We start from the raw sequence: 576,716 nt of genomic DNA on the forward strand, positions 1-576,716 counted from the left end.
GTTAGGATGAGGTGTTTAAGTTTAATTGAGCATGTTAATTAGGTGAGCCAAAGGGGACTTGTGATATCTGGACTTCAATACTTTGATAGCTAGACCTTGATAGTTGGCCCCAGCAGGAGACGGCCAAATAAGGGAATAGACCTCGGTGGTTAGCTTTAGGAATGTAATCTAAGGGTTTGTAGCAAGGCAGAAGGAATGGGAGAAAAGGGCAAGGCCTGCCAGAGCCATGTTTGCCAGGGACTGACTGGCCAGAGGCCTTTCAATCAGACCAACTATGTTTGAAAACTAGCCTACAGAATGCCTTACCAGTATTCCTTAAATGTTTGATGTTACGGACATCAAAGATAAGGAAAACTGTCTAAGAAACTGTCAAAGCTTAGAGGAGCCTAAAGTGAAACACAGCAACTAAATGCTATGTTGGAGGAATACGGGAATAGAAAAAAGAGAATCAGATGAAGAGTAAATCTGGCTAAAACGATAGACTTTAGTTAATAATAGTAATGTAGTAAAAGTTAATTAATTTCCTGGGTGTTCTGGATAGTTTTATGTCAACTTGACACAGCTAAAGTCTGTAAGTCCCCGTCTCTGGACTCCATCATTCGAGGCCCTGTCCCTGAACCCGCCAAAACTTCACCCCCTCCCCTGAGGAGGGTCAAAGCAGCCCACCAAAAACTTGACCCCTCCCCTGAGGAGGGTCAAGGCAGCCGCCAAAATCTAGACCACTCCCGCAGTGGTCGCGTTTGCGGCTTCCAGGTTCCCCTTGAGGCCATCGAAGAGCGCAGGAATCCCATTAAACCTGGATGTTCTTTAATTTGGTTTCTTGTGATTTGGCTTGATTGGGAGTTTTGCACTGGCAGAGAGCGCGCGTTAGGAATATTCCTAACAAAGTCATCTGAGAGGGGAAAGCCTCAGCTGATAAAGTACCTCCGTCAGAACAGGCTGTAGGCAGGCCTGTAGGGCACTTTCTTAACTAGTGATTGATGCGGGAGGGCCCAGCCCATTGTGGGTGGTATCATCCCTGGGCTGGTGGTCTTGGGTTCTGTAAGAAAGCAGGCTGAGTGAGCCATTAGGAGCAAGGTAGTAAGTAGCACCCTCCACAGCCTCTGCATCAGCTCCTGACTCCTGGACTCGACTCCTGTTGAGTTCCTGTCCTGACTTCCTTCAGTGCTGTAAAAGAGTAAGTCAAATAAATCCTTTCCTCCCCACGCTGCTTTTGGTCATGGTGTTCCATCACAACAATGGAACCCCCTAACTAGAACTCTGGGGATGGTGGAAGATGCCTATGATCCAAGCATTTGAAAGGTCAAGGAAGAATTGCCAGTTTGGAGCCAATCTGAACTACATAGCAAGTTCCAACCAGCAGAGCAACACACCTGTGTAAATATATATATACATATATATAATGATAAAGGTACTATCTAAGATATAAACAAAGGAAAACTGGGTGTGTATGGTTTATATAAAAATTGTAGACTCTCCATAATTTTTCCATAAACCTAAAATTATCCTGAAATTTTTTTTTGTTTTTTTGTTTTTCGAGACAGGGTTTCTCTGTAGCTTTGGTGCGCGTCCCGGAACTAGCTCTTGTAGACCAGGCTGGCCTCGAACTCCCAGAGATCCGCCCGCCTCTGCCTCCCGAGTGCTGGGATTAAAGGCGTGCGCCACCACCACCCGGCTATCCTGAAATTAAAAGGTTTTTAAAATATATTTATAAATTTTGGCTACAAAATTATTCTAAGGAAAAATTAAAACGGACTTTTAAAAATGCTAAATATGTCTATTCATATCTGTAGCATTTGCTGCATAAGAAGGACAATGCTGCTGGCTAGAAATAGAAGTATATTATAGGGGTTAGCTAATGGAATCCTGGAGCATCTATGAAACAGAATTCCTTGCAGCCTCTCAGAACTGAAGTCATGGCACTGGGTTGTCCTCAATGGTAAAGCATGTGCTTAGCATGCACAATGCCCTGAGTTCCATCCCAGCAATATAAATAAAAATTGATGTTTTAGGAGATTATTTGATGACATGAAAAGTTACTGATTTAAGCCAGGCATGGTGACACATGACTTTAATTCCAGCACTGGAAAAGCAGAGAAAGCAGATTTCTGTAAGTTCAAGGCCAGCATGATCTACATAGAGAGTTCCGGGATTGCCAGGACTACATAAAAAGACCCAGTCTCAAGAAAAAAAAAGTTACTGATTTATAATTGTCTACATTTCTATATATTACATTTCAATAAAAATGACCCTTTAAAGGGTAGAATTTGACTCTTCATACATAAAAGAAGTCAGGACTATGCTTACATAGGAATAGGACCAGATTGTTACACTATGTAACTTTCCAAACGCTGGATATCATAGCACATGCTTTTAATCTCAATAATCAATAGGCAGAGGCAAGCAGATCTCTGAAAGTTTGAGGCAAGTCTGGTCTACATAGAGAGTTCCTATGTAGACTAGCCAGGGCTACATGGTGAGACCCTGTCTCAAAAAAATAAATAAATAAAAATAGTTTTGTATAAATACCTGTATCTCTGATCTGTTGGGGTTGTTTTGTCTTTGTTTGTTTGGTTGGTTGGTTGGCTGGTTAGTTTTTCGAGACATGGTTTCTCTGTGTAAGTCCTTACCATCCTGGAATTTGCTTTATAAACCAGGCTGGCCTCGAACTCACTGAGAGCCACTTGCTCCTGCCTCCCAAGTGCTAGGATTACAGGCACACACCACCACCGCTCAGCTCCACTTTGTTGTTTTATGGATTTTCAGAATTGCCTGTTGATAAACTGCTTGTGTAAAGAATTAGAAGGATGGGAGCTAGAGAAATGGCTGAGTGGTTGAAGTGCTTGCTGCAGAAGTATGTGTTCAGATCCTCAATCCTCACATTAAAAAAAAAAAGACAAGTGTAGTGGGCTGCTCCTGCACTCTCAGTGCAACTCACAAATACCTCGGAGCTTGCTTCTGCGTGCACGTGGCACATGTACACACACACACACACACACACACACACACACACGAGTTGGGGGAGGTGACAAAGGTAACGAATTTGGAGCCAGAGTGACACAGAGACTGAGTAACAAGAGAAGTCAAAAAGAGAACTGGGCCGATGGGGAAATGATTCGTTCCGTTTTGAACTTGATGAATGTGTGACTCCCGCAGGGTAGGAGATGTGGAAATCCTCACCAGGTATGCACAGCCATCAGACGGTTGTTCTGCTCCAGTGGCAAATCCTCTCCCACGGGTCTCATCCGTTCCTGTAGTGTCAGTTCCCGCCATCTACACGGAAAGCTCCCAAATGCCTTCAATTCAGCTTCAGTGTCTGCTTTCGGCTAGATGTCCTGTGTGCACACTCCACCCGCATCTATAATTTAAGATGTCAAAATGTAGCTTAGTTTCTTCCTCAGTTCCTTTCAAATCTGTCCCTGTTTGGGGAAATGACATTGCCGCCAAGGCCCAAGGCCCAAAGCTTCAAAGTATTTCCAGTTCTTGCTTCCTCCTCCTCTTCCTCTTCTTCCTTCTGTCAAGCCTGATATTCAGTTAATGCTAAGCCTCACGGTGCCTGCCACTCTCCCAGCGTTCTCACCCCAGCCATCCTTCTTTGTTTGCTCTCTGCCATGGACAGGGAGTCACTCTGCTGAATGCACAACCACCCACCGCCCTACGGTCCCAGCACTTGTTACCCTCCAGAAAAGCAGTCTTTGGCTGGCACCATAATGAACTTCCTAAGACATAATTTGGATCGTGTCACTTCATCCATGGTCTACTGCCTCTTGCATCACTCTTGAGCACAGCAAACCACTTGCTGCTTCCAGAACACCCTGGGGACTTGGGGGTAATTTAAAGGCTCAGAGCCAAAGTCACCTCCATGAAGACTTCTCCTGGTTTCCCCACTCCTCTGCCCAACTCTCAGCATTTACCAGAATCTTTATTAATTGCACTTTCTTCATTCAACCTTGAATTAGAGGCAACTAGGAGCAAGTTTGCCTCCCCCAACAAAATCACTAGGCCAGCAAATATTTACTGAGCCCCTTCGTCATCCCTGGATCCTGGCTAAGTCCTGGAGATGTGACTATGTAAGCAAAACAAAGCCCACTCCACCTCCCTGAAGCCCAGCCTTTTACATCATACGGGTGTGACCCAGAGCTGTGTACAGGGCAGGTGCTTGATAGATTCAAAAATCAAGTAAGTATTTGTTTACTAAACGCTGAACCAAGAAATTAGAAGCACTTGCCACAATCCTCAGATAAATTGTTATGACTAATGAAAACTCTATCTTTGTGGAAAGATGGACGCCATGAGCAGAGAGATTCAAGATAAAAGAGCTAAGGAGGCAGCTGATTTGATACAGTTGTTGCCTAGCACGCTTGAAGTCCCAGGTTCTGTCTCTAGAACTGCATAAAACTGGTCTAGTAGCACCGGACTGAAGTCCCCACACTCAGGAAGTAGAGGAAGGAGGATTAGAAGTTCACAGTCACCCTTGGCTACACAGAGGCAAGCCTGGAACATATGAGACCCCATCTCTAAGGAACAAAAGATAAAGGGGAGATAGGGGAGACCAAGGGGGAGAGAGAGTGGAGAACAGAAGCAGGGAGGGGGAAGAGAGGAGCAAGGGGGGAAGAGAGAAGAGAATGTCTCCCTGCTTCACAAGCGGGTCACAATCTCAGCTCTCAGCTGTGTCAGCACACATCTGGCTCCATAAACAGTGGATGACTGAATTCTCCATCCTCTCATCTCCACCACTCTTTCCTGTCCCCCACTTCCAGCTCAGATCTTCTCTAAACTAATCCTAGATACCCTGGAAATTTTCCAGAAGTCTGTGGTTGTTATTCTTGTTTCCAGCAATCAAAGAGGCTAAGAGTATTAGTGTTTACTTAGAAAACAAGTGATTCCCAGCAATGCACCCTCCTCCCCTGGCCCTAGAACATTGTCTCTCTAAATGAGAAGCTTCCCTGGAGGCAGGGACTTAGAAACTGGGGGGGGGGGGGGGAATGCACTGATCAGTTCTTGGAAGCAGTGGTGATAGACACAGAACTGTCTTAAAAGATTGTGAAGAGAGGTCTGTGTTGTGGTCCATGATGACAGAGGCTCTCCATATCCTCCTATGCCACGTGACTCATTTTATCTCCCTCTCTTCAACTCTGTTGCCGATGTAGGCTTTTTTTTTTTTTTTTTTTTTTTTTTTTTTTTTTTTTTTTTGGACAAAGCAGCAGCCTTTGGATCATCCACCTTCCTGTAAGTAGCCTTTTACCTGGACTCCTGTACGTAGCCATAGTACCCACTGGTTCACTAAGCTAGACTTGGGTGGGATCATTTCTTTGGTCTGTCAACTGTGCTCTATCTGAAGTTAACAGGCATAGACCTTTGCTCTCATCTCCCCAAGTAGAGAGCACTCCCACCATGTCTCTCAACAACCACCTCCTATCAGTGGCTTTCCATTTCCTATGACTGCTGTAATGAGTCGCCACGCATGGAGTGGCTTAAGACAGCAGTTCACATCCTTACAGTTCCATATGAAATTGGATGCAGGCCCTTCTGGGCTGAACTCAAGGCATCTGATAAACTATATTCCTTTTTCGAGGCTCTAAAGAAGAGTCCATATCCTAGACTTTATCACTGTTACACCAGGCTCAGTATGAGCCATGAGGAAGGAGAGATTTCAGTAATCAACCACATAAGTGGGTCACTGATCGATCAGGGCTGCAGGACAAGAACTCGGGAGACTTGTTTTTCCTGACAGCTCCGAGGAGGGGCAGAAACAGGGTTTATAAGTATGCAATTCACCAACATTTGTTGCCAAGTTACAGCTACAATCTTCATCGATCAGAAATCAAAGATTAGGAACTCACCTTGTGTGTTCCACCATTGTTAACCAACATACAATGCAAGCCTGTTCATCCAACCAATCAGATTCATTTGCTCCTGCTGTGGTTAGGAACAGCCAGAACATTTCTAGAGAACTAGAGAAGCACAATGACTGTGTCTGTGGTTTAGGGAGGAGGGTGGTCAGCTACTGGGAAGTCCTCAGCTCCCCTAGGGCTTGGGAACCTAAACTTTATTTCACCCTGCAGATAAAATGGAGTCTGAAGCCAAAATGGCAGTATTCAGGCCAAGGTGCTTTTGCTTGCTCCCTTCAATCATCATCTAAACGCCACCTACCATCTTTGACTTGTGGATCCTTCCGCCACCTTCAAAGCAAAGACATAGGAACTCTGGACTGTGTTCTGTTCTTGTGCTTCTTTCTAAGTGTAACTACCAGGGGTTCTCTGGTTTTAGGAGCTCATGAGCCTAGACTGGGTCCACTCAGATAAACTACGCTGTTGTCCTCCCAAGTCCTTGACTGAGTGGACTGGGGGTAGAGGATGGATGGCTTGTTTGTTTGTTTGTGACAGGCTCTCGTTACATAGCTCAGGCTGGCCTGAAACTCTCTCTGTAGACAGGTCTGGCCTTGATCTCACAGAGATCTGCTGCTTCTGTCTCACAAGTCCTGGAGATTACAAACATATGCGACCACACCCAGCTCAGGGTCCTTAACTTTGATGACGTTAATAAAAAATCCCTTCTGCCATGGATTCTCCCTAATACATTATTTAATATCAATGTTACAGATGGAAAACCTACAACTATGGAAAAGCTAAAGTTCCCTGAATCCACACAGCTGGCAAATCATAGAGCCAGGATTGACATCTAGATCCGTCTGACTCCCTGACGTAATATAAACTACATTCACATATTCCTACTCACCCTCCCTGTCACAGATGCTCTGGACAACACCCGTGGTTCCCTTCCTTCTTCCCAACGGCATTCCCTTTGCATTACTTTGTGAATGCTGTCGTGATAAATGCTGGGCAGCTTACCTAATGCAAATTCGTGTCCTTCATTTCCAGAGACCAGAAATCACAGGCTTCCTTTCCACAGAGGCCTTTTTTCCCCTGTTTGTTGTCGTTTTACTGCCTGTGGTCCCGAGCATCCCACATGTCAGCAAGCACACTGCCTCTGCGCCACGCCTGAGCTCAGACCTCACGCCCTAGCTTGCAGATGGCTATCTTCTGCTGCCTCTTCAGAAGGGCACCCTTCTGGGTGTGTACTCCCCTGGTGTCTGTGTGTGCAAGTTTCTTTTTTACCAAGTCACCCGTGGCAGTTGGATTAGCGTCCATCCTCACAGCTTCATCAGAAGTTTGTCACCTCTGTAAAGGCCCTGTTCTCCCCCAAGCACAACTGCATCCTGAGGTATTAGAGGGAAGTCCCAGCATCTGTGAGATTGCTTCAATATTCACAGAAACTGCAGCAGCAATCATGGAGCCTGCATGGGTCTGCACTAGGTCCTCTGCCTACAAGTTGTGGTTGTTTTATGTGGAGTTTTTGTGGGACTCCCAACAGTGGGATTGTGGGTGACTCTGACTCTTTTGTCTGCACTTGGGACCCTTTCCCTCCTACTAGCTTGCCTTGTTCAGCCTTGACGTGAGGGTTTGTGCCTAGTCTTATTGCATCTTGTTATGCTGTGTTTGGTTGGTTTCCCTGGGAGGCCTGCTCTTTTCTGAAGGGAAGCAAGGAGCAGTGGTGTGGGGGAGAGGAGAACTGGGAGGAGTGGAGGAAGGGGAGGCTGCAGTCTGGGTGCAATGTATGAGAGAAGAATAAATAAAAAGAAAAACGAATCACAGCAGGAAACCATTTCTCATCCTTTTTTCCAGAAATTGGACTAAGTATGACATTTGAGAACCCTGCATCATCTTGCCAACCGCAAAGTAAGCAGAATGGAGGGACAACCTAGATCTCTCATGATATCCCTGAACACTGTATCAACCAATCCTGACAGATCCCTCCCGGAATCTTCCGTTCTGTTACACACTAACATTCGTATTTAAACAGCTCTGAGTTGTCGGTTTCTGTTACATGCAGCCCAAAGGTCATAGCTTTCCCACCTGCCCATTGCTCAAGCTATTCTCTCATACCTACCTTACCTTTCCTCAGGACTGAAAAGCAATGCGGCCACTTACTTGGACAAAATCCCACAACTCCTCTCCCCAGATCCCTCTCTTGATATCTTTTTAGAAATGACAGTAAAATGTATACCTGACTTTCTACCCATGGAGACATACAAGTTGTTCTGCTGTTGAAACCTGGCATGGAAATATATCTCTGAAACTCTGCTCGGAAGTACTCTCTGGTGGTGCTGGAAGCATCTGGACAGGTGGGGAGGAGCTAAAGTACCAAACACAGATGACTCACCTTCTCTGTTGGGTGGAGCTTGTTCTCACACAGTCCCACACCAGACATAAAGGCAGATAGCAGGAACCCTCAGAGGTATGGGCCAAAGCCATCTAAGATGGAACTCTATGGGTGCATGGAAGAAGTAAAGGAAGATTAGCTGGACCTGACTTTTTAGATGAGCCAGAAGGAGACGAGGGAAGGGAAACCAGCATTCAGGAGCCCCAGTATGTCAGGAACTGCCCCAGAAATACATATACTAAGTTAGACAACTGAAAGCACAGTCACACATCACTTAGCAACAAGGATATGTCCTGAGAAACGTGTCCTGCAGCAGTTCCATCGTTTGCAAATATTGCAGAGCATGCTTACACAAACCTGGCCGGCGCAGTGTGCTCGCTTGTGGTGGCCTCCTGACAGTCAAGAGATGCAGCAGACATGAGCGGTAGGAAGCCGCTGCTGGTGTAACGCTGAACATTGCTTTTCATCGACCTGTTCTTCTAAGAGGAAAGAATTGCTTAAGAAACCTGAAGATACTTCATCCAACAAACACCCAGAAGCAGTTTGGAGAAAACTATGACCAAATTCCAAAAATGATTGTTTAGAAATGTCTGTTCTCATTTAAAGGGGGATATGATATAGAAATGAATACTTAACATTGGTATGGGCTGGGTTTATTGATACAAATTTAAAATCAATTTAGTTTTATGTATATTTCTACTTTTGTTTAAGGTATTATGCCTATATAGCTCATTTAAAAAGGTAACATATTGCTAAGCAGTGGTGGAACACACCTTTAATCCCAGCACTCGGGAGGCAGAGGCAGGCGATCTCAGTGAGTTCAAGGCCAGCCTGGTCTACAAGAGCTAGTTCTAGGACAGGTTACAAACATACAGTGAAAGACTGTCTTGAGAAAGAAAACAAAAAAAATGTAATGTACTATTAAACTTTTTGGATTAATAGATAGTTACCTATAATAGTCAAACTTGTAGTTGTGTTAGTTAGGTTTTCTAGATGTATAGAGATATATTTCAGATGGATAGGTATTCAAATCTTTCAAAGACCTACAGAATATGGCATTTAAATTGTTTTAAGAACTTAGACTTTCCTCAACAGTAAGACATGTCTGTTTCTGGCAGTACCAATTACTTGAGAGAGGTTAGTGGGCATTAAAGAAACTAATTATGGAATTTACCTTCAAAGTGACAAGCCTAGCTATCTGGGCAAGAAACTGCTCTTGCCTGGACTGTTTTGTGGTATACTGTATCAATTGAACATGCAGGACCCACAGAAAAGTCACTGCTAAACGTTTGAAAGACAGGAGGGTCCTTTAGGATTCCTGATTCACAGAAGAAACTGCCAGACATTCTGTAGGACACAAAAGAAAGCAACTGAAGAAAGAAAAGCTTTGCCATTACAAGGAAAAACTGATCTTCAAATTTCCTGCTTCACGGAAAAATCTGCCAGATACTATGGGCCTGTAGGCTGAAGATGGATGCCCCAATATTACAGAAGAAATTTGAATGACTTGAATAACAGAGCAAGATGTCTCTGTTAATTCTAGAACTTTGGGAGTTACTTACAATGAACTTCCTGTTTACTTAGGTAATATTATATCCTTCTGGGGTCTTTGAAGATTTGAAAACAGATAGTTATAGTTTTCCTTAGTTATGATAAAAGATAAATTAGGTATAAAACTTTAGACTCACAAAGATAGGATAGATGATAGACTATTTCCCTTAATTTGCCAAATGTAAATGGATTAAATATTGTAACTATAATTCTTGCTTGATAACTTTTGTATATTCAATTTTATTATTTTAAAGTTAAAACCTTCCCTTTTAATTTAAATGAAAAGGGGAAATGATGTGGGATATCCTTCTGTATATGTGTTGCTTTTATTGGTTAATGAATAAAGCTTCTTTGGCCTACGGCAGGGCAAAACATGGCTAGGTTGAAAGAGATACAGACAGAGAGTAGGCGGAGTCAAGAAGACTTCATGTAGCTGCTAAAGAAGGATGTTGTGGTGATACATAGATTAACAGAATGGCTAGTAATTCGCCTATGTCATTGTCCAAGCAGTGTTGTAATTAATATAGATTCTGTGTGATTATTTGGGTCTGGGCAGCCAGGAAATGAACAAGCAGTCTCCATTTACATTTTGGGTGGAGAGAGATGTGACTGTAAAGATCATTATCATCTTTTGGGCACTCAGTACCTATTTATTATATGGGTTAACTCAATCCTCTAAGGTCTAATCCTCAAGGAAATCATATATGTGGGTAGTACTATTCTCTAATTTATCACATTTATATACTTACTCAGTGTGTCTAGGTCAGAGGACAACTTGAGAGATTTGGTTCTCTCCTTCCACCTTAGAGGTTCCAGACATCAAACTCAGGTCCACAACCTCAGCAGCTAACATCTTCCCAGAGACACAGCACAACATATATAAATATATTAACTATTAGACATATGCTGTGAAACCGTATCTCTTTTATTAGTTAATGAGATCGCTCCATTAGTCCTCAAAATAGCCCTATAATCTAAGTCAGTGGTTGACAACCTTCCTAATGCTGTGACCCTTTAATACAATTCTTCATGTTGTGGTGACCCCCCCAACCCTAAAATTATTTTTGTTGCTACTTCATAACTGTAATTTTGCTACTATTATAAATAGTAATGTAAATATCAGATCTACAGAACATCTGATATACGATCCTGTGAGAGAATCGTTTGTTCCTCCCTAGAGGTCTCTCCCCTCATGTTGAGAACCGCTGATCTAAGTGATCCTTACACAGCCTTGGAAATGAGAGTTAGGGCTTCAACAGACTAATTTGAGGGACAGAAAATACACTCCAACCCATAACAGTTGAACTTAGATGTAACCCTTGTTAGCTTACTATGTATACCTCCATTTTATATGTTCAGTGGTTGCTTTAAGATTTAAAATACACATGTTAACAGCCTGCCTTCAAGTAATATTCCTCTTAGTGCTTAGCATAAGAAGCTTATTACAGTATCCCACTACTTCCTGCTGTGATGGAGATGTTATGATTTGAGAGTGAAATGCCCCAACAGCTCGTATATTCAAAGCCTATTTGATCCCCAGCTGGCAATGTGATCTTGAGAACATTCTGGAAACTGTAAGAGATAGGACCTAGCTGGAGGAAGCAGGTGACCAAAGAGGACTCTTGGGACATTGTCCCGGTTTCCTGTTCATCTTCTGTCACATGCATACACCATCATGATGTTTTATGTCACCATAGGCCCAGAAATAATCATGGGGGGGGGGGGAAACTACTAAAACCATGAGCCAAAAACAAATGATCTCTCCCTTAAGTTATTCTGCCAGCAGAATAACTGACTTTTCTTCATAAAAGTAACCAGCTCAGGGAATAGCCAGAGCAAAACATGGGAAGTTATTTAAAATCAGTTTGACATGACCCAGATCCTACATAAATGAAGACTTAAAGGATCAGAGTAGGGGACTGAGAGATGGCTCTGTGGTTAAGAGCACTGGCTGCTCTTAGAGAGGACCCTGGTTTCATTCCCAGCATCCACACAGTGGCAGGTCACAACCATCTGTAACTCTAGTCCCAAAGGGGTTCAGAGGCCTCTTCTGACCTCCTCAGGCACCACTTACATGTGGTGCACAGACAAACACCCACATATAAAAAATTAAATTTTAGTAAAACAAACAGGGAAGTTTGTGTTTATGGTCAGACATATGAACGCGTGAACAGAGGTTGAAGAATATAATCAATTGGTGACAAACATCAGTAACCTAGCAACAGTTATTCATCCAGATTCTTCTTGTTAACCTTGTACCCTTGGTGTGGGGTAGGAGCAGATTCCTCTGCAATGAGAGGGAATCTTTGGATCTACTTTCAGCAGAATCTCGCCTATGTTATACAGCCCACCAGGGAAGAAGAGGTGGAGGACTTTGTAGTGTCTACGCTGCAGTGGCTGCTCTTTCCTCTATGGGCAGGGTCATATTTTCAAGCAGCATGTTCTAGACCCATCGGTTGTCATACGTTTCATTTCTTCACATGACAGAATCCCCACAATATACTGGCATTTTTTTTTACCTTTAGTCACTTTATGTTATGGCCTAAATATTTTAAATAAAATGTTTTTATAACCACACAATTATCATTTTTGGTGATTTTTATTCCCTTATATAGACGTAAATCTAGATCTATAATGTTGTTCTGTTTGTAATATTTTCTTGAATGTTTTCTGTTATTCTGGAATGTTGGTGATCATTTATTAAGATCTGATTTCTCTGAAAAAGTTTTTATATTTTTATTTCTGAAAGATGTCTTTGATTGGTGGACAATCCTAGGAATTTTTTTATTATTGTTGTTGTTGTTGTTGCTGCTGTTTTTCAAAACAGGGCCTCTCTGTGTAGCCCTGGTTGTTCTGGAATTCACTCTGTAGATTAATCAGGCTGACCCTGAACTCAGAGATCCGCCTGCCTCTGCCTCCTGAGTGCGGGGATTAAAGACATGCGCCACCACTGCCCAGCTTGTTTATTCTTTTAAAAGTGTTGCTTCACTGTCTCTTGTCTTACATCCTTCAAGCACTCAATCTGCCCATCCTTCTGGCCTTTCTTTGTTTGTGTATAGTGTGTCTTTGGACTCACGTTGCTATTAAGATGACTTCTTTATCACTGGCTTTTTAAAAAGTGTTTTTAGATTTATGTTATGTGTATGAGTGTTTATGTGTATCACACGAGTACCTGGTGCTCATGAGGTCAGAAGTGGGCATTGGTTCCCTGGAACTGGAGTTATAGACAGTTGTAAACCATCATGTAGGTGCTGGGAACTGAACGGGGTCCTTTTTCCACAAGAGTAACAAGTGCTCTACCTGCTGAGCCATCGCTCCAGCCTTTATCACTGGCTCCAAAAATTCCGATTATGATATGCCTTAGTGTCGTTTTATCTTGTTTCTTGTCTTTGAAGTGACAGGGCCCATTAAATCTATGGATTTTCAATTTTTATTGGCTTTAGGAAATTTTAGTGGTGATTTCTTAAAGTCTTTTTCTCCACCCTCTCATCTCCTTCTGAAACTCAAATGACAGACAGTTCCCGACTTACAATGGTTCAGTCTTCAATTTCTTTTGTTTTACAATGGCATTTAAAAGTATCCATATAACCATATGGTTTTCAGTCTAAGTACAGTGGTCAGTAAATAACATGAGATAGTCAACACTTTATTTCACAGTGGGCTTTGTGTTGGATGCTTTCCCTTGATTGTAGGGTCAGGTAAGCATTCTGAGTATGTTTAAGATAGATTAAGCTATGGCATTCAGCAGGTTGGGGGTGTTAATTGTATTTTAGACTCATATTCAAATTATTATGGGTTTATTGGGATGTAAGAATGTCTCAAGTCAAATTGACACACATATTTTAGGTTAAGTTCTTTTTCAGTCTTTCTTTTCATTTTTTGATTTTTTTTTTGTTGGTGTGGGAGGGGATTGAAACAAGGTCTTTCTATGTAGACTTGTTATCTTGTAACTCACTATGTAGACTGTAGACCAGGCTGGCCTTGAACTCACAGAGATCCGCCTGCCTTTATCTTCTAAAGGCTGGAATTACATATGTGCCCTGCTTACCCAGTTTTCTTCTTCTTTTTTCTTTCTTTCTTTTTCTTTTCTTTTTTTGAGACAGGGTTTCTCTGTGTAGCTTTGGAGCTTTGGAGCCTGTCCTTACCTCAGACTCACAGAGATCTGTCTTTCTCTGTCTCCGGAGTACTGGGATTAAAGGTGTGTGCCACCACAGCCCATCTTCTTTTAGTATTTTAAGAAATATCTATTTTGTTATTTTTATGTGCAGGTGTGTGGGCCTGAAAAGCATGTATATGTTTGGCATATGTGCAGGAGCCCACAGAAGAGAACGGCCTGGAGCTGGAGTTACTCATGGACCGACTGACGTGGTTCTGGGACCCAAACCCAGGTCTTCTCCAGGAGGAACAAGTGCTCTTAACCACTGCACCACCTCTCAAGTCTTTTCCTTTCTGCCTTTCTTTTTCCCCCTTCTTTCTTCCCTGTGTTCTTTATTTCTTTTCCTTTCTTCCTTCCTCTTTTATTTTTGGCCTTTTATTTTAGGTAATTCATATTGCTGTATTCAAAGTCAGTCATCTTTTTCATCTGCAAGATCAAATAGGCTGTTTATCCTAGCCCATGTGTTTCTTCATCTCAGCCTCAGCTGTTGTGTTTACGCTGAAACTGGATTTAAAATCTTTTTTTTCCCCCTTTTTATGTTACTGTTGTGGTACCTGGCACCATTTTTTAAAATTAACTCCTCAACTGCAGTTCTTCCTCAACATATTCAATGTCTCTCGTCAATGTGCTCATGTGTTACTTGCCTGTTAAACATATGAAATATAGTAACAGGTTTTTTTTTGTTTCCTTCATTTTTACAATGTTTTATTTTATTCAGGCCAACTTCCTACTATTCAACTAATAAACCATCATTCTTGTTCACTAATTCTGTTCTATAGCAATGTTGGGTCCTGTTTTTATTGATTAATTTCCTTTATACTATAATCATAATTTTTATTTTCCCCAACACAGCTGGATGCTGAAAACCTTTGTACTCCTCTGTTTGAGATGAGGGAACAGCATTTCTTGCTGGTCCATCAGCAGCCCTGTTGACGAACTTTCACGACTAAAGGAAAGGTTGGAGATCTGGAGAGATGGCTTGGCTGTAAAGAGCACCGGCTGCTCTTCTAGAGGACCTAGGTTTGATTCCCAACACCCACATGGAGGCTCACAACTGTCTGTTATTCCAGTTCTAGAAGATCTGACACCGTCTTCTGATTTCTTTGGTGCATACATGGTGCATAGACATGCATACAGGCAAAACACTCATACACATAAAACATACAATTAAACTCTTTTTTAAAGAAGGAAAGTTTGGGATGCACACAATCCTGACAGCCTGGATTTGAATCCCCAGAACCCACGTAAAAGCTGGATGCAATAGCAGGAAGGTCTAGGATTGCAGCGGGCAAAGAATCCCCAGAAGCTCTCAGCGCAGCCAGCCTGGCTTACACAGCACCAAAGAGGCAGGAAGGTAGGACCAGTACGTGAAGTTGGTCCTTTGACCTTCACACATGTGTCGAGGTGCACACACCCTGATTCACACATGCATACATTCACACAGCTAACGGACAGACATAGTATTTTTTCTTTGTATGTTGTTGCTGCTGTTTTGTTTGTTTTTTGCCTTTTTTGCATTTTGGGTTTTTTATTTTTGGTTTTGTTTTGTTTTTGGTTTTGTTTTGTTTTGAGACAGGGTTTCCCTGTGTAGCCCTGATCCACCTAGAACTTACTCTGTAGATCAGGTTGGCCTCCAACCCAGAGATTTGCCTGCCTCTGCCTCCTGAGTCCTGGGATTAAAGGCTTACACACCACTGCCTGGCTAATATTTTTTTTTAACAAAAAAGAAGTTTTATCTTGGCTCCCAGCTTCTTTGATGCTGCTTGGCTCTGCTGTTCGCAGGCTTGAGTGTGGCTGAGCATCATCTGAAGACACTGTGATGGCCCCAGGCTCCTCACCTCAGTGCAGCCAGGAAGCAGGGAGGAAAAAAGGAAGGGGATGGGGATAAGACAGGCTTCAAGGCACACCACCGTGGGCCTAGTCCCTTAATGGAGGCCCTGTCTCCTAGGTTTCCATCACTTCCCAGTGGCCCATCAGTGAGTCAATCCATTCATCAATCCGCAAAGTCAACGTCCTCATGATCCAGTCATTTCCCCAAAGCTCCCTCCTTGGAACGTTCCTGCATTGGGAACCAAACCTTCCACACGCGAATGAATGTTTGGGGGTATAGGACTGTCTGAAGCGGAGGCAAGCATCTCACGCCCCGTGTTGATTAGTACTTTTTACAGCTCAGACAGCTGTGGATGAGGAATAGTCTTTTTTTTTCTTTTTTAGTCCAGTTGGTTCTAGATCCTTAATGGTCCCTCTAAATCCTGCTATCTGGTCATTCCCTTCGCTGGCTAATCTCTTTCTCACAATATTTGATCAAATTCATAGTCAAAGACCATGTGACCCGTTTGGAATTTCACCTGAGATCCTCACTACTCACGCCTGTAAGTTCATTAAGAACCTCCATCTCCAAATCCCCGCAGTTCATTAAGAACCTCCATCTCCAAATCCCCACAGGCAACGGTTTTACCAGTTATTTCCCCGGATATAGTACAGGTCGCCCTCCTTTCCAACCTGCCCTGGCAGTTCCTTCCCATCCTTTCTAGCTCTGGCTTTCTAAAGCCCACGCTCTGGGTCTGGTTTATAGCCACGCTGGATCTCTCAGCATCTGTCCGTACATTAAGTATCTGTCGTCACACTGCGGCTGCTTATAGTCACCTCAAAACGCCATTTCTGGGCAGGAGTGATGATTCAGTGGGTGAACACATTTGCCACCAGGCCTGACGATCTGAATCTCATCCCAGGGAGTCACGTGGTGGAAGAAGAAAACTGACTTTTGCAAGTTGTCCTCTGACCTCCAAACAGCCCATGACACCCCCATGCATATACACACACAAATAAAAATGTAAAGAAAAAAATTCACAATGTATAATGATACAAGTTGCATCAAGAGGCCATGATGAAACTTACCACGTTGTGTGCTAATGTTTAAAAAGAAAAAAAAGTTTTTAAATTTAATGACTGGGAGCCAGGCGGTGGTGGTGCACGCCTTTAGTCCCAGCACTTGAGAGGCAGAGGCAGGTGTCTGTGAGTTCAAGGCCAGCCTGGGCTATAAGACCTAGTTCCAGGACAGGATCCAAAGTTTCAGAGAAACCCTGTCTCGAAAAACAATAAATAAATAAATTTAGTGACTATGTTGGTGAGTTAGCCAAGATAGTTCTGCAGCTAGAAGTACTTGCTTCCAATCCTGGCAAGTGAGTTCGAGTTCTGAGACCCACAACGTAGGAGAGAGCTGACTCCCTCAGGAGTCCCTCCGACTTCCCCGTGTGCACTCTGGCACATATGCCCTCACACAGGCACACACACACTCACACACAAAGACGTATAGTCTATCTCTATCTCTCTCACACACACATTGACACACACATGTGTGTTGAACAAACAAATGTAAAAAAAAAATTAGTTCTTAGTTACTTAAAACAACACTCACTCAGCAGCTCTCCCAGGTCCCCAGTGCTGGCTGGGACGGTCTCCCTACCTGAACTGGCACGGCGGAGCATACTCAATATGTCTACAGGTAGGTGAGGGCTGTATATTATCCCAGGTCATCACTGTGTGGGACGACTTGACTCTCCCTCCTGCTATGTCTACCACATGCCTCCAGCAAGCCGAAATAGCCAAGTTCTCCTGACCAGAGGCCAGCCCTCACAAGTCTTGCCAACCATAAAGACACTACGAGAGAAGGCAGAAATGCTCCGTACTTAAGGCCTTCTCAAGCCCTGCTTGAATTCAGGCTGCGAGCGACACTTTGACCAAAACAAAACAGGTAGGTCGTGGAACCAAGTCCGAACTCACAGGGAAAGGCTACATCCAGGGAGACATTAGAGAAAAACAGTAACAACATCCAAAACTCTTGTGGGTAGAATCAGTACTGAGACCCATTTCCCCACCCACAAAGTAGCCGTGGGAATATTATAACATCATGCCTATTTTACAGATAGAAAAGTAAAGTACGCACAAACTAAGGGCCCCTCCCAAGGTTATGTTCGGAGGCCGTGGGGCTTGAGCCCAAGTTATTTGGCCTTGGAGTCCTGTAGTTCATCTTAGTGCCCTGTTACCTACCAAGGATAGGCCCAAGGAAGATCCAGCCATGGGCGCTGTTCTTTCAACCTTCTCCTCGAAGCCTTCCATAAGTGTAAGCTCAACCACTGCCTTAGGGAAATGAAGCCAAAGATCGTCAGGGGTCTGGCTGCCTGTGGCCAATGGAGACCGCCCCTCTGTTTCCGCACCCCAAGTACCCCACGGCCAAACGGAGAAGCCATTCAGGGGTTAAAAGCAAGGAAGAGAGAAACAAAGGAGGGAATAAAGTCAAGAAATGTGCCATGAAGCTTCTTGCAGCGCAAAGCAGAGAAAGTCATTTCCAACTTCTTTCATCTCCAAGATGAAGCCACTAAATAAAGGGGCAAAGCGGCGAACACAAGGGCTTTTAATCTGTCTCATCTCCTTCATAATAACTGCAAATTTTCCCTGGGCCCCTGGGAGGGAGCTCTTCCCTGCGCTCGGCCTTATCTCCCCCTCCACATTGCTCGCAAGCTGCCCGGGCCGTCCCGGCGAGGCCTGGGGGAGCCGGCTCTCCCCGCCTCATTGTTCGGCGGCCCGGGGCTGGAGGAGGGCTGCGGGCCCGTCAAAGGGAAGCGGGCTCCGCGCCTTCATTAACGCGGCCTTTCAGCCGCCCGCATATCAGAGCCAGGCCTTTTCAGAGGCGCTAATTAGCAATTTGGAGCCTTGCCCCCTCTGGAGAGGCGCCTTCAATGTAACAAGTGGGAACCGCAGCGCTCCCTTTCTTCTTGCACTTAATATTTATTGTTTTCCATTTTCTCCCTCTCCCCTGCTCTGTCCCCGCCCTCACTCGCCCCATTGTCCAGCTCACCACCACCAGATAAGACCTGGGGGGAGGAGTGAATCATTAATCACTCTTTTAATTCTTGGCTAATGATAACTTTCTTCTCGAACTGAGAGAAGTTAATCTTTCTTGGATGTGGAGAGAAAGGAGGGAGTGAGGCAGAGTTGGTGGGTGGGGGGATTGGACACAGACGGAGACCACGGAAGGGACTCGCTACTCTGCCCACCCAGCCCTCCAACTTTCCCTGTGAGCTGTTGGCTATTTACAACTAGACTCCTCGGTTTCCTGCTCCCTTTACCCAGCAGCAGCCTGCACCAGCCTTTCTTACAAAAACTCAACACGTTCTTCGGGGTTCCACTGATGAAACTGGGCAGGTGGTTCAGCCAATAAGAGCACTTCCAGGTTGGATTCCCAGCGACCACATGGTGGCTCACAACCATCTTAATTCCAGTCCCGGGGACCTGGCGCCCTCTTCTGCCCCCCACAGGCATCACACATGTACACAGTGCATTTCCATACGTGCAAGCAAAACACTCATCCACATAAGATTAAAATAAACAAATCTTTGTAAAAGAAACAAGTGCCGCTGAGAGGCCACCTCCTCTGTGAAGCCAGTCTTGATTGTCCTGGTTGAATTTCTCCACTTCCTCCCATGGCAATCCCAAAGCACTTTTCATAAGGTGTGAATTCCATGCATCCTAAAGGTGGCTTACAGCTCCAAGCATACAGACACCAGATCACCAAAGTGCCTACATCCTTCACAGGGCCAGAGCCTGGCAACTGATAAGTGAACTTGTCCACAGATTCCTGACTGCAGAGATTTTTTTTTCTGCAGCAAAATTTAAGTAGCACTTGTCATGTTCCACAAGCCATTCTAAATTCTCACCAGTTGTTGTGGTTTGGATATGGACTTTAGAAGGTGAGACCTAATAGTACATACTTAAATTGTTAGGGATGGAATTTTGAAAGATGAAACCCTGGTGTTCTCTCTCTCTCTCTCTCTCTCTCTCTCTCTCTCTCTCTCTCTCTCTCTCTGCCTCCCCTTCCTGCTGCTCCTCTTTCCTGGCTTGTAGTCTGTGTATTCACCATAATGTTCCGGCCATAACCAGGGTCTAAACCAGTGTGGCTAAGGAACCTTGGCCTTGCACCACCAGAACCACGAACCAAAATAAAACTTGGATCTCAGATATTTCAAGACAGGCAGCAATGCAAAGCTGACGGACACACATCATTCCTCCTTCAATCTTTATCACAACCCAAGAAGGCAGTTGCGTCCCTATGCCACAGGGGAGGTAACAAGTCACAGAGAAAGTAAGCAACTTCCTGTGTCCTCAGGGCTGCTATGCAGCTTTTCAGCTGTCTTAATTCTTAAAGACAGGCTGTAGACTTCTGCCTCTTTACCTGGTCAGACACCTGGCTGGAAGAAAGTACATCAAGCATACAGGCAGATTCAGGAGGGGTGGTACAGGTGACAGATACACAGGGTCTCACCTAGGGACCCACTCAACAGTTAGCACTACCCATGGAGGCCTATCCTGGGCCTTTGGTCCACCGTCAGGACCCTGAATAACTTGACCTCTCTTCTCATCCTGGGCCACTCCCTTCTCCGAGGCAGCAGGAACCACTTCCTAGCAAACCCTGGGTTCCACCCTGCAGAAGTGAGTGGAGAAGCGTGCCCTGGAGAGGGAGGGAGGACAAGAGAGCCCCTGAAAATCCCCTCCGAATTATAAACATATCCTCTTTAAGTACATTTCTAAGGATAACATTTGTATTACTCTGTCCTGTGCCTGCAGATAGGGCCTGCTTATCGCCTGCATCTCCCTTCCTTTCTCTGCACTCTGCTGGGAGCGGCCCCTATCTGAAGCCACGCCGGCAATCCGCTTCTTAGCAATTGTTTCGATCGAGGGGAAAAATTAATTTCTGCCTATCGTTAATTGAGAGAATTGTGTGGAGGGTGAGGGAAAGGGAGGGGGAAGAGAGGAAGGAAGGAGGTGGAGGGGAGCAATCGTGTTATTAACCGTGTCCCTTTCATAAGCAAATATCCTGATTGCCATCAGTGAGATGAGAGGCTCATTAATGCAGGAAGCAGAGGTGATTAGAGAAGTCCTGAGAGCGATTGAGCTGAGCAGGAGGGAGGGTTGCCTGATGGGCAGGCCCAGCAAATCTGGGGGGACTGGGCTGGGGGAAAGCCACTGGTCTCCTAGATGAGCTTTTGGCTCTTCACTCCTTCTCCACCCCTCTCCCTGGGTTTATAGTCCAATGGCCCCCAAAACATCAACTAGTGTGAAGAAAGGAAAAAAAGTGAACGAACCATCACAGAAGTCGCATCCCTTCTAGAAACCCCACCCTGACACTGAACTGGAAGACTACAGGACAAATCGTCTCCTCCCACATAAGCTCAGCTAGCAGTATGTGTTTTTAAAGGATGCGGTTGTCTTGGTCTATGGTTTGACAGTTCCCAGCAGTTCCTGCTTACTACTTCCATCCTGCCTCAATTGCTCAAGGCCTCTCTGCACCTGAGACTTCTGCTCTTGGTCAGGTTGGGGCTGCAAAGCTGAGACCTGCCAGAGGCAATGGGTGCTGGAGACTGGACGGAGAGGATGCTGGGAGTGGAAGGCAGACAGGGGTGATTCAAGGACTGATGCTCTCCTTCTGGACCAACTCTGATTTCACCCACTGCATAACTGTGCTGGCCAGTGCCATGTGAATTCATCATGCCATGTAACTCATCATGCTTTGATCAGGGGGTCTTATCTTTGCAGTTTGACCCTGAGACCTTCTCCAAGGGAATCATGCTTGGCAGCAACACCCCCTGCACACATACACAGCTCATGGAAGAAATACATGAGAGTGTACTACCCCCTAGCTAGTGGGAGGTGGGCAGGAGTTTATGCATAAATACCTCAACTGCCCAGAAGGAAAAGTAGAAGTACACTTCTTGCCCAATTCAAAGAGCCTATTGGAGTCAAAGTCCACCATCTACAAAGGCTCACACATCCCCATTTCTCTTCCTTCTTAGCTTTATTCTCTCCACCTTCCACCAGGGCTTCTCAGACTATCCACACACAAAGCGACATGAATGAAGACAACGGCCTTATGCATCTCCCAGTTCAAACAGCAGAGGAGGCCAGGAGGGAGCATGACTTCTGTGACTTCACTCAGCAGTTGGCACCACATACACGGCTCCTGCAAGGGCAGAAGACCAGGAATCAGGGGAAGCAGTGCAAGCTTCAAGTTGAGCTCAGGTGCTGAGACATGTCATATGGGGAGCCAACAATAGGGACAAGAGACTGGTGCTTCAGTTTGGTGCCCAGGTTGGGAGAGCTAGGTACATAGCCTGTGGCGGCTCGGCCAATGCTCCAGGGCAATGGCAACCTGGGTCCAGGGTATTCAAGCCCAGTATGGCCATCTCTAGGTGCCTCTGCATATGTCCGATCCTTGCATGATAGGTTCCCTGTGGGAGCTGGGAAACTCACGCAGCCTTTCTTCATGACAAGCCCCTTTAGTCCTCAGGATCCATCCCAAGCTTGACTTCAAAGTAGCGCTGTGTCAAAGGCACAAAAAGGGACCAGGTAGAGGCACCTGAAGGAGAGATGCTGATATATGGCTCAAGGGGTGTGGCTATGGCTTCTGTATCCCCCAGACCCCAGACAACTCCAATCCCTTCTGGAAACCCCAAGTCCCTTCCCCCCACATTCTGACTCTAAAAACAAGACAAGAATTCAGATGGAGAAAGAGATCAAGGAAAGAACAAGAAAGAGGAAAAAAAGAAAAGGGGGAGAGGAAAGAGAGGGAGGGGTGCTTGGAGATTTTCAGAACAATCTCCATTCTCTACGGTGCTTCTGTTTAAAAAAAAAATGAAAGGAATGATGGAGAAGGGGAGAGAGTCAGACAAGTTTAATGATGTGTGTTCAAAGCTCAGATTGGAAAAATGACAGAGAAAAGCAGCCTGTTTCGGCGCTAATAAATTGTTCTCTGCCGTAAGAGGCGCCTGTCGCGGCATTAATACAGGCCCCTAATACACGGGTCAGGGTTAAGTAATTCTCTCCGGCAACTTAAGCGAATAATGAAGCTGGCAGCGGCTGGTGGTGCGGAGGGGAGATGGTCTCTGCCGCCGGCACTTTGTCTTCATTTATTATGCCAGCGGCGGCACGGACTGGAAGCCTCCGCGAGGAGATATCGCTTCATTTCGGCAAGGTAATGAAAGCCGGGTTGGGGGGAGGATAAACCAATTTGCCCGCTGACACGAGAAGGAGTGATTTGCGGACCCCAGAAGGGGAGAGGGGGGCCCGAGCACAAGGAGGCACAGGCCTGGTCTGGCATGGAGTGGGCACTGGTAAACATGAAGATGGGTGTGAGGGGAAGGGCAGAGAGTAGGGCAAGAGAAGGGGAGGTCACAGAGACTAAGATCAGAGAAAGGAGTGCGGTGGGGAAGAAAATAAACCAAGGCAGAAACCAAACATGCAATGAAAGGCCGAAGTTAGCAGAGCGGAGGGAGCTGGATGGGAAGTACAGAGCCAAGTGATTGTTGGTCGGCTAATAGCAAGAGTGGAATATATGAAGTTGATCTACTTTGAAATAGAGAGTTTCCAACCCCCTACCCCCCCTCCCCGAACACACTGGTCATATGATTACTTCCACTCTGGGTGGCTGGCCCTACACAGGGGTCAGGACTGTCTTTGATTCAGCCCTGCAATAATGTCTTCAGGTGTCAACCTGGATTTGGGGGTAGGGGACATAAGTTGCTGTTTTCCTGGAGAGCTCTCCTTTCTGGGCTTGTCTGGATCACTTACTACAGGGACCCCTCCAGTTCCTCCTTAAAATTGGGGCCTTGCACTTAGGTGACTCTCTCCTGGAATTAAGTGCCCCCATCCAGCGGTCAGACCCAAGTCTGGGTTACCACTTCTCTGTGAGATGGTAACACAAGGCAGGGTAGGAGGATTGACAGGACCATTAGTGTCAGCCTTTTTATAATCCTGGCCACCGTGTGCTTCTAAGTCATCTCTGAATCAGGTGGCACATTCTCTAGGGCAGCTTTAGCCCCACAGGTACCACCAGGAAGCTGTAACTGCACACTTTCCCTGAGCACAATCAACCGGAGACCGTGTTGTCTTCAGCACCAGGACCAGTGGACAGCTCCAGCCAGCGGTCCTGACAAGTAATCAGGCTTTCCTCCCTTTGAAGCTTTCAAGTTCCTTAAGACTCATTATTAAAGTCTCAGAAGTCAATAAACAGAAAAGAGTCTTCACTTCCCCCACTTCCCCCTAGCTAACATACATTTCTCTCCCTCTTACACTATGTACACTATGCTAAATCCTGTACACATGCACACGCACGCACTCACGCACGCACACACTCACGCACACATGCACGCACTTGCTCCCAAGTAACACAGCCACTTTTCTCCCTTGATGTGGGTTAAGGATTTTCAATAAGGACCAAATATTTGAAGCTTAACACTGCAGTCTCCAGAGAAGCCAGGCCAATTTCACACTAATCTAACCCATGAAGGGAGAGAGCATCGGAAGCAAAAATTACATCAAAGAGAAGTTAATGCGGAGAAGCAGGCAACATAAAAAGAGCTACTTTCAGTTCCAAATGACTACACCAATCTGGATTAAGAGATCAGCCTGCCCAGTGCCGGTATCACCATGTCTGTGCTGGGCACCAGGCAGAATGAAGCCTGGTCCTCGGGGACCCGTGGGAGTGGGGGTTAGAGGAGAAAATGAAGCTTCCACCCTAGCGTCACATGTGCCGGCATAGCACACACTCTCAGCTAAGGGGTTCTGGGTTTTGGGAAATCATATGTAAAAGATATAGCAAAAAGAGATAGGCACAGAGGTGCACATCTGTAATTCCAGTACCTGGAAGACTAAGGCAGGAGGATCATGAATTCAGAGCCAGCCTATATTACATAGTGAGAACCTGTCTCAAAATGAAACAAAACAACAACAAAGATTTTTTTTTTTTGAGAGAGAGAGAGAGAAGAGAGAGAAGACCACAGGGGAACCAATCAAAATGCTAATGTTGTATGTAGGTGACTTTCTCCCTCTGTGTTGCTCCAGACTTCCTGTGATGAAGTTTTACTGCTTTCATGATGACAAAAGAAAAAAAGAAAAAGAAAGAAAGTAAAGAAAAGAAAAGAAATAAAGGAAGACTCTTGATAGCTTTCTCTCTACCTGGTATTTCCATGTCTAGATACTTTCCTTGGCATGACAGTTATCAGTTATGTTTATAGGTAGGTGAGAAGTCCTTTCTTATATAAATATGAGGGATTATAGCTGGTGTGGTCAGTCATGGTGTGGGGGCGGGCTATGATTTCACTCAGTAACTCAAAGGCTGTAGTAGACTCTAACCTGAGCTGTTTTGACGCTGTTTATGGGTGGAGTCCCACTTTGTAGTCCTGGGTGACCTTGAACTTCAAAAGTGCTGGGAGCTGAACCCAGGGCTGCCTGCCAAACAAGTTCCTTTAACACATTAGTCCTCCTCCTTTTCAGAATGTGGAAGCTCTGTGCTGCTGTTCACCATAGAGCTCACCATAGAGTGCAAATGGGTAGCATTTGCTTCACAAGCAAAAGAATAAATGGAAGGCAGTGAGTCTGCTCTAAAGAGGTCCATAAAAATTCATCCATCTTTGCCCACCAAGCCTCACTGCTCCCTCCCAACAGCATGACCTGTTGCCCTAGAAAGAATATTTTGTTGCCAAACATGCAGAAGGCTGCTGGAAGCGGCTGGCTGTCTGGGCAGCCCATAGGGCTTATTCAGAGGCTGCCAATCCTTCCCCATCCAGAGTAAGGGGACCCAGCCTGTGAGGGCCCTGGGGGAAAGCCGCCAGTCATCTCATTTTAAGTGGAGCTGAAGTGAGACCAGCCTCCTGCCCACCCCTCCCTCTGCCCACCCTCAGGCGGCTGCTTGACAAGTGTAAATCCCAGAATGAATGAAGGCGCCCAGCCTGGTGGAGCCTGTCTCCAAGCGCGCATCTCCATGCTGATTGACTTGTCGCCTCTGCGAGGCTGACTCTATCAGCTCCTAGGTGGCTCCAATTCCAGGTGTGATTTAGTTTGGAGATGAGAGGTGACAGTTAACATTGGTACTCGTCACTGTAGATCAGACACAGTCACGCTGTCTTCCCCTCCTCCCCAGCTCTCGGCTCTGCCTCCTCCCAGTGTCTGGACAGCACAGGCTGCAGCCGCGCCCACCCACTGAGCTCCAGCTGGGCTCCCCTGCACCCATCCATAGACAGCATTTCTCTCTATGCCCAACGCCTTCCTCTGGCCCAAGCGTCCTTGTCCTCTTCTGGAAGCCTTGGATCATCTCTTCCACTTGTTCTCTCTTGCTTTATAAGCCCCAGAGCACCCTCAGTTCCCATCAGCCCCTGACTCTGGTGCCCACAACCAGCCAAAAGCAGACACATTGGCAGATGGTTCCACTTTTGCTTCTTTTACTGTTCCTTCGCAACGCACAGCTTAGAGGTGCAGATCGTGGCGTTTTACATATGCACCTAAGGTATCCAAGGATGGAGACTAGGACACACATAAGCACCATCCTGACACTCTCTGGCAAGGACCTGTTTGTGCACACTCTGGCTGAAAGAAAACCTGGATTTGCCATAAGCAAAATCCCTCCAGTCTGCAGGACTCAGAAGAATCTAGAAAATCAGGTATGAGAAACAAGTTCCTCTGTGGAGATTATAGGCAAAGAGCTGTCAGACTCCCTGACTTGGGCCCAGGATTTGGGATTGTCTCCTCTTCTTTAGACTAGTGGGATGCAGAATTGAGAACTGAGCAGGCTATCTGGTAAACCCTCTATTTTGCACATCTTGGGTCTCTGTGACGTTACCCAGGAATCGGCAGTGTGGGACTATCAGTGGAGTCAGTTTACTCTTCCTCTATACCCTCTCACATGATGACGGAAAGCAGTCTCATTCATTCACACAGAGATGGACGGGCCATGGTCCTTCCTAAGCAGCCCCTGGTCTTCTTGGCCAAGGCAACATGGCCTTCAGTGTGCATTCAGCAAAGCTAGGAGCTCTGCAGAGGGACAGTCAGACAGGAAACAGTAGTTGAGTCTATCTCAGGGAGGGAGGCGTATAAGAGAATTTTACACCGTTTCCCAAGTACCAGCAGGGATGAGCAGCTATGCTACCTTTACAGTTCTAGGATGCAGAGGCACCAAGGGTGGGTACCGCCATGAGCATCCCAAACCCTCAGAGCAGTCATGGAACGGTACACACTTAGGTTAGTGCCAAAGAAACTCTTTTATTTGATGGAAGTACTAATTCCTGGGTGGTAAACAAGACAGAAGACAAATGAGGGTCTTACTTTACAAAACATAGTGGGGAAAGGCAGATAGGTCTCTCTCTCTCTCTCTCTCTCTCTCTCTCTCTCTCTCTCTCTCTCTCAAGTGTATGCTAGTCAGGGTTGAACTGACTCTTCACAGGGCATGCATGAAGCCCCAAGTATAACATTTGCCCATTTCTATGGTATGAATTCTCCTGCCGTGACTCTTTCCTGGTACCAACATGACAATAGAGTTGGGAAAAGATGAGAGTCGCCCCTCTTATAAACTGATAGAAGCCAGTGTGAGCTATTTCCAGTAACTGTCCTTTTGTGCTCTGTAGAGTGTCAAGTGGAGGCTTTTGAGAGAGATCTTATTTGGAGATCTGCTCAAGATATGAGCAAAGCCCAGAGAACCATGGAAGATCAGAACTAGGCTGGTAGGGAAGGGAGTGAGTGTCTTACATGGAAAACTGCCTTTTCCTAGACTTCTAGAAAGTGAAACATTGAGTGGGAATTGGGGTTCAGGCCATGAAACCTGCAGTGACCTAAAGATTTAGGGAGAAGTAGACAGCCATCTCATCTTCAACAGCTCCACTCACGTTACTGTTAAGTGTCTGGCTCCGAAACCGGCTCCCATTGAGGGAAAGTTCTACAGTGAAATGGCCCCTTGTTCAAGATGGCCTCCATGGCATTAGCACGCATGGATCCCATGGTCATCACCTCTCCACTGGCCTGGGACTCACAGACTCCCTGGTGCTTTCCTGAGGACTGTGAATAATTTCATAAGAATCAGACTAAGTCATTTTGTGACCATGATGAATCAAGTATCATCAAGATCACAAAAATTTTGTCCTTAGTACAAATGGCTAGTAGGATACTGGCTGCTTCTTCAATTGTAGCTTTAATTAAAGTCAATCTATTCTTAAATTGATTACATGCATCATGCGAGAATTAGCCACTTCCTAATAACATAGAGCTTAGAGCAAAGCTTCCTCAAACCTTTTCCCAAACCACCTAAGGCAAACTCAAATCCTAAGTAAGTCCAACTGAAGGTGTATTTGAGGGCCTTTGGAAGATATGGACATCCCTACTATTGCTTGCCCCATCCCCGTAATCTGAGGCTGTAGTCCAGATATGATAGAGGAAGGTCATTGGTTAAATAATAAAGAAACTGCTTGGCCCTGATAGGTTAAAACATAGGTGGGTGGAGTAAACAGAACAGAATGCTGGGAGGAAGAGGAAGTGAGCTCATACGCCATGCTCCCCTCTCCCGGGTAAACACGATGAAGCTCTGACCCAGGATGGACATAGGCTAGAATCTTCCCGGTAAGCGCACTTTGGGGTGCTACACACATTATTAGAAATGGGCTAGTCCAGGTGCCAGAGTTAGCCGAGAAGAGGCTAGATATAATGGGCCAAGCAGTGTTTAAAAGAATACAGTTTGTGTGTTGTTATTTTGGGGCATAAGCTAGCCAGGTGACCAGGAGCTGGGGTGGCAGGAATGCAGCCCGCAGTTCCTACACCACAGATATTCACATAGAAGATGGGGTCCATGAGGGAACTGGGTTCAAACACAGAGCAGGATTTGAGCTACCAGGAAATTGGGACTCATTTGTAGGCTTGTAAAAGCTCACCGCAGTCCTCTGAAGTGAGGAGTGTGGGCCCCATTTTTATAACTGAGTGAACAGGGTTGGAGAGAAAATAATAAGCCAAAGTCAGGCAGCAGTGGCTGGGATTCTAACTCAGATATTATGGGCTGAATTTCGTGTTCCTTTGTTGAACTCCTAATGCCCAAGTTGATAGGACTTGATGGTGGGTCCGTGAGGAATGTAGGGTTAAATGAGGTCCAGTGGGTAGGGCCCTTGTGGTAATTAGTGCCCTTATAAAAAGGAGGATTCCCTTAATGGAGAACACAGAGAAAACAGCTGTCTGCGGACCTGGGACTATGCCTATTGGAGCCTTGACCTTGGACCACTCAGCCTTTAAAACCTGGTGACGTGTGGTTTGTCTAAGCCATCTGGCACATAGCAATTTGCTCTGATGGCCAGTAAGGACAGTCAGGTTTATCTAATCTCAAGGTTTGTATCACAAAAAGGATATTCTCTGATTGACTGTTCTATCTTCACACTAAAATTTATCTACAGCACTGGGGATATTGTTATTCTTTTTAAAGATATAGGGGTGGGGGAAAGACTGGTCCCATGAGGGGCAGTGATCCCACGAGGGGCAGCCAGTCCCATGAGGGTCTGCAGTGGGTCACCCAAGGGCTCAGTGGGGTCATGGTGGGAGACTGTGGCAGGGGAGAGATGGACAGATATGCCATGCAAAGAGAGTTTGGGTATAGAGTTTATTTAGTGGGTTATGGAGGGAAAAGGGAAAGGGAGAAGGGGAAGGGGAGAAGGGGGAAGAAGAGAGAGAGGCAGAGAGAGGGGTGAAGGAGCGGGGGTTGGAGGAAGAGAGGCAGTAGCCACCTTTTCAGAGCAGGGACAAAAAGAGAAAGAGAGAGCAAGCAGGCTGCTAGGAGATCAGCTTGCCTAGGTGGAAGGGGGTGTGAGGTTGGAGTGGGCAGGGCTTGTCTCTTAAAGGGACAGGGTACCCAGGTAACAGACTAGCAGATCAGGACAGATATGGATCAACAAATACGAGCATTTGCTGTGAGGGCATAAGAACCTGAGTTCACACCCCCAGTGCCTACATAAAAAGCTGAGCTTGATCCTGAGTTGTATCCCTAGGAGCCATAAGGTAGACAAAAAGAGGTAACTCTTGCAAGTTGTTCTCTGATCTGCACATGTGAATGTACATGCGTGCGTACACACACACACACACACACACACACACACACAATAAATAGATAAATACTGAAAAACTGAACTGAGCATCTCATACCTATAACCCCAGTGTTGCAAGGGTGGGAGCAGAGACTAGAGGATCCCTAGGACTTGCTGGTCAACCTGCCAGCCTCACTAAAAAGCAGTAAATTACAGGTTCAGTGAGAACCCCTGTCTCCAGGGAATAAAGTAGAGAGCTATGAAGGATGTAAATCCAGATTGTGCAGCCCATCTTCCCATAGTCCTCTACACTGATTCTGTGGACAGGAGAGAAAGAATAGCCATTCACCTCTAGGAGTCGCTGTAATGGAGAAAACTCTCAGAAATGCTTCTGAAGGCATTTAGAGAGAGACACTAGCCTGGCCTCCATCAGCAACAACTACAGCTTTATTCAGGAGATTCAGCTTTGGAGGCCAGGGATCACCATTTTCTCAACTTCGCTGATCTTCAGGTTCAAAATCCAAATGCCTTGTGCCCACATCCTGGTCACATCACTACCTAGTTCCTTGATCTCATGGGCTTCCTGCCCTGGATACCCTTCTTCTCAGGAAGTACTTCCAGAACCCACACTTAGAACCCCAGCACTGGGGAGGCAGAGACAGGCAGATCCCTGGGACTTGCTGGCCATTCAGCCTAGCCTAATCTGGGAGCTGTGGGCTAGAAGGATATCCTGTTTCAAAAAAACAAGATGGGGGGCAGGTGATGGTGGTGCATGTCTTTAATTCCAGCACTCAGGAGGCAGAAGAAGGCAGATTTCTCTCTCTCCCTCTCCCTCTCTATCACACACACACACACACACACACACACACACACACACACACACATACACTGAGAAAATAGGATCCTGAGGATAAAGACAACAGCATTTGTAAAAACCATGACTTCCTCAGAGGCCCTCTCCTCCTGATCTTCCTGCCCTGGGTGCAAATTTGATTGTTTCTCAGCTCTTTCTTACCAAAGTTCATACTTGCCCTGAGGATAAACAAGGGCATGACATTCCAAAGGCACCTGTGGACAGGTGATAAAATAAAATTAAATTAAAAATGGAGGCATTTGTTCCTGCATATCATTCCTGCTTGTACCACCCATTTCCGTGAACTCTTGCAGATGCTGCATATGTAGGCTTCCCAGCTATGACTGTTCCAAAGCATGATGCAACAGTGTGGTGTTAGTTTATGTCAACCTGACACAGCCAGAGAGATTTTGTAAGAGGGAACCACAACTGAGAAAATGCCCCAATCAAATTGGCCCTCACACAAGTCTGTAAGGAGTGTTATTGATTGATGGTTGATATGGGTGGGTCCAGCTCGCTATGGGCAGTGCCACTCCTGTGCAGGTAGTCCTGGGGGTATTAAGAAATCAGGCTGAGCAAGTGGTGTGTCAACAGAGGTTTTTGTCCAGGCCGGTCCTGCAGCCATTCAGTCCCAAAGGAAACACACAGAGGCCTACAATAATGATAAACTGTTTGACCTATTAGCTCAGGCTTCTTATTAACTCTTATAACTTTCATTAACCTGTAATTCTTGTCTGTGTTAGTTACGTGGCTTGGTACCTTTTATCAGCAAGACATTCCCATCTTGCTTCCTCTGTGTCTGGGTGTGACTGCAGACTGAGACTCTCCTCTTCCCAGAATTCTCCTATTCTGGTCACCCTGCCTATACTTCCTGCCTGGCTACTGGCCAATCAGGGTTTTATTAAACCAATATAAGTGACAAATCTTTACAGGGTAGAAGACCATTGTCCCACCACAGTGGTGGGAGCAAGGCAGTGTGTAGTGTTCCTCCATTGCCTCTGCTACAGTTCCTGCCTGCTTAAGTTCCTGCTCTGACTTCCCTCCATGATAAGTCTGTTACCTTGAAGTGTAAGACTAAAAAAGCTCCTTGTCCCCATGTTTCTTTTGGTCATGGTATTTATCACAATAGAAGCCCAATGTAGACATATAGTGAAGGCCTCATACTATACAAGCTTCTCTCCAGAGCAGCCCAGAGACTGTCCTGTGTGTTTCCCTCATGCTAGGATGCAGAAGGCCCAACACAGCTTTCATTCAGATGCTGTCCCTGCCTCTTTGTGATTTCTATCTCAGAGTGTGCAAAAAAACCCAAGGAGGAGATAGGTTGATTAGTAACAGAACTGTTGTGACTTTTTTATGATTCTACAGTCAGTGGATAGATCTCAGCTGGGATGGCTCATCTCTGCTCTGTAATTTGGGCTGAAGAATCCAAAACAAGAGGCTAGAGCCCTGAGACATCTGAGTCTCTCTCTCTCTCTCTCTCTCTCTCTCTCTCTCTCTCTCTCTCTCATCATCCCCCAGGGCCTTCCCTCTTCACTTGATGTCTTTGGTAGCATAACACAGACTTCCTCACACAGTGGTTCCAAACCCTAAGACAAGAGTGGACCTTATAGGGCTAGTCACAGCCAGGCTTAGCATTCACATAAGCCCATTCTGACCGCCAGTCACGGCCAGTCCAGGTACACTGCGGGAATGGGAACTGAGAAAGATGTGTGTGGCTACATAAGCCATCAAGTTCATCTACCCCATTAGCTTGTCCCATCAATATCTTCCCTGATAGATTCCTTTGAGATAATGACAGTAATGGCAGCAATTAGAGTTTCCCCTGTCCCAAGGCTCTGGAGAGAATTCCCGGGTATGGAGGGTGCTCTTCCTCACGAGCTAAAGGTCTCCTTTGGTGCCTGGTTCTCCACACTCACCTGGGAGGCCCATTATACAGAGCCCCTTTCCACAGGTCCTTCAGGCCACCTCCTTGCATCGCCAACCTCCTCCCCTCTGAGAGCGGTACCCAAGTGTGTATATCTATTATGAGAAGGGGGGAACCACCAAGCAGTATGTCACAGGAGTGATAATTACATTCCAAACTCCCATCATGCCGTCTGCTGCTGACCTCTCACCCTTCCTCTCTTTTAATCACCCCCTGGCATCACTCACTCTGACAGAGCAGCAGCACAGGCCCTGTGACCTGTCAGCCCGGGGACATGACTTATAGGCCCTTGCAGGTGGACAAAGGGAAGGGAGATAGGCTACATAAATCTCCCGGGTGAGTAAAGGAGAGTAATGGAGTATGCTCTCCAGGCCTGCTCGGGCACATTTCGGTGGTCTTGTTATTTGGCACAGAGTTACGGTGATGAGGAAGTGGCCCCAGCTGACATGTGGGTCCCAATCAACCTGGCCAAAGCTGGCAGTCTCCACACAAGGCCCAATGTCACACCCACCCTGTGTCCCCAGGGAGGGCAGAAGAGGGACGGCAACAGGATATAGATGCTGGCTTATGTATTAAGAGGAAGAGGGAAGCCCATCTCAAGCAAAGAGACCCGGGCTGAGTCTCTCCTGGCTGGGGCTTGGGCTTCAAGCAGGCGCATCACCGGAGTTTACAGGCTCTCCAGAGAAAACTCGGTGTAGCGCTTCCTACATGGTAGCAGGCCACCTGGACGGAGGGCACTGCTGGGGATGATGTCATCGGTGTGTGCAGCACATATCCAATTCTTTTCTAAGTCTCTCCTATTAGATAATGCTCTGGATCCTCCAGAGCATTTGAGAAGGGATGGACACTGTGACCTGGGCAGCCATGTTCCCTGAGTTGTTGATTCAGAAATGCATTCACTTCTAAGACACCAGCTGGCTTCCAAGCCCTTCTTATCTATTCCCTAAGTGCTGCTCAGTGGTGACTAACGGCGACTCATAACTCATGACATCACATTTGCTGTTCTGCATCTTTTATTTGATTACATTAAGTTCATCAGATTCAGACTTTCAAGTCTTCAGACAGGGTAGGTTTTCTGTAATCCACATCCCATGGCTCTACTCCATCTTAGCCCCTCCTGGATCTGTCATTTATATCCCCTCCCTTCTCCACAGGAAGCACGACTCCTGAAGAAGGCCCTGAAAGCCAGGCCTGGCTTTGGGGAGGTTCCCACTAGCCCTTCACATTTTTGCAGTCACATCTCTACCTTATTTCCAGCCTACTCGGTCCTGTCTGGATAGAGCACTTTGTCCTTGATAACTTCAGCAGACAGTGGGAGACAGGAGCCTGAGAATTAACTGGCTTGCTCCGGTCCACACAGCTGCTGCTGCTGCTGAGCACATGCACACACGCGCGCACACACATACACAGCAAAAATGAGAACAAGAACAGCTGTTCTGTTGAATCTTTGCCTCGACCACATGCAATTATTAATTTCAGGTGGGAAGATTATGTAACAGAGTGTCTGGAAACTTGGGTGCCTGGCTTCAAAAGCAATTCTATTCAGTTTGAGCTCTGTCGCTTCAGAGGCCTCATCCCAGCTCATTGCAATGATGTAACACATGAGAGCATTCTACATGTGGTCAAAATGACAGGTGTGGACAGGGACTATAGCTCAGTTGGTAAGGTGGTTGCCTTGGAAACCTGAGGGCCTGGGTTCAATCCCCAGCACCGAAAAAAAACCAAGGTTTTTTCATAAACTGGGTATAATGACACAAATGGGGAATGCTAACACTCAAGAAGTAGAGATGGGAAGATTAAGAATTCAAAGTCACGTGTTTCCTATGAGAGCAGTGTCTTATGGTCAGCCACAAGACACTTCATGCAGGATTACGGTGATCCAATGATGAGCCCTCTTTAGTGAGAAGAATAGCCACTGTCTTGTAAGATTGTCAGGATGATTAAAGTTCACATTGATAAAGTCCTTAGAACAGGGCCTGGCATGGAACTGATGATAAGAAAGGATTTGCTCAAAAAGCTAGGACTCATAGATCGAGAGATGTGGACTTAAAACCTGGTATTATTCACCAACATTCCTCTATCCGACTCCCAACTCACCTCAGGAGGCTTGATTAAGGAGCAGGGATATAAGAACTCCAGGTCCCAGGCCTCCTCCTCATGGGTCAGGTAAGGCAGGGTTGACTAGTGGGAACAGTGCAGGACCCCAGTCCTACCTGTCTTTCTGTGGGCTGCAAAGACACACACTGGATAAGCTAGCGCCAGATCATGAATGTGTGGCATTGTCTACTGAAAAAGCAAGCATTTGTCCCTCTGTTTAGAGCCAAAGTGGCAACTTAATGAGAACGGTATATTCAGTTTCCTTGAGGCCCAAATCAATAGTCCTCAAAGTCAAGGTCTATCCTTGGGTTACTTGTCCAGCCAAGTCTTGGCTTCTAGTTGATGGGAACATCTGTGGGATGGGATGGAACTGTGCTGGTAGAGTAACTGTTTAGCATACGTGAAACACTGGGTTGGAAACCCAGCACCAAATAAGTCAGGGTTACTCTCAACCTGAGTCAGAGAGGCTTCCACCTGCCATAAATAGTGGTCAATGCAAACTCCCGGCTGTCCAAGAAATTTAGCATAAATGACAATGAGGGCTCAACTCTAACCAAGTCTCTACTCTCTCTAAGGCTCAGGGAGCATTGCAGAGAAGGGGACAGAAAGAATGTAGGAGCTAAAAGGTAGGGAGAAGGCCAGAGAAGTCTCATCCTCCAGACACAACCTAGTCAGTGTGACCACCAGCTCACGGCAGGCGCAATCACTTTCCAGAAAGAACAAGAGCAAGCAGGCAAAGAAAGCAAGCGTCCTTTTCCCACGTCCTATATATAGGCCGCCAGCAGAAGCTGTGGCCTAGATTAAAGGGATTTTCCCATCTCAAATGATTCAGATTAAAGGTATATTTTCCCATGTCAAGTGATCTGGATTAAAAGTGGGTCTTTCTACTTCAAATTATTTAGTTAAGAAAAACATCCCTTGCAGATGTAACCAACTGCTTGGGTTTTAGTTAATTTCGGATGTAGTCAAGTTAATAATCAAGAGCACACCATCATATCTCCTTATATCATCCTAATTTCCAAATAAAAACAATAACAAGGTCATAATTATATCTAACATGCTATAACTATTCATCCCTCGCACAACCGTAAAGACACTATAAATTTTAGAATAGGTGGCAATGTTCCTTGAGGAACATTCTTTTAGTAGCTCACACTTAAATAGAAATACCACTGACATTCTCTTAACTGATGTTCACTACATAATAAATCAAGGAAAGTTAACAAAGAATATCTGTACAAACATATTCTTAACAAAATATGTCAGAAACACTCATGTCCGTTATAATCCTGCCCCTGGTCACATGGTCACCTGGTCACATGGCCTTAGCTTGTATTGATAACCACCTTCCTCTGCTACCCAGTCTGTACTTCCTTCACCCTCAACATGAACCTCAGCGGTGTTGGCTCTTTTCCTGGAGAAGTGACTCATATCTTCATCCCCGAAAGCTCTGTGCTCTTTGTCATCGCACCTGGATCAAGTCATTGTAGTTTTCCATTGGCTTTAATCACAGGGCATGGTAGCACCAAGAGATGCCCTAAAGGATCTTCAGCATTCCAGACATAATCTGCTTTACTTCCATTGTGAAAGCAATCTAATTTCCTCTTGGCAATCTGGATCATCACCCCTTCTAACACTGTTATTCCTTTCATAGCCTGTTGGCTTAAGGGCATCAGAAGACCAAAATGGCCAAAAGGAAGTCTGAGCTTCCAGTTCAATGGAATGTTTTCGTGTCTCCGTGTTGGAGCACTCCTGCCTCTGGAGCCAAAATTTCCAGGTTAAGGTAACGGAACAGGAAGTAAAACTTTTCCTACTAGGTCAGGGGTGATAGTGTGTGGAACTATTCCCCTTTCTACCCCCAGATTCCTTGGCCCGTGGGTCCTGGCTATGGGAGAAACTGTACCATATATTGCATGCTAATAGCCAGCCTCCTGGAGAACCCTGCCCCAGCTAGCTAAATGGTGCTGTAACGGTGTCTTCGAGGGGCCATTATGTCTTTCTGTCAGGACAGCTGCTTCAGACTGGTGGGGAAACATGGTAAGATCAGTGGATTGCATGATCGCGGGCCCACTGCCATACTTCTTCTCTGGCTGTGAAGTGAGTTCCCTGGTCAGAAGTAAATTTACCATGACAGCAAATAAGGCAGTCTGTAAGTTCATGGTCTTTTGTGAAGCCCTTTGTAGTCTCTGGGAATCAAACCCGAGTCCTGTGTGAGAGCAACCAGTGCTCTTCACTGCTCAGAATTATCTCAGACCCCTACACCAAGTCTATTTATTTATTTTAAAAAGAAAACAACAGGGGCTGGAGAGATGGCTCAGTGGTTAAGAGCATTGCCTGCTCTTCCAAAGGTCCTGAGTTCAATTCCCAGCAACCACATGGTGGCTCACAACCATCTGTAATGAGGTCTGGTGCCCTCTTCTGGCCTGCAGACATACACACAGACAGAATATTGTATACATCATAAATAAATAAATAAATAAATAAATACATAAATAAATAAATAAATACATAAATAAATAAAACCAAAAACAAAACTTTAAAAAAATAATAAAAAAAAGAAAACAACAATCTTTTTTCATTTTACATACCAATCCCAGTTCCCACTTCCTCCTCCCCTTCCCTCAACCTAACACCCCCACCCCACCCCCATCCACTCCACAGAAAGGATAAGGCATATTGCTTTGGGAAAGGTTCAAGGCCCTCCCTACAATATCTAGGCTGAGCAAGGCATCTATCCAAAGAGAATAAGTTCCAAAACAGTCAATACAAGCAGTAGGGATAAATTCTGGTGCCACTGCCAGTGGCCCGCAGTCTGCCCCAGCCATACAACTGTCACCAAGTTTTTTTTTAAACACATGTATATCAGTTTGTGTGTGTGTGTGTATGTGTATATGTGTATATTGTGTGTGTGTGTGTTTATGTGTATGTTGGTGACTGTGTGTGTGTTTTCATGTGTATGTTGGTGATTGTGTGCGGGTGTGTGTGCATGTGTGTGTGTGCATGTGTGTGTGTGTGTGTGCGTGTGCATGTGTGTGTGTGCGTGTGCATGTGTGCGTGTGTGCGTGTGTGCGTGTGTGTGTGTGTGTGTGTATGTGTAGGCCAGAGAACAATTTTGGGTGTTGTATTGTTCTTCAGTTGCTTTTATTATTTATTTATTTATTTATTTATTTATTTATTTATTTATTTACTTATTTATTTATTTTCTGAGACAGGGTCTCTCGCTGGCCTGCCACCCACCAAGGAGACTAGGCTAGCTGGTCAGACAATGATCTACCGTCTCTGCTCTCTGCATCCTCAACTCTAGAATTACAAATGCTTGTGCCACACCTGGCTTTTTTATGTGAGTTCTAGAGACTGGACACAGGTCTTCACGCTTGGACAGTGGGCACTTCACAGACTGCGTTATCTCCCTCAGAATGGCCAATTAGGTGTTCAGAAGAGCACACTTACGTCGTGTAAGAACATCTCCATAAAAAACAACAGCAGATGCTTCTTTAGACTTGGGACGTCATGAAAACATTGTAAGACTCTGCGAAGTCAGAAGCCTGGGCACCTCTGTCCTTTAGTCTAGGGAGCTTCTTGTTATTTATGGAGTCCTTGTCCCTACCAATGTCTAGACAGACAGAAGAAATGACAAGGAGTGAGGTGTCCGCTTCATCTGCTCCACGACTGACTTCGTTCTGTGGATGCCTTCTAGGGCAGGCTCTGTTCTTGGTGACGCATGTGGAGTAGTGAACTAGACTGGAGAGGCATTCCCCTTGGAGACTCCATCATTGGACAGAGAGGGCTGTGGACCTTCACCTAAGGATGCCTGGGAGTGCGTGGGGCAGGCTAGGGTGGGTGTGAGGCCACTTAAGAAGCTATTGGATTCTGCAGAACAATCAGGCAGCTCCTGGGGTGGGGTATTTCCGGGGGGCTGAGTGTGGCCTCCCCTGATGAGCCCAGGAAGCATCAGACAGGTGGGCCATAGGGTTACCCCTACCTAACCCCAGAGAAGCAAGCTCTAACCCAGAGGCCTCTTTCACACCCTGGACCATCGGGTGGATTCTAATCACCCTCCAGCATCTGTTGTCTCCTGGCTCCCAACCTTGCAAGCAGGTCCCGGCTCCAAAAATTCTGCTCCTGCTTAGAAAGAGGTTGTCACATAGTCCCAGGGTAAGAGAAGGTAGAGGGGGACACTTCCTCTTGAGCCTCACCAGCTGGGCCTGTGCTCCTGAAAAGCTGCAGTACGCAGCCCCCCTGCCCTCCCCCCATCTGCCGGTTAACGATGATGGAAGTTGCTGTCAGTGCGTGGCGACAGTAATAAACACTCTTCTTAATAACACAGGGTGTACCTCTTATTAAAATGAATGGACTCCCATGGCGCAGCCTGGGGCCCCACGGCTGGCAGCCAGCCGGGGACAGCAGCCTCAACTGGAGCAGTTTATCTGCTGTAATTACTGGCGGGACAACGCAGGGGGCTTCCAGGGCAGGCTGAGACTGGGGCCAGGCTCCACCAAGCTCAGCCACAGCCACACACTTAGAGATACAGCTTCCCCTAGAGAGATGCCCAATCATCCAGACCTTAAACCCAAGAGTACACCACCCCACATCCCAGGATTTCATGCTCGCCTGACCAGGGGCACACATCTCAGATGGACTCATGCATGCTTCATGTGTAAAAGCAGCAAAAAGAAATGTGGCCTGCAGAGACGGGAGATGCCACAGTGACATGGATAAAATAGGTTACATGCAGAAACAGGGGAGGTGTGGCTGGGGGCAAAGGCTGAGAGCCCAAAGAGCACGCTCAGTCGCCTGCCGAGCACAGGAACAGGTGTTGATGTCCTTGAGACCAGGAAGGCATGGTCCCTAGAGATCTCCTGGGCTTGCGACCTCATAAAATGATGGGCAGTGAAGTGACCCTGTGCTATGCTCTGGTGGCACCACGGCATTTAACAAAATTATAATTTATCATAACAGTTACTTTGTCTGCTGAAGGACTGTATGAAGCATTGAGTGGGTGAGCTAGTGGATTAATAAAAGGAACATACCAAAACCATCTGTCTCTCTGAGGAGTCACAATCATACATGCACACAGATGTGTGTGCAAACACATGCACATGTGTGAACACACACACATGTTCCAGCATGCACAGTATAGTCATGCAGATATTTGAAGACAGGCATGCACAGCACATACATACACGCACACACACACACACGTTCCAGCACGCACAGTGTAGTCATGCAGATATTTGAAGGCAGGTATGCGCGCACACACACACACACACACACACACACACACACACACACACACACACACGTTCCAGCATGCACAGTGTAGTCATGTAGATATTTGAAGGCAGGTATGACTGCCTTCATCACATGTGACAAATACTTTTCCTGCCTGTCTTGGTAACAGTACTGAGACAAACATGCCATCTTCATCTCATGCAGGGGACCCAAGACTGATCATCACAGACACAGCATCTTAAGTAATGTTTCCCCTTAAAAAGCAAGGGAGTCCAACATGATGATGCAGGCTAGTCATCCCAACACCGGACAAGCAGCGGCTTTTAACCTTCCTAACACTGTGACCCTTTAGCACAATTTCTCATGTTGTGGGGACTGTAACCATAAAATTATTTCATTGATACTTCACAACTATACTTTTGCTATTGTTATGAATTGTAATGTAAATAGCTGATATTTGACCCACAGGTTGAGAACCACTATTCTGAAGCCTGAGGCAGGAGGATCATGAGTTTGAGGACAACCCAGGCTAGTGAGACTCTGTCTCAATAAAAAATTAATGAGGTAATTAATAAAAGTGAGGGAAGGTTGTTTTGTGAGGTCCTAAGAGAAACTGAGACAAAGAAACATAGAGGTCCCCAGTAGTCCTTCCTTCCTGCTTCATTCCGGCAGCTCAGCCGACCCTTGGTGACACTGGGGCCTCCATTCCCTGCCTTCCACTGAGCCCAGGACAGGATTTTCACACACTGTGGTGTCTCTGTTTATAGCATCCCACACCCCTCCTAGCCCCTCCAAGGATGCTCTTTCATGAGACAGTGGCTTCCAGCTCTATCCATGGAGTCCCTAAGAACAAGGGCAACCATTAAAGGTGACTAGCAGACAAGCTGGCCGTGGGACCAGTCCTAGGGGTGAAATTTAGAGGGAGCCCTACCTTAGATTAATCGACTATTGATTAGCTTCACATGGGGGCAGTTTGGAAGGCCAGTGTGGGCTGTAGTCAGGAGTCTCGTCTATGCAGTACTGAGGAGGGAGGTGATAACAACCAAGCTACTGTCCAAGAGCCCACTGTGAGCCAGGTACCTGTTATCGTGATCTGGATCTTTGCTACCAAACTTGTCATCTACTGTGGAACAACCTTTTCGTACATTGTGAATATGTTATTTCTCTCGTTGGTTAATAAAGAGCTAGCTGGACAATAGGTAGGCAGGAAAAGGTTAGGAGGGACTTGTGGACAAAAGGGGAATGCAGGGTAGAAGAGGGTAGATCACCAGGAGACGTGGAGAGAAGAAAGACAAATACCCCGCGCTGAAAAAAGGTACCACCATGTGATAGAGAGATAAGAAATATGGATTAATTTAAGTTGTAAGAGCTAGTTAGTAACAAGCCTAAGCTATCAGCCAAGTATTTCTAGGTAATATTAAGACTCTGTGTGGTTACTTGGGAGCCAACAGTAAACTCTGCTTACAGTTGCCCCTTGATCCATGGCATCAGAATCACAGTGAGCTTGTTAGAAATGTAGGACCTCAGACTCACCTGAATCCAAGTCTGCACATTACTCCACTTCTGGGAGACTGACACATGCTGGAAGGGCCACTCACTAGCCAACTTCTCTATCTGCCTCTAGCATAACATCCCAGGAAGCAGAGGATATTTTCGTTTTTCCTTCAGTTCTTACAGGTTAGGGGACACAGAGTCAGTTACAGTCACACAGGTAAGAGATGGGTAGTGTTTCAGCTCCTGAGCAGCTTCATTTCAAAACCCAAAAGGAGGTGATGGGGTGGAGTATGAGCAGCTTCTCTTTAAGATTTAATTCTGGTTCTTCAGCCTCCTCCTCCCTCAGGCTGCCCCAGAAGGACAGCTAAAGCTCCCTTGAGAGAGGACGAGTATAGGGGGTTAGGAGTCCTTTCCACTTAGCTCCTTGGGGGCAGTGGAGGGTATGTGTCAGTACAGGATAGCCCCTGTGGGCCATTGAGAGGAGGGCTGCCCAGTGTCCATGAGGAGCCTGTCTTGCTGCACTCGGAGGTTCCCACCTGGCCCCCTGACATGGCCCTAGGGAGCTGAGGGGCAGCCGAGAGCCTGCAGGGCCAGGCTGGCTCTCCATCTGCCCTGGGACAGGGAAGTCATCCGAACTGGGCTGCTCTCTACCCATGGTGCTGGCCCACCACGCGTCTCATTCTGAATCCCTCGGTCTTCCCCATTAACTGAGATTGCAGGTTCAGAGCACAAACATTGCCGCCTGTCACGGCCGCGGCATGTCAGCCATCAGCGGGGAATGGTCTCGTCTCCTTCAATCCATCATGCAGGGTTTCTAAGATTCTCGCTCCATGGTGGGCCCTTCCCCCACCCAGGCTCGTGGGATCTGCAGCTTCTCTGGGTAGCAGCAGTAGATGGGGATGTGGGGGGCGGAAGGAATGAAGGAAGGTAGCTGAAGGGAAAGGTAGCGAAGGTAGCGGGCTGTGGCTCTACACTTGGCCTCTGACTGCTCAGAGTTAACCTCTGAGCCCAGCAGCATCCTCAGAGCCCAGGCTGGACCATGGAGTATGTCTGCTGTGATATTCCAGAGGACTATGGGCTGAGGCCTCTCCCACTACCTTCATGGTTGAGATTTATGCTAGAGTTACTCATTCAGCTCTTGAGTCCACCCCTGACCACTCTGACCCAGTACTTCTGGGGTAGGGCCTGGAAATCTGTATGTTCAACAAGCATGCACCATGGGATTTTTAAGGTCATTGGTCCTGGAACCCCAAAACTGAGAAACTCTGTAAATACTGCTGTATTAGTTAGGTGAGGCTAGGCTGTGCTACTGTAAGAAGTGGCCCCCAAATCTCATGGTTTGAAACAATGACAGCCTATTGGGAGCCTTTAGATTATTGGGCACATGCCCTTTAGGGGAACTAGGAGAACCACCCTCCTTCATTCTTTGGTTGTTAGTGAGGATATTCCTCTGTCACAGGTGCCTGCCAGGACATGTTGTATACTACCACAGGCCTCAAAGTCACAGGGCCCACAGACTGTGGACTAGAACCTATAAAACCATGACCAAGCAACCCTATGCTCTTGGTAAGTTGACTGCCTCAGGTATTGGTGACAGCTGACATAATAGCAAAGAGAGGAAGGAGTTGGATAGCCTCAAAGCCTGCCAGGGTACCAAGCCAAAGGTAGGATGGGGGAAGCCAGAGCCCCCTGCAGGCCATCCAGAAAACAGCATGCTCCCTGGGAAGCTGGGGCCTCCACCACCACAGCTTACTGGCAGTCTCCGGGATTAATTCATATGCACTCTTATTATTGATTCTTGCTTTGGCAAAATTATTTATAAGTGTTCATTAACATTTATATTATATTGACTTAGTTTTCAGAAAAGCTAAGAGAGTAGCCTAAAGTCACACAGTTGCTTACAGGGAAGGACTGAGTTTAGCACCTAGGTGCTCAGGTGCTTCGTCCCAGGCCAAGGCAGGTTAGGGGAGCCCAGTGAATGAGACTTCAGGCAAGGCTGGAGTCAAGAACCACATGAACTATAGGGTGATTATAATTGTGTAAGTCCTGAGGGGGTAATCAGGGTGAAGAGGTCAAGGGGGGCAGGTTGGTGCTGGCAGGTGACTAGTTAGACTGGGAGGTCAGAGACAGACTCCCCACCCCCCAAGAGGTGACTTAGAGCTTTAAATTACAGTATATGTGAACATCTGGAACAGCCCACTCGGTTCAACAGCTAAGGTCCTGTGGCAAGAAAGCCGGGAAGCCTCAGGAGGTGGTCAGTGGGGTGGGGGTGGAGAGTTTGGGATGAAGCCATCCCTAAGAGGGAAGTGAGCAGTCTCTGCTCTAACATGGGTCACCCCGAGTCAGGCTGAGGATCAAGGGAGCAGAAACTGGGGTCTCTTCTTGTCTTAAAACCCAACTCCCTTCCTAGGGTGATGTTGGACGTGTGTCGCACAACTCCACGGCTGACCAATGCCACCTGCACGTAGGCAAGCTCAGATCTTCCACTGGGCTGAGTGTCTTAGAGACACTGAGACAGGGCGGGCTGTCACCCGGCACCATGGAAGGAGGTAGCTGGACTTATTTCTTTCTCCTGAGGAAGAGTGGCCTCTACTGATGAACATAGTGTTGGAATGTAGCTGAGAGTCCTACGTCTTGCTGGCAACAGGAAGTGAACTGAGACACTGGGTGCTATCCTGAGCATAAGAAACCTCAAAGCCCACCCCCACAGTATCACACTTCCTCCAAGGCCATACCCACACTCCAACAAAGCCAGACCTTCTAATTGTGCCACTCTCTCTGAGATTATGGGGGCCAGTTACATTCAAACTACCACACTTGGTTTGAAATGGGTGGATTTACTTCTAGTCCAGACCTTTAAAGTAGGAAGACACATGCCTTTAATTAAAATCTTGAGGGGGAAGACACACCCTTAATCTGGGTCATGCCCTCTGCTGGAAGTGAAATATAAGGACGTGGAAAATGGAAGCTTCACCCTCTGCCTGCTTGCTCTCTCTTGTTAGCACACCATTGCCTTATTGGCAATAGAGCCCAATTCTTTGGGATTCCAGCGTCTACTGAAGACCAGCTTAGACATCCAGCCTCATGAACTGAGCAACACCTGGACCCTTGGACTTTTCATTCATAGACAGCCATTGTCGGATTAATTGGACCATGCTGTGTAAGTCATTTTAGTAGATCCCCTTCTATATATACAGAGGGATGCATCCTAAAGCTCTGCTACTCTAGAGAACCCTGATGAGTACAGAAACGAAGCACAAATATGTATCTCTCTGCTTGACTTCCAACACGATGATGTGGCCCTGCTACCCCTACTTCCTCATCATGATGGACCATGAACCCAAATTAATGTCAGAGCATTTAATCGCAGCAGCATGGAAAGTAATTGATATGCAGGCCCTGCCCACTTTAGCTCACAAAGCAGGCTCAAGCTCTCAGGAGCAGGGGATGCCACCAGCACTGTTCAGGCAAAGGTGCCTCTGCTGTCCTTGACCTAGAGATAATGGCCAGACCGGGGGGGGGGATACCTGAGGAGGGAATGGGGAAGAAACTTTGGGGGAAGTGGTTCATGGGAGACCTTCCTTCCTCCTATTCCTAGGGACTGGAATTTCTGGTGTCTTAGTTAGGGTTTCTACTATTGTGAAGAGACACCATGACCACAGCAACTCTTATAAAGGAAAACATTTAATTGGGGCTGACTTACAGTTCAGAGGTTTAGTCCATCCTTGTCATGACAACACAGGCAGACATGGTGCTGGAGAAGGAGCTGAGAGTTCTATATCCTGATCAGCAGGCAGCTGGTTGAGGGCGGGAGTCTGGCTTGAGCGCTTAAAACCTCAAAGACCACCCCCAGTGACACATTTCCTCCAACAAAGCTACACCTACTGTAATAGTGCCACTCGCTATGAGCCTATGCAGGCCGTTATCATTTAAACCATCACATTCTGGGAATCTCACTGGGATTCCTAGAGGAAGAGCAAGACGACTGGGAGACTTTCTGACTTGAGGGTGGCTGGGCACTTTCCCCTGCACTCCTGTCCCTCAGCTAGGGTGTGTACAGCCTTGAGCCCCTCCGTGAGGCTGGAAGGGACCACTGCCTACACTTCACTCTGGTCCTAATTCCCACAGTCTTCCAGAATGGTGATTACGGCTCACAGCCTTTCCCAAAGCTTTCCCTCCTGGAATGACAGGAACCACTCCGAGGAAGAGTGGTAGCTTCCGCTGAGCTTGGGGAGGAAGCTGGGGAGAGTTGATGAGACTCTCAGCATGTCTGGGGCTTGAAGACACAGAGGGGGGTCCTCGTAATTTCCAGCTGGGAAGCCTCTTCCTCCACAACTACTGACCATGAGGATGGCAGTGATGGAGGTAGCTCAGCCACAGGATAGAAAGATAGAAGGCGTGGGAGGGAGGGAGAAGCGCTAACCACAGAGTGTGCCGGAAGCCTCTGGGTAGCTGAGAGGCAAGGTTCCAGCTCAATGACGACATTTGCTGTGAAGACTGCCAACAATATCCCTTTCCTATGTGACAAGACAATGAACCAGGCTGACGGCAGATGACCTTGCGTAGGACCTCATGGCTCACCTAGGCATTTCTGTGAATCCCACAAACAAGACTACTAACTTTATTAGCAATGAAGCTATCCCATCCTTCTGCATTCTTGTGATCTCCAGTTTTACCTGATCCATAGTAATTCTGTCAGGGTCTCCTCAGGGACCACCTGTGAGCTCATTCAATTTCTAAGTAAGGCTTTGAAGAGAGTAGCTCCAATAATCAGCAAAATCATATATGCACGTTCATACGAGCGTGTGTGTATGCATGTGTGTGTATGTTTGTGTGCATACGGAAAGGGGACTTTCTTTGAGAAATCCACACCCATAACCTAGGATATACCTTTCTTCCTCAACCTTTCTCTCTTAAGCCCTGTACTTAAGCTCTGCACCAAAGGCTCCTAAATAAACCCCAGCTGTGCTTCACTGATGCCATCCTGAAACTCTTCCGCATCCAAGCCAGGAATCCTGGATTTACCTGATTGGAGGTTTCTGAAAAGAACTCTTCAAGCTGCTGTAGGTGAAAGCCACCTGTATCTCCACTGTGTCACCACTGACAGCCCATGCGCAGGCTGGAGATGGCAGCCAGCGTTCACGTCATTCCTGGTACCAACTGGTGACCACCTAGGCATGGGGCAAGAAAGTAAGCGAAACAGAGACTTTCTGAGGAAACAGAGTTCAGCCCAGACTCCATGGATCCACTCCAAGCCAGGGCTTCTCACAGCTCACTGAGCCCCACCTTGATTGATAAAGCAATGCTGGGGAGCCCCGGATATCCTCATTCCCACAGACTCTTTAGGGACACAAAGCACAAGTAATTTAGAGGATGAAATGTTGGCCTGGGATGTCCAGAGCTCAGCTTTCTTTCCCTTTGGTTTGGTTTTCAGAGACAGTCTTGCTCTACGTTGCCCAGCCTGACCTTCAACTCACTATTTAGTCAAGCCTGGCCTCGAAGCCAGGGCGACCCTCCTAGCTCAGACTGGAGCTACGGTGTTGGAATTACAAGTGTGTACCCCCATGCCATGCACCGGGTGCCTTTGAAGGACCACAAACCCACAGGCAGGAAGTGTGGTACATCTCACTGTCAACCACACTGATGGGCAGCCTCTTGCCCCGCCCCACAGCTGGTGTGAGTGACAGGTACAATGCCCGAAAGAGAAAACCACTACAACTGTCTCCAAGGGGCTCTTGCTGTGCATGTAGTCACGGTTCGTCCCCTTGGAGTACAGTGGAGGTGAGCTGGGATGCAGAGTACGGAGGGCGAGGCCACCCAACAAGGAAGGTTTTCCACAAAGTCGCCTTCTAGCCAGTAGTAGCTCAGGTGCCCCAGCTGGCCCAGCGTGGAGCGAACTTTCCTTTCACAGAGCTTCCCTTTGCCCCTCCTCACCTCCTCGACTGCGTCTGCCAGGCTCCGTTCTTTCCTCCGCAGAAGCCGGGCAGGGTGGCTGGCAGGTTGGGAGCTGGCTTTGTGTATCCCTCCCGGTACGATTATTAAACGCAAATTACAAAAGACGTGACCCAAACGATCTTTATTTCTTCTTTCAACAAGGGTTGCCTGCAGGGCCCTGATTCCAAATTCCGTTTCAATTATCTCGGCCATTTCCCACACAAAGCGGCTGGTGTTTGTGATTGCCGGCGAGGAAAGAGGCAGGGAGAGGAAGTCAAGGGGCTCTGACTCGGGGTGTCTGCCTCTTCAGTCTGAGCTAGCACTTACAGCCATCAAAGTGCCACCCTCGCTGGATCCCCGAGGGACGGTGCTGGCAAAGAGTCAGTAACGAGAATCCCAAGCGCCACGCCCGCTTAAAGATCTAGGGATCCTCCTCACCCTCTCTGCTTCTCTAAACGTAGGTACCCTGACGGCTGCTCCAGAGAGTTCAGGAGCACAGGCTGTGAGCAGACAGAGCCACAAGAGGTCTGCCTTGTCCTTGGGCTGTGGGGCCTGATGGGAGTCGGTTCAGGGATCTAGGAAGGAACCCGGTGTGATGTACCTGCCGGCTTTTCCCAATGGCCTGGTCCCCAGAGCACTGAATTAGTAACATTGAGTGGTGATATGACATCTTACTTCTTGCTGTGTCTAGGCTGGTGTCACCCGCATGGGATGTGCAATGAAATCCCAGGCTTTCTAGCCCCAGGGTAGGGGGTAATGTCCATCTGTCCTACTCGACTCTTTGAACAAGCATATGACCTTGTTGAGCCTTCATCAGGGCCATCCGGGACATTGAGGCACTTACATTGTGACCTCAGAGGGATGCTGAGACTACTCAAACTCAGTGCGAAGCCTCAAGCACAGTGCCTGGCACACATTAGGTGTGCCATAAATGCCAGCTGCTGGAGTTACAGCCCACCAAATTAATATACACAAGCAGGCTAGAGCCATTAGGTGTATACAGCCCTGTAATCCACCTCCACCACCCTGCTCCTTTCAGGCATCCAGGGTCCCCAAGGAGGGTCTTGAGGCTGCCCAGATTCAGAGCCAGTGGCCCTACCAAGAGACTACAGGCAACAGGCCCAGGCCCAGATGGGCTAGCATGGAAGGCGATTTACAGCCCCGCTTAGCCAGGGCCGGGTGAGTCATTTGTCACGCCAAGCCCGGGCACCTTGTTCTACCTGTGTTGAGTGTGTTTTATTGGTGTTGAGCAGAGTGAGGCCAGAGCAGAGTCGGGGATAGGAAACCCACTCAAGTGAAAAATGAGGAAAACCGAATGGGATTGAGTGGAGCTAGGTGGGGAGAGGCAGCAGGAAGGCTGCGAAGAGCGATTAGAAAGCACAGACAAATGTGTACTTCAGCCCTGAGATTCCCAGAAAGAGGGGCACACACCCCGAAAGAGACATCCAGGCTGGAGCAGTGGGTTCCAGTCCAGATGGGTCCTGGAGCCCACAGGCCATGGACTCCAAAGAAGGTTTTAAACAGAAAAGCAAACCCAGTCCCCCAATCCTGGTCCCCAGCCTACCCAGGAAAAAAAGAGGCCCCAGCCGATCTGTTTAGGATTCCTTCGGCTTCCTTCAGCATCCCTCAGCACAGAAGTTTCAAGTCCAAAATTATGAGATGAGACTCTGGGGTAAGGTAGATTCTGAAATCTCCCTGTTAGGAACAAGAAAATAAAGAACAGGAGAGGGAGGCCAGGGGAGAGGCAGAGAGAAAGGGAGAGAGGCAGATAGAGAGATAGACACTGGGCTTTGTGCCCGCAACAAGCCACTAAAGGTGCATTTTTAATTAAATTTATACAAAATGTGTCAGTTTTATCTCTAGGTTTCAAACCTGACTCTGTGCTATCAAAGGGAAGTATTGATCTCCACTGCCCCGGAGCTACCTGACTGAATTAAACAGAATAAATAGAAGGAGGAGGACGGAAGGGTTCAGAAACAACTGCAGAGAGGCGAAAGCTAATGGCCCCGCCATCATTTGCTGCAATTAAAACACAAAACCATTTAGAGGGCCTGTCAACACCTTGAAGTCAGAAAACTCCACACACACAGAAGCTCTAAACAGCTCCCAGGCAAAACATGTTAATTGCTATGAATGCATCCATCCTTGGCTGGAGCTTGGGTATCTGTGCATTTTGCTGCAACACCCAGGTGCACATGCACCCCACTCCACCTGCTATGCCCTCCTGCATCAGCTCCTTCCCCAGGGTTCCTGGTCCTTTGTATCCAGAGCCCCATGGAAGCAGTGTTTCCTAGCCCAACACATGCTACTAGGCCTCCCATTGCTTTGGTGCCCTCATCTGCAGAAGGGAGGTGATAATGCACACCTTGTAGAGTTGTTGCAAGGAGGAATCAAGCTATTAGTGAGTTTAGGACAGGGTTTGGGGAGAAATGAATTCACAACAAATGGAGGAAGCAGGAAGTGAGTGTCCACCCAGCTTCTGTTGCTATCCTGAAGGTGGGGGACTTCCCGTGAGGCCCAAATGGAGCCTGTCCTCAGGCTGTGCCAACAACTGCTTTTTGGGTCTAATCAATCATGCCCTCCTATTTGTGGCACTTCTCCCATAAGCCTCTGAATTATGAATCTGGGCCTCTGACCTCCCATTTTATCTCATATGGCACTAGAAATGGATGTGCCAATCACCCTGGGGTCTGCAGAGGAGGGACAAGCTGCCAAGGTGATAGTCTAGGCTGGGTGGCTCTCTTGCTATTCCCCAAATCTCAACTTGAAGTCCACTTGTTGGCATCTGACTTAGGTGCTAGAGCCACACATAAAGAGACCACCCTTGATGTCATGCTCTGTGGTCCCAGTCTTAAGAATCTTAGTCTTTTTTTTTTTTTTTTGACTAGCATCTCACTATGCAACCCAACCTGGAACTCGTTGCCTTGCGCTGATACCTGTTTGAGAGGTGGATGCCCAGACTGTAGGACCATCACTCCAGGGCCTGGCAGGAGAGATGTTAGTTCCCTCTCCACCTGGGAGCAGTGGGCTGACCAAAGCTGCTTAATTAAATGGGGGGAAAAGATCAGGTCAATGCTGGATAAGCAGGCAGGGTTAGGACGGACAGAAAGAACGCACAAGAGAGAGCTGTCAGCACCCTGGCCTGTGGAGCGTGATCATTAATAATGATAAGCAGGAGAATGGGAATAATAAAGGACTAATGAACTGGCCCTGAAAGTGACAGGAGATGGAATCTGACAGAAGGCAACCCTCCTCCCCAGGTGCCCACAGTCCCAGGGGGATGGGAGAGGGGTGCAGAGAGTGAGGGCTCCCTGGGCACCTGCTTTCAGAAAGCCGACTTGTCCAGAGGCTCAATTAGTGCCCCCGACCCTACTCTTTCTGAAGTGCTCATTCCCAGACCCTGCCCCAGAGATTCCCTAAGTCTCCAGTGGAGGCCAGGTGCCTGCATTTTGTAAATTCTCCCCCGGAACATAAAAGGCAGGTGGTCTGTGAACTATGCCAGGCAGGGTAGTCAACCTGGAGCTGGGTTCCATTTTATGTTTCCATCGTTCTAACAGTGTGTGTGGCAGCTGCCAAATGACAGACAGCGGCCGAGTGGGGAGAGACAATGCCTCTCACAAGCTCAGCAATGCCAGGCAATGCCACCTGGGTGCAGCAAGCAAGCAAGCATCGGAACTATCTACCCTGTCCTGTTCCGGGCACTGGCATTGGCACAGACAGACACAAACATTGTCATCTCCTCTAATCAGAGGTCATCAACTCAAAATGTCCCTGAAACCTGCGTGAGAAGGCTAGGAGGACACTGGAGGAGCCTCATGAGCCCAGCAAGGCCCGTGCCGCCTCCTATAGTTAGTGTTTCCAGAAGTAACTGTGGGGCTGGGTCTTCCCACAGGAGGCCACATTTTACCTTGACCGTGAGTCAGGAGTTTGCAATCTCTGCCTCCAACAGAGTTTCCTGATCCTGGCTTTGAGAAACAGCTCATCCAGGGCCTGCCTGCCATCTTCCTTGTACCCAGTCTCTAGGAGTCTGCGTATTTAAGGGAGTTCTGTAGGGGCTTCTGACATGAGAGGCCTGTGCCTGCAGCAATCCTGCCTCCGAGTGTTGGTGTTTTCTTCTATTGCTAAGAAGACATGTTAAACAGCTACTTAACTCAGATCGTAAGAAAACCTGATGTCCTTGGCTCAAAGGCAAGACTCCTCTGTCTGCATACAGTGCTCCCATGAAGTGGCATCAATAGGCAGGGGCTGCAGGGAGCAGAGCCATCCCACATAGGCCATGTATGACCTACACATATTGCTACGTATTACTCACCGGAGGAGAGCCTCGAGGACGGCAGACCCTCATTGCGACCTGTCAGGAGGAAGAAGGAACAGGACACTAACAGGCATGTGGTATGGGAGGCGTGGCCGCTACCCTCCCCATCCAGAACTCCTTGGGGACAAACTGGGGAAGGCCTGGGCTCAAGCCTCAGCTACTTGTCTCTCAGAAGTGACTATGCCTGGCAGTCCATCTTGCCGTTGAGAGAGCTGAGAGAGATGATGGACACGGAGCATGTTGCGTGGTAACTGGCAAACACTTAGGAAACTCTGATTCTCAGTGTGGTTGGAGGTGAGTTATATGAACTCAGGTGCCCAGCTATCGAGGGCACTGCAGGGTCCTTGATCTTAGCCTTAACCATGAAGGGAGTTGTCTAATAGAGCACCTGGTCACAGAGCACTCTCCAGGTGTATGCTAAAAACCACTGGGCCACGGGGTCTGAGAGGGAGCTCGTTGGTAGGGTGATTACCTCACATCCACGAAGCTTTGGGTGTAGCCCCAACACCACAAAAAAGGAGGCTTGGTGTGCAGACCTAGAACCCCAGCACTTAGGAGGGAAAGGCAGGAGGACCAAGAGTTCAAGGTCATCCTTGGGTACACAGTGAGTTGAGACACCCATGAGACAGAGAGAAAGAGACAGAAAGATAAACAAAGAAAGAGAGACAGAGGGAGGGCACACGGGGGAAAAAACTCAAACAACAACAAAAACACAAAGCAAAAGTGCCAAAGGCTCACAGGGACATCCATCCTCAATTTTCTTTCTAAGGTCAAATATAGCATCCTTCCTACTCCTAGAGGCCACCTGGTCCAGCTCTGCAAGCCAGAGCCCTCTGTCTCTTACATGAACCTCCATGTACTTGCTGATATAAGACCTTACCTCCTACCCCTCCTCAGCCCCCCACTGCTGAGGAAAACAGCCCAGAGAGCTTGCGTTCTCTCTGTGACCTCTGTACCCAGGAGGTGGCTTAGAATAAGTGGAAATACCCCTTGTCATTTCAGGGCCTTGTGGAGGCCTCGCTGAGGTAAGACAGTGTGCAGTGGCGCCTGCCCTCTTCAGGTGCTAGCCTTACAAAACTGTTTCGGTCCTTCCAGTTTCCCTGTGCTGGATAAGCCTGCGCTGGCTGGAGAATGTCAAAGCTGGTTCCCTGAGGCCTGAGGTTCTACTGCAGGTTGGGCCATCTGCTTCCTCCAGTGGTCAAAATTGCTGCTTTTCCCTTCCCAAACTGCAGAGCAGAGCGGCAGGTTACACTGAAAGTAACTGTGAAGACTAACTTGAGTACGGCAGCACCTTGGTCTCGGGGGCAGCAGATGAGACGGCACAACAGGGCCCCTTTGCCTCCTGACCCAGAGCTCAGGTCCAGGAAAGCCAGGGGAAGACCCTGGGGAATCTTCGGTCACCTTTCCAAGAGAGCTTGCGGGAGAGAACCAAGTCTGAGTCACTGAGGAGTAATTTAGATGCCATAAAACTTACCCTCTTTACGAATGACAGACGGGCATCAGTAGTGATATTTTGCTTGTAATCTAACAAATAAAGCTTGCCTGAAGATCAGAGTGCAGAGCTAAGCCACTGATAAAGGCCGGGCAGTGGTGACACACACCTTTGATCCCAGCACTAGGGAGGTGGGGACAGAAGTGATATGGCTGAGTGGAGAGAAGAATACAAGGTGGGAGGAGACAGGAGCTGAGAGATGCAGTCTGAGGATTCATGGAGACAGGATAACCCATTTGGTCTGAGCATTGGTAGAGGTAAGAACTCTCTAGTGGCTGGCCACTCTGCTTCTCTGATCTTTCAGCTTTCACCCCCTGATGGCTGATTCTAAGTTTCATTATTAAGAACAATTAGAATTCATGCTTCAGACACCACAACCAAGACAGGGAATACTCCCTCCATCCCAAATTTCTTGCTGTCCCTCTGGTCAACCTGCTTGCATCCCTTAAGGTTTGTGGCTCTTCTCTGCTCTCTACCTAAGGAGCTGCATGGTCTGTAGTTTTGGCTTTGCTTCCTGCTAAGCACCTTTTCCTTTGCCTACCTCGCCTGCACTCAGTGAGGACAATTTTCCTTCCACCTTTGCTCCTCAGCCTTCATCCCTAATGCTGTGAGAGTTGTCCCCCAAAATCCTATTAGAAGGAGGCTGGCCCATCAGCTGCCCTCAGAAGCTTTCATTGGGCCGGGGGGCGGTGGCACACGCCTTCAATCCCAGCACTTGGGCGGCAGAGGCAGGCAGATCTCTTTGAGTTTGAGGCCAGCCTGGTCTACAGAGCAAGTTCCATGACAGCCAGGGCTGTTACACAGAGAAAACCTGTCTCGGGTTGTGGGGGGTGGGGTGGGGAAGCTTTCATTGGCTGGCAGAGTAGGAGCCGCTCTGTTCTGCCTACTGAGCCATGGTAAGGCCTGAGGGGTACAATTGTCTAGTCTTTATCCCTCCCCCCACTCCTAGAGGGGACATCCTGATCCAGGGCCACTTCCATCACTGGAGGTGAATCCTTGCCTCCTGGCAGGCCTAGCGTATCTCCACATCCCTTTTACTTGCCCAGATAGTCGCCAACAGGCACTTACTATATCCTACCTCAGCAGAGAGTTGAGGGTTTCCTTCTTCTGCTAGACCAGGCTCTTTTGCTAAATGCCTGTGGCGGGAATTCAGTTCCTCCTTTTGAGCCTCTTCAGTGATGCTGGATTCCATTTTGGTACCCACCATCCTCAGTGAGGATCTAGTGTCTCTGCCCTGCCACCTGCAATCCCACCCACAAGCAGCCAAGCCCCTGGACCCATACATGGCTTTGGAGCAGAGGCCACTGCTCACACCTCCTGTGCCTGCCTATTCTGGGGTCTTGGTCCTGCCCTAGCAGGACCACCTGAGGCCTGCTTCTTCCTCCTTCAAGCTGAGTTGGAAATAGCAAAGATTTATTGCATCTCACACTCGTGAGCAATAAATGGGAGAGGAGGCAGGAGTGACAGGAGACTTCGGGGGACCACCATAATTCGAGAGCTTGGAGGAAGTGAAAGAGGGAGGGGAAACAAGCCTTCAGAGGTAGTCTAGCTTTGAGAAGGGGCTGGGCAGCTCAATGGGGAGCTCTGCTGCTGAGATGGTGAGAGTCCCTTGCTGGAGGGAAGCCGCGAGCCTTGTGCTGTTGCCATGTCCAGTAAGCAGCCTCAGGGATGCTGAGGCAGACCTTAAAGGCAAGGCTGGTGGAGGCCACACTAACCCGCTCCTTGCGCATGGTTCTCCTTGGAGAAAGGCTATATATACCCTGTCTTGAGCTCATGTATGGGCAGGCATGTTCTCCAGCCCTAAGGAGGCTCAGTAAAAGGACTGGGTGCAGAAAAAAAAAAAAAACACCTCTACTTTCTCATGTAGGCCAGAGACTTCCTGAGCAGAGGCTCTTGGTTTGGGGGCAAGGTTTAGTAAATAGCACCGGGAGGGCCAATAGCTGGGGCACCAGTTATTTGGTCTAGAAATGTACTTTCCCCTGGGCTCCACTAAACCCTTCATGTGTCCTCAATGGACACAGGAGTCAGTTCCCGGCCAGAGCAGGACACCAGCAGACCCTCCAGAGCTTCCGCAGTCCCTTTCTGCATCAGGCCAGGGCCTAGCTGTGACAAGGGGGAGGAGGGGGAGAAATGGGGTGCAAGTTCCAGGCTAGGAGCATAAGTGTGGAGTGGTGAACTCTGGGAACACTCGCATAGACAAAGGAGTTTGGGCAGTGCCCAGGCAGACATAAACACAGGGTGGACGGAGGGCCTTCTGGGGTGTCACTGCTCCAAGAAGCTGCAATTTACTGTTCAAGTCATTATCACCACAGGGACGGCAGCCCTGGAGCACACGCATCTTCCCGCGCCTGGCTCCCAATCGGAGATAAGCTGGAGATGCGGCTAGGGTCCAGCAGGAGCCCGTTCAGCTCTCAATGCTCATAGGTAACTGAGCACTTTTTAAAAAAAGCTTGTTCATCATATGGACATGTCCTGTATATCCGAGTCAGCCTGCGGACCTTCAGTTTGTGACCTTGGGGTAAATGCCCACACTGGCCCCATTTGTACCTACTGCCCCATGACTTATAAAGTGTTTTTAACCTCCCAATGGAAGTGGGGGTATGGGAACATGCCTAGGTCATCCCACTCTGATCCAGCAGAGCAGAGATCTGACACAGTCTGCGTGGTTAGCTCGCCCTCCTGCCTGTGTCCTCCAAGTTGGCTATCATCTCCCCAGGGATAGATAGCACCAAGCAGCCCAAACGGCATGCAGGGGTCCTGGGACTTCACTTGAAAGGAAGTTCCAATATTACTGTGCCACTCTACCTAGGGTGGGGCTTCCCTACCCCTCCCACTGTTCCTGGTGCACCACCTCCAGTCAGACCTGGGGTTGCTGGGGAGGGTGGACTTCAGTAGAAAATTTTACAGGGCTCTCTCAAGTCTCCAAGCCTTGCCTCGGCCAGGTGTTTCCTTGCAGAAAGCCTGTAATGGAGCCTGTCTCTTCTCCCCAAGGCAGGCTTGCGGGTTGCAGCTGTGGCAGATGTTCTTGGGCGGGCTGGCTGGCCCTCATTCTGTGGAAGCCAATAGCCCCAGCAGCCTGGGAATTCTGGGCTAATGCTCAACCCTGGCATGGTCCTCTCTTGCTAACCCCTCCAGTCCAGGTCCCTGTGACAGATGCTGGGAACATATGCTGTGAATTAATTCGCTCCAGCACAGCCGCAGAGGACCAGCCTCTTCCTCTGTCTGCCCCAGCCACCTTTGCTTTCTGCCTCTCCCAATGCCGAAATAAAATTCGATTTCCCCTCCTTCTTGGTACTCACACTGTGCCCACTTGACTCCCCCCTTACCCCACCTACCCCGCCCTCCTCTCCTGGGCCCCACTGCTGATGGCATTTGCCTCCTAGAGGCTAATAGCATCCCAGGGCTTAAAAGGAGCCCAGCATCCCCCAATCCCAGTTTCTTGTCCCCAGATAGATTCTGTCCCAATTTTCCTGAAATGGATGCATTAATTCTTTTTCATAGGGAATTTCTCTCTCCCTCTCTCTCTGAGGGGCTAGACTCTTTCTATTCTGTTAGTCTTTCCTTATGTCTAACTCAAATCACGCCTGCTGCAATGATTCTCTGAACTGAAACAAACAGCTAAATTTTGAGAGTAAATTGTAAGCTCAGGAAGGGTTGGCAGCTTCTTCCTGGAAAGGACTAAATAGTATACATTTCAAGCATTATAGCCTAGATGATCTGCTTTGCAACTGAGTTCTGCTCTCTTGGCCCCAAAGCAGTCATAGAGCCCATGTCAACATACGAAAGCGCTGTGTTCAGGCAAAACTACAGAATAAGAAACGGGTTGGCTCAATGGGCAGGGGCCTACTGACCCCTACTCAAGCAAACCAGTGTGCCTCTTATTTCCCAGAGTTCCTCGGTCTCTCCACACTTTGAAGCCAGAGCTCAGGGGTTCTGCTTTGGGGAGAAGTGCTCCTGTTTCTTTCTCTGCTACCTCACTATCATCTCAAGGTCAGGCCAGGCCTCCTTTGGCTCTGTGCTCCTGAAAGAAACAGGATCTTGACAGAAACACACACATCTCCCAGTCCCATTCCTAAAGCACTTCCAGGCTGGTGGAAACATGTCCCCACAGACAGAGGAGTCCAGAGAGAGGAAAAAGAGAGGTGGAGAATGCTTCCTGAAGATGCCACAGCCTTCGAAAGACTTAAGGAGACACGAAAAAGACTAAGAATCGAAGACCAATGCTCTAAAGCACTGGAAAACCAACAGCAAACCAATGCTCTGGGGACGTTTGACTGTCTGTGTGTCACATAGCCATGTATGATCAGCAACCTCACTCCCCGGGATCCACCTAAGAAAACTGACGACCTTTGTCCACATAAAGCCTCGGATGCAGAGTTCAGTCCCCAACTGGAAGCCACTCAAATATCCACCAATGGTCAATGAAAAACAAAACAAAACAAAGATAGTGGAGAAAAACACCATGCAGCAATAGAGAGTAAGCAAATGTTTCTCCATGGAAGCCACGAGATTCAAAAATCTAAGTATTCTGATCTCACATATGGGAAATGTCCAGAAACTGCAAACCTACGGAGTCACAGTGGATGAGCAGTTGCGTGGGGCTGGGGACACGCGCAAAACTAACCGCAAGGACACAGGGACCAGGGCAGCCGGGGAACAGCAACACTGCAGTGATATGCCCAGCCCTCTAAGTTTACTAAAATCACCACTTGAACACTTTTAATAATACATTTGCACAAAGGTCCCACTAACAGAGGTCCTCACCTGTGAGGCCCTCACTGCTATCAGTAGCTTATTTCAGTTTGTCTCTCGAGCGTGGAGGGGTTCCTGGGGATCAGTCGAGACAAGCCAGAGACACAGAGGCCCTTAATTCCAGCTGCAGGTCCACCCATACATTTCTCACTGGGGTTCTGCATCCAGAGCTTCAAATTCCAGGGAGTGCTGTGCCACACAAACCTCTTAATACAGTCTGTCTGCCCAGCACACCAGGCACATCTGGTCGGCTTAGGATCAGAGAGCCACCTCTTGACCTCTGGCCCACGACAGAGTCCATTGTTCCTGTTCCACACAGCAAGAATATCTCCACTTCTCTAGGTGGAGACATGAATAGAAATTTAAAAAAAAATACTGAAGAAAGTTTTCCTATGATGCTAGAAGGCCAGAAGAGGTGGAGGATGCCTGTGGTACCCAGAGACCCTGGGCACACTGAGGCAGAACATCCCGTATCCCCTAATCTGCTTGACTTCTACCCCTTAGCCAGGCCTGGCCCATCCCCGCCTCCTGGCTCTGGGAGGGTCCTTTCTACTGGACCAGCTGTCTTCCTCTGTCCATCAGTTCCTTCAGATCTTTGGGCAAATGCTACATCAGGTATGAAGCCTCTTCTGATCACACATTTCCTTCTGTTTTATTTTAGAGACAAAGTCTCAGGGATGCTAAACTTGCTATGAAGTTGAGGGTGACCTTGAACCTCTGATTATCCAGTCTCCACCTCCCTAACAGGCAGGTGCCACTGTGCCTGGTTTATGTGGCACGGGGACTGAACCCACGGCTCTGTATATGCTAGGCAAACACTACCAACTGAGCTCCATCCGCAGAAGGGCCAGCCCATTTTAAATGCTGGTGTGTATTGTCTGGACCTCATGGGCTCAGGCACACTGAAGGACTCATTCTGCAAGCCTGCAGGCTCTTCAGAACAAGAAGGGATGCCCGCTCTGAGTTTAGAAAAAGTGGCAGAAAGTTCTAGAGAATGTTAGATTCTGCCCATTCATTACATAAGACTACTTTTGCAAGCTGAAGGCGACATAGGAAGGAGAAAAACGCAGGTGCCACGCATGCGGTGGAACGAGCTTCTGCACGGCAGCACTGTCACTAGCTCAATCCTGGATGACCCTGGACAATCTCTTCACATCTCTGAGCCGCCAGCATCCGTCACTTGGGAGAAGCATGTTTCACTGTGTCCCAGCGGCTGTGGGACGGAACGCGGTGGAACTGTAGGCTGAGAGCTCCAGCTAGCACACTTGAGCGCTCGGTGTGGGTTGGAATTTGCTACTGTTGTTGGGAGAAGAAAGGAGCCAAGCCCTAGCCATTAGCTTGGGCCAGCTGAAGACCTCCAAGGTTGTTAAGAGCCTGGAGGCCGCGATGGAGTTCGCTAGTAATTAAGGGACTAGAATGCAGCCTTTGTCCTCTGGGTTTCAGAAAGATGTAGGCTCAAGAAAAGCCAGCCCGGATGAAAACTTCTCCGTGGCCATGGGAATTATTCCAAAGAAGGCCCGTCTAGTGTGACTCTGAAACAGGAGGCAACAGGACCCCAAAGCCACTAAGTCCCTGAGTTTATAATTAACCGACAAGCATCCACTCCGCAGAAATGGAGCCCAGTAGCTCACCAGGGAAGGGCACTGTAGTCACACAAAAACAGCCCCCCAGTGGGTTTTTGATGTGTTGAGCCTCTTTGTTTTTCTGAATTTTAATGAAGAGCATTGCAAGCAGGAAGGCACAGCACTCAGCCAGAGAATAGGCCTGGGCTACCTAGGCAGCCTTCCTGGGTCTGCATGGCCAGTACAGGCAGCAGAGAAAGACCCCCAGTCCCCCACAAAATGTCTCTGGGGGGGCAATAAAAAACAGGAGGCTGTGAAGGAGGTGAGTGGAGCTCTGTGCCCATCTCCACATTCTGGATCAGCTGGTGAAGCTGAGGAACAGGGCAGACCAGCAGCAGTGTGCCAAGACAGCCAGAGGCTCCTGAGGGCTCCCAAGGAGAGTGCTTCTGGGGCTCCTTAGGGATGCTAGGATGGAACCTCCCAGTGTGAACCAGCTAGGAGGCTTTGGGGATCCTCAGACAGGAGGAAGACAGGAGAGTGTGGTCTCAATAGTCACCCATCCCGCCATCATATCCTGACCTTCACACCCACCGCTTGCTGCTCTGGGTGTGTGTGTGTGTGTGTGTGTGTGTGTGTGTGTGTACAGCGCAGCTGATGGCAGCTGCGGAGGTGCCCTGAGAATGGAAACTGCTTCTAGGAACAGCCATCCTCCCTCCCTCTTAAACTTTCCCTCTTGCGCTTCAACTCTGTGGAGCATTTAGAGCCATTATCTGATTATTTAAAAGTCACCTTCCTGCCTCCTGTAATTCCAGCACTTGGGGAGACTGAGGTATTGGAGGATCAGAAGTTCAAGGGAAACCTGGGTAAACAGCAGCAACAACAATGAGAGAGAGAGAGAAAGAGGAGAGAAATGTTGCCTTTCATCAACCATGAGTCTAAGAGTCTAGGAAGGTATTGGACAGAGTGGAGGAAATGCTGAAATGCTCACAGAATAAAACCATTTATTGAACTGGAGTGATTGGAGTTCACTGTGGCCTACTGAAAATAAATATGTTATTACAAAACATTCAGTATAAAAATTCTAAGCTGCTCTCAAGCTCCCCTGGTTTCAGACTTCCTGCATTTGTCCGAATGCACAGGGATGTTCCCAGGTCAGGTGTACCTAGACGATCCCACAGGGTCCTCCTTCTCTGCCCGCTGCAGGTCCCACTCCATGAGGAGCTCTGATGACACCTCAGTGTACAGATGGTCCCAGTCCCAGCCTACATCATCCTGCCAAGATGAAGATGGCTAGGTAAGAGAAAGAAAAGCCTTCCCTCCAATTTGGGGCCAACTTCCCACCCTATCCAGGCCCAGGGAGGCACAGGCTAAGCTGGGGGGCTCCCTGGCTGGAGCGGCATCAAGGTGCAGGGCTGGGGTGAGTACTGTACCTCTCTTACTTCATGCTCAGGTGCCAGCACTTTGGTGAGCAGCTTCAGGTCAATTTCTCCATCCTACAAATGTACGGAAAGTCAGGCTGGACCCTCTAGGGCTTCAGCATTACGTTTACAAATAAGGAGAGGAACTTGCGTATGACAGAACTCCCCAAACAGAGACCCCAAGAAAAACTTTGATCAAAACACAAAACCCCAATTGAATGGTATGGTCGCTGGAAAAGGAAGGGAGGCTGTGGCATCCTCCACGCTGGACTCTGGGAAAAAGCAACACTAAGAGGTCAGAGCATTCCACAAGGGCAGATGGCGACAGGGCGGCCATCAGGTGGTCACTGTGTGCCAAGAGTGTGACTAGAGACAGCCGGGAGCCTGGGAGGGACCTATGGCCCATGGAGGGTCCAGCTATGTTTTGAGATGGCCAAGGAGTTACCTCCAGTATTTCTAGGCAGCCTTGGGATGTGGAAGAAGCATGTACAGCTCTGGAGGAACCTCCATGGACGTCCCCTGGAGCTGGCCCCTCTGGGCAGAAGTGGGTCCACTCACCAAAGTCTGAAAGGCTGAGTACTTCATGAGGTCATTGTCCAGGTCACGGTAGGTCATCACTCGATTTACCTGGATGCTGAAGGAAAGGGAGTGAAAGAGTTACAAGCAGTGTTGGCTGCAGGGGAGCTTCCGGGTTTCCATCTCTAGAACCGTGCGTGCAGACAGAATGTTCTAGCACAGTACGAAGAATAGAATGGAACCTCTTGCCAAAAAGACCAGAAAGGCCCACTGCAGATGACATTTGGAGTGTGTCAATGTGTATGTTGGAGGTTTCCTTGCCAACCCCACACCTAGATTTACCCACCTCGGAGGGGACGCCACCTGCAGCACAAAGTCTTCCTCCTGCACATCTTCCAGATCGGGGATCACGGGAATATCTGCAAGAAGAGGTGGCCTCGTCACTGTCCACAGCACGAACAGGGCTCCTGTCCACTTGCCCACTGACTGCTTAGTCAGCTTCGAGATGCCAGCCCTGGCACTGTAGGCTGTGGTTTCATAGGCACTCAGACAGTCAAACATGGAGCGTGATCCGTGTCTGAGCCACAGGCCTTATCGCCGATGGATTCTGGTACCAGGGAAGGGGCCTTGAGGTGGATCTCCACAGAGAAGTGTAAAGAATGAGAAGAAACCCTTAGCCCTCGGAGAAGCCCTTTATGAGGGCAGATGAGAGTGGAACCAAAGGGCGTGGCACAGTCTGAGACAGAAAGGACAGTGTCACCAGCACAGGGGACACCCGTTCATGAAGTAGATCTGCACATGCACTGTCCCAGTCAGGATCCCCGCTGCTTGCCTCTGGAGGACCCTTCAGTCCAGTCATAGAAGCTGGCTCCGGACGCTGTCAGAGATCAGGGTTGCCATTTTTCTGGCCTACTGTGACACTAGCTTTCTGGTCTCACTTTCTCTTGCCAGCTTTGGGAGTTCCCTCTCTGAACTCTCCAGACATACTACACACATGCGCAGAGATAAGAGACTAACCACAAACACAAACAGGAGAACCAAGAGATGGGCCTGCCACTTCATTAGGGGAGCCTGCTTAAGTTGCCATAAAAGCATCCATTGGGAGAAAGACACATTTTCTCCAAAAGACTCTCACTGACTTGTTTAGGAGTTTTGTTTTAATCAACCAGAGCAAAGAAAAAAAAAATGGTGGGGCAAGAAGAAAGGCCACGTGGGGTGAGGCAGTCCTGGGAGCTTAAACCAACTGCAGATATACAGAAAAGAAAACATCCCAAAGGGGCGGCTTGGGCTTCCGTGGGGAGATGCAGTTTTGTTTCCAAAAGAGGCATCAAGTCATTCCACAAACAGCTGGGCAGACTCCCGCCACTTCCAGCCTATTCATTATTTCCACGCTGACTGCTCTAGTCAGGCTACGCCAGAGTACGTAAATGTCTTCATTACTGCTTCCAGCTGTAGACTTACAGAGGCTCCGTACCCAGAAAAGGAGAGTGAGAAACCGGGGAGACACAGAAAAGAGAAAGACAGGCAGAGAAGGGAAACTGTGAAGAGGACCAAGAAATAAGGAGACATTGCCAATGAACAAGACACACAGGCACTGGGCCCCAAATAACGAGACACATTCAGGAAGCTCTGGCCCTGAAGGGGGCCCTTCTGAGCTTAGAGTCGCTCTCCTGGTCCTGAGATTGCATTTCTAATGCTACTGAAAATCTAGCTTTCTTTTCTCGTTCTCCCATAATCAGTAGAGCATGGGGGTGGGGCTCCCTGGCTATGAGGCTGCACAGTCCGGCCGAGGGACAGAGAAGCTGGCTGTGGCCTGTGCCATCCGTAGAATGACAGTTTTTATGGGAGCCAGTCAGCAGCTCACTGTTGGCTCTCCTGGCTGTGGAGTCCAGCCTGAGATGAATATTCAGGAGTTGCTGAAAATGGCCCATGCTGTGTAGGGGCTCGGGACGGGGTCTTCCCCAAGTCCGCGTCCCCTCCGCAACTTCAGCATTTGGACCCTGTCAACTCAGCCCAGCATCCTCAAGCCCCGAGGAACTGCACTTCTGCTCAGAGTTTACTGCCACTCCCCGTGGGCTTTCCTGGTGGGCCCCACTTCCCTCCTCCAAATGTGCACAAGGGGGTGTGGGGCCTGCCCATCTGTGACAGATCAGAGGTCAGCACAGGCCTTGGCAAAAGGCGGCTCAGAGTGGCACTGTTGGGGCTGGCCACACAGTGGGACTTCTCTCTAATTGGAAGCCTGGTGCCCAGTAGAACCCGGTGAACCGCCTGAGTGAGACAGAGCCAGCGATGACAGCCAGGCCAAGACAAGCTGGAACATTCCGGTGCAGTGACAGCTTGAGCTACCGCAGCAGAGGCAGGCCATCCAACTCCCCGCTCCCAGCGGAACAGGTGGCTGTGGAGACGGTTTTGGGCAAACTTCAAAGAACTTCAAAATTTAGAGTTTTGGATTTACAGTCACAGACAAGGGCTTGCTTATGTTCACAGGATGTTCTGGGGAGTCAGTTTCTGCTTCCTTTTCTTCCCTTCCCCCAACTTGACCCCTCTGCCACACATACCATGGATAAAGCTAGAGAAGAAGAGAGGGAGAGAGAAAGAGAGGAGAGAGGGAGAGAAAAAGAGAGAGGAAGGGAGAGAGAAAGAGAGAGAGAGGAAGAAAGAATATAAACTCTAGAAACTTGCTCCCTCAGGGTTAGAGAGATGGCTCGGTGGATAAAGTACTGAGGACCCGAGTTCAGATCCCCAGCACCTAGGAGAGAGCTGGGTGCGGCAATGCGACCTGTAGCCCCCGAGTGCTGGAGGTGGAGACAGGCAGATCCTTGGAGCTCTCTGGCCACCTAACTTAGTCAATCAGTGAGCTCCAGGTTCAGTGAGAGACCTTACGTCAAGTTTTATGTCAAAAGGATGGAGAGTAAAAATGAGGATGCCTATGATCCTCACGTACACACACACACCCTTATGCACACACACACACCCTCACATACACACACACCATTCTAACAGAGATGAGGGGAGCCCATTTGGTTCTACTGAGAAGTTACCACTATTTCATCCTTTTCTGCAGTACTGAGGTCATCACCCAGGGCCCGTGTGTCAGCCAAGTTCTTTCCCACTGACCTACACCCTAGCCAATCTACCACTGCTTCTAAAACCAGTAATTCAATCGACTCTTTCCTCTTCTCTCGCGCTGTTTCTGGATAAGCAATGATAATGGCCGTGAGGTGAGTGGAGCAGGCATGCAGAACTCCTCTCCAAAGTCAGGAGGGCAATCCTGGCGTCAGGGTCAGGAGTCTGGATCCAGGCTCCACTGCACACTAACTGTGTGGCTTATGCCCCCAGGCCTCAGTTTCTTCATCTAGAAAATGAAGGTCACAACTGCTTCTGACTCTTTGGCCATTGTGAATATCAAATGCAGTCATGGAAAATGCTAAGCACTGTGCTAGCACACAGCTATTATTTCACTGGCAACTGTCCTAGCACAGAACATGGGGAGAGGCTGCGGCCCTGCGTTCACTTCCTCAGTCAATCCTGCCGGTGATAATCCGGTTTCAGGAGAGCTTGGAGGCGAAGTAGGAGGAAGCAGCTTCTGTGAGATGAGATCCTCAGCAAGCAACAGAACCAGGCTTCTGATGGCTGAGGCTCTCTCAGACCAGGGTGTTTCCTAATGCAAGCATCTTACCTCCAAAGACATCTCTCTTATAGGGGAAGGCCAAGGGGCTTCTAACGGTAGGATGGCTTCCCTTGGTTCCCAGATCTAAATAAGCTTAGTCCCCACTGAGGTGGCTGACTTACTACAGGCCACAGAAGGGCAAAACTGTTCCCCTACCAGAGAACCTGGAGACACCACCCCACCGTGACTCATCAGACTGGGGGAGGGGGCTGGGTACCTCCAACAGCCTGGAGAAGGGGAAGGACAGGTCAGAGCTTTGTCTGAGGCAGTGCCCTGGGTCTCATCATTCATCTCCTTGTGGAGTCTCCCTGCCCCCCAGCATCTAGCTAGAGTCCTACGTTGTCTCTCCTTACCCTGCATATTACCTCCCCACCCACGCTAGCTACCTCAGCAATGTGGTGTGCAAGCTACTTCTCTGCCCACGTGTGCCTGTTCAGTCAACCTGTGGGAAATATTGTCCCCTTGTTTGTCCAGCCTGGTCACCCACCCATTTATCAATTCATTGATCTGAGCACCTATTATGTGAAGGCACCTGCTAGGCAAAGCCAGAAGCAGCAGGGCTCTCATCTTCATGAAGACCAGCCAGACAAGCATAATAAACAGAAACAAATTCCCTGCTTACAAGTAAGAACTCATACTAGGAAGGAAACTAACTTCGTTCTAAGAGAAAACAATAGGGAAACCTAACTGTTATTGTTCCTAAAGTGAAATTCACATTAAAGGTGCCACGAATTCAAAGGCCATAGTGAAGTTTAGCATGCAAGCCCCAGTCCTTTCCTCAGAGGTAATCATTTAACTTTTGTAAGGATTTATGGAGACGTGGCACACACCACAGCACATCTGTCCCTTTAAAGTGCTGTAATTTCTGTCCTCCTGGACATACAGGTGTGTCACAGTCTTTCAAACAGCCGTCTAATATCCTACTACGTGAATGCGCCACGATGCATACAACCTCGTCCAGGGAGGACCTGGGTTAGAATGTGGGCCATGAGTGAGGACTGAAGGGAAGCCGGCTGGAGTTAGGGATAGAGCAGCTGAGAACCGGAAGAGAAGCTAGATCAAGCCTGGCAGGGACAATGTGAAGGGCACTTGGAGGGGAGATGCCCCTTGCCGCCCCAAAGGTCGGTTTGCGTGGCTGGAGCGTGTGGCCTGGAAGAGACTGGCATGGGCTTGGCAGCAGCGTGCACACGGTACCAGGAGAGGAAGGACGTGCTCAGCCGGTCAGAAAGCAGCTACTGTGCTCGCTGTGTGCACATCATGGAAAGCAGGACAGAACAGATATGGCAAAGCTGCAAAGGGAGGCGCTGCACACAGCGATACGCCGAGGGCAGAAGGGAGATGTAAACTTAAACTAGCTGATGTCAAAGACGCATCCCCAAATAAATAACAGAGAAATGAAGGCGAGCTGAGCAGAGTTGAGTTGACAGGCGCCCCGCAAACGCAAAGTCAAGCACGTGGAAGTGCAGAGTCCATCTCCGCTACACTCTTCCAGCTACGCTGTGAGTTCCACTGCGGCTCCAACCGCCACAGGAGGATTGGTTCTTCAGGTCAACCTAGAGCGACCCTTGGGTACTTCCTGGGTTTCAAAATATCATAGCAAAGGCTTTGCCTTGCTTGTAAGCTGCATGGCCTGCTGGGAAACAAAGGGGCCTCCTGGCTCCATCCTGAGGCTGGGTCACACTGTTCTTCACCCATCTCCACTTTCGGGAAGCTCCTCACAGAGGCTTGTGAGTACATGACAGCCATTCTGAGAATTGATACCAAAGCAAACTGATGCTACCTCCCAGATCCAGCTCTCCAGTTAAGACCACTGAAAACAGTCAGTGTGGGGCTACAGATATGGCCTGGCTGGAAGAGTCCCTGCCGACCATGTACAATACCCTCAGTCTGAGCCTAACAACATAGACGCATAGATAAATAGTACCTATATAAATATAAGAGATAATTAATACATGTACATCACACAAGCACATCAGTTATAACTGGTCTAAAGAGGGGAGAAGCTGCCTTTTCCCCTCCGACATGTTTCACCACGGAGAGCACCGAGATACCCAGACACTGGCTGCCTGTTCCCAGAGAGGTCCTGTTCTACTCCTTGGGCTGACCATAAAGAGCTAGCCTGCTATTCCAGGTGAGGGGGATCCAAGTGTCTACAACACACCATGTGGCAGCTTCTGTCCTCTCCAGCTGTTTGTACCACGACAGACTATGATCACCTTCCCTCAACTTTGGCCTTTTGAGACAGGGTCTCCTCTAGCCCAAGCTGGCCTCAAATTCACCGCAGTCTTCCTGCTTCAGCCCCTAGGAGAATACAGGTCCTGGCTACGGATGCCGGCGGAAAACAATGTTTTAGGTGGGCTCTGCTTGCCCTGTGTACAGCTTCAATAGCCACAGGCGTTTTACCTAGAGGAAACAAGCAGGCCCCCGTATGACCTCTGGGTCCTGCCCAGGAGAAGACGTCTCAGGCTGAGAGCCCTTCACTCAGAAGTTGTTCTTCTTTTTTACTGACTTGGTTTTTCTTTTAGCAGCGCTGGGGATCAAACCTGAGCCTTGCACACTTATAGCAAATGTTCCGACAGTGAGTTTCATCCCCGCCCTCTGCTGGTTTTCTTGGTTGGGGATTCCTACATATGTCCAGATAGGTTTCTGTAGAACATAATATCTCTTCTACACGTCAGTACTTTCTCACCTTCCCAGGCCCCGTAGGGCATTTACGACAGCATCTGTCCTTATCACTTCATCTGCTGACCGCTTGGGACACACATCTCCTCACCTACTTCTTCGCCACTCTGTAACCTGGCCACCGCAGGGCATCCGTGAGCTGTTAGGACTCATGTCCACCATTCAGATCCAAGTTCAACAATCAATCTACATGAAAGAAATCGGGGCACACTGCTTTAGGGTGCAGTCCAGACACACCGAGTTTGTGCCACAAGTCAGCACTTGCAGGTGAGGGAGAGCAACGGCCATGTTCTTTGGAGATGGTGACCCGAAGGCAGGGATCACTGTGTCGTTTCTCTGTAGCTGAAAACTTTGTTTTACTGAATGCTGTCACCTTCTGCATCACGCATGGGGAATTTTAAGCAGGCAAACGGAAGAAGGTCTGATTGAAGATGAAGTTAAGTGAAAGAAATTGGTCTCATTTAGCACATGACAGGATTCATCTGTGTTCCCAAGTCCACTGAGGTGGCATCATGGCCGTTTCATATTCATGAGCTGCTGCGACACTGTGTCCCCTCATTTACAAAGAGCCGTGTTCAGCAAATTCTGTCCCTGTGGACACCCCGTGCATTTCATGGTCTTGTCAGAGAGACATCAAACGCTCCAGTAACCAAATACCAGAAAATGGCTTTAATTAGTGGATCTCAATCGTATAAATAATTTTTTTCTAAGTGAAAAAATGAGGATTTTTTTTTAAGAGGAGAAAGCAGTAGGCAACAGGCTTCAAACACCCGAAGGAACAAGGGAGAGAGGTCTCGGAGGAGCCCTGAGTGGTCTCCTGCATGCCCCAAATCAGGGGATGAGGTCTCCAGGTCTCTGGCAGGCCTGCTGTCTGAAGGCTCGTCCCTTGTGGTTTCTACTGCTTAACACAGGGTCCAGGCTGTCCTCGTTACGGGCAGATGAAGAGAAGAGAGCAGAAATGGTGACAGTGGCCAGAAAGCCACACTACAAAAGACTAAGGCCAGGGCTGATTGCAGACACAATGGTGACCGGAGACAGAGCCACGCCTGGGCAGCTCCCCGAGGAAGTCGGCGGTAGAAGACAGACGGCAGATGCTTCCACACAGAAAAGCGCCATGTGCTCCTGCTAAACCCAACGCTGCTCTGCTGCCAGGGAGGCAGACCAGACCCTGGAAGGAGGAAGGTCACTCTGGACAAGAATGTGGCTTCTGAGATGGACCATGTGCTCCCCAGGCCGAGTCGATCGGCAGCAGAGAAGGGGCTTGGTAAGAGCACCCCGTGAGTCGTGGCACTGTGGTGCGTAGAAGCCTGACCCCACTGCTGCCCACAGCAGGGTGTCATCACGCTTCGGAAGGAGGTCCCAGACACCCAGACAAAATGTCTTCATCTCCCCCTCCGCAACCCCTTCCCCCAAGTCTACCTAGAGCTCTATAGGAACCTGTGATGACCACACACAGGACTGTCAACCAGGGCGGGGCTCATGAGAGACGAGCAAACTCAAGGGGACTCCCAGGGGACTCAATTCCGAGAAGACCTAAGTGTTACATGTTGGGGTGGACTCTAGGGACCATCGTCGTGCTGGTGACTGGCAGCTGAAGGAGATGAAGAGTGGGCTCCTCGGAGCTTCCCGGAGCTTTTCTCCACCTTTTATCTGCAGGCCTGCGCTAAGGATGAGGAGGAAGAAAGAACTTTAAACGTAACGAAGGAACGAGGAACTCTTCGCTGAGGCCCAGCGCGAGTGACATGGTGTCACTGAGGCAGTGAAAGCGCCATCGCAGACGCACCACGCAAAGTGTGCTGGAGACCAGGCATCTCGGATTCTATTTCATCCTCTTCATGTTCCCCAGAAAAAAACAAGACAAACTACACCGCTTTCATTCCAAATCCTAAGGTTTTGTGTTTTTCCTTATATATATTTATTAAAAAAATGCTCCTTTGATCGATGCCACCAGCGACACCCCACAGACGGAACGCCTCTGAGCCGCTCTCTCCACGCAAGGCCACTGCTGGTGACAGCCAGCTGGTTTTGATCACAGCCATTCCGAATCGGATTTTCATAAGATAGATGAGGGGTCTTACTGCCGCTCTCTCTTATCAGATGAGAAACGGAGGGGGAGGGGAGGACGGGTCCTGAGGGAACAGCGCAACAATCAAGGGCTGTGTGGTTCTTTCTCTGTCCCTCAGCTGCAGCAATTTTCAAAAGAGTTCGCCTCAGGCACTTTTAAATGATGGTGTCTCAATTCTGTAATCATCTTTCAAGAGCTTTCTCTTAAAGGGTCTTTTAGGTAAACCTAGTCCGTCAACCACACTTATGGACTCAGGAATCAAACTGTCCTGTGGATGTGTATAGATGAGTCCCCACGGTCGGTGACTGGCGGTGAAGTTTTCGAAAGCTGGGGAAACTGACGCGAGGAAGGAAGAGCCCCGGCTTGGCTAAGTTCGCCTCTTGTGAGAGTTAGGGGGTCCCCTGCTGCCTCCTCCCCAGATTTTGGCCACCAGGAGGTTCAGCTGGCTCAGGTCCTAGAGGAACATATTTCCATCTGTGTCAGAAGGCAAAGACTTCTTTCTCCAAGCAAGGGTAAAGTGACATTCCATGCCTAACTGCAGACACATAAACATACCCGTCCCTTTCCATTTCATCGAGGCAACACCCGGCAGTCGGGCTTCAACGTGAGCAATGGACCGCCTAGTGAGGGGCGCCTGGGCAGTTACCGGCCATTCCAAACAATTGGCTGAGCGTTGGAGGCAATTCAGTAGCTACACCTGTCTTCATGGCAGAGTCCATTAGGCTGTTTCTTTACGGAATCCCCGGCATTTGAAAAAGATCCTAGGACACCAAGCCTTTACCTCCCTGGTCACGTACACTCAAGCGTGTATGGAGAGTTTCTGTGTAGAGGCTGCCATTCCTGATGTGGAGCGCGTTGCACTGAGGAGCTCACCTGCTCTCACGGGGCAGCTGCCTCCTCCCTTCACAACTGTATGGACGAGGGACTGCATCCGGCCTGGAAGGCTGACTATCCTTCGGCCGCATCTGGACAGCCCCAGAGAACTAAATAGGAGTGATTTAATCCTATCCAGAGTCTACCTTCCGTCCCCATGAGGAGGAAGCCAAGAGCTGAGAACATAGACCCTCACTTCTATCATGATTTCAGAGAGATGGGATTCTTCATATTGGTCAGATGAATGTGGGGTAATCTACAATACAACACCTCCCTCCAGCTAGACTATAAATGACAATACTGACGGCGCTTCCCGAGTTCCCGGAAGAAGATCATGCAACCTGCTGCATCGAATGCTCGCACACAAGGAGCAGTGCTTCAGATGGGGTCATGGAAGTAAGCTGGACATGATCGAAGAAGATGGAATCCCAGAGAAGCTAGCTGTTGACAGAGGTGTCCTGACAGCAACTGTGGCAAGTCTGTTAGGGTCTGAATGTGACCTGTTCCCATGTGACACGTCCCCATGGGCTTATGGTTATACACATTTGTTCTCTAGGTGGCGCTGTTACTATGGGAAGCTATGGAACCTTTAGGAGGTAGCACCCAGCTGGCAGAAGTAGGTCACTGGGGACAAGGGCTTTGAAGGTTATATTATCGCGGGGCACCATGATGTGAACAGCCACCCACACAGGCTTCTACCATGTGATGTGAACAGCCCCACCGTGTCTCCCCTCTGTGATGGACTGAGACCTGCCAAAACTGTGAGCCAAAATAAATGTTTCCAGCAAATACTGCGGTCACAGTGACTCAGAAGTAAGGAATACATCTGGTGAGACTTGAAACATCAGCATACCGCTCAGATACAGAGCGCCCCTCCAAGCTCTGCCAGATGCAGCAACAGAAGTCAGCCACGCGCTTCTTGCCATAAACATGCAGAGCTCCCACCTTAGACCAGAACGTCCAAAACCACGAACCCAAACAAACCTTTCTCTTCATAAGTTCCCATCTCGGGTATTTTATTATAGTAAGCAAAAGCTGCTTTCTTTGCTGCTGCGACAAAATCCCTGACAATAACCAACTCAGGAAAGGGGTCATGTCGGCTCACAGTGTGAGGGTACAGTCCACTGTGGCAGCAGGAGCTTGAGGTGGCTGTCAGGAGAGCAGTGCTCACTAGCCCTCTCCTGTCCACACAGTGCAGTCCAGCGATTGGCGGGGGGGAGGGGGTAGGGGGTCCTCCCAGCTCCACTAACCTAGAGAGACCCTCACAGTCACGCGGTGATTTGTCTCTGGGGTGATTCTGGACCCCATCAAGCAGAAAACCAAGTGCTGTCAAACATACACCCTTCTAAGTAACACTGAAAACAAGGGTACTTTGGACTCAGAATTCAGCACCTCCTCCATGCTAGGTTAGCTATGCTTTCACCATTATTACGGCTAAGATGCCTACAGTGGGCGTATGATATAATGGTGCGCCCACTGTCCTACCTGCAGCCAGTGATGTCATATTGTTAGCTTGAAACTAGCCGACGTGGCACCGCAGAACCTGGCAAACCCTGCTCTTCGTGACTGGCTTTCTTCCTATGGAAAGCTGGTTGCACTGGTCATGTGACCTGTGAGTTATTCAACCCGCCATGGTGAGCGGGCGAGAGGGTGGTTATCACCAAGGTGAGCGCGCAGCATCGCCACAGGTGAAGCAGTTAGCACTGTGGACGTGGACACAAGCTTAATTATCAATACGCTTTCCCACAAGATTGGTTTCTGTTTCAAATTTCTTTTCTTTTAAAAAAGATTTATTTATTTATTTATTTAACGTACACTGGTGTTTCACCTTTATATACTCTGTGTGAGGGTGTTAGATCCCCTAGAACTAGAATTATAGACAGCTGTGAGCTGTCATGTGGGTGCTGGGAATTGAACCCAAGTTCTCTGGAAGAACAGCCAATGCTCTTAAACCACTGAGCTATCTCTCCAGCCCCGTTTCAAATTTCTTACCCAGGATCTTGTAAACAAAGTAAGGCACAGACCAAAGGGAGGGCAGCCTGCCCTAGCTCACAGCCTCTGAGCACTGGCTGCAGTTTCCACGTGTGGATGCTGAGGCAGGATAGGCAGGGATGGGGTTAGATTGACTTCTGTATAGAGTACTGTTAACTTTGGACTTATACTGGTTTATTTAATAAAAAACATCAGCAGTAATGATTATTGCTTAACCAGAATTACGAACACAAAGGGGCCAGATTTAGGAGGCACCTAGGAAATGCCACCAGCTGCAGGAAGCTGCAGGAAGGCGGGTCACACAACAAAAACGTCACTAAGCATTAAACAGGTGAGGCACCAGGATTCCACTCAATCTGCTCTTAAAGGGCATTTCCCACTTTCGCTTGCTCTCCACTGAAGCCATTGGGCTCAAGTGACTGTTGTTCGCAGAAGGCATGGAGGATGTGGTAGAAGGGTTAAGGGAGAACGAGACAGTGCCCGAAAGAGAGGCGGAAAGCCCAGAGATGGAGATGGCTGGGGAGCAGGAGTCGGGGGTCGGCTGAGATAGCCCTCTAGAGATAGCGTATTTCCAATTCCGTTGACAGCCTGCACCTCACGTCTCTTCCAGCCTCATTGCGTGGCTGTGCTGAGCCACTTTTACCTATTTTCCCTGTTGACATGGATAGAAAATTGAGCAATTACCCTTAAACTCAAAGCTCTCAGATCATCCAGATTGCTACACTTGAAGAATTAAGTCCCCAATCGCCCCTGGCTAAAAGTGGCTCGACTCAGCTTGTCCTTTAGGAATTAAACACTTTTGGGTTGGTCAGGAGGATTTATTATTCCTAGGTTTCAAGGCATTTCACTTCTGTCAAAACTGGACCTCGGAATGTGAAAGAGACAGCTCTCCCCAGCGGGGCTACGGTGCACCCACAGCTCGAGGCTGCCGTGAGAGCGGGTCACAATGCTAGACACAGTCCTGCATGACGCAGAAGGTGATGCCTGAACACAATGACTTTGATTAAGCTCCTGTTTCCAGAGACTGGGGAGAGGCTCACAGATATTTTTCTAACTTACAGTTTGGTTTAACATAAACGAGTTGAAAGTTGAGTCCATGTTCAATTGTACATTCAGCGGTTGTTTTAACCTGACTATCCTTTGTGCATGTGTGTGTCCTTTCACGTGTGTGCACCCCAGAGCACCTTCCTGCGCCCATTTCCCCAGTGCTGGGACTATAGGCACACACTCCTGTACCCAGGATTTTCAGGTGGGCGCTAATAAAACTCCAGTCTATGCTTGCATGACAAGCACTTCGCCAACTGCGGCTTCTCCCCAGTGTCCCCGAATATTGTCTTCTGGAGATAAAGAATTTCTTTTCCCCATCTGTGTCCCCTCGTGCTCTTTGAGGCCTTACTACCAGGAACTGTCTTCTACGACTGAGTGCCTTTTAGGGCAGATGGAGACTAAGCAGGCCCGAAAGAGGTGGGGGTGGGCATGGGGGTGACACACCTTTGTGCCTGTGGTCCCTTCTCTATCTCCCAACCCCCACTGCCCTTCCCTGGATGCTTGCCTGTCCGCCTCATCGCCCAGCTCAAGTGAGGGCTCTGTTTTTCTCTCTAACAGCACCTGTGCTCTTCCTTCAGGAGACCAAGTCATCATCTATTCCTCTTTGTTGTGTTTTGTTTGTTTGTTTGATTTTTCGAGGCAAGGTTTCTCTGTGTAGCAGCCCTGGCTGTCTTAGAACTCATCTTTCAGACCAGGCTGTCTTTGAACTCACACCTTTTAGATCCGCCTGCCTCTGCCTCCCCAGTGCTGGGATTAAAGGCGTGAGTCACCACATCTGCTGGTCCTGCTTATTTAGTTGTGTGATAATATGTTCTATTCCTGTCCCCTGCTACACTGTAAGAGGTCTTGAAGGCAAAGACAATGACAACCTTGTTCACCATCATATCCTAGAGCCAAGCCTCGCGCATCCCTCAGAGGGATGTACAGATGGTTGCTGAGTCAAGGAATGAGGGAGCAGCTTGTTCAAAAAGTCACTTTCAGAGACTGAGTTCAGTCCTATTCCAGATACGACGCTCCTTTTCAAACACTGTGTAACCGTCCATGACAGATATCTAATGGCTTTAGAGCAATAAAAAACTTGATTTTTTTTTTGAGACAGGGTTTCAAAAACTTGATTTTAAGAATGGATCAGCTACAAATTGAAAAGTGGGATTATGTGAAATTAAAATGTTTTGTATAGCTAAAGAAATAAGCACTGAGAGATTACAGAATGGGAAAATATCACTGTCAACTATGTATCAGACGAGGAATTGGAATGTGATACTTTCTATATATAAAGAACTTCAAACATTAAACACCAGATATCCAACTGATAAATGGACCACTGAACTGAATAGAAAGTTCTCAGAAGAAGACATACAAATAAATATTCGGAAAAAGTGTTCAACATCCTTAGCCACTAGAACTGCTTTGATGTTCCCTCTCACCCCAGTCAGAATCGGCAGCATCAAGACAACCAAGAAAAGCAAATGCTGAGGCGATGGGGAAAAGGACACCTGCTTACACTGCCGGTGGGGTGGAAACTGGGGGAGCCACAGTGGAAGTCAGTGCAGAAGCCCCTCAAAAAACTAAACACCGAACTGCCATGACTCAGCTGAGCCATTCCCAGGAATATACTGGAAGGACAGTTAAGTCAACGTACCATGGAGATATTTGCACACCCATGCCTACCGCTGTACTGTTCACCTAGATGTCCACAAGCAGGCGAAAGAAGAAATACGGTATACACACAATGGAATTTTAGTTAGGCAGAAAGAAAAACTAAATGATGACTTTTGGAGGAAGATGGGTACTGAAGATCACATGCTATGAGACAGACCAGACCCAGAAATGTAGTTAAATACTGCGTATACTCTCTTACACAGACTCTAGACTGAAATGTACATCTATGTATGTGTGTGTGTATCTGATGAAAGGGGAGAGAGGGGAGAAAAGAGTAATGGAAAATGTGTGGCAAGAAAGCAGAAAGGAGGGGGACATGTGATCGGATGAAGGTAACCAATAAGTCACAGGGAGAGGCCATAAGAGAGATTGGGACCCATACCATCAAACACAGTGTGACACGTGTGTCTAAAATGCCAAAATGAATGCCATTACCCTGTATACTAACTTTTAAAATGTCTTTAAAAAGGATGGGTGGCTCTTGTCTAAATAGAGAAGACTTGCTCTGCCTGCTCCAAGGTCAAGTGGGGCTCTGGCTGCCCACTACTCTCCAGCCAGTCTCTATAACCTCCCACTGGTTAGGAATAACAGGGAGAGCCTCAAGCTAGAGCCAGCAGGTTAGGAAGAAGACTGAACACCGCCATAACATCACTAAAGGCAGTCTAGAGTCGGAATGGACACGAATCCGGACTTTGATCTGCAAACCTGCACCCCTTCCAACTTCGTTAACCATTCTCCACCCAGAGTCTCTCCTCACGCTAGGTTCTTCCTTCTTCCTGAGGTGTTTCAGTACCTACACAACTAAACATATGGTCACTACTATGCAACCATGTCCTGTCACACCTCCCAGCTTTGTCATTCATAGCTGCTGAATTCCTATAGAGTTTTTTGTTGTTGTTGTTTTGTTTTTTATCTTCTGTTTTGCTTCCCAACAAGGATCCATGTTCCTTTAGGGCAAAGCCATCCTGGGTTTTGTGAAGAATTTACAAATTGCCTCCAAAGACCTAATCCAACTTGCACCTGTGTTCTACTTACAGAAGATTTAAAAAAAAAAAAAAGAATTGGTTCTTGAGGGCTGGCAGCCTAGCTCATTGACAGACTGCTTAGCGGACCTGTGGCCCTGGGTACAAGTTCCAGCACCACGTGCCTAAAAGTGTCATTTTTAATTTTGTATTTAATTTTCTCGAGCTGGGGATTCAGCCTTACAGGAGCTATGGGCATTTTACAATTAGAAATCCATCCTTAGTCCGCCTGTCATCCTCTCAAACCTAACCTGACATCTTTCACGCTGCTCTGTGTTCATCACAGGCTCCGACACTCTCCGTCCGCCACCTACCCTTTTGTTGTTTCGCGTGTTTGTAATCTCTGACTGGCCTCTACATCCATCTGAGTTTTCAGCCTAGCCATGGTCTCGCAAACAGTCCCACGTCATGTCCTTTGGTTCACCAGCAGACGCCCAAGCCACTTGCAAATGCCACTCATTCTGTTTCCATCCTGAAATCTCCGAAAGTCCTTTCTCCTGTATTTTTATGCCCTATTCCCTAGAAGAACGAGGCACTGGTGGAGGGAAGTCATGCTTCTCCTTCCTCCCCAGGCATCAGGGCAGCGTGAATGGTACCCACCAAGGGTGAAGATGCTGAGAATGCAGCCATGGAGATAAGGTTTCTGAAACGGCTCCACAATCGACAGGCAGGCAAGGAGCAAGATGTCTTCTCACTAGACCAGAAGCTCTTGGAGGCCTGGGACTGCCTTAGTGACCACCATCTCTAGCACCTGGGGCAGGAACTGAGTGAGGATCCATTGGCTCTCCTCCATAAACCTAACCTCCAAGGCTGGTGGGAGATGGGAGAAGGTGACAGACAGAACAAGGGAGACTTGTTATTGGCTCGCCTCTTCCCTAGCGCTGCTCGCCCATGACCCATCCCTACCAGGTGAAATTGGCCCCTTCCTGGGTGAAAACGCTTCCTGCTCCCCTAAGAACCTGAACAGGGTTTTATTAGGAGAGCCACTAGGTCTCCTGACAGTTGTCCAAGGAGCTGTATAACGTCATCATTGGACGCATAGCATAGATGATTCACGGGGATCATTCCTGGACTCTCCCCATCCACCGGATATTCTGAGTTCAAAGGAGCAGCCCTCACTAGCCAACCATGGAAGTCTCTGAGCAAAGATAATTCTAGAAACTAGTTATATGTAACATATGATTCTTAGAGCATAATGGATTCTAAACATTCACGTTCGGTGAAATGGACCAAGTCACATGTGAAGTGTGACATGAACTAGTTTTCCACTAAGGACGTGAGCAGAGCTCAATGGAGGGACAGACTGACGCTAGGAAGGAGGTGTCGCTCCTGGGGGGTTTGTGAGGAAGGGGTTTGTGTATCAGGCCTCCATGTCAAAATCAAGTTTCCCATGCCGGGTTTAAGAAAGGGAAAATATTAGCGGGGTTCTCAGAAAATCAGTCTTTCTTCTTTCCTTCCTTGGTGGGACTCGACTAGGCACCCAGCAGTCACTCTACGGCCCGTGGTGAAGATCCCAGCAGCTCTAAGGAATTCATCCCAAAGGCTGAAAATAAGAGCTCAGAGGTCAAAGGTCTGCCTCAAAATCCTGCTGCTATCAGGTACTGGTTGCGTGACCTTGGGCAAGGTTACCCTCCCGTTTGTCTGCAGAATGGGGATAATGAGCAATTCAAGTGTTTATCAACAGGCTAATGTATGGTGTGTGGTATGCCCATATAATGGAACATCACTCATCAATAAAAGCAAAGATACTAACAGTAGTACATGCGACGATCTGAATCGGTGTTGGAATCATGATGAGGCAAAAAGCCAGGCATGTCTAGGCTTCTATTTATGTAAACTGAGATAAAATATATGTACTTATGCCTCCATTTATTCTGAGAAATGAAATTATTTTATCATGACAAAAAAAAAAAGCACCAACTGTTGAGGCCAGAGGCCAAGGAGGGGTGCGCTGAGGGGGTAATAGAGACTCTGTCTGTTCATTGTGACAGCGGCTTCACAGGACAGGAATGTCAACCAAAGAACTGCCTTCTTGGAATGGTTGAGTACTTTCATTGTACTCAAACAGCCTCAATAAAGTCGATTTAAAAACCTTTGCCACGGAGAGATGGTGTGTCAGGAAAGTGCCTCTGGCATAAGCATCAGAACCTGAGTTAAGATCCTAGGAACCCAGACAAAAAGCTAGGCCTGGTGGTGTGTGTCCAACGCTCCAGCAATGCAGGGCAAGGGTGATGGGCAGATCCCTGCAGCTCACCGGCCAGCCCAGTCAAACTGATGAACTTGGGGTTCAGCGAGAGACCCTACTTAAAAAGTAAAGGTGAAAAGTGATCTAGAAATGACATCCCCATCAGCCTCTCACCTTCACACGAATGCATACACATATATACACAAACACACACACACACACATACACATATGCACACACACAAACCACACCGAGCTTGCTATAGACTGTTGATTGTTCTTGAGAGCCATAGGACGCAATATGTAAAACGTAAGCCAAATTGGTATCATATCCCTAGCTTGGCAGCTGGTAATGGTGATGGCGACATTGGTGGACAGCTGAGGAGTAAGAGCTGATTCTCCTGGGAGTTGGAAAGGCAGCCTCCGAGTCCCGCTACCCCATATAAACCCGCTAAGCCTCCATTTCTTAATGTATTAAAGGGCAGGTTTGCTGAGCACGAGCCAATCATAACATGATTCCTGTTTCAGAAAGGGTCTACACCCAATCACTTCAAAGTACACCTAACCTCAGCTAGAATTTCCCTAAGCAGGCTTAAAAGGGGCTGCCTTATTCTCCCCCAGGGTCGAAGCCATTTTGGGGGGACCCGAGCATGCTGATTTTTCTCTGTTTGTCTGCAATTGCATATTGGTGTCTTCTGGTCATTTGGAGCAATCTAAGGACTCTAGAGTAGCATTTTCCACAAGGAAAAACGTGAAGGAAGCAGGGTCTTTAGACGCGTTGGAAGGCGGCTCCAGGCAGAAAGAGCTCTAGAAATCATGTTTCCCGAATTTAATGTTCCTAACACAAAGCCCAAGTTTGTTGGTGTTACAAACAAATACACAAGCAACCGGACACCAAGTTACTCAAAAACTGACCTGCGGACACTACTAGCTAATACTCACTCCTTCTTGCCGTTCCAGACTGGCCAGATTCGTACACTGCAGACAACCTCCATTGCCATCTCCTAGTTCAGGCCGAGGCCCCCAAGCTTCCCAGGCCTCAGAGGTCTTCGGCCACAGGTGTGAGGTGAGCTGGCCCCAGACAGGGGATCAAGACCAGAGATGTGTTAGGTTGCACAGGGGCACCAAAATGACAGTTCTGTGATGGAGTCCTAAGACGGTGGCCTGGATCCAACACAGGCTAGATTCTTACTGGGTAAACAGAAACCTGAACTCAGCAACCCTCAGGAATCTTACGATTTGGATTTCTGTTTGTCAGGAAGGTTACTGCTTCCCTTCAACTGACAGGGGCAAGATACACTTGGTTCTGGATAACCAGTTTGTGGACACTGACTCTGTAGACTAACATCTCAAACCACACCTTCCCACCGAGTCGCAGGTCTCTGATTTTGTGAGACAGCCGGGCAGTGTGTCCCTGATGAGTAATTTTCTACCCACAGAGTGGTCTTTGGTGATCGCTGCACTCGCTCACAAGATGCCTTAGACTAATCCATGGCCACGGGCCACCCTCAGCCGAGGAAAGCTAGAAATACAGCCTGACATGGAACTATAAACTTACTTAAAACGTACTTTCTAAATGCAATTTTATTTTTTCTCTCTCCTTCTCTCCCTCTGCCTCCCTCCCTCCCTCCCTTTCCCCCCTCTCTCTTTGTAACTTGATTATGCGGTTCTCAAGCATGAACTTTGTAGTTGACAATATTTTGTCTTAATGGCAAAAAGTTGGACACATCTTAGTGCTAGCTCCAAACAGCTGTCAAAATAAACACCTTGACCATCAAAGACTTGCCAAAAAATGGATCAGACTTTGAAGGGGGACAGATAGGTTCAGGAATAATATGTCACATCCAGTGTGTCCCATATCCAATCAAACTATTCATCAGTGAGGGAGCAGTGTGTGTGTGTATGTGTGTGTGTGTGTGTGTGTGTGTGTGTGCATGCATGTGCATGTGTGTGGAGAGAGAGAGAAAGTTAGAGAGAAGTGGAAATACCTCTTCCAGAAGGAAAAGGAGTCAACAGAAACAGACTCAGAAGAGACAGCAATGATTAGCTGCCCAAGTACTTAAAATGGTCACTACAGATTACTATAGCAATAGAGGGAACGTGTATGAATGTACACACACACAAATCCATACACACACATAAAAAGAAAGACATGGACAAGACAAGAGGTAAGCGGAAGATCTATTTTAAGGAAGAATTGGGGCTGGGGAAAAGCTTCTAAATCTCCACCAGCCATGCAGGGAGTGGGTCTGGCTGTTTAAGTCTGCAACCCCAGGAAAGCTGAGTGCAGCGGAGTCCTGAAGTGGATAAGGTGCAGAGAGGAAGTGGATAAAGCAGGGGACCAGGCAAAAGCACTAGGCAAGGCAGAGATGTGAGCAGCAGTCTTGGCTTCAAGCCCGCAGCCAAGAACTCCCCAGGGGCCCCCAGGTCTCCTGACTAGGCCCCAACTTCCTCAAGAAGCTCACCTTCTTCATCTGATCCAGTCAGGCTGTGTTGTCTGAGGCGGCGGCTGTTAGTGGAAAACAGAACAGGAGAGTTTTAAACACAGCTGGCAACAACCTAGAGTTAACAGCTGTCCTGACTAGTTCTAGGTCAGCTTGGCACACAAACTGGAGTCCTATGAAAAAAGGGAACCTCAGCTGAGAAAATGCCTCCATAAGACCCAGCTGTAAGGCATTTTCTTCCTTAGTAACTAAGTGGGGAGGCCCCAGCCCACCAGGGCTTGTGATACTGGGTTCTGTAAGAAAGCAGGCTGAGCAAGCCATAAAGAACAAGACAGTAAGCAATGCCCCTCTATGGTCTCTGCATCAACTCCTGCCTCCTGGTTCCTGTCCTGTTTGAGTTCCTGTCATGACTTCCCTCAGTGATGAACAGTGATGTGGAAGCATAAGCTAAATAAACCCTTTCCTCCCCAACTTGTGTTTGCTCATGGTGTTTCACTACAGCAATAGTAACCCTAACTAAGACAATAGGTAATAAATTAAAATCCCCCTTCTTTCATAATCTTGGTCAAACATTTTCAGGCAAATGAGTCTGCTGTGCATGGCTGCACAGGCCATGTGACCCCCCCATTCCCACGGGCAGCACCCACAGACGCACACAAATGCTCTCCTCAAGCCTGCAGGGGCGAGAGCACCTGCCATTTTGCCTTTGCCTAGAACCTTTTCCTTTCATTTTAATTAATTTCATTTTCATTTTTTAAAAGTCTTAGGAGAGGGCCAGGGTCAGCAGATTATCTTACTTTCTGCCCATCTGTGCTGTTCTAGTGGAAAGTTTGGGCTGGCACCCTTGTACCTGGACACGTGATCCTGAAGAGCTGGTGGTGAGCCTGACATGGCACGAGGGCCAGGTTCTGACCTTTAGGTGAGGAGGGGCCATGAAGCAAAGCTCTGACCTCACCTTGCAGATCCCAGCCCCAGGCCACAGCCAGATTCCAGAACACCTGATTTTCTTTTTGAAGCCTTCCTTATCATTTTTATGCAGATGACTGTTTGTTCTGCATATTTGTCTGCATACTGAGTGTGGGCCTGCGGTGAGATGAGGGGGCTGAGCCCCTAGAACAACTGGAGCTAAGGACGGTTGTGAGCTGCCATGTGGGTGCTGCAAGCCCACCCCTGGTGCCCTGCACAGGCTCTGAGCTGCTGAGCCATCTCTCCAGCCCTCCATCTGTTGTTTTCAATGCTGTATTCAACATAGGCTGGAGGGATGATGGCAGCCAAGGCCACACTGCTGGCACAACCCCCTACAGGACACACAAGAACATGGGAACTCACTCTTCCATCTCCTCGGAAAATTTCTTTCCCAATCTGAAAAAAAAAAGAGAGAGAGAGACAAAGTTTAAGATGACTTATGAGTTTCACACACTAGAGCATCCCTGGGGAGAGGTTCAGGTAGGGCCAAGTCCGCATCTCTCTGTTTGGCTGGGATCTCTGGCTTGACCCCGCTCAGTCCCTCTCCAAACCCTACCGTCTCACTGGCTTGACCCCACTCAGTCCCTCTCCAAACCCTGCCGTCTCAGAAAGATCACCAGAAGTTGAGCTCTGCATTCCTGGCAGTTGTGGGGGTGCCTCCTCTAAGGCTGCCAGCTCCCCTAGGCTGTGTGAGGCGTGTATGTGTGTGTGTTTGGGGGGGGTGATGTACACCCCCAGGATAGAGTAGAGGCAGAGATTGGATCAGATGTGTTCCTGGATCACCTTTCTCTCTCTTTGGAGACAAAATTGGCCTGGAAGTCTCTATGTAGACCAGGCTAGCCTGGAACTCACAGAAGTCCACTTGCCTTGCCTCCTGAATGCCGAGATTAAAGGCATGCCCCGCCATCATATCTTTTGAACTCACTGATTGGTTAGACGGGCAGGCCAGCAACCTCTGAATCCCTGCCCAATGCCAGGGTGACAGACATCCATGACCATATCATATTTTCTCTGTGGATGCCAGGGATCAGAACTCAGTTCCTAATGACGGCACAGCAGGTTACTTTACTACCTGGTCATATTCCCAATCCCCTATAAGGCCTTCTTAAAGCCTTGGCTCAGTACAACTCCAGATTAGATTGGTGAGTTTGAGTGTCAGTAGAGCAAGAAGCTGAAACCGGAAATGGAGGCAGACAAGGCCTCTTTCAACAACTGGATAATGACTCTCTGCCAGTCTGCTTTCTTCAACGACAAAGGCTCTGGCTGTATTTGGTGCTGTTCCTTACCAGCCTAGGAATGTCACAGGAGCAAAGGGGGCGTGCTGGCTCTGCTGTTCAGTAAGCAGGCTTCTATCTCATCACGAGACTGGTCCTGGGTGGAATCTGAACCTGCGTGACACCCATGCCTTTACCTAAGGCAGTGACTCTTACATGTCAGTGACATGAGATCTACTGGGAAGCCCGTTAGACATGCAGACCGGCGGACCCGGCATGGAGAGATTTCTGAATTGGCCGATAAGTATATGGGAAGCCAGGACTACATACTGTTGTTGACATTTGTGGTTTTATTATTATTGCTTTTATTATGTGGTATTATTCTTAATAAAGAGCTTATACCCTTGGGAACAGAAATGAGGTTTTACACATGCTAGATAAGCACGCTCCTCCTAAACTACACCTTCAATGTTGGACAATGGATTTTCAACAAAATTCCAAGGAATTCCGACCTAAGAAAGTTCCCACAGATGCTCTGTGACTGGGAACTGCTGATGGCGTTTAAAGCAGGCTTTGGGGTATATAGTGATTCCATTTTTCCATGTCTGAAAATCCCTACAATGAGATTTGCATTTTCTTTTAAACAAATTATGTTCAGCCTGAAATCGAGCACATGAGAAGACAGCCAGGCCATGGTGGCAGCGTCACAACGGCCGGAGGCAGAAGGCACGAGATTTTCACCCCTGTCAGTGCAGAGCCAAAACCTCACCAGCAAGAGGCCAACTACCATTCCTGTAAGATGTGAGTAACTCCCCTAGCTACTATCATAAATTGATTTTTTTATCAATTAAGAAATTAAAAATAGGCCAGGTGGTGGTGGCGTATGCTTTTAATTCCAGCTTTTTAGAGGCAGAGACAGGTGGGTCTCTGTGAGTTCGAGGCCAGCCTGGTCTACAGAGTGAGTTCCAGTACAGGCTTCAAAGCTACAGAGAAACCCTGTTCCCCTCCCCCCCAAAAAACCAACAACAATAACAAAAAAGAAAAGGTCTAAGTTTAAATAAATTACTCTCAACTACATTGTTTCTTTTTTACTTTTTAATATGTATTAGTTTTTTATGTGTTTGTATGAGTGTTTGCCTACATTTGTGTTTATTCAACACGTGCATTCCTGGTATCCACAGAAGCCAGAAAAGGATGCTGGATCCCCTGGAACTGGAGTTATAGACAAACGTGAGCTGCCACGTGGGTGCTGGGAACTGGTTCTTCTGGAAGAGCAGCCAGTGCTCTTAATCACGGAGCTATGTCATCTCTCCAGTCCCCTACACTGTCTGGTTATTGTTGTTTTAAACTTAGTTTAATTTCACAAGTCTGAGTGTTGCTGATGAATGAATGGATGTGCACCATGTGTGTGCCTCAAAAGGACATCTGAGCCCTGGGAACTGGAGCTGGACAGTGGTCAGCTGCCGTGTGGTGCTGGGAACTGAACCCAGGTCCCCGGTGAGAGCAGTGAGTGCTCTGAACCATCTCTCCAGCCTCACCCACTCCAGGCACTGGTTCTAAAAGTCAGAAAAACAATGGGTGAGATCAGGATAGAGAAGGGAAGAGGGAGAGCTACTCCAGGATCTGGATGCCTAACGGCCCCTAAAGGTTCGCATGCCTTGGCCTGGTCCCCAGCCTGCAGGGCTATGATGATGCGGATCCTCTGGGAGGTGGGGCCTGGTGGAAGAAGGTGAGGTTCTGGGCCGTGCTCCTGAGGGAGATATGGAGGCCCTGTTTCATTCCTCACTCTTTCTCCTACCACAGTGAACTGCGCCGCTGCAGGCCCACAAGAACAGTTATGCACGTAAACCATGTGCCAAGAACATTTTCTTATGTTTAAGCTGATCACCTCAGCTGTTTGGCTCTGGCAATGGAGAGCTGGCTGAACCCACCCTGAGTGCGCTGTTGACTCAGTGGGTACAGCTAGACGGCTGAGCAGCTAGGGCACCAAAGTGAAAAACAGAAAGAGCAGTGGAGGAGAGCGTCCGAGGTCAGCTGCGCACCTCTACGGGGCTGGTCAACCAATGGAGTTCCACAGACTATTCCAAGCCAAAGAACTAGTTAGAGAACACTGCCCGCTGCCAAGGCCACTTTCTGTCGGGGAAGGATGGAAGGCTCTTGTCCTTGCTCCCATGGTTCCCTTAGGCGACAGCTTCTAGCTCTTCTGTAAAGCTGAACTTTGTCAACTCACTGTCCAGAAGACTCAGCCAGCATGTCACCAACAGTAGGAGGATGAGAGCAGGTCATGGGGAAATGGGATCAGAGATAAGGAAGACGAGGCCAGTGTCTTCACTTTGTGCACAGGACAAATATACTCACCCGTGATCGCCCTCAGGAGCTGCAGTACCCTGAGGTTAAGAGTCTCCCCACCAAGTGCTCCTACCAAGATGTATGTTCTGCATGCACTACCACACAACCAAGAGAAGCCCAAAGAGCTGGGCGACCTGTGCTAGGCTCTGCATCTTGAATGTCCCCCGAGGGCGCTCATGCTAAAGGCCTGGCTGCCCTTGTGGTGCTATTGTGATTTCTAATGGGCCGTGGCAAAAGCAGGGGGAATTCTGCGCTGAGAAGATGATGGCCGTGATACTCTCTGGGGGAGGCTGATTAACGGCCACTTATCCATTCAGTGTTCAAAAAGTGGCTGAGTTTAAGATCCAACTCAACTGCCCTGGAGCCCACATTCTGCTTTCTCTCCCTCTAGGGGGAGCCAGAGGACATTCTCCACCATCTCTCTTGGAGAAAGGAGACAGATGAGAAGATGTCCTTGGAAGGGGGTGCCCTCAGGTCACTCTGTCCCCTCTCCTCCAGAAGGTAAGTAACAGGCTCTGAATCTCCACTGCCTGAGAAATGAGAGCTTTGAGAGCTACAGCCCCGCCTTTGCTCTGGCCCACACAGGGGGAAAACTGGCCTTCTCTGGGCTTTATCTAGGGTGGCAGTTTTCAACCTGTGGGGGTCGAATGACCCTTTTAAGGGGTTCCCTAAGACCATCTGAAAACACAGATATTTACATTCTGACTCCTAACAGTAGCAAAATTACAGTCATGAGGTGGCAATGAAAATAAATTTTATGTTTGGGGTCCCCACAACATGAGGATCTGTATTAAAGGGTTGCCGCTCTGGGAAGGTTGAGGACCACCGATCTAGAGCATAGGTGAATTTGGTTTGGATCACACTGCTGTTTATTCTTTTAACGAATGCTCACCTTTCTGGATTACTGCAATAAAAAGCCTGGACACAACACAGTCCTTGGGGCAGAAGCCTGACCGCCAGCCACCCTGAGCTCCTTCCTACAAGGCTAAGAGTAATTCTGAGTCACCGAGTCTATGGTTTTCTTGGAGAAGCCAGAGGATAGACAGTAGGATGTCCTACAGCCATGTGGATATCCATGTGTGAGCCCAAGGCAGCCTAGGTGGGAAGAACCTTCTAGACCCGGTGTATGTTCCTCTATAGAGAGATAAATGTGTACTTATGTGTGCCCTGAGGAGCCGATATAAAGTACAGCTCTGCCTCACAGATCTGCCACACCCATCTCATCCCCAAAGGTATCTTAGGTGGCACCACACCACACACACACACACACAATGGTTTTCAGTGCTTTCCAAAGACATCAGTGTCTACATAACAGCAGCTACTGCAGGTGTCTGCAGTAGCCACTGACACTCGGGGACACCAGGCGCCATGACCATGGGCCTCGCCCTTGTCACAGAGCTAGCTAGAGATGAGCCTAACACGAGACTTTGCTTCCCTGACTTTCACTCTAGATCGCAGACACATGCCGGCGGCATGACAGCATCTCCAGGGCACCCATGCAGCTGTCTGGATTCCTGAACACACAGTCCTTCCAACTCCCCTACCTGCACAAAGAATGAAAAGCTACAGATAATCCTCCAAACAGGCAGCTATTAACCATAGGCTGCAACAGAATCACACGCAAAACTTTTTCAATGGAGACCTGCTAGCTCCTGACCCACCGCTGGCACCTCCTACCCAAGTATTAATTATGAGAGTCACATCCCTAACTGTGCTCCAGATATAAGGCTGGACGCCATACTCGCTGAGCAGCAAAACAGACACCCGTGCCCCTTCCTCCTCTCTTTTTCAGTTGCCCACCTACTGTCTTCCACCCCAAGGGAGTGTTGATGGATATGGACTTGAAGAAGAGAGGGCCAGGAGCCCAAACGGCCCATAAAGGAAAGCGTCTTATCCCTGGGACTCACACGAGCCTGTGGCGTTTGTGCAACCCAAGCAGGAGTTCACCACCACGGCAGGCCGGACAATCCAGGCCCACTAGAGACACCCACTCGCTCAATATGCAAACTGTAAAAAACATGGCGCTTGCTGAGTCAGCACCCTGGAAAGCTAATAAAACGCCAGGCTTCTTCTGAGGGGCTCCTCCATCGCTTGCTGCCTGCTTTGGCCATTCTTCAGAAGACAGCTTTACCTATGGACCAGAGGAAAGAACCCCTCCCCTCTGACACGGAAGACTTGATAACGGGGCACGCCAGTGGTGAAGAAGCGTGTCTGGTCAGCCGGCAACCTGAAAGGGAGAAACCCCAGTCATCTCGCGGTGGCCCTTTGTAAGCCACCAGAACAGCTGGCCACGGGCTGCTGTGCTCCAAGTACTGGCTTCTCAGGTGAAGTGTTCAAAGGCTGCCTTGCTGCCTCCACCTTCCTGCACAGCCCAGAGCTTGGCTCGGCACCCGAGCAGTCCCTGCCTGGTTTTCATCCCTGTTTCTCTCAGACATGGTCAGTTTGATGCAGCCACACGTTTCTCTGAAGAGCTGGGAGTTAGCAGTGGCCTGCCAGACACCAGGCACTAACACGGTATAACGTATGAACTGCAATGACATATAGCATACATGATGTACTAGAACAATCCCATCATCACTGCTATTCACGCCACTGCACAGCTGAAGAAGCCGAGGCTCAGGGACGTAAAGTCGCTTGCTTTCTGCTGTCTACCTAGAGAACAGCAGGCGTGAACACAAGCCAGGATGGCTAACACCAAAGCTTAGCTTTTAATCCCTGCCTCACGGGGACACACATGTAAGCAGCTCTATGTGGCAGATAACCCTTCCATACACTCCACTAGGACCCAACTGATACTTTCTATGGTGCCAATATGCTTCAAACTTATAGGAGGGCGCCAGCTTTGCCAAGTCTCCCAACCTGGTGGTTTAAAGGTGGCCCTGATGCAGACCTCATGGAAACAGTCTCTCACGCCTAATGGAACACCACAGAGGTCTAAATGGAGATAAAGAACCACGGCTCAGAGGACAGACTGGATGCTGTCTTTATGCAGCATGACAATGTTCTGTGGTTAATTAGACACCGTTAACCTAGTTTAGCAGTGGACATAACTGGGATAAGTGGGGGGAAGTGTCCTTGAAGCCTCTTCATAGCAATGGCACGCACTAGACCCCAGACCTGCCTCCCTGCTGAGGCAGAACCAGTGCCAAATGGACCCCGGAGTCAGTGGACATTCCCGATGGCCATTGTCTCTGATCTCAGAAGTGCAGTTAAGAGTCTGGGTACACAAGGACAACTGTGACTCCGGTAGCTGAGGACGCTAAAGGCACACGACTCCACTGCAAAAAGAGGAAACTCTGCAGCAGGGCCATGTTCAGAGAAGAGAGTTAGTAGAGAGACATCAGAAAATACACAACAGCCAAAGCTCCTTGCACTTTGCAAACACATACGCCCGTGGAAGGAAGCAATCAAAACAGTTTCCTATGAAGTGTTCTAGACTCGCGGCGAAATGCATGATAGAAACCTCAGAACTGCTGGGCAGTGGTGGCACTCACCTTTATCCCAGCATGCAAGAGGCAGAGACAAGTGGATCTTTAAGTCTGAGGCCCTGGTCTACATAGTGAATTCTAGGCGCTCCAGGCCAGCCAAGGCTCAAAAAAAAAAAAAAAAACCAACAACTACAACAAAGAAACAAAACCACCCTAACAAAAGCTCACCTCCCCACTCACCACCGCCTCTGAAAGCTCGCTGAGGTAAGTTTCACCCAGTCCTGAGTGAGAGATAAAGAGCCATTTCTTCCCGATCCCCAAACCAAGGCCTCACTTTATAACACACATGGCCATCAAATGGGACGTCATGGTGGGAACTGAGGGGAAAGTGGGCTTGGCTGCTGTAAACACAGCCACACTGTCCACTTGGGATGGGGTAATGAACGGAACACTTAGGTCTCTGATCTAATCCATCCCCACACTCCTGAGTTCCTTCTGAAAGTGGAAGTGCCTACTTCCCTCTCCCCTAGTCCCTAGTTCTCGTTATTCCTGTTTAGTGTCTGATAAAGATTAGGGCTATCTTTTCTCACTTCTTTCAAAGATAGTTAAGAACTCGATAACGTCCATGTGGTTCTAGGTCACACTGCATCCTATTTAGTTTGTGCAAGAATAGTTTATCATCAAGTGTCATGTTGAGAGATGAAAGCCACATCCCTCTCCTGTCTGTGCACAGACCGTGTCCTAGATGGGCTAGGGAATTAATGGCCATTCCTGGGTGAAGTCTGCCCCCTGCTGGGAAGATTAAGAATAGCATCTTTGTTAGGATTCTAATACAGCCTGAAGAAAAAGGTTGGGACACAGTCACAGTTTTAGTACAGGTATCTGCTGCAGAGGAAAGCGGCGGAGAGTTTGGAGTCTGCACCGGCGCCACTTCAAACGCATACTATGTTTTTCAGGAAACCTTTATGGGACTTTAGTTATCTACCAGAACAATTAGGAGGTAGGACTTGGAGAAGTTCTATTTGGTGTTTTCAAATCTGGTGGGAGAAGAACATTATAGAAATAATATTAAATTCTCCACAAACTCATACTGCAAAGTCTTAGTGACCCAGGTCACTGTCATCTACCCTGAGTCACTGCTAAGTGTGACATGGAGACTACAGGGACCCAAGGACGGCCCCAAAGCTGTGTGCTCTCCTACGCTCCACACTTCACAGGGCAGGGAGGTGGAGAGAAGCAAACGCCAAGGAGGGACTCAGAAGGAAACTAGCCACCGCAGCCTCCCGGAAGGCCTGCCTGCTGAGAGCCAGCGAAGCCACAGGACGCTTTCCAGTTGGAAAGGGCAGAGCAGCCAAAGATCAGAGCCATGACAGGGCCACAAGAGGCAGACAGGTGGCAGTTGCTGGCAGCCAGGTAGTGGCTAAAAACGAGGAGGGTAACAGAGCTAGAGTCTGCAGGCAGGTTTGCTCAGGAAGGGACTGCTATCCACACCAGCTAGGCTGAGATGGCACAGTGGCCATCTCATTGAGTCCTTGGTTCCCCTTCAAGTCACCAAGACAACAGAGAAGCTGGACTTCTGCAGATAACACGCAGCTGGCCTGGTCCTTTGCTCCTGCAGGAGGGAGAATGGGGAGAGGCAGCAGCTGAATATGGTTTCCCAAATGCTCCCCATGCCAAATGCCACGGCCGGGATTTCTGCTACAGCAGTGGACTCTGTATACCCACTCCACATTTCCTTAAAAAGACTCCGCACTTTCCATCTAATCAATGTATTTGAAAGGAAACTACAACCTCAGTGGAAAGATGGCATCATCAATCAGGGGGACCATATGGTGAAAACAGTTTTAAAGACTATGTTTTATTTTAGTGTAGATAGACACAGAAGTTTGCCAAAAGTCTGAGCCTCCCGCGTATTCTTTGCTGGATATGGGCATCAGCAGGGCTGGAGGAGTGTCAGGGAAAAATCCTGGGGGCATGGTGAGATTCGTTCTTTGGACGGTCAAAGACAAAAGCTAACAGAAAAGATGAACCACTAGGTTGGGGTCCAGTCTTGGTGAAACGCAGCTGTGTGGACCATGAAAGGGGCAGGATGTGGCAACAAGCAGAAATCGGGGGCCCCCAAGTCAGAGGCCGATTTCTCAGTGTTTCCAGAAAGCTTGATTTCAATTCTCTTTTGTTTGATTTTTGTTTTTGTTTTGTTCTGTTCTGAGATGAATCTCCCCATATAGCTCCAGCTGGCCTTGAACTTGGATTCCTCCTGACTTCATCTCCCAAGTGCTGAAACTGAGGTCTGCCCCACCAGGGAGGCCTGTAAAGATTTCCTTCCGGCACAAACCTGTTGGGGTTTTCCTACTCCCTTTACATCCCATCCTCACAGAAGCCCATAGAGACTCTGACCTGATGCGCACAGGGAAGGTCTTAAGACCCCCACAACCCCCTTGTGGCTGCCATATTTGAGGTGAGAGGGGCTAGAAGGGCTGTGTGTGGTGCTTCTTGGAAATCTCGGAGCACCCCAAGCAAGATACATCAAGGGTAAACATGAGCCAAGGACACTTCAAAACATGGCTTCTTACCTAACAGCCACCAGGAAACCAGGAAATCCTGGACGCAGGCTGGTGAGAGGACCCCAGAGAAAGACAAGCCCACCCTGCCAAGCTGTCTCCTGTGCGCATGTGCCCAAACTGCTGCAGGCATAATAAAACTGCTCTTGCTTATTCCTAACAGGGGACTGGGAAGCAAAAGGAGGGGGTAGGTGTGATGCTCACAGACGGATTTTACTTCTGAGAGCAAGAACCCATCAAAGGGAGAACAAGGGGACCATTTCTGTCAGGAGAATTTCACCCAATGGCAGCGTCCCTCATCACTCCCTCCTGGCTCCCACCTGCTCAGACTGCAAGACAGCCAGTTTCCCTTTAGCTCAGCCTGGCTGGCTCAGGGGACACAACTTTTTCCTTGAAAGTTTTTTTTGTTGTTGTTCATAAGATTGCTTCATATGATCAACATCTCATTTCTGTGAGGGTCCCAGAGGACGGCAGTAAAGACGATTTTATTCCAAGCACCTAGCTCTTGCACAAACAGTACAGTGAGCGGCCTTTTCATGAACTCGAGATGAATGTGAGCGGCTCTCAAGGTTTGAGCATGGGCACGGCTGTAGAATTCGAGGCACATTCCATTATACTAATTAGCTGCATGACCTTGGGCAGTAGGGCAAGGTGAACGCAAGGGCCTTTCTAACTGTAAGCTCCTGTAATTCCAAGCCACTTAACCTCCCCAGGCTCGGAATGGAGGAAGGCGGGTTTCACCAGTGCTCGGGGCTCTCACGAGTTAGAGAAGGGCGGCAGCCCTGCTTCTCCTGATCCACATCCGATCCTGGATCTGTTTGCTGGGAAACACCTCTGTTCTGACAGTTCCCCTGCAGCCCCGTCTCCACAACTGGCTTACCTCTGCCTGAGAATTTCAACCAAGAAAACGCAATATGCTTGTCTGGAAACCCAAATCAACACAGTGGGCAGGAAGTGGGATGAAGGGGAGACAGTTTCAGTGGGGCGGGGGTGGAGACGGGGAGGGTAGGAAGAAAACCATCTGTCCTCTTCCAGGCATTTTTTAGGGACAACACCATCACCTGCATGTAGAAGTCTGGCTTTCTTTTGATGAGTCTCCTAACCCAGCCACTTGCTCTCTTCCCACCGAATGCCACTCCTGGTTCCCTTCCTGCCAGGTGGCTGGCTGGAAGAAGGGTATTTGCACAGATTTGCTGAACCCTCTAATCCTCGGAACCCAGGCAGCTCCAACCTGGGTGCAGTCTCGGGCCGTGGGCCTTGATTTAGACAGATCGCTAGAGACCAGAGATTCTGAGTGTGGGCAAGTCAGAGGGTTTGAATGTGAGTCTCCAAAACTCATGCTGCAGCTTAACCCCTGGTGCAGCAACTTAACCCCTGGGGCAGCAACTTAACCCCTAGTGCAACAACTTAACCCCTGACACAGCTTTCAGGGGTGCTTATAACATTGGAGCAGAGGGATGAGCGCATCAGGAGAAGGCTGGAGGGAACTCACTAGGTCCCTCTGCCCCTTCTGTCCGAGGACAAAGACTTGGGGTGCAAACTTGGAGGCAGACAACACCTCTCAGCAGAATCTACTGGTGCCTCTTACTCTCTGGGTCTAGTACACGGGAGAAACATTCCTATTACCTAGTTTACTGCATCTTGTTATAGGAGCTGAAATAGACTAAGACAGAGGCTCAAATCAGTTTCGCCATTCCCTAGCTGTGTGCTCTTGGGGGAGCTTCTTAAACAGTGAAAATACCACCTTCTACTCCACAGGACTGGTTCAGGAATCAAGGACCATAATTCAGGCAGCGTACTGGGCGTAGTACACTCACACATCACCTAATGAGGAGGAGATGTGCTGAGCAATGCACCATTAGACAACATCATCGTTGTGTGAGCATCACTGTGTGCATTTAAAATAAGCTGGCTATGATGCCACTAGACAACATCATCTTGGGGACCCACTGAGGTACCTGAGATCTGCTGTTGACTAATGTACCTTACGCAGGGCATGACTATACTTGGCGCACATGAAGTGCGCAGTGGATAGAAGCAGTCATAGCCACGGCAGTTATCATCACAGGAGACAGTAATGTGACGGGATGCTTTTTCTTGCAGGGATGCTCTTTCTCCGTGATACCAAACCAAACCTGGGCCTGCAGATTGCTAGCTAGTTGTGTCTACCCCAGTTGCTCCGTACCTTTTGTCTCTAGGGGTCTGAGATTCCCCACTCCTCCCTGAATTTGCCTGGGCACTCAGCTGGGCATCCAGCAGCCTGCCCTTGCTGCCTACAGACTCATGACTCTGTGGGCATTCCACCCAGCTTGCTGGCCTCGCTCAGCTGCCCATTGCCTTTTAAACAGAATGAACTTGACCGCCCCACCCCAGGTTTTATAATGTGTACCCTGCTCACTTTCCTACCTCCTTGCCTTATGTTCTCTGACTCTTGGTCCCTTCCCCTCATTTCAGCCTCTACAGTTTATTCCTATGTAAAAAGCAACTTTTCCTGGCTTTTACATTTTAAATCCTTTCTTATGGATTCTCCACTTCTTCCAGCTTTTAGAATTAGGTGAAATTGTTTCTGAGCTATGTGGTACACACCTCCATCACACGACACATTTAAAAATATAGTCTTTCCATGTAATCCAGATTAGTTTAGTGCTCACTACGTAGTCCAAGGTAGCCTCAAACACAATTCTCCTGTCTTGGCCTCCTCGGTGCTGTGATTACAAGAGCCACCACATCCAGCCTCACTGTGTGAGCGGCTAGGCTCTTCTGGAGCAGCTTGCTAGTTTGAGAACAGAGACAACAGCCTAGTCCTCACCTCAAAGCCATCCTCCCTTCCTCTTGACTCCAATTTCAGTTCTGTCTGGGTAACAAAGAGCCTGCCTGAGTTTCCACTCTGCAGCCTCTCACTCTGTGGGGAAGGGGGTTACCTATTTCTGAGGGACAGAAACCATGAAGCAGATCTGAGGGAATTCTTCCTCCCACGTCATCTCCTGCAGATCTGAGGGAACCTCTCCTCACACAGCATCTCCTGCAGATCTGAGGGAACCCCTCCTCCCATGTCATCTCCTGCAGATCTGAGGGAACCCCTCCTCCCACGTCATCTCCTGCAGATCTGAGGGAACCTCTCCTCACACAGCATCTCCTGCAGATCTGAGGGAACCTCTCCTCACGTCATCTCCTGCAGATCTGAGGGAACCCCTCCTCCCACGTCATCTCCTGCAGATCTGAGGGAACCTCTCCTCACACAGCATCTCCTGCAGATCTGAGGGAACCCCTCCTCCCACGTCATCTCCTGCAGATCTGAGGGAACCCCTCCTCACACAGCATCTCCTGCAGATCTGAGGGAACCCCCTCTACACATGTCTTCTCCAGGAAACAGAATCCTGCTGGGAAGTTCTTCACCTTCCTGCCGTTCCTGCTCTTCCTGTCTGAGGAGGACAGGTGAGGTCGGAGACACCTGTGACTCAATGCTGGGGTCTGCATCTGATGTAACTACACATTACAGGCAGTGGGGCAGAGAGCTGGACGGGCTCTGTTCATGCCAGCGCCACGGGGCTGTAGGCCCTCGTCCTCTTATTTTGAGATAAGCACTTTTCTGTGTCTGCCCTGAGGATGGGGTTTTACTGCTTGGAGTGAAAACAACCCCACTGCACAGGTTGTTCAGCGGCAGATGTGACTCATGTGCAGCAGGCGGGGAAACTAGCCCTGTGCAGCCATGCAGCTGAAGGGGAAACTAGGCCCTGTGCAGCCATGCAGCTGGCGGAGAAACTAGGCCCTGTGCAGCCATGCAGCTGAAGGGGAAACTAGGCCCTGTGCAGCCATGCAGCTGGCGGAGAAACTAGGCCCTGTGCAGCCATGCAGCTGGCGGGGAAACTAACCCTGTGCAGCCATGCAGCTGGCGGGGAAACTAACCCTGTGCAGCCATGCAGCTGGCGGGGAAACTAGGCCCTGTGCAGCCATGCAGCTGGCGGGGAAACTAACCCTGTGCAGCCATGCAGCTGGCGGGGAAACTAGGCCCTGTGCAGCCATGCAGCTGGCGGGGAAACTAACCCTGTGCAGCCATGCAGCAGGCGGGGAAACTAGGCCCTGCGCAGCCGTGATCACTTAATCCTGGAACAGTATCTCTAAGGAGAAACTCATGGCTAGGAATGGATATGAGGCAACTGAAAGTCTCAAGACACAAATGAGAGACATTGTCACAGTTGCTAGAGAAAGTCTCAAACTCAGGAAAAACAGATGACCAGATTCAATCTATGACTCTGCTCTCACCTAAAGAGAAGACACCTGCCATGAGAAGGGTGGGGACAGCTTTTCAGAGCACAAAATATGGGCCACCATGAGAAATGCATACATCGGCTTTCCTGCCACACAGCTCCTGGGAGACATTTTTTTTGCATATTAATGGGATGACAGAAGATTAAGACCCCAGGAAGGGGGACTGGTGGCTGAAGGAGCTGGAACTTTTGATGCCGGTCTCCAAACTTCCCTATGCCTGACTTCAGACTCTGTGAGAGGGGAGAGAAGCTAGAGGCTGAACTCATCATCAATGGCCAGTGATTTGATTAGCCATGCCTACGGAATAAAACATCCATAAACACCCAGCGGAAGCAAGTCCTGAGAGCGCCAGGTTGGTAAATAGGAACGTGTCCAGGTGAAGGGCAGGTAGCACATCCCGACTTCACCAAGACGGAAGTCCTGCCTTTCCTCTCTCTATCCCTTCAGTTAGCTGCTCCCTTGAATCCTTTCCAATGTGCTGTGTGGGCCAGTGAGACAGCTCCGCGGGGAAAGACACCCACCACCAGGTCTGAAAACTGGAGTTCTCCCCACGGGATGCAAATGATGGAAGGAGAGAGCTAAGTCTTGCAAGTTAATCTTTAACCTCTACAGCTATGGCACATGCACACGTGCGCGTGCACACACACACACATACAATAAATAGGTAAAAGGTGATAAAAATTTTTTTGAGAGAGGGTTTCACTGTGTAGCTTTAGCTAGTCTGGAACTCACTATGTAGAACAGGGCTCGAACTTCTAGAGATCCACCTGTCTCTGCCTCCTGAGTGAGTGCTGGGATTGAAGGCACATGCCACCATGCCTGGCATATATATATATATTTTAAATATGCTTTACAATAAATTGGCAATAGCAAGTGAAGTGTTTGGCTGAGTTCTGTGAGTACTCTGACATAATATTTGTACCCTGAGAGGAGGTAGTGGAAACCCAAGATTTATAGCTGCTTGGTCAAGAGGGAACCCGAGGCCTGCAGAGCAACCAGAGGCCTGTGTTTGGCATGGCCTGGTTGGGGTGGAAGAGTCCTGTGGGGCTGAGCCCTTATCTTGCAGGATCTGCTAATAACTCCAAGTATATAGTGTCAGAACTGAGCTAAACTGCAGAACACTAGAGAATTGCATGGTGTATTAAGAACCCCCATATACAGCACACGCACACGCACACATATAGGCATGCACAGACAAAGGCTGGCATTGTTCATCTTCCTCAATTGTTTCTCTGTCTCTCACTGAACCCGGAGTTCACCAATTAGGCCATACTGACTGGCCAGCAAGCCCCTGGGAAGGTCCGGTCTCCACCTCCTCAGCACTGGAATTACAGGCATGTGCCATGATATTCTGCTTTTTCCATGGGTGTTGGAAATCCAAACTTAAGCGCTGTCTCTCTGGCTCTGTGACCATTTAGTTCTGGGCCAACCTCCTCAGGGAACATTGGGCCAACAGATGCAAATGATGTGACCAAGATCACATGCCGAGGACAGGAAGAGGGGACAAGCACACATGGATGCCTGGCCCCCGCTAGACACAGGAAAAGGCGACACTAGCAAAGGAGGTTGCTCATTCAGCACGCTCAGGAGGCAGACGCCTGGCCATGTTAGTACACGTTCACAGCACCTTACTCTAAATAATTACCATGCCCCAGGCTGACCATGGGAGTCACAGCCTCCAGAAGCAGGGACGGGACTGCTAGGCCCCAGGGTCTAGCTGCCTAGCTCCCACACCGTCTGCCTGGGAACAGATCCAGCTCTTGGAGGGCACTGTGGGGCTGGAAGGGACAGTCGCTTCCAGTGCCTAATTGAACTTAATGACTGGCCTAATTAAGCTTGCTAATGGCAGGTCTAGTAGGGCCTTGGCTCATGCCTCACTGCAATGGCATCCGCCCCCCTCACCTTCCTCCACAGGGCCAGGAGCTGGCCGAGGCACAGTTCTTAAGATGACAGGTCCATGGTGGCCGGAGGGCTCTGGCCACGCCTGCTGGCCTTGCTGTTCCAATCGTGCGCGCGGAGGACCCATATCAACAGAGTCCTGGGGTACCTGCTGAGCCCTACCACAGGCAAAGACACTACACCAGGTGCCAAGGGGCCAAAACTAGATGGGGAAGCCCGGACATTATGAGTGTGACTCTTACAATCAGCCTTGCGTGGGCCCAAGCTCTGGCTGGCTGCTGAGCACTGTGTGGCTCCGAGCACGCTATTTAACCTTTCTGGTACTGGCTTCCTCGCCTGCCAGAAGAGCTAACGACAGAAGCGCCTCACGGGGCTGTTCTGAGGGCATAGGATGATGGTGGCCACAGGGCCCACGCAAACGTCACCAAAGATGAATGTACATGCCTGTGCCGCTGGTCCACATGTGTGTTCTCATTCCATACAATAGAGGGCAAGACACGGAGGATATTTCCCCAGAAGAGAGTCTATGGAAAGGAAGCTGCACGTTTCCTATTGAATGGAGCTAGTCTTTAAAAACAGTTAACAGTGATAATAATATAATACAATCTTCACCATCATTATCAGAGGATTGATAATGGGGAAAAAAGAAAGAAAAGAAATATCCAAAGTCTCCACCAACAGGGGAACCCAGTCCACGGAATTAATACATGACAGTTAAGAAAACAAAACAAAGTAAGGATGGTGGCGCGGCTCAGTTGGTGGAACGCTTGCCTAGCATGCATGAAGCTGGGTTTCTTCACCAGTACCACGTAAACCGGGCATGGTGGCACATTCTGATTTCTCAGAATTCAATCAAGAGGGGGGAGTGACAGATGAATTGGAAGTTCCAGGTCCTCCTCTCTGTGGGGAATGCAAAGCCAAACAAACAAACAAACAAACACAAAAAGGAGGTAAAGCTAGAGGCCCTAAATGCAAACACACACACACACACACACACACACACACACACACACACACACACACACATCTTCAAGATGCAAGTATCATTAAGAGAAATACAACAGAGGCTGGAGAGGTGGCTCAGAGGTTAAGAGCATTGGCTGCTCTTCTAGGGATCCTGAGTTCAATTCCCAGCAACCACATGGTAGCTCACAAATGTAATGGGATCTGGTGACCTCTTCTGGCAGGTAGGCATATATGCAGGCAGAACACTGTATACATAATAAATAAATAAACCTTTAAAAAGAGACAGAAATATAATAAAAAGGCAATGTGCAGAATACAGTATGCTTGAAATATTTCTATGTGGTGTGTGTGTGTGTGTGTGTGTGTGTGTGTGTGTGTGTGTGTGTATCTATGCAAGCAAGTATACACACATTTTGTAAGACAGTCCTCAATTTCTCACTACCTGTGTTAAAATGCCAAGAATGCCCCAAGCTTACAGAAGCACACAGTTTAATACAGCTCACTGTAGAAACTCAGACACTCCCATTCCAGACTGGTAGCCAACTCCCTCCCGGCTGGTGCCCAGCATCTCCAGAGAGCACTACATTCTGTCATAGCCTGGAAGAAGATCCAAACCCAAGAACCAAAGTGAAGTTCCACCTCACACATACTGCTTCAGACCACCGGAAAATCATAAGTCACCTGCCAAACAGTCACAAGTCAGCTCACCTCCGGAAGTATGTGGGGACAGCGGTCCAGGGAAGTCACTGCTGAAGAGATAGTTAAGACTGGGGGAGATGACAGCTGTGGGTAAATTTAGTTTGTTTCTGTCTGGTTTGCATTTGAACACTAGGGAAGGAACTTTATTTTAAAACACGGAGCCTGAAGCTGATGTCAGGGAGTTCTCCAGCGGTGGAGGGACTCACATGGACCCCAAACAGCCCTCCAGCAACAGCAGAACTGGACAGATCAAAAGATACAGGTTTGAACTTCCTAAGAGACATGACCTCTGCACTATGGACAATCCAGGGAAACAAGGAGTGTTCCACAGGAGACTCGGCATTTTGCCTATGGTTATTCAAGGGCTATTACCAAGGGCTGCTCATTCCGCTCCTGATCCATGGAGACGCACCTCCAGCCCTACAGTCCCAGACCAGCTCCAAGAAATGGCCCGCCACGGTGACTAGAGAGCTTCATGTCTGCAACACTAGACACTGCAAAGGGCTGCAGGCCAGTCTTCAAAAGCACGTAAGAATTCATTCTAGATGTGCAGTTGGTCCTTTATTACAGAGAAGCCAAGACTAACCTGGCTGAGAGAAGCTTACGGTGTATGTGGGGGGTGGGGGCTGGTAGCAGGCTGGGGAGGTGAGGGCCCTCACCTATCCCCGGGCCCACCAGGGTCCACCAGGCTAGGACAGCTACTGGGACAAGGACCCGTGGACTGAGGGCACATGGGCAGGCCACATATTCAGCCCAGGCAGTCACTCTTCCTGACACTGGGGCATCAGCTGTGTCCCTCTGTTCCGGAGAGGTGCTGAGGACTCCATAGTGGCACACCACTCAGCTCTGCAGAGCTAATGGATGCTGGGCCAGGAAGCACTGACCAGCAGTGCCGTCACTGCACACCCAGGCATTGATTGCATCAGCAAACTGGCTTTGTGACCCTAGGCAGGGCCCTAGTTTGCACCCGACTATACACCCAACACCCCTGTATCTGCTCCAAGTGGAGGCCTATGACCCCCCCCCCCCCAGATCACAAGAAAGATTGATGTGCAGGTCATACCTCTCTAGCCTACAGGATACCTGTGAGCATCCTAAAGCCTTCAGGAAACTTATCAGAAGTCACATGGCAGGTGCTTTCTTGGCCTGGGAAAATACTGTACCGCCTGCCTCTCTACCTCCCACTGAGATTAGGAAAGTCCAGGAAAAGCCAGCACTTTGAGATCCCGAACAGGAGAGCACAGACCAGTACCACTGCCTTTGAGTCACAGCAGCTAGGGGAAATATATTAACCAGTGTTTGTCTGTGTGAACAAGCAGCGTGATGTGTGCACGCATGCGTTCGCGCATACACACAGGCAGACATTAAGTTTGTTGTGCCGGTGCATGCCTGCAATCCCACCACACAGGAGGCATAGGCCAGCCTTGTTATATAGTGAATTCTTGGGCTAAAGAGTGAAATCCTGTCTCAAAATAAAATGGAATAAAATAAAAGACATGAAGCTAACTTGCAAAGCCTCCACATATCCTCTTTTGCTTTCTCTCCTTTAGGAATTCTCAGCCTCCTTCAGCCTGGTTATACTTCAGTTTTAAGCCCACGTTTTTCTGCACAAATATGCAATAGGCCACCCCAGAAAACCAGACTGAGGCCCTATCTCCATGGCTTGCCTTCCCCAACACCAGTTAGAGACCTGGGAAGTATCCCCCTGCTGCAAGGCTGCGGGGCTGAGTGGGGAGGGGCAGCTTAGCCTCTGCCTTCACCTGCACCCTGTTCTGCCATTATCCACCGACCACTGTCACTCCTTCCAGCTCTATGGATGGATAGGGTGCTGGGGGCAGGGTGGAACGACCTGATGCGTCAGCGCCCTTTCCCCACTTCCGTGAGGATCCTTGTCTTCCACCTGTTATTTCAATGCATACAGTCTGGGTGTTGTTTAGTTTATCTTTGGGTCCTACTGAATATAACAGATACCTAGCAATAAAGGATGTAAGTAGATTAAAATTAATTAGTAGTAATTATGGGCTTGCTTATTCATGTCCTTGCTTTTGCAGAACCAGGCACCGACCCTGGGGTCCCGCTATGTGCCCAGCTTCTTTTGGCCTCTTTTGCAACTTGGAGGCAAGGCCTCACTAAGCTGTCCAGGCTGGCCTTGCAATCTTCCTGGCTCAGCTTCCCAAGTATTTGAAGTTATAGACCCGAGTCGCCTAGCCTGGGTTGGCCGAAGCTTTTCTAAATTCATTCAACAAAAACCTCTTCCTCAACCATCTGTCAGTCTAGGAGGCTTTGAACACAAACTTAGAGGAAAAGAGAACTCACTCTTTGTGGGTGTTGGTCAAGAAAACTGTAGCAATTTCCACAAGAGACAAAACTTTCTAGACTGATGAGATATTCCTTATGTCCTAGGTGCTCTAAGGGAGGTGAAAGATTCCACCATTTGGGAAGCTCCTTAAATTCAAGGGGGAAACAACTCAACACCTTCAGGAAGTCCCTGAAACTGATCAGATTCATTCATCCATCCCGAAGCATATACAAGCTGCAAAGATGGAGACACTCAGACAAGCAGAGCTATCTGGACAACTACCTGAGCCACCTAGAAGAGGCTCAGTCCAGCCAAGTTGGCTGGACTCCACTCTCCAACCTGTGGACCTGCCTGAAGGCTATGCAGTGTGCTCCAGACTCCCAGCTTTCCCGAGTCACCCATGCTGGTGCAAGCATTGTTGACGTAGCTGTCTTTGAGTAATTCTTGTTCCGGTAAGTCCCCTCACCTTGTCACCTGTAAGAAATCCCAATCCAACACACTGGTTCACCAAGTTGTATTTGGGTGGTATCCTTACTCTGGTCGGTCGGTCACCAGTCCCCTAGCTTGGCTGAGTAGACGCTTCTTTGTGTCTCCCAGGAATAGTGACACACAATAGAGTCTTACATAGAACAAAGAAATGTAAGGTGTATGCTAAAAAGTTGTGACAGTGTTTGGCTCTAAAGCCATCTTTTCTAAGCTTAGAGTATCTTAAAAGTTTACTGCAGAAGCCCTCCCCCTACCACACACACACACACACACACACACACACACACACACACACTAGGTCTTCCCTTCTCAGTCATCTGCCCCCCTGGCCTCACTCATCCTTGGACCCCTGTCATCTTACAGGTGACTAACCTACTGAACATTCCTACAACCTTACCACAGATTTGAAATTTTTATATAATAAAGATTAATGGCCGGGAGGCAGGAAAGTAAGGACGGGTTATATTTTTGGCAATCAAATCATCAATGACAAGTTCTTAACAGAAGAATTTTCCATAAGGAGTGAAAAAATTTTTTAAAAATCACCACGTGATAACACTTAATGAAACAATTTCCTTAAGCAACTCTGGCCAATGGATGCTGCACCTATTAAGAGTCTGATGGGATGGCAGGGTGGAGGGGAGGGCATATATGACTACTCCATTGACCATGGATTACTTAAAGTGGAGTACGTGGGTACCGGTACCCACCCTCTGGCCCTACCTTCCCATATCTGCACTGCCCACACCCAGGCCCCCCCACACCTGGGCCCTCCCAGACCCCTCCACATTGGAACCCCCAAGACCTCCCTGCCCGAGTCCCCCAACACATATCCAGGTCCCCCCTCACACACAGTACCCTCCCAGGCCCCCCTACACCTGGGTCCCCTCACTCCTGGGCCCCCCCAGGACTCCCCACACCCGGGCCCCCTCACTCCTGGGCCCCCCACACGCAGGACTTCCCACACCCGGGCCCCCTCACTCCTGGGCCCCCCACACCCGGGCCCCCTCACACCCGGGCCCCCTCACTCCTGGGCCCCCCACACCCAGGACTCCCCACACCCGGGCCTCCTCACTCCTGGGCCCCCCATACCCAGGACTCCCCACACCGGGCCCCTTCACTCCTGGCCCCCCACACCCAGGACTCCCCACACCCGGGCCCCCTCACTCCTGGGCCCCCCACACCCAGGACTCCCCACACCCGGGCCCCCTCACTCCTGGGCCCCCCACACCCAGGACTCCCCACACCCGGGCCCCCTCACTCCTGGCCCCCCACACCCAGGACTCCCCACACCCGGGCCCCCTCACTCCCAGCCCTCAACCACAACAGTGCACATAGCTTGAAGTACCAGCTAGACCTAGCTATAACTCTACCTTGGAACACGACCATGGGGAAATAAAGAAACAATTTAAACACCACAACTCTGAGAGAAATGGTCCAAATCCAGAATACAGGATACTCTCAGGCTAAGTGTCTTACAGTCTGCTCTCCACCCAGCAAAAAAAGCAAAGACTTGGGGAAAGTGAGGGGTGTGGCAAACCTGAGAAGCTAAGGGCAACAACTAAGCAAAGTGCGGACCTTGATTTGTCCTTTTTATAGCCCAACTCCACCAAGACATCTTTGCTGCAATGAAAATAACTGAATATGATCTGGGTATCAGATAACATTAAGGAATTGTTATTAATTTTGATAGGCATAGAATAGCATGGTGGTTAATAAAGGAAAACAGTCTTTATCAATTAACAAAAATGATCTCCAGCAGGAGGGAGGAAGTCAACAATCCTGTCAGGCTGCTCTCCTTGCTAGGGACTCGTATCCCCACGTATGTCTTCGTCAGATGAACTGTTTACCCGTACCTATGTCTAACCCAGCAATTTCCCATCTTTCAAGTCGCGGAGCAACTAAATGAAGCATCTGAGTGGCAAGCTGGGAGGGATGGAGAAGACTTCTCACAGGTGCAGTCAGCCTCATGGCTTGGCCGCATCTAGGTCTGGTGTAGGCAAGGGCAGAAGATCGTAGCAGGTTGCATCCCCAGAGCCACGCACGGCACCCAGAAGGGAGCTCTAGCAAGCCTGCACCTGCGACACCTTCCTAACGAGCGGGCTGTGGTGGGGCTGGGCAGGCTGTGACACGGCTGGGATGCGAGGACACAGCCCATGTCTCTGGCTGTGCTCGGAGACCGCCGAGCCCTCCAGGTCTGGTGAGTCGTTGCCTTTCACACTTCTGTAACCTAATAAGAATTAACTACTCGCCCCTAACAAGAAGGTAGAGACTCCAATGTGCAATGACATAGAGGGAGAGGACAGAAGCCCTTTAGCATTCTTGGAACATCTATGCCATTAAAAGAGAGAGAGAGAGAAAGGAAGAGGAGGAGGAGGGAAGGGGGTAACCTCGGGACCAGCGTGCGGCAGTTCCCCCGCCATCTTGATGTCCTTGACACGTGCAGATGGTGTGGAAGTGGCTGGCACCAGAACAGCCCGCGAGGAGGAATGAGCGGCCAATGGAGATTTATGTGAGCAGAGCGAGATGGACAAGGTAAAATTGTCAGGAGGAGTTGTTGGAAAGTAAAATATATTGTGACAATTCCACTCCTGCCGTTCATCAATAAACTGACAGATCATTTAGTGTCAATTAGGAGTGATAGATGGACAAGTCCCCATGATCCTGGGCCAAAATTAATGGCTGGGAGGGAGAGGGTGATTGAAAATGACGGCTGACATTGAGAGCAAAGTCCTGAAAGTCCCCGAGGGGCCATTACTTGCCTCATTCCCTTGCAGATCAATGCAGGGACAAACCCAAAAACAGACACTTTGAGACAAAACTTAGTCAGAAGGCCTTCTCCTCCCCAGGTCTGCTTCCCTGCGCTCAACTCTTATCACCATGGCCATGCCGGTGACCCATCAACACTTTCAGTGTCCCCATTCAGACAACTTCAGGCACTGACTCCAAGATGGTGCCTTTGGCACAGCTACTACTTTCAGGCCAGAAGGGACAGATATTAATGTCAGGTCCTGAGCTATTCCTCAAGTCAATCCTGCTCTGTACCTTGGAGTGAGCCCGAGTTCTGGGACACGGTACCTCCCAGGGCCAAGGCCCACAGATGCTCTACTCTGTCTTGGGAGTGTTTCACACGCCGAACAAAGGTACCACAGGCTCTCATGTATGCTGGCCCCGAGCTCACTAGTCAGAGGCAAACAGCCTTCTTCTGTCCACAGAAGACAGGTAGCTGTCTGACACTGTCATTTGTCCCCCTTCACTGATGGAACCTACCTGAGTTTGTCATGGCCAGGAGCTGTCTGCACCCCATCCCCATATTATTATGATGAACCCTGAATCTCTAAGGTGATGATGGTGTCTGCAGGTGGCAATTGGGCAGGGCTAGGGTCACAAGGATGGAGCACTCACAATGGGAGAGAGGAACAGAAGCAGACCTACCCAGAAAGAGCCCCTCATCAAGAACTATGTCATGCTGCCGTCTGACCTTAGACATCACTGTCCCCAGAAAGACCAGTGGAACTGTGCCCTGTCTGAGCTCCAGGCACCTGGCAATTCCTAAAAGCAGCCAGACTGTGTCAGAAGTGTGGTGCCACGCAGCCATTACTATCCCAGGAGCTTCGAAAGCAAGCGGACTGTTTCCCAGCACGAATTCTTTGACCAACTGCCTAAGGAGGAGGCTGTCTTCCTCCCAACACCAAATCTTAAACCAAAACATTCTCACAGTCTCTGTCAGAATCCAACTGGCTTGACCCACATCTACTCTGCAAGGTGGTCCCTGGCCTTGTCACTGTTTTCTGACATCACATGGTGAGCACCACCCACGCCATTTGCCTCCCACTTACCTGTGCTCCTTGGACGATTCCTGACTTATTGACTAGAGATGCCTGATATCCTCGATTAGAATCTAGCTCTCCTGGGCCAGGAAACACACCCTGCACTGTGGTACTCACTAGATCAGTCTGGTTCGTGCAAAAAACACTAGTAGACACTAAAGCTGTTAGGGAAAAAGTTGTGGAGAGCAGACTCTGTTCAGTGCCCTAAGGCAACCAAGACGATCACTATTCACTCTTGGAGAAAATCAGAACTTTCCAAGGGGAAGCTCTCTAGGTCCTCAACAAGGCTGAGCGGTCACACTCGGTACTGCCAGCACAGTCCTGTGTCTTCGTATGAAACATGAAAGGAAGTGTACAGTAACACCTGTCCTTGCCCCAAACCTTCAACGTGAATCTAATCATGACAAATTAGAGAAACTAAAGACAGTTTTCTGTGAGACGACTGGCCTGGATGCCTTAGACAGTCCACAGATTCCACAGTAATGGGAGCTGTTATGGGTTAAGAAAGGAGAAGAAGCTGGGCCTGGTGGCGTCTACCTGGAATTGCAGCACTTGAGAGGCTGAGGCAAGAGGACGAATATGGGTTTGAGGCTAGGTTATAAAGACCCTGTCTCTCCCCCCACCCCCCAGAAAAGGGAGAGAGATAGAGAGAGGAGGGGAGGGAAGAGGGATAGAACTAGTTAGTATAATGTGTGGATTCTGATTGGATTCCAGGGCTAAGAAGACATCAAAGGACAAATAGGGCCATTTAAATGTAAATGATGTATCTGATACTATTAAGTAACTGCAGTGACCCAGTGATCAAGATTCTGTGACTACACTGGAAGATGTGAGCTTTAGTATAAAGGGAGAAATGTCACAACGTTTACAACTTACTTTGGAATGGTTCAGGAATAAAACAGAGGACGAGGGACATAGAAGGAGAAGCAATGGGAAGAAGGGACACAAAGGATTGCAAAGAAACATGTCCTTCTGTTGTTTTTACTCTGTTCTAGTGCTGGGGGCAAAACCTTTACATGCTGGGCAAATTCTCTTTCACTGAGCTACATCCCTGGGCCAAGAAAATCTCTAAATGTGTCATTTTGAAGACAACTACTCAAAGAAATTCTAATTACAGGTAATGTCTACTCTAAGACTGTACATCTTCAAGACGCTGTAATTTTTGTGTGTGTCTTTGGGGGGTTTTTTGTTTGTTTGTTTTTGTTTCTCGAGACAGGGTTTGACTCGGAGCCTGTCCCAGAACTTGTTCTGTAGACCAGGTTGGTCTCGAACTCACAGAGATCCACCTGCCTCTGCCTCCCAAGTGCTGGGATTAAAGGCATGGGCCTCTATCACTTGCTCCATCACCAGGCTTTATATGTGTCTTAAATAACCTTGGCAAGTGGCTACTCCACTGGTGCAGTGAATAAAGTTCTGGTCTACCTTACATCTAAGACTTAATGCAAGGAATTAAAAACAACTTGATTTGTAATCGCACCTTTACCAGGGAGCTCTGAGCAGAGAGAGCACTTCCCCTGACAACTCCACTGAATCCATCTGTAAAATGGGACTAAAGACGAGGGCTAGGAAAATGTCCAACAGTTTTCTTCGTGTCAGACCAGCCTAGATTAACTGGCTTACACAATGAATCAAACTCGAGAATCCAGAAAACCCAGCTGCAGCCAAACTTGTTCAGCCTGGAAGAACTAAAGAAAGCCAGAGGTTCACAGCAGGAGCTGCATGCAGGTGGCAGCTAGCACTGCCCAAGAGACACCCTCCTATTTTGTTGGTCTGTTTGGTGTTTTGTTTTTGTTTTGTTTTTTTCCTTTTGGTTTTTCGAGACAAGGTTTCTCTGTAGGTTTTGAAGCCTGTCTTGGAACTAGCTCTTGTAGACCAAGCTGGCCTTGAACTCACAGAGATCTGCCTCTCTTTGCCTCCTGAGTGCTAGGATTAAAGGCGTGAGCCACCACCACAAGGCTTTATTTTATAATCTGGGAACTAAGAGAGGGCCGTGCTATTACCAATCACCATAGTTTTAAGCATCAGTGTTAGAATTTTGCTGTTGTTTCCTGTGACATTGGGATCAAATTGGGGCATTGCACACACTACCATAAACTTAGCACCCGGCTGGGCAGGCCCCGAGAGCTTTTCCTGTGCTGTGTCTTCCAGCCTCTGCCCTATTACTGCTCTCTTATAAGGCTAAATGACATCCCTAAGTGGACACGGCCACAGAAGTTAGTGCTACAATCCACACCCAGGTGTTTCTGAATCAGATGCCTATGGCTGTGAGTGGATTCCTATGGGCAAAATTAGGGAGGACCAGCTGCCACGTGACAGTCAGGCAGAAGTGGGGAACTGTTCTTTTTGACTCAAGAGATGTCATTTGGAAACCTTCCCAGAGACATGGATACTATCATGGATGGCCCAAGAGGTCCATCTCCGTCTAGACTGAAAAACGCTCGTAACGCTGGGGACATAGCTCAGTTGGTGTTCTTTCATCTAGCAGTACACAAAGCATCTCTGTGGTGTAACACGGAGCAGAGTCAGGATTTGAAACTAGGCATTCTGGTTCTGTGCCTCCCAATCACCATGCTCTGCCATCACTAAACATGGAACCACAAGGCCTCTGGCATAAGGATGAATGGTTGGGGTGAGAAAGGGGTTGGCTATCACAACAGCACTGGTCTTGTTGCTTCAACCCCCGCACCACCCTGTCAGCACTGACATCCAGAGGCTCAAGGATCCTGAACGCTTCGCTCAACCTTATCCAGCTGGGTAAGAACGGACCCAGCATCCACAGTCCCACACAACCAAAAGGGGATGTGACAGGCCTGTGGCACTGGTTGCTCCTTCTAGGAGCTCCAAAGGAGAGGAGAGAATAAGACAATATTGAATTATCATGGGCCAGTGTTCCCACCAGCTCCCAGCACCGGCTTATGATAAACATGAGATGCCAACGAGGCGGTGAGGGGACACCTGTCCCGTTCTTCACGAATGAATGATCTACGCCCGATGCAGACTACGTTCTGCTACAGAGTTCATTCAAGAAACTAATGGGCAATTCCAGCAGGCTGGAGAGATGAAGAACGGAGCAGGGCCGGACTTTAAAAATGGCCAGTCAAGCAAGAGAGAAGTCATAAAGTATGGGATAAATCAGGGCCCACTGACACAGACCTCAGAAGAAGCAAGTCAGAGACAGCAACTACTGCCCATGGGTGGGAAGTTGGGGTTTCGTGGAAAAGGGACGTTAAGAGGTACAGGGATTGTTTCATGGGATGGGAGAAAAAATGTCCTAAAATTGACCGGGTAACAGGTGCAGAACCAGAACAATTACGTTGTATACCTAAAAGGCATGTGACTTGCCTCAGTAAGGTTACAAAAATGACAACACAGGCATGCCGCCCCCGTCCCCAACCCCATAGCGCCCTACCCACCCCAACTTATCCCTGGGAGCGGTGTACTCACTTTGACACCTTTATGGAGTCGTCTGCCCAGCCTCCCTGCCGTCGAGGTGGTTTTGGTGGGGGAGTCTGTGTGAGAGAAGCAGACGGCAGTCACTCGGCTTGTGCCTCCCAATACCACAGAGCACCAGGTTCAGGTCACCTGAACCAAGTTAGCCCACTGAAGCACTTCCCCAATAAAAATATGAAAATAAATTCTAATTTCCTATGGAAATCATCCCATCATTCCTCCTGGTGGGTGTGGAGATCGGCACACTGTTCCTAACGGACAGCTGGCAGCGTCTACTGAAGACTTAAAATACTCAAGGTTTTGTTTTTTGTTTTTTTCAGGTCTGGAAAATAAACCCAGGGCCTCATTCATGCTAAGTACAAACTCTACCAGTGAGCTGCATTTCCAGCGTGTGCATGTGCGTGTGTACATGCATATGTGTGTGTGTGTACATGTGGTGTGTGCATGTATGTGGGGATAGAGGATATATTCACATGTATGGAGACCCAAAGCTCCACATTGACAGCTTTAGACAAGGTCTCTCACTGAACTGGGATTTCACTGATCAGGCTAGGCTGGCTGAGCAACGAGGTGCAAGGCTCTACCTGTCTTTCCCTCCCTATGGTTATAGGACGGCACTACCATGTCCAGCTTCTTATGTGGGTTCTGAGGACCTGATGTTTTACCTCCTGAGCCATCTCTCCAGCCTGCTTATGCCTGTTAAGGCAGTAATCCTTTTTTCTTTTTCCTCTTTAAAGATTTCTTAAGTTTTACTTTCTCTGTGTGGGGATGTTCTGCCTGAATGTATATCTGTATACCACATGTGTGCAAGGCCTATCATGGCCAGAAGAGGGCATCAGATCCCCTGGAACTGGAGTTAACAGATGGTTATGAGCCACCACGTGGGTGCTGGGGGGATGGAACCAGGTCTTCTGGAAGAGAAACCTGCTGAGCCATCTCTCTAGCCCTAAGACAGCAATTCTAAAGCCAGAAATTATCACAAGGACATAAACACAGACGAATATACGTCATTTCTGTGTAACCAACACTTGTCAACAACCAAAACAGACAGCAATAAGAAACTAAATAAAAGGATATATACAAAATAATATGCAAATAATGTAAAACTATGTTATAAAAATATCAAAGTTCATATACATTAATTAAAAACATTTCAAAACAGCAGGAATAAGGATCTGACTTTGCAAATGGCCACAAATATTTTTACTTAGTTCATTAGCTCTATACACATAATAGGGACTCCCAACAAGGGCAATTTAAATTGCTCATCCCTGTGCTGTTACCAATTTTCTGACTTCTAATGGCCTATTTATATTACTTTTATAAGAATAAAAGTAATAAAATGAAGATTTAAGAGTAAGGTTTGCTTAGCGGACATAAACACGATGCTGGCCATTTGGCTAGCAAGCACTCCCCTAGAATGGGCACGGCCAGAAAGCCTACTGGACAAATTCTTAACCAGCACAGTGGAAATAAAAATACCACCCAATAGCAAGCTTCTAAAATACCTGAGCCAGTGAAACAACCCAGAACGCGTCCTATTTTGAATTACACAGCATTCTTTCAGGAATGTTTTTTTTGAAATCTCAGTTTTCTTTTTCCAGGAACTTCATAAAATTCTAGCTGTGGCTCTCAGTCTGGAGAGGCATTCTGACAAATGGGCTGTGACAGGGGTCAGCAAACTTCTACGAAGGACTAGGAGGCAAGTATCTCTTTCACGGGACACACAGTGTCTGGTGTGACCACTGAACTCCGACATTGTAGAGAAAAACAGTTCTGATACTAAGGCAAACGGTATAGCTGACTTTCAAAAACAAAACAGAAAGTCTAAATCCAGGCCACGGGCCAACTGTGAGGGGGAAGGATGTGGTTTGCTGACCCCTGGACCGAAATGTCATGTCACTGTGCCCTCCTTTCTGAAGTCTAATAGGACCATTTGATGCAAATACCTCTCAATATGCCTGCATGCCTAATGCTTTTGATGTTTTGTTGTTGTTTTGGTTTTTTTCAAGACAGGTTTTTTTTTGTTTTTCATTTTTCTGTGTAGCCCTGGCTATCCTGGAATTTGCTCTGTAGGCCAGGCTTGTTGGCGGAGCTTTCTGTTCCTCCTGGTCCCGCAGCCATTCAGTCCCAAAGAAACACACAGAGGCCTACATTAGGTGGAGGCTGCTCGTTTGTTCCCCAGATGCTCTGACCCAAAATAATCACACAGAAATTTGTATTAATTACAATATTGTTTGGCCAATAGCTTAAGCATACTTCTGGCTAACTCTTACATCTTAAATTAACCCATTTTTATTAATCTGTGTATCACCACATGAGTGTGGCTTACCAGCAAGGTTTCAGCACATCTGTCTCTGGTGGTGGCTATGTGGCGTCTCTCTGACTCTGTCTACTCTCTATATGTATCTTTTCCAGCCTGGCTATATTCTATTAAGCCATTGGCTGAAAGCAGTTTCTTTATTCATTAACCAATAAAAGCAACACATATACAGAAGGACTTCCCACACCACAGGCTAGCCTCAAACTCACAGAGATTCACCTGTGATTAAAGGTGTGCACCATTATCACCCAGCCCGTTTCTGTTATTTGTTCGTTTGTTTTTAACATGGTGATCAGTTTTCTTTTCTACCAGCTTAGCAGTGTTCCTGCCTGGCAAACAAGTGTCCCATTTACATACAAGGTCTTTCTGTGGTAGGAGCCAGGATCTGCTGGAAATGACTGAGAAGGATCCAAGCCATGGAATAAAACACCCACACCTCACTGAGCACTTGGGAAAAAAAAAATCAGCTTTCCACATTAGAGGCCGGCAACAGAGCCAGAGGAGGCCCCTGCAGGCCAACCCCACCTAAAGGCAGAGGCTGAAAGTATCTACCTTCTGTCCCTGGAGGTGGCACAGGGAGACCCAACCATGTACTAAGGGGCTACGCCCTTGCTGCTCAGTCCACCTAACGCACTGAAAGAAGCAGCCGTGTATCCCATGCCCTGCTTTCCCTTAGACACAGCTGGTTGAATCCCAGTGTACTGGACCCAGGCAGAAGTAAGTAGAGCCAGGTCCGATGACACATGCCCCTAATCCTAGCACTCAAGAGGCTGAAGCAGGAGGATTCCAAGTTTGAGGCTAGCCCGAATGACACAGTGAGACAAACAACCACAAAGAATCAACTTGATTTCTTGCCCCAGGAATCCAGGCTTGAGCTGCAGAGGTAAGGGGGCTTCTTCAGACAGCACAGAGTGGGCAGGGCCTCTCTAAATAGGCAGAGGGACCCAAGTGATATGCAGAATCAAAGGACCTTGTCTTGTCTCCTGCCATGCATAAGACAGTGTGTTGAAGGCACAAACGTTTGAACTGAACTGACCCACACTGAGGCCCCTTGAGATGTTTTAAACCGATTTATGGCCAGGCAAGGCAGAGCCTGTTTATAATGTCAGCACTTGGGAGGCTGAGTCATGAATTCAAGGCCAGCCTGGGCTACACAGAGAGACACTATCTCAAAAAGGGGGTGGGGTAGGCTAGAAAAAAATGGTCCAGTGACTAAGAATGCTTACTATTCTAATCATAAGGACCAGAATTCAAATCCCAGCACCCAAATAACAATCAGGGCATCTCATGCACACATTTAACCCCATCTCTGCAGACAGTAGAGATGCAGAGATCACTGAGGCCGGCCGGCTTTCAGCCCAGCCAGGAAAACTCCAGCTTCAGGCTCGGGAGAAGTCCCTGCCTCAAAAGAAACAGGTAGGGAGTGATGGAGAGGGACACCTGGTGCCCTATTCGGGCCTTCACGCATGTGCACAGGTTCACACCCACACATGCTCATGCATGCATGCACATAAATCTCTTAAATCGAGAAAAGCCTACCTACTGGAGGATGGCCCTGTTTTCCCTGAGACGATGCAGTGTGGACATTAATTGGTTGCAGTGTTTTGTTTGGCCTCACAATTTCTTTTGTTTGTTTTCAATTTATGATACCATCTAAGAATTGGAAGATTTCCACACTACAAGTCAGTTTCCAGCTGTCTTGACAAACTGGAATATCCAGTAATACTCAGGCTGAGCAGGAGCATCCCCGGGGGCAGGGGACACAAGTGGCCAGTCCCTCACCTGTCCTCACCTCTGGCTCCTTCCTGCTAATGTTCCTTCTGTTGCTACTGTACTGTGGCACTGTTTTTATCCCTGGTACAGAATTCTCTGTTCTGCTGCTGCTTACCAGAAATGGGGAGAGGGAGGCTATGCAGTTTCTGAGAAAAAAACAGGCAGTGTGATCTTTTCTGGCGTGCCCAATGGGCAGAATGAACACACTTTGACGTAACCATTAATTAGTTCAGTGGTTCTCAACCTGTGGGTTGCAACCACTTTGGGGGTCTAATGATCCTTTCATGGGGGTCCCACATCAGGCAACCTGCACATCAGATATTTACATTAGGATTCATAACAGTAGAAAAATGACAGTTATTTTACGGTTGGGGGGGGTCACTGCAACATAAAGAACTGTACTAAAGGGTCGTGGCATCAGGAAGGTTGAGAACCAAGGCCTGAGGCTGGCGCAGCCGACACCTGGGTGTGTGGTCTCTAACCATTTCTCTGCTTCAGGTATCGGGAAAGACAGGATGAACTCAAGCAAAGCCTGTGATGGTAAATTACGGGGAGCACCCAGCCTGTTGGGGAGCTTTTCTGTAAGATGCCAGGAGTCCAGGACAGGTCAGGAGGAGACTGACTCTTGCGTACTGGCTCTTCTCTTCTCTGCATGTGGTCACAGTGTCGGGAGGGGAAGTCCGACCTGGGAAAGGAGGGTGTGTAGAAAAGGAGCAGAGGTGCTAACAGACTTCCGAAATGTGTCTTCTGAGTAATCCCTTCAAATGGAGAGGGAGTGGCCTGCTGACAGGACGGCTGAGTGCCTAGAACAGTGCCAGGCCTGTCTTCTACCGTCACTGTCACCACCATGACTACTGTCACACAGGAAAGACCAGACCATAATCAAACACACAATCGTTTGAGGGAAAATTAAAGCCAGACTCCTTTCAGGCAGGCCAGATCTCCTCAGGCATTGCAGCTAAGGTGAGAGGCTTCACCTCTAACCAGGCCCCAGGAAGCCATGGCCACTGGGGAAGAGCGAAGAGCTCCCCTCCTACAGGTCACAGCCACCATTCTTTCCCAGTCACAAAATGGTGCCCTTGACTGAGAAACAATCCTGCCACATAGCAGCTAGTCCTCCAAGCCCAGCTGCTTGACATCTAGCTCTAAAATCAAAGTTTTTCTTCACAAATGGCAGACACCTCCCAGAGCTGACATAATATACACCATGCTGGAGGCTGCTCCTCCTCTTCCTCAAACACTGGAGCATCTAGGAGAGGGGGTATGCAAGGAGACCTCTGGAAAGACAGGTAGGCAACAGGACTCCCGCCAGCTACTAGGGTCTTGGTTAAGCTCAGGGGGCACTGGGGCAGTCAGGAGGCACACGTGTGCCTTCCCACTGATCGTAAGAATCAGCCAACAAGAGACATACTGGGTGCTTCTTTTCGATGGCTCAGTTGGCAGCGTGGAGGATGGCAGAAACTTAACAGGAAAGGGGTATGCTTTAGCTGGAGTTTGAGGGTGCGGGCCATTGTGTCAGGGAAGACGCAGTGGACAGAGAGTGGGACAGCTCACACTGCATCTCGTCATCATGAGGAGAGATGAGTACATCTGCACAGCTTGCTGTCTCCTTCCCCACCCACGACTGGTACTTGCACCCTCTGTCAATTAACCTTTCCGAAATACCCTCCTAGACACACTGGGAGCTGGATTTCCATGGCTGTTCTAAACCAAGCTGGGTTGACAGACAGGCTAGTACCGGAGGAGGTGAGAAGGGACAGGCAGGACTCAGCAGTCTGCAGAACTGGAACCTGCGCATTCAGAGGGAGAGGTCCATCTCCTGGTGGGGAATGTTTACACTCTGGGTTGATTACTGAGACCAAGAACTGGAAATGGTCTCCAGGCCTGAGAGTCCTGTCAAGGTCACATAAACATCCTGGCTGGAGGAGACAGACTTCATTACCCGCTATTCCAAATTACACGGAGTCTTCTGCAGGGTTCAACTTCATTCCTGGTGCAGAGACAGAAAACTATGCCCTCCTTGTCTTCAGATGTTCCTAGTTCAATGAGGCCAACAGGAGGCAAACTTCAGGGCTGGGTGAAATCTGTGTGAACACACATCAGGTTGAAGGTAAACCCAGGAGGCCACAACGGTGGCAGTGGCAGACATGAGTTCAGGGAGCCGCAGTGCTCCAGGGAGGCAGAGCTGAGGCTGAGGTGAGACCTCCCCTTAGGCAGAGGAGAGCTCCAGGAAGCTTTGCCCTTTCTTGTCACCCTGGTGGCTGGCTCATGAAGCCACTTTGTCCTGGGGCATCTTAAAGACTGCTCTGACAAGCATGTTCCCAGGACTCGGCACACAGCTGAAGGGCAAAGAGAATGGTGCCAACCCAGGACACACAAAGGAAGACCAAGTCAGGGAAGTGATGAGAAGAAAGTGAGTCTTGTCCTGGATTGAGAAATGCATGAGAAGGGCTTCAGTGCAGCTCACGAGAAGAGCACTTGCCTAACTGAATCTGATTCCCAGCACTGGAAAAGGCAAGCAGGCAGACAGATAGACACACAACCCAAGGGTGTGTGTATGTGACAGCAGGGATGGTGACGTGATAGTGATACCAGAAACAGCACACAACCAAGAGCAAATTCTGTAGCTCCATCAATGTCATGGTCAGGGAACCTGGGAATATCCTGGGGATGCATCCTGAGCATTGACAATGCAAGCCAAGTGATGTCAGGTGCACCCTGCTGGCACTGCCGCTTCTTAAACTAAGTGCAGACGGTCTACTTGACATGGAAGTTGATGGCTGGCTTCGGACAGTGCAGTTTCAGAAAATCAACTGGTTTCTTCTACATGGACTGTCCATCCCCTGGTTGCCTTGATGCCCTTCCTGGAAGCTCTGGTGACATCTAGGCACCCAAGAATCTCCATCTCTAAGAGTCCCAAGACCTTCCAGGAACAAGCTGAAACACAGGACAACCTGAGGCTAGACCACTCATAATGTTCCTTTTGAGACCCACGTGCCTTTCCTTCCTAAAGGTCACAGCTCAGAGGCAGGAGTCCTGCAGTCCCGAAGGTCCTACCCAGCTCGGTGCTTTAAGCCCCAGCTGCAGTCATTCTTCTCCCACGGGGGCCACAGATCCCTCTCCATCCTGCCCTTCAGGTCTGGATAGGACCAGAAGAGACATGAATGTGTGATTCATTCTTTTGTCTTAGCTCGTACATGCCTGAGTTCTCTCCATAATGACCCATTCGTTTAAAGGGGAAAGAGTTTGCTGGGGTCCCTCCTTGGAAGGAGACCCCCAGGCTTCAGGCAGGCTAAGAAGACAGTTGCCACCCTGCTTCCCGGGAGTCCATCAAGTGCAGAACTTGCCTGGGAGCACCTTGGAGGCTAGCACGCTCTGTTCCTAAAGGTGCTCTGAACGAGACAGTGATGTTATTCCTGTGTTGGGGAGGAAAGAATATACAGTCCCAATGATCTTCAGAGCCAGAAGAGAGGACTGACCCTCAAATTCCAAAGTCCCAGCTTATCCTTCAAACGACTCTGCTTCTGAGATCCAGAGGTAAGACCCCAAAATATCAGTCAGAAAAGCCATTTCCAACTTTGGCTGACTTTCTGCCAGATGACATCACACACACACACACACACACACACAGTTTTTTGTAAAGAGGATTCTTGGATTATATAACCCCATGAAGGGCAGAAATGAGGCCTGGTGACAGCAGCATCCCTCTGTTCTCTCTGGAAAACCAAGCCACATCTCGAGTGTGGGAACTAATCATAGCCTGCTGGGGCTGCCGCTGCCGGGTGGAGGGGGCAGGACCCCGCATAGCTCCGCATAGAGAAGCAAAAATGTACTGTCTCCAAAAATAAACCCAGGGCAGGAACGACTGCGAGTAGAGGGTTGTGAGCACGTGACCACGGCTGCAGTCTTGAAATACCAGCATGCTACAAAAAGAAGCCCGGGAGAGGCAGAGCGCGGGAAACTCAGGAAGCAGCCTCTTTATATGGTCTCATCCGAGTGGGCCAGGATTCAACGAACTGGAATTACCATGTCAGAGGGAGCCTCTCGGGCCAGCCTCATTTCTGATCTTTATATGGTTCCCCCAGATTCCTAAGATGCCGACACACAAAGATGCCGCAGTGCCAAAAAAGGAGCCTTTCGGGTTTGGAGCCTGAGCACGTGCTCCCGGGAGCTCTGGAGAAAGCCCACTCCCAACATCCCCCCCAAATGAGTCAGGATCATCAGGGTTCTCAATTCCGAGGGTGATCTGTTTCAAAATGCCAGAGCAAGCATACAGAAATGCCCAGTGTGCAAATGCACAGAAATGCCCTGTGCACGCACACAGGAATGCCCTGTGCATGCACACAGAAATGCCACGTATTCAAGCACACAGGAATGCCCTGTGCACGCACACAGGAACGCACAGACACGTAATTAAGTGAGGGTCTAGCGCAAAGTTCACACCAGCCTTCTTCAGTTTGAACTTTGGTCACTGACTGAAAAGGAACTTCCTTCCTTGCTCCAGCTATACAGGTGCTTATACTCGGCAGGGGTCGGTATCCATTCTGCCACTCAGTACTCCTACGCTAGTACATCACCAAGGACTTCCTGTCTCCTGCCTAAACCCTGAGTCTCACGCTAAGACATCATAGAGCGGAGTTTTCCCACAGTGGATTTAAGGTCAAGGAGGGCCATGGATCATCTGAGCTTACAACTGAACCCTTGTGAGAGTAAACACAACTCTCTCTGTGAAAGAACAAACTGAAATGGACCCAGAACACAATTATTTTACAAATAAGAAAGAAAGAAATCTGGGCGTTAATGGCCACCAAAGCCATGGGTGGAAGACTGACTGGGAAGAATTGGTTTTCATGGTTCCAAAAAGAAAATTTGCCTTATAGATTAAGTACTAGCTGCGAGGAAGCAAGTGCTTCTTAAGGAAGGCCGTGTCTGTCGCCACCCCAGCTCAGCCAGCACACTTCACAGCGGTAACAATGGACGTGGCGTGCCATCTCTTGAAGGGCACAGCACCACCCCGGAAAGATCCCTGCCAAGAATGTTCCTCTGGAATCTAATCAAGCCTTCCGATCTCATTTCCAGTAAGCTGGAAATCAGGTAAGACCAGCCTGGTCTACAAAGGAAGTTCTGAAACAGCAAAGCTTCTGTTACACAGAGAAACCCTGTCTTGAAAAACAAAACAAAAACAGAGGAACAAGCAATAATTTTAGAGATAGGAAATGAGGGTGCCCTGAGTGACAGATGACGCTGAGGTGGGGACATCGAGAGTGACACCTAGTTTCTTAGGAATAAGTCACTTGAGATAAATGGTGAGACGCTGTAGCCCAACAGAGACTATACTCAAAGCATAACTGTTATATCTAAAATATTTTCCAAACTATAAGCAAACAGGGTAAGTGTTAGCTACAGTTGGGTCTCATGAGGAGTACAGGCTGTACCTTGTAGCATTGTCCCCCTACTTTTCCAGATGTTTCTGTTTGTAATGAAGAGATGACCCAGCCAGGGAGGAAGCCACAGTATAAAGTTCAGGCTAACAAAGAGCAGAAGAGCGGGGCTGGTGTGGAGGCGGGCACACTGTGCACACTGTCCACGGATGTGCCGGCTCAATAAAAAAATAAAAAATAAAAAGACGAGTGTAACAGCAGCGCAGACATTCTCTACTTAATGGCCAGGAATTCCTAATGCCACAGCCAGAAAATAACTTTCCACCAGACACATCAGGTCTTGTGATCCCTGACATGAGCGGAAGCGACGGGGAAAGGCGCCTTCGTTGCTTATTTGGTCTTGTTGGCTGGAGACTGACCCGGAGCTTCAAGCACACTAGACAAAAGCTCTACCACTGACCTACAATGCCCGCGCCCCCACTGTGCCTTTAGATAAAAGCACCTCTCTGTCCCTAGAGAGAGTCATCACACTGTATGTTGGAATATGCTCTCTTGTGAACATATGCACTATGAAATTAGGGTAAAAGAACACCATGTAACACAGCTACTAACCAACTGCACGATCCTGGGTGTTGCCTCAAGTTAGAAGAATCTCTTCTGTGTACAATCCCATGCCTCTGTGGGGCTATGAGCTACAGTATTTCAAATTCTTGGAGCAGGTACTTTGGCCAAAAAAAAATATGTGAAATGGAACATTTATCGCCCATATGAGTGGATATGAAGGAGATGGGTCAGGAGCAGAGAAGACCAGGCTACCGGCAACAAATAAGAGACATAAGCAACAAGACTTGATCAGAGTCGGGCAGTGGTGGCACACGACTTTAATCACAGCACTCGGGAGGCAGAAGCAGGTAGATCTCTGTGAGTTCAAGGCCAACCTGGTCTACAGACTGAGTTCCAGGACAGCCAAGGCTACACAGAGAAACCCTGCCTTGAAAAAACAAAATACAAACAAAAGGCCTTCAGAAGAGTTGTGACATAGCGTGTCCCTTGTACCACTCACTGGTCACACAGCAGTCAACAGTCCATTTGGTTCCTATTCCTTGAAAGACAAATTCAGCTCCAGGCTTTTTTGTTCCCCTGGAATATCCCTGGGTTCCAGGCCCCGCGGCAGCTCATTCGAAACACACAAGGCATAACCAGGCCTCCACATACCTGGCATGTGCCTGGAAGGCCCTGTCCTGCCACCCTCTCATCTGTTTCACTTCTAAGCAGTGATTGATTGTTGGACCAAAATGACCTGTTCTGAGCAGGCTCAAGCTACAGAGAAACCCTGTCTCAACAAACCAAAAAAAAAAGGCTTGATTGAAAGAGCCACTCTGGGCATGACAAAAGAACATTCTGATTAAGGGTCAGTAAGAATGACAACCAGGATGCGAGGGAAGCCTGCTTTTGCTGCGTCTCAACTCACCGAAGGCCCTCCGATAATACCAAGTTCGCAGATGAGAAAGTAAAGCTGAAGCTAACTTACCTAAAACCATATCATTTGTAAGAGGCAGAACAAGGACTGAAAGCCAGGTCAATAGGCAGCAGAACTTGCCCTGAACCAGTTGAGACTCCCTTACGGCTATGTGCTATGTGCACAGCTAGGATGTAGTGTTGAATGTAATGGTCACAGACAAGGTCACTTAAGGATAGACTCAAGAAGCCTCCAAACAACTTGATCAATGCATCTGTCCTGACATTAAGGAGAAGACCTGAGAAGCCAAATTGAAACCTCATTTTCTACACCAAGAGTGAGAGGTACGCAACAATGATGTGAACAACCTATAATACAGGAGAACAAGCGAGCAGTTAGGGCTAACTTCTACTCTGCTTACACTTGGCTTACACTGAGGGGAGGATTAAAAAGCGAGAACCCAAAATAACCCACGATAACTTGGACACCAGGGCAAACAGTGTCAGCTCGTATGATGTAAAGGCATGCATTTCAAAGGCAGCTGTGAACTGCCGTGAGCCCAGGACAGCCTCCTTACACCGAGCAGACCAGCTCTGAGGAATGAGGGAACGAACAGAGGGGAGAGAAGTGAGCTCACCAGAAAGAAGTAACAGGGAAGCTGTAGTTTGAAAAGATGCAGAAGCAGGAGGAAGGGAAGGGTCTGGGTTCAAAGGTTAGAACTGCCTTTTGATAGCTCTCTGACTTAGGCTGGTCACACCTTCACTGAGCCTGCTTTCTTGTGTAAGATGAGGAAGGTCACAAGTCTCTGGCAGGTCTACCGTAAAAACCTTGGTAAGTCACTGCCACCTCATGTTGTGAGCGTGTACCATCAAGAACAATGACCATGATCAAATGCAGGCTTTGGAGGAAATATTCTTCATGACGAGGGCAAAGACAGTGCAAAGGCAATCACTGCAGGGCCTGCCCTGGGCATGCTTAGTTCCAGAATCTAATAATTATCCTACCTCACTTCATAAGAGAGAAACCAAGATGAGAAACCCAAGCTCTTCTCTCACTGGACCGTCACTGTGATGCTCAGGAAGCCATGTTGTCTGGCAAGTGGTCTGGTGACATTACACCTGAGAGGCATCAGACTGTCCACTCTGAGTCGCTCCTGGGACATGGCTGCCAAGAGTTGCAGAAGACACTAAAAGGAACACTTTTCAGCCCTGAAAATCATGCTTAAAATTCACCCTGGATCTGCCCATCTTGGACAGTATCTCTGAATTATATCCCCTTGGGTCATACTAAAACCAGCGCTCTCCACTCCTCTTCTTGGGTCCACATACCTTCCAGGCGCTAACGAAGACATGCCCGGTTCCCCACACACTTGGTTACTTGGCCAACATAAACATTCTCCTCAGCTTTCATAATAAATCAAAGCCTATACATTTTTGCCATTCTCTTTACTCTTTCTCACTTGTTCAAATGAATCCAGCATGTGTGTGTAGTAAGACGCGCGCGGCATGGAGGGGTGTGAATTCCTGGCCTTGAAAAAGCTACCCCTCCTGGCACCTGTGACTCTGTGGCTCTGTATAATCAGTCAAAACTTGCCATCCCAACCAAATCCAGAGAAGAACTTGGAGCAAGCTGAGGGCTGAAGCATGCCGGGAGAAATCTGAGCTCTTGTGTGGTTCCCTAGGGGCGACCACGGAAAAGAAGTGGGGGTGATTGGAAGAAGCCAGCGATCCCTGGGCTACCTGCCCACTGTGTGAGACCCCAAGCGGACTGCCAAGCTCCATCCCTCCCCCATCCCCTACTCTGTGCCCCAGCGGTGACTCAGGGACATCAGGTTCTACACTGCAGTCCTTTATCTTGTTTCAGCCCTAAGAATTCAGTAGGAACTGCCAGTGCACAGCAAGAGCACGGCTAACGCTTCAGTCTGGCCACTCCCCATCATTTCAGAAGTGGCCCCTGTAATCCTCCCAAGACTTTAGATTCCTTCAGGAGTGTTCCCCGACTCCTGAATCCCCAAATTTCATGGTCCCTCAATATTTCAAACAGCAAGATTTTGTATGGGTTCTTAGGGCATGGTTAAAAGTACTAGATTATTTTGGCTGTAGTTGTTTTACTTTTTGAGACAGGGTTTCTCTGTGTTGCCCTGGCTGTCTTTTGTAGACCAGGCTGGCCTCAAACTCACAGAGATTCTCCTGCCTCTACATCCTGAGTGCTGGAATTAAGGGTGTGGCCACCACTCCAAGATAGAATTGATTTTTTAACCTTAAAAAACCCACCATTTGATATCAACATGTAGAAGAATGAAAATAGACCCATATCTATCACCATGCACAGAACTCAAGTTCAAATGGATCAAAGACCTCAACATAAAGCCAGCCACATTGAACCTCACAGAAGACAAAGTGGGAAGTACACCTGCATGCATTGGCACAGGAACCACTTCCTAATTATAACTCCAGTAGACACTGAGAGAAACAATTAAAAAATGGGACCTCCTGAAACTGGGAAGCTTCTGTAAAGCAAAGGACACGGTCAACAAGACAAAATGACAGCCTACAGAATGGGAGAAGATCTTCACCAACCCTACATCAGACAGAGGTCTGATCTCCAAAATATACAAAGAACTCAAGAAATTGATCACCAAAAGAACAAATAATCCAATTAAAAAAAATGGAGTACAGACCTAAACAGAGAACTCTCAACAGAGGAATCTAAAATGACTGAAAGACACTTAAGGAAATGTTCAACATCCTTAGTCATCAGAGAAATAAAATCAAAATAACTCTGAGATCCCATCTTACACCTGTAAGAATGGCCAAGATCAAAAATACCGATGACAACTTATGCTGGAGAGGTTGTGGGATAAAGGGAACACTCCTCCATTGCTGGTGGGAGTGAAAGCTGGTACAGCCCCTTTGGATGTCAGTGTGGCAATTTCTCAAAAATTAGGAAACAACCTTCCTCAAGACCCAGGAATACCACTTTTGGGTATATATCCAAAGGATGCTCAATCGTACCACAAGGACATGTGCTCAACTATGTTCATAGCAGCATTGTTTGTCATAGCCAGAACCTGGAAACAACCTAAATGCCCCTAGACTGTAGGAAAATGTGGTACATTTACACAATGGAATACTACACAGCAGAAAAAATAACATCTTGAAACTTGCAGGCAAATGGATGGAGCTAGAAAACATTTTGAGTGAGGTAACCCAGGCACAGAAAGACAATTATCACATGTACTCACTCATAGGTGGCTTTTAAACATAAAGCAAAGAAAGCCAGCCTACAAATCACAATCCTAGAGAACCTAGACAACAATAAGGACCCTAAGAGAGACATATATGGATCTAATCTACATGGGAAGTAGGAAAAGACAAGATTTCCTGAGTAAATTGGGAGCATGGGTACCTTGGGAGAGGGTTGAAGGGGAGGGAAGAGGTAGGGAGGGAAGCAGAGAAAAATGTAGAGCTCAATAAAAATCAATAAGAATATATATATGTATTAAAAACCCACCATTTTCTCCGACCTTCATTGTATTAAAGAATGAAACTATATAATCTACCAAAATTATAAAGACACAAACCAAGATGATAAACTGTTCTTTTACACTGAATTAATTTACTTATGAAAACTTAAAACTTTGGTTTTTGGTTTTTTATCATTTGTTAAAAATGTCCTCAAATTCTAGTGCTGGAAGATGCTGCTGTCACTAATGCCTCAGGTAAATCTTTCCTCTCTGATTCACTTTTACTTATGTGATGTGCATGTGTGCATACGTGTGTCTGTGTGTGTCTGTGTGTGTGCGTATGAGTGTGCGTGTGTCTCGGATCCCTGCACTAAAGTTGCAGGTGGTTATGCACTGCCTAACGTGGGTGCTGGGAATTGAACTCTAGTCCTCTAGATGAGCTGCAGTCACCTAAACCACCATCTCTCCAGCCCCTTCCCATTCTTCTCAAACAACACAGGCTGAAGGCACTGCTCCTGGGTGACGAAGGACTGTCACAAAGGCATGGCTGATTAACTTTGTCATTTTGCAGGAGGCTCTGTAGGAAGGCCTTCTCCCATGCCTTTGAACAGCACACCCCGATCTCTCCAACTCTTGGAGAGATTAACTTTTCAAGCACTATGCAAGTTTAGTGACCTATTTGCTAAAACAAAATCCAGATAGAACAATATAATCCAAGTTTCTATAATGTAACGGTACAGTGTTTCATATAGAAATAAAAACTACTGGACATGTGTAGCCAAGAAATCCATGACCCAAGGTCAAAATTAAAAAGCCTAGGAAAAACACTGACTTCACATGACCCAGATGTTGGAATAGGCAAAGGCTTTAAAGAAACAGTTAGAAATGTATTCAAGGGGGCTGGGAAAATGGCTCAGTGGTTAAGAGTATATACTGCTCTAGGAAAGCGCCCAAGTTCAATTCCCCAGCACCCACGTAGCAGCTCGAGGCTGTAACTCCAGTTCCAGGGGATCTGACATCCTCACAGCAATGCACATTAAATAAAATAATTAAAAACAAAAAAAAGACTCGATGTGAAGGAACAAAAACAGAAAAGGGGGGACACAAAGCTAGCAACGCTCCACAGGGAAGAGCAGCATAGCTCATCTGACAGAAGCGCGAGCCGTCTAACATAGAGTGTCCAGGAACAGGGAGCGAGGCCTGGGGATGAGATGCTATTTAGGTCTACTGCCACACCTCCCAGAATGCACCTGATCCCGGAAGCTAAGCAGGGTCGGCCAGATTAGTACTCGGATGGGAGCAGCTATCTGAGAAAAACCTGGCCTAAATATCTCTAACTCTGGAAAAAAAAAATCCAACATACAGGTATGAAAAATCCAGCAAATCCCAACAAAATAAATATACAGAAAATCACATCTGGGAGCATCTCTGGCAAACTGTTAAAAATTAGATGTCAGTCAGTCAGTGAAGCTGAACAACATGACCCAGGCTAGCCCTGGGACACTGATCCCCTGCCTCTGCAGCCGCCTGCTGGGAACAAGATTTACATATAAAACCATCTTCACCAGTTACAATGAACGCCTGCGGTCAAAGGAATAGCAATCTTGTTCTGTTTTGAGATGGGGTCTCCCACATAGCCCTGGCTACCCTGGAACTCACTGTATAGATCAGGCTAGCCTCACATTTGCACTGATCTTCCTGTCTTTGCCTCCCACGTTGCTGGGGTTAGGAGAATTGTGCCCCTAAACCTAGCTGATTCTGGCAATTCTGAGGAAAAAGAAAAAAAAAGTTAGTTTAGGATTCTACATACAAAGAGAATATCCTTGAAAAGTAAAGACGAAATGAGAACACTTTCAGACAAACCAAACAGAACAGTCCCCGGTAAACAATGCCAGGTGAGGGCCGGAGAGATACCTCAGAGGTTAAGAGCACCGGCTGGTCTTCCAGAAGTCCTGAGCTCAATTCCCAGCACCCACATGGTGGCTCACAACACCTATAATGGTATTTGATGCTTCTTCTGGCCTGCAGGCATACATTAAGATAGAGTGTTCATATACATAAAATATAAAAACAAATAAATCTTTAAAAAAAGAAAAAACAAATCTAAAAATGAAAGAAAGGAAGAAAGGAAGGGAAAAAATGCCAGGTAATGAATGTTGTCTAAGCTACAGAGAGGAAATGCTAAAAATTCTAAGCTGAGATTACAACGTGTTCTGTGTAAGTTATAATGCACATGCTTTTAAAATATGTGTTGTGGATAGCACAGAAGACGGAAGGAAACAATGGGACTCACCCTGCAGTGCAAGGTCCCCACATCATATACACGTAGGTTAGGAATTTGTAGTCTAGCTCCTAGAGTAGCCACTGCAAGAATGATATAAAAAGCTACACACAAAAAGCCAAGGATAGAATGAAGACGGGACATAACTCTCTATTACACTGGACAAAAGTATGTGGCCAGCAATGTTTCCGTCTGGCACTGATTACAGCCTCAGGAGCCTTCTCATGTGAGGTATCACTGCTAAATGAGTGTTTTACTATCAGCCGGCTCCACGGGAATTACTGGCATGCAGACAATGAGAAGAGGTCCGGTCTGCATTCACCACGCGTTCTCTCCATCTCTGGCCTCTCCTAAACCCTGGCTTTCTTCCACAGATTTATTTTGTTTTTCTTGCAGCTCTTTCAAGTAGAGCCTGCTCCATCAAGTCTCACAAAAGAATGCCTCTACCTCACTCCCCCAAGCTCCTCCTGACCTTGACTTCTAAACAATTACAAAATAAGTTTTTTTGTTTTTTTTCTGAGTTCTGGCTATTCAGTTCCCAAGTCTCTTCTATTCTCCATCGTGGTCACTAAAAATTGCCTAAGTAAACAATGATTGTTCTGGTCAGTTTTTATTGTCAGTTTGACACAACCTAGAGTCACAGGGGAAGGGGGAACCTCAGCTGAGGAATTACTCAAGGTTAGACTGGCTTGCGGCCAGGCCTGTGAGTACCTTGATTGAGGACTGATGTGGGAGGGCCTAGCCCTCTGTGGGCGGCACCATTCCTAGGCAGGTGGGCCCAGGTAATATATAATAAAGTTGGCAGAGCCTGAACAGGTAAATGAACCAGAGAGAGAGAGAGAGACAGACAGACAGAGACAGACAGAGAGACAGAGAGAGAGAGAGAGAGAGAGAGAGAGAGAGAGAGAGAGAGAGAGAGAGAGAGAGGAGGAGAGTATGTGTTGTATGGGAGATTGAATTCTCCATAACCACTGGTTAAGACAAAAACCAGAATGGGGTACTGGGGAAATGGAAGGAAAACAAGGGAAGGCCAAAAAGAGAGGGAGAGATGCCAAGGGAGCTAAGGGGCCCTTATCATTTGGTGGGGAATACAGACATGTCAAAGTCTACTTGCTGGATTCTTCCAGCACATTCTTACTGAACCCAGTCTGTATGTGGTTCTGTGCAGGCACACATAGCCAGACAGCTGCCCCAGAATCTGTAGAGATGCCCCCATTACTAAGTCCAGTAAACTGCCTTCCTGGACTCTCTAAGGGGTGTCCAGCACTGCTGACCCCTCCTCCTTTGTGACATTCTTAGGTACCTTGGCTTATGCACACCTCAGATGTCTCCTCTCCTCTCTGGTCACTCAACATCTTTTTATAGACTGGCTTACCTATGTGTTCTTTAACTGTGGGTATGTCTCAGTTTCTACCTGTTCCTCAGCTTCTCGCGGGGCCTCTTCTCTTCTGAGCCTACAGACTCTCTCATTGGGAGCACAGCTTCTGCTCACCACCTGAATGTTAGTGAGGTCAGCCCTGAACTTGGCATATTCAAGCACCTCACAGAAAAACCTCCTGGGCATCACCCACTGGCAGTCCTGCAGGTTTCTCAAACTGGTGCACCGCTATCGAACACAGAGCCCTCCTATGCTTCTTCTCTGTTCCTTTAACCAGAACTGAGAACTTTCCAGGGGCCAGGACCAGGGCCAGAGGAAGCAAAGTAGGAACGCCTAAAGTTTACAATTGATGGCTTAAATAATTACACAAACTACAGCTATCCACCGGAAGAGGGAAAAAGTCAAAGAACATTATGAAAAGGCAGCGAGGGTACCAGCTTAAACAGACAAATTTATTTTTAAAAGAGCAACACGCAACTTGAACCCGAGAATATGAGCAGAGGTGTAGGGCTGAGAAGATGGCTCAGTGCCTGCTGTGCAAGCAGGAGGGCCTGAGTTTGAATCCCCAGCACCTACGTATTAATAAAAGCCAAGCATGGCTATATATGACTGCAACCCCAGTGCTGGGATTGGAGACAGGCAGATCCTGGGAGCTCACTGGCAAGTCAGCCTAAGCAAAATGGTAAGTTTCAGGTTCAACGAGAGACCTTATCTCAAGGGAACAAGGCACAGAGCAATAAGGGAGACATCTGACCCCCTCGCATGGCCTCGGCATGGGTACGTGTGCCTGTGCACGTGAGCACACACACACAAGAGTAGTGGTTATTATTCTGATCTATGGGACGACACAGTTGGGGGATGGGATAGAGTCCACAGAGAATCCAGAAGCAAATAACAGAGTTCAGCTCCACTGTGACAGGTGAGTGCTCCGAAGTGAGGCTGGAGATGTGCAAAGAAAGAATTTCCCAGGGTCTAGTGGGAGTAACAAGCATTTACACACATACACACACACAGGGAGGGTTTGGCTATGACTAGCCTGGAACTCACTATGTAGAACAGGCTGACTTCAAACTTACAGTATTTCTTCTGCCTCAGCCTCCTGAGTACTGGGGTTTCAGGCATGAGCTACAGCAGTCAGAATTTTTTTTAAACTTCTGAGAATAATGGGTGCCTATCGTGGGCGGAACCTGGAGTGGTGCACACTTGGAACTGCTCCGTGAGCCCCGTTATGGACTTCAGAATGAGAGCTGCTGCACGCTTGTTCAGGACGACTCCAGCTGAGCCTCAGGACACTGGGCATACAAGGGAAGGACCAGTCACCAGGCCACCCCCACGGGACCTCGATGACACCGCAGTGGCACAAGCCATTTCTCCAATTCCATCTTGTTTTCCTTCACAGAATGTAATTCAAAGCCAGGGCTTCTGAGGAGTACGCTCTGGAAGCCTCGCCTAAACATTCTCATTAGTTCTCATTACAACACAAGCATCGTTACCATTAAAAGATTCTCCTACCAAGAAAGACTGCTGAGCATGGGCCAGCAGTCCACTTACTCCACGGGTGTCAGACCAACTTGAATGCTACAGCACTGAGATTCTCGGGCCCAGCTCAGAGGTTTTCCTGACCCGAGAAAAGAATGTGACAGGAAGGGTTTGGTTTCAAACCCATGGGGCACTGGCGACTCTCAGCACAAACCCGACTTGCCACATGCTCTCCCTGCCTCCAGAATGCACTCAGTTTACAGGAGAAACCTGCCTTCTCTTCTGCTCTTAACTGAGTCTCAACTCAAACATGGCTTCTTCCTGGAGAGTCGATCTGGGTGCCCTGGGCTGAAGAGCCTCGCAGCTGGTGACTTCTCACGCTGATGGGCTCCCAATTTTCACAGCTTCTTTGCAGGCTCCCAGACCAAGGTTCTAGAAGCCCTTGTATCCGTGAATATGCAGGACCTGGTACACAGTGGCTTTCAGACAAGCTTTATAAGTGAATAAATGTTACCTCTTATTCAAGGCCACTGAAATCACCAAGGTCACTCCTGTCCTCATCTCCTCCTCAGGCCCTCAGAACGACTGAGGAGTGTGTCAACTGCTAAGGATTATTCTTTGGAAGGCAGACAAGTACCGGATAATAACTGGCCAATAGTATAAGCAGGCATGCTCACAGGGGAGACAAAATGGGTCTCCGTAAATTCTCTCCGAAGATCCCCATCCAAATTTTGTTTTTTGGGATGTTTTGTTTGTTTGTTTTGGGGGGATGCCCTAAGGATCAGTTAGTTCTGTGAATTATGAACACTGCTGACTCTTGACCAGACCTGCACATTTAGGAAAAATTGGTAACAGGTTCTAATTTTCACGGCACAGATAAATGTCAATAGTGGCTGCATGTCTTGGACGCTGCTCTGGAACCATACACATTCTCTCAGCTAACCCAGGAGCCCTGTGAGGTAAGTGTCGCCACCACGTCCACTCAGCAGATGAGACAGGCTGAGTAGGGTAAGTGACCTATGAAGAGGGACACCTAGCCAATGGCAGAGCTGGGGTTAGAGGTACAAAGACAACCCTCACCTTTTGGGACAGATAATGACAAGAGATGACTTACTGACACACTGGGCTAGCCCCTGGTATATATTTCAGATGAGAATCTTAAAGACTTGGTGAGCACCACCCTTCCTCATGGGACATGGATGAAGCTAAGAAGACACTGTTGCTCTCCTGAGACAGCCAGAAAGCTTTACAGGCTGGAGCTGGGGCTGGACAAGACTCTGAGATGCTGAATTTGAACTGTGAGTCCCCGCTGACACGACATTCCCGCCCACACAGCAGCCGAGCCTGGGGATGGGTCAGTGATGGACATCTGCCCACCCAGAGGGAGAGCCCCAAACTGAGGCATTCGAAGCATGACATAAATATGAAGTGTGGAAAACGCGTTCCTTGTGAACAGCTCCACATCAGATTCCCCGCATCCCTCTCTGGCAACGTTATCAGAGGCATCATTCAACTCAGGCGATTGGAGAAGGGGCTACGAAAAAGGCTGAAAAATGTGACCAATCATGAGAGTTATTTTTGTGAGAAAGGAGAAAAATGTCACCAAAAAGGGTCAGTAGATAACCCTATTGGGCTGAAAATAACCGCCCTGCTGGCAGAGCAGCCAGGGGACAGGCCGAGGGCGAGGGACATAACGCAAAGGGCCGCGGGAGCGCGGGCCGAGCGAGGTGGCTGGGGGATGAGGAAATTGGCCTAATTTGGGAACATGAGCCCAGCAACATTTCTCAGATTCCTGGGCAAGATTCTGGCTAACTTTGAGCTCTGTGTCCTCAGGAGGAACACTGAGGGTATGGGGGGGTGGGGGGGAGGGAGGGAACAGCTGTGTCTCCAACGCTGCTCTCCACAAGGATAAGGGTGACCAAATGAGGACTCACTCCCTCTGCAGAGGACTCTAGGATAACCCTCCACACCCGTGGTCTCTCTGCTCTCTGCCAAAGTCCCTTCTTCATGGGATGGAGAGGTGGTCTGTACACCCACCTGCAGGGCAGCAGGTAGAAGAGGGCAGAGTAGCTGGCTTACAGGCAGAGATGAGCTGAGGGCTCTGGACGGTTACCCAGCCTCTCCTGAGTGAGGTAACGGCACTTACTTCAACAGGCATCTTGAGGCTTTTCTGGGTTGCCACGTGGGCTTAGCACACAGGCAGCAATGGTCTCAATGGTGGCTCTGATTAAAAGCTCAGGCCAGAAGCCACTTTATATAAGCAAGGCAGAAACGCACATCCGTAGCGAAACCAGCCTTGGAGCATTTTGCCAAAGACGACTCTTGCCCAAACTCAGCGTAACATAACTGGGTGGCCCAGGGCTTCTCTCAGAGGAGTTATGTAAGATTCCTTTGAGTCAGCAGAACGGCTTGTCAGGTAGGAACAACCACTGTCAACTGCCACGGCTGCTCTTCCTCAGACAGGCCGTAGAGCTAGCTCCCAGCAAAGCCCTCTCCTAATTGAAATTACTGCCCAGCTGATTTACTAACACACCTGATCCAAGCCCAATTTGTGACCAGTGAGATAGACAGACAGACAGACAGACAGACACACACACACACACACACACACACACACAATGGTTGTGAGTCTTTTTCATTGCTCCTCATTTCTTGGAGGCTCCATGACTAGATACTATATTACCTACTTCGCTTACACTGCCCAGTGTGATCTCCATGACAATCCTAAAGAACCAGGGGACTGGGGCAATGGCTAGGTTGGTGAAGTGCTTGCCACGTAAGCAGGAGGACCTGTGTGCAATCCCCAGCACAGCACCCGGGTAGAAACCAGGTACAGTGGCTCACATCTGTAAACCATAGAATGTCAGGGATGTCAGAGGGGGACAGACAGATCCCTGGAGCTCTCTGGCTGGCCATTCTAGCGGACTGGATGAATTCCAGGTTTAGCGAGAGACCATGCCCCCCAAAATAAGATGGAGAGTGATCAAGAAAGACACCCTACATCAACCTCTGATATACATACGCTCACATGGAAAAGTCCATACACCACACACACACACACACACACACACACACACACACACGCATGCACATACTCATATACCCAGACAGAAAGAATATGGCACAACTCCAAGAGACTCCAAGCCAGAAAAATGACAAAGGAGCTCATCTCCTTCTTAATTCAGGAAAACCAGGCGGTTCCGTTCTCTGAAATCTCAACCTAAGTCTAAATCTCTCCATATGGGCCAAGGTCCCATCACTTGGGTTGAACCGCATGTGTTCCACAGGCAGAAAGCCCCTAAATGGTGACCAGTGAGGCTGGAAGAAGACCACCAAGGGGAGACTTTCCCGGGCAACTCACTTAGGCACACTGGGACACAAGACAGCGTTTTCATGGAGCCACACACAACTTGAAGGAATTGGAGAGGAATGTGGGGAAGGGAGTTAGCCAAAAATAGAATTCTTTCCTTCCTTATCCAAGTCTATTTAAAAAATTTGTATAAGTTCTAATTTCTAACGTCAAGTTAGTTTGTATCAACCCCTGTGTATGTGTGTGTGTCTGTCTGTGTATCTGTGTCTATGTCTCTATAGGCTCATGGAGACCAAATGTTGACATCAGGTGTAGGGTTTCTCACTGAACCTGGAGCTCACTGATTGCCAGTGCTCAAGCCCCAGGGACTCTCCTGTCTCCACTTTCCAGTGCTGGGGTTACAGGTGAGCACCGCTGAGCCTGGTTTTTAGGTAGGTGCCGGGGCTCTAACACAGGCCTCCTTGTGTTGGCCAGTGTGCTGGTCTGAACAAGAGTGGTCGCCACAGACTCAACTCCTGCGTCTGTCCTCAGCTGCAGGGACTGTTGGGGAAGGATTAGGAGGTGTGTCGCACTGGGTGGGCTTTGGGGCTTCAAAAGACTCAAGTAATTTCCATTGTGATTTTAGCCCCCTCAGGATGTGAGCTCTTGGTGGGGAGGGTGCAGGGCACACATGGGAGAATTTGAAGGAAGGAAAGGAAGGGGGGTGATGTAATTATCATCTCAAAATAATTTTTTTAAATGTGAGCTCTCAGCTGCTGCTCCAGCTGTCTGTCCTGCCTACTGCCAGGCTCCCCACTATGATGGCGATAAATTTCCTGTCCCTCTGGAACCGTAGGCCCCAAATAAACCCTTCCCCCATAAGTTGCCTTGGTCATGGAGTTTACCACAGCAACAGCAAAGTAGCTAACACACATGGCGAGCCCTTTACTGGCTGAGTCAGCTCCCAGCCCCGTCAGGTCAACTCGGGAAAGCCTACTCCACAGCCTACTCCTCAGTCACCAAGGAACACCAATGCCCCAGATAAAAACTCACCAAAACTCAGAGTAGTTGTTACAAGACCCAATTCTGACCAGATTAAAAGCTCTCATTTTAAAAGCAAGGGCAGTTATAAAACTGTGTGCTAACCAATAAAATGCAGCTACCCATATACCCTCTGAGCCACTGAGGTCTCCGGCTACTGTTTCCTGAGCAAAGGGGAGCATTTAACTGGATGCGCCCTGAACTTTTCCTGCCTAGAATGCAGATCCAACCCCTGGACAATCATCAGTCATCTTGCAACGGACTCTGAGAACTAAAGCCACAAGCTTCCAAAGGCACAGCAGGAAGTGGGATGAGTTAGGGTGAGACAGGATATGGCCCAGTGACCACATCCCCTCTGTCCTCCACTGAACCCCTCGAAAGTCAGTCCTATTTCAGCCAGACCAGAGCAAAGTGTCCGCTGGATGTAGCCAATTTCAGCGCTAACAGATGCAGAAGAATGCCTGGAAACCATCCCCAAACAGCGCAGGTTTGAAACTCAGGAGGTATGGGCGCATGCAAACCAAGTGAGTCAAGTCTGGCGGTGTGTTAAAGTGAGAAGTGGCCAGACATGGAGGCGCATGCTTGCAATCCCAGCACTCAAGAGGCTGAAGCGGAAAGACCTTGTCTGGTGTGTGAGGCCAACCTGAGCTACAAAGCAAACTGTCTCAGAACAAACAAGCAAGGAAACGAAAAGTTAAGAAATGACCAGGTGGTGGTGGCACCTGGGCCCTTCAGTCCCAGCACTTGGGAGGAGAGAAGGGAGAAGGGAGGAGAGAAGAGAGGAGAAGGAGGAAGAGGCAGAAGAGGCGAAAGGAAGAAGAAGAAACTAGCAGCAGTAGTAGTAGCAGTGATACAAGCTGGAAACAGTAGCACATGCCTGTAATTCCAGTTATTCAGAGGCTAAAGCAAGAGGAAGGCAAATTCAAGGACGTCCAGGGCAACTTAGTGAGATCATTTCATCCAAAATAAATAAATAAATAAATAAAAAGAAAGGAAGGAGGGAAGAAAAGGAAGGAAGGAGAAAAGGAAGGAAGGGAGGAAGGGTGGGAGGGAGGGAGGGAGGGAGAGAAAGAGCTGGGCATGGCTCAATGGTAAGGCACTTGTCTAACACATGCAAGGCCTTGGGTTCCATCCCTAGCATTACAAATAAAGACAGGCAGATGAAAAGCAGCAAACTGGAGAGGCCTAGTCACCCATAAGGAAGTGGTGCCAGTGCCCTGGCCAATTGCTGCCATGCAGAAATGCCAGTCCACGGGTCTCATTGGGAAGAACTTCTGATTTCCAAGGGAAACCCCAGATCTGGGTTTTTACATCAGGTTTCTCAATTTTATAACTACTAACCTTTTACGTTTTTTTCTTTTTAAAGTCTAACTGTGTAAGTCGAACACAAGGTGACTGCAGCGCTGTCAAGAAGCCTCGGTAGATAAAGAGCTTGCGGTGCAAGCCTGGGTGACCTGAGTTCAATCCCCGAACCCGTGGCGGAAGGAGAGAACCAGCTCAGAATGCCTGGGGCCTGGATTCCAGCGTGGGAACTGCACCCGGCCCTAACCATCCTCCCTCAACAGAACAGCAGAGTGTAGTTCATTCACTCACCCGCGTGCGGAATGCTGAATGAGCGGGGGCTTGCACAACGCTTCCAGCTTGCCAAAGTGCTTAAATGCCTAGCTCACTTGATCCCCACATTCAGCTACTGGCACTGTGATCACCATTTGGCAAATGACAAGATGGAGGATTCCAGAGATTAACGGATTTAAGAGCCAAGCAATTAGAAGAGCCAGTGGCAAGCCCGGCATCTCTGCTTCCTTCTTCCACAGCCCAACTCATCCAGCTCACTTTAAAATAACTATTTATTTCAGACTAATTCCTACTTGACGCTAAAGTACCACCAGTCTGTCTGACAGTTCCCAGGTACCACGCTTAGGGTTTTTTAGGGATATCTCTACTAAATAAAGTCAGTGAAGGGATAAAAATAAACATACCAAGTAGTGTGCTCAGAACTGGGTGTGAATGGGCACAAATCCTGGATCTAATTTTAGAAAGAAACGGCCAAGGAGTCTCACATAGACCAGGGAGTATATGGTCCAATGGAAGACTGTTCACACCGCTTCAAACCCCAAGGCCTCAGGAGAGGGGAGGGAGGCATCCTGGAATCCTGCTGAGCACCAGAGAGATAAGGAGCAGAATGACTTTTCATAATGACTTGGAAGGAAGATGCAGAGTCAGCAACAGATGTGCAATATGCACGCGCGCGCGCGCACACACACACACACACACACAGACTGCCAGCATTTCATAGCAGATGAGGCAGTGCTGATCTATATCCTGCCAGCCTCTGCCAGCTTTGACGAGGTGCCAGTTATCCGTTTAGATTGGTCATATGACCTACAGGCCCTGATACCCTCCCTAGGGTCTTCTGCTGACGGAGAAGAGTCAGCTGCCAGATTTTACATGTTGGTGTCATGGTTACCATAATCATTCCTCATACTCATGCTTCTACAGTGAGCAGGAAAATGAAAGCTCTGCAGACAGGATCACATAAAAAGTTTAAGAAACTGCTGACGTCATTTCTGATGCAGGGGAAACATCTCCGCTTATGTGATCTGTAAGTACAGTGTGTCTGGGTCGTGCACACCTATGGTCTGCCGGGCTTCTCAGCTCAGGTCCCCTCGGCCACCTGCCATAAACTGTTAATGGCCAAGAAGCCAGGTTTCCTACTATCTGGTGACTCATTCTCTAGTGGAGCAGAGATGGAGCAGAAAGATGTGGGCCTGTCCCAAGGCAGGGACTGTAAAAGCAGGAGGAGGCGGTCCTAAGAAGATAGCCTACAGAGGTCAGGGAGATGGGAAGCAAAGGCTGTCCAAATGAAGGGAGCTGACTGAACCCTCGATTTCCCACCCTTCACAAGGAAGCTGGATCACTCTATAAGGGTCAAGGCCAACTGGAAAAGCTGCCAGAAGGCAGAGGTGGCCCTATCTCCTTCCCAATCTCCTTCCCACCTGAGATGCTAGGAGACAGTGGTAGCTACTAGCAGCAAACCCCCAGTTGTGTGAGCCAATGTTATGGCACCAGTGTGCCTTCCTGGTGTTTATTCGGTGGAGATAAAAACCTGGACAGCTTCTGCATTTTGAAGCTTCCCAGTGCCTCACTTCAGGCGGCATGAGAAACTTGCCAGGGCTAGGGATGTGCTTGGTTGGTAGAATGCTAGCCCCATTAGCAGGAAGCCCTGAGTCTGATCCTAGCATCTGAAACAACAGGGTGTGGCAGTTCATGCCTGTAATCCCAGCTTTCAGGAGGTGGATCTCTGTGAGTTCGAGCCATCCTGGTTTACAAACTGAGTTCTAGAACAGCCAGGGCTGTAACACAGAAAAACCCTGTCTCAAAAAACCAAAAACCAAAACAAACAAACAAAATAAAGTAAAAATTGTACACTATGAATTTGGAAAAACAAAAACAAAAAATGGTCCAGAATCTAGTAGGTCTCTAAGAAAAGATGTTCCCAGTAGGACAAATGTCCTAGAAAGGAACTTCCAAATCAAGACACGCAGAAAAGCTGGTATTCTAAACAAATACCGAGTACCACAGCCCTGCCCATTAAGAGTTCACTTATTCTTAAAGAACATTTCTCCACATCTTCTTGTTTCCTTTCTGTCTTTGTAGCACTCACCTCTCCAGTCTGAGTCAGGGAAGAATTCTTGCTACCGAAGAAATTCTCAGCCTGAGTTGACTCCTGTTGAGCTCGGCGGCCCATCTTGGCTCCCTGCAAGGAGATACAGAGCACAGATGATCGCATGTCATTTGAGGCCCTGTGGGTATGGTACAATGGGAAGCCAGGACTCGGGTTTGATGGCACGGTAGAGAACGGGATTTGAGGAACTTGGTTATACTCACAGAGGTTTCCCTAAATCCTTAAGAGAAAGTACCCAATTCTGTTTGGCATAACAGGAAACGGACAGGTTCCTGATCATGAAATTTTCAAAAGCCAGTTACAGCGAAAGCAAAGTCACTATTCCACCCATGACACACAGAAACGCAGCTAGTGCCAGGCGGTGGTAGCACATGTCCCTAATCCCAGCACTTGGGAGGCAGAGACAGGCAGCTTTCCAGCCTGGTCTACAAGAACTAGTTCCAGGACAGCTAGGACTGTTACACAGAGAAACCCTGTCTCCAGAGAGAGAGAGAGAGAGAGAGAGAGAGAGAGGGAGGGAGGGAGGGAGGGAGGGAGGAAGGAAGCAAGGAAGGAAGGAAGGAAGGAAGGAAGGAAGAAAGAAAGAAAGAAAGAAAGAAAGAAAGAAAGAAAGAAAGAAAGAAAGAAAGAAAGAAAGAAAGAAATGCAGCTAGCCTGGGCAGAAGCCTTAAGTCACAGCTAAGAGCTGATAGTAAATGCTCCCATCTCCTAGGCAGGGCTTCAGTGGCAGCTACCAGACAGGCTTTCAGGGAGAATTCCTCAATTTCATAGTAGTTGACACCAAAGGAATTCAGAGGGACGTCTTGCCCTGCTAGTTGGATCAGCATCACCGGCCCCCACCCCCGTCACAACCAGCACAGGAATGCCGAGACATCATCTTTGGAAAGCAGAACACTTCAAGACTCTGAGTCACCAGATGAAACATTTGCAGGTGTGGGCAGGGGCTCTGTCTCAGCATCCCCCAGGACAGAAACAAAACTCCGAGGCGCACTAATGGATGCTGAAGAGTGTCTGTGTGTGATCACTTACTTAAAACAAAATAGAAAACCATCATAGCGTAGCATTTTCGGGTCTCCTTTACCCTGACTCTGAGTCTCACAAGAAGTATGGACAAAGACTGAGGCTGACCCCATTTTATAAAAGAGGAAACTGAGGCCCAAGGAAGTGATTAAGCAGCGATGTCTCCGTGTGACTTTGAATCCTGGGTTCGTCACATAACACCCCACTGAAAACTCAGCGCTAAGTCCTTTAAGAAGGAAGAAAAGGAGTGTTGCACCAAAAATGCTAAAGTTGATCTGGGCACCAGACTGCAGTTATCAATCCTTCAAGTTGTGATGCCAGTCTTTCAAGGATGAGGGGAATGGTGTTCCTGATAGTAGAGCTCATTTCCCTCTCCAGGAAGGTGCACTGTTTTGTTGTCCAAGTGTGTCTGTAAACGCGGTTGACAAGGGATTTCTCTAACAACTGTTGGGGGCTATTTGAAGACCCTATAAATTGACAAGACAGGAAAACACTTTATAGCTTGAAATCCTGCATTTTAAGGATGTTCTGTTTACTGTCCTCCTCTCTCCACCCCCCAGGGCAAAGGTCAGTGGTGTTCTGTTCTCTGCGAGAACAAAGTCCGATGCACGCTAGAGCTCACTCCATATTTGTGTTAGAAGGACTAAATCACAACATTCACATCCCAGGTACTAGAAAGATTCATGTATCACAAAGACCCTGGTGGCCTCTGGTCCTTAGCTTTTTAAAAACCCTGCTCCAACATCAACTAATTGGCTCCGGCCCCTCATCTCCTTCCAACAGGTGCCTATCTAGCACCTTGGAGGGTGTCTTGGAGGGTGTCGGATGCTACCAGGGCCCTTCAAAACCCCTGCGATTTTACAGCAGACACTAAGGACTTTCCAGGTAACCCAATCCTTCAAAGTGATCTCAGCTAACGAGACCTGGTGGAGGCTTTGGCAGTCAGAAAACACTGAATGTAGGTCTTCAATCAAGTCCTATTATCTACTGGCTATGTGCCGGTCGTGGCCTGCGAGGGAAGAGCAGGGAAGGTCAGGCGGGGCGGTAAATGCTTTCCACGAATTCCCCATTTCACCTACACAGCAAAGCCTCCTCCGTTCTACTTAGCGAGGAAGCCGGGGCTAGGTGCATTCTGGTTCATCATCAGGTTTTGTTTTTACCCAGTTGTTACCCCCCCCCCCCCCCCACACACACACACACACGTTAAACTGGAGTATTGATTTCCAGTCCTGCCTCTAGCCACTTCTCTTCCTAGCAGCTTTTGGTAGAACTTCCGGGGACTAGACTCCAGGGCGAGGGCTGCCGTGACTCGGGGCGCAGACCCTCCGTTATGACGGGATTTGCACTCGGGCGACTGGGACGGGGTCTGGCCCGACTCCAGGCTTCTCGGGGAGTCCGGCCATTTGTCCCACCCGTGAACTAGCCCCCAACCCCCATCATCACTCCTCACGGAGGTGGTCGAGCTGCGTCGTCTCTCCTCGCCCGGGTCCAGTAAATCGTCCATCTCCGCGGCCGGTGATGTCACTTCCTGGAAACAGGCGTCTCCACCGCGTCCCTAACAACGACCCCGCCCTTCCACCCCAGTATTTAAAGAGTCCGCCACACAGTTCCTGGGTGCTGCGTGTCACCTTCCAGTTTAAACCAGATCTTTCCTCAGCCAACTTTGTTTGACTTCGGACAAAACACAAATCTCCAGATAGCAAAATCCGCTAAGGTTAGCCTTGGGTTCTGCCTACGTGTGTAGATTTGATTAAATACGTTTGTGAGTGAGTGCAAGCACCGCTGTTGGTGATTATTCTGACCCTCCCATTCGCAAGGTACAAAGGCCTTCAAATTACTGCTCAAGCAAAAGATGAAACAATCTCTGTGGAGGGCAGGATGCATGGTATTATTTCCATTTGACAGATATACACTAATGTAATAAATACCTTACAAAGTTTACAATGACTTGCAAAAATGTGGAGTATGTGACTTCTGCCTTCAAGAAGTGTATTGAAAGCAGTGACACATTTATGCAGGCCTGTAATTCCAGCACTCCCGAGTTAGGGGCAGGAAAATCGGGAGTTCAAGGTCATCCTCAGCTACTTAGTGAGTTTGGGAGGTAGGACTGGGTTACAGTGAAACTCTGTGTTTGAAAACAAAGTTTATTTAGAGGCCAGATTAAAATGTTCAATGCTCAAGTGCCAATCACTTTGAAAAGTATAACTATAGGCAAGCACGGGGACAGAGGCCTTGCTTGTCACTGCTACTCAGGTGGATTGTATGCCCAGGAGTTTGAGTCTAGGCTTAGCAGCAGAGTGAGGCCCTTCAAAAGAATAGAAAAGAAGATGCAACATTAGGGGTCTTACTTACTCTGAGCAATCCCACAAAGCGAGCAGTGCTAGATCCTCTATGCAGCAGGCAGATAGCTTGAAGAAAATAACTCCAAGCCAGGCAGTGGTGGCGCACGCCTTTAATCCCAGCACTTGGGAGGTAGAAGCAGAAGCAGGCTGATCTCTGTGAGTATGAGGCCAGCCTGGTCTGCAAGAGCTAGTTCCAGGACAGGCTCCAAAGCTACAGAGAAACCCTGTCTCGAAAAACCAAAAAAGAAAAGAAAAGAAAAGAACTCTAGGACTAAGTGTTGGGCCAGCCCTTGTGTCTTTCTGCGATGTTTTTTCCAGCACATAATGGCTGCCAGCCGTCCTAGTAGACCTGCAAAAGGAGATATCCCACGGATTCCCGGCTTAGGGGGTAGTCCAGCTTGAGTCTTCATTGACTCGTATAACAGTCAACATCTCTGGCCAATTCCTGGCATTGGTCCCCAGGACCCATAGGAAATGGAATGTGGATGGCTACAAGTCCAAAACGAGGAAATTGGGAGGACTGTCCCTAAAGCTGAATGACAAACATTACTGAAGTACCCAGCAAGTGACATCCAGCACAAGGATTCATTCCCGTGCTCACTGAGTAAGACCAAACATTTTCATGCCCCATGACACCATGGCCTGGGAGTCTGAGGAGGTGATTTCTCATCATTGCTTTGTTTGACCTCAGTTTCCTCCCTTGGGATGACCTTTAGAGATTTCTCTGAGATCCTTACTTGTTTCTCAGCAAGAATATTTTGTTAGATTTCAATCTGATGCAACAATCATTGCCAAGAATCTCAGACAGCTTCCATATAGGCACCAACTATTCCCTTGTTCCTTCTTCCGTGGTGCTGGTTATGCAAGAAGGATTAACACTTGGCTTTTTCAGTTTCTTGTAAGCTCCCGCCCACTTCTTCCCCAACTTTGAGAAGACAAAGGGTGAATGGTACTCACCCTGGGCAAAGAGAATCCCCAGCAAGCAGGGGCTGGCAAATCTTACCTAGCACTTGAATCATTTGAGAAGTGAGTTTAAAAATATAGCTGCTCTCCAGACACGGGCGCGAGCGAGGCAGAGAACGTATAGCCTGGAAGAGAAGTCCCTTGATGACTACCTCCTGTGTTGTATAGAGTTAGCCCAAGAACCTCAGCCTCTGGGGTCACCCCATTTTAAATTTCAATATTCCCCAATCGGGGTACTCTCCTCCTTCTCTGTCCCATCCCTCATATAATTTTATGTATTTAATGTTTAACACCCTCTCCCATTGGGAAATGCAAATTCCATAAAAGCGAGATCTGTTTTGTTTATTAACTTATCCTCTGTGCCTAGAACAGTGCAGGGCATGCAGTAAACAAAGGCTATCCTTCAGGGTTGAGGAGGTGGGTCATCAATTAAGAGCACACACTGCTCTTGCAGACGTCCAGGGCTGGATCCCTAGCATCTATGCTAGGCAGCTCACAACCTCCTGTAAATGGCTGCCCTTATCTGGCTTCCAAAGATACCCACATGCAAGTTCACAAGGACACACACACAATTAAAAAAAAAACTCTTTAAAAAATCTATTTCTCAGACTGGCGGTGGTGGTGAACACCTTTAATCCCAGCACTCAGGAGGAAGAGGCAGATAGATCTTTGTGAGTTGGAGCTCAGCCTGGTCTACAGAGCGAGCTTCAGGACAACCAGGGTTATACAGAGAAACCCCATCTTGAAACAAAACAAAATAAAAAATTCTATTTCTCAGATTGCAGAAGCAAACATAGCAAAATCTGGCAATAAAAAGGCAGAGCTGAAATGGTGGATCGATACCTAAAATCTGTGTGACCTTAAGGGAGTCATTTTTAAGGTCTCTGTACACCTAAATTTCCTAATTGAAATAATTGTCTTTCCAGATTGGACAGCCTGGAATAGACATCTCCGTTACCCAGACGCAGTGTGACCTTGAAAAAAGTGAACTGTGCCTCGGTTTCCTCCATCGTAAGGTAAGACATTAACACCCCTTCAATTGAGACTTCAAAGCAGGGCTCTCAGAAAGGGTCCAAGAAGGCCATGATGAGACTGGGAAGAAAGTGGGCAGCTCGATCTGGGTCTGGCCTAACTTAAGCTGCTCGTGGGGACGAAAAAAAAGACTTAGGACCCGGTCGGGAAATGGGCTGGGGCCAGGTGCTGAGTCGGCGGGAAGGGAGCTGCGCTCACTCGCACGTGGGACTGGGGACTTGACCGCGAGATCTGGTTGTACTCGTGGTCCTGCGGGGCCGAGCTACCGAGCCTCGTCACTGGCGGCCCGGCCTCGCCAGAGGGCACCCTCGGCCTTCCGGAAAACGCCACCATCTACCCAAGCTGCAGCCGCCCGGCTCCCGGATGGTCAATGAAGAACCGCAGCCAGGATCGCGGCTGAGCCCGGTCCCACCCTCCGGCCTGAAGAGGGTGACCCTGCTACCCGGTCCCGTTCCCCAAGCAGACTTCGCGTGTGTCCCCGACCCGGCCAGGGGGCGAACGGGGACGCGGGGGAGGCGAGAGAGCGGGGCGGGGAGCGTGGACTGACAGCTGGCCCCGGCACAGAGGGGCCGGGGTAGCAGGAAGGAGGGGGCTCGGGAGTAACTTTCCAGAAAAACAGCCAGCGTGTAGCAGGAATGACTCCAAGAGGTGGGGGGAAAAAAGTTCAGTTACCACGTCGAAGCAGAGGACTCGCAAAGTATTTTTCAAATGGGCTCGGCTTTTCCTGTGCCTGTTTAAAACATTAAAACCGTGCAGCAAGAGAGGCTGCGTGCGCTGGTCCCTCCCTCCCCCCTCCCTCCCTCCCCCACCCCAGGCCGAGACGTCATGGGAGGGAGGTATAAAATTTCAGCAGAGAGAAATAGAGAAAGCAGTGTGTGTGCATGTGTGTGTGAGAGAGAGAGGGAGGAGAGAGAGAGAGAGAGAGAGAGAGAGAGAAGGGGAACGAGAAAGGGAGGGAAGGAGAGGGCCGAGGGTAGGGGACTGAGCCACAGCGAGGCGAGACACAAATGAGAAGAGGCTTGCGGACCAAGGAATACCGCTTTCCGGAGTCAGCTGCGGTGAATCGGCTTCTATTTTCTTTTCCTTCTGATTTTTTTTCCCCTAAAGAGGAGCAAGGGACAGAAGCCATGACCGAGGGAGAAGACAAGCTAAGATGCTGGTGACTGTGGGTCCAAGTGGATTATCCGAGCTGTCTCCAAGAGGCCTGCCCTCTCTGCTTGCCAGTTGCACATAATCGCTCTCATCCCAGCCAATGAAGAGGAGAGGCAGCGTGAACAGAGTCATTTAGAGAGCCCCCGAGGAAGTGTAAACAAAGGGGAAGCATGAATGGAGTGCTCAAGAGACAAGTGTGTCCTGCACTGCCCCCACCTTTAGCTGGGCCTGCCGCTGCCCAGCCCTGCCTCTCCCCACATACCCACTGGTGATTTTTTTTAAAAAAAAAAAAAACAAATATTTTTTTTCTTTTCTTTTCCATTCTCTTTTCTTATTCTTCTTCGGGGCAAGGCAGAGATTCTGTTTTTTGGGGCCCAGCCATGGCCCTTCTGCACTTTCTTTAAAATACCCACTTTCTCCTCATCACCAAGCAGCGGTTGGCAATATCAGATATCCGCTCTATTTATTTTTACCTAAGGAAAAACTTCAGCTCTCTTCCCACTCCCAGCTGCCTTGCCACCCCTCCCAACCCTCGGCTTGCCCTCCACCTGGCCTGCTGGGAGCCAGAGCCCAGCAGAACCTGTTTAGACATATGGACAAGAATCCCAGCGCTACATCGCACACACAGTCCGCTATCTTCCCGGGGCTGCCAGCGCTTCCTGGGAGTCCTGAAGCCATCACAGTGCAGTGAGTTCATGCACCCTCTTGCCAAGCCTCAGTCTTTGGGATCTGGGGAGGACGCCTGGTTTTCCTCCCTCTTTCTACTGGGGTCTCCTCCTTGCCAGGCCTCCCCTGCCCCCTGGCCTCGCTCCTGGGCTCACACCTGAAGATGTACTTGCAAAGGGCTCTGGCGATCCTGGCCCTACTGAACTTGGCCACGGTCAGCTTCTCTCTGTCCACTTGCACCACCTTGGACTTCGGCCACATCAAGAAGAAGCGGGTGGAAGCCATTAGGGGACAGATCTTGAGCAAGCTCAGGCTCACCAGTCCCCCCGAGCCATCGGTGATGACCCACGTTCCCTATCAGGTCCTGGCTCTTTACAACAGTACCCGGGAGTTGTTGGAAGAGATGCACGGGGAAAGGGAGGAAGGCTGCACTCAGGAGAACACTGAGTCGGAGTACTATGCCAAAGAGATCCATAAATTCGACATGATCCAGGGGCTGGCCGAGCACAGTAAGTCCAAACGCTTGCCGGGTGTCTACTCTGGAGGGGATGAGCTGGAAATGGGTGTTCCGCAGAGGGGGTCTGCTGGTGGTTACACAGCAGAGTGCCCAGGGTTCACTGCAGAGGTCAGGCATTGCAGCTGCAGCTGGGTGGGTGGGTGGGAAAAGGAGACAGACATTCTGGTAAGAGACAAGCACTTCAAGAGGCCAGGAGTCCCGGAGCCAAGTGGCGTTCCGAACTCCTATCACATGCCTGATGGAAATTAACTTGGGATTGTATTGTGCCACCTCAGGAAACATGTTCTCACACGTGTCCATAGAGCTTAACTGTGAGCACACGGGTCCATCAAAGGGGGGGCTGGTTGGCCACCATATCCTCAGGGTCCTCTGAGTCCAGCCATCTCCCCTTAGTCTCCCAGCTTTTCCCAGCTCCGTATGCCACATCTCTGGGTCAGTTTTCCAGCTCTCAGGAAGCACAGTCCCTGCCCCAAATTTGTTTGCCAAGTTTTTGGAAGCCCGAACAAGATATTAACTTCTTGCAGCTTGGGCCCTTCAGTCTAACACACACACACACACACACACACACACACAGAGAGAGAGAGAGAGAGAGAGAGAGTGAGAGAGAGAGAGAGAGAGAGGCACACACGACCCATGTGAGCTAAGAGTGGGAGGGTAATGCATGTATATTCCCACATACGTGGACTTTTGGAAGATGTGGGCTCTTACATTACGCAGTAGACAGATTCCTATGTGTAACGTGGGGCCTCCTGGGCTAATGGACACAGGAGTGCAGGATGGAGGCGCTGGCTAACCCAAAGCATCTGTCTGCCATGGGGGTGTGGGTGGGAGGGATGGCTGTGGGGGCCATGGGGATGTGTGTCTGGGAGTGTTTCTTCCCAGGAGGCTGCTATCTGCGGAGGAGCCGTGAAGCTTCTGGGGGAGACGTCTGTGTGTGTTTGTACACGTGTGGAAGTCATGTGTGTTTACTGAACGGGGATTTAAAAAGCCTCAATACAAGAGAGAGAAACTGGCAGATGTTGAGAAACTGACAGCCCAGGAAAGAGGAATGTGAGCTGTTCCGGGCCTGAATCCGGGAGCAGCTCTGTTTGCTTTCCCTGCCAGCAGGTGTCCTCCGTGCCCTGGTGACTTCAGCCCAGGCCCACCTGGGAGGTGGGCAGTGCCCGAGTGGGGTAGGAAGATGGGCTGGAGCCAGGAGGGTGGTACAGTCAGAGTGGCCACGGGGCAAACAGCAGGAGGCTAGAGAAACCTGGCTGCAGAGAAGGGACGGGAATGAGCGCCAATGGGTGGAGTGGCTCTCAAGGAAGATGCAGAGGCCAGCAGGGAGCTGGCCTGCACCAAGCAGAAACCTGTGGTTTATGGAGGTGGGGTGGAGTTTCTCGGTGCAGTTTCCTGGGTCTACCTGGAATGTTCTTTCTTAGGATCAGGCTCCTTGGGGGAGTTGAGGATGGAAAGAAGGCAGACCCAGAACTCCCTGCCGAGGGTTCCCCTTTGGTGTTGGTACGGGGACTTCCAGGTGACCATGGTTTCCAGTCTTCCCGGCCTAGATGGGCTGAGCCCTCAACTCCTTGGTCACCTACTAAAAAGCAAGTCATAGTAGCCACAAATATCAGAGAAGGTTACAAGCCTGAGGAAAGCGGAGAACAAGAGAGTAGGCCTGGAGCCTTCCTAGCCTGGGTCAGGAGGAGAGTCTGAAGGAGGGACTGAGTGATGAGGGCCCACCCCACCTGGAGCCCTGGGCTGAAAATGAGCACTTTACAAGGAAACGAGGCAATATCTGTGGTTATTGCGCAGAAGCCCAGGGCTCAAAGTGGACAGCCTCAGACAAAGCCAAGACAGCCCCCCACAGATGTGCGTTCCCAAGCTGTAGCATCAACATCAAGGGAGTTCAAGACACGGGGCAGAACATGGGGGCTATAGAGTCATGGTCTAGCCTGTGCCAGCTTGGCACAGTGAACAAGATTGTCTTCTAGATGCTGAGGCAGAGCCAGTGTTCACTGGGACACAGGCAATGCCACGGAGGCTCACAGTACCAGGCTCTCTGCACTTGGCATAGGCAATACGGTGGTTGAACAGACACCAACCTGGGCCTGTCCTGTGGCTAGTCAGGTGTGGCTCACCCCGGCTGCATGAGGCACACTCAGTACAAAGGAGGCTATGGCAGCTGCTGAGCAGAGGAGAAGACTGTCCTGAACTTCTCTTGTTGCTGCTGTTGTTCTCAAGACAGGGATTTTCTGTGTAGACATGGCTGTCCTGGAACTTGCTCGGTATCCCAGACTGGTCTCCAACTCAGAGATCCACCTGCCTCTGCCTCTGCCTCCAAGTGCTAGGATTAAAGGTGTGCGCCACCACTGTCAGACTGAGGGTACAGGGGACCAGCTCTGGGTCTATGTTGTTGCATTGCCAGGAGCTCCATGGCAGAGCTTTGTGGGACAGGGGGCCGGCTCATGAGATGATGTTCACGTCCATATTTTGTCACTACCAGAGGATAGACATTTGGAGGGAAGTGACAATAGGTCCTGGAGCAAGGTGACAGGGACCCATAGAGAGGAAAAGCAAAAGTAGGACTCATTTCCAGTGGGAGGCAGGGCACCAGAGTGAGAGCAGAAAGAACTGTCTTGTAGCCCTGCCCTGTCATGGTTAATCTGTTAAGTGATCTAAACTAGAAAGGATGTGTGCGAAACGCATGCTAAGCGGCAGTGTGCATGTAAAATGCACAATTCGAGGCCACCTTTAATCTTTAACCCGGGGGTGGCAGGGACAGCAGTTACAGCCTTTGTAATCCAGGTACCCGGGTCCTTGGGAATAGCTGGATTTGTTTCCAGCTCTGACTGTTGGAGGTGGGGCTAGAGATTCTTACGCCACGCATGCTCCCCCAGCTTCAATGAATGGGTTTCCTTTCTCTTTTAGACAATCTCAAGCAGGTTAAGCAAGCTCAGCCATGTGGTGTTTCTTCCCAGAGCCTCAGTTTCCTCGTGTGAGGTCATCTCTCGGCTCAGTTTGACTCTGAATGAATTTTGTCACGTCTGGAGATGATTTGCCTGGGTACCTTCTGGGAGGTAGAGGCAAGACTCTATAATCTTATGATTTTCTAAGATGTTGCCATGGGAGATGAATAGATGCTTTCTCTGACTCATGCCGTGGAGAAGGATGCTGTCTTTTCAATTCTATATCATTCATGCAACTATCAGCCTAAGCATTATCTTTGTCTTTTGTCTTAGATGCATTTATATCTTTTCTTTTTTTCCAAGATAGGGTTTCTCTGTGTAGCTTTGGAGCCTGTCCTGGAACTCGCTCTGTAGAACAGGCTGGCCTCAAACTCACAGAGATCTACCTGTCTCTGCCTCCCGAGTGCTGGGATTAAAGGTGTGCACCACCACCGCTCGGCCTGTGGCTTGTTTTTATCAGCAAAGGGAAGTGCTAAGACAAACGCACACTTCCCCAGCAGCAAGAATACCCAGTGATTTGGGCTTTCTTTTCTGGTTGCCACCTGTATATTTTGTTCATTATGAAATTTCATAGGTGTTCTGCATTGAAAGAACTCACATGCCACAGGTATCAGTGTCAGACACACAGTAGGGCTCTGGCTATCCAAGGGGGCCCAGAGAGAATAGCTGGGTCCCATCTCTCCCTTACAGAACAGGGCTAACATAGAGACATCCTGTGTTTTCAACAAGCTTAAAGACAAATGCCTTCAGAGACCAGGATGGGAGTGCAGATGGTTCTAGAAGAACAGCCATGGCCCAGGCACCATGGCAAAGTAGTTCAGGTCATGGAGAAAGTAGGTGTCTGTGGTGTGGCTGGGGCAGGAGGCTCTGAAGCCCCCGTGACCTGCTAAAAGAGGAAGCCACTGTGTGGCTCTTACTGATTTTTGCATTCAGGAATGTAAGTCCGGCTTGATTATAGCTTATCATTTCTCAGGATAGTAGAGAATCTGGAAATCTCTGTGAAATTTCCCAACTTGTAATACAGACTTAAAATGTTTATGGGCTTCCTCCACAACACGTTTAAACATTGGCTGAACAACACATCGAATTCATTTCAAGGTTAATCCATGTAATGTTTGAGACCATCCTGGCAGGGCTTTCTCAAGCTCCCAGAGCCCTTGAAGCCACGGTACCTTTCTCAGAAAAAGGATGAACTTTGCTTCTCTATCCAAGCTCCATACTGGAAACATCTAGAAAACTTGGGGAAACTGCTATGGACTCACTCAGTGCGGTCAGTCTCTGGGTAGTGGGGTTCACTGGTTTAAACACTCTCTAAGTGACCCCGTTGCTCATATCTGTCCTCCGCTGGCTCCCAGAAACGAGGTGCCAGAGCCAATACCCACCTATCGGAAGGCATTTTAAGAGGTCGTTAACTACACATACATTTCCTGGTTGTCCATGGACACTGTGCATGCATTTCCTGGGTTGTGTGCTATTCTTCCTTCCCAATGCGAAGCAGACACAAAAGAGCGTCTGTCACTATGCGGTGTTCCAAGAAAAGGAAACAGTTGGAAACAATGTCCTTTATGGAGGTGACTCGTGCCCTCTTGACCGTCAAAGGCAGAGGTGGGGACTAAAGGGTCCTGGTCATCGAATCTAAGGCAATGCTAGGGTGCCAGGGCCATTTTGAGGAATCCCATCATAGCTGTTGCTGAAACTACTACTATCTTTCCATTGGGAAATCGCCCAGGCTCACTCTTTCAGGGTCTCAGATTCAATAAATGGAGTGCCGTCAAATCCTACCTGGGTTCAAATCTCACCTCTGCCACCTACTGCTTGAGTGACCATGGAAAACCACTTAGCTTTTCCAATGTTCCGTTTTCCCATGGGTAGAATGATACATTTTATATGTTCTCTTTATTTTCAAGTACTGTCAGAGGAGCTACATAAAATGCAAGGTGGTATATTACATCTTTTGTGTATTTACTTATATGATTCATTCCATTAATTATTTTAAGCTGTTTTTTGTTTGTTTTGAGATAGGGTCTTACTAAGTAGCTCTTACTATATATTAGCCCTGGACTCTTAAAACTTCCTTATTAGATTTATTAATGTGTGTATGAGGGTACCTATGTATGTTTGCACTTGAGTTGGGGCCAGATGAAAACTTTTTGTAGTCTGTTATCCTCCAGTGTGGGTCCTGGGCATCAAACTCAGGTCATTGCACTTGGCAGCAAGCACCCTTACTCACGAAACCATTTTGCCAGCCCATGGTCCCAGGCATTTTTTAAAAAAAATGTTTTTTTTTATTTTATGTACATGGGTGTTTTCCCTGATTGTATGTCTATAGCATATGTGTACCTGGTAACCTTAGAGGCCAGAAAGGGGCGTCATATCCCCTAGAACTGGAGTTACAGATGGTTGTGAGCCTCCATGTGAGTACTGGGAATTGAACCCAGGTCCTCTGGAGGGCAGCCAGTGCTATTACCACTGAACCATCTTTCCAGTTCTAACCTCAGGATCTTGATTCCCCAGCCTCCACCCCCCCAAGTGCTTCCCATTTCTTCTTGATTTGCTTTACAATTTTCACTAAGAGGGGCTTGTGACGGGGTATAGGAGCCTGAGTGACGGAGTGGACGCTAGCAAGGACAGTCATCCTGAGGACTCTGTTAGGGCATCGCCTTCCCTGTTCCCTGACTGCCCACTGCCTCCGCCCCACTCTGACCCCTTTCTCCTTAGCCACCACATCCTGCTTTCTTCCCTCCTTTTATACCTGGGTGCACACTGCTCTGACTTCTGCTCTCCTACCAGTCACTGCAGAGGCCAGATGGGTGCCATCCTCTCCCAGACCAAGTCTGAGTCATTGAACAGGTCACCCGCCCAAGTGCTTGTCCACATCCAGAGTTACAAACCTGCCAACTTACGTTTGAAATTGCTGGGGAGACAGCTCCATTATGACATGTTTAAGCAATTAGGAATGTGTGCTGCTCTTGCAGAGGGCCTTAGTTCAGGTCTCAGCACCCACCTCAGATGGCTTGCAACCACCTCTAACTCTAATTCCAGGGGACCCAGTGCCCTCTTCTGGCCTCTTTGGGCACTGCACTCATGTGTACAAACCCTCCACACAGATACACATAAGTACACATGATTGAAACTTGAAATAAAATGTTTTTTAAATGTGTGCTTTTCTTGTGAGAGGCTCCGGGTTCTACTTCTGGCTGTCCTCTATACATACCCATACGAGAATTGCCATCACCAACTCCTCTCTCTCTGGTCCTATTTAGACTGGCTTAGAGAATAATTGGCAGTCTTTGTTTCTTCAAGGCTAATTATTAAGCAGGGCTTCGTTAGCTGGTATTCATACATTTCTTTCCTACATCTGTTCCATTAATTTTCCTCTAACCACGAATGTCAGGCCCACCAGATGGCAATTTTCAGAAACACCCACTCATCCTTTCCTAAAGCCCAGGAGTGTGCTTGCTGGTTTCAGGCCTTAGATCTGCCCCGCCTTGCCCGTGACTCCTAACCCACCCCTGGGGGTGCTTACCCACTCATTCCAGCCATGTCCATTATGTGTGGAATCTGCGTCTGGGAGCTCGAATTTCGAGTCCTTTGTCACCCTTTGTGTAGACAGATTTCTCTGGTGTCAACCTCAGACCTGGATGTTATAAAGGACGCAGGGGCGGGAAGAAGATGGAGGCTTCCACTCTCCTTTGTCTGGCGTGGGACTGTGGAGAACATCTGCTGCCTTCTGGCTGATGGACAGGGATGAAGAGAACGGCGGGGTGACACGGGCTGGCATAGCACGTGCTAGCAGGGGTGACCCTTTGTGCTGGCTAATTCTATGTCAGCTTGACACAAACTAGAGTCATCAGAGAGGCGGGAACATTAACCGAGAAAATACCTTCATAAAATTCAGCTGTCGGCACGCCCCTAGGGAATTTTCATAATTAGTGAGCAGTGGAGAAGGGCCCAGTCCACTGTGGGTGGTGCCAACCCTCTTGGTTCTGGGTTCCATAAGAAAGCAGGCAGAACAAGCCATGGGAGCAAGCCAGTGAGCAGCACCCCTCCATGGCCTTTGCATCAGCTCCTTCCTGCAGGTTCCTGCCCTGTTTGAATTCCTGTCCTTCAGTGATGGACTATGGATGTGGAAGCATAAGCCAAACAAAATTCTTTCTCCCCAAATTGCTTTTGGTCACGGTGTCTCATCACAGAAATATTAAACCATAAAGAGAAAATAGTTGAGACAGATAGCTCTTTTGATTTGAAATATATCCCCCCCCCCCACCGCCCAGACTTGAGATATGGCCTTTTTACCATAGAAACTGACCTTTATTTAGGTCTAAGCCACAGCATCGATTCAAACACTTTCTGTAACTCCCTATTACCAGTAGGATGAAGTTTGGGCTCTCCGTTTCACACGCGGTGTCCCTCCAGCCTGATGTCTCAACCTTCTTTCTCTTTGCTTCAGCTTGCAGTTGCGGGTCTCCCAGCCACTCTGGCCTGACTCTGCCTCGAGTCGTCCCTCTGTGTAAAACCCCTTTGTCCTCCTGCACTGTCCTCCCGCAGGGTACAGATTGCTGTACTAATTACATGACCCTATTTGATCCTTCTTCATTTCTTCCTGCCATTCCTCTGCATCACCAAAGGTTCTGTGATGTGGGTCCGTGCCACTCGAAGGCAGGGACTGTGGCTTCTGTCATCAGCATCACACCTGGCTCATAGTATTTATTTTGCATATTTTATTTTTAAAAGATTTATTTGTGTGTGTGTGTGTGTGTGTGTGTGTGTGTGTGTGGTGTCTTGGTCTGGGTCTGGCTGTCTGTATGCCTGAGGAGGCCAGAAGAGGGTATCGGATCCATTGCAGCCAGAGTTACAACTAACTGGTTGCAAGTTGCCTAACATGGGTGCTGGGAATTGAACTTGGGTCCTGTGGAAGAGCAGCAGGTGCTCTTACCCACTGAACCCTCTCTCCAGCTTAAGAAATGAATGACTACCTAGTGAAAAAGAACATGAATGAATCAGCTAGCTCTAAGATAACTAACTAAATGACTAACTTCTATCTTCCCAGAATCTGTTTTGAAGTGATTTATTGATTATTTTGTTTCTGAAACTTAGCCAGGGCTGGGAACTTGCTCCATAGCCCAGGCTGGTCTTAAACTGAAGATCCTCCTGCCTCAGGCCCCCAAGTGCTGATATTATGGGCTGGGTTGCCAGGCCTGGCTAAGAATCTGTATTTTTGAAAGATTAAGAAAATTAGTTTGGAGAGCTTAGCAGTTTGGAGATAGCAAGACAGAGAGAGCAGAGCTGGAGAGATGGCTCAGCAGCTAAGGTCACTGATACTGAAGACCAGGGTTCAGTTCCTACCATCTGTGTCGGGTAGCTCATAATTGTCTGTAGCTCCAGTTCCAGAGGATCCAACACCCTCTTCTGGCCTCTGTGGGCACTGCACACATGTGGTGCATATACATACACTTTGGTCCACACTCATAAACATAAAATAAATAGATCTTTTTTTTAAAGACTGTGTGCAAAGGGGACAGTTGCACTTGACTGCCCAGTCTCAGGTACGTGTTCTGTAGCTCCAAGGTCTCCTTACTCAGGACTCTGTATGACTCTAGGGTCACCAGAAATCTTCCTTAAGACCTCAAGCCTCTAGGGAGCTCATTAACAGGACTGTGGCCACTTGGTGTGTGTCTGCTGGCAACACACCGGGCCCTCACTCACTGTGCCTCTCCCCCTTGCTTTCCCCTCTAGATGAGCTGGGTGTCTGCCCCAAAGGGATTACCTCTAAGGTTTTTCGCTTCAACGTGTCCTCAGTGGAGAAAAATGGAACCAATCTGTTCCGGGCCGAGTTCCGGGTCTTGCGGGTGCCCAACCTCAGCTCCAAGCGCCCCGAGCAGAGAATCGAGCTCTTCCAGGTACCTGTTCCAGCTGGAATCCACACACTAGAAGTCAGCCTCTTCCATGTCTGGCCTCCGCTGAGCATGGGTTTGACTGACCTGGTCTGGAGCTGACAGAACCTCTGTCGTTAAGAGGGCTGAGTTACCTGAGGTGCACAAAGGGCGCAGTGTTCAGAAGTCTTTAGTCACCCCGGGCTTGGCTCGCCAGTCCTGGGCACTGTAACCTATCCCTGCTACTCGGTCCTGGCCTCAGATACTCACTCTTTCCTCTGCCTCCTTAGATCCTGCGACCCGATGAGCACATCGCAAAGCAGCGCTATATCGGTGGCAAGAATCTGCCCACCAGGGGCACTGCTGAGTGGCTGTCGTTTGACGTCACTGACACCGTGCGTGAGTGGCTGTTGCGGAGAGGTGGGTAAACTCTTAGCAGGAACCTTTCAGAATCAACCTCAGGTCACTTCTGCCTCCTGAGAGGGGAGAGGAGAGAACTATGGGAGCCATATATCTGGTTCAAAGTCCAGCTTTCTTCAGACTCCGTTCTCTCCTCCATTGTTAAATGCTAGCACTGAGTCTGGCCCTAGGGACTCAGCAGTGAGTGCTCAGATTTCATGGGGCTTTCGTTCTGGTGGCAGAGACACATGGTAAGCCAGTGAGCATATTGATAAGATGGAGTATCAGTCCATGACAATGCGCTGGAAACTAAAGAATCAAGATGATAATGGTTGGGTGCTCCGACACTGATGGCTTCGAGGAGGTCTCATGAGGAGGGGAGTCTGACATTGCAATCCGAGTTGTGGAGCAGCAGGCTGCTTGCTTGTTTCCTGGCTTCTCAGACTCCCGAAATAATCACACAGAAACTGTATTATATAAAACACTGCTTGGCCCATTAGCTATAACTTCTTATTGGTTAATTCTTCCGTCTTAATTTAACCCATATCCATTAATCTGTGTATTGCCACGTGGCTGTGGCTTACTGGGTAAATTTCCCAGTGTCTGTCTCTGATGGACTACATGGCTTCTCTCTGACTCCACCCTTCTTTCTCCCAGCATTCAGTTTAGTTTCCCCCTCCTAGCTAAGCTCTGCCCTGCTATAGGTCCAAAGCAGTTTCTTTATTCATTTATGGTAATCACAGCACACAGAGGGAAATCCCACATCAAGCTAGCCCTTTAAGGTCAGGAGGCCAGGCTAAAGGGAGATCTAAGCAAAAGAAACAGTTAAGGCCTAGGCCCCTGGATGGAACCTGGCTTGATTTGTTGTAGCAGCAGAGAACAGACTGGAACATTGTGAGCCGAGGACGTGTGGCTTCCTTTCAGACCACTGGAAGGTTTGGGGCTTCCTCCAAGTGTGTTGAATGCTATAAGCAAGGTGTGCATGTGGTGCAGTGATGTGACTTACCCCTTTAAACAAAAGCCCTCTGGTTACTGGGAAGTGAAGGGAAAAGGCAAGGAAAACACTTAGGGAGCCTTGTAGCAGCCTGGACGAGGGTGGCAGGGGCTTGGACAGAGGTAGTACACAGATTCATCTGTAACTTGGAGCTTGAGACAATAGGCTAGTATTAGGTATGCTGTCTGAAGGCACAAGAACAATGTCCGATGACGTCTAAGATTTTAGACAGAATGTCCAGATGGTATCATCAGCTGTTGGAGGAAGGAAGACCAGAAGAAGAGACTTGGGGCAGGTTCTGTATAGGCCAATTGAGTTTCAAAGGCCCAGTGTCACTGAACTCTATAACACATATGTCAAATGTCACATGTCCCAATACCAACCCAGCTCACTGTGTCTCCTCATCTGGAAAATGGAGTACGCTTCCACACTGCAGGCTTCCCAGAGCTGCTGTCAGGGTCACATGTATTAGAGAGAGCTTTGTGGGCTTCGATGCACTTTGTAAGAATGAGCTTTCACTGTGCTGAACAAAGAAGCCGAGGTTCAGAGTGAGTAAACTCCTCCACTGAGCTAATCCAGCCTGGAGTAGAATTTTTGTTCCCCCTCGAGTAATAATAGTCTGGTGTCTCCCGATGCCATGTTGGTACCTCCTGCTCTGACAGCTTAGTGGTGGTAGAGGTGATGGAGGTGGTAGTGGAGGTGGTGGAGGTGATGGAGGTGGAAGTGGTGGTGGAGGTGGTGGAGGTGGTGGTGGAGGTGGTGGTGGAGGTGGTGGAGGTGGTGGTGGGGGATGTGGAGGTGGTGGAGGTGGTGGTGGAGGTGGTGGTGGAGGTGGTAGTGGTGGAGGTGGTGGTGGAGATGGGAGAGGTGGTGATGGAGGTGGTGGTGGAGGTGATGGAAGGTTACATATAGGGTCCCATCTGTTCCTCCTGACCTCCACCATCAACAGCTGTGATACTGTCAGCCCATTTACATACTGGAGGCCAGAGTCCCCAAGCAGGAGAATCCTTCAGTGTCCTTGATGTTTGAGGAAAGTGGGGTTGAAGGCAGAGTCACAAGCTGCCTGCTTTTACATTTAGCTCTTAGTCAGCAGGGCTTTTTGTTGTTTCAACAGTTGGGAGACTTCACATAAAGCTCAGGAAGGTGTGGAGGTGCACACATTTAATCCCAGCACTCTGGAGGCAGAAGCAGGAGGGTCTCTGAGTTCGAGGCTAGCCTGGTCTACATAGTGAGTTTCAAGACAGCTAGCGTTGTGTAGGTAAGAAAAAAGGAAAAATAAACAAGCAAAAATAAAAACAACAACAACAAAACCAAGGTTCCTGACTTTTCAAGACTAATTGGAAGCCTGGCCCCTGCCCGTGTATTGGAGCTGAGCCGTAGCCACCCTTCGAAATGTGCTGTGCACATCATTTCTTCCCCAGCCGCCGTGCTCCCTGCGGGTGAGCCTCCAAGGGGACTCTCTTGCCTCCACGATCTACTGGACTCTGTAGGCATCCAAGTCTTCAAACTCCCAGCTACAGGGCCTTGGGAGATAACGGAGTTGATACGTGGTAGGCTGGAGACCCTGCCCTGGCCCTTGAGGAAGATAAGGCCTGTGACAAACAACAGGACTCAATCAACCGTGGCAACACTGCACCCCTGATTCAGGCAGCTCTCCGCTCAGAGCTTACCACAGGCCAGGAAAAGGGGGCTGAGGCAATTCATCTTGGTTTCCCTGTCTGATTTTGATCAGCTCCACCTGGATTTCTCTGAAGCCCTGGGCACTTGGAATGCTCCCGTCCCCAGCTGCGGAGCTCAATGAGAAGTTTGCGTAGGATATGCTTTCCATCCTCCTTGAGACAAAAGAAGAGATCATTTCATAATAAAACCCGTGGGTCCTCCACCCACCACCCCGCCACTGCCAACCCTGAGGTTGGTTTTCCATTGGAACCCTCAGTTCACAGGCAGGCAAATTCTGCCCACCCCTCCCTTCCCTCAGGGGAAGTAGCTGAGGCCTTTGTTCACCAATCTCCTCAAAAGTTCATGGCCCCAAACCAGGTTGCAAACAGGCTCCAAGTTGGAGCAGCTGATGGTGCAGATTGATGGGGACTGAGTCACACCTGTGGCCTGGGAGTCATTCAGAAGCATCTGCAAGCCTGTGTGCTTCAGGTACCCAGGCTGCACGCTGAGGCCCAGAGCTGCATGGAGCTGTATCCAGAATGGAGACCCCAGGCCCTTCCGCCGTTAATGTTGTTACTCATGCAGCCCAGTTTCTCAGTATACAGAGCCAGGCTGGGAGGATGTGCCCAGGGTCATGGTGACATGATAAGAAAGAACAGGCATTTTGCACCTTGGTGAAAGGAAGATCAGTGACTCCATGGTGCCTCGTGTAGCCTGTTCCTTGTCCATGACGATTAGGAAGGGTGGCACACACCAGTGATTCCAGCACTGAGCTGAGGCAGGAGACTGCCAGTTCCAGGCTAGTCTGGAACCGTATAGTGAGTCCTTGTTTAAAACAAATACAGAGTATAGTGTGGGGTCTCTCATCAGAACCCACAACTCTCTGTCTTGATCTTAAAAGGAAGACTCATGGATCAGGTATCTTGGGCAAACTACCTAATATCCCTAACCTCAGTGACCTCTTCTGTACAATGGGCCAATGGTGGTTTTAGTTTATATGATTTTGTTTTGGTTTTTGACACAGGGTTTCTTTGTGTAGCCCTGGCTGTCCTGGAACTCCTTCTGTAGACCAGGCTGGGCTCGGACTTACAGAGATCTGCCTGCCTCTGCCTCTTGAGTGCTGGGATTAAGAGGCATGCCCCACCACTCGGAAGTTTATAGAGACTAAATGAACTATTGCTGGTAAAATCTTGGAGCAGTTTGATAGAGAGTAATGTCAGCAAATGTGGGTAATTGTCACCACCTATAAGCCCTCTCCTAGGGAGAATCATAGGCCGAGTTAGGTCACATGCACACATGCTGGTCACACTATGCTGGTCACATGCACACAGACCTCTCCTTTCCCAGTACGTCCATGTACACACTTTCCCAGTACGTCCATGTACACACGTTCCCAACACACCATGTACACACTTTCCCAGTACGTCCGAGTACACACTTTCCCAGTACACCATGTACACACTTTCCCAGTACATCCGAGTACACACTTTCCCAGTACACCATGTACACACTTTCCCAGTACATCCATGTACACACTTTCCCAGTACATCCGAGTACACACTTTCCCAGTACACCATGTACACACTTTCCCAGTACATCCGTGTACACACTTTCCCAGTACATCCGTGTACACACTTTCCCAGTACATCCGTGTACACACTTTCCCAGTACATCCGAGTACACACTTTCCCAGTACACCATGTACACACTTTCCCAGTACATCCGTGTACACACTTTCCCAGTACATCCGTGTACACACTTTCCCAGTACATCCGTGTACACACTTTCCCAGTACATCCGTGTACACACTTTCCCAGTACATCCGTGTACACACTTTCCCAGTACACCATGTACACACTTTCCCAGTACACCATGTACACACTTTCCCAGTACATCCGTGTACACACTTTCCCAGTACATCCGTGTACACACTTTCCCAGTACGTCCGTATAATAACTTGTTTCTAGAACAGAGACCTTCAAGTTTAAAAGGTGCCCTTGACGTTTCTCTTGGGACGGGACAGATATGGGTGGACTTTGGGGTTATTGAGGAAGTGACTGAGTTCTTAACCATTCTGTCGGAATCCATGTGGTCTGGACCCTTGGGATGCAAGGCTCACACCACGGTGACTGAATCACCATGACCGTACCCGTTTGCCTTGGAGGAGGTGCTGAGCCAGGTGGATTTGGAGGTGTTCTCTGATGACAGGAGATCTTAGGAAGATATCAGGTTGGTTCTGAGGCCACATGACTATTAAGGTGACTTCAGGGAACAGTATGCCCTTCATCTCACTGAGATGTTCACCTGGAAAGTGCCTTCTTTTGTGACCTCACCAGCCAGGACTGGCACTATACCAGAGCCAGCCTGGTTTTCTCTGTGCCTATTTGAATCAGTCAAACATTTTAGTTACTGTATGTGCATGTGTGTGCCTGTGTGTGCGCATGTGCACATACATGTAGAGGTCAGAGGTCAACCCCACTGGTGTTCTCAGAATAGTCAGCTGCTTTGCTTTGTTTGTTTATTTGTTTCAATATAGCCTCTCATTGGGATCTGGGGCTCACTGAGTAGGCTAAAAATTAGGCCAGAGAGCCTCAGGGGTGCTCCTATCTGTGGCTCCCCAATTCTGGGATTCCAAGCATGTGTTACCCACGCCTGGCTTGTTACATGGGCTCTGGGAATTGAAGTCACGCTTGTGTAGCAGGCCCTTTAAAGACTGAACTATTATTTCCCAAGCCTTCATTTCCATGTTTTTCCTTTTCTCTTTGCTTCACTGGGGCTCCTTTTACCAGTGTCTGTACTTCTTTAATTCTGTTTACCAAAACATCAGCCCACAGCTAAGAGGAGAAAAGGCCCTAGCTGGCCCTTTTGCACTCAATGTCTGTCAACAAAGCACCTCTGGGTTTCCTCAAGCTCATTCCCTCCAACCCATGCTATCTGGACCTTCGGGTGTAGCTCCCTAGAGGCGCTGCTGATAAGCGGACCATTCTGTGTTCCCACGCTGCTCATCTGGTGAGCTATCCACAGTCCCAACCTCCCACTACGGTGACAGGCTTTTCAAAGAAACTTCTAAGACATTTTTTTTTTTTACCTCATTACATCTTGTTCCTTAGAGAAAATATAACCACAGTTTGCCTCTTAGAACCTCTGGAATAATCTCCATGGTGATGGTAGAAACGTTGACATGATGATTTACAATGGCCCTGAGTCACCGTAGTGTGACTTCTAGCATGGATTTCTGACTCCTTTACTTCCTCCCTGGTCACCCCCACCCCGCCCTGCCCATCACCATCACCATCACCCTACCTCCAGTCAATCTCCCCACCCCCCACCCCACCCCCCATTCAGCTTTCATAAGTTCCTCAGTTACTCCCCTTCCCTGCCTCATCTATGCTTTTGAGTAACTGACTCAAGTACCTGTTCTCCCAGAAGACACTGACAGACATGAGCTTTTTCTTCCCTTCTCGTGTCCTTGCACTTTGGGTTTTTTTTGTTTGTTTGTGGTTTTTGGTTTTTTTTTGTTTTTGTTTTTGTTTTTTTTTTTCGAGACAGGGTTTCTCTGTGTAGTCCTGGCTGTCCTGAAACTCACTCTGTAAACCAGCCTGGCCTCAAACGCAGAGATCCGCCTTCCTCTACCTCCCGCATGCTGGGATTAATGGCGCGCGCCACCACCGCGCTATGTACCCTTGCACTTTTGCCCCATGTATGCAGGCAACAATCTCTTTATAGCATCCTCTGAAAACGATGACTCTTTCCATCTGCCTCCAAAACGCCCACTGTTTACACGCCCGACTAGTTGTTTGGAATCCATGGACTGCGGCACCCAGTGTGGGTGGCTTACTCTGAGCTTTGGAAGCACTTTTTGTCACCTGTGCCCGGATGGTGGGTGTGCTGCCCTGTCCCTCAGTGATTCTCCCCCTGACTCTGGGTCTTATTTTGCAGAGTCCAACTTGGGCCTGGAAATCAGCATTCACTGCCCATGCCACACCTTTCAGCCCAACGGAGACATCCTGGAAAATGTTCACGAGGTGATGGAGATCAAATTCAAAGGTACCGATACTGAGGTGTGGAGGGATGAGGGGGAGAATAACCCAACAGGAGGCCCCTTGGGAAAGCCAGGAAAGCACCAGCCTCCTTCATAAAGATGGCTGGATTTTTTTAAAAAATTTATTTATTTTTATTTTATGTGCATTGGTGTTTTCCCTGAATGTATGTCTGTGTGAAGGTGTCAGATCTTGGAGTTACAGACAGTTGTGAGCTGCCATGTGGATGCTAGGAATTGAACCTTGGTCAATCTAGAAGAGCAGCCAGTGCTCCTAACCACTGAGCCACCTCTCCAGCCCCCTCCATAAAGATGGCTGTTTTGCTCTTGGGTGACTATGTTTGGCCCCCAAAGCCCTGAGCACAGCGTTCCACTTGGACAGAATACATTAGCATCGACAAGGCAGCAGGCGTCTCGGGAGTGACGAAATCACCAGGCCAGCTGTCCAGGGAACTGGGACAAGAGTGCCTCTTTCATAGCTCGGCGAGCCAACCAAGGCAATAAATGCACACCACTGAGCTGATACACACTCAGCGAGCGAGCTGTCCTCCCCTCTCCCCAGGGAAATGAACTCCAGTGGGGCCTGAACACGAGTGCCCTGACTTCTCAGTTCAGATGTTGCTGGACCTTCTCGAGCCTTGCCCAGGGATTGTCTGAGTTAATGTGGTTGCTTCCCGGTTCCAGCGTTTGACCATGGGCGTTCGTATAGAGTTGGTGCAAGTGCTGAGAGGCTTTGTAGTCTCAGTGTCTAAAATAAGCGCAGTTTTCTGGGGTTCAGGGAAAGTCTCTTTTCCTTTTCTATCTCCATGTTGGGCCACTGAGAAGTGCAGGGGGCAGAAGGCCATCTTGTAGAAGGCGAAGGTTGCTCTTGGTCTAGCAATCCCTTACCCTGCATGGGCTCAACCTCAAACCTTTTATTTATTTATTTTTAAGCTAAGAGTTTGACATCCTAACTACAGTGCCTTTTGCGTCCTTACCTACAGGCCAGGCTAAGGTGTCTCCTTCCCACCATCACAATATTGTTCCTTGTGCAGAAAGACTTAAAAAAAAAAAAGGGAACCACACACCTAGGGCTCCTATTTATCTTATATACCCCAAAGCCCCTTCCTAAGATCAGACTTCCAGAGTTCCTGCCCTGGTAAAGACATTCAGCAGTCAGCCGCTGTCCTTCCCAAACGAGATTCCCCAAGAGAACAAATGCTTCTAAGTTAGGCTTCTCCTTTTCAGCTGAATTTGAGCTCTCTTTCTAAGCTTGCCTTAAAGCTCTGTTTCCTCCTCTGAATTTCACAGTGAAAACACCTCTGAACTCCTGAGTCCAATGGGAATGGCAATGGTTCCTAAGTCTTGTTTCTTTGGCCCCCCACATAGACTATTTCAAACCGTGACATTTTAAATTACCAGTGGGTCTTCTGCAGTATCTTGACTAATTCAAACTCTAGCAGGAAACCCAAAGTCACAGAATAAGTCTCAGAATCTAAAGTGGCAGCCCCAGAGTGCGTGATAGGTACCCACCTATCATGGGGATACTTCATGGCTTCATGAGGGAACCCAGGATGCATCCATCTCGGGAAGGGCAAGGCGCTCTTACGCAGGGAGTTGTGAGGGCATCTGATTAGTGTCTGGAAGGGTAGCCATGGGCACTGAGTACTTCTGATACTGGTGGCCCCCCTCAGTCTGTGCCTTCTCGCAGAGTGAGGGGAGGGACTTGCCCTGTACCTTCCTCCCTCACAGACTGTGCTATCCCTCACCCTGACTGGGCAGCCTGTAAAGACACTGCTTATCTTAGACACGAGGCTGTGGCCTTGCTTCCCTTTGCAGGAGTGGACAATGAAGACGACCATGGCCGGGGAGACCTGGGACGCCTCAAGAAGCAGAAGGATCACCATAACCCTCACCTGATCCTCATGATGATTCCCCCACACCGACTCGACAGCCCGGGCCAGGGTGGGCAGAGGAAGAAGCGGGCGCTGGACACCAATTACTGCTTCCGGTGAGCCTCGGCCCCATAGGGAGTGAGGTCAACCTTCCCTCCTGTGGCACTGACTTGAGAGCTGAGCCTCACACAGTCAAGGGTCCCTGATGCTTTTCACATCAGATAAGAGCATTTATCCTGGTTGACAAGAAGACTGGAGATCTCTTCTAAACCTCTTGTTTTTCTGAGATCCCAGTATCTTCTGTAGCCTGGCTCCATTCAGTCTGGATAAAGTGAGGATGAGGAGGACCAACTGGGATGTTGGTACTGGGGATGCTTGGGGAAAGCCTCCTTACTGTCTTCCTGCCTGTGTACTAGCAAGGCGTGTTTGTGTAGGGGAGATTAGTGCAGGAGCCCATTGGGGAAGTGGGGTTCCCTACTGTCTTACTTTCTTTCCCACTGCGTCAATCAAACAGTCTGACAAAACAGCGCGAGGGAGAAAGGGCTCATCTTACCTCACTGCTCCAGATTCCACCCACCGCGGAGGGGGTGTCAGGTAGGAGCTTGAAGTAGCTGCTCACATTATATTCATAGTCAGAAGAGAAAAATGAATGCACGCTAGTGTTCGGCTCACTTCCTCCCACTCTCCAGCCTAGGGAATGGTACTACCCACATGGGTGGGGTTTCCCCACCTCCATTCTTGAAATCAGGATACCCCCCCAAGCACACCCCCAGAGGCCCTTCTCACAGGCGATTCTGGGCTCTTTCAAGCTGACAAAGAGCAGGATCCATCTCATCTGTGCGGGGTTGGAGGAGGGAATGGATGGGGAATATAGGATGATCGCCATTCGTGTCCCTTGAGCTAGAGAAAATAGCAATGACTTCAGAAGGGATCTACCTTCAGAGGCTGTTTCCCTCCCCGTCCCTAGGCGGGGTTTCTCTGTGTAGCCCTGGCTGTCCTGGAACGGAATGCCCTCTGTAGACCAGGCTAGCCTTGAGCTCACAGAGATCCACCTGCCTCTGCCTCCCGAGTGCTGTAATTAAAGGCATGTGCCACCACTGCCTGGCTTGCAGTTTCTCTTCTTTGTGAACAGCTGGACTGCTCACAGATGTGGGAGGGGTGAGGAAGCCTACACACCCAGGGCTAACAGGAAGAAAATGACATTGGGAGGGGTCTGAAGGATGACGTTCTTGCATACTGTGAGCTGGAGGTGCATCTGTGGACACAGGAAAGCTGGGGTTTGAACAGAGCCTTCCTTCAGGGATGGGTGAGGTTTGGATATGTAGGGATCCAAGAGCAGGGGTGCAGGGGTGCTTCCAGGGAAAGGAGGAGCAGAAAGGGTTAAGTGGCCAGAGAAAATGCCCGGATGGAGTTAGGGTGGGACAACTAAACACACTGTTAAGAGATGGCCAGCTCAGGAAACAGAGGGGAGGCAGTGTGGTTGCCACCACCCACACCAAGACTGGCACAGACATCTGTTCTGTGTATCTATTTGTCAACCAGGATGAATGCTCTTATCTGTGGACAACAGTGACTTCAGCCCTAGGGGACGTCTTGTGGCTGATTGGTCTGGCTGCTTGATTTTGCCCTTGGAGAGAGAGAGACATTCTGATCTCACCTGGGTTGCTTATTGTGCCGGCTCTTCAGCTTCTTGCCTGTGGTCCGGGGGGGGGGGGGTTCTGGAGCACCAGGTGACTTGTCCGTGCTTAAGAAACAAGAAGGGAGGAGCCAACAGCCTTCCGCTCCCAGCTGTTACTTCTCTAAATAATCAAGAGTCTCTGCCAGAGCTTGTCCTACTCCCTGCCAACTTCTCTAGTTCTGCCTGGCCATTAGTCAGGTCCCATGACCACCCGCCTTCAAGGGTGGCCAGGAAAATGAGTATCCCTGGAATGGGAGGAGTCAAAGAAGGATGGGGTTAGGAAGAAACAATGGATTCTATCATGGGTCGGCCTTTTCTTTTTCCTTTTTTGTCTTCCTTCCTTCCTTAATTTCTCCTTCCTTCCTTCCTTCCTTCCTTCCTTCCTTCCTTCCTTCCTTCCTTCCTTCCTTCCTTTTGTTATTTGAGACAGAGTTTCTCTGTGTAACAGTCCTGGCTATCCTGAAACTGACTTTGTAGACCAGGCTGGCCTCAAACTCACAGAGATCACCTGCCTTTGCCTTCTGAGTGCTGGGACTAAAGGCGTGTCTGCCCATGGTTCCATCTTAAAACTTACAACAAATCAGATTTTGGTCAATTGGAAGTGGTAACTTCTTGGTGTCTTCAGAGACCTATTGAAGCCAAGGGCATATGCCCACAGAGTAAGGAAGGGTTGCTGAATGGATTTCTGCAGACAACAGGATTGGAGGGGCCTGATGGACCCACTCAGGTTCCCTGGGAGTCCCAGCTGTAATCAACTGCACTTGAACCTGGGATTCGAAGGACTAGGCTTACCTCCTATGATGGCAGAAGTACTCCAAGGGGAAGCAGGAAGATACACGTGAAGCTTCTTTTGTAGTCAGTCTCCCTTTTTGCTGATTTCCTGTACATGTTTTTACCACAGCAACCTGGAGGAGAACTGCTGTGTCCGCCCCCTCTACATCGACTTCCGGCAGGATCTGGGCTGGAAATGGGTCCATGAGCCTAAGGGTTACTATGCCAACTTCTGCTCGGGCCCTTGCCCGTACCTCCGCAGTGCAGACACGACCCATAGCACGGTATGGGGCAGGGTGCATGCTCTCTGGGACCTGGGGCTCCACTGACGAGCCTACTTGTCAGAAAAAGTGAATGAAAGATTGAATCTAGAATGAGCAAAATCCCTGATCTTGGCAGTTGGCCCAATTCTACTGATTCACACCCTGAAATTTAAATTCCCACCACAGGGGCTAGCACATGGGTAAACAGGATGCTTAGCATGCACGATGCTCTGGGTTCAGTCTCTAGCACACATGCTTAAATGAACACGCACATGGGCACATATGCACACACGTGCAGGGTTCCTACTAGAGTTTCGAGCATCCTTTTTATTTTCTTCATACCATGGAAGTTATTCAACTGTCACATGTCACCCTGTGTCACAGATGTGTGCACCTGGTTGGCAGGATGTGGGGTCCAGAGGTGTTTCTATCTCTGTTAAGACCGCATAAAGCATGTTATATTGTTTTAGCAATAGAAAGAGTAGAGGGGTCCATGTCCCCTGCCACCCACCTTTCTCAAGGGGGACAGAGAGCAGGGCAGTCATCTGTGAAGCACATCTCCACACAGCACAACACTGCCGCATCCTGCCTGGGGCATGCTCTCTGGCAGTTACTAAATGTGCCAAGGTAGTGGTGAGCGAGAACGTTTTCCACTAACGTGGAAGACTATTTGGAGGAGTTTCTTATCAATTGTAAATCCCTAGCAGTGGTCACATGCTTCAGTCAGTAACCCAAGTCCACGGAGTCTGCCTTCTGTCACGCGGACTGGCTGCAGCTAGTCTCTCATCCAAACTCTTCCCACAATCCCTCTTAAACAGCCTCTGTGGCCACGCTGCTACATGCTCACTCAGAATGGGCTCTAGAAATTACATAGCGTCTGGAACACAGATTCAAGGCTTGGCTCTGTCCTGCTAAATATGTGACCCCACCCACAGGTGCTGGGACTGTACAACACCCTGAACCCGGAGGCTTCAGCCTCACCATGCTGTGTGCCGCAGGACCTGGAGCCCCTGACCATCCTGTACTATGTCGGCAGGACCCCCAAGGTGGAGCAGCTGTCCAACATGGTGGTGAAGTCGTGCAAGTGCAGCTGAGGCCAGCCTGCAACAGAGGAGGAAAAACTGCCACCACTGACTGCTGCTCCTTGGGAAACCAAAGCGACAGACCTCACTCTAGAGGCCTGGAGCCCGCAAGCCCTGGCTCCCGGCGAATGGCCGAGAGGGAGGCTTTCCTTCTGGAACATTTCTTTCTGCTAGCTCTGAGAATCACTGTGGTAAAGAAAGTGTGGGTTGGTTAGGGGAAGGCAAACTCTTGAGAACATGGCATTTCTGTGGTACAGACAGAGGTGGTGGGGTGGAGGAGAAAGGATGTCGCGGCACCATGGTGTGTGGCAGTAGGACGGGGCTACCCTAGGGAGGAGGTTGGGTAGAGTGAGGGTCAGTGAGGGTCAGACTGGAAGGCTCTTCAGATCTGAGGTCAGCTCTGCTCATTGAAGTATCACATCTGCTCTAAGGGATCGGGATGACATTAGAGGCGGCCGGCATTTTTCTTCAGACAGGTTACCAAGACAAAGTCCCCCCCAGAGTCAGATCTCGCACTGCCTGGGACTAAGGACAATCCGTTCTTTTTCGCAAACTGCCCTCTCACACCAGTATCGTGAATCATGACAGATAATGCAATTAGTTTCTGGGCTAGCAACTAGCTATCTCGGGTCCTCTGGAGATGCCGAACTCAAAAGCCAAGGTCAGAATTTGTTCTCTCGAGTCTTCCCTCAGGGCCCCTCCTTTTGCCTTCTTCCTTGGTCGTATTTCCCCATGAACATTTGGCTAGACACCTTCCAGGTAGGTCAGGGTTGGCTCTCTGGGTCGTGGGTCCACACAGTCTGGGGCATCAGGGATCATTTCCCTCTTACCCTCTTAGACTCCATGCTCCCCTGGGGTTCCTGGAAGCAGGTGCTACATGCAAAAGTGTCTGGGGAGGCTGCGCGTGTCTGACGTGACGACTTGGCCCCAGACGCACAGACTGAGGTATAAAGACAAACACAAATATTACTCTCAAAATCTTTGTATAAATAAATATTTTTGGGGAATCATGGATGATTTCATCTTCTGGAAGGTTGCTTCTAGAAACAGTAAAAACCTTGTTCTAAGGTATATGTATGTCAGACTCCATAAATGTCCTTTGCTTAATTTCACATTGGCATCTACCTACCAGAGACAACAGTCCGGGCAGAAGCATCCCTCATTGTTTGGCATGAACACACTGGGCCCACTGTTCTGCCTCTAGCACATGAGAAGACTGCACCATGTCTAGGCACACTTCCCTCTTGCAGGGTACATTATTCTCAAACATAGAGACAGTGGCTTAGATGTGTAAAAATTTATAGCAATCTTGTGGCCGGGGAGAGATGGCCCAGTGGGGTAAGTGTCTGTTGTGCAAATGGTACCCTAGTCTAGCTCTCTAGAACCCATGCAAAAGTCAGGCATAGCCATGGCCATCTGTAATCTCAGTCCTGGGGACGGGGAAAGTGGCCGAGTCAGGTAATTCCTGGAGGCTCTCTGGCTAGCCAGTCTAGCTGAAATTACAAACTCCAGGTCAATGAGAGAGCCTGTCTCAAGAAATAAGGTGGAGAGGAACACACACACATACACACACCCCTCTGGATAACTGTAAGGTGTGTACCCTTGTGTGTAGGAATGTGCCATTAGATTCAATCTAGATGATACACGCCACCAGTTTTGGAAACCACGTCAAGCCTTAGAGAAGCCCCATGTGGTAGATGGTTCCAAATGAGACAGATGCTGTTAGCAAAGGCAACCAGGAACTCCTTTTCAGACGGCGGGCCTCTTTAGAGGCAAGAGATCCCAGGGCAATGCAGAATTCCACTGTGGCTTAGCATCTACGGTAGTCTCTGGACTGAGCCAGCAGAGCAAGGAACCCTCTGGTCTTAGCAGCTATGGAAAGCTACCAACATGGGGCACAACCACCAAGGCACAACCACTGATCTGACTAAAGCTGAAGCCTGCAGGTGGAAGGACGTATGAGTGTGTGCAAACCTTGTTCTGAGTTCAAGACCCAACTCCCGAGGTTGGCCACTGCCTTAGTTAGGGCTTCTGTTGCTGTGAAGAAACACCATGACCACGGCAAGTCTTATAAGGAAAACGTTTAATTGGGGTGGCTGGCTTACAGTTTTAGAAGTTTAATCCATTGTCATGATGGCGGGGAGCGTGGCAACATGCAGGCAGATGTTGTGCTGGCGGAGTAGCTGAGAGTCCTACAGCTTGCAGGCAACAGGAAGTAGACTGAGACACTGGGCAGTATTCTGAGCACAGGAAACCTCAAAGCCCACCCCCACCGTGACCATACCCACTCCAACCAAGCCACACCTCCTAATAGTGCCACCCCTATATTATGGGGGCCAATTACAATCAAACTACCACAGCCACTAAGACTATCTCTGTGCTTTGTTCAGGCCTAACTCATTTATACAGTGGCCCCTGTCCCCAGCTTGAATCCTGGTTGTGGAAGTGTTCTGTCTTGTGTGCGTGCGTGCGTGCGTGCATGCGTGTGTGTGTGTGTGTGTGTGTGTGTGTGTGTGTGCGTGTGTATGTGGTAGGAGAAATATGCCAACATGTCAGCCAGTTTAGTTTTGAGACAGGTTTTTACACTGTAGCTATGGCTGCCCTGGAACACCTAGGAAGATCAGGCTTGTTTCAAATGACTCCTGAATGTTGGGATTAAAGGTATGCACCGCCATGCCTGGTCCAAATACTACAATCTATTAATTGTGACAGTTATCCTCAAACTTCAGTAGGCATGAAAGTCTCTCATGTTCAGAAGAGATGTACAATATGAGGCTTAAGAAATGTTAAGAGAACTGGCTGCTTTTCTGGAGGACCAGGGTTCAATTCCCAGAACCACCCAACTGTAACTCGTGTTCCATATGGTCTGACATCCTCTTCTGGCTTCTACAGGTACATGGTTCACAGACATACATGCAGACAAAAGACTTACAAACAAGGTTTAACAAAACCGAATACAAACAGAAGTAACATACAGTTTTAGGCTGCAGACCTAGAGGTCTGCTCCCACTGGGGCAGGGTCCAGGCTGCCTCCATAAATTGCCTTCGGGGAAGAAGTGCACTGCATCAGATACAGGTCCTTTCCAGCATCAATAAGGATGCAGGAAATAATCTTTCTGTCCCTTTCACCCTGTCTCCCAGGGTCCTGCTATAAGTTTGAACCAAGGCAACTGGATATGCTTCCTGATGCTATCTTAAAGAACACACCGTGATTACAGGTGTTCTCACGCTAGACACTACTCTTGTCAAATAACATGTACAAGCACACGGGAAGGTCTGCAGTCTAGTCTTCCCTTTCCTGGGCCGCTCACAAGCCCTGGGGCCATTTGAACCACTGTCTTCAACGGCACACACTTGTTTTGAGGAGAGCGGCAGGACTGGAGAGGACACCTTGACTGGGGGAGGAAGGCTAGAACAATCCACCTGGCTTATAGCCAAGGCCAGCACCCGAAAGAATGACCTGGAAGCACCAAGGCAAGACAAGACTGGAGTCTGGCTTTAGCCCCTGGTGGGCAGAGAGGATTTTGCTCTGATCGGGTGCCGAGAGCAACTCTGAGTGTGACAGCTGCTTTGAAAGTTCTTACCCTAAACTCATGTCCTCGCGCTCCTTTGGGCCAGATTGCCAGGCGGAGAACTCCAGACCTTTTTCTCCAGCTCTAACAGCAGAAAGCGATGATGGAGGAATCAGAATGTGTTGTCTAGCCAGCTCAGATCAAGTGAGCAGTTAAGATGGTCCTAGACTACATGGAAACCTTTCTCTATCCTGCTCTTGAGAGTCCTAATCCTCCACTGTGCCTGAACCCAATTCATGCACTAAAAAGAAAGCAAAGTCCCCCTTTTCTGTCTTCACCCCCCTCCTCTTCTTCAGTTTGTTGAGACAAGGTCTTGGGACTCTGACTTCCATGCTGGTACTGAACTCACTACAAAGTCCAGCCCAGCCTGGTGTCTAAGTCGTGGTAATCCCCCTGCCTTCCTCATGATGGGATGAGAGGCATGAGTCACCACACAGGACCCATCTGTCTTCTTAGGTGTCATTTTTTCTGTCTGGATTTCAACAAGGTTGATGGGGGGGTTTCTTGAAAGTCCGACTCGCAGCAGACGTTGGAGGGAAGATCTAATGTGTGCTGCAGTCACCGGGAGCAACTGCGTGGAGAGGCTGGGTGCAAGTGGGCACATCCACACCCCACTCAGGACCACAGTGAATAAGGCTGCTGGAGGACATGCCAGGAGTGGTGGCACACACCAGTTCCATGGCTCTGGGAACTAGCCTGGTGCTCCCATCTGCTAAGTTTCTTGATAGCTCCCATTCTAAAACGAAAACTGAAAAACGGTGCAACAGTGAGATATGAAACAAAATGAAATGTTGGTTCCATGTTAGCCCTGACTGTGAATATTGATTGATGGGAAATTAGTGAATGGAAAAAAAAGGAAAGAAAAATTGAATTACTTTATTAATCTTAGAAGTCAGTAATTCCAAAAGGCGCCTATCCCAATGGCAGTCGCCTGCTTGCTTCCCCACTCTGGGGAACCGGTGCTGTTGGCTCCTCTACCCCAAGGGAAGATCGAGTTTAGTGGATGGTTTTGGGATCTGAAGCTCGTACAAAATAAAATAAACTTAATCCTTCAATCTGGAAAAGAAGCAAAAGCCAGATGCAAATAGCCAAAGAGCTTCTTTTATATCATCTGGGAGAGCAGCAAGAGGGACAGAGAGGGCCTAGCAGGGTGGGGAGGGGAGGGCAGGGGAGGCACACTCGTGCTCTGAAGGGGACGTGACGCATCAGGCCAGAGTCCCCACTGCCAAGTTCCACCAAACCCAGGGGATTTGCTTCCCTGTTGCCCTGGTTGGGCTGATGGCAACCATCTACTGCCACTTCTGCTTGAAGGCCTTGGGGACTCTGAGGCAGCAAAAAAATACTATAGACCCCTGGCAGCACCTTGGAGGCATAGCCCCCCGTCCCGCTCCCAGGAGTGCGCAACAGGTTCTTCTTCCCCAGTCTCCAGGTCATCGGTCAGTATGAGTGGGATCTGGAAAAGAGAATGTCAAGCGCTCAGTGATGGAGGACAGTTCCTAATGCAAAGCAGGGTCTCTGGCAAAGGACGCTCACCCTGGAGCACACAATCCTCTAATCCTCTCCTCAAAGCATCCTAAACGGTCTATGTTCTGGTGCTGCTGCATCCTGGGCATCTCTGCTTTTTTTTCTTGGGCAAAACCATTTATTCTCATTTACCTATTACTCTTGCTGTGCAGCCCAGGCTGACTCTGCACTCCTAGCTTCAAGCCATTCCGCTCCTGCGGTTTCCGCAGAGCTGGAACCACAATGAAGCTGCCATGCCCACAAGTATGAAAACATCTTCATTCTTCCTCACTATGCCTAGACACCTTCTGGTAGTTTCTGTTACACAGGAATCTGAGGCAGGAGGATCACCTCAGCCCAGGAGTTCAAAGACAGCCTAGGCAACAGTAGAGTAAAACTCCTCTGTTCAAAACAAACACCCTCATGTTTCTAAACAGAGGATGCTAAAAGCGTTCTCCCTGCCAGAGCTCAGGGTCAGCCACAGCATTTTTGAATGTGCTCTTGAGATCTCAATCCTGAGTGTCAGGTTGTCAGCTAACGCTCTGCCTTGTGCCCACCCCCATCCCACCTCACCCCCGTACATACACTGGGTTTCGGGACAAGCCTGCATCAGGTAACCAACCAGCCAGCCACAGTCCTTCCTCGGTTGCAATGCTCTGAATTCTAGCCTTTCCTTGACTGCTTTTAATTTAAAATTGGGTTAATAAATAGTCATTTCTTTTTCAAAGATCTATCATTATGTTTGTGGGGGGGAGCTATGAGTATATGCCCAGAACCATGAGAAAACCCCCGGAGCCGGCGTTATAGACATGAGCCGTGGGAGCCCGAGGTTGAGCCCTGGCGCTGTAAGAATGAACGCGTGAATAAATGAATGAAATGATCAGCAGGAAGCTCTTCATGGCTATCTTCCCATCATTTGCTCAATTCCCAGGGCAAGGGAGGATGCTGAGACTCATTCTTCAAGTGTATGTTTTCCCGTACGTGTGTGTGTGTGTTGAGGTGCATATGGTGAAGGCCAATGGTCATCGCCAGCTGGCTTCCTCCTCGGTGCTCTGTCTTGCTTTTGGAGACAGTGACCCTGCTCTCTCTGAAGTCCACAGCATGTGCACTTTCCATCAGTTCTGAGGCATCTTCAGTCATTACCTTCTCAAACATCAGCCCTTTCCCATGTTTTCTTTCCAGAATTCCACTTACACATCCATTGGGCCTTCTCAATTGACTTTCCAGCTCTCTCTTTCCTTCTTTGGTTCTGTATTCCAGATAATTTGTCTAAACACACCTCTGAGTTCATTAAGTCCCTGTCAGCTGGGTCTAATCTGCCAACCACTGACTTTTTTTTTTCTTTTTTCTTTTTTCTTTTTTTGTTTTTTTTTTTGAGACAGTGTGGTTTCTCTGTAGCTTTGGAGCCTGTCCTGGAACTAGCTCTTGTAGACCAGACTGGCCCCAAACTCACAGAGATCTGCCTGCCTCTGTCTCCTGAGTGTTGGGATCAAAGGCGTGTGTTACCACCACCCAGCTTGATCCACTAATTGTTAAATTCCATCATATTTTCAAATCTGAACGTGACATACGGTTCTTTTGAACATGTGCTTATCACAATTCTAATCTACTGTTTTTACTCATTTTTTTTTCTCCCCCTAATTTCTCTAGCCATGAAGACATTCATTTTGCATCACGTGGTGATTTCGGTGTCTTGGTCCCTGCAGATCTAGCATCGGCTGCCTTGCCGGCTTTTGTTCATAATGCTGGTTACTGATCCATTCTATTATTTAACTGTGACCTTTCATTTCGTAGAGTTTTACCTGTGGGAATCATTTGAGGTTTGGGTTAAAGGAGGATTCCTCTAGGGTCACCAAGATGACTCAGTGAGTAAAGGTGCTTGCGACCAAGCCTGACCACCAGAGTTGGATCGCGGGGATCCATGCGGTGGAAGGAGAGAGCCAACTCTTGCGAGCTGTCCTTTGAAGTCACCCATTAGGCTGCCGCTCTCATCCTCTTCTGCTTTTGACATCCTGGCCTCAACATTCTTTCTTGTATTTTGCTAACCCATGTATTTGGGATGACACACTCATACGTGAGGACTTGGTGCTTGGTGGCCCACTTAGTGACATCTTACCATGTTGTTTCCTAAGCAACAAGCAGCAAAATCACAAGGCCCACTTGGGGTTGCCCCTCAACTACCCCAGCATGCCCCTGGAAACTACATTATACCGGTCCACAGAGAGCAGACTTCCAGAGACCCAGCTTTCCTTCAGCCCGCTTTTCTGTTTGCTCCTGGCTTGTGTTTATGACCACACGGAATGATCGGCCACGTGAGCACTAGGAGGACTCCCCTGACAGAGCACTGCCAAGGTAGGACCATCTGGTTCTTGCTCTCCAGGAGGCAGTGCCTGGATGGCAGGCAGGGCTGGAGGGGTCATGGAAATCCATCCCAGTGGCTTCTTTTGCTTCTGGCCTCCACCTGGGACTTCTGGGATGAGTCACCACGTCTAGCACCTCTGCTATTCTCTTGGAAGTGCAGAGGCTGTGTTTTATACCATGGTTTACACCATGCCGAGCACTGTCGTAGGTATCCCAGGCTGGCTAGAACTTGTTATATAGCCAAGCAGAGGACTGACCTTACAGTTTTGACCTTCCTGCCTGTACCTCCCTGAAGATGAGATTACAGGCACACACAACCATGCCTATTTTATGAGGTGCTGGGGTTTTGTGTTTGTTTTTAGTTGTCTAAATGCAAAGACCTTTCTCTCTTAGGATAGTCCCTAAGGCCTTTCCAAATGGTCAAAGAGGCCTTGGTAGTCCCTTCTGGCATCATTCTAGTCTGATGAAAAGGGAAGTGAATTAATCCATTTATTTATATCCTGAGTGACATTAGCAGACAGGGACAGCTGGAACGAGAGCCACGCTCTGCCCCTCACCTTCCTGGGCACTGATCCAGCGTGGCGGAATGAACAACACAGGCACAAGAGTGTCGGATCTGTTTCGTGAAACCCTGCCTGGCAGACACAGCTGCAAGGGTTTTCTCAAGTCAGCCGGGGGTAACGGGAAGGCAGCCGTGGGGCATAGTCTTCAAAGCTAAGTCAGCTGGGGTAACGAGAAGGCAGCCTTGGGGCATGGTCGCCAGAGTTAAGCCCGACCAGCATAGCAGTGAGTTGGCTCTCACACCAAATGCTCCCGGAACCCCTTTTAGTTGTGAATGAACAATGAAGGCACTTGGTCTAAGCCATGATATCAACACCAATCTTAGTTCTGAGATGTTCTATTTGAGAATAAGCAAATGATTTTTAGTATAAATCTATATAAAGGAATTCTGTTATCGTTTTTATTCAATAAGCCTTTTTATTTTGAGACAGTCTGCCCAGGCTGGCCTTGAACTCTTGACCCTGTTTCAACCCCTTCTAAGTGTTACTATTACAGATGTGTACCACTGCACCAGGCTAACTCTCCGTCTAGGAAAACGTATACTTTTAAAAGACATATTTGACTCTTACTAACCTCTAATTATAGTTTTCTTACTGTGATTCATTTTCTTAATAGGACAGTACCAGATAAATGTGTTGGTAAAATAACATCATGGAGCACAAACAGGTGTCTCTAGACGACTTCCCAATGAGGCTCAGTGGAACATTTCTTCCTGTCCCTGCACGTAGACAGTGATATTCAGAGGGAAGGCCACTTTAATTGTGCAACGGCCTCTTATTTTTTGTTTTTATTTTTGGCATGAGTATATTTAATAGCTACCCTTTTATGAAAATTTAAAAATTGCATAGCTGATCTAAATGAAACTTCTTGGGTTCTAATTCCGTGCTGTGACTATTGCGCCCGTCTGGAAGCACAGTCTACCTAAGCAGATCCGATTATTTCTGTCTGTATATACAAATTTAGATTTGCAGCTGGGTGTGGCGGTGCACGCCTTTACTTTCAGCATTTGGGAGGCAGAGGCGGGTGGATCTCTGAGTTACAGGCGAGCCAGGGCTGAACAATGAAACCCTGTGTTAAAAAACTGTAAAATAATCACTGTAAGAATAATTACTGTATGAAAAACTTCTGGTCCCCTTAGAGGTCATCCTGGAGATGGAGAGGGAAGCAGAACCATGGCCTTTAATATGACTATAATTTCTTCTCATGTTTACTCTTGGACATATTTATATGTCACAGCTATGTGGAGGTCAGAGGTCAGACTGGGGGGGGCAGCTGCCTCCTTCTATCCTGTGGGACCTGGTGACTGAACCCAGGTCGTCGAGCTTGGTGACAAGTGTCTTTATCCACTGACCCACTTGAAAAGTGAGCCCATTATCCCATTTTGCTATTTATGCTTCAACTTTGGGCTTTAATGATTCTTAATGTGTTTTCAGTTTATGACAGTAAATCTTTAGTGGGCTTTAAGAATACTCCATTCTTACACAGCGTTGATTCCAAAAGGACAGACAGACCCCATAAGCAGGGATTCTTCTGTCTACTCTAGAACAGTGACTTCCAGTCTGTAAAAACCCAGCTCCATCCTCCTGTAGTCGACATAGCACTGTCAGGTTATAGAGGGCCTGGGCACAGCCCTGTGCCTGAATCAGAAAAGCAGGGCTTCAGCTGCCCAAGGAAGGTCGGAAGGAAACATAGAGACCTGGGCAGATGTAGAGACCTGGGCAAACATAGAGACCTGGGCAGATGTAGAGACCTGGGCAAACATAGAGACCTGGGCAAACATAGAGACCTGGGCAAACATAGAGACCTGGGCAAACATAGAGACCTGGGCAGACGTAGAGACCTGGGCAAACATAGAGACCTGGGCAGATGTAGAGACCTGGGCAGATGTAGAGACCTGGGCAAACATAGAGACCTGGGCAGACACAGAGACCTGGGCAGGCGTAGAGACCTGGGCAGACGTAGAGACCTGGGCAGACGTAGAGACCTGGGCAAACATAGAGACCTGGGCAGATGTAGAGACCTGGGCAGACGTAGAGACCTGGGCAGATGTAGAGACCTGGGCAAACATAGAGACCTGGGCAGATGTAGAGACCTGGGCAAACATAGAGACCTGGGCAGACACAGAGACCTGGGCAGGCGTAGAGACCTGGGCAGACGTAGAGACCTGGGCAGACGTAGAGACCTGGGCAAACATAGAGACCTGGGCAGATGTAGAGACCTGGGCAGACGTAGAGACCTGGGCAGATGTAGAGACCTGGGCAAACATAGAGACCTGGGCAAACATAGAGACCTGGGCAAACATAGAGACCTGGGCAAACATAGAGACCTGGGCAGACGTAGAGACCTGGGCAAACATAGAGACCTGGGCAGATGTAGAGACCTGGGCAGATGTAGAGACCTGGGCAAACATAGAGACCTGGGCAGACACAGAGACCTGGGCAGGCGTAGAGACCTGGGCAGACGTAGAGACCTGGGCAAACATAGAGACCTGGGCAGATGTAGAGACCTGGGCAGACGTAGAGACCTGGGCAGATGTAGAGACCTGGGCAAACATAGAGACCTGGGCAGATGTAGAGACCTGGGCAAACATAGAGACCTGGGCAGACACAGAGACCTGGGCAGGCGTAGAGACCTGGGCAGACGTAGAGACCTGGGCAGACGTAGAGACCTGGGCAAACATAGAGACCTGGGCAGATGTAGAGACCTGGGCAGACGTAGAGACCTGGGCAGATGTAGAGACCTGGGCAAACATAGAGACCTGGGCAAACATAGAGACCTGGGCAGATGTAGAGACCTGGGCAAACATAGAGACCTGGGCAGACATAGAGACCTGGGCAAACATAGAGACCTGGGCAGACATAGAGACCTGGGCAAACATAGAGACCTGGGCAAACATAGAGACCTGGGCAGACATAGAGACCTGGGCAGACATAGAGACCTGGGCAAACATAGAGACCTGGGCAGGCGTAGAGACCTGGGCAGATGTAGAGACCTGGGCAGACGTAGAGACCTGGGCAAACATAGAGACCTGGGCAGACATAGAGACCTGGGCAGACATAGAGACCTGGGCAGACGTAGAGACCTGGGCAAACATAGAGACCTGGGCAGACATAGAGACCTGGGCAGACATAGAGACCTGGGCAGATGTAGAGACCTGGGCAGACGTAGAGACCTGGGCAAACATAGAGACCTGGGCAGACATAGAGACCTGGGCAAACATAGAGACCTGGGCAGACATAGAGACCTGGGCAGATGTAGAGACCTGGGTGGCCTTTAAACTGCTTTAGGACTGAGGTGTAGTTACAAAAATGGAACACACATGCCATGACTTCAACAGAAGCCTTAGTACTTTGTTATACATGGTCCCTGGTACTTTTCTCTCTATAGTGCATTTCCTTCCGCTGGGGTTGGGGGGCTGCTGACAGGTGTGACCCCGAGTGCACTACCAACTGTTAGGCCATCTCTCCCTGATAAAGCAAACAAAGGCTCCAACTTTGTGTTGGTAGCGGATTTATACCACAACTGAATTCAAATAACCACCATGATGCTACTGGCTAGTTCTCATGAACCTAAATGTGACCTGCTAATTGATTCAGTGACCCATTACTGCTATGTCACGGCTCATAGTTTAAAAGTCCCTGCTGTGAACTCGGGCATGGCGACCCACGCCTGTAATCCCAGGACTTGGGAGGCTAAAATGCCAGGATCACCCTAGGCTCTATATCAACCTGGGCTATATAGCGAGTTCAAGGTGAGCCTTAACTACATAGTGAAACTGTCTCAAACAACAACAAAAAAACAACCAACCAAACCAAAATACAAAATCAAAAACAAACCACTGTTCCCACGAGGGAATCACCAAATTCTTTAATAGTTTAGAGGAAGCCGAGAGGAACGGCGTATTCTATTCCGAAGCTGCTGAGGGAGATGGCACGCGCTGAGGAGACTAAGTTCCCAGGCATCAGGGGGGCAGGACTCGTGATGTGAGGATCTCCGCAGACCTGGCCTCCAGCAACCCCAGGCCATCATCCCGAGCCGCTGAGATGAGCACAAATAAACGTAGACAAACCACAGTCCCTGTGCTTACGTCCCTCCTCGGCAATGCGGAAGGAGCTGGACAAACGTCAGAGGTTGCTACATGACAGTGCTCTACACGTTCAGAAGGCTTCTATGGAGGATGAGTCACAGGGAAAGAATCTAAACAAAAATCCATTCCCAGACAATCAAAAAAAGGCACCTGTCTCAGCATCTAAGCCCAACAGTCACCCCCGTGCCATGCGTTTCTGGGGTCTAAAATACCCAGATGTCTGCAGGGGCCAGCTGCTGGGCCTCCTTGGGGCTTTCTTAGCCCGGGGCTCTGAGCTGCTTTTCAGCACGCTCTTTCCTTAGGAGTTTATTCACCTATAGCTTTAATCCCTGTAGGTGACGCTGCACAGTGCCACAGGCCAGGCCTGTCTCATCCGTCACAAGGCTGCTGCTGCAAACAGAACGTGTCACTGTTTAGTTAACGCACTGTAAGGGAAGCCACAGTCACCAGAGGGGTGCTGGAAGCAACCCCTCACTCACACTCCCATAAGCCACCTTACTTAAACTCACTGCTCCCCCCCCCTCAAAAAAAAAGGACATGAAAGTAGAGGGTACACTAGTTGAGAGGAAGGGGATCAGGGGATCACTGGGAACACAAGATGGTGTCAGAGCTAAAGGAAGTAGATTCAATCAAAACACATTGTGTGCACATATGAAAATGCAGGACTGAAACCCAGCGGTATGGACAAGGGGCCCCCGAGACAAAAGTGTCGCTGCAGGTGGGAGAAACAGTATTCTTGGGTACTGGTGGTGGGAATGTAAAATAGAATTACCATGAGATCCAGTAATTCCATTCCTCTGTGTATCTACAGAAGAAACAAACACAGGATTGAAGTTAACCGTATGGCTCCACATATAACACCTAGCTCAAAGGCGGCAGCAAGCAACCCAAGGGTCACTGCTGGCTGAACAGACAGACAAAACGTGGCATGTTCACACGAGAGAGTCTTATTCAGCTTTAAACGGGAGGGAAACTCAGACGCACGTTATAACCCAGATGAACCCTAAGAACATTATGCTAAGTGAAACAAGCCAGTCACAAAAGGTCAAATAACGCACATTCCCACTAACGTGAGGCATCAAGTGGTGAAACCCGTAGGGATGGGAAGGAGAACAGTGGCTCGGGGCAGTCATTTAATAGGCACAGAGCAGCAGCTTTACGAGATGAAGTCTGCACGTGGACGGTGGTGCCAGCTTCACAACATGAGTGTGCTTGATGCCACTGTGTACTGAACACAGGCAAACATATCTGGTTCCAGGCATGACACGAAATGCTTATTGCTCCTTTATCGTACTCAAAGCCTGCATTTGTATAGAAGTCAGAGCGGAATGTAGGGGACTTGACTGTTTGGTCTGGTCCATGGCACCTTTTGTTTGCTTATGGTTTTAGGCCCCTTGGGAAAGTGTCCCACCCCCTCCCTTGATATCAACTAGGTTATTCTGGCCAGACTGGAAATAGTTCCATATTCCCTGGATCACAAAAGCTGGCAAGTGGCCCACATTTGGCCCAAGTCAACATCCCCTTGACCACAGCAACTCCTTCAAGAGGTGACCTCGCCACTATTGTCTTGAGGGATGCTTCTACTTCAGTAGAAAGAGCACAGCTCCTGGACTTGGCCCCTCGACTGTCAACAGTAAGGCTGGAGCTGTTCACTCCCCGCATCCCATGATGCTTCCACACAGATGAAGCCACAGAAAGTAAGAGACAGTGAGGTTAACAAAGCCATGACAGGAATCAAAATGGATGAAGGTGGGAGAAAGAGCAGGAGGCAGAGAGGAATGGAGACAGGCGATGTGAAATGTCCCCCAGAGGCTCACGTTTGGACACTTGGTCCCTAGCTCATGGTGCTGTTATAGGATGGTCTGGAATTGTTAACAAGTGGAGCCTTACTGAGGAAGTAGGTCATGGGTAAAGGGCAGGTGGGCCTTGCATTTTATAAGCTGGCCCTGCTTCTGGCCCACGGGGATGTAAGGAGTCTCCAGCCACACTCCTGCTGGCATGATCTCCACCATACCTTCCCCACACGAAGGACTGTGCCCTCCCACAAAACAAACCCCCGGTCCCTCGCCCTGCTTCGGTCAGGTAATGTGTGGCAGCAACGAGAAGAGCAACTAATACAGAAAGTATAGGAACTCGCCAGCAGCATGAACCAAACTCCCTGCATGGGTATTCGGAATCAGGTCCAGCTGCTTCCAACAAAAATGTCTTCTAGATACCACCAGTGGAGATCCAGACACCAGGATTGTCCGAGTGAAGGCAAAAGCCAAAATTCAGGAGAAGTGTAAACTAATGAAGACAACGAGACCACAGAGAGAAAGAGCTGGAGGAAGAACTGCCCAGAGCACCCCCTCAGGAAACGGCCATTCCAACCTTCACTAGACCATGGTGCCGTATTTTGGGGCTGGAGAGATGGTATAAGGGTTAAGAGAATTTGCTGCTCTCGCAGAGGACCCGGATTTGGTTCCCAGCTGCATTTCACAATCATCAAAACCCCAGTTCAAGGGGATCAGATGCCCACTTCTAAGTGCCTGTGGCACTGGGCACGTGTGTGGTGCACATACAATATATACAAGCAAAATACTCAAATATATAGCAAAATAAAATATTTAAAAATTAAAAAATTTGTGTGGACAAATCTTAAAGTCACATTACTGTCACAGCCTCTGAACTCATGTTCAACACGAACTTAATTCACGAGAACAAGCTGGGTTCAAAGGCTAGGATGGTAACTTGACTTTCATTTGCCCAGGGTTTTTCTGTTTTGTGTGTGCGTGTGTGCATGGTGAGTGTCATGTACGTGTGCAGGTGTATTCCCACGGATGCACACATGCATATCAGAAGTGGGCAGCAGGCCCTGTTTGCTATCACTGCTCACCTTATTTTTTTGGGGGGGGGGCAGGTCTCTCACTGAACCCAGAGCTTGCTGTTGCAGCTAGGCTGGGATCTGCCTGTCTCTGCTTACCCAACAGTGGGGTTGCAGGCATGTGCAGCCAAGCCTGATTTGGTTATGGCACCCGCTGTGGGTTCAAAAGCAGGCCTTGTGCTTTCGCAGCAAGTGATCCATGAGTCATATGGCTGGCCTCCAGACCTTTTCTTTAAATAAAAAAAAAAGTATTTAAAACCGAGCCATGTATGGCTCAAACTAAACAACCAAACTGAAATAAAGCAATGTCCTCAGTGGTAAAGGGGCTTTGCCAGCAAGCCTGGTGACCTGAGCGCTATCTTTAGCTTTTATATGATAGGAGGAGAAAACGGACTCCCACAAACCTCACAGAGATGCAAGCGTGCATGTGTACACACAAAATAAATAAACATGATTTAAAAAAGAGAGAGAGAGAGAGAGAGAGAGAGAGAAAGAGAGATTCAAAGTTCAAGTGTCTCTCCCGCCCTCTGCTCTGGGGCTTCCAGATGTCTGGTCCCGACCAGTGGCCGCTCATGTGTCTTTTTCATGACAGCCGACACACAGACAGGAGCATGACTGTGCTTTGCTTTCGGCTCTTCCATTTTTTTATGTAGCAATATATCTCGGAAAGCGTCACCACAGAGACATCTTGGTTAAGAGCACTCCTCAGGTAGTCTGTATGCAAATATGCAAACCTCAAGATGTCTTTGTAAGGAAAAGTAAGATGGGCCCTAGGATCTGTCTGTCGGTCTGTCATCCTGCAACCAATAGCTAACAGGAAACAGCCTCTCCCTCCCTGACAACCGAGGCCCACCCAGGAGAGGTCGTGGCCAGTGCAACAAGGGAGGTGCTGTTTCTCAGGACACTCTGAAAGCGAAGGGGATGATGCCTGTACCCCCATATCAGGGTCCCTTAAGGTTGTGGGAAATGAAGTTTAACCTCCATTGGAAACAATGACAGCTCTGTCACATGGATGCTGGCGCTTAGACCAGCATGAGCAGTCATACTGACAATGCTATTAATGTTAGAGCTACAGCCAATGGGAATCTGGGTCTTTGCTGTGGTATCAGAGGTCATTAAAGGTTACACAGCCAATGGGAATCTGGATCTTTGCTGTGGTATGGGAGGTCATTAGAGGCTATACAGCCAATGGGAACCCGTGTCTTTGCTGGGGCATCAGATGCCAGCTTGCTATCACCAGGCATATGGGCTCCAGATCCTTCAACTAAAGCTAGGCTTCAACAATCACCAACCCTTCCCCTGCAAACCTCTTCCTGTAAATTCATCAAGGCTCCGGGATGTGTCTGCTATTTCATGTTTATCACCCAAGCTAATCCACCCAGCCCCTTAGTCATCTTTATTGCTCTTCACTGGCTGTCTCACACAGCCTCACCCTGCTGAGGATTATGGTGCACTGCACGCCCGTCTCTAACCTCCTCTCATTTACACCCCTCTACGGCCACCGACCTGAGTACAGTCAGAGCAGTTCCCTAACTCGTGAGGACGCGAGCTCTTAAAGCTGGAGCCCTGTGCGGCTTCACTGTCTGTACACTGTCTTCTCCTCACCCCAGAGCCAGCACGCACGCAGGGCTGAGGATCACCATGTGACCCTTGGACTGAGGATACATCGTATTGTTTATCTTCATCCTACCTCATAAGTGCTCTTCTCTACCCTCAGAGAACCTTATGCTACAAGCCAGAGTTTTATCTCTTCTCCACCACAACCTTCGTTTCTCAGAATGGTTCTGCAGTCTGAATTAACCCTACCGCTATAAGGGTGCCCAAGTGTTTGGTAAATGGATCTGCCATGTAAAATCACCTCCAAACTGGTCATCTCTTTAATGTTCTTTCTTTTTTAAGTAGCACACACATGGAAACAAAACCACTGTTGATTGGCAGCCTGCAAGGTGGTCTGTCTGTGATATTCATGTCCAGTCTGGAGGATCCCCCCTAGGGGTTTTCTCGCCATCCCTCTAACCCACGAGCGCTCTACTGGTCTGTTAGGGCTATCATACAAAATACACACCAGGACGGAAGTAGGTAACACAATCTCACTGTTCTCTCAGCTCTGGGGGTGCTGGTAGGTTTGGCTTCTCTACTCTGTGTCTTCACATGGTCTTTTCTCAGGGAACTCTTGTGCCTGGAGTGTCCTCTTCTAGCGGGTCAGAAGGGATGAGGCCCCAGAGGGACAGCTTCATTTTAATTTAATCATGTCTTTAAAGATGTGTCCCCAAGTGCAGCCTCATTCTGAGAGGACTGGGAAGGGAGAGCTTCCCACCTGAGATCGGGGAAGACATAATCTGGCCAAGCACAGACAGACAGACAGACATACCCCTGGGAAAGGGCACATGAGGGGCTGGCCAGCAAGCGCAAAAGTGAGATTCTAGAAGCTGCTCTCCAGTTCATCTCACAATGAGCCCAGAGTCCCTACTGCCAGCTTGCCTACAACTACAGGTGAAACCTCAGCCAAAGATGGCGGCTGAACCAGGAAGCCCAAGCCACAGGAACTGAGGCAATAAAGGCTTGTAGAATCATATTTGGGGATAAATTTATTACACAATTCCCAATACCTACCAACAAAGAAATCATGTTAACTGAATATTTATGCAAAAAAAATAGTGTGGCCGGGGGGGGGGGGCTTTACTGTGAAGTGGGGGGAGGCCAAATACTTTTCTGTTTCAAACTTTGCTACAAGTAAAATCAATGCTCTGTTTTTAGTGGCGGGTGTTTGCTGTCTGCGGATTAAGACTGAGATGTCACAAGAGAATAAAAAACAAAACCAGGAATCTAGACAGTTTACTGGCCTTCCCAGAATCCCATCTGGCCTCTCCAGCCACCCCGTGAAGAAGACATGGCAGCCGTTTTAATTCAGGTGCAGAATATCTGACACGTGGCAGACATTAAAAATATTTCTAAGTGGAAGGGTTTCCAAAGTCCTATGGTAAAACCGAGTCCAGAAAGGCCGGCTGTCCACGGAGGACAGTACAGCTCGTGTGTGGCTAGGGAAGGTACAGAAGCCAAGTCCAGGGTTTTTTCCCCCCACCGAACTGTCTCATGTATTTTCTATTTGCATTTTTCATCTCCAAAATTATGAATAAAAATAATTTAAGAAGTAAAATAATGCTGTGCTAGGTGACATTTTACTTTCTGCTTTCCCTCCAAAGGCTATGCTGAAAGGAAGGGAAAATAGACAGAAGCCAACAATTCGTTCTGCCAATGGCCGATCCGTCAATGTGGGCACACATATCCCCACATTCTGGAGCTGACTCAGGAAGATTTGTACCATCTGGACCTAAATATCGCCCCACTCTGGGGCAGGATCTTGATGCATTGCTGCGGTTGGCCCTGCACTGTGGTCCCTCTGCCTCAGCATTCTGAGTGCTAGGATGACAGCTGCATACACATCACAGACTTCTTATTTTTTACTTTTTAGTGAAGAAAAAAATCATTTTTATAGGTATCCCAGCATCCCAGATGGTCTCTCCAGCCATCCTGTGAAGAAGACACTTTGTCTGCATGTATGAAAGTGTGTGCACCATGTGCATGCCTGGTGTTCTCAGAGGCCAGAAGGGGGCCTGGATCCCCTGGGGCTGGAGTTACAGCCAGTTGTGAGCTGCCATGTGGGTGCTGGGAACAGGTCCTCTAGTAGAGCAGTCAAAGCATCTGAGCATCATCCTTGCGTTTGATGGTCAGTGGACTTAACCTTCTCAGATTATGAAAGACAGACCCTCCACCATCTACACGGTAGACTTTCACAGAAAGCTCTGGCTACACAGAATAGCACAGCCTTTGAATTTCAGGGAAAACAAGATTATAAACATGGATGGCATTTATGTTTCCTTTTAGGAGTTCAAGGAACCGAAGTGTGGAGACGGCGCTCATTTATGTCATGTTTACCTACGTCCACTATACACATATGATGATGTAAGTAACATATGTGCACACATGACAATGTGTGTAATGGTTGAAGAACATAATTCCTAGATCCTTTAGAAACTAACAAGGTAGTGGCAGAGGAAGAGTAAAATATAACATCTCAGCAAATTTCACGAGAGGACAGTGGGGTGGTGGAAGAGCTGATGGTAAGAGATGGTTCTAGAAAGAGAAGCTCTGTGTGCGGCAGCAGGGAGAGTTGTCCAGACATGGGACGTGGACGGGTGTGCAGGGCCAATGGTGACAACAGCCATCATCAGGGCAGGGGACAGACCCCAGGGCCGCCCAGGGCCTTCCGCCTCCAGGCAAAGCTCCACCATTCACCTACAGGGCAAACCTTGGGATTGGAGACAGTGATTCACTATGTAGTCCAGGCTGGTTTTGAACTCCTGAACGCTGGGAACACCAGCATGCCAGGCTCTAGGACTCTGCACTGGCTTTGTTGCTGATTTCTGTTTGGAGACATGGTCTTACTCTACTGCCCTGGCTGCCCTAGAATTCTCTCTGTATGTAGATCAGGATGGCCCTGAACTCAGTCTCTCAGGCCTCTGACTCCCAAGTATAGGACCAAAGACATGAACCACCACCTCTGGACTTAAAAATGACTTATTTACTTATACTTTATAGTATTTATTAATTTATTATTTTAACTAATTAATTTTTAAGCTTGTGTGCCAGGGGTGTAGAAGTAAAAGGCAAGTTATCAAAATCAGTTCTTGCCTTCTACCCATGGGTCCCAGAGACTCAAAACAGCTGCTAGGTTTGGAGACAAGCACCTTTACATGGGGGCCAAGTCATGCCCAACCTTTTTTCTTCTTCTTCCACATTTAAGACAGGGTCTCAGAGGGTCTTACTCTGTGTCTCAGACTGGCATGGAATTAAGCCATTTAGCCTTGAACTCAAAGCCATGCTCTTGCCTCTGCCTCCTGAATGCAGTGTATCCTGACCTGTGATGCTATGTATGGCGGCGGGCACTGGATGTCTAGATTTGAAATTGTACTACGTGGGGTTGGATAAAAATGAAGGAAAGGACGAAGGCAAGATCCTGAAGAACAAGTCAGCACAGCAAGAGCAGCACTGTAAGAGACGAGGAGGACAGACAGATGGGATGTGTGCACGTGCGCATGTGTGCGTGCGTGCATGCATGCATGCATGGTTGAGAGAGAGAGAGAGAGAGAGAGAGAGAGAGAGAGAGAGAGAGAGAGAGAGAGAGAGATTACCAAACTCAAGACTATAAACATGTGCTTAACACCATTAATAGGGCTACCAAGAGAGGGGGATCCTTTCCCACCTTCCTCTACTCATGAAAGCACCTCTGACCACACTGCACAGGCCATGGACACACAAAAACATGTGAAAGTTGGGAGGGGGATTTGTTGGCAAGAAGGGATTCAGTAGGAGTGGGGGGGGGAGGAGGAAGGACTGTGAAGATGATGAAAATACATCATATATATGTATGGAATTGTCCAGTAATAAAACACTGCTATTTCTCAAGGCAAGAGGATCTTCGTCTGTTTCTAGTTTCCCCTCATGCATTGCCCATGCAGCCCTTGATCTGGTTGCTCCTTAACTCCTTGTTCTATGTTATTTTTCCACTAGAAATTTAATTAAGTAACATATGCTAATTTAAGGAGAATTTACAGTCATTCTTGGCCTTATAAAATGGCAATTTAATTTTTTCTTATATGTACACTTACACACTGAATGTATGTTAGGGACCCTTTGATCTAGTCATTGTGTTAGTTTCCATGTGTGCCAAATTTTAGGCTGAGCATGCGCGTACTGGGCACTGGTTGACTACGCCACGGGAGCACAATTAATTCACAGAATTAACAGGGTCACGCACCCCCAAAGCACATGAGAACAATAAAATAAACAATGAAATGAAAGGCGGAGGGGAAAGCGGACGGTCCAGACCCCAGAACGTTTCGTCTAAAGTCTCAACGTTGTAGCTCTGGCTGGCTTGTAACTCACTGTGTCGATCAGGCTGACCTCAAACTCTGAGATCTGTCTGCTTCTGCTTCCTGAGTACCTGGATAAAAGATGTGGCGCTTTTTCATAAGTCTATCGATGACTCTGTTGAATTGTAACACCAGGAGTCACCTTGTCATGTCGGAAATTTCTTTTTCCTTTTTCCCTTGAATGAAACAGGGAAGTCAAAAAGTGACTTTAAACTGAATATAGCAAACACATCCCGTGATGGGTTATAGCTTTGCAGCATTTTGGAGTGCAACCTCGTTTCTCAAAATGTCAAGCTATTATTTGGGCATTGGAGAACAAATGGCCCCAAGGCATATAAATTTGAGACCCCCTGCTTTAAAGCCTCGCGGAGGGCAGGCTCTTCAGAGTCCTTACTAGAGCCTCTCAGAACTGGCAGTGGAAGGCAGCATTCCTCAGACCAGTTGGAGGCGGCAGCCTGTATATTTTGAATACTTTGGGAAACATGGCCTTGATTTTACTAGCTGAGAGAGGGTGGGTGACCAGCCCAAGCTCACGCAAACCGCAAGCTGAGGTGAGAAGCTGCTTCCCCCTTCTAAATCGGGCCTTCTTTTTGGCACACCACACTGCTGGTACGTACCTCACATTCTGTTCTAAACCCTCCGTGGAGAGTCCAACTCCACTCTCTTCTAAGACTCTGAGATTCTCTCTTTCAGTAGCAAGGACAAAGATCAATGGATGATCTCTCTGGGAGCCCTTCAGCTGCTCCTAGGTGGGGGAAGTCAACGGGGAGCGTGGGGGAGTTCTGGGATGCTTCAGGATGCTTAAAAGAAAAGCAGATTTATGCGAGGTTAATTCCTGGAGCAGATGTGAAACTGAATACTTCGGAGCCCATTCCTGCCCGTGCTCTTTCTGGAAGGGAAATGAGAAGAGCTGGGCTAACCTACTCTTGATCACACCAGGCTTCCCGAACTCCCATGACCAGGGCACAGGCCCCTTCCTACACAGCTGAGGGGAGAGTTGGGGCTGGTCAGAAAAGGAGGCGGCCTGCCCTTTCTCCCACCTGACACCCTCAGAGGTGGGGACTTGTGACAGGTTTCAGACCTCCTTCACCCAGGGAGGCAGCTGCTTTCCTGCCCTGGGCCATGAGGAAGCAGTTGCTTGTAAATGTGATTTGGAATCCTGATAATTCATCAATCTGGGGCTAGGGAGAAAGGAGAATTAGTTTAATTTCAAGTGTCCTCCGTGACAGGCCTGCACACAGTAAACGCCAGGCTACTAATGAATGGGTGGGGGATTTCGTTTGTCTTCCTACGAAGCCAGGTTTGTGAAAGAGAAAGATGAATTAAGGAAAACGGTACCGTCTTGGCTAGGTTCTAACACTACAGCGCAGCAGAAACATACATGTGCACACACGTACACAGTGTATACAGCTTCTCCATTTATCACAGCTGCTTGTGCCTCAGAACTCAGGTGTCAGAACGGAGGCTCGGAGGCTTGTTCCTATGAACCAGGCTGACTGGAGCCTGCTGCTCCTCTGGTTAACATGGAAGGTGCTCGGCTCCCTAATGACAGGAACAGTAAGGCCTGGATCCCTGGGGGAGTCAGCAGCAGGCCCCTGCTTTTTTGGATCAGGCATGATTGCAGAAGGTTAGCCAGGAAAATGTCTGGCGCTCCGCAGAAGGAAGTACCAGGAGCGGCCTGGCCAGCCCAGGGTCACTTAAGGTATCTCCAAGAGTCACCTTTCAAAGACCAAGCCACTTGTTGAGGCCCATTGTCTTTATGGTCAGCAGCAGGGCTGTGTTGGATGGAGGAGGGGTGGCTGGGAGCAGCACTGGAGGGATTACCGAGGGCAGGGAAGCAAGCAGGGCCAGCCAGCCCCATTCTCAGCTGCTCCCTCCTGGATTTGGAGCATGCGGTGAAGCTTAAGGCCCTGAAACTATAGTCAAAGTCCCCTGAGCTCTCGGTGGACTAAAGCCATAGAGGTCCCCTGGAGCCTGACACCTTTCCAAACAGGGACACACAAGTGAGGCCAGGCCCAGTGACAGCTGCCACGTGCCAAACGCAGAAGCTGTTTGACAATGTAAAACACTGTGGGTAACAGGGGGCCCCATGCCTTTCCTCTCAAGATCTTATAGCACACCTAAAGAAAAACAGACAAACACCGTTGGATAAGCCAATGTTATGTGTCATGAGCAGGGCACACTAAATAAGCATCTTCAAATAAACCTTTAAAAGTCTATCAGAAATTGTTTTTTTTTAAAATATACATTTTCTTGCTTTTAATTATGTAGAAGTGTGTGCACCTGTGTGCTGGTGCCCTGGTTGGCGGAGGCATCAGATGCTCTGACTGGGTGTTAGGAACTGTACTCTGGACCTCTGGAAGAGCCGTGCGTGCTCTTAACCTCTAAGCCACAGCTCCAGGCCTAAATGAGTCTTGTTACAGAGTGGGGGCGTTGTTACAGAGTGATGATGGTGCGGGGAGAAGTAAAAACTTATTGCTGACACCGAAGGCCTTCTGTTCTGTTTCGAAAGAAGGGTATCGCCCTATAGGTCAGGCTGGCCTGGAACTTACTGTGTACGTAGCCTAGGCTGGGCTCAAACTCATGGTAATCCTCCTGCCTCATACTCCCAGTTGCTGAGATGATAGGCGCACCACACCAGCTTGCTCTATTCTTGATCTTTAAAATATTAAATTTTTGGATAGATACTACGTCTTTTTTGCTTGCATTTTGGAGACAGGGCGCCCCTCAGGTTGCTCAAGATCACCTGGGACTCAGACTACATAGGAGGGTGACTTTGTGTTCCCGGTTTCCCTGCTGGAGTCACAGGTGCATGCTGGTAGCTCTGGTTGTATTTCACATCCGAACAGAATCCACCCACTGAGTTCACAATTCACAAGTTACTATTACACAGTGGTGTAACACGAAAACCCAATTTTAGAAAGCTTTCCTTATTCCAGAAATTCACCCTCCTCCCTCACCCCCAGCCTAGGAAACCACCGATGTACTTTAAGTCTATGAGATCATCTCTTCTGTACATTTTGTTTGTTTGCCTGAGTCAGGGTCCACGTAGCCACGGCCCGCCTCAAACTCAGGATCCTTTTGCTTTAGCCCTCGAGTGCTGGGAGGACAGGCATGTGCCACCACACCCAGCCTGTGCATTTTACGTCATCAGGGTTGTGATACATGGTGCTCTGTGACTGGCTTTACTTCACGTTTTCAAGGCATGCCCAGGTAGTGGTGTGCGTCGGCGGCTCACCCTTCTTTCACAGCTGTGTGTACACTGTATTTTTTTTATTATGTGGCAGACGTCAGGTTGCTTCCACGTGTTGGCTCTTAGGAGTTCTGCTACCACACACCCTTGCACTCAAACCTACCATCACATATGGGTGGCTGGGTTAATTGGTAACAGCATATTTAACCCCGAGGGACCGCCAACTCTTTCCCAAACAGCAACAGCACTTTACAGGTTCATCGGCAGTGTGTAAAGATTCCAGTTCCTCTCCATCTTCATCCAGACTTGTTATCCCCTAGCTCTGTTTTGAACTGCGTTTTCCTAATGACACATCTTTTCTAGGCTGTTATGGGCCACTTGTGCACGTTCTTTAAAGGGATGTCTCTGAAATCCTTTATTTCTAAACTGCCTGTCCTTTTATTGTTGACTAAGAATTCTGAATGTATTCTGGATAAAGTCTTTTGCCAAACATATACTTGGCATTTATTTTCCCCTGCTCTGTACCTGTCTTTGTGTGTGCTTTGGTGTGGTACATGTACACATGCATGCATGTTTGTGTGGCCCATGTGTGCACAGAGACCAGAGGAGGACAGGAGGGACCTGTTCTATCACTCGCCACCTTGTTCCCTGGAGACAGGGTCTCTCACGGAACCTGCAGCTAGAGTAGTGCGCAGCAAGGCCCAGTGAGCCTTCTGCTTCTGGCTGCTTCCCTCACCTGTGCTGAATTTGAACTCAGATCCTCGTGTTTGTGCAGGAAATGCTCTTATGAACTGACATCTCCCCAACATCCCCTTTTCTGGTCTGTACCTTCCTTGATGGTATCTTCTGAAGCACACAATTCAAACTTTTTTTAATGGGGTCCACTTTAACTGTATTTATGGAGCTTTATGGGGATGTATAAGAAGTAAGAAACTGCTGCTTAGTCAGTCATAAAAACATACTCCTATATATAGGAATTTTAACTTTAATTCTTTCAATTCTTTCTGGTTTTTTGTTTGTTTGTTTGTTTTGATACAGGTTTCTCTGTAGCTTTGAAGCCTGTCCTGGAACTCGCTGGCTCTGTAGATCAGGCTGGCCTTGAACTTACAGAGATCCTCCTGCCTCTGCCTCCCAAGTGCTGTAATTAAAGGCATGTGCCACCACTGCCTGGCTTAGCTTTAATTCTTGTATTCTGCCAGCTTGGGGTCAATTTCTATGTACAGTATGAACTAGGATCCAACTTCATTCTTCTGCAAGTGGACAGCCCATTGTCCCAGGGCCACTTGCTCTCTCTACTGCACAGTTCCGGTAGTTGGGTCGACAATCAATAGCATCATCATATAAGGGTTCGTTTTTGGATAGTTAATCCTAGTCTGCTAACTTATTCTATGTCACACTTCTTATCATACAGCATCTGTATTTATTGCTTTTAAGTCCTGTTTAAAAGTCCAATGCAGTACTGTTGGGTAGGCTTCTGTTTTGGATTATCACTGGTTATCAAGACCACTTGGAGAATCTCAGTGAGGACCTGAGCACAAGAAAGCTTTTCTTCATCTGAATCAGGGGGCGCTAGGAACCTCTTTCAGTTATTTTTTTAATATTTATTTATTTATTATGTATACAATATTCTGTCTGCGTGTATTCCTACAGGCCAGAAGAGGGCACCAGACCCCATTACAGATGGTTGTGAGCCACCATGTGGTTGCCGGGAATTGAATTCAGGACCTTTGGAAGAACAGGCAATGCTCTTAACCGCTGAGCCATCTCTCCAGCCCCCTCTTTCAGTTCTTATAGCAGCCACACTGTGAGCAGACCCAAGGACACTTGTGGACAGAATTATTGCTAAGGTGGCAAAATGAAGCTCATAATGTAGGTCTAAATATAGTGAGGGCACCGCCACCCCTCCGCTGCAGGGCACCGCCACCCCTCCACTGCAGCGCACCGCCACCCCTCCACTGCAGGGCACCGCCACCCCTCCGCTGCAGGGCACCGCCACCCCTCCGCTGCAGGGCACCGCCACCCCTCCGCTGCAGGGCACCGCCACCCCTCCGCTGCAGGGCACCGCCACCCCTCCGCTGCAGAGCACCACCCCCCCACCTCTGCTGCAGGGCACCGCCACCCCTCCGCTGCAGGGCACCGCCACCCCTCCGCTGCAGGGCACCGCCACCCCTCCACTGCAGGGCACCGTCCCCCACCTCCGCTGCAGGGCACCGCCACCCCTCCACTGCAGGGCACCGTCCCCAACCTCCGCTGCAGGGCACCGCCACCCCTCCGCTGCAGGGCACCGCCACCCCTCCACTGCAGGGCACCGTCCCCCACCTCCGCTGCAGGGCACCGCCACCCCTCCGCTGCAGGGCACCGCCACCCCTCCGCTGCAGGGCACCGTCCCCCACCTCCGCTGCAGGGCACCGCCACCCCTCCGCTGCAGGGCACCGCCACCCCTCCGCTGCAGGGCACCGCCACCCCTCCGCTGCAGGGCACCGCCACCCCTCCGCTGCAGGGCACCGCCACCCCTCCGCTGCAGGGCACCGCCACCCCTCCGCTGCAGGGCACCGCCACCCTTCCGCTGCAGGGCATCCTCCACCTCCGCTGCAGCGCACCGCCACCCCTCCGCTGCAGGGCACCACCACCCCTCCGCTGCAGGGCACCGCCACCCCTCCGCTGCAGGGCACCGCCACCCCTCCGCTGCAGAGCACCACCCCCCCACCTCTGCTGCAGGGCACCGCCACCCCTCCGCTGCAGGGCACCGCCACCCCTCCGCTGCAGGGCACCGCCACCCCTCCACTGCAGGGCACCGTCCCCCACCTCCGCTGCAGGGCACCGCCACCCCTCCGCTGCAGGGCACCGCCACCCCTCCGCTGCAGGGCACCGCCACCCCTCCGCTGCAGGGCACCGCCACCCCTCCGCTGCAGGGCACCGCCACCCCTCCGCTGCAGGGCACCACCACCCCTCCGCTGCAGGGCACATAACAGTCTGTGTACTCCAATGGCACCACCACTCGTCCACTGCAGGGCACTCGAGCAACCTGCACACAGCTATGGAACTGGTTATAATACACCAAGAAAACGGCATTATTCCAACTAGAACACCGACAGTTGGGTTTTAGCCTCTATGGCTCATTTTCCCTCCTCACTCTACCAGGAAGATGGAGACTCCCAAATATTTCTGAAACCTCCAGGAAACAGGGACCCTAATTCCATGTGTTGGTCAGGATAGTGGCAAAGAAGGGTCAAGAAATGTTTCTGTCTTTGTGTCAGTCACAAGCTGGTGCGGGGGGGGAGACTTTGGAGGTGTGTCAGGTGTGTGTCAGTCACAAGCTGGTGATGGGGGGGGAGCAGGGGGAGACTTTGGAGGTGTGTCAGGTGTGTGTCAGTCACAAGCTGGTGATGGGGGGGGGAGACTTTGGAGGTGTGTCAGGTGTGTGTCAGTCACAAGCTGGTGATGGGGGGGGAGACTTTGGAGGTGTGTCAGGTGTGTGTCAGTCACAAGCTGGTGCGGGGGGGGGGAGACTTTGGAGGTGTGTCAGGTGTGTGTCAGTCACAAGCTGGTGATGGGGGGGGGAGCAGGGGGAGACTTTGGAGGTGTGTCAGGTGTGTGTCAGTCACAAGCTGGTGATGGGGGGGGGAGACTTTGGAGGTGTGTCAGGTGTGTGTCAGTCACAAGCTGGTGATGGGGGGGGAGACTTTGGAGGTGTGTCAGGTGTGTGTCAGTCACAAGCTGGTGATGGGGGGGGGAGACTTTGGAGGTGTGTCAGGTGTGTGTCAGTCACAAGCTGGTGGGGGGGGAGACTTTGGAGGTGTCAGGTGTGTGTCAGTCACAAGCTGGTGATGGGGGGGGAGACTTTGGAGGTGTCAGGTGTGTGTCAGTCACAAGCTGGTGGGGGGGGAGGAGACTTTGGAGGTGTGTCAGGTGTGTCAGTCACAAGCTGGTGGGGGGTGGGGGGGGAGACTTTGGAGGTGTGTCAGGTGTGTGTCAGTCACAAGCTGGTGATGGGGGGGGAGACTTTGGAGGTGTCAGGTGTGTGTCAGTCACAAGCTGGTGATGGGGGGGGAGACTTTGGAGGTGTGTCAGGTGTGTGTCAGTCACAAGCTGGTGATGGGGGGGGAGACTTTGGAGGTGTGTCAGGTGTGTGTCAGTCACAAGCTGGTGATGGGGGGGGGGAGACTTTGGAGGTGTGTCAGGTGTGTGTCAGTCACAAGCTGGTGGGGGGGTAGGGAGGAGACTTTGGAGGTGTGTCAGGTGTGTGTCAGTCACAAGCTGGTGATGGGGGGGGAGACTTTGGAGGTGTCAGGTGTGTGTCAGTCACAAGCTGGTGATGGGGGGGGAGACTTTGGAGGTGTGTCAGGTGTGTGTCAGTCACAAGCTGGTGATGGGGGGGGGAGCAGGGGGAGACTTTGGAGGTGTGTCAGGTGTGTGTCAGTCACAAGCTGGTGGGGGTGGGGGGGGGAGACTTTGGAGGTGTGTCAGGTGTGTGTCAGTCACAAGCTGGTGATGGGGGGGGGAGACTTTGGAGGTGTGTCAGGTGTGTGTCAGTCACAAGCTGGTGATGGGGGGGGAGCAGGGGGAGACTTTGGAGGTGTGTCAGGTGTGTGTCAGTCACAAGCTGGTGGGGGTGGGGGGGGGAGACTTTGGAGGTGTGTCAGGTGTGTGTCAGTCACAAGCTGGTGATGGGGGGGGAGACTTTGGAGGTGTGTCAGGTGTGTGTCAGTCACAAGCTGGTGGGGGGGGGAGGAGACTTTGGAGGTGTGTCAGGTGTGTGTCAGTCACAAGCTGGTGGGGGGGGGAGGAGACTTTGGAGGTGTGTCAGGTGTGTGTCAGTCACAAGCTGGTGATGGGGGGGGAGACTTTGGAGGTGTCAGGTGTGTGTCAGTCACAAGCTGGTGGGGGGGGAGGAGACTTCGGAGGTGTGTCAGGTGTGTGTCAGTCACAAGCTGGTGATGGGGGGGGAGACTTTGGAGGTGTGTCAGGTGTGTGTCAGTCACAAGCTGGTGGGGGGGGGAGACTTTGGAGGTGTGTCAGGTGTGTGTCAGTCACAAGCTGGTGGGGGGGGGGGAGACTTTGGAGGTGTGTCAGGTGTGTGTCAGTCACAAGCTGGTGGGGGTGGGGGGGGAGGAGACTTTGGAGGTGTGTCAGGTGTGTGTCAGTCAAAAGCTGGTGGGGGGGGGGGGAGACTTTGGAGGTGTGTCAGGTGTGTGTCAGTCACAAGCTGGTGGGGGGGTGGGGGGGAGACTTTGGAGGTGTGTCAGGTGTGTGTCAGTCACAAGCTGGTGGGGGTGCGGGGGGGGAGACTTTGGAGGTGTGTCAGGTGTGTGTCAGTCACAAGCTGGTGGGGGTGCGGGGGGGGAGACTTTGGAGGTGTGTCAGGTGTGTGTCAGTCACAAGCTGGTGGGGGTGCGGGGGGGGGAGACTTTGGAGGTGTGTCAGGTGTGTGTCAGTCACAAGCTGGTGATGGGGGGAGGAGACTTTGGAGGTGTGTCAGGTGTGTGTCAGTCACAAGCTGGTGATGGGGGGGGAGACTTTGGAGGTGTGTCAGGTGTGTGTCAGTCACAAGCTGGTGATGGGGGGGGAGACTTTGGAGGTGTGTCAGGTGTGTGTCAGTCACAAGCTGGTGATGGGGGGGGAGACTTTGGAGGTGTGTCAGGTGTGTGTCAGTCACAAGCTGGTGGGGGGTGGGGGGGGAGACTTTGGAGGTGTGTCAGGTGTGTGTCAGTCACAAGCTGGTGATGGGGGGGAGACTTTGGAGGTGTGTCAGGTGTGTGTCAGTCACAAGCTGGTGATGGGGGGGGAGACTTTGGAGGTGTGTCAGGTGTGTGTCAGTCACAAGCTGGTGATGGGGGGGGAGACTTTGGAGGTGTGTCAGGTGTGTGTCAGTCACAAGCTGGTGGGGGGGGGAGACTTTGGAGGTGTGTCAGGTGTGTGTCAGTCACAAGCTGGTGGGGGGTGGGGGGGGAGGAGACTTTGGAGGTGTGTCAGGTGTGTGTCAGTCACAAGCTGGTGGGGGGGGAGGAGACTTCGGAGGTGTGTCAGGTGTGTGTCAGTCACAAGCTGGGGGGGGCAGGGGAGACTTTGGAGGTGTGTCAGGTGTGTGTCAGTCACAAGCTGGTGATGGGGGGGGAGACTTCGGAGGTGTGTCAGGTGTGTGTCAGTCACAAGCTGGGGGGGGGGGGAGACTTTGGAGGTGTGTCAGGTGTGTGTCAGTCACAAACTGGGGGGGGGAGACTTTGGAGGTGTGTCAGGTGTGTGTCAGTCACAAGCTGGTGATGGGGGGGGGAGACTTTGGAGGTGTGTCAGGTGTGTGTCAGTCACAAGCTGGGGGGGGGGGAGACTTTGGAGGTGTGTCAGGTGTGTGTCAGTCACAAGCTGGGGGGGGGGAGACTTTGGAGGTGTGTCAGGTGTGTGTCAGTCACAAGCTGGTGATGGGGGGGGAGACTTTGGAGGTGTGTCAGGTGTGTGTCAGTCACAAGCTGGGGGGGGGGGAGACTTTGGAGGTGTGTCAGGTGTGTGTCAGTCACAAGCTGGTGGGGGTGCGGGGGGGGGAGACTTTGGAGGTGTGTCAGGTGTGTGTCAGTCACAAGCTGGTGATGGGGGGAGGAGACTTTGGAGGTGTGTCAGGTGTGTGTCAGTCACAAGCTGGTGATGGGGGGGGAGACTTTGGAGGTGTGTCAGGTGTGTGTCAGTCACAAGCTGGTGATGGGGGGGGAGACTTTGGAGGTGTGTCAGGTGTGTGTCAGTCACAAGCTGGTGATGGGGGGGGAGACTTTGGAGGTGTGTCAGGTGTGTGTCAGTCACAAGCTGGTGGGGGGTGGGGGGGGAGACTTTGGAGGTGTGTCAGGTGTGTGTCAGTCACAAGCTGGTGATGGGGGGGAGACTTTGGAGGTGTGTCAGGTGTGTGTCAGTCACAAGCTGGTGATGGGGGGGGAGACTTTGGAGGTGTGTCAGGTGTGTGTCAGTCACAAGCTGGTGATGGGGGGGGAGACTTTGGAGGTGTGTCAGGTGTGTGTCAGTCACAAGCTGGTGGGGGGGGAGACTTTGGAGGTGTGTCAGGTGTGTGTCAGTCACAAGCTGGTGGGGGGTGGGGGGGGAGGAGACTTTGGAGGTGTGTCAGGTGTGTGTCAGTCACAAGCTGGTGGGGGGGGAGGAGACTTCGGAGGTGTGTCAGGTGTGTGTCAGTCACAAGCTGGGGGGGGCAGGGGAGACTTTGGAGGTGTGTCAGGTGTGTGTCAGTCACAAGCTGGTGATGGGGGGGGAGACTTCGGAGGTGTGTCAGGTGTGTGTCAGTCACAAGCTGGGGGGGGGGGAGACTTTGGAGGTGTGTCAGGTGTGTGTCAGTCACAAACTGGGGGGGGGAGACTTTGGAGGTGTGTCAGGTGTGTGTCAGTCACAAGCTGGTGATGGGGGGGGGGAGACTTTGGAGGTGTGTCAGGTGTGTGTCAGTCACAAGCTGGGGGGGGGGGAGACTTTGGAGGTGTGTCAGGTGTGTGTCAGTCACAAGCTGGGGGGGGGGAGACTTTGGAGGTGTGTCAGGTGTGTGTCAGTCACAAGCTGGTGATGGGGGGGGAGACTTTGGAGGTGTGTCAGGTGTGTGTCAGTCACAAGCTGGGGGGGGGGAGACTTTGGAGGTGTGTCAGGTGTGTGTCAGTCACAAGCTGGGGGGGGGAGACTTTGGAGGTGTGTCAGGTGTGTGTCAGTCACAAGCTGGTGATGGGGGGGGGAGACTTTGGAGGTGTGTCAGGTGTGTGTCAGTCACAAGCTGGTGATGGGGGGGGGAGACTTTGGAGGTGTGTCAGGTGTGTGTCAGTCACAAGCTGGGGGGGGGAGACTTTGGAGGTGTGTCAGGTGTGTGTCAGTCACAAGCTGGGGGGGGGAGACTTTGGAGGTGTGTCAGGTGTGTGTCAGTCACAAGCTGGTGATGGGGGGGGGAGACTTTGGAGGTGTGTCAGGTGTGTGTCAGTCACAAGCTGGTGATGGGGGGGGAGACTTTGGAGGTGTGTCAGGTGTGTGTCAGTCACAAGCTGGTGGGGGGGTGGGGGGAGACTTTGGAGGTGTGTCAGGTGTGTGTCAGTCACAAGCTGGTGATGGGGGGGGAGACTTTGGAGGTGTGTCAGGTGTGTGTCAGTCACAAGCTGGTGATGGGGGGGGAGACTTTGGAGGTGTGTCAGGTGTGTGTCAGTCACAAGCTGGTGGGGGGTGGGGGGGGAGACTTTGGAGGTGTGTCAGGTGTGTGTCAGTCACAAGCTGGTGATGGGGGGGGAGACTTTGGAGGTGTGTCAGGTGTGTGTCAGTCACAAGCTGGTGATGGGGGGGGAGACTTTGGAGGTGTGTCAGGTGTGTGTCAGTCACAAGCTGGGGGGGGGAGACTTTGGAGGTGTGTCAGGTGTGTGTCAGTCACAAGCTGGTGATGGGGGGGGGAGACTTTGGAGGTGTGTCAGGTGTGTGTCAGTCACAAGCTGGTGATGGGGGGGGAGACTTTGGAGGTGTGTCAGGTGTGTGTCAGTCACAAGCTGGTGATGGGGGGGGGAGACTTTGGAGGTGTGTCAGGTGTGTGTCAGTCACAAGCTGGTGGGGGGTGGGGGGGGAGACTTTGGAGGTGTGTCAGGTGTGTGTCAGTCACAAGCTGGTGATGGGGGGGGAGACTTTGGAGGTGTGTCAGGTGTGTGTCAGTCACAAGCTGGTGATGGGGGGGGAGACTTTGGAGGTGTGTCAGGTGTGTGTCAGTCACAAGCTGGTGGGGGGTGGGGGGGGAGACTTTGGAGGTGTGTCAGGTGTGTGTCAGTCACAAGCTGGTGATGGGGGGGGAGACTTTGGAGGTGTGTCAGGTGTGTGTCAGTCACAAGCTGGTGATGGGGGGGGAGACTTTGGAGGTGTGTCAGGTGTGTGTCAGTCACAAGCTGGTGATGGGGGGGAGACTTTGGAGGTGTGTCAGGTGTGTGTCAGTCACAAGCTGGTGGGGGGGGGAGGAGACTTTGGAGGTGTGTCAGGTGTGTGTCAGTCACAAGCTGGTGATGGGGGGGGAGACTTCGGAGGTGTGTCAGGTGTGTGTCAGTCACAAGCTGGGGGGGGGCAGGGGAGACTTTGGAGGTGTGTCAGGTGTGTGTCAGTCACAAGCTGGTGATGGGGGGGGAGACTTCGGAGGTGTGTCAGGTGTGTGTCAGTCACAAGCTGGTGGGGGGTGGGGGGGGAGACTTTGGAGGTGTGTCAGGTGTGTGTCAGTCACAAGCTGGTGATGGGGGGGGAGACTTTGGAGGTGTGTCAGGTGTGTGTCAGTCACAAGCTGGTGATGGGGGGGGAGACTTTGGAGGTGTGTCAGGTGTGTGTCAGTCACAAGCTGGGGGGGGGAGACTTTGGAGGTGTGTCAGGTGTGTGTCAGTCACAAGCTGGTGATGGGGGGGGAGACTTTGGAGGTGTGTCAGGTGTGTGTCAGTCACAAGCTGGTGATGGGGGGGGAGACTTTGGAGGTGTGTCAGGTGTGTGTCAGTCACAAGCTGGTGATGGGGGGGGGAGACTTTGGAGGTGTGTCAGGTGTGTGTCAGTCACAAGCTGGTGGGGGGTGGGGGGGGAGACTTTGGAGGTGTGTCAGGTGTGTGTCAGTCACAAGCTGGTGGGGGGGGGAGGAGACTTTGGAGGTGTGTCAGGTGTGTGTCAGTCACAAGCTGGTGGGGGGTGGGGGGGGGAGACTTTGGAGGTGTGTCAGGTGTGTGTCAGTCACAAGCTGGTGATGGGGGGGGAGACTTTGGAGGTGTGTCAGGTGTGTGTCAGTCACAAGCTGGTGATGGGGGGGGAGACTTTGGAGGTGTGTCAGGTGTGTGTCAGTCACAAGCTGGTGGGGGGTGGGGGGGGAGACTTTGGAGGTGTGTCAGGTGTGTGTCAGTCACAAGCTGGTGATGGGGGGGGAGACTTTGGAGGTGTGTCAGGTGTGTGTCAGTCACAAGCTGGTGATGGGGGGGGAGACTTTGGAGGTGTGTCAGGTGTGTGTCAGTCACAAGCTGGTGATGGGGGGGGAGACTTTGGAGGTGTGTCAGGTGTGTGTCAGTCACAAGCTGGTGGGGGGGGGAGGAGACTTTGGAGGTGTGTCAGGTGTGTGTCAGTCACAAGCTGGTGATGGGGGGGGAGACTTCGGAGGTGTGTCAGGTGTGTGTCAGTCACAAGCTGGGGGGGGGCAGGGGAGACTTTGGAGGTGTGTCAGGTGTGTGTCAGTCACAAGCTGGTGATGGGGGGGGAGACTTCGGAGGTGTGTCAGGTGTGTGTCAGTCACAAGCTGGGGGGGGGGGAGACTTTGGAGGTGTGTCAGGTGTGTGTCAGTCACAAGCTGGGGGGGGGAGACTTTGGAGGTGTGTCAGGTGTGTGTCAGTCACAAGCTGGTGATGGGGGGGGGAGACTTTGGAGGTGTGTCAGGTGTGTGTCAGTCACAAGCTGGTGATGGGGGGGGGAGACTTTGGAGGTGTGTCAGGTGTGTGTCAGTCACAAGCTGGTGTGGGGGGAGGGGGGGAGACTTTGGAGGTGTGTCAGGTGTGTGTCAGTCACAAGCTGGGGGGGGGGGGAGACTTTGGAGGTGTGTCACGTGTGTGTCAGCATCCATTCCCTCGTACTTTCTCAGGGAAAGATCCGGGTTAGCTGAAGGAGGTGGCGGGCCCAGCTAAATGACTGTTCTCTGGTCTCTGCTGCCAGGACGATGTGGGTAATAATGCCAGGTACTGCCGAGGAAGCTTCCTACAGGCAGGCAGGCTGAGCTGGCATCTGTCTTCTGCCCTAGCCTTCTTCTTCCCAGGAACACGGGCAGTGTTGGTGACAGTGGTAGCATCTCTTACCAGAACTCTGAGAGACATCACCTTAGGGCTAGCTGCTTCCCGCGATGGCTAGGAAGAGCCAGTGACTCTAGACTTCTGTCTCTGACTTCTGAACCCCGGAGAAAAAGAATGATCCCCGTCCTAGACTGCCTGAGCTGTTCCCCCCACTAATACTCTACAATGATGACCTAGTGACTATGCCTTTCCTGTCCTCTGTCCCCCCTCCACAGCAGAGGGTCAGGCTCCTGGCTTCAGCTAACACCCTGGTGGGTTCTCTCTGCCCATCAGAACTGCTGTTCCTTCATAGGCGCTTAGGGTGTGGGGGCACAGCCAAAGCGCTCAAAATTATGGATGTGGAAAGCCTTCTCTTCCAAGACTTCTAAAGTCAGGTTCCATCCAAATGAGGGAAGGTTAAACGTTTGGATTAGAGATGGCCCAGCAGTTAGGAGCACTGGCTGCTCATGCAGAGGACTGGAGTTCAGTTTCTAGCATATACGCAGTGGCTCACAACCACCTGTAACTCCAGTCCCAAGGTGGCCAATGACTTCCTCCCCATCCACCCCCCATTTTTTGAGGCAGGGCTTCCTGTGTAGCCCTGGCTGTACTGGAACTCACTCTGCAGACCAGGCTGGCCTCAAACTTGGACCCACCTGCCTCTGCCTTCCAAGTTGTGAGGTTAAAGGACTGCACCACCACCTCCTGCATCTTCTGATTCCTGTGGCAAATACACATCTTTTTTTTTTTTTCAGTTAGATTACATTTGCACACTGCCAGGAATCCTGGAGTGAGCCTTCTGTGATGAAAGTCAGATTCTGCAGGGAGACCCAGAACACACTGACCAGCAGCTTTACTATGAAAGGAAGCGGATAAAACACCACTTTAGGGGCCTAGCGCTCAGAGGGCAGGGTCTGGATTAGAGCTGCCCTTGTCTGAATTTCAGCCCCACCACTGTCTGCATGACCTGGGCAAGCTACCTAACTCTCCCTGCCCCCACGTTTTTCTCAGAGACAGAAGTGAGACAGTAACCACACCCATTTCTACAGCACTAGGAACATTACACACAGTCTGTACTCACGTTGGAAATTTTAACAGAGTACACGAAACACAACTTACCATGTTGGCAACCCAAATTATACTTCAGCCTCATGAAGCCGTGTATACCTTTATGTAAGCATCACAACTGTATTTTGTGAAACTATAACCTGTATCCACGAATCACTGACTCTCCAGTTTACCTTTCTCTAACCCTTGGTGGTCACCATGCTACACCTGAGATCAGTGACAGGAAGGTTTTTCACCTAGGGTACTGGCCATTTGTATTCTCTCCTTTGGAGAACATTCTTTGGATTATGAATTGTTTTGTTTATTTGTTTTTTTGGAGACAGGGTTTCTCTTTGTAGGCCTAACTGTCCTGGAACTCACTCTGTAGACCAGACTGGCCTTGAACTCACAGAGATCCTCCTGCTTCTGCCTCCCAAGTGCCAGAATTAAAGGCACGTGCTACCACCACCACTTGGCACATTCTGAATTCTTTAAGAACTTAGTCATGGTTATTGCTAGTGATGAAACAGTGTCACAAGGGATGGAATTTAAGTAAACGCGGAAAAGGTAAAGGCCAAGAGAGCTTTGGTTCTGTTTTGAGACCACTACAAACATAGCGCACTGCTCTAGAACAGTGGTTCTCAACCTATGGGTGGCGACCCCTTTGCTAAACCTTTGTCTCCAAAAATATTTACATTATGATTCATAACAGCAGCAAAATTACAGTTATGAAGTAGCAATGAAAAAAATTTTATAATTTGTTTATAACATGAGGAACTATATTACAGGGTCACAGCATTAGGAAGGTTGAGACCTTGCTAATATATTTCACACAACACTCAATGCTAGTCATAGCTCTGAGAGCAGAGCCTTCATCGTATGCAGTATACAGTGTGAGAGACACCCGGGGAAATCATGGAAAGTTCAACACACACACACACACACACACACACACACACACACACACACACAACTTCAGTGTTCAAAAGAAAATCTCATCTCCGTGATAAAACTTGAAAAGGCTCTAAAGGGTGCAAGAGAGAAGAAGAAGGTGAAAGATAACGTGTCTCAAACACACTGAGCTGCACTGTGACTCTGCCTCCTCCAGCGAGGTCCCTGGTGTATGTGGCCTGCAGTGGGAAGTTCTCAGGAGGGGGTAGTGCTGAAAGAAGCAGGTTCATGGTGGTGTCTGGAACACAGGTCAGAGGTCATTAACTATAGCACAGATCCGTGGATATTTTATAGGAAATAGTTTTATAGTGCTATAGGCGGTGGGACATCTAATTTTGGAGTTTAATAATAAAATATATTGTTTATGAATTTTCCACTAGATTTTATCTTCTGAGAGTTTTCATTTTACTTCAAGCCAGAAAGACAGAATTATTTTCCACAAGCAAATTTATATACATAAGTATGTATTATTTATTTTAAATCTCATATTTCAAGGCATTGAAGCACTATGGGTATTGACAGGGATTCAAAAAACATATGGAGTCTAATTCTACCTTCAGTTATGGTCTTCCCTAAGAGACAATCCATCCGAGAACCAAGCAGTGACAAGAGATGACAAAATATAAAGAACTGTTAAACTTGATGATGTAAACCACTGAGTCTCGAGGGACTGAAACAGACCAGATCAATGCAAATTTATAGTACGGCTTCTGGGAGGACGAAGAGTTTAACTGAGTCCCCCAGGGCTGGGGAGGGTTTGTAGATAGACACAAGCATACAGATATTAGCAAGGTAAACAAGGGAAGGACTGTGATGTGTGCTCACTCATGTCCTCAGCAGGATTTCTCAAATGCCTGCTGTGTTCTGGACACTATGCTGGGGCTTCCATTGGACCCGGTTTCCTCCTCCTGGAAGCTGAGAAAGCATTCAAATTAATCCATGAAGTCCGAGTGTAAGAATGGCCATCAGAGCTCTGCCAGAGCTGAGTCACATCAGGGTGGAAACGGGGCAGGGCTGGGCAGAAGGGAAGCTGCACAAGCCAGACACGGGGAGAGATGGAGGGAGGAAGAGACAGGGCAAAAGGAGGACATGGCATCAAAATAGCAGAAACTATGTGAACACAGGACCAGAGCACACAAAGGCCATATTATGTGGGCAGAGCACTGTGTCACCTGCTTCCCAACCACGAGGGTACAGCAGGGAAGAGACCGGGTATCTGAGCCCAAAGAGAAGTCCTCCTTAGGATGGTCTAAGGCACACGCAATCCCTATAGTCCTCTAGGCAGCCATTATCCTACCCTGGATCAGGTGATCACAAAGTCCACTCCTGGCTTTGTCCTGTCCTGAGGCCATCTTTACTGACATGCACCATGAAAATTTCCCTGCACGTACATCATGTCAGGAAGCTGCCAAACGAAACACATTTCTGGGCTAGCTGGCTGGGAGTAGTATTACTTCATTCAGTGAACTCTACATAAAGCATGCTAAATAGTTACTTTGGAATAAGAATAGGAAAAAATAGAAAAACGTTTGATCCTCCCCAAAGGTTTTCTATTTTTATTTTTTATACTGCTGCCTGCTGCGAAGTCAAACCCAGAGCCTCATGCATGACAGGCAAGTCCTCCACTACTGACCACTCCCTTTCAGGTAATGAAAACTCCAATTTATATCATGTTTCCAACACCCAGGAGCAAGTTTTACATTAACTATAGTTTGTTTGACCTCCGATTTAAGAATTTTTGAATTTTCTCATTTCTTGGATGAGTTTCCCTTCATATTTCATGCTTTTTGATGGATGTTTTACATTGTATTTTGAGACTTTCCGCTGAAGGTGAGGTTTATGTAGAACCTGCTGAGTCAGAAACTAACCTCAAAGAAGCTGCCAGCCATGGACGATGTGGCAACTTCGACTTCTATACTTCCGCTACACTAACACCAGGTTGGCATATGACTGGAAGGGAGGCTGCCAGTGGGCATCTGCTGATGAATGAACTGGAAGAGCTCTGATTGTGTCTTCTGAAGAATGGATACAAGAACATGGAACATGCCAGGTGGAGTCATAAACCCCCCAGTGCTGTTATCCTGCAAACTGTACTGGGTAATAACATTGGCAGTTTTGTTTGTTTGTTTTCCGAGACAGGGTTTCTCTGTAGCTTTGGAGCCTGTTGTGGAACTAGCTCTTATAGACCAGGATGGTCTTAAACTCAGAGATCCACCTGCCTCTGCCTCCTGAGAACTGGGATTAAAAGCTTGCACCACTACCACCAGGCCTCCATTGATAGCTTTTAATCAGATATTATAATATGGAATTTTCAGATAGTTGTTAGAAATAAGACTCTCCTCAACCTTGCTCATCCTTCTTATTACTAACTATATGTGCACATATTTACCTGTGGTGATATCCTGTTTGTACAAATAAAGCTTGCCTAAAAGATGGGGGTGGAGCTAGCCACTAGCTAACCATAGAGGTCTGGAGTTCTGTACAGACAGACAGAAAGTGATTTGGCTGGGCAGAGAGAGGAAGTGATAAGGTAGGAGGAGACAGGAGCTCACTCTCTTTTTCAGTTGGGAAATTGAGTAGTTAGGGTGGCTGTGGTTTTGCTTCTTTGTCTCTCTGATTTCTTAGCATGTCCCCCTCTATGATTAAAACTTAATAGAACTCATGCTACATTATTAGCGCCCAACTTAAAGGCACAAATTCATGAAAAAGCTGCTTGCCTGTGGCTTTGCGGTCACCGGCTCCTGCTGGAGTCACTGCACAGCAGGCTAGCTTCTTCTCCCGCCATTCCCGCTCCCCCCCCAAGCCTTTAAGTGAGTTTGGAATTTGTTGTTGTTGTTGCAGCCTCTCTGCAACAAACTCCGCAGGCCCAAACTCCACAGGTACCTGGGCTCCAAATGCTTACTTGCCCTAGATTGGCTGCTCTGCCTTCAGGCAGCCAGCGCCACCCTCCCCCGTCTTCACTGTGGGTTGTGGGCTTTCCCTACACCCCCTCTCCCAGGCCGCCATTCTCTCAGCTCATGGCTTCACTTTAGCAGCTGGAGCTCTCCTCAGCCAGGCTGTTCACCACCTGGGTTCACCACTCAGATGTCTACGCCTCACAGTTCACTGACATTGTCGGTAGATTTTGTAAGACAACTGGGAATTCATACAGGGGGGAATTACTTAAAAGAGAGAGTTTATTTCCCACATTAGAACATGGGAAACATTATTATTATGGGAGAATTTAGGCCTCTGTATGATAATATGTTTGAAAGTTTGAAAATGGAACAAAAAATGAGAGGGTATCTAATTTAGATGGTACATAAGTAATGTCAATAATAAACATTATCAGTTTTATCACTTTTGTTTTTACACTAAAAATGTTGATTAATATGAGGGCTAAGATACAAGTTTTAGAAAAACGTAATAGAACAGATCATAGAGATATCCCAATCCAGACAGAAGAATTTAATTGGAGAACCAATTTCAGCATTGCATTATAAGGTTAGAGAGGAATAGCCTAAGGTTTTCAAACAACCAACTTTAATTTATTCAGCCACTTTATAGGAACAGCTGCCAAATGACAGATATCCTCAAGGTTGTGCAAGAGTTAATTGCCTCCTGTGGAAATGTTAGATTTAAGGAGATTTAAGGAAGTGATAGTCTCATATGGCATTCATTCACCTTTAGTGAAGCAGATGTTAAACTCATGATCAACTTGTACTAGAATTATCCCTAGAGACTGTAGAGACTTGGATAAAGTGGTCTTGGAACCTGGTTCTCAATTACAATGGAAGATCTGGTGGAAAGATGAGGCAAGACCACTGAACAACAAAGTAAGGCTAGAGGCATGGAAATCTCCCAAGACCAAATTCTTGGAGAGGGAGATTATACTGATTTACAAAGGCAATCTGTATAGATGAACGTACCCTTGGTTTATGCTGCACAGCAGCTTTGAATGCTTGGAAAAGAACTGGTGAAATAGAAAAGAAAATTAAGTCATTTACTAAAGTTATACAGGGCCCAAAGGAAACTTTCATGTATTTCTTACGAAGAATGATTTCAGCAATAAACAGAATGATACCAGATTCAGAAACTAGACAAATAATTGACTCTCTGGCTTTTGAAAATGCTAATGCACAAGGCAAAAGGGTAATTAGGCCACTAAAAGCAAGATCAGCGCCCTTGGAGGAATGGATCCAAGATGCAATCAATATTGAATCTCATGACCATGATGCATGGATAGGAGAGGTGATTTCCAGAGGCTTGAAGAAAAATCAAAATGCCAAGTGTTTCAATCATGGCAAACATGGTCACCTAAAAAGGGATTGTAAACAGGGCATTCCTTGAAACAATGGTTTGTTATAAGCATAATTCAAACAAAACACCTCTTTCTTCTTTATTATGTAGAAGGTGTGGCAAAGTCAGGCATTGGATCAAAGAATCATTCAAGGCAACCCTTTGCCATCAGGGAAACTCCTTGGGGCCTCTTGCAGGGACCCATGCCAAACTTGGTTCAGTCATTTCCTGTAAGCATGGAGGAAACTCCTTCCCAGAGTAGTTAAAGAACCTAATGCTTTCAATAAGAAAGCATACTGCTATGGATGATAGAAAAGCTAGAGAGGACAGCACAAAAACTCAAGAGAAAACATAAAGCAAATATTTTTTGCAAACTTCTATAAATGAACAAAGACCAAAATTAAAATATGAATAAGTGATGTTGTCATTGAACATCTGGTAGACATAGGTATGGATGTAACAATAATTGCACCAGAATGTTGAGGCATCCACACTGACCTCTTCAGGAGGTAAATGTTCAACTTTTAGGAATTGAAATTTTATCTCAGGTAAAATAGAGTGCAAGATGGGTTGAATGTATAGGGCCAGAAGGACAGAGAGGAAAATTAAAGCAATATGTTGCTAACATAGCAATGAATTTATGGGGACGTGATTTGTTACAGCAATGGAATACTCAGATTAGCATTCCCCCATCTCAGAAACAAAGCATAAATTAACATATATTTCTGGGAAAAATATTAGAAGGTATTAAAATCAGTCACCAACCATTCAGGTTATACAAGAACAGGACACAACAGATGCTGATATTTTAAAGGCCCCAACAGCCCTACCTTTATAATGGTTCACAGACAAACCTGTATGGGTTGTACAATGACCGACCCTTAACAACAGAGAAACTGCAGGCTTTAGAACAGTGGGTACAAGAGTAATTAGATGCTCAGTATACTGAAGAATCAACCAGTCCTTGGAATTATCCCATATTTGTTGTTAAAAAGAAATCTGGAAAGTGGAGAATACTAACAAATGTAGGAGCCATTAATAAGGTGATTCAACCAATGTGTTCCCAACAAGTCTTTGCCTTGTCTATTGCCTAAAGGATGACCCTTTATAGTTATTGATATAAAAGTTATTCATATAAAATATTGTTTCTTCACTATACCTTTATAAGAAAAAGACAGAAAAAATTGCCTTCACAGTGCCTACTTAATTCTCAGCCTGCTAAGAGATAGCAATGGAAGGTTCACCCACAGGAAATGCTAAATAGCCTCACCCTATGCCAATATTTTAAACGTCAGCCACTGGAAATGATATGTAAGCGATTCCTTAATATATAGTTTACCATTATATGGACAACATCTTTTTAGCTGATTCAAATACAGACACTTTAGAAAGAATGTTTAAAGAAGTAAAGAAAAAATTGCCTTGTTGGGGATTACAAATTGCTCCTGAAAAAATACAAAGAGGAGAGCCTATTAATTATTTAGGATATAAAATGTGTCTACAGAAAATTAGACCCCAAGAGGTGCAAATTAGAAAAGATCAATTGCAGACTCTTAATGACTTTCAAAGATTGCTAGGAGACATCCTATCTGTGGCCCACTACTGGAATAGAATGTGTGATAAACTGAGTAATTTATTCAAAACTTTAGAGTGTGACAAAGACTTAAATAGTCCCAGGAAATTATCAGCTGAAGCTGAAAGAGACTTGGCTTTGGTGGAAGAGTAATTGCAGAAGGCACATGTGGATCATGTGGATCCAGAGCTTAACTGCATTCTTATCATATTACCTTCCAAGCAGCCCCTACAGGAAGTTTAATGCAGATAAACTTAGAATGGATCTTTTACCACATAAACCAAGGAAAAAATTAAAAACATGTGGAAAAGGTCTCTGAGTTAATTCTAAAAGGAAATTTGAGGCTTTGTCAATTAGCAGGAATAGACTCAGCAGAAATTGCAGTACTTTCAACAATGGTGAAATTGACAAATTATGGGCAGAAAGTGAACCCTGGCAAAGAGCTTACAGTAATTTTTTTTGGAGAGAAATAACCACAAATATCCCAACAGCAAGAGAATTCAACTTATAAAGAGCACTAACTGGGTCCTTCCTCACATTATATGAGAAACACCAATAACTGGAGCCCTTATTTCTATATTGATGCAAATAAATCAGGAAAAGCAGCTTATAAACTCAGAAAATTTAAGTAAAGTGGATAAAAGTTCTTATGATTCTGTCCAAAAGTAAGAAATATATGCTATTCTCATAATACTAATGAATTTTATGGAACCTCAACATAGATACTGATTTAACATAGATATGCAGAAACAGTTGTTTTTCATACTGAAACCACTGAATTTATATCAGATGATACAAAATTGAACTTATTATTTACTCATCTACAAGAAATAATCAGGAATAGGAACCATCCCTTATATATAACTCACATCGATCCCACATTGGTCTGCTAGACCCTCTCGCACACAGTAATGAAGATATGATCAATTATTGATTAGAAATGTACTGGAGGCCTCAGAATTTCATTAAAAACATCATGTCAATAGCAAAGATTTAAAAAAAGACTTTTGTATCACATGGCAACAATCCAAGGAAATTATAAGGAATTACAAGAAATTATAAGTTCTTTATATAAATAAACTCCACTGTCTGAAGGAAGTAACCCAAAGAGTACTCAAAGGAATAAAATATAGCAAATGGATGTGTTCCATTTTGTAGAATTTGAAAAATTAAAATATGTGCACCACATCATTGATACCTACTCAGGGTTTCAATGGGCAAGTACTTTGAGTTCAGAAAAAGCTGATTCAATAATCCCATGTTTGCTATAAGTTATAGCCATTATGGGTATACCTGTACAAAATAAGACAGACAATGCTCAAGCATATGTCTCAAAGAAAATAATTTTTTTTGCTTATTATAATGTAAAGAATATTACATGTATATCACACAATCCTATAGGGCAGGCAGTTACAGAAAGATAAAACTGAACTCTAAAGGATATGTTAAATAAACAGAAAGGGATAATAAAACCCCCCAGAAATAGACTGTATAATGCTTTATTAACTTTGAATTTTCTAAATGCTAATGAGAAGGAAACAACAGTTATAGAGAGACACTGGATAATGGGGGAAAAAAACCCTATGGGATTAAATCAGTTAGTATACTTTAAAGATGTCTTAACATCAGAGTGGAAACCAGGACATGTGTTATGTTGGGGAAGGGGTTTTGCTTTTGTTTCCACAGGAGAAGGAAAGCTATAGATACCATCAAAATTGTTAAAGATTAGATTTGAACAAGAGACACTCCTTTATTAGGACAGATAATATTTAATCAAACATCATGACTGTTCAATTTAAACTAACTTTAAAACCAAGAAGAGCTTTACCTTTGATCAGATATAACTTGCCATAAGGGTAACTTATGGCATAAATTGCCTCCCAAAAATTAGGGCTGGGGAGGGTTTTGTTTTTGTCTTTTCAGGGCAATTAAGGCATCCAGCTAAGGAATCTGAAGACTATTGGACAAATGAGACATGGGAAGAAAAAGGACAAATCATCCCCCAAAAAATGTTCCAAGAAAAATAATTTGGCCTATTAGTATATCACACCTCCAACAGAATAAAATTTCATAAATCTTCCCAGATGTTTGTTTCTGCTATTCTCTAAGACATATAATACAAATCGTCTTTTTGTAGCCCCAATCCAAATAAAAATTAAAGTTGGTTTTGGAGTTGGAGTGTGGCTTGCTCCTTCTCTAAACCCAAGCATGCTTTGTTAAAGTAAAATCCCAAATCTCTGTCTCAGGCTAGAAGAGATGCCTAATATGCGACAGAAGAAAAGCAAAAATTAAAGGACTATTTTATTGCCACGAATCTCATAATCCTTTGGTCCTATTTTGAGTCTTTGAAACTTTTCTTGAAGTATAAATATTATGTAAAAGTTACAAAATTAAAAATATATTTAAAGTTTTTATCATGCTATTAATGGCCATATAGAGTACTAACTAATTCTACAAAAAGGCTTCATCTACCTTCCTGTACATGATTTGGGGTTTGAGTCTCTATCACTTTTCTGCAGTGAACCATGAGCACACCTAACAATGACTTCAGGAAGTCTTCATGAGGAGGATGGGGCCCTATAGCAACAATTCCTCCAGAACTATAACACCACTAGGCTGAAGAACAACACTTAAAGATCGACTTCGAATTACAAACTGCTCAGGACAATTTTGAGGTGGCTTGCTGAGATGATCCAGCCATACTGAGTACTCTAGCCAGGACTTGAGGTAAGTCCTTGTGCTTTCCCATTACACAGAGACTGGACAACAAATGATTACAGCTACCTCTCCCAGGACTTGACAATTAACACAATTTTTTTCCCCAGGATCCACTAAAGATGCCGTCATCCCCAGAGAGCAGGAAATAAATTTAAGAATATGACACCCACATTCCCAAGAGGTGGGGTGGATGGTTTTTGGTCATTCAATGAGTTATAGACATTTTCATTGTTTTGGGCGGTTAGTTACAAGTTGTTCTTTACTACGATCAGGAAGAAAGCTGAACAAAGGAGATCAGACTTAGAGTTCTTGTTTTGAGAAAAAAAAGGGGGATTTAGATGAAAGGCTATAAGGGTAGATTATTGAATCTACTCTGAAAAGAAATAAGGGGGGTATAGAAATAAGGTGACTATTAGTTTTAAATATTTTACATTGGATTGGATTTTTTGTATGCCGATACAAATTTAAGGTTATTTTTGTTAGAACATACTATATATACATTTCTAATTTTGTTCAAGGTACTGTACCTATGCAACTCATTTAACAATGTAATGCAAATTATTACCAAATATTTAGGATAATAAGGAAATAAAGGTTACCAATTAGTCACCTATTACAATCAAACTTACAGTCATATTAGGTATATTTTAAAGGTCTAACAGAGATATATTTTAGATAGATAGGTCATTTTCAAACACTTCAGAGTTCTACAGAATATAACATTTAAGATTTTTTTTATAACATAGGTTCTTTTCTTGTTTTGTTTTGTTTTGTATTTTTAATGGCAATGAGACATGTCTGCTATAGGCAGTACCAATCTACTTCAGAGAAGATGATGGGCATCAGGGAAACTCCACATGGAGTTTACTTTCTATGTGGCAGAGATTAGTCACTGGATAAGAAAGTACTCCTGTCTCAACTGCTGACACTATGCTGTAAAAATTGCACAAGCAGGACACAAAAGAAAGAACTGCTGAACTTTGCCAAGACAATGTAGGACAGCTCTTCAGAATATCCTGCTTCACAGAAAAGTCTGTCAGATATGCTAGGCCTGTAGGCCAAAGATGGATGCCCCAACATTGCAGAGGAACCTTGGGTGACTGTACAGGCAGCTAGCTGTTTCTGTCATTTCTCACATTTTCTGGAAGTTGCTTGCTTGCACTTCCTCCTTACTCAGGTAATATTTCCTTCTTGGGTCTCTGATGGAGTTTTCCTTGCTACCAGATTCAGAAAAGAAATCCACTAAAGAAATGTAAAGTGTATAATGTCAAGACACAAAAAGACAGTTTTGGTAATGCAAGTTAGAATAGAAAGTGAATTAGGTACCACCTTTTGGATTCACCAAGATAGGATAAACATGGAATATTTTTTTCTGAATTTGTCAATTGTTAATGAACTAGACATTGTTGATGTATTCATTGCCTGTATATATACTTGTGATATATATATATAGTTATGATACTTATTTTATATAGTTTTTCTTATATTAGTTATAACTTGAATTTTTAAACAAAAAAGGAGAAATATTGTGATATATTGTTTGTACAATAAGGCTTGACTGAAGATCAGAGGGCAGAGCTAGTCACTAGCTAACCACAGAGGTCTGGAAGTCTGTACAGACAGACAGGAAGTGATATGGCTGGGCAGAGAGAGGAAGTGATAACGTGGGAGGAGACAGGAGCTCACTCTCCTTTTGGCTGGGAAGTTGAGTGGTTAGGGTAGCTGTGGTTTTGTCTCTCTGATTTCTCAGTATTTTCCCATTTATCTTACTTCAGGCTTTTATCATTAAGACCTATTAGAACTTATGCTACATTTATTATCTCTTCTTGCTATTTATATGTGCACATATTTACCCCTTCTTACTGCTATCTATATGTGCACATACTTACCCCTTCTTACTGCTATCTATATGTGCACATATTTACCCCGTCTTACTGCTATCTATATGTGTACATATTTACCCCTTCTTACTGCTATCTATATGTGCACATTCTTACCCCTTCTTACTGCTATCTATATGTGCACATTCTTACACCTTCTTACTGCTATCTATATGTGCACATTCTTACCCCTTCTTACTGCTATCTATATGTGTACATATTTACCCCTTCTTACTGCTATCTATATGTGTACATTCTTACCCCTTCTTACCGCTATCTATATGTGCACATTGTTACCACTTCTTACTGCTATCTATATGTGTACATTCTTATCCCTTCTTACCGCTATCTATATGTGCACATTCTTACCCTTTCTTACCGCTATCTATATGTGTACATTCTTACCCCTTCTTACTGCTATCTATATGTACACATTCTTACCCCTTCTTACTGCTATCTATATGTGCACATTGTTACCCCTTCTTACTGCTATCTATATGTGCACATTGTTACCCCTTCTTACTGCTATCTATATGTGCACATTCTTACCCCTTCTTACCGCTATCTATATGTGCACATTGTTACCCCTTCTTACCGCTATCTATATGTGCACATACTTACCCCTTCTTACTGCTATCTATATGTGTACATATTTACCCCTTCTTACTGCTATCTATATGTGTACATTCTTACCCCTTCTTACCGCTATCTATATGTGCACATACTTACCCCTTCTTACTGCTATCTATATGTGTACATTCTTATCCCTTCTTACCGCTATCTATATGTGCACATTCTTACCCCTTCTTACCGCTATCTATATGTGCACATACTTACCCCTTCTTACTGCTATCTATATGTGCACATTCTTACCCCTTCTTACTGCTATCTATATGTGCACATTGTTACCCCTTCTTATTGCTATCTATATGTGCACATTCTTACCCCTTCTTACTGCTAACTACATGTGCACATATTTACCCCTTCTTACTGCTATCTATATGTGCACATACTTACCCCTTCTTACTGCTATCTATATGTGTACATATTTACCCCTTCTTACTGCTATCTATATGTGCACATTCTTACCCCTTCTTACTGCTATCTATATGTGTACATTCTTACCCCTTCTTACTGCTATCTATATGTGTACATTCTTATACCTTCTTACTGCTATATGTGCACATTCTTATCCCTTCTTACTGCTATCTATATGTGCACATTGTTACCCCTTCTTACTGCTATCTACATGTGCACATACTTACCCCTTCTTACTGTTATCTATATGTGTACATATTTACCCCTTCTTACTGCTATCTATATGTGCACATATTTACCCCTTCTTACTGCTATCTATATGTGCACATTCTTACCCCTTCTTACTGCTATCTATATGTGTACATTCTTACCCCTTCTTACTGCTATCTATATGTGTACATTCTTACCCCTTCTTACTGCTATCTATATGTGCACATTCTTATCCCTTCTTACTGCTAACTACATGTGTACATACTTACCCCTTCTTACTGCTATCTATATGTGCACATTGTTACCCCTTCTTACTGCTATCTATATGTGCACATTGTTACCCCTTCTTACTGCTATCTATATGTGCACATTCTTACCCCTTCTTACTGCTATCTATATGTGCACATTCTTACCCCTTCTTACTGCTATCTATATGTGCACATTCTTACCCCTTCTTACTGCTATCTATATGTGTACATATTTACCCCTTCTTACTGCTATCTATATGTGCACATATTTACCCCTTCTTACTGCTATCTATATGTGCACATACTTACCCCTTCTTACTGCTATCTATATGTGTACATATTTACCCCTTCTTACTGCTATCTATATGTGCACATTCTTACCCCTTCTTACTGCTATCTATATGTGTACATTCTTACCCCTTCTTACTGCTATCTACATGTGCACATACTTACCCCTTCTTACTCTATCTATATGTGCACATTGTTACCCCTTCTTACTGCTATCTATATGTGCACATTGTTACCCCTTCTTACTGCTAACTACATGTGCACATATTTACCCCTTCTTACTGCTATCTATATGTGCACATACTTACCCCTTCTTACTGCTAACTACATGTGCACATATTTACCCCTTCCTTATGAAAAGGATCTGGTAACAGCAGATGTCTATATCTGAGGAGCCAACATATGATCAGGTCAGAGGAACAGGCTAACATCATACTGCTTCACTGTTTGGTCGGGTGGCCAGTTTTCATGAGTCTAGCTCCTAAGAAGACTGCCTTTTTTCCATGTTTATATACAGCAACTTCCCTTCATAAAGGGGGCTTCTCTCTTTGTGTGTGTGTGTGTGTGTGTGTGTGTGTGTGTGTGTGTGTGTGTGTATTCATACGTGTGAGTACAAGCATTTCATTTTGTTTGAGAAAGATTCTCTTTGTTGTGGGCTAATGCACACACCAGGCTTGCTAGCTCTCTGAGCTTCTGGAGAGGTCCCTGTTCCCACCTTCTCTTTTGCTGTAGAAGCAACAGGATTGTGGTCATACATTACTGTGTCTGGCTTTCCATGGGTTCTAGGGATTAGAACTCAGGTACTTATGCTCGCACCGAAAGTGTTTTACCCATTGAGCTACCTTCCTTGATCTTGTAGTGTCTCCCTTCTCCATGACCAAAAGCCTAGCATGGACAAGTCAGATCCTCTGCATGAATAAGGAACGGGTGTTTGCATACATGCACAACGGAAAGAAGAATGAACAGGTACAAAAGACCAGAGGAGAATCTTCTAAGAGTAGCAGTTTTGAAAATTTCATATTATGACATTTGTTAAAACTATGAATAGTTCATTATCCAATAGCTTTGAGTTCTCCTACAAAAAAATAAAGACTTATCAAATTTCAAAATATCTACACTCGGCCGTGGCATCTATTTGAATTTCCATGGCAAATTACATGTAAATAGCAAGAGGGAGGGGAAAACACCCTCAAATATTCCAGTGCCAAAATACAAAAGCACAAACCTTCTACTTACTAACAAGAGACGGATCAGTCAAAGCACCACAGTGATTTACAATTAGCTGACTTTTCTCATAATCTGAGAATCCGGTTGGTTTTCCTACTTATATTTCCATTCACATATATATTGTGCTGGGGTCATAGGTTATGTCTTAATGATGTAGCTAAAGAAACACTTTACCCATTCGAGCCGCTTCTCCCTGGCATCAGGCACCTGGATTTCCTGGATTAGGTTAAGAGCAGAGAGCCCCTGCTAGCTATTCTGCTGACGGGGATACCCATGCTCAGAAACTGAGAAGAGAAGGCTAGGCAATGGGTGTTTTAGTCTAACTAGTAATGCTTTCCACTCTGAGGACTGGAGGGAACCTGAGTCTTGTCTTTATTATAACCTAATTTGAAAGAATAAAGGATAAATATCAACACCAGTCATGTCAACAGTGCAATCTACTTCATCATTCTCTGAGCCCTGCAGTTAAATACCTACACCCCCTGGAGCCTAGCTCCAACTCCGCAGATGAGGTAAGCACAGTTGTAAATATTCTATGTGAGTAAAGATTGCTTTTCCCAAAGACAGGCATGGCTTAACATGCCATGTTCTTTCTGCAGAACTTTTAGGAGCAATTATGTCTTAAGGACACACGGATGGTAAAGCATAGGTATGTGTCCGTAACAAGCATCCCATTAAGACTGGTGGCAGGGTGTGTGGGTTCACTGGCTGTGTGACTGGAGGCTGGACTGCTAACAGGGAGTGAGCTGCGGAGCGACTCCCAGGGGAAGGCAACCTAAACTGGTTAGCTGCCCAGTTCAGAGCTACAAGAATGAACTGGATCTTGAACAGAGGCTGCCCAGGACCACACGACTTTGCTACAATGCAATGATGGGTACACGTCTAAGGATCTAGGGTGCCAGGGATTTTTTCCAAGAGCAGTGTGTGCTTCAGTAAGACAGCCCAAGAGTGAGGCCACTGGACCGCCCCTGTGTCTTTAACAAGGTAGTAATTGTTAACAGTGGAAGAGCATCACTCTTCTCCTGGGATCTGGCCAGCTCCGCAAGAGACAGTATCACTTTTCAGATGTTATCTTTCCCAGTAGCTTATTTCTTAATCCACTTCAGAAAAAGAGTTCTTTGGCTTTCTTTCAAGCAGACCAACCCGCTTTGGGTGGGTTCTTAGAAGTACCCTCCCATCTTCCCCATCTGAAAGCCAGGCTGCCTCCCCTCCGACTGCCAGCCAGGTGGCTCAGCTAGCTATGCTTGAGCATTGTTTCTCAACACAGAAAGAGTAACTGCAATGAGAGAGGCCTCAGGACAGGGATGCGCAGGGTTTCACTGGCTGGCTGCCAGGTCAGATGGCCACATACAGGCTGCATCTTTTTGTGTGGCTGCAGCCAGATCAGGCTAGCAAAACACATCGCTAAAGTACCACTGTGTGGTGAGGCCTATCACAGAATGCTAAGACAGCAGTTTGGAGCTGGGTCATATGAACCGAATTAATAACTTTCATTGTGTTCCTGGTGCTGCACATTAATGAAATCCTTACTGGTGTTTGTTCTAAGAATGTGCATGGTAGACACGGCCCGAGAGGTCAGTATAGCCTCAGGAGGAAGAGGGAAAGGAGGAAGCAGATCACACTTCCAGTTCCTCGAGAGTCTACATTACAATCACGAGTCAAAAAACTAAGCCAAACTGGTCAGGAGACAGACAGGAGCAGACAGGAGTGAGGTGTCCCGGGGAAAGAGAAGACCTGTCAAGGAAACAGGCTAGTTTCTCTCTTGTGGATAATTTCCAGTGGCTTCGGAACTCTGAAGGTGTTCGTTAGATGCTTAGGACCTGGTTCAGGAAAGACTGGGCAGGGAGAACACTTTGGATTGGTGTGGGAGGGTTTGATAAAGGGAGTTGTTGGGGATAGGTACCTGGGACTGGTTGGCTTGCAAAGAAAAGTCTTCTTTGTTCGGGGGCAACTTGGTGATCTATTCAGGACTGAATAGCCCTAATGGAGGCCGACACTTTCCTAGTCTGTAGGGACCTCAAATATCAGAATACCGAGCACACAGAAAATAACACAGGAAATATAGTTAACACAATATATATTCATATTATTATATTAGTAAAATAGACAGGAGCTAAGACAAGTCAGCAACGTCTCTGTCAGAATTTAACACTTGCCTAGACCAAGGGGTCTTAGTTGGGCTTTCATTCCCGATACCCTCAGCACAGTTACCTTGAAGAGGACACCAGGAATTTCCTCAGCATCGTATAACATGTTTTGCAAACATACTCAGTCTTCTTGGTCTAGCACATCTGTCCCTCTACCCTACATAAGGAAGGCTTCTGGGACTGTCATAGCTGTGGATGCTGCTCATCACTGCTGTGGTGCAGAGACTTCTGTGGGCCACCGATTCACAGACTGCTGCTGGAATGGGCTGTGGCCTCGGAGATTGTTCTGCCTCCTCACCAGGTAAGCTACCTCTCTGTTCAAGGGAGGCAGCACACTGCAGATGGGCGATACGAACCGAATTAACAGTTTCTGCAGACACAGCCTGGTGGGTCTTATGGGCGATGCTTCTCTGTAGCCACACTGATCACTGATTTCTGAGACCGTGATTGACTCTGGGCCCATGTCCGTGCATCCTTGGCAATGCTGTCTCCAGAAGATGGTGAGCTCAAGTTTAGCAGGACTGCTTTTGTGCAGAATTCCAGGTACGGAGATGAACTTTTTCAAGTCTGCACTGCCGAAACGCCTACATGGCTGAGCTCTGATGAGGGAGAACCAGAAGAGAGGCTCAAGGAAAACGATACACCGTGGCGGTCCAAGGCTCACAGTCCTGGAAGCAGAGATGCCAGTACTCCTTGGCAGGTCATCAGTTTGGTTTGGAGCTGGCTGTCACATTCACCCTTCCGGATGCCAGTATATGAAGGAAATCTTGATCTTTTCGCTCAGCTTTCTATACTTTTTACAAGTTGTTCATCACGGGACAGGCTGTTTAGTGTCAGGGTTAAAGTACCATTGGCTCAGTGGCACGAGAATTCCGGGTGTTTTCGGTTTCTCCGGTACATTTTGGTAGATGACCAAGTCATGGATTTGGTGTTCCTGTCTCTCTCCTCATTCCTTTCTGGAGAGAGTTTAAATGGGTTGAGAAAGATATTTGAAGCTTTCTGATCCAATGTAAATGAACCCTGTGGTGGGTAAACAACTTTCCTTTCTCCTTTGCTCTCCTGGGGTATTTTAATGAACAATGCTTCTCAAAGAAGCTTATAAATATTCCCCCAGAGGAAAGAAGAATATTAAGCTCATAGGAGGTGTGCCATTAATGCTGAGTATGTGGGACTGAGCGAAGAAGAAAGGAATAATTGCAGTCTTGAGGTTTCAGAGAGTTTTCTGGTGAGTTGTGAAGGCTAAGGCTGGAACACAACACTGAGGAGCATTAGGGATGTGAGGACACAGCTTCACAAGACCAAGTCTGGCAGCGCCTTAATTGCACAGGCTACCACAGGTGGTGTGGGATGGGGTAGAGCTTGTTTTGCTGCCAATTAACGGGTGTGTGCTCATTTAAAACTTGTAACAACCACAATTATCAACGTCACCAAAGCCTTTACAAAATATTTTTGTTCCCTTTCCACCTCATTATCTCAAAGTCCACAAACTACCTACCTCTAGCCTAAAAGCCTCTCCTGATAATGAATAACTCTTCTCTGTGAGATGACTGCAACTGAGTCTCGGCAGCGTCACCTTCCCATACCCCCGTTCTACTTTACCTGTGAGCCTTGGTTATGGTTTTAATGTTTCTATTTGTCTCAAAGACCCTGTATTTTTAAACAAAAGCATCTAATAACAGCAGAGAAGGTTCTTACTGCCACAGCGCCACCTTCTGGGGGGCCAGCACAGTATAGAAACTAGCGGTGCACAGCTTAACTTTGACCCAGGTTTGAAGTAGTCCTTACAAGTTGTTTGTATAAAGTCCCAATTGACTGCCTTTTCTGTTGCTGTTGTTGGTACTGGGGATCTGACCCAGGGCTTCGTACATGTTATAGCAGTGAGGTACGTCCCCAGACCCTGCATGTTAAACATGTTATAGCACTGAGGTACGTCCCCCGGCCCTGCATGTTAAACATGTTATAGCAGTGAGGTACGTCCCCAGACCCTGCATGTTAAACATGTTATAGCAGTGAGGTACGTCCCCAGACCCTGCGTGTTAAACATGTTATAGCAGTGAGGTACGTCCCCAGACCCTGCATGTTAAACATGTTATAGCAGTGAGGTACGTCCCCAGACCCTGCATGTTAAACATGTTATAGCAGTGAGGTACGTCCCCCGGCCCTGCACTGCATTGTTCTTCTTCATAGTTACTGAGTCCTTTGCTGTGCCATGAAGTAACAAAATGATAACAACAAAAATACGCTCTTATTCTTACTATTACCTTAAATTGTCCCTGACTTCATCGACTTTGATTTTCTCTGTCCTATAACTGTGGCAAGGGCTCCAGAATGTGTGGGTAAGGGTTTGGATCTGGCGAAAATAACTTGGGGCGCTTCCAAAGATCCTGGAAAAATGAAGAAGAAAAAAATCCCCACTTAACACTGTATTTGATCTTGGCTCAAAGGACAAAAGGTAAAATCCCAAGCTAGGCTTAGGGAATCATTGTTCTCAGATGTTGTCACCCCACCTCTGGCCAAACACCAACTCTATGTCTCTCTTATGTTCCCCAACAGCACAGGGGTGAGCATCACCTCAAAATCTCCACCCCTGCACAGAAGAATGCTTAGGGGGTTTTAATAATGGGAAATGGAAGGAAAAGAAGAGGGCATCCGACACTAGGGCCATTGCCCCAGGAGCATTGCTTGTTTTATTCCTAACTTCTCATGTGCAGTCCCATGGAGGAGCCCAGCAGCCACATACTGTACGATGAATAGTCTGCTAACGGAAACAAGTCATATCACTGCAGCAGCCAGACAAGGAAGTCACCTGGAAGTGAAAGTGACTTCTAGGTCCTGAGGGGGTAAGCCCCCCTGGATTTACTTTCCACTGAAGTAAGTTCATTTCTCTTGTCTCAAGACACCGGGGGAGTGGGCGAGCACAGCCACACTGCGGTGCTTCCGAGCTGTCCCTATGAAGATCACGAGGCTACTGCACACTTCACAGTGCTGCAGATAATACGCCTTTGATGGGACATTGCTTCTTTCTTCCTGTAAATGGCATCCAACACCGACTTTCAAGACAGCAAGGTCCCATCCATAGCTACAGACCAACGGGAGCTTAAGAACAGGGTGTGGGGAGAGATGGCTGCACTCCAGTTGGGACGCTTTACAGAGGGAGGGAGTAGGCTGGGCCGCGGCAGAGGGTGTGGCCGCGGATCCCCACAGTAACCCTAGCACCTCAGTTGTCTAATTTGCCTTCTTTGCTGTTTTAGTTCACCATCAGCCCTTCAGAGCTCGAGGAGGAGCACCATGGTTACAAAGCCGAGCCAGTGAGGTTGGCTTCAGGCCAAGGGCCCTCACTCCGGCTTCCTTCTCAAGTTTCCAAATCTGCTGACTCTCCTTCCTTTCGTTGCAAACTTAGAATGTAAGGCCCCAGGTAGGGCAGTTAAGAAAGATAACATTCAGGCAGCATTCCTTCAAGCCCTCTGCTAGGAGAGTTCTACTTTAACGAATGTGCGGAATGGAAAGACAAATGCGATTAGCCGGCCATCAGTAGGAAAGGGCTCAGCTGTTTTACAACTCGAGCTACCTGCAAAGCCACACATCTTAAAGTGGAGTCAGCCAGATGAAAGAGAAGGGTTAAAGGCCAGGAAACAGACAGGAGCTATATTTATGGACCTGTTACTCTACGAGACGGGGGCTTGAGGTATTTGGAAGACAGCTGAGGAGAGGAATATAGCATTGCTGCCTTCTCTTTTTCTGTCTCCTTCCTTCTCCCCCGCCACCTCCTTCTTCTGGGTTTAAAGAAAACTGCTGCAAGTGGCAGCCCTGACCATCGCACAGAACACCCTTCCGGAACTCTAGAACAGCCTTTACAGTGCAGCCCTGACCATCGCACAGAACACCCTTCCGGAACTCTAGAACAGCCTTTACAGTGCAGCCCTGACCACCGCACAGAACACCCTTCCGGAACTCTAGAACAGCCTTTACAGTGCAGCCCTGACCACCGCACAGAACACCCTTCCGGAACTCTAGAACAGCCTTTACAGTGCAGCCCTGACCATCGCACAGAACACCCTTCCGGAACTCTAGAACAGCCTTTACAGTGCAGCCCTGACCATCGCACAGAACACCCTTCCGGAACTCTAGAACAGCCTTTACAGTGCAGCCCTGACCATCGCACAGAACACCCTTCTGGAACTCTAGAACAGCCTTTACAGTGCAGCCCTGACCATCGCACAGAACACCCTTCCGGAACTCTAGAACAGCCTTTACAGTGCAGCCCTGACTGTCGCACGAACACCCTTCCGGAACTCTAGGACAGCCTTTACAGTGCAGCCCTGACTGTGGCACGAACACCCTTCTGGAGCTCTAGGACAGCCTTTACACCTCACTGCTGTAGACATCACAAGCTGCACTGCTGACACACGACCATCAGGGCAGTTACTCACTAGCAGCTGCAATGCCACGTGTGCTGGGAATTGACCGAGTGTCAGCCCTCACTGCAGCAGTCCCTTAGCATCAGGAAGTCTCAGCCAATGAATCCAACAGCATAGAGAGCCCTCTAGTCACAGGGTGACAAAGCACTAAATACCTGGCGAGTGAACACGGCAGGAATAATTGGCTGGAAGGTGAAAGCAGGGGAAGATAATGGCTTGATCTGTCATTTATGCCGACACAAACAGACCAGGACTTTGACAAGATCTTCTAGCTGACGTCATCAAGGGCTACCAAGCTGCTGCAGTCATGATCCAGCAGATCCCTCACAGTTGTAACTCCCTCAGCCAGAGAGCACACAGAGTTCAGCTCCATATGGCTCAGTTAGGAATGCACAGGAGGCAGGTGGGGCTCCTGGGTCCTGCAAACGTCTCCAGCTGGGGGGGGGGGCGCGGCTCTTAACACTGTGACCCAGAACAACTTCAAACCTGCCCACGATTCTCACTTTGCTCCATCACAGTTCCAGGTGCAAGTTTTACTTCCTTAAACCTCTCTGCCCTAACCTAAGAGCTGGGGGCGTCCTCAGTGGCAGAGCGCCTAGCATGTGAGCTGCAGCCAATGCCTAGTGTGAAACAGCAGACACCACTGTGCTCTAGCAGTCACAAGGGGATCACAAACACAGGGCCATCAAGTATCTCCTGATTCGGGCTCTGATGCTGTGAAGGAGAATGAATTTCTATGCTTTTATGAGAATGATAACATGGCCCCAAAACCTGGATGTAGGAAGAGTCCTTCTGTGCATATGCCTTCACTCAAGCCTCAAAATAAAGCAGTGAGATATACAGAACTGTCCTCATGACACGGTCAGGCTTCCCGGTGACCTGCTATCACTTTCAGGGGCACTGCCACCTCTCATCACATTCCCTGTACTAATCCTGGACTCCCCAGGGCTTCGTGCAGCTGTCAGCATGATGACAGGCTCCCTCCACGGCTTCTGACTGGCTCAGGTCCCTCCATGGCTTCTGACTGGTTCAGGATGGCACAGGCTTCCTCCACGGCTTCTGACTGGCTCAGCACGATGACAAGCTCCCTCCATGGCTTCTGACTGGCTCAGCACGATGACAGGCTCCCTCCACGGCTTCTGACTGGCTCAGGATGGCGACAGGCTCCCTCCACGGCTTCTGACTGGCCCTGATACTTCCCCACTTTCCTCTTGCCATATTTTGCACATAACCATTTCCCCAGCCATACTAACAAATGGGGTTTGCAGACAAAGTACATACATGTGCACGGCACAGGGCCTTTGCATTCATTGTATGTACTCCATGATGCTTTAGATATACTTCCCAATCTGCCGATTTCTGTACACATAAATAAGACAGGGGCTCTCAGATCTTTTATCTGTATACTTAACCACGGAGTTGCTAGAAAGTGCTCAACACACAGCATGACATATGGTAAAGGCCTAGTCAATGTTGTCTGTTGTCATTCCCCATGTCCCCAGGACCAGAATCAGTCACAGAATCTCCTGTAGCCACTTCCCATGCCTTTCCCATCTCCTTGAGTTTTTCAGTGCCCCAAATAGAGTAGAGACCATTTTGCTTGCCCTATGCTGTGTGGACTCAGGAGCCTGTGTTCAGTGGTCAATGTTTGTTTACTTGAGTCAAAGTGACTTACTTTGAGTTTTCTGATTAGTGTGGGCTTATGAATTATTATACAAAACAAACCTCTGGCTCACTGCTCCCTCCCTGAATATATGCACTTACAGCGAGAGGCTATGGGCCCTGTAGACAGACTGTTAGCATCAACACAAAACTTACATTAAAGTCCAGACATCTAACTTGATGCATGGATAACTAATATGCTGAGTCTTAGTTTCCTCATGGGAGGGGAGGTAGCAGATGGAGCTCATGAAGCTGTCATGAGGGTTGAGAGATCCAACATTTAGAAACACTATGTGAAGAGTGAAGTACCAGTCAGACACAAGGAGTGTGTGCTCACATTAAAACTCAGAGCATTCTGCTAGACAAGGACGTTGCATTTACCCCCATCGGTTCCAAAACAAGAAAAGAAAAAAATCCAGCTACACCAGGCTGTCTTATTATTCTAATGAAAAATATCAAAATACCTATCTGCCAATGCTTTCAAAGGACATTTGTTCTTTTGAGCTGAAGCTCCTGACAGAGGTAAAGGAGAGGACTGCCAGGTGCCACCTTCCTTGCTGCCCCACCCAGAGAAAGGCCACTGACCTGTGGAACCAGCGATGGGCAGAAAGGCCGCAGGGTTAAGGCCGCTCTGAAGTCCATTCAGCTGCCCTTCCACAGCGGAGACTCTGAAACACAAAGGAGCCCGGTGAGACCTGCAGGCAGGAAGGCTCTCATGGAGAGACAAGGTCAAGACAGACCTCCGATGGCCTTCTCTTTGGTCTTGGAGTTTCTTCTCATGGTACACAAGCCCCTGCTTCTTTTAAGCCTTTGTTAAAATGTCATGTTCCCACAGATGACTTCTTTCACCAATAGATACCACCATCTCCAAAAATATTATGTATTTCAAAACTGACCTTTTGTTTATTCCCAACTGCATGGTTCTTTTCTCACTGTGGTGTCTCACTATTCAACAAGTAGTTATTTAGTGAATGAATACTTAGTTGGTGGTTCTGACCTAGAGAAATAACATGTTTGAAAGACCGCATTTCATGTAGAACGGTGGCTCTTGGGGAAGGGAGGAGGGACAGATTTGATCACCATCGTTCTTCTCTGGCCTTGGACATCGAACAAGACTGAGACAACTGTAGCCCTCATACAATGGGTTACCTAGCAAGTAAGGGCCAGGAATGCTACTGAACAATCAGTCCACAGCACACAGACAGGATCCCCAAGAAATAGTGCAGAATCTCCTAGATTAGGCTGAGGCTCCTCAGGAGCAAGCTATACGACACCTCCCGTCAGGCCAGCCCTGGGGAGGCGGAGCATGACAGGTCTTGGTGCAGAGTTTTCCGGCATGTCTCAGAAAGTCTACCCTGGCACGTTGGCTACAGACCACGCCAGATCTCCCTGTTAAAGGCTCTTACAGCTCTCTAACTTTTTGTTGCATTTATCAAAATTATAAGTTTCAAGGTTATAATTACCAATTTATGTAGATGGAGCCTATGTGTCATCTTGCCTGGCACACAAGCTCGATGAAGACAGAGACTATCAACAGTCTTGTTCACGTGAGGCATTTTGCTTATAGCAGATATTGAATACATAGTTTTGGAAGAAATTTGACCCATTATGCCCACAAACACATTTACTTACTGGGGCCATCTGTCTAGATTCCAGTTGGTATATAACAGTTCTAGCTGAGAGGTTATGGGCAGAGTTTGCTCCTTCGGTTGGCTTTGTACTGTTGAATGTTTATCCAACAGTCTTTGAAACCCCTCCCCCAGCGCGGCTGTCCTACTCACTGGTCCCCATAAACATCCTCAGCAGGCCCTGCGTTTCATGATGGGTGGTGCGGCCGGCATTAAAGCAAACGGGGAAGAAGTAAACGTGTGAGGAAAGAAAGGGGCAGCGCAGATGACTGCAGGGGAGCAGGGAGCCGAGTCCCCTGGTGAAGGGCAAGGGCAAGGATGACCTTTCTGAGGAAATCCTCTTTCAGTTGAGTCATGACATTCTAAGAAATAGGTGTTGGCCCAGAGCGGAGAAGAGGGAAAAAATTTTTATGATGAAATAAATTTGTTCAGTAATTCTGAGCCAGAAGCAGGCTTATACTGCCGGTCCTGGGAACATGTGGGGACCAGATAGGGAGAGGGGGATATTTGCTCTTGTAATTCTTGCTGAGAAAGAAGTAGGGTCCCCTCTTACAAGGCCATCTCCCTGACAGAAGTAAACAGACACGGAAGTTATTATGCTTGCTTTAAGATCACCTGAGTAGGGAGGGGCATGGGGTTGAACTCGGTTTCATTAAAGCCTGTAGGTGAACAGTAAGAAGGGAGGCAGGGAGGACAAACTCATTGGTTCTGTAGAAGAAAGAGATAGCAAGGAGATTCTGAAGGTTTAGCCCCAATGACTTCTAGGTCCCCCAAGTCTCTTAACCTTCATTTTAGCCTCTCTGGAACTCCCAACTCTCTTTCCCCTTTAAAAGGCTTTCCTCTGTTCCTCTTCCAAAATCTCCAGCACCCCCACCCCCATCATCCGTCCACAAGCACCACAGGCTGAGAGTTAGACCCACGATTCTACAGTGTCATCCATAGGGCCCCTACTCCTCTTTGATGGAGAAATGTGTCCACAGCAATTTAAGGGGAAAATTTGAGTGAAATTTTCCATGGAAACACTAGGATCCAAAATGGTTTAGGCCTGTTATGTCTGGTTTTGGCACACTATGGGTAAACATGTTTGTGTTGTGCTAACATCATTTCCTTGGGAAAATACATTACAACTTCTGGGCAGCCCACTCTGAACATGGCTGGCCAGGGTGGGGGTGTTTTTTTACACTTGCCCCAAAATGCTATTTTTTAAATCTTCCTAGGATTAAATGTATTTTAGGGATATTTACCTAAGAACATAGGGATGAAGCTGTCTTCCTTGGTTTTAATTATCAATATGATACAGCCTAGAATCATCTGAAAGAAGAGCTTGAGTTAAGGAACTGCCTGGATCAAATTAGCCTGTGTCTGTGTCTGGGGGGAGGAGGCCCGGGACACACAATGACTGCTAATAGATGTAGAAGAGCCAACTCACTGGAGGTGGTACCAACCCAAAGCAGGTGGTCAGAACTGTAAAAGAAAGCTAATATTAGCCAAACTACAAGCCAGCTAGTCTCCATGGTTCCTGCTGTACCTCTGTGGCTGTGAAATGAGTTCCCTGGTGTCTTAGTTAGGGTTTCTATTGCTGTGAAGAGATACCATGACCATGGCAATTCTTATAAAGGAAAAACATTTAAATGGGGTGGCTTACATTTTTAGAGGTTTAATTCATTATCACCGTGGTTGTGACATGGGGGTGTGCAGGCAGATCTGGTTCTGGAGAAGGAGCTGAGAGTCCTACATTGTTTTTAACTTTCAGGTAAAAGAAAGTTATCTGAGACACTGGGTCTGGCTTGAGCATATGAGATCTCAAAGCCCATCTCTACAGTTACACACTTCCTCCAACAAGGTCACACCTGTAATGATCTGTCCTGTCCCTTTAAGAGACAAGACATGTCCACTCCCTCCCCAATCTGCTGAGGCAGGAAGATCTTCCTTCTTGCTTGCAGCCTGAGTCTCTTCCTTTTCCATCTCCCTCTTGAAGAGGCAGCTTCTATCTCTTCCCACTTCTCCCCTTCCTACCCTTCTGTTTCTGTCTGTTTGTCCCTCCCTCTCCTCTTCTCCCCTACTCTCCTTCCCCCCCGCCCCTATAACCCACTAAATAAATATCCAACCTCACTCTGCATGGGGTGCCTATCCACGTCTCTGTCTCTCGCCTGCCACGTGGCTCGCTGGCTGCCCAGGAACAGCCGCCTTCGGAGACTTGTGGTGTGGTCCAGTGGTGCGCCCATCTGTCTCTTCTCATGGCCTGCTGCAGTCATTCAGGGAACTGCACCATCCCTGCCTGGGACTGGCTGCCTGCTGCCACATGGCTCATTGCCTGCTGCTGCCTGGGGACCTGCAGTATTTCTGCTGCTGCAGCCACCAGGGATCTGCGGCATTTTATTTAATCCATTACAACACCCACTCCAGCAAAGTCACACCTCTTAATAGTGTCACTCCCTATGAGATTATGGGGGCCAATTACATTCAAACCACCACATTCCACTCCCTGGCTCCCATTAGCTTATAACAATATCATAATGCAAAATGCATTTAGTCCAACTTCTAAAGTCACATAGTCTATCAGCCTCAACAATGTTTAAAAGTACAAAATTCAAAATCTCTTCTAAGATTCATGCAATCTCTTAACTGTCCTCCTCTATAAAATCAAAATAAAAAAAAGATCACATACTCCCAACATTATATATTACCATTCCAAAACTTAGCAAAGGGAGCACAGGGAGGAAATACTGGACCAATGTAAGCTGAAAACCAGCTGGGCAAACTCCAAACTCTGTATCTCCATGTCTGATGTCAAAATACTCTTCAGATCTCCAACCCTTTTCAACTTTGTTGATTCCAACACTTCTTTCTCTTGGGCAGCTTTCTTTGGCAGGTATCTGATATCTCAAACATCTTGGGGTCTCCTAGGCAATCTAGACCTCACCTTTACAGCTTCACGCAATGACCTCTCTAGGCCTCCATTCAGGGACACCTCTGACACATGCCTGGTTTCAGTGGCTTTCTTTAGTCACAGAGGGAGATTTCAAAATGTCTTTCTTATATCCTTGACTCTAAAGCCAGAACCATGTGGCTGAAGTTGTCAAGTTCTGCTGCTTACTGAGGCTTACTATCTAAGCTTGGCTGTCTTGAAACTGGATCTGTAGACCAGGCTGGCCTCAAATTCTGAGATCCACCAGCCTCTGCCTCTGAGTTCTGTGATTAAAGGAGTGTACCACCACACCCAGCTTTAAGCTTTTCTTTAATTCTTTTCCACAAATTAGAAATTTAGCTGGGTGGGATCTTGCCCTGAGGTCACCACTCCCTTTATCCCATTTCTTAATCTGTTTATGCCCTTGAATACAGCACTTAGCTCCATTCCACTTTTCTCCTTAGCTTGCCCCTTTTCATATAAATCTTGAGTTAACACTAATAACCACAGGACAGAGTCTATAGTAGGCTGTTTTGAGATTTCCTCTGCCAATGAAATTAATCCAAAGATGCTTCAATTTAGCCTCAGACAGACTGCTTGAACGAGGGCAAAACAGCAGTCGCATTCTTTACCAAAATATCACAAGGACCATCTCTAGCCAGCATACTAAAATTCTCCTCTGAAACCTCTGAGCCAGGCCCCTACAGTTGCAATCACAATCAGCACCAGTGTCTTCCATGCTCCTACTAGGATGACCCATTAAGCAGTACTTTAAGTGTTCAACTGCTTTTCTAATCCACAGTCCCAAGGTCCATATTCCTTCAAACAAAAGTATGGTCAGGCCTGTCACAGCAATACCCCACTCCCAGTACCAACTTCTGTCTTACTTAGGGTTTCTATGGTGCGAAGAAGCACCATGGCAACTCTTATAAAGGAGAAAACATTTAATTGGGGTGGCTTACAGTTTCAGAGGTTTAGTCCACTGTCATCATGGTGTGACATGGTGGCGTGCAGACAGACATAACTGAGCGTCCTACATCTTGACTCGCAGCCAACAGAAGTGGCCCGAGACACCGAGTGTGGCTTGAGAATAGATGAAATCTCAAAGCCCGCCTCTACAGGGACACACTTCTTCCAACCAGGCCACACCTCCTAATAGTGCCACTTCTTATAAGCTTATGGGGGCCAAGTACATTCAAACCACCACACTTGGTAAAAGGTAATGCAGTGTGTAACAGCAAGCAGACTTGCCTTCAAGGTCCTGCCATGATTTGCCCACAGCTACCACCTACAGGGGTTCCTAAAATATTAAATGTATACTTTGTAGCCTGGCTTGTGAGTCACTTGTTCCCTGTCCGTCTACTTCCTTTCCTATCTTTTCTGCAGTCTAAGAAAGAACAGGCATACATCTTCAAACTGATTACTAACTCCTAAGGATGAGAAGAAATTCTTAGAATACAAAGTAAGCCTAAAGAGATGAATGCTCCCCAAATGAAACATGTATTTTGATTTTTCTTAGTAAGTACTCACTTACAGATTACCTATCTTCTAAATTCTTTCCAACATTCCTATGACTGGGTCCCGGTGGCTTCTGTTTTCCTTTCTTTCTTTTTTAAAAATTAGTTCCCTCAACTGTCTTTTTATAGCTTTTAGGTTATACAACAACTCATTTCTTTTCTTTATCATTTGCCTTTAAAAATATTTAAAGTTTGTGTCTCTCTCTGTGTGTGTGTGAGCACACACGCACCTGAGCTCCTGCAGAGCCAGGAGGCACCAGATGCACTGGAGGTGCAGCTGCCGGTGGCTGTGAGCCTCCTGATGCTAGAACTAAACTGTTCCTAGAGCAGCCAGTGCTCCCAACCACTGAGCCATCTCTCCAGCCTTCCTTTTCTTGTTTTAATAAACATATTTACAATAAATGACTTAGGCAAAGGAGTATGGCTGGGGGCAGAGTACTCGCCTAGCATGCTGGGGTGCTGAGTGTGATTTCCAGCAGTGACAACAAAAACAGCTTGGGAGCAGATTTGTCCCAGGATACTGGTTTGTCGGACAGCATGCCCACAGCCCTTTAGTGTGAAGTATTTTATATTTCACTGTTACCTCTAAATTATAAGTAACAGGCATACTTAAAAAATATCACCAAATGAGCTTTAAAAACTCAAAAGGTATCTTTTAAATTACTTCTAACAAGTTCATTATGGTTAAAGAAAATAAACTGTTTGAGACGGACACTTTGTGGCACAGTATAGTTGAACTTCGTGAACATCTAAAATTACCTAAAAAAAAAATGTATGTTCGGATAGGAGCAAGCATAACTGTTAAAATTTTTAAGAGGCTGAGTTGTGACTCATATGTAAGTTATAAAATAAGCTTGGGGGCTCACAATCAGCATTAAAAATAAGATGAGACTGGACAGACGGGTTAGTCATTATGAGCATGCTCTATTCTTAAAGAGGACTTGAACTTAGTTCCCAGCACCCAGGTTGGGTGGCTCACAACCATCTGCAACTTCAGTCCCAGGGGATCTAACACCCTCTTCTGGCTTCCATGAACACACACACATACACATAAAAAAAATAAACCTAAATAAATGAATAAATGAACAGAAAAATACTTACGACATTTTATTTCACAAATGCACACAGCTCTTTTTCTTGGATTGCATAATATGATGTATTTTTATTATGTGTGGTAGCCATAAAGATTAAAAGTTACCCATTAAAGCAAACTGCTAATTCTACACTTCAATCATTCAAAATAGTGTTATTTTGTTTGAGTTACTGATGGGGTATATTTCAATAAGGAAGCACTACAAGTAGGGGAGGTGAAATAGGGGTATACGTGTGAAAACAATAACTGTCAAAGAAAATGTCAAATGTACAATTTAAAAAACATATTTAAGGGGCTGGAGAGATGGCTCAGAGGTTAAGAGCACCGGCTACTCTTCAGAGGTCCTGAGTTCAATTCCCAGCAACCACATGGTGGCTCACAACCATCTATAATGAAATATGGTGCCCTCTTCTGGTGTGCAAGCATACATGCAGGCAGAACAACATAATAAATAAATTAAAAAAGAAAGATAAAAAAAGATCGCTGACAAAATTGGGAGCATGGGGGCGGGGGAGGTGTAGAAGGAAGGGGAGAAGAGGAGGGTTGAGGAGAACTTGAGGGACTGAGATAGTCGAGATGGAGGAAGTACAGATATGAGAGCAAGGAAAGAGATATCTTGATTGAGGGAGCCATTATGGGGCTAGCAAGAAACCTGGCCCTAGAAAAATTCCCAGGAATCCACAAGGATGACTCCAGCTAAGACCCTAAGCAAGAGAGGAGAGGGTTTCTGAACTGGCCTTGCCCTGTAGTCAGACTGATGATTATCTGAAATATCACCATAGAATCTTCATCCAACAACAGATGGGGAACAGAGGCAGAGACCCACATCGGAGCACTGGACTGAGCTCCCACGGTCCAGTTGACGAGTGGAAGGAGTTAAGAGTATGAGCAAGGAGGTCAAGACCATGAGGGATTCACCCACTGAGACAGTTTGCCTGAGCTAATGCGAGCTCACCAACTCCAACTGGACTGGGAGTGAACGAGCATGGGATCAAATCAGTCCCTCTGAATGTGGTTGACAGCTAAAGCAGACTGAGGGGCCAATGACAGTGGCACTGGGATTTGTCTCTACTGCATGTACTGGCTTTTTGGGATCCTATTTTCTTTGGATGTATACCTTGCTCAACCTAGGTGTAGTAGGGAAGGCCTTGGATTTGCCACAGGGCCAGGTGCCTTGTCCTCTCTTAGGATTCGGGGGCGGGGGTGGGCGGTGTGGGAATTTGGATTGGTATTTTTTTTTAAAGTAATAAAATAAAATTTAAAAAAATGTACTCCCTATAAAAAAACAGACACATTTAAATAAACCACCCATTATGATTTAAAGTTTGGCAATTTCTTTTTGTTAGCTATTACCTTTGATGATTTATATATTTTGAATGTACAATGTTAAGAATATACATGTGCTTAAAAAAAACAACCCTATCAGTGTCACACAAGTCCAGCTCCCTGAGTTAGACCCAGTTTGTTTCCTAGAACCCATGTAAAAAGCTGACCGCGATGGCATGCACCTGTAATCCCAACCCTCACTCCTACGGTAAAAGCGAGAGTGGAGACAGGAGGATGGAACAGAAGCTCCCAGACCAACCAGCCTGGAGCATCAGCGCAGCAACAGCAATGAGAAAGACGCTGCCTCGACAAGGTGCAAGGTGACAGACAGGTGGTCACCAGGTGTCTTCTGCCCTCCACAAATGGGTGTGGCACATACATGCCCATGTTCTCTCACGCTTGCATACACAAAATATAAAATAAAATGGTTTTAGATAAAAGAAGAAAATAAACAGGGAGGTAGATGGTGGATTTGGCAGAGAAGCTGAGGGCAGGACAGCAGGTAGAGATGCACGAGATTAAAGTCACACTGAAACACGCCAGGACCTGGGCAGGGTTGACACTGGGACAAGCCAGCAAGTCTACATTTTGGTTCATTTTTTAAAATCATTCTACATCTTAAAAATGATGAAGATTACGAATTTACTTTTGAGTACATCTCTGACTCCATCACAAATACAACTTTTGATGTATGTAATTCTTATTTTCTGATAGTCTTCGATATGACTTTGACACAAGTTACTTAAAATAATGCTTAAAAATTTCCAAATTATTTGGGTATTTTTGTCATTTCACTATAAAGTGGTCAAATAATTTTTTTCTTTTTGTAAATTTTATTTACTTTTAAAATTTCATTTTATATTCCATCCCCAGGTCTCTCCCCCATTTCTCCCTACCTCCCCTGCCAGCTCTCCTCACATCCCTCCTCCCATGGGACATTAACAAAGTTTGGAGCTTTAAGTTGGGGCAGGACCAAGCCCCTCCCCCTGCAGTAAGGCTGAGCTTGGCATCCCTCCATAGGGAATGGGCTCCAATGAGTTAGCTCATGCACCAGGGTAGTCCTGGTCCTACTGCCGGGGGCCCCTCAGATAGTCCAAGCTCCACCATTGTCTCCAACATATGGAGCGCCTAGTTTGGTGCCATGTAGGCTCCACCACTGTCGGTCTAGACTTCCTGAGTTCCCATGAGCTTGGTTCAGCTGTCCCTGTAGATTTTTCCTTCATGATCTTGACCTCCCTTGTTCATATATTCCCTCCTTCCTCTCTTCAACTGGATTCCTAGAGCTTGGCCTGGAGTTTGGTTGTGGATCTCCGCATCTGGTTCCATCAGTTGCTAGATGAAGGTTCTATGATGATAGCGGGGGGTGGGGGGGTAGGGGGGGTGGGGGTGGTGGTGTTCACCAATCTGATTACAGGAGAAGGCCAGTTCGAGCTCCCTCTCACTATTGCTAGGAGTCTTAGCTGAGGTCATCATTGTGGTGGATTTGGGGAATTTCCCTAGCACCAGGCTTCTCCCTAACCCCATATTGGCTCTCTCTATCAAGATATCTCTTTCAATGCTCTCCCACTTGACCCATCTCCCCTTTCGACCATCTCATTCCCTCATATTCTCATCTCCCATCTCTTCCCCTTTACTTCCTCCCCTGACCCCCAGTTTACCCAAGAGTTCTCACCTAATTCTCCATCCCTGGGTGACCTCTATGTTCTTCTTAATGCATGCCTTGTTACCTAGCTTCTCTGCAGCTATGGATTGTGGACTGTAGTCTGGTTATCCTTTGCTTTACATCTAATATACACTTATGAGCGAGTACATACTGTGTTTGTCTTTCTGGGCCTGGGCTACCTCACTCAGGATGGTTTTTTTCTAGTTCCATCCATTTGTCTGCACATATAATGATGTCATTGTTTTTACAGCAAAGTAATATTCCATTGTGTAAATATATCACATTTTCTTTATCTACTCTTCAGTTGAGGGACATCTAGGTTGTTTCCAGTTCTGGCTATTATGAATTATGCTGCTATGAACATTGTTGAGCAAGTGTCCTTGTGGTATGAATGAGTATATTTTTGGTATATGCCCAGAAGTGGTATTGCTGGGTCTTGAGGTAGACTGAGTCCCAATTTTCTGAGAAACCGCCAAACTGATTTCCATAAATTTGCACTCCCACCAGCAGTGGAAGAATGATCTCCTGACTCCACATCCTCTTCAAAATAAGTTGTCCTCAGAACTTTTGATCTTAGCCATTCTGACAGTATAAGATGGCATCTCAGAGTTGTTTAGATTTGCACTTTCCTGATGATTAAAGATGCTAAGTAATTCCTTAAATGTCTTTTGGCCATTTGAGATTCTTCTGCTGAGTATCCTCTGTTTAGCTCTGTATCCCATTTTTAAAATTGGATTACTTTGTATTTTGATGTCTAGTTTCTTGAGTTCTTTATACATTTTGGAGTTCAGCCCTTTGTCAGATGCGGGCAAATTCACTAAAATCAGGAACAAGACAAAGCTGTTCACTTTCTCCATATCTGTTCAATATAGTACTTGAAGTTCTAGCTAGAGCAATAAGACAACAAAAAGGAGATAAAGGGGATACAAATTGGAAAGGAAGAAGTCAAGCTATTGCTATTTCAGATGATATGATAGTTTACATAAGTGACCCAAATACTCTATTCGGTCCTACAGCTGATAAACACCTTCAGTAATGTGGTGGGATACCAGATTAACTAAGAAGAAAAATCAGTAGACCTCCTATATACAAATGATAAGCGAACTGAGAAAGAAATCAGAGGAACATCACCCTTTACAATAGCCACAAATATAAAATACTTTGAGGTAGCTCTAACCAAACAAATGAAAGACCCATATGACAAGAACTTTAAGTCTCTAAAGAAAGAAATTAAAGAAGATATCAGAAGATAGAAAGATCTCCCATAGGTAGGATCAACATAATAAAAAATGGCAATCTTACCAAAAGCAATCTACAGATTCAAAGCAATCCCCATTAAAATCCCAACACAATTCTTCACAGACCTCAAAAGAACAATACTCAACTTCATATGAAAAAACAAAAACCCAGAACAGCTAAAACAATTGTGTATAATAAAGGAACTTCCAAAGTTATAACCATCCCTGACTTCAAACTCCACTATAGAGCTATAGTAATAAAAACAGCTTGGTTTTGGCATAAAAACAGGTATGTGGATCAATGGAATCTAATCAAAGACCCTGACATTAATCCACACACCTATTAACACCTGGTTATTGACAAAGAAGCCAAAATGGTACCATGGGAAAAGGAAAATATCTTTAACAAATAGTGCTGATATAACTGAATGTCGACATACAGAAGATTGCAAATAGATCTATCACCATGCACAAAATTTAAGTCCAAATGGACCAAAAACCTCAATATAAATCTAGTAACTTTGAGCCTGACAGAAGAGACAGTGGGAAGTAGCCTTGAACACATTGGCACAGGAGACCACTTTCTAAGTAGAACACCAGTAGCACAGACACTGAGAGCAACAATCAATAAATAGGACCTCCTGAAACTGAAAAGCTTCTGTAGGGCAAAGGACACAGTAAATAAGACAAAATGACAACCTATAGAACAGGAAAAGGTATTTTTTCTTCTTTTTGAGATCTGAAACGTTCCAGTCTTAAAAACTATTCCATTGGGGACAAGCTATTTCTCTGCTGATTTGTTAATGATGTTGGTCAAAGCCCCATGTGCTCTTGTTTTAGATCTAATGTGCCTACAGGAATGGCGATACTTCTCTTTTTGGAAGGCACTGTGTTAGGGTGAATTTCTCTTTCTCCTGATACATTTTTTTAAACCTTTGTAAGCATATTTTCTACTCCAAATTTCTGACGAATATCTTTGTTTCAGGAATTCCTCGTTCCCCTGTGCCTGGCTCTAAGTCACTGAATTCTGGGTTTTCACAGGTAGCGCTGGCGCCTGCACAGCTGTTCCTGCTGCTTAGACTTTCTCTGACACCTCTGCTAGTTAAAGCACGATACGCTCCACTTTTAAGGTCTGTTAGGAATACGGCTCAAGTGTTGTCTAAACTGCTGTTCTCTCTCACACTTCAGTGTAGTTTAGGAGTTGGCAAAGCCTCCGGATCTTTACCATGAATCCTTTTAATCCACCTTCATATCCAGGGAGCTTTCAATATCTGCTCATCTTTAAAGAAGAATGTCTTAAGAGATGCAGAGCGAGGGAGGAAAATCCATCAATCATGTTACTAGTTCACCCTCAGCAGGCAGGGTCGAAAGGTAAGGCTTTTAATCCAATGACCCATGTACGACACTGACACTGACAGAAGAGCTGCTGTTCTCTGACTCTTACACTACCTACTGCTCACCTATCTACCACCTACACACAACTGGAGGGACTTCTCTGAGCGTGCCAGGCCCTGTCTCTCCAATGCTCGCACCAAAAGCAAACCTGAAGACCTCTTGAGCGATAGAGAGAAGACAGGAGAATCTGACCTCCTGACTGCTTATTTCTTCTAGGTCCAGACTCTGTCCCAGAGTGAGAGGTGGCCATATGGGCATATTCCACCTCCCCACTCACTTCCCAGACTGCACTCCCACAGGAAGCCATATAAAAGCCTTCAATGTTGTTCTTCGGCCCCGTCCTTCCTGGGTAGCACCGGGCAGGAATTCCCCACCACTCTGCATCAGAGTGGCATTGCTCTTTCCTCCGTTAGAGCGCTTCACCAGCCATTTAAGTGGTAAAACTGGCATGGAAAGGAAGGGGCTGAGTTCCTAAGTGCTTACTTTGGAATCTCAAAAGCAGTATTTTGGGATGATTAATCTGCATTTGCTATACACATGCAATTTAAGAGGACTTGTTGGGACTTCTGAAGTCAGTGGTCTTCTGGGAAGTCTGTGGTTAGCATTCGGTGCCCAGAGTCCCGGTTCTGGCTTGGCCACCTGTGTACCCACCTACACTTGTAGCCCATCCTATGCTCTCTTCCTCTACTTTCTAGCATGAAAACTTTACAACTACTAATTACAATGACCACTTTTAGAAATACGTTGAGTACTCCCTATATAGGATGGATAGACGTCATACTCAACCATGCTTCTTCAAATCATACAATAAAGATGGACAGATAATGGTTCATCTACAGCACAACAAGGAGGTTGGACCACCACAACTCCTGAGTACTTTCCTAGAATCTTCCCATTGCAACGGCTCACACAAGGAAAAGTTGTAACATACATACATGTGTCTTAATAGATGTTTATTTTTATGTTCTTCTACCATCTATTCCTGAGCAGGGTTCACAATGTTGACCTCCGCAAATACGCCATCATATGTAGATACTTGGTTGGACCTGACTGCTTAGCTAGATACCTTCCTCCTCCTAATCCCAAAGTCTTTAACAAACACCACTGTCCTAGGTGCTGGCACAGGCAACCTTTAAAAATTCTCATTAAAGCTGGACGTGGTAACACCTGCCTTTATTCCCAGCACTCTGGAGGCAGAAGCAGAAAGATTTCTGAGTTCGAGGCCAGCCTGGTCTACAGAGCCAGTTCCAGGACAGCCAGGACTGCACAGAGAAACCCTGCCTCAAAAAACAAAAACCCAAATTCCCACTAAGGTCACCTGACACAAAGTGATGTAAGTACTGTAGTTTGGTCTCTATCTTCCTCCTGCTTTCTCTCTTCGTTCTCCTCTGTCCCATCTTTTCCTGACCAACCCTATGCCTCCTCCTTTCCTTTAGGATCCCAGGGCCACAGACTTGCTAAGCATATTGTCTATTACTGAGCCAACAGCCCTCTCTTACTTTCTTACGAGTTTCCCAAGTTATAACTATTTTGATCTGGTTCATTCAAACCCATCATGATCCTGTCAGTTCACCTGGTAATCTTTAACCTCACTGGGTTTCTTTTCCTGTGTTTCCTGGGAAATACATGGCTCGGAAAAGAAACATCACAAGGAAGAAACAGTTCATATGCATTTAGCTGTTCACAGCTGCCACCCCTTTTAGTTCAGTTATTTTTGTAGAAGAAATGCCACAAATACTATTGAAAGGAGGAAGTGAGATGGACGTTAAATTATAAAGTGTTTTGAGCAGTAGAGGAAAACGAAGAAAGGTGATTGGTACTATGTAAACAGTTAAAAACAAGCAAGGGGGAAGGCAGAGAAGGAAGAAACGACCACTCTCCTCACAGAACCAACACGTTACTCTTAAGTGGGATGGGGATCTATGAACGATAACAAGAACTGCTGGACCAAGAAAGGACCAGAAAACGGCTGTGAAGCCAGACTAAAATGCAAAGGCGTTCATGAAGAGGCTTCCAATCGCATCAACAGAAAACAAGCTATCCTGGCGAATTTTTCGAGAGGGGAGGCGGTTTTTGTTTCAAAGATGGGAAAAAGACTTGAATATTATCATAGCGAAACAGGACCCCAGTGTTTTGATTTTCAACTCCCTCTGCACCCAAATCCAAGTGACATTCCATCTTTTATGTCCTATTGTTCTCCAGACTCAACCTCTAGGATGTGGAAACTTTGATGATGCTCTTGGAAACTGCTTCTGCCTGCCTGATGCCAGCCTCTGTGCTAGGAGAAGCTTGAAGTTCAACCCAAAAGCACAGGGCTTGGCATGGGGAAATGCTCATTACAACTTCTCATTAGCTGTGCCTCTTGGGGCAACAGTGGCATTCTTGAGCGTGACTCAGTCCCAGCCGTCAGAAAGGACAGCTCTTGGTTAATCTGAGCTGAGCCAGAATGAAGGCTATAACAAGACGGGAACGAATGAAGCAACACAGCTTACAGGAACCCAGTAAAAGCGTTACACAAAATCCTCTCGTTTGTCGTCTCTGTCAACCACAACATCAGGGAAGCCTTAGTTAGCACATACTGTGTAGCACTCACTGTATTGTGCTCAGCACTTCAGAACTCTCTTCTCTTCAGGATCCTTTAGCCAGGTACTCTTGTCACTATTCCTATTTTTTAAATTTAAACATTTATTTTAACTGATTCATTTCATATGCATTAGTGTTTTGCCTGCATGTATGTCTGTGCAAGGGTGTTGGATCCCCTGGAAGTGGAGATACAGGTAGTTGTGAGCTGCCATGTGGATGCTGGGAATTGGACCCAGATCCTCTGAAAGAGCAGCCAGTGCTCTTAACCGCTGAGCTGTCCCTCCAGCCCCATTATTTCTATTTTAAAGGAGGGAACTGGATCACAGAGATGTGAGAGAGTTGTTAGGATGACCAGGACCAAGAATCGCTCTAGAAGAACAGGAATGGACCAAATGATGTTCATGATTCTGATTCCAGGAGTCAAGGACCGCACAGGTTGTATCAAAAAAAAAAAAAACCAAACAAACAAACAAAAAACAATGAGCAAAGCTGCTGGGCACCTTGGGACTGACTGCCATCCCTTTAACTTTCAAGACTAAAATTAATGTAACTTATTGAGTCAGTTTAGAAAAAAAACCACAAACAACAGCAACAACAACCAAAAATCCCAACACTATTCTTTTAAGTGAGAAGAGGGCTCAGCTCATGAAAACTCTCTGCAAGCCTGATGACCTGAGTTTAGTCCCTGAAGCCCATGGTTGCAGGACAGCACCAGCACCCCCAGAGTTATCCCCGACTTCCACATGTGTGCCATAGTCTATGTGGGTCCCGCTGCCCCCACAGTGACAACCATGTGTGCCATAGTCTATGTGGGTCCCGCTGCCCCCACAGTGACGACGATGTGTGCCATAGTCTATGTGGGTCCATTCCCTCCCCCCACTACCCCCACAGTGACGATGATGTGTGCCATAGTCTATGTGGGTCCATTCCCTCCCCCCGCTGCCCTCACAGTGACGACGATGTGTGCCATAGTCTATGTGGGTCCATTCCCTCCACCCGCTACCCCCACAGTGACGAAGATGTGTGCCATAGTCTATGTGGGTCCATTCCCTTCCCCCGCTGCCCCCACAGTGACGACGATGTGTGCCATAGTCTATGTGGGTCCATTCCCTCCCCCCGCTGCCCCCACAGTGATGACGATGCTGATAGAAAATATCCCCAACACTGGGCATTCTACACGTGAGAGGGTGGAGGTCTCCACCAGTGCTGACTTAGCGCCCCAGATTTATGCTAGTTCTCAAGGTGAATTGGATACTATTTGCTGGAACAACGCCTCCCAGCATGCCTTCTGATACTTGGATTATATTTCTTAAATTCTGAAGAAATCTTTGCTTTCCCCCTTCTGTGCATTTTTGATGCTGAGCTGTTTCCGGTTTTCCCACACTCCTGCCTGTCACAAAGAAGAAACCACAAAAATTCGGCAAAGCAGAATTTGCCCAAAGAGCTGCAATTCCATCTTGGGAGTCTGCAGGGCTCCCCTGCCAGCAGCAAGTTCAGGGCAGCAAGCTGTACCTTCAAATTTCCATCCCTGCCACCCAAGTCCAGCTCTTCAGTAGCACCACCCAGGCCCCCAGGCCTATGCTGGAGAGTCCACAAGAACATATCAGCAGATTCAACACTTGCTTTCAAAGGGTTAGCTGTGAGCTTCTCAGTGCTGCAGAGTGCCTTAAACATCCATCAGAGGGTAATTACAGCCCACCTAGTTCCTGTTTATCTAGTTACCTGTGAAGTGGGTGATTACTGCCTCATTACTGCAAAGGAGGAGACCAAGGCCAAGAGATTAAGAAGCTCGCTCAAAGTGACCAGTTACACGTGTAATGGGCGGGGATGTGGTAGACTGCACACAGGAACTGCACTCGTCAGGGTCTGATCCGACCTTCCGCACCCTTCCACTGCCCTTCACTCGTGCTCCAGAGAGCGGGAGGTCACTGCCGTGCCACCGGCTCTCCCACTCTTCAGGGTCTGATCCGACCTTCCGCACCCTTCCACTGCCCTTCACTCATGCTCCAGAGAGCGGGAGGTCACTGCCGTGCCACCGGCTCTCCCACTCTTCAGGGTCTGATCCGACCTTCCGCACCCTTCCACTGCCCTTCACTCGTGCTCCAGAGAGCGGGAGGTCACTGCCGTGCCACCGGCTCTCCCACTCTTCAGGGTCTGATCCGACCTTCCGCACCCTTCCACTGCCCTTCACTCGTGCTCCAGAGAGCGGGAGGTCACTGCCGTGCCACCGGCTCTCCCACTCTTCAGGGTCTGATCCGACCTTCCGCACCCTTCCACTGCCCTTCACTCGTGCTCCAGAGAGCGGGAGGTCACTGCCGTGCCACCGGCTCTCCCACTCTTCAGGGTCTGATCCGACCTTCCGCACCCTTCCACTGCCCTTCACTCATGCTCCAGAGAGCGGGAGGTCACTGCCGTGCCACCGGCTCTCCCACTCCTTAGTGTATAGCAGGTACTGAGTAAGTATTTGTTGGGTAAATGGATAATGAGAGCAATGTAATCATACTGAGAACCACAGGGGATTGTTTTGACTCAAATCCACAATGTGATTCACCCTCCAAAGGAGGAAAAGCGGTAACTACCTGTTCTGAGTGTCTGACAGCTAAAACTGAGCATGTGAAAGGCAGCCACGTAAGGAGTCTTCATGAGAAAGAGCGATGCATACCCCTGGGTTCCTGTTTAGTATAAAATAGGTGGCCTACAAAAGGCATCAGAAATGCCATGGCTACACAGCTCTGTCATTATCACTGATAAAGTTAACTGCCTAGACACAAATGCGTAAATAAGAGAGGAGGGCTGAGTGTGACAAGAAAGGAAAGGACCTGATTCTGTAGTGTGAGCACAGGAGACCCCCAGGGAAACCTTTGTAGCCTCCTTTCTCCGAGCCAACAGCTCAGGATCACTATCTGGTGCACAGTCTGCAGCCCCTTTCAGAGGTCAGCAGAACTGAGTAGCAATAACCTTGAACCTTGGTAGATACCGTATCCCAATTACCAGGGGATCTAAAGGCACAGTGGCCGCTCCCCTACGGGACAGAGCCCAGATACTGCACACGCCTCCTCAGATGATTCCAATTTGGAACCATGGCAGAGTCCCAAGTTTGACACCGTACTTCATCAGGTGTTGGGATTTCAATTCAAACGGTCTTGAAGACTTTCTAACGAGCGAGCGCTGCTGGCTGAGGATTGACGCAGCCCTGGGAACTGCACATGCCATTACGGAAAACTTACTTGGAAGCCCTCTGGGATGCGGCCTTTTTGAGCACTTGTTTGTGATTGGATGGGGGCTTGGAGACCAAGGAGGAGGAACTTGGAGGTGGCACCACTTTTTGTGGCAGGGTGTTTGGCTTCTGGCCACCAGCTGTGGCACTTGAAATTCTGCAGCCTGCACCATTATTCATCGTCCATAAACTGGCGTTAGGTAGTGTCTGGCCGCCAAAGATCGCCTGTAAGGAAAAGGAGAAAGTGATCGATGGAGAGCTCCTTCACCACCCCTGGCTGGATGCAACTGATCTGAAATCCTGAACAGGGGCAAAGAGGAAGGGACATGCTGGTATTAAGTGTTGGGAGAAACTCCCCTCAGGTTGGCGGGACAGATCTCATTCAGAGAAGAGAGGTCTCTCAATGAAGAGTTGCCAGGAGCTTCTGAAAACACAAGGCACCTGGGCACTGAGGGTTTGTCAATACATACACGAGAAAAGCATTTGGTCTCTGAGCTCAGTTCCCTTTGCTGTTCAGTCTAAGGAGTGTTTAATGAATGTCCTTCTGCGTCAGAGGAAAATGACCTGGAAACATGGCTGGGATACTGCATTGCTTCAGGACCAGAGGAAAGCAAAGAAGCCGGTGTGACCAAGGCACCCTGCGCTAACAGTTGGAGAAATGAAGCAGGAACAGAAATTAGGAGCCAAGTCATGCCTGACCTTGAGGGCTAGTTTTGGAATCCTAGGACAGTAACACCTCACTGAACTAAACTTTAACATAAGATGTAACACTTGACAACGCTCTAAGTACGTTTACTATATGAACATATCACCCAGTGGAAACACGTCTAGCACTTGGTACCTTCTGCACGAGGTGGGCCCAGAAAGACCCAGAACACCATTTAAACACGGCGAGAGCCACACAATCTGCAGACTGTGAAGGTGCATTTCTTCCAAATGAATGCTTAGCAATACTTTTTCCACGTTTATGTATGTGTGTGGTATGCATGTACATGCGTATTCATGTTTACAGGTGTATGGTACATGTGTGTATGTGTGTGTGTATTTATGAGCATGTGGAGACCTGGCCTTCATGGTGGAACTCAACCTTATGCTGGGACTCACGCTCTTCCATTTTATTCACAGAACAGGGTCTCTTAAACACAGAGCTTGGCGACATGGCTAGTATTAGCCAGCTGCTGGATGATTCCCTTGTCTGTCTTCTGAGGTTGAATTACAAACTGGTCACCATTCTCGCCTGGCATTTATGTGGGTTCTGGGAATCCAAATTGGGTTTTCATGATCATAAGGCAAATGCTAATGAGGCCATGTAAGTGCTCGGGGTCTGGGCCGCCACCTGGACCAGCTGGAGTCCAGGGACCACGCTGAGGCTGGGCTGATGCTGATTTAAGAGGCCTGTCCTGCTACCCAGGCCCCTGGTGAAATCCCGGCCCAAGCTGCTGCTGCTGGTCATGTCTGGGTCCTGTGGTCTCCTGTAGCAGCTGGGGTCTGGGTTGATGTCCACTACCCATGTTACCAAAGGGGCCCATGCGAATCAACTATTGAAGCACCAGGGCTGTGCAGAGCTGGCCTGCCCCTTCACTGGCCAGGGGAGAGCCCCCTCCTCTACTCTGCCCCTCACGGGTCCTGGGATAATGGACCTGGATGGCCAAGGCACAGGAGAGTTGGTATCACTCCTCACCTGTCAGGGGTGGTCCCAGCAGCCTACACAGACTTGGCTACCACTTAGGTACACATCCAGGACTTTAAGTTGGCACTCTCCAACATCTACCCTAATTGTGACCTGCTGGAGCAAGTAAAGGGACTGGCCCTATGGAACCTTAGCGGCAGGATCTCTGGGAGGAGAGGAGTTTCAGTGAGGGTCCAGTATCGATGGCGTAGCAGAAGCCAGAGGCCTTGAACCTGACCGACAACACATTAGACGATGAACATTTACAAGTGAGGCTGTGTGGACAGAAGAGTACACTTCATGAGACACTGCAGCTCCCACGGCCACCAACATGAATGAAGAGGCAGGAAAGAGGGAGGAGTAAAGTGGATTTTTTTTTTTTGGCTGTTGTTGTCTGCTTTTTTTGTTTTTCATTTTACATTTGTTTTTTGATTTCCTTTTTTTAAGAAAAATATTTATTTGTATTTTATGAGTATTGCTGTTTGACTGCATGTCTGTGTGAAGGAGTCGGATCCTCTGGAACAGGAGCTACAGACAGGTGTGAACTGCCATGTGCATGATGGGAATTGAACCCAGATCCTCTGGAAGAGCAGCTAGTGCTCTTAACTGCTGAGCCATCTCTCTAGTCGCTTAATTGAAATTCTTATTTCTAGTTTTTTTCTATTTTTTATGATTTACTTTTAAGTTTTCCTGGGGGGGGGCTTATAAGGCAGATATGGAGGGATTGGGAAATGAGTTGGATTGGGGTATATGATGAGAAATTCCCCCCAAAATAAAAAATTATGTTTTTTGAAAAAGATGACTCAAGAGGCTGTGGAAAAATGTCTAGCAATTCTCTATTCTATGACTTTGGGATGCCCATTTTTGGAAACTGAGTCCCAGAGTCTGGCTAGGGAGGCATGAGAGGGGCTTGAGGGCTCTTGTGTGGAGTAAAATCTCTGAGCTTCCCGTGTCTTGTAGGCAGTTGTAGCTGTTTTCCTGGATTGTTGGAGAGCAAATGAAGACCACACAGATTACTCTAGCCCAGCACTCAACAAAGGTGCCTGGAAATTAGCCAAAGCGTCACACACACACACACACACACACACACACACACACACACACACACACACGGACACAGTGCACACTCATTCCTTCCTCTCAGTTTAAAGAGGAACTGAAGAGCACGCAAGCCCACCTATCTGTAACCCTCTGCAAATGGTGGTTGGTTATGCATTTTTCCAACACATTTTTTTTGGTCTTATGATGATGCTCACTAGCTGGGAACGCAAACTCTTAAAATGAAAACATATGTTTAGGTTCTCAGACCATATTTACTCAATTCTTTCTGGCAGAAATAATCTTTCCCTCTTCTGAGCAGTTATAAAGATGTATCCGTGAGGCTCTTATCAGAGTTAGTCCATCCTACATGTACGGTGGCCACTTACAAACAGTTTTCCTCTTCTCCAGACAGTGCACAACGGCAATGGCTGCCTTTGTTTGATCCATTTTCTTCTTCTTTTTTAAAATCACTTTTGTTTAAAAGTTTTTCAGCCAGGCAGTGATGGTGGTACATGTCTTTAATCCCAGCACTTGGGCAGCAGAGATAGGCGGATCTCTGAATTTGAGGCCAGCCTGGTAACAGAGTGAGTTCTAGGCTACATAGTGAGACCCCCCGTCTCAAAAAACAAACAAAAGAATTTTTCAGAAGGAATGTGTGTGTGTGTGTGTGTGTGTGTGTGTGTGAGAGAGAGAGAGAGAGAGAGAGAGAGAGAGAGAAAGCACATGTGTGTACACACACAACCTTGCACATATGAACACACAGGTGGAGGCTGGAAGTCAAGTTTGAGTATAAGCTGGCCTTTAGGTAGGTACCAGGGATGGGAACCCAGGTCCCCATGTTTGTTCAGTAAATACTTTATTCACTGAACCATCTCTCAAATTCTCACAATTAACTTCTGTTGTACCCACAGTGACTTACAGAGTGTCTGATGCTTAATAAATATTTACACCACGAAGAACACACACACACAGTGCTATATCAGCTATTCTTTCTTTTTTTAAAGTAATGACTGGATATTTTGTAACAATAGGAAGTCAGAAGACAGGCATGTGTATTTACATATAGGGTATGGTTTTTCCTCTAGATTTTAATACCTAGAGTGTGCGGTATTTACATACAGTTCACAAAGTCTAAACAAGTCCTCTGCAGATCCCAAAGAAAGGAAGTTTACTTTTCAAATGCAAATTTCGTGCAAAGTCCTTCAAAAAACAACAATGAAGCAGGTGTGGAGGAAATCTTGCCTAGGAGGCTCAACTGGCCTGGAGATACCACTTCTCTCTTTCTAGAGACACTGTTCAGGGTCTATTTGAATATGTGTGCTTACCTTAAAAACTTAAAAAATAAATTATACTTGCCGTTTCTCTTATTCCTAAAATAACCACACCCACACTTCTGGCCAATGGGATCTAAGCAGAAGAGCCTGGGTGTGGGTCTAGGACGGTTCTTTCAGAACAGATGGATGGCTGATAGTCAGAGCTGGCCCTGCTCTGCTTCCCTCTTGCATGGACTGCCTGCCAGTGGCAGATGGGGGTAAGACCAACACAATCAATAAAGCGTGTTGAAGACGGAGAAGAGCATGGGTTTCTGATGGCACCATGGAGTCTGGAAGAGCCTATTTCCACAGATTTTTAATTATACTCTAACACACCTAACTCATTTAGGGATAGGTTAGGTGTTACATGCAGTCAACTGTAATCCCAATTTAACAGATTCAAGCTTGCTTAAACCCCACCATAACAGGCACAGACTGTATTCCAAGGGAAGTAAACAGCTGTGATTTGTGGTTTGGTAGCCACACTCTTGGACACTCAATGGAAAATGAAGTGATCACCATTATGTATGATGACACACCAGTTGAACATTACCTGTTAAAGACTCAGCAATAGAGACAAGTCTCTGGACACCTCACCAAAGCTGAGGTTAACTGGAATGGGGTCAAAGCAAGCACATAAGGAACGGCCCAGGGAAACACTGGGCTCTATTAAAGGCAGACCTGAGAGTGAATATGTTGAGATCAGTGGCAGAAATCAGCTTCCCTAGGCTTCCTTCCCCTGCCCTATATTTTGGCCTCAATCCTGCAACTCTGCCAGTCACAGATTACTGGGAGTAATTCTTCTGATAACCATGCCTAAGAGGAAAGAAGAATCAGATGAAGCTCCTTCTCATGACACGATATGCCCAGATATATACTATCAACAACACAGGCGGCGGTCTGTCATGCTGAGTGTGCATGAGCGAGGGGATGGGGGAAGAAATGATTCTACTGACCAGCTCAACATATCCATGCTTCCTCCTGCTTTGCTGGGTGTGGGAAACAGCCACATTACAGCAAGGAGACTCAGAAAACCACAGCTTGAGGGCTGGCATGGCCCCAGGCGAAGACTGGAAAGGCCCTCCTTCTCCCACAACACAGGGGGCTTGTGGGTGGGAAGGAGGGGTTTCTGATGGAAGCACACAGGCTATGACGGGGAAGGTCACAGTAGGTCACGGGGAAGCAAGATCTGGCCTCTTACTAGAAAGATAATGCTGTCCAGAGATTAAATTCTAGGAAGCTTTCTTTTCTTCCAGAAAAACACCGCCTTTGGCCTTCTCTTAGGCTGACCCATGATAGAGCAAAGCTCTCTGCAATATACAGAAGCTCTTGGTTTACTCTTTGAGCACCCTGGGAGGGGAAGCAGCAACTGGCCTCTACCTGAGCAGAGCAGCATCTCTGTGTGGCCCTTAAACACCAGTTCCAGAGGAGCAAACATTTTTAAATAGGATTTTCTCTCCTCAGATTTTGATCTAACTGGGTAGCACAATGCCCATTAGCCCATACAAAGCTGCTTCCAAAGGGTTCCTCTCTGGCAACTCACAGACAGGGATGGTACACTTTCTTGCACATACAAACCACTAAATATCTTAGTTTTTTTCATATCTGCAAAGGTAGGCCTATCATTGCTTTTATGATTATATATTTTCTATGTAGTTATCAAACTGGTCTTAAAACTAAAAGTAAAATGTTAGAAAAGTGACATGGGATAGACGTATAATCCAAGTCACATAGATAAAATTGCAACACATGGTTGAGTGGAATAAAAAAAACAGTATTTTTTTTTCTTGAGACAGGGTTTCTCTGTGTAGGCCTGGCTGTCCTGGAACTTGCTCTGTAAACCAGACTGGCTTTGAACTCACAGAGATCCGCTTGCCTCTGCCTCCTGAGTGCTGGGATTAAAGATGTGCGCCACCACTGCCTGGCCCCACTGGGATTAAAGGTGTGCACCACCACTGCCCGGCCCCACATTCTTCACTCTCCATTTTGGACACACCCACCCCACACAAGCAGTACCATGTCTGGCCTTTTCTCATGCGATGTGTGTGACTCAGGTCCTCAGGTTTGCTGGAGAAGCACCTGACTAAATGAGCCATCTCCACAGCCCTTCAGAGTCTTCTGTTTCAAAATGGCAGAGGAGTAATTTCCTTGACTTTCCTTTGATCATTATGCAGAAATGGTTTTGTACCCCACAAAAACTCCATCAAAACTTGATGCTGATGCTGTTTTCCTCCTTCAGTTTATGAAACATTTCTGTCTTTGGACAAACGTGTTAGCAATAAACCTGTACAATTCTAAAAAAAATATTCATTTTATCCTGGTATTAATCTCTATTTTGAACTCATTCTCGTGCCTCTCTCTCCAACAACTGTGAATAAATTACTAACATAGCTCTTTTCAGTTGTCCAAACAGGTAGCTAACTAACGAGCCTGGACCTGCTCCCAAGATACACTTAACAGCATCTTCTCTGTCTCTGGGAGAAGCACAGGGAGTTGAACTAAAACTTCAGGGTTGAAATTATAATACTGTGTGCATTTAAGGTATAAAAAATGGCAGATGCAGTGCCGTGTCCAGAGAAGCCTTACTGAGACAGCCAAACTATGGAGGCAACTTCCGTACGTACTGATGCCTGAGCGGAGAAAGCAATGTGATATGCAGACATAGCGTACTCCTGTCCAGGTAGGACAGTCCCCTTTGGAAAGGACACATCATGTGTGGTGGGGACACTTTCTCCACATGCTATGGTACGGATGAAACGTGAGGCTGTGATGCTAGTAAAATAAAGCAGTCAGAGAAAGGCAGATCCTACAACAGTCTATGCGTATGAAAAACCCCGAAGCAAGCAAACCCCTAGCAACAGGGAGGGAAATGGCAGCACTGGATGCTGGGAGGAAGCGGAGGAAGCATTGCTCAGTGTGGCTTCAGTTTCTGTCCTGCAGCATGGACACACTTTAGAGACCTGCTGTCCAGGGAACACGCACAGTTAACAACGCTGCACCAGATCGCAAGAATCGCTAAGAGGGGATACTTATGTGCTTTTTACCACAGTGAAAAACTACATTAAGAGCAGCTGAATTTTTGCTTTTTAAAAACAAGGTCTAGCTCTTAGGCCAGGCTAGCTTCAAACTCAGACATCCTCCTGTCTCAGACTCCCAAGAGCTGGATTACCCAGTTTAAGGGCAACTAATCCTTAGGGGACTCTTTACCCTGGGTCAGGACTGCTCTACACGCTTTACATGTTAAACTCTGCTAACCCCCACCTGTCATCTGCAGTGTGCTGCACCACCGCCTCTGTTACAGAAGGAGTCAAGGCCCACAAACGTGAAATTGTTCTCCATGAATATGCAGTTACTGTGCAGTAAGCTGTGGTTCATAACCCAGCATGTATAGTGGGCCACCACATTCAGCTGCCTTCCATCCTTGTGTTATCTGACTCCCTTTCAGAGAACAAGTGTCTAAAGTACATCCTTTAAGTCAAATCTCTTTTCTAAAGCAAACATAAACAAGGCTAACACAGTAACTTTCACCAGCCCAAGAGGAAAACTAATGTCTTTTACGCGTGCGTGTGCATGCACGTGCACATGCATATACACATGCACACACATATACACATGCATGCACATGCACACATACACGCATGCAACACACACGCACAAATACACATGCAACACACACGCACACACACATGCAACACGTATGCACACACAGGCACGCCTGTTTGGAGGTTGACATTGAGAATCTCCCTCTAGCACTCACTGCCTTTACTTTATTAGTAGAAACTATGCATCCCTGATCTGGAACTCACAGCGATCCCCCTGCCTCTCTGCCCCCGAGTGCTGGGATGGAAGGTGTGCGCCAGCACTCCTGGCTTCTGCCTTTATTTATTGAGATATGATCTCTAACCTGACATGGTGGCGCACGCCTTTCATTCCAGTACTCAGGAGGCTGAGGCAGCTGGATCTCTGAGTTTGAGGCCAGCCTGGTCTGCAGAGTAAGTTCCAGGACAGCTACAGCTAACCAGAGAAATCCTGTCTTGAAAAACCAAAACCAAAACCAAAAACCTGTCAGTGAACCCAGCTGGTACTGATCAGTTGACGGAACTGGCTAGCCAGCAAGCTCCTTGATCCTCCTGTCTCAGCCTCTCAGCACTCAGATCACAGACATGCATCGCCACGCTCAGCTTTTATATGGGAGATGGGGATCTAAACTCTCAACACTCGCTCAGCACTGAACCATCTTCCCAAACCTAAATTTGCTTTTCTACAAAATCATTTTCTAGGAAAAAAAAACCACTCCAAAGCAAATCCTTGTTAATTATTTTAAAGTAGCATGATTGAGTATATATGCATAAATATCTATATATACACACATATGCAGACATGCATACAAGCATGAGTGAGCACACATATACACAGGTTGAGTATATCTTACTCAAATGTTTGGTAATATTTCAGATTCTGGACTACATCCATTTACATAATGAGTGATCTTGAGGGACACAAGTCCAAATGTGCAATCTGCTGCAGCATTTTATATATATAATATATATAATATATTATATCTATATATATATGCTTTATACATGGAACCTAAGGGTCATTTATATAATTTTTTTTGCAGTTTTGTGCATGAAAACAGTTTTATGGCAAGGAATTTTCCACTTGTGGAATCATGTAAGGTCTCAAAAAGTTTTGGATTATGAAGCTTTTGGGTTTTTAAGTTCCTGATGCTCAGTCTGTAGAAAATCAATTAAAAACAAAGCAATTACCTCAGACTGAAAGCTCAGCTGGTTAACAAAAGGGAATTCATGGTTCTATTTTCAAAGACCTACTCTGTATTTTATTTGCTAGCAGTTGTAGAGAATTGTATATTAGGGCTCCTGATTTCCCAATAACATGCTGGAATCTTATACCTTCTGATTATTGAAGAGAAATAGTAAAAAGTACTAAATTCTCTTATAGCTTGAAATTCTGTTTATCTAACCTATCTCTGTCCTGAAATGAACGATTTGTTTGATTTAGCCCAGAATCATACGCAGCTGGCCTCCTGCGCAGATCTTATACAGACCTCGCCCACGCATTCATTAAGCCATTTTCCTGTGCCTGTGTCCATCTCAGATGGATGGAGTGCTTCCTGTTAAAGACATCTTTCATCATTTCATACAAAAGTACTGCTTTGTGTGCCGCCGTGTGCGCAGAGACAGAAGCCACAAGGCAGGGTGCAGAGAGTGGACAGAGGCAGGTCCTGTAGCAAACACCATTTTAACCCTCTAGACTTGCAGTCCTCAACCTTCCTAAGGCTGGGACCCTTTAATACAGCCATGCTCTGGTGACCCCCGACCATAAAATTACTGCATTGCTACTTCATAACTGTAATTTTGCTGCTGCTGTGAATCGTAATGTAAATACCTGATATATGATCCCCAAAGGAGTAATATGCAACCCACAGTTTGAGAACCACTGTCCATTAGCCTCTGGTGTGTGAACACCCAAGCTGACCGTTCATCTCAGGGTGGAGCAGAGCAGTGGCAGCAAGCTGAGAACTTCATTTGATTAGTGACACGTGGGGGGGGGGGGGCTCCTCTGGCCTGGCACAGCCGAGGGACTGAGGAAGTGTTATGACTGGGGGCGGTTTCCTCATCAGTGGAACAACCAGCTTCACTTGGCATACAGGAGGCACTCCTCACATGTGTCGTGTCCCTGCAGGTCACAGAGGGACACCGCCACAGCAGCAGCTTTACAGAGCAGCCCGGTGGGATCCGGGGACACCTTTTACTACAGTCTATAGTGCGACAGTGCACTAAGAATCAGATTTATAGGGCACTGAACATGGAAACCTGGTGTGAACTATGCAAAAATGTCTGCGGCATTCAATCTGTAGATTCCTGCTATGTTCCCTGGCAATTTTCTCCTAACACCTAACAGAAATAAAAATAAAACAATATCATTAGTAACAGGGTTAAAAGAAAAACTAAAAAGCAATTGAAAAGACAGCAGTCTTCCCAAGCTCCGAATCTGGAAGCCTCTGGAACACGTTTCAGGATCTTGCATGGCTCATTAGCTTCTAACCCTGTTACTAATGAAGGATAAGGGAAGGCGGAGCATGCGTATTCCCATCAACTCCTTAAGACACTTACTGAATTAAGCATTGCGGTGACTGGGATAATGTCTAGGCCTTTCATAGCTTTAATAAACTTTTTATTTTGAGGCTGTGCATATGAAAGCCAGAGGTTATGATAGCTGAATTACAACTTTTCAATAGAGTTTTGTGTCAGTAAAAACTTGCCAAATGTGTGAGCTCCAGTGTATGTAACCACACACACACACACACACACACACACACACACACACACACACACACACTGTGCCTTAGAAGCAGCCCACAGCAACCAGAGTCTGGATATCAGATGCTGACAGCGCTAGCTCAAATCCCAGTTTCCCCAGTTCTTACTTATGTGATTGAGAAAGTTATATAAATGATCTTTCCCCCCATTTAAAAAAATGGGGCTAATCAAAGGCAGTTGGTGAATCAGTACAAATATAAAGCTTGGTTTGGTAACAATTGGTAACGTTTCATTTGAGAATCACAATCCTAGTGGTTCCCCTACAAATCTCGCTCATTATTTTCCAATAAAAGAGTCAGAAGATGAGATCCAAAGAAGTTCCAATAACCTGTTCTAGGTCATGCCCTGCACAGGGAAGAGTTAAATCACACACCCCAAAGCTTGTCTCAAGGGACCATTTCCAAAGCCAGTGAGGGTAGTTTTCACACACATTATTCCAGTATTTTCAATACAAAAGAAGAAGGTTTAGCTTGGCAAAATCTACAGCATTAGAGTGTCCTAGGAAAAATAAATAATGAAACACTAGAAACACAAGTGTTAGATGAGTGAGTTCCCACGTCAGGTCAAGAGAAAAGAGTGTACAGGCATGTACATGCACGCATGCGCGCTTGCGTGCACACACACACAAAGGAAAAGAAAACAAAAACATGCAACATGTCATGACATTTTGGTCCACACACCCTTGCAGGCCTGCAGGCAGGCAACCCTTCGCCCTCAGACATAGGAAGGCTTTCAGGACACTTCCTGCAGGGGTGAGCCTATTAGTAGCTCCCTGCCATTGCTTATTGCTTGGGAAAGGGAAGGAAGCCTGCTCAGCACCTCCACAACACCCAAACACACAGCAGCTGACGCTTGAGGAAAATAGAGTTCCTTCCTGCAAGGAGCTGAGCTTTTCTTGACAGGTGCTATAGACTTTTAGGAGCAAAATCACAAGACTTGGATGTTTATATGGGAACACCTCTCACACCTGTAGAGTACTACACACACACACACACACACACACACACAATCACAAGACTTGGATGTTTATATGGGAACACCTCTCACACCTGTAGAGTACTACACACACACACACACACAATCACAAGACTTGGATGTTTATATGGGAACACCTCTCACACCTGTAGAGTACTACACACACACACACACACACACACACACACACACACACACACACACACACACCAGTAGCAACCTGTTGCCTCCCTGGGGCCAGCCCAGTAGCATGCCATCACCTTCCTAGGCCTCCCAGATATTCCTACACAGAATTGAGGCCTCTCAGAGAATGCCAAGGTCCTGGCCGTGCTAACTGGAGGAGCATTACCTGTTGTTTCATGAGATTGAAGTTAGACCTGTTCCCGTGGGAAGGGGAAGTTAAGCACAGATAGGAAAGATGACCAGAGGAACACAGATGCAGCATCTTCCTACCCTGCCTCACCTTACTCAAGTAGTCAACTCAGTCTCTGAAAACTGGAAGGGCTCTGAAAAGAAAACAGAGCCCAGACAAAAATCTCTCCTGACCCCATCACTGCGAAAAGAGACTTCAGCAATTCTGCCTTGGCCCCCAGAACACCCTTACTTTTTTCTGTCTTTTTGGGCTTCTTTTCAGGCTGGATGAGGCAGAGAAGAGTGGGAGGGAAGGCAGGGGGCTGGGCTGGGAGCAGAACTTTAACAAAGAGTCACTTCAGCAGAGACCACTGAGTAATGGCTCTGCCTGCGCCAAGAATAACATCAGCTCCATGTTGCCAATTAGAACCAGGTCAGTCGGGCCTCACCACTGCTCCAGGCCTCCACCCGGACCCCAGCATGAGGTGCTACTCATGCTGATGTCACCAGTAGTCACTGTGGCCCCAGCAAATCCCCCACTCAGTTCAAAGAAAAGTGTTCTTGCACTTTCCTCTCACAGAGGCAGGAGCCAGGAGCAGAAGGAAGTGGCCGTCAGAGAAGGCTAGCGGGGTGGACACACCAGTCTGTAAGATCCATCCTCCCAGGCCTAACTCAGGACTCCAGCAAAGCCCCCAAGCACCCTGAAGCTCCCTTTACATGAGTTAAGATAGAGGCAGCACCTGAAATAGTGCTTCATAAGCCAGAGCTGCTGAAGCAATGGTCATCACTACCAAAGCAGAAGGGGAGGACTCTGACCCACTCCTTATCTCTTGCTTATTCAAAGACGTGAATCCCGGAGCTGTGACTAGGGAGCAGAATGTACCCTGATAAGAAGAATGAGCAAGGAGGTGCTCTGATAACTCACTTCTGAGAAGGTCGTGGGACTCTGGCTGAGGAAGATAGCAACGAGATTCTCATAAAAAGGATTGCTTGAAGTTTTATAAGAATGATACTAAGTTTTAAACATACAATTTCCCTTCCAAGGGACAGACAGCAAACAACCAATCACACACACACACACACACACACACACACACACACACACAGAGAGAGAGAGAGAGAGAGAGAGAGAGAGAGAGAGAGAGAGAGAGAGAGACAGAGAGACAGAGAGAGACAGAGAGAATATACACTTAATTCTTTCTGGATGGATTTCATTGTACAGTCTCTAAGAGAATGGCATTAGCATCCCTTGGGAACTTGTGAGAAATGAAAGCAATTGAGCCTCCTCCCAAACCTACTTCCATCAGAAATGGGATGAATGGACATGTGCTCAATTATGTTCATAGTAGCTTTGTTTGTCATAGCCAGAACATGGAAACAACCTAAATGCCCCTTGACCGAAGAATGGATAAGAAAAATGTGGTACATTTACACAATGGAGTACTACACAGCAGAAAAAAATAACGACAGCTTGAATTTTGCAGGAAAATGGATGGAGCTAGAAATCACCATTTTGAGCGAGGTAACCCAGACACAGAAAGACAAGTATCACATGTACTCACTCATAAGTGGTTTTTAAACATAAAGCAAAGAAAGCCAGCCTACAAATCATGATCCCAGAGAACCTAGACAACAATGCGGACACTAAGAGAGACTTATGTAGATATAATCTACATGGGAAGTAGAAAAAGACAAGCTCTCCTGAATAAATTGGGAGCATGGGGACCTTGGGGGAGGGTCGGAGGGGAGAGGCAGGGAGGGGAGCAGAAAAAAATGTAGAGCTCAAAAAAATATAAATTTTTAAAAAAGAAATGGGACGAATAAACAATCAGTGTTTTAACTGGCTCTTCTGCTGTCCTAGAATACAGATGTACAGACTAGGGCTGCAGACCAAATCCAGACCGCTGCCAGTTTTGTAAATAAAGTTTTATCAAAACACAGTCAACAGTCATTCATGCACACACCATGTATGGGTTGTTTTCACTTTACCGTGGCAGAGCCGAGGAGCCACAACACAGACCCTATGGTTAACAAAGGTTGTTTTCAGGGGAAGTCTGTCAATCTTGTGCAAAGTTTTGCAAGCTACTGGGTTCAGTCTCTAGGGTATAAAGAAGCTAACACTTCCAGTACTAGCTTTCTTTCTTTATCATGGATGATACTCTCTCTTATTTCTGTTCCTAAACTTCTGCTAATGGCTTTAACTGATTTCCTTCTTTCACTCCCAAGTGACACGGTCCATTTTTCTCAGGCGTGAACTTGGCACATGGCAATTTCTAGATTTTGTAAGTGCTGTGGTGGAGACAAAGAGCAAAGCTGATTCTACACAGATGAATGTGTTGGTTCTCAACTGACACTCTAAATCAGAACTTGTCTCCCTGAAATGAACACAGTAGTAATAGGCTGAGTGTCTAAGTGCTCTGACTGAAGGCAGAAAAGGATGGAGGACTTTCTTGGCATGAAATGAAGAAAAGCTATACGGTCATCCAAACATTTATTAAGAGATCACCATGAGAAAGGCGCTATTTATAGAAGGCATCACTACACACCACTGCATGATAATGCACCCGAGTAAGGATGCATGCTTGATAAACCCAATTTTAATTCTACACAGGAATCTTAAAAAGACAGTTAGCCAAATTGCTAGTTACCTATACTTCAAGAATATGGCTTAAAAGCACATGGTATCCATCAGATAAATACCATCTCCACCCAAAGAATTAGCATGAGGGGAGAGACACAGGCCACACTGAGAATGCAGTCTATGCTTCAATCAATCAATAGTCTGGTGGTAATGAAGATGGTCAGGTCTAGCCCAGCTAAGCTAAAATCCAAGGCTTGAAATCTAGCAGACTTTACTTGGAGTGATGAACTATGAGTATCTCCTGAATAAAGTGCTCCAAATCACGAAGCTCAAGTTAGGAACCTAATACCTCATTTGCTGTCTTGCTATAAATCTAAGTTGGTAGGATTTAGTTGCTCCTGCTTCGCCACAACCCTGAGACTTCATCCTTACTCACTTGTACCTAAAGCAGTTGTGGTTTAGAAAAGCAAGGGACAGAAACAAAATGATGTATATACATATATAAAACCAAGATGAATGATTTCTATCCCCTCTCCAGGAGACACAAGATAACTCCCTTCTTGGGAGTTCTGCCTCCTCCCTAAGATGGATATTCTGACAGATCTGAAAAAACATATTTCCCATATACTTCATAATTCAGTGAAACTAAACTAGGATAATCTTCACTGAAAAAATCCACACAAGAAAAGCAGTACTCTGAGTTTTCAAAAGAATGTGTGCTGCTGGAAGCTAATCAAAAGCATGAGAAGGCTCAAAATGAAACAGTTTTTAAAAGTGAAAATCAGCAAAAAACGGCCTTTCCTCCCCCAAACTTCAATGCGCTGCAAACAAATCCTTTTGTTTGGAAAATACTATTTACCATTTTAGTGTGTTATAGTGTGGTTTAAAAGGAACCCATGGGTCTGTGAGATGGCTCAGTTGGTAAAGGCAACTGGTGCCAAATCTGGCTACTAGAGTTCGACTCCTGGATCCAACGAAGTGGAAGGAGCAAACCACCTCCACAAGCTGTCCTCTGACCTATCCGGGAGCCCCGAGGCACACACTCATACACACTATAATTAAAAGAAGGCTTGCCTGTAGTTTTGGTTAAAAAAAAAAAAAAAGAGACAAACCCCAAAACCAAAAAGAGAGAGCAAAGGGGCCAGAGAATGGCTCAGTGAGTAAAGGTGCCTGCCCCAGGGCCTGTACCGTAGACTGGATTCCTACCAGCTGCCATCTGTATGCACACTGGGCCACATTCACGGGCATGCACACGCACAGATAAACATAGGAAAGAAATGAAAAGGGACCAATGGTGTAATTTCAAATGATCTACTATTATACCCATGCAGGTCTGTCCTGGTCAGCATCCGGTTTGCTGGCACTGCTGTAACTAACATGACAGAAGTTTAGAACTGTAAGGAGCTTTAAGAAAAAAAAGAGAAAAGGTCTGATGTTTTCTCCAATAAAAAAGAACTATTCACAAACGCCTGCATTTATAATTTCTCAATTACGATGCAGGAATTGACAAAACACACTGCTGTGGATAAGTACAGTCAGGTGAGCGACAAGGCAAAGCACAACGGGCATGGTTTGCTCTGGACAATAGGTTTGATGGCTATGTGCATGTCAGCTTCATTAGCCAAGACATAAGTGATTAGTATAGCACACCTTTGCCTATCCTACGGAGGACAGAAATGGATACATTTGCAAATAAAGATGCTCAAAATACAGCTTTAGGGAACGGAGAATTTGATTAGGAAGCTACTAAGATCATTCAACAGAAAAAGTAAACATGGTAATAAAGGATTTTACAAATTCACATAAAAGCATGCAGAGCACTAGTTCAGCATCACCTTCCAAAGAAGCCAAAGCTACAGCCGGAGAGCTATGACAGCCGGAGAGCTACGACAGCCGGAGAACTACGACAGCCGGAGAACTACGACAGCCGGAGAGCTACGACAGCCGGAGAGCTACGACAGCCGGAGAGCTACGACAGCCGGAGAGCAGCATGGAGAAAACCCAGGGCAGGCGGGAGAAGGTTTAGGAAACAGTCATTCACGGCCCATTCATCCCCTCAACCATCTCTCCAACAGAAGGAAGACATCATCTCAGGACTTTCAGGTACCTGGTGCCGGGCTCGACTCTGGTCCAGGAGCTGCCGGGACTGAAGTTTTTGTTGTTCAAGTTGCTGGAGGGCAAAATGGAGTTGGTAGCTGCCTGCTGTGGGGTGATACTTGTGCTGTGGAACCACCCCTGTGGCCTTGCTGTACGCGTTGTTCTCCACCTCGCCCTCCCAGGCAAAGCCGCCTGTCTGGAGGCTCCTGAAGGCAAGAAGAAGAGTTGGGTTTTTTTTTAGCATGAGCATGTGAACAATCTAAAGGAAAGAGATGTGTGTCTACTATTTTTCCTTTATAGAACCAGGCACCAGCTAGAATAAAGCTACTGTATGATAAATTACCTGACTTCACTAAAGCTCACTTTGGTGTATTTCAGTCAGTGCTTTGATCTCCCAACTTCTCTCAAATGACGAGATTCCCTGATATCCAGTTAAAAGTATGTCTGTAAAATGTGTTCATGTGTGAAGGATTTTGTTCCTATGGTCTCACCTTCTCATAGGGATAAGCCACACCCCTTGTTCAGGAATGGGGTGTTCAGTTTGGCTTCCATAGAGACTGCTCAGTTCCATGCTATCAGCTAACCTTCTTGGCCAACAGGACCAAAAGACTCAAAAGATTAATTTATTTGGCTTCTGGGAACAATGTCTGATTTTCAGCAATTCCTCAGAAAATACTTCAAGGTGTGTATCCATTCTATAGAGCTAACAGAGCTAACAACCTGTGGTCATGACCCCTTTTGAGGCCAAATGACCTACCCCTTCACAGGGGTCACCCAAGACCATTCTACACGTCAGACATTTACATTACTATTCATGACAGTAGCAAAGAAAATAATTCCATGGCTGGAGGTCACCGCAGCATGAGGAGCCTGAGGAACTGTTCTAAAAGAATCCCAGCATTAGGAGGGGTAGAAACCACCAAGCTATCACCTATGACATCATATAAGTACATATCATGTATGTACACATGATAAATCTTTCCCAAAGGATTTCTGAACATATGGAGAAATGGGTTGACTACCAACAGAAACGTGAATTAAAGTTAGCCTGATTCACAAGGCAGAAGATTGAGTGAAGTAAGATGGGATTACACAGCAAAGGGAAGAGAACCTTTTGTGTGGGGAGGCAGGGTGTGTGTGTGTGTTTATTTATTTATTTAGTGGTGTGTGTGTGTGTGTGTGTGTATGCGCGCACGCGTACACACGCAGATGCATGTGCACATGCATTTCCATGTGTGTGGAGGTCAGAGGTCAATACTGAGTGTGCTCTTCCGTCACTTTTCAGCTTAATTTGAAACAGGGTCTCTCACTGTCAGACCGGAAGCCCAGCAAGCCCCCAGAATCCTGTGTCTACCTGCCCTATGCTGGGGTGATGAGTGCACTCTGCAGCACCTGGCTTCTTCTGCAGGCCTGAGGATGTGAATGCGGGTCTTTATGCTTGTGCAGAGGAACTCTGCAGACTGAGCCTCGTCCCAGCTCCGGGAGACTCTCTTATCTTTTTTCTCATTAGTGAGGGAAGATAAGCTGACAGATGATAATGTGTAAGAAGCTAAGAGGCAATGATTGAGAGGGTTGTGAGTTAAAGGAGGCGTGATGGAGAAAGGCAGTCAGGTTTTATTTTATTTGATTTGACTCAAGGTCTTCCAGGCAGGCTTTAAATTTGCAAACCTCTGGACTGCAACCCCTACATGCTGGGAATATAGGTGTGTGGTACTATGCTAGCCAGGTATTGGGCTTAAAGATGAGAATAGTCAAGGCAGGAATACCTCTCCTTCAGATGAAAACAAAGGGAAGGGACAGGCAATTGGGCAGAATTATCTTGAGAGCTTCATGTCAATTAAGTTAGGTCTTGTTTTCAAAGAAGAACATAAAGTTTGGTGGGTACAGAGGTAGGGATGGATCTCAGAGGAATTCAGTAGGGGGGTGAATATGATCAAAATACAGAGTATCAATGAATGTAAAGAATTAGTGAAAATATTGCTTTAAAAATCTCTAAGGGAGAGGAAGTGAACTCCACAGGAGCAGGCCTGAGAAGGCGAACTCCACAGGAGCTGAGCAAACACCGGGAGTACTGAGCGACCTCCAGGAACAGGAATGACCAAGAGGCATTGTGACTGTGGCACTGACTGCACCACAAGGATCAACCATCTGAGCCTCGGATCCACTGGCACCTGGAAGATTGATCACCAGAGTCACAGACAGCCCTAATTACACCAATTGGAGGGAAAGGTAGGTAGACAAGGGAAGAACACATACAACACCACAAAAAAGCAACATGATACCAGTAAAAATCTAGTGACCCTAAAACAGCAAGACTTGAACAACCAAATTTAGATGAAGCAGAAGAAAATGACCTAAAAAATAACTTCAGGAAAATGTTTAAGGCACTTAAAGAGGAAATGAGAAATTCCTTCAAAGAAATGGAGGAATAGACAAAAAAAAATTGGAAGACATCAACAAACCCCTTAAGGAAAACCAAGAAAAAGCAATGAAATATATGAAAGAAACTATTCAAGACTTGAAAACTGAAATAGAGACAATAAAGAAAACACAAGCTGAGGGAATTATAGAAACAGAAATAATGAGAAAATGATCAGGAACCACAAATGCAAGCATAAACAGCAGAATACAAGAGATGGTTGAGAGAATCTCAAACACTGAAGATACAATAGAGGAAATAGACTCATCAGTCAAAGAAAACATTAAATCTAACAAAACCTTAACACAAAATATCCAGGATATATGAGACATCATGAAAAGGCCAAACCTAAAACTAATAGGTATAGAAGAAGTAGTTCAACTCAAAAGCACAGAAAATACATTTAACAAAATCATAGAAGAAAACCTAAAAACAGATATGCCTATGAAGATACAAGAAGCTTACAGAACACCAAATAAACTGGATAAAAAAAACCCCCCAAAAACAAAAAAGTTTCATCACCTCATAATAATCAAAGCACTAAACATACAGAATTAAAAAAATAAAAAAGCCGGTCCAGACGCAGAGGAGAGGCTCGGCAGAGAGGCACGGCGTCCAGATGCAGGCGCGGGGTCCAGACTCAGCGGAGAGGCACTGCAATCAGGAAGAGGCTTTGGGGGACCAGCGCAGCGGCAGACGCAAGTAGTGGGGACGGGCATGCAATAATGAGAGCAGATCGCCCTACTACAATTAAATCAAAGAGGTAGGCCTTTTGTTGGCGAGGTCACTGGCAAACGGGGAGCCTGGTCCTGTCCTGAAGACCCTTCGGAGGGGTGAGAGGGTTTTTGGCCTGCGGCAGGAACTAGGAAACAGAGCGAGGGCATTTTGTAAGCGAAGCCCTTGGCCGGCAGGGAAACCTGATCCGGTTTTGAAAAGACCCATTAGATAGGATCAATAGGAGGACATGGACAGACGCCAAGGCAAGAATTCACCCAATAATCTGAAAAACAACATGAAAACACCAGAATCCAATGATCTTACAACAGAAGTATTTGAACAACCTAACACAGAAGAAGTGGAAAAAATTGACTTTATGAAAGCAATAGAGTCCCTTAAACAACATGTAAAAAACGCCCTTATAGAAATGGATGAGAAGTATAACAAAAAGTTTGAAGAAATGAGTAAATACGTACATGATACCCTGGGAAACCAAGAAAAAAACGATCAAACAGGTAATGGAAACAGTTCAAGAATTGAAAACTGAAATGAAGGCAAGGAAGAAAATACAAACTGAGGACCAGCTGGATATGGAAAATCTAGGTCAACGAGCAGAGTCTACAGAAACAAGCATAATCAATAGAATACAAGAGATAGAAGAAAGAATCTCAGATTCTGAGGACACCATAGAGAAAATAAATGAACAGATCAAAGAAAACAGCAAAGCCAACAAATTCTCAACACAAAACATTCAGGAAATATGGGACACAATAAAAAGACCAAAACTAAGAATAATAGGAATAGAAGAAGGAGAAGAGTCACAGCTCAAAGGCCCAGGAAATATTTTTAACAAAATTATGGAAGAAAACTTTCCCAACATAAAGAAAGATATTCATTTAAATATTCAAGAAGCATACAGAACACAAAACAGACTGGATCAAAGAAAAACATCTCCTCGCCATATAATAATCAAAACACAAAATATACAGGTTAAAGAAAGAATATTAAGAGCTGCAAAGGAAAAAGGGCAAATAACTTATAAAGGTAAACCGATCAGACTTACACCTGACTTCTCTATGGAAACCATGAAAGCCAGAAGGTCCTGGATAGATGTACTGCAGAAGCTAAGAGACCATGGATGAAAACCCAAACTACTATACCCAGCCAAGCTATCGTTCACTATCAATGGAGAAAACAAGACATTCCAGGATAAGAACAAATTTAAACAATACGTAGCCACAAATCCAGCCCTACAGAAAGTAATAGAAGGAAAATCGCAACCCAAGGAATCCAACACTGCCTACAATAACTCAGGCATCTAGCGACCCTTCACCAGCACATCTCAAAGAAGGGAGACACACAATCTCTACTTCCAAAAACAATAAGAATAACCGGAGCAAACAACCACTGGTCATTAATATCACTTAATATTAATGGGCTCAATTTACCTATAAAAAGGCACAGGCTAGGAGATTGGATACGAAAACAGGACCCAACATTCTGCTGTTTGCAAGAAACACATCTCAACCACAAAGACAGGCACCTACTCAGAGTAAAGGGTTGGGAAAAGGTGTTTCAAGCAAATGGTCCTAAGAAAAAAGCAGGTGTGGCCATACTAATTTCTAACAAAACCGACTTCAAACTAAAATCAATCAGAAGAGACCGAGATGGTCACTTTATACTCATAACAGGAACAATTCATCAGGATGACGTCTCAATCCTGAATATCTATGCCCCTAATATAAAAGCACCCACTTATGTAAAAGAAATATTACTAGAACTCAAGGCAGACATCAAACCACACACACTAGTAGTAGGAGACTTCAACACACCTCTCTCTCCAAGGGACAGGTCAATCAGACAGAAACCTAATAGAGAATTAAGAGAATTATTGGAGGTAATGAAGCAAATGGACTTAACAGACATCTATAGAACATTCCACCCAAATAGGAAAGAATATACCTTTTCTCTGCAGCTCATGGAACCTTCTCAAAAATTGACCACATACTTGGAAACAAAGGAAACCTCCACAGATACAAAAAAATATCAGTGTCCTATCTGATCACCATGGATTAAAGTTAGAAGGCAACAACAATGCTACCCACAGAAAGCCGACAAACTCATGGAAACTGAACAGTCAACTACTGAACCACACCTGGTTCAAGGAAGAAATTAAGAAAGAAATTAAAGTCTTCCTTGAATTTAATGAAAATAAAGAGACAACATACTCAAACCTATGGGACACAATGAAATCAGTGCTAAGAGGAAAGTTCATAGCACTAAGTGTCCACTTAAAGAAAACGGAGAATGCATACATTGGGGACTTAACAACACACCTGAAAGCTCTAGAAAAAAAAGAAGCAGATGCGCCCAGGAGAAGTAGAAGACTGGAAATAATCAAACTGAGGGCGGAAATCAACAAAATAGAAACACAGAAAACAGTCCAAAGAATCAACGAAACAAAAAGCTGGTTCTTGGAGAAAATCAACAAGATCGACAAACCCCTATCCAAACTAATTAAACGACAGAGAGAGAACACGCAAATAAATAAGATCAGAAATGAAAAGGGGGACATAACCACAGACACAGAGGAAATTCAGAGAATCATTAGATCTTACTACAAAAGCAGGTATGCCACAAAACTGGAAAATGCAAAAGAAATGGACATTTTTTTAAATAAGTACCATATACCAAAGCTAAGCCAAGACCAGGTGAATGATCTAAATAGACCTGTTATTCGCGAAGAATTAGAAACGGTTATCAAAAATCTCCCTTCGAAAAAAGGCCCAGGACCAGATGGTTTCAATGCAGAATTCTACCAGAACTTCCAAGAAGAACTAGTACCTATACTCCTTAATGTATTTCACAATATAGAAACAGAAGAGTCATTGCCAAATTCCTTTTATGAAGCTACAGTTACCCTGATACCAAAACCACACAAAGACCCAACCAAGAAAGAGAATTACAGGCCTATCTCACTCATGAATATCGACGCAAAAATTCTCAATAAAATACTGGCAAACCGAATCCAAGAACACATTAGAAAAATTATCCATTATGATCAAGTAGGCTTCATCCCAGAGATGCAGGGCTGGTTCAACATACGCAAATCTATCAATGTAATCCACCATATAAATAAACTGAAAGAAAAAAACCATATGATCATTTCATTAGATGCTGAAAAAGCATTCGACAAAATTCAACACCCCTTTATGATAAAGGTCTTGGAGAGCATAGGGATACAAGGGTCCTACCTAAATATAATAAAAGCTATTTACAGCAAGCCGATAGCTAACATTAAATTAAATGGACAAAAACTCAAAGCCATCCCACTAAAATCAGGAACACGACAAAGATGTCTTCTTCAATATAGTGCTTTAAGTTCTAGCAATAGCAATAAGACAACATAAAAAGATCAAGGGGATTTGTATTGGAAAGGAAGAAGTTAAGCTTTCGTTATTTGCAGATGATATGATAGTATACATAAGCGACACCAAAAATTCTACCAAAGAACTCCTACAGCTGATAAACACCTTTAGTAATGTGGCAGGATACAAGATCAACTCCAAAAAATCAGTTGCCTTCCTATACACTAAGGATAAGGAAGCAGAGAGGGAAATCAGAGAAGCATCACCTTTCACGATAGCCACAAATAGCATAAAATATCTTGGGTAACTCTGACCAAGGAAGGGAAAGATCTATTTGACAAGAACTATAAGGCTTTGAAGAAAGAAACTGAAGAGGACACCAGAAAATGGAAGGACCTCCCTTGCTCTTGGATTGGGAGGATCAACATAGTAAAAATGGCAATTCTACCAAAAGCAATCTAGAGATTCAATGCAATCCCCATCAAAATCCCATCAAAATTCTTCACAGATCTAGAGAAGACAATAATCAACTTTATATGGAAAAAAAAACCCAGGATAGCCAAAACAATCTTATACAATAAAGGATTGTCTGGAGGCATTACCATCCCTGACTTCAAACTCTATTACAGAGCTACAGTATTGAAAACAGCTTGGTATTGGCATAAAAACAGAGAAGTCGACCAATGGAATCGAATAGAAGAACCTGACTTTAACCCACAAACCTATGAACACCTGATTTTCGATAAAGGAGCTAAAAGTATACAATGGAAAAAAGAGAGCATCTTCAACAAATGGTGCTGGCAAAACTGGATGTCGACCTGTAGAAGAATGAAAATAGATCCATATCTATCACCATGCACAAAACTCAAGTCCAAATGGATTAAAGACCTCAATATCAGTCAGAACACACTGAACCTGATAGAAGAGAAAGTGGGAAGTACTCTACAACACATGGGCACAGGAGACCACTTCCTACGTATAACCCCAGCAGCACAGACACTAAGGGCCTCATTGAATAAATGGGACCTCCTGAGACTGAGAAGCTTCTGTAAAGCAAAGGACAATGTCACTAAGACAAAAAGGCAACCCACTGACTGGGAGAAGATCTTCACCAACCCCGCAACTGACAAAGGTCTGATCTCCAAAATATATAAAGAACTCAAGAAACTAGACCGTAAAAGGCTAATCAACCCAATTATAAAATGGGGCACTGAGCTGAACAGAGAATTCTCAACAGAAGAACTTCAAATGGCCAAAAGACACTTAAGGTCATGCTCAACTTCCTTAGCGATCAGGGAAATGCAAATCAAGACAACTTTAAGATACCATCTTACACCTGTCAGAATGGCTAAAATAAAAAACACCAATGATAGCCTTTGCTGGAGAGGTTGTGGAGAAAGGGGTACACTCATCCATTGCTGGTGGGAATGCAAACTTGTGCAACCACTCTGGAAAGCAGTGTGGCGGTTTCTCAGGAAATTCGGGATCAACCTACCCCTGGACCCAGCAATACCACTCTTGGGAATATACCCAAGAGAGGCCCTATCATACAACAAAAGTATATGCTCAACTATGTTCATAGCAGCATTGTTTGTAATAGCCAGAACCTGGAAACAACCTAGATGGCCTTCAATGGAAGAATGGATGAAGAAAGTATGGAATATATACATATTAGAGTATTACTCAGCAATAAAAAACAAGGACTTCTTGAATTTTGCATACAAATGGATGGAAATAGAAAACACTATCCTGAGTGAGGTAAGCCAGAGCCAAAAAGAGGAACATGGGATGTACTCACTCATATTTGGTTTCTAGCCATAAACAAAGGACATTGAGCTTATAATTCATGCTCCTAGAGAAGCTAAATAAGAAGGTGAATCCAAAGAAAAACACATAGGCATCCTCCTGAATATTAACCTTCATCAGGAGATGAAAGGAGACAGAGACAGAGAACCACATTGGAGCACAGGACAGAAATCTCAAGGTCCAAATCAGGAACAGAAGGAGAGGGAGCACGAGCAAGGAACTCAGGACCGCGAGGGGTGCACCCACACACTGAGACAATGGGGATGTTCTATTGGGAACTTACCAAGGCCAGCTGGCCTGGGTCTGAAAAAGCCTGGGATAAATCCGGACTAGCTGAACATAGCGGACAATGAGGAATACTGAGAACTCAAGAAGAATGGCAGTGGGTTTTTGATCCTACTGCACGTACTGGCTTTGTGGGAGCCTAGGCAGTTTGGATGCTCACCTTACTAGACCTGGATAGAGGTGGGCGGTCCTTGGACTTCCTACAGGTCAGGGAACCCTGATTGCTCTTTGAGCAGATGAGGGAGGGGGACTTGACCGGGGGAGGGAAATGGGAGGCAGTGGCGGGGAGGAGGCAGAAATCCTTAATAAATAAATAAATTTAAAAAAAAGCCGGGCAGTGGTGGTGTACACCTTTAATTCTAGCACTCGGGAGGCAGAGGCAGGAGGATCTCTGTGAGTTCGAGGCCAACCTGGTCTACAAGAGCTAGTTCCAGGACAGGCTCCAAAGCTACAGAGAAACCCTGTCTCAAAAAACAAAACAGAACAACAACAACAACAACAAAAACAACCAAAGAAAAAAAATAAGGAAAAAGGCCAAGTAACATATAAAGGTAGACCTATCAGAATTACACCTGACTTCTAAATGGAGACAATGAAAGCCAGAAGGTCCTGGTCAAGCGTCATGCAGACATTAAGAGACCACAGATGCCAGCCCAGACTACTATACTCAGCAAAACTTTCAATTACCATAGAAAACAAAACAAGATATTCCATGACAAAACTAGATTTGACCAATACCTAGTCACAAACCCAGCCCTACACAAAGTACTAGAAGGAAAATTCCAACCCAAGGAAGTTAGCTACATCAACAAAAACACAGAAAATTGATGGTCTCACAGAAACAAATTCCAAAGAAGTGAAAAACACACAAATTAATATCACCAGCAATGAAAACTAAATTAACAGGAGAGAACAATCACAGGTCATTAATATCCCTTAATATAAATGGACTCAAGTTACCTATAAAAAGGCACAGGTTAACAGATGGGATACAAAAACTGCATCCTTCTGCTGCATACAAGAAACACACTTCAACCTCAAGGACAGACATTGCCTCAGAGTAAAAGGTTGGGAAAAAATTTTCCAATCAAATGGACCTTAGAAACAAGCTGGTGTAGTTATCCTAATATCTAACAAAATAGACTTCCAACTAACATCAATCAAAAGAGACAAAGGAGGACATTTCATATTAGTCACAGGAAAAATCCATCAAGAAGAAATAATACTGAACATCTGTGCCCCAAATACAAGGGCACCATCAAATGTAAAAGAAACACTTCTAAAGCTTAAATCCCATACACTATTATATTATATTATATTATATTATATTATATTATATTATACCCCACACACTAATAGTGGGAGACGTCAACACTCTACTCTCACCACTGGACAGGTTAGTCAGACAAAAAATTAAAAGAGAAATAAGGAAATAACAGATGTTATGACTCAATGGACTTAACAGACATCTATAGAATATTCCATACATCGAGACCAGCCTGGTCTACAGAGCTAGTTCCAGGACAGGCTCCAAAGCCACAGAGAAACCCTGTCTTGAAAAACCAAAAAAAAAAAAAAAAAAAAAAAAAGAGTATTCCATACAAACATAAAAGAATATACCTTCTCAGCACCTCACGGAATCTTCTCAAAAATTGACCACTTACTCGGTAACAAAACAAACCTCAACAGATACAAAAAAACTGTAATAACCCCATGTATCTTATCAGATCACCATGACTTAAAACTAGAATTCAACAGCAACACTAATTCCAGAAAGCCCACAAACACATGGAAATTAAACAATGCTCAGCCGACTCATCAATGAAAGTGACCACACAACATAACCAAATTTATGGGACGCAATGAAAACAATGTAAAGAGAAAAGTTCATAGCACTATATACCTACATAAAGAAGCTGGAAAAATCCCACACTAGTGAATTAACAGAACATTTGAAAACTTTAGAACAAAAAGAACAAACACACCCAAGAGAACTAGATGGCAGGAAATAATCAAATTGAGAGCTGAAATCAACAAAATAGAAACAAAGAAAACAATACAAAGAATCAATGAGACAAACAGTTAGTTCTTTGAGAAAATCAACAAAAGAGATAAACCTTTATCCAAACTAACCAAAAGGCAGAGAGAGAATATTCAAATTAACAAAATTAGAAATGAAAAGGGGGATATAACAACAGACATGGAGGAAATACAGAGAATCATCAGGTCATATTTTGAAAACCTGTACTCCACAAAATTGGAAATCTTAAAGGAAACGGACAACTTTCTGGATAGATATCAATTACCAAAATTAAATCAAGATCAGATAAGCAAATTAAATAGACCTACAACTGCTAAAAAAAAAAATAGAAACAGCCATTAAAAGTCTCCCAACCAAAAACAATCCAGGACCAGATGGTTTCAGCTCAGAATTCTACAATATTTTCAAAGAAGAACTAATACTAATACTCCTCAAATTGTGCCACACAATAGAAACAGAAGAAACATTGCAAAATTCTTTTTATGAGGCTACAATTAAACCCTGATACCCAAATCACATAAAAACATTACTAAGAAAGAGAGTAGAATTACAGACCAATCTCACTCATGAACATAGATGCAAAAATACTCAGTAAGTACTGGCAAATCGAATCCAAGAACACATCAGAACCATTATCCACCATGATCAAGTTGGCTTTATCCCAGAGATGGAGGGATGGTTCAACATACAAATCTGTCAACGTAATCCACCATAGAAACAAACTGAAAAATAAAAACCACATGATCATCTCATTAGATGCCCAAAAAAGCTTTCAACAAAATACAAGACCTTCATGATAAAGGTCTTGGAGTGAGCAGGGATACAAGGAACACACCTAATCATAATAAAGGCAATATACAACAAGCTAACAGTCAACATCAAACTAAATGGAGAGAAACTCACAGTGATCCCACTGAAATCAGGAACAAAACAAGGTTGTCCACTCTCTCCATATCTATTCAATATAGTTCTTGAGATCCTAGCTACAGCAATAAGATAACAAAAGGAGATCAAGTGGGATACAAATCAGAAAAGAAGAAGTCAAACTCTCACTATTTGCTGATGATATGATAGTTTACATAGCGACACAAAAAATTCTACCAAGGAACTTCTAGAACTCATAAACACTTTAAGTTATGTGGCAGGATACAAGACTAACTCAAAAAAAACAAATCAGTAGCCCTCCTTTACACAGATGATAAATGGGCCGAGAAAGAAATCAGAGAAGAATTACTTAACTTCACAATAGTTACAAATAGCATAAAATATCTCAGAGTAACTCTAATCAAATAAGTGGAAGACTTGTATGACAAGAACTTTAAAATCTTTGAAGAAAGAAGTTGAAGAAGACACCAGAAAGTGGAAAGATCTCCCATGCTCTTGGGTAGGTAGGATTAACATAGTAAAAATGGCAATTTTACCAAAAGCAATCTACAGATTCAATGCAATGCCCCTCAAAATCCCAGCAAAATTCTTCACAGACCTTGAAAGAATGATACTGAACTTAATATGGAAAAGCAAAAAACCCAAGATAGCCAAAACAATCCTGTACATTAAAAGAACTTCTGGAGGCATCACAATCCCTGACTTCAATTTCTACTACAAAGCTACAGTACTGAAAACAGCCTGGTATTGGCATAAAAACAGACAGGAGGACCAAAGGGACAGAATATAAGACCCGGATATTAATCCACACACCTTCGAACACCTGACTTTTGACAAAGAAGCAAAAAAATACCAAATGGAAAAAAGAAAGAATATTTAGCAAATGGGGCTGGCACAACTGGATATCAACATGTAGAAGAATGAAAACAGACTCATATCTATCACCATGCACAAAACTCAAGTCCAAATGGATGAAAGACTTCAACATAAAGCCAGTCACACTGAACCTCATAGAAGAGAAAGTGGGAAGTACATTTAAATACATTGGCACAGGAGACCACTTCCTAAATATAACCCCAGTAGCACAGACTCTGAGAGAAACAATTAACAAATAAGATCTCCTAAAACTGAAAAGCTTCTGTAAAGCAAAGGACACGGTCAACAAGACAAAATGACAGCCTACAGAATAGGAAAAGATCTTCATTAATCCCACATCAGACAGAGGTCTGATCTCCAAAACAGACAAAGAACTCAAGAAATTGGTCATCAAAAGAACAAATAATTCAATTAAAAAATGGAGTACAGACCTATACAGAGAAGTCTCAATAGAGGAATCTAAAATGGCTGAAAGACACTTAAGGAAATGCTCAACATCCTTAGTCCTCAGAGAAATTCAAATCAAAACAACTCTGAGATTCCATCTTACACCTGTAAGAATGACCAAGATCAAAAACACCGATGACAACTTATGCTGGAGAGGTTGTGGGGAAAAGGGAGCACTCCTGCATTGCTGGTGGGAATGCAAGCTGGTACAGCTCCTTTGGATGTCAGTATGGCAATTTCTCAGAAAATTAGGAAACAACCTTCTTCAAGACCCAGCAATACCACTTTTGGGTATATATCCAAAGGATACTCAATTGTGCCACAAGGACATGTGCTCAACTATGTTTATAGCAGCATTGTTTGTCAGAGCCAGAACTTAGAAATAACCTAAATGCCCCTCATTAAAACAATGGATAATGTTTGGAAAATGTAGTACATTTACACAATGGAGTACTACACAGCAAAGAAAAACAATGATATTTTGAAATTTGCAGGCAAATGGATGGAGCTGGAAAACATCATATTGAGTGAGGTAACCCAGATGCAGAAAGACAATTATCATATGTACTCACTTGTAAGTGGTTTTTAAACATAAAGCAAAGAAAAACAGCCTACAAATCATAATCCTAGAGAACATAGACAACAATGAGGTCTCTAAGAGAGACATACATGAATCTAATCTACACGAGAATTAGAAAAAGACAAGATCTCCTAGTAAATTGGGAGCGTGGGGACCATGGGAGAGGGTTGAAGAGGAAGGGAGGGGAGCAGAGAAAAATTTATAGTTCAATAAAATCAATAAAAAAAATCAATGTAAAAAAATCTCAGAGGGAAACTATTATTAGTCACTGAACTGAAGGTTAGAAAATTCACCCAGAGGTTCTGCTTCCATTTCTGGCTTGATGATTATAGAAGTTTCTAGCCATAGGGAACAATCTAGATTCAGTAAGTATATAATGGGAAAGTAAAGTAATATGCACTTCATGCGAGAATCAACCCACTGGGTAGCTCAAGTGGTTTCATTTGCTAATAACTGTTCTAACAAATATTTCCATGAGGCATTCATTTTAATGCCTCCTTGCTGTGTATTAGAGAGCAGCTTTTAGGCAGGTCCTTTATTTGGGGAAATGCTCCTGAGGTTCTCAGGTATGGGAGCCAGGGCACATGGATGCAGAGGTCAGGACAGTGGGCAAGAAATCAAGTCAGGGACTGTGGGTTGACGTGTTCTTCCAATTCCACATATACTGCAGAGGCTGGGACGCCATAAACTTTATAGTGAAGTGTGTTTTTAATCTCATCAGTAACATAAGCTCAGCCTAAAAATCACAAAAGGAAGTTTCTCAAACCAGTGGAGGCTTTTAGCAGAGAGGCAGGAATTTTTATAGCACAGCACTGGAGGGGATGGGGATGCTCGGCTGTGTAATATAATAAGTGCCACAAGAACCTTCTTGCTTTGAATTTCAGTGGGGTTAGCTGGAGCACATTATCTCATTCTGGAAGCAAAAGTCGTTGGCGTTTCCAGCAAGCAAGTGCTTCAGTGACTTAGAGGAGGCCGTGTGGACGGCAGCTGGCTGCCCCTGGAATCTGGCACCTGAGTTCAGACATCCCTTCTTCTAATAGCACCTAATGGCTCCGACAACCATCTGCAAGGCTGCCTCATCTTCATAAACCTGTGTTCATTCTGTCTCACCAGCAATACACTTTATATCCTCACCAAAATTTTGAGATCAGTTGTGTTCATGAAAATTTTGTGAGATTCCCTAATCCAAAATGCTTGGGGTATGTAATGGATTTCTTTCTTTCTTTTTTTTTTCAGGGGGGTTGGGTGTCGGTCACAAATTTTTAAATATGTATATATATTTATATGTATAAATATATACATGTGTGTATATATATTTATTTGTGTGTATATGTACCCAGACAAGACAGGCAGATAGAGAGTATTTGGAACACTTAATCCATTTATATTTCACATACATCTTATATTCCAAATTTGTTGTCCCAGCTACTGGAGAGGCTAAGGGAGAAGAGCTTAAAGGTAGGAATTTGGGGATAGCCTGGGCCACACTACAAGACTCTATTATGATAAAATTCTTTTTAAGGCCGGGTGGTGGTTGCATAGGTCTTTAATCCCAGTACTTGATAGGCAGAAGCAGGTGGATCTCTGTGAGTTCGAGGCCAGCCTGGTCTACAACACTAGTTTCAGGACAGCCAGCACTATTACATAGAGAATCCCTGTATCAACCCCTTCCCCCTCAAAAGATTCTTTTAAAGTTACAAACAGGCAACAACATGGCATGTTTCCCCATACTACATTCTCTCCTAGCTTGTCCACCAAGCTTATGCCCCTCACTCCCACAACAAGGCCATGCGGCCGGATGCACTGTTCCTCCTGCAGCTGCTCTTCCCGCACACCACTCCACCTCCGAATGCCCTGTGCGCCTCTCTCTGCTATGCGCATAGGAAGTGCGGAGGGAATGGAAAAATCCACAGCAACATTTCTTCAGCACGCAGGGCTGCACCCTCCACAAGGGCACCGAGGCTTCTTAAGAAGGTACGATGTCACAAGAGTGAGAGCAGAAGGCAGCTGGCAGTGACAGTTGTGCACCCGTGATTCTGCTGTCCACTTTCTCTGCCTACCTCACCTAGTCCCTGACAAATAGAGCTACCCTGTGGGGGGTGCCCCACCCTTCACACCACTGTGTGCATCTCTATGCTGCACTTTTAGTCGCCTCGGTGACGTGTGGGGGTTAGAAATAGAATAACATTTATCAAGTGCAGGTCACGAGTATTAAATGGCCAGGAATTTAAGGAATAGTCCTGGACTAGAAAAATGTGTGATGCTGCTCAAAAGACAAATGGTCTTGATGACAAACATGGTGGTGCTTTCTGGACAGTGTAGATGTCTAAGGACAGTAGGCATTATATTTTCTTCAACTATAAATTCTTAGCCACAAGCCACACATCAAATGCAGAGGCCCTCCAGATGAAGAAGCTTCCCATGAGAGGACAAATAGCATGGACCACAGGAAGCTACATGATCAGGAGTTGTCATGTGAGGGGATCTCCCTGGCCTTTGCAGTGCTTCCAATGACACAATTAGAGTGCCTTTGTATGGAATAAACATTTGTATCCCATTAAAATGAGGTCAGCTAGGGTTAGGTCATATTCACAAAGATCAAACGTAAGGTTAAGGAAGGCACGAGCAGGGAGGACCCTTGCACCAAGGCCCCTTAGTGCATCGAACTTCTCCACAACTTTATTATCATTAAATTTTCTCATCTACAAAATGGAGATTAACAGGCCCTGCTGTCACAGGGCTGTTGCAGGAATTCAAGAGGGAATACAAGTAGAAGTCTGACAACGAAAAAGAAAATACAATCCCACTCTTTATGTTACTATCATTGTATCCTTTATCCAACCCAGGATCTCCTTCCAGTGCTGCCAGAGGCCCAGCCTTCTTTGAGGTGGGAATAGTAGGCCACAGAACATAAAGGGAGCTGAGCCACTTGCCAGCAGGAAACCCACGGCTGCAGTTGGCACAGTGCATTTCTCTGTAGGACAGCATCAGACACGAAGTCCAAGGGCTGTGAGTGCTAAAAATAACTAACGGGCCTTGGCCATTGTTTTACTCAATACACAAGGAACCAAAGAGCTGGTATCGTAAAGGTTCTGAATGAAACATATATCAAAATGGTTTTGAAACCTTGTGGTATGCGAAGACTTCTCAGAATGAGAAATTGAACTTGAATAAAAATCAAACAAGACTTCATTAATGATGTGGCATGGCTGAGGCACCTGTAATCCTGGCACTTGGGAGGAGTACTAAAACAGCCTCAGTGACATAGTGAGTGTGATTCTATTGCCCTACAAAAGACCTTGTGTCAAGAAAAGGGCACTGTTAAGAGTAAATAGGAGCCGGACAAATAGTGGTGGCGCACGCCTTAATCCCAGCACTCTCACTCGGGAGGCAGAGGCAGGCGGATCTCTATAAGTTTGAAGCCAGCCTGGTCTACAAGAGCTAGTTCCAGGGCAGGCACCAAGGCTACACAGAAACCCTGTCTTGAAAAATCAATTAAAAAAAAAAAGCACGCAAGAGAGACAGAGAACGAATAGGCCATACACACTCTAGGAAAAAGTATTTACAGTACATATATGTAATAAAGGTTTTTTTTAATTTAGACTTTTATGTATTTTTTAAGTGTATGGGTATTTTTTCTGCATGTCTGTCTGCACACATAAGTGGCCGGTGCCCTCTGCCCGTGGTTGTGAGCAGCTATGTGGGTCCTCCGAAGAGCAGCCAGTAACAAAGGATTCCTCCTGTCAACATACAAAGAAGATTGTGCTGTAAAGTAATCCTAACAATAGAATGACAACTAAAAAAAATATGATTTAAAAGATTTTATGAAGTAAAAATATGAATGTTCAATAAACATATGATAAGTTCTAAGTATCAATAGTCATCAGGGACATTCAAGGGAAAATTTGTATCTATTATAATGATTACAATTGTAATTGAGTGTAAAGCCACATGTCTATAATCCTGGCACCTGAGAGGCAGAACCAGGAGGGATCAGGAATTCAAAGACAGCCTGGGCTACAGGAGATACTTTCTCAATAAACCAGACCAAAGAAAAAAACGAGGTTTGGCATTGCTTAAAGTCAAGCACAATATCAAATATTGGTGTGCATGTAGCACAATAACTATTATACATTGATAATAGGGGTGTAAACAATGCAATAGAAAACTAAGGGGTTTTGTTCTGTGAAATTTACACCAATGAGTTAATTGCTTAAAATAAATAAAGGCACATGGCTAACAACAAAGTTGTAGAAAAATATTTATCAAAATTATATTTATAACTATTAAAATTGGAGTCGATCCTAATGCCCATCATTAGGAAAATAGCTGAATAAAATAGGATATATTCATACGCATTAATACTACTCAATAAAATGGCTGAACTATTAAAACGATCAACTAATAGATGAATGCCAGAAACACTGGGTTGAAGGAAAGACAGACACAGAAGAGAAAATATGCTATGATTCCATTTCAACAAGCCAAAGACATGTAACACACGGCGAGAGGCACACGAAGGGCTGTGCACAGACAGGGATGTCGGCACTGATGTGAGATACAAGGGACTCTGAAGCATGATGGGAATATCCCAAGCCTGCTGTGCTATACAGAAACACAATCGCACAAACACACTGAAACTTACCAAATTGAGTGAGTAAATATTCACGTAAAAGATACTATAAGTTAGAGAAGACAAAAAGTCATAACACTTTCATTTATTTAAAATTAAAACACTAGTTAATACTTCCTGTTCTGTATATATGGTATGGCGGTGTCCCCATTTTGGTTATGAAACCATGTACTTTGTAATAGCAGGACCACACAACAAGATCCATTTAGCATTTAGCAGTTGTTTTATTCCAGGGTGATGTAACCTATATCTCCTAGATACAGCATGATCTGGAGGAATAGCGGCAGGAGCGCTAGGGTTTGGGAAGGTACTGCACTCACACGGAGGCCTAAGGCCTAGGCGACAGCATTAGGTGAGCATGGGGGAACTGGCCTTTATGACAACAGTAACGCAATCCTATTGCCTAAGCCCTGGATCATGTGCATGGATCATGTGCACGAAGGAGGAAGGAGAAGGAACGCAAAGCAGACATTGGGGGAGCACTCACACTGGGGAGCACTCTGAAAAGCAGCCTGAGGATGTATTGTGATATGAAAAGGCAAAGGTAGAGCTGGGCATTATGATTCATGCTTGTAATCCAGGCATTTGGGAGGCCACGGCAAGATGACTGCTGCAAATGGAGGTCAGCCTGGTATCTAGAATAAGAGTCTGTTTCTAAAAAAAAAAAAGAAGAAGAAGAAGAAGAAGAAGAAGAAGAAGAGGAGGAGGAGGAGGAGGAGGAGGAGGAGGAGGAGGAGGAGGAGGAGGAGGAGGAGGAGGAGGAGGAGGAGGAGGAGGAGGAGAAGAAGAAGAAGAAGAAGAAGAAGAAGAAGAAGAAGAAGAAGAAGAAGAAGAAGAAGAAGAAGAAGAAAAGAAGAAGAAGAAGAAGAAGAAGAAAAGAAGAAGAAGAAGAGGAGGAGGAGGAGGAGGAGGCAGAGGAGGAGAAGAAGAAGAGGAGGCAGAGGAGGAGGAGGCAGAGGAGGAGGAGGAGGAGGAAGAAGAAAGCCAACAGGTGGTGATGGTTTTGGTAAACTGCTTCCACCAGGGAAAAACAAAAGCCATACTGCATTTAGAAACAAATCCAGCAACAGGGAGATTATCTAGTAACAAGCGTTAGTCTATCTCAGGTATAAACTAGCTACAGCTTGGTAGCTGTTGACTGGGAACACTGAGAGCTAACAGGATGAACTTTGCCTTCCATCACTTAAATGGTAAGTCTGATGGCTCAGTTAAGCCAGCCCACGCTCTTGGTGTCACGGGCTTTGATTTGCAGAGACCTTATGCACTGAACTATAATTTTAGAAGAGTTTCTGAGAACGATTCAGGTCCACTCAAGAGACATGTGCACTTAACCTCTGAAAGGGTGCAGCAGGGTAAGAGTACATGCTTCTTCGTCTGTCCTTCCTGTTCTCCACCTGTGGAGTTATAGGAGATGTCTCCCCCAGGAGGGAGAGCACAGTAGAGGCAGCATAGAAATCAAATCCCAAAGAGCACATGGTTCTTCTGGATGACCTACATGTTGAGCTGGGAGCAGGTGCTAAGTGCAGGCCAAACTTTCTGCTCAGGAACAGGGAGAAAGGCATTAAAATATTTTGTTTATTTTATATGATGAAAGGCTCTTGGGAAAGGATTGAAGAAATAATTCAAGGAACTAGGCAAAAGAATTAAGGTGTGAGTGTGGGTCCAAACCAAAGGAAAAGCTGGGTCACTGAGAGACTTCTGAGGTAGTGGAGGCCCCAGATCTGCACCACCCCAGAATGGAAAGCAGGCGCTTCAGAGACCCAGGGATCTAGAATAAGACTGCTAAGTTCAAGTCCTGGCTTTGCCACAAAAAAAAACCCAAAAAACAACAACAAAAAAAAACATTTAACTCTTTGTGCTTTGGTTTCTTCTGCTGTGACGTGGGAATAAATATTGGTCCCACCTCTTACAGGCTCGCTAAAGGATTAGATATGACAACCCCTGTACGCATTTAGCTCATCACTGGCACTGTAGAGTTAAGTGCTCAATTACAAATGCTTTTCCTACTGAGAGCAAACCTTTGTATGGGACCAGAGGGAAAACAAGAGGGACATGAGGAGCTACGCTACTATGGTGAGAGGAGAATGTCTTTATAACCTCCTTACCTAGTGCTGTCCCTCGGTGACAAGTGAGGGAAGTGGTTCTCACGGAAGCAGAAATGGGCAAAAGCGGACCGAGTGTGGTGGCACATACTTTTAACCTCAGCATTTGGGAGACAGAAGCAAGTGGATGTTGATGAGTTTTGAGGCTAAACTGGTCTATGTAGTGAGTTCTAGGTCAGTTAATCCTACAAACGGAGAACCTGCCTCAAACAGAATGAAAACAACAAAAGAAAGAAGGAAAGAAAATGGACTGAAGAGGTGTGAGCTGGAGCACCAAGTTCAGCCATGGCCATCACCTACCAGGGCAGCAGTATAATAGCAGCCCTGGCTGAGGGGACTTTGTCATGCTGGCAGGCTGCTGGCTGGGCTAAGCCAGCAGGAGAATATGCCACCTTGGGCAGGGAGCTGGCTCCTGCCGGGAATTAGGAGGTTACTATATTAATAATGTTGACAGTTAGGGAGCAGCAATTTGAACGGAGATTATCAGCCTCCCCAGCACCTCTCCACCCCAAACCAGAATTACCAACAGCAGTCACAGTCCAGCAGTGAACCCCCTTACACGTTTATAAAAATGAAGTCTTTCTCTCTCTCTCTCTCTCTCTCTCTCTCTCTCTCTCTCTCTCTCTCTCTCTCTCTCTCTCTCACACACACACACACACACACACACAAAACACATTTTTATTGTTTTTGGAATAAAGCGGTATGTTCTTAATATCTTAAACTGTAGAAACACAAGAAACTCATCTTTGAGCCAACAAACAAAATGCTAATTGGAAAATTTGGTCAATACTTTCTTTGGTTTTTAAATACAAGGACTCATTAAGTAGCCCAGGCTGGCCTGGAACTTGCATTCTTTCTGCCTTAGCCTCCAGGTCTGAGTAACCACGTTGAGTTTACCAATATTCTGCCAGTTTTTCTTTTCCATATCAATGTCTATTACACTCACAGACAACCCGAATCCTTAAGCCTTCTTCATGCTTCAGTGTTTGAATTCATATTAAGGAATAAATGTTTTCCTACATCAAATTTAGAGAGAACAGTCATTCTGGTCTTTAAATTCTTATGGTCATCCAAGATATACACTATTTCAAATCAACTAAAAATAGGATTTTATGTTTTCTAGATATGTAAGTGTCTACCAAAAGCAGGCAACCATATAACTACGAATGGCTAAACCACTTCATTGATAAAAATGGGAAATTAGTAAGCCAATGGCACAGCCTCAGGTCTTAATTACCAACTGCAGATTGGCTGGAGTTGGCATAGTTTAGTTATCAGTACTAACGACTACATTTTCTCCTTCACATTTCTCTTTTGGGCTCACAAGACTTTATTAGGTTTTATCCTGAAACCCACTCACACCCATCCTTTTCTGCCCCGTCTTCTTTCACTGAAGGAATTCTACCACCAAGGGAATGAGGTTAGTCTAACATGACTTAGTTTTCTCATGAATCATCGGTGTGCTAATCTGTTAGATTCTGAACTGCAATCGACATCTCAATTACTAATTTATATATTCAGCGTCTAATTCATCTTTATCTCTTCTCTTCCTTTCCCAGCGTCTGAACTCCTTCCCTTCAAATTAATCAGACCCTGAATCACTAACTCAGGGTCTGGAGACATAAATCAGGAATCGGGGCTCTTAAGAACTGCTTCTTCCCACATAGTAATTCAACGGAGAAAACGAAGACTGATTCAGGCCTGACTCCTGGTCAGTTTCATTGTCTCTGAATTAAGGTCTGAATAGAACCAACATGAAAACTACCTAAGAAGACTGTCTGTCAACTAGCACTAGAAAAATAAATGGGGCTCCTACTGCTCACTACACATCCTAACCGAAAGCTGAAAGCAAGAGTAGGAAAACATTGAAGTAAGGCGGTTCAAAATCAATAAAGCTCTCACTCCATCCCACCCTCAGAGGTAGGAAAAAAAAAAGTTAAGAGAAATTAAGAACATAAGCCAGATCCAAATGAGATCCTAATTTAAAACAGAATGGCAAACAAGGGAGAGAGAAGGCTTGGGATCACTCATTTGGTGAGGGAAAGAAGCAGAAGTGGTATCGGGAAGCTGTCTGGGGTATGTTTTGGCCAACTCGACTTTGATTTTATTAACTAACTGTGTGACAATGACACAGCTTTGGGAAGAATACAATGAGGTTCCATGTCGAAAAGCGAGGAGTTGATAAGCCTGTCCTTTTAAAGTACAGCAAGATCACAGCCAGCTGGCCTTGACAATGACTAGGGAACGTGAACCAGACCTCTGCCGTCTCCACACCCCCTCCACTTCATGATGGATGGAACTCAGGAGGAGGAAGTAAGGACAGAGTTGGACTCAGTGTGTCTGGCAGAGACTCTGGCTCTGGGAGCAAGCTTCATGGAACACAAAGCTAGACAGAAAACCAAACCTCTCAAAGGTTATGTTCACAGCCCTGCTCTAAAGACTACGCAGGATTCTGGGAGCCAGCCAGTTTATGCAGATAGTGACTCCTGCATCCTTTATCTGTTAGCTTTCTGGATCTGAAAAGACAGACTAACCCTTTGCCTGATGATCAAGAAATGTCTTGTCTTTGATCCAGCTCTTTATTTTGGCATAACCAGCATACCACATGAAGCCTAAAACATGTAGCTGTGAACTGAAACCAAGTGAGCCAAGAGTGACCTTTAAGAACGCCACGGGAGAACTCCCTGACACCAGTTCATTCAACAAGACCGAGCCTGCTCAGCAGGATTTCTGTCAACCAGAGGGAATGGGCTGATGTCTTACGACAATAATGGGGACACACACCAGCACAGCTGGCCCTCATAAAGCTGGATAGCCATCACCTACCCTTCACACCCTGCAGAGACAAGCCAGAAAAAGCTTTCCAAGTGAACGTGAATGTGCAGATTGTCTAGGGCAACTGGCATGCAGGGCCCTAAGAACTTCCACACTGACTGGGGGTTGGGTTCAAACTCAGTACACACAAACAGCTTGGAGCAGTGTCGCAAGTGGAGAATTCTAGCCCATGGCCTCAGTCTGACTCCTTTCACGTCTCCTCTTTTCCCTGGGAAACACACCAGCAGGCAACTTGGCACTGTCAAGTTCACAGCTCTTCTGGCCCCACTGCGCCTCTGCCCATTTCTTCCAATTGGCCAAGGGAAACAAAGCTCAGCTCTGCAGACTCCGCCCTTCGTCTCAGCCTTCTCCACCTGCCCTCGTCTTCCTTTATAACTCATGATATACTCATAAAACACCAGGAAAACCATGGAAAGGAACTCTTCTAAGGAAGTAGTAAGGCTAAAGGGAGTTAAAATGTTACTTCTGGTCAAGACTTTTTTTCCATAAAAGTCGAGAGTGAGCAGCTTCCGGGAGCCTGGTCCCAAGTTACCTTCTGCACACAGACGGTAGAAGCAGCCCCTTCAGTACATTGGTGGCACGGCCACGACAGCACATACTCTGCTATGCCAAGACACACTTAAGAACATTTGCTCGAGATTTTCTAGAAAGGTTAGATCAGGCCCAATACTGGCATGAAACGGGGACCCCTTCCTCTGAGAGGCTCAGACCTTTGAAAACACACGATCTCACTCCTCGCTGCGTATGCTGTTTACCACATTATTACCAGCTGCAGGTGACAATGCATAGGAGATGGCCATGATTTTCCAAGTGTGGCCCTCGAGTCAGAAACAACCGTGTCGGCTTCACTTTGGAACCTGCTAAGGATGGCAATAATGAGCCGCACACCAAGGCTACTGTGTGGTTGAGGACCAGTAACAAACTCAGAGGGTGACTCCGATAAGTTGAATCACTCACAAAGTGGCTAAGGGCATGGATTCTGCCACCATATTGATAGGTTTAAGTTCTGACAGCTGCTCACCAACCCTTTTGGGAGAGTCACTCTCTGAATCCAGTAACTCATGAAGTTTTCGGTCAGAACAATTTCTAGGACAATGAAAAAGCTGTCAGGCAAGAAGCATCAAATTATCCCACCCCCATTACTGGCACCCATTCCTCACAAACCAACAGAAGTGGCATTGGGCTATGGGGTGAGCTGCCCCACTTCCCAAGCACAGAGAAACAAATGAGCTTTGGTATGAAAGCAATAAAGTGAGGACGCAGGGTACACACTCAGGGACTGAAGCCAACGCTCCAAGTTCAGACACTGCACTCGCTGAGGGAGAAATGGAGAGCCCATCAGTCTCTGTCCTGAGGCCTGACTCCTGCGCTTGAAGCCCACAAATGATACAGAGCCCGACAGGGCCATCTTTCAATACCTCTTCTTTGTCACATGCTTTTCCTGATAATGGCTTCTCTCGAAAATGCTAGTTATTAAACCATATGTTTAGCTCGCTGATGAAATAAATGATGACAGTTAAAAGACCCATTGACCAACACCTGCATGGCTTCGGTTATTAAAACAAGAAGACCAGATCCCACACAATTTCCATCCCCCGGAGTCATAAGAGTTCCCTTATAAAACAGACATGCTCTAATTTGCCTGAGCTAGTGGTTCAGATCTGTGCCAGTGAGTTACATCAAGGGGAACGAGCACACACCGCAAGTAGATAGTTAACACATGTGCTAAATACATGTCGCATATTCACAGTTAATGTGCTCAGGCTACCGATAGATTCTGCCCACTAAATGACACTGGCGCTTGGAGCCAAATGAGCAGCTGTACAAATCCACTGGCAACGATGGAGACACTGATGCTGCTGCACCACATGCTCTACTACAGCTGTCCGTACTTGCTGCACAAACTTGTCTCCCATAGGTCACTAGCTGCAGTTTACTTTCAGAAGCACCCCAGCTCTCCTTTGCACCATCAACAAATACCCCCAGCTCTCCTTTGCCCCACCCTTCCTTTGTATGGCATCATCAATGCAGAGGTCTAAACAGTCTGAAAAGCCGTCAGGAAAAGACTAGGACTAACTTCTCTCCCTCTACAGGTAGGGAGGGTACTGTAGTGTGGTGCCATCTGTAAGGCTATTTAAACAAGTCCCACGGGAGGAATGCAGTGCCCACATTACAGACAGGTTTCAGAAATAAGTATGATAGAGAGCATAAACCACACATATGGCATGAAGTTGGCTTTCAATATTATTTATTCAATCTCCTTTTCCTTTCCTGCCTTTTGTTCCTCTCTTATAAATAATGAAACATTATCTTATCAAAATTAGCAAAAGAATCCTAATGAATATCAATTTGTAGGGCACATCAAACAATATAAAATGAAACAATTTAATTTTAAGATTTAAAACATATTATGAAATGTGTAAGGACTAAAAATGTACAGAAAGGGAGAGTGTTCCCCACACCACCACCTGCAACCGCAGTAGCTGTGTTAGCGTGTTTCATTTGGTCTTTTCTCAGTACCCAGTAGTTAAAATTATTTTGCTTTTATCATTTAATGTCAACACTAACACATGATGGACATGTATGTATGTATGTATAAAACACACTCGTTTCCTAATGAAGGAAAAAGCCTACTGCCCACACCGTTTGCCTCTGTGCTGGGAACAAGACACTGCCAGCTTTAGCTTCACAAACTGAGAGAAAGGGAACAATTTCCTAGAGACAAAAATCAAGGAAGGCGTCAACAGACATGACATTTCACCTTGGCCTCAAAGATAAACAGCAATTTGTCAACTGGAAAAAAAAATTCCAGGTAGTGGGAACGGTATCCAGCAGAACATGGACAACAGGAAAGCCAAATGGCCACAGGGACAGAGTCATAGGAGAAGAGGATCCGTCAGTCAGGTTGGTAGGATGCAGCTCTCCCACACGTCAGAAACACAAGGAAGTCTTGGTCATAACTGCCACTCAAGTAATACACAGAAGAGCAGCCTGAACACAATACTCACACACATGTAATGGGAGTAGAACCAAGGACGGGAAAACCTAATGTCTGCGAACTGCAAAGGGCACAGCAAGGCCTGTGGCTCAGGTCTCACTGCCACCACCACCACCACTGCTGCTTCGCGAGCTTTCTAAATATAGGACCACTCTGACCGCCTCTATCTATTCCTTCTTGCATGCTCAACAGACAGCAGTTGGCAGAGGTAGTGTTATTCCACGTATAGATGAGAAAATGGAGGCTTAGGTTCATGTCTGCAACTGCACCGAGTAAGTGAGAGAGATTCTTTGGGGCCTAAGTCCATATGACTTCACAGTTACAACACGCCATTGAAAATTAGGATAAAAAATGCCACTGCCAAGGGCTTTCTGGCTATCACTGTCATTGGGCTTTGCTTTAGGAATACTAAAATTATCCGAAGAGCCACATAGACACACTCAAGTGATTTCTGGCAAAGGTCCAAATCCAACAAAAACGATCTTTTAAAAGCCATTAATTTGCAAATGATAGAATAATTGAACATATACAGACAAAATAAACCTTCACCTATACCTCACAGTTCATTAAAAGTTAACTCAGAAGGATCATGGACTCAAACACAAAACCTAAAACAATCCCAAAGATGATTTTTAAAGCCATTTCAGTTGGATGTTTTATATAGGCTCGGAATCCCAGCACTCAAGAAACAAGGGCAGGAAGAGTGCAGTTCCGGGTCAGCCTGGGCTACACAGTGAGACCTGTCTCAAAAACTAAACATACAGCAGCAAAAAAAGCTTTAAAAACATGTTTGCATTTGGGCTGTGTGCAGCACAAGCGTGATGCTGAGAACAAAGGGTAGACACTAAGCACAATGCTGGCTGTTGTTCCAGCCTGACTGCACTTAAACCTTCAGGACTCCTGGATGTAAGGACCATCTGCTCAGCCCCGCATCCTCAGCGTTGCCTGCTGCCTGTTTCATTCACTACCACACTCGCCTTTGCACGGCCCCACTGAAAAGAGATTATTTGGCTCACAAAATAAGACTTTTTTTCTCTTTCTTGTGCAAAATGGACTTTGTCTGTTTGTTTGTGAGATGGGATCTCCGTATGTAGCTCAGGCTGGTTTCTAACCTGTTATGTAGCCCAGGCTAGCCTTCTATCTCTACACTGTGATAACAAGCACATGCCACCATGCCTGGCCACAGATGGACATCTATGGGTGTGTGACACTGTGACTCTAGCTTAGAGCCAGTGGAACCAGGAGCCACATGTAGTAACTTGTTTTTATTTCCTCTCCTTGCATGACGGACTGGGCAAAGAGGCCAGAAGCCCATTCTTACCTTGGAAGTCAGAAGGACGAGGTGAGCCCATGCATTCTGACCACTCTTTATATTTCAGTTCACAACGGCCAGCGTGGGACCATGATCCACAAAGGCCCAAACTCCAAACACACACCTCCCTGTCCACTGGCATAGCGAGAGCTTGCCAGTGGTTGTGCGAAGGATGGACTATTGCTAATGTAAATGCCTGTCCCACAAGCATTCTTACTGTCCCCTCAAAAATGCATCATCACTAAACCTGGTAAACTATTGGTCAGCAGGCTACCAGCTGCCCACAGGGACGGGGCAGGCAGGCTGAGGGATTTCAGCACTCAAGCCTCACCCTTCAACACCTGCCCCCACCTGTCTTCTGAAGCCTAGAGGACACCACCTCTCTAGCCACTAGAACTGTGCAGGTAGGGAAGGGTTAAAGCGTGTCCTGGCTGTGGCTCTGTTATGATCACTTTGAAAAGCCGCGGGGTTTACAGGAAGAGTGAGGATGCCGCCTTGTTCCCAGCCAACATTTGGTTCCAATTACCGTGAATAATCTCTTTCCTCCCTTTCCCCAGCCCCCACCCTGTTTCTACTTTTTCCACACTTTATATTAAAAATACATCAAATCATTTCTTCCTTTTTAATATTTCCCTTAAGCTTCTTCTACTCAGCTTTCTGGGCTCACTGACTTTTCTGGTTACTTGTTATTGCGGGAGCAGAGAGGATTAGGCTCCTTGAATGACATCAGTTAAGAACAGAACCAGGGGAGCAAAGTACCTAGATACAAGAACCGAGCCAGTGAAGCTCTGTAGTCGGAATGCAGTGAGAAAAGGGCCTGTTGAACTTTCACCCTCCTGGCTTTCTGTCCCAAACAAAGCACCCTTACCATGCTATGTGTAAAGATAGGGTCTTTTTCTATAGTTCCACCATCACTAAAACTAACAGGGAACTCACACAAGAGGTATAATTATGATCCAGCAGAATAGTTGGAAAACCCAACAAAGGCGAGGGTGAGCAGGGTGGGCTTCAGTTCTCCTGACTGGGAATCTCTGTGGAGGCCAATTACACAGTAGGTATAAAATGTCCAAGCGAATATATCACCGGATGTAATAATCCTACCTCCTGGACTTTATACTACAGACATACTTATGTGCATAGACATATGTACAATGAGTCAGTGCAGTTATGGCAGGATGGCAAGATGAGTTATGGGATACTCATACTTTAGCATTGATAGTGCAGCTACTGCCTCCATCGTGTACATGCTATGGTTATGAGTATGGTAATAGTGTACATGCTACGGTCATGTGTATATGGCAATAGTGTACATGCTATGGTTATGTATATGGTAATAGCGTACATGCTACGGTTATGAGTATGGCAATAGTGTACATGCTATGGTTATGTGTATGGTAATAGTGCAGCTATTTTTTTAAAGGTAAAAACATCAATGTTTCAGGCTATAAAAAAATGAGAAAAGTAAACATGTGATTCTTCCTGGCCCCCTTGTTTGCAGCCTTATGCAAAATGTCCAGAACTAGATAAACAACACATGTTCCAAGCCAGACTTAGGGAAGCGAGTTAGGGGATGTCTGGGCGTGCAGGCAGGATGGAAGAGAAGTAGATACACAATGACCTATGAGGCCCAGTGCTTCAAGGGCACAGCTATGATAACGATGTCCACGAACACTGAGCTGACCCAAACTTCTACCTTAAGTCTGCCTCAGAGAAAGCAGTGCCTGTGTGTGCACGCGTGTGCGCATATGTGTGCCTGTATGCGTGTGTGCGTGTGTGACACAGGAGCACTAAACAAACTTACATACACTTACAACAGATAAGGGGCTTTAGACAGCATCCAAAACAAAAATTAGAAAATATGACAAATACCAAGGCAAATGAGAGAAGAAACAACTTTGGAAAAGTTCAGAGTGGTTCTGGAGGACAGAACTTCAACTTGGGTAGCACTGGGAGGAAAGGCCAAGTGACTTCACTACAAATCACCCAGAATCTTCTGAGACATGGTCTCTCACTGTAGCTGAGGGGATCCTGGAGCAGGCTGATGTAGTGGGTCAGTCCCCTCATAGTTTCCTAACCTGAATTACCATGGGACGGCCCGAGTGACCCACACTCACGGGTGCTCACAATTCTGTGCGATCCCCTCTCACACTGAACTGACAGCAGCAGCAACATAAACATGCAGACTACTAGAAGAACACATGATAACAGTTCCTCAGTGTGACTCTAACGTCATATACGGAAGAAGAAAAAAAACAAACTGAAATGTTTATGAATAACAGATTATTCTGTTGAGACGCCTCAGTGGTTAAGAGCACCGGCTGCTTTTGCAGATGATCTGAGTCTGGCTCCCAGCACCCACAGAGCAACTAAGGCTGTAACTAACTCCAGTTCCAGAGGCTCTGATGCCCTCTGCTGGCTTTCGCAGACACTGTATGCACATGGTGTACAGACATACATGCAGACAAAACACCCATACTCATAAAATAAAATACACAATTTTACCTCTGCATGTCCTGGAACTCACTACATAGACTAGGCTGGCCTCAAATTCATAGAAATCCACCTGCCTCTGCCTCCCCAGCACAGGGATTAAAGATATGCACCACCACCCCTGAATGAATAAATCTTAAAAAGTTTACTCTGTTCAAAGGGGAAGAAGGCAATGCACGGAATAGAAAAAAAAATTTGTAAATAAAAATTCTAGTAAGGGACTAACATACAAAATAGGGAATGAACGCAATGCATGAACAATAAAGCAAACCTGATTTTGAAGTGGCCAAAGGCGGTGAAGAGACACACGATGGTTAGCACACACGTGAAAAGATGCTCAGCACACTAAATTACCAGGGAAGCGAAAATCAAAACTGCAGGATACCAATTCATGCCCATTAGGGTGGTTATAACCACAAGACAAAATCACAAGCTGCTGAGGATGAGGAGAACAAAGAACCCGCACATTACTGTGGGACTATGAACCCACGGTGGGAACTCTGGACCTTCTGAGATATAATCCTACTGTGGGCCTATGAACCTATGGTGGGACTATGAACCAGCATAGTGGCTGTGACAAACAGGACAGCAGGGCCTCAAAATGCTACTGCCTTTCTTTTTTAGAGAAAGCCAAGTGGCAGCTTTCACCAGGGCTGAAGGAAGGCTCGGGGCCCCAGGAAGAGCCCAAGATGGCTTCTAGAAGTGTATGGCACTGACATCAGGGCTAAGTCACAGCAAGATGGTAGGGTGGGGCTGAGGAGAGGCAGGGACCATGTCTTTCCCTGAGCACACTTACTGTCTGGTGTGTCCCATCAAAGGTGAGGTTTGCACAGAAGCAGATCCACACTGTCTAAAAGACCAGACTCAAGGCATGTTTACCAGTGGGGACACAATATCTGCTTCAGTCATGTTAGATGTGCCAAGGAGGCAAGTCCCAGCGTCCCAGCTCCTTGCCACCACTGTCTGGGCTTCCTATCACCACACACAGGGCCTATGGTGGAAACAAGAGGATTCAGCGGAGCCCCACACCTTCCTTGTAGGGTGCACAGTCTCTGTGGCTCTAAGCTGGTGATCTTGCCTGCACCGAAGGGCACTGTGCCTGGAAGCTATTGTTGATGGCCAGTACTCAGAGCTGCTATACTTCAATGGCTATACTACCCTGAACATTCCTGATCTCATCTAATAACTGCTACACCACAGCTAGTGGTTGTTCTGTCGCTATTACCAATGTTACCAAGACCACCATCTCTGGCATCAACAGCCACATGGAAAGACAAAGTATTAAATGTTCCCATCAAACCACCTAGTAAAAGACCCTCACCTGGCTCTAAGAAAAAAAGTCAGTTAATCCTGAAGAAAAAATCTGTAAGGATCACATGAACCAGTAATTCCACTTCCAGGTATTTTCCAAATAATCAGAAGCAGGGACACAAAGAGAGACTGACATCTATTCCAATCGCCAAAACAGAATGCAGACCAGCCCGTTCTAATATTATTTATAATGTTATTTATAGGATGAACCTTAAAGGCATAATGCTAAGTGAATAAACTGGTCATGAAAACACTGGAGAAATTCTATCAGTAACTAGAGCAGTCAAATTATCAAGACAGCAAGCAGAAGAGGAGTCTAAGGGGGAGGGGTGGAGAATGAGGAAACTTTAATCACAGCTTCTAGGTTTCCCAAAAGAAAAGAACTGTGGTTACAGTGACAGTTACAGTGGGACTGTCTTAATTGTACACTTAGGAATGCTTAAAATACCAAACATTACCGGGTGTGGTGGGGCTCAGGAGGCAGAGGCAGGCAGATCTCTGTGAGATCAAGGACAGCCTGGTCTACAGAATGAGTTACAGCCAGGGCCTGGAACACAGAGAAACCCTGTCTTGAAACAAACAAACAACCCCCCCCCCCCCCACACACACTCACAAATATTATGTTGTTTTACCACATCAAAAAAATGTAAAGATAATTTCATGTCATGTCTATTGTAATGGTGAGAATTAATTACATACAGATGAGAATGACTAGCTCCCATGGTCACGGAGGCCCCTGTGGCTCTACCTTACTCTCTGTTCAATCATCCTTCTGAGGAAGCCAACGCTTGTCATAAGTTGAACATAAAGCCCTGTGGAAAAGCCCAGGTGATGAGATGCTATGGCCTCCTGCCCACAGCAACAGCAAGCGTAACTCCATCCCCAGGAGAGTAAGCCGTCCAAAAATGGACAGAGAAACAGAAAAGGACCCTCCAGCCCCAGGGAAGCATCAGCTGACTGTATCTGCTGGCAGCATCCTCATTACTGTGTCAGAGGAGAACCTGAGCCAGAACCACTTGGCTAAGCTGTTCCTTAATTCTCCACCCACAGAAATGGAGACAACAAATGTTTATTGTTTTACATGAACTTGAAAAGAAAAAGAAACAGTTGAAAAGCACTGTCACATCGTGGTGGCCTGCTATCCTAGGGGGTACAATTTAAGAGCACAGTCGTGCTACTGGCTAGAGCCTTGGGCAAGGGCCTCTCAGCAGCTCTGGATTCGGCAACCTTCCATATATGAGACGTTTGATCAGCATTTAAATATATTTAAGCTACTTTTTTTTCCTTTTGGTTCTGGTGGCAGAACCCAAAACCTCACACATGCTCTTTCTTCCCAGCCAGCCACAGGCCCAGCCCCTCACTGCACATTTCACTACAATTTTACAGCTGTGTTTGTCACACAAAACGCCTCGCTGGTTGGCTCTTGTGGCACAGGGTGGGGCTGGGTATGTTTGTAATATTTATGAAAGGAAGTATGACATCAAGTTGTGCCAAATATAGAATGTACATTTATTAAGCTCTGAAGAAACTTTGCTTGTGAGCACAGTGGGGCTCACCGTCAAGCTGCCTGGCCATGAAGGCTGGGCCAGAGAGGAGAACGATGCACCCCTTCCACACGCTGGCGGCCCAAGCTCTGCCTTCATAGAGTTCCACTGTGTGAACTCACGGGGCTGAGGAGCACTTGTGTCTTTTAGTCTCTTCAGTTGTGAGCAGAGTTCAGATATGTGGATGGGTGAGGCCAACATAGCAAAGGGAGGCAATTGCTGCCACAACTGGGCTTTGGCCAGCTGTGCAGTAAGGTACATTGCCAGAGAAAGCCCCGTCTCCTGTTCAAAGCCAGCAGGCAGAGTGACGGTTCTGGTTAAAGGACACAGTCCTGACATGATCTATGTAAAGAAAAAGCGACTTTTAAAAAGTCATGATGGAAGTTATGAAATCAACCTATTGCTCAACAACAAAAAATGGCAAGAAAAGGTGATAAAAGGGGTTTTATTCAGCCATAAAGAACAACAAAACTTCTAGATTTAACTATGCACACATTAACACTTATACACACACATACATGCCTGTATGTTCTCATGCTCTTACATATACCCACGTACTCTCACATACGTGCATACATACATACATACATACTGACACAGGATGGGAATGAAGATTAACCATTTAGGTGAACGAAGGAGGAGGGTAAGGGAGAGCAGTGTGTGCGCTGAGGGGCAAATGCATGGAAAATACAATGATGCATATGGATAAAAATGTTATAACGAACCTCATAGCCTTGTATGCTAACTAAAAAAGTTTAAAAAGAACAACATTATGTCATTTTCAGCAAAAGTGATGGAACCATAGATCACTGTGTTAAGTAAAATAAATAAGCCAGACTCAGTGTTTCTCTCATATAAAAACCAAGATTTAAAAAAAGAAGTAGAAGGGGAGCCACCTGGGAAAAGGAAGGGACCAGGGCACACAGACAGGAAAGGGTAACAGGAATTAGCACGATTAAAGCACACGAGGCACATGTGTGAGCACATTATAATGAAAGCTATTATTTTGTATGGTGAATACATTAATGAGAAGAGGAAAAACCATGATGGTAAGTTAGGGAGGCAGCTTAGTGGTGGCGTTTGCTTGCCTGGCACACACTGATCCTCATTCAATACCCCTCCCCACCAAGTAACAACATGGAAAGCAAGGCACAGTGACACACACCCATAACGCCAGCACTCAGGAGGCTGGCACCTTCAAAGCATGCCCAGCCTATGTGGTGAGACCCTGCCACAGGCACAGGGGCAAGAGAGAGAGAAAGAAAGAGACAGAGAGAGAAAGAGAGAGAGAGAGAGAATATGTGAGAGAGAATGTGAGAGAGAGGAAGAGAGAGAGAGGGAAAGGGAGGGAGGGATGGAGGGAGAAGAGAGAGGGAGAGAGAAGAAAGTGACTTCTTGTACAGAGAAAAGCTGGGTAGGAAGCTGTGTAGATGAAAGTCTAGACTGTGACTGGATTTTCACGTCTGAACTCACTCAGCAGACACTGAATTAATGGAGATTATATGTGCGTCACTTCATTAAGGAATGGGGATTGAAATGTACACACACACACACACACACACACACCCCAGAGGTGGCAATAGAGTTCAGAACCACTACAGCTGCAGGCAGGTAGGCTGCCTCTGCCAATGAGGAAAACGGAGGCACAGAGAACAAAGAGCAGAACTGGGCTGCACCTAGATGATAAAAGCTGGCCAGGTGGGAATAGGAAAAAGAAAAATGGTGGGAAAAGACTGTGTGAAATGACAGTAAACAACTGCCGGTGTCTTCATCTGATGCTAGTTTAAAGGACACATAACGGGATGAACCCACCCCGTGCACTTTAACTCCGGAGCTTTCCCTCCCGTGCTCACCCTGCCCCACCTTGCACAGGGAGCTCCGACACACTCTAGACAGGTTCTCCCACACCTGGACTCCACACAACTCATCGTTTTCACTGGGGAAAAGAAAGTCTGCTCTGGGTTGGTGGAGGGAGGTACAGTTTGCTCAGCCCAGCCCCTCCACCTGTGTTCCGGAGCCCTTCCCAGCATCACTACTTCTACCAAGAGGACCACCTGAGTCCTCCATGGTCTGTGCACACCCAGAGCCTGTTATGGGCTGCTTCCTGTAGATAAGTGAACAGTACCCTTCCATCTGAACGGTCTGTGCTGTACTGCAAGGAAGGACGTCTGGACAACCCTGGCTCATTGGGGGGTCACTAGCAGCTCTGGCTCCTGGTCTTACCACTCTGCAGGCATGAGAACTTGTCACCTCCTGAGCTTCTCTGAGTCTCACACTGTCATCCCATGAGACAGCGGAGACAGATGGCATGGGGATGTCAGTGATGCCTCCCGACTCCTAAGCACATAGTCAACCCAGGAGTGTGGTCCTAAGCATGGCGTTTTCATTTTCTCTGCAGAAAGGACACATTTTACTTGATCTTATAGATAAGAACATTAGCTTCAAAGAACTTGTCCTGGAGAAATAAGTGGCTAAAAAGAGGACTCCAAATTGGTTTATCTCTAAAATACATGGCCTCAAGCATTAGGTCATAATATTTTAATGCGAGGCATCGGTATTTCAAAATAATTTGAAATCACTCAAGCCAGATTTAGTGTTAAAAATAATACACTTATTAATCCCACTTTTTTTCTTAAGGGTATGCTTCAAGGTAATATTCTATCTCTCTCGGTATGTGTGTACTGTTAAGATGCCCTGAATGGGAATCTTGAAAGGGGATATAGACTTTCTAGATGAAAAGTCAGATTTGGAGGAAGACATCAAGAAAAATGGGTGCTGTGTGAAGGGAGTCACTGGGATTTGTTGAAAATCTTACAGAAGAGCCAGGTCATGAAAGGAGAGGAGAGGAGAGCTATGGACGAAGGTGTAGTTGGTGGGTGCTTGGCTGAGCAAGAGTCAATGTCGAGGTGCCTGGGTGAACATTATGGGACACGGGTGGGGTGCTCACACTGAAGAGGGGCTGTTAGGAGGGCAACTCCAGATGAACCACAGAGCCCTGGCAGGTGACTCTGCTGTTCAAAGAACTGAGGGGTTTAAAGAGGGAATTCAGCTGGGCTCAACAGGAAAGGGGGAGGCTGTAGAAAACAATGACTTCACAGGCCTGAGGAGGAGCTGGCAGACTATAGTGAGCGACGACAGGAAGTACCTGGAATGGAGCACCCCAGCTTTAAACACTTGCCAAGCTAGCCTAGTGACTGGAGACTGCTCAGTGACTCAGCTCCGTGGAGATTAGTCTGCACATCACAGCATAAACAAGCAGGCTGCTTCACAGGGAACCAGGACGTCTAGAGTGGGCAGTGCTTCAGAACCTTTAGAAGCCTCATCTTTCTCTCTCTGTGGCACATTTAGACTTACGTTTTGTCTAGTCATTTGTCCCACGTCAGGAAGTCCCAGGTAGATCTGGGCCTGGCACCTAGGTCTTCTCAACTCCACGGGCTTTGGACAGATTTCCCTTTAACAAACTTCTGTCTCAGTAGTGGAAAGACAAAGGCATAAACAGATGGTAACCCTACCAGGGAACAGACAATGAACTCCACAAGAGTGGAATCCAGCTGAGAGGGCTTCAAGTGGCTGAAGTGTGGGCAGAGAGAGGGCTAGCTCAGCAGGAGACAGGGCAGAGGGAAGGCTAGCTCAGCAGGAGACAGGGCAGAGAGTGCAGTGTGGAAGGCACCTGGGCTCCTGGACCCCCTCCATCCCTGTCCCCAGCACAGCTGTGGCTACCAGTTAATGAACACTGACAGCTGGCATCGAGGAGCCAAGAGTGAACAAGAAATTTCTCCCAGGGCCACTGCAGTTAGCAAGACTTGCTGGGGACACCAGGCCATCTATGCTTCTGAGAAAGGGAAGGGTTCTAATCTCAAGAGTGACAGCCGAGTCAGTTGGAGAAATGCGGGACCTCTCAGGCTGCCAGACCTGGGAGGCTCTGCTTCTCCTCCAGCAGGTGGTAAGAACAGGACAGCCAAAAGGGAGGGTGGGGCACTCAAGGGGCTAGTTCTCAGCAGAAGAGTAGTTAAATGGTAAAGCCAAGCGGGTGTGTTTAGCTCTGAACTCCACAATTTCATACTTAACCCTCCCGATATACGTCTAAGCTCTGTTGCATATGCTGTGCACATATCATAGAGAAATGTGTGACATGGGACCATGGAGAGTCAGCAAAGTGCTGAACCAGCATACCTGGCAGCTGCTAAAACAAAACTTCAAAGATCTGGCTTCTCTGGAAAGCCATCAGGAGGACCCCACCCATTCCCCCTACTAGCCACAGCTTCCCTGGGAGCCAGCACATGTAACCACTTCCGCATGTTTGGCTTGGTTCCCCAGGGCTGGAGCAGCTTTAGAAGCCCTGTCAGGACTGCCAGGCAGGCAGGTGGGGAATGGGGTGAGGCAGTGGGGGGAGAGGGAAGTAAGACCTCCCCCAGCAGCTAGCCATGGGCTGCTCAGAAAACAAAGTGCTAATACTTTAAAACCTCTTCCTGTCAGGTGGCCCAGCTCTGGATTGGCTAGGCTCTGGTAACACAGAAGCTCTGGTCTTTGGAGATTTCCAAGGCTTTAGAATTCGCCCCTCCCAGTACCACAAATTAGTTCAAGAACAGCATCTGTGGTAAATTGCTAGAGTTAAACAAGAGAGGCTCAAGTCTACATTAGATCCTAAGAGGATAATCAAGAATATACCTTCCTTAGAATTTCATTTCTTTTCTAAACTGACGAGTTCAGGACCTTTATTACAGTTTCTTGGTCTGTGCTGACCAAAATGGAAGCCATAAGCTACATGTGACTTTCAAACTTCGACTTATGGCTACTGAGACTAAGAAATGAAACTAATTTTTATTGAGACAGGGTATTATGTAGCCCACGTTAGCCTTGAATGTTAGCCATTTAGTGGAGGATGACACTGAACTTTAAGTAGCCAAGTGTAGCTTGTGATCACCATACTGGGCAATGCTGAACTCCTTAGGCACCCACTGAACTTCACTGAGCACTCTGATGGGGATCCACTCAGAGACAAAGACACACATGGCTTGGTTGGCTTCCACCCTCCCGCAGCTTCCACTCCAATGTGGTCAGCAAGGAAGCATACAAACTACCACTACACAAGAAGGAGCACAGAGCTGTGTTAGCCTCAGAGCTGTGGGCGCTGGAGAGACAGTTCGCTGGGCAAGGGCAGGCGCTGCACTTTCAGAGGACCCAAGTTTCCATCTCAGTATGCACAGCAGGCAGCTTATAAGAGACTAGAACTCTAGTTACAAGGAACCTGACTCCCTTAGTGGACAATCACACACACACACACACACACACACACACACACACACACACACACACACACTTTTAAAAAGAGCAGAGGTGTGTGACCTGGCAGTACACACACACACACACACACACACACACACACACACACACACCTTTTTAAAAAGAGCAGAGGTGTGTGACCTGGCAGTACACACACACACACACACACACCTTTTTAAAAAGAGCAGAGGTGTGTGACCTGGCAGTACACACACACACACACACACACACACACACACACACACACACACACACACATCTTTTTAAAAAGAGCAGAGGTGTGTGACCTGACAGAATGCATTCCCTCTACACTAGTCACTCCAGAAAGCTTATGTAACAAAGGACAGAGGAAAGGGAAGCACCTAGAATCAAAGGTACACAACTTCTGGTCAAAAAGCACGGAAGAGGCTAGGGTTGAAGGGTGAACACCACTCTCCAGTATCTGTTAGAAATGGCTTCCAAGTCTCCTGTAGGCTGTTCTGAATCAGAGACGGGTGACAAAAGCAAGGAACCCGGCCAGCCCCATCTCCACACTCTGCTCCATCCTCAGACTGGACGAGACCTCTTACCTGCAAGAGTACTTCTGATTTCCTTTAACTAGAAGGAACCAAACAAGCACTAAGAGAAAGGTCCTGGTGTGGCAGTCCACACCTGCAATCCTGGCACTAGGGAGTCCGAGGCAGGAGGATCATTGGGAGTATTAGGCCAGTCCTAGTGACTTGGGGAGTGATGTCTGGGGGAGTTTCCTAAGTTCAATGGAACAATCAGCAGTTTTTATTCTCCAGTACCCAGTGCACCCTCAGGAAGGGCTCCAAGGGCCACTCTGTAGGAAAGAAAGTAACCAAGCCGTCTTATTCACTGTTGCATCCTAGTGCTTGGGAGACGTCAGAACTTCCATCCAATGCCAGTGGGCAAGGGAGGGATGAGAAACCTTAGGGGATGTACTAAGGAGGTCAGGGAAGGCTGCTGAGTTGAGCTGAACTGAGCTGTTTCTGTGTACCTTGTTATTAAGTGCCTTTTGTTTACCAAGGCACTAGGTTATAATGTAAGATGACTCAGTCTTCAGTGAAATGGTGACAGAAAGTGGAGGGAACTAATAATTTAGGAACTTGAGAGAGACATAGCTGACAACACAAAGAAGCAAAAAGTACATTGGACTTAATTAATTTTTGCTTTAAAATAGCTGCATAACTTGGTAATTCTTTAAATTGCTGAAACATGTACGTATTGATGACACATAGTGTGATATTCTAGAAAAGGTCTGCTTGTGGAATGGCTGAGTGGAGTCACTTAACAGCTGTGCCTGACTTCACACACTTTTACGTTTTACTTGGTGAGAATAATTTAAATCTCCTCCTCGCAACATCAAAGTATACAATATGGCATTATTAACGTCAGGAAGTGGGAAGATGAGATGGCTCTTCTCAGAAAGCACTGGCACTGCCTAGCCTGATGACCTGAGTTCTATCCCTGGAACTCAGACAGTGGGAGGTGAAAACTAACGCCTATAGCTATGACCACATCAGCATATGTGCACACACACAACAAATAAAATGTAATTAAAAATTAACTACAGTAACCTCTAATCAATAATACTTCTAAATACATATGAATATTATATATATTCACAAGTATATAAATATATACGAAAAATACTATTTTTAAATAAAAAAGAACAAATTATTTTGTCACGCCTTTGATCCCAGCACTCGGGGGGCAGAGGTGGGTAGATTTCTGTGGGTTCCAGGCCACCCTGGAATCTGGACTACATAGTGAGACCTGTTGAAAAACAACACAACTAAATAAAACAACCAAATTATTTCATTTTTAATTGTGTGTGTGTGTGTGCGTGTGTGTGCATCTGAGTGCTGGTATGTGCAGGTGACTTCGGAGGCCAGGAGCAGATCCTCAGAGCTGGAGTGGCCTGAAGCGGATGCTAAGGAAGGACCAGGTCCTCTGCAAGAGCAGTATGTACTTTACCACGTAGCCTTCTCTGCAGCTCAAATACTTGGCCTATTTTTATTTTATTATATTATTTTATTAGTGTGTTTGTTGAGACACAGTCTCACTGTGTAGCCCTGGCTGCCCTGGAACCTGCTTTGTTGACCAGACTGACCTTAAATTCACAGAGACCCATCTGCTTCTTCCTCCTGGGAGCTAGGATTAAAGGTGAGAGCCACCTCGCCTGCCCCGGTTGGTACCACTGTAGTGCTGGAACTAAATGTGAGAGGAAGTGACACTAGAAAGGCAAACTGGGGGCACAGGGAGGGTTTACTTTGAAAATTTGACCCCAATCAATTTTTTGTTTATTTTCAAACTGTGGTGTATTGGGTCTACTGTCCCCGAAAATGTGCTTCAATTATACAAATGAACAAACAATGAGTAGAAGCAGACTACAGAAGAAGGCCCTGAGTGCTCAGCACTGTCAAGTTCCCCTCGTCACTGGTAAAGGCAGTACTTTGCTTTCATTTTTCTCCTACTAATTTCTTGTTTAGCTATGAACTTGGAGGAAAGCAGAATAAGTGATAAACTATACTTCCTAAACTCAAATTTTTGGCACTTTAGTTGTGTGAAATAAAAATATGTCTACTACGGTCAGTTTGATTTCAGTTCCCATCACTTAAGCTTCAGTGCGTTTTTTGGCTAACATACTATTTCAAGGAGAAAACCATATCTTATCCAAACTAGTTCCCAACCAGTTTCTCACAAATCCTGGCCCACTCTGCACATCTTTCCCCATCTCCCTGGTTTGTCACTGTCTGCATGCTGGTCACAGCCTGGGACAGGATGGAAATCTTTGCTTTCTACCCACTAGTATCTTGTCTGTATTATGAAGCATTTTGGCCCCAAGTGCCCCCTTTAATCACCTGCTCTGAATTTTACATGAAAAAAAAAATCAGTCAGACATACAAACTAGCGACCCTAAGCCACCTTGCCAATCTGCCAACCCTAGCCAAGAGAGCAGAGGCGTGAATTGTATTTGTCTGATGGTTCACAGATCCCACAGTCAGGAGCCAAGGAAACGCTGTGGGCTCTCAACCCCCACCTACCCTTCTATATTCAGTTCACAGCTTTCCATGAAGTGTTGGCCAGCGTTGTTTAGCCAGTATGAACACTCTGTCCTCTGGACTCTTACCATGAGTACAATGCTATTTATCAATAAGGCACATACTCTTTTCACTTGCATTAATGATGTGTCACTGATTTTCCTCCACGGGGACAGGGACTTTGTCTAGCGCATCCTTCAGGGCCTAAGCCAGCTCCAGTGTTTAGGAGGTAACTGTGTGCTAACGGGCTAGGACACATTATTATCCACAACAACCAGATGAGACCATTTTTCCAGATGGAACACTACTTATCGCCAGTCTCACCCCCAAGTATTTCCACGTTCTAGGTACCTGGGGAAGAAGGGTGACATCTGTGCTTCAACAGTGCTCAGGAGCACACTCGTGGTCTTCAGCAGAAGGAAGGGCAGAGGGTAGAGGAACTCCTCAGTCAGGAAACCTGTCTAGTCTTCCTTCCAAATGTGTGAGGTTAGTGCTGGGTAAGGACTCAAAATGGACCACCAGTGTTTCCCTAGAGAAGTGAGAGGCAAAGACAGGGTGTTCCCTCCCTGCTGTAATTCCTCTTTCAGTGCTGGTAAAACGGCTGACCTGAAGGGTTAAGATGATACTAGTGGGGGAAGTAATAACAAAGCAAGGGGGGAACTGGACTGAAGGGTAAGTGCAGCAACTCCAATGCTGCATCAGCCTTCTCTATACATAAGGTTCAGTCAACCTCAGACTAAAAATAGTTTTTAATTAAGTCTGTCCTGAACACAAACAAATTTTTCCATAATGACAAGTAAGTCTGTATTATGGTACAATAACTATCTACATACATAATATTAGGTATTACAAGTGATACAGAGACAAAGCATTTGGGCAGGTATGAGTAAGCTATATGCAGACACCATATCATGTCATATGAGGGACCACAGCACCTGAGACTTTGCTATCTGCAGGATAATCCTGAGGGAGAACCATATGATACCCCAATTCTACTCTCATTCAGCTTCACATATGAAACTGCTATTTATGACTCTAAAGACTAAAATAATCATCAACTTCAGATAGCTAAAAGATTACAAAGTGGAAAGTTCCATGAAATAGGACTGCATGTCCAACAATGCATTGTGTGTGTCTCTGTATTTGCATGTCCAACAATGCATGTGTGTGTCTAGTGTTTGTATGTCTAACAATGCATGCGTGTGTCTCTGTGTTTGCATGTCCAACAATGCATGTGTGTGTCTAGTGTTTGCGTGTCTAACAATGCATGTGTGTGTCTCTGTATTTGCATGTCCAACAATGCATGTGTGTGTCTAGTGTTTGTATGTCTAACAATGCATGTGTGTGTCTCTGTATTTGCATGTCCAACAATGCATGTGTGTGTCTAGTGTTTGTATGTCTAACAATGCATGCGTGTGTCTCTGTGTTTGCATGTCTAACAACGCATGTGTGTGTCTAGTGTTTGTATGTCCTGTGGCAATGGAAAGCAGTTGACTTTCACTGCTCTGGGTGTTAGAAAGGCACAACAAACTGGTGCCTGGCAGTGACAACACAGCAATCTGTATTTTTTTTTATGACTCGTGGATAAGAAAGAGCCACTTGGCTGGGCAGTAGTGGTACACACCTTTAATCCCAGCACTTGGGAGGCAGAGGCAGCCAGATCTCTGTGAGTATGAGGCCAGCCTGGTCTACAGACTGAGTTCCAGGCAGGCTCCAGAGCTACACAGAGACAAACTGTCTCGAATCTCCCCCTCATCCTACAAAAAAGGAATCACTTCTTTTACTTCAGAAATGAGGCCCCAAGTTCCCAAATATCCTTTGCTCTGGCATGATGTCCAGCCAGCTGTGAGGGACATATTTCTTGTGTTTACCAACATCCCCTCAACTGCTCTCCTGTTAAGGGAGGAGCTGAAGGCTGTTGACAGGTTGGAACTGCCTGGGGTACATACCTGTCCCTGGAGAGGATATGATGTTGGGGCACAGAAGAGTGCAGCTTCAGGGAGCTATGCAGACCTTTCTAGTCCTACGCTGGGGAAGCCTCAGACTCAGGGACATGCCCATGAGGGAGTTCTCAGGAGGAGGAAGGTCAGGCAAAGTTTGTTTTATGGGAAAGAAAGGAAGAGAGTAAGTAGTAAAATATCACTTCTGCAGGGCTCCAACATGAAAGAGCTGTTTTGTTAGCCTTCTTCCACCCCCCCACCCCCCCAGTGGTTTCTTTCTGTGATTGTGCTCTTTGGCTAAACACTGTTGTTTATATAACAGGATGAAGTACAAAATTATAAGCTCCAAGCTCCTCCAGAGAAAGGCTCTCCCAAAGCTCGACCCCCAGGATGGATGGAAAATATGAGTGTTTGCTGGCTGGAACATTGAGCTGCAGTGGAAATTTCAACATTCAGAGGATAGCAGAGAGGAAGGGCACTGCGCTTCAGCAGAGTTCAATGAAGGCAGAGCTTCTGCTGGGCCCCTCCCTAAGAGCTCCCACCTTCTGGAAGACTGCCTCTGGCAATCTAGCTCAGGTGCCACACAGGGCAGTGGCAGTGCTCTCTGGACCAGCCCAGGACTGAGTGTTGTAGCAGCAGCATCCTGGGCAATCCTTGGTCTCAGTCTGTCTGCATCTCCCCACTGTGTCTCTCTCTGGAACTCAAGAGCCTATACCTAAATCAGACATTATCCTCCACTGACTACTTTCACATACAACTCCATTTAATCTCTAAGAATAATAAGAAGACAGGTATTATTATGCACATTTGTAAAAAGTAGTAAGGGCTAGGACATAGCTCAGTGGTAGAGTGCTTGCCTAGCACCCACAGGCTGTAGGTTCAGTCTCCATTCACACACACACACACACACACACACACACACACACACACACACACACACACGTTGGGGGTGTGGTGGCAGCTGTAGCTAACTGTTTCTTGTCCAAGGCTACAGACTCACTTGGGCAAATCCAAGTCTTTCAGATCCTCAGGTTCTCCCCCTTATGTTGCCATATACTGTCCCCACAGGGATTTCGGGCCCATTTCCCATTACGTTGACATGGACAGCTTCTGAGGAACACAGAGTGATGGAGGAAGGTCATTGGTTAAATAAAAAGAAACTGCTTGGTCCTCATTGGTTAGAAGATAGGTGGGAGGAGTAAACAGAACAGAATGCTGGGAGGAAGAGGACTCCACAGCTCTCCTCTCTGGAGCAGACGCCTCAGAAAGATGCCATGCTCCCGGCTCCTGGGCAGACGCATGCATGAAGCTCTGACCCAGGATGGGCTTAGGCTAGAATCTTCCCGGTAAGACCGGTGCTACAGTTTATTAGAAATGGGTTGATTGGGATATCAGAATTAGCCAGTAAGGGCTAGAGCTAATGGGCCAAGCAGTGATTAAAAGAATACAGTGTCCGTGTAATTATTTCGGGGGCATAAGCTAGCCGAGCAGGCGGATGGGGTGTTGGGGACGCAGCCCCGCCGCCCTTATTACTACAACAGAGCTCTTTCCAATCTTTACGTAGACCTTCATGCTCTTCCTACACTGTACTTAAAAGCACACAATTGCCTATTTCTCATCTATTTTTATGTGTACACTCAGGAACATTAAACACATCATTCACTTTGTTCTACAAGAGATCCTAGAACATCTTCATCTTATGAGACTGAAACGCTGTATCCTCTAAACACTGACTCTTCCTCTCCTTTGCCCCAGCCCTTTGAAACCACTGAGATTTTATCTCCGTGTGCATACATTTGCCTCCTTGAGATGGGTCATCTTGGCTCACTGGCTTCAAGGTTCTGCCATGCTGAAACATTAGTGTGTGAGAAGTCCGACCTGTTCTTCAGACTCTTTCCAATTGCCTGTGCCAGGAAATGCAGGACCTGATATGTGCTGTCCGGCACGGCTCTTTATTCGGTTCATGTGTACATAACATCTTCTCATATTGGATGCTAACTTCTTGGTGATCAAAAAGCCGAGATTACATAACTTTTAACCCCTACCTACCTGAAAACGCTCTTCTGAGAAGACAGACCACACCGCCTGGAGACCAGGGCTGTTCTTTGTTACTGACTGCCCCACCCCAGCATGTAGCAAAATGCCTGATACAGAGAACGCACAGGACATACCATGCAAAGAAATGAACGAACCAAAGGCTGCTGACAACTGACAAAGAATGAAATGTTGTGAAGTCACAGACCTGGCTCTCCAACAGTATTGGGAGAAGTAATTTAAACAAAGGGAGAAAAATATTAGCTAAACTGCAATCAGAACCGCTAAAAAAAAAACTTATTCTAAACATTACACACAGCAGGATGCCAGACTCTTTCTGATTGGTTATTGAATAAGAGAACAGGGGCAGGGTAACAAAGAATGTCTTGAATTGCCAGGATTCCCATTCTCTGCTAGGAGACAAAGCTAGGAAACACAGATGCTTACTTGAGAGTTAGGGCTGACCTAGCTGAGCATCTCAAGCCCACAAGGTCTAAGAAGAAGGAATAAAGTCTGCTTGTAGTCTTCTGTTAACTCACTTTCCTTTACCATCGAGGAATAGACAAATCCCCAGGATGTGTGTGCAAGCAAAAAAGCCAGAGATGGATAAAAATAATTCAATGACAAATGCTGGAAAAACACACAAAGGGGCAGAAGCCAGACATTCGTGGGATTCCCTGACAGCTCGACCCACAAGGAAGGGCTGGTCTGGAAAAAACAGGGCCTCAGGTTCCTGCCAAGCTGTCTGAGGCCCTGTCCTTCCCAAATCACTCCAAGCAGCAGCCAAGACTTTATGGTAACCCTTCCAGGTCTCCCAGAAGGACTCACAAAGAGAAGTGCACCCCAAGTCCATCCATTGGGTGTTCCTCACCTAGACATCCTCCCTGGTGATGTGGTCCAGCTCCACAGAAGGCTGGCAGCGGACAGGAGAGACCTGCATTCGCAGCTCCTAATGGCTCCCCGTTGTACCCGGAAGACAGATAGTGGAAAAGCCAACCTAGCTCACTAGCGAGGAAAAAGTCAAAACAGTCAGGTACCAACACCTAGAGACCAGAGGCCAGGTTTGAAGAAAAGGTCATAAACACATGATACAGGCACCCACAGTCTAATGTGACACCTGCATCCCAGAGTTCTGCTGGGTAATTCATACTGGCCCTGCTTGAGGCATGCCTCAGGCTTCTACACATGTGACTGAATTTGGCCCTAACAAGTCTCTTCTGGAGAATGGCCTGCAATTAATCTCACTTATTACCTCTGAAAAGTAACAACAGAGGAATGGCGGGCCAAGTCCAACTCCAGAGCGTCTAGGGAACTGCAAGCTGCACGGCCAGGTCTCAGACTGTCTGGGCAAGTTGTGGGCTCCTTGCCTTCCTCTCCCACAACAAAGCCTGAGCAGGACTCCAGACAGACCAAAGGAACCAGGGGATTTGAGGCGCTGGGCTGAGCTCACACTGACCCAATGGGAGACGACAGCCCTGAGGCTACATTTGGAGCAGTTTCCAACAGCGAGGGAAGAATAAGGTTGTCTGGTGAAAACTTGTGCGATCCATAAAACGGAGAACAATAGCAACATGAGGAAAAGTAGGGTAACACTATCTGTGAGTTCTCGTGAGTCACCGTTTACTCATTCCTGCGGCTACCAAGTCTCCAGATTCCCCGACAAGCTGATCAAAGTACAGCCAGCACGGGAAGTCTCTTTCCATCTTAGCCTCGCTGGGCAGCCTCGCTTACTGAATTAGCAGACTGTATCAGCCTGGAATCCACTGCTCCTATCACAGAAACCAGGGAGAGTACCTTTTATTTACTTAGCTCCCACCTCCAAGGAGATCAAAGGCAATCCAAAAGCTCTCAAAACAGACCAGTTTATATGTAAGTAAGTATACCTACCCTATAAAAAGATTAAATAAATAGCTTAGGGTCGCTGAGTGTCAAAACCAGTAATAAAACTCACATCTCTAAGCTACAAATCCCATATTCATTAAGCTTAGTCACTTCTTACTACAAAGAAGAAACAAGAGACTAAGTCAATATCCAAAAATACCCACTTCACAGTGACTTACCATGTGAAAATGGAAATCAGGCCTCAGGACTGTGTAGAGGCCTCGAGCTGGGCCCTCACAGTTCACTTAGCTCTTGGGTGGCTACTCCTGGAATTCCACGTGGAACTGGAATGCCCAAGTTGAGCCCCCAGCTGTCCTAGCAACTAGAGGTTACCAAGGAGCCTCAGAAGACATTCCAGGGCTCCTTGGACTTCACTAGAACCTGATGACTGGTTTTTATGCTTAAAGAAAAGCAAGCAGAGCTATTATAGACAATTAAGTCAAGATGAAAAGCTGAGGGGGCTTCATGGCGGCTGCGTTCTGGCTGCAGAGGCACTGAGGCAAATACAGTATGCCATAGGCCAGGTCACTGCAAGGCTCACAGGCCAGCGGGGAGCTCTAACTCTGACATACCCCACCATCTTGCCTCTTATTTCTAACAGGTGTTGCCAAGAGAAAGCTCTACAGCCAGCCGGAATTTCTATTAGAGCCCCCTCCTCCAAATATGCAAACTGAAAAACTCTCTATCTCCAAACATGTACTCTGACATCTTGTTTACAGTATGGAAAATGCCGGCTGCTGTCCCCCAGCTAGAATAGCAGAGACTGCAGCACAAACGCATTCCGCAGGAACAGCTCTGCCCGGTAATGAAAACCTAACACCTGTAAACATTCGTAAGGTGAAGAAAGTGGGAACAGAGCTTCTTTTCTATGACTTCTGTGTCAGGAATGTGGTAATTCTGTAGACTGTAAATCAGACAACAGACTTTCCTGGAGAGGACTGTGTGGAGGGCGCCCTGTCTCAAAAGTGCTGCAGCCCCGTTTGTCCCCAGCACTTCTAATCCTCAACTGAGATGCTTCTTTCTATCCCAACCACAATGACTATGGGAATAAAAGACGCCACTCCAGGGCATGATGTAATGTGCTTATGTTTATGTCACTTCCTGGGCATGGTTTCTGGGTCCCAAATTAGCTCCTCAAATACTAACTCTGACAGCAACAGAAACTCCAACTGTTGGGTAGCTCCTCCTCCTCAGGTCTTTGGTCTTCCTTGTCAGGTTTCCATCAAAGCAGCACAAAAGAGGCGGGAGCAAGAACCACTGGGATTGGGGGGCGGACACACCACTCACTGGAACACCTGAAAGCTCCATGCCCAGGGAAGAGGATCCTGTGGTCAGGACGCTTCACTCACTCTAATGCCCACGGCTCTTCACTGCTCATCTGACTGAGGGGCGGGTGCTGCTGGATCCATACTCAATAACACTACAGCGAGACAGACGAGCTCATGCTCTCATGCAGGAAATTTCATATGGACAACAGTAGTTCAAAGAGTGTTAAAAATCACAGTTAGTTGCTGACTCAATATTGTTCTTTTAAAAATTCTTAGATTTTTTATCAAATATTATCATCTAATATTAATAAGTGATAGTGTGTTTATTAATATAAGCGATAGTGTGGCACCCCTTTAGTCCCAGCACTCAGGCAGATTCAGGTAAATCTCTGTGAGTTCCAGGCCAGTTGGAGCTACACAGAGAGACCTCGCCTCAAAATCAAAACAAAGCAACTTGAAGTTGGATGGGTAGGGAGGTGGGGAGAATCTGGGAGGAGTTGAGGGAGGAAAAAGAATATGATCAAAATATATTGTATGAAAAAAGCAATAAAGGGGGAAAGCACAAAACAAAATAACAAAGCATTATTATTACTCTGTGTCTGTGTCTGTGCATGTGCCATGGCTCCTATGAGGTCAGAGGATGGCATGCCGGGATAGCTCTCCTTCCACAGCAGGTTCTGTGGGCTGAGATCAGGTGGGTGGGCTTGTGAGGCAAGCACACCCCCAAGCATTTTCTATATCAGGATGAGGTTTTCATACAGAGACCCTTTCTTTGTTTTTAGGACACTGCCACACTAGGAAGACCTAGAACCACGTACTTTGTATTTGGGAACCTATTTCATATTATCTTTTTTCATAAAGGTAGTGTTAAAATACAGAAAGAGACCATCATTCAATACGGTGCTTTCTTTTTAATTTAGAACTTGCTTTATGTCCAAGATCATTTGGATTTACCCCGTACCACTTCTTCTCAACTACATAAAGGAAATACCTTCCCACCCCTCAAGTCAACATCATTGGAGGAGGCCTAATTATGTAACTTAATTATGGTTGGCACTTAATTATATGACCTAGCTTTTGGAAAAATAAGGGACAAACGACTGTCCAAAGCAGAGTTGGAAGGACCTGAAGCACAATGCAGGATAGGCTGTAAAAAGAAGCAGGGGTGACCACACACTGGCAAAATTCAGACACCAGGAAGACCGTTCGGCAGAGGCAAGGATAAACAGAGCAATTTCCCCAACTATCAGAAACTTCCTCTTCACTGAGATTTCATGAAAACAACCTTACAAATTAAAGCGCTGGCCTTTTTGGCTCAGTGCTGGAGGATGTGGGCAGGCAAAGGAAAGGTAGCTGCTCACTAGCCTCCTTTCAGGGCTCTCTGTGGCACCACCCCACTTGGGACGCAGTCGCAGGCAGGCCAGTCCTGTGTAACCCAAATGCTAGCCCCAGGCCCTTCACTCACCTGCTCCCAGTGGGGCTGGCATGGCTCTCAGGAGCGTGGAGGTCTGACTGTATAGACCACGTCGGGCCGCTAGGACTGATGACAGGCCGAAGGGTGGGGGGCGTGGAGGCGCTACTTCTGTTTATGACACTGCCGGCCAAGTTCAGGTTTGCCACCTAGAAATGAGGGGACGGAAAGAACTTCATTTTACAAAGTTTTAGGAAAGGATCATGGAAAGCATATGGGAGCAATCATAGTGTGAGAGACTGACTCATGTGGGCTGGGAGCAGGGGCTGCGACACAGGCACAGCACAGACTGGCTTCTGTGCACAGAAGGCCAGCAGAGGTGGGACCTGCAGTGTCTGTGCACTCCAGCAAACACTCACTCTGCCCCTGCACTGCGGATGGCACTGGGATGGGGCTAGCAATGTTCACACCACACAGCCTCTTCCCTACTGCTTGACAAGCTTCAGTTGGAGATAAGAACAGCAACCAAAATTATACTAAGAACTTAGTCATTTAGAAAGAAAAACGTGGACAGTTCATCAAAATGGGAATTAACATTCATAAATGATTTACAAAGATGGAATTTGACCAGCCAATTTAACATTTTGAACTAGTTTCCATTTGTAAGTGAAAATTATTTTTAAAAATGTAAACTGCAAAGAAATGCAAGTTGTAAGACAAAACTGTGATACTGCAAAATAGTGTTCAGGGTCTGGAGTGATGGCTCCGCGGTTAGGAGCACTGGCTGCTCTTACAGAGGACCTGGGTTCAATTCCCAGCACCACATGGTGGCTCCCCAGTGCCTGTAACTTGAGTACCAGAAGATCTGACACCTTCACACAGTCATGCCTACAGGCAAAATACCAATGCATAAAAATAAAATAAATCATTAAAAAAAAAAGAAAGAAAAAAGAGTCCAATGATGTCAGGGGGCAGATTAGATAGGTATTTATATTTTTCCTGTGTCTGCGAGTTGAGACGACTTCTCTAGATACCAATTGAGCAATGTTATTACAGCACACTAGAATATTGTCCACTCTGATGTTTGCTTCCCGAGCAAGAATGCTGCAGGTGACAAATGACAGTGACCATTACAACAGCAGTTAGTGTTTATCAGAATACAGTAAGAAATACGATCTGAGTAAATAAGTAAGTGTGAGTAAGTTACACGCATCTCATGCAAAGTCAGAGTCTGGAGTCTGGTCATCAGTGCAGTGCCCGTCCTAACCCTCATTCTGCACAGGAGGAAACAGCCAGGACTGCATTGATGCCTCAGGATAAACAGCAGAACTAGGGTTCAAGGACCAAAACTCCACAGTCTGGCTTTATACCACATACTACAGAAAACATATACTTAAAAGCAAGCATTGTTTTTTTTTTTAAAAAATAGGAGAAGGTATAAATGGCTAGCAAGATAGTTACATTTTGCTCTATCTATATAAGAGAATAATTTATACATTAACTTTTTTCAGAAACACTTGATCTAGCAATATGAAAAAATCATGCTAATAAAAAATCACATGCTAATAAAAATTTACAGTGTAAATTCCCTTAAACGTAAATAAACATGTGAATAAACTCAAAAACGGGAAAGAAAAACCCAGAATACACAGCATCTACTTCAGCATGGCAATATCATTTTTATTCTTGTGCTTCTGTAAACTCTCCATATTTTCTTTTAATTATTTAACGAGCCACAGTACTGTTTCAAAGTTGTTAGGTTCACTGCAGTGGGGACGTATTCAGTATAAAACCTGGGCAGTGACGAGAGGTGAGAGAAAGGGAAGGGAGGCCCAGAAAAGCATTTTAGAACAGGACAGACAGAGACACTGAGAGGAAAAACCCAATGCTCAGCGTAGGGCTCTTGTGCACACGCTGCCACATGGTATCTTAGGTCATCAGTCAAGAGAAGCAAACCGAAGGGAAATGCTTGCCTATAAAACATTTGAAGTACCTAAATAACCCTGACATTTACAAATGAAAGAATTCTACATTTAAAAATTATCTGAAATCATGAAGGCAGAAAAGTCATTTTTAGCACGGGTGTAGTGTTTCCTCCCTAGTTGTAGAAGTTGGTAAGTGAAAACAGCCCAGGCCAGTGTCTTCTCACCAATGACTCAAACTACTTGTCTTGGACAGAGAGCTGTTTTCCATAGGTTGGGAACAGCCTCTGGCGACTGGGAGGCTGGTGTTGGGGCACCGTGGCTCAGTTCTCCAGGGTGGCCCACACTTGAGAAGAGGCCTCGGGAGCTGATCATGACTGACCACTTCTGCTCCGCTGGCTGGAGGTACCAGGGACGGAGGAAAGGCTCCGAATGACTCGAGGACACCTAAGACAGGGTTAGGGCAGGAAGCAGCATGATGACCCTGGGTCTTCTGAAATACTCTGTCCTTTTTCTACACCCTACATACAGGTCGCAGGGGCCAGACTCTGAGCCAGTGACATCAACTCCAGTAGGACTGGAGAACATATTCTCAACCCACACGGACTGCACACCTTTGTGCGCTGTTAAACACCAGGGGTTTTAAATGAATTTATCATACTCTTGTAGGCTGTAAAAATATTACAATGTGGAAATATCACTGTGATAAGGAAGAACTGTACTGAAAACCGGGGCTGGAGAGATGGTTCAATGGTTAGCGTTTGCACCACTTCTAGGGGACCGGGGTTTGGTTCTTAACAAGGACATCTGGTGGCTCAAAACTACCAGCTCCAGAGAATCCAATGCTCTCTGCTGGTCTCTGCAGATATATATCCATAGACACACACTTAAAAAAAAAGTTGTACCAAAACATAATAAAGGGGATTTAATAATAGTTTACAGTGGTTAAACAGTAGGCTAAAACGTGCACACTTAGTCATGTTTAGCAGAAGAAGCAGGATTTGGAGAACAGAGCAGGCAGAAGAGAGGAGAGGACAGAGTTGAGAGATCTGATGTGCTGGCGTAGCAAACACCTGCTTATTAAGTGTGCCACGTATTGCCATCCTTGCCTGATCACATCCACCCCGAGTAATACTCTTAGGTCTGTTTTACCAACAAGGAAACAAAATTCTAAAGCAGCCAAGCAGCCACACAAACGCCACCTATCTAACTGAGGCAAGGTCAAGATGAGAAGAGAGTGCTGGACTTCAGGTGCATGGGGTATTCTGTCCCTAGACTACACAGCTTACCACCTGAGTAGCTCAGGGTACTTTGTTTTTGTTTGTTTGTTTGTTTTTTATTTTTATTTTTTTAATTTATTTATTAAGGATTTCTGCCTCTTCCCCGCCACCGCCTCCCATTTCCCTCCTCCTCCCCCGATCAAGTCCCCCTCCCTCATCAGCTCGAAGAGAAATCAGGGTTCCCTGACCTGTGGGCAAGGACCGCCCACCTCCATCCAGGTCTAGTAAGGTGAGCATCCAAACTGCCTAGGCTCCCACAAAGCCAGTACCTGCAGGAGGATCAAAAACCCATTGCCATTGTTCTTGAGTTCTCAGTAGTCCTCATTATCCGCTATGTTCAGCTAGTCCGGATTTATCCCAGGCTTTTTCAGACCGAGGCCAGCTGGCCTTGGTAAGTTCCCGATAGAACATCCCCATTGTCTCAGTGTATGGGTGCACCCCTTGTGGTCCTGAGTTCCTTGCTCGTGCTCCCTCTCCTTCTGCTTCTGATTTGGACCTTGAGATTTCTGTCCGGTGCTCCAATGTGGGTCTCTGTCTTTGTCTCCTTTCATCGCCTGATGAAGGTTAATATTCAGGAGGATGCCTATGTGTTTGTCTTTGGATTCACCTTCTTATTTAGTTTCTCTAGGAGCATGAATTATAAGCTCAATGTCCTTTGTTTATGGCTAGAAACCAAATATGAGCGAGTACATCCCATGTTCCTCTTTTTGGGTCTGGCTTACCTCACTCAGGATAGTGTTTTCTATTTCCATCCATTTGTATGCAAAATTCAAGAAGTCCTTGTTTTTTACTGCTGAGTAGTACTCTAATATGTATACATTCCATACTTTCTTCATCCATTCTTCCATTGAAGGCCATCTAGGTTGTTTCCAGGTTCTGGCTATTACAAACAATGCTGCTATGAACATAGTAGAACATATACTTTTGTTGTATGATAGGGCCTCTATTGGGTATATTCCCAAGAGTGGTATTGCTGGGTCCAGGGGTAGGTTGATCCCGAATTTCCTGAGAAACCGCCACACTGCTTTCCAGAGTGGTTGCACAAGTTTGCATTCCCACCAGCAATGGATGAGTGTACCCCTTTCTCCACAACCTCTCCAGCAAAGGCTATCATTGGTGTTTTTTATTTTAGCCATTCTGACAGGTGTAAGATGGTATCTTAAAGTTGTCTTGATTTGCATTTCCCTGATGGCTAAGGAAGTTGAGCATGACCTTAAGTGTCTTTTGGCCATTTGAAGTTCTTCTGTTGAGAATTCTCTGTTCAGCTCAGTGCGGCTAAGGGCACTTTGGATGCTGTAACGAGCTCATGTATACTTTACCCAATACTCACAGAGGAAGACACTCCATTTCACAGAGGAAGAAAACCGAGGCTCTGAGAGCCTACTACAGTGCTTTACCCAAAGCCGTGCAACACTTGCAGACCTTGGGGCTCTAGTTTCAAACCCGTTTTCTAACTAGGATGTAGGAAAACAATCCTATTTGCTCTTACCTACTTTAGAACTGCCATCAGAGACCTCTACTGCAGAAGGAAGTGACTCTACAAGCATCAAGAAAGCAATGGCTGCTCTTCCCTCCTTAAATCCTATTTCCCATTTTTCTTCCTCAGAGGACATTACAGAAGTGAGACAGAAAAAAAACAAGCTCAGTCCGTTTTATTTCATCCAAGTAAAAGGGGGCAGGAACATGTGCCCAACTTTGCACAGCTGGTAGGTTGGGGATTCAATATCCACTCTTTATTCTGTGTGTGAACCAAGAGTTGGCAGCCATTGAGATCTCTTTACACACAGAATCAGGCACTGATAATTTACTTAGAGAGGCAGCAGGTGATTACTGCTTAGATGACAATACCCAGAGAAGGAAAACTTTAAACCTTACCTTTTTCTTCCCAAACAACCTGGCCCTTACTGTCAATACTGTATTCTTGCCCGCTTTGCCTAGAAGTCACTGAACACGTACCACACCTACTGTCCCTACCCCTCGCTTCCAAGATCTGTCTTGCAAGGACTCAAACTGCCAATCAACCACAGAGTGAGGGAACGAGCTGATCTTTCTTTTTAACAACCTTTATGTATAGCCACATAGTTTGCATCTTAATCACACTAGAATGGAATGATTTGATACAGTTTTAAACAAGAAACAAGGGACAATTTGCAGGTCATTCCTATTTTCCAACTCTGCTCTAAAGAACATAATCTACCAGAATGCTTCCTGCTGATGAACTGACAACCCGCACTGTCCAATGGAACAGCCACTAGCCACATATGGTTCTTGTGTACTTCAAATTGGTGTGGCTGAGAAACTTGATTTTAAACTCTAATTTTAAAATTCATCTAGCCAGTGGCTAATTTAGTGGACAGCACTTCCCTGTAGCCTTGACCATCTCTAGATAAATATGTATAATGGATAAATTACTACATAGAAATGATCCTGGTTCTGTCCCAGCCTCTTAGCCTTTTCTATAACAGGCAAAAGGAATCCCTGAACTAATGGATCCAAGCATCAATTTCTTTTGCCAAGAAAGGCAGGTCTCCTGGCACTGGGTGAGTATACAGGGCAATGAGGTCTCTATATAAGAAGATAACTACAGGTGCCAGCTCACTGCAAACTGCTTCTCTATCCAATTACATTTTCCTCTAGCTCCGACTAGATGAGGAAGTGAGAAATGGTACTGTGTGTACTGGTGTGTGGCCATAACAAGCATTTTATTGCTAAAGAATTTCTTCAAAGGAAAGTCTTAGCCAAAATGCACAAGAATATAGCAATACTTGTCATTTCTCTTACAGTACAGGTCACAGTCAGCTTCCCTGAGCTGGTCACTAACTAGAATGCATGTTACTAAACTCCCAATTCTTCGATTCATGGCACTGGCCGCAAATGTGCCTAGAAGATAGGCAGGGCAATTTAAAACCCACTTTTAACAATAAAAACTGTGATTCAAAGAAAATGCCCAAATTGGAGAGATGGCTCAGCAGTTAAGCGAACTGGCTGCTCTTCCAAAGGACTGGGGTTAGATTCCCAGTACCCATAAGAAAGCTCATAACAGCCTGCAACTTCTGGCTTCTGTGGGCACTGCACACACATGGCCCACGGGCACATAGGAAGGCAAAACATGTACACTCATTAAAAAATAAATAAAAATAAATTTTAAAAAAGAACATGTCCAATTGATGATGACTACTCACATCTTTTTTAAGAAGATTTATTTTATTTTCTGTGTTTGAATGTTTTGCTTGCATGTATATATGTGTACGATGTGCCCATGACAAGGTGTTGGCTCACCTGGAACTAGAGACAGATGGTTGTGAGCCACCATGTGTGTGCTGGGAATTGAACTCAGGCCCTCTGCAACAGCAACCAATGATCTTGACCACTGAGCCATCTCTATAGCCAAAATATTCACATCTTTATGCACAAAGTTGGCATAGCAGCTTATGAAGAGCCTTGTGCCCTGCATTAGCACATCTGAGATGTCCTACCATGGTACAATTTTAGCAGCAATGACAATGGAATCACAGGAATCTAACGATGGCTGAATTTAATAAACAGCTCTTTGTAGTCTTCTGCTCAGCACACTATGTGTGAACTAATTTATTCTTAAAGAAAGATGGAGAAACTGAAGTTGAGAGGTAAAATAATCACTAAGTGTAGCCTTTAAATTTAACTTTTAGACTTCCTGAGGACAAACCTCCCTATCTTATGACTTCCACCACTGTGTCAGCGTTTGCATCTTCCAGTTTCAGTCTGTGGAGCAGCAGCACCTGCATCCCTGGACACTTGTGCAAGTGCAGAGCTCAGCCTCACTCCAGAGAACCAACCTACATTCAACAAGATCACGGGCAGCCGATTTGCCGTTTGAAAATCACTTTTCAGAGAGGGTAGAAAACAGAAGGCAAGAATAGGAAAGGGGAACGTGCATGGCTTCCTGTCCCCCACAAAGCCAAGGGGACCTTCCAACGGACAGCAGAAAAGCCTTGGATGGAGTAAGTCATAAAACAAGGGGGATGGGGAGGAAGAGAAAAAATTCCAGGAGGGATAGTCAGGTTTCACTATTGCTTGGTGTTGTTTGGGTGCTCAAACTTTAAAAGCATGCTGAGGATGCAAAAGCATACAAAACATTTCAAAACAAACCAGAAGAGTCCAAGACTCCTTTTATTACACTGACATTATTAAACAACCATCTAAACCTAAAAACCACCAGCTCATTACCTATACCTCTGCCTTCCTCTGGCTGGCTAGCTAAGGGACGAATTGCCTGTGGGAAATCTGGCCACCAGCTCCTAGCTCATTTAAGCCTTGGGGCCTGCTAGCCAGATGTTTCTCCTTGCCCTCCCCTCTCCCTCAGCTCCCGCTTACAGCAGCTAATCCAGATGTTCGACTCCCATTCTCTGCCTTGTGTCCACTGCCGCGGTGACCTCAGCGCATTTTTTTCTTCTGGTACCAAAACAGTATTTATTTTAGAGGCAGCCTTCTGAATAGGGCAGGTGAGCAAATATCTGGATGTGTGGGCTAAGGACACATTGCATACATTCCTTCTAGACAGGTGTTTAAATTATAGCAGGAATAAATACAGGTGATGGATTGGAAAGCGGGGAGGAGAAACAGAGGAGGCAGCCAGTTTCCGGTGCCTGGCCCGCCCAAGTGTTACTGCTTGTTACTGATGTTAGCTAAAGGTAGTGCTGATGCCAGTATTCTAATTAAAATACCGTGGAACTGCCCCGATGGAATCCCAGAAAACAGTCCCCCCAACAACTCAGATACATACCCTTTTGGAATGCAAAGGGGTTGTCTGGGGACAGACCTAACTAGAAGTCCCTGGCTGAAGTTACATGCTGTCCTACATGCTCAAACAAACTTTACACCTCAAATGTAATTCAACAAAGAATCACTGTGCTCTCTATCAGAAGCAAGGCCACGGGGAGAGTGGGAAGTTACAAAGAGAAATGTGGCCTCTGCCTGCCCTCAAGTTACATCAGATCTGACCATCTAAGACATGAGAGCAAACACTATTTGAGATCTCAAACGTGGCAGTGCTAAGAAAATTCAGATACAGCTTATGAACTGCCTAAATAGAAGAAAAAAATATAGACAGCAACAAAGAAGCAGGAATAAATGCCTGAGATACCGATGGCTCACTTGGGGAAAGGCAGGGTACCAGAAGACAGCAAGGGATGGAACAATACCCTTGCTCTGGACACAAAGGGAACTTCTGGGAGCCACACCCAAGCTATGCTTTGATGTGGTGCTACACTATGTGGTGAGGGCAGAGAAAACAAGAGTTGCTTTCTGGAGTGAGTTGAAAAGGATTAATGGACAGTTCAGCAGTTAAGTAAGAGGGGATTAAAGATCACTTATTGATCTCTCCTTTGTCCCTTGCACCTAGGCAGGCCTTGGTGCTGGGTTTGTAATCTGACCATGGAAGTGTTCAAAAGTTCATGTATCTGTTGTTCACACTTGTCTATAGAATCTGTTTTCTGTGGGATGCTATTCTCCCAAAGTGGTGGAGAGGCGAGATAGAGCTTTCTACTATTTAAAAAGGGAAGGTTAAAGGGTGGCACATGCCTTTGACTCTCGTACTCCGGAGGCAGAGGTAGGCATGGATCTTTGTGACATTAAGGCCACATGCCAGCCAGGTCTACATAACAAGTTCTAGGACAGCCATGACTACATAAAGAGACAGTCTCAATGCCCCCCCACCCTGCCCTGCCACACAAAGGGCAGGGGGTGCGTTTAAAGAGAGGGTGACTGAGGCCAGTTTTGTTCAAGGACCACGGGGAAATGTGTCTCTCCTCAGATTTACTCCATGAGGCCTCTCTTTAACAATAAACTGGTTTAAAAGTCAAGAAAGGGCAAGGCCGATGAGGAAGTGGACAGGAGACCAGCTAGATGAAGTCTCCTGGGGCTTCAGCCCAATAGGCAAAGATGTACACACACACACACACACACACACACACACACACCCCACACTGCTTGGCTCTAGTCACCAAAGCTAATGATTTACTGTGGAATTTTATAGTAATTACCAAAAGGATTTTCCTCAAAGGTCCTCGCTGGACATCTCTTGAATCTCAAGGTGGTGAAGGCTACATTCCAGCCACCATTCCAATCTACCGCTCAGCTTTTAGGATTCATGTGTGCCACGACCTCCGGCTTTATTGTGGAAAACTAAGTCCAAACACTGACTCTTAGAAACAGTAAGGCTCTTGGTAAATATTTGAAAAGACAGCACAGGTTAACAGATACAAAGGGTTGCATGTATCCTCTCAAATCCTCCATCAGAGAGGCCACAGGCAGCATCTGCTTGATGCATCCATGTTCTACATAACAAACCATCATCGCTTAAAAACAGAGCACTCTCCCCCTACAGCGGATACTTGTGTTGTGAGTAGTTCGCCTATATGGTGACAGCTAAGGCTGACCTCAGACCAGGGCATGGTTGAGTCTGTGTAAAGAAGGCCTTACGCTTGATCTTTCTCAGCACAACACCGAGGCTTCTCATTGCTGCTGGGGGCGGGGGCATGAGTAGTAAACAGAAGTAGCTTCATGCCATGCTTATATTATTAAGTACAAATTAATTTTCTATTTTACCTTACAAATTTTTACTTAGGGTTACATCCCAGGAGCACTTATCTTCTCCTGGTATCTGTTGAGGACTGGTTCCACAACCCTTAGATAGCAAAGCTAGAGGATGTTCAAATCCCCTTGGAAAAGTGGTACAGGGCTGGGGTGAGAGTACCAACCTACTCTGAGTCCTCGTTCACTCCTGAGCATCCCCTTCCCCACAACAGTATCACATCGGAATACAATGTACACATTCCCCTAGACACTTCTTTTTTTTTTTCATTTTTTTGAATTTATTTATTTAAGATTTCTGTCTCTTCCCCGCCACCGCCTCCCATTTCCCTCCCCCTTCCACCAGTCAAGTCCCCCTCCCTCGTCAGCCCAAAGAGCAATCAGGGTTCCCTGCCCTGTGGGAAGTCCAAGGACCACCCACCTCCATCCAGGTCTAGTAAGGTGAGCATCCAAACTGCCTAGGCTCCCACAAAGCCAGTACGTGCAGTAGGATCAAAAACCCATTGCCATTGTTCTTGAGTTCTCAGTAGTCCTCATTATCTGCTATGTTCAGCGAGTCCTGTTTTATCCCAGGATTTTTCAGACCCAGGCCAGCTGGCCTTGGTGAGTTCCCGATAGAACATCCCCATTGTCTCAGTGTGTGGGTGCACCCCTTGTGGTCCTGAGTTCCTTGCTCGTGCTCTCTCTCCTTCTGCTCCTGATTTGGACCTTGAGATTTCTGTCCTGTGCTCCAATGTGGGTCTCTGTCTCTGTCTCCTTTCATCGCCTGATGAAGGTTAATATTCAGGAGGATACCTGATATGGGAGTGTCATATATTAATCTGTTGATTTCATTGGTTAAGTAATAAAGGAACTGCCTTGGCCCTGTGGGTGGAGTAAACAGAATAGAACGCTGGGAGGAAGAGGAAGTGAGGTCAGACTCCACAGCTCTCCTCTCCGGAGCAGATGCAGGAGAGACGCCATGCCCAGCTCCCAGGCAGACGCACGTGATGAAGCTCCGACCCAGGATGGACTTAGGCTAGAATCTTCCCGGTAAGCGCACCTAGGGGCGCTACACAGATGATTAGAAATGGGCTAAATTAATATGTGAGAATTAGCCTAGAAGAGGCTAGATAGGAATGGGCCAAAGCAGTGTTTAAAAGAATACAGTGTCTGTGTAATTATTTCGGGGTAAAGCTAGCTGGACAGGGCAGGTGGCTGGGGTGTTTGGGGACGCAGCCCCGCCGCGCCCCCTATTACTACAGATACCTATATGTTTTTCTTTGGGTTCTCCTTATTTAGCTTCTCTAGGATCACTAATTATAGGCTCAATGTCCTTTGTTTATGGCTAGAAACCAAATATGAGTGAGTACATCCCATGTTCCTCTTTTTGGGTCTGGCTTACCTCACTCAGGATAGTGTTTTCTATTTCCATCCATTTGCATGCAAAATTCACAAAGTCCTTGTTTTTTACTGCTGAGTAGTACTCTAATATGTATATATTCCATACTTTCTTCATCCATTCTTCCATTGAAGGCCATCTAGGTTGTTTCCAGGTTCTGGCTATTACCAACAATGCTGTTATGAACATAGTAGAGCATATACTTTTGTTGTATGATAGGGCCTCTCTTGGGTATATTCCCAAGAGTGGTAGTGCTGGGTCCAGGGGTAGGTTGATCCCGAATTTCCTGAGAAACCGCCACACTGCTTTCCAGAGTGGTTGCACAAGTTTGCATTCCCACCAGCAATGGATGAGTGTACCCCTTTCTCCACAACCTCTCCAGCAAAGGCTATCATTGGTGTTTTTTATTTTAGCCATTCTGACAGGTGTAAGATGGTATCTTAAAGTTGTCTTGATTTGCATTTCCCTGATCGCTAGGGAAGTTGAGCATGACCTTAAGTGTCTTTTGGCCATTTGAAGTTCTTCTGTTGAGAATTCTCTGTTCAGCTCAGTGCCCCATTTTATAATTGGGTTGATTAGCCTTTTACGGTCTAGTTTCTTGAGTTCTTTATATATTTTGGAGATCCGACCTTTGTCAGTTGCGGGGTTGGTGAAGATCTTCTCCCAGTCAGTGGGTTGCCTTTGTGTCTTAGCGACAGTGTCCTTTGCTTTACAGAAGCTTCTCAGTCTCAGGAGGTCCCATTTATTCAATGTGGCCCTTAATGTCTGTGCTGCTGGGGTTATACGTAGGAAGTGGTCTCCTGTGCCCATGTGTTGTAGAGTACTTCCCACTTTTTTTTCTATCAGGTTCAGTGTGTTTGGACTGATATTGAGGTCTTTAATCCATTTGGACTTAAGTTTTGTGCATAGTGATATATATCTATTTTCATTCTTCTACAGGTTGACATCCAGTTTTGCCAGCACAATTTGTTGAAGACGCTCTCTTTTTTCCATTGTATACTTTTAGCTCCTTTATCGAAAATCAGGTGTTCATAGGTTTGTGTGTTAATGTCAGGGTCTTCTATTCGATTCCATTGGTCGACTTCTCTGTTTTTATGCCAATACCAAGCTGTTTTCAATACTGTTTTTATGCCAATACCAAGCTGTTTCCTAGAGACTTCTACAGAATCACTTCTGCATGATCCCAAATCAGCCCGCATATGCCGTATTGTTTAGGAAACACTGACAAGGAAATGTCTGCACATGCTCAGCACAGACACTTCCTAAATATTTTAAATTTGTGGTTAGTTGAATACAGAGACATGGAATCTTCGGATACAGAAGACCAACTGTAATAGTAAACAAAGTGGACTTCATCCAAAGAAATTCAACAAACAGTCTTGGCAAACGCTCGGGTCTATCTCCTGTGTCTCTGTCCCCCTCCACTCCGTCTCTTCAGTTAGCAGTAAGTAGTGGGGCGGCAAATGTCACTAGAAGGCTAGCAAGGAAATTAGAGGTTCCATATTACCTCTTTCTGCACAGACCACAAGGGAGTGATTGCTTTGGAATTAAAGGAAATAAAATAGGCAGTGATTAGAGTGAGAGCTAAGTATTGCTCTGGCTGGTGCCTAGCATAATTTTAGAGATGATGTCTGCCTGGTCTCGAAGCCCGAGGCAAGGTTCTCAAATGGGTAAAATAATAGCTCTGGCACTCAGATTGTGTTCCCTTCTCAGCATAATGGCTATACTGCATGACTCCATCATGGTACTGAGATGGCAAAGGGCTAGGAAAGCAGTCGTGATTCGTGGCGACAAACCTCGGGCTTAACAGGCAAGGTTCATGCACCTTATTATTTATTTATCAAGATGGAGATGGAAACAGACGGGTAACGATGGCACAGCATTCAGGTGTAGCATTCTTGTTTTCCCTCTTTTGGTTTTTCGAGACAGGGTTTCTCTGTGTAGACCTGGATGTCCTGGAACTCACTTTGTAGACCAGGCTGGCCTCAAACTCAAGAGATTCATCTGCTTCTGGTTCCTGAGAGCTGAGATTAAAGGTGTGCACAACCACCGCCCAGCCAGGTGTAACATTCTTATCACTATTCAATCTTATCGTGGCATGACCCCAAATCTTAGATTTCTTTTCTAATAAGATCTAGAGGGCTGTTACACAAAATGATTTCATTAATTCACACAAATATTTACTACTTTTCGGGATTTGCCATTCTTCTCTGCATGGAGGAAGGCAGATGAAAGTAGTAGTCCTTGCCTCTATGGAGACGACAACCTAATGCAGAGTGTTACTGAAATATTCATGTATGTATGTAACCAAGATGGTGAGAGATTTGGATTTGGATCAAATTATCGATAACAAATGGTTGCATACTATCTCAAAGCTTTCAAGATCTCTAAACCTGGAGACCAAGTGTCCATGGATATCAAGAGGGAGCCTGTGTGGGGGACATCTATGCACACTTTAGAACTGAACACAAGTCTGTATGTGTGCACTTTTCTTCTTTTTCAGGAGAAGAACACATCTCTGATTTGATTCTCAAACGGATCATGTGAACTGAAAGGTACATGGACTTGTCTAGAGCTGCGTTCACACTGTACTAGAGAATGATCCTCTGCTGTGTTCACACTGTACAAGAGAATGATCCTCTGCTGTGTTCACACTGTACTAGAGAATGATCCTCTGTTGTGTTCACACTACTAGAGAATGATCCTCTGCTGTGTTCACACTACTAGAGAATGATCCTCTGCTGTGTTCACACTGTACTAGAGAATGATCCTCTGCTGTGTTCACACTGTACGAGAGAATGATCCTCTGCTGCGTTCACACTGTACGAGAGAATGATCCTCTGCTGCGTTCACACTGTACGAGAGAATGATCCTCTGCTGCGTTCACACTGTACTAGAGAATGATCCTCTGCTGTGTTCACACTACTAGAGAATGATCCTCTGCTGTGTTCACACTGTACGAGAGAATGATCCTCTGCTGCGTTCACACTGTACTAGAGAATGATCCTCTGCTGTGTTCACACTACTAGAGAATGATCCTCTGCTGTGTTCACACTGTACTAGAGAATGATCCTCTGCTGTGTTCACACTGTACTAGAGAATGATCCTCTGCTGTGTTCACACTGTACGAGAGAATGATCCTCTGCTGCGTTCACACTGTTCGAGAGAATGATCCTCTGCTGCGTTCACACTGTACTAGAGAATGATCCTCTGCTGTGTTCACACTACTAGAGAATGATCCTCTGCTGTGTTCACACTGTACTAGAGAATGATCCTCTGCTGTGTTCACACTGTACTAGAGAATGATCCTCTGCTGTGTTCACACTGTACGAGAGAATGATCCTCTGCTGCGTTCACACTGTTCGAGAGAATGATCCTCTGCTGCGTTCACACTGTACTAGAGAATGATCCTCTGCTGTGTTCACACTACTAGAGAATGATCCTCCGCTGTGTTCACACTGTACTAGAGAATGATGCTCTGCTGTGTTCACACTACTAGAGAATGATGCTTTTCTGTGTTCACACTGTATTAGAGAATGATCCTCTGCTGTGTTCACACTGTACTAGAGAATGATGCTCTGCTGTGTTCACACTGTACTAGAGAATGATGCTCTGCTGTGTTCACAGAGGAAACCCCACCACAACACAAGTGGACCAGGTGGGTACTCTGAAAACTGTCCCTCTCCCAGCTGTGGAGATCTGAGGGATCTGAGGGGGCGTAGGGGGTGGCTCTCTCCCTCCCTCCCTCTCACGTGTGTCCCTAGAACAAAAGGCAATCTCTGAACAGGACACATCACCTCTGTTCCAGAAGAGCACACAGAGGTAGGTATGCACTCCTTGCAAGCTGGAGCAAAGTGAAGAACGTATTTTTTCAAGGACATAGAAAAAGCCACCCTTAAGCAATTATACTTTGAACACTCCTCCAAAGACACCTCATGAGTAGTTATTAAATCGCTAGCTCCAGTAAGCAACAAACACATGTTTTCGGGCAGTTTAAATTCCTTTTTTAATTCCTGGATGCTGATAAAATGAACCGCAAGTTTATACTCCAATCACCAGGAGATAAGAGCTACCATGTTAATCATACTCTAAAGGGGGTTGGGAAGTGTGAAGAATTCTGAAGCACTGATGTGTCAGATCTGAAGCTTCCTGGCAACTGCCTCCCTCTTTTAAACGTCACAGTCTACACACCCTCACACTCATAGTTCCAAACAATAGTAAGAGCTCCAGATCAAAGTCTGCCAGATATTCATGGGAAGCCAGCCTAAGAAAATGGCCAGCTCTCTTTTTTCCAATGTATGTATTCTGTTTTTGTGAGCTGGGGGCTACCACTCGCCTGATAAGTAGACTTACACATATGAGCAAGGGATTGCCAAGGCAGGATTGGCTCCCCTCCTCCACTAAAAAGAAAGCAGTGGCCACCCTACAGAATAATCCGATGAGGGCCAATTCAATAACTAGTCAATCATCGCGATAGAGCATACGACTCTCAACTTGCATCATGGAGGAGAGAGCGCTTGCAATCACTAAAGGAGATGTTTATTCCGGTGTCCTGTCTTTGCAGGAGCAAAGGTGTAATGACAGTTCTGCAGTGGTGGCACAGAACAGCGGGGCAATGCAATGCTCAGCCACGTTAGTCCATCTGAGTTCTGACTCAGAGGAAGAAGAGGCAGTGACCACTAAGACAAAACACACAGAGTCGCAGAGATCAGAGATCAAGTCCTGATAACGGTGACTTTCCAGTGTGTTACCTTAGCAGTCACTCATCCTACTAGCTTGTGTAACTTCATCTTCAAAAGTTAAAAAAAAAAAAATGGGAAAAGCACTTTCCTCGCTCCTAAAATGGAAGCGATAATGAACACAAACTGCCATTAACATACTGCCTAGGACAAAGTAGGAATGTGATTAATGTCGGCTGATTTGGTGTGTAGGGCAGGTGTGCTACAATCATTGAAAAGGAATGGAAACGCAAGTATTAGTCTTAAAAGACAACACAAAACCCAAGAGCATACAGAAGAGAAGTTCTTTCCCCTTTAGCAAGCACGTGGTTTGTAGAAAGTACAGATCCCGCACTAAGTGATGGGTTAGAAAGAACTGCCATTATGTGGTTTACAGTCAGAGGCAAGTGATGCAAAATGACTATCATCCACCTGCTTTAAAGAGAGGCTGGTGACAGGCTGAAGGCATGACCACGATGGGAAGACTTCTGTTGTGGTGGCAGGTGCTCTTCATTGGTTTATTAAAAACTATATCAGGATGTATGCTTTAGAGAACACTGGGGGTGGATGGTAAAAACTGGACACAGTCTGGTCTTCAAGGATCTTATCGTCCAATGAATGAACACATTTAAGGACTGAGTTCTTTACTAGTATGCACAAGACCCTGCATTCAATCTCCAACACCATGTAGTAGTAGTAACAAAGAGTGAGCACATTTATTAAATATCATTGTCCCTCAGCATCCCCAAAGTATGGCTTTGTAGGGCCTTTTAAAGATATAAAAATCTAATCCCAGCACCTGGGAGGCAGAGGCAGGTGGATGTGTGTGAGTTTGAAGCCAGCCTGGTCTACTACAGTTAGTTTCAGGACAGCTAGAACTGTTACACTGAGAAACCCCTGTCTCAAACAAACAATCTAATCTACAGATGATCAAGTTTCTGATGTAAAATATAACTACATTTAAATATAGTGTCCATATGCCCTCTCATAAAAGCACCTGAGATAGATTACTTATATGATGTAAAGGCTATGTAAAACTTTGTTGTACTTAGTTGTTTAGGAGAAAGGTCTGTACATGTTCAAAACAGATGCAGGCTTTTCAGAATTTACTATACTGACCCCAGAGAACACACAGACACAGAGGCCAGTCCGAGTCAGGTCTGAGGCATCATGGGACACCAAGCTTAAGGAGCTCAATGTCTGTTAAAGGAGAGAGTTATGTAGATACACAATTAGACGGCAGACTTAGCACACCAATGGGATTCATGCAGAGGTATAGGTCAGACATGGTGACTAAGAGTCGTTTCTCCCGAGAAGATGGCATATATTAAGGCATACAGATTAGTAGAAATCCTAGCAGAGCTATGCAAAACCATGCACGCTGGAACGCAGACAGGCACAGTGCGCTGCAGCTAGACCCTCAGGAAGACCACGGGTAGCATCCATTAGTTTGGTTTTACATCACAGAGATTCTAAGAGCAGAGAACACTAGGATCAGACATGTGATTAACATAACAAGAGGTCTTTAACGATGAGGATAAGCAGGAGGACACTGCCAGGAGATCGTTTAAGAGGTACCTGTGGCCGTCCACCTGAGAGATAATGGAGGCCTTTGGCAGAGCAGTGATGTAACTTAGAGAAGATGCAGAGCAAAGACACTGGAGTCAGAATGACAAGACTTGGCAACAGCTTGGTGCAGGGAAGATGGAAATGGAGGTGCCAATAAGCCAGGCTTCCACACTCAAGTTTCAGGGGTGTCAATACACCAAGGCAGAAATGAAAAGAAGGGGGAAAGCCAACAGCTTTCAGATCCACTGAATGGAGGAGTCTTCCTGCATACTTCTGAGCATGTTCAAATGTCTGGATGCTGGCAAGATAGTCAAGCGGAAATGGCTAGAAGGCAGTTGAATATTTGGACCTCAAACTCAGCACAAAAGTTTAAGGTTAGAATGCATATTGGAGGTCTGGAGAGCTCAGGTTAAGAAGACTGGCTGCTCTTCTAGAGGTCCTAAGTTCAATTCCCAGCAACCACATGGTGGCTCACGGCCATCTACAGTGGAATCTGATGCCCTCTTCTGGCATGCAGGCATACATGCAGACAGAACACTCATACCAAAAAAAAAAAGTTAAAAAAAAAATGATGCATACTGGGAGAAATCCACAGAGGTACCAGATAAAGCTGTGTGTGTGTAGGGGGATTTCCCCCAAGGAAAGGTTCATTGAAAGACAGCCACAGCATGAAGGGGACAGAGCCCAGGACCACCTCACACTCCTCACTCGGCACCCCTCAGCTGTCTGTGCTTTCTGTGTAGGGCTGCGGCTTCATGAGCTTCCCCTACACATCAGCATGTCTACTGGTGTCTTCCTTACTCGGCTCATGCTTAGGCAGCCATATTGGAAGACTCCATGGGTGTAGCTTGTGACATTGCCATACAATACAACTATATAACAAAGCCTGTTCCTCTGGCTCTTAGAATCTGAGTTCTGCGGCCCCTTCTGCAGTGATCTGGAGCCTTAGGAGCAGGAATTGTGTTGTAGATGTATCAGGCAGGACTGGGCTCCACCACTCTGTGTTAGGATAGGTTGTGGTTTTCTGTAATGGTCTCTGTCTGTTGCAAAGAGAAGTGTCCTTGGTGAGGAGTAAGGACTACATTTATCTGTGGGTAAGAAGACAAATATTTAGAGTGTAGTTAGGGATTAAGCTCTTTTAGTAAAGTGGCAGTTGTAGGTTCTCTTCCGAGATCCATGACTTCACTAGCCCGAGAGAGTTGGCTAGGTTTCCAGTTCCAAGCATGAGTTCCCTCTTGCTAAGCAGGTCTTAAGTCCAGTTTGAGAGCTGTTGGTTACGGCCACAGTACACCATGCTACTACTGACCCCTTAGGATTACTGTGCCATGCTGGTGGTTGCTGTGGCTTACATACAGCATCATAGCTGGGTATGACTGTTGGTCACCCCTCCTTGGAAGCTTGCACCAGGTCTTTTGGTTCCATGAAAGTTAGTCTCAAGGGAGAGGTTTTTCAGGACAGACCCAGGTCAGGACCTCCAGGCCTGTGTCTGAAGGAAAATCTTCTACCTCTGCTCTTTTTTTTTTTTAGATGAGGTAAACACAACCAGACAGGGCAAGTAACTTCCCAGGTCTAAGAACTAAGGTTCCCCTATCAACCTTGTTGTCTTTCTAGAAACAGGAACAGGCGGCAAATGTGGTACTAAAGAGTATATTTTCTATCAACAAAGACTACAGAGTCAAAGGAAACAGTCAACAGTCGTAGACCAGAGCTAAAGTGCACAGCAGTTCATGTGTTCAGATGAGCTCAGAAGGAGAAAGAAAGCTTCCAGGGCCAAGTCCTGCCGCCTGTAATGTGCAGACAGGACGCTAGCACCCAATGCCAGGAGGCAGCACTGACTCTCAAACTGGAGCCTCCGAGACTGAGTCAAGGTCCACTGGGGACCTTTCTAGAAGCTCCCGAAACAGACAGCATGATCCAGAGTCCCTCTGGATCCAGAGGAAGAGTGAAACATAACTGCTGCAGCCCAAACTTTCTGCTCCTTTCTATGCCCTTCCCCAGGGTTAGGCTGGGAAGTCTCAGAGCAACGGAAATGAAAGAACTGAGTGGTTTTCTGCTCCGCTCCCCATCAGAATGAAAAATCTCAAGAGCACAAAGCGTCTCCCCCTCTCTGTGTCTGTCAGCACATTTCAGGAGGCCTGGCCACGTCTCTGCACGGCTGGCTGGGGGGCAGACTGACACGGCACACGGGTTCGTGGTGGGGCCCTGCCTGGGTGGTCTGTTGCTATCCCTTTGATTAAATTCCCAGGCTGGGAGAGCTGGAGCTGCTCCTAATGATAGCTGGGCCCTGAAATCTCAAACTCGCTGGCCAGAGAGGGCCAGAGCTCCTCGACAGCCCTGCCTCCTGCTCCTCACCACAGGCTGGGCTCCTTCACCACATTCTTCTGTGCACTACCAGCAATGACCACAAAGGGCCCTGTCTTTGCTCATCTGCCCTCCCTTGCAGCCCTGACTGAGGCAGAGAGAGATCTCACCCCTAAGCTGATGTCCTATTCCAGCATCCCAGGACCCCTCCCCCTACAGGTGCAGATGCTTCTTAACACTGCTGTAAGGAACCCACACCTCAGTCACTAAAAGAACCCATCCCCGAAGATGGCTCCTTAAACAGCGTCTGTGAGGTACACGTGCACCCACAACAACAGGTATAAAACGTTCTCTGCGCATTGTGATTCAATGCGTACCTCCGAAAACAAGCAGGCTGGATTAGACGTTTTCCTGATTGTTTAAGGGGCCACTGTTCATGTGGTGGAGAATGTCTGCTATTCTTATTCTAGGACTTAAACAGAGCTGCACAACAGCAGAAAAGATTAAAAAAAAATTTCAGAGAAATTAGCTTCTGCTTTTAGCTACACAAATTCCTTAGAAATGTAGGCTCTAATATAAATTCTAAGTCCCTTTCCATCACTTGTGGGTAGTTAAGAAGAACTGTCTTTGGCAAGCTTATGATCCCTTAACATTTTCACTAGAAAACAGAGGAGGAAGGGGCAGCACTGCCTCAGCCTGCAGCTCCCCCGCTTCTCGCTCAAGCACCTGTGCCTGGGTGGTTTCTCATCACCTACAAGAGGCTCAACCAGCCCCTCTGAAGGCCTGGAAGCCTGCAGGGCTTTGCTTTCGGCTTCAGGTCAAGTGCCCAGAGCTGACTCCCCAAGTCCGACTCACCATTCTACCTGCTGCCCCACAGACATGTACGCCAGGGTGCCAGGAAGCTCATTCTGCCCTTCTTGTGATGGAGCTGCAAATGAGCGCTTCTAAGAAGACCGCTTCGGCCTTCTTTCTACTACCCACCGGCAAGCTGGGTTGCCCTTTAAGTAGTTTTGACATTCCCTGAGAAAATCTCTGGTGTGCTCCTGGCTATCAGTATTGTTTGAGTGGCTGTCACTCTTATAGGACTATGAGTTATTTCTCAGTCAGAGAGATGTCACACCATTGATGGGATGCTCTTAGGGGCTTGGATAAAGTGTTCTCTTTTAAATAAATAATCACAACAAAATACAAAGTTTATAGAAAATGCCACTGACTAACAGGACAAGTAGTTGAAATTACAGATAAAAATAAAATGTTTTTTTCTCTTCTTCTCTGGGGAGGAAAACATGAAGGAATGGGATGGACAAGATGTGGAAAGGACAGAGAGGGAGAGCAAGAAAAGAGATTTCTTGATTGAAGCAATAGTGGAGAGAGTACCGGAAATGGCCTTCCCCTGTAATCAGACTGATGACTACCTTAATCGTCATCATAGAACCTTCATCCAGCAACTGATGGAACCAGATGCAGAGATCCACGGTCAGCACTGGACCAAGCTCCCAGAGTCCAGTCAAAGAGAGGGAGGAGCGATAATATGAGCAAAAAAGTCAGGACCATGATGGGATATCCACAGAAACACTTGACTTGAACACTATAGTGGGAGCTCACTGACTCCAGACTGACAGAACGGGAACCTGCATAGGCCAAACTAGGCCCTGTGAATGTGAATGGCAGTTGTGTGGCTGAGGCAGTCTGTAGGGCTATTGGCAGTGGGACCAGGACTTATCCCTTGTGCTTGAACTGGCTTTTTGGAGTCCATCCTCTTTGGAGAGACACCTTACTCAGTCTAGTTATAGGGAGGAGGGCCTTGGTCCTGCCTCAGAGTGATGCGCCAGACTTCCTTGACTCCCATGGGAAGCCTTATTCTCTCTGAGGAGTGGATGGGAGTGGGGTAGGTGGGAGGTGGAGAAAGCAGGAAGAGGAGAGAGAGAAAAAACTGGGATTTGTATGTAAAATGAGAAAAGATTATTTTGAAAAATAAATTAACAACCTAAAGTAATTAAATTTTTATTAGTAAAAATTAGAAAATAAAATTTCTCAGAAATACTCTATAATTTTATATAAATTTTCACTATATACAGATAATTTAAAATCTGCTTTCCTTGTCCAATGAAGTCTCTTAACTTCTTGCCTACAAAACAATTAGATAATAGTTTACAGGATATAACTAAAGCAACGCTCAGAGGAAAATTCATAGCCTTTAATATAGACTGGATGAAAATAAATTAGACATGCCGCAACTCAAGAAAAAGAGAAATAAAGATAACGAAAGCACAAAGAGGGAATTAGTAGGAAAACAAAATAATTAATTCTACCACAATAAAGCAACAGTATTAATATATCCATAATTAATCTTATGAGGAGGGAGCTATGGACACAAAGCTGCTTGTGCTGACGGCTGCAGTTAGTTCCTAGGTGCGAGCACGGAGAACGTCCAGAGCTCCTGTCCTTCCCTCCAGGAAGCCACGGGCATCTATCACTCAGTTCAGGTAAGAGATGGAAGCAGCTTTCCTTTTTAACACAGCATAAAAGAAAAAGCAGCTAGAGAACAAATGTCAAAGTCCACTACAATGCATTATTAGTTATTAAGGAGCAGAAAAAAACCCTGAAGTTTCCAAATTACAAAATAAGTAACTGTATTCACAGACAGGAAATGGCTGAGTAACAACCGAGTTTTTCTCTAACAAAATGCATTTTTCTGACAACTCACTGTCATCACATTAGAGACAATGGACTCCAAAAGCCTAAAGGACCAAAATAACAGTATTTCCCCAGTATATGGCATCAAGACTTTGCAAAGAGGCTTTCACACCCCATCTTTATCATCTGGCTGTGTTTTCCCCTCAATAAACACATTGCAGAGGCTGAGAAATGAAGTGCTCAAGATCGGGCAGGCAATCAGTACAGAAGGACACGAGTCTTGGGCTGGCTAATCCGCCCTTCCTAGGTGCTCCACCCTGGATTTCGCACAGTACAGCACCTCCCTCGGTACCCTACTGCAGAAACGCTGAAAGTTAAGGCTGACATCTAATGGCAGGTTCTGATTCTCACAAACAGGAGCTGATGGGCTTGCGGGGCACAGGCACACAGATTCATTACAGATGAGAAAGGCCGAAGGGTTAGCTTCCCAGTGAGGGTATGGAAACTCATTCCTATAGGATCAGGATCTTAGAAGTTACTGGGCTCTGCAACATAGCCAATGATAGAAATCAAAAATATAATACTAATATCAACTAATACTGATAATAATTTAATTTCCTGATGCTCCTAGATTACTTAACTGGAAGCCAAAATGCCAGCTCCTGACCAACAATCTTCACTTTTCCTAAGAACAGTGGACATTTTCAAATTTCCTCTCTTTCCTATGGCCGTGCCTATTCCCATTCACCTACGGCTGATATCTAACTGTCCAGTCCCCTTCCAGTCTCACTGCCACCTTGTCATATATCTTTGCTTCCAACTACAGCTTCGGTCTCCCACCTGTTTGTTTCAAACTCCTAGGGGCTGAAAGGGAAAGTGATTACTGCCTGCTATGCTGAGATGAGGGCGGGGGAAAGCCAAGTCCATGTTAGGCTTATCTTTCTTTGCTCTAATATATTTTTTTTTTAACAGAGAACTAGGGTACCATAAGAGAGAGGTGTGTTTCCTACTTTCACATGTACTTGAAGCAATTTCCACCTCTACTCCCCAGATTTAATCATCACTACAACAATCAATTAAAAATCTTAATACAACAGAAATAAAAAAATATATAACCACATAGTGAATATCACGGGGATTATTATCAGTACCTCATTTAGAAGGTTTGATTCCATTTAGCATTAAAGAAGAAGGTTTCTACTTTTAATTCAATCCCATGAAGACTACCAGAAGAGAGAACAAAGAAAACCCAAAGGTCATAAAAGTGCCATGTACCGCACGCGCGTGCGCACACACACGCATCCTAGAGTCAGGGCCATCATGTCTATTTCTGCCATATCTGTGTCAATGTCAATGATCATTAGATATGAAATATTCTCAGATCACCAACTAAACAGAAGGAGAACAGGGTAAAGAAGAAAATGTTATGAGACTCTGATAAAAAAGATCTATAAAACTCACTGGAAATTTTTAAGAATGAAAAAGTTAATTTAACGGATCCTGGGCTGAGAAGGTGACTCAGTAAATAAAGGCACTTGTTCGCCATGCCTGATGACCTGAGTTTAATCTCTGGAAGCCATATGGTAGAAAAAACATAACAGACCCCTGCAATAGTCCTCTCACTTCCACAAACACTCTCTCTCTCTCTCTATATATATATATATATGTGTGTGTGTGTGTGTGTGTGTGTGTGTGTATTTACTCTCTCTCTCTCTCTCTCTCTCTCTCTCTCTCTCTCTCTCTCTCTCTCTCTCTCTCTCTCTCTCTGTATTTACAGTTGAAATTTAGATGCTACCTATGCAGTACTGTGTATCATAAGAGCCAGTAACAGATTTAACTTTGCAATGCCTGTGAGAGTCATTTTCTTCACAGTTAAGGAGAAGCAATTCAGACCACAAACACACAGGAACCAGCTGAGCCAGGGAAGGATGGTACACCCACCCCGTCACACCCACTCCCAGGCCCAAAGAGCCCAGCCTGGTCTGCCCCTACCTGCTGGGTGAGGAGGTTGATGTGAGTGGCTGGAGAATACTGCCTGGCTGCCTGCTTCTCTGCTAGCCGCTGGAGTTCGGCCGTAACCAGGCTTTGGTTGTACCTTCTGTTGAATGAACCATCTTCAACCTCTTTTTGAGTTTTGGCTATTCCTGAATGATGCTTATGAGGATGGCATGAACCTGCTGAAAAAGAAAAGAGTTCTCACCCACTTAGAAATCATGTCCCGAATAAAAGGAGAACAAGGGCAAACAAGTATCAGTTGACAGACACTCAGGGAGTTCTGACAACGTGAAGGCCAAAGATGACCTCGGAATGGTAAAAATAGGGAAAACCCTTACCATGCCCTAGAAAGTCTTCCTACAGCCAGATTATCACGTGTGTACTGGTGTGTGTTGGCTTACAGAGAATGTTCTCACTGGGAGATGAGAAGAGCCAGTGTTAGGATTAACTGGGGACAGCTGAGCAGCAAGCAACCACATGGCACTGGGATCTAACCTCAGCATCAGCAGGAACAAAAGAGAACCCAGACCTCGAAATTCTGCTTCCTGTTTTGCTTTATTACATAAATACCCATGTCAGTCTGTGGCAGCCATGGTAACAGCACTAACATTCTTACAGGGCGCCAAAGGGAAGCAGGTAGGAAAGAGAATCTAAGCAAGCGTACTTAAAGAATAGTAGTCTTGTATTCAGAGTTACGGTCCTCTCAGAGTTCAAGTTTCTTTCAACTATTTGTTCACAATAAAATCAAGGTTCAAGGTTTTTTTTTTTTTTGATTATAAAGTATCTCACTGAAAGATCAGTTTTGAGTCACAAAAGTGGAAATACTACATGTTTTCCTGTTCTATCCACTTACTTATGTCTCTTTGTGGTGCTGGGGGTGGAGCTGGAATCTCATTCTATCTACTACTGAGCCATACCCCCCAGGCCCCCTCTACCCTTTTACAATGCATTATCGTTCTATAGACACAATGTAGCGACGCTGCTCTAAAACGCCTTTTCCTATTTACTGTATTAACTGGTGTATACAGATAGCTTTACAATGCATGAGTAAGTTACACGCGCCTTATGATGAACACGTGTGAAGTTTCTACCACTAGCATAGTTAACCAATTGCTCCTCTCCATCCTTACTCTCCCCCTTTAATTCATTCTCTTCCTTCTGGACATAATTTTATTAAATACGTAGGAATGTTTTCCTGTATGTGTATACATAAATACTGGATAATTTGCTTATTTTCAGGCTCCATAGAAAGGATCTCCCAATAGTAGTTTCCCAGTGCTAACTTTCATCATTTAACATGGCACTGATGAGAGGCATCCTCGCTGGCCAGCATGGACAAATTCATGCACTTTATTTGCTGTTCTGTCCAGCACTTCCTCTGAACCGACTGTGGTTCTAAACAGCACAGTGGCACCCAGGCACATACTTCAATAGAGGTCTTCCTGTGCCTCTGCCCAGGGGTGGGTGGGACTGCTGGGTCACAGGGTCCATGTATTTTCAACCCGAAGTGACAGGATCCGAGTGGCATGTCCTATCCTCCTACGCAGACATTCCTGCTGGCCCACACATCCTTTAATACTCGGACTGTCAAACATCCCAATTCTCCTTTCTCTAGGAGGCTAACCAGTTACCCAGTTAACAATGATGTTGGACGTTACTGCTTTCCTGATAACCGTATCATTTTTCTATAGTATTTTCTTGAGTTACTAGAGTTGTGCTTCTGTTTTTACTTTTGTTTCCATATAATAACCTGTAAAGAATTTTTTAAAGTATTAAGTTCTATATCTGGAAAAATGCTTTGGTTTTTTGAGACAGGATCTCATTATATTGCCCAGACTGGCCTCCTGAACTCAGGATACTCCTGCCTACACAACCCAAGTGTGGGTGTCACCATTCACAACTGAAATTTATTTTTATGCATGGTTGAGGCAGGGGTCTGATCTCACCAAAGCACTGTTTATAAGAAAGACACTGTCCCACTGATGTACAAGGCTACCAACTTGTGTGACCTTTCTACTCTGTTCCTTTGGTCATTGTGTGCTTTTGCCGACACCACACTTTTTACCTTTACGTGAGTCTTAACAAGGAATCCAAGAGGTCCTCAGTGTCGCTCATCACTTCGGAATAGGCTTACTGAGTTAAACAAGATACTCGCTGAGGTTTTTGAACTTTTGAAACCAGAGATCAATTTGATGAGTGTGACCTGAGGCCTCCTATGCCACATACAGAACATTCACCCACTGATTTAGGTCTTCTCTGATGATTTTCCACATTGTAGAAAACATTGTCTAAACGTTCCCCAGGGCAGCTAATGTCCAAGATGCTTTCTATAAACAGCTCAATTAGAGATAATGGACTCAAAGGCTATGCATAATCAATATCAAAGAACCTAACCGTGGGACTGTGGCCTCTGGGAGGCTGAGCCCGCCCCACAGGATGCCCACACTCCCAAGAGTACATAAGCACCACAAACGGGACTCAGTGCTTTTCAGCTGATAAAGTGTACATAATAAAATCTAACATTTAAACTTCTTTGATTCTTTGCAGTTTTTACACAATATATTTTCATGGCATTGATTTTACCCACCCTCTCCCAATTCCCCCTTCACTACTCATCCAACTTTGTGTTCTCTTTTCATTACATAAAATTTCAGTTCAAACAACTCTTGTCTAACATCATGCGGCTAAGTCTTTCCTAAAATGCACCTAGAGACCGTCTTATATTTTGTAGGTAGACAGAATATTATCTGCAACTATATCTTATTGCCTCCATTTTAGTTATCAGTTTTTAATCTTTTATGCTGGTTTTAACCTCCAGTAAAACGCTGAACAGAACAGGAGTGTGGTCATCATTTTGCCACTGAGACAGACACATCGGCCGGCACAGGGCAGATGGCCTCTGCTCTGGCTAACAGGGACCTTCTCTTCAGTGTGCAGAGGATCATCATGAATGATGTGGAGTTTACCCAGTCTTTTCCTGAATTTACAATGACGTCAGGAACACCTTTTACCACTGCCACATCTTCTACAACTGAACCGCTCCCATTCTTGGACAGACTTGCTTATGGCATATTCTCTCCGACGTGGCTACTTTTGGCTGGCTTTTATTTTGATTAGAATTTCTGCATCTACATTTACAAATGAAGGCTGTTTATAATTTTCCTCTCGAACCTTACCACTAACTTATTTTGTTTTCAAGACAAATCCAATCACACAAAATTGGTTAAAGGGTATTCTTCTATTCTCTAGCAGTGTTTAATCCCAGGGTTATCTACTTTTCGGCCGGGCGGTGGTGGTGCACGCCTTTAATCCCAGCACTCGGGAGGCAGAGGCAGGAGGATCTCTGTGAGTTCGAGGCCAGCCTGGTCTACAAGAGCTAGTTCCAGGACAGGAATCAAAAGCTACGGAGAAACGCTGTCTCAAAAAATCCAAACAAAAAAAAAAGAAAAGAAAGAAAAAGCATTAGAAATTACCTATCAAACTATCTGGGCCTTATCATTTCTTTCAGAGAAAAGCTTTAAGTACTATACCAATTATACTCACAAGACTATTCTGGCCTTCTTCATCAATCTGAGTCAATTTTACACGTTATGCCTTTAATGAAGTTTGTCCATCTCAATTTGGGGGAATCAATTGTTGGTCATATCCTATTTTATCTCACCTATACATCTTTCTGTTTCTGCTTCTTTATTCCTTCTATAATGTTCCTGTCTTCTCTTTTCTTCATCCATTTCACCAAATGCAGATCTTCTTTAGGAGACAAAGTTCATGAGTGGCTTTGATATCTTTATTCTACTTATGAACTGTGCAGCTTTGGCAAAGCTCTTTATGTCTTTCTCCTTAGATGCAGATCATTGTTTTCCTTCTCCACAGACCAGGACATGCAGCTATCCATTACTATTAAGTTCTAGCATATTTTCTTTATATTAAAATTTCTTTTCCCTTTTTTGATTTTGAAATATACAGAGATTTGTTATATATTCCTTTGCTATTGGCCTTTAACTCAGTTGCAATGTGGGTAAAGAATGATACTATATGACTCCAAATCTTATCATTATTTTCTTGCTTAAGATATAGGATATAACTGAGTTTTATAAATATGTGTTTTTGAGTAGATATTTTCTCTATTTCTTGAGTGCACAGTCCTAAATATGATCAAGAGACAACCTTGGTATTCTGTTTGAATTATCTTTTAAAAAGATTACATTTATACATTTATTATGTAGTGCGTGTGTGCAGGTGCACATGTCCACAAACAGCACCATATGTATGGGGCAGTCAGAGGACAATTGCAGTTTGTTCTTTCTTACCCCCAGGTGGGCCTCAGGGATAGAGCTCAGGCTGTCAGCTTGGTGGCAAGTGCTTTCACCTACTGAAACATCTTGATGCCCACCCTCCACCCCTTTTAATGGTAAAGTTTCACCATATAGTCCGGACTGGCCTGGAACTTACTACATAGGTTAAGCTGGCCTTGAATTCAGAGATTCATGTGCTCCTACCTCTTGAGTGCTGGGATTAAAGGCATGTACCACCAAGCCTGACTAAAGGTAGTGGCTTAGTATAAGCTCACTTTTATAAAATGTGGGTTAAGTATAGCTCATTTTTAACACAGGCATTATTAAATTATTTAAAATCTCAACCAATGTTAAAACACTCTCCAAAATGATTCACCACAATCTTTATAGACTTAATTTTTAAAATGCAAAAATTGACAATCCCACAGTTTTCATAAAAATGTAAGAAGCCCCAAAAAAGCCTCAAAAGATTTGTGAAAGAAGAATAAAGTTGGGAGAACCCTTGGTGATTTCACAACTTAATATAACGCTACAGAAAGACAATGTGGTACTTGTCTAAGACTGAAACAAAATCAACAGGAACAGAACTGAAACTCTAAAAGAAATCTTTCCATTCGCAGATAAAATTTTCAACTGTAGGGAAATAACATTTTTACATAAATGGACCTGGAAAAAATGAATATCCACATCCAGAAGAATGGAGTTAAGCCCTACATCGCCTCACATAATCTGCGATTGAAAATGGACAAAAGTTCCAAAATAAGAATCTAACGTGAAACTCTAAGAAAAAAAATAGGAGAAAATCCTTATAAATTTGGGCTAATGTTTTCAGATATGATACAAAGTATAAGCAACATAAGGAAAAAATAGGGACATCAGACTTCATCAAAACTTAAAACATCTATGCTTGAAGAAAGTGAAAAGAACCAATAAACAGGGAGAAACCATTGCTAAAGCACTCACCTGATGGGGGACTGGTATAGAGAATACATAAAGAGCACAACTCAATGATAAAGATATACCTCAACTGAAAAACTAGCAAAGAAATCAAACATTTCCCTTATGCAGATACACAAATACTCAAAGGCATGAGAAAATCATTAGCCATTAAGGAAATGCCAATCGTAACCCTTCTGCACAACAGAAAAATACATAGATAGACAGGTAGACAGACAGATGGATTCTAACCCAAACCTTCTATGATGGGTAAAATCAAAAAAACATTAAATGTTAGCAAGAATTTGCTTGATCAAAATGAGGACCCATGACATTTATCACATGACCTAGTAATTCTACTCTTGCTATATACCCTAGAAAATAAACACTGATGTCCATGTGTAAGTGTTGTCACCCTGCATATAGCACCACTGGTCAGAATGGCCAAAGTGGGGAAAAACAGATACCCCACCTGGCAAACACACAAACAAATGCTGCAGCCACACACGGGAACACCACCCAGCTGTTTACAAGGCATTAGCGTGACACATGCTCTAACAGATGAGCCTGGGAAACACGACACTAAGTGAAAGAAGCCAATCACAAAGGCCATTTATTGTATAATTCTAGTTATGTGAAATGTCCAGAATAAACAAATCTGTAGAAAAAGAAAGCTACCTGTGGTTGTCAGAGGCTAGGAGGGAGAGGTAATGAGGGTGCTGCTAATAGGGAGTTTCTTTGAGGGAAGAGAAAGCGTTCTGAAGCTAGGCAGTGATGCTGGTTGTAAGTATCTGTGAACGTACCAAAACCCATTGGATTCATACGAAACAGCCAAGTTTCTGAGTAGGGGTTATGCCTCAACAAAGCTGTCATTAAACCTGGGCTGGGGATGTAGTTCACTGGTAGGGTGCTTGCCTAACACATGTAAGGTCCTGGGTTCGATCCCCAATGCCATAAAATAAATGAGAAGAAAACTTGACTGATAATATGGGTCTACTTCATTTAAAATTAAATATCGTATCTTACGAAGCCTTTGGTTATGTATTCGTTTGTAAATGTTGTGATGTCAGAAATAGTGACGTGAATCAGAAAGAATGCAGTGTCTTCACGGTCTGTGATCGTCTGCGGTGGGAAATCTAGATGCCTTGTCTTATTCATCTCCTTTTTACAGTACCTAAAAGCAGTCCTGTTTCATTCTGTATCAGTGAATGAATGCCCGTGGACAAAAAAGCAAGACCTCTCTTTAGTCACAGCAGAAGGCATCAAAAGCAAAGGGAACAGAGGGAGCTCTACTTTCATGGGGCTGGGGAGGAGCTGACATGGCAGGCAGTCTTCATTTCTCACTCACCTGCCTTTGCTGAAGAGGGACGAGACAGTTTCTGGCTATAGATGTGTGCGGCACTTTGGAAAGAGGAAAAGGGGCCCATGGTGTAACTGCCTGATCGACAGCGTGGCAGGCCAGCGGGGCTTACGTTCTGGGTCCCAGGGTGTATGGAGGGAGAAGCACTGTCGGGGACTGGGTTCTGTAAAAGTGCTGACTGGTGAGACATGCTGGGGATAGCTGGAGAAATCTGAGATAAAGAAGAATGTTGGCCAGGACCTGACGAGAGGGCAGAGGTGGTAATAATAGATGACAAGTGGGTGCTGGGAAGTTTCTGCAGAAGAACAGCAGCAGGACCAGAGAGAGAAGAACAATTGGTATAGACTAGTTTAGCCTCCTTTCCTGCTGAAGTGGTAAATCCTATTAAAGCAAAAACAAAACAAAACAAAAAACAGGTCATTTTAGGACACATAAACATACAATTTTAGAACATCAAAATATGTTAACATGAAACAGAAATCATGAAGCTTTAACTAGTATTCATCTTGAACGTCATAAACGTTGCTTACCAGAGACAGCCTGGTAACAAGGATTTTACTTTATCATTATCCCTTCCTAAAAGCTTGAGTTGAGACATCCCCCACAAAGCAGAGCAGGCACATTCTACAAATGCTAAGCAAGCAGGACAAAGTTTCTACAAGGAGCAGCTAATTCCTCTCCCTCTGGGAAAAAAGAAAGTGCTCAGAACTTCTAAAGAAAATGGAAAATGCTTTCAAAGGAAATAAAGTTACCAACAGGAAATTCTAAGGGAAAGGGAAGAACGAAAGGAAACTTTCCAGGGCAATAATGGTCCATGAGCTTAAAATGTTTAACACCTGACAGCGGTTTTTCTGTGAGAGGTGCACCACAGCGTAACATGTGTTTCAAACACTCACGAGATAATTTATCGGAGTGGATTTCTGTTGCCTGTTGCTGTTTGGGCTGCTTTATTTTCACTTCTTGAATTGTCTCAGGGTGATCTGAAATAAAAAATACTGACTTAAGTGCTTTACTAATCAAAATCATAACATGATACACAAGTATTAGACAATGCTGGGAAACATGCACAGGCCACCACACCTTTTAAAGGACGGCAACAGCTCTAGTGAGCAGTCAACTCCCAACGACTGCCTACATCAGCACCATCTCACTCAAACCCAAGGCAGCAATCTACTGACTGTGACCCAGCTAGGACATGCCTGGATAATGATATAAGTAAAGGGAAGTCGGGTGCTCCCACTAGGTCTCCCACAGTGGCTGGCAGGACCTGCTGGAGCCAAATCCACACACATGCACAAAAGCAGCATTGTGAGGTGCAAGCGTGGCCTCACTAATTGGTTTGCCACTTCGACTCTATAGCTTAAAGTATGTGCCTCAGTTTACCTGAGACAGGCTGATGGTTATACTGACTAATAAAACCATTTTCCACTCTAGTGGTTTTTCTCTACCATCAGATTCTGAAACAGAGCAGTCGAAAGCTATTAATAACTAGAGAAGTGCTCAAGTCTGCTTCAGAGGCAAGGTTTATACAAGAACGTAAGAGTTTCTCAAAGGATAATGGCATCTGGGTCCTGTCCGATCCACCAGCACCTGCAGGGGTAAATGCTATCACTTGCTTGCTCAGCTATGAAATGAACCCAGACACCAAACTATCAAATGCTTCTTTTCTTGACTGAAACCTTCATACCCCTTTCTAGGTTTAGACAATAGATAAATGCAGGAATTTATCTTCTAATATAAAAGTATCTTTAAGAAGCAAATTTGAGAATTTGAAATGTCCCATTTGTATTAACAGGAGCTACGGGTACATGCAGCTCCTGTTAATACAAATGTCTTCTCCATTACTGACAAGGGCTAAGTTGCCATATGAATGCCCGTGTGGGCCCCATTTCACCAGGTAAACACGCTGTTCCCTACTCTGACCTCCCTGTAAACATCTCTCCGCCTCCCGTCCACGACACTGCTACCGCTACTTTTCAGATTTTCATCAGCCTTCTCACACTCACCCACTCAGTTCCACACACCAGACAATACACTTGATAAACTCAAGGGCTTTGAAGGCCAAGTCATTGAACTGCTAGCAGCTATCAAAGGAGATAACACAACATACAGCAAATAAGAGAAAGAAAAAACGGACAGGTGAATATGAAGCTAGAAACAAACTCCAAGAGGAAGCAGGGCTTAAAGGGACTGCTAAAAATACAATTCAGGAACACAGCCACTAAGGAGGCTTTATGCAATACCCTAAGTGAGTTTACAACACCGGCTTGGGATGTCAGTGCTAGAAGGAGCTGGTCTAGCATTTTGAGGCTTTGGGACCAATCTGCAGCCCTGTAAATACAAACAAAATTTACACTGTTTCTTTGGGAAACTCATTTTACATTTGAAATGATTAATTTTCCTGAATATTTCAGAAAATATTCACAGGACTGGGCTAGCCTTAAGAGCAGAGAGACTGAATCTAGCACTCACAATACTGACAAGGGGGGCTGGAGAGATGGTCTGAGCAGACCTGGGCTCAGTACTCAGCACTCACCTGGCACCTGACAACTATCTACAACTCTAGTTCCAGGGAATCTGATGCCATCCTCTGTCCTCCACAGGCACCAGGCACACAAGGAGTCCACAGACATACATGCCATAAGACACTCACACAAGCAAAATGAATAAATAAATAAGTAAAGTACTAAAATACTGATAAAATTCCTATGTTGCTACATTTGCAACTAGGTTTGAAACTGATCTTACATAGAAAGCACAGAGTGATTGCTTTTTTTTTTTTATAACAACAATATGAGCTAGAGAGTCTGGTCCACATTTGATTCCAAACCTCAGCAGTGAGAACTTTTAGAAACACAGGGAACATCATAATGCCTGAAGGAAACCAATGGCATCTGGAGCTTGGGACCAAGAGTATCAGTCACCCCAATTAGGTATAGAATAGGCCCACAAACAACAATAACAAAAACACTCTACCCAGCTGGGGAGGGGGGGTGGCGCACGCCTTTAATCCCTGCACTGGGAGACAGAGGCAGGCGGATCTGTGTGAGTTTGAGGCCAGCCCGATCTACACAGTGAGTTCAAGACCAGTGTGCAGCCAGGGCTCCTATTCCCGATGCTTCTGTTTGCACGGCTCACTCATTAGCTTGCGTACTTACCACCTTTGGCTCCACTATCAGAATAGCTACTGCTGTTCTTAGAACTCTTAGAGTGAGTCCCCAGGAAGACACTGGCAGACTTGTTTTTTTGGGTATAGAAAGTCAACACCTCCTCCAGTTCAGCCTCACTGAAATGAAGAAGAGAGTTCGGTCAGCAAAGGAAGCAGCTCTGGAAAGTCCTTCGACATTTTATCGGGGAAACAGTAAGCAGAGAAGGGAAAGTGAGACACACAAGGCAAAAGCTCCTCATTAATAGTTTAAAACGAAAGCAATTGGGAAAGTGTGACCATGATAAATCTTTATTAACCCGCAGAGAATTTCTAGACCTGCACTACCTGATTCAGCAGAAACTCTGGTTACATGGAGCCATGTACTTAGCTGAATGAGATAAAATTAGACTATTCTTTGCCAGAGTCACACCTCACACATTTCAAGTACTCAGTCACCTGCACAAAGTTTTACTGGGTAAGAACACTCTTGGTAAGAAATTGAAACCACAGATTAGGTCAAAGCTTACCAACAACCTATTTTTGTACAATACCCCCCTCATCAGCTTACACACACAGGGCGGGGGGAGTGGAGGGAGAGAATGAGAGAAACGGAAAGGTGTGTACCATTAAAAAATAAAATATGTAAAAAAGATCATTTATAGCCACAGAGTGCAGCTGTCATCTGGCTGCAGTTGGCAGTACATCTACCCTGCTTCCAGATAACTGCGGTATTTTCACTCAAAGGGCCACAAGTCATTTTTATTGGCTCTGTCAGAAATAAGGAGACCTAGTGTGGCCACAGACGGGATCTCTAACCATCTGAACATCAAATGAGATAGAACTAGATGGGCACTTTGAGTTACTGAAATGCCATGTTATGAGTGGCCACAGAGTCTAGAGTATTAGAAAACAGAGGAGGGTCTGAGCAGGCTCCCAGGAAACACAGCATGTGCGGTTCTATCTTGCTCTCAGCCAGAGGGCTCTGAAGCAGTAACGCAGGGATTTTCAACATGGACAGCCACTTTTTGTAGCCACCTTCTTATCTCTGGAGCTTGGTATTATTTCTCACAGGCAGCCTTCAAGGAGGTGAGGCAATTCACCTGCCGTCTTCAGGATACACCAATGAAAACCCAGGAAAGCACCTCTATGGATCTCCATAAACGCTCAGGTCCCCAAGCAGAAGAGCAGCACAAGATAAATAGTGTTAACTGACAGATACCTCCGGCTGGGGCTATAATGGGCCCTGCTTCTCTCTGGCAGTGTTTTATTTGGTGCTCTCGGAGTACTGGAAGACAGGGGATAGCTGGCCCAACCACAAGCCACTCTGCACCTGTCTTAGGTCTTCCTGCCTCCTTCCTGCAGGCATTTGAACTTGTCAGGCTATTCAAGGAGTCTGTGTGCTCGTCCTAATTTAGTAAAAGACCCTGCACTGCCACACAGTTCCCAGGAACTGCTGCTTAAATGACAATCAACAATATAACCTAATATACTTTTACCCCAAACACTCTATTAGTTAAGAGTATATATAGTTTACATTTAGTTTCCAGTTATGTTTCTTTTCTTAAAAAAAAAATGAGGTTTTGGGCTGAAGAGATGGCTCAGAGGTTAAGAGCACTGGCTGTTCTTCCAGAGGTCCTGAGTTCAATTCCCAGCAACCACATGGTGGTTCACAATCCTCTCTAATGAGATCTGGTGCCCTCTTCTGGACATACGTGCGGGAACACTATACAGAGAGAGAGAGAGAGAGAGAGAGAGAGAGAGAGAGAGAGAGAGAGAGAGAGAGAGAGAGAGAGAGGTTTTTTCTCTATTTTAGGAACTTTAAAAAGAATCTATTTTTTGGTATCATTTACTTTTTTCCCTTTTCCGCTTTTAATCTTTTTACATTTATTTATTTACTTTGTGGATGAGCATATGCATGTCATGGAAGAGGCGTGGAGGACAACCTGCAGGAACTGTGTTTTTCCTTCCACCACGTGGGCCCTGGGGATGGAATTTAAGTCTCTGGCTTAGCATGAGCACCTTTACCCACTGAACCACCTTGTCCTTTTTTGCTTTTGCTGTTTTTATGAGGCTGATGTGGAAAGCTGATTCTTGCTTTATTTCTATTTCTATACCTGCTTTCTCAAGCATATTACTCAAGACCTCAGAAAATCCACAAAAGAGCATTATATAACTATAAACCCTACAAAATGATATATGTGTTTGTAGCACACCTAAAACATAAGACACTGAGGCCACAGTGAAGTCTGTTCAAAGAATTAACCAAGGACCTCAGTGTTAGAGACTGATAAGCCATTATCTTCTTTAACTTCACAAAGAACGGAATGTTGATATTCTACTGTTATCCTCCCACTGTGCCTTGGACTACTGAAGCCTAATTAAAGGGGCTTATCATTGCTTTTCCTTTAGTTTAGTAGTTTCTGCACAGCTCTCTAATTTTAAAAAAATTATTATTTTTAGATTTTATTATTTTATGTCAGGTCCCCTGGGACTAGAGTTAGGAATGGTTCTGAGACACAATGTAGGTGCTGGGAACAGAACCCAGGTCTTCTGCAAAAACTGATAATGCTCTTAACCCCTGAATCAACTCTCTAGCCTGACAACTCTCTAATTTAAAAAAGACCCTCCATTCTGAGTTTTTACAAATCTTAAAAATTAAGTGCTTTTGTTATCTCTTCCTTTGGAAATACAATGTCAGTGAGTAAAACGGTCTGGCTGGCTTACATCAACAGAGCTGAACATAAGAGATTTTCAATTTCTCAAGGTCAGTCCTAAGCATGAAAAACTTGTTCTGTTTTATATAAATTAGGCGTGACCCTCACAGAGTTGAGAAACCGCCAGTCCTAACCTACTCTATGTAGGAATATCTGGTCGTCTCCACCGCATCAGTAGGTCGGGAATAAATCTGGACCCAGCAAACACTAGAAGCCTCTAACTTCCCCTGTCCAGGGGCTCTCACTCTCTCGGGGCTGTGCGCTGAAGGCTGTCTACAACTCCAGCCCAGACACCCAGCAGCAGTGTTTTGATAACTGAAGTCATGACAACAGCAACACAACTGGCTAAGATACGGAGAGCCAAACCTAGGAAGTGTTCCCTCCTCTGGGGCCTGAGTTTATTCCCATCCACAGAACAGAAACAAGGGGCTGCGGGAGATCCAGTGGGCAGTTCAGGAGACGGAAGGACATGGCTGTCCATCAGCAGTGCCCTGTACCTTGCTTGTCGGATGAAGTCCTGAAAGCTTTCTGCGTTCACCCCATCTTCCTCCTCCTCTTCTAGTTTCTTCTTTGATTTCTTTTCAGCCATTTGTTCTGTTTCCTACCCGTATCCAACCCAGAGAAAAACAACAAGATCAAACTGACTCCTGAGAGATGCGCTTTCCTCACCTTGCGGGAGAGGCTTTCCTTCTTCCCGTATTTCCACCACTTATAAATCTGACAAACTACTTGGGTCATCGTTTCATGAAATGTTTTGAAATTCCCAAGTAACGGTGGCAGAATGTAATTTTTAATCATGTTTTTACTTTCTGCTAACACGGGTCATAGAGAAAGAGCTTTTTATAGTAACATCTGGGATGATAATTGCAGCTTCACAGTGCTGCTGGACAACAGACACACAATATTTTGTTGCAATTCATAGAGGAAAGATTGGTCTTGGAAGAGTCTCTTGTATCAGTTTCCGAACTGACTGAGTTTTTACTTGTGTAAGACAAAACAGGATTCTCAACAGATCTGAAGTAATCGTGGCTACAGGTTCAGTGTGTCGACAGTCCACTAGCCTTCCCATGTAACTTCAGAAAAGCCATGTCAGTTTCCAGGACTCAGCTTTTCCTCCTACATAGTGGACATACTTTTTCTCCCAAAATAACATCTTTTTAAAATGGTCTAGAACCTCAGATACAAAACATTTTGAAAAAAAAATTCTAATTAAATAGTGTACCTTATAGGTGTGAAGTCATATTCCTGTTTCAAATGTTTCAGAGAAGAAAATCTAACTATTCCAAAATAGAAATGCAAGTCATCATATTAAATTCATAATTTAACCACTCAAATGGTCATCTCCTCAATGTCTACAGGCACAATACACAATACTATGCTACAGTTGCACACAGACTAGGATCTTTCTCAGGTATACTAGAGAGCAAAGAATGGTGCAATTTTATAAGAATTAAGTATAGCAATTGGCCCTCAAAATATGCAGTTTTCAGCCTAGCTGGACTGGGAATGGTGCCACCAAGAGAACGGGACAAAGCAGATGGCCTGTTCCCAACAGGTACAATGAACCAACACTGAAGACATTAGGTAAACAATTTACCTTGTTGTACACAACGATAAAGTCACTTAGTTGGTGGGCAAGGATTCTTCTGCGCTCCAGAAGTGCCAATCGCCGACTGGGCAACACCATCCTTAATGAATGCTGGAGATTACTTGATGCTCGCTTAAGGAAACGAACCACTAGCTCCTAAATAAAGTAATGAGAGAGGAACAAAAGTAGGGATTGTGCTAAACATGGAGAAGACAAACAATGATGGGCTGGAACAAAAGATGTGAGAAGACAACAAAAGATGATGGGAGAAGAGGTATGATGTCACACATTTTACAAACATGTTAGCTATAAGACACTACATAAAGACAAAACAAAAGGACCGTATTCTCTTCCCTCAGTATGTGGGCAATCAAAAAACAAAAACCAAATAGAGATGCAAGTAATTATTTAGTAAGGCAGTAGTTATACAAATACCACCATGTATATATACACAAGCAGAGCTATCATAACTTAAAGAGTGGACATTGTTTCTAAAAAGGGGCTCAAACAGATCCATTTAGGAAAGTTAGCAATCAAGGTCAATGCAAACTAAAATCACAGAAGCAGATGAACTCAGCACAGGTGAGAGGGCAGAAACAGGATCAGGTACAATGGTACATGTCTATAATGCCAGGGCAAGTTAGAGACCAACCTAGGCTACACAGTAAAACCCTGTAACAAAACAAAACAAAAAAATCATGTACAGAGAGAAACCTAATAGAAAACAATGCCAAAGAGGTCAGGGAGAAAAGGGTCAAATGTCAAAGATTCCCAGAGTCACTGCCGGAGTGAGACATGATCACAAGCTAGAGGCAGCCCCTGGATCTGGACTCTGGGGTCGCATCAAGAGACTTCATATAAAGACAGTGGAGGAAGGTATGGAAAGAAGCATGGGGAATGAACACAGCTGAAGAGCAGAAACCACTGCTTAGAAAGTGGCTGTGAAGGAAACTAGAAACTGCTGGACAAACCGTTCTTCCTTCCGAAGGGTAAGGGAATTCTAAGGGCCAGGGGTGGAAAGCAACACCAGGGGAGAGTCACTAAGAGAATGGAAGACTATTCCTCGCTTAAGATGGAGACAAAGGATTCTGAATTTGAGAGGATCTGTCAGGTCATTTCATGACACCACAGATGCTTCTGAGAGATTTCGTGGAGCCAGAGACCTCAAAGAGGTTACTGCCCATAAAATATAAAACTGTTTTCATGTGGCGGGTCTCCAGGCTTTCAACTTGGATCACAGAAGGAAGCTGTGTACCTGCCTTTTTCATAAACAAAGCCATGGCCAGGGCAGCTAGATGTTTACTTGGTTTTGCAGTGATGATCTCGTATATTCTTGTAGAAAGCCCCAAATCTTGGGTGAATACTCAGTCAGCAACAAGAGGGTTAGTTTGGTTGTTTTTTTGTTTGCTTATTGGTTACTTTCTAAGTGATTTTTTTTTACATTTGATTTTTGTTCAATGCCCCCTCCTCCAATTTTCTCCAGCATAAATGTTACAGCCTTATAATGGGGGAGGGGGGGTATTTTATAGTTCTCTGATGTCTTTACTATAGCGTGGTTTAAGCTACTATATTAAAACATTATTTTTCAGTGGAGCAGACAAACTGACTCTGAAAAAGGCAGGCTCAATTTTCCACTTGGAAAGTGTAGCGCTAACATTTTCCACTGATGGCTGAAGGATTATTCATGACACACAAGGTTTTATCTCTGGGTTGCACTGGCTACTTTAAATTCATCATTTGCTTTCTGGGATAACTACTATGCTTTTTAAAATGCACCTTTCATAAAGAGAACTAAAAATTAAAGTCAGCCCTGACAAAGGACCCAGCTTCCTCAGAGTTGAAGATCCCTCTGCTTGTGGTAATGCCAGTAGCTTAAGATGGGCATTAAAAGGTTGTGGCTTCCTCTACAAGCTCTGATCTTACCAAAAAAACCTGTTGCTCCCTGTCATTGTTATCCAGAATATTAAATCCTTGGTGAGTTCAAATGACTAATACATAGTCAAAATTGTCATAAGTTTGATTCTAATAATCCAAAAATTTTACACAACTACAAGTAGACATAGGAACAGTACTTCCTGGGAGAGTTTACAAAGAGGTACTGACTCAAAAAGCTAACGGGACTCCTCGGGACAGAAAAGAAAGGAAACAAAGTAAAGGCAAGAATGACATTCTGGGTCCAGTTTTACCACATTCCAGCTACAGAACAAAAGCGCTGGCTTTTCTAAGTCCTTTTTTCCTCATTTGTAAAATGAGTTAACGATGCCCCCTCAAAGAATGAAATGGAAAGCAGTTTAAGGACAGAAGAATGGTTTTTTTTTCTTCTCAAAGGCTTCATGCAGGACTTAACATCCAATGAGCAATCAATTTCCAATTCAAAATGGAGTAAAGCGATGCCTCCTCTCCACAGCATAACGCACATGGCTTCAGAGAGCTGCTTCACATCACATAAAATCATGAGAAACCTTCAAACTTTGCCATGTATAACATCTGTGTGTATGTGAGTGTATGTGTGTGTATGTGTGTGTCATACATGGTGAATGTGTGTGCCACACCATGCCTGTGTAGGTCAGAGGACAACTGTGGAGTCAATTCTCGGGTCACCAGGCTTGCATGGTTAGACCTTTAACAGCATCCTGCAGTAATTCTTTTATCAGAATATAATGCGGAGCTGGGGATAAAGGGAGAGAAGGAGAGGAAGAAAAGGGGTAAGTCACAGGTCCCAGCGAGCAGAGCCTCACCATCTGTTCATCCTCTTTGGCAGCCCAACTGGGACTGAGAGTCTGACCACCACTGTCTTTCGTCAGGCGGACTTGCACATGCTGAAGGTAGGCAGAGAATGCCAGCCGGGCCTGCACTTTGCTGTAAGATCCAAAACAACACATTGTTATGAGACAGAATGGCAAACCTGCCCACCATACCTGCCTCTCTCCAACTGACCTTTAAGATCCTTCTGTTTGGATAGCTAAGAATATGAAAACTGTTAGGTAGACACTACTGAATAAAGAACCCTTCCAAACCCTACATGAACTTTCAAATTGTTTCCAATGTAAGAAACCATGATAATACTTCTCATTACTACCATAAAAGGGGGATACACAAAAATTGAAAATTCTTTATTCTGCCTCTCCACCTCTCTGATTTTTAAGAACTTTCTTGGGAGACTGCAGAGTGTTTGGTGATAGAGGGGACACCGGTAGAAAGGGGCCTGGTGATCGTGGGGACACCAGTAGAAAGGGGCTTGGTGGTCGTGGGGACACTGGTAGAAAGGGGCTTGGTGGTAGAAGTTCTTTAGGACATACTTAGAAACTAGATGAACCCTACAAAGGAACTTTTGAGCCCAAATTATAAGGTCATGCATCTCTACTCCGTGACAGGAGTGGCTGGAGCGCAGAACAGAACGAGTGGATGCGGTCCAGCAGAACTCGGTGCACACGGCCTGACAGGCAGGGACGAACCCAGACATTCAGTGAGGAAATCGCCTTCAAGACGGTGAAACGCACCCTACTGACAGCTGGTTCCTGCCTGCTGGTCTAGGGTACAGACAAGGACTCTCCTCAAGCTGCAGTGGGAAAGCCAGGGGACCAGAGACAGTGACGACTTTCACTTCGGCAGCTAACTGTGGCAGATCTGTTTTCTTTCAGGCAAGATTTGGTTACTTCAGCTGATCGGCCTCCTGACACTGTAGCCAAAATTACATCAGCTAAGATTAGGGCCCAATACAAATTCCGTTCACAATCCTCGCACATGTAATCACTAAACACTGTCTGCTCATGTTCCCCACGGTCAAGATGAAGGATCTATCCCAAGCAGACTGCAGATTCTATAGGGTCTAGGGCCGAGTGTGTTTTGGAGGACTGGAGTGCAGGGGAGTCAGGTCAGGGTGTCTGCTTGCTCTGGAGTTTTCATCTCTAAGAGTTCCTAGCTATAAATAAGGTTAAAATCTTATTACTAACAGGGACAGTTATGGGAGTACAGTATGAATCTGAAACAATGAATTTAAACATCCAAATGTTCCCAACGAAGACATTCCTATTCTCATCCAGAGAACAACAGCACGTTCCAGATTCTTCCAACCGTAGTGAGTAACCAACTGCATTCATTGGAGCCCTCATACTGATAACCAGTTGAGATTTCAATCAGTATTTTGTTTCAAATGAAATAAGAGTACTAAGTTTTTCACATCTATAAACCTTCCTAAAAAGACCCTGGAAAGCTACCCTGAGACCCACTCAAAGGCATTCGTCAGTCATCAGCATACCTCCTACCCGGACAGAAGTATAAGACAGGCATGATTTGTATCAAACCAAGGAGGTTCTAAAAACCAAATAGTTATTAAACAGATCCTCAGGAGATAAATCACACAAGGAGCAAGTGCGTGCTGTTTCTAACCCTAGCTATGGTCGTCCCCAGGCTCCCGGGGACCACTGAAACATCCCACAGAACAATGGGCAACCGTCTGGAGTCTGCTGACTGACAGCAAGATATCCTGCAAGCTCTGTTTCCTCACTGACAGTGAAGTCCCTGAGACTGACTAAGAATTACTCATTTCTACAGTCGCTAAGGAGGGTTTTATTGCTGGAATGGAGCTCAGAACATACTTCCATCTTCCATTTCCAATTCCAATTTTTCTAACACCCTCTGCCCCCAAAGTCAGGAAACAGTTTCAGAAATCCTGGTCTGACCTGCACCTTGGCTCAACAGAGAACACTGAAACCTGGAAAGGGTCTCTGACTCTCTGACTTGACCTCAGTCGCGTAATCAATCAGTTAGCTCAATCCAAAGACCAGAGCCCAAGTACTGGGAACGAGTTCACACAACCTGAACTCACCGACTATTCTTTCTCCACAGCACCCTCCCAAATGTAAACTTTTCTGCACCTTCTGGCAAAGCGTAGGATCTGGCCTCAGGAGAACACAGGCCACTGCATAGCCGACTCAGCCTCTCCACTCTTTGGCTTCCCACACAGCCCATCCTTTATGACTTGGAAAAAGAGCCATCCCTCCACTGGCCTCTTTCCACCCTTCTTTTAGAACCCTTCTCTGCCAATACATCCATTTCTATGTCTTAATCCTCTGGCCATCAACTCCTTCCTCTGAAGTCTACAAGGGCTCCAGAATTGCTATCTCTAAAATGAAAAGCATCCTTTCTTAGCTAGCTCTCCCCAGGACGTGCTCTTACCTTTCTTTTGCTGCCAAGCCCTTGGGAACAGTAACTTGACACTTGCTTTCTGATTCCCTCCGTTCACAGTTGCTTCTCCACCCACAAATTCACTTCACGAGTGGACCCTTAGGACCTCACACAACACTGGTGTCTTAAGCACTCTGCAGACTTGATACCCTCCTGCTGCCCCTGACCGTGTGCTTCCCTCCTGCTCTGAAGCCCATCTCTTAGTCTTTGTACTGATCTTCCGAGAGTGCCTTTTCTCCCCATCCACACTTAATCTGAACTGACAGCAATGTCCACTGTAAGGCTTGCACTATGACCCTTGACCTCTAAGCTGTACTTTTGCTGGACAGCACAGGGTACATCCACCTTACATACAAAGCTGGAGCCTTCTGTCAGGAAATAACTCCTGTACTTTCTGCCTACGGATGGGGTCACATTAGCCAATGCAGAGCTTTAGTCTGTCACTCCTACCTCACAAACAGCGTAAGCCCATCTTCATCTCTTCATTCCTGTAATATCGCCGACCAACAGCTTCATCTCCCAGATTTGGACAATTCTAACTGTCCTCTTTCTACACTGAGTTTCTTCCTTAATTTACTTTCTGAAACAAGGTCTGACTGTTGTGTAGAGGCTTAAATACCACCCAGAAACCAAAGTCAGCTCCTCTACAGCCCCTAGGCAATCTAACAGTGCCTGCTAGGGACGTAGAGTTCTTAGCACCCCCTCCTGACCTTTCCAATTCCCTCAGGCAGACACTTCCCGAACACAAAGGCTTGTGCCATTTCAGTGGCCCTCGTTTTCCTCTGCCTGGAACTGCTGGCCTCCTGGCAGAGGGCGGGACTGACTCCTCACACACATTCACAGCAAAGCTCACCTCTTCCTGCACGGCCAGCACAGTCATAGTAACCCTGAGTCCCCACCATCACACTCTCTGCTGTCTGGAGTACCATGTTTCTTTGTTTACTGTCCATCTTCCCAGCAGACTGTAGGTTCCCCAGGGCTGCCTTGCTCCCCACAGCAATGTGCTAGGGCACAGCATAGTCTTGGCACCGGGCAGGTGCACAGCAATGCCTGCTGATGGACTGCAGGAATAACCACTGCACCACTTCTGTACCACTCATGTCTACCTACTCAGCACTCACCTGCCACTTCCTAATCCTTAGGAAGGACTGGTTCAGAGATTCCCCTTGCACATGATACCTTCCGTGTCCTTATGGGGGTGAGACCCCAGCTCCTGGAAGGTCTCACATGCTAAGCCTGAACTGCTTGAGTTCCTTCTCTTGGTCACTCTGCACTCGTAGAGACTGATGCCAACCAAGCATCTATTTGGCCTATGAAACCCCGGGCTGTACTATAGCTCAATCTCAGACAAGTTACTTCTCCAACCCTCCGATTCTGTGATAGTAGCAATGTCTAAGCAATCATTAGTTTACAGGGCTTCTGTGATTACCAAAGGAAACTATGAAACCACTGACATTCACCTGGTATTCAGTACAAGTCAGCTATAAGCAGCTTGACGACCATCACTCTCAAAGGTACCTACCTTAGATTTCCATTATCCTGGAGAATCTGCATCAGATTAAATTTAGAGTCTGGCTCTTGAGTCTCAATTTTGCAGCACTGATCACCTTTATTAGTCCACTCGGCAACTTTCATGGAACTGTCTCTGGGCGAATTTTCTACTATAACAGTCAACGAAGGTGTGTACTTGGCTTGAGTTTCTGCAAGAGACCCTGCAGACTCCTCCTGGGAGGCTTCTTGCTCTTCGTCTTCGTTGTCTAATCCAACGTCTTCCTCCTCTTCACTTTCTGTCTCAGTTTTAATATTCATTTCAGCTGGTTGGGTAATCACTAAATGCGAAGAATCACTAATGTTGCTGAAAAAAGGATTAAAATGTCCTCTCTCCCAACACCATCCTTTTACCTTCCTAACAAAACCCATTTCTAAGTCAAACTAGCAACGAGACACAAAGTTGGCAGCAAGCACATCGCTCTCACCTTCTATTCCCAGCAGCCCTAACAGTGATCATCATTGGAGCTGAGAGATCTCATCACGCCCATGGCTTTCTTACTACTGAAGGCATCCCTAGCACAAAAGCCCTTGCCTGTGTGCTCTTCAGGATGTCAGAGGGGGTTAAAAAAACCAAAGTACCCTTCATGGAGACATAAGAGCAGGGGACGATCATTCAAGCCTCTTAGAACAGGAACCCCGTCTTTTGAAAATTCATCAATTAAACCCCAGTGACTAATGAGCTGCCTGACACAGGTGCTCTACCAAGAAGGGAACATGGGGGTGTCAATCTATGGGTCAGTTGGAAACAGATCTGTGCAGACAGCCAGGGTGAGAAATTCCATCTAAAATACTCATGCCGCCTGGCAATTTCAGGTCATCATCACTGGCGGGCAGCACTGCTCAGAACCCCACTAATCTGGACACTCATTATCCTCAAGTCTCAAGTATTTGCTTGATGGTGGAATGAGAGCAGGAGCCAAAACATGCACTTCACTGTGAACAGTTTTCAAAGCAAGTACTAAGGAATTGGACATTTCAAAATTAAGTTTCAGAACGGGAAGAGATTACCTAGAGGAAAACTAACCTCATGTCATCAGGAAAGTTCTGACTCATTAGGCATTATGAAAGAAACTGCTTAACTGGCTCTGCCAGGGCCCAGATCATTCAGTTCAATGCTCACTGGCAGGTACCTGGGTATTTTGGCCTCATTGCCCTCAATCTGCCACTCCGTCGTCTACGTTTTCGCACCTCCAGAGACAGGAGCTTCCTCTCATAGAGAGCAGCATGCAGCTTGGCCTTGGAATTCATGCTCTCCACCTTCAGTTCTGGTGTGCCTTCAGTATTTATCCTGCAGGGAAACACAACAGAGCAGGCAGGCCTGTCAGAAAGCATTCTTCCTGAAACTGTGTCGCAGCATATGCCTGTGATCCCTGCACTTTCAACATCGAGGCAGGGGGATCCTGAGTTCAAAGTCATCTATACAGTAAGTGTGAGGCCAGCCTCGACTACATAAGAGAGTAAAGTCCTCTTCTTTATTCTAAGACCAACCTTGAGAGCATCTGTAAGGACAACAGATTGTCATGGAAACCCTCATGAACACTAAAGGGGTTGCACAGGTAAATGGGAGTATTTCAGTCAATTATTAATGGCTTTCCTGAATTTATTAAGTGTTCTGAACAAAAACATGTGACGACGACATTGGAACACCTTTGAACACCTAGTAATACCGGCTAGTACTCTACTGCAGGGACTATATGTGCCATCCAAACCTTGTATCTTCAGAAGGACTTGGAGATAGCAGTAAGATTTTAACACTTGAGATAGAAAATGTGTTTTATTGTAGCTAATTACAATTTTCTCATTAGTATTTAAACATTCTTTTGAATTATACAATAGTTAATACATGCAAATTTGGCAGCACAGCAATGGAAGAGAACAGATGGTATCTGAGATAGGGTCATGGTACACAGGGGATTTTGCCTCACAGGGAAGTAGGAGTCTGCCCAGTCCATTGTTCCACAACCTGAGGACACACCAAGGTTCCTGACCTTCTTTGGCATCTGTATAGCTCCACAGAGATGGGAGAGGGGCAGGATCCCTCCAGGTCTTGGGCAGAGTCAGGAACTAAGAGTCAGAGGCACAGACACAAGCTGGTGGCAGAGAGAAAACAAGGCCCAATCCCAGCAGGTTCTGAATGACGAGTGCGACAAGGGAGCTGGCAATTCCTAAGCCAGGTGTCAGGAAGACAAACCACAGTTAGGGATGTGAGTGATGTGGGACCCGATACAAAGAAGGAGTGGAAAAAGCATGGGGCCTTTGCCCTCTGAGCCATCTCACCACCCGCTTTCTGGTGGACAATATCACTATGACACCCAGGCTGACCTCAATTTGGGCTCAAGATCCTCTGCCTCAGCTTCCCAAGTAATACAACTAAGAAATGTTCAAACTTATCTATTACCATACACCCAAAAACTGAACTGCAGAGCTCTGAAAATATATCTAGCCAATTAAATAATGAATTAATAACTGATTAAAAAGTACCATTCAAGCCATTCATTTACTAATATCTAACATGCTCAAATTTGGTAATTGTGTAGTCAAATGTGGTATCTTTATCTTACACTCTAGCATGTTTCTTTCTAAAGACACATCTTCTAAAAGCTTAACAGGGGCCCAGGAATAGTAGCTCACATCTTTAATCCCTGTACTTGGGAAGCAGAGGCAGATAGATGTCTGTGAGTTAGATGACATCCTGATCTACAAAGTTGAGTTCCAGGACAGCCAAGGCAACATAGAGAAACTCTGTCTTGAAAAAAATCCAGATAGATAGATAGGTAGGTAGATAGATCTTAATCTAGTTTGAGCTTAGTATTTTAGGTCACCTTAATTGAATGGGTGGAAGTTATATCTTTAAATTAAAGCCCAGTGTTTATGTTCATGAACTAAAGTCTACTGCATAAAAAATATTTCAATTTACATTGCTAAAGCATGATAATTCTTTAGAATTTTACTAAGTACACTGATACATTATATTTTGTGAATGTCTTGTGTTCCTGCCCCTCTGTATGGGTAGCATGCACAGTGTATGTATACATGTGTACCTGTATGGGTAGGTGTGTGCATAGACCAACAGACAAGACTGTATTTCTTCCTCTATTACTCTCTGACTCGTTCCCTCGAGACAGGGTGTCTTACTGGCCACTGAGACCAGGAAACCTTGTTTTGTAGGAAGTCGTTTATAAAAAACAATACTCTGACTAGATTCAGTGCCCTGCACAATCTCTACTTCAGCTCTGTTCAGTCTGCATCAATGCTCTCCTCAGCAAGGAGTTTAGTCCACTTTTCCTAAGCTGTCAGAGTAACAGAATATCTTTATTAGTAACGGTTCCTAGCATCTCTCCACAGCATCCATCTCGTTTCTATCGGTCCTACACTCACGCCACCCCTCTATCTCATGCTGCCACTCAGTGCTCTTTTCCTTGCTAATTTTACATTTGTTTGGTTTAACTGTCTTACACTTTTTCTTACTTTCTCAATTCTACTTACTTTTAGTTACTCGACTCTGCTTTGTATAGTTTCTTAAGATGAACTCCAGATCTGTGACTTCAGTCCTTTGCTTCTTGCATCTTTTCTTCTTCTCCTGAGACACAGTCTTGCTAACCGTAGCCCAGGCTGACTTTAAAGTCATGAGCCTTTGCCTTAGCCCCCACAGCAGCAGGACTGTGGGCACATCCACCATGCCTAGCTCAGCGCTCAGGGTGTAATGCAAGCACAGAGAGCTACAAACATCCCTCAAGGCACCACTTTCATTGAAAAAAAATCACTTATTTTATGCTTTATTTTTATTATTAATGCTTTCAATATACTTTCTAATGTCCTTTGTGATAGCCTTCTTGATATGCATAGATTACTTAGAAATGTGTTGCTTCTAGCACAAATACTGAGATTTTCCAAGAATATGATGGCATTATTTCAATTCTTTTAAATCGAGTAAGACTTCTTTCCACCAAATAGTACTATAGTCCAGTTTTTAATCTCTTTAATCCCCTATACCACCAAAATATCTATATAAATATTAAGAAATGATAGCTAAAAATTGGAAACTAAGGCCCATTCATTTGAAATATTTTTTTCCTTTTAGTTTTTAGAAAAAGCGTTTCTATACTATAGCCTAGCCTAGTTAAAAACTAAGTAGCTGAGGATGGTTGTGAACTCACCACAGCACTCGTATGTTAGTTTTTTGTACGAGGATTACATGTACCAGTCACCACACTCAGCTTTTTTTTTTTTTGTTTGTTTGTTTTTCGAGTCAGGGTTTCTCTGGGGTTTTGGAGCCTGTCCTGGAACTAGCTCTTGTAGACCAGGTTGGTCTCGAACTCACAGAGATCCGCCTGCCTCTGCCTCTGCCTCCCGAGTGCTGGGATTAAAGGCGTGTGCCACCACCGCCCAGCCCACACTCAGCTTTTAAATGCTCTTTTTGTATGATTTTTTAAAAATTTGTTTTCTTTAACTCCCAAATTGAGGGGAATATACCTAGGAAGCCTATTCCTTGACTAAACGTTATAGAAAACTTAAATTTTGACTTTCATTTGGAAATAAGCTACAAGTAATTAATTTTAGTTTTTCCTAAAAAGGCAATTACGACTTCCTTAAAAGTTAAATTTATGCTTCAAAAAGGCTTGGGTGTGGGTGGCGGGTAAAGGCACTTGCTGTACAAGTCTGGCAACCTGACTTCGATCCCCAGCAGCCATGTAAAGAGGAAGAAGGGAAGCAGCTCCGCAAAGGTGTTCCGTGACTTCCACACATGTGCCAGGAAAAAGGTACCCACCCACACCATACACACAGAGACACACACACACAACTTAAGTTACTGGATGAGAATCCAAGTTTTAATTACTCGTAATGAAAAACAAAGCGAGATGCAAGTAGCTATACTGTCTTTCTTGTTATTTTGCTTCTGAAGAGGACAGCGCAGACCAGGCACATGGAAATAGTTGAAATCTCTGGAAGCTGCAGATATGTGGAGGATGAAAAGTTTCTGTGGCAGCTGCAGTCTTGACTGAGGCAAAGCCATGTTGGTCTTGCCTCTGGCTATTTTTTGCTCTGCCCAAATGAAAAGCTACCTGTGTGCTGACTTCCAGCAGGGCCAGTCATATGCCTCAGGTATACCAAAGCCACAACATAAACATCGAGTCAGCATGGTCTTGGAGTCTTTTACCCCACCATGCAACAAATCTATCGTTATTGGTTAAAATGATGCACATATGGTTCCAATAAATTAAATCTTATACCTTTTTCTATAATATGTAGCCACAGAATACTTTTTCAATAGAAAGCATTTACATAGTGCCGCTAGTCATGATGAGCCAAACTGAAAAGAGTTATATAAGGCATGTTCGGTCTATGCATGGCTGCACATCATGCACATGGAAGGAATTTGTCAACTTCGAAAAATTAGTTACCGTGTTCTTCCTGTCAGCAAGCTTCTTCTTGGGTTTCCCCTGCAGATGTAGAAAGGACAGCAGGGTTAGAGAGCACCACCCACCCACTCACTGCAGAGTTCACACACATAAGGAACACATTCACAAACTCTTCAGTAGACTCGACATCTAAAATGGGGAACAGGCAAAGAACCTGCAGAGAAAAATGAGAGTAATAACATTTGTCCATCTACTCATAAAGCAAATCATAATTATTCCTCATGACAACGTGAAGGCAGTAATTACCTCCACTGTCATGCGCATGCACATGTGCATGTATGTTCCTATGTGTGTGTATGCATGTGTTTGCGTGTGTATGTGGTGTGTGTGCATGCATGTGTGTGCATGTGTGCGCGTGTGTGTGTGCATGTGTGTGTGTGCATGTGTGCCTGTAGATGAGCAGGAGATGATACTTCTATATTCTGCCATGGTCAGGGCTAGGAAGGTCTACACTGGATGGAGTTCAGGGCTTAGATCTGGCTGCAAAACATTTTGCTTTCATTGAACAATCTCAGAATAGGGAACCAAGTTCCGTTCTCATGGGGTTCCAAAGACTATTCATCAAAAATAGGTTTTTCACAACTAAAGAAACAAATCAGATTGTGTGTGTGTGTGTGTGTGTGTGTGTGTGTGAGAGAGAGAGAGAGAGAGAGAGAGAGAGAGAGAGAGAGAGAGAGAGAGAGAGAGAGATGTTTCCAAGCTAAATGTCAACCATGCCTGCTAAACAGGCTTTTGTTTTTCCTTTTAAAACATACCATTCTCATTCAGTTTTCACACTTAACACTGGGGTGGGACGTGTTCCACAGTCTGACTTTCTATATTTAGTTCAGCACAATTTTATCATCATTTATGGTGGTTTGAATAGGAATAGCCCCCATAGAACCCTGTGTTTAAATGTTTGGCTCTTAGGGAGTGGCACTATGGGAGGTATGGTTTTATTGGAGTAGGTGTGGCTTTCTTGGAGGAAGTGAGTCATTGTGGAGGCAGGCTTTAAGGTCTCATATATGCTTAAGCTACAACAAGTACACAATCTCTTCTGCTGCTGCCTGTGGATCAAGATGTAGAACTCTCAAGCTCCTTCTCCAGCACAATGTCTGATTGTATGCCGCCATGTTCCACGAGGATGATAATAGACTAAATCTCTGAAACTGTAAGTCAGCCCCAATTAGATGTTTTCCTTTATCAGTGTTGCTCTGGTCATGGCATCTCTTCACAGCAATAGAAACCCAAACTAAAACATCACTGCAATGTTAATGTATCCACCACAAGACACCACTCACCATGAAGCTCCCATTGCTGGCATTTCATTACTGTGTATACTTCCAAGTCGGCTCTAAATCCATTAACTTGTTCAATCAAATACTTTGTCATCTCCAAAGTGTCAATGGAGACACATAGTATATAAACTGTAGTATTTTTTAAAAGGCAAAAGTAATATAGATAATATTTACAGAAAACCAAGTGAAAGAGTTAAATTTTCACCAGGATGTTTTGTTTATCTTTTCCTATAATACTTTCCTGTCCCTGTTAGTGTCCTGATATGAGTGCGTCAGAAAACTCAGGATGACTAACTTTTAGCCCAGACAATGGTCACCTCCAAGGATCTATAATCATGGCCTCTAAGTATAATCCCAAGGGCATATTTTAATAACTACCTCCACTTCCCTCCAGGGATGGGTCCGGGTATAACTGTCACTTACAAGAACCCCGAGTTGCTAATTTGCATTCAGAGTTAAGACTATTGCCATACAACAGGACACTGGGTAAGATACTGTCCGTCAAAGCTGGTCGAGTAGACGGGAAGAGCTGTGGGAAGGGGTGGAAGGTGGACACACCCAGCCCACAAGAGATGAGTGAAGAATCCATACCGTTTAATGTGTGAAGGAAATGTCAATTCAGACTGAGAGAAGGGTTCAGTGAAATGTGAGGATGGGGAAGGAACACACGTCATTTCTTTCAAAGCATATTTTTCTCCCACATGATAGGTGTTGAGCGCTGACAACGACTAACACAAGAAAGCAGCCACTCAAAGGCCAACAGGTAAAGTCAGTAAACAAGAACTCTAAATCCAGTCCAGGAATGCAACGCTGCCTGGAGGAAGAAAGACTCAGCAAGAGCTACTTAGGGATGGATGGAAAAGTATCACAACAAAGGGAGGTCTGTCAGGATAAGGAGGGAAGAAAAAGCAAGAAAATGTGGCCCGATTGAGCTGTGGTTGGTATATAAACCTGGAGATGAAGCTTTAAAAGATCACCAAGAATAAATCATAAAGGTATTTCTTTGCTAAAAAGGGAAATTTGTTTTCCTAATAAAAAATTCTAAGAGGCTTATAAGCAAGAGTTGTTAGCTGAAACCTACAGAAAGAATACAGAAATATGCTATGTTGGATGATGTAGTTCAATTAAATGCAGCATTTTGTCCATACAAGTTTAGGAAAATACACAATAATGTATTTCTGTTGTTTTAAAGACAAGGTGTCACTATATATACCATCTGGCCTGCAGAGCAGGCTGACCTCAGACTCATCCAGCTCCGCCTGCCTCTACCTCCAGAGTTCTGGGATTAAAGTGTGCGCCACCATGCCCAGCATAATAATGGGTTATAATAACTCACTTTCAAAAGAACTGTACTTTCTTCCCATCACAAGTATTTTAAATGCTATAAATACCACTCACTGGCTGAAACCTAGGTGGCTGACAAGGTTACTGCTATATTTTACTAATGAATAAGACATATTTTTTTTTCTGTTTCTGGAGATACGGTCTCACTATGTAGCACTGGCTTCAAAATCCTGATCCGCCTGCCTTAGCCTCCCAAGTGTAAGACTCCAAGTGTATGATACCATGTCCATTCACATATAGTATACGTCACATTTCTGACTCCAAACAAAATGTTTCATAAATATGACTAGGCTGGTAGTTTCCAACTGGCCTGCTGTGCCTTCTTCCCCCTCTCATGAAAACTCGAAGTATGGAAAAGATCCAGTGTCAAGCATGGAGTCCGTGTGAGTTCTAAAGCAGAACAGATCTTGGAAGGAAACCTGTGCAGATGCCTATTTTAAGCAGCTAGTGAATTACTTCTAAGCATGCCTGGACAATGAAGGCTCACCAATTACATGCAGGTACTTGATGATAAAAGATAGGATTATTTTTTAGTTGACTGCTTTTTAATTGATAATAAAAAATAGTTCTCTAGGTGAAAAGAATGAATTATGGAGACGTTACATAGTGCAAAAAGCTGAAAAGATTTCAAGACAAAAAGATTTGAAAAGAAATACATCAATAAAACATGAAAGTTAGTCAAAAGTACAAACAGTTCCTGGATATGAAAGTCGAACTTTCCCCAATAGGTACTAAATATAGTAACTCCTGCCTATGATCACAACAAATGATAAACAGAGCTAGAGACTAGAAGACAAAGTTTAAGGAACTCTCAAGAAGCTAGGCACAGTGGTTCACATCTTACTTCCAGAGGGCAGGAGGTTGAGGCAGGCTCTCCACGAGTTCAAGTGAAGGTCCAGGTCAACCTGTCTCAAAGAAACCACAGAAAAGACTAAAAAGGGAAACGGAGAATATAGCCAAAATGTTTCAGTAAAATTCCATAGAGAGTCCCAAGAGGGAGGAAGGAGGCTATTCCCACTGAGAGTCAGGACTGAGCTGTGGTGCAAAGTCAGAGCACTGACAAGGGACACAGCAGGACACATCCTGCTCAAGAGTCTGACCTGCAGATAAAGAAACCTTGGCAAAGTTCTCAGTCCAAACTCCAGTTTGTATGCAAAGATCAGGGGCTGTCTTCCACGCAAATCCAAGGTCATCAAAAGCTATGCGAGTGGTTATTCAATACTACTTAGCAAAAATACACAGACTTGAAATTGCAATTCAAGTTTCTGTAATAACCAAGAAATTGCAAGAGATGCCTGGAATCTGGATATCCATTTTAAGACTTTCTCAGAAAACAAGACATATCCTTAGAGAGAGTTTCTTCACACAACTAAAGTGCTTCATTAAAATAATGGGTTGAACTGTTGTACCGTGTGGTTATTCTGCATGGACGATAAGCATCCACAGGGGTACACGGGCCCTGGTAGCTGGGCCATCTCAAGTCCAGTCTTTGCTAACATCAGCTCCCAACTCCCCTGGTACTGCGCTTACCAGGTGCCATTTATGAACCTTCCTCGTCTTCTGATCCAGTAACCCTTTTGTGCTTGAAAATCAGATGATGACACCATTTAAAACTGCCCAGAGCATTCCTCACTCTCTGCTTTCTGGCTACAGATGCTGTGTGACCCGCTGCACCATATTCCTGCATGAGTGGCTTCGCTGACATGATGAACTGGCTCTCAAACTGTGAGCCAAAATAGACCCTTTCTACAGAAAGGAGGAAGGGAGGGAGGGGGAGGGAGGGAAGGGGAGGGGAGGAAAGGGAGAAGGGGAGGGGAAAAAACAGGAAGGGGAGGAAAGGAGGAAAGAAGGGGAAGGAGGGAGGGAGGGAGGGAGGGAGGGAAGGGAGGGAGGGACGGACGTATGGAGGACAAACAGCATGCAAAAGGTGCTAAGTAAGAATCTTCTTTTTAAAGAAAGAAGGGAAATGGGGCATCTAGTAAGACCGCTCAGAAGATTTTGATGGCTTAATTTTGGGTTTTTACAAATATCACAAAATGCTGAGAACTGTTAACACATGCTGGAAAGTGAGCTATACACTGGGTTTTGTAAAAGGCCTTTTCTACCCCAGGCCCTACATGAAGACTTGGATAAAGCTGCTACTCTTCTTTTACATATGTTTTCTCTTAAGCTTGTAATTGAGTTCGAGACATTTAGCTGAGCAAATTCCTACCTGTCCTGGAAAAGGCGTGTTGCCAGCATATAGTTCATGGAGGTTTTGTGTTCGAGGTAGGACCTGCAGGACAAAGAAAGAAATTATTTCTTAAGTTTAGTGCAGGTGGGAAAAGGCAGAAATCAAGCACAAAACTGACAGAATGCTTATGTACTACTTCTAAAGTGCCAAATGAGGAGATGGTTGTTAGGAGTAAATGATAAACAATTAGAGTAAGAATAAATAGAATAAAACAAAGAATAAAAAAGAGGATTTGACTTAGAAAACAGAAGGCAACATTATCTTGTAGATTAACCAGAGGTGATAGACTACATTAAAAATGTCACACTGAAAGGCAAAAAGCAAACTAACCAAGAAATCATACACACAGACAGGACAAGAGAAAAGAGAAGCATTCAGTGCTTCTGTGCTCATCACTGTGGGGGGGCACACATTTCTTCTTGTAAACTTTCAGAAACTGGAAAATCTGTGTCAGTAATTCATTCACCTATTTTCCACACAGCTGCTGAATGTGATTCTGCAACACCAGCCAGACAGGTCTCTTAGGAGCTTTCTCCTCCCACATCTCCTATGGACCCTTTGCCTCTAAATGGAAACCTTCCCAACATAATGGCTGCACAAGTCCACCCAGTCACACAAACCCTTCCTTGACAGAAGCACTCTTGAGTCTCCGGGTTTCCTCCTCTGACCTGAGAGACATGTCACATGCTATTTCCAAGAACACTTCCTCCAGAAAAGCTGCATGATGCAATTCACCCCCAGCACACCCAGAAGACACATTCAAGAATGCCAACAGCATAGCCGTCTCTGACAGTGACAGACCAGAAAGAAGTCAAATGCCCATCAACACAAGAATGAAATAGCTGCTTCAACATGCAGGTTAGAGGGAAAGGTGTTCAAAGTGAATGAGCTCTAGCTATGTGAATCTTGGTAATATGCTTAATAAAAAGAGCAAGATTATATGGAACACATACTTTCTGTCTGGCAAATGTTCAAAAACAAGGAAACAAACAATTCTGCTTCTAAACACAAGAGGATAACTGCTATAGGCACAAAAGTCAGAAAAGTGTACAAAATACAGAAACAACTGTTTTTTCAGTCAAACAAATGGTGGCACAGGGGGTGATTCTTTTTTTGTTTCTTTATTTTTTTTTTCCCCTTTTGAGACAGGGTTTCTCTGTGTAGCTCTGGCTGTCCTGGAACTTGTTCTGTAGACCAGGCTGGCCTCAAACTCACAGAGATTCCCTGCCTCTTCCTCCTGAGTGCTGGTATTAAAGGCATGTGCCACCACAGGGGGTGATTCTTATTAGGGAGAAGTAACAGAATTAATTCTTACAAGTTCTCTGCCTTTCTTCCTGCAGGCAGTTTCCAGAGTACCCATCTCATCCCTCTGAGATGAAAAGACCTGATCAAAGCTATAAAAAGTACTTAGATTTGCAAGGCACTGAAGAGGGACAGGCTATGCAAGAGAAAAAAATTCCCCAAATAATGAAAGGTCCCATGAGTTTTGGGGTACACACCAATCTGCTCAGGCAGAAGGTAAGCAAAAGGCAATGGTCAGAATATAGAACAACCAAAACTAAATGTAACTCAAATACCAATACAGTTTACAGGGGGCTGAAAATTAAGTTCCAGCTGCCAGAACACAGGGATCTTCTTGAAAGCTGGGTCATTTCATGTGCACCCCAAAAGTGTCTTGTCAGGCAGATATATGCTGGGCTCCTATTGAAGGAACCCTAACTTTGCCATTACAATGTTCATGCTGATCTACAAGTAACACAAGTGCCTCAACAGAAAATTTTAATAGGATTTAAAGTAGGCAAGGAAATACAAACACCAAAGATATAGCATTAAAATGTATAGCATCTAATCAAAGTAACTGTACATAGAATAGTATATCCCATAAGCCAGTGTTTATCAACATGTGGGTTGTGACCCCACTGGGGGTCAAAAGACCCTTTCACAGGAGTTGCAAAGCAGATATCCTGCATATCAAATATTTACATTAAGATTCAAAACATATCAAATTAGAGTTAAGAAGGAGCAACAAAATAATTTTATGGTTGGAGACGTCACCACAACATGAGGAACTGTATTAAGGAGGAAACGCTAAGAAGGTTAGAAACACTGCTATAAACTAAATGAATGCCAACCAACGGGCCCAGAAATGGCAGATATGAGTAAAAAGAAAGAATGATGCAAAAAACCGAAAAACAGGAGGCAGAGACAGGTAGATCTCTGAGTTGGAGGCCAGCCTGGTCTAAAGAGCAAGTTCCAGAACAGCCAGTCTCAAAAAACCAAAAAAAAAAAAAAAAAAAAAATACCCTCCAAAAAATACAAATAGGACTTCTATATACAAAAAAAAAAAAAAACCCAAAAACCCAATACTAGAAATAAAATGTTCGCTAAAATTATTATTAGAAGTTAGGATGCTGCAGACAAACGAAAATTGACCTTAAGAAAAAAGAAAATTGAAAAAAAAAATGGCCATGGCATACCACAGCCAAACAGGTAAAACAACCATAAAACAATAATCTTAGGCTGTGGCAACGGTTTAGTTGGTAAGTGCCTGTTGGGTAACATGAGGACCTGAGCTTAGCTCTCCAGCAGCCATGTCCAAAGGGTGGGGCAGTGTGTGTGCTTATCTGTAACATCAGAGCCCAGTGTTTGAAAACAGACACCCAGAGTTCATGGCCAGGCGGCCTGGCCAAATTGAAGAGCTTCATCAATGAGAGACCCTGTCTCAAATACAAACAAACAAGCCAGAGGGACGGTCCAGCAGGTCAAGGCACTTGCTACTGAGCTTGGTGACCTGTGGTCTACCTCTGGGACCCACGTGGTAGGAGAGAATCAATTGCTACAATTCATTCTTTAACACCCACACAAGCTGGGATATACACACACCACTGCCCCTCCCCACAATATACTGATAAAATAAGCAGGAGAACAATCAAGAAAGACACCTGGCATTGACCTCTGACCTTTGCACACAGGTATACACGTGTGAAAACAGACTCACATGCACACTTACACAAGCCTCCATCCACACCCTTAGAAGGAAGCTGAAGGTGGGGGCAGCACGGATACCGCAGAGTCCTCCTAAGAATAAGCATGCCAGGAGACAATGGAAAGACCTTCTTTTCAAGTACTAGAGAAAACAGTGTCAACCTAGAAGTCTATCTAGAACTTGTCAAGAAAATCTTGCAAATGTTGAGACAAAAGCATCTGCAGAGAACCAGAAGTGGGCAACGTGATGCCATCAGAGCGGCACAGAAATGTCAAATCCTGGAGGAGGAAGTGCTTCCATGGAAACACAGAGAAGAGTATGGAAAGTGGCAGTGTAATTGTAAAGAGAAGACTTAAATTTCCTTACATTTCAACTGACTCTTCCAGTGAAAGTAACAATGTAGTTCCAGGGGACTTAAAAGCAAAATACACACCAAGAATAACACAAGAAAGACAGGAGTACTATGGCTGTAAAGACCCTATATTATACATGAAATAGTATGTTCTTTGAAGAGTACTTTGCAATAAATAAAACATATGATAGAGAAATAATAGAGAGGTAGGATAACTTATTAATCAAAAGATGACATAGTGACATAAACCAAGAAATAAACTAGATAAATAATACAAAAAAACAATAAAATGAGTGATTTTCTTTAATTACTTACTTGTATTTTCTTTTTGCTTGATTTTCATTTTTATTTACTTTCTGACAGCCTCGTGTATGCAATGTGTGCTCTGATTATCTCCATCTTCCTTTACCCTCTTATCCTCCATCCTTTCCCCTCTGAACCCCTTCTTCCCAACTAGCATGACTTGATTTTTAAAAACTTTTTATTTATTGATTTTATTTTATGCATGTGTACCACACATGTGCTCAGGGCCCATGGAGGTCAGAAGAGGGCATTGGATCCTCTTGAACTGGAGTTATGGATGGTTGTGAGCCACCATGTTGGAGCTGGGAATTGAACCTGGACCCTCTGTAAGAGTAACAAGTACTCTTAACTGCAGAGCTAATTCTTCAGCCCCAAGAATTATTTTTCTAAGATATACTAAAGATAATATCAACAAACCTTCAGCTAAAGCAATGAAGAAAACAAAAATAAAAAAAAAAACAGGATGAAAGGAGAAATCACACTGGTTAATAGAGATGCAAAGAATCATGGCTGGGGTGTAGCTGTTGTTACAGTCTGCTGTGGGATGGTGCTCTTGTACACTGTAAAGATTTGTCACTCGTATTGGTTTAATAAAACGCTAATTGGCCAGTAGCCAGAGAGGAAGTATAGGTAGAGCAATTAGCCTAAGAGAATTCTGGGAGGAAGAATGGCAGAAATGCAATCACCAGCCAGACGCAGAGGAAGCAAGATAAGAATGCCTCACTGAGAAAAGGTACCAAGTCATGTGGCTAAACATAGACAAGAATTATGGGTTAATTTAAGTTGTAAGAGCTGTTTAGTAATAAGTCTGAGCTAATAGGCCAACCAGTTTATTATAATATAAGCCCCTGTGTGTTTCTTTGGGACTGAACTGGCTGCAGGACCAAGAGGGACAGAAACTTCTGTCTACAGGAGTTTGCATCTAGCAGAGCATGCACACAGCTCTGGATTCCATCTCCAAAACCATATAAACTGGACCTAATGGGTCAAAACTGTAATTCTAGCACTCAGAAGGTAGAATGAAAAGATTAGAAGTTTAAGGTCATCCTTGGTTTTATAGCAAGCTTGAGGCCAGTTTCGGATATATGAGATCCTGTTTCAGAAAAAAACAGGAGGGGATGCTGAAGTGAAGAGATGATCCAGCAATTAAGAGCACTTACAGAAGACCCTGATTTGGTTCTTAGCACCCACATCAGGCAGCTCAGAAGGACCTGTAATTCCAAGCCCTCTGTTGGCCTCTGCAGGTGCCCACATTCACATGCACAAACCCATACAGAAACACACAAACAAACACACACTGTTTTAAATCCTGATCATAAGGAACTATTAAGAACAATTACATGCCAACAAACTGGATAATCTAGAAGAAATGAGTAAGGTCCTATGCACATACAACATACCAAGATTTAATTATGAACAAATAAAAATCTGAACGGGTGAACAAAAAGTAAAGATATGCAACCAATAATAAAGTCTTTGGAGAAGAAGAAGAAAAAAAAGAGAAAGAAGCTGCTACCACCTAGGACCTGGTGACAGTAAGGAAGGGAACCAACTAGAACTCTTCAACATCTTGGGTAAAAGCATTAAAGTATATCACCACTGGTCAATGACTTATCAAATTCTACTCTAGGCATTTACTCAGGAAAAATGAAATTTTAAGGGCACACAAGGCACAGCCCATGAACACGTATAGGGATTTTCTTTACAACAGCCAAATAATGGACACAGAAACTGATAGATAACACAATCACACAGAACACAGGAATAAAGAATAAATTACTGCTTCATGTGACAACAGGCATGAACCTCAATAATACTGTATGAGAAACAGAAGCCAAGTGCATAAGTTACAAAGACAGTCATAAAATGCAGCTCTGCTGACGCCTGAGGCCTGGGATTAAGTGGAGGGGACTGTCAAGGGTCATAACAGACTTAGGAGGTGTCCTGTGTAATGGTTGTGGAGTAGTTAAATTGGTGTTTAATTTGCCAAAAACCACCATCAAAATGAACACTTAAAATGGAGGCACTGTATTTACTGTCTGGAAACTAGAACTTATCAGAATGAACGATGTATTATTTAGGCACACACAGTGAGGACAAATAAATTCTCAGATCAAGATGATAAAAAACAAAATTAAGGGCAGAGGAATGGTTAGGAGGGAGATAGCGGATTAAAAATGTCGGGGGGGGGTGTAGAACTGAAGAGATGGCTCACAGGTAGGGAGCACTTGCTGCTATTCTCGAGGACCTGTGTTCAGTTCCAACACCCACATAAGGCTCAGAACAGTCTGTAACTCCAGCTTCTGAGAATCCAAAGTCTCTACTCATGAGACCATTTGTAGTCACGTGCACATAGCTACATGTACACATATCATGTAATCAAAATTAATAAAAATGAATCTTAAAAAATGGGGAGGGAGCCCCAATACATAGGTGGGTTAATTAGCATCGATGGCCATGTTCTTGGACTTATTAATATTGTGGTTTGTCTTTTCTCCCCTCTCTTTGAAGTCTGGGTTTCAAGGAGCCCTCAGAGGCCTTGACTTCCCTATGCAGCAGGGGGATGACTTTGAGCCTCCTGCCTCTTCCTCCTGAATCTGGAAATGTTAAGCATGCATCACCATGCCTGGTTTGTGGATTAACTACTGTTTTAAAAAAGGTAAAACAGCCGCCACATTGGAAGCAATAACAATGAGTCACAGACAAGCTAATTCTACAGACTAGAGGTATAACTAGAAGAGAAAAAAAAGGCAGTCACCTCACCCATATATTTCCCATGTCTCAGATGTAGGAAATATGCGGATAAATCCTCCTCTCCGGTCATTCTCTTCCTTTACCCTCCGTAAAACTTTGATCTGGGTGGAGGAAGAAAGAACAGAGTAAGACAAAAGAGCACCTACTCTGAAACCTGTGGCTATAAGACAAAGGCAGAGTTACACATGAAGAAACCAGCAAACACGTGTGTAAGAATTAATGATATTCGGATGTCTTCTAAGAAGAAACCTCTATCTAGAATCTTTCTCCTTTCGGGGAAAAACATGAATTTGTCATGAGTATTAGGAATCACAAATTTGCAATGAGCACTGTGCTAACCCACAAAGGCCTGAAATGAAATAATCTTTACCTCCTCCATTGACAGACCAAGCACAGAACCGCCTAACTTCCCCGGCACCTTCTCCCGGGCTGAGGCCACAAGGTTTTTCATTTCTGCGTCACTGGCAGAAAGTGGACGGGAACGCTACAAGGGAGAAAATCAAAGCAAGGTTGAAGGGAGCAAGCTCCATTATTGCTCCCTTGCTCCCCACTCAACATCAAATCTACAGCCCAATTTCTAGAATTAGTCACTTAACACAAACCCCCAGGAAACAGAAGGAAAACAAACCACTAGTGAACTCCAAGTCAAGACAAGAAATGGCAGAAATCCGCTAACGCGCAGAAACAAGCAGGAAAGTCGGGCAATGCTGGGTAGCTCCTCAACGGACACTTAGTCCTGGTTTCGGGTATAGCCAATATTTTTGGGGAATGAAGAAAAAATAGCCCCAGAAACAAGACTGTGTATTTATTCTAGTAAATAATTATGTTCTCTTTAGCACTGGGAGAGGAGAGTTGGGGGACCTGAGAAAAAGACACCAAGGAATACACTTTTCTTCAAGCTGGGTGCACTGGGGTGTTTTAGAAATCGAAAGGGAAACTCCTGAGAGCTGAATCATCAGTAAATTTAAAGTAGAGCTCCACCGAAAATCCTACCACCCAGGCAGCACTGTGGCTGCTGGACATCACGACTGGATGAAGGCTGACTGCCCCAAAGGATGGCCCTCATGGACCAACAGACAATCTGGGTTACGGCTGTTTCCACAACAGGAACAGGAGTCTGAGGACCATGCTTTCAGGGATTTTGATGTTACACAAGCAGAAAAGTGGCAGGGGCCAGAGTCAAATAGCCTGAAGTGTGAAAATACACTACTACTGACACTGATGAAATAGCTGATAAAACATAACACACACAAATGCCAAGGAGACAAAAAAAAGAGAAATAATCGAAGAGCTATAGGCATGAAATATCTTTCTAGTTTCCTGGAATAAACTTCCATCAAGGAGAAGCAGGTCAACTGTGAGCAGCTAGTACTGTCTTTATGCTTAGACCAGACATGGGTGTTTGTGAGTCTCCAAAATTCATGATGAGGACCTACCCCTCAACTGATGGTATTTGGAAATGGGACCGTTAAGGGGTAATCAGATAAGGTCATATTCATGGTGCCTTAGAATTAGTTCCATAGAATTAGTGCCAGAGACCTTCCTTACTCAGTCTCATGTGCTCTCCCTGATGTGTGCAAACAGATGTGCTCCGAGTAGGGAATGAAATGTCTGCCACCTACAAAGTCAGGCCTCAGAAGAACTTCTACTTTGCTGGAATCTTTGTCTTTTTGCTTTGTTCTGTCTTCTGGTTTTTCAAAACAGGGTTTTTTGTGTAGTCCTGGCTGTCCTGAAACTCACTTTGTAGACCAGGCTGGCCTTGAACTCATAGAGATCACCTATGATCTGCCTCCCAAGTGCTGGGATTAAAGGCATGCGCCACCACTATCCCACCCGGAATCTTGTAAACATCCCAGTGTCTAGAACTATAAGAAATAAATTTTCTGCTAAGTCACCAAGTAACATATTATAATGGTACACAAACCATGGATGGGTTTCCCTTTGAACACAGGAAACTATGTGTAAAACACTCATCTACAAACTAGCATAGAAGTAATAAAAACTAGACTTTATAACTAGATAGTTATAAAAGTCCCATGACAAGCTACCTATATAATGAAAGAGTATGAAATCAGCATTTATTTGTCTAGCTTTTACTGTGGTATCTTCAACATCTAGAGAAGTAAATCAATAAATATTTGCTTTAGAAGTGAGTAGCCATGCTGGGATATAGCCCTAATATGTTCAGAATTTAAAACTGCAGAAGAATTTTAGGGAGCATTTTGATTTCCTTCAGGCTCTAGGAATAAAGTGAACTGTAGTATGCACCAAAATCCAGCTATAAAAGGGAGAGTGTAAAGATCCAGAGAGGAACATGTCACTTTTGCAAGTCTCTAAAGTGTGAAGATTATTTAGCAAAGAAGAACTGATATAGTAGAGAAATGGCTTGAGGACTTTTCGCATCACCCCATCCTACTTACTGGTTGAGAAAACAGACAAGCTTATCTAGTTCCGATCATGAAGCCACATAGAGCCACTGGCAATGAGTCTTCCAAAATCAAAAAGCCATCCTGTCTGATCCTAAGGGATTTATTTTAATGTTGGGGGAAGTTAGCAGATGGAACCCTGGGCCTTTCTGTATGCTAGCAACTTCTCTACTACTGAGGTATATCCGCAGTCCTTGATGTCTTCGAGAGAGTATCTCAGGCTAGCCTAAAACTAGTGATCCTCCTGCCTCAACCTTCCAAGTACTGATACTACAGGTGTGTATCACCACACCTTGCTGTTAAGGGTACTTTAAAGTCATCTCAGATAATATAATAAGATAATAAGACATATTACTCAAATGCCTGGATGCAAATGAAGACTTTCATCGGCTGTCTAGAAGAGACTGCCATGCAAAGGCACTGATAAACTAAACCTGCATTAGGTGGCTAAAGTGCTGAGAACGCTGATTCCTAGAACAGTTATCAGGGATGCATCGTGTATGTCCAAAAACACAGGACACACCAATATTAAATAACACCTAATGACGACTTCCAACTTCACTTCTTTGTAGCAGAGTTTTAAATAATCATTGGATCCTAACCTAATGCTCAGCATTCCAGCATTCCTGTAAAGAATGAATTAGCACCTAAAACGCTTAAGTTTTTCTACACTAACTTTCAAGAGATACCTTCTACACTCCTGCGTACACACACAGATCCTTTCTTACTTACATCCCACCTCTTACACTTGTGTGTGAGAAAAATCAAAGTTTGGGAGTGCCCCAGCACACTAGGATACCAAAAGCAAGGGGTGGGGGGGACGGGACAGATTGATCTGCAAAACCATCATAAATATAAAAATCAGGGAGGAGTGGGGGTACAGCTCAGTGACCCTCAGTGCTCGGCTAGCATGTGCAAGGCCCAAGGTTCTTCCTATTACTTAAAAAAAATAAAAAATTAAATAAAATAAAGAAACAACGTCAAGAAAAAGCAGTCATCTGTGGCTTTAACTTAAATCCTTCCACTGCATCCTCTGAGTGGTAATATGATAAATGACACATTCCAGCAGGCTGTGGACTGCTTAGAAACAAGGCTCCACTGAACTGAGAACCCACTGGCTCCGGGAGATGACAAGCTATGTACACCATCAAGTGCTCTGATAAATTTTAGAGCGCCAATTAGTGTCCAGGTAAGAATCTGCCATGCAATGTGCACCACGCTTACATGACCACGGGCACCACTCTGGATTTAGAATCTACCCAGAGAAGACACGTTTACGCATCTTAGCATCATTGTTTGAGGAGGAAGCAACTGAACATAAAATGGTCAAGACAAAGGAACAAGTACCCGCACTCAGTAAGAGCAAGTGGTGATTACAAACTTTTTCTCGCAGTCTAAAGAAGGCTGCCAAAAACCTGACAAAATGGAGACTCAGCAAAAAGGTGAACTGCCTGAATGACATCAGAATTGAAGGTAAGAAAATATGAGACAAGAGCAATGTAAATAAAAAGAATCTACAATTCTGTATGTGAAGTGCAGAACTCAACAGCAAGTAAAGGAACCTAAAAATAGCTCAACTCTCTGTGCTGTGACTGGCTATAAAGAAAATAAAAGGTAAACACTGAAAAGTGGTAAACACTGAAAAAGTTAAAGAATTAATACTACCAAATGAAAGAAATAAAAAGATCATGTATCAATAAATATAGCTTCTTAAAGATGACTTCAAAATAATCAGAGCATACTTTGAAATTAGTTAAGTGGGCTGTGTTACAAGGAAATCAGATGAGCTATCTAAATCTCTGGAATTAATCTAAGTCAGTAGGTCTGAGAGAATGTGTTTTGTTAAGAGAACTGACTTTAAAAAGAACACAAACCCAACAACAAACTTACCCAAACCTCCTATAATTATGTCTGAAAAACTATGAAGCACTGATGTGGCACCAGAGAACCAGAGAACAGTAACTGAGGGTCCACCTTAAAAACCGTGTCTGGGTAACTGATGCCCAGCAAGGCTGACTCAGACCCTAGTGAAATAACAGACAAACACGGGAAGAAAAGACTCACAGGCACTTAGGGTTTAGTTTGCTCACAAAGGATAACAATATGGAGACTGCTTTATTCTAAACATGCCTTAGAAGCAAAATTTTATATATATATTCTTTTTTAATAGAATGGCAAAGACTACAGCAGACACAGGAAGGATTTAGCATCTTTGGATTTTATAGAAGCATTTGAGAAAATTTAATATATTTATACCAAATTTTATTTCCAGTCAGGGAGTTATTGTTATAATAAATATAATATACAGCAAAAAATGCAAAGTGTTAAAAATGTAAGTAGAGCATCATATAAACGGCAACAAATCAGGAAGTATCAATGAAATATTATTGAAAATCTTTCCTACTGTTTGAAAACAACTATGAGCTGATGACCATGAAAGTAAGACCAGATACTGATGCTGGGGGTAAAGCAATCAGAGAGGACTGAGAAGTATGAAGGGCACTAGACCTTCTGGGTGTGAACCGCAGCATCCTGCTGGTGTTTTATACTTTCTTTTTCACAAGAATTCCACACATGTATGTATTCGTCCCATTTAGCAGGTGTGGGCCCTGAGTCCCAGAGACTTCAGGAACCTCCTGGAGGTCTAGCAGCTAGTTATTAGCAGGGACTGAACTTAAATCCAGGTCCCTCTCCTAAAGTTCGCCTGCTTTCCACAGAACCATCACAACCATACAGTTCATTTTCCAGCAGGTTTGAACTACAGGCATTTCAGGCAGGAAATAATGCAGATAGAGATAAAAGAATAGAAAGACAGGCACAAAGCAAGCAATAGTAGAGGCTGTATAATCTGACAGCCACGGAGCAGGTCGACATGCGCAGAAATGCCTTTTCTTTCCTCCCTTTCTTGATCTCATCTTAGCTCTGATAAGAAATTAGGGGGACACTGAAGGCTTCATTTCCAGAAGAACAGTGGTAAGGAGAAGTAAAGTTAAAGAATTCCACATTTATAAAACAGGCTTAATAAAGCCAGAAAGGCTTTACATCATGTAGGCCAGTTTAAATATATAACTAGAGAGAGGCCTTGCTACACAAAACAAACAAACAAACAAATCCTAAGCAACGAAGCTACATGTAAAGAACTGAAAATGAATGACACAGGGAAATTAAGATGGGAATTACACATAAGGACACTGAAACCACCAGCACACCATGCAATGTTCTCAATGCTTGCAGCATATGGATTAGTTCAAGTGCTATTTAGAACGTAGGCTCTTTGTCTGGTCTCTGTATCTTACTATGGGCAGCGAATAATATTTAGACAATTACTAAATATGAAACATTACATTCTGTAGAGTTTTGAATTCTACCATCTATAAAATACACATTATAGAATCAAACACGACACTAGACATCGTAGGACTTTTCTTAGCCATATAAATCATCTTATTGGAATCAGGAGTTAAGGAAGCTGCCATTCAGGCTTCCAGTTTAGATAATGCACCAGAGAAGAGAATGTTAGGATAACTGCAGCAGAGCTTCCTGCTGCGCATCAGTGGGAACAACCTGCCCCTCAGAGGAGAAGAGGGAAGAGATGACCTCCAATTTAACACACTGCAGCAAAACGGTGCCAAAGTCCCAAACTGAACAACGCCAAAACACTGGCAGTCAATTTCAAAAACTGCTTATACGGACAGTAAAGGAGCAAAAGTTGCTCGTGTCGGAAAAACATCTGTGTTATTTTAAAGGTCACATCTAATTCTGGCATGCATCTAAATTCAGTTACAAATCGCTGCACATATCAAGTAGCAGCTGTGAGAAAATGCAGATAAACCCAAGACTCAGTGTGAAAAGAGCTAACACTAAGCCGCTGGAGTGGCATGCTTCCTAAGATACCTGAACCAGAGAGAGCTCCTCTCTGCATTTTAGTATTTTCTTTCCAGAATATTTTGGGGAAAATAATGGATAAGCTCTGTTCATCATTTCAATCCAACTGTCTTTACCACAGCAGAATCATCCCGGGAACTGACGACCCCAAGCTACTGCGTCCTCTGTTCTCATCGTCTATAACCAAGAAGATACTGGCGCATTTCTTTCCAGGCATTCTAATTGTGTTCTCAGATCATACAAAGAGCAGGTTCACGATCTACATATACCGTGAAAGTCCAAGGCTAAAAGGCTTTCTATTTGAGAAATGGGAATTAAAACCGAGTCCAGGCTCCAAATGACCTAGAATGCACCTGTGTGATTTTTGTTGGCTGAACCTATGCAGATACTGGATGCTATAAGAGACAAAAGAAACGGGATAAAGCCCTACCTTTCCCTAATAGGCCTATGGCTCTCCATTTCCTGCGTCTAAGACATTAGAAAGCACAGACCACATGCAAGAGCCCTGCCTTGGTTGAAAAGTGCGAATATTCCTCTTCGGTACTGTTGTCTTCCTATTCTTTGTATTCCAACTTCAACTTCTCGTTACTGTTAGATACTGAGACCCCGAGTGAACAAGCCTCCCTGACAAACCTGTCTCAGATGGTACACTGTATACATCACCCAAGGTTGCTTATTGATGACGTCGTGCCACTGCCTACCAGTAAGCAGAACAACTATTGGGTAGATTTTTGGTGATTTGCAAAGAATAGCCAATAAAAGCTGACTGGCAAGTTAAGACATGGATCCATTCCTTCAAGACTGGAATGCTGCCATCCCTAGAAAAAGAGCCTGGCAGAAATCATATCAAAACCGTGAGAAATATTCACAGCTCTAAGTGTGCAACTCTGTCTAGGGACCGTGCAAGGAACAATTGGCACAGGAATGCGACTGCCTAAGTTTCCCCACTATACCGAGGTTAATAATTCTCTACCTTGTCTTTGATCTGTGAGGATGCTCTTGAGCAAGTATGACTCTGATGTCTGGCTGTATTTCTAATCTGAGACAATCCCTCTTGCAATACAGCACATCATGCTCCAGAGCACACCACCACCTAGGGAATCACCCAGAACAGGACTCCCGACAGGCACCCACTCCAGATCAAAGGCATGTTAGGTTTGGCTTGCAGTGCTTTAGTTTTGTTTCACTGAGCTGTCAACATTAAAACAAACAAACAAAAGGAAACAAAAAAAAAATCCTTTCTGGTTTCTCTGACAACAGGAGGCTCTTGGCCCTGTCTGCCCACACTGGAGCATGGCAACGATCAGCTAGGTTATCCTCATCAGCCTGGCACATCACTGCGTTGTAGCTGCCTACTATCCCTTCTTCACACTACCTGCCTGCATACAAGACTGTGGAAAACCTGTCAATGTGACGGTATCTGACACAGCATCGCTCTCCGTGAGATCCATGAGCGATGGATGAAGAGGAAGAATGGAAGGATGAAGTGGAGGAAAAAGTGATGAAAAGGAGAGGGGAGGGACAGTAGAGAGGGAGAAGAGGGGAAGCTATCAGTGTAGTAGAGGAGCACAGGACAATTTAAAGGCCACAATCAATGAATGCAAAACAATACATTGAAAACAAGGTAACTGTGGTGTCTTTATACTATCTCTAAGGATACTAGAGGTCCTTAAAGATAAGGTGGATTATAAAAAGTAGTTCCAAAGCTTGAGAAGACCAAGGAATCAAACCAGATGGGCAGAGAAGAGGCGGGCAGAGCTTCATTTAGAAAGAAGAAACACTGAGTGGCTGTACTCAAGCATGCAGACGGACGGCACAACCGAGTGAACAGACCCAGAACCAGAGTGCGCAGAGCCTGGAGTAGTACTTGACCACATGATGCTTCTGATTCGCCAGCTTCTTTGGCTATTTATTTTAGCTCTAACCAGAGCTCATAAGCACTGAGGGGCCCTTCAAAAAGAGGAAAGGGGACACACTGTTTCAATGGAGCATCTTTACAGAACTAGTCTGAAGATTAGAAAATGCCTAGTCAAGCTTAAGAACTAACAGACCCCAGTATGGTAATCTGAGGGGAGAGATGGTGAGCTTGGAAAGAGAAGAAAAGGTAGTGAAGAGAGAAAAGTCAGAACAAAAACAAGGAGTAACTCTGGTAGAAAGCAATCAAAAGCATCAAAGACAGGCACTGCAGAACACATCCCCAGATTCTCCTGCCCCGAGTGACCTCCCAACCAGCACTTCAGCTCGCTCATTTCATCAGCGTCCACTCCCCAGCAAGTCTTCTTCGGGCTTCATGCTCCTCAAACTGCTTACCTGAGGTTTCTGAAAAGGGTTCCGCCTGGAAGACTCAAAGGTGGGATAAATTGACCGGTTGGATGCCCGCTGTGCAGGATCTTGGCACACAAATCCTGAATGGGGAATGAGCAGTATTAAGAGCTGCCCTTTTCTAAGAAAGGAGCCTGTTTGGTTTGGTTCAAGTACTCCACAGAGGGAGCAGACTGAGAAACTCAGTGCAATCTCGATTGACAGAGATGTGGCTTTGAATCTCAAACAAATGAATAAGTCATCTTTGTGAAACATATTGCTTTTCATAAAAATCTTTTCATAAAAGAAAAGCTTGTTTGTTGTGTTTTTTTAACTAGCTTTCTAGATGGTAACTAGAAGGGAAACAAAGCTTTTGCCAGAAGAGTCCATAGCAAGCATGTCATCATGTCCTGCTACAATCTACTGGGAATTTTCTAACTTCTGTAACAAACTTTAGGATTATCTACTGCTTAAAAATATGTTATGCTATATGTTTTTTAGAAAAATATATAATTAGCATTTTTACACTCAACACAATCTAATTATTATTATTGTTGTTGTTATTATTATTTTGGTTTTTCAAAACAGGGTTTCTCTGGGTAACCTTGGCTGTCCTGATCCTCTGCCTCCTGAGTGCTAGGATGTGCACACCCAGCTCTATCTAATTAATTATTTTAACATTCAACTGTAAAGTAATAATACCAGGTCATGATTCCCAAGAAGGAAAACAGATTTTGGCCTAAATCTTAGATTATATTGGTTTTTATATTATTGGTAAATTGCATGCATCACTGTAAAAACAGAGATTTTTTTCTTCAGAATTTTTCTAACAAAAAAGAAAAAAAAACAGAATTTCCACGAGTTTTACTTCCTTCCTAAAAGAACTAGATTCTCCACCAAAAAAGAAGATGCTACAAACCATAGGCCCAGAGAGGCCAGATAACAAGGAGAGCTCAAGCAGGACACTCAACTCTCCCTGGAAAGGGGAAACAGAAGAGATTTTGTGGGTGGACTGAGGGCAGGTAGAGATGGGATGAAGGGAGAGTACTGAAAGAGACAACTGGAAAGCAGGGGGCCATTCTGGGTCTGGTTGATACCTGGTGCATGGAAAACACACGGGAATCTAGAAAGATGAGCCCACAGCTAAGGGTCCTAGCAATCGTGAATAAGAAGCATGAACTGGCCCATCTCCTGTGACCAAGTAATGGAGGGACTGGGACACCACCCAGCCACATGACCTTCGACTTACAGTCTATCCTGTTTATGGATGTGCTAAAGTAAGAATAACCAACCTATGACTGGTCCAACCTGAGACCCATGCCATGAGAGGAAGCCCACCCAACACTGCCTGGAGTACCAGGACCCAGAACCAAACACCACTGGAGGAAAAAAAATATCAGTGTAATGATGCCTAATGATATTCTGCTAACTCATAAACTGGTCCCCAGCCCAACTGTCATCAGAGAGGCTTCATCCAGCAACTGACAGAAACAGATGCAAAGAACCACGGCCAAACATTAGCCAGAGCTTTGGGAATCCTGCTCAAGAGAGGGAGGGAGAGGGGGAGGACTGTAGGAGCCAGAGGGGTCAAGGACATCATGAGAAAGCCCACATCATTAACTAACCTGGGCTCGCAGGGGCTCAGAGTCTCAACTGACAACCAGGGAGCCTGTCTGCATGGAACTGACCTAGATCCTCTGCTTATACGTGACAGCTGTATAGCTTGGTCTTCTCGTGGGACTCCTGATAGTGGGAGCAGGGGCTGTCTTTGACTCTTTTGCTGGCATTTGAGATTCTGTTCCCAAATACTGGGTCATCTTGCCCAGTCTCAAAACAAGGGGAGGTGCTGCCTCTTACTGCAACTTAATCTGCCATGTTTTGTTGATATCCATGGGAGGCCTGCCTGCCCTTTTCTAAACAGAAATTGGGACTGGGGTGGGGCAGGGTGGGTGGTGGTAGTGACAAGGGGGAGGTCATGGGGAAAGACTGAGAGGAGGAGGGAGGAAACTATGATCGGAATATAAAATAAATAAATAAATTTTTTTAAAAAAGAAGAAGAAAGTCGCTAAGTTTCACAGCATCGGCGGGTATGAGTACTAGTTCACATTAAATGGATTTCATTGTGTCTTTTTGGGAAAATTTTAAAACCCAATAATAAAGCCACGTCATACCCACCTGACTGCCCATCTCCATTTCAAAGTTCTGGCTTATCTACTTAAAATGGGATTTCTTCCTCAGGCTGCTTTGGCTATAATACTGCAGAAGGGATCATGTTGAAGCCAGCAGAGACTGTCTAGGAGAAATACAGCCGGTCTCCTTTGTAACAGGGCTTCTTCGGTGGGTTTCACTTTCCCAGCTCGGAGAAAAAATATACTCTCTGCAGATCTTTGCTTAATTCTCTGCCTCTGCTCATAATTCCCATGCCCCAGGTCTCAGCCTTAGTTGTGGTTCAGCCTCGGGACAGGATGGAGCCAGGGGGAGTAGAAACATATAAACACTTCCCTGAAAATATAATTTTTTAGTACAAAACATTCAGCATGGCTTAGGAACTGCCAGTTGGCAACACCTACAGTTGGAGCCTGGCAAATGGAAGCTCTGGTTAATTTTTTGAGAGTCCAGTTCAGAACACACTGCTACTTACCTACAACAGTGAACATATCTGAGATCATACTGGCTTTAATCTTGAGGTCCAGCGGTGCATCACTAAGAGAACAGAGAAAGAAAGGGACAATGGATCGCTCTGTAGGCTAACAGAAGAGCTGCCTCATCATGGGTCCCAGTATAACACAGTTTCCAAATATCTGAGAAGCAGCGCAGCACAACAAACTGACAGGAAAGGGGAAGAGAAAAGTGGGTGGAAAATAACAGGATACAAGCCTCGTGTGAAACTCATCCTCTGCAAGACAGGCCCAGCATCAATACATTGATTCCCTGACATGGAATCTTTTACTCCAGATCTTGTGCAATTCAAGTTTGGAGCAAGCCAGGGCTATTGCTTCATTATCATCGCGGGGTTCGGGCCTTGATTGTCAGTGAGCTTGTACTTTTACTACTTTTATGAGTGCCCTATATTCAAATCATGTCTTAGTGATTCATCATTCACTTACATTCACACGCAAGACAAGAAAGACATTTTGGCCACCTTGATACTTTGCAGAAGCCTTCATTTTCTGGGCTAACTCCTGCTCTTTAGGCATGCAGGCTTGTAAATAGGGCAAAAAGATCCAAGCAAGCCCTACCAACATCTCACCATCAGAGGAAGCAGCAGCCCTGGGGAACCCTGAAACAGTGAAGACCAAAACCAAGAGGCCTTCCTGTGGAGAGGGGTACCCTGGGGCTTCGGTGCGTCTCCATGACCCGCTCTGCTCTTGCTGCTGGCCCCACTGTGCTCCTCTGGGATGTTTAACACTGGCACTTGTGCTTTCCTGGGCAATGCAGAAAGGGTTGACTGGACAAAGGGCAGCGCTAACAACTGAAGGCACTGCCCGGCTGCACACCTCATACCTGAGGTAAGCCAAATCCCCACTCTACCAAGGAGTCAACATGGCTTTAGTTGATGACTTGGCATTCGGCCAATCTCTCATCCTTAAAAGCTCGGCAGCTGGGTGGTCTCTGGCAGAAACCTCTAGGGATTTCTGTTTAGAAAAGCACATAGCTAGTAGAAATTCTGTCGCTGCAGATGTAAGCAGGGTCTTCCTGGGTAATGAAAAATATATTTCTTCCCTTCTAAAAAACAGAATTTGTTTTATTTTTGTAACTCTAAGATTGTTAAATGCTTTAGACATTAACCTTGGGTAGACACCAGGCCACCACACTGAGCAAAAAGAACACTCTGATGGGCCTTGGTACAGCTTTCCACCAGAGCAGCAGAGGCAGGGCACCACCTGAGGGTATTCCAGTCCTTCAGCAGAGCACCTACAGAGCTGGGGAACAACAACAAAAGGCTAGAATCTGGCACCGCAGAGTCTGACTGCAGCAGGATGGTCTGCTGAGGGGCAGCCATGTGTTCAACGGTAAAGTCTACATCTTCCCCGAGAATCAGTTCTTTAGGAACACCAAACTGAAGAAGGTGGCTTGGATAAAGAAGTAGCTGCTTTCGTTTTTGTTTTTTTAATTTAGGTCTGCTCAGGCTGTTATAACTTCAATGCTTCAGAGGTGAGTACAGATCAGAGAGCTGAAATTCTGAGATGGTATGAGTATATATGGGATGATGCAGAAATCAAGTCGCTATTACTTTCATATTCATGTTCTCTGATGAGTAGTACATTTTGTTCACACTCTGTTTTCAGTTTAGGATATCTGTCAGCATATTTTCTCGAGACTATTGCTCTTTCCAGTGTAATGAAGTAACTTGTTATTCGTGTTTCAAGTGGTTTAGTAATGCAAACAAGATGAAATAATAGACACAGTCTTATCTGAGCATCTTAAAAAATGTTAAAAGTCAAAATATGAAAGATCCTTAAAAAGCCAAATAAATGGCAATTATGTATGGCAAAACGACTGGGAAACTCACTCTCACAGAGGTTTGATAACATACCATAAAACATCAAATTTTTAAATTTAACCATCACTGTGTAAAGGAAAGTCTTTTACCAAAAGAGAAATAGCATCGCCCTCAAAAAAAAAAAAAAAAACCACCACATTTAGTAGCATGTGCAGGTTTGTCTTGTTTTTCGTTGACAGAACTGACTTACCAGGCCAAAGAAGGGGAGAGATTCACTTCCAATAACCATGGCTTCAGAGTATTATCTATGAGCACATCAAAGCCATACAGTTCTGGAAATACAATACAACATGCAAGATCATTTTCCATACAACAATCATAAGAAGTCACTCAACTCCCATCCGAGGCCTAGAAACTCACTGAGTGTAAGCAATAAGCATGGATCCTTAAGTTCAAGCAAAGCTAGTCTCCTTCAAAGAACAGTTAGAAGGAACACTAAGTACTCCAACATACTACTGCTGTTCCTGAGTTCTACACAATGAGACAACACACAGGATCCCACTGTGCCGACGGCTGGCAGGTGAGAGAAGGAACAGAGCAAGACCACCTGTTATGAACGCCACACCGGGCATGTTCTGAGCTGGCCTCCTCTACCACCTGCCCGCCACACTCTGAAAACTGAAGCACCCACCCCAGAGCAGCAGGCACGGCTCCTTCAACGCATCTTAACTTTCAGATATTGCTTCTGCAACCCAGTTCAGAAGGCATCCAAATGTAAAGTGTACTTACTCTTTCCCCTCGCCTACAGTTTCAATTTCTTTTTGAAAAGAAAAACACTCAGCCTGACACAGAAGGCAGGCGGCTGGCGACACAGGGTGTGGCAAGCTATCTTGTACCACTAGTACTGTTCAACGAAAGGAAGGAGCCAAAAACCAAGTTTCCGTGGATCCTGGATTTTTTGTTGATTCTCCTCCTTTACCTCCCCAACTAAGGTGAGAAGCAAGGTAAGACCAACCAAGCATCTCTTCTCGAATCCTGGTTTTATGTACAGAATTCAGGGATGTGAGGCTAACCTGGAGTCTCCGAGTTTTCCTAGTAAGAGCCTCACAACAAGAGTAACAGAGGCACACAGCCCTTGGTGTGCATACTCCAAATGTACTTTTAACACCATGCCCAGTGACACTCAAACAAAGCACCACCTGCATCTCTTCCCCAGGAGAAAATCTGCTACTCAGAGCTCTCACACAAGGAACAAGCAGGACCTTCTGGAAATGCACAGCTGTAACTGACCGCGGCTCAAGAAGGATTCTTCACACTCCTTAATCTTTTGAAAAACTAGAAACATATAATGGAGAACACAAAAATCAAAGCTACAATGCAGCACCAAGAAGCCCAGGACAGGCTCTACAGAGCCCATTCTGTGGCGTGGGGATGGCAATTCAGCCTGAGAGACATCCTCCAGGATCCCTCTCTCCTTTCAGCGGTCACTAACTGCAGGTACTCGATGTTCACCCAGGCTATGGTCCATTTCTACTGTAAAAGTCACACAAACATGCACATTCCTTTTGTCTGCTTGAAATAGGTCCTGTCGTGTAACCCAGGCGAACCTCTAACTCATGATCCTCCTGCCTCAGCTCCCAGGTGCTAAGATTACAGGTATACACTTCCACACTCAGCTAGATCTGGATATTCTAGTGTTTTCATGAATATGTCTGATTCCATAGTAAATGCTTATATAGAATTCCATTTAATTTGCAAAACCAATTTAAAAAACAGTGAAGGTTTGGCACATCATACATTTTTATAACTATATAAATCTTATTTTAAGATATAAAAAAAGGAAGTTGTTCTTTTACTAACAAATTCATACTTTTACAGACATTGCAATCTTCTCAATAGTTTGCCTAGTCTTCAGGAACAACAATAATCTCATTCTCACCTTAATCTGAGAAAAAGATTTTGTCATGTAGCTCTAAATGAGATTTTCTTTCTTTCTTTTTCTTTTCTTTTCTTTCTTTTTGTTTTGGTTTTTTGAGACAAGGTTTCTCTGTAGCTTTGGAGCTTGTCTTGGAACTAGATCAGGGTGGTCTTGAACTCACAGAGATCTGCCTGCCTCTGCCTCCCGAGTGCTGGGATTAAAGGTGTGTGCTACCACTGCCCAGCTTAAATGAGACATTTTAAAAGGAACAACCCTTAGCAGGTATGCTAGCATACATGTGCAATCACAGCATTTGGGAGGCTGAGGCAGGAAGATCATGAGTTAAATGTTGAGTTTGGGCTATACATCAAGATAAAATAAAGAAGGAGGGATAGAGGGAGGGAGGGAGGGAGGGAGGGAGGGAGGGAAGGAAGGAAGGAAGGAAGGAAGGAAGGAAGGAAGGAAGGAAGGAAGGAAGGAAGACTGTATATTCTGGATGTTGTTCAGCACTATATAAGCAAGACACACTATCTCATACAAAATATTTCCTTCAGTTTTTAGGAGCAGAAGCAAAGATTCGACTATTTCATAAAGTAATATTTAATAGGCATGTTGACAACAACGACTGGTGACATTCTGATACAGTCTGTAGAAAGAACAAGCCACAAAGGAAGCCCAGTGTGAGGCGGATCAACAATCAACAAGAGCCACTATTTTAACACTCAGCAATCACACTTAATCATCTCATCCCCTTCAGAGAAAAATTCCAAGAGCTCACATTAAGCTGAAGTCTGAGAAAAAGTATTCTGGGAAAAGAAAAACATATCTTAAAGTGAGAAAATCACTTTCACAGTGCTAAACCAACGTACTCCTGTGATAACCATGCCCACAAAGCATGCCAAGCTCTAGAGTCAACCATGCCTCATCTAACTATATAGCCCAGACTTGAGCCCACAATCATGTGAGAGCGGGAGAAGTGCACACTGCTCTGTGAAAGCATGGCAGCGGCGTGCCGGGTACAATCATCCTAAGAAGGTTGTGCTCAGTGGTAGGGAGTGAGAATGAAAGGACAGCTTATGTATCAGATTGAACTCGCGAAACTACCAGCTCAACAGGTACACTGATGTCCTTCTACCTTTCTCTTTAATCAAACCAATCATTGCAACTCCCTTATGAGGAATAATTTACACACGATGAGATGGGTGAGTCTTAAAAGATTCAGATTGATGAATCCTGGAATTGGTTAAATGCATACAACCCTCAGTCTTATCAAGGGACACACTGAACACACCCATCAATGACCCCAGAAGATTCCTCAAACTTCTTCTCGATAGACAGCTTGCTCCTGCCTCATCCCTGACAACCATTTACTCTTAATTCTTTTTTCTTTTCTTTTCTTTTTTTTTTTTTTTTCTGAGACAGGGTTTCGCTGTGCTTTTGGAGCCTGTCCTGGAACTAGCTCTTGTAGACCAGGCTGGTCTCGAACTCACAGAGATTCGCCTGCCTCTGCCTCCCAAGTGCTGGGATTAAAGGCGTGCGCCACCACCGCCCAGCATACTCTTTAATTCTTTCCACTATCAATTCTATTCTAGAATTCATAAATGGAAACTATGTAGTATATACTCATTTGAGTCTAACTTCTTGTATTATATTTGGTATGTTTTCTGAGTTATATCTATCAGTAGTTCCTTTTAAGGTAGAGGTACCGAGATATAACTTATTTGGAATAAAATTCGCCCTTTTAAAGTGAACAATTTGATGAATTCTGAAAAGCATACAGTTGTTTCAACCTGACCTCAATCACAATACAAATCTTACCACAGATGTACCCTGTGCCTCTCTGTAGTCAACCCTCACCTGCTTCATCTTCCAGCAACAGGATTTTGCGTACTTTTTTCCTTTTCCAGAAAGTAAAAAATGTAATAAGCATAGTCTATAGTCTTTTGAGAGTAGTTTCTTTCACATGGTATCTTCTAAAACGTATCTATTCTGTTACATAATCAAAGTGTAGTTCATTCCTTTTAATTCCAAAGTAGTATTTCATAATATGGACATACCACAATTTATCCATTTAACAGTTGGTAGGTATTTTGGCCGTTTCCAATTTGGGGTCATTATGAATGAAGTATCAACATTTGTAGCAGGGACTGTGTGGACATAAAGTTTCCTTTCTCCTGGATAAATACCTGGTCACATGGTTACTGTATACTACCCAAGTACCTCTTACCTCCTGAGCCATTTTTCTAGTTGTCAATGAGAATGGGGGAGGGAGAGTGAGCGTCTGACTAGGAGATGCTGTCTAGGAGAGGGAAAACTGCCAGCTCCTGCCCTAACTCTCTACAGTTTGCATAAGTCCTCCTCTCTAGAGGGCAGGCGCCACTTCTCATTTATCATTTTAGATCAAAGGTACTAGACTGTTCGCCAGCTTGTCAAAAGCACAAGTCATTTTGGAAGAGGAAACTTCAATATAGAAAATGTCCCCCAATAGATTCTTCTATGGACAAGCCTGTGCCCACAGGCTTCTGTTTTCCTGGTAGATGACTGATTGGGGGGGGGGGGTCACCCCAGGCAGGCGGTCTTAGGTTGTTTAAGAATGCAGGCTGAGAGGGGCATGAGGAGCAAGCCAAGAAACAGTGCTGCCCCATGGCTTCTGCTTCAGTTCCTGCCTTGGGTTTTTGTCCTGACTTCCTTCCGGGATGGACTGTGATATAGATAATTAAACCCTTTTCTCCTCAAGCTGCTTTTGGTCATGGTGTTTATCACAGCAACAGAAACCTAAAGCAGAAGTAATCTGCTCCAAAAGTATAGTATTTAGGAAATATATTAAGAAACAAAGGGCAAGGAGGATGGTTCAGTTAATAAAATGTTCTTCAAGAGCTTTAGTTCAGATACCCAGCACCCATGTACAAAGATGGTCACGATAACATACACCTATGTACTGGGGAGGCAGAGACTGAAGGATCTTTGGGACTTGCTACCTAGCTGAAACAGTGAACTCCAGGTTCGGTCAGAGACTTTGTTCAAAGAACGGTAATAAAATAAAAGGAAACGTGGACAGAGACTAAGGAAGGTACCAGACATAGACATCTGGCTTCCACACAGATGTGCACGTGTACATGCATGCATACGTGAGCGGACAGATGCGCCAGCACATGTATGCGTGCATACAGTAATTAAGAACCAATAAGGGTGAAAAAATAAAATTATGTGTAAGTCAAACCCAACAAATAGCTGATTTTTCTTGGCCTAACTACATAGTCACAACAAAGTGACCAGTCACAAAAATGACAAGGACTCATTTTTTTTTAAGAAAGAAAATAAATTTGTTTAGTGCACTGCAAAGAGAAGATTTGGCATAGCAGTAACAGAAGAACCACCTGCCAAAAATAAACAGAAATTCTCAGTGAGGAAAATTTATTAAAGATACTTTAAGGAAAAATCTGATAAAGATGGCTTTTGAAGAAGGGAGAGTGGGAAATAGTTAGAAAATATTCCCATGGAGACCTGAGCTCACTAAAGATAGCACACAGTGTCTTTTTGGGAGACAATGTACTCAGCCTCCCCAGAAATAAGAGCCTGGCTGAAGCTACAGTCCCTGGGCCATGGAAAGAGCGGCACTGACAGGTGCCCACTGTCACTGAGATCCTCTTCTCTAACAGGAAAGCTTTTCACCTCAGCTTAGGATTCAAGTTTAAAAACAAAGTGAAATTCTTTAGAACGGGTCCAAAAGAGAATTCTGGAAAAAAGTAGAGCAAGATCACACAGGAAAATGAACTGAGTAAGAGAAGTGTTAACTTGTTAACTCAGCCCTGAAGTCACTATGGTGCCTAGCTACTGCCTGGAATGGTAGGTCTAAAAGGAGGATCTAGGCCTGGGCACTGTGCTCTTTTCCAGTCTGATCCGCTAGAAAAGATGATGTCATTGTTCCTGAGATCTAGTTACAGGACAGCACAGGAGAATCCAGGATGTGGGGAGAAAGGGCCAGATAGCTGGCCTCAAACTGAGCCTTGCCATTTATTAGTCAAGTGGCCCAAGACAACTTACTTCAGCTCGCCGACCCTTTCCCCTGGTCATAAACCACAGGTTTACGACACATGGCTGGGAGCAAGCACCAGCACTGCTGGGGACAAAGAGCAGCCTCTTAGGAAACACCCTTCCCATCTGAGCTGGAGCTAGAGATAAACTAAGAGGGGCTTACCATGCAAACCGCCCCTGCCTTCCACTCCTTTACTGTTGGTGGAGAAGTCTGCATAACGGAGACAGCATGCTCCCTTCCTGCAGCCCTCTGACAATCACTTATGGACACCTTCCTTTCAAAGAGCATGGCCTTACTCTGAAAAATGGTCAAGAGGAGAGGTAACAGAAACTAAACCAGATTTCACTTAAGGGAGGTATCCTGAGCATACTGGTTTTCCGCGGACATGCCATTGGTCTCTGTTCATCAGCGTCTGGTCCACACTGGAGGACCAGGATCAGAGCCCATCGCTTCAGCCATTCTCACAAACAAACACGAAACCACTGTCAGCAGCAACATCTTTGAAAGACAGCTAACATCCTGTTGGTTTTGGCTGTTTTTCTTTAAAAAAAAAAAATGTTGTTCTCATAGTCAGTAATTTTGCAGCGCCAATTTCCTTAGCATATTTAAAGAGTTGCCATTGAAGCATATTAGTTCACATTGTACCACATTTTCACAATCGTGGAAGGCAGTAAAATTTGACTGTTAGAAACATGTTTTATTGGGGGAGGCATCCAAAAATCATATAATTGAAGTCCTATGATCAAGATGGAAGATTGCCAAGACTCATCCTCTGAGGCCCCTGTTTTTCAGGCAGAGTCTCTTTCATTCAAGTTCTTTTACTCCCTAAGTCTAGAACCTGAGACCAGGGCTAATTTCTCAGGGTCTCCATCTTCTTTTGGATGTACAAGCTTACAAAATAGCATTAAATAGCTAAGTTTCTGACTGCCTGCTATGGTTGAAACACAGGTAGTAATGAGACAATGCAGACTTATGAACACAGCAGCAGCTCAGGGCAAACTGAGTTTGAGAAGAACAAACTACTGACAGTAATGCGCTGCTGCAGTACTAATCTCTGCCCAGATGCAGCTGGGCCTGGAAAAGAGTGCCGTGTGCAAGTAAAGCACTGACAAGAGGATGGGGGAGAAACCTGCAAACAGCACAGGCGGCAAGGGGAAGAAGAACTCACAGGGCAGAAACCCCCGTAACACAACGCTTCTGCACTAGTCTATAAGTGAAAAGCCAGAAATGACTACCAAAAGAATAGAGGAAACCCCACCTCTGCATTCTGTTTCCCTAAAAGTATGGGTGCTCTCCTTAAGCTGAAAGCTTCTGGGAAGCTCTCAAGTCCTGGTTACCCTGACACACACTAAGTGACTCCTTACCATGCAAACACTAGGGGAGGCTAAGAGTCAGGGGGAGGCAAAGGGATTCACACAAATATATACGAATATACAAAATCATATCTCATGAGGGGTTAATGAAGCACACAGAATCCCAGGGCTGACAGGAAGTGGAATTAGAACCACAAAAGCCAAGGAGACAGTCAACAACTTAAAAAACTCCAGATGCCTTGAGTGTATTGGAGCTGGACCAGGACAGGAAAGGGGAGAGGAGACCCTGGCTGATTGACCTTGGGATATTTCTGAGTCAGAGAGAGTTGCTGCGCCTCTTTCATATGGAGTTCTGTAAAACCATTCCTAAGCTTCCAAAAGGCAATCAGGTTACAAAGCAAGATAGGAAAAGAAACACCCAGAAAAGCCTTCAGGATTAGCTACTTAGAACAAAATGTTTTGTTTTATCTTGGTTTTGTTTTTTTAATATATCAGGAGCCATGAGAAATTTACCAACAGAGGCAAGCAGAGCTGGAAAGGAAACATAGTTAATCTTGAAAGGTTTCAACAGCTGGAGTCCCATTCTGTTAGCTCCCACCTCATCCTCAAACAGACTAACAATTCTGAGTTGCAAGCCTTACCAAATCAGATGCACTAAAAAGCTTACTGCTAAGCCACCAAGAAGTCAGGAAAACAAGAACCGAGCAATCATTCAGCAAACATTTGCCCACATTCTCTACGAGCACAAGATGCTGCTCTGCATGAGAGGGACAAGCCAACGGTGACACTATGACAGCCATCATCAAAGAGTGTCCACAGATATGATACCAGAGGACACTCAGGAGACACCGCAGAGACATGAACAGAGTGCTGGGGCTACAGGGTGGGAGTCTAACATTCACCAGGAAGAGTTAGGGGGGAAAAAGACCACCAAAGAAATGATGCTTGGCTTTGCCTGGAAGGATGTTGGTGGCCTACTAGGTAAAGTAACATGAGAAAAGCGGAGGGAGTTCGGCTGCAAGGTAAATTAGAGTTAGAGTGAGAGAAGGTCCCTGGAACTCTGATTTGACATAAACAGGATGAGATAGAAAGGTAGACACAACGGCTTAAGAATTCAAGAAGATAAACGCGGAGACTTCCTAAAGCACACACAGAATAGCCTGCGGGAGTGACACGACGAGGCCCTGTGCCCTGCAAGGCTTCAGAAAAGCAGCGGAGTGAAGTGGGTCTTAAGGGAATGGGAGAATGAGAGGCAGACAAGGGGCTTTCTAGCCAGACCCAGAACCTGTGGACTGGTGCAGTCCCCTCCCAAAGGCCTGCTTTTGAAGTCTCTGCCATCTTTCATTTTGCTCTATAGTTCCAGATCCTGACTGCCTGCACCTTCCATTCAGTCTCAACAGTTTTCCTACTTGAGCATCAGTCCAATACATCCTGTTATAATCTATTAAAGAGATCAAGAATTAGTGTCTAAGCCAGGCGGTGGTGACACATGCCTTTAATCCCAGGACTCAGGAGGCAGAGGCAGAGGCAGGCGGATCTCTGTGAGTTCGAGGCCAGCCTGGTCTACAAGAACTAGTTCCAGGACAGGCTCCAAAGCTACAGAGAAACCCTGTCTCGAAACAAAACAAAACAAAAAATATTTAGTGTCTAATTACAAAATTAATAAAAGTAATTTTTATTAAGTACAGCTTAAGGGCCAGACATGGTGCCACGTGCTCTCTTTGCTTGCACTGTCTCAGTGGTTACAGTATTCTTAGGAGGGAAATATCACTACGGCTGTCACTTAAGAGTCTAGAAAATGAGAAGCAGGATAAGTGGCTGAAAATCACCCAACCAGAAATGAATGCAAACGGGTCTCAAATCCAGGCTGCCGGACTCTAGGGACCATGGTCTTTATTTCCCTACTCTCCAGCCCCCTAAGCAAGCCACACCACCTCTGTCCTTACTATCACACTTTAACTAGCATCACTATATCAATAATCATGTGTGTTCTATCCCCAAGGTCCAACGCGTGCCCAAAGCCTACCTGGCCCTATGGGCCTTCATCCTGGCAACTAAGTTCCTATCCATAGAGCAAGCAGACGCACCAAGGCCACCTTGGTGTGACACACACAGCTAGCGGGTCAGGAGGTCAGAGGTTTCCCTTTCTACACTATCTCTGTACAATCAAAAGATAGAGTGAAACTGAAGGGGAAGGGGGGAAGAGGAGGAAAACTAGCAGGAGAAAGAAGGGGAGGAGGAGTCCACTAGGAAGAAGGCTAAAACTAAAAGGAGGAGTCCTCGGAAAATGGGAGAAAGCACACACTGGTACCAGCCAGAGCTTCTTGGACCTGTTCCCAGTCTGGCTGCCAGAGAGCTCTGGAATATATTTGTTAGAGCTGGATTCCTGAGCGGCCTATTGCAGACTTTTTCTGAGTATACTCTGACAGAGAGAATCACACTCCGGTTTCAATCCCTGTTCCCCACATTGGAAGCAAGTTCCTCCTCCAGAGATTCCAATGAAAACTCACCACTGGCCTCTTGGGACAATCTGCATCTACTCTACGAGCTTAAGGATGCAAACCCAGGATGTGTCCCTGACTCCTATAGTCTCACTGAGCCCCATTATCTGAGAATCCCAAGACCCTCCACACAAAACACAAGCGTCTGGTGGCTCCTTACCGAAACAACTGCTGCGGTGCGGAACAAAGGTTTTACAGGCAGTGGCGATAGCTAGTTCAGCAGAGATTATCGTCTTAATGATCAGGTCTTCCACATGGGCCATCAATGCTGCAAAAACAATCTTTTGTAATGAAAACAGAAACACTATAATGCATGCATGCGTTTGTAGGAGCAGATTCTAGGTCACTATGCAATTATAAAAGCAGTGTTCTCATTCAAAAAGCATCTAAATGGCGGTCTTCAGAATGGGTGCTACAGGGCTGGCGTGCCACGAGTAGAGACAAGGATGCAGATGGCCTGTGGCAGAGTACAGGCTGCAGAAGGGGCCTTCTCTTCCTCTTGCTCTTCTGTGCACAAAAAAGTCTATTTGCACACTGCTTTCCATGCTGCTCAAGGCTCAGCATGAGTTCTTTTGAACTTCAAGCCCCATACTCAGATTCTACCCTGCCCATTGTCCACGTCAGCAACAAGAATGAGAGTTCAATTTAAAAGATTTGAACCCAGAGCCAACACAGATAGCAATGCAGCATACATAACGCCACAGTATCTTAGTTAGCCGCACACATTCAAGAAAGATAAACTGGGGGCTGGAGAGATGGCTCAGAGGTTAAGAGCACTGATTGCTCTTCCAGAGGTCCTGAGTTCAATTCCCAGCAACCACAGGTGGCTCACAACCATCTATAATGAGATCTGGTGCCCTCTTCTGGCATACAAACATACATGGAAGGAATGTTGTATACATAATAAATAAATAAATCTTTAAAAAAAAAAAAAAGAAAGATAAACTGAGGACCAAAGAGAAAGTGATGCTTTCTAAACTAGAAACAAGAAAAGGGATTTGGGGAGGTTGTAGAAAGTTTCTTCTCCACTGTGAACCACAGGAAAAACAACAGTCACCCACTGGCTTCTCAGCAACATTATCAAGAGGCCTGGTGAGACACGACAGTAAAATCATACAAAGTAGTAGAGTCATGGGGCTGGAGAGATGGCTTGGCAGGTAAGAGCTGGCTGCTCTTGCAGAGGACCTACGTTTGTTCCCCAGCACCCATGTAGGATAGCTCACAATCTCCTGTAATTTCAGCTCCAGGGAAACTGATGCCTTCTTGTGGCTTCAACAGGTATCTGTATGCGTGCGTGTATGTATGTGCACGCGCACCTCCCCACAAAATATATACAAAGTGGAATCTAAAAGGAAAAGGTATGCTACCACCAGTTGTGTGTGTGTGTGTGTGTGTGTGTGTGTGTGTGTGTGTGTGTGTGTGCATGCGCACAAGTGCACATACACCTCCCCACATTTTGTATATATATCTCGTAGAGTCTAAAAGGAAGAGGTATGATGCTCACCAGTTGTGTGTGTTGTGTGCGTGCGCACACGTGCACATATACCTCCCCATATATAAGAGTCTAAAAGGAAGAGTATGATGCTCACCAGTTGTGTCCTTGCCTTCTTGTTTCAGGTACCTAAGCATGGCACTCATGCTCCACTTGTTCCCATAATCCTCCACTTCTGGATCATCACAACTAAAAAGAAAGAAATTGAGGCTGCATATGCCAAGAGGCCTGTCTTTCCCTGTGCTTTGAGTATATTAGGGAACATACACTTTGCTGATTTCCACCTGGTGTTCCCTGGTTCTTTTGTAAGACACCCTTTCTATCAATTCCTTAAAAGGAAGGGAAAATGAAGTTTACTTTTCTGAAGAGTACAGAGAAGAGAGCTAATTCTTCCACATCAAGAATGAGTGAAAAGCCAGGCATGGTGGTGCATGCTTTAATCCCAGCAATGGGGAGGCAGAGGCAGGCAGATCTCTGTGAGTTTGAGGTCAGCCTGTTCTATAAAGCGAGTTCCAGAACAGCCAGGGCTGTTACACAGAGAAATTGGTCTCCCAAAAAAAAAACCCAAAAATAAATAAATAAAAATAAACAGTGAAGAAAGTTATGAAAAAAATATGGACACATTTAAGAGTTATAATAAATTAACAATGAAATTTAACACATCTAGCCTGAGGCAAATGTCATATGAGGCCAGCAAACCACCTCAGGTGCCATTTTCAGACCAGAGCTGAGTTTGACACACTAATCAAGCCTCCTGTCTGTGGCAATGACAGCTACTTCCCTTCTCAAGTCCCACGAGTGACAGGGGACGCTGGGGTGCCAGGAAGAGCACTGGGCATCCCACTGTCTCTAGTGGTGAATGGGGCAGGCTCCCCTGAGTGTCGCCCTGCAGCCAGGCAGTTTGCCACTGACTTCTCAACCTCAGAGCCCTCTCCAGTTACATCTCTGCTCATCTCAAAGTGAGGGACATGGCGGCTTAAAGCAGTTCCAGGGCTGGTCAAGGGCCACTCAGTGAAACCTCTTTCACTTCAGCAACTACCCCAACATTTCCAGTTTCTTGCCTTCCTTGGACCTGCTGGGAACTTATTTTTAGTCTGAGTAGAAAGTGACTGTTTGGGTTTCTTTTCTATTTTTCCACTTTCTGGCAAAATTATCTGGATGAAAGAAAACAGAGCAAAAATAACATTTCCACACAGCTGGGCTGCTACTCCTCTCCACTAGTCCTTCTCTAAGATGGCCTAGCTTCTTTAATGTTTCCTTCTTTTGGTCTGATCATAGTAGTATATTTTAGAAAATTTTAGAAGCTATATAAAAGCAATGAGTAAAAACCGTAAAAGCTAACTACTCTAATCTTATACTTTGTGTTGAAGAAGAGTTAATATTTCAGGACATATCTTTTTCTCCTTTCTCAGCAAAAATACTGTTTTAGCTACTAGATTAATTCCGTCAAGGCGTCTGCTGCATGTACTGTCTCAATGTCCTTCTCCATTAAACAATACACAGTAAAGATGATTCTGGCTCTGGTTCTGTACATCCATCCTGAAGGTTAAATTCATAGAAACGGAACCACGGTGTCAAAGGACACATATAATTTTAAGCTTCTGATATGACTGCTAAATTGAAATTCTTACCCAAGTCAAGTAGGGAAAGACAAATGGTGAAGGTGCGGAATTATAGGTAGAAAGAGGTGACCTTCTGCCGAGTTTGCCACGGAGAAGCAGTGGCAGCAGCCAACAACAGTGCCTCCAAAGTGATACTTGAGGGGCTGGAGAGAGCTTAGTGGTTCAGAGAACTCACTGCGCTTCTAGAGGACCTGGATTCGATTCTCAACACCCACACGGTGGCTAACAACCATCAGTAACTCCAGCTCCAGGGGATCTAACACAGCTTCGGGCTTCCGAGGGCACCATGAATACACGTGGCACATGCACACACGAAACACCCATATACATAGATTAATTTAAAAAAAAAACAACAACAAGACACTTGGCCCTCCATTGTCTCCTAAGTATTCTGACACTCGGCTCCAGTGCAGCTTTCCGTGTCTCCACACTCAGATGCGGCCAGTACCTCACATAGTCTCCACTCTTCTTGTTCACACTGTAGTTCGTCAGGTGCATGAACTGGTTCCGAATGTTCTTGGATCCTTGGTCATATCGCACAGTTGCAAACCTGACAGGAAGAGCACGGGTGAAATGCCAGGAACAGCGTCAGTGGAACTGAAGACTGGGGAGATCACAACAGCTTGGGGGATATTATCATTATCTTACAAGGAGGGTGGCACTCTTATCTAACAGATAATGACCTCTTCTAAGTGACAACTCCTGAGAAGTGTGTTCTATGCATCATCACATAACAATTGACCCTAAAGGCAACTTTCATGAAATAGAACCATATTACATCTAAATTTTAAATAGATAAAAAACTAAATATGACCATTAAAGACTGAATAACTTGGCCATGCATGGTGAAACACACCTTTAGCCCCAGCATTAAGGATTCAGAGATCTGCCTGGTCTAGCTCGAGAACTCCAGCTTAGCCAGGGCTGCAGTAGGACACTGTCTCAAAAAATGAAAGGAAGAAAGGGAGGGAGGGAGGGAGGGAGGGAGGGAGGGAGGGAGGGAGGGAGGGAGGGAGGGAGGGAGGGAAGGAGAGTGGATGGGAGGGAGGAAGGGAGGGAGGAACGAAGGAAAAAAAGAAAAGACTGAATCACTTATCCAAGATTGCAAACTCTAAAACCCTATGGCTTAGCCACTCTCAGACACTGCTTCTCTTATCCCTCTATCAATGAGTAGAAAAATAAAAATTCAAAACACAGCAATTCACAAGCAGGGCAAATGTATGTAGTAGGCTGCTACAGCTATGAAGTTGCAGTTAACACCTACTAGGCCCTTGCAGTGACTGAAACAACATTCTACAGGAGGAAAGAAAAAATGGTCCAGCACAGTGTTGTGCAGACTTGAAACACCCACAGAGGGAAGAGCTCTGATTCGTAATGGCTCAAGAAGGCCCATCAGGGCGCTAACGAGAGGACGCACAGTAGCATGAACATGGCACAGCACAGGAGAAGCCCACAGCAAACAGGCAGCAACTCCATGTCCATGACTACTGTTGAGAACATCAAAGCATAAAACACAAGACGCCACTGCAGGCAGCAAGCAGGGAGAGGGAAAACTGCCCAGCGATGCTCAGTATCAAAAGGCCTCAAGACAATAGTTCACAGACTGCTAGTGCCATATCACCCGGCCCTAAAGTGATTTTCCCAAGACACATATCCAAGTGTGTGAAAAAACCTAGAAGGCCACAAGTTTATTTTCATATGATTTACAAATCGTTTACATATGCTTACCCAGACTATGAAGTCAACATGATTTTTACCACATTAAAGGTCAGAATTTAAAAACTTTCCTCTTCTCTATTTCTTCTCACCCACTCCCACCATCTCCACTCCCTAATTCCCTGTACCAGAAAAAAAAAAAAACAAAAAAACTAAAATAAACAAACATAAGGCCAGGAAAAAGGATGTGGATAACAAGAAAATTCTGACCAGGCATGTATGGCTAAAGAGAGTTTGACAAGCATTGTTTACACTTGAGAAAGACCTCAAAATTTCCAGAAGCTTCTAGGAGCTACCATTTAACACTTTGTCTTCAGTTGGTGGCAAGTGGACTTGGCCTTAACATCCCAATCTTCATATAAAGAAGCAGAGCAGGTGGAAGTCACTCTCTGAAATCTGAAGTCTGAAATTCAAGACTGACAACTTCCACAGACATTAACTGGTGATATATCACTTATCTTCAGCAAGAATTAAGTGTAAGGAAGAGAAAGTCCTGCTAGGCAAGGAGAGGTCTCTTTTGGCTACCTCTTCATACTTGACTCAACCTGACCAACATAGAAGCCCAGCAGAAGCACCAAGTGAGCTGGATCTGGGGCTCTTGCATTTGCATCTCTACATGCTTTTAAGAGGCCTGGGCTCCTACAAATGGTCGTCCTCATCTTCCTTTCATTAGGACATTTGACAACATTACAAATGTCACAGAGTGGGCTCCTACAGGGGCTAAAAAAACAAGAAAAAGAGCCAAGGGCAAAGAGAAGTGTGACAACAAACTGCCCTGACAGGGCAAAACCACCAACTCTGTTATCCCTCGATCCAAAGAACATGAAGTGCAATGCACGAAGAGCATACAGGGGAGGGAGGGCTTACCCGGTTCGATCTCACGGCTCTCATGAAAACCTGTTAGACATGCCACATTCATCTCTGCTCACCATTTTCTTCCTAGGGTCCAGGTGAGAAGTCACACTACCCTGGTTATTCATCCAGTTATGATTATATGCTTGACCCTAAAAGATTTGGTTTGGGACGATTTCCCTTGATTTTGGCTTTTAACTTGAATGACTTGGCTAGCTAACTTCTTGCAGATCCATGAGAAAGACAGTGTATGGACAAGAACCAAACCCTGGGGAAGTGCAGAACAGCCTCATGGGAATCTGAATGTAGAGAACAGAGAACATCTGACTGGGGAGGCAGCTCAGTAAGGCCAAGAGACTGGCTACAAAGGAGAAAACTTAATAAATAAATATGGTAAAGATAACAGGAGACAGTTTTTTCTTTGTTGGACAGGAAATGAGAATATGTAAAAGACAAAAGCTAGTTTATACTCTGAATTTAGAGTAGAGCTGCAAATGCCAACATAACCCATTTCCTAGCGCACAGATATAGAAATAAATGTGGATGAGTGCATGAGAAGAGGGACACGCATGCACACGTTTCCTAGGCATCTCTATTGAAAGCCCCAGAGCAACAAGATCATCTAATCATCTAGTATCCTCCTTTCCTTCCTTTCTCCTTCCCTCCCTCTCTGTCTCTGTCTCTGTCTCTGTCTGTCTGTCTCTCCCTCTCTCTCTCTCTCTCTCTGTGAGACAAGGTTTCTCTGTGGAGCCCTGGCTGTCCTGGAACTAGCTATGTAGGCCATGCTGGCCTTGAGCTCACAGAGATCTGTTAGCCTCTGCTTCCCAGGGGCTAGCATTAAAGGCATGTGCCACAACCGCCCAGCCAAACCTTCATTTCTAAATACTCTTCTCCATGACCAAGTAACCAGTGATCCTTGGAGATATGACTGGTTCCAGAGCTGGGTCAGAAATGTCTTATACAAGGGACATGTCCAAAGGACACAAAAGCCAGCATAAAGGGGCCCCCATTGTCCAAACCCGGGACAAACAGAGTGTGAAAATGAAACAGTATAGTAAAAGGACCCATTGAAATAGAAATCTTTCAGTATGTGTTCATATAAACAAATGACTACATAATCATAAGGAGAAAAACCTTTTCCTCAAAGTAAAATGCCAAATAATACAAATAAAAGGATGATGGGATTTGAAAATCATCATCTGGCAGTCACTACTGTAATAATTCACTCAAGCAAGAAATATCAGTAGATATGAAAGCTTTGTTGAAACTGAGATACGGAGTAAGTTTTATATGGTTTCAACCACCTCATCATAAATTCTTGGTAATCACAGAGGGAAGAAAAGTCATTTTACAGTGGAGGAATCTGGAAGGCACTACCTTAATCAAATACTAAATAATTAGCATATACCATCAAATATACTGAAATGGGAACTTACCACCACTTCTGTGGGACTCTGACGCCAAATGAGCAACCAAAGTTTAATCATGAGAAAGTACAGACAAACCCAAATTGAAGGACAAATTGCAAAATGACTAGCCTGTCATCTACCAAAACGCCGAGGTCAGGAAGTCACAGAAATGCTGAAGAGCTGCTCCAGACTTCAGAAGTCAGGAGACTTGACAGCAGAACTAAACCGCCATCCTTGGCTGGGCCCTTTGGTTAAAGAACGTGAGTAGGACAAACTGGCAGAGCCAGACGGGGTCTCTGGGCAGGTACTCGGATAGCTTCTTCACAAGTCCAAATGCTCAAAATGCAAAGTCTCAGAGGAAATGAGTAAGTTTCTTGTGAACTTGAGAACAACAAAAGGCCTGGCCATTCCACTCCGAGAGACTTGGGAGCCGCACAGCACAAGGGCCTGTGCATAGGAGCAGCTACTTCTCCATGCTCCAATGTCTGCCTGAGCAGCGCCCTCTGGGAAGGCACCATGAGCATTTAGATCTGTGACCATCACACACTATCACACATCATCCTACTAGGCCTGAAAGTTTCCACACAATTTCCCTACTAACGAGCTAGAGGAAACCAAATCTGCAAACACTCATCCTAATACAACATAAGTACTGACCCTCGCTCTGACGGAGATCAAGATTTAAGACACTGGGGCCCTCCCACGGAGTCTCACAGTATAGAAACACTCGGGGCAGGCCCACATCCAGCACATGGCCAGTACAAAACCAACTCAATGATATTTTGGGCTATTTATTTATTTATTTGGCTCATATTACTTCGTTTGGACATTTTTTGCCTTACTTGTCTTTTGCTTACTTAATATGGCTTCCAATTCCTGGTTTTTTTGCTTGCTTGTTTTTGGTTTGTTTGTTTCAAAACAGGGTTTCTATGTGTAGCCCTGGCTGTCCTGAAGTTTGCTCTGCAGACCAGGCTGGCCTAGAACTCAGAGATCTACCTGCCTCTGCCTACTGAGTGCTGGGATTAAAGACGTGCGCCACCACTAATTCCAATTTTGTGTTTTTATGGGTTTTGTTGGTGTTTGTGTTCCTTGTGCTTTTTCTTTGTTGTTGTTTTTTAATACTGGTCTAATTTTTTTATTTGCTTGTTTGTTTTCTAAAGAGAGTGAAAGAAACCATGGAGTTGGATAGATAGGGCGGGTGTGCGAGGAGATGAGGAAGGGCAAATGATGATCAGTATATACCGCATGAAAAACATTCACTTTCAATCAAAAAAATAATGCTATTAAAGAGAGAAAGGGGGAGAGAAAGAAAGTGTATATGGGGGGGGGGTATAAGGAAGTACACTGGGCCCTCGAGATGGCTCAACCAGAAAAGGCACTTGTACACCAAGCCTGAAGATCTGAGAAGAGTTCTGGGGCTCACGTGGAAGAGAGAAGCAATCCCAAGTTGTCCTCTGACTTCCATCCATGTACTATGATGCATGTGCACGCAGACAGACAGATGACTGTAATTAAATAATAAGACCTAAGAAAGCCCACACAACAGAATTTCACAGCCTTGACCTTTAGGCCAAGAAAAGATTATCAATCTGTAAATGAATACAGGTGATCTCTATTTTGAAAACAAAGTCTTAAAAGCTACACTTTGTCTTTTCTGCTTCTCACATGGAATCAGGATTTCTCAGAAATGGGAGCGTGTGACTGAAGAACAGGCTTTAGTAGTAAACACACACAGCAGCTTGATAGTTTTCCACTTTACGATGGTGTAAGGATAATCTGCATTCTGAAGAAATCACACTTTGAGTTCTGAATACTGATCTTTTCCCACACTAGAAATATGCACTGGTGTTATCTTGCAACCCTGAACAGCAGAGCAAGCTGCAGCCAGTCACTCGCACCATCATGACAACTGACATGCAACAGTAAACCATATTGCTAAGCTAATGTGTCTGGTAGGTTAGGCGTGTTAAATGCATTTTCAGGGGCTGAGGAGATTAAAGGCTCAGCAATTTAGAGCATTGGCTGCTCTTCCAGATAACCTGGGTTCAATCTCAGCACCCACATGGCAGCTCACAACTACCTGTAACCCCAGACTCTTTCTTCTGGCCTCCTCCAGCACTGCACATATGTAGTGCACTTACATATAAAATAAAGATAATAAAACCTTTTTAATTGCATTTCCAATTGGTGCTATTTTCAACTTGAGGGAACTAGAGTTGAACAGATACTCTTGACAGGTAGACAGGAAGACAGGCCATGACTAGGAAACCAAGATAGCAAGCTTCCAGCTTCTTCCTAATATTTCTGGCCAGGCACAAAGGCCTACAGCCCCTCCACCACTGGAGCCCAGCTATGGACCACTCTGATAAGTTCGAGGCAAGTTCAGGACATGTTTACCCCCAAACTGTCAATCTATCAGTCTCCCTATCTTTGCTCAAACTGACCAACCCTACATCCAGGGAAGAAGCCCCCTCAAAGACCAGGCTTCGGCTTCACAAGTCTCAGCTGTGCTCTGCAGGGCCTTTCTCTGCATGTGCCCTGCTGTGTGTGTGCTGCCGCACACTTAACAAAAGCATTTCTTTACAGGCTGACTCTGGGCTCTGTCTGAGATTCCCCCACCGCTACTGGATAGTAGAGGGATTTGTTTGTTTGTTTGTTGTTTTGTCCTGCCTTTTAATTCTTTATCTGATGGGGGATGGGAGGCACCTATCAAGACCCCTAGATAGCAACAAACTGATTATGGCTATGTTGGGACATGAGTCAATGGCAAGTCAAGAAACATCTGTGGTGGGTACGTAAGCTGCTTGTTTCCAAACCTTTACCAGCATGGAAGCAAACACAAAGCCAGTGAGGGCTTCCATACTCTCCTCCCTGCACAAACTGTGTAGCTCTACAAATCTGACAGCATATATTCTTCTGGTCATGGTCATGGAGCCTAGATGTATTAGAGCTGAGTACTCGATTTAGCAGATACACTTTCTCCATTCAGAACAAATGCACAAAGAAAGGAGGCTGTAATAGTGGCACAGGAGTTATCTTTAGCAGATACAGCTGTCCTGAGCAGAGAGGCCTAGGCAATGAGACTTCACCTCAGGCACCCTTGCCAGAAGCCACTGGGTTTCATCCTAGCCTGACCTAGAAAAGTCTTAGGGAAGAGAACAAGAGGCCCAAGAGTGCTCTGATCTACTGTGGACCAGCTGCAGCGGGGAGGCTGCCAAGAAGCTGCAGTGACTGGGCAGCGCCCTGCACAATGTCTGGGAGGGGATTACCAGCCTGATCCTGTCCTCAGAGCCAGAAATGACTCAAACTTTACAAACAGCAAGGGCCTGCCAGAGAGAGTGACAGGGAGGCTAGGAAGGGCTTCTCCCTGTTGCTGGTGTCTCTTCCCCCAATTTGCTGCTGTGGCAGACTCTGGACAGTATGCAGCCTGTGAGGTAATCTGAATTCCTTGGCAATCAGCAAGTACCTGAATTCTTTCAAAACCACAGGAATCCAGCACAGAAAAGGTAAATATCCCCCGGAGCCAGTGTTAATTAGCAAGCAAGACTACTGAAGAAGGGCCTGGGGGTGGGGGAGGGAAGAAAGGCCTACAGATGACTGGGGTCTTCTCTAAGTCTCCCCTGGGTAAACGGCTGGGGAAGGGTGACCACGAAGCTGCAAAAGGGCAGCACTAGAAGAGGCCTTCAGTTCCCATTTCCACAGCGTGCAGCGTGGGCGCGACCCTCAGAGCTCCCCACGGACTCTTCATGAGCTGGAGCTGCTGCTACCTTTCTTTCAGTCACTGACAACACATGTGCTTTTCAACTCAATGTCATCTTAATTAAAAAAAAATTCCTGTTTCAGTGCAAATTTAGCTATTAGCTTTGTCTCAAAACGGACTGTATCAAATCATTTATATCCGAGATTGGATCCTTCTATAGTTGTAAAATCCAGAACCAAACCTTTTTGGATTCTACTTCTGACATAAAAGTGTATCTCCACCATTTTGGTGAGAACTACACCCCTCTCTCTAGAAATGCATTGCCTCCGTTTTACTAGTTCAAAACAGCAACTTCCACAGACATTGTATAGCAGGAGCCTGCGCAGGGTTCGACAGCGGCAGAGGAGCGGAAGCACCGCTACCAGACCACGAGACAGCTGATGCTGGTGCCAGGTGGGCAGCTCCACTTTCCCATCTCTTTACTATTTACCTACATAGAACAAACAGTGAGACGGAGCTGGAAAGATGGCTCAGCAGTTAACAGCACTTGCTGCTTTTGTAAAGGACCCGGGTTCAGGTCCCAGCACCCACATGACAGTTCAAACCATCTCTAAGTTCCAGAGGATCCAATGCCCTCCTTCACCTCGGCATGCACTGAATTTATATATGCACAGGCAAAGCCTTCTACACAAGAAACAAACAGTGAGGGTCTGCTTTTTATGAGCAAAACAAAGAGAGATGGAAACATTAGCCAGAATGAAATGGGGAGGGGGTGTCTTTTTCTTTCAAAGGTTAAAAGGGAAAGGAATTTACACAACAGAACCTATTTCACAATGCAATGACCTTTAAAAAGTGAACTTTCACTCTCCCACCATTAATTTGAAGCTCCCAACAAAAATGACAGGGTATAAAAGCCTAAAGAAGGAAACTAATTCTTCTTGCCTCTAGGTCTGTCTCTTCAGAATGATTATGGCTTTCTTCTCGTCTCAAAGGAAAGGAACCTGATGATCTCATCCCACGCTGATTACCTTCAGTTATGGCTACACAAAACGCACGCACGTGACCCAAGATTAGCAGAAGCTGCAGGTGCGGAGGAGCTGTAGACAGATGCTGAACGTAATGACACAGCTAAGCGCACTTTGAGGCCTGAGAGGCAAGCGGATGCCAAGATCAACAGTGACTGCATAGGCGCACCGAAGCGCCTGCACAGAACAGCGCGTCCTGTATGTCTGCACAAACAGCTTGGATAATGCATGGATATGCCTATGGTAAGGACTTCAATACCCAACTAGGTTTCAGGTGAACCCACCAAAGACCTGAAAATTTTCATTTTCCTTTTCTGGCTTGATGATAGGAGTAATTAAAAAGGTATTTCGCCAACTGTGAGAAAAGCATGCCCCGGCCATATAAATGTGTGTATGCACGCACACGTACATGCCAGTTCCTACTGGAAACGAGACAACTGCCACTAACTCTGACATCTAACACAACATGTAGTCAGAGTTATTTACACATCTGCAGCAAACTGTAATGTATGCTAGAGACGCTCTCATTTTATGTTTTGAACCATAAAGATGCAAAAACTATGTAAATTTTTACCTATAGTGAGGGTTACAAATACTGTAGGTGAAACATCTTCAGGCTATGGCACAAAAGATACCGGTATGACACCCTGGAGAAACAGGGTGCATAAACACCTTCTCTCTTCCAGAAGACCAAGCAGGACCATGGATGAATTGGGATGAGGATGAATGGAGGAAGGATAATGAAGACGCTCATTGCACAAGAGAGGGAAGGGTCAGAAGTCTCAGCTCTGAAACCACACTCCATTGCACCCTATGCCCCAGAAACAGCAGGAGTATTTTACCTTCTCTCTGTTCTAGACAATACAGAAACTAGGTTTTGATATTTATATTGGGCTTCTTTCTCTGTACGCTTCAAAGTACAGGAGCTCATATCCATAAACGCTCTGGGAAATGTCTTCCTTATGATAACTGAATCGGAGCTAATAGTTCATGTGTGATGCCTGGTCCAGGCCTTTATTCAACTGGGAAATGTTTTCTTTTTCTCCTTCTCAGTTTTCAAGGGACAAGCGGGCAGGACAATGGAGTGTCAGTTGTCTCCAGTGTTCCCAAGGCTGCAAGTCATAAATCTTAGTTAAGAATATGACAGAACTTACAAAAGCTGTCATTGCCACCTAGAGGTGAAGGGAAGACATGGCTCGGCTAGCAAGAGGTTTTTGTTAGTGCCCTCACTCCAAAACTGGAAAGAGAAAACTCAGTTGTCACAGTTCAGTACAGTACAGCCTGTCAAAGCCATGGGCAGGTGCTGGAGAAGTTCTGTGAGGACAGGGATTCATCTGGTTTTTTTTTTCATAAACACAAAGAATTAACCTTATTTTATTCATGTAGTCTCCATTTCCAAAACAACTTTCCTGCAATCAGAAACAGACATAGACTGACTTTCCCATTCACTTTGTCTGCACACAGATGCAAAGCTCCCTTTAGACTGCTACACACTATTCCACCAAGGCCATGATGCAGAAGAACTGCAGAGTGAACTAGCTGATTTTAAAAAAAAAGTAAGGGAAAGGAACACATAGCAAAGTTACAGACTTTAAAATAGCTTAAAAGATTTATAGGAACTGTTACCTGTGGGTACAGGAGACAAAACTCCAACTTATTATAAATTTATAATTTAATTCTGTTGATAGGTATTACTTTAAAACCTACTAAACACCCAAGAAAACTGTATTTACAACCACAGCAAAGTATATAACCTGTACATTAAGGTATGAAAGCCATGGACACCCCCTGAATATGAGAAACACAGCTATTCAATGAGCTCCAATCCTATGCACTGCCTCATTAGGGGAGCTGAGAAAAGACACTGTCACCCCGTTTATGCAAAGCCGTTTGTTCTGCTGTAAAACGGCAGCAGGTACTACTGATGCAAGCACTGACAGAAGGACCTGGTGTACAAGTAAATTAAATGTGGCTTTTTCTTTTCCCTTCTAGATCTACTCTGAAAAAAATTACATTTTTTCTTAATACCCTAGGTCTCTCATAACAACCCTCATGCATGAAATTGCCCTGTGGCCTCTACACCTGAAGAAAGTGTGTGTTTCCACACACTTTGTGAAGCCTGCAAGTGTAGACTACCAAGACTGTGTCCTGTCCTTTGAAGCCACCTGGTGCACTCTAGTGCCCTGAGTTGAACCTAACAAAGAAGCAGCTGGTCTTAGACACCTCTTCAGTGGATCCACTCTACCATCCCAGCCAATCCCTCTGCCTAAGAAAGCCTCTTACCTAGCCAATCCTTCCTCATAGAGATAGATGACAAGGGGGTCATAGGAGGTCACGAGCACATAGAGGCGCACGTCAAACTTGAAATCTAGGAAGAAAGAAAGTTGGGAGTCACAAGAAAAATGAAGTTCATCTGCTTTCTGTTGCGATGAACAGGACAGCACAACCAAGAACTATGAAAGATGACAATCCACCTCACACAAAGCACACACTAGACACATCTTGAGTTTTGAGACTAAAGAAGCATTGCTCATACCGTGCTATGCAATGTAGTTGCTAAATACAAAGGACAATGTTGGAACATGGTCCAAGAATAAATTCATACGTGGAGATTTTTGAGTGAATGTGAGAAAACACCAAGAAACCAAGACAAGAATCTTGTGACCTCAGTTTGTTCAAAAACATGGGAATGTTCTTAGATTATGCCTCCCAGGTGTAGCAGACAGAAGTGAATTTACTTCAGATAATTTACTACAACTGGCTAATTATTTGTTTATATGGCTCTATGGAAAAATATTTTTTTGCCATGTGTGGCTTACATGCTGTATCCGGCTTACCCACCAGACATCTGAGTGTGTGTGTGTGTGTGTGTGTGTGTGTGTGTGTGTGTGTGTGTGTGTGTGTGTGTGAGCAGTATCTCTCCTATATCACTTAATTTCAGTTTCAGAAGGATGATAAAAAAAAAAACATCCTCATCTCTGGAACTACGGGTACCAAAACTATCAGACTAGCTTTAAAATTTACTAGAGAAGACTATGAAGAGGTTACAGAGTTGAGCAAGATCCAGCCCCATCTAGTCAAGAGTCAATCACAACTCACCATCTATGAGCAGGGGGTTGTTAATGTAACGGGAGACCAAGATGTTCTCTTCCAGGGAGATCTGGTTTGGCTGTTGAGTAAACAGAAAGGAATGAAAAGAGAGAAATCCTAGAATGTATAGTGAGGAGCAAAGCTCTTACCCTTTTAAGAAACGATACTGTGGAAACCCAGAATAATCACCTGGTCAGATGAAATACCACTGTGAGCACCCAATTACAATAGGGAAAAATAAATTTACATAGCACCTCTCAAATAAATGCAGCTAAATAGCTTTAAAGATTTATATGCATCGTATAAAATAGTTATTTGCCAACAAAATTAGAGCTACTTAAATAATAAAAAGCTGCTTCTTTTAAAATATGAAGACAAATGGAAGTTTTAAAACACTACACTAGTCCCAATGCACCTCTCATTAGGCTGTTCTGGACAGACACAGATGCATGATAGAGCCTAGCATTCCCAGGGAGACTTAAGTCATCTGCTAACCAACTGTAAAGGCTGAATGGGATCCTTTAAAGATCTCGCCAATAGGTAAAAATTGTTTACGTAAGAACAGTGGGTATTGCGCCCACAGGTAAAGCACCGAGCACTCAGTGATGAGGAAAACAGACACAACTGTGCCCGCGCAGAACTTCAGGTTCAGCGGCTCCTTTCCCCTAAAGGGTTTATTGTTTCGGGTTAGAACAGCAAAATGTAGGCTCTAAAGGGGCATGGAGCAGCAGTTCCACAAATATAAGATGTCACACTGACAAAGGGGCCAGTCTGCAGGGCTGTGACAGAAAGGCCAACTGTGGCCAGCAAAAGAGCAGACACAGAACTAAGCAGTGAAAGCTTCGGGCATGCGCAGGGGAGAAAAGGAGGCCACTGTCATTTGCAAAGGCCTGCAGAAAGGAGGGAGGCAGATTCATGAGCCTGGGGCTGAAAGTTCTAAGGGGGAAATGGCAGGAAGGGAAGGGAATAGCAGAAGCAGGGAGCCTTTGGCACAGGAGTTGAGATTTAATATGGTGGGAAGCAGGAAGTTATTGCAGACTCCACGTGGAAGAAGCAGTAAGATGAATGCATCTCAAACAGAACAACTGCATCTGTTATCAGATTAAGACGAAGGATCAGCTGCAGTCAATCCAGATGAACAAAGGGCTCCAGACTGCAAATGGCAACAATAGCAATTATGAGATTAACTATCGTTGCTGCTTGGAAATAACTAGCAGCATCTGCAGAAATAATTACAATTTAATAGAGGTACCAAGCATTTACCAGGTGCCAAGAGCTGTTCTTAGCACGTCCCCAGTATTATTTCATCCTCACCCAACCCAGGGGCAGGTATACCACCATCTACATCCTAGAGATGAAGGACGGTTGGGGTGGGACAGCTCTGTCAGAGCTGCAACCATTAGAGCAGCACTGTGCCCGGGGGTGTAGCGGAAGACTCACTTTCAAGCACTGTTCGTAGTGCTCCCCAAATCGTGGCACGAAATAACTGTCCCCAAAAGTCTGTAACAAGCCATTCCTTAGCCCCACTACTACTGCCATTATCTCAAAGGCAGACCTCAACTTTTACAGCTCATCTCTATGTATCAAACGAACACAATGACATCAGTATTCATTCATCCTGAATGAACGCAATCACCCATCCCACTTCCTGATGCCCTTACACTTCTTGATCAGTCTATCACAAGTACTATCTCCATTTCCAAGTTAGCGAGTAAGACCGCATGTAATCACTAGAAAGGCAATAAAGCTGCGGGCTGTGTTCCAGACATGAAGTTAATCAATCACAGCTACGCAGTACCTATAAGCTACAACTATGCAACAATTGTAGGCTCCATCTGAGAAACTCCTAGGGACTACAACAGGGACATGACAGGTACCCACCTGTCCTCTGTACCAGAGAATACACTGGAGGTGGCTCTCAACCCCGTGACATATCTAGTGCCCGTGCCTACTTCCTCTTTCCACTCCCTAAATCTCTAGTCACCCAACTATGCATAGCATCGACTCCTGAGTTGAGACTCCTTAGTACCTGCTCAGCTGTCTTACCACTCATTCCTAGCTGCATAAGGAAAATGGAACGCACATGGACTAAACGGTTATTTGAAAATGGTTCCTTCAACTGGTATTGTACATTAAAGCCCAAGTAAATGTTTTTGATATCCTTAAGAGTATTTCCTATTCACTAAATCCTCTGTTAACTAATTTAAAAGTATTTCCATTTCAAGGTTGAATTTCCTCCCAAAAAAAGAAAAAAAAAAGCAGGCTAATACAGGAATCAAAATTGCTGTGGAAACTGGAAAGATATCGATTTTCCTAACTGGATTTTAAGATTCAAGCTTGGGGTACGTGTTAGGTTACTGCAGAGTAGAAAAGGGTGGTGGTCAAGGAGATGCTCTGGAACCAGGACTTCAGCTACAACGCGAAGAAAACAGTAGCTCTCACAAGAGGTTCTTGTAAAGAGTAATCTTATTAGGAGATTCTATTTGGAAAGCAAATGGAAGGTGCGAGTTAAATGCTCAAGAAGCATCAGCTGGTGCTGGCAGTACTGCACGCATTTTTAGTCCCAGCTCTCAGAAGGCAGAGGCAGGGATCTCTATGAGTTCTAGGTCAGTTAGAGTCTACATAGTGAAATCCTCTCAAAAATATATCTCAAAAAAGTGCATCAGTTGCTATTACTATTGCTGCAAATTCAACAGTATCTGTGTGATTCTCACTACTAGATTTCACAATTCAACAACATCCATCTCTGCATGCCATATGCCAGAGCAACGCACTCAACTGATATGAAGACACAGAAGAATTAGAACACACAAAATAATTAGGATTTCTCCAAAGGTTTTAAGGAATGATAGCATCTGACACACAGCCAGCACTTCCTAAATAACTGCCAAACAATAAGAAACACAGAGAACACAAGATAAATACATGCAAAGAAATATAAAAGAGAGAGAGAGAAAATGGGATTCTATGCACAAGGAGGATGGGGTAAAGAGTGTGACCTCAGTCTTTCGGTACTTCACAATCTCAGGACGTCTATTACTAGAGAGAGAGAGAAAATGGGATTCTATGCACAAGGAGGACGGGGTAAAGAGTGTGACCTCAGTCTTTCGGTACTTCACAATCTCAGGATAACGATGGCACACAGATGACTGCACTGGACCTCAGCAGTGAGATTCATACCTTCATCAGAAAACACCAGGTCTTCCCCCACCTCAATTTCAATATCCTAGGTTGGGAAAGCATGACATTTGGTCAGGTTACTGAAGAAGCTGGAGTAATCAGCTTTGTTCCTTAGGCTGTATTTCTGGATAAGAGCACATCATTAGGAGCCGTATCAGTCAACCCACTAGGATGTTTCCCTCTGGATGAGTTCACAATGCTGTCTTCGGTGCTGCACAAAAGCCACACTTTTTCTTTCCTTTTTTTTTTTTTTGCTCTCCTTATGGTAAAAAAGTTGCTTTGGTGTATGTTTTCCAATAGGTTATAACAACTACAGGGAGGTTTTACTAATGGGTCTTCTCACGCTAGTGGGAAGACAAGGAGTGACATTTTCATTTGACCCTAACATCTATCTCTAGCCCCCTGCGACAGTTCCTCCCCCACTCCTGGTTCTGCACCCACCCTTTGCCTCAGCACTCTCTCTCCCTCCCCCTCAACTCTGAAAGAAAAGCAGGCAGCAGCCTTGGAAAGAGTTACTTCATCCAGTTGGCTAATGGGTCACATATTCCAGGGAAAGGGTCCAGGTATGGAAAAGAAGGGGTGGTTAAGAAGAGAGGAAGATTAACAGTGCAGTTTGTAGGTCTGGGTAAAAGGTGATAAAATTCCAGTTTGGGGGTGAAATGGGAATATGTTCCCATTAGACCCACATGTTACCAGCTCTCCTGTGCAGGCTGGCATCTGCCCAGGCTTCTGTCTGGCACCTTCACTAAATACCTAAAAGAATCAGCTTCATTCCCAAGCTTCTCCAGCGGGGGTAGGAGGGACAGCTGGCAAAGGGCTAGCCAAGTACTTTGATCTATGCAGGGGGTCTCAAGGGACTGAGCCTGTGGAGAGGTGGGAGGGAGAAAGCGACTCTTACATAGGCTGCCAAACGTGCATTCCCTAAAGACGCGTCATTCCCTTTATGAGCCTCAGCCTCAGTGAAGGTTTGGAGCAAGAGGTTCCCAGCTCCATTAAGGAAAGTTTAGCTTTTCTATTCTTTATGATGTTAGCTTGAAAAGAACAAATCACTAGGGCAAAAGATCATTCCAAAAGAAAAAGGCCCCAGATGAGCTGGGAATAGATCCTATTCTCTTTGACTCGTGTCTAAGAAAATAAAAAGCAAACTTGAACCGTAGCTGACTCTCAATAGCAATTCCATTTGGCAGCTAAAACCCAAACCCAAACTAGTGCCGTTCTTGCAATTCAAACAACACTGCGCTCCTGGCAGAGCTGAAGGCAAGACTGTCAGATAGGAGCCTTATGCCAAGGTCACAGGGACAAGAAAGAGCCAAGGCATAACACCATGTTTTAAGCTCACACAGGACCCAGGGTTGAGCGACTCCAGGTAACAGGACCCCTGGCTGGGGCCTGATGCTGTAGCAATTGCTCAGCCAGAACTAGAAGCTATCATTTCTCCAGTGAGAACGGTCTGGCCATAACTGTTTACTGTACAGTTTTGGATCCAGACTGATCCTAAGGACTTTCCAAAGTGAAAGACTTTAGAAAGTTCATTTCTGCATACACAGAAAATAGCTCAATGTGAAAAAATAACTGGGGAATTTAAGATGGAGTATTGACCACACACACACGATACATCTACCCCAACCTTCCCTTCCAGGGCTCACTGGAAAGAAAGAAAGGATATTTTCAAAAGAATGAAATAATAACAAAGGCTAGAAAAAAAGCAAAAGGAGCCAGAATAGATCAAAAGTCTAAGTAAATCTTCAAAGACAGGGAGCAGATAAGATCAAGGGGAAAATCAAAACAGAGCAGAGCAGAGGGAGCTCCAGCCCCAATACCAGGTAACGAAGATTCCCAAGGAGGCCCTGAAAAGGGATAGACTGGCAGTGAGCAGAACAAGAGTGTGGTGGGCCAAGGAGTAAGTCAGGAGAGTTCCCACCGCCTGGGAGCAGTGAGGCAGTGGGAGTTCTCCAGCACCTGAGCAGTAGCATGTACGTCAGGGGATCACATCTAAGATGGTTCTTAAAAGGACATTTTGTATAGGTGCACGGTTCTTATGGAGGAGGAAAGAACTGAAGACACTCTATCCCCAAACAGGCATTATAGAGAGAACAAAAGAAGCTCTGCCCAAGATGGAATTCACCATAAGCTTCTCCTCACCACCACAAGAGCCCTACCTATTCCAGAAGGGAGAAGGCAAGCTCTTCACCAAATCCAGCTATGCACAGCTAACGGTCAGCATGCTACACCCGTACAAGGAGAGGTGGGGGGGGGGGGGTGCAACATTACAAAGCAAAGTCACTAGAGGTCAGGGAGTGGTGCACACACCTTTAATCCCTGGACTCAGGAGACAGAGGAAGACAGATCTCTCTATGAGTTCAAGGCTACACAAAATCAATCGAGGAACAGATCCAGGTGGTGGTGGCTCACACACTTTTGTTTGGGAGTCACACATTGTTAATCCCAGCACTAGGGAGGTGGAGACAGGAGTGAAATGGCTGGACAGAGAGAGGAATATAAAGGGGAAGAGACAGGAACTCACTGGAGTGTGGAGTCTGAGGGTCACCCCTAAAAGGTCTCTCTAGTGGCTGACTGCTCTGCTTCTCTACTCTTCAGCTTTCCCCCCATCTCTGTCTCTGGGTTTTATTATTCGTGCTACAGCTCAGTGCTGAGGAGATGACAGGACAAGCCCAAAGCAGAAGACACTTCTGTGCTAATACAACAGGCTGCCTTCTCCCCAAAACCAGTCTAGCAAGTGACATTCTGGCCGTGGACATGCTGGGCCAAGGCCGAGCAAGGGAAGACGCTCCCAGCAGAGTGAACAGCGGTGCACACCCAGCCTCCACTCACATCTGAACTCAGTGCAGAAGGAAATACCTGCTCAAAAAGTGCCAGGTCTGCAGTTCTCTGCATACTTACATTGTTGATCAAGTAGACGCCCCGCCCCCTAGAAGAGGCCACTGGTTTTACTATCCAAGGTCCCCGGTCCTTTGAATATGAATCTGCTCAAAATATTGGGAGATAAAAAGGAAAGGGAAAAAAAAAAGAAGGGATATGAGTTTATTATCTTAAACTGCAACAACAGTACCCAAGAACCTTCTAAACCTGCAGCTGGGGAGCAGCAGCGCATCACTGTCTTAGAGTTGCCCCAGAAAGGGAACTTAGGCAGGAAGAAGCAGAAGAAGGAAAGGGAGGAGGATAGCAAATTACTCACACAATCATATCTTCCACTATTTCCTCTTCCTTACATAAGGATGGAAATAAGGTCAAATCTGAATGTTAGTCTGTTACCAAAAACAACCTTCAGGAAACTGAAAATCTCATTTTTGTTAACTGAAGGACTGCCAATAGATAGAGACAACTGAGTTTTTTATATCTCCAAATACAGCTGCTTCCTTTGAATAATTCTTCAGATCTCGGAAACCAGGCAGCGCGATAGGGCAAGGAAGCATCATGATCCACGAGCACAAGGTGGCCTACAGCCCACCAGCTTCAGGTCTGTTTTTAAGTATCTTTGGGTCATAAGAAGAAAAAGCAGAAATTTGGCACTGATACTCCCTGGGACTCCTTCATGGTCTGGGAAGAAGCTGAGGGTTCTGACTTCTACTTGGGGAATATCCTAGGATTGGGGGGACAGAATCATGGGGAACTGCGGGGGAAACCCCAGGAAAGAGAGAAGCTGGTGGCAGGCTCCACTCTACCTCTGCCCCTTCCTCTTCTGATGAACCCCACACCCACCGTTTCCAAGGAAGAAGGAAAAGCTGAAAACTAAGATGCTGGTTTCTTGCTATTTTCTCCTCTAAAAGGGTGCAGTGTGTGAAGAAATAAAACCACGTGAGTGAAAGTGTTTCTGGCCTCTCAAACAGCCAGCTGTTCTGCATCAGGATAACATCATTTTATCCAGAACACAAAAGCATAAACCCAATAAAGTTCCCTCAAGTTTATAGTCTCTGGTTTGAGTTATTAAAAGGCCAAGTGCTGCCACCTGTGTGTGTTAATCCCACCTCTGCTCTTCCCACTGAGACACGAATGTCCCCTGACCCTGAACAGGGTCCCACCCAGGCAGACTTCAGGACTCTAGGAGCCAAGAGCCTGGCACCAGCAACAGCCCCAGGGCGGCATATCTTCCCAGACCACTCAGCAGCCTCCTCTTCCATCTCCCCTGTGCAAAGTCTAAGTTTCTTTTATGCCCCAAACAGGAACTTGACTTTGGCTCTACCACAAACCACTTTACCTGAAGGGAACCTGGGAGGGACCTAAGTACCTTTGTCTACCCCATCTTGCCTTGCCTTTTCTCTGGCTGCAACGTAACAGAATTAGCACCAGAAAAAAAGAGCACTACGTATAATCTAAAGCTTCTAGATACTAAACAGGTTTAGAACTGCATCCTCTACCTCCGTTCATACGAGTGTGGAACATGTATGGGGGTGGAAACAGGGTTCAGCGGCTAGGAGCCCTTGCTGCTCCTCCAGAGGATCCTCTGGTTCCCAGTACCCATGTCAGGTACCTCACAACCTCTTCTAACTCCAAATGCAGGGACTCTTCTGGACTCCTCAGACACCTGTATTCACTACACACACACACACACACACACACACACACACACACACACGAGCGCACGCTAAAAATTTCAAAATAAATCTTTAGCCAGGTGGTGGTGGTGGCGCACGCCTTTATTCCCAGCAATTGGGAGATGGAGGCAAGCAGAACTATGAGTTCAAGGCCAGCCTCGCCTACAGAGTGAATTCCAGGACAGACTCCAAAGCTGCACAGAGAAACCCTGTCTTGGGGGGAAAAAAAACTTTAAAAATCCCACATTGTGTGTATATATTTATGAAGTTATCCCATGCTGGGCTATAAAAGCAAGAGATTAATTTAATTAAATCTACTCTATCATACCTATGTGAGGGGCTGCAGGCTACAAACTAATTATGAAAAGCTGAACCATAAGCACCTTTGGTTTTATAGGAAATGCAAGCTCTGCTATAAGAATTCAACTCTACTGCTGTAACTTGAAAACAGATAATATGCTAACAAAGGACAGTGGCTGTGTTCCCATAAAACCTCATTTACACTGAATTCCGTGCCATTTCCACATGCCACAAAGTTATAGTCATCTTGACTTCAACCAATTGAAAATGTAAAAAGCATCTTTAGCACATAGAGATGGCTGCAAACAGGCAGAGGATGTAATATCTCAAAGGCTGCATTTGCAAGCACCTGATCAACACAAGAGAAACCTCAACAAACGTATGCAATGAGAATATTGTTAATTAATTGATGTAGAACAGTCTATGAAAAGAAGAAAGCAAAAAGCAATAGCCACTGCATGCTTCCCTCCATGCCCACACACATTCAAGCTGTTTGACAGTGATTGACAAGAATGTCCCCAGAAAGACATGCAAAAACTAGCAGCAAACACTGGTGAGCCCAGGGAAATAGCTGAGACCCATGAACAAAAATAGGCTTCTTGCGGCTAGAGAGATGGCTCAGTGGTTAAGAGCACTGACAGCTCTTTCAGAGGACCTGGGTTCAATTCCCAGCACCCACATGACAGTCCTCAACTATCTGGGACCTGACACCCTTTCACGGGCATACACATAGGCAAAACATCAATGTGCACAAAAATAAAATTTAATTTAAAAAGAAAAGGAGGTTTCTTCCCTGATTACTGTTTTATTTAGTTTTACACCATGGAAATATATTACTCCTTCAAAAAAACGTAATTTATATCATGTCAAAATAGTGTTATAGAAGTTTATAATTACATATGAGAAAAAATTAAATCTATATGAAATGAGGTCATTAAACACAAAATATGTCATTCTTTTACGACCTCCCTCAAATCTCTGAGGAAGCACTGAGGCTGAGCATGCTGTGCCTTGAATATGACATGTCCCACAGCTGGTAGCTCTGTTTGAAGAAGTTATGGGAACCCCACGGAGGTGGCACCTCACTGGAGGAAGTGGGTCGCTGGGGGTGGCCCTTGAGCCTTCCCAGCCCAGCCCCACTTGCTCACTCGTCACTTCCTGAGTGTTGAAGCAATGTGACCAGCCAGCTTTCTGCTCCTTCCACAGTCCCTTCCTCCCTAGCAGTTTCCGCACCATGGTGCACTGCAGCTGCTGGAACTGCAGGACAAAATAATCCTCTCTCTCTTGAGATGCCCTTGCAGGAGATTTCAAGACAAGAAGCTATTAATACAAAAACAAACAAACAAAAAGATTAAATCATCTAAGCTCCATACATTGACTCATTCGAAACCTTTATGTATTTAATCTGCCAAGTAGTTTCCTAGAGTGGGATACACAGTAGGAAGGAGACCTCTACCTCACAAAGTGCAGGCTAGCAATCAGACAGACATTAAACAAGCTTACAGACACTGGGTGCTGTGAGCCCTCTGAGAGGCTGACCAAAGCTGCCTGCAGACAGTACTCCCCAGCGCCATTGGACGTTGAGAACTCTCATTTTCAGAGTAGGTTAAGTATAGCGATGTGCAGCATTTGCTGCTAGCCTGCTGTTCGATGGACTCTGCTCTGTGAGCTCGTGTGACGGGATTAGGAGGTAGCTCAGTGGCCGCACCCTTCCACAACGTGCCAGGACGCTGTGCTCAAACCCCAATTCTGCAAGGAAAACTTTTTTTCTTAATTAAAAAAAAATGAACCTGCTTCTGGTGCTTCATTACTGGATGTTCTATGAGAACTAACGTCAGAATTCATCTCCTGTGCTGGCATTTTTACACTGATTTGGGATCTTTTAGAATAAAGATCTATTTCTTTTTAGCATGTTAAAAAAAAATGAGCAAGAAGCAAGAAAAATCAGAGGCAAAAGCAGGGCAGAGGTCGGAGCAGTCTGCTTAGAGGAAGATATTATAGACAAGCTGAAGCCCTTCCCATCATAGTTCCAGTGACAGCGTGTTCAGCACACTGGAAGAACACTGACCAGGAGCAGAAGTTTTTCAGGGATGAGGATACTACTGGACTCCTTAGTCTTGTCTTCAAAATGATGGCTTTCGTCTCATTTGCTAAGATCTCCTAGAAAATCATGGTCCTAGAAATTAACTTCCTGCACTGAAATCTGAGTGTCTGCAATAAGCTGCATGATACCACAATTGTGTCCACATCTCAGAACGACTTCTCAGCCTCCACCATGCGTGGCGATGCCAAAGAACAGTTCCGGTGAAAGCTCCGTGATATCCACACTGCTGTCACCCTCATCTTCCTTGTCATTTCTGTCTGTTTGAGGGAAATGGCCGGAGTGGCCAACAGACCCCTAGGCAGGTTCTCCAGGGTCACAGACCTTCAGTTCTACAAAACATTAGCTGGACACGGGGCCAGGAACCAGGAAGAATTTGTGCGGTATATTCCCAGCCCTGCTCACTGAGGACTCAGTGAACAATTCAGGCGCCCCTCAGGCTTTTGCTCCTCTGGCTGTAGTGACTGGGTTCCTAGGCTCAATCTCTCCACATACAAACTTAAGTCTTTTTCTTATTATGACAAAAAGCTAATCATCTTGAGATCACCTTGGCTCATCTTCCCAGTGGCCCTGAAAAACTTTACATCATGCTCAACCCTGTCAAAGACCCTATCAGGACCTTTCTGCCCTTTTAAGAAACACAACCCCACACTTTGCCCTCACTCCTGGCATAAGACCATACCACCCTCCTTTCTAGGCAGGCTGAGAATTCATCACATGAACCCAGCCACCGCTTTCTGCTGCGTGCAAAGTCTTACCTGGCCAGCACTGAGTTTTCTTACCCCCCCCCCCTAACTTAGGGAAGATGTCCCAGCTCCTTTCTAAAGTTCGCTCTTCTACTGGAGCCACTGCCCCTTCTGAGACCTCCTTCCCATGTTCTCCTACCATCTCTTTCCGCCTGGCTCTCTGCGCGCCTGCTTCTCTATCTTCTTGTATCTCCTAGTCATCGCTTTCATCTAGCACCTCCAGATTCTGTATCTTTAGCTAAACTCAGAGCTGCAAAACATCACTGCCTGCTCTCCCCAGAGCACATCCAAACTGAACAGTCCTCTTTCCTGTAACAGCTCCTCTTGCACGGTCCTAGTTATATTCTTGCTTAGACTTCCAAGTCCTGGTGGGGCAGTAGTGGTTCACACCTGTAATCTCGACTCCCAGGGAGGCCCAGGAGTTTGAGACCAGCCTGGGCGACCACCCTCACAACCCCCAGCAACCCCTCCTTGAGGTCTCAATGATGCCCACAGCTTCTCTAACTCACGTCTTTGGAGGCCTATTTGGACCTTTAGCCTGATACTCCACACATCCAGTTAATAAACCTTGCTTGTCCTTCTACTCTACCTACTAACACTTGTCCACTCTCACCACACAGCTCAGACCCAGCCACTCTTAGCCGCATCACTGCAACAACTTTCAAAACCACATCACTTTTCTTCTCTTGGCTTCTTTATTCCACAGGTGCTTTTGTGGCTAGTGTTCCTATCTCTTTTCTTCTCAAAAATCTCCTATTGCCTACAGTCAAGTAAGTGAGGCAGGCTGAGGTATTACAGTGTTGTGAAAACAGAATTTCTGAATAGCATGTGCTTGAGGGACACCAAAGGAAAAGAAGGGAACTTGAGACAGATTCTACAAACAAAAAGGACTGTCTCTTTGAAGAAGAAAATGGCTAGGGTGAATAGGCAGCTTTCTGCTCCAACATGTGACTCGGGAACACGGCTGTCTGACAACACTGGTTTTAAATGCCGAACAGAAGCCAGAAAGCCTGGACCAGCAGCTCAGAATGCCTGCATCCTGCGAGAGGCTTCCTCTTTGCTGTACGTCTTTCCTATCCCTGCTTTTCCAAAGAAAAGAAGTCCCTGATATGGTCTGTGGGTGGTGATCACAGGAGTGATTTGCACCGGTTGGTGCTCAAGGAACATACTGGTCTGCGTGTGCTAGGTCTAAATGAGGTCGCACTGGCAAAGAGGCTGTGTGTCTTTTGAGTTCCTTTTGTTAAAGCAGAACTTGTAAGAATGAGAATGACTGGCTGAAGATGCAATCCAGGGAAACAAGCCAGGCTGTGCTGACAGAGGGACTCTCACCCTGTGCCATCATCTACCATCCTTCTGCTCCCGCCTCCAGGGCTGGAGGGCCACAGTGGAGTAAGATGCAAATCTGATTCCTCTAAACGGCAACAGAGAATTACTTCAGGATTTCCTTTAGGACTAGTGTCAGGAGAGGTTAGTATCTGGAACCCTACGATCACAGTTGCCACTCATATGTGCCCCCATGCTCTGGACTTTGCTTACATCACACCTACTGAGTCGGGGTCTTGTGTGAGCAGGGAAGCTACAAACAACCCAGCTGCTCAGCCAGGCCTGGGATGGTAAGTTCCGTGAGGACAAAAAAATAAGAATCCCATTGTAGACCTAGATTTAGGCCACATGTTCCTGGTACTTTACCAGCAAGGCAGTTGACATTCAGATTTCTATTAGATGCCTACGTGTACTTTTTATTAGTATGAACTCAAAAGGAAAAAGTGTGACTGATACCACCAAACACTTAACAACAAAAAACATATGATGCTGGCCATGGCAGCAACCTTTAGTCTCAGCACTCAGAAGGCAGAAGCAGGTGGAACTCTGTGAGTTCGAGGCCAGCCCAATCTACATACATGGCAAGTCCTAGGCCAGCTGGAGACACCTAGTGAAACCCTGCCTCAAAAGACAAATGAGCAAGTCCAAATTTTAAAGACATGATACTTGTTCTCCAAAGAACGTAAGTCTGGAAGTCAAAGCAGCAAGACATTCAAGTGAGAAATGGAAGGGACACCAGAAAGGAAACCTGCAGTTCACATTCACAGGAGCTTAGGCCCTCAAGCCACACTTACTCTCAACAATGAAGAGACGAATGGGCAAAACTACCCAGGACAGGACGTGCCTGGATGACAGCAGTGTGTCCTTCCATAAACTACTGCCACACTGTCATCCTACCAAAACCAAACACGCAGGAGCACCACCCAAACACAAGTAATTTAAAGTGTATGACTATAACTGTTCTTCCAAATTAAGCAAAAATTTTCAAAGACTTGGAAAGACCCAGTAAGCTCTAAGGTCAGCGATGTCAAAGTTAAATCTGCCTCAAGCCCAGGTGCGAGGGCACCTCAGCCAGCACTTACTACAGAACTCCGCGTACTCAGCTGGCAGGAGGAAGGTCTGAGGGAGGATGTGGAAAGCCTTGAATCCATGCGTGTGCTGCATTCGAATGATGTTTTTGTACAGTCGGTCCTTCCGGGTTAGTTCATAAGATCTGCAAAGCAAGAAAATTTTTCCATTTCAGTGAATCACACCTACAAAGGCTTCCTCTATTACCAGACTGTGGAGAACTCATAGCACTGAATTCTGAAGCAGTTACTGAAGACAGTAGATTATCCAAAACTCTTATGAAACATTTTCCTCAAATAGACATTTCTTGATCAGATTTATGCATAAAGATACAATTTATGTAGAATAACTCCCCCATTTTCCATGTTTAATTCTGATGTGTTCATTAGGTAATGACCACACAATCAAAATACAGAGAAATACTAATATCCCAAGGTAGCTTCGATTCCCTTGCAGGCATTTCTTTTGCCAGACACAGGGCAAACATGTGTTTTCACTTCTTCCCAAACAGATAAGTAGGATCCTGCAATATGTAGCCTTCCTCTGAGGATGAAACATCTCAGCTTTATTCTATCGGTTGCATATATCAGTATTTTTTTTCTTTTATGTGCTGTTACGAGTTGTGGTGTGGATATACCCCAGTTTGTTTATCTTTCAACAGTTGAAGGACATCTGGATTGCTTCCAGTGTAGAGAAGACTGTGAGTAAAGTTGCTGAAAGCACTTACATATAGATTTTTATATAAACATCAAGTTTTTATACAAACATTTCCATTTTCCCAGGTGTGGGCCTGCTACGTAGTTTACCAAATTATCTATTGCTAGATAATAAACAGCCCCAGAATATAGCAGCCTAAAATAGTAGTTCACATTCATTATGTCAGTGTCTGTAGGCCAGCGATGTGGGATGATGACAGCCCTGGGCAGCTGTCTCAGCCATCTGATGAGGTTGCGGTGCAGATGTGTGCCTACACTGCCATCATCAGGCCCAGCTAGGATGGAGCATGCACGTCTCAGTCTGCTCACAGGTGTGGAACCAGCTGGCAGCGAGCAGCTTCAGTTCCTCAGGTAAACCCTTCCACAGGCTGCATACTTTCGTGACATCCTGCTGGCTACTCTGAGGCCCACTGATCCAAGGAAGAGGTGGCAATGTCTGTAATGACCCAGCCTCCAACATGGCAGAGCACCATGTCTGCCACATTCCATTCGTAGAGACAAGTCCCTAAGTCTAGTTGACACTCAACAACAGAAAAATTTAGCTCAACCTTTTGAAGGAAGTGTCAAAGAATTTAGACACATCTTACAGTCACCACAGAGTATATGTTTAACTTTAGAAGAGCTGCCAGCAGTCATTCTGAGGACACTGGAAAAACAGACTCAGTTTCTCCTACCATATTCTGAGATGTGGAGGAAATACCAGAGCGTTTTCCTAGGCTCCACTCAGCTCCACACAATCAACACTCTTGACACCAGCTGGGGGTGGAGGGGCTTTCCCACTACCAGTAGGCAATGTCACTGCGGGTGCCACTGGGTGTCCTCGAATTCAGTTCTGACACTGTCTACCTGGGGGAGGTATCCAACCCCTCAAGGATGAAGGCTCAGTCCCCAAGGCTCCTGTCCTAAGAGGCAGATTTTGACCTGTGCCTCTGACCAGCTATTCCAGACCTTTCCTTAGGGCTTGAAGAGTCTGCTTGAGGGGCGACAGAACTCAGTGGAACACTTCCTGGCTGACTGTAAAGCATGCATACAGAACGCAGATAAAGAGACGCACATGGGACGAGATGTGGAGGGGAGACAGAGCAGCCTGCCCTCCCCCTGCCAGGACCTCACATGTTCAGCTCTCTAGCTCTCCAAACCCAGAGCTTTGGGGCTGTAATGGAAGCATTACTAAGTAGGTATGACTGACTGGTGATCATGTTAAAACTTCAGCCCCTTCCCTTCCTGAAGATTGAGGGGCAGACTGAAACGTCAACCTTCTCACCAGGACTTAGCCTTCTCTAGAGCCTGTGAGCACCCTGAAACCACCTAGGGGCTGCCAATCACCAGGTAATTGGCTAGCATATAAAAGGACACTCTGGTGATACCCACGTGTGACTCAGTTTCCATCTGGAGTCATTTCTGACTTAAAGAAGTCATTTGAGTTTAAGCTTGCCTGCTCTACTTTTTCTTACAACCTTGAGGGCTCTGAGAAACTTCTGATTTAGCTCATGAGAAAAGAGCACTCTATCTAGTAGAGCATATACTGCTGATGACAAACCTCAGGAACATCAAGATAGAAACGAAGGCTGCTTCTGAGCAGCAAGCACATGTTGGAGAAGAGGCTGCTCACTCAAGGACAGGAATGGTCTTGTGGTTAGACACTGACTGACCATCTGTGCTGTGCTTTGTTCTGCTTCTGTATATAAGCAAGTTCTGAAATAAACACTGGGCTGTTTGGGTGCTTCGGCATGGCCAGACAGACCTGCCGATTCTATCCTGTCTTCTCTTTCTTCTGGCTTTTCTTTGGTCTCGGAGATCCCCTATCCAGGAACCCTAGCTGACCTTGTGGGAGTGGGCTCCTACACTGACTACACATAAATTTTCCTTGACATATGCATTTAAAGTTTACCTATTTTTATAAATTTGATTTCACACACAACACAGAGAGAGAGAGAGAGAGAGAAACAGAGAGAGACAGAGAGAGAGGTATCCACTGTCTTTTCTCCATTTTGAAAACTATGATTGTTTTCTTACTACTAAGTTATCAGAGTCTGAGATACACTTTAGATATAAACTCTTAATCAGAGAAAGTTTACAAATACTTCTCCAGACTATGACTTGTTTTCTTGCTTTCTTAAGAGTTTTTCCACTCTGATGAAGTCCCCTTGTGTTTTTGTCCTTTTATGCACCAAGCTTTGTTCTAAGAAACCTCTGTCGAAGGAAAGATCATCAAGATTTCCTTTTTATAGGGTCTATGTTTAGAATTTACATCTATGATCTTTATTCCAAATGCACTTTTTAAAACCTGATTTACAATTATAAAATCCATTTTTAAAAAGATTTTAAACACAAGTTTAAAAAAAGTTTAAGTCTGACTTTTCATAGAATTACTCAAAATTTCAGACTATAAGAATTAAATATCTGAGACTTTACCTAACAGAGTTACAGTATGAAACCCTGTCCCAAAATAACAAACACAAAATGATCTGTCATTAAAATTAATGATCAGTTGACAAGCTGTTGTGGAATAATCTTTTTGTATACTGTGAAGAAGTATCACTCTGATTGGTTTAATAAAAAGTTGAATGGCCAATAACTAGGCAGGATTTCTGAGCAGAGGGGACATTGGGAAGGAGAAGGGAGGAGACGCCAGAAGATGCAGAGCAAGCAGCGTGGGCATCACAAAGTAAAGGTCACCGAGATACCGGGAGTGCAGATTAGAGTGAGTTAGGAACAAGCCTAAGCTATGGCCAAGGTTTCATAGTTAATAGTAAGTCTCAGTATTGTAATTTGGAGCTGCTGGTGGAACAGAGAAAAATTCAAACAAGCAGACTATGTTATCTCTCAATTAGTTTAAAAAAAACAAATGGAAACCACCATCATGTAAGAAGCGAGTGTTAGGCTATCGCTAGAATCTGATCTCAATTTGTTTGTTGTGTCTTTGAGATCCTATTCTTTTTTCCTTTTCTTTGAGAAAGACGGTGTCTCATATAGTCTAAGCTGGCCTTGATTTGTTCTGTAGCCAAGGCAGGCATGAGCTCAGTCTCCTGCTCTATGTCCCAAATGCAAGATTTATGAGCATGTGCCATCACACCTAGCTTGGATCCCCAAAATCTTTGTGCCCAAGGAAAACGCTCCATATTAGCCAGGCGGTGGTGGCGCACACCTTTAATCCCAGCACTTGGGAGGCAGAGGCAGGCGGATCTCTGTGAGTTCGAGACCAGCCTCGTCTACAAGAGCTATTTCCAGGACAGGCTCCAAAACCACAGAGAAACCCTGTCTCAAAAAACCAAAAAAAACAAAAAAAAAAACAAACACTCCATATTAAGACAGGAGTTGATTCGCTCTTTAACAGAAAAGCCAATGTGACCGTGGGAGAAGAGGTGAGAAAGGGGACCTCACCCACTGGAGACACATACTGTGAACCACCTCAATTTTAGGACAGAGAAATGGAAATTGTCTCTTTAAAACCTTTCACATCTCCATAGCCCTTGAAGAGTCTCCACCTCCCAGGGATAGGAACACCTCAGCCTCCAGCATGGGCTATGGTACTTCCCAAGTTCCCCAAGAACACTGCATCTCTCCTCTGGCTACGCGTTCCAATGACAGAGACCTTTAAACACCGAGAGGAGCTTTACCTGGGGAAGTGATTAACTTTCTGTGCTTCAGAGAGGGTTCGAAGTAAGAAGGGCTTCAGGTGAGATCCTGTCCACATCAGGTTATAGTCAGTGCTGCTCGGGTGAACCTAGTCACAAAAGACACATGGAAAACAAATGAACAAAAATAAGCAGCAGCCTGTCTCCAGAAGAGCAATGACAGAAAGTCAGTGGTTTCTCATCTACAGAGGACTCTCGGCATGACCCTGTTACTATATACAAGCCTATTATCACAGCAGAGTACCACAGCAAACAAGATGATGAGGGTTAAAGAAAGGGGGAGCTGGGAGGTCTCATACACAGACAATAAAATAAAGTAAGCCTTCTGGGCAAGTCAGTGATGTCTAATACACTTCCATATCAAAGTATGCCTCAGAACAGAGCTCCAGACTCCTTCTGTTCCCAGGCCTCCCTTATGTCCTTGTAGATCCTAACTAAAGCCAGACCTGGATGACTCAGCGGTTAAGAGTAGGTACTGTTTTTTGCAAAGGACCTAGGTTCAATTACTATCCTGGGTGGCTCATAACCACCTATAAGCCCTAGTACAAGGGACGCTAATGGTTCTAACCTCTATGGGCACCTTCACTCTCATGCACATACCCACACATAGACACGCAATTAAAAATTAGAACAGTAAATCTAAGAAAAAGTGTTAAGCCTTAGATTTCCTTTAATCATTCATTAGAATGCATTTGTCCATTCATTATTAATTGTATACTCTGCCCACATAACACACTAGGATAATGGCAAATGATTTAGATAGAAAAGCAACAAGCCAGCATCAACAGTATGTGGTCCCCAAGTGCCCCCTATTGGTACCAACTTATAATAAGCAGCTAGTGACCAGACTTTCATCAGTGGTCTCCGCATATCAGTAGTGGTGGACTGTGTAGCACCCTTTCAATGACAACTGTGCCTATCCCTTTCAATGACAACATCTTGTTTTTGCAGAGTTCTTAGGGGAATGACTTGCTCCAGGATAATAAAGCACCTGCCATCTGCCCATCTGCCCTCTTCTCCACTCCATAAGATCTATAACCTAAGTTGGCCCAATAATTCTATCACCAGAAAAAGAACAAAGACAATGAATGGAGCCCATAACTTCCAAAGCAGTGTGTTGAGATAAAACTAGAGAGTCCTGCCCTTCAGTGCTCGAGGCTGCTGTGGCCTCTCCCTTCTATATAAGCCTCGGCGCCTATGAGCCACCCTCTCCATAGCACACTGCAACTCTATCTTGGTTTCAGTGACAGAGTCTGCTTCTGTTCTGTGCTACCAAAGAACCCCAACTAGGTATCAGATGGCGTCTGATGGGCAACTAACTCTGCCCCAACCTAAGAACCCCAACTAGATATCAGACAATATCTGATGGGCAACTGTGCCCAAATCTAAGAACCCCAACTAGATATCAGACAATGTCTGATGGGCAACTCTGCCCAAATCTAAGATCATTACAAGAAAAGGGGAGGGGGAATCCTGTGGAAATGTTTCCCATGTACCACAAGGAGAAACTGCTGGTAGTACCAAGTTCTGCAGAGTCTCTAATCACTGGTCCCGTGCGCTTCCTAGCGCTGCCTCTGCGGATGGATAAAGTCAGTTAGGTAGCTAGGATTTCGGCTTTTGAGGCGATTAGGTGAGGTGAGGTTGTAAAAATGAGCTTACTTCGTGAAATCCATGGGCTGTCAGAATGCTTCGCACCAGGCGACTGTCCGTTCTCACAATCTTATAAGACAAATGATAACGTTCTAAACAAAAACACAGAATCAAGTTCAGTAGCCAGAAAGTTTAATTGCAAAGACAAAAATAAACAGCAACATGGAAACTTGATTGATGTACTCAATGGTGTTAGACTGCTGTCCTTAAAGTGACTACAAACAGCTGAGGATTAGAGCCAAGGCTTCCTTGAATATATTTTTAGTACTATATTGTGATGGAAAAGGATCTCATACTAGGATGTGTGTGGAGGACACAGGACAACTCTGTGAAGTTGGTTCCCTCTCGCGTCCTCTCACTGGGCTCCAGGGACTGTTCAGGTCCTCAGGCTTGCAGGACAAGCACTCCATACTCTGCACCATCTTGCAGCCAAAGACCAAGAATTTTTAAGCTAAGAGATAGTGGGGTTCACTCAATACAGAAAGGGGAACAAAACCTACATCATCTTTGTTTTCACTAGTTTCCAGGTGAAATTTAACAATGCTTTCAGGCAGTGGTAGCACACGCCTTTAATACCAGCACTTGGGAGGCAGAGGCAGGCGGATCTCTGTGAGTTCAAGACCAGCCTGGCCTACAAAGATGACTTTAAAGATAGCCAGGGCTACACAAAGAAACTCTGCCTTAAACATCCAAAAGAACAACAACACCAACACTTTCAATGAGGAGTGTAGGCATCAAGGCGGGCAGTGTGACTCTGCTGTTGTGGCTCTGTCACCAAGTGACAGATGCTAGGCATTAAGTTCACTTAACAGTTGTTAATGTTCAGAGTACTTATAAGTTGTGGTAGTTAACAAATGACTAATAAAAATTACATATGACTTGAATCTGGGGGTTGGGTTACATTTTTATTTTTTAGTTTCTTGACACAAGGCTATATTTGTAGCCTCAGCTGACCTAATACTTACTATGTAGCCCATAGTAGCCTCAAACACACACTCCTACAGTCAAGGATGAGAGGCATGTACCACCACATCCAGCTATTTGTCTTTTTAATATTTTAATTATTATATTTCAACATAATTCATTTCCTTTCTATTCCACCTTAAAATCATTACTCTGGGGAAAGCCCTTGGACTTTTTGAGACTGAGAAAGAGGTCCGCTGTACTTAAAAGGCTACGAGCACTGCTCCAGACAGCCCTCTATGTCCTCAAATGCTGACTGCCAGAACATCTTAGACCAGGGGTCTCTTCAATAGGCAGAGACGAGCAGGGACCTCCAACGGCCCCCTTTAAGACAGGCCCATACTACCAGTGCAGCTTGGCATGAGCCTCCTGCCCTTGTATGCATTTCCTCCTGGCCCCTGGAGACAGAACCTGTGCCTTGACCAACTGAGAGGAAAACCTGTAATCACGCGAGCATTTACTCTGAGGTACAGCACTAAACCTTTCTATATGCTCCTACAAACTGGGAGTGTTAGCTAAGAATTCTACAGGAATTCTTTTTGCTATTGTTTTTTCCAGACAAAGTTTACACCAGCCCAGACTAGAGTGAATTGATGCTCCTGCCTCAGTCCCTCAAGTGCTGAGGTTACAGACACAAACCTGAACACCTGGCTCCGGATCAGTGCTTTTAAAGGGCCATATCCTAAACAATTCTGAATGAGAACAGTGCAGATATCTGCAAATAGGTAGCACAATGTTCGCCCCATCATCAAAGGCAACTACGTTTTTGAAGAATTTATATGAAAAGCTTTGTAAATCCCTGCTGCTCCCACAGACATTAAGTAGCCTACTATAACCTTTGGTATGCACTCAATGCAAAGTTGAATCATAAAGACGAGTGTGGACAAGCCAGACTTTCTCCTAAAGCCCACAGGCTTTTCCCAGCAGCCCCCCGCCATTTCGTTGTCTTTATAAAATCCCCGTAAGAAAAACAGGCAGAATCCTATGCATTTGTTTCTGTGCAGAACAGAACATCAAGAGCCATGCAGAATGCTGAGACTGGAAGCCGGGAGGCTTGAACAATCCTTTCTGACCCAAGACAGAAATGTTCAAAACTGATTAGAAACATGTCACAATTAGCTTAAGTGGGCTCTCAAGGGACAAGTCTGAGACAATCTAACATAAAAGTGACAAAGCAACAAATAGCTAGATGGTAATGCAATTACAAAACAACCGCAAATACCTCCCCACGACAGTGAGGTGGGATGCTGGTTTGCTTCTGCTGCAGTAACAAACATGCCTGTAGCTTAAATACAAATGTGCAGGCCCCATCCCACCCCCACCCCCGGAGTAACACAGGCCCACCAGTCTAAGGCAAGGCTGTGACAATCAGGCTGTGCTCCCTTCTGTGGGCTCCCGGTGGGATATGGGTCCTTTACTTTTCAGTTTCCAAAGGCCACCTCCACCCAGTGCTTTGTGGTTTATTGCTCCCTTTCTCACTTTCAAAGGCAACGGTGGCAGATCTAGTCTTTTTTCACCTTGTACCACTCTGGTCCTTCTGGCTCCTCCTTCCGTGTTAAGGAACCCTCTGGTTGCACTGGACACTCTGGGCTAATCCAGGCTAATCTTCTACTTGAAGGTCAACCAATTAGCAACTTTAATTCCCCTTTACCATCCAAATAGGTTTATATTCACAGGTTCCAGAGATTAAGACAAAGGCACATAAGGAGCCCTACCAGAACTCACCCTTTGTTCCCTAAAATTCATACTTCTCTCACATGCAAAATAAACTCAACCCGTCCCAACATCCCTGTCAACACAACCCAAAGTCTAAAATCTTATCTAAATTTAGCACCTCAAAACTTTCAAATCTCATCATCTAAATCAATACGGTTCACCTTGGGACAAAACTGGTCTCCATCAGTGGACTTGAGGCAAATTATTTGCTCCCCAAAGACAGTACCTAGAACTTCAGCTATGTCGAGGCTGGTTCAAATACAGTACCTAGAACTCCAGCTATGTGGAGGCTGGTTCAAATTCAGAGACAATTTAAGAAGGAAAAAAAGAGTCACAGTATGGACTAGGACTAGGGTCTAGCATTTAAATCTGCAGGCTGAGTAAAGCAAACTCCCATCTCCAATGGGGGTGGGCGTCACTCACTCCATTGAGGGCTTAAGGAAAGGGATGGCAGTGCTCATTCTCCTCCCTCTCCTTTCCCAAGATAAACTTAAACTAGAACTGTAACTGCAAACTGAACCTGCCCACTGCCCAAGAAAGAACCCCCTGCGCCTCTATAGTCAACCACGTGGAAACAGGAGGCAGGACCTGATCCTTTGGATACCAGCAAACTGCCAAATATCCTGCTTCTCACCCCCTGAAGAACCTTCACATCAGTTCTACCACAGACTGAAACTTGTTCCCCCCTAAATGTTCGCATGTACCCCAAGAAGTAACATAGAATACTAGTTCAAGGTTGGCTGCAACAGAGCAGACAAAAACAAGGAACCAGCCATTAGCACAGAGGTACCCAAGACAATAATGACATCCCTAAGGGACTTAGAAAAACAGCATGAGGCAGAGCTGGAGAGGTGGCTCGGTGTTAAGAATACTGGTTACTCCTGCAGAGGCAGCAAGGTTGGTTCCCAACACTCAAAGGGCAGCCAAAAACAGCTGGTAACTTAGAATCCAGGGGGTCTGATGCCCTCTTCTGGCCTACACCCACACTTTACACACACAGTACACTCACATACAGACAAAACTCAAGTATAAAATTAGAAGAAAAAAATTTAAAAATAGCATGGGGTGTGAAGGTGTTGTACACCTAAAATCCCAGCACTTGGGAGACTGAGGCAGGAGAATCTAGAATTTAAGACCGGCCCAGGCTACAGAATGGGAACCCAGAAGGAAGATATAAATGATACATTTGATTTTCAAAATACATGAATAGAGCCAGCAAAGAGAGCTTGGCCATTTGAATTCAGTCACAGGAACCCACACAGTGGGAGAGAATCAACTCCTCAAAGGTGTCCTCTGGCCATGCATGTGTACACTCACATCCCCTCTCTAAACACAGATATATATATATAAATAAACACTTTGTTAAGACACCAGAAACACTCTGCAGTGGCTTCCCAGAGGGGCTGTCACCTACTATTGGAAAATCAGTTCTACACGCCAGTCATCCAGAACAGTATTTACCAACCACATCTGACTAACCAGCATTTCAAATGTGACAGGATGACAAAGGACCAGAAATTTTTTTTACTTCAGTTGATGGAATTTAAGTTCCTGAGATGGACTATGTAATAAACCGGTGTGGTGGCACAAGTCTGAAGTCCCAGCACTGAGAAAGCGGAAGTAAGGGAACAGAAGTTCAAAGTCAGCATGGGCTCTATGAAATTCTGATCAAACACAGACAAACAAACTAAGTAAATTAAATAAATAAAATGGGTGTCTGATTAACTAGAACACAGGCCAGGGTAGCTCCCTGGGGAAGAACATGATCTGGGCTCATCTCCGGCACCAAAATATAAAACTCAAGAGTCCAAGAGTAAGAAAATAGAAATGTAGATTCCAAAAATAAGAATGTAGAAATAAAGAATATAAAGTTGTAAGCCTAGGAAAATGACAGCAGGCTGTCAGCAGCTTTCTCGACAGCTTGAGGATTAACTATTAACAGTGGGTTACTCAGCTTCACAACCCAGAGCTCTCTTTGTCTGCAAGGCTGAAGTGGCCTCTGCAAATTGAGGTCAGCTTTCAGATAACCCCTGAGCCACTCATGACCAGCAACTGATGTGAGTGAGCTGAGTTAGCTTTTAAAAGATAGGATGGACCTGACTTTTTGGTTGTGCACTTTCCCATACCCTTCCTGCTACGTGAAACTGTCAGTATCAGGGGAAGTGCAGAGAAAAAGCCAGAAAGAGACAAAGGGCTAAATACAAACACTAGTTTAACAGAAAAACCCTGTTACTAGAAATTGAAAAAAATAAAATAAAAGCAATTTGTATCTGAGTCTTACCTTGAGATTGTAAAAATTCTTTTGTTCATGCCTAATGCTTATTGCTTCTTGCTATAAAAAAGGGGGAGTTTGGAAACCGTCCATTGCCACAGCCTCGCAAGTCCATCTCCGGCTGTAGTCTTAGCTAGCTGATATGCTTTTTGTGCCACAAGGAGATTTTTTTTTATTTTTTTATATTTTTTTTCCTGGAATAAAGTTTGTTTCTGGTGTAATAGTCTTTGGTGGTTTGTCCCCCATCTCTGCACGACCGCCGTGGACTCAACAAAAACTAAAGAAGACTCAAGGCTGGAGAGCTCCAGGCCAGCCTGTACTACAGAGTAAGACTGTCTCAACAAACAAAGTTAGAAAACACCTGTGAAACAACTCCATGAATTTACTTTTTCAAATACAATGTGTACACATATCAAATACATCTGGAAAGAATTCTGTACCAAGTTGAGACACTGCTGTAAGTGTAAAAAGCACATTCAATATAAAATTTTGTGAGTTTTTATATTAAATAAATGTGAAAAATTATTATACTGGGATACCTTGGGTTAAATAAAATTCATTATTAAAGTTAGCATCACTTTTCCAATTTAAAATTACACATGTAGCTTGCATCACACTTCAAGTGCTGGTCTACAAAAATACAAATTCACTACATGGACATGATGGGAAGGTTATAAAACGATACTCATTCTATGAGATATTTACTTTAAGCTGGAAATGCCCGTGTTACCACTAAAAACCAATCCTATTTACATGTGAAAGTACATACAATCAGGGAGGGGTTCTATGGAAGAAAAAGCCGTATTCCTAGAGTATTTCACAAATAAAATATAGAAAGAATATAAAATCAAATTAAAACTTACAACAGGTATATAGAACTGTGAAGTCAGCGTGTAACACTATGGGGTCAGCAGAACACAGCTAATGCCCCCGGATAACTTCTCAGAGGGTTTTAATTACTTAAGACCTGAGCAGACCGCATGACCTACTATTTTAGAGATGAAAAAAATATCACAGATCAATTGTGCTTCGTTTAAAAAAAAAAAGCATACATTAGCAAAAGTCATTAAAACTGTCATTTACATAAAAAGTAAAAAAGTTAAACCTCAAAGAACATAGAGAAATAAAGAACAAATTTAATAATATATAATAATACAAATGTAATCGTTTTTAACATTTTTTGTTTTTCCAGTTGGGTCTTGCTAAGAAGCCCAGACTGCCGTTCAACTGAAAATCCTCCTGCCTTAGTCTCCATAATGATAGCTACAGACAAGAACCACCAGGACCTTTATCTATGGAAATGGCAATTTAAAAGGCTTGGGTTCCAGAAAACACTGACAGACTGAACTATTATTTTACATGTATGAGTGTTTTTCCTGCATAGGTGTATGCACTCCATGTATGTGCAGTGCCCCTAGAAGTCAGAAGAGAGATGGAGCCCCTGGAACTGGGGCGCACACCTTTAACAAATGGGAATACAGAGATTTTGTTGTTTGTTTTAACACAAGCAAATCAAGAGCAGCATATTTTGAGGGGATTGTTACTTCATTACTTCTGCTGGTTTTAACCACATTTGTATTTTGATAAAATCATATTTAAGGGATTTTCTCAGCAGTGTTCAGTCATTAAGGCTTTAGAGGAAAATGAATAAATCCTGTCCCTTTAAAAGGAAGGCTAGCAACTTGCTGAGGGGATTAGAGCACAAGGGCCCTTGGGAAGAGAGGAACACGCAATTCCCAAAAGTAAGTCTATAGTTCTCTCTGAAATCACTTATTATGAGGTCATTTAAAAATAGAGCAGCCCCTATTCAACAAGAGGAATAAGCAGTCTAAGTTTTGATTGCCTGTTATGTACCAGACATTAAACAATCTCATTTGCTCCTATGATGCCTGCAAGACAGAGAATGACCCCATTTAACTAACAGTGAAACTGGCAGAGACTTGAAGTGATCTGTCTACGATGCACTACTTCATGCCCAAGCTGAGACATGAACTAATGACCAAAAACACAAGTACGGGCTCTGTCATCTCACCTGACAGTGCTGATCCACATCCTCCTAAGCTCTGAACACAGCTACAGCTTAACCCTGGGACTCAGAGCTGAATCTGTCCACACCTCAAAGGCCAGTATTTCAGAGACAGCAAAGTTAATCCTAAAATTAGGTAGACTTGCAAAGAAACTTGAACAACCAAAATAATCCTGAAGAATTCCCCATTTCAAAACTTAAAATATGCTGAGTGTGGCTGTGCATGCAATTCCAGCACTTGGAGGCAGAGGCGGGATGGGACACAGCTCAGTAACTAAGAGCATCTGCTGAGCTGCAAAGCACCCAGATCCAGTTCCCAGCATGCACTCAGTGGCTCACAACCATACTTATTTACTTACTTACTTAATTATTTTTATTTATTTTTTTAGTTTTTTAGTTTCTCGAGACAGGATTTCTCTGTGTAACCGCTATGACTGTCCTAGAACTCACTTTGTAGGCCAGGCTGGCCTCGAACTCACAGAGATCCACCTGCCTCTGCCTCTCAAGAGCTGGGATTAAAGGCGTGTGCTACAGTTCTAGAGGCTCCATCTCTCGTCTGAGTTCTAGGGGCACTGCATATACATGAAGTACAAACACATATGCAGGAAAAATACTCATAAAATAAAAATAAATAAATTTTTAAAGAATAATTAAGTGCTGGAGGCAGGCGGATCTCTGTTAGCTCGAGGCCAGCCTGGTCTACAAGAGCTAGTTTCAGTTTCAGGACAGGCTCCAAAGCTACAGAGAAACCCTGTTCCCCGCCCCGCAAAAAAAAAAAGAGTACAGAGATTTTTGACAATAGTGCCATTCAATAGGAAATTCAGAATATTCTCTTGAACTATTTGTGCTGGGACAACTATATGTCAACACATAAGAATGATGGCAGACTCTACCTAACACTAAAAAAACAAACTCAAGATGGATCAAAGACTATTCAGCTCTAAATATAAAACCTTAACCATAAGTCACATAGAACAATTCATGTTAGGCAGTGGCTTCTCAAACACAATTATTAAAGGCATAAAAAACAAAATATAGGTAAGCCATGTGCTATCAACACTAAAAAACCTGCTACTGAGGAAAAAACAACTCACAAAAAGCAAAGCCTGCAAAAATATCCTATAGAATAGGGGAAATGAAAACCATACATTTGATAAAGATCGAACACTCTCACGACCCATTAACTACAAACCTCAATTTGTAAAATAGGGGCAAAGGCTTGAACAGATAGTTCTTCAAAGAAATACAAATAGCAAAATACACATGTAAATATTTCCAGTGTTGTTTAGGCATTAAGGAAGTGAAAATCAAAAACACAGGGAGATACCACTTCAGTCTCCAGAGGACTCCTATCTATGAAATGAAATGTCTAGCAGCTGATGAATGGATGAATAGATGTGGTAAGTGCATTCCGTGGAATATTATCTAGGTAGGACATGAAGGACAACATGAACAGACTGGAAGGCTGACACAAGGCCATGTATGTGGTTCCATCAGCGGTGTCCACCCTTCCTTTAACAGTTCCCCATGTTGTGGTGACCCCCAACCACAAAATTATTTTTGTTGCTATTGCATAACTGTAACTTTGTTACTGTTACAAATCGCAATGTAAATATTTTTGGAGAAAGAGGTTTGACAAAGGGGTCTCAACCTGCAGGTTGAAAAGAACTGATTTATATGAGAATACAAAATGTTTCCATGGGAAAATCCATGGAAACAGAGAGATTAGTAGTTGCAAGGCATTGGTGGTGATGAGGAAGAGAGAAGGGCTGCTTGAATGCAGATAGAGCTTACTTTGTAGATGAAAATGTCCTCAAACTAGACGCCAGTGATATATGTGAAGGAATAAATGCTAAATAATTGTACACTCTAAAATGGTCAAATAGTACTTCTGGTATGTGCAAATAATTACAATTTGAAAAATAAACACATACACATAATTTTGAGAAACTCAGGAAACAATTTTAAAAACTATGAATAGTATTTCAAGTAACAAGCCAATGCATGTTCTCATGGCCAAGGCCTCCCTGTGTGTATGACAAACTAACTTTTTCTAAAGTGGTCAGGATCAAACCCAGACCTTCCTTCTATGGGAGCAGTTACACCTACCTCCAATTACTCTAATATTGTTGTCCTTTGTCAAAATAGCTTCAGCATGGAAAACCAAAACTGGAATTCTCCTGCAGCCTCCAGTCCACATGATACATGGGTGATCCCTACAGGCATAATAAGACACTGCATTAATTCACAGCTCTAAATATGAACAGCCGGAGTAGGCGGCTATGGCTGTCCCCACTGCATACTTGCAACTAAACAGAACCGTCACATTATGCCTCTTAACCTTTTCCCACACAATGAGCACAACTGTCTCAGTTACTTGCCTGAGGCTGTACAACTGTCAGGTGTAAGTAGAGAATTCAACGTCAGCCTTCTTCCAGGGCCTTGCTAAGAAATCACATTTAGGTAAAGTTTTGCATAGTGCACATTTTAACTCTTTGAGAATGCTGGCCAATCCATTCCTTAAGTGGACTGAGATCTACTCCTAAGTATCACTCTCTGAGAAAACTCACAAGATCACACAAGCCAGACCACAGACAGCAGGGCCAGGCTATTCCCTCCCGATGATCCAAAATTTCAACAGCCACACCCTGGCCAGGACACAAGTCTCAGAAACTGGGCAGCCTTGGGCCTTGCCTTGAACTGCCAAAGCTTCACAGTGAAGAAAGCAAATACTCTATTTAGTTTGTCCTCTTTTTTCTAGTAAAAGAAACATGGATGCTTGCTGTTCTTGATGTCGGAAGCAGACAAGAGTGTTGCTCTAAGTTAGCTTCCGATTGCTGTGATAAAACACAAAGACCAAAAACAGCTTAGGAAGAAAGGTTTTCTTTCAACTTACATGTTCTGATAACAGTCCATCACTGAGAAATGGAAGCCAAGGCAGAAAACCAAGCAAGGCAGAAACCTGGAGGCAGGAACTGAAATCTAGCCATGGAGGAGTGCTGCTTACTGGCTTCCTTCTCCTGGCTTGCTCAGTTTGCTTTCTTATTCAACCCAGGACCACCTTGGAGTGGACCTTCCTACATCAATCATTAATCAAGAAAAATGCCTTCACAGACTTGCCTACAGACCAATCTGATGGAGGCATTTTCTCAATTGAAGGTCCCTCTTCCTAGACGGCCTTAACTTGTATTAAGTTGATAAAAACCAAGAACAAAAACCTAACCAAACAGTGCCATTTGTGAGAAATGGCATTTACAGAGTCTATTTAAAAAAAAAAAAAAAAGATGGAATGTTTTGTGTAGTAATGAGGTGAGCAGGCCTGCTTTTCGTCCCACCCGACTCCCGCTCGGCTAGCTTTATAACAACACACAAATTGTATTCATTTAAACACTGCTTGGCCCATTAGTTCTAGCCTCTTATTGGCTAGTTCTCACATCTTGATTAACCCATTTCTAATAATCTGTGTAGCACTACAAGGCTTACTGGGAAAGATTCATCATGTCTGACCTGACGGCTGGCTCCATTGCGTCTGCCCTCACTTCCCTTCTTCCCAGCATTCTGTTCTGTCTACTCCACCCACCTATGTTCTGACCTATCAGGCCAAGCCATTTATTAATTAACCAATGAAAGCAACAGATAGACAAATGACCTTCCCACATCAGTTTTGTTTTGTTTTTCAAGACAGGGTTTCTCTGTATAACAGCCCTGGCTGTTCTAGAACTCTCTGTGTAGACTGGGCTGGCCTCAAACTCACAGAGATCTGTCTGCCTCTGCCTCCTGAGTACTGGGATCCAAGGCACGTGCCACCATTGCCAGGCACAAAATAGATTTTGTGTATGTGGTTTGTTCGCTTTTTGATTGTAAGCACATGTAAAATGTAGATATGAATTCCTCTTCTCTCCAAATACATTTTCTGCCCTACACCCCTTCTGTGTCAGTAGACACAGGAAAATAGGCAGAGTCTGGAAAGTAGCCAGAAGACCTTGACAATCTGGCACTAGCTACAGGCTGGTACCACGGTGCCTTCACATCACAGACAATAGATTACACCGCAGTGAAGAAGGCCTGACAAGACTTGGCCACAATGAACAGATCCACAGCTGCGGAGAGCCCAGACCCTGGCTGTGGAAGGCAAATCCCTGACAGAGACTCTTTCCACTCATAGTCAATGAAAAGACAAAGAGAGAGATAAACTATTAAGGGAATTATTAGCAAAGTAACCTAAGAAGCACTTTGGGTAGATATTAAGCTGTTGTTAAAAGCCATGTTCCCTGACAGAGGTCAATTTCAACAAAAAATAAACATCTTTTTCTTAAAAAAAAAAAAAGTGACATTCACACCAGGTACTAAAGGAAAAAAATTCAAATTGATTAGGAAACTAAAACTTGGAAGTTTAAATCTTTTTTTATACCTGAAATTGGTATACATTACGAAATTTGCTTTCTTGGGTATGGAGGTTTATCTATTTCGTCTTATGTGTATAAATGTTTGCAGCATGTTTGTGTGCACACCACATATGTGCCTGAAGCCAGAAGGTGGCATCAGACTGCCTAGAACTGGAGTTTCAGAATGTTGTAAGCTACTGCCTGGTCACTGGGAATTGAACCAGGGCCTCTGAAAGAGCAGTCAAAGTCCTTAACTGCAGAGCCATCTCTCCAGCCCCATAACAAAACATGTGAACGATCCTTCCTGAAACAAACCAACTGTGTGGCTGACTTTATGAAATCCTAAAAACACACCTGTCCTGGGAGGCAGACAGAGGCGTAAAGCAGCGCCAGCATCTTGCTGCTGTGCCTTCTTCACACAGTGCCCCATTAAAATGCCTTCCCTTGCTGCTGGCCTTTTAAGCTGACATAATGCCACCTTGCAGAATAGAAATTAAGATTACTAACTTGTTTTCAGTGACTAAAGAAGCCTTACATCAAGTTCTTACATGGAAGTTTCCACGGCTACATCAAAGCTGGAGAACTTCTGTGTATTTAATATCTGAAATAATGCTATGTAAAATAAGGACAATGTCACAGTTAGCTTCAGTCATCACCACAACACACCTGGAAAAAGGGAATCTCAACTCTGGAATGTGAAGCCAACAATGACAGGCTATGTGGTGCTCCTAAGCCTGAGTCCAGGACTGTAATGCTTTAATAAAACCGGAGGATCTGATCAGACTTAACAGATGTCTATAAGCATACAACAACTCAACGGCTTTAGATGGTGTGAGCCCTTCTAACTTTTATAACTTCTAAAATATAAGCCTACTACTCTAGATGTAAAGAAAACGACTTTTAGTTTTTGTACTAGTTGGTTTTTTGTTAGCTTGACACAAACCTAGACATATCTGGGAGGAAGAAACCGCAACTGAGACAATGACTCCGCAGAATGTACTGTAGGCAAGCCTGCAGGACACCTTAACTAGTGACTGAGGTAGCCCACTGCAGGCAATACCGCCCCGGGCAAGTGGTCCTGGGCCATATAAGAAAGCAGGCTGAACAAATATGAGTGACAAAGACAGTGAGCAGTGCTCCTCTAAGTCTTCTACTTCAGTTCCTGCCTGTAGGTGCCTGTGGCTTCCTGCCTCCAGTTCCTGCCCTGACTTCCCTTCACCGTAGACCTGTGATCTGGACATATAAGCTGAAATAAACCCTTCCTCCCCATACTGCCTTTGGTCATGGTGTTTTATCACAGTATCAGAAACCCTAAGTCAGCTTCTCAGGGTATAAAGCAAGTATCTGATAAACTAGGACATTAGCTGATGAAACCAGAGTAACCACAAAAAATAACAGGAGTCTGCAAAAATTCTATGGATTTAGATGAACGTTGGGAAGAGAACAGCCTGTATTTTCCATAAAATCTACTAGATATTTAACATTTCTCAATTATGAATATAAGCCAACAGTCACAGTTGTATTGGATTTTCCATGCTCACCACCTAAGCTTCTAGTGAGAGATTAAAAAAACAGAGTGGAAGAACAATTTTGGTTGGCGTTTAAAATTTTGTAAAATGAGTAAAAGACAGTACACTGAGAGCAAAATGGCACATGAAGACAGAGGGAATTGCCCATTTAATTATCTCAAAGGGAATGACCCAAATACACTGTCAAATCATTATAATTTGCTATGAACCTAATGACGGTCATAAGTCTTTCCTCAAAACTTAATTAATGCTTCAATTATTTTTCGAACTCTATTGACTTCTATCTTATAAAGTCTACAGTGAATGCAGTAACCAATGCCTTACATTTATATGGTGCTTCACAACTTTACCAAGTAATTTCATACATAGTATTTGAATCTAATCATATTCCTTCCAATTAGCCTGGCAGTTACTCAGGTTATAGAGTACATATTCTAAAGGAAAAAGAAACACATCTTAAAATAGGAGCGGTGACTCATTCATACCTATAATCCCAAGCACTCAGCAAGCTGAGGCAGGAGGATTGCTATGCATTTGAGGCCAGGATGGGTTACCTAGTGAATTTCAGGACACCCTGACCTCCAGATTGCGGTTAGGTGTTTATTTGTTTACAAATATATATGCATACATTTGTGTGTATATACATTTATAAAAGGATAATAAAGAAAAAGACACAAATTTGGAGAGGGGGAGTAAGGAGAGGGAGAAATGATGTAAATACGGTAAATACATGAAATTTTAAAATATATTTTAGTAAGCTATCTTAACATTAAATCGGCTTAATAATTAAATAAGTTATCTTAACAATAAACCAGCTTTTCTCTTTTGTATCATGCAAAAACACGAAAAGTAAAACCCTTCAAAATCCAGGAGGGCTAAGCTCAGAAATCAACCCATCTCTTCTCTGTAAGGGCTCTTGAAGATCTTTGAATGAGTTTAACAAAGTAGAAACAACATCTTCAAATTAAAATCTTTCAATTTCTACTTTACATGAGCCACTCCACCATCTCCCGGAGCTGCACTTGGCAATGTTAATCATTTTCATTAAGAGGATTCAGCAATCAAGAAAACTGACTCTTGCAGGGAGGCGGTGGTGGTGCCTGCCTTTAATTCCAGCACTTGGGAAACAGAAGCAGAAGGATCTCTGTGAGTTCAAGGCCACCTTGGTCTACAAAGCAAGTTCCAGGACAGCCAGGACTACACAGAGAAACTCTGTCTGGAAAAAAAAAAACAAAAAACAAAAAAAAAAAAAGAGGAAGTTGACTCTTAACCTAAAACTCCAGAGAGCCAGTGCCACAGGCTGCAGAACTCTCACATCCTTGCAGGAGTTGCTGAGGCTCTATAGTTGTAAGGGATTTTGAGAAAACTAGTATAGTCAAGGTCAGAACTCAGGATCATAACTTTTCATCCATCTCTAAAACTTTCAAAATCTCAAATTTTCAAATTATTAAACACTACGGTCAGAGTGAACCTGGCACGAGGCTGGCAAGGTGGTTCCATGCTGGTCACCACACATGACCTGAGTTCGAGTCCCAGAACCCACATGGTGGAAGGACAGAACAGACTCCGGCAAGCTGTGCTCTGGCCTCCACTGCACGGCAGCATGTGTGCCCCACCCCCAACACACATGAACACTAAAATAAATAAATGTAAAAAAAAAATTTTAAGTTCACACAATGGGGCCAGGGAGATGGTTAAACAGGTAAATGTACTTATTTGTAAGGCTGGCGACCTGAGTTCAATCCCAAAACCCACAAGAAAAGAAAAAAAGCCAGATGCAGGGACTAGAGAGATGGCTCTACAGTTAAGAGAGCTTCCTGCTCCTGCAGAGGACCCAGGTTTATTTCCCAGCTGCAACTTCTGTAACCCCATCTCCAGGGGATCCTATGCTCTCTGGTTTCCTCAGGAACCTGCAGGCCCATGGTGCATATAAACTCAAGCAGGCACATGCAAGCCTTTGAAAATATGTAAATATATTGTTTCAAAGCCAGACGTAGTGGGAGCACAATAGGAATGAGACCCTACCTCAAAAACAAAGTGGAAATAGGAAAAAAACAAAAACAAATGAACAAAAATAAATAAATAAATAAATAAATAAACAAACAAACAAACCACAAGCTCACCCGAGCTCCTACCTGAACTTTACAACATCTAAAGCTGATATTCTCTCACAAGTCTGGAAACATACAGCCCAGCCTTTACATTTCTGAGAGCCGAAGGGGAAGTGAATAACAGGATGTTGACTTCAGTCACAGGGGGACAATACCAGACAGGGATGCTGGCTATGAGCAAGAGAAGCAAGTTTCCACCCCAAGGGCTTGCTATGACTTACTCTTGGTTTACCAGGTCCTCATCCTCTGAGGATGATGCTGTTTCCTCCAGGTCCCGGGCCATCACAACTGGCATTTCCTTTAGGGTTTGTCATGCAGTCAACAGGCAGAGGCCTCAGAGACCTTTCTTCCTTGCAGTTTCACTGGGTCAGACAATTTGGATAGCACAGACTCCTGCAAGAAAATCAGAGGATTTCAAATACAATGCAGGTAGGCACTTCAGGATTTTGGGCACAATCTTTAAAAACAAATGAAAAGAAATATATTCCTAAATATTATCCAAACTCTAGAGGCTCACCTTCTGCCACTGTGCCCCTCAAATGCCATAAAAACCAAAATTATTTTTTTCTTTCCTTTTGGTTTTTTTGAGACAGGGTTTCTCTGAGTAGCCCTAGCTCTCCTGGAACTCAATCTGGAGAACAGGTTGGCCTCAAACTCTGAGCTCTACCTGCCTTTGTCCCCCCCACCCCACCCCTTAGTGCTGAGATAAAAGGCATGTACCACCACATCCAGCTTAAGATTTTTTTCAAACACAGTGTCTCTGCTGGATCTAAAAGCTATTACTAAATTTGAGTTCCTCACTTTTCATATATGGCAAATGTAGCATGCACCAAAATGGACAGCTTTAGGGCACTCTGACATGGATAGCTGGCTGCCTAAATCTAGACAAGTCTTTGCTAGACGAATCCGATGAAGATCAAAACAAAAATTCAAGGTCCACAACACTTATGACTATTTATACAGACTCTGTCACAAGCAAACAAACAGGGCGCTATGTTTCCAGGAAAACCAATTCAACTTAACTTTTAATAAAAGTGTAAAGAAAATGTTTCCTCTCACCAGGAATGACAAACAGCTGGGGAGTAGGGAGCCAAACACTCTTAATAATTATTCTGTTACTAAAAAAAAATTACACATTTTAATTCAAACCTAAAGTAGACATTAAAAATAGGACATTTTCAACTCTGCATTTTTAACTTCAAACTTTCTATGGAGGAAAAGTTCATGTTCGCTGTTTTAGAAGAAATAGAAACACATAGGAAAAACGCTCGTTACTCAGAGATAATCTATTTGGGGCAATTTTCCAAACTTTTGCTTGTCTATGCATACACAAGAACAAGCAAACGAAACAACTGCAGCAGGCGGCAACAGCTACACATGTTCAGCAGAAATCGGCAGCATCTGGCAACCTCAATGATTCTTTTCGGATGGTTCCTAAAGGGATTTCTCGATCTTTCCCAAAATGCTTAAGCGTCTTTTAAGTTAAACTAAAACCTCCAAGCAAGAAGGATGCCCACCTTCCCTTGGCTCCTTGAGGTGCTCTGACGATTAGAGACACTATGCCCAAGGAAGTCCTTGTCCCTCCGGGGATACCGCCGGCTTCACCCCAGCTCACCCCAACCCTAGGCAGCTCCGCAGGTGCTACGCTGGCAAGGACGCGGCTACTGTGCCGCAGCGCTTCTGCCCAGCACGCCCGGAAGCCAACAGCTGCTCCGGGGCTCGGAGGGAAGCGCAGCGGCGCCCACCCAGCCTTGGGGCGTACCTCCCCGGAGCGCGCCCAGCAGGCGTTTACCTGTCTCATCTTCTCAAAGCTCGGGGCTGGCAGGCGGGGACCGCGCTCTGCTTCACCTCCCTCCTCCTTCCCCAGTCGGAATCAACGCAGCCGCCGAAGGCTGCTTCCCCCGTTACTACAACAACCAACAAGCAACCGCCCGCTCGGAGCCACTGCGCAGGCGCCTGCCAGCGGCGCGAACAACGCTCGACTGCGGGCGCGGACGGATGGCGTCATCACGGCGCGCCCGGGCGCCGGCGTAGAGCCAGGCTGTCTCCAGAAGGGTTTCTTGGCTCCTCTACTTTTCGCGTTTTCCCCACCCCTAAAAGGCTGACTCCTAACCCAGAGTTCCGCCGCGCTCGACAGAAGGGTTTACCGCGTGAGCGGCGCAGCGGGGAGAGGCTTAGGCGTCCGCAACCGCTGATTGGCAGCAGAGGGGTTCACTCCCTATCGCCTGCTCGAACTGAACGAGCCCAGCCAATCGGAGCGTGGACTGACAGGAACGACCCAATCCTAGAGCTGGACTGAGGTTGGGGGCGGGGACAGTGGCCCGAGTGGACTTGGGACTGGCGCTGTCCTGGGGGAGCTGGGTTGTGGATGCTGCTGGTTCTCGTGCTGCAGTACTGGGTCGTCAGGTAGGAGAATTTGGAATGGGATGTAGGTATCCGTTTTGCATACGAATGAGACTATCTGAAGAATTTAGGAAAGTGGGGGTTGCCTGGAAAGCTACCTTTTGGGAGGGGAAGGAATCTAGAAACGATGTCCAAGGGGATGCTAGGAAAATGGAGAGCGTTTGCTAAATTCTGGGGACGGGTGAATGAACGAACAGTCACTTTGAACCTAGCTCTGTGCAGGGAGCTTTCTCGTTTTCTCGTGTAATTCTCCAGTAACCCTTGAGATAAATGTTTATATCCCCAATTTACGGATGAGAAAACTGGGGCTGTGGAGTCTCAGTGACTTGCCTGAGACCCCAGAGCTGAGTAGTGGAGCTAGGATAGGAATCCCTCTTTCCTGACTGCTAATTAGCAGTGCATCAACGCTGAACTGGGTCTGGACAAAATTTGGAAATTGATACTGTAAACCCCGCCCCTCCCATCACCTCAAAACTCCAGGGAAATGGTTTTGAGGAATTGGTAGAGCAATACGGAAATACACTGGTTGTGTCTTCATCAGCTCTCTACTGAGATTTCTAAGATCTGTAGAATGGAAGGCATACAGTCTGCGTTCTATTGAAAGGGAGTATGTGTGAAGGTGCAGCTTTTTTAACTAAGTCAAATTGAGTCTGCTGTTGACAAAATAAAGAGAAGTGGATCTTGACCTAGGCTGTGAATGTCTGTGAGGGCCAGAGACTCGATAGACTGGGAAAGTCTGTGTTTGGGGCCTCTGTTTCCCCTGGATTCACCATTCTTCTTCCGACGCCCTGTTTAGATGGATTTTGGTCACTTCACTTTACTATCAATGCTGGGTAGTGTGGAAACGTACGGAAACATACTACCACAGTGATAAAGGCAGCCTGATAGTTTCTTACAGCTTTCAGGACAAAGAAGTTAGCCTGACAACAGATCGATGAAGGGCCAAAATTATGATGATCATGATAAATTTATCTCTGTGGGATTCATTTAGATCAAACTGATAGAAATCACTACTCAACAAGGCTTGATCTAAAAAAAGGTTATAGAAACTCGCTCTTTTACCATCTGAAGACAACAGTGTTTCTGGTGTGTTTAGCTTCCTCAAAAACAATGGGAACTTGGCTGTGCATAGTGGTACACGTCTTTAGTTCCAGCACTCAGGAGAAAGAGGCGGATGAATCTCTGTGAGTTCAAGGCCAGCCTGGTCTATATAATGAGTTCCAGACCAGCCAGGGCTACATAGTAAAACCCTGTCTCAAAACAAGTAAATAAATATTTTTTTAAGATGGGAACTTCATCAAAATATTCGTCGGGAGGTAGTATTTACACAGAGTCATTTCAACAGGCCATGGCACTCTGCCATGTATTAGCTATGTGACCTAAGCAAATCACTTAGCTACTAGTTCTGAGCTCCATTTGTAAAATGGAAATACTAGTAGTGCCTGCCTATGGTGATATAGGTAGTGAGTGAAATACAATGTTAGATACATGGGGCAAGTATAGGGCACCAGTTCCCCCTAACTGATAACTAGTGTAGTTTTTCTTGCAGCCCAACACCAAGCCAAGGAAGTTTGTTTTTTTAAAAAAAAAAAATCTTTTTAGATTGTTTTAGTTTATGTAACACTATGTATCTGGGAACCAAGCAGAGGAAAACTAAGAATACCAGTTGGTCAACCACGCCAGAGCTTCCACTCAAATGGACAGTAGAGCTTCTATAAGTTTGGAAGTATGTCATCAGTATCCAGGTATCTGAGTAGATTTAGATTTGAGCCACTTGTATTGTAAAGGAATGGCATGAAGAGATGAAGACACAGTACTGATTCCAGGCAAGGGGATGGAATGCTGGCTCACAGCAGTACTGTGCTTTAGGGGGATGACTTAACATCGTGCTGCGAAGTCACCGTTCACTCACCCTCACTACAGTGACTGAGCACTGGCAGCAGCACAAGCTTCACCCAGAAACCCATTCTGTCACTTTATAGAGATATTCGTCTACCCCATTTCTTCTGCTCCCCTTCTTGCCATTTCTTTCCTGCTAGAATTCCCACCCATTGCATTCTTTTCTAGCCTCGGTCACTCTGAACAGAGTTCAGCATTCCTCCGTGTAGGGCAGGTATTCCTAGGCATCATGTCAAGTGAAAGCGGTGTGGCAAGAAAACAGGGTTGCTCCAGAGGACGCGAGGAGGAGTCTGTGATGTGTTCCGCCAGCGTCCCTCGGACCAGCTCTTGCGAGTGGGACCCAGAGTAACCCCAGAGGTGAGAAGCCGTGGCGGATGAGGAAGTACCTTCATTCTGTCCTCTTTGTTTCCAAGGCAGCGCACCCTCTCTGTGAGGGGAATCATGAGCCGCTTCCTGAACGTGTTACGAAGCTGGCTGGTTATGGTGTCCATCATAGCCATGGGGAACACGCTCCAGAGCTTCCGAGACCACACCTTTCTCTATGAGAAGCTCTACACTGGCAAGCCAAACCTTGGTAAGAAGTCAAAAGAACATGTCTGTAATCCTAGCACCCAAGAGGATAGGGCAAGAAGATTGAGAGTTCAAAGCCAGACTGGTCAATTTGCTGAGACCCTATATCAAAAAGTAAATGTATTGTCGGGCATGGTGGCGCGCACCTTTAATCCCAGCATTGGGAAGGCAGAAGCAGAAATCTGCAAATTCGAGGCCAACCTGGTCTATAAAGTGAGTTCCAGGACAGTCAGGGCTGTTACACAGAGAAACCCTGTCTCAACCTCCTGCTCCCTCCCCCCCAAAAAAAATTAATTAATTAGAATAACAAAAAGAAAATAATGTAAAGAAATGTATTCTGTATAGCACTGGCCTACCTGTTAATTCCCCAATTGGGCTATAGATCTGAACGAACCAGGCTACTTAGTCTATGAAAACACAGACACTTCTTTCCATCTCCAAATCTAATCATTCGAACCTGCCTGGGACTCTAGTTCTAGAAATATCCCGCTGGTTCTGTTGTCTAATCCAGTCTTGGTAGCCACTAGAAAAATAGAATGTGTGGGAAGTACTTGACCCTTTTTTCCCAGTTATCTCTGGACACCTCTTCATTCGGTTGACACTACTCTGGACAATGGATGTGTTCAGATTCTCCTGCATAAAGACAAGCAAGGAAATAGAGTGACATATTGACTCTGGGGTGCTATTCGAAAGCCATAAATAGATGTTTTACTGTTTCTCAGTGCCCTCATCCGAAATCAGGGCACGGCACACATGGCCCATCATCTGTGTAACAGGTAGACAGTTACCGAGCCATGATTTTCCCAAACTGAGCTCTGGTCCAAGTGAATACTCCAAACCCCTCCAGATTGCTCTCTGAAAGTAAACCTTCCAGTCACAGTGATCTTTCCCGACTCACGAAGCTCTCCACTGCGTATCTGTTCGCCATTGGCACGGGGGTACTGGGAGCTGCAGCTCTGATTGACAGCAGCTCTGTCACACTTATAGCTAACCCAGATCCAGGCTCTGACCTACTCATTCCTCTGCAGCACGTAGGTAGGAATGAAATTAAGTAGGCTGAGGCTTACTTTGAACAAAGTTCAGATATAATGGGCGTCAAGGACCTGGGAATGTGAGCAGGAAGGACTCTTTCTTGCTGCTCACTTGCTGTCCCAGGTGGTCGTGGAACTTGTATAGTTGCACATCACAGAACATTAGAAATTATCTGGAAGTGGAGAGGGCATCTTCTTGCTCAGAGAGAGAGAGAGAGCGAGCATGTGCACATGTATGTTGGCAGAACAGTGCTCTAGTGGCCCAGACATGTAAACTTTCACTTGATCCTTGTCAGGTTTTGAGTATATCACACTAAAGGAATTTCTTCGGTCTTCATTAGAAAAGCCATGAACTTGGTTTCTAAAGAATGTGTGGCCAAATGGCTGACGTTGCAAGTATTTTCTCATTACGCTCTAAAAGGTCCTTGGTGTGAAGTTAGCAGAGTTATCTACATTTCCAAAGGCAAACGAATTTTTTAAGCCCAAGTGAAAGTTAATAAACTTCTCGGGTGTCAACTTTGTTCATTGATTCCCACCCCACCCCAAGTGCTGGGAGTCAAACCCAGGACGCCTTATCCTGCATACTGGGCAAGTGCTTAACAACTGAACTACTCCCAGATTTTTTTTTAATAAGAAAAAAAAATTCTGTAAGAGAGATCAGCAAAAGAACTGTGTTTTGCAGTTTGAACATTTGAAATCCACAGGGTGCTTCAGTTCCCTGGCTCTACAGTTAAGTTACGCAAGCAGGCTGTTTCTAGAAAGTACTCATGACTAGAGAATCTGATATAACTCATGAGGTGTCCAGAGTGTGGGGATTTTATAAAACTCCTTCAGGTGACACAGAAAGTGCCACTGTTACAGGGAAATGTGACTTGAATCTTCAAGGCAAGCTATTTAGTTCAGCAGTATCACGATCAAGCTACCAAGAGCAGAGACCCCAGAACCCCCAGTGAGATAGTATTTTTACACTTCTGTGTGCACAAGAAGCCATCCTGGTTTGTGCATCGTCGCAACAGAGCAGATCTGAGACCTCTGGAAGCCCACGCCTTGAACACATCTATGCTGGTGCTGGCGTCTGGTCTCTAGCAGTCTACAAAGTCTGTCGGTCCTGCTAGGCATCTCTGTGTTCAGACCATCTCTGCAGCATTCCCTTCCAACTGTAGGCATCCGAAGTGAATGGAGCAGCACTCAGAATTCCTTCCATTCCGCTCCTCAGGGGCCCCCACAGGGAGGTCAGGCTGGGCTACCGTCTGTCTCACCAGGGAAGTAGACTAGCTTAGAGCAAAGCTCACTTCGGCCCTCCCCTTCTCACCACTCTCGTTCTTTACTACACAGTGAATGGCCTCCAAGCCCGGACCTTTGGGATCTGGACGCTGCTCTCGTCCGTGATTCGTTGCCTCTGTGCCATTGACATCCACAACAAAACGTATGTCGGGAAAGAAGGCCTTTGGCTTCCTTTTGTTGCCAGTCAGGCTCCACGCATGTGCACTGCCCTGCTGTTGGGACCTGTTAAGTCACTTTACGGTATTAGCATAGAGTATAGAGAATGAGAGTCCTGCCGCACCATTCCTTCAGGCCCTGAAATGCCTTTAGGCCTGACAGAGCATAGCAAATGACATTGCCATTGACTAGTGGCCTGCATCGGATGTCTTGACTGGAACCCACCTCTCTTCTATAGAACTAGAATGCTGTGCTCAGTTTAGTCTTGGAGTGTTGTTTTCAAAGTGCTGCTGGATCAAATGAAGGCCCTTGAGTACAGTCAATATATCCTCTAGCCCTGAGCTACATCCCTAGTCCCATACATACGTTTTGCACAATCCTCATTAATCAGGAAAGGAGAGAAACTCACAAGTAAGCTGAAAGAGGCCCATCCATGAAGAAGTCAGTCAGTATGGGAAACATGTATGCTGCCTCTCCAAAGAGTAAGATGAAAATAAACAGGGGCAGGCCATCCTAGCCTCTTTTCTAGATGATGTCATACCCAGTCTTGGCCACTGGAGGGGGCTCAAGCTTTCTTCCCGGTAGTACTCACTATCTCTGTTGAAGCACCATTGCTCAATTCACTGGGTGAAGCTGTCAAAGGGCCAACCTTACACTGAAATCTTTTTATCTTGTCCCTCCCCCTCAGCATCTGGGGAAGAGAAAAAGCAACAAGATTTATGGCTCCTCTCTGGTTTTTCCAGGAGCTTTCACCTACATGACCTTGCCTCAGTCTCTCAGCAGCCCCTGGGGAGAGAAGGTAGTGATTTTCATTACTGACTTTGTAATATAAATATTAAAAACTCAATTAACTTAAGCAGAGGGAGACCGACTCAAGTGGGATTTGAAGCAAAACTATTAGCCCTTTGATCTTTCCATCTTTATTTTTAATTTTTTTTTTAAACTTGAAACTGGATTACATGTCCTAGATTGGACACATATTTTTAGAAGCAGTATGGTTTAGTGGAAACTGCCTGGGGTCAAGAATGAAAGCAAGGAAAACACATTCTGCTCTCAGTGTTGCCGGTAGCCGGGTTTGTTGTCTGCTCTCTCTGTACCTTGGTCCCATCTATAAAATGATAATAAGATAGCTGTTCTACCTCTCAGGGTGAATGAGAAGGGAGGATGGGATAATCATTTTGAAGACCCAGGTATAAGGGCTGCAGCTTCTGTTTGCTGTGCACGGAGAGTGAACAGAAGTTCATTCTCACCCTCACCCCTCAGAGTTTTCCCGCCTCCAGCCCAGAGCAATTGCAAATGCTGAATTAATGTTTCCAGTCACTTCTAGCTTAGGACTTTGATCCATTGCCCTCTGACATGCGGCCTGAGCTTATTCCCTCCCTAACCAGAAACACACACAACATGCACCAGCATCGTAAAAGCCAATTTAAGACACTGGGTACTGCTGGGCGATGGTGGCGCACACCTTTAATCCCAGCACTCAGGAGGCAGAGGCAGGTGGATCTCTGTGAGTTCGAGGCCAGCCTGGTCTACAAGAGCTAGTTCCAGGACAGGCACCAAAAACTACAGAGAAACCCTGTCTCGAAAATCAAAAAAAAAAAAAAAAGACACTGGGTACTTTTGAAAAGGGGAGGGAGGAGAAGGCAGTCAGGGTAGGATAAGGGTGCACAAATGTTTCCATTTCTGTAATGTTTATTTCTTCGTAATATAAAAGTATCCACCTGGGGATCTAGCTCAGAGTCAGAGTGCTTGCCTGGCATTCATTAGTCCCTGAGTGTGATCCCCAGAACTGAAAAGAACCAAAAGTGTCCAAATGTGAAAACCGGTAGCTACGGCTGAGTCTTGCTCACACTGTGCTTCGTTAGTTTACTTGGAGTGTGTCCTAATTTTTTTTCATAGTTTACAAAAACAGAAAAAAACCAGATACCTGAAATTCAGGTGGTCAGCCACCATCTCATTGTCAAAACCAAGGAGCAAGTTCTCTTCCTCTGGATTTGCTGTGTGACCTCCCCAGACCAGATTTTAGGCCAAGACATAATAAACTAGCAAACATGTACTGCAAGAGCATCTGAGGGCCTCTTGCCGCTTAAAACACTCATTTTCGGTTCCATCACACAGCACTGGCTGGCTCATGGCCAGACACCTGCTAGGGTAGGCTTCAGCTAGAGTCTGTCAGCTGGCACTGAGCACGTGAGTATGTTTGATCCAGAACTGCTGCACGGCCCAAGTCTACCATCCAGATTCTCTCATGGTGACTTCTCTCTACCTTGCTAAGTCATAGGGCCCACTGTGACTGCTTGGCCCATGCCTCAGAGGTCTCTAGTTTTGCCCCAGGAGAGTAGAACTTGATGTGATTAAATAGCCAGGTGTTTCTAAGGAATGTGTCACTTGTGTCCAGTCAGCCGACACCCTCTGCAGTGCTGCACCAAACACGGAGTCACTTTGGTTCCCATCTCTGTCCCTTACAGACTCTACCACATCACGCTGTGGACCTTCTTCCTCGCCCTGGGACACTTCCTCTCGGAGTTGTTTGTATTTGGAACAGCAGCTCCCACAGTTGGTGTGCTGGCACCCCTGATGGTGGCAAGTAAGCACCAAGCCACCCTAGACCCCCTGCGGTAGTGACCCCTGCGGCGGTGGGGCTGGTGCGGAGCACAGGTGTGTTGGACTTGTGGGGTGCAGTTTTTATAGCCACCGCTAATCTTCTCTCTGTGTTGAAGGTCTCTCCATCCTGGGTATGCTGGTTGGGCTCCGGTATCTAGAGGCAGAACCAGGATCCATACAGAAAAAGAGAAACTGAAACTGAGGCCAGCCTTGCCACCTCCAAAACATCGTTGTTTTCCGCCTTGGCTGTCTTCGTTCTTCAGCCTGTGTCCTTACATCATTTCTTTTCAACTGTGTCCTTAATTCCTTCATCTAGGTTCAGCATCTTTAGCTTTTGGGGTTTGGGGTTTTTAATGTTTTTAAATATTTAAGATGTTCATACAGAAAACTTATGTAACACGTATACATAATTTAGAGTCATCTAAGAAATATTCTGTTACATTAATCAAAGTTAAGAAATCCTCAGAGCCGGGCGGTGGTGGCACACACCTTTAATCCCAGCACTCGGGAGGCAGAGGCAGGCAGATCTCTGTGAGTTTGAAACAAGCCTGGTCTACAAGAGCTAGTTCCAGGACAGGCTCCAAAACCACAGAGAAACCCTGTCTCGAAAAACCAAAAAAAAAAAAAATCCTCAGAAGCCCCCCCACACACACACGCCCATGTGCCCTCCCCTAGCTGGCTCCCTTTTCTGGTCTTTCACTTTTTCCGTTTATCGCCGTTCCTTGCTTTGACTTGTGTGGTGGGAACATGAGAACTGTGAACTCAAGCTGCTGCCTGCCCAGAGCAGCAGCGACCAAGGGCTGCTTCCAGGGATTGTCCACACATACGGGCTTCTTTCTGCTGCTGGACCCCAAGACTCTGACCATCCAAGGGACAGGCAGCTCTTCCGAGAAGGGCTGCCCTCCGTGTGAGCAGGACCAGGCTTCTCTTTTATCTACAGTTGGATAAAGGTTGAAAGAGTCTGGACTGTTTTTAGACCTTTCGGTCAGTTGTATTTGTGTAATGCATTTTATAATAAATAGGAAAACCTTCTATTCTGATCAGTCGTTGTACTTTGACCTTTCCTAAGGGCCTCTTACCCTCCATGAGCCCCAACACCGGAGCAGTGGAGCTTTCTGCGTCTTTCTGTCCACTGCAGAGAGTAGGGAGGGGTAGGGTGGCTCGAGGCCCTGGAAAGCCTGGCTGCCTCTAGCTCCTCATGGTCGCTTGCTTACTTGTCTTCTTGATGCCACATCTTCCCTTCCTCACCTTCAGGATTCTACATCAACAGCACAGCAGTGATGGCCTTTTCCCATTCTCTTCCCAAAGAAGTAGATTCCTGAGCACAGATACCAAAGGTAGAATGAAGAAGCCTAGGAGGAACAGCCATGAGGGTGTAAGGAAGCAAGGTCAATGTCAATGCCTCCATGTGAACAGCACTTCTGAGCACTGCTCCAGAGTGGCCACCGACACTGTATATTCAGCAAGTTAGTCACTGTTTCAACAAACACCTATGAGCATTTTTTCCATGTTAGATCCTCAGGATGGAGACATGAACAACATAGACAAGGCCACAGGCCTCACACAGTCAGGATAACAGGTTCCACGAAACAGCCAAGAGAACTTGAGACAGAATTCTGTAAGGAAGCAGGTGTTTGAATCAAGAGGCAGAGGGAGGAACTATTGTGGAATTATCTCTTTGTGCACTGTGAAGATGTGTCCCTTGGAATGGTTTAATAAAAAGCTAAATGGCCAATAGCTAGACAGGACTTTGGGGGCAGAGAGGATGCTGGGAAGAAGGAATGCAGAGCAAGTAACATAGGCATTACAAAGGAAAGGTAACTGAGCCTCATAAAAGGACACAGATTAGAAGATAGGGGTTAATTTAAGTCATAAGAGCTAGTGAGACAAGTCTAACCTAAGACCAACCTTTCATAATAAGTCTCCATGTGGTTATTTGGGAACTGGCTGGCAGGACAGAAAAAGACTCACTACAAGGAAGACAATAGATAGATCCTAAACAGATTAAAAAGATCTTCCTGAATTGGAGGGCTTCAGCTGAGACTCAAATGCCCGGAAGGTAGATGTTGAGCATTTAGGGTAAAAGGAGCAGCAACCAGTCAAGGAATGAGGTCAGTGAAGCTGCTTCGACCAAAGGGTGAATGGTTTGACCTTGAAAGGTGCAAGGTCAGAGGAAGGAAGTAGCTTGGGTAAGGAGGATGGCTGGTGGTCTTAGTTAAATACATAGGAAAGTAGTTTAGAAGGAAAGCTTGCCTTAAGAGACTGAAGGGTAAAGATGGCTTGGCGTTGTAGCCCAAAAGAAGATGTCCTGGGGTGCGGTGGTGTTTGGTTGGGCCTCCAGCTCCCTTTTACTGCAATTCTCTCAGCTTTGCACAGCTCTGGCTTCCAATTCAGGCTGGCTTCATTTATATTGCCAAAAGAGAATGTGGTTCTGGACCTCGGATCCCCACGACACTGGAAATTATCTTCACCTGCTCACTGTTTTAAGAAGACAATTTAAGAGTCAGGCTCAGTCCCTCCCCTACGTCTAGTGAAGCCTGGTTTCTCCAGGTAAGACTTGATAAGAAAGAGTGCCCGAATGTCCCGGGTGTAGGGCACTTCTCAAGGCAAGAAACAGGCAGAAAAAGTGACAGCTGAGAACCTGGTAGCCGATGTAAAGTAAACAGGGTGGAGAAGAAGAGCAGGGAGGACAGTCCCTGAGAAAGTCACCAAGCTGCCAGTGCTGGAGCTACGCTGTGGACACCAGCCAGAGCAAGCTGGTGCGGGTCTGGGGTGATCAAACAAAACACTTCAATTGCCCTTTGAAGCAGAGCCAATGACAACAGTGGGCCTTTCTCCTAGGGAGGAGCACATTCCAGCAAATACACAGTAGACACAGTAGAGGGAAAGTCAGGGTCACAGGTTGGCCACTGAGTTACATCTTCTACGTAGGCGGTCAGGAACCTTTAAAGTCTGTTAAAAAAAAAGTCCAACAGGATGTTACACCCTTGTCAACAAAGGACACAGATATTCTGGCCCCAAGCCCTGCCCCTCACCCCCAGTCGTCCCCCAGACAGTCTCAAAAAAGTGTGATAACCTTGTGGGGACTGCCCAGAGCTGCCACTACCTTGCTAAATGACAAGGCAAACCACTTTGAAAATCTTTATTGCTTTAAAAATATCTGGTATTATAAACAAGAAATACAAATTCTGTTTGTTTTTTTAAATAAGTGGATTGAGTAAACATGTCCATTTTGAACAGTTGAAAAAAGTACTCCTTTTTCTTGACAGAAAGTAAGGCACCTACCTCTCTCTTCCATCCCTAACCCTCCACCACACTGCTTTCCTCCCATCCACTGCTCAGGTCTACACACAATATACAAACACAAATGTATGTGCACACAAGTGAATCCCCTCTGGCCTGGCACCCCGATATTGCAGGCAATCTGGCTATTCTAGAATGCTAAGGCCATGGCCAAGGCCAGATGACGCAATGGTCTTGACCAGAATTGCTCAAGGCGCAGGAGAAATTAGTTTCTCTTGGAGGAGACACTACAAAAGCCATGACATTACCAGCAGACTGGGGGAGGAAGGAGGTCAACTGGGATTTACAAGGAGTCCTTATCAATTTAAAATATCTGGCAGATTTTGCTAGCAGAGGCAGGGAGAGGGTTTGGTTGTGCAAATACTGTCCCAGACTTCCACAGGATTATGTTTACCTGAGACAGACACCATGTCTGTTTTAAGAGCCGCCTTCTGCCTCTTTCCTCAGAGACAGCCTTGGGTGTCAGAGTAGAGTCAATGAGACTAACTTTTAATAAAGGTGAGAGCCACGAGCCGCTGGGCTGATGGCAGCATTTCCCAGTGCAATATCCAATAAAGACATTCTGAGTAGCCTGGGACACTGGAGTCCCTGGGCAAGCACCTCTTTTGTAAGAAAGCACCTTCCCATCCTAGCCCGGAGCCACACACACACTCAAGGTAACCCCCAGCACTGTTGCAGCTAGGCAGGGAGCCCTCTCCAGTCATTTCTTACTTCAGGGCTACAAGAGAGGTTTTGTCTGGTTTATTGCTGTTTTGTCTTTGACTACCAGGAAAGAAGGTGGGAAGAGACTGCAGTGTTTGGCCGGGAGGGCTGGGGTCAAGAGTCCTGATAGAGCTGCCTCTGTGGAATGCTGGGCTCTGACGGAGGCTGTACCATGGTGCTTCCTCATCATGACCCTCAGGCAGAGCAGCTTGCCCGTTCTCAGTAAGAGCCGGGCTTCGTGTGGTTAAGTCTTAAGACATTAGAAAAAGTTAATCTCCTGAATAAGCTTTCTTAGGATAATTCTGGAAGCGTTCTCCACGAGAGAAGGGATAAGAAAAGACAAGGGACCAAGCAAGGATCGACTCCAGCACCCTCCACTAGCCTCTCCCAATGCTAGCCCTGAGACCTAACAGGGAAAGGGGACCAGAATCCAGTCTGCATCTGGAGAGAGGTGAGGTTTCCCCTGAGTAAACCAGCCAGGTTCTCAGGTAGGGCCCAGTAGGCATAGGCACTGCCTTGCAAGTCGCAAATCTTCCAGCTGCTTCCTCTAGAAGCTCCTCCATGGAGATGTAGGTGCTGGCAGTCACAGCTCAAGGGGACCTAGAGGCGAGTGTGTCTGTTCCTGAGTCTCTGCCACCTCTCTCTGTCTCTCTCTCAGAGATGAGCCTCTGACATGACGGAGGGCACCTTGCTGGTGTTGCTCTCCTCCTCTTGGACTTTCTAGAAGGCAAAGAAAACAGGAAGCCCTGTGATTAAAACACACACATCTCCTCCACCCTGGCTGAAGCAGATCGCTGTCCATGAGGGATCAGCGTGAGTACAAGGGCAAGAGGCCACCCACTGTCCCCCCAGAGCAAATAAAAGGCACAAGGAAACAAGCAAGCAGCTCAACTTGAGTGTGCTCCCCCAAATACTGCCCCCCATCATTACCACTCATCGGAGGGAGCAGAGCCAACATCCTGTCCTGACAGTTCTAAACTCACCTCCCATGCTCCAGGTTCCAGACTGGCAAGTCCCTCAGACCCTCCAGCTAGCCCCAAATGGGAGGTGGCCCCCAGGATGAGGTCCATTGAATGGACACCATCGAACAATTTTAAGACACCCTGTTTAATTGTATAGCTGAACTCAATGGCAGCTTTTGGAGAGAACCAGTTTGGACTTGGCATTTGGGGAAGGGTATGGCATGGAATTCACTTACAGGAAGTCTCCTGGCTCACACTTGTTAAGTGGGTTTGGGGTTAAGCATAGCCTGGGAATTCTCCCGTGGGGTCCCTGGTACATATTGCCAACTCGGGCATTTGGCTGTCTTTTAATTGGCAAAAGAACCTCGGACACAGTACTGCAGAGCCAGCACTGCTCAGGATCCAGGGGGGTGGATGCAGGGCCAAGCTGGAGGCCAACGCCAGCCGGACAAATAGTGCTTTTGTCCCTAGGAATGCCTGGGTCCCGTCCATGACAAGGGCCACAGCTGTAGTAACCCAGCCCTCTCATTCTCAATCTTGCAGGCCCTTTGGCGCCGGCTCTGCCTCGGCCTTTAGTAACCTTCATTCAGAGAACTCACAGCTGACCGGGTCACTGTCCGCATTTGGCACACACAATGTACACATGCCTGCCTCCTCTGAAGCTACCACCTCAAAACTGCCATCAAAAATAGGTTAGGCAAGCCGGGCGGTGGTGGCGCACGCCTTTAATCCCAGCACTCTGGAGGCAGAGACAGGCGGATCTCTGTGAGTTCAAGGCCAGCCTGATCTACAAGAGCAGGACAGGAACCAGAAGCTACGGAGAAACCCTGTCTCGAAAAATCAAAAAAAAAAAATAGGTGAGGCGTATGGAAGCACATCTGCTGTCTAGGTGCTGGGATTAAAATGGAAACCCGAAGTTTCACAGTCAAGGTCAAGTTATTCGCTCTGTCCTTAAGCTCTCTCTTCATCTGAACAGTGCATCTGACTGGTGTAGAGAAAGGGCAGATGGAGCCAGATCTGACGCATGCCCTGTCCGCCCTGTGTTTGTCTCCAAGACTGAGTTACACTGACTACCATAGGGTGTGTCATGATCAGGGCTCTAGAAAAGGGATACATTGACCACCGTAGCTTCCTTCCTGACAGCCCCAGCATAACTCTGACCTCCGCTTCATTTCAAGTAGCTGCAGATGCCAGTGAGGGCCAGAATACAAGGATACAAAATGGGGATACAGCACAGGTGAGCACCATTGCAGGAACTTAAGGCACCGAGGCCCATCCAGTGCTGCTTTCAATATTCTATCCCCAAGGAGACTGGGCCAACAGCTCCACTTGATGGAAAACTGAGCAAATATCCAAGGATCTGGCTCCAACAAGAGTGAAGTTTTACAACTGAACAAGTAAACAAGGTAGAAATAGGCAAATAGGCCTATCTGTAGATGTAAGGCATAGAGTGTAATTGGTTCTGAAGTTTGTCTTTAAAGTGTGTATGTGTGTGTGTGTGTGTGTGTGTGTGTGTTTGAGAGTGTGGTCAAGTGAGTGCAGGGTCTGAAGAAGGCATCAAATCCCCTGAAGCTGTAGTTACAGGACCTGATGAGCTGCCTGATATATGGATAGAGGGAATTAGACGTGGGCCCTCTGTGTGAACAGTACTCTTAGCTGGAGTGATCACCTTAGCCCTATCTATATCAAACAAACATATATGCATGTCCATAGATTATAGCACTGGTAAATGGACTGGGGATACCATATGATCAACTATGTATAGTATTAATATTGATACATATTAATATGTAATATAAATACCATTTATTTATTTATTTATAACTCTTGCTTTGCCTTTACCTTCTAACTTAAACACATCTCATGTCACCAAACACAAAGATTACAGTCCCGATTAAAAATTTTTCACCAAAAATCTTGTTTTGCTGCAAACACCTTGTCATATACTTATTGCCCAAAATATCCTAAATCATTGTGTCTCCTTACATATAACAGTGAATGCCCATGTCCATGATGGCCTTTGCTCTTCACACTTGTCTAGATAACTTCATTCCTACCCTAGGCTTTCCGTCTCCCAGCAAACGCTCTATTGTAGGCTCCTCCCCTTTCGATCGGCTGCCTGCCAACTCTAGAATGTGGTATCAGAAGACAACCAGTAAAGAAGTAAAGATTCTCACTTATTACTCTCACATAGCCTTGAATGTCCAAGGCACTGCTTGACAGCTGATCCATTTCTCCAGGAAATACTGTATACTTAACAGAGCAATCCATATTAATTCCTATACTGTTTATTATAATGTAGGAGGCACAGAGGTCCTTGTGCTCACAGAAAAGCATGAGGGGAAGCAGAAATGTTAAACACACAGGTTTGTCCCTCCAACAGAAGGGAATGCATTACCTGATCCACCTAGAAGGCTAGGCACTGGCGGGGTTAATAGCCTGGTGACCTTTGACCCTACTGGATCCTCCCCAGACCCTTATCAGCCACTTGTTTTTCTCAGTCAATTTATAGAACCCATCTTTATGGAAGGTGTCACATGTACCTCTAATCTTTATTTAGCTTACTTTGTTTCCTGAGGAGATTTATGAATGTTTTGTTATACACACAGGATTGAGTTATGTATTGCCAGGAAAGTTTTCACCAAATTGTGCTGTGCTTAACTAAATCGAAAATAAACTACTCAGGGTCAGACTCCCCAAGTCTGAAGGAGCTCCTGCTAGTTAGTCATGTTAAACCAAACTGCCTACTTGCCTTCCAGAGACTCTGCCAGGTCTAGCGGTCTAGTAGTCTAGTGGTCACAGAGACCCCTGCATAATATAATATAATATAATATAATATAATATAATATAATATAATATAATATAATATAATGAGTATATTAACACCATACTCAAATCAAGCGGGTTAACAAGCCACTAATTATAATACTGATTATAACAATCAAAAATAATTTTAATGTCCAAACAACAAAAAAAAAAACCTGTGAAATCAAGGCTTACTCATATAAAAGAACAGTGTGGAGTCATTTAAAAGTATGCAGAAGTTCAGTCCCCTTGGGAGGTTGCAGTAATTAGAATAGAGTCTATTGGAGGAGGAGGAAGATGAGGAAGAGGAAGAAGGGGAGGAAGGAAGGGAAGCCAGGCATGGTGGCTCATGCCTGTATTCCCAGCACTCATGATGCTACGGCAGGAGAATCACCCTGAGTTTAAAGCCAGCCTAGGCTACATAATAAATTCTACACCATCACAATTAAATAATAAGATCATGACTATAAACAAACAAACAAACAAAAACCAAAACTTGGAGATGGCTGGTTCAGTGGGAAACGCATCATCCAGATAAGCATGAGAATGTGAGATCCTATCCTTAGAACCCACTCAAAGGCTGGGTGGCCCTGGTGACCCTCTTGTCATTCTAGCTCTCAGTAGATGGAGACAAGAGAATCCCCAGAATAATCAGGTTAGCCAAACTAGCTATATCCATGAGCTATGGGTTCTGCTAGAGATTCCGCATCAATGTACAATTTAGAAGACCAAGGAAAATTCCTAATGCCAACCTTGGGCCTCCATATGCAGGCACATAACCACCCCCACACATGCAACCACACACGCACATGAAAAAGAAAAACGGAGGTGTATACACATATCCACTGCATGGATGTGCATAAGTGGTAAATGCTGTATTTCCAGATGACAGAATTACAGCATGATTTTAAGACTTTTGTATATTTGCTATGCTTTTATCAGTTGTTTATTTTTATTTTTACAAAGGATATATAAATATCCTGGTTGAAAGTCAAAGAAGGGATGGAGAAATAGACAGACAGACAGACAGACAGACAGACAGACAGACAGATAGATACATACATACATACATACATACATAGATACATACATACATAGATACATACATAGATAGAGACAGACAGATACATAGAGAGATAGATGATAGATAGATAGATAGATAGATAGATAGATAGATAGATAGATACATACATACATACATACATACATACATACATAGAGACAGATAGATAGATAGATAGATAGATAGAGAGATAGATAGATGATAGATAGATGATAGATAGATAGATAGATAGATAGATAGATAGATAGATAGATAGATAGATAGAACAAATATCTTACTTCCACAACTGCAATTCCTTTCATCTCACTTGACTCCGCCTCCCGCATGTGATGCTCTGCAGTGCTGAGTAAGCACTCTGCCACTGAGCTGCCCCAGCCCCACTCAGACTTAAGTCTATCTATCGTTTTGTTTAAAGTGGTTGCAGCTGATTAGAGTAGATGGAAAATACTCTTCTGTTGCAGGACATATTTCTGGTCCCACCCTCCTCTTCCACGGCCACCAGCTTCTGCTTCTTGACTTGTCCTTTTAGAATCCTCTGGCAACCCGTTGGCTCTGTGCCCATATCTCTGCCTAAAAGGCTGTCACTACCACTGTCCCAGAATGGTCAATCCATGTGACTGTGTCCCCTTGCTAGTCACTGACTCCAAGCTGATAACAGTGAAGCCACGGACCCAAGGCTTGGTTCAGAACCACAAGATTAGATGCTACTTAGCAGTTCATGCCAGCAATGATAATGCTCTTGGGGACTTAACAAGGAGGCTGGGGCTGATTGAAAGTCGAAGAAGGGATGGAGAAACAGCTCAGTGGTTAAGAGCATGGGTTGCTCTTATAGAGGACCCAGGTTTGGTTCTCAGCACCCACATGGTGGCTCAGAACTACCTTCAACTCCAATTTCAAGGGATCTGATGCCCTCTTCTGAGCTCTGTGGGCACTAGGCATACACATGGAACACATATATACAAGCAGGCAAACACTCATACACATAAATAAAAATAAATCTTTTGAGGAATTTAGAAAAGAAAATGGGAGAAGATTCTAAGAAAGAGGAGCAATACTGAACACCCATGAGGAAATTCTTTGGATGCCATGTGTGTAAGCGGCGAGCTGGTCTCACAGACACCACAAAAGTCAGTGTCTCTGAGAACTCAGGGAGGCCCCATCTGGGTCCCACATCCTTATCAAAGGCTTGGGACCCAGAGCCCATTCCCACCAAGCTCCCACACACTCACAGTCTCAGGAACATCCTTGTTTGCCCTCTGTCTCCGAAGGTCTGCCTTGATGAAAGCTGAGGTCAAAAAAGAAGGGTGTCAAAGGTGGAGTCATCAAGCAAATCCACTGCTTAAGTTCATGCAGCAGAAGGGACCCTCATTTTCCTAAGAATCCCAGCTCTCCCGACCCTGCTTCAGATCAAGATGGAGCTGGCGTCGTCACCCATCTTACAAAGGTCCCAGGTCACTGTGCCCTTGAAAGGCAGAAGCTGGTAATGAGGCTGACATCCAATTAGGGGCCACCACACACACCATGCTAACCACCACCAGTAAGTCCTCACTGCACGAATTAGGATCTGAGACCTCCGAAGCCTGGGCCACTTGCACAAGCTGTGGACATCAACATCAAACATGGGCCTTCTGATGCTAAAAGTCACTCACCCATGCAAAGAGATATCCCAAAAAGACATTTGTCAAGCCCCCCCCCTCCACCTGTCCCCTACATCAGGCAAGACACAGGTCCCAAATTGCTAATATCTCATAGCTTGCTCTCAGCCCCCCACTCACCAGTGAGAGCTGATCCAAGGGCAAGGAACACACAGAGGAAGATGTTCCCAGGCTTTGTTCCATAGTTGTCAATAATCTGGCCTTGGGAGATGGTGAAGATGATCCCAAATACCTGGAGAAACATACAGAAGGCAGGAGGCAAGGGCTTAATCGACTAGGTCTTCGGAAGGATTAAGATGCCATACTCAGCCGGGTGGTGGTGATGGCGCACGCCTTTAATCCAACACTCAAGCCGCAGAGGCGAGTGGATCTCTGAGTTCGAGGTCAGCCAGGTGTACAGGGTGAGTTCCAGGACAACCAGGGCTACACAGAGAAACCTTGTCTTGGCAAAACAACAGCAACAAAACATGCCCTACTGCAATGTAACAGAAGCACAGCCAAGCAGGGAACAAGAAGGAAACAGGACCCTACCTGTGCCGACATGTTGAGGAGGCCGGACGACATGCCTTCAGATTCTGGGTACGTGAGCTCCACGGCAAACTCAAACCCCAGGGGCAGATAGCCAGTCATGAAGAAGCTGAAGTCCAGATGAGAGAACAAGGCAATGAGAGCCTCCAGAACAAGACTGGGAGCCCACCTTTCCCGTGAGAGACCCTCCCCTGCTTTTCTCTTCCCATCAGGTCAGCAGTCTATCTTCTACGATGGTCTGGGATGATCTACCAAAATGGAGAGATCTCTGCAAACGTCTAGGCCTTATGCTCGGTGGGTCTCTAATGTCTTTTGTGGTCTTCCCTCTAGCCAGCAATGACACATTAGTATTTATGGAAGGGATAAGAGTGCCTGGTGTGCTTCACTTTCAGTTGAGAATATGTGGTCCTGGTCCACAGGCCCTGGCTTAGAAGGGGAAGTCCCCGGACACTGGGCTACATCACCGTGGATCTCTGAGACCTGGAAGGACACTCTCCTTACTGCCTCCCCAAGAGGAGGCAGCCGAGGACTGAACCAGGTCCCTCTCATGCTCTCACAGCACCCACTGCCCGAGGGAAAACGGCTGAGAGGTGGAGCCCAGAAAAGGCCCATGGCTCTGTGTGTTTTCTCACCCAACACGTCTGAAAATGCTCGTTCTAACTCCTTCCACCTGTACCATGCTTCCTTGGGTCTTCATACCATGGCCTCCCTCTCTCACTTCTTCCAACCATCCTATCAAGTTTGCCACACTAATCTTCGTTTTAGATGAGGAGACATAAGCTCGGAACATAGGTAGGTGTCATGCCTGTGCTCTAACAACACTTGGTAGTGAAACTGAGCCCTGGCTGGAGCCACTAAATTCCCTAGCATCCCAGATGCCTTGAAGGGCATAGTTCATGCTTCATTCCATTCCAGCAGCACAGCACAGCTACCGGAGGTGACTCGGTTTTGTTTTGGTTTGTTTTTTACTTTTCTTCTTTCTTTCTTTTTTTTAAAAAAGAGATAGTCTCTCTACATAACCATAGCTGTGTAGGGAACTGAAACTCGCTCTGTAGACCAGGCTGACCTCAGACTCACAGAGATCCCCCTGCCTCTGCCTCCTGGGTGCTGGCAATCAAGGCGTGCACCACCCACCTGGCCTATGCCTCAATAATTAACAAGACCCCCTCGGCACCGCTTCCACATCCCCTGAGGCCAGTGAGGAGGTGGCACAGGGGACATGCATTGAATCTTGGGCTACTGGCCACTCTAGGAGCCAGGGGCTATGTTTTCCAACTCAGCAGGTCAGCCGTGAAACTTACCCCAGTGTGCCAGCAGTGATGAATACTACCCATAACCGCTCCAGATTTAAGGTGAATGTGTATACTACCATGCCCACCAGAGTCATGATATACACCACCAGGGTCGTCTCCCTATGGATAATGCAAAGATGGTGAGTCACGTGACCCTACTTTAACAGCACCATTGCTATGCCGCTCATCCCACGAGGATCTACTGGACGTCTGCTCTGTTTCCAGCTCCCTGCAGCATGTTGGCACATCTGCTTCCATAGAAGCATCTTTGCGTAGGTGAGGAACACTAATCCAACAGTTATCCATTTACAATAATCACACCATGGTCAATGCTACAAAGAAGAAGACTAGGTAGATGCTATTCTCTCTGCATGTTCTCTCCACAAGCCTAACCTGTCATGTCCCATCCATGGGTAAGAACGGTATAGCCCTGTCCTTCTTCTGTCCCCCAACAAAAAAAGGGGGGGTGGGGCTGGATAACAAGACAAGCACCAGCTGTAGTCAAGGTGGTGATGGCCAAGCCTACTTTAAAGATTGCTACATGTGAAGTCCCAAAGCCCCATAGCAATGCTGGGCAGTAGCAGGGCTTGCCGACTCCCTCTGTTAAGTTCTTCCAGTGGCCCTTTGCATAGCTTTTCCTGTTGAATTTGAACCTGAACCACTCTGCTCCAGGCAATGCAGCTGAAAAAGAATGTTCTCTAATTCCGAGCTAATTCCAAAGCCAAAGGGAGAAGCTGCCCCCTACTCCCTGCCGCCTTTCTCTGTGTGCTAGGTTTGAGGTCAGGCTCGCCTCTCCCACATTCTTCCACACGACTCCCTTGTGGGTGTGGGCCACCCAGAACTCTTATGAACCTGATTCCTGCAAACAGACCTGCACTCTGCTCCCTGGACCACTTCCAGTAGGGTCCCGCCTCGGCAAACCCTTCTGTCCTTCTGCGTACGCACCAGGACTCAAACGTGACCACTCAAAACCTTTATGCCTCTGAAGCCAGGCACACAGTGGGACACTAACAAGCATACTCTAAAATCTGAAACTCATAATTTTATTGGAACTCAGATTCTGTTACATACTTTACATGTTTTTATGACAGCGATCAACCCTGCAAAGAAATCTCTGGCGACCCCTAATCTTACCGATGAAGAAGCAGAGGTTCGTTATGTGTTTAAAGTCACTGGCTGAGTACATGCAGAAGGTAGGGGCTGACTCTGAGCTAGGTTTGAAGCATCGGCATTATCTCAAGCCACACACTGCAATAATAATCTGCTTTGCAGTTGCATTTTGGGGAGAGGTCAAAGCCATAGCCTCTAGAAGATGCTATTCTCACCAGGTTCTGAGAATGAAGGACCTCCTCCCTTCACCCCATCCACTCCTCCCTCCACCCCAATGCACTCCTCCCTCTATTCCCACCCTCTTGCAGAAAGTATGCTCAAGAACATGAATCATTCTCAGTAATTCTACAAGTTCACCAGATAACTAAAAAAAAAAAAATTACTGTGTTTGTTAAACCACAACTCTACCTTCATACAGTGGCTACTTAAAAACAACAACAACGAAAACTATTTCCTAGTCCCAGCCTAAGATAAACAGACCTCAGTGTCTAGTTTCTAGCCTCCAAGCTAGAGTAGACAAATTCAGGAGTTTGACAAAGTGGAAGAGAACTGACCAACAACTGGCTCTGGACACAGAGTGGCACGAAGAACCGGCCATGTCCCACGCCTGAAGAGGGCAGAGCAAGAGTCTCCCCTCGGTCTCTGCTGTATTTTCTAACTCCTCTAAGTCCTCTGGCTGCCCACAACCCTGCCAACCCAACATTCCAACCCCTCCCTTTTCCTGCTACAGGACAGGCCCTGGAAGAAGGAACACCACTGTCCTCTTGCCTGGGGGTGGCCAGCCTTCAGTGCTTTTGTATCTAGCCGAAACAAGCAACTAACAGAGACAGAGTGGCAGCCAAACTTGGCCAGCAATAATTAAACCGAGCCAGGCTCCTCGTCGTAGTAAGCCTGGAAGCCACATCCCTGCGAGGGGCCTCAGCTGGCCTTTGACTAGACCGGCTAGAGACTTGACCTGCCCAGAGTCTCACAGAGTGGGTCTGTGTGGCAGAGAACAGGTCTACCACTGTCTGTCGCCTCCGGACACTGGGAACTTTGGAGGCTTCGACAAAGCTGCCTGGAGTGCCGCCTACCCCAGCGCGGGCCCATCCTGGCAGCTGACCTGCAGCCAGTGTTTCCTGGACACCCTCTGCAGGAGAAGCACTACAGAGTCACAACCAGAAAGGAAAGACAGAACTAGCAATGTAGCTCGATTACGTGCCTAGCGTACGACTCTCGGCACATGGGTGTGGGTTAGAAGTTAGTTAGGAGACCATCTGCTCTCCAGGTGTCTGGTCTCTGGAGAGTTCCACTAAGGCTGGCTGATGAACCGGTACCCACCGAGTCCCAGAAGATTACAAGCCCATGCCACTATGTGCGCCTTTTATATGCATCCCGGGGTTCCAACGCAGGCTCTCATGCTTACATGGCAAGCACCTTATCAATTGAGCCACCTCTCCAACCCCCAGCTTGTTTTACAAAGCAGACCCGACTACTACATTGGCACCTGCAGAGAGGGGTGTCAGGATTTTGTATTTCTAGGCCAGGATTAGGTTGGCATATACTAAAACCTTTTATGATCACCCTGGGTTCTTTGAAGTATACTGGATATTCAGGTCCAAGGCACATCATGATATTTGCAAACAAGGTTAAAAAAAATTGCAAGATAAAATGCCCTGCAAACTGAAGCAAAACACAGAAAGCTCAGTTAGCCCAGAGCAGCCAAGGGCATGGGGTGGTGACGTCACCGCTCTGCACTCTTGGGGCGTCTACAAACTTCCAACTGCTGGGATTTTTTTTCATATTTATTTTCCCTTCTCCTTCCCACAAGGCTTTAGGGAGACAGAATGGGGGAGAAGGACGAAGGTAGCCTTCATGTCCACGGTTCCTAGTCCTTCCCAAGATCCGCAGAGTGAGGATAGGGTTCCACTTTGTAAATGAAGAAACTGAGACTCAGATAAAGTAAGTTGAAACTATTTCAAACCTCCAACTGCTACCCCACGCCTAAGCTGTTGGGCTCTGCTCCTAATAAGTCTGTCATTTCAAAAGCAGAGGGCCCCAGTTCTTGACCCAAAAAGAGTGACTCACTTGTAGGTTTTGGATTTATCCAGCCAGATGCCTGAGATCATAGCTCCAATCATCCCTGCGATGACAATGGTCAAGCCAATTCTCCCAGCATTCACTTCTTCGCCCTAGGGAAACCACAGAGACCACCAGGGGAAATAATTACAGCCAGTAGTCTGCAAATGTCAAGCTCAGACAACAACCTGGAGAAAATTCTAGAATAGCTGCTCTTCCACAGAATAATACCCCCAGCTGTGTATTTATGACCCTGTATGCTGGGGTAACATGATCAACCAAATTCTGTCCTTAGAACCACTGTCAGTCATATATCTATATCTATCTATAGATATATCTATATAAATATATTTAAATTTTTTGATATTGGGTCTTAATATGTAGCCCTGTCTGGACGGAAACTTGCTTTGTAGACCAGCAGTTGGGAGGCAGAGATTAAAGGGGTACGCACTATGCTCATCCCAGATATTTTTAAATTAGTCCTTACAGCAATTCAATCTTATATATCATGGTTTCCATTTTATTGACAGGAAAATCAACTAGAACACAAATATTTCTATTTTTCAAGTGGGTCTAACCTGTGACTGTGCATCTAAGGATAACTATGAACGTGGCCTAACACATTTGTAGGTATCAATATAATTTGCAATGTCAAAACGTCTTAGGCACTCCTGTTAACATTATTATTTAATTCTCATAATCCCCCACCACACAGTTAGGAGTCAGTTTGTATTCGTTTGATAAAGTGAAGCTGAGGCACACTGAGATTAACCTGCTAGCCCAAGGTCACGGGCGTACATTTGTAAAGATATAGCTAGGACGTAATCTTAGAACCAGCTCTGAAAACAACAGGAACTTCGAACAAGGAACAACGATGGCTCTACCTCTGCAAGTGAGGCATCCACAGCCTTGGTGCTCTGACTCTGATACTCAGTATAGCTTTCCCTGATAGCCGACCTTACTGCTTCTGGAAACATTGTTCTAAAATGCTCTAAACTGTTTCCAGGAGAGCCAGGTTCTCACAGAGAGACCTTGTCTCCAAGAGTAATAATGATGACAATAATAAATTAAGAAGAAACAATATGCTGGGGCTGGAGAGATGACTCAGCAGTTAAGAGCCGGGAGGAGCTGACTGCTCTTCCCAGAGGCCAGGGTTCAATTCCCAGCACCCACATGGTAGCTCACAACGGTGTGTAATGCCACTCTCAGGGGACGTGATGCCCTCTTCTGGTCTCCATGAACATTAGGCACACGTGTGGTACATAGACATTCATGCAGGCAAAATACCCATACACATCAAAATGAGTAAAAATTTTAAAAAACCAAAAATCTTTAACTGAATACATATGAGTTCAAAATGAAACCTTGTCCATATGATAAATATGATATAAATATACACATACATATATACAAGTGTCATTACTTATTCTCTAGTCATTTTATATACACTTTTCTTTTGTGTCTGGGTATTTTGCCTGTATGTTCATATGTATCCCACATTCATGCCCAGTAGTTGCAGGGGCCCGTAGAAGGTTTCCAGTCCCCTGGGACTGAGATGACAAGGGGCTTGTGAGCCACCGTGTGCTTTCTGAGGATTGAACCCAGGTCCCCTGGAAGAATAGCTCGTGCTCTTAAGCACTGAGACATCTTCCCAGCCCTTATTCTCCAGTCTTAAAAAAATAGTCTTACAAGAGGTCACTGTAGCTGGACATGGCGGTGCACGCCTTTAATCTCAGCACTTGGGAGGCAGAGGCAGCCTGATCTCTGTGAGCTTCAGGCCAGCCAAGCCTGTATAATGGAACTCTGTCTCAAGAAAAAAAAAGGTTGGAAGGTGATAGCACACACCTTTTATCCCAAAACTCAGGAGGCAGATCTCTGTGAGTTCAAGTTCAGCCTGTCCTGAGTTCCAGGATAGCCAGGGCTATGCAGAGAAAACCCTGTCTCAAAAATAAAGGTAATTATAAGTTATATGTCTTCTGCAGAAAAGAGAGAGGTCTAAGATGACAACAAGCTTGTCATACTCATGCTATGATAAAGGTTAATAACACCAAAACTTAAATTGCGATCCAGCCCATCTCCCTCCAAATCCTGTAGGCACACCACCATCGGAGGCTACCTAAAACTAATTCGACCCAAGAGGGACCGCTCTCCAGCCTCTGAAGAGACAGATTTACAATCTTTCTGTCCCCCTCCCTGCATGCCTAGGGACCCGCCTTACCGGGAAGTGCAAGATCACCATGCGATTCAGCAGTGTGGACAAGGCATAGAAGGCACCAGCATTCAGACCTGAAGGAGGCAGGGTGAAACGCATTAGACGGGCCGTCTCTCAGACTGTAGACTAACTTCTCCCTCCTCCCCACAGACCTCAGGGAGGTCTACAACCCTGCTTCCACTCTGGTGTACTCAGAGGAAAAAAAAAAAACAGGGAAATATGAGGTGACTTTCTAACTCTTCTGAAAAAAACACTTGAAAATGACTCAAATTAACTATCGTAGCCTCTCTTTTTTTAACACACGCCATTACACCATGATCCCTTTATCCCGCCCTCGAAATGACTCTGTGTAAGACCACTCCAAGTCAGAGCCATCTGTGTTCCTCCTTTCAGCTCTGTCCAGACCTACGGGGCTTCAAAGAAGTAGTGGACACCCTCCACCCCCTCCTGATGAGTCTATTCCCGCTCTTAGCACTGATACCATTCCCCCTCCTGGCTATTTCTCTCCTCTCTCCATTCCTCCACTTCTCCAATTCAGAGCCATCCACATCTACTATGTGAAACTAAACTACACCCAAACGAGCATTTAGTTGATGTCTTACTTCTTTAGTTCATTCTACAGATAATGGAGTGCCTAGAAATTACTGGTAGGAATAGAGAATAGGGAGCTGGGGAGATGGCTCAGTTGGTAAGTAAAGTTTCGCCACTCAGGCACGAAGGCCTGAGTTTGGATCTCTGGTATACATGCGAAGAGTCAGGCATGGCCTCTGGAGTTGGTAACTCCAGTGCTTTGGGGAAGGGCAGAGACAAGTGGATCCTGGACTCACTCGGCAGTCAGCCTAGCAAAACTGGTGGGATCCAGGTTTCAGTAATAGTCTGCTTCAAAAAAATTTGAGTTGGGAGGGAGACAGAATGGGGAATATACTATGAGAAATTGGGGGCAGGCAGCAGATAGTATGATCAAGATGCATAAATGTATGAAATTTTCAAAAAATAAATAAAAGTATTTTTAAAAGGTAGTAACAGGAGGACATCTAATATTGACTTCTGGCCTCTGTGCATTGTAGTCATGTACACACTCACATTAACACACTCATATACACATATAGTGTATATAAACACATTCAGGAAGGAAGGAAGGAAGGGAGGGTCTGAAGGAAGGAAGAAGGATCATAATAAGGTGATTTTCCCAAAGCCACACAATCAATCAGTGAGTGAGTCTGCTAAGATTGGAACTGACCTAAAGGAGAAAGGGCCTCCTGGCCTTCCATCATGGCTGACTATGCTGATAATGACGCTGATGAAGATAATGATGAGGACAGCACCACATACACAGGTCCTAGCCCTGTCCTAAGGACCTCACAATCTTCATAACTTCCCTAGAAGCCAGTGGTGTTAGCATACCCATTCTATAGATGAGAAAAATGCACAGTTAAAAAGCAAACCCAAAACTGGGTGAGGGGATACATACCACTAATCATATCCCACATCATCCCAGCATCTCAGAGACTGAGGCAGGAGGACCTTGAGTAAGACGCCAGCCTGGGTAAGATCCTGTTTAGTTGTTTTTTTTGTTTTTTTTAAAAAGAAGCACAAATACCAGGGGTCTTTTTTTTTTTTCTTTAACTGCACATGGACGCTCACAAGACTACACAAGCACACTTCACATTCTGTTAGTGGAGAAGGGCATAGGGTAGGACACAGCTTGCAGCAGGACATCCTTGGGAGTTCACCTTCAGTGGAGCCAGGCCACAGAGCCTCAGATCAGAGGCATCTGCATGCTGTTTCTCTTTGGGCCTCAAGGTTTTGACTAAGGAGCAATGCAAGCTAAGTACGTGAATCACTGACTGGCACCTCCCAGCCGCACAACTCTCCAGTCAGAGTTTCCTAGGTCCCCATAAAGAGTAGAGTAGTGCAAAGAGTCACTGTACTCAAGGACACACTGAAGAGCCTGGGGCCAGATATGACTAGGTCCATTTTTAACCACGGGTCATTTTTATCATAAGCAACAGTGCCGAAATATAGCTGCCATTCTTCCTATATCAGGTTCCCTGGAGAACGTGATACAAAGCGAAGGTCAGATTGTCATGCAAAATAGATAAGAATTTTCATCCCCCACTCCCGCGAGTGTGCAGGCATTAAGGGGTAAAGCTGGATCTGTCTCCAGAGTCCTTGACTTTAATCATCTGGTTTCCCCGACTCAAAACAAAGGTGTCACTAAGGCAGGCGGGTTTCTTCCCATCCCAGCTTCTCTCAGCAGGTCACTCCATAGATGCAAAAGACTGGGCTTAATGTGACCTCCTCAACCACACAGGACCAGAGTGGGCCAACAAAATGCCACATGTTACCCAAAGTTACAACTGCCAGGCTAACGGTTGTCGCATAAGAAAACATCCTACAGAGGACCAGAGAGATGGTTCCGTGGGTAAAAGTACCTGCCACCACGTCTGAGGACCCAAGTTCCGTCCCCAGGACCCACATGATAAAAGGAGAAGATCTACTCTTGCAAGTTGTCCTCCAATCTCTGCCAATGTACAGTGACACACAAGGACACATAATGCACACACACACACACACACACACACACACACACACACAACTAAAGTGTTTAGTTGGCGTCCAATCGGCATCTTACTAGAAAGCAAACCCAACTAACTTCAACCACACACCCAGATACTTAGAATTCCATTCCTGAGTCAAGAGAGTCACCAGGAGACAAGGTCCTGAAAAGTGGTGTGGCCTGGAATGTGGGGGAGAGAGAAAACAAAAACAGCCTCCTGGCCTCTTCTCTTCACCCCCTATTTTCTTCCTGCCCTTCCTGCTCATCCTGCAGCCTCCTGGCCTAGCCTGACCCTGTTAAAGCCAAGTGAACTTTGGCTTCAAGTACAACAGCTGTTCTCAGCTTGGATCCCCAGCTGGGATGAACAAGGTAGGCAAAATTCAAGGAAACAGAGGCACATTATCCAACTGAAGGAGAGAAAACAAAACGACAAAAAACCTACCTCAATATTTGTACTTTTGTGAGGGCAGAGTCCTGGGTACCCTGGCCCAGGATACTAAGGCTGAGCTGGGGAATCAGTGGGATAGTTAGTGACCATGTGTAACCTACTGGCACATGCCCAACCCTACCCCAGACCCACTGCTTCAGGGGCTCTGGGAACGAGCCCCCACAGTCTGTGTGTGATCAAACCGATTCTTTCCCTGTTGAAGATGGAAACACTGACTCGGTTAGAGAGTGACTGACGAATAGCCTCTCCCCGCACCCAGCTGGACAGCCCGGGTGAAGGTGGAGAAGGGCAGGGAGCGGAGAACTCCGGAAGGCTGTCTGTCTTTCCCATGCTCTACACACTTGCCCCAGAGGAGTTAGCAGCTGATGTGTGGATTGCTGAACCAGTCTTTAGGTGTGCTTTTCCGTGTCTTCAACACTGCCCGACAAGTCAGACAACATAAGTCCACTCCTCTGCACAATCCAAAGGGTTGAGCACCTCACACCCAAGAGCAGGAAGAGCAGGAATGAACTGTAGGCTCTGCCCCGAGGGCGAGGCACCTCCTCCACAAATCCAGGGGGACCATCTGATAGTCAGTTCAGTGCAGAGGCAGTGAGACTGCCCTGGGAGCCCGCCATGCTGATAGTCACAGCGCTGGGAGACAGATGTGACGTTCCTGAGGAGGCCAGCAGGTGGGACAGGTATCACCGGGAGTCTCCTAACTTTGTTGAAGCTAGTGTTTTCCCCAAAACTATTTCAGGGACCACTTAAAAGTCCAAAACTGAAGCCAAGCAGTGGTGGCACAGTCCTTTAATTCCAGCACTTGGGAGGCAGAGGCAGGCAGTTCTCTGAGTTCAAGGCCAGCCTACAAAGCGAGTTTGGGTTCAGGAATAAAAAGGATGAAAGACAGATGAAGACTCCCAAGTGGTGGGGTTCACATGAAAAAGGAGCCCCAGGATCACAAGATCAACCCTTCTCACAGCTACTTCAGAAATTCCCAAATCTGCTGCAAATCAGAATTGCCCGGATTGTTTACGAAAGGCAGGCCTTCGCCTATGCTGCCTGAATCTGAGTTCCCAGAAGAAAAACATGGAAAACAAAACATTTAATCAAGTATACCATTGGATTCTATCTGTAGGGAAGCCTGCTGTGCTAACTGGCTTTGTAGCACTGTGACAAAATGCCTGGGTGTTGCAGTTTGAATGTAACTGGCCCCCATAATCACATAGGGAGTGGCACTATTAGGAGGTGTGGCTTTGTTGGAGTGGGTATGGCCTTGTTGGAGGAAGTGTGTCACTGTAGGGGTGGGCTTTGAGGTTTTCTAAGCTCAGGATACTTCCCCCCTGCCCCCTAGTGTGTCTCTGTCAGCTTCTTGTTGCCTGCAAGATTTAGGATACCTCTCCGGTACCCTGTGTGCCACATACCACCATGATAATAGACTGAACCTCTGAAACTGTAAGCCACCACCCCAAATAAATGTCCTCATTTATAAGAATTGCCATGGACATAGTGACTCTTCACAGCAATAATAACAAAAAAAATAACCCTCATTAAAGGCACTGGGATAATTAACTTTTGGGAGAGAAAGGTTTCTTTTTGGTTCAAGGTTTCACTGTTTTGGGCCTGTGGCAGGCGGTGCCCATCATAACAGGGTGTCTGTAGTGGATCAAATCGCCTCACCTCCTGACAGAGAGGAAGCTAAAAAAGACAGGAAGGGGCCAGAGCCCCAAGATTCCTTTCAGAAGCATTCCCACAGTCATTCTTAACCCCAGTTCCAGAGAATTCAGCAGGCATGCATACGGTGTACATGCACACATTCAGGCAAAGCATGCATATTTATAAGATAAAAGTAACTAAATCTTTAAAAGTTTTATTTTTTAAAAAAGACTACTGGAATTAGAGACATACACACCACACCCAGTCCTCCTCCTCTTCTTCTTTTGTAAGATTTATTTTAGCTGGGAATAATAGTACATGCCATTAATCCCAGCTCTCGGGAGGCAGAGGCAGGTAGATCTCTGAGTTCAAAGCCAACAGGTCTACAAAGCAAGTTCCAGAACAGTCATGGCTACACAGAGAAGCTCTGTCTCAAAAACAAAATTATTTTTATGTCTGTACATGTTTTGCCTGCATGTATGAATGTGCACCATATACATGCCAGGGCCCTCAGAGATCCGAAGAGGGCATTGAATCCCCTGGAACTGGAGTGATGGATGGTTATGAGCCACCACGTGGGAGCTGAAAGCCAAACCCAGGTCTTCTGCTGAGACACCTCTCCAGCTCCATCAATTCTTTTTCTAAATTAAGAAAATTAATCGCATACAAAGTAATGGATTTCATGATGACGCTTGCATACACAGATGTCACTGTACTTTGTTAAGCTCCCTGAGAGCTAGGATCTTATAGGCACTCTGAGATCCCTCGCTTGGTCCTTCCCACAGGGCAGAAGAAGGGGAAGGCACTTGAGAGCCCCAAGGGAAAGGGAATCTCAAGCAGAGCCTCCCAGACCAGATGTTAGACACCTGGGACCGTGATCTAGCACACAGCTGCAGGCAGGTGTGGAACTAGCCTGGGAAAGCAGTCACCTTTCAACGGGGCAGCTGTCAGGTTGTGAAAGATGTTAGCAGATTCCAGAAACTTCATGCATTGTTGTCATGTTTTGGTGACAAGCCCACTGTTCCTACCACTACTCTTCCTTTTTGGTTGTTTCATTTTCTTGTTTTGTTTTTCAAGACAGGGTTTCTCTGTGTAGCCCTGGCTATCTTGGGAACTCAGTCTGTAGACCTGACTGTCCTTGAACTCAGAGATCTGAGCATCCAAGGCTGGCTTCAGGATCCAAATACCTCTGTCTCTTAAGTGCTGGGATTAAAGGCATGTTCCATCATTTTCTTGACTACATACCACCTACAATGTGACAAGAGCTATTAGCAGTCCTGGGGCAGTGGTAGTGACTGGCCATTTTTGCCTGTTTCCTGAATGCGTTTAGACAAGCAGATTTCCCAAGAATCTTATCACTGCATAAGAGTCCTTCCCTTGGGCTGACAATGTAGCTCGGTTGTCAGAGTGCTTGCCTACTGTGAACTAAGTTCTAGGACTGATTCCCGTCACCACATAAAGCAGACATGGTGGCATATGCCTGTGATCTCAACGTTCAGTTTGTAGTGGCAGGAGGACCACAAGTTCAAGGTCATCCTCGGTCATTCTAGGCCAGTCTGGGATTCACAAGACCCTGCCCTAAATAATAAAAAATACATTCAAAAAAGTGTTGCCTGCATTTATCATCTAACCAAATAGACAAGGAAGAGTACCTAGAGTGTCCAGTAGTATAGAATTAAAACATGTAATTCCTTCTAAAGGACAGAAAAACAAGCTACCAGCCATAAGAGAGACAAGGAGGAGTTGCTTTGCACCCCACAGTGTGACCCAGAGTTGGCCGCCCAGTAGCCAGGAACACCATCCTCAATACATTTAGGTTGTTTCATGCTTTCATATGCCAGTGACCTGGCCCTGCCACTCACAGCCTCCAGCACTGAAAACCACAACTCTACAATGCATCCTTGCCCAGCAGGTACCACTAACATCATCTTCAGCCATAGAAAGCACTGAAGCACTTATCTACCCCAGAGCCGCAAGGTAGACCTCAAACACCCCGCTGTCAGATGCAGTCCCATTCACAGCAGTCAGAAGGATGTACTCAGACAGGGTGAAAAGTAAAAGTTCTCAGAGTTACAGAATCCTGAGCCTGGAAGGGAACCCAGAGGCGTCGGATTTCGCTATGTGTCTAAGACCTAACGGTCCTCAGATATCTCCTGACCAAGGGCTTGGTCCTGTATGCTGGTATACTGCCCAGTGACAGATGGCAGCTGCTTTAGTTGGACATGTGGAGAGGTTGGAGGCATCACTGTGGATAAATGCAGAGGCATGCTTAGAGCTGAGAAACTGAAGGAAATGAGGGATGGAGGACCAGATTCCAGAGGCTAACGGGGGCCTCTAGAGCCCTACTGGAGGAGAGCTTTGGTGTATGGCTAAGAGACATACTACTTCTCCATAAGGATAACTGTCTCTGACCTAGAACCTCAACAGATAAGGGTTCTGAGCTAAAGGGCACTGATGAACCTAATCTGCTGTTGTTGTTGTTTAATTTATTTATTGTTTTATGTGTATGAATGTTTTGTCTGTGAGTCCATCACACCACATACATAGCTAGTGCCTGGGAAGGCCAGAAGAAGGAGTCAGATCACCTAGGACTGGGGTTACAGATAGTTGGGAGCCACCATGTGGGGGCTGGGAATTGAACCCAGTCGATGCTCTTCAGCTGAGCCATCTCTCCAGCCTTCTGGGCACGGCTCTGGAAGGAACTACATGGGCAACTATGGAATATGCAAGCAAATGCTGGCTTTGGAGTTGGCTGTGAATGGCGCGCGCCTGTAGTTCCAGCTACTGAGGAAGCTGATACAGGAGGAGCACTTTAAGACTTTGTCCAACGCCTGGGTTATGTAACACGAGAGAAGAAGCAGGCTTTCAAGTTTATCAAACTTGTTTCTGAATCTGGTTCTGCCACTCGAAGTGTATGACCTTAGTCTAAACGCCTAGCCTCTCTGAGTTTCAGATTCTTGCTCTGTTAGGTGAAGATAATTATAATATTGACCTCACATGGTGAGGTGGTTTGACTAGTTAAAGCCTCCATGGACTTGTGTTTGTATGCTTGGCCCATTGGAAGTGGCCCTATTAGGAGGTGTGGCCTTGTTAAAAGAAGGGTGTCACTCAAACAGGCTTTGAGTTCTCATATATGCTCAAGCTACACCCAGTGTGGTAAACAGTTCACTTCCTGTTGCCTGCAGGTCAAGATGTAGATCTCTCAGCTACCTTTCCAGCACCATGTCTGCCTGCCGCTTTGCTTCCCACCACGATGCTAATGGATTAAACCTCTGATAAACTATAAGGCAGCCCCAAGTAAATGTTTTTCTTTGTAAGAGTAGCCGTGGGTCATGGTGTCTCTTCACAGCAATAGGAACCCTAAGATAGTAGTAGGGATTAGCTCAGATCTGATGGTGGTGGTGTTCTGAAACAATAGTTTGTGCACCTGTGGAAAACATGAAGTCATGGCTGGCCCAAAGAGTCTCACTGTAGTTTGTCTTGTCAAAGCAACCTCACATCTTTGTTTCACAGGTTATTGTGTGTGTTACACACTTGATTTACTTTTACTTTTATCCAGTGGTGAAATGGTCAAGTGTAGGCTGTGAGGCAGTGCACTTGGGCGGACTTACAACTTCTTGAACTGAGAGTGCCCACTCACAGACAGTATCCATCTAAAGGATGGGTATTTAAAATGCTATGGCCTTGTTTGTTTTGTTTTTCTAGACAGGGTTTCTCTGCGTAGCCCTGGCTGTCCTGAAACTCACTCTGTAGATCAGGCTGGCCTTGGACTCAGAGATCTGTCTGCCTTTGCCTCCTGAGTGCTGGGATTAAAGATGTGCACCACCACACCTGGGCAGCAGTTGTAATTTTCAGCTTCATTCATTCCCTTGTTCCTCATCCGTTCATCACCCCTGGAGTATACAGCATTTATTATTATTGAGAACTATACACGAAAAGGCAGCAATCCATTGCCTGGATTGAGCTGGATTGAGACATTTTATTTTAAATCCTAGGTATTAAGATGCTAAAGAGGGAGAATCATCCACAATGCTGTAGAGAGGATGCAGAGATCCACAAGCATTTGTCAGATCTGTGTGGAAAGGAATGGTTTTCCTAAGGCGGACTTTACAATGTCTGCAGAGGCTCCAAGGTCAACCCTAAACAGCGACGTGGAAGGAGGGATAAACACTGACACACCAGGCTAGTTCTGGTCACTCCTGGACACCTGTGCACCTTACCGTAGGTGATGACCAGCAGCACGAAGTTGAGGTTTTTGAAGAGCCGGATGATGGAACTTAAGTACGAAGCATCGGTGGACGCCAAGGCATAGCTCAGGGACTGGGCCCTACTGGGAGGATACTTGGGCTTCTCCTTGAATACTGAAAGGAAAATAAGAGAGATGAGGGGAAATTCCTGCGCTCCCATCTCAGCAGTACTAGCACCACACAGACACGAGCTGGCTCCATTATCTCGGGAGGGGCTGACACTGTAAAGGAAATAACAGTTTCCAGAGAAATCTTCCCTATCCCTATTCTAAAGTAATTTTTTATTGTCTGAGGCTTCGCAATCGAGCCCTTTCATTGCTTTCTCTTTTTTCTCTTTTGCAGTTAGAGGAGATGGAACTAGGGCCTTGAGCAGAGGAGGCAAGCACTTTGTCTCTGAGCTATTTTCTCCAGCACTGCTATTGTTTTATTGCCTTTTCTTTAATTGCCTCATTGAGCCTCCAAAGCAGTGTTCAAAGATCAAGGCAGCCCACAATAACTGGCGAATAACATAACAAAAAGGGGGGGCATGGGTGAAAAGAAGAGAAAGCTAAACTTTGGAAGGTTAGTGAACCCTGTGAATGCCTGAGCTTCAGCGCTCCTGGGGGGTGGGGGGGGTGTGTTACTACAGAGTCAAAGTCTGAAACATGGCAGTCAAAAGCTGTTCCCTGAATCAAAGAAAATTACAGTAGCAAAAATTGAGTGTATTCCTAGTTTCGTCAATGCTGAATCAGCCATGTCTTATGAAAGAAACGAGATCTAGGAGTGATCACTCTTTTGTGGAAACTAGTCCATTTAGAGTCGAATTCCACACAGCCAGTGTGATTGGACCCCACCGAGTACTACTTGGCTCTCTGCAGGGCAAGTCTCTTTCGCTAGTTATTTGACTAAATTGTTTTCTCTACATGGCCTGAGCAAGTACTCCAAGGCCTCTGGCAAGTCCCAAGAGACTCCTGCTGGAAGGTGAGCAGTCTGCCTCCAGAGGAAGTTCTGGAAATGAGATTGGCTCTCCAAGCAGATCAAAGTAACCCCCACCCACAACCACACCAGCTTTGACTTCAGAGCCCTGCCTCTTCCTTCTCCAATAATAGTTCTGGATAAATTCTTCCACTGGAATGTGCCCTCCATTGTCTTGGCTGCTCAGCTCCCCTTCCACCAGAAGAAAGGAATGGAAGAAGGGGACTTAGCTCCATGGCATTTGGTGTTGGCTCAAGGATTCAGCAACCACGAAGCAGGACTCACGTAAGATTGTTTTGCATCCTTCACTCACTCAACTGTTATCTCATTAAAGTCAACTACTATTCAACTACGATCTCATTAAATACCCAAACATTGCCATGTCCTACCACTTAAGTTTACGGTTGCAAAGATCCAGGACCTCACTGGCTATGAACGCAAGCATTTGGAGGCAGGCACATTACAATTTCAAACTTGAGTGGAATCAGGAGGCCCCTGGGCTGGTTTGTTCTTCCTGGCTTCCACTCATAGCTCCCTGTTGCTAGCCCTAGGGAATCACTGTCCTCTGTCTAAGCTACCTGGAATGAAATGACGTAGAGAATGGTGGTAGGGGACTGGCTTTTAACCACCTGACTCTGCAGGTGAGCCCGCATGCAGGGATGAAAGTTTAACACCTGAGATAGGGCTTCAGAGCCGAGGGCACAGGGTAACCTTTAGACGGGTGACTAAGAGGGAAGAAAAGTCTACCTGGATGTTTCTGAATTTATCCCAGGAATGTCACCTACATGAAAACAATAAGTGTTTCTCTTTTACTTTTTTGCTCACTTTTTTTGTGGGTTTGTTGCTGTTTTGTTTGCTTGTTTTGAGACAGGATCATCCTAGGCAATGTAGGCTGTCCTTGAATTAGTCATCCCCCTGCCTCAGCCTCCAGAGTGCAAGGATCACAGGGGCCAGCCAGGAGAGAGAAATAATCAAATACTTGGATGAGTAATTGGACATCTGTGTAAAATGTTAATAGCAGTTACCTTCATCCTTGTTGGGATGAAGTTGTTCAAGGATAAATTAATGATCATTCTTGTTTTTTTTCTTTTCTTTTCTTTCTTCTTTCTTTCTTTCTTTCTTTCTTTTTGCTTGTCTTGTTTTGTTTTGAGACAAGGTTTCTCTGTGTAACAGTCCTGGCTGTCCTGATTTTATTCTGATCACTGTGATCCACCTGCCTCTGCCTCCCAAGTGCTGGGGTTAAAGGCGTGCACCACCACTGCCTGGCAGTCATTCCTTTCTTTAGAGTCTTATCTTTATATTTTTCCATGGTGCATATATTACTTTTCTAATCAGAATAATGATGAAGAAATTTGGTACCCAAGTATTCTCAGATTAACCTTAGATTATTAGTGTTTGTGGAACAATTTCTGTTTGTAATTTATTATTATAATTTATAATTTAGTCTTAGTTTCCTTGTTGAAGAGGCCCTACAAGACACCTCATTTGTTGGGTTGCTGGGAACTAGATGAAACCAGACATTCTCCACATAATGCTTCTGACACTGGAGAGTCTCCCTAAGGTCTCATCAAGGTGACAACAGTCTACCTAGTTCTTCTGGTAAGGTGGGAATGGAGACTGGTCAGCTACAATTAAGCCTTTCCTAGGCCACTAACAGAGAACATAGCACCAGTTAGCACTGTATTAGGGACAACGACTCAGGCTACAACATCTGAAGACTATAAGAAGCCCAACCTCCAGTAGCTCTAAGTATCTGTGGTATTTGGGACCATGTCCAAAGGGCGCCACCAGAGTTGATGTAACTTTCTCACCCCCTGCCCACCAGCAGCCTACTAAGGATCTTACCGATGATGACAAGGATGAAGAGGAAAGTGGCCACACCTCCTATTATGTAGAACATGATGCTGATGTGGTAGGCGAGCTTTTCCTGGTCTTTGATGTTGGGTACCAGAACGGGAGGGACCAAAAACCCAATTGCAATGCCAAGCTACAGAAGACAGACACATCAGTAAGTCAGTTGTCAAATGGCCACGAGCTAAGAGACAAATTTAGAGGTTGCTATTAGGAAACATAATTTCTCAGGATGGGGAGATGGCTCAGTCGGGAAGGCGCCTGGCAAGCATGCATGAGGGCCTAAGCCCACATACCTAACACCTACATTAGAAACTGGGTGTGGCTGCCACCCCAGCATTGGGAGAATAGAGACAGACAGATCCCTGAAGCTCACTGGCCTGCCAGCCTAGCAGAATCAAAAAACTCCTGTCTCAGAAGCCAACGGCAGAAAGCAATGGAGAAAGAGAACCAGTGTAAACTGTAGTCGAATTTTTCTTTGGGCCGCCAGCTCACAAGTAACAACATGGACACTTATTATTAGTTATGCAAGCTTAGCCTTAGCTTAGGCTTATCTCACTAACTCTTATATATAAATTAACCTATTTATTTTAATCTACATTCTGTCATGTAGTTCATTACCTCATCTCTCTGTACTGCCTATGCTGCTTCCTCATATCTGGCTGGTGACTCCACCTTCTTCTTCCCATAGTCCTCTCTGTCCCCAGAAATCCCACTTCTACCTCCTGTCTAGCTATTGTCTGTTCAGCTTTTCATTCTACCAATCACAGCAATACATTTCAACCACAACAGTCAACCTCACGCTCACGAGCATGGACACATACTGTACACGCGCACACACACATGCACAAAGCAATTTAATTCCCAACTTCCAGTTTCTCCTCACACAAAAAAATCAGAATTATTTCCCCTGTCAAGATTCTTTTAGATGACAACTTGACTCATACACACTTCTGACCCAAAAGCTAGGGGGAAAGAAATCACACGGCAGGCTGGCTCTTGCAAATGCAAACTAATCAGTAATGGTTCCCATAGCTCCAACTCTGGGGTACTGCCATATAATGTTGATTTTCTTTTCTCTTGTGCTATTGAAATCAGCTTCACTGAATCTGCTAGCCCGGTTTTCAGAGCTCAGCTGAAAAGCTTATATAACCTTTAGCCACAGAACTTGCCTCTAGTGAGAGCTGGACGATGTCAGCCCATTTATAAGCATGAATGCTCCGGTTCATTGTCTAATAACTTAGCAACATTCAAAGTTTCTGTAGTGTGAGGTCACACACAGCTGCAAAATGGTTACTCACCCACACATGCGTACACTCATGCATGAGTTAAAATACCTCACGCTGGTGTTGGAGTGCAAAACTCCCAGGACCTAGCAGATAAGATAACCTGGGTGTTCCTGAGAACAGAAACACTGTGGATCAGCAGTAACTAACAGACAACTCCCAAAAGTCCTTCTGCCATCATTAATCATTGGGAGTCGGGGCAGTCCCTGAGGCCTGAGTGTGTGGAGAAAGAACATAGTTTCTTGCTAAAACCAGAAATGTGCTTGGTAAGGCCAGAGACTTGGGGAAGCTGCAGTTTGGGATCCTGGGAGCCTCCTTTGCCCCAGTTTGAAGGCCTGTGGTTATCAGTTCCAAGGTCAATGAGCGCCCAGTCTGGTGGCCTGTGTTCCCCTTGTGCAACATCACTTCAGCTTGCTGCTGAGTCTGTTCTGTTGAATGATAGCTTGACAGCATCTGATGGTTCTGTCCCATTTGTCCTGGAAACAGCATATATGATGTCGTCTTCTTAGTAAACTTGCTGGTCTTGAGCCATCAACTCATGAAAGACCTGACTTCAATGTTCCTATCTTCTTCATTTTTTTCTCATCCCTGGTCCCTCCCCCGCTGGAATCTGTCACTGAAGACCAGCCTGTTGGTCCAGGTTACATAATACCAAGGCAGAAACTGGAGAGAGTTCATCAACCCAGGCAAGCTTCCCTCTCTAAGAGCGGAGGTTGACTGGACCGACAAGACTCAATCCCTGGATTCAAAGCCCGTGTGCTCGTGGTACTGAAAGGAGCAGCAGGCAGACAGTTGGCTCTTCCTCCTCACTGTCACACCCTTCCGCTGCCAAGTGAGCCTCCACTTACTTCCTGTACGGGTGCTTCCTTTGTCAGTTACTGTCCACCAAATGCCCCCCAGTGGTTCCTAGCTCTGCAGTATGGAGAAGGCTGCTTGGAGGGAGTGGATGCACAGCTGTTGAGAGCACTTGCTGTTCCTCCAAAGGACCCAAGTTCTGTTACCAGCACACATATTGGGGGACTCACAACCACTTGCAACTAGTGGTTGGATCTGATGACCTCTTCTTGGCTCCATGAGCACCTGCATATACATGTCACACACACACACACACACACACACACACACACAGGCACGAGTGCTAAACAAACAAATAAATGTAAAAAGCATGGTTTAAAAAAATGTGACAAACAACAGTCTGGAGAGGCAGAATATAGGAAATGAAAGTCAAGTCTGTCTGTGTGTCCTTTCTGTAACCTCAAGGAAGATATCACCATGCCTTGGTAATGTCAGGGCTATTTCCACGGCATACTTAAAAACATGTCTGTGTGGCCTGAGGTCTTTGGGTGCTGTGGGACGATGGTCTGTACCCTGTCCACTGTATTTTAATAAAATGCTGATTGGCCTGTAGCTAGGCAGGAAGTAGAGGTGGGGCAACGAGAATTCTGGGAAGAGAAAGAGTCAGTCTGCAGTCATCACCAGACATAGAAGAAGCCAGACACAGCAAGCAAGATGTAACTGCCTCGCCAAAACGATGCCAAGCTGACATGTAGCTTGGTAGCAGTGTTTGCCTAAGGTGAGCAAGGCCTCGGGCCCATCCTGAGCACTGCCTTCCACCAAATTCACCTATCTAATTTATTATGAAATGTCAATCTCTGAGGCCCATAGAACCTCTGTCATATCACTATCCATGTAATCTGGATCAGCAAATCCCTGTGTGAGTCACAGTTCAATCAGAACCCTAGTGCTGTTCGTCCCGGGCTTGATGGGTCATGGGGTCAGGGAACTTTGTACCCACACAGTAATGAGGGTCTGGGTCCACAAAGAACAGGAAATGGCTGGACCCCCTCGGAGCATTTGCTTAAGATCCTGGGCATTTCATCTTCCCGACACAAGCTGTAGGCAAGACGAACTCTGTTCTTCTCCATCAAAAGACAAGAACCCCCAAGGCGGGGGCAGACGTGGAATGACTGGGAAGTGAGTATGATGGGGTGCATAGTATAAAATTTCAAAAGAATCGGGGCTGGAGAGATGGCTCAGAGGTTAAGAGCATTGCCCACTCTTCCAAAGGTCTTAAGTTCAATTCCCAGCAACCACATGGTGGCTCACAACCATCTATAATGAGGTCTGGTGTCCTCTTCTGGCCTGCAGGCATACACACAGACAGAACATTGTATACTTAATAAATAAATAAATATTTAAAAAAAAAATTTCAAACGAATCAAAAAAATATTGTGTTAATTAAAAAAGAAAAAAGGGCCGGGCAGTGGTGGCGCACGCCTTTAATCCCAGCACTCGGGAGGCAGAGGCAGGCGGATCTCTGTGAGTTCGAGACCAGCCTGGTCTACAAGAGCTAGTTCCAGGACAGACTCCAAAACCACAGAGAAACCCTGTCTCGAAAAACCAAAAAAAAAAAAAAAAAAAAGAAAAAAGAGACAAGAACCCCAATAGAGAATTACTGGCAGAAACTCATGTCTCCTTTGGCCACCCATCTCCCAGGCATCCTGGGCTATTCCTAGAAAAACAAACTCTCTCCAAACCCTAGGCCTGAGCCCCAGCGTGCTGATTCCTTTCTCTGGACACAGTCTCTAGGATGAGCCAAATGCATTCCTCAGAGCTTCAGAGTTCCCAAAAACTAGCTCTCTGAGTCACAAGTGTCCCTCCACTAGGTCAGTACCTCTCCCCTCTCCCCTTAGGAAAGCCCTCTGGCTCTGACGCTGTCATCTGGTCTCCTGCGATTTAATCTGGACTTGCTTTGCTCCTTGAGGAATTCATGCCCTGCTGTGCTATCTTCTCATCAAAAATCTTCACCTTTCCTGCTTTCTACCTCGGCAGATGCTATATATAACACACTTCACAGTAGCAAAGGGACATTTAGCTCTGGAGCCAAAAGTCTCAGTTCAATCCCAGCTCCATCAGTTGCTTGATTTCTAGTGTCTGAAGGTGAATTCACCCCACAGTACCAGTTTCCTCCTCCTCCTCAAAATAGAAGACAGTCTCCGGCCAACTGGGGTGGGCTCACCCCTTATCTGCAACTCCTTCCCTTCTACTTCTCAGCCTCAGTGGGCTCAGACAGTGGACCTGGTGGACTCACACACAAGCCTGGCTTAGTAAATGCTCCCCTACCACCATCCTCCCCTGGCTCTCCACCACCTTCCTCTCTAGCTCCTCCTATATGCTCTGTCCCCAGTTCCTTCAGTCTCTCGCCGCCGTTTCCTTTAAATCCTTCCTTCCCTCTTCCCCCTTTCCATCCGCCTTCCAGGCAACTGCGGTCTCACCTTCAGCCAGCCTGCCAGTGCTCACAGTTTTCAAAGCTCGCTGGCCACACTGCCCTGCTCTGAAGTCTTCAAGGAACTGCACCCCCACCACTACCAAGAAGAAGAAAAGAAATCAATCCAGCACTTACCTCCCTCCCCCAGCGTGCTGCTCTGGGCTTTTCTGGCCACTTCCAGTGACTTTCCAGTCTCATCTTGTCCCATGTCACTACAGATCCCATAATCCTCTTATCCAGGTAATCATAACGCCAACCCTCTAGTTTGCACCTTTATTGAAAATTCCCTTATTAGTCCAATGCCATTTCAACAGCAGTCTCTTTACAGTGATTTCCCCAGGCAAGCACGATCTCCTTTCCATAACCTTTTCTGAGCCTCTGGTTCCGCCATCTTCCTGTCATTTGTTAGCTGGTGCCTAGTAAGCAGGCTCCACGCTTCCTGGATAAACAGGTGTCAGTGAACAAGTGAGCCGTAGTTAAGGCTTCTTGGGAGGATTCGACTTCCAGAGTCAATTTGTCCATGTGCCCAGACTACTGAAAAGATGGGTTTGGAAACTGTAAGACCTTCACCCCTTATTCTCAAAGGGGCAAGAAGAAATTTCCTACCAAAATGTTTTCCCGGGGAGATAGTGGCCTTCCCCCCTCCCACCCAGAAATTACATCCAGCTACCTAATACGGGCTGATAAAGATGGCCTGACTCAAAAACAGGGTGGCCTTGCTCTAAAAACAAAAAAATAGCTGACACAGCAGAATGAGATAGAGCAAAAGACCTTGCACCCATGCCAAAACAGCTTCAAAAAGTCTCTTTGTAGTTACACCTTTAAAAGACTAACACCCCCCCCACCCCCCACACACACAGAGGGAGCTCAACTCCTCTTTGCCTCCCTGCAGTGGGGTTAGAGATGGGTCCCAATCATGTTTGTATTATGCTAAATAAACCTTGCTTATTACAGTCTGGCCTCTCTGGTGGTCTCTCTCTGGGGGTAGTAATCTGGGCACAACAGATTACCAAAAATCTAGACAAGGTTCTTGGAGAACATTTGCTATTTTGAAAAGCATATTTGGGCTAGCAAACATCTCAGAAAATAAGGGTTCTTGCCACCAAACCTGAGAACCCGAGTTCCAGCTGAATTCAACCCCTAGGACCCACATGGATGAAGGAGAGAACTGACTGACTTCTGTAAACTGTTCTTTGACCTGCATATATGCACAGTGGCACTCATGTGCGTGAACACACACACACACACACACACACACACAGAGGTATGCATGATAAACAAACAAATAAACATTAAAAACATGGTTAATGGGTTTTTGTTTTGTTTTGTTTTTTCGAGACCGGGTTTCTCTGTAGCTTTGGAGCCTATCCTGGAACTAGCTCTTGTAGACAGGCTGGCCTTGAACTCACAGAGGTCCGCCTGCCTCTGCCTCCTCCTTTAATCCTCTGCTGGGATTAAAGGCGTGCACCACTACCTCTCGGCTGGGTCTTTATTTTTTTGAATCAGAGGCCCACAAAAAATGAGACTCAATCAAGACTGCCATACCTCAGATTGCTTAAAGCCCATATGAGAGAGCTTTATTTTAGATTTATTTTTAAAAATAAGTTATTTATTTTTTCTATATGTACATTGGTGTTTTGCCTGCCTGTATGTCTGTATGAGGGCATTGGATCCCCTGGAATAGGAGCTACACACAGCTGTGAGCTGCCACGTAGGTGCTATCTCCTCTGGAAGAACAGCCAGTGTTCTTAACCACTGAACCATCTCTCCAGCCCAATTTATTCATTTCTTATGTGTGTGTGTGAGCATGTGTGATTTATAGGTCCCATACGTGTGCAAGAGTCTACAGAGGGTAAAAGTCGGCATCAGATATACTATAACTGGAGTTCTAGAAAGTTGTGAGCCACCATGTGTGTGCTGGGAATCAAATCCAGGTCCTCTGGAAGAGTAGGCAATGTTCTTAACCACTGAGCATCTCTGCAGCCCCCATATGAGCAATCTTAAAGCAAGCAGTATGATGTTCCTCTCCCAAGAACATTTCCCATAATGAGATGACCTAATAAATGTGTTACTATGTAGTTCTATGTATATTAGCAATGATCTTTTACTCTAAAGATTAATCTGAAGCTAAGCTCACAGATTGAACAGTTCAGGCAAATCTGAACTGCATAGATAAAGCTTAAAAATAATTATTACATGTATGAACTTTTAAGTGTGCTCAGATACAGTATGCCCAACTTCTATTCCATACAATACCATACCAAGTGCTCCTGGGGACCAAAGGCTAGGTAGGCCCTGGTCTCTCAGGCAAGCAGAGAGTGACCACCACTGAAGCACCACCAAAGATCAAGTTCAAGTGAGCAGCTGCGTGAAGGTGATCTGCCACATTCTGCCTCTTGTCCCCTCATAGTGGTGTGTGGCTGAAACACCACAAAGATGGTGCAATGCGAGCCTGAAGTCTCTAATAACAGAACCCTGGGGTTATTAATATGGGGGCTGGCGAGGTAGTTCAGCAGGTAAAGGTGCTTACTGCCAAGCCTAATAACCTTTAACCCCTTGACCTCACATGGTAGAAGATAGGAAAGTTACTTCCTGACTTCCACACATACTTGCACCACCACCACTCCACACACATCCTGAGCACACGTATGAATAAATGTAAAATAAAACAAAAACCTTTGCCCTATCCCTTGGCAAGTAAGCATGTCAACACGTCAACCTGCTAGAGAGTAACTGACTCGGGCAGGTGGGGCATAATAGAGGCTCCATGGGCCCAAATTATGCAACAGAGGTCACATTTGGACCTGTGGAGGGGATGTAGCATGGGGTCTTGGACAGAGTCTGTGGATACACACACACACACACACACACACACACACACACACACACACACGGAAAGCTGGCGTGGCTACTGGCATTCTGACCGACTGCGCATTCTGCCCTGCTGCAGAGCGGAGAGCACAGGACTGCAGTTTAACCGTGAGAACCTGCTCCCGGCTACCCAAGATTGCAGGCAGCTCTGAGGAATAAGCCATGGTGGGTGGCACTGGTAACACATGCAAAGCCTACTCAGATGACTCCATGTGAAATCCCCAAATCCAAGCCCTTGGCTTCTTTCGAAAAGGCCAAATTGGGATTCAGGAAGTAGCAGGCCTTTGTGAACAAAAACAGCCCCACTAATTTATGGGAGATCACTCATGAGAGGGGTTTGTGCATCTGAGGGTGGAGCTCAGGTGTAGAGAGCCGAGGAAACAAGGTCACAGCGGGTCAAACCCAGACTTCCTTAGAGCCCCAGCAAGTCTCCAGGTTTGTCCTCAGAGCTAGGACTGTGCTGATGGCTCACAGGGCAGTGCCACTCTTGGGTTTCCAGGGTCCCAGAAATGGAGGGCAAGGGAAATGTGGGGGGGGGACACCAGCTGTTCTTCATTCCTATAGAAGACAATAACAACAAGAACAGTGAACCATGACATCATGTGACAGGCGCTGAGTTAATCCCCATTGCAAACCCGGTTGAGGACACTAGCCTTTACTGATGTCGCCTGCATAAGTGATGAAGCTGGATGTCCAGCTCAGGTCATCATGTCCATCAGACTATGTGCGGCAGCAGTTAGCTGTTATTCAGACTGGAGGGAGCCCTGGGTGTGGTGGTGTGTGCCTGGTGTGTCCCAGCGCTTGGGGAGCTGAGGCAGGCTTATTGGGACTCCATAACGAGTTCCAGGTTATTCTGGGCTATGACGCTGTCTCAGTAAAGACTGAGAAGATACAAAACACTAAACAAGAAGGAGAGAACCTAATATGTGCTAAGCACCTACTGTGTGCTGGACAACACCCTGAAGAACTTTTCACACATTGTTTTACTTATGCCCTCATATTTACCCCCCACCCTGAATTCAATAACATCATCACTAGATTTTTACAGATGAGAAAAACCTTTGGAACCGGCTGCTCAGCTTCTAATGGCTAAGATTCAAACCCATGGCTATTTAACTCCAAAGACCTTGTTGGAAGAGACAAAGGTCGCAGAACTATGATGTCCCCGAAACTTGACATAGTTTTTGACTGATAGGCTCTAGTCTCTGTAGTTCTCTTGAAGAAGCAATGGCAAGAGTCATTTCCAGCCATAGTCAGCTTTGTTTACCACGTAGTGGCACCTTATGGTTGTGTGTGTGTGTGTGCACGCGCGCGCACACACACACACGCACACACACATGCATACTCTGTTGTTTGTTTGGTTTTTTAAGACAGGCTCTGTCATTGATCTTGAGATCCTTGAGAAGGACCATTAGAACTAACCATCACAACTTCTTTAATTTTTAATTTTTTATGTAGTGTGTGTTTAATGAGGAGGAGCCACATAAGGAAATTACAGTCAATGTTGTTGTCTTCAACATGCTCACAAGCTAAATAAAACTAAATATTGTAGAAGAAAATAATCCTGCTGTTTGGGTGGTGCACACTGGTAAACAAAGCTGAAGAAGGTGAGGCAGGAGGATCACCAGTTTGAGGCAAGCCTAGGCTACATAATTATTGGGCTGGAAGGTTGTTCAGTACACGGACCTAAAATTAGTACCTAGAACCCACGTCAAAAAAAATCTGGGTTCAGTGACATGCATGTATAATCCTAAGGCCTGGGGAAACAGAGACAGGGGCATCCCTGGGGCTCACTAGCCTGACACCCTAATGGTCAACTTAACATAAACTAGAACCGCCTGTCAGGAAGGGTCTCAATGAGGGGCTGTCTAGATCAAGTTGATCTATGGCCATGTCTGTGGGGGATTGCCTTGATTGCCTTAACTGTTAGAAGTAAGAAGAGCCTAATGTGGGCAAAACCATGACAAGTGCCGGGCCCCGGACTGCGTAAGAGCAGAAGCAGCAAGCTGAGCCTGAGTCACACGGGTATCCATTTCCCCTGCTCTTGCACGTGCTGTGACTAGCGGCCTCAAGGTCCCCCTGGCCTTTCCTGCAATAGTTGCTATGACCCGGAGTTGTGAGCCAAATAAGCCCTTTCTCCTCCTTGGATTTTTGTTTGTGGTGTTTTATCACAGCCTCAGAAATGAAACCAGCATGGAAGTGATGCTGACCAGGAGCCTGGTACTTATGCCTGAGTTTACTCAGGAAAGTAGCTCAGTTCTTGATTCCTCTGACGCCTCCTGTGATACACGTGTTCCCCCCCAACACTGTTCTTGGGGTAAATTCTGTAGAGGGTGGGGTGGAGAGCTGAAGTGAGGTCTCCTCTTTCACAAGAGCACAAATGACTGCCGGCCGCATGCTCGCGGCTCTCTCTGGATGGCCCTGCTGACCACCAGCTGACACAGCCTCCCAGAACTTCCCTTTCATTTGGGGAAGAGGAGACAAGAGTAGGTGTTTGGGGAACCAGTCAGCCAGCCAGGATTGCAGCATGCAAACCTCAATCTGGGTTTTTCACATTTGACGAGAGAGACAAAGGGGCAAAGTTCTACTTCGGTGCCTCCAGAGTCTTCATCCTGTGTTTGCCCACTTCCTACCCTTTGACAGATAAATTGGCTCAAAGGGGAGGAACTGTTACCTTTGCTTGCAAAACTGCCAGACTAAAACATAGAGTCCAAGTGGTGGCCGATCTTGAGTATCTTTCCAGCTTTTTAGCCTGCAGACTTTCTTAGCTATCCCCTTCTTTTTTTTTTGTTGTTGTTGTTGTTTTTTTTTTTTTTCGAGACAGGGTTTCTCTGTGGTTTTGGAGCCTGTCCTGGAACTAGCTCTTGTAGACCAGGCTAGTCTCGAACTCACAGAGATCCGCCTGCCTCTGCCTCCTGAGTGCTGGGATTAAAGGCGTGTGCCACCACCGCCCGGCTCAGCTATCCCCTTCTTTCCTTTAAATGTAAATGCTGGGTTGTTTTTTTTTTTTTTTTTTGGTTTTTCGAGACAGGGTTTCTCTGTGGCTTTGGAGCCTGTCCTGGAACTAGCTCTTGTAGACCAGGCTGGTCTCGAACTCACAGAGATCCGCCTGCCTCTGCCTCCTGAGTGCTGGGATTAAAGGCGTGCGCCACCACCGCCCGGCTGGTTTTTTTTTTAATTCTCTCTCTCCTCTCTCTCTCTCTCTCTCTCTCTCTCTCTCTCTCTCTCTCTCTCTCTCTCTCGCTCTGTGTGTGTGTGTGTGTGTGTGAGAAGGTGATTTTGAAAGGTTCTCCCCTTCTGCTCTGTGGGTCCTGCAATCAGAGATTGAATTTAGATTATCAGGCTTGGTGGCAAGTGCCTTTACCCAGTGACTATATTGACCTGCACGGCGATAACTTTCAATGCCAATATCCGGTCACTAACCTTAGAGCTACTGCTTTACCGATTACCATAAACAAGAATCAGTTCTTCTTCTAGAATGCATACCTCAAGAAATAACAAGGGTGGGTCTCATAGAGCTTTCTTCTAGGAAGCTGACCTACTCTGCCTTATGACCCCAGAGAGAAATCCAGAAATAAAAAGAAACCTAAAAGTATTAGCCATACATGTCTATCACTACCACAAGAGAGCAGCAGTAGCAACATGACCTTATTATTTGAGGGGTTACTCGGGGGCCACTGTACCTCAAGCATAACCCAATGTTCAGGACTGAAATCATCTCCCTTTCTTCTTACTTGACCCAACATTTTTATCACTGGTCCTTCTGACTGGTTTATGGTCTAAATCCAGACCTGTCTGACCTGTGTAGGCCCATGTGTATCAAAACAGCTATGATGAGGCCCAATGAAATCACAAACTTATTTAAAATATTAGGAGATTTTTCTTGAAACTCCCTTACATAGCAGCGTCACAAGGTCAGAAGCTTGTGACAATGTCTGCCTTCACTTAGATGTAAACCCCACAGGTACAGCCTGCCTGTTCTTCTTGTTCACACAGCATCTCCAGGGCTCAGATGGCTTGGCATGCAGTAGACACTCAACGATTGTTCAAGAAATAAAATAATTGGCTACGTTGCCTTGTCTCCTAAAGTCACATGATCATTCAAGAGGACAATGGCCTGCATCTATTGGCTTTCATTGGTCACTTGGCCTGTTGTCAAATGGGAAGACACGGCAACAGTGGTCAAATTTGTACAGATAAGAGAGACAGAAGAAAGACTGGCCAAGGCTGTGGGGATCAATTGAATAACTAGAGGTCTGGTCCAAGATGACAGGAAGCACAACACATGCCATAACCAGGGCAGACAGTGGAGGAAAAAGACTTGCCGTGTTAACAGAGCCCTAGACCTTAGCACAACTGACTCCATGGTGGAAGTGACCATTCAAACCACAAAATTCAGCACGTAGACAGTAAAACCAGCCAAAAACAAAGACCCAATCCATCAAAGTCCATAGTTCTGGAAGAGTCTCTAACATACTAACCTTGTTCTGGTTTTGTTTTTTTTTTTTTTTTTTTTTGTGCTTAAACGCTCATCTCGAGAAAGGCTCAATGCTGTGCTAGAGTCCTAAATGCCCGGAGTACTTGCCAACCAGCTAATGAAGACTTTCTATTAGCTTAAACCCATATCTGAGCAGTCTTCTCTGGCGGATACCCCACAACACATGGAGACAACACCTTCAAACAGCTCTGACTTCACTATGGTTGCCAAGCCCCACCCAGCCCCATTTATTCCCAGGAGGAACTGGCCCCTAACCTACCAAGCTCCATGTTCTGAGGGTAGGAAGCTAAGTCAGTTCTGAGTTGAGCCTGAGATCTCTCACAGAGGACAGAAGAGCCATACTAGACACACTCTTCTCTCATCACTCTCTGACAGGCAGCTCTCTGCGGCCATCTGTGACCTTCCTAGCATCCAAAGGCACCAGGAGGCTCTGAAGGACATCAAGGATCAAAGGCAGCCTCCTCTCAGGAACCCAGAAGTTCCCAGAGGTTCCTACAACTAAAATGATCAGAATTTACTTGGGACAAACTAACCCCAAAGACTAGAATGCTGAGCCTGCCAAATGGAGGAGGTAGCCCCTAGTCCAAGGTTTCTCTTTGCAAAACAGACAACCTCTTTTCTTTCCTGTCAAAGGGCAAGCTTGGAGCCTTTAACTTTGTTTGTTTGTTTGGGTTCAAGAAAGAGCACCCAAAGTCAACATCAGCAGAGTATTTCATTATTTTTAAGACATCTGCACATCCTGAATACTATCTGGGCCTCAGATAACCCCGTGAAATCCACAGCAGGTGGCTTAATATCCAGATGGGGCAGCAGAGCCCCAGGAAGTCCCCGCTTCCATTTCATAGTGGAATTTAAACAACGTGTGCTGAAATCACAGGGTCAATCAGGTTATGTTAGACATCTAGACCTCTAAGATTCCTTCTCTGGGCCTGTGCCCTTCCTAAGGAACCTGCCTGACTTTAGTGAAACACCAAGAAGCAGCAGATCCCAGGAAGACATGGAGGTGGCAGTAGGAGGGGGGTGGATTCCCAATAATCCCAAGTGCAGAACACGCTATGCCAATCTTCAGGATGTCTAGGTCATCATACGCAGATAACACTGATGGTGGACCTCCTATCAACAATCTCTCCACGAAGTCAATCAGAAAATGGTTTTGGGAGAGGAGACAATGTGAATGTCTCCAGAAGTCCCCAGAGTCTTCCAGACCCTGAGACATAATATGCTCCCCCCCCCACACACACACACAAACCTTCAAAGAAGCAAACATCAGTAAGGAGGAAAGCCCTCCTTATGCCACAGGAAAGAAAGCAAGGTGCTAAGGCAGGCAGGATGTCTCCTGGGGCTGGGGCAGGACGGAGCAGACACAGAAACAAAGGACTGTAAGATGTGGTGGCTGGCTGGAGGAGAGGACGTTCTAGAGAACCACAGAGCCCCAAGTCTTCCCAGGCCCCACTCCATCCCAGCTCCACCTCCATGGAGGCCGAGGGGCTTGACAGTCTATGGCTCTTCCAAGGCCCACTTCAAAGGCTTTAGAAATTGAGAAAATGATATTAGGGATTTTCTCAAGGTGGGGGTGGGTTTCTGCTACACATAAATGTTGAGGAAGACTAGTAAGGACGCCCGTATACACACACACACACACACACACACACACACACACACACACACACACACACCAGCCTTATTCCTCCTCAGGCCTTGTTGTTAAACAGTTGTCTCAAACATGCTCCGAATTTTTTCTTTCTACACTGAGAAGCAGAACAAGAAGCAACACCCTTGGGTGGCAGAGCACCAGTGATTGGCAGAGAGACCATGCATTGAGGGCCGACATCCTTCCTACCCTACCAATGTCCTTAGTCCCTCCAGCATCAGCCAGGCACAGCTTCTTCAGACCCCAGTCCCAGAGCTCCAGCGACTACGAGGCGGAGCTCTATCTAAAAGTGTGACACACTGACCCCGCCCTCTTACACACCCCACATGTAAAGTATGTGTGTGTGAGGGGGAATAAAGGTGGCAGCTTCCCTTGGTATCTTCTGCTCTCTGCTTCCCAACTTCTGACACCAAAGAGAAGGAACTATCTGCAAGGGTTTCTGGGAAAGCAGCTGAGTTTTTTTTTTTTTTGTGAGCAATTCAAGCCAGACAGTAGAAGGAAGTTTGTGGAGCCAGAGTTAGGGCCAGAGATGGATGGAGACAGGGCAATGTTTACCAAGGATGCATTTGGTTCCAGGAGTTTCCATAAACATTGCCTCATTCATGACAACTCTGAGTCCAGCATTCCTGCTCCAGATAATGAAACTGATACCCAGAGAGGACAGGTGTCCTGCGTGCCTCAAACTCAGCTGCCAACAGAGTGGGGTCCAACTTCTCTGGCTTATAAACAAAGTCTGTGTTATCTCTCTCTCTTGGAGAGGACCAAAACCAGAGTTCCAGCTTCTGCCCCAGACAGCCAATTCCTTGGGTCTCCTCTTTGACCTAGGAATCTGTTTCTAACAAAGCCTGAGGTAGTTCTGATCTTAGAAGTTCATGAGCCACCTTTAGAGAGACTTGATCTCTATAGCCCCAAGGAAGGAAACAGCGAGGCAATTCTCAACTCCTGGTTTCCCCAGATGTCCTAGACAGGAAAGGCAAGTGCTCGCTCCTCCAGTCCCTGCAGAACAAACAGTTTCCCCAGAGCACTCAATCCACTCAATCGGGCTCTGTAAACAGGCCCAGGACAAAGGTCCAAGGAGGTCTGGGTTGCTCAATGGGCAGCCATTATCCTCAAACAAACATCTCCGTAGAAATGAGCCTGGTTAACATGGCTGTCTCACAGCTGCTCATGCCCTACAATTTGCAGAGAAGATGGGCACACAAACAGCTTATGTACAATGGGCTGGCTACCTAGAGAAGACCCAGCCACACCAGCCCAAACGTTTCACACAGAAATCAAGGATGTCCAAGATGGGCTCAAAATGCAAAAGGGCAGCCCATCCCACAACCCCCACCTTGCTATTCTCTACGCTCCTTCCCCTAGGGTCCTCAGTGCTATTGATCTAATGCAGCTCCTGAAACTCAAGGGGATTGTGTGCTGATGTGTGTGGCAGGAGAGCAGACAGACTGGGAGGACAAAGACAAACACACGTGCGCACACACCCACACACACTGGGATCTAGTCTGCATTTCCTGCTGGCTGAGAATCAAACTTCGACACAACAGATCCAACCAGATACATCTACAGGACTAACTGCGCTGTCGTATGTTACAGCAACACCTCAGACTAGGATGCTCAAAGCAGCAATGGACCTCATGAGCCTCCTTACAGTTTCATCCACAAAGGAATGTAAGATGAGTAAGTTACCCAGTCCAGGGATTCTCAACTTCATTTTTAAGCTTCCCTTTGTTATGCCCAGATCCTCAAAGTCCCCCTGCCAAAACCAACAAGAAGACTGAGTCCCGTATGTAAAAGCAAAGAGCCTTTATTCTACACAAGTTTGAAACTCGGACTTCCCGTGTGTCCAGTGTATTGGAGTGATCAGAGAGCCCTGAGCTCAGTTAGGCTTGGGTTTTTATAGTAGCAAAGGTGGGGGTGAGGAATTTCCAAGGTTCAGAACCCCTGATTGGCTGACATTTGTCTAGGGGTGTCCTGGTGAAAAGTGATGGGAGGCTCCAGTCACCAGGACCCCAGAAGGGGGCTGAACACCAGTAATCCACTTGGGAACCACCCCTCAGGACCAAGATTCTTCATATAGCCGACACCCTTTATGGGACTTGGTTTCTAAAACCTTCCAGGTGATAAATGCCTCTAAACCCAATTTGACTAAAGAATGCTGGCTGTGTCTAAATGTACAATCCCCTTTCTATGTTGGTATTTTAATAGCTGGTGATTACACCTCAGTCTCCCCAAAATCCTGCCCTTTGGGAAAACAAGGAAAAATTTCACTACAGCAGGGGACAGGTACGGGGACCTGTATGGTACCCCCTGGAAGGCAAGCCCCACCAGGTCTATGTAACCAGACCACCACAATACAAAATAACGCCCTCTATTCGGTATCTGCTGGATGGTGGGCTTGCACTTCGGGGGCTCATTCCCTGCATCCATGGGACAGTCCTAAACACAGGACAAGGTTTTTGTGTGATGGTCCAATTGTTCCCCAACATAAAATGCTATACAGAGGCCCAAATGGAACCGACCTTATCCCCTGTTCCTGCCTGGGCAAAACAGGCTATGGGGCAACAGCTGTCTTGTTCTCTTCCCTGATGGGACTCGGCATAGCTGGAGCAACAGGGTTGGGCACCTCAGCCTTAATCCGCCAGGATAAAAACTACCAGACCTTACAGTTGGCCATTAATTTGGATCTCAAAAACATAGAATAGTCTATACTCAAGCTGGAGATCTCTTTAGATTCCCTGGCTGAGGTTGCCTTACAGAATCAGAGGTTTGGCCCTCCTCTGCATGCAACAAAGAGGCCTGGGTGTGGCCCTCGGGGAAGGATATTGTTTCTATGTCAATAGCTCCGGGGTAATTAGAGGTTCAATGGCTTTGCTAAGAAAATGGATTAATGATGGAGAGCAGAACGCGCACCACGCCACGCGAGCAAAAGCTGGATCTGTGAAAACTCGTTCAGCCAGTCTCCTTGGTTAACCACTTTCAGCTCTAGCAGGCCCCTAATGATCCTGCTCCTTCTACTTTCTCTCGGCCCCTGCCTCATCAAGAGACTGATGGCTTTTGTTCAAGAACAGGTCAATAGTGTTTGGCTAAGGCTACTGAGGTCCCAATACCACCCCCTTGAGCCCCTGGCCAGACAAAATTCTCCTGGACTATCTAAAGACAGTCCCCTAATGGCCATTTATCACCACTCTGTGTACCTGGACAAACACCCTTCCGACTTAGAGTAGATCCTTTGGAAGGCCTTAGCTTAGCACATCATTCCTTTCTATCAACCCCTAAGCTAAGCATATTAGCAGATTACATCTCAAGTGTCCAGTTTTGCTGTAACCAGCCTACCTGATGTCCCCATTAGTGACTTTGGTAAATACATTGATTTATGACTGTCCTGTTCTGTGGCTGCAAAAGCTCATGTGAAGTCTCCACAGTGGAACAAGTTGTTCAGGGTGACCTGAATCTGTGTCCGTGGGCCATGCTCATTCATATCTGAATCAGAATAAGCCGTTTCTTGTTCCCTTCGGTTCGCATGGACACCTCCAGTGACCTGAACCCTCCAAGGCTCACCAATTCATCATCTTGATTTCTTGTAGGAAGTAGAATCCTGTTAAGTCACCAATAGAAGGCAACTGTCATGCCCAAAGCCCTGTCAATCAGATCTGGGCCCTTCAGCAAGCTTCCCACTTGGCGACAAGAGGGTAGGGTCAGGAAAGCCTGCAGGAAGACAGTTCACAGGAATAAAGGCCAGAAGTGTGAAGGCTAGGGACTAAGGTCCTCAGGGCAGGGATGTTAGAGTAGCCTGCAGAACGGAGACTAAAGCTCCTACCTCCCCTCTTCTGGGAAGACTCCCTTCTCAATTTAAATATGAGAAATAAAAAGGGAGGTAGAGGAGCTTAGCAGACACCCATTGAGGCAAAGGTAAAAGAAGGTCAAAAACCTGGAATCTGAGCCTGGAGGTGGTGGTGCAGGCCTTTAATCCCAGTACTCAGGAGGCAGAGGCAGACAGATCTCTGTGAGTTCCAGGATGACTAGGGCTACATACACAGAGCCTGTCTCAAAAAGCAAAGCAAAACAAAAAGCTTGGCATCCGAAGTGTGCCTCTATCGGGTAGAGACCTGATGTTATGATTCAGCCACAACATGGCTGACACTTCCAGGTTCCTGGACCACGCATGTGTGGACAAGGCCTCAGGCGTGACCCATGTGCGGCATGGTTGCATCACCTATGTATAACGCGGCTACAAGAGCCCTTGCGCGCATGCGTGTGCTCTGGCACCTCTGTATGACGTAACCCGTCATTCCCCTGTGCGCATGCACTAGGCAGCCTTTAAAGGCTGGACGCGCCCTCTCCAGCCCTCTCTTTCTCTTTGCACACCGACCTCACTAGGCCTGTACATTTCCCCTCCCCCACCCAATAAACTCCTAAGCAGGTTTGTTGCATGTTCCGCCAGGTAATTTCGCCTGATATTCTAAATTACATACTACTGTGCCCTGTCTAGCCTGTGACCAGGAGTTACAAAGCCACCCACCTGTCCCGTTTATCTGAAAACATGCTAAGGTGAGGGGAGATTAATTCTCCCTTTAATGAGATCATGTTGGCGGCAGCCCGCCTCAGTGAAGCCTCTAGGCCACCGGTCACCATCATGCCTGCCAGGCCATTTGCCAGCTTTCGAGTCCTAACTCGGAGAAGCCTAATTTTCCCTTTTCCTTCTTTTCTGTCTCTTTCTTTCAGATACCACCCGGTGCCTGTGCATGCTTTCACTGGTGCTCCAGGTCTTCTCACTCATTCTCTGACACTCTGCCCTGACCCTACTGCTTGTCAGCCTCCATTGCAAAGACATGATGGTTTCTCTCTCTTCTCTCTTCCTCTTCACCTCCCTGTTCCCAGGAGCTGATAAGAATTGCACTTTGCTTGTCTTTTTTTTTAAAAAAAAAAAAAACAAAAAACCAGAAATCTCTCAAACTAATAACATTGTTATTAGCTTCTGAGTCCATCTCTAAATTATTTCAGTAGTAAGAGCCTACATAAAGAGCCCACATAGTGGTACACACCTTTAATCCCAGCACTCTAGAGGCAGAGAGAGGCAGATGGATCTCTGTATGTTAGAGGCCAGCCTGGTCTGTGAAGCTAGTTCCGGGACAGCCAGCACTACACAGAGAAGACCTGTCTCGAAACAAAACAAACAAGACAAACCCCCAATTTACCCAGGGAGGTTTTCAGTTGAAAAAGAGTAGGTGTGGAATGTTTTTCCCCTGGTGGTGGTAGTTTAAATTTTTAATATTTCAGGTGAGGGTTTAGCTCAGTAGCAGATGCAGGAGGCCCCGAATTCCATCTCCAACATCAAGGGAGGAAAGGTATTTTTAAGTATTTTGAGCCGGTGGACCAGTCCCATTATGTTAAAGTGCTGGTTTTATTGTGCAATAGTCATGATCCAAGTCATCTTCTCACAGTGAAATAGCACCAGTGAATGCTTCCGGTTGCCCCTTCCCCTAGCATCTTAGCAAACCCATTCTAACGCTCTGGCTGTTTTTTGTTTGTTTGGTGAGTCTATGTACTGTAGCATAACACAAATTTTACTTAAATTATTTGGTCTTTGTCCAAGTTCCTGGCTCAGAGCTCCAAAACTCTCTGGAATGACATGAATGACAGAAACATCTTTTTGTTATTCTTGAGTCTGTGGTGGTTTGGATGTGATTGCCCCCACAAACTCATAGGGAGTGCCACTATGAGGACCTGTGGCTTTGTTGGAGTAGGGATGGCCTTGTTGGAGGAAGTGTGTCACTGTGGGGGCAGGCTCTGAGGTCTTTTTGCTTAAGTTTTGCTTGTTTCTTGTTGCCTTCTGATAAGATGTAGCCAGCAGCATGTCTGCTTGGATACTGCCATGTTCCCCACCATGGTGATAATGGACTAAACCTCTGATATAAACTGCTACCTCAGTTAAATGTTTCCTTTAGAAGAGTTGCCGTGGTCATGGTATCTCTTCACAGCGATTGAAACTCTAAGACAGAGTCCATACCCCCAAAGACCTGAGTTTATGCTCATGAGGTCACAGGTTAAGTGTGTGTGTGTGTGTGTGTGTGTGTGTGTGTGTGTGTGTGTGTCTAAGTAGCTTGATTGAGAACAGCAGTTACTGGGAAATGGGAGCTACCATACTCCAGGGAGGAGCCCTCAAAACTAGACTGGATAAAGACTCTAGAGTCTAGAGACAGAATTCTAGAGTCTAGAATGTTGGATCACAGGGCGTTTCCAGGCTGGGAACACACAGAGGGCTGGGAGTTTGGCCTGTAAGGACCAGGAATAACTCGGGCATCCTCCCTCTTCCCGTGCCCCACCCAGCACGTCTCTGACATTTCCGGAATGGCATCCTTTAGCAGCCAGTAAGTTTTAAAGTCAGGCATTCTCCCCAGCCCGTGAGCTGGTGTAGCAAATTAAATCTTTGGGAACCTACAGCTGGTGATCTGGTTGGTCAGAAGTATGGGTAGTCCCGGGAGTCATTCAGTACACCAGTGTATAGTGGGGCAGCCTTGTAAGACTGGGCTCGTGCAGAGTCTGACAAGTCCAGTTTGCTGTTGGTGAGTCACAACACGCAGCTTTGCACTCCTAGCGTTGCCTGTTTGGATGACCGGTGTGAAAAGCCGCCCAGCTGAGTCGCAGACTCCTGGTAGCTTTGCCATAGCTACCGCCACTTGTGTTGCTTTTCAGGAACGTGGTAATACAAGCCAGTTGAAACCCTTGACCCCTCACTTGGAATTGTGCAAATGCCCAAGAGTGACCTTTTGAGCATTTAAACTCCGTAAAGCACACTAACAAGGCCGTTTTCCTAATGTTCGTTCTATGAAGACTTTAAATTTGTTTACAAGTGCACAGATCACAGATTTTTTTCCATTCTCTCCTTCAGTTCTTCTCATCTCAGACCATCCTGCTTCCAACAGAAACCCTCATTAGCTAAGTCCGTGAGGAGTGCATTTGAAACTTGGGGCTCCTCTGTCTGAAAATTTCTTTGCAGTGATTGGCAGACTGCATGTAAAAGAAAGGGGTGTATCTGGTTCACAGATAATAATGTATAAATACCTTCTTTCATTCTGGGGGCTACCTTTCTACTCTGCTGAAAAAAGCCTTTGATTCACAAACATTTTGAATTTTGGTATAACCCAGCTTATCTTTTTCTTTAAGTACCTGTTCTGGGCATCGTATTTAAGAAACCATTGCCAAATTCAATGTTATTTCTTTCCTCTGTTAAAAGGACTGTATGTTTTCAGAGCCCGCATTTGTCTTTGGCCCACTCTGAATTAGGTTTTATGTTGATATAAGGGTCCAACTTCATTTTCTCATGCGCCTGTGCACATCCTACCGTCATTGCTGAAAACATAACCTTCCTCACTAAAAGACCTGATGAGATAGCGCAGCAGATAAGGTCCCTTGCCCATGAGACTGAGAAGCCTAAATTCAATCGCTGGAACTCAGGTGGTGGAAGGAGAGAAATGACTTCTAAAAGCTATCCTCTGACCTCCACGTGGGTATGTGCTGCACTTTGTACACACACACACACACACACACACACACACACACACACACACACTAAATGTTAAATAAAAATAGGAATGGAGAGATGGCTCAGCAGTTAAGAGCTCTTGGTGCTCTTGCCGAGAGCATGAGTTTTGTTCCCAGCACTCACATGGCCGGCACATTAACTGCCCATAACTGAAGTTCCAGGAAATCCAACACCCTCTTCTGGGCTTGGCAGGTACCTGCATATAGGTAGTGCACATACTTAAAAAAAAAATAAAAACAACTTTTGATCATATACATAAGGGTTTACTTCGGAATTCTCTCCAGAATTTCAATGTTCTGTGTGTGTGTATAAATTCTCTCCAAATATGTGTGTGTGTGTGTGTGTGTCTTTCTGTCAAAGCCATTCTGTCTCCGTTGCCACAGCTGTGCAGTAGTTTTGAAACTCAGACACTATTCTTGTCCTGTTATTTCTCTAGTTACTTTGGACCCTTTGGGCTTCCCTACGAACTTTAGGATGATTCTTTGATTTTTGCAAGACAAATCGGTTGGAGCTGGAGAGAGACTGCACTGCCTCTGCCAACCTCCTTGAGCAGTAGCCATCTTAAGGTTATGAAATCTGTCAGCTGGCAAAGCAGAAGGACTTCCCGTTTATATATCTTCTTTATTTTAGCAACACTTTATAGTTCTCTGTGTACAAATTTTTCACTTCCTAAGCTTATTCCTAAGTGTGATTGTGGTTTTTTCACTATTATTATTATATTTTTGTTTGTTTGTCTGTCTGTTTTTCAAGACAAGGTTTCTCTATGTATATCTGGTTGACCTAGAACTCACTCTGTAGACCAGGTTAGTCTCAAACTCAGAGATCTACCCGCCTCTGCCTTCTGAATGCTAGGATTAAAGGCGTGCACCACCATCGCCTGACTGTTTTTCACTGTTATTAATGGAATTGTTTTCTTTGGTTTCTTGCTGGATTGCTCTTTGTTATGTATCAAATGCTGTTGCGTTTGCATCAAAACAGCATAAAATGCTGCTGATTTAGTGTGCAGTTTGCTAGCAAAACTAGAGGAGGCTGGAACCATTCTGGGTAGGATCCAGAAGAGGAAGGCAAAGTCAAACCTTTCCAACCTCTTGAGCACTGGCTGCTTTTTCTTGGTTTTGCTTAGCTGCTGTAGAGCTCAGACTTATTTGCGAAGGTTGTATAAAGAAGTTATTTTGGCCAGTTCCTAGTTGTTTATTTAATGTCTCTGCAGGGAAGCAGAGACCTAGAACCATACTGCTAACGTCACTTTCCACTGCAAATAGCATCACTTCAAGGAAATGGTTACGGAACCAAACTGGTGAGAGCAGAGCCAAGGCTGGGAAGTAACCAGACAGGCTCAGGCTAGGCGGCAGCAGTTTAGGGTCTACAATGGACTAAAGCCAAGGTGGCAGTCAATGGGGCCCGCCTTTACCTCCCCCAGGATGCTGGAGAACATTAGAGAGCCAGGGTTAGCCGCACCTGCAATGGATGCGCTTCCCATTCTATCAGAGCTGCCCCTGGCCCTTGTTGACATCTGGATCTCAGGGGATTAGAATTATGAGTCCTGCTCAGAAGCCTAATCTGTCTCCTCAATCTGACAAGTAAGGGGCCCAAGCTCCCCTTCCTTCTGACTGGACACCAGACACAGCATACAAGAAATACATAGTAAATCAGCCTTGGTGAGAATGGCTGCATACAGGCAACTCCCTCCTGTGGACTCCCTTCTGTGTCCTTCAAACTCAAGCCCCTAAATGCCAGCCTCGTATGGGAGTCAGCTGAAAACAGAGAAACCTGTATACAGAAAACTACAGAATGATACTTCTACATCTGTGAGCTCTCCCAGAGAGTTGGTCAAGGATGCCTCCAGCAGGCATCTGAAACCCAGCCCCATGGCTGTGTTTGTGGAAGGCTGGACCACTTGGCCTTGAGAGCAGAAGACGGTAGAACTGAAACTCAATTCTATGCCACCGTCTCCCAGAGTCTAAGACTAGCAATTTTCCTTAACCCACAGTTTTAAAATAGAAAATTCAACACTCACACACACATAAACACACAGAGTGGAGAGAGGATGGTAACCCTGATGGAATATTCCTACAATCCTGGTTCTCAGAAGCTGAGGAAAATAAGTCTCAAGTTTGAGACCAGTCCAGCTGAACACCAAGATATGTCTTAAAACCAAAACCCACTGTGCACACCTTCAATCCCAGCACTCGCGAGGCAGAGACAGAGTACTAAGCCAGCCTGGCATACTGAGCAAGTGCAAGGACAGCCAGGACTACACCAAGAAACCCTGTCTCGAAAAATCAAACAATCAACCATCCAAACAAACAAACAAAAAACTCAACAGCCAAAATAAATAAATAAATAAAACAAATAAATAACACCAAAAAAAACCCCACAAAAAATAGAATCTTTGAATTAGATACTGACCTTTAAAAACTAATTTCAGGAGCTGGAGAGATGGCCCAGAGGTTAAGAGCCCTGGTTGCTCTTCCAGGGGTCCTGAGTTCAACTCTGATACCCACATGACAGTTCACAACTGGCTCTAACTCTGGTTCCAGGGGCTCTGATGTCCCTTTCTGGCCTCTTCAGACTCCAGGCATGCAATGTGTAGGCTCAGTCATACATGCAGACAAAACACCCATGCAGGTAAGATTTAAAAAGAAAATCAAAACGAAACCAATTTCATAAGGCAGACAGTTAAAACCGTGACTATGATTCCATTTCCGTTAGCACCCAGGACAGGCAGATTCAAACACAAAGAGTGCCAAGTAGAACGAGGGTTCCCAGCGGCTGGAGGGAAGGGGCGGGAAGAATTACTGTTTGACAGTGAGCTGTGTTGAGGCTTACAGGTGATATCAGTGAATGCAGTTAATTCCACTGAATTGACAACTTACTAGCCCTTTATGACAAACCTGGTACATTTGTTTCGTCATGACTTAAAAAAAACATATTTCAAGCCAGATGTGGCAACATATTCTTGTAATTCCAACGGCAGGAGGATTACTGCAGTTCAGGTCTAGCCAGGGTTACATGACAAGACCCGGTTTCAACTCCCACACCTGGCCCGAGAAATTTTCATATGAACACCTGTACTTATAGTTGCTCTTCATAAAAGAAAGTGGGAAGATAGATCTATGGACATCAGGTTATAATTTTTGTAGCAATAATTGGCCTTCCTGTTGGGTGGGGCCACACCCCATTCCAATATCACTATTGTAGGCTAGCCTCAGTCGCTGGTCTAACAGGGCTGGCCCCAACAGAAAGAGCAGTCCTGAGCCTGTCAGCCCTGACCAGGACCCCCTCTCTGGTCTTCTATGGCATTGTTGGAGGCCAGAAAGCAGCCAGGTATGGAAGCTCAGGGCAGGGCCACCGCAATGACCATCATGATAATCAACGGTCCTGCATCTCAGACTTTGATCCAAGACAGATAAGAGCTGAGCGATAGAGATAAGTCAGGATCTCCTGACCTACAGCGTTACCATACCTAGGCAGTCAGACCTCACCTTAGAACTCTGGCTCCTGAGTCACCCTTAGCCTCCTTTAGCTTCTCTGGTGAGAGCACAGGCTTGGCCAGTTAAGCAAGCCCAGCCTCCTCGGGGCTGGAGTCACTTCCAAGAGTCCATCTTTGTTTTTGTTTTTCTTTTCTTTTTTTTTTTTTTTTTGAGACAGGGCTTCTCTATGTAACAGTCCTAGTTGTCCTAGAACTCACTCTTGTAGATCAGGCTGGCCTCGAACTCACAGAGATCCACCTGCCTCTGTCTCCTGAGTGCTGGGATTAAAGGCATGCGCCACCACTGCCTGACCCGAGAGTCCATCTTTATCTGCCATAAAATGTCTTCACCATTGTTCACCCGCATGTCCACCTGGCTGTGGAGCAAGGCCTACTCAGAACATGGGGAGACAGGGAAGTCTGTAAATTTTCAAAGCCTTGGCAATGAGCAGGATGTAAAGACCAAACCTGTCACTCGATGGTAGGGCACTTGCCTAGACCAATGAAGCCTCAGGTTGGCTCCCCAGCACCGCAGGGGTGGGGGCAAGATGTAAAATATCACACTAGTATTTGTGTTCGATTGACAGCACGTTTAAATAGCACTGGGTATGTGGTGAGCTAAATAAAATCTAGCCCTAACACTAACGGTGTCTTTCGTGTTTACATTTTTTTTTTTTTTGGTTTTTCGAGACAGGGTTTCTCTGTAGCTTTGGAGCCTGTCCTGGAACTCCCTTTGTAGACCAGGCTGGTCTCGAACTCACAGAGATTCGCCTGCCTCTGCCTCCCGAGTGCTGGGATTACAGGCGTGCGCCACCACCGCCCGGCTCGTGTTTACATTTTTAACATGGCGACCAGAAAATTTAGTTCCATATGAGGCTTGCACATGCTCTCACTCTACAGTCCCATGATCCAGGGTTATTTTATATAGCCACTAGCACTTCTGCGGGATTCGAACTGTGAAAGTCTGGCGTTGTCCCTGCCTCTAAAAGTGAAGAGATTTTACTGTTCCCTTTCCTTCTCTGTGCCGTAGGCCAGACCCCCTCACCATGGGCTGAAGCTGACTTTGAAGATCTCTCCTGTCTCCCAACGTCTAGCTCATCCTGGGCTACCCCATTCTAGGGCTCTGCTACAGCGTTTCCTTTTGATTGAAAAAAAAAAGAAAGAAATACAAAAAGAAGGAAATGACTGCTTGTAAGTATGGTGGAAGAGGAGGTTTATTGCAGATGTGAGGAAAAGAATAGCCAGAGGCGGAGACATCTGGGAGAGTCGGTGACTGCCCTGAGCTGGGCCAGGGGAGGAAGTGGGAGGAGAAAGGGAGAACCATGAGACCAAGATACCAGGAGGTTAAAGGGTGAAGAAAGGTACAAGACCCAGAGTGGTCCAAATGGCTGAATTACATAGGGAAAAGCCACGGGGAGGGGGGGGGCTATACCCTGTAACAGGTAGGGACTAAGGGATGCTGAGAGAACCTGGCAGTATGTTACAGTTAGCCCTTTGTCCCTCCTTCTATGTCTTGTACAGTAACAATGTGTCTATGCTACCCCAAACCCCAGTGCAGATGGTTTTCACCTGAAATGATGCTGAGTGTTGCCCAAAAACTACCCAGCTTTTACTACCAGAGAGCAGCTGATCTGAGTCCGCCTTGAAAAGACAAGAGCTTCAAGTTCCTGTCTTGAGTTCCCTGTCTTCCCTGACCCCACCAGTTTCTTTCTTACAGACTCTAGCCCACTTTCCTGACTATGTCCAGATCTGCTAGGTTAAAAGACGTGTGGGAGCTTTAATCCCAGCACTTGGGAGGTAGAGGCAGTTGGATCTCTGTGAGTGTGAGGATAGTTGAGTGGTCTATGTGTTGAATTCCAGGACAGACAAGGCTATATACAGAGAGACACTATCTCAAAAAAACAAACAGCCCCCCACAACACAAGAGGCAGAAATGCCCCACACCAGAAGGTGATCATCAAAAGTTCTTGAGACACAGAACGAAATTAAAACCTCAGATTCCCCCACTCTTTTTCTATGTGTGCTCGTGCATGGTGGGGATCCAACCTAGAACGTAGTATAAATGCTAACCAGACACGCTGTACCCCAGCTCTAGTTTTCTTCCTTCCTTCTTCCTTCCCTCCTCCCCTTCTTTCATTTTTCAAGACGCTCTTACTGTGTAGCACTGGCCTTGAACTCAGAGATCTGCCACACTCTGCCTTGCAAGTGCTAGGATTAAAGAATTAGGCATGACATCACCGCCTGGCATTTGAATTTTTTTTTAAAAAAAAACAAACAAAAAACACTGGCTTTCCTTCGCGAAGATTCAGTGTTGGCTTACTAATAACTGAGTTAACTCAACTTCCTGCAACCACTCAACTGTACCAGGAATGTGATTAAGGTTACCCTTTTTACATTACTCTGTCTCCTCACAGGGACAATTATACCTACCTCACAAGTTGCTGAAAAGCTTAAATAACAGATGAAAAGTACTTTGCATATTTTAGGTGTTATTTAGGCATTAACTTCTTTTCTCGTTCTTTACCCTTTCCTATAGCCAATAAACCTAGACAAAACAAAAAAGGCATAGAAAATTGGAAATAAATCTATGCTATGACCTGTTTCATTATTTCTGAATCTAGGCATTCGGCACACACTTTAAACTCTGATAGAGGAAATCTGTGAAGGCCGACAACAATTTCATAGCCTTTACCTAGAGTCTAGCAAAATGAGGTGCTCATGGAAATTTCAGGCTTGCCTAATGTGTGAAAAATGAATTTTATATGAACAGAGGTTGGTTGCTGTGTGAAGTACACAAGAAACACTAGGAATACAGAGGTCAGAATTCCCTGTGAAAGAAACATGTCAAGATAAAAACAGTCATTGTGGGCTGGAGAGATGGCTCAGCGGTTAAGAACACTGACTGTTCTTCCAGAGGTCCTGAGTTCAATTCCCAGCAACCACAAGGTGGCCCACAACCACCTATAAATGAGATCTGGTGCCCTCTTCTGGGGTGCAGGTATGCACACAGGCAGAACACTGTACACATAATTAATAAATAAATCTTTTCAAAAAAAACAGTCATTGTGCCAACCTTAACAACAGCAACAACAAAAAGCAAATCGTGCCAGTGTGGTGGGACACGCTTTTAATCCCAGCACTTGGGAGACAGAGGTAGGAGGATCTCTGAGTTCAAAGCCAACCTAGTCTACACAGCCAGGTCCAGACCAACCAGTGCTCCATAGCCGAGAGCCTGTCTCAAAAAAAGAGGGGGGGGGGTTCTGAATGGAAATGTTTTTGTCTTGTGGAAATGATCACAACAGCACAACAGCTTCTGTTAGACCCTGACCTTTGCACTTTTGCGGTGCCAGGGATCAAACCCAGGCTCTTGCACACGCTAGACATGCACTCATCTACTGAGCTACATCCTGGCTCCAGTGTGACATCACACAAAAAGCACTTCTAGAAGGATATCTCCCCCGAGTCTGTCTGTTCAGCCTCAGACCACACCACTGCTATTAATCATTGTATTCAGAGACTATTATTTCAAAATATCCGATGCAATCCTCTTTATTTGAGTCTTTTAAAACTCCCCCTTGGGGCAACAAGCTGGTGGATAAAGGCACCTGCCAACAAGCCTGAGGATCTGGGTTCGATCCTCAGGATCTACATGGTAGAAAGAGAATTATTGCAAATTGACCTCTATTTATGCATTGTGGCACATGCACAAACCTTTACATACAAAACAAAATGTAATTTAAAACCTCTCCCTTGCCTAAACCTCTTTGCATATGTGGATAGATTGCTATGGCATATATATTACCATTTCAATATTCTGCAATTCACAAATATCAGTATTCTTTGGAGACTCTCTTCCTCTGATCCCACTCCCCCACCCTGGGTTGAAAAGGATGTTGGGTGTTGGATGATTTACATGGGCAAGGCCAAAGTGAAGTTTGCAAGCCATGAGGAATTAAGTCTACAGGATGGAAGCCAGCTCCGTGGAGTCTTTGCTAAGATGTAAAGCATGGGCACTCTGTAAGCATTTCTTCCCATGCAGCCGAGCTTTGCCTGGGAAAAGGCTATAGAACAGAGAAACAAGCAAACCCATCTCTTCCCGCTTTTCATAATGCTGCCTGAACTGCTGAATTTAGCACAGAGGATCAACCTAAATATTCAAAAGAAACAGCTATTTCCCCGAGTCAAACCTACTCCACTGGCATAGATTTTAAATTTTTAAAATACATTTATCTGTCTATCTATCTATCTATCTATCTATCTATCTATCTATCTATCTGCCATCTGTCTGTCTGTCTATCAATCTATCTGTCATCTGTCTGTCATCTGCCTGTCTGTCTATCATCTGTCTATCTATCTATCTATCTATCTATCTATCTATCTATCTATCTGCCATCTGTCTGTCTGTCTATCAATCTATCTGTCATCTGTCTATCATCTGCCTGTCTATCATCTGTCTATCTATCTATCTATCTATCTATCTATCTATCTATCTATCTATCATCTCTCTGGGAGTGTAGGAGGAGCAGGTGCATGCCACAGCAAACATGCAGAGGTCAGAGGACAGATGCAGGAGTCAGTTCTCTCCACTCCACTGTGTGGGTCTGGAAGATTCAACTCAGTTTGTCTGGTTTGTTGGTAGGTTTGGCAGTGGATGCCCTACCCACTGAACCATTTCACCAGCCCCAGGGTATTTTTTAAGTGTAAAATTCTTAGCATTTCTTGACCTTGTCAAGAGTGAGAGTTAGAAATGAATAAACTATTCCTCTTAAATTTTAACGATGTGTCTAGTATTACGTCCTTCAGAAGTGTGGGTCAGGGGGCTACTTTGGGCCTTAGGATTAATAACAACAAAAGTGTTATAAACCCAATTTTGATGGCCCCAGATAAACAGAGAGGAATTCTTTTAGTGCCTCCTAAATGGTAAGGCTGGACTACACCACCTTGTATGAACCCTATTCTGCTCATAGAATGAGGACTTTTGGAAGATAAATTCTTCACACCCCAGTCATAACTTCCAATAATGGACAAATCTACCTCCTGGCTAGAAACATTAAAACCCACAGTCAAGTTTATTATTTTGAGGATTGACAAATATTATATATGCTTGTTTGTTTGGTTGGTTGATTTTTGAGATGGTTTCTCTGTGTAGCCCTGGCAGTCCTGGAATTTGCTTTGTAGACCAGGTTGGCTTGAACTCACAGAGATCTGTCTGCCTCTACCTCCTGAGTGCTGGGATTAAGGGCGTGCACCACCACCACACAGCTTTTCTTTATAGATTTTTAGACAGTGGTCCTGAACTCACTGTGTAGTCTCAGATGACCTTGAGTGCCTAACCTTCCTGTCTCCATCTACTAAGTACTACACCCTGTTCAAGCACCACTACACCCAGTTCAATGTCTATCTTTGTTAAAGTCTTATTTTAAAGGTTTATTATTATTATGTCTATGGGTATGTACACATCAGTACTGGTGCCCTTAGGAAGGCAGACACATCAGATCCTCCTTGGCTGGGGTTAGAAGTAGTTGTGAGCCACCCAACATCGGTGCTAGGAATCTAACTCTGATCCTCTGCAAGAGAAGGAAGTGCTCATAACTTCTAGGCGATCTCACTAAGTCAGAAGTTAAGTTTTCTAAATGAACTGATAAGACAAAATAGGATGATGAGAGCCAAGGGTGACTAGTGGCCTAGCAGCTGCTTGGACAGCAAATGCTTGGGAAGAACTGAGAGCCTACGGATTGGGGCTCCCAATAAAGAAGCACCCCATAAACTTTTACTTTGCTTCAAATAGAGTCACAATCCAAGTCACAGCATGCCCAAGTTTCTGGACCAGAACCACACTAAGGTCCAAAGAATTGGGGATTTCTGGCCTAAAGCAGGAAAGAGGGGGAGATTAAGATATTAGGTGCTTAGACCAGAGCCTTCTTGGAAGTTCACAGTGAGATTTCTACTCTGCTCTGCTGGACTTGGCTCTAAACCCCACAGAGGGAGTCTAAGACCAAGCATTGTTCTCTATGTCCTGGGTTCAGTGTGAAGGATGTAAGAATAGCCCAGCCCACAGTTGTGTATAGAAGGAATCCTGCATTCTAGGTCCAGCTAAAAACATCTGCCAAATTCCAGAGACACCTAAACAGCCAGGTGTCAAGGAGAGTTGTCAGAGAAAGCTAAAGACTGACAGAGGTTGATGGAGAAACACCATCAATGGATGGAAGAAAAAGTCCCTTGTTTGTGACACCCTCCCATTGACCTTACAATGTCACTGACAGTCACACCCAACCACAAAGACACCCGGAGTCATAAAGGCTGTGAACTAGAAAACTGCAGCCTCCCACATGGAGAGTCAAGTCAGGTACCCTCTAACATACTCAGCCCCATCATGGTGAGATGCTTTCTCTTTGGCATAGCCACACACACACATACTCCTCTACTCACCTGATTGCCAAACACAGCCACGGAGCAAGCGGTTGACACTTCATCAGCCCCGAACCAGACCGAAGCAATGCGTGAAGGCATGCCCAGGATGAAGACCTGTGCCACCGAGCAAATGACCTGACCCACCACTGTGACTGGAAAGAGGTGAGGCTCCAGGCTGCCTAGCTTCACCCAGGCCCCCAGGCAGTTGAGGGCTGAGCCAATGATAGCGATGGCACGAAGACCAAACTTCTCCAGCATCCAGGCCACGGGCAGGAGCAGAGGGATGTAAACCAGCATGTAGCACATGGACAGCCAGTCGATGGCAAAGGCGCTGACGCCATAGAAGGTCATGAAGATGTTATTGATGGAACCATACTGAATCCACTGGAAGGCGTTGCACAAGGAGTAGCAACTGAACACCAGGACCACGGCCCAACGGCGCTTGCTCACCTTGATCACGCTGCCTTCCCGACAGGAGCTACTGTGATGGGTCACGCCGCTGGGTTGAGCCAAGGTACTAGGGGGTGCTGAACTGCTGGGGCGGATAGAGACACTGGGGTCGATGGAGACGCTGGGATGGCCCGAGACACTAGGATGGATGGAGACGCTGGGATGGCCTGAGACGCTGGGATGGATGGAGACACTGGGATGGCCCGAGACACTAGGATGGACGGAGACACTGGGATGGCCCGAGACGCTGGGATGGATGGAGACGCTGGGATGGGTGGAGTTGCTGGTGTCCGTCTGGAAGGAGGACTCGGGCGCAGGGTTGTCATTGCTCTCCTCCTGCTTGGGACTTTCATTCACCATGACCACAGTGTGCTCCTGAGCCCCGGACACGAGCCGACTCCTACTGTCTTACAGTCTTTTGCCTGCCCGCTAGAGTTAAGGGGACACTTGTAGCAGCGAACCTCTGTTCGCGGAGAAACAGACACCTCAGCTGTTTAGAGGCAGCGAATGGGCTTCTAGCGCTCACTTCCAAACTCCTCTCTCTTGTTCCTTCCCTCGCAAACTGTTGTCACCAAGTCGGCCGCAGACTCTTCGCCACACGTTCCAGGCTGCTCCAGCCTGGAGTTCTCAGATGAAGTGTAGACCGTCCTGGAAAAAGTTTGCTCGCTCGACTGCTGCTGCTGGGCGGGCTCGGTTCGCTCCCGGGCAGGCTGGGGCCTCGCCCCCTCGGGCGCACGTGACCGCCCCGCCCCCGGCCTGCCCGGCTCCCCACGCCCCGCGACCCCTCCCACCCAGGCTCCGGTGCCTTCTTGAGTAGGTCTCGCAGGGCACCGCGCTTGTTTCGCCATAGCTTGGGGTGCATTCCTCCACCACGTCCCGGGCGCCATGGAAACCGCCCGGTTAGCCCCCACCCCCTACACAGCCCCTAAATTCATTTGTTTCCTCCTGCCACTCTGGTGGACGATCCTGCCTGTCCTTTCGAGGTCAGAGTCTTCTCCGGGCCAGAGTGAGTGCACCGAGGCCCTGGGTCCCCAAAGCTCTCGGGGGGGGGGGGAGGAAGGGGGATCCGAGACAGATCCTGGACTTTCTTCCTCTTTCCTGGGCTCCACGCCCGGGGCTGAGAGCTCGGGGTGACAGTTGGCGTCTCTGGTCAAAGGAGGGCTGCGGAGAGCTTGATTTTCTCGCGGCCTTTCTCGCGGACGAGGTCTTGACTTGATGGACAAAAACTTGAGGGCTGTTTAGTCTCTGACGGGTCCCCGAAGCCTGCTACGAGGGAACGGAACCCCGGGAGCCCAGCACAGCCTAGAGTAGAAGCTGTCGGAAGTGCAGTTGGCTGAGCTGGCTCTGGGCATGGTGTTCAGCGGTTCTGGCAGCCTTGTTGTCCTCGCCTGCCACCTGCCGATCCCCTGAGAATCACCCCTTCGCAGCTTTGAAGCAAGGCCTGCAGGGAAGGCATGCTGGCTTGCATGATAGAGAAGAAACCAAACGTTCGGATAACGACTTAGGTGTGGAACTACGGGTCACTGCATTCCATCTCTGAGCCCCGGTTTCTTCTACAAAATGTGAATGGTGAAATAGCCCTTAGAACAATCCCTGACTGATAATTCATTCCATGAATGTTGGGTAATCTGGCCAAATGCCAGCATTTGTTGTGCTGGAGTAAACATGCTTACTTAACATATTACTTCATGTGTGAGCATCCCGGGAATTCTGTGATGTAGTTACTATTGCTTGCCCTGTGTATGCATCTGTATTTGTGTATGTATATGGTATATGGGCATGCACACCAGGCTTTGAAACCACTGAGCTAAGCCCTCGGTCTTCCTGACCCCATTTTATAGACAAGAAGACAGAGCCTCTTAGACTGAGTCAATTTCTTAAGTTCCCAGCTGGTCTGAAGGGCCATACTTCTCATCTTTGAAGCTGCCATATGACTGAGCAGTCTGGGCTACTCCAGGGAAACGGTTGGTTTGTTTGACACAGAGTTGCTCAATGTAGCCCAGGGTGGTCTTGAACTCCAGGTCCTCTCGCCCCACAAATGCTGGGATGACAGGTGTATGCCACCATGCCTGATCCCTGGGAGCTTGTTAAAAAGGAAGATCCCAGATTCCCAGGCTCACCCCCATATTGCCTATATCAGAAGCTGCATTTGAACAAAATCTTCAGGTGATCAATATGTTTGCACATTGGGTCTTGAGGGCCACTGGGCAGTACTGTTTCCTTGTTCCCCCCATGCCCTCTTTTCAAAGTTCTGGGGTAGTGTTCACAACATGAGTTGCATATTAGAATCAAGAACGGGTAGTGGGGGGTTGGAGAGATGGCTCAGTGCTTAAAAGCTCTGGCTATTCTTCCAAAGGACCTGGGTTCAATTCTTAGCACCCACATGGCAGCTCACAACCTTCTGTAATGGAATCTGATGCCCTCTTCTGGCATGCATGAAGACAGAGCACTCATGGACATAAAATATATAGATAAATAAGTCTTTTTTTTTGTTTTTCGATACAGGGTTTCTCTGTGGCTTTGGAGCCTATCCTGGAACTAGCTCTGTAGACCAGGCTGGTCTCGAACTCACAGAGATCCTCCTGCCTCTGCCTCCCGAGTGCTGGGATTAAAGGTGTGCGCCACCACCGTCCGGCTGATAAATAAGTCTTATGAAAGAATGGGTGGTGGTGAAGAGATATAGTTCAGAGTTTAAGAGGGCTTGCTGCTTTCCCAGAGGACCCGGGTTCAGTCCCCAGCACCCACATTGAATGGTTCACAACCATCTGTAACTCTAGCTCCAAGGGATCCCATACCTTCTTCAGCCTCAGGGACCAGCACACATGTGAGCACACACACAAAAATGTAAATAATAATAATAAGCTTTTAAAAATAGAATCAACGGCCAGGCAGTGGTGGCGCACGCCTTGAATCCCAGCACTTGGGAGGCAGAGGCAGGCGGATCTCTGTGAGTTCGAGACCAGCCTGGTCTACAAGAGCTAGTTCCAGGACAGGCTCCAAAACCACAGAGAAATCCTGTCTTGAAAAACCAAAAAAAAAAAAAAAAAAAAAAAAGAATCAACGGGCCAGGCGGTGGTGGTGCACACCTCTAATCCCAGCACTTGGGAAGCAGAGGCAGGCAGATCTCTCAGTTTGAGGCCAGCCTGGTCTATAAAGTGAGTCCCAGGACAGTCAGGGCTACACAGAGAAACCCTGTCTCGAAAACAAACAAACAAACAAAAAGAATCAATGGGAATGTGTGGTGTTGTGGAGTATTCACCAGAAAAGACAGCTTGAATATGGGGTTAAGCCAATAGAAAGTCTATTTGTCAGCTGGAGGCTACACTCGGGTGTTCAGGACCCCAGTGTAGCACTGAGTCTTTCTCAGGGTGAGGTTTTAAACACAAAAACCATTTTCTGGGATGACACACCTTGACACACTTCAGTTAGCAAGAATAGTTAGACAGATGCTGAACCACAGAAGCAAGGTTATGACATTTAGGGACTTTCCTAAAACTCTGGACTTTGATGAATTAGGTCTTTGTTTTCATTTTTGGCAGGTGGTCTTGTCTACATGTTGAATTTTATGGCCTAAGTACTACTTCTACCATGGAGTTAGTTGTGCTATAGTCTGGAGGCCTTTTATGGGTGGGAGAACCTTAACATTCTAGATGTCCAGACTGACCCGCAAATCAGCCATCTAGGGATATATGGGACCTGCTTTAGGACTAACCTAACACATAGCTAAATTTGAGTTCCCCCAGGGAAGACTTCCTGCTGGTTCCCGGCAGAGCAAACCAGGTTTGCTAGTTCTGTTTGGGGGGATAGAATGCTCCTGGAAGCACACATTTTTTTGGTAAAAATTATGGAGGCTTTCATTATATTGTAGAATATTTGTAGAGAGAACTCATACCCCACTGAAGAGTTTCTTCACTTGTTTACAATCCCAAGCCCTTACAGTTCCTCCAACGGTCTCCTCCTTCTCCAGGGAGTACAGAACGTTTGCTTTCTTAAAAGCCTTCTGAACCCTTCCTTAGGTGATTGTGGCCCCTTCTCAAATTCTTGGACTACATTTGTTTTTGAGACAGGGTCTTATGCAGCCCACACGGTCCTCAAACTCTTTATGCCTTCTGCCTTTTACCTCCCAAGTGCTGGGATTGAAAGTGTGGCCATCACATCTGGGTTATCAATGATGGGGATCAAACCCCAGGCCCTGTGTGTACTAAGCTAGTACTGTATCAACTGAACCACATTGCCGACCCTTACAGTATATTCTCCATTTGACAGATAAAGGAAACTGGGACCGTACCGCGCACAGTGCCCCCGTGTCTGTGCTAGGTGCGCTGTTACCCAGTTCACGAGCTTCGGGCAAGGGGCTGGACTTTAAAATACACAAACACACACAGACAGAGAGACAGCGACAGGGGTCATCCTTGAATTCCCCAAGAATGCCCTCTTTATTGTGTTCAGGGGCAGATTATATAGAGATAGCCACGCCCCAGCCAAACCCACCAGAAACCACTCTCCTGCCATCAGGAACTCCTGAAGGTCTCATGCTCAGAGCAGCTGTAGGCACTCAAATCAGGGGATTACAAGAAATTCAGGATCTGGGGTCTCACTGCTCCCAACAGGACCGTGTGTGTGTGTGTGTGTATGTGTGTGTGTGTGTGTGTGTGTGTGTGTGTGTGTGTGTGAAAGAGAGAGAGAGAGAGAGAGAGAGAGAGAGAGACTTGTTCTTCATATTCCGCGTTAGCATCGGAACGAACAGCTGTAAGGCAGGATCCTGTTCCATGAGACTCCTCCCCTGCACTCAAGAGCAGTGCTGCAGTCTAGACTCAATCCCAGGGTCTAACAGAGACCTGAGATTCAAGCAAGATTTGAGCTTGTTTGTGTTATGGAGTGGGTTGGCCTTGTTGTGAGCTCTGCACTGAATCTGCTTAGATGAAAGGTACTGTCCTTTGGGACCTTGGTGGAGGGACTTAATTATACACCTGTCGAATGAGCACAGTCATTCCCGATTCAGTCAGGTATAGTGGCGCACACCTTCAATCCCAGCACTTGGGTGGCAAAGGCAGGCAGATCTCTTAAGAGTTTTAGACCAGCCTGGTCTATGTAGTGAGTTCCAGGACAACCAGAGTTTACACAGAGAGACCCTGTCTCAAAACAAAAGCAAAAACCACACCACTCCCAACTTTCGGAATCCTAGTGTTGCTAGCAGTTCTGATAATGTACATAAATTGTTTTTAGTGGTTAAAAAAAATGCTAATCAGGCAGTCAGTAGAGTAGTGTGTATTTCTGGTTGACTTCCACCAGGGGGCAGACAGCGCTATAAAAATTAGGTAGATGTTAACTAGAGATGCTCTTTATTCTTCCACCATAAAGACATGTATTGAGTAGTATCCTATATCTTTTCTTTTCTTTTCTTTTCTTTTCTTTTCTTTTCTTTTCTTTTCTTTACTTTACTTTTCTTTCCTAGACAGGGTTTAGCCCTGGCTGTCCTGGAACTCGCTTTGTAGACTAGGCTGGCCTCGAACTCAGATCTGCCTGCTTCTGCCTCCCGAGGGCTAGGATTAGAGCCTACATCACCGTGCCTGACCTTACACATTCTTTCTGCTTGTGTCTTCTCTACAGGAATCTGCAGGCACACTTTAAAGGAAATGGGCCTACACGTCTTAGGGATTTCTTTCCGACCAAGGACTCTGGTTTGGGGGTGGAGCCCAATTCCCAGGGAACGAGGAACCTCTGCGCCTGTGAACTCCTGCTTTCCTTCCCCGTACCGCCCAGGATAAGAGCAAAGTCTGCCCCCAATAGTTAAGAGCAGCTTGACACCAAAAGCAGGAAAACTGAAGTGAAAAATGTTAGCCTCCCACTATTTAAATAAGGGCTGCGGGTGTGGGAGGCGAGGAGAGCCCTAGGGGCACCGGAAGGTTTATCTTAGACTCCAGCTTTTCTCCCAGTGCTGGGACTTTGCCAGGCTGTTCCTGAGTCATTTAGGAGTAACTTAGATGTGTAACACCGCCTGCTCGCCAATCTTCTGTTTTCCTTACCTCCCCACGCTTCTTGCAAATTCTAACTGAGAATCTGTGTCTATCTTTGTCTACTCTAGAACAGTGAGAGATACTGTATTGGACATGTCCTTGGCTTGAGTCATGAGACTCAGCGCGGGATTTCGGAAGCCAGAAGACAAAGAGACCGAACACATCAGAGAGATTGGGTGAAAGACAAACAAAACAAAACAGACCAGTAGATTTATAAGAACTCTCAAAAGGTGGATCTGGGGCTGGAGAGGTGGTTGGTGGTTGATAAGAACACACCCTGCTCTTTCACTGCGCTGCGATTGTTTCTTAGCACAGCTCAGACTGGGCAGCAACTCCACAACCCTCCAACTCCAGGAGAGCTGATGCTCTCTTCTAGCCTCCACCCTCCAAGGGCAACCGACACACAAAAGGCCCACACACGTACGTTCAGGCAAAACACGCAGACAAAAATAAATAATTTAATTAAGATAAAATAAAAGTTTTTTTTAAGATAATTTGGGTTGCTGTAAATTCATTGAGATGAGTTGCTATAAATTCACTGGAACTAGGAAGTAAGAGTGAGTGTGTGACAGAGGTGAGCATGAGAGCACACGGAGTTAAACTGCCGTCTATGTAACATGGAAAAGATCAGCAAGTCTCACTATAGGCATGTGATTTAGAGCTTGGTGGTAAACACCAAGAGAATCATCTGAGGTTAGAGTAATCGCCTCAGGAGAGCCAGAAAGGACGGCTGAGCAACTGATGTTTCAGATAGGAGTATTTGATTCCTTAAACCTTTCATTAAAAAATAAAATAAAATGCCCACCCCAAATTGTAAAGTTGAATCAGGGCTGGGGAAGCAGCTCTGATGGGAAAGGGCTCACTGGGCAAACATGAGGATGTGGGTTCAGATCACCAGGACACATGGGTAAAGCTGGGCACAGGCGCGGCATGCCTGTGATCACAGAGCCGGGAAGGTGGAGATGGGAGGGTTCCTGGGGCCTGGTTCAGCTATTTGCTGAATCAGGTTCAGCGAGAGACCGAGCTCAAAAAATAAGGTGGGAAAAAACAGATAAATAGATAAACAAACAAACAAATAAAAATAAGGTTGATAGCATTTGAGGAAAATGTCCCACATTGACCTCTGGCCTTCACACACACACACACACGCACACACACACACACACTCACACACACACACACACACACTCACACACACACACACACCTATGCACACATGTATGCATACACATAAACATGTAGATGCATAAACCACATAAATAGGCTTAGTCGAATCAAATTTAATAGAGAGGTCTAGTTGGCAAAGCCCCTCAGGTGGTACCTAGGGTGTGGACAGCTCTGGGTTCGACAATGTTTGTGCTAATATGTACACCTGAGACTCCAAACCCTTGACCTCGGAGGAGATATATGCCGCCTCAGCTAAGCAGTATTCTCCGAAGATGCATCAGGCTGCCTCCTCAGCCACCCTGGGTGTGGAGTCAGAGGCCCATTCCCCGCCCCCCTGCTACCCACTCCTGACACTTTATAAACTCGTTTCTGACCTTTCTATGTCTCTCTCTCTCTCTCTCTCTCTTTTATTTTCGAGACAGGGTTTCTCCGTAGCTTTTTGGTTCCTGTCCTGGAACTAGCTCTTGTAGACCAGAACTCACAGAGATTCACCTGCCTCTGCCTCCCGAGTGCTGGGATTAAAGGCATGAGCCACCACCGCCCGGCTTCTATGTCTCGTCTCTTCTATCCCCAGAGCTATGCCAAGGTAAACCCCTTTGCAATCCCCCGGGGGGGGAATAGCATTGCCAGCCCCATAGAAACCCAGAGCCTGAGAACAGCCTGGAACTTTCCTCCGTTCTCTCCTGAGGCTCACTCCCTAATTTCCTCCACTCCTTTCCCGTTGCTGCCATCTTGGTTTGGACTCTGTAGGTCACTCACCTCCTCTTTTGTTCTTAACCCTGCCTGTTCACCACCAGGCCACTTCATGGGCTTGACTCAGGACATTCCCCAGTCTCAGATTTTACAGTGGCTACCTAAAACATCCCTCAGCCTACCACACAAGGCCTTTGTGACATTATTTGGGCCACATTGCCCACCACGGTCCACTCCCCTCTTTTGCTCCAGACATGTGGAACTGCCTGCAGTTCCCACCAGCAACATGAACCCAGCATGCCTTGCACGGGCCATTGTGACTTGCTTTTCAAGGCAGGGCAAGCATTGGCGCATCAGGAAGCCTTCCCCCACACCCTGGTGGGACTAGAGGCTTTGACCCACCCTACGTGTGTGTATCTTGATGGCAGTTCCTGTCACATTCTCTCATAAAGTCTTACTGACTTCTTCAAGTATCTACTTCTGTGAGTCCAAGTTTCTGCATCATGCCCCGTTCATCTCCAACCCCCCAATCTTCGCTCCTTGTCTGGTACCCATGAGGGCTAGGGACTAACTCCTTGCCTAGTTTCCTAGACGAGTCCACCTCAGGTGGCCTCAAAATTTAATATAGGTTTTTAATGCTTCTTAATGAAGAAAAAGCAAAAATGTCTCTTCAAGAAATGAGACACAACTAAAATAAAGCCAAAGAGGAAAAGAGTTTTATTTTTGCATAATCTATAGAAAGCCCAGGGTGTGAGGCTCTCTTTGCATAGTAAAGTAGGGGAACTATATGCAGAGGGCGGTGCTGGTGCCAGGGCAACAATAGAAAGGCAGAATGGTGCCCATTGGGTAGGGCTCTGTGGTTCCTGCGTCAGAGTGTGGAGAAAATACAGAACTGTTGGGTTCTGCCCTGATATTTATGGGGATAAAACTTGGGCTCAGAGAACTGAGAGCTGGTTCATTCATCCACCACTCTAATCTCCCACAAGTCAGGCCCTGGGGTAGAGCAAAGAAACCAACAAAAATGGGGTTCTTGCCTTCCAAGCAGTCGCACAATAGTGGGGGGGATAGATTGTCTCAGGGTACCATGGTGATTGTAACGGAAGAGGGTTATGCTGGGTCACAGGCTGGCACAGCTAGGAGCCAGCGGGCTTCTCAGAGAGATGCTTGGATAGAGTCCTGACACATAGTTAAGACATAAGCCTTGGGGAATGTATACATATTAGAGTACTACTCAGCAGTAAAAAACAAGGACTTATTGAATTTTGCATACAAATGGATGGAAATAGAAAACATGAGTGAGGTAAGCCAGACCCAAAAAGAGGAACATGGGATGTACTCACTCATATTTGGTTTCTAGCCATAAACAAAGGACATTGAGCCTATAATTAGTGATCCTAGAGAAGCTAAATAAGGAGAACCCAAAGAAAAACATATAGGCATCCTCCTGAATATTAACCTTCATCAGGCGATGAAAGGAGACAGAGACAGCAGAGACCCACATTGGAGCACCGGACAGAAATCTCAAGGTCCAAATCAGGAGCAGAAGGAGAGAGAGCACCAGCATGGAACTCAGGACCTCGAGGGGTGCACCCACACATTGAGACAATGGGGATGTTCTATTGGGAACTCACCAAGGCCAGTTGGCCTGGGTCTAAAAAAGCCTGGGATAAAACCAGACTCGCTGAACATAGCGGACAATGAGGACTACTGAGAACGCAAAAACAATGACAATGGGTTTTTGATCCTACTGCACGTACTGGTTTTGTGGGAGCCTAGGAAGTTTGGATGCTTACCTTATAGACCTGGATGGAGGTGGGTGGTCCTTAGACTTCCCACAGGGCAGGGAACCCTGATAGCTCTTTGGGCTGACGAGGGAGGGGGACTTGATTGGGGAAAGGGGAGGGAAATGGGAGGCGGTGGCGGGGAAGAGACAGAAATCTTTAATAAATAATTAAACGGGAAAAAAAAGACATAAGCATTGGGAGTAGGAGTTGAGGACCCACTGAGCAAAACAGTGGTCCCTCCCTCCCTTCCAGGAGTTTATAGTCACAGTAGATGCCAATCAAGCACTCCTGTGTACACATCAGGGGTTTTATTTGTTTGTTTGTTTGTTTTTTAAGGAGTAAGAGCTCTGAGGTCATCCTTAATGTTTTGTAAAGCTGTGCTAGAGATCTTAGGAGTGGAGTTGGAATTGGCAAGACTGAGAAAAGTAGTTAAAGTCAGAGAGGACAAATGTGAGCGGACCTTGAGCTGGGAAGGAGAGTTTTGTTTGCTTGTTTTGTTTAATATTTTTGGAATTGAACCTATCATAGCTGGGGGAGAAGGAAGGGCAGAAGTGGGAGCGGGGAGGGGGAAGAAAGAGAAGAAAGGAAGGAGAAAGCAAAGGAAGAATGGAAGGAGGGAGGGAAAGGGGAAGAAGGAAGGAGCCGGATCCTAAGACCAAAGGAGCCACAAGGGGGGTTAAAGCAGACAGATGGCGTGGGATCTGACTCTGGGAGAAATGGCTGATTGCTTTGAAGAGAATCCAGCCATGCTAGGGGCAGAGAGATCCTCACAGGAGGATCTTGTGGTCACCAGGATGAGAATGGATTTCGTGAACTGAGCAGAGCTGGGGGAAGTCAGGCAGGTGTCAGAGGGAGCAGGATAGATTTGTAGTCTGGGGTGTGTGGGTGGTGAGGTTGGAGTCAGGATAATGTCCTGATTGGGTTTCCAGGGGACCTGGGTGAATCACTAACTTCATTCTGAAATGTTACATTCTGAGACGTGAAGAGGGGTAATGCAAGTGTCTGCAGAGTATTGCCCAGTGTCTGCCATTTACCCCCCACCATTATCTCAGCCTCTGCCAGATGGAGATTAAAAAAAAGACATGGTAGTTTAATCCTTTAATCCCAGCACTTGGGAAGCAGAGGCTGGCAGATCTCTGTGAGTTTAAGGCCAGTATGACCTACATAGTGAGTTCCAGGCCACCTAGGGTTACACAGTGAGACCATGTTGAAAAACAGCAACAACAACAAAGCTGGGCAGGTATGGTGGTGCATGCCTTTAGGGAGGCAGAGGTAGGCAGATCTCTGAGTTTACCGCCATACCAAGGCGTATACATGTATGTACGTGTATGTATATAGTTTTGGAGACAGGGTCTCATGCAAACCAGGCTGACCTCCAGATCAGGTAGACAACCCATGAACTCCTGACCCTCTGAGCTCTACCTCCCCAGTGCTGGGATAATAGACATGTGGTACTATGCTGCCCTCCAGAGGATCCACTTTAAATTCAGAATGTTAATTCCCATGAAAACCCACAGTCAAATGGCTTGAAAATCAGCAAGTCTCATCTATTGCAGCTGGCAGTGTGGCTCCTCTCGTCACTGCCAATCAAGCCACCTGTGCTCCTCAGGGCCTGGCAAGCTTTGTGATTCCTGCACGTTGACTCTGCCCAGCTTCCTCCTCCTCAGCCTCCTTCCTTCTTAAGAACTATTCCTGTGACCCGAGTGTGACCTGGGAGCACCCCTACTCTTGAGCTGCCTGCAACCCTAGTCTCCTATCACAGTGGTCTGTGTGATTCTCAGATGACATTACAGTCTAGGTGTGGTTTCACACACACACACACACACACACACACACACACACACACACACACACACACAATCTGTTTGATAGTTTCTTTTCTGGCCTTACCTGACTTTTTTCTTGCTCTTTAATTTGTTTAAAAAAATATTTTATGCTGGGCGGTGGTGGCGCACACCTTTAATCCCAGCACTCTGGAGGCAGAGGCAGGCGGATCTCTGTGAGTTCGAGACCAGCCTGGTCTACAGAGATAGTTCCAGGACAGGCTCCAAAGCCACAGAGAAACCCTGTCTGGAAAAACAAAAACAAAAAACAAACAAACAAAAAATTATGTGTATGGGTGTTTTGCTTGCATGTTTATCTGTGCACTACATGTGTGCAGCGCCCCCTGGAGGCCAGAAGTGGGTGATGGATTCCCTAGGGTGTAGGACTGGAGGGAGTTACAGTGAGAGCCGCTGGGGGTTGAATCCATGTCCTCTAGAAGAGCAGCAAGTGCTCTCCACCTCTTTGATATCTATACAGCCCTCTGCGATTTATCCTTGAAGAAACTACTCAATCTATTGAACTGCCATAGAAATCAAGACCAATCTTTCTAGAAGTCACAGTACACTCAATCTGGTTTTGGTCCCACCCTCCCATCTCCCCCTCTCATACCTTTCCTTCAGCCTTTAGTTGTTTTTATTACCTCTGACCTGTGAATCCAAATCAAGACATTGGAGAAGGAGCAAGCAAAAACCCTTTCAATAGCACAATTGGTTGATATGGCAAAATGTCTTCCTTGCTGGAAACATTTGCATTCTATTTTAATAAACACCTAAAGTCACGGAATGAAGGGCTAATTATAGCCTTCCAGATATCAGGTGAATCATGGGAGAGACTGTTTATAGGAAAGCGTGTGTGTGTGTGTGTGTGTGCTTGCGCATGTACATGTGAGCGTGTCCTTAGACTCCTGTTCTGTGTACCACCAGCCACCCCTCTAAGGCCGAATCATTTGATCACTGGACGCTTGACCTGGACACTTTAGAACAGGACCAATTTGTCAAAGAGACAGTTTAATAGGTGAATGCATTATTTAAAAACCTATTAACCTTCCAGTTCTAACAGTTTATTTTCAAATATACATCAGATAACCTTTACCTATCCCTCACCTCATTGCGCCCTTCATCCCTGCTCCTTACTCCTCATCACTGATGCCTTGTGTCAGAGCTGACAAACTGCCTTGGTCCCAAGGTCCTAGGTCCTGCTTCGTGTCAAGTGACTTCCTCTGCAGCCTGGCTTATCCATCTGTGGTGGCCACAGAGCATCCAATAGGATTTCATCCCAGCGTCCCTATGATCTGCTTTCCATCAGCAGCCGTGTTCCCTGAGTCTTGGGAGACTGCTCTGTGCATGGATGGACATTTTGTACCTTGAGGTCCGTGGATGTTTCGGGAGTCTATAAACACCTGGAATCCTATTACCAAAATTGGAAGAGTTCACATATATTTTGTAAAGGGAAGTAGGGGTCTGTGGTTTACAAGAAACCTTCAAAGCAACCCAGGGACCCCCAAATGTGAGAAATTGCTGATTTAGGTGACTGATCTAATCTATGTATTTCAAGTATCTAAAAAAAAAAAATTACCGTGGGGCACATCACCCGGTATTTGCTGTTACTATCAACACCATGTTTATTTTGTCACTATGGCAACCAGTTTATGTAGAATTAGTCAGGGTCCTCTCTCTATATATATGATTTATTAGAGTGGCTTAAAGGCTGTGGTCCTGCTAGTCCAGCGATGCTGTCTACCAATGGAAAGTCCAAGAATCCAGGAGTTGTTCATCCCCAAGATCACATATTAATAAAAACATCAAAATATAAAACATTTTACAAACTTATGTCCTACTGCCTTACAAGTTTAAATACTTTAAAAGCTGTCTCTTTAAAAATATCCCTTTGCTTTTAAAATACAAAGTCTCCATAAAACTCCAAAGTTCTCTCTCTCTCTCTCTGCCTTTTCAATATGGGGTTTCTCTGTGTAGCCCTGACTGTCCTGGAACTGGTTTTGTAGCTCAAACTTGCCTTGAATTCCCAAGAATCTGCCTGCCTCAGCCTCCCGAGTGCTGGGATTAAAGGTGTACACCACCACACCCAGCCAAAATTTCCTTTTTACACATTCAAAGTCTCTCAACTGTGGGCTCCTATAAAATAAAACATAATTAAATGTTTTTTAAAAATATTTATTTATTATGTATACAATATTCTGTCTACATGTATGCCTGCAGGCCAGAAAAGGGCACCAGACCTCATTACAGGTGGTTGTGAGCCACCATGTGGTTGCTGGGAATTGAACTCAGGACCTTTGGAAGAGCAGGCAATGCTCTTAACCTCTGAGCCATCTCTCCAGCCCTAATTAAATGTTTTTTTCACTTCAAGAGGGAAGAGCCAGGGCACAGTCACAGTCTGAATAAAACCAAACCAAACTCCAACAGTGTAAATAACTCAGTGTCTGAGATTCACTCGTGACTTTCTGGGCTCCTCCAAGGGGCTTGGGTCACTTTGGCCCTACCCTCTGTAATGCACACAGCTTGACTTCCAGGTCCAGCAGGCTCCACTCCACCCCGATGCTGTTCCCTGTGGTCTTCCCACGGTACTGGCATCTCCAAACTGCTAGGGTCTTCAGCACCTGGACTGCATTTTCACGACTAGCCTCTCCTGGGTTCTCCCCATGGTGCCAAGCCACAGCTTCTCCACATGACCTGTCCAATCCTGGGCCTTCAGCTGCTCCTGAGGCTGCACCTTCACCAATGGACTCTCCTGGTCTCTCCCAGTGCCCAGCCTCGGCTGCTCTCTATGACCCCTTCAGCCTTCACAACAAGCACTACCTGGGTGACTCTTACACCACCAAGTTTGGCTCTCAGCTCAAGGCACAACCTCGGTCACCTCTGGAACACAGCTTCTGTGTGCTGACTCTCACACTTCCCTGAAGATGTCACCTCAATGACACTGGTCTCCATTGCTGATTTCTCAGCCCCAGCCAACCAGCATCAATTCCCCAGTAAAGCAGAGGTTTCACTTCCATGGTGCTGGTCTCTTGTTAATCATGGTTACTCTTTAGATCCAATTAACCAGAACCATAGACTCTTTTTTTTCCGTTTATTTATTTATTAAAGATTTCTGTCTCTTCCCTGCCACCGCCTCCCATTTCCCTCCCCCTCCCAGAACCATAGACTTTTAATTGAAAACAGCAAATATAGCCAGAGGTGGTGGCACACACCTTTAATCCCAGCACTCGGGAGGCAGAGGCAGGTGGATCCCTATGAGTTCGAGGCCAGCCTGGCCTACAAAGCCAGTTCTAGGACAACAAGAGCTACACAGAGAAACCCTGTCTCAATATGCAACAGCCACAGTAGTCTTTAAGTAATTCTCAAACTTCCCTTTCCAGAGGTGGCCAAGGTTGTGCCTTGAGCTGAGAGCCAGACTTGGCGGCATAAGTGTCACCCAGGAGGTACTGGTTTTGAAGGCGTTCTGAGCTTCACAAGCCAAAGCTCCATCTGCATTTCTCTCCACACCCTTTTCTCCAGGCTCCCACTCAACAGTTCACCAAGTTTTGAACATTCATTTGATTTTTTTTTTTACCCAAAGTTCCACAGTTCTCCCAAAAGGAACATAGTCATGCCTGTCACAGTAATGCCCCATGATCTTGGTACCAATTTCTGCCCTAATTACGGTTACAGTTACTATTGCTGTGATGTAACACCATGACCAAAAGCAACTTGGAGGGGAAAGGGTTTATTAGGCTTACACTTCCATATCACTGTTCATCATTGAAGGAAGTCAGCACAGGAACCCAAACAGGGCAGGAACCTGGAGGCAGGAGCTGGTGTAGAGCTGTGGAAGGGGGCTGCTTACTGGCCTGTTCCTCATGGTTTTTTCAGCCTTTCTTTCTTCCTTTCTTTCTTTCTTTCTTTCTTTCTTTCTTTCTTTCTTTCTTTCTTTCTTTCTTTCTTTCTTAGATTTATTTATTTATTTATTTACTTATACAGTATCCTGCCTGTAGGCCAGAAGAGGGCACCAGATCTCATTTATAGGTGGTTGTGGGCCACCTTGTGGTTGCTGGGAATTGACAGGACCTCTGGAAGAGCAGTCAGTGCTCTTAACCACTGAGCCATCTCTCCAGCCCTCAGCCTGCTTCTTATACGGTTCAGTTCCACCTGCCCAGGGATGGCACCACCTACAATGGACTGGGCCCCTCTCTATCGATCACTAATTGAGAAAGCACCATACAGGCTTTCCTGCAGCCTGATCTTAGGGAGGCATTTTACCCAAATGAGGTCCCCTCCTCTCTGATGAGAACAGCTTGCATCAAAGTGGTGTAAAACTAGCCAGAACAGAAGCACATAACCTAGTGTGGATTTTGCCACACACATTATCCATGTTGGCGGTGACTCTTGAGGACTAGACCAGGCAGCTAGGGTTAATTTTGGCCAGAGCAAGGCGTACATTTACTGGGACGGCCTTCCTTCTAAGGAGCGACCCTTTATCCTCCTTACTCTTGCGATAGAATGCTGAGGTCCATGTCTGAGAGGGGGCCGTGGACCAGGGGAAGGAGCTATGGAATGTGCAGGGAGCAGAGGTGGGGAGGGGCTTCCGTTTATCTGCTCGTTGCTCACACATGTCCGTTTTTCAGTTGAGACAGAAATCACTAGACAGTCACATTTCAGACCGAAGTGACTCTTCACTGCCGTAAAGGTCTGCAAAGCCAACGTGCTGACACAGCCCCTACCCCGCTGACTCTTGAGTCATTGTGCCCGAATGACTAGGCTGACACAAACAGGTCTCACCAGGTGAATCCAACCGACAAGAAGTGGGGCACAGGGCAGCCTGGAAGGGCAGAAACTCTTGAGACCAAGGTGCAGGGTTCAAGTTCCTGCCCTGTGAACTCCCTGATGACTGGAGTAGAACAGGACAGACACAGAAAGCAGTCTTGCCATAGAGAGGGTATGGGACGAACTTTGACCCTCACATCGAATGTCTTCAGAGGTGATGTGTGGAGACCAGGTGGAACCCGCAAACCATAGAGAGCTCCCTGTCATTCATCTATGCATCCCTTTATATTACATTCTGGGGTTCCCAGAGAGGTGGCAGCTGACATCTAGAGTCACAGCTGTGCACCCCACTCCTGGCAGAGCAAGGAAGGTGTGACCACCTTACCCAGAACTCCAGTGGTCAGTTTAGGCAGGAAATGAGGACCCAAAATTGGTGTCTGCAGTTCTCTATCTTGTCACTGGGTGGCAGCACCACTCAGGCCCGCTGTTCCCTGGCTCGCTCTGTAATTCTTGGGCCTGCAGTCTTCTCCAGATGCTCAAACCTGGCCCAGAGCCCAGGCTTTGGTGGCGGTGCAGGCCAGCTGAGTGCCATGTCCGTACTTAACCTTGGCAAACCAGCTAACCTCTTTTGAGGCTGTTTCTTTTGAGAATTACAACCGTTCCTGAAAATGGCGCGAACAGAAAATGAGGCCGAAAACGAGGCCACGGGTAATCTCGGCCATCCACGGAGCACAGCCCCCTTCCTTACCCACGGCATTGCTGTTTTTTTTTTCACCTTTTTTTTTTTTTGTTTTCCTTCACGCTCTCTTCAGTGCTTATTTCAAACAAGCGCCTTAATAAGCGCTTTGGGCTAGGGGAGAGAGGAGGCAGGAAAGCCCCAATGAGATTTTTTTTTTCTGGGGCAGACTGGACTCTGTCACTCCGTCCTTTCTCTTGGTCTTTATTTTTCCTCTTATCTCCTGGGTGCTTACTCATGAATCGTGTGAATACCCTACTCGGTGCAAAGCCCTGGTCTGGGCAGGCCCCGCAGGGTTGCGAAGGAGGAGGAAATAGTTGTAGGAACACCCTGGAGAGTGCCTCTTGAGCTGGGCGTTGGTGGCACACGCCTTTAATCCCAGCACTCGGGAGGCAGAGGCAGCCAAAAAAAAAAAGAGAGAGAGAGAGAGAGAGAGAGAGAGAGAGAGAGAGAGAGAGAGAGAGAGAGAGAGAGAGAGCGTCTTTCCCCAGAGCATTCAAGTTTCCTGGTGCTAAGCTGGTACCCAGGCAGGATGCATGAAACACAGCTATACTGGTTGCTAGGACAACAAAACACTTCCCCTCTAACTGGCCAACGGCCTCTGTCTGGTATACCTCTGCCTGGGTGATACAGAAACAAGCCTGCCCCTGCCCGTGCCCCAATGTGCTCTGGTCTGTAACCAGATGGAAGCGTGAACACAGCCTTTAGGTATACGAGCTGGTGTGTGGGTCAGTTTCGTATTGCTATGACAAAGAACCCGAGAGAGGTTACCTACAAAGTGAGGGTCTAGGGGCTCACATCCCTTGGGACCTCTGGTGGATGGCAATGATGAGAACAGGTGGCAAAGGGAGTGGTCACATTGCCGATTAGGAGGGGGAGGAAGGGAAGGAAGGAATGGGTGGGAAAGGGAGGTGATGTGAATAAGAATACCCCAACACCTCAACTCCCCAGTTGAGAGTGCAGTTTGGTGAGACTTGGAAGGTTCTGGAGGATGCATGTCACTCGAGGGCAGGCTTTGAGCTTTCAAAGCCTCCAGCAAGTCTCAGTTAGCTCTCTCTGCTTCCTGCTTGCTGTTTAAGCTGTGGCTCTCAGCTTGCTGCTTCAGCCACCGCGCCTGCATGCTATGCCTCTCTGCTGTGACACTGGTGGATGCTCCTTGCTCTGGAACCATAAACCCAAATAAACCCTTCCCTTTGACAGCTGACACGGTCACTATAGTTTTCAACAGCAATAGAAAAGTAACTCTTATAGGGGAGGAGAAAGGAGAGGAAGGGAGGGGAGGGGAGATGAGAGAAGGGGAATAGTACCATGAAGGACAACAGGAATCCCAGATTTTTTTTTTTTTTTTTTTTTGGTTTTTCGAGACAGGGTTTCTCTGTGTAGCCCTGGCTGTCCTGGAACTCCCTCTGCCGACCAGGCCAGCCTCAAACTCACAGAGATCCGCCTGCCTCTGCCTCCCAAGTGCTGAGATTAAAGGCATGTGCAATCACCAACCGGTGAAGTGTTTAATTTTAATTGAGTATGTTAATTAGGTGAGCTGAAGGAGGTTTTTGCTTGCTGGACTTTAATACTTTAATAGCTGGACCTTCTTAGTCAGCCTGAGAAGGAGGAAGTGGCCATGTAAGGGAATGAACCTTGGGGGCTAGCTTTAGGAATGCAATATTAACAGTTTTTTAGCAAAGCAGAGGGAATCAGGGAGAAGGGCAAGGCCTGCCAGAGCCGCATGCTTGATTGTCCCTTCAGAGAAAAAGGCGGGAACCTGGACAGCTACCCTGGGATTCTCTGGTTGAGCTCCTCCACTGTGGCAATGGAAGGTCTTTCCCATGAAGAGTCAGATTCCCGGGAGAAGTTCTGATTGGCTCAGCCTGTGTCACATGATTGCACCTTGACCGGAGAAGTCAAGGCCTCTTGACTGACAGCCTAGAAAGAGGCAATTACTTTTTAAAGTTTACTAGCATGCTACTTAGACATAATAGGTTTTATTGTGACATTTTCTTATTTGTATGTAATGCTCTTTTTTTTTCGAGACAGGGTTTCTCTGTGGTTTTGGAGCCTGTCCTGGAACTAGCTCTTATAGACCAGGCTGGTCTCGAACTCACAGAGATCTGCCTGCCTCTGCCTCCCAAGTGCTGGGATTAAAGGTGTGCGCCACCACCGCCCAGCGGTCACTTTCCTCTTGCTGACCAGTCTCTACTTATAGATAGGTCTTTGGTGACCTCATGAGTTTTGCTCAAATGGCTTACAGGAGCATGTGTGGAAGGTTACTCACATCAACAAGGGCACCTTACCAGCGGCTACATCACTGAAGAAAATGTCTCTCCCTACCCCAACCATTAACTCCCTCGGATCCTCAGGGAGGGTGGGGCTTTGGGCTCCTCAGGCTTCAGGCAGGATGCTGACAGGGCCAGCCTTATTCAGGTCCTAGGGAGGTAATCAGAGCTGCTCTGAGTTCAAGGGTGCAGCATGCGATGCCCAGAAGACAGCATTCCCCAACACTCCACCCTTCCTCTGGCTCTTCCGTTCCTTCCACTTCCTCTTCTGCATTGTTCTCTGACTCTTGGAGAAGGTGGCATAGCTGTTCCATTTATTACTGAGCAGTCAGCATCTATTCTCATCACTTTGTCCCATTCTGGGACTCTGTTGTTACCACTGCCTGCTGTGTATAAATCTTCTGTGGCCAAAGTCGAAAGCAGTACCGTTCTATAGGCATAACCATTATTGAACAGGGAAAGTGACAGACACACTATTTCCATTCAGCAAAACAGCAGTAGTTGCTTCCCAACTGGGACTCATGGCCTCCCAGCCATAGGCTTTTAAATGGGTTTACAGGTATCAGCACTCGCCTGTGGTTCTGGCCTCAAATTCAATCAGCAAATGCTTGGTTACATCTGTAACAGATGTGCTGCTATAGTACTGCTGGGCACATCTTGCCTGGAAGGTTGGTTACGTAGCATGCACGGTTCAGCTGAGTAAGTCTCTAGATGACACAAACCTCGCTTAGCAGCCTATATATAGATAGCATCTTCCAGGACTCTGGGGTCTAACCTGCAATGGGGAAGCATTTGGCTTAGTGATAATTAATTCATCTATGTCCTGTGACCAGAACACCTAGTCTTCAGCATTAAGGTCTTAATATTCTGGTGGGCACCCAAGATCAGTACAATTTAAAAAAGAGTCATTTAAAAAAAGACTTTTTATTATTATTTTAAATTATGTGAACACATGTGTATCTGTGTATGGGTATGCGCATGTGAGTATAGGTGCCTGAAGAGTCCAGAAGAGGGCATCAGATCCTCTGCAGCTGACTTTACAGGTAGACGTGGATGCTGGGAATCAAATTCTGGCCAGAACTCTGTAAGAGCAGAATGCACTCTTAACCATCCCCCCATCCCCCTCAAACTATCTCACCAGATCCCAAAGAGGCAATTATTAGTCAGGGTGCTAATAAGGAGGATGGATACTTGGTGACAAAAAGGTTACTTTAATCACCTTCACTCCAGATTTGGGTCACACTGCAGTGACACCCTCTCCATTGCACCCAAGTATTAGCCTCAGCCAGAGCTAGGTCCTTATTTTCCTCCCCAGGTCCCCAGCAGTCAGCCCTTCATAGTTAGTCATAGGACAAACTCGAAATATCCATACTGAAGAGACGGAGGTAAGAACGGATGGATACTCTGTGGGGGACCAAAAATGTGAATCCATGTCCACCTTGTCTGAAGGTCAAAGTTGTTGACAATGAGTGTGGCTACACACTCTGACCTCTGACCCAAGGTGTGGTTTCTTGGTGCTTTGGACATTAAGATGGCCCACACAGGTAGATTCCATGACCAAAGGTCAGAGAATTCAAGTAGACTTCTGCTGCTTCTTATGGATTAAGAGGTTTGACCTAGGGAGTTGCTGCCTTTGGGATACTTGGTCTAGGATGGGTTCACTGCCTAAACAACAGAATGGTTTTCTCATGAATTAGTGACTTGATGTCTCAAGTACTGAAACAAGTAATTGCTTGGTTATCCTTTGTATCATGTTAAAGAAGTCTTTTTTGCCCTCCCCCCCGTTATGTTGGGATATAAAAGTGTATGGAAAATTAAACTTGGGCAATTTTCAGTATTCACTGGAACTCCCTCCCAGTTCTATCCCATGCTTCTGCTTTATTATTTTCATTTACATCTTTGTTCTCTCTACTTATTTCTCTAATCCCCATGCCCCTACCTTGGTAAGTGGTATACTTGTCGAAGTTTGCCCCCAATAATGATCCATACTCATAAATAATTTATCAGGTGTACAGGCAAATACTAAGAGCGTGCTCTGCTGGACACTAGAGATAGGATAGAGAACAAGACTGAGGCAGTCTCCATCAGCCCTTCCTGAAGGCCAGAAGGCTTAGGGATAACCCATGTAGACAGATGGATGCTTTATCGCCTAACCCTGGCCACCTCTGGGTGTTTTTGCAATGTTACAGATGGATTTTTTTTAAGAGTCTCACTATGTATCCCTAACTGGCCTGGAACTCACTATATAGACCAGGTTGGTGTCAAACTCAGAGATTCGCGGCATCTGCCTCCCAAGTACTAGGATTAAAGGTATGCACCACTATGCCTACCCCACCTTTTCCTTTTTTTTTTTTTTTTTGGTTTTTCGAGACAGGGTTTCTCTGTGGTTTTGGAGCCTGTCCTGGAACTAGCTATTGTAGACCAGGCTGGTCTCGAACTCACAGAGATCCGCCTGCCTCTGCCTCCCGAGTGCTGGGATTAAAGGCGTGCGCCACCACCGCCCGGCACCTTTTCCATTTTTTAAGATTTATTTTATTTATGTGCATGCATGTTTTGCCTCACATACATGCATGTGTGCTGCACCTGGGGCTGTGGAGTTATAACAGGGCAGGAGTGACAGATGCCTCTGGGCTATCATGTGGGTGCTAGGAACTGAACCCAGGAAGAACAAACAGCAGTGCATTTAACTGGTGACCATCTCTCTAGCCCATGGGTAGAATTAAAAAAAAATAATATATAAGTGGGGTTGTAGCCCAGGCTGGCCTCCAACTCAAACTATGCAGCCAAGGGTGAATTTGAACTTCTGATCCCCTTGCCTTTATATCCCCAGTTCTGGGGTTAGTGGAATTACAGGTATGCACCGCCATGCCCAGTTGATTTGATGATAGGAATGTGTGAAGGAGAAGCCTGGATTGTCTTGGAGAGCACAAGATGTTAGAGATGCCAGAGTCGTGGATACTTGCCAAGGAGAGCTGTTAACAGGGAACAGAACCAGCCCAAGAGAAAGAAGTGTGGTGAAGTCAACAAAGATGAAAGGGATTGGAGATCTGAGGAGGGTTTTGACATCATACACGGAGACGCAGAGTTTGGAGTCTGCCCAGCAGGATTCCAGGCTTGCTTTAGTCCAGAATTGTCTGCCTATGCTCCTGCCCTTTATTTTGGAATGGTAATGTATATCCTGTGCCATTATATGTTGGAAGTATGTGATCTGTTTTTTGATTTTGATTTTATGGGGGATTACAGTTAAGAGATTGTATGAATCTCAGAAGAGACCTTCAATTTTGGACTTTTAAACATTGTTGAGACTGTGATAGACTATGAGAATTTTGGAAGTTGGACTAAATGCATTTTACATTATGATATTGTTACAAGCTTATGGAGGCCAGGGAGTGGAATGTGGGCAGGGAGAGTAAGTAGGAGGAGGAATTTAGGTTTGGGGTGGGAGAGAAAGAAAAAGGGTTGACAGGGAGACACCAGGAGCTGGACAGACAGACAGACATGGAGGAAACAGGAAAGCAGAATATACAGAATGAAAGAAAGGTAAAAAGCCCCAGAGCAAAATGTGTGAATAGAAACAGACTAAATTAAGTCAAAAGAGTTAGTGGGATAAGCCTAAGCTAAGGCCGAGCATTCATAATTAATAATAAGTCTCAGCAGAGACCCACATCAGAGCACTGGACTGAGCTCCCAAGGTCCTGAAGAGCAGAAGGAGGGAGAAGATGAGCAAGGAAGTCAGGACTGCGAGGGGTTGGTCCATCCACTGAGACAGTGTGACTGATCTAATGGGAACTCACCAAGGCCAGCTGGACTGGGACTGAACGAGCATGTGATCAAATCGGACTCTCTGAATGTGATTGACAGTGGGGGCTGACTGAGAAGCCAATGATAATGGCACTGGGATTTGATTCTACTGCATGTACTGGCTTTTTGGGATCCTAGTCTGTTTGGATGCAGATCTTCCGAGGCCTGGATGGAGTGGGGAGGGCCTTGGACTTCCCACAGGACAGGGTACCCTGCCCTCTCTTAGGATTGGAGGGGGAGGAGGAGGGAGAGGAAATTTGGAGGAGGGGAGGATGTGGAAATTTTGAATGATATTATTTATAAAGCAATAAAAATAAATAAATAAATAAATAAATAAATCTCCATGTTTTTATTGGGAGCTGTTTGGTGCCCAAAGAAAATTCCAACTACAAACAATTGCTCTGACCACTGACCCATCTCTTCAGACCCCCAACAGCTTCACTTTTTAAAGAGCTTTCTTGTAAGTCCTCCCTATTTAAAGCTCATGGTCAGAACTGAGTCACTTGGCCAGGTCTAGCTGCAAGGTAGCCTGGAAGATGCAATCTTACCCTGCTGCCAGCCCTACAGATCACGGTTACTATTTACAATTCAGCAGTCTCTCCGGGAGTTTTCCAGGCAGAGCCTCTGAGCAGCAATGCATTCCTCGGTGCAGGCTTTCCTGTTAAATTCCTCTAAGAGAGAACTTATTATCTCTGCGTACCAGCAGATTATTCAGGCCAGTATAAGATTTGTGTTTATCTGCTCAGATGGGAGTTAACTCAGGTCATATGTATCAAGTACAGAAGAAAAGAGAAAAGATTTTGTGGGGGAGTGGGTGCTGGAGAGACACTTCAGCTGGTAAAACACTTTCCAGGCAACGTGAAGACCTGAGTTCAAAGCCCCAGCACCCACTTTAGAAGCCAGTTGCAACAGCAGGCCTCTATACTCCCAGTGCTGGGCAGGCTAAAAGAGATGCGTTGTCTAACTAATCAACAAGCACCAGGTTCAGTGAGAGCCCTTGTCTCAAAAATAACGTGAAGGGCAGCACCCAAAGATACACCCAATGTTGACCTCTGCCCCATACACATGTGTTCCTGGAGCAACCCCCCCCACACACGCACGCGCACACACACACACACACACACACACACACACACACACACACACACACGGTGGGGGGAGGCTGTTGCTAGTTTTCTGTGAACCTGACACAAAGAGTCATCTGAGAAAAGAAAACCTCTATTGAGAAAATGCCTTCATAAATCAGGCTCCAGGCAAGCCTGTTCGGGCATATTTTTAAATTGGTGATTGATGGGGAAGGACCGAGCTCATTGTGAGGGGTGCCATCCCAGGGTTGGTGGTCCTGAGTTCTATAAGAAAGCAGGCTGAGCAATCCATAAGGAGTAAGTCGGTAAGCAGCACTCCTTCAAGGCCTCTGCATCAGCTCCTGTCTCCAGGTTCCTGCCCTGCTTGACTTCCTGTCCCGACTTCCCTCAGTGATGAACAGTAACGTGGAAGTGTTACTGTTCCCCAAGTTGTTTTTGGTCGTGGTGTTTCATCACAACAATAGTAACCCTTCCTAAGATACACCCACCACACACACACACACACACACACACACACACACACACACACACGGAGTCACAATTTTCTATCCCTATCTCCCATTCTTTGTATGGTACCCACCCAAGGTCAGGGTGGACACTGGTCATCTCCAGGGCTAGAATTAAACATCTCCATATCAGAGCTGTTGACCTAAAATGTCTCTTGCCATCAGGACCTCACACCTTTGAGGCAGGCACTATCCCTGGTAGGTCTTAAGGGGTTGATCTACTCTATTCTTCTAATGCTAACACTTAGGAGGATGAGGCAGGAGGATTTCAAGCTTGAATCCAGCCTGGATGCATAGAATAGAAATTCTCACTATCCGAAAAATAATAAACAGAGCAAAGCGTAACAGAAACCCATTTGGTACATTAATGTTGGTCTTGGTTCCCTAGCCCCTTTCTTTGCTGGGACTCCCTTGAGCAACTCTGGGATGCTGAAATCGGTAGGAGAGAAGGAAACGTGGGGCGGGGAGTGGTGGGGAAGACAGCCTACCTGTCCTCCAAATAAGTGGCACACCCAGCTGCCTCACCTCCTGTATCACAAAACCACAGCAACTACTGTGACACGGGCTGGAAATATTAATAATATTCGTTGCTGGTAAGTTGTGGTCCAGCAGACGGTAACCCCATGAACTTTGAGATCACTCGGCTCCCTTTCTCTCCCCGCCCACACTCCTCAACCTGAAGACTGAAGTTCTGGCTTTCTCGTAATTCTTCAGTACTGCTAGTAAGAGGTAAACAGAGGCCAGCAGGTGGGCAAGCAAGTATTCTGGAGGGGGTCAAGGCGACGGGCAGCGCTGGGGCTGTTTCACACCCTTTGCTTGCCTTCTGGTAGCCCGGACTTTCCCAGTAGTTGCTGTTGACCCAGATCAGGAAAAGGTCAGACCTCAGAAGTCCCATCCTAGGCTCATCTGGGACGGCTCCCTGCTATGAACTGCCCATATTACAGGGACTAACGCTGGCCTGTCTCCTATCGTACTCCTTCTGGTGGGACAGAGGTCCTTAGGATGAAGGAGACACGCTTCCTCAGAGCCCCCAATGTTCCATGTAACCAGGACACCAGGATTCACTGAGCCAATGCCCTTTCCAGGGCTTTCACTGGAATTATTCTTCCTGGGACTGAAGTGTGACCAGACTCTGATGCTGTAAAGAGGAGTCAGGGAGGGAGGAAGTCTTAACTATTCCCGCCGATGGAGATTAAGACCATGACCGCAGTTTAAACCCAAATTTGAAGCAAGGTTTAATTAAATATTGGCCAGGTGGATGGACTCTGGCCAGGTCCTTCTCTGGGTTTCCAGAAAATGGCCCCAGTTACGTTTTGCAGGAGCTTAAGAAGGCCAAACCCACAATCCACATTTCCCATGAAATCCAATCAGGGGCAAACATACTCCAGACCTATTTCCTGCCTACATACCTCCCGCCCACATGGGATGAAATGCATCTGGTCCAGATGGGGCAAACAAATTTGTTTAGGGTGTAAAAGCATATGAGTTGTTATCTCCCATAAACCACAGCCTGCAGCCTTTCAGGAACTCTCTGTCTTCGGGCAAGGGGCTTGCAGATCAGAGGTGGTTTTGTTTCATGGATCTCTGAGGCATAGTAATTAAAACTTAAAATATAACTTTGCCTTTTACAGAAGAGCAGATGCAGCTGGAGGGGTGTCTCCCCCAATAACTGTACCGATAGAAAATTCCAAGGTGTCTAAAAGGCCTAAATTTGAAGCCGGCATTTCAGGGGTGGGAGCAGTATGAAGTTGTCTTTGCTGAGGAACAAGAGGACAGTATTTAAACATTTAGACCTATAGCACGTGACCTTTGTACTTTGTCCCAGGCCATGCAGATGTTAGGGCCAGATGTGACCCATTATTATAGTTTGTTGTTCACATCAGTTGGTCCACAGATTCTTTTAAAAGCTGGAGCAGAACATGATAGAACAGATTTGTAAATCTGGCACCCAAAAGGCTAAGGCAGAAGAATTGTTTCAAGTTCAAGGCCAACCTGGGCTATTTAGTGCCAGGCCAACAAAAGCCACATAGCCAGACCCTGTTTCAAAATAAACAGACAAACTCATGATCCCAAAAATCGGGTTTGGATGCTGAAGTGTGATTTAGTGGCAGAGAATTTGCTTACTATGTGGGAGGCCCTGGGTCTCATCTTCAGTACCGGAAGTGAGGAAAACACACATGCACATCGAAAGGAAAAAGAAACTCCTAAAGGAATTCTGATTTTAGCTTTTTTTACGAATTGGGAGATGCAGCGATCACTGTGCCTGGATTCCAACATGGCCCTGCTGGACAGAACTACAGAGACAGGACACACTCTTTTGGTCTGTCACACTCTCCAACGCACTGCATTGACAGTGTCCACGTGTGGCCCCAAGAACAGTGGAGTGTAGACCAACTGGTCCAGCCCGGGGCGGGGGCGGGCTGCCGTTCCTGGAGCTGTTTGGGGAATTCAAGTGTGTACTCAATAGCTGCCCATCCCGAGTCTTCAGCCCCAGCCTTAACCTTCTGCTCCTTTACGGGGCTGACAGGAAAGGAGAAGTGGAATCACCCAAGGTCATTAGAAAGTAGAGACTGAAAGGGGAACAGAAGCCCTTGCTGACAGACGGGAGCCACGCACGTGAGCTCGTATTTCTAGTTCTGCCCCCAAGTCTCAGAAGATGCCCGGCCGGGCCAGTCATGTGCCTTGAGCGGGGTTTCTGGGGGGAAATCATCAAGCTACAGCAGGGGATGGGAGAAACACTTCTGACTGGAAGGGAACCTGCTTATGAAAGACCAAGTGTGGTCACCTGCAAAGAAAACTGGACCCAAATTTCTAGATCTTGAGATTATGACAGAGAGACAACACACGAGACACCTGGAGAGAGCCGCTTCTTTGAGGGGCCTGCTTTTGGAGGGGATGATGAAAAGAGGATCAGGGAACAAGCTTCCAAGTCCCATGTCCTGTAGCGAGCTTTGGGTGGGGTGGTGGTGGCAGGCAGCTATTCAGCTCATGTCCCAGGGCACACGGAGCCTCTTCTCTGGAAGAGGAGTCCCAGTTGGCTGTTCTGTTGGGAGACCAAAGATTAGAATTCCAGATACAGCACTGGGGGAAAAAATGAGTGCTCCGTGGAGATAGCTCTCTCTGGGAAGTCTCCCCAAACTGTGAATCAGGGGCTCAGCCTAGCCCCACTCTAAGACATGCAGAGAAAATGGTTTTGAAGGTGAGACCCTCCCTCTGCCCCCACCCCAGTGATTGCTGCGAGAACTCAGAGACCAGACCCAAGGAAGTCACAGTCAGGGGGCAGGTTTATCAGGCCGCTAGGAAGTTAAATGTTCACATCTGCCCCACACTGCCCTCATTCCACAGGGTAGGAGACACCTGGGCAGAAGTCATCAAAGGTGGCCTCAAATGAGCCAGAGCCATTAGCCAATGGGTTAGGACTTGCTGACAAGCAAGTGGTTGGCTCCTCCCTCCCCTTCACCACAGCTAGGCTGTCCAAAGGGAAGCAGCAGAAAGGGACGTTCTGAGAGACTATAGGTTGGGCCTGCAGCAGAAGCCTGGCCCTGTGCTAGCTGCCTCATTGGTGCCCAGCCACTCAGCAGGGACTAAGGAGGTGGGCAGGTTCCACAACAGCTTTAGAAAAGATGTAGGTTCTTGCTCCTGGGCAGTGTTGTGTGTAACGATATAACATAAAGACCAGCGGTCATGTGACCTGGAGATGTCTGAGAAACAGGCGGACATCAGGGAAAATGGAGCACACTGGCTCCAGCCTGATGTCCAAACTGGATACTACCCTGAGCTACCCAACCTTGGGACAGTCAAGGTGCACAGGTAGCAGTCACCCTATTTTTTAAGGGTGTCTTTGGCAGGGTGCGGCAAAAGGCGATCTATTGCCTTGAATGTGAGGAGCTGGCTTTGTGTTACTCAGATTCCCAGCATGGAACCTGGTCCACGGTATCCTGGAGACTTACTATAAGGCTGGAGTAGCTGTCTGGGAAGATGTACAGATGGGAGAAACTGAGATTTCCCTGACTCCCATCTCTCCAGACGGCATCTTGTACGAAGTCTTTTCTCTACCTGCAGAATGAATTGTTTCACCGTCTAGAGAAAGTGCTGGGTAAAAGGCAGGATTGGGCAGGTCACGCTGAGAGGGTCTGGGGAGGAGGGTGAGGGAGATGTCTGGAGGTGGAAGGTGATTCGAAAAGAGACCAGCTTCCCAAACAGGTGAGCCAAACATGGAAAAGAGAGACAAACATAATCCCTAGAGCCTGGAGGAACTCCCTGAAGCCAAGGAGAAACACCAGTCCCAAACCAAAAGGAAGTTGTTTATAGAACGCTAATGGAGGAAACGAGGGAAGCTACTCTCCAGGGATGGTTTCTTAGAAAATATTTATTTAGAAAACTATCAACTCCCTGCCCTCCTTCTGTGCTGTGGGTCTTGGGCATCATTCATGACACTTGGTGCTGTGTCTCTGTGTCTCCACTCATGCGGGGTCCAGTGCATTGGCTATACTCTGCTGAGAGTCCCTCTGGCCACTACAGTTCTTGTGTTCAATACTTGTCCAGGCCTCTGCCGCTGGGTGTCCAGATGGGGTATGAGGGTAACCAGGCTTCGGTTTACATGCCCCTCCCAAGGCCTGCCGGAGTAGCGTCAACTGGGGCTCTGTCCTCATCCTGTCTGGACGTTCAGGGCTGGAAGCGCGGTGAACTGATGTGAGGCTGGTGGAAGGCATGGGCGCTGTACACCACCTCGGGAGGTGACGGGGTGCCACTGGCCAGCACAGAGCACAGGGGCTCGTGGCTGCTCAGCACAGACGAGAAGTACTTCAGCTCCTCCGTGAGTTGTTTGATCTCTTTGCGCAGAGCTGCGTTCTGTTTCTCCAGGTCTTCACTCTCCTGCGAAGGGACAACCGGCAGGATGGTGAGTGTCAGCACATTAATGAGAGATTATATGCCCACGAGGATATGTGCACGTGGACACAGATGTTTGTTGTGTGCATACACATCAGGTTGACCCATATGCAACTGCAGAGAGCTGTCTGTTTTGACTAATAAAAATAGCAATTTCATCGTCCAATCTGGCTCTTCCCTATTTTATAACAAAACATTGGAGGTTGGGTGATTTGTTTAGCTCGGAGTTCTGGTGGTTCAAAGATAAGGTGACTGAGGGCTGTGCATGGTGGGAAAGGTATGGGAAAGTGGGGAGTGGAGAAATGCTTGTGTGTAAGAGAGAGGAGGGGTTTGAGTCTCTTTATAACAATCCTCTTGTGGTACCCTACCCCATCCCTCAGAAGCGAGAGAGACAAGCTGGTATGGAGGCACAGACTGTCATCCTAGCACTCAGCATGTGGAGGCAGGAGGATTGGGAGTCGGAGGCCAGCCCAGGCTAGAAGGAAATATAGTGAGAACCTGTCACCGTGTCTCTAGATGAACGAACGAGTCTAAAGGACTGGGAAACCCGCCAAGTGCGCGAAAGGCAGTGGAGCCTTAGGTTCAATCGCAGGGTACTGAAAAAGGAGGGAGGGAGGGAGGGAAGGAAGGAGGGAGGGAAAGAGGGCGGGAGGTTAGAGAGAAGGAAGGAAGAAAAACAATAGAAAAGAAATCTTAGGGTGTTAATATACCTAAAATAATATACCTACTATAACCATCCCTCGCTGGCACCACACACTCCCAACACTGTTGCTCCACTAGGGACCAAACATAACATACAAGTTTGGTGGGGTTAAACCATGGACTGAGAGTGGCAAGCAATTGGGCCAGATCCTGAGAGAGTGGAAATCAGTTTGTGAACCTCCTTCCGCACCCCCCACCACCACCTGTGTTCACACATCTCAAGCACTGCCGCTTCCCTCAGGTTCTAGAATGTTTAGAGTGAGCCTTTCTGAATATCGAGGCTCTATAATGAACTTGGCATTCTATTCTGCTCCCACCTGCCCACAATTGTTGAGTTTCGCAATCCTGTTCCAAACCAGCCCCAACCTTGGACAGTACCCAACAGACACTCTGTGTTTCTCTCTAAGTGTACACCTGTGATGAAGTTTATAAACATAGGAAGAGATTATCAGCAAATAACCATGAAATGGAACATTTATGACAATATACTATAATCGGAGTTACTGAAGACTTCTGAATTGTTGATTTCTGGAACTTTCCATTTAGCATCCTCAGACCACAATTGACAGTGGATTAACTAAAACCATAGACAGGAAACCTCAAGTAAGTCCTGCGCTCTCCATGTAAGTATAGAAGCAACGAGCATTGTGTCCAGATGCATCTTTCCCTGTTGGTACGGGGCGGCATCATTTACCAGCTGCCATGACACGCTGGTACATAGCAATTGCCGAGAAGCAATAGCTTCCCCAGACCATGTGATTCCCTGAGTGAACAGATACCTGCTAAATCCTGGGCTCTCCTCAACTCCCCAGAAAGGCAATGGCACTGGAGGGGCAAAGGAATCTCAGCTCAGTTCAGAAGTCACCTGGCGCTAGCAGCTCTTACTTTTGCAGAGCTGGAATTTGAGGAGAAATTTCTCTTTTCCATGTGTGTGTTGTGAGCACACATGTATGGGTTCAGGTGCATACATGTGAGGTGTATGTGTAGAGGTTAGAAAGACACACACACACACACACACACACACACACACACACACACACACACACACCTTGTATCTTCCTTTCACAGTTTGAGACAGGGTCTCTCATTGACCTGAACTTCCAGCTGGCCCACAAACTTGCACAGATGGACCTCTAGCCTCACCACGGCAGAGGTTCCAGGCACACACTCCCTCACCCCACTTTCTACGTGGTTATAGAGAACTGAACTCAGGTCCTCACGGTAGTGCTTTATCAACTAAGCCATCACCCCAGCTCTGGAAATCTGAGCTTTTAACAGGTGTCTTAGGTTATTCTCAGGCAAGCTTGAAAATTATGGTTAATAAAATACTGGTTAAATATGATACAAATAATTATAAAATACGCTTTCATTTATTCAACATGTATTAAATGGCTGCTTAAGCACCAAATGAACTTAAATGTTTGTTGACTGACTGGCTGATAACATCAATTGTTGGCATGAGAGTGTTGACTCAAAAGTATAGTGGTTAACAGATATAAGACAACTTGACATTTAAAATTTGCCCTAAATGATCCATCAGGAGTGAGATGAAGGCTGATGAGAGATGGGATTCATCACTTACACGGCCGGTCATGTAAAACCAGTGCAGACTGCATCTCCTTTTTAAGTGGTGGAGGACCACAGGACCCTGACCTTTCCCATCAAGTTGGCTTCTATTTCTTTGGAAGGTCAGTGTGAACCTGTTCAACCTCAGCATTCAGAAAGCTTTCTGAGTTACCCAAGGCCCTTAGTGGGGTGCAAAGGAAACCCCATCTCCAGAGTGGGATGAGGGAAGCCAGAAGCCAGAAGCTGGATGGTGGCCAGTCCCTGGCTGCTGCTCCTGCAGACTGTGACCAGCTGGGCACTTCACCGATTCGTGTTTTCTGGCACATTCCAGAGGGAGGTCGGCAAGCCCTTTACCAGGAAGGCACGCACTACCCCTTTACTGAAAGGTGGGCGAAATGAACCTGGTGGGGGGGTACGCTAAGACGGGAATTGGGGCCCCCGGAGTCCTGGCCTTTTCCCCGCCCCCTCTGAGAGTTTCCATTGGTGACAGCATTTACTGTAAGTTCAGTGCTCTGAAGAGCCCGGGCAAACCCCGCGGCAGAGGGACGAACTGGGTGGGCGGGTTCTGATCTTTTCCCCGCCTAGAGGCAGGCCCAGCTTTCGGGAAGTGATTGCCTCTAGACCTGCAGATTCCAAAGCCCAAGGTGGGGCAGGCCAGAATAACCACTGCCTGCTGCCTCTAACGGGGGCGCAAAGTTTGCCTTTATCTCGCAAAACCAGACTATTTCTTGCAAAAGAAATGTCTGTAAGCTCTGGGCCTTGCCCACACCGGCCACTCCCTAGAGAAAGGCTTTGGCTTTGACTTCCCTTGCAGGAGGAAGTGGCTGCTCTGGGCCCCATCCCTCTACTCTACTGGGGACAGCAGGGGCCCGCGGAAGAGACTTACATAGCTAAAGGGACAGTTGGGGGCCGCTGTTTATCCACAAGGACAACAACCATACCCCCTGACTTCCCAGTGTGGGCAGGGACCAGAACTTGGGAGGGAGAAGAGTGAAGGGGGGCCTGAAGGAAATTTCCTCTACCCGGCCGGCCGGCCTCTGGCCAAGTGGGGAGAACTAGCCTGCCTCCCTCCTCCCTGAAGCTTTTCACTTTTCAGAACGTGGTTTGGCACATCAGGGTTCTCACAATGTCTGCGCTGTCGGTATGACCATCCTACCAGGAGGCCAACTGAGTCCCCAGAGCAAAACCATACCGCCCAGTTTCCTAAAATGCCCACAGGCTGGGGGAAGCAGCTGTGAGGAGGGATCGCTACAGAGCCCCCCCCCCCCCAAGCCCACCCCTCATTAATGCGTCTTCTCAGAAGCGTAGAAGCCTCTGATGGTGGACCCACGGCCAGGAAGGAGATCTGCCTCCAGTTGGACTCCTTTCTGCCTCCCCTGCATTGAGGACCTGACTGCTGGGCTAGGGGCTCCCAGGAGCAAGAAGACCTCAGTTCCCCCCACACCCCCACGCTTCCTGTGTCCTCCCAAGGAATAGCAGTTTTGGCGATCATTACACACACAGTCTATGACCCCACACAGCACCACATAATACCACATGCTGAGCCAGCCCCACCCCTGAAGCCACAGAATTGCCCACTTCCATCCTGCCACCCTGGAAAGGCCCTCCACTGAGGCCAGACCATCCTCCAACGTGAGCCAGGGCCTGGTTCCACGACAGCAGGTGGTTGGCCCTTGGGGGATTGGCTTTCCTTATTGAATATTGAATACAGTTGCTTCACTTGAAGACAGGATGACCCCCAAGCTTAGCCAGATACGGGGTGCTCGGGGGAGCACTAGCAATGCTGGTGGCTAGATCTGGGGCAGGCTTGGGTGTTTTACTGTTACAGGTTCCACAAGACTTCTGTTGGGCTGCTAATGCGGATGGTCACAGAAACGGGCTGTATCTAGTTTACCCTTGAATTCTCCAATATTTCAGATTCCCAATTGGCTCCCTAAATGTATTAGTAGACTAGAGCCTGTAACCACCCCCCTTCCATCTTTGTGCATGTGTGTGCGTGTGTGTGTGTGTGTGTGTGTGCGCGCGCGCGCACGTGCGTGTATGTGTCTCAGGTATCAAGATTTAAGTGTGTGTGGGGGAGAGAGTCTTCCTAGCTAGCCTGGAACTGTCTGTGTAGACCAAGATGGCTAAACTCACAGAGATCTGTTTGTCTCTGTCCCCTGATTACCAGGCTTACAGGCGTGTGCCCTTGACCTGCTCTTTTAAGAATTTTATAGTTATCAACACATTTAATCTTTGTAACACCATTTGTACAGCATGTAACATCTCCCTTTTACAAAAGGGGGAAACTGAGGCACAGAGAAGTTAAGCAACACACTGGAGGTCACACAGCTTGTACCTGCCCTTTGCCTCCTTAGCCCCCTTGGGAGCCTGCTACAACCTGAGGAGCCTGAATTACCCCTGCTGGGGTCACTTGCCAAGGCCACCATCCCAATCACCCTGCCCCCACGCTGCTCCAAATGCTAATGTTCACCCCTCACCCTCCCTCACCTGTGGGGTCACCTGATGCCACTTCTATGAAGAGCTGGGGGTGGTTAAGGAGGAGGCTTCCTGAGGCATGGGAACATTGTGGGAAATCCCCTGTTGGAGGGCCTGAAGAGGAGGTCACTCAGAGCGCCTCAGCTGTGGGGAATCCCCAGGCTGGTCCCTCAGCCCCAGGCTGCTGAGCTGAAGGAAGATTGGGAGCAGCTGGCACCTCCTGGCTGGGGTCTGGCCTGAGCTCAGCAGGGACTCCCCAGACATATTCCATAGAGCTCTGCTCTGCTCTCGCCGGCTCTTAGGGGGTGCTTTGGCCTTCCTGCATTTTCCTTATTGAAAAAAAAATGTATTTTACGTGCATGTTTGCCTCCATGTATGTTGTTACGCCATGATGTACCTGGTGCCTATGGAGGTCATAAAAGTTTATCAGGAGTTAGAGGTGGTTGTGACCCACATTGTATGTGGTGCTGAACATGGAACCCAGACCCTCTGCTCTTAACACTGAGCCGTCACTCCAGCCCCACCTTCTTGCATTTACAAAGAGCCTTTTCCAGAGGTTGCACATAACCCCGGCGCCTCTCCTGCTCAGAGGAACGCACATACTATCATTGGCATGATGAGCTTGCAACTCACATGCATTGGAGCAGGTGCCAACATGTGCCACACATCAAGAACACGTGACAGGTGGAGTCCACAACTCCTGAAGAATGTTTCCAACTGAGAGGTGGGCTGCTGCTCCCCAGGAGAGCGAGGGCCAGGCCTCTATTGCCTCTCACCTGAGGGGAGGAGTCACCACATACTGAGCTCTGGATCTCTCTTCAGCTCCCAGTCATGAGTAGCTGGTCAGCCATACCAACCAACCAACCATGCCCTCAGGGCCCTGTCTACTCAAGGGATTGGAAGGTTGTTGCCTGGGCCTCATTTTTCCTCCTAGTTTGAAAGACACTGGAGCTTGGCTCACTCAGCATCCCCTCCAAACACCCCACTGCTTTCACCTTGAGAAACAAACACCCAGCTTCCTTGCCTCTGGAGCAGAGTGTGCTCGAGTTTGTGCAAGAGTGTGCGTGTGTGTACGTGCGAGCGTGAGTGCGTCTGTGTGTCATCTCTGTGCGTGTGTGTGTGCGTATATGACAGAATTATGACTGGTGATATGTAGATAGAAGGAGAGGGGCAGGAGATTCTCTTTCATCTTACATGGTAGAACAGCTGGGCAAGGACAAACCCACCCTCCTTCAACACGAAGAGATGCCTGGAGGATCAGCAGCCGTGTTGAGGCTGTGGCACAGTCTGGAGGGTTTTGTTTTTCTGTCTCAGATCTACTCTTTCCATTCTGAGCTTCTTGTTATGTAAGAAAAAGAAACCATGGCTAGCCACTGCCTCCCCTTGATGGCCTATCTATTACGTGTAGCTGACTGGACTCCTAAGAATCCCAATCTAGAAAAACAGAGCACAGAGGCTTTAAGCGGCACGAGGAGCTGGACGGAGGACACACTTGGCTGTCTAGGCTGACTCCACACAGTCTGCTGCGTGCCCCCGCGGCTTCCATTTATCTAATTTACTTCTGCCCGTGGCCCTTCATCCATTTCTGATGCCCCAGGTTGCTTTTAGCACAGAGTCTCTGCCATTGGTCCCTTTCCCCCAGATCCGCCCAGCTTCTGCTTTGAGTCACACTTCATCTCCAGTGTTGGGGCTGGAGAAAGTCTCCCTGCATCGCTGCTGCCGTCCCCTGTCCTGAGGCCACTTTCAGCATGTCCTGCTTCATTCTTTCCAGAGCACTTCTCAAGCTGCGTGATTGACAGACTCTACAGTCTGGGCCCCACCCTGTGTCCCTCAGAGGCCCCAGTTTCATTGTTCTGCATCAGCACGGGCATCAAGATATCAAGATTTTAAAAAGACTTCCCTGACATGCCCAGTACTTAGCCAAATGGAGAATCATGTTCACTGTGGGTTTTTAACACCAGCATAATAGCATAGCTGATAATTATTCAATTTATTTCATGTTTTATTTCATTAAATGTATTTTTTTTCTGTTTTTAGATTTTTGTTTGTTTTTCAAGGCAGGGTTTCTCTGTGTAGCTCTGGCTATCCTGGAGCTCACACTGTAGACCAGGCTGGTCTTGAACTCAGTGATCTGCCTGCCTATGCCTCCCATGTACGCCCCCCCCCACCTGGCTACATTAAATATATATTTTTATGAGTAACATAAAACAAAGAATCTTAGAGTTGGATGAAAATTTCTAAAATAATTTTTCTAAAACATGGAATTTTAACATAATATACAGTTGATGAAAACGATGTTCAGAAGAGCTCTTAAAGGGTTAAATTAAATTTATTAATTGTGATCATTACTGTGTGCTTGAGAACAGGCATGCATGAGCCGTGGGCAGGTCTGTGGAGGTCAGAAGTCATCTTTCTGGAGTCAGTTTTATGACTTCCAGAGATCAAACTCGGGTTGCCAGGCTGTGCTGCAGGCAGTTTCCCCCTTGAGCATCTCTCTGGCCCCAGTACCCCTGGTTCTAACAGGGAGCGGCAGGAGGTGGGAATTCGTGGGACTCTCATTAGCTAAACCTTGGTCACACTATTTCTCCTTGGGTTGGTGAGCTTCCCCCAGGGCAGAGGGAAGCTACCTCATCTTCATGGTTAGTCCACAGTGATGGGACAAGGACAGAACATCGTAAATGCTCAACAAATTTGTATTGCTGTTTGCCAGCTCGGGATGAGGCAAATGCCTGTGGAGGTAGCAGGCATGTGACATCCAGGTGATGCTTTACCCAGCCTTCCAGCTTTAACAGCTTCTGCTTTGTACCTCGGGACAGTCGCCAAAGAATCTAAGGTTGCTTTTTCAAAAGGCCCGGCCACATAGAGAGGGAGAATAGCCAAGTTATACCACTCTGCCACTACCTCGGCTTTGAATGTAATTTTCCTCACATGGGCTTGACCAAGCCAAGGCAACTCAGGCAGATGCAGTGCATGGCCCTTGTGGTGAACGGCAAACTTATAGTTCTCATGAACACCCCAACAGAAAGACATAGTTCTCAAGAGGAGAAAACACAGAGTGGATTTGTGTGTTTCCCATTTGTGATAAGAGTTCATATTCCCGACTGAAAGGCCCTTAACTTGGGAGGTCTAGGCCCTAGTTGGGGAACCTGACACTGTTGTTCTGATAGATTGCTGTCTATCTGCCTTCTTAATCTTTATGTTGATAGCCACAGACTGGTGCTGCCAGCAAGCTTGGCCAGAGAGAAGCGCCTTCTGCTGTGGTCAGTGATTATTGTCACGGGACAGAGTGCCGAGAATAAGGGACTACTGAGTACTCAGCCCCAGAGTATCAATATCAACTCCCAGCCCTTCCACCAAGGCTCAGAGAACTCCACAGAAGAGGGGGCAGAAAGAACGTAAGAACTGGAGGATGGGGGCGGGGGAGCACAGTGAAACGCTGTCTGCTGGGTGTGGTGTGGCCATTCAACTTACAAGCTCCCTGCAGCTGTCTGGACCTGACAGGATCAGTGGACAGTCTGATGGGCAACTTTAGTTGGACTCAGTGGATTAAAACAGTTTTTTAAAAAAAAAAAGAGAAAGGGAAGGGAATGTGTTGGGGAGATTAAAAGGAGAGAGTTGGAGTAGGTTGATCGGTCGGCGCTGTCTAAACGTAGGAAATGATCCAAGAATTAATAAAAGATACTTTATTTTTAAAAAGGTTTAAGTTGAGAGCACTCCCCAGCCTGGATTAGAATGATCTTTCTACGCTCCACCTTCCCAGCCTGGGTCCTCCCTGCACATCTGATTTGTCCCTGTCCCTCCAATTCTGTGACTCACTGTCCTTTTCTGAGGCCCCAAGTCTCTGCCGCTGGTTTCCTGTCCCCAGATCTTCCCAGCCTCCTCCTTGGGTTTGCACTTTATCTCCAGAGTCAGGGCCTTGGGAAAGGCCCCGACGCCCCCATTACTGCCCTAGCCCTGCCCCTAATTCACTTTCAATATCTTGGTATTGCATTTTCTTCAAAGCGTTTTTCACAGGGTGTAGCTAATGAGAGCCTCTATTTGTCTGGTTTCCTGACCTACAGTTGAATGGAAGGCCCGTGAAGCCAAGGACTCGGGCTTCCCTGCTATAATCTCAGTGCCTAAGAGAAGCACACATGCAGGGAACTGGCCAATCCTCGCCAAGTGGATGGAACATTTCTGCTGGTGGGTGCCGAGACACGGGTCTACCTTTACCGTCTGCTGGAGCTCCCTGCTGATTGACAAACAGGGGGACATGTTCCTGAGCCAGCTGAGTCCTTCTGGGTGCTGGAAGTTGCCTCCTGGTCCTAAGAATTTTGGCCCTCTACTTGGCTTTGAACCTTATCATTTCCTTTGTGTTTGTAAGTTGTCCAGGTCACTGTCCTCAGTTCCCCCACACTTCTGGGATGGTCGAAGTCCACCTGTTGCTCAGGTGTGATGTTTACTGTGTCCTTTTTCACTTCCCAAAGTGCTCTAGCTTGGAGGATCAACTGCAAGGTCTCCTACACAAGCCTGACAACACCGCTCCCTCAGTTTCCTTCAGAGTTCTCCCAACTTTGACCACTTTCCTTATAAATAAAAAATAAAGCAATAAAAATAAAAACATACAGTATACCTAGATTCAAGATATTAATTAATTAATTGGAGATAGAGTCTCACTACGTACCTCTGCTGGCCGGGTCCTCACTATAGAGACTATAGAGACTAGACTGGCCTTTAAATCAGGCAGATCCGCCTGCCTCTGCCTCCTGTGTGCTGGGATTAAAGGCGTGCACCACCAGGTCTGGCTTTAAGGAGCTTTTAAAATATAAAACATTCACCATCCTAGTCCCTAACACTTGTTTTTGTTTTGCTTTGTTTTGAGACAGGGTTTCTCTGAGTAGCCCCGGTTGTCCTGGAACTCACTCTGTAGATCAGGCTGGCCTCGAACTCATAGATCTGCCTGCCTCTGCCTCCTGAGTGCTGGGATTAAAGACTCGCCACAACTGGCCCTAACACCTGCTTTCATTACTACTATTAATTAGCATCTTGTCTTTTTAAACAAATGTGCCTACTTGATTCTGTAAAATCTCGACCTTGGTGCAAGAACAGTTGGTCCTTTGTGTTTTGTCGCAGCTTTGTCCTGGCTACCCTGCCACAACTACCATCGTTGCATGGCTCCTTCATCAGATGCATGCTCAGCAATTTACCTGAAGTAGCCGCCTGGTGCGGGACATCGCAGTGGCTGTAAAATGTCCCTGCTGTAAAGAACACTAGAAACGATGCCCTGATGCACACCGGGCTCTGCCTTTGCACTCTTCTCTCCGGGGATAAATTTCACAGGGATTAGTGGGGCAAAGGGCATCATCAACCCCCCCAGTTTTCAGTAGGGATTGTTAAAAAAGGATCATCCCTATAGCCAACAGTAAGTGCCTGCCCCAAGATGATGGCAGTTCCTGGGATCTTACACTGCTGGACCCCATGGCACTCAGTGCTGGCCCAAGGGAAACACTAAGTGTTAGGCTTTCTATAATAAATGATCTTGTCAATTAGTTTTGTGAAGGTTTCTTAATATCATCTTACCAGTACAAGTTACCAATTTCTAATGAAGAAAAAAAAATCTTAAGAAAAAAAAAGAACTGTATATGTCTGTGTCGGTTAAATGGGGGTAATTGTTCTGGTCAGGGGACATCTGGCAAGTTCTGGATGTCATAACTGGAGGAAGACAGGTGCAGTGTCATCTGCTGGGTAGAGTTTTACATTCTACAGCACAGAGGACAACCATACAATATTGTCAGAATTATTAGCGGACCTGGGGGTATGGGCCTGCAATCCTAGCTGCTTGGGAAGATGAGGCAAGAATATTGAAAGTTCAAGGTCTACCTAAGCTCTAAAATGAGTTTAAGACCAACCTGGGAGCCGGGTGATGGTGGCATACGCCTTTAATCCCAGCACTCAGGAGGCAGAGGCAGGCGGATCTCTGTAAGTTCGAGACCAGCCTGGTCTATAGAGCTAATTCCAGGACAGGCTCCAAAGCCACAGAGAAACCCTGTCTCAAAAAACCAAAAAAAAAAAAAAAAAGACCAACCTGGGTAGCTCCGTGATATCTTGTCTCAAAAATTTAAATGTAGAGGGGAAAAAAATTAGGGGTATAGTTCAGTGGCGAGTGTTTGGCCAGCATGTGTAGGTCCTAGACTCAATCCCCAGTACTGGGGGAAGAGAAAAAACTGCGAGACACAAAATGTCAACCACCCTGAGGGTGAGAAACCCTGCCTCAATGCGTGCTGTTTTCATCATCAGAACAGAAAATTAGGTTATTTTCATTTGGCTAGGAAAAATGTGTGTAAGCTTTCTGTGCACAGTCTCTGCCCACTTATGGATTGGTGTCTTGATGTTTTTCTTTCAAAAGGGTCCGTACTTTCTGGGTATGCACATTAAATCTTAGTGAATTTAATTTCATACTAATATTTTCTTCAAAGCTATCATTATCTTTGTGGGTTCTTGCCTTTAAATCTTCTAAATATGCATTTAAACCCCAGGCCTTCCCCACCTCAACGCTTTTTAGGGTCTCTTGCTGTTGTTGAATGTTCTAGAACTAATGAGAATCTTGCTGTGTAAGCATCCTGGCTATCAGTCTACTTCATGGCTATCCCTTTGTGAAATGACAGATGGGAACAGCAAAAACAAACAAACAAACAACAAAACCAACAAAAACTCAAAAACGAAGCTCAGAGTGGTACAACACAGATGCAGGCAGCTAGGGAGGCAAAAACTTGGGTGTCCCCAAGAAAACACATTGATTTCCTCACTGGTAACATAATAGGTTGGCCTAAAATCCCCCCAAGTTTCCTTTTTAAATATTTTGCTCCAAGTATCGCCACAGTTCTTGGCATTTCCTCTACAAGCCATTACGTGGACCGTGGTGAGACCCTTTGTGTGAAGACCAACTAAAAGGACTTTTATTCCTTTCATCCTGTGGACCAGTCCATCGCTGGGGGAAGCAGGGACCGCACTGAGGATGGCCTCCTGAAGACACTTGAACGGAGTAGCTGTCGGCTTGTGACCTGGTACCCACAATCCAGTTTAGACAGGCATTCTTCAAGTGTGGGTACCTCCCAACCCTAACACACCAGCCCATCATCCTTGGATAAGTCATTGGGGTGGTAAATTGCCTTGACATGCTCTTCCTCAACTAAAATAGCTGATTTGCAGAAGACTGGAGCTTTTTCTGATTGCTTACACAGCACAGACTTGTCATAGTAAAACTGCGAAGAGTACCAGGAGTAAGGCAATTGCCCAAGCCCAGTCACCCACGAGTAACCACTATGTGTATTTTGGAGACTCTGCTTCTAACCCCCAACCCTCAGGCTTTACATTAGCAGATGGTGCCCTGCACACTCCTCATGCCTTGCTTGCTTAACTCAGTTCAGTCTCAGAGACATCTGTTGTAGAAATGGGTCACAGTCTGCTCAATACCCCGCTGCTAACCTTCTGCCTAATGTTACGGCATCCATAGTGTTTGCTGTCCACGGACACCATGCTGCAAGCATCCTATCTGTCCTCTTTGCCTTACACCTTTCTAAGTACAAGTACTGTCTCCAAGGGTCATTCTAGTGTACAATATTGATGAAATGCAACCTTCTAAAAATGGATACACGTATCACATGTATATATACATATGTGTGTGTGTTCATGTGTGTGTGTGCATGCTCCTGTACACACATACACACACACAAGAGAGAGAGAGATCTTTATCTTGATGAAGCCTAAAGATGAGCTGAAAAAAAAAAAACAAGAATTTTCGAAGGCACTAACAAACAGTGAAGAATAAACTCAGCTAATAACCCAAGGAAGATACAAATAGACATTATGTTCAGTGGTTAGGAAGGATGGCTCTGAAGGTCAAGCTGTGTAACCTTGGGCAAATTACTTAATGCAAAGGACTTATTATTATTATTTGCATCATGAGCCCTACACTGCTGGTAGGACCCCAAACACACAGACCCTGACCATGGCCAGGTGTTCAATTACATTTTTAAGAAGAAATTCAGAGTGATAGAGACAGCACGGAGGCGTCTGTTTTCCAGAGATGATTCACTGGCTTTATATCGAACTTTTCAAGGGAACTAGCCAGAACATTCCTTCGTGTTTTATTATTTTAGAGCTTTGAATTCTTTATGCTAATAAACCGTAGGGCATGGTCTCTCCGAGACAAAGAACTACAGAAACGATAGAGGGCCCTGCGGAGCCACCTCAGCAGACCGAGAACTCACCGTCTTTGGGAATTTCTCCACCATTTAGTTTCCCTCTAACTTGTGCTCATGTTTCATGGCATTAACTCAGTTTACATGAATTCCCTGTCACAGATGTCTCTGTCCTGAGCTGTGGCGAGATTCCTTCAGGCGCCCACAGCAGCCATTCCCTGGTTCACTACCTTTGAAGGGAGCACTGGTTTCCAGTTTCCAGATGTGGTGTGGGCACTCAAGCTACCTTGCTTCAGTTCACCCTGGAGACCAGATCTCACGGGACAACAACACTCTCTGGGATGACGCTGCTGGCCAACCCCCACCTCCTCTACTTTGAGCCTTCTCATGAACAATGCTTCTAAAGTGATCTTGGTTCTGTTTTCACTCACGCTGGACATTGACGCAAAGTTACCTAAGCTGGAAGGTGCCAGAGAGCGTCCACTGGCAGCAGATTGGCCTGCCTCAGGAAAATGACTTGCCGCACCTTATGTACTTTACTTATGGCATTTCATCTCATACCGTGGACCTCGGGGTCACTCAAATCTCAATGATAGTTGCCTCTCAAAAGAACTGGGATAAAAAAGATTAAGAATGCAAATGATACCCCTCCTGTGCTGTGGGACAATGGTCTGTACCCTATCAACTATATTTTAATAAATTGTTGATTGGTCAGTAGCCAGGCAGGAAGTAGAGGCCGGGGTGACCAGGCAGGAAGTAGAGGCGGGGGTGACCAGGCAGGAAGTAGAGGTGGGGCAATGAGAACAGGAGAATTCTGGGAAGAGGAAAGCTCAGTCTGCAGTCATCACCCAGACGTAGAGGACGCAAGATGTGACTGCCTCACCACCGAAAAAGGTACCAAGCCACGTGGCTCACACAGACAAGAATGATGGGTTAATGTAAGATGTAAGAATTAATTAATAAGAAGCCTGAGCTACTAGGCCAGGGATTAATGTAGACCTCTGTGTGTTTCTTTGGGACTAAACAGCTGTAGGACCTGGTGGGACAGAAACGTCAGTCAACACTCCGGTCTTACAACTTCAGTGTGACTTTTTGGAAATAGATAACATCAATAAGTTCGGGTGATCCATTTGAAACTTGCTTATATAGTTACTTATGCTCAAACAGATTAAAAATGTAGTTTGAAGCAAACTAGATACTGTATTTACACTTTTCCTACTTAAGAGTCTGGGAACTTGGGGCTGGTAAGAAGGCTCAGTGGGTAAAGGTGCTTGCTCCCAAGGCTTATGACTCCAGTTTTATCCCTGGGACCTACACAGCGGAGGGATAAAACTGACTCCCGTGGGATGTCTGATGACTGCCACACATGCATGGTGGCATGCATGCACCTTCCCCCCATAATAAACAAGCAAACAAACAATAAATACTTCATTTAGAATTATTTAAAGAGGAGCTGGGCAGAGGGCTCAGTGGTTAAGGTTGTCCACTGCTCTTGAAGAAGACCTGAGCTTGGTTTCCAGTTCCTATGGCTCATAGTTCCACAGGGTCAACACCTCCTTCTGTCTTTTGTGAGCACTTGAACGTATGTACTTGCACACTCTCTCTCTCTCTCTCTCTCTCTCTCTCTCTCTCTCTCTTTCTCTCTCTCTCTTGCGCGCGCGCGCGCGCGCGCGCACACACACACACACACACACACACACACACACGGTTTTAAACACCTTTGAAACTATTTTAGAAAAGGACATGATAGTCTTCTACATTCAAATGCAGCTCATTTTAACAGTTCTGGAATAGTCAGTCCACTCAGAATGGACTATCACTTATTCAATCCCCCCTTTTTAAATAATTTATTTAAATATGCCTTCGTGTGAAGGTGTCAGATCCCCTGGAACCGGAGCTACAGACAGTTGTGAGCTACCATGTGGGTGCTGGGAATTGAACCCTGGTCCTCTGGAAAAATAGTTCAAGTGCTTTTAACTGCTGAGCCACCTCTCCATCCCCTCAATGACCCTTTCACTGATGGATATTTAACTAGTTTCCAGTCATTACAGATCAGCGGTAGAGCATCTGCCCAGCCATGCACAAGTCCCTGGGTTCCGTCCTCAGTACCACCAACACAAAACCAAGAGAAAAAAAGAAAACCCAGCAGAGAATTACATCATCAACAGCGTCCTGGCAAACCGCTGGAGACAGGGAAGGGGCGCCTGTCATCTGAGTGGGCCTGATCTAGTCTGATGGGTTACAGTTATCGGTCTTGCTAAGGGAATATGATGCTCGCTCTCCCCTCTGCCTCGGCCATTTCCTGTGCCAGGGTCATTTTTCACCCCTCAGCCTGGCAAGGAAGTCTCACACTCACCCTATTGGCATTGTCCTGAGGAGCCCACCCCATCTTCACATAGTTAGGCACGTTGTATTTCTCCCTTTCTGTTACTCGGCAGTCACTGCTGGTTTTCCTTTGAGATCAGTCACTTCCCTGGCTTAGAACTTTCACATGCGCAGTTAATGTGCCTCTTTGCCTCGCAAGCTTCATAGCTTATTTCCTCCCAGTTTTCCATTTGCTTTTGGTTTTGCATATAGTATTTTGAGCTATGTAGACTTTTAAAAATGTCTTCCCTTTTTCGAGATGGGATCTCACTATGTAGATGAAGCTGGTCTTGAACTCACAGAGACCCACTGGCCTCTGCCTCCCAAGCTAGGATTAAAGGCATGTGCTACCATACCCGGCCATTAAAAAAATTTTTTTGGTGTAAGTATAAGTCATATTTGTATATCAGTATTTTCTTTTATGACTTTCTATTTTATTTGAAATTTTTTTCATGCCAAGATATATTTTTAAATGTCGTATTTTCCCCTAAGGTGTCTTTAGTGTCCTTAAAAAATACTTAATTGATTTGTTGTATAAGGAAGGAGGGCTCCTGCCTTTTGTTTCTTCAAGTGACCAGTCAGGTGTCCCAACATTATCTATTAAATAATTCAACTTCTCTGACTGGGTAGAAATGTCACACTAATTGTTTTGTGTTTATATCTGTGTCTTAGAAACCATCACATACATTTCATAATTATGAAACTGTGAACAAAATCACAATTACGTTTTGTGTGGACTGAGTCAATGCTGAGGACATTGTCACATGTTTGCCACAGGAGGCTCCTCCCCACCTTTGTCACCTGAAAAGCAATCAGGGCACCTTGCTGGATGACAGAACAGATATTCAAAATGCTAAATGGCAAGCATCTCAGAGTCTGACAGGAGAGGCTAGGCTACTGGGAGCTTTAAGAAAGATATTAGTGCCAACACGCGACATTAAGAAGACACTGGCAGTCCAGCATATATGAGGCTAGGACCCTATCCCTTACTTGATATATTCCCAGTAACCCATAAACTCCGATTTTCAAATTCTCGGTGGATGAACCCTGCGGCCAGAAGATGGTTCCAGAACCTTACGCGTAGAGAAAGCATGGAAAGGAGTCAAGGGCAAACGGAGACTTGAAACTGAACTCACTGGAGCAAGCGGGAGCTTTTCACTCTGAAGCACACACGTATTAAAGAGGGTGACTGAGAGGGGTGACAGTCAGCAGGAGGACATGCAGAGTTCAAACCCAGCCAAACTCTCCGCCTGTTGGCAACTGTGTGTTGCAGTCAAAAGCTTCCACCCGAAGCCAGGGAATGGAGCGTTAGGTTATAGTGACTGCAGGCCACAGGCTCAAGGTGTAGCCTCTGAGGTCTGTTCACTGAGTGGAACGTGCAGGCACACTACAGTGTTCCAAAGAAAGGGGTGGGGAACGAGTTTAGATACAAGGAAACATGGATGCTGTAAGGATTGAGGCTGTGACGTGAGCGTGGCCATGATGAACTCATGGCCAGAGATTACTCAAATGCAGTTGTAACCAGAACCAGTCTCTAAATGTTTGCTTCTACTTCTTGTCTTCCCAAACAGACTGTGTGCCAGCTCAAAGACCTCCCCTGAGAGCTGAATTTACAGGGAAGCTGCCTGCAGCTAGAGACAGGAAGACTCTTCAGCTCCTGTGTCTGGAGGGAGGCAGCACTCTGCCACTAGAGGCGACCAGGTGTGCACTGGGGGACCTCCTGTAGGGGGAGTGAGGACTGCGGAAGATTCTCAGGCATCAAAGGTGTCTGAGCTTTACAGCCTTTAAGAAGTCTCTCAGCACTGAGATTCTGTGGAGAAAACGTACACACACACACACACACACACACACACACAATACACATACAATATACACACAACACACACCCAATACATACATATATACATACAGGAAAAATACATGTATAAAAGACTTAAAAGTATATGTATGTACATATATGCCTGCTCAATCTCTGTTTTCACGCTTCTTATGCTGTCACTCTAACTCTGGTTGCGCGGAATCGTTTGAGGATTTACTACACACCAGCCACCATACTGAGCTTTTCATCTGCTCTCCCTCCACTGGCACTCCCAGCCCTTCCCCATTCTAGAGATAAGGGCCCCGACCCGAAGGCCCATGAAGAATGTGCCAGGGCTCAGTCACACAGACAGCAAACGGCAGAGTGGCTATCCAAGCCTGGCCCTCCCTGCACAGAGAGGCTGAGCTCAACTTGCTTCTTCTTTTAATATTGCAGACTTAGAAAGCTTGGAGGTGCTTCCCCACCCATGACATTGTCCACTCGCCCAAACAAAGAGGATCTTACCACATCATAAGTGTGGCTTTGTTGCCTTAAGGGGTATTAATTAAGGCCAGCTAGTGAGACTGCTGTGAGGTTGTAAACCCAAAGGCAATCACTGGAAGTGGATGAGTAACAGGGAGGGGACAGCACCCAGATCGTTGGACTCAGTCTGCACTGACTAATTATATTCTTTTTTTATTTTTGTCAGATTGACATGTATCTGTCAGCTGAAAATGTTGGCATATACTGGAGGCTATGTTAAGTATCTATCAAACAAAACATGAGCGTAGGCAGAGGGGTTAGGACATCCCGTTCTCAGTTTCCTTAAAGCTGAAGAAGAGCTCCACTTTTTGTCTTCTAAAACTACGCATTACTTGTTCTTTTTTGGGTGCGTGTGTCTGTGGCATGTATATGTGTCTGCTTGTATGTGGGCATACATGTGTATGGATGCACGTGCATACGTGAGGTCCAAAGTAGATGTCAGTATCTTCTCCAATCTCTTCCCAACATCTGGATTGAGTCAGGGCCTCTTGCCGAACCCAAAGCTTGCTGTTTTGGGTTAGTCTAGCTATTTTGACTAGTCTGACTAGCCAACTTGCTCCAAGAGTCCCTCTCTCTACCTCCCATGAACTGGAATTACTGCCATGCCTGTTAGGCTTTCTGCTCCTTATTTATTTATTTATTGACGGGGGTTCTCTATATAGTCTTGGCTACCCTGGAGCTCACTATGTAGACCAGGATGGCTTCAAATTCACAGACATCTGTCACCCTCTGCCTCCTGCCCATTTGGCTTTTATGTCAGTGCCGGGGACCTGAGCTCTGATCCTCATGCTTGCATGACAAATGCTTTACCCACTGAATCATTTCCCCAGCCCCGTATTACTTCTCCCCGATACAGTTAACACAGTCCGTTGCTATGCTAAAGATTTGTTTCATTATCAGCTTATTTGGTTTTGGTGCTTATTACACTTTTACCATTGAAGGAAGCTTCTAGAATATAAGCAGTATGGGACTATTTTAGGAGAAAGCGGGGGAAGGAGGATGCAGTGAAGAAAGAATGGCTGACCTGAGGAATTTTCTGGATCCAAACACTAAGCCACCTCTCTGGAGAGCTAGTCCTGCCCACCAGGTGTTGGCATGCTGATTGCTCACTTTGTTTTAGGGCCTGCACACCTGGTGTGTGCAAGTGTGTGTGTGTGTGTGTGTGTGTGTGCGTGTGTGTGTGTGCCGCTTGTGGCATCTGTGCACCCACCACACTCCCAGGAGTACACTTGTTGGCACACTATAGTGGGAATATCAAGATGCAATATTTAGGGACTGCTCTATGACTCTTAAAAGTGACCAAAAATGTTTACAGGGGAAGGGGAGCTGTTAACTACAGAAGGAAAGGATGGATGGATGGATGGATGGATGGATGGATGGATGGATGAATGGAGTGAGGGAGGGAGGGAAGGGAGGGAGGAAAGAAGGGAGGGAGGAAGGAAAAAGAAAGGTTGAGCAAGACACAGTGAATGGGGCAGATGATAAAGAGGAAAAAGGTTGGGGGCACTGTCCCCAGCTAGGACTCAGGGTCTCTCCTTGTGGCTGTAGGTCTCCCAGATGGGGCTGCAGCTCATTTCCTCCCTGCTAGAAAAGTTTGAGAATATTGGCCACTCAACCAGGACGGTGATTGCCCCAGGTAAGTGCCCTGAACTGGTGTCTTTCACAGTCCCCAGATATACAGTGGAAATCTCAACAGGGAACTTCCATGATGTTGGGGAGGGGCAGAAATTAGGGGCAGCACCATTGACCCCTTGCATTTGGGTGGCAGACCAGCTGCCTTCTGGAGGGATGAGATGTGCGGACCTGAAAGATTGGACTTCTCAAAGTTAACATCTAACTTCCTCCGAGCATAAGGGTTCTGCTCACAGTGGCTCTGGAAGGGTGGTGCTCTCTCTGCTGTCCCTTTCTGAACAAGGAGGCTGCTAGCCTCCCTTACCCTGGCACTCTCCTGGGTCATGAAGATTCAGCCTCTGGTCCTATTCTCTTCTACTGAGTGTTTTAATACATACGGGGAAGAAGAAGCCTTTTCCCCCACCCCTCACCCCTGCAGGTCTCGCCCTGCACTTACTCTGCCCATGAACATAGCTCCACCACAGCCTAACCATCAAGGCTGGGTCTCACAGCCTCACTACTGTGGGATGCAGAGCCCAAGGCACAAGAGCACAGTAAGAAGTCTGGTACTCACCAAGTGCAGGGTGTCGGCTTTCTGTGTCTGCCTCTGCCGACTCTTCTGGGCAGCGATGCGGTTCTTCTCCCTCCTCTGAACTTTTCTCACATCATCGGATGAGTCCTAGGAAGCAGTGAGAGCAAGAACTAGGTAGGCCCGTGCCTTTCTCCCAGTCAAAACAGGCTACTGTTGCATTTGGCTCGCTCCTCCCTTCCCTCCTTCTACCCTTCCTTCCTGACCCTCAGTTCCTTCTGTACCCTCCATCACCTTATTTATAAAACACCTGCACCCGAAGACATTTTCTTCGGCATTCCCCACCACCCACCCTCAGGTCTCCCATGGCCTTCTTTTGATCAAAAGAAGTGGAGAGAGATTAAGGCTTCAGAACAGCTGCTTTGGGAAATAGTTAAGACGATGAAACCTGTCCCACCATCTCTGCCCTCTCCAGAGCTGTTCTACTCCTCACATTCCCTCTCTCTGGTGTGTGTGTGTGTATGTGTGTGTGTGCGCGCGCACGTGTGCCCCTTCTTCTGTTTTGTTTTGTTTTTTCTGCAAACGTTGTGGAAATCCACTAGGTGCCAACTTCTGTGCGAGCGATTTCAGAGATAGGGCGATACGATCCCCCAGCTCTCTGAGCAGGCACAGTCATTTCTAATTTACACAGGATGAAGCTGGGCTTCTCCACGCTGGTCTCTGAGCTCATGGCCATCCAGGGGTAGGGTATATTCTGGTGCTGATTCTAAAGAAAAGAATCCCCTTTCCACCAGCAAGTTTCTTGTGCTGCACCCTTAGGCAGAGGGCCCCACCCCAGATCGCTCTCTCTCTTTCGTTCATCCCCTTGGTTGTGCAGGCATCTTGAGACCTTCCCAGTCCTGAACACGATGCCCGCTACACATGAGGCTTCAATATAATATAATACAAATAAGTCTATGAATTGAGGTGGAGGTTGCCTGCTTTAGCAAGCTGCGGATAGGGCCTTTGGAAGACAAAGCGCTCTTCCGGTGCTCTCTAAGTATGTCCTACAGAAGGCTGGGGAGGTGAGCTTCAGCTTTGCCCCCGATACTACAGGTTAGTGAAAACACTAAGAGAAGCCCTTCAGCAACTCCTACCCTGACAGAGGGGTCACAGATCCTGGGGCCAGGCTCTGATCCCCTTCCCTTTTTATCCAAAACTTCCAGGTCATTCTAGCAGGAGGACACTGGGTTAGAGAGAGCAAGAACACACTCTTCCCACAATGCCGCAGGGGACTAGGTTACCATGGAACTGTGAGTAATTTCCTTCTCAAGAAGAGCATGGTACCATTTTCCAGGCAGTCTGAGCCGCTCTGATGCCATTGTGGGCAAGGGGCTGACTGTTTACCACTAGAGGTCTTCACCAGGATTGCTTTTTGGTTAGGGGCTTACGGTAGATGTGGTAGCGGAAGATCGTTTATGACAGATGGGGAGGGAAGGATTGTAAACTTTTACTTCAGTTGCAGCATTTTGGAAGCCCCTGGCTATGTGTAAGGCAGACACTCTATTGTTGAGCTATATCTCTGGTCCGATATGTGTGCTACGAAAAGAATAAGGTTTTTAAGTTACTAAGATGTAGAAAAGTTTAATACGTGGGTCTATGCTGGATGAGGAAAGCTTACTAGATCTAGGGGCGTCAAGACCATGGTAGAGAGAGCTCCAGAAACTATGAGGTGGGAAGGGCATCCCATTGAGGCACCTCTCATGCTGAAACATCTTGGCTTGGTAGTTAGTCAAGACTCTAAGTCTGCCAGAATCCTTCCCCCCCCTCCCTAGTTTCCCAGAACTGATATTAGCTTCTAGCGCAGGTCTCCAACAAATCTCCAGGGCCATTGCCTTCTTTCTCCTATCTGGAAGTCACAGGGACAGAGATCTAGTCTGTGACTTCAGCCTCCCTCGGCACTGGCTGTGCTAGTCACAGAGGCAGCCCTCAACAGGTACATCTAGCCATCCTTTCCTTCCTGTCTACGTTGCTTCGGCTTATTGTATTTCTCTTTCCTCCCCTCGATTCTGTCTGGCCCCTTGGTTCTTCCTGGAAAGCTACAAGTCTAGGATTTGTGTGGAGACGGCCAGCGCCAGCAGCCTGCTGGACACATTCCTCTGCTAGCCGTAGACCCCTTCCTCTGAGTTCTGTGATAGTCACCCTGCCCCTTGCTTCCTCGAAAGTTTCACGGTGGGAACCTAAGTGTGGCAGAGAGGAGGCTTACGGCCAGGAGTGGAGCGGAGCAAAGAGGGTTTGTGGCGGGACGAAGACTCTGCCACTTGTACCTCAGCATAGCAAAAATACCACAACCAGCGTCTGCTATAGAGAACTACTTCCTTCTCCCAAGAGCTCCCCCGGGCAGGATGGGGGAGTCTGGCCCTTTTCTACCACCCCAAGACAATCAGAAATGAGGGGATGTGGGGGTACCTGCTTGCCAGGGGGAGGAGAGCGGCTGAAGCTGGAGTCACTGCTGTCGGAGCTGTGAGGCATGGCTGTAATCTTCCGGGCTCTCCCACAACGTCCCAGATGCCTCTGGGCGATCGGCTCACTAGCTGGCTCCCCTTCCTGACTGCTAGGGGGTCACCAGCCCTCCACTTTCCACAGGTGCCTCCCCTGCTTGCCCGGCAGCCACCTCCGACAGACCCCTGCGTCCTCCTGTCTCTGGGGTGCAGAGGGACTGCTCCCCAAAGGGACATCTCGCTTACTTTGGGGCTTGCGCACACGCTCTCTCTTGTGGTTTCTGGTAATTCAAGCTGGAAGTCACATGGGCGGAAACGTCAACAAGTTAGAAGGTAGTTAGAAAATACATATCTGGGAAAAGACCACAGAATTAGGTGAAAGAAAAAAAAATACACAAAACCCCAGTATCTTCCGGCAGTTTGAAAGACAGAGCAAACTCTCTTCAATTGATGGAGATAAAAGAGAAAAACAGCCAGGCAGGGAAAATCCCCAGCCAGAATTAGCAAGTCCTCTTCTGTCAACATGGCAGAGAGCGGGGAACAGCGGGAAAGAGTTTCCACCTTCTCACGACTAGATTTTTAAACCCAAATAAAGCAATAAGACGGGGGACCTCTTTCTGGGTTTCACCGGAAAGCAGCTGCCCACCCTGCTTTGGGTTGGGCCTTCCCCATTCACCTACAGGACAGTGCGGGTGGTCTAGGGACAGAGGTAAGGAGGGCAATGTCTTTTATGGACTGCCACACATGAAGTTGGGACTGAGAGTGGCAGGGGGGCTCTGGAATGGACGCGGAGATGTTCATCCTGCCCCTTGCTTCCTAGAAAGTTTCACAGCGGGAACCCATAGGTGGCAGAGAGGAGGCGTACTTCTAGGAGAGGGGGCTGTGGAGAAGTTTATCCTCACCGGTGCCTCTTAGCAGGGCACTTCCATTCTCCCAAGAAAACGGATGTTTTCTGTGGAGAGGGTCCTTCAGAAGTTCAACGTTGGCCTTGAATCTTTAGGACTCAAAATCACCAGGTCAGAACCCAGCAAAGAGAGAATCTCAAAAACGAGTGACAGAAGCTCTGGACTTGGAGTCAGATCAACCCATACCCCACCCCCACCTAAAACTTGCCCTGCCTGCCTCTCGGAGCTACTGCAATGAGCAGAACACTTTGAATTGTAATGTTTTCACACCCTGTAAAGCACGCTAGGAAGGTGGTCATGCTTGTCATGTGTGACTTGACATGAGCAAGCTGGTAGTTTTACTGACCAATCCCAATCTTAGCTGGGCACTTCTGCTATTTTAAACAGGTTTGGGGACTGGAGAGATGGCTCTGCAGTTAGGTAAGAGCACTAGCTGCTCTTCCAAAGGACTTGAGTTTTTCTATTCCCAGCACTCACATTGGGGGCTCAAAATCATATGTATCTTCAATTTGGGGGGGGGGGGCTCCAATTCCCTCCTCTGCCCTTTTCAGGTACCAGGAATGCAGAGGGTACACATAAACACACACATGCGCCCGCACACACATATAGGCAAAACACTCATATACATTAAAATAAAATGTCTTACTATGTTCCCAATGTGGCTCAGAGTCAAATGCTCACCTCGCTTAAATCTGAGGACCAACAATATGTCTGGTCCCTAAAACATTTCCGTATCCACTGATTAAAAGTCTACCTAATGACAATATTGTGCTAAAGGGCAAACTTACCAAAATAAAAATCTCAGCGCCTGTGGAATTTTTATTTAGTGATGAGAGGAGACAGAAAACAAGTGAGTTGACCTATATCAGAGGGTCACAAGGGTCACAGGTGGAAATAAAGCAGAATCGCAGAATTCCGAGGGTGGCCACTTCCATAAGCCAGCCAGGAAGGGTATGGTGAAGGGGTCACACTTGAGCGGGACCCCCAGGAAGAGAAGCAAGGATATCTAAGTGAGGAAAATTCCAGGCAGGGCCATCAGCACACAGCAGAGGTGGGAGCAGCAAGAAGGCTAGTGTCTCTGGATTAGAAGTCCAGAGAGCGCAGGAGATACTGTCAGCATGGTATGCGGGTCCTCGGTGTTGTTAAAGTCCATGGGAAGATTTTTTGCAGTATTCCCAAGCAAGCGGAGAATCAACTGCAGACCCACGCTCCCACCTCCGCTCTCTTTCCACCTCAGTGATTGTGTTTGCTTCACGGCACTGACCGTAGCAGCTGATACTTTTAGTGCTTGCTTCCTTCGTTGGAATGCTAACTCCGTTTGTGAGTTTCTTAATTATTTTATCAAATGGTCCTTGAGCACCTACCACGTGCCAGGCAAAAAGTTTGACTCTTTTCTCTGAATGAGATAGTTTATCAATAAGTTTCCACTACATAACAGACCAAGAACATCTTGATAACTTTAAACAAACATGTTCTTGGCTTTTGCATTTGTAAGCCATTTAGAAGATTCCAGAAGGCTACATTAGCTCTGATCGCATCTGGGCATCTCTGCTGATAGGTTGATTGGCAATTAACTGGTCTGGAAAGTCTTTTCCAGCAGTTCTTGGCCCACCCCATCCCCTCCTCTCAGCACCCCTGCCTATGCTGGGCAGGTGCAGGGTTCCAAAAGCAGAGCAGAAAAACTCAGAACCCCCAAAAATTCATGCTCAGAGCTAGCTAGTCCCATCCACCACATCCTACTGACCAAAGAAAATTACAAAGCCACCCAATGTTCAATACGCTGAAAATACTGTCTACCTCCTGCTGGGGGTCCAGTTGAAAGACTTGTGGTCATGTCTGCTGCCTCCCACCATGGGCAGCCATTGGTAGGTGTCAGAGAAGAGGAAGGATGTGTGCTGACTGGGGTTTCATGGGGTCCCTGTAGACAGTTGAGATTTTACTATGGGGAGGAAAGGGAATGAAGGAAGACCAGTTGGGATTACAGTGTTGGATGCAATGACCTGAGCGAAAGACGTTGGCAGCATAAATCACGGAGGTGGTGATGAAGGTGGAGAGATGTGACCCACGTTCAAGCTGAAGACTGTCTCATGTTTACAGCTGTATCATGTCCAGTGCCTAGTAGGTACCCAACAGAGAGCTCTTCAAGTAACTACCCAAATGAATTCCCATACAACTTAAAGTTATGATCTGCATCTTCTTTAAACCCAAGGATGTGGAAAAACTCCTTAAGAATTAGAATGGTCATATGTATACTTTATTTAGTTTCACCTGCTATATTTATCACCTATTATGTGTTATAATAAAAATCAAGAAATCATAAGTATAAGCAAGACAGAGACCGTGCTTTCATAGAAAGACAAACACAACCAAACAACCAGAGTAGTTATGTGTTATGTGCACAAAGTTCTTAGCTCTGAATTCCACCATTTGACAGTCAATGACAGCTTGACTCTGTGGTGTCCCGTCAATACAGTGATTAAGCAGACTAATGAGAAGAGAAATCCAAAATGTTCTCTTTTGTAGACAGAGGGGGTCTCATTCGATGGAATACTAATAGATTATTTTAAAATAATTAAGTTTGAAAATAATAAACATTGGGCCTGGCAAAATGGCTCAGAGGATAAAGGAAGGGAGGAAGAGAAGCAGGAGCATGACTTTTATGACCCAGTCCCCTCTTCTTTCTGCTTAGCTACTCACAGGCTAAGAGACTCTTAACACCCCACTCTTGAGGGAAGGCCAAAGAGACTTCACCTCTTTTTGCTTTTGTTTTAAATTTTATTTATTTATTTAATTATTATTTTTATGTGTAGGAGTGTTTTGCCTACATGTGTCTGCGTTCCATGTGTGTGCAAGGCCCACAAGACCGAGAAAGGCAGCAGATTCTCTGGGACTGGAGTTAAAAGTGGTTGTGAGCCGCCATGTGAAATACTGGGAACCAAAACCCTCAGCCACCTCTCCAGACTCTGTTCTTGTTTTGAGACAGAGTCTCACTTTGTAGACCAACCCAGCCTTGAACTTGTAAAGTTCTGGCTGCCTCTGCTTCCCAAGTACTAGGTTTAAAGAAGTACACTGCCATGTGCAAGAGCCCACCTCTTAAAGGCAGGAGTAGTAAAGAATTGGAGGACTGGCCAGTTGGGATGGCACATGCTTTCAATCTCAGCACTTGGGAGGCAGAGGCAGCCAGATCTTTGTGGGTTCAAGGTCAGCCTGATCTACATAACTAGCTCCAGGTCAGCCAAGGCTATATAGTGAGACCCCCCCCCCCAACTGACTTGAGAACATTTCTTAAATCGACCATATTCCCCCAAACTGACTTCTAGGAGAACTCTCATCAGAGGCTAAAGGGGTGTCAGAGGCAGCAGTCTGTTCCTGGTTTTCCCCTCTGTTGAATTTATAACTCTGTGTGGGCTAGTTATATGTCAACCTGATACCATTCTAGAGTAATTTGAAAAGAGGGAATTTCAGTTGGAAAATGCTCCCATGGGATTGACCTGTGGGCAAGGCTGAGGTACAGTTTCTTGTGATGATTAGTCGGGGAGGGCCCAGTCTACTGTGGGTAGTGCTATCCCTGGGCTTGTGGTCCTGGGTGCGATAAGAAAGCAGGCTGAGCAAGCTATGGAGAGCAAGCAGTAAGCAGCACTCTTTCACGACATTGACATTTTCTTCAGTTCCTGCCTCCAGGTTCCTGTCTTGGGTCTATGCCTGACTTCCCTGGTTAATGACCTATAGACTGTAAAACGAAATAAATCCTTGCATTCCTTACTTTTGGTCATGGTGTCTTATCACAGCAGTAGAAGCCCTGACTAAGACAGACCCTAAGAAAGATCTCTTTCCCTCTTTATTTTCCCAGGCATAAACCTGGTGTGTGTGTGTGTGTGTGTGTGTGTGTGTGTGTGTGTGTGCATGTGTGTACGTGCATGCGCATGTGCATATTGGAAGGGGGAAAAGACTGAAAGGAAGTGCGCTAGAGTCTACTTTGTGAATCTCAATTTAACAAAAGAAAAATAAAAAAAACATGCCTCATTATTTAATGGTGACACTTTCAAGTTACATTTGTTTAGTGTGTGGTGCATGTGTGCCCTCTGTGTATGGAGGTCACATGACAACTGTGGGGAGCCAGTTCTTTCCTTCTATCACGCGAGTCTTAAGGATCAAACTGAAGACATCAGGCTGTGCTGCGAGCACCTTTATTACAGCTAAGCCATCACTCCGGGCCATCATGGTAATAACTTCCGGCGATGAGTGAGCTAGATCTAACCAGAGGCCAGCTCTCCGCTACATCTGGCTAATGTGCCTCAGTTTTCAAAACGAGAAATCCAAATCCTTCCAGCCATATAAGACTATTACAAGGTCCAAGCGAGTTAATGGTTTACAGTTCTCTAGACCATGGCCTGCCACATAGAGGACATGATGAGAATGTGTGAAATTAAAAACCGGTGTGCAAGGATCCAGCTACCTATGGTCAGCAGAGAACCCCAAGCAGCTGCTGTTGTGAGCGGCAGAGTGACTTACAATCGGGGACCATTGTTTGCCCACCTCTAACATGGTGGAAACGTTTTCATCAGGACAGACTCCAGCCCCTCTGAGTCATGGTAATAACATTACCTGCTCATTGCAGGGAGATGGAAGAGGTGGGAAGAAAATGAAAGAAACTCCAAGGGCTTAGGTTAAGTTGGCACTCTCTATTCCAGTCTCTCTGTAGCTGACATTGTAACACCGATTGATTGGCCTTGTTTCAAATCAGCACAGTATAGCATATGCAAATGGTTTCTTTTAAAAAATATTTTTAGAATTTTTTTCTTTCTATGCATGATCATTTTGTTTGCATGTGTGTATGTTTGTACATCATGTGTATGCCTGATGCCTCTGGAAGTCAGAAGAGGCATTGTATCCTCTGAAACTGGATTCACAGATGGCTGTGAGCTACCATGTGTGTAGCACAATTAATAAAAAAAAAACCCAGACACAGAAACTGGGGCTCAACCTGAAGGTCAGAAAAGCAAAACAGCCAGTCACTGACTCTTACCACTACCTCAGTCTGAAATGGCAATCCTGCCTCCAGTAATCTCAGAATGAGACTGTGTTTACTATGTTAAAGTTAAAACCTTCCTTTTAATGAGCCAAAAAGGGGCAGATGATATGGGAGGCTCTTCTGTATATGTGCTGCATTTATTGGTTGATGAATAAAGCTATTTCAGCCAATGACTTAGAAGAGTAAAGCCAAAATCTGAACAGAGATGGAGAGAGAAAATAGGCAGAGTCAAAGAGATGCCATGTAGCCACTTCAGGAGAAAGATGCCAGAACCTTACTGGTATGTCACAGCCTCATGGCAATATATAGATTAATAGAAATGTATTAATTTAGCACGTAAAAGCTAGCTAGGAATACGCCTAAGTCATTGGCCAAACAGTTTTGTAATTAATGTAGTTTCTGTGTGTTTATTTGGGTCTGGGAAGCTGGAAAAGGAAAGCACAATATCCCTCTATACATATAGGTGCTGGAAATAGAACCCAGGTCCTCTGCAAGAGCAGTCAGTGATCTTAAGCACTGAGCTATTTCTCCAGCCCTGCAAATGAATTTCTTAAGATCATTCAAAAAAAGGGTCTTTTTGTGCTGTGGGAGAATGCTCTTGTACACTGTAAAGATTTGTCACTCATATTAGTTTAAAAAAACACTGATTGGCCAGTAGCCAGGCAAGAAGTATAAGCAGGGAGACCAGACTAGGAGAATTCTGGGAAGAGGAAAGGCAGAGACTCAGTTGTCAGCCAGATGCAGAGGAAGCAAGAATGCCTTACTGAGAAAAGGTACCAAGCCACGCAACTAAACATAGATAAGAATTATGGGTTAAATTGTAAGAGCTAGTTAGTAATAAGCCTGAACAATAGGCCAAACAGTTTGTAACTAATATTAGCCTCTGTGTGTTTATTTGGGACTGAATAGCTATGGGAACAGGTGTGACAGAAACTTCCTTCTACATTTTTGTTTTGGCTTTTTAAGTGTGACAACGTATATTTATGACAATCCAGGTCCCCTGTCTTCGCTCTTCCATGTCTCAGGAAAGACAGATTTCAGTGTAACACACAGGGTCAATTCACAGGCTTTAAGTTCTGACTGGCTGATGATTGACAAACAAGGGCAGAGAGGCTCCGGCCACTACATGAGAAGAGAAACAACATAGCTGAGTATGGTGTGGCCCTGAATGATGGTAGAGAAGGTTTCCTCCCTCCCTGAGAATCATGTCAGGAGTCAGGCTTCCTTTCTGGGAATGTGGTGTGACATCTCCAAAGCCAGAGATGAGGAAGGAAATACTGACTTGACATCCATGATAGTTGTTCTCCTGCAGTCCTTTGTTGGCTGGGAAAATCTGGACACATTGTCCAGTAGGGGGCAGTCTGTGGCTTCAGGGGCAACTTAGTATCTCAGAGGAGTAGATAACAGTGACCTCTATTATATCTCTTGATTCTAACTCATCTGCCTGGGGATGCACAGGGGTTGACTCTGGGACCTCATCAGCACCCATGGACTAGGATTCTTCTGCCTAAAAGGTCTCAAATAGACAGCCATCTAGTCTCACCATTTGGTTTGAGTTATCCAGCAACTTCCATGAACCAAATCACCTGAAGCTAAGTGGGGAGCAAGATGGGTATGACTCCCCTACACCCCACTTGGCTCTTACCGGTATTCTCTGAAACTTCTGTCTGGTCTCTGTGCCTCTGCCATGGCAGGTGGCAAGACTGGCTCATATTCCCAGAGTGCTTGCCTCCCATTCCCTAGTAGCCCCTTCTCTAGTTACTAAAGATGAAACCCAGGGACAATAAGCACTCTGAAGAGTGCATGCAAATGACCCAGGCTCCCCAGGGGATCCACACTAATGCTGGCTTCTGACTGGGGGAGAAGTTTAAGGCCTCTTCCATGCTCCCACGCACCGATGCCCACCCCAGTCTAGCTGTTTCCCAGATCAGGCCAGAATGCCCAGATCGCCAACTTTCCCGTCTGAGCTATCAATTGATTCATGACATTTAAACACCCCGCCACTCACCTTTTATTCTGAGCTCCTTCTTGAGGGATATTGAGATGTGGTGTCTTTGAAGTCTTCAAATTGACTGCTATTTAGTAATTTGAATGAAAATAATAAAAATCCCCTAACTGCTTTAATTTTAAAAACCTTTTTAGTGGAAAAAGCACATTAGGGTACATCTTCACAGCTTATGGGATGGCTAAGAGGGGAGTTTTTACAAAGTTCCCCAAACAAGTAGAGAAAACATTTACCTGAGGGCAGAGCTCTCTAGTGAAGGGGCCAGAGGGGATGGCCAGGTGATGGTGAGGAAAGTCCCTTGCAGTGGCCGGCAGTCTAGTCCTCTGGGTTTTCAGTCTAGATAAAGACCGAAGGAAACTCTGAGATGGAGCAGTAGCCTTCATGAGGCCAGTCTAAATGGTAAAGGGGGAGGTTTCTTCATATTTTGACCACAGAAGTCTTTGTTGTGGGGATTGTCCTTGGCCAAGCAGGATGCTTAGCAGCCTTTCTGGTCTTCTACCCACCGGACTCAGGTAGAACCCCTAGTTGAAAAGATCTGACATGTCTTTAGGCATCACCAAATCACCAAATGCCCCGAGGGAGGAAACACAGACATCCTAAACTTCCTGCTCCGTCTGTCAGTCTCAGCCTGTGGCCTCTTCTGTCTCCTCTTCAATTTCAAGGAAGGCAGATGTCCCTAGGCAGCTTTTGAGTCTTCAACCTGAGGGTATGGCCATATTGATAGCACTGCCCCCGAGGTATTCACACTTACTTCTGGAAGGTTCCAATCTGCCTTTTACCTTTCAGACAGGAAGGCCCTGGAGCAAGGCCTCTCAAAAGGGGAGAGAGGATTCCCAACTTTCCCCATCAGATTGAAAAATGAAGGGCTTGGCAAGATGGCTTAGAGGGCAAGGGCACTTGCTGTCAAGCATGACAACTTGAGTTCAGTCATATTGGTACTGATGAGGAAGCCTCTTCCTTGAAGGCTAGCTTTTGTAGAACTGGTAAGGGTTCTACAGGAAGTCTTCAACAGTCTTACTCAGCTGTGTACTCTGGGAACTACAGAAATGACCAGCACAGCAAGATATGCCTATGGGTGTACTAGTGGCATAACCATTATGGGGTAACCAACCACTTTCTGAATGGATTTAAGACCTCCTCTGCAGGAAGACACTCATGCCTGGTACTGTAAATCTGGCCAAGAACACATGGTTGAGCAGTTCATAGACCCCAAAAGTGAGCCTACTACTATTATTTTGCTAACTGGACATAGTTTGAAACAGTTCTCTAAACTCTCATCTCTGTACCCATAGATTAGTGCAGCTCTCAGGCATCAGCAGATACATCTCTTTGTATAGTGGATGGTGATTAATGCAAAAACATGCAACTGGTCAGTGGACAGAGAATAAGTGTCTGTGGAATGCTCAGCCACAAATGGGGCATCTATATCACATATACTCCTCCAAGACTGATGGACTATTGTGGGAAAGGGGGAAAAGGAGTACAAGAACCAGAGGTTGGGGACGACCAGTGTGAAACTGTGTTTTGGACACAGCAGGACCAATCCACTAGTAACTCAGTCGCACAAGGCCTGTACAAGATCAAGCCAGTCAACCTTCTAGCATGGGATGGGGTGGGGAACCTCACTAGTCTCCATCTCCAGCTGAGGTACTATTGACAGTTGGGGTTTTGGGAAGAGGAGACCTAGCTGTCTTTTAGGGTGTCCTCTGGTCGGTTGACCATGTTCTGGAGTGGTCTTATGTATATGAGCAACACAAATGGAACTTGGTGGGTTGTTACAAGATAAAGAAGAATGTTAGGGAACAGCTGACTCCATTTTCTCTTCAGTTAAACAATGATGGGCTTCGATCATGTCCTTATCTAGAGGTCAGCTTGGTTATTTGGATTTGTTCTTCCTCAATAATCATGTGAATTACACATTGTAAATTGTTTCCATTGATCCAAGAATGGGCTGATGATAAAATGTTTTGTGGTATATTAACTGTTTGACCATAAACCCATAACACGTACCTTTCCCATGATCATAAAAATAACTGTAAAATTCCACTTTTAATCCCTTACTCTCTTGGTATGAAAAGGTTATTATGCCTTTAATCTGGGTCATTTTCAATCTCCTACTATGAAAGACTGAAATCATGGCCCAGCGTTAATAAATCTTTACCCTGCAACATCTTGGGTTTAGCTCCTGGTTTTTAGCCCTATATAAAGGAGACGGAAGAGGAGGAGGAGAAGACAGAAAGTTGTGAGGAAGTGGGAAGGTGGGGTTAGATCTGGAAGGAATTAGAGGGAGGATCGACAGGTGAATAGAATTAAAATACATGGCATGTATGTTTGAAATTCTCAAAGAATAACAGTATTATATTTTTTAAAATAAGGTTGAGAGGAATAGTAGACACCTATGCCAACTTCTGGCCCCCACATCCACACACAAACATGAATGAGCTTTCATCCATGTGCATACCACAGAGAAAAGAGAGAGGCTAAAATAACAAAGAAGAAAATGAATTAACAAAGGAATAGCATGTTTAAACTTGTGTGTGTATTAGAGTATGTATGTGTGTGTATGTGAGAGAGAGAGAGTGTGTGTGTGTGTGTGTGTGTGTGTGTGTGTGTGTGTGTGTATCCCAGGCAGTCAGGGATTCACCCAGTCCTTCATTCTTGGCAGTGGGTGAATCCCCTTTACCTGGCCTTTTGGGACCATCTCTGGTCTCCGTGAAGTGAGGTACTTTGGGGTGCAAAGTGAAGCAAACTGTTTTGCGGTCTCCCTCCTTTACCCTAAGATGATGGGGAGAGACATGGCCCAGGAAGCAAGAGAACAAGCAAGACACCTTAGCTGTGAATTTGACTGTGACTCTGTAGCCATGTGGTGCTGGCAATCCCTTGAGCCGTGCCTCAGTTTCCTTATTTACGTAGCAATACACATCATAGAAATCGACACATTTAAATTGCTTAGCCCATGCTTAGTGCCTAGAAAAGCATGTGGTATCCATTAGTTCTTATTCCCACAACATTCATCTCCTATAGCCTAAACAGAGCTGGTTTCGGGAAATGGCTCAGTGGGTCCGATGAGTACGTTGATTCTGAAGCATTAACTTCTCCTGGATTACTGAG

The 576,716-nt window shown here is 46.2% G+C and overlaps 6 protein-coding genes across 33 annotated transcripts; 2 read left to right on the top strand and 4 right to left on the bottom strand.

Annotated features, from left to right (window-relative positions):
- Nucleotides 1-60,444: 60,444 nt before the first annotated feature.
- On the bottom strand, nt 60,445-139,556 carry Ift43 (intraflagellar transport 43). The gene is made up of 9 exons (XM_075948055.1): nt 139,480-139,556; nt 136,989-137,081; nt 109,449-109,513; nt 82,368-82,400; nt 81,060-81,103; nt 61,744-61,816; nt 61,440-61,515; nt 60,894-60,956; nt 60,445-60,735 (listed from the first exon to the last, which is right to left on the bottom strand). The coding sequence occupies exons 1-9, from the start codon at nt 139,531-139,533 to the stop codon at nt 60,616-60,618; spliced, it is 621 nt and encodes a 206-aa protein (XP_075804170.1). The 5' UTR covers nt 139,534-139,556; the 3' UTR covers nt 60,445-60,615.
- A 3,349-nt stretch (nt 139,557-142,905) lies between these two features.
- Nucleotides 142,906-167,369, top strand: Tgfb3 (transforming growth factor beta 3). Its single transcript, XM_075947980.1, has 7 exons — nt 142,906-144,693; nt 153,386-153,549; nt 153,813-153,942; nt 160,514-160,621; nt 162,432-162,603; nt 165,067-165,220; nt 166,135-167,369. The coding sequence occupies exons 1-7, from the start codon at nt 144,348-144,350 to the stop codon at nt 166,291-166,293; spliced, it is 1,233 nt and encodes a 410-aa protein (XP_075804095.1). The 5' UTR covers nt 142,906-144,347; the 3' UTR covers nt 166,294-167,369.
- A 982-nt stretch (nt 167,370-168,351) lies between these two features.
- Ttll5 (tubulin tyrosine ligase like 5) lies at nt 168,352-445,186 on the bottom strand. Of its 28 annotated transcripts, none has more exons than XM_075947950.1 (34): nt 444,890-445,045; nt 443,319-443,490; nt 437,182-437,288; nt 428,105-428,187; nt 426,428-426,534; nt 422,106-422,236; nt 414,902-414,984; nt 408,830-408,899; nt 408,014-408,098; nt 397,477-397,578; nt 395,504-395,595; nt 394,075-394,182; nt 384,397-384,478; nt 382,344-382,405; nt 379,712-379,806; nt 371,461-371,574; nt 371,100-371,191; nt 364,675-364,737; nt 359,824-359,862; nt 355,552-355,709; nt 354,393-354,699; nt 350,422-350,542; nt 347,693-347,839; nt 346,593-346,696; nt 343,392-343,519; nt 341,130-341,213; nt 340,222-340,614; nt 333,640-333,824; nt 309,324-309,478; nt 259,767-259,962; nt 243,396-243,610; nt 225,403-225,485; nt 220,999-221,121; nt 168,352-171,306 (listed from the first exon to the last, which is right to left on the bottom strand). In XM_075947950.1, the coding sequence occupies exons 2-33, from the start codon at nt 443,390-443,392 to the stop codon at nt 221,000-221,002; spliced, it is 3,987 nt and encodes a 1,328-aa protein (XP_075804065.1). In that variant the 5' UTR covers nt 443,393-443,490; nt 444,890-445,045; the 3' UTR covers nt 168,352-171,306; nt 220,999. The 28 variants fall into 28 exon arrangements, with proteins under 28 accessions (XP_075804065.1, XP_075804075.1, XP_075804089.1 ...); XM_075947959.1 differs by having other exon boundaries at nt 170,714-171,306; nt 340,474-340,614; XM_075947970.1 differs by having other exon boundaries at nt 170,715-171,306; nt 422,123-422,236; nt 444,890-445,043.
- Erg28 (ergosterol biosynthesis 28 homolog) lies at nt 445,098-454,084 on the top strand. The gene is made up of 5 exons (XM_075947981.1): nt 445,098-445,503; nt 447,813-447,973; nt 450,336-450,426; nt 452,909-453,027; nt 453,161-454,084. The coding sequence occupies exons 1-5, from the start codon at nt 445,466-445,468 to the stop codon at nt 453,238-453,240; spliced, it is 489 nt and encodes a 162-aa protein (XP_075804096.1). The 5' UTR covers nt 445,098-445,465; the 3' UTR covers nt 453,241-454,084.
- Nucleotides 454,085-456,172: 2,088 nt separating this feature from the next.
- Flvcr2 (FLVCR choline and putative heme transporter 2) lies at nt 456,173-514,591 on the bottom strand. The gene is made up of 10 exons (XM_075948100.1): nt 513,448-514,591; nt 482,424-482,565; nt 479,598-479,738; nt 470,741-470,808; nt 468,532-468,635; nt 465,364-465,474; nt 464,066-464,171; nt 463,655-463,766; nt 463,109-463,164; nt 456,173-457,769 (listed from the first exon to the last, which is right to left on the bottom strand). The coding sequence occupies exons 1-10, from the start codon at nt 514,237-514,239 to the stop codon at nt 457,704-457,706; spliced, it is 1,698 nt and encodes a 565-aa protein (XP_075804215.1). The 5' UTR covers nt 514,240-514,591; the 3' UTR covers nt 456,173-457,703.
- Nucleotides 514,592-542,881: 28,290 nt separating this feature from the next.
- Batf (basic leucine zipper ATF-like transcription factor) lies at nt 542,882-565,940 on the bottom strand. The gene is made up of 3 exons (XM_075947689.1): nt 565,632-565,940; nt 563,229-563,333; nt 542,882-543,397 (listed from the first exon to the last, which is right to left on the bottom strand). Exons 1-3 carry the CDS (start codon nt 565,692-565,694, stop codon nt 543,188-543,190), a joined length of 378 nt encoding a protein of 125 aa, XP_075803804.1. The 5' UTR covers nt 565,695-565,940; the 3' UTR covers nt 542,882-543,187.
- Between the last annotated feature and the right edge of the window lie 10,776 nt (nt 565,941-576,716).

The sequence above is a fragment of the Microtus pennsylvanicus genome, chromosome 14, assembly GCF_037038515.1.
Source record: "Microtus pennsylvanicus isolate mMicPen1 chromosome 14, mMicPen1.hap1, whole genome shotgun sequence".
Lineage (NCBI taxonomy): Eukaryota > Metazoa > Chordata > Mammalia > Rodentia > Cricetidae > Microtus > Microtus pennsylvanicus.

Excerpts from the sequence above, each read along its gene's own strand:
- Ift43 (XM_075948055.1), bottom strand. The coding sequence starts at position 139,533 with ATGGACGATTTACTGGACCCGGGCGAGGAGAGACGACGCAGCTCGACC. Across the intron at positions 82,401-109,448 it reads GACTCCATAAAGGTGTCAAA|ATTGGGAAAGAAATTTTCCG; the intron begins GTGAGTACACCG and ends TTTTTTTTTCAG. Across the intron at positions 60,736-60,893 it reads CTGAGCATGAAGTAAGAGAG|GATGATGTAGGCTGGGACTG; the intron begins GTACAGTACTCA and ends TCATCTTGGCAG.
- Tgfb3 (XM_075947980.1), top strand. The coding sequence starts at position 144,348 with ATGTACTTGCAAAGGGCTCTGGCGATCCTGGCCCTACTGAACTTGGCC. Across the intron at positions 144,694-153,385 it reads CCAGGGGCTGGCCGAGCACA|ATGAGCTGGGTGTCTGCCCC; the intron begins GTAAGTCCAAAC and ends TTTCCCCTCTAG. Across the intron at positions 165,221-166,134 it reads CAGACACGACCCATAGCACG|GTGCTGGGACTGTACAACAC; the intron begins GTATGGGGCAGG and ends CCCCACCCACAG.
- Ttll5 (XM_075947950.1), bottom strand. The coding sequence starts at position 443,392 with ATGCCAGTTGTGATGGCCCGGGACCTGGAGGAAACAGCATCATCCTCA. Across the intron at positions 408,099-408,829 it reads CAACCCCCTGCTCATAGATG|ATTTCAAGTTTGACGTGCGC; the intron begins GTGAGTTGTGAT and ends CTTTCTTCCTAG. Across the intron at positions 397,579-408,013 it reads TATGAGGAAGGATTGGCTAG|GTTTGCAACTGTGCGATATG; the intron begins GTAAGAGGCTTT and ends TCTTCCTGTCAG.
- Erg28 (XM_075947981.1), top strand. The coding sequence starts at position 445,466 with ATGCTGCTGGTTCTCGTGCTGCAGTACTGGGTCGTCAG. Across the intron at positions 445,504-447,812 it reads CTGCAGTACTGGGTCGTCAG|GCAGCGCACCCTCTCTGTGA; the intron begins GTAGGAGAATTT and ends TTTGTTTCCAAG. Across the intron at positions 447,974-450,335 it reads CACTGGCAAGCCAAACCTTG|TGAATGGCCTCCAAGCCCGG; the intron begins GTAAGAAGTCAA and ends TTTACTACACAG.
- Flvcr2 (XM_075948100.1), bottom strand. The coding sequence starts at position 514,239 with ATGGTGAATGAAAGTCCCAAGCAGGAGGAGAGCAATGACAACCCTGCG. Across the intron at positions 482,566-513,447 it reads TGGCTGTGTTTGGCAATCAG|CTTGGCATTGCAATTGGGTT; the intron begins GTGAGTAGAGGA and ends TGTCTTCTGTAG. Across the intron at positions 457,770-463,108 it reads ACAAGGATGTTCCTGAGACT|AAAGTCCAAGAGGAGGAGAG; the intron begins GTGAGTGTGTGG and ends TTTGCCTTCTAG.
- Batf (XM_075947689.1), bottom strand. The coding sequence starts at position 565,694 with ATGCCTCACAGCTCCGACAGCAGTGACTCCAGCTTCAGCCGCTCTCCT. Across the intron at positions 563,334-565,631 it reads CTCCTCCCCCTGGCAAGCAG|GACTCATCCGATGATGTGAG; the intron begins GTACCCCCACAT and ends ACTGCTTCCTAG. Across the intron at positions 543,398-563,228 it reads AAGCCGACACCCTGCACTTG|GAGAGTGAAGACCTGGAGAA; the intron begins GTGAGTACCAGA and ends GTCCCTTCGCAG.